The sequence below is a fragment of the Xyrauchen texanus genome, chromosome 47 (assembly GCF_025860055.1).
Source record: "Xyrauchen texanus isolate HMW12.3.18 chromosome 47, RBS_HiC_50CHRs, whole genome shotgun sequence".
Lineage (NCBI taxonomy): Eukaryota > Metazoa > Chordata > Actinopteri > Cypriniformes > Catostomidae > Xyrauchen > Xyrauchen texanus.
In genome coordinates this window covers 7756670-8284075 of record NC_068322.1, presented here as the reverse complement: position 1 = coordinate 8284075, position 527406 = coordinate 7756670, and the positions used below count along the sequence as shown (strand labels likewise).

Genomic DNA, 527406 nt, shown 5'->3' with positions numbered 1-527406 from the left:
ACCAACGAATCAAATGAGCTAATTAGCATTTCTGTCAAGTAACGGCTCGTGTAAACAGATCACAAGTGAGAGGAATGTAAACTAATTTCACCATAGAAAATCTAAGAAGGAAAAAGAGAGGGACACAGTGTAAAGGGTGTCAGTAATCCAAAACAAAATGAAGGAAGGGATACACAGAAAGGGAATGGAGGAGAAGTGGAGAAAATTAATTACGGGTCTCTATTTTGTTCTGTTATTTTTTTTTTCTTTTTTTTTTTTTTATAAATGAGTATGTGAATTCAATGAGCAAAGCCCGGGGCCAAAGAAAATCAACAAGTAATGTGGCTTTGGAGAGACCATGAATCTAGAGAATTTAGAGAGGGATGTTTACTGTGGATGTGAATGGTGCTTTTTGAGAGCTTGATATATTGCATTTATCAGGGATTACAAAAACAAAACACAGCCAGGAGCCACGTCTGTCTGATTAGCTGTTGGTTCAGTTGATTCACTCGTTTCAGACAGTCACATTTCAAAATGTAATTACACATTTCATCATTCTGTTGCTTCTTTTTAGTAGTGTGCAGTTTTTGCACTATTCATTTGCTCTCTATTTTTGCCATTGCAGAAAAGTACTATGGTTGAAGAAATGGTTGGCTACTGGTAGCCTTTGAACATTAAATACATTTGCTGGATCAGGGTACTGACCCACCACAACCTTTTAATTGTCACCACTCGCATTCAATTTACTGGCTTCTGTAGGTGTGGTTTTCTATAAAAATATGGAAAAATGCAAACATTATTATTTACCTGTAAATAGTAAATACAAGTTATAACAATTGTAATACTTTATATAATAATCAGTAAATCAATAGAACCAGAATGGGCATTGCAAGGTGTAGACTCCATATTAAACTCACACCTGAACATCTGAAACTTGAGACTTTGTTAGCGCCGTGTGTCCTAAAACTTGTGCCGCCCTGTCTAGGCTATGAGTGTGCATGCGCAAAGCAAGTTGTTTAAATTTTTCAGCCCATTGACAATATAAAAACATATTAAGAAATACTTCTTGACAGTGAAATAACATAGAAATGATAACATTAACATATTACAATATTCGAAACCAGTGAACTAAAGTATAAATACATAAAATACTGATTTACATGCACTCTTATCATAAACACACACACACACATAAACGTATTTACATCGTGGGCATTATATAATGTAAATGGGGACATCCAGTTCTGCCTCCTCTGAGATGGCTGCACTTTGAGTGCAAACTCATAAAATAAAGGAAAGAATTGTTCTAAAATCATATAAATGCATTTTATAACCATTAAATAACTAGTAACCATTGATTACTTCTTGGATTACTTCTTCCATCGATAAGGATGAATCACAGCAAGTGTAATAAGAATGAATCGACTCTACAGACTTCGGAAACATGCGCTATCATGGGCTCAGACATGGCTGCAGAACTGCTTGCGGAGTTGAGAGACATGAGGATGGACATCAGTGCAAAGTTAGGAACTATAGTGGGCTCTGTTAAAGAAGTAAAAAAATGTAGTTACGGGACTCGAGAAGAGAACTGAGTAATCCGAGCAAAGGATAAGTGCAACCGAAGACCGGAATAAGAGATCGGATAGATTACTTGCTTACATGCTAACGAAGCAGCGGCAACTTGAAGAAAAGTGCGAGAGTAGTTCACGTAGGTCAAACATTCATATCTATGGAGTTAAGGAAGGTGCGGAGGGAGAAGACAGCATGATTGGATTTATGGACACTAAAAGATTCTGCTTGGCCTCCCGGAAGATCAAGACCTTGGAATAGAGCGCACACACTGGTCGCTCATAGCTAGGCCAACGGATCCTAAAGAAGCGCCAACTGTGGTCAAGTTCCTGCAGTTTCAGACAAAACAGAAAATACTGTACACAGCATGGAACAAAAGAGGTCTAAAGAGGGGAACGCCATCTCTCTGGACAATGACTACTCACAGGAGAATCAACTAAAGCATAAGGAATAAAGAGATATTGAAAAACAGCTGAAAGAGCGCCATATAAAGTTCAAATCTCCTTACCCGGCATCTCACAAAGTGCTCCTAGACAACAGCGAGAAGACATTCTATTCTGCGTGGGAGGCTGTGGATGGTATGATGAATTTGGTAATAACAGCAAACCTCTCAGAAAACAAAGTGTTGGACAAGTAACTGAGCCAGCTGGGTTGGTTGCCACAGAAGCAGACCGGCGAAAGACATCTCATGATCGCTGTACTGAAGGACATGAAAGCACTGGCTCCCTGAGCCAGATACATTTGCTGTGCATCCATATGGAAACGATGGAGACTCTGTAAGTTATTTCCAACATAATTAGTGTTGTAATGAAGTGGTTAAAGCTTTTTTTTTTACCTCCTAGCAAATGTTAAGTGAAGTTACTTTGAATATGGTTTGGAGTATATCTTTGGAGTGTATCTGAGAAATAGGATGGCTCAATTATGTGTTCAGCTACCTATTAATGAATGGGTTTGCAATCCAGGCTTACTATTGTGGAGAAAGGGAAAGGTGGGAAGTGTGAAGTGGGGATGTGTGCAAGGGTCATCGGACTGTTGACACAAAGCAGTCAAAGGCCCAGGGCTCCAATTTTACGTGCAGTATACTCCTTCAAATTCTTGCCATAACATCACTCAAATGTTTCATAAATCAATCCAATTTAGTATCTGTTCAAAATGTTAAGATAATGAGAAGCTATGGTGTCATTGATTGTCTGGAGCTATGGTGTCACTGCTGAATATACATGCCCCTAATTAGAACAACCCCAGTTTATTAAGAACATTTTAAGTTTGGTAAATGAAAAGCCAAGTGGCCAGTTAATTATTGGGGGTGACTTTAACTGCGTGCTCTCTCCATTAGATAGGAATCCTCCATTTAGGAACCTCTTATCTCAATGTGTTGGGCTATTAAGGACAATTACATAAAATTAGGTTCCCTATACGTCAACTCACTCGACATTGTGTCGATGAGTTGACATTAGGGGTCACACTTGGGAGCCCAGACATCTCTGATCTTTAAGCTTGCGGTGGTGAACCTGCAAGTGCTGCCCCTGGAGGAGGCAGACCCAGCCTTAGCGTTGCTGTTTCCGGTGTGTGGTCTTCGTATCTACTTGGATCGCACGCAGAGCTTTAGAGGCTCCGAGCAGCTCTTTGTCTGCTTCAGTGGACAGCGGAAAGGAAGCGCTGTCTCCAAACAAAGGATCGCTCACTGGGTTATCGATGCCATCACTATGGTATACTATGCCCAGCATGTGCCGCCCCCTGCTGGCCTACGTGCCTACTCTACCAGGGGTGTGGCGGCGCAGCACCTCTCTAGCAGACATCTGTAGAGATGCGGGCTGGGAAACACCTAATACCTTTGCAAGGTTTTATAACCTTAGGGTTGAGCCAGTTTCCCGTGTGTTATCAGGTGACACAAACAGGTAAGTTTGGGTCAGCTGGTCGGGTGTACCGCTTGTTTACAGCGCCTTTCCCCTCCCTTGTGGTGAAAACGTGCACTCTTCTCCCAAAAGCAGTTTATTGTGCAACCAAAATATGAAGAATTAAGATGGAGTATAACGCAAGACTTTTAACTATTAATGAGCTATAAACTTGGCTCGGTTCCAATGCCCTATATGTAAGTATTTAACATTTACAAATGTTTATAACCAACATATTCACCAGTTGAATAATTTTGTGTGTGTGTTTAAAAATAATTAATTAAATAATAATTGTAAATTGTAAATTATAATTATTATTATATTATTATTGTGGTAGGCCTAATTGACCAGAAAAAAAATTGCATGGTACTGGTACTTTGATATTTACCATAGTAAATACATAGTACAATTGTATTTGCATAGCACTCCAATGTATTTCATAGAGTAATGTGACATAACAATGGTACATGTACTAAATAAGAAATACATTGTATTATCCATGGGAACATGTCCAAAAACATAAAAACAGGGTATTTTAATAAATACCACAGCACTAAAGGAGTTCTATATTTATATGCCACTGTGTTTAGATTTTACTCCATGGTACTTAAACAAATACCTTAATATTACAATATTACATGTATATAAAAAAACAACATATTGTCAAAGTATATTTCCATAAAAGAAACATTGTATTATTGTGTTAAATGCATAGAAACATCATGGTATTACTATGGTACCATGTTCAAAAATACATGGTATTACCATGCTACTTCGAAATATTCCATAGTACTGAATTATTGCCATGTATCATGGTATTTACATGGTATTTCAAAAAATACTATGACATCATATGACCATGGTATTTGTCCTAAAAACTACGTAATACATATCTATGGGATGATGGTACCCTTTTGTTAATCCATTTCAGCCTCAACAATCATACTGGATATGCTGCTGGATTAAAATTGTGTGTAAATTAGGTTTGTGGGTAAGCACATCACACAGTGACTGAGTCTTGGCAGGATGCTTGTCTGAATTGTATTGGATCCAGTGGTCAAAGTCTATAAGCTCGAGTTGTTTATGTGTCAGTAATGCATAGGGTCCCACAACATTAACCTCACCCCGAGAGTGTATGTGTGGGTGTGCGGTCAGATTTTCAACCAAAAGAGCTCCAAAACTACAACTTCCAATAATCCCCCAAGACCTTGCAATCGAACAACATAGCCTTGAGCTTCATGCTTCATTGAGTCCCTAAACCTCTGTTGTACAAGCACACAAAAGACAGGAGAATGCAGGTGGCCTTCAGCAGCATTAAGATCAGCATTCAAAAACAGGAAAATATCAAAATTATTACTCACAAATACCTAATACTCAAAGATTACTAACTAACTAACCATATCTTGCTCAGCAGGGTTCTCTTCAAACTATTACTTTGCCATGACAGCAGTTCACCTCAAAGAGTCAACCAACTGTAAATGACAGTTTACACCAATGCCTACCGTTTCAGGATGCAAAAACAAGTGAAATTTAGCTCGCACAGTTAAGCGTTTGCATTTGTTTAATTATGAGAACCAGTGGCTTCAGGGCCCAGATTTTACATTGGACTTCAAGTGGCGACCCAGTATAGTACCAAAATGTATTTTCTCTTGCCTTGCAGTTTTTCGAGAATGAAGGCATGTCACGCAACTTACCTATGTGTGCATCTAACTTAGCTAGCTTTTACCAACTGACAAGCAACAGAGAAAGTTGAATTGGACGTAAGGCTTTCTATGTCCACAACAAAAGATAAGCCACTTTATTTTACCATCCTCACTATGCACAAGAATATGGTTAGTTGCATTTAGCATTGTTTCCCCTGCTGTTTGCAACCCTATCATTTTGGTTGCTATCCAGCAAATGAGAATCACTGGCATAAAGTGTGCTTCAGGCCTAATACTTGTAATTATTGAAATCTGCCTGTGTCATCAGCTGGAGAGTACATCTTGGAATTAGTATTCAGTGTCTGTTCTTTGCTAATGAGACAAACATCCAGTCAGATTCTGAAACTACTGAAATGTTTGCGGAATGTTTGCACTGCATGTCATATCAGAGGATTTGAAAATAATAAAATGTGTTTTCTCTCGTCTAGGTGAGTCAATGTTATTTACTTTTTGCACAAAATCATCTTTCCTGTTATCAACAACTCTCTATCATTATTCCATATTTCTATTTCATTTTCTCCTTGTACCTATCTAGCAAACTACAGGACAATACTAAAGAATTTTTCACAGCATACGCCGTTTCGTGAAATGCAACACATGTTTATGCAATGCTAAACATTTTAAAAAAAAGTAGTATTCTGCATAATTGTCATGTTCAGTGCTATTCTGAACATGTCATTGCTGTCCATCTGTGAAGATTGTCTGGTTGTCTCTAAGCAGCTTAACATCTGACCCACACACACAAACACACAAATATACAAACACACACCCTGCATCACCCCTGACTTCACTCATTCTCTCAGTACGCCAGAATGTTTGTGCGTTTCATGGAAAACATCAAACAAAATTAATATCCAAACACGATATCATCTTCCTGAAATAACATTGTTCAATTGATATAATGTGAGACTGTGAAATAATAATAATATCATAAGTACCTTGTAACGGTAAAGGGTGCAGAGTTGTAATTGTAGAGTTAATGTACCAACTACAGCATCCATTTCCCCGGGGAGTAGATGCTTTCATCCTCTCCTTCACTAAAACTGAGCTATGCGTGTGAAAATATACTAATCTGTCTCTTTTTACAGGCAATAATTACCGTCATTAAAACAGTAATGCGAAGGCTATGATTGAGGGAGAACAGCAGAGCACTCATTTGCACGACGGCGTGTTTTCATAATTAAAGCTAAACATTTCCACAAGGCTGTCAAATGGATGTGTTTCAATTGAGGACATTTCCCTCCAAATGTCAAAATCATTCTAAAGGCCATTATGACATCATTATGGAGGTCAGAGCTAACATTGTAGCCCGCCGAATATCAGAAGCAAAGACAAAAGCATTCTATTTCTGTTTCCAACATCAGTCTATAATTCTTCCACATTTCTATTTAATTTTCTCCTTGTACCTACCTAGCATACTAAAAGACTAAAGCATACATCACAACATGAGCTTCTTTGTAAAACGCAACACATTATGCACTACTAAACAATCTAAAAAGTAGTACTCTGCATAATTGTCACATGAACCAACTATATGGCATGTTTAATTAAACAAAAATCATTCAGTCATTGTACCAAAAATTGTGGTAATTCCGGATATTGCTGATATTACTTTCAGATCATTCATCCCACATAGTCGCTTTGGAAAAAAGCTTCTGCTAAATGACAAAAGGGCTCTATTTTCGTGGTAGTGCTACGTGCAACAACAGTGCGACTTAGGCCACTTACACACTAGGGAAAGCTCTGACGAAGCATGTGACGCATGGGAGTGTGAAAGGTCTATTTGGAAGGTGTGTAACTTGGAGGAAGTGTTCAAAACAAGTTGCAATGGCCTATAGAGTTGGCAATCTAAAATATAACTTTTCAATAATGTAAAAAAGAAATACTGAAACACACTCTCTGTTCTTTCGACGCACCTGTGTTCTCTGAAACAGCATATACTCTAGTGCAGGACTCAATAATATGTACTGTCCAATGGCCTGAGGCCACTGTTAGAGAGGTTCGGGCCAGTTGCCAGAACTGTCACTTTCCAATCGGGCCAGTGCTGCACTCATAACTTCAGTAAAAGCAGACAATACAGACAAGAGCATAAAAATTACACAGAGCTAACACGGTCTTCTAACACGCCATGAAACAGCGCCTCTGGAGCAGATAGGGTCAAGTGCCTTGCTTAAGGGCCCAACAGTGGTATCTTAGCCTCAGCACTGCCAAGATACCACTGTTGGGCCCTTGAGCAAGGCCCTTGACCCTATCTGCTCCAGTGGCGCTGTTTCATGGCTGACCCTGCGCTCTGACACCAGCCTAGTTGGGGTATGCGAAAACAACTGCATTACATTGGCTCTGTACCTGTACTCTGCACAATGACAATAAAGTTTAATCTTAATCATAACCAAGCACTTGGAGAGGAGTGAGCGTGATTATTAGACTGAGCACATAATATACTGTACCCGGCAAGGCACAGTCGCGCAAGCACACAAGAGCATGCAGACTCAGAGCATGCTCTCAAGTGTCTTTGCAGCATATATTACTAATGTGTTGAAATTTGAAAATTGAAAACACTAATTCATGAATTTCGGAGCGGGATTGCGCGTCTTACGCAACAATTAAATGATCCCTGCACATTCCATGATCACAGTGCAGGAAATTCTCACATTAGTTTTTATTTTAGCATGTTGATGATAATAATTAATGCACACATAAGAACATAAGAAATCAATAGCTTGTGCATCTCTCTCATCATCTCTCTCCATGCAGCTTACATACTGTTTAGTGCAAGCGCTTCTATTGGGTTATATATGCCGTAAAGTTGTAATTTTCTATCTTACACACTTTAAATGTGATACAATTTAGGGAGAATTTGGCTTAAAAAACGAAATGCTTTGTGTATGCACCTGTATCCAATTTTGCATATTCAAAGGTACATTTTCATACCAGTGCAAAGCACTAGTGGGCGTGTGTGAGAGTGCTTTCACTGAAACATTTGGTGAATGGTATGTTAATGAAGTGGTGAAAACTGCAATTTGCTATTTTCATGAGAAATATATAATTGCACTAAGCTGTCTGAGAAGCACGTCTATTGTCCAGGCGAAGTCTAAACTCAGTTCCTGCAATTGCAGTTTGGGGATCCATCACTTTTAAATCTAGCCATGATTTGTTTGTCAGTAGTTTAAGATGATTAATAATAAAAAAAATACTTATATGTTCGTTTTGTATAGCACCTTTCCAAAGCTCAAGGATGCTGGACAGAAATTAAACATAAAACATTCAACAGAGAAATGCATAACAAATATACATTACAGAACAATGAACAGTGCAAGAGCAGTAAAGTATGTTTCAAGAGTCCCGTAACACTGTCAAGACCGCAGGTGTGACAGACCGATAGAGGCACGAGGAAACAAACTTCCTCTAGTATTTCGCCGCTAATCACCATAGCACTGGAACGATGGCAGACAAAATAGCAGAGTTCACAACAATGACATTGTAACTGCGCAAAATTATATAGACACAAATGGTCCATATTTCTATTATTCTATGCATTACATACAGCCCATTTATTTTTTCGACGTTGCTTTACAGGGAATGGAAAATATAAGTGCCCACTAGCGCTTTGCACACGCAATTTCACTAACACACTTGCACCTTGCGCATCCTTGGACAAAAATATTAAAACGTCATGGCCATGCCCACTTACTTTGCGCTTATGATGAATCGCATAGTGCTGTGCTTAAGGCATAGTGCTCTAAAATAAGGGCTTAAATGTAAAATGTTAGACAAATCAATCATTGTGGTATAGTATATGAAATGGTTATGGTAAATATTGGAGGCACAATGATGATTCTGATTGCCACTAGACTGTTTTCTGTTTCTGGTCTTCACAAGAAGTGATGTAAAAACCACCAAAACCAGCAATCAAGATGGAAAACAACCATTTTAATATGTAGTTGGGGTAAAAAATTGTTTCAAAATAGTTTCAGACTCAACTTGTACAGTCGTTGGCTGTCTTAACAACTCAAAGCAGTAAATGAAATCAATGTCTGGACATGACTTCACGTTACCTACCCACTAATATGAGGCACTGTCAAAAGATGGTCATTGTGACTCCGAAAAGTATTGACATTATGGATCCACATGCTTTTTTTTTTTTTATTTGGAAGTTTTTCCTAATTTAATACGTTAGACATCACATTATCCACTAAAAAAATATGCCGATGTGAGTGAAAGCACTGGAGACATGAAAACTAAAACAGGCTTCCGTTATGAATCGTGAAACACTTCCCTGTTGAGGAAAAAGTTGGATAGTTCAGTGCTATTCTGAACATGTCCTTGCTGTACAGATTGTCTGGTTGACTATAAGCAGCTTAACGTCTGACCCACACACACAGGCACACAAATATACAAACACACGCCAAGATGCTTGCCCTCCATCACCCCTGACTTCTCATTCGCTCAGTATGCCAGAATGTTTGTGCGTTTCATGGAGAAACACCAAACAAGACTAATATCTAAACACAATATCGTCTTCCTGAAATAACATAGTTCAATTGATATAATGCGAGACTGTGAAATAATAATAATAATAATAATAATAATAATATTGTAATTACCTTGTAACGGTAAAGGGTGCAGAGTTGTAACTGAAGACTTAATGCACCCATTTCCCCGGGGAGTAGATGCTTTCATCCTCTCCTATTGTAGCCTGCCAAATAGCCAAAGCAAAGACAAAGGCATTCTAATCCACCACAAATATGGCATAGGAAAATTTGATGTTCGCTGTCCTTTTCTGCATATTGCGGATACTGATACAAATTTGGCCTGCTATGAAATAATATTTGCAGGTTGTTAAAATGATAAAATTAAGAATTTCCATTGCCCATGCAACTAAAATAAAGAAAAAGTCTCGACACACAATCATTCAATTAAATAGCCAGAACACTAATTGACAGAACATTTGTTTAATCCTGTTCGGAGGAGCTAGGAGTTGCCACATCCACCAGTAAGTAAGTTTTTCCCATGACCAGGCCACTGATGCCTTTTGACTTGAAGTGTAATGCTGTTGAGAATATATTGAAAATTTGACACTCATGGTGATCATAGTAGTATCATAAAGTAACACGACTCAAAAGTGACTTTTGAATTTGCTGCTCTTTCTTGACTCATGGATGTGTGCACAACATGGAAAGATTGAAAATCAGCTGTTACATCCACGATGACTGTTGTCTAGGAACTGTTCTATGTATTAGTGAATTCACCTTACTTAAATGACTATATAGATATACAGTTTTCTTGGAATTTTGAATGAGCCATAACAGTGTAAAAAGGTAGGACAGATTATTTATAACCTTTATATGAAATATTAATTCACAAATAGGCCTATTAGATGGCAAAAACAAAACTGCAATTATAGCACAATGGCATACTTTCATTATTTGGCTTCTTGAAATCCCAGGGCAGCATATTTGTTCCTTTTACGTGTGTGCACGTGCGTGCATGCGTTTAGGGGCCAGTGGTGGCTCAGCAGTTAAGGCTCTGGGTTACTGACTGAAAGGTTGGGGGGTTCAAGTCCCAGCACCACCAAGATACCACTGTTGGGCCCTTGAGCAAGGCTCTTAACCCTATCTGCTCCAGGGGCGCTGTTTCATGGCTGACCCTGCACTCTGACCCCAGCTTAGTTGGGATATGTGAAAACAACTGCATTTCATTGGATCTGTACAATGACAATAAAGTTGAATCTTAATCTTATATGTGTGAATAAAGAAAAATGGAAAGGTTTTTGGAAACTTTATCTTTGCTTTGCTTAATTGTGTTGTCAAAGTTGTAAAGGCAATGCTGTAATATTATGATTAATGTGCATTTCATTTTCATATACACTATTTGGGCAGTTTTTTATGCATTCGGGCAGGTTTTGTGCAATCATTGGGCTGGAAAATGTCAAACAAATCTGGCAACAATGACACCTTTACCAACAACAAACCACACGATCTAGCCACAATAATCTAGCGCATTTTATTTATTTGAATTATATTTACGAACGATAGATAGATAGGGCCCACGGGACTCAAGCAGAACCTGAATTCCCATCTGTCATCTCTCCTTCGTCTTATAGAGGTAAACCTCATCCATAATTCATCCCGACATGCGCAATTATGTGACTATAGTAATGTAATGAAAAATGAATTGCAGAGCAAGTCATTGTGATGGCGGTTAAATAATTCAAGCGAATTAGATCAAAAGAGGGTCCCTTTTCTCCAATGAGGCTGGTAAGGGCACAGGAACCACAGATAAAATTCAATAATGCAGATTCCTTTTGTGCTCGCCAAACCGCTTTTTATAGCAAGGCTCCTTCCTTGGGATGTTGTGCTAACTGTACTATTAATTTGGAGGATTGAAAGCTGTCGGGTTATCTGCTTCGACCGTGGGCTCACTGGGGTTGCGTATATTTAAGTGAGAGTGCTTGACAGAGACTTACACATCTTAGATTTCAAAGTGAGGTGCAGATTGATAGCGGCAATACTGAGACAACCTGATCGTTACGTAATTCTAAATGGAAAGCTGGTGATGTGTCAGCATTTGAAGGCTTAAACACTTTACTGAGACAATGAGCTAAGCTGGGAAACTAAGTGGAGAGAAGTAAAACTTGAGAGTCTTAGAGCCAAACTTATACAGAAAAAAACTCTACAATAGATTTCAGGTAAATAATCAATTTATCTGAGGCTTAATTTCTAGATTAGTCTGGGTGTGAAAACAACACACAAAGCTTTAAAGGGGATAGCTCACCCAGAAATGAAAATTCTAGCATTCTTAACACATCTTGTTTTTCCAAACCCGTATGACTTTCTTTCTTATATTCAACACAAAATCTGAATGTTTAAAGGCTACCCTTTTATGTATAATTAAAGTGAATGATTATTGAGACAGTCAAGCTCCAAAATGACAAATAAAGCACCTTAAATGTGTCAAAAAAAAAGTGTTTCATCTGACTTGTACGATTTCAAGTTTTCTTGCCATATCATAACTTTGCTCTGTTTGTTTGAGCATCCTAATCATCATAACACAGCAACATTGGCTCAACCAGTGGTGTGATTTTGGAGCCGGACTATCTTTTTGTTTGACTAAATTGAATTAAACTTTAAATAAAGACACGAGTTAGACTCTCCAAGTGATGCAAACAAGGAAGATCAGAGTTCAAAGGACTTAAATAGTACCTTCATGTATCATTATGCAGTGCCAGTCTAATGTGACAAAGTGTCCCTATAAAAGACGAAAGGCTATTTCTCCATCAGGTACTGAATGAGGGCATGCATCTGGCAGCGGCTGAAGGTTACTGTCAATTTGAGTGAACAAACCCCTGCTCTCTTTTCACTTCACATGGGGGAAATAATTGAAACAGAATGATGGACATCATTACTGCATTGCCGGGCATTCAACAAAACAGTGCCGACAAAGTATGGAGCAGAAACAGGCTAATTTCAACAGATTCTGAAGGAAGGGTGTTTGTTTGTAAATGCTAACTGAGCATTCAATGTGTTCAACGTGTTTCAATGGGTTCAACTGAGCGTTCAGTGTTCGTTCATGAGAAGACGTTAGCTCTCAAGTGACGTTAGCTCATTGGCATGTTCAAGCGAGAACTGACGGGCGTGTGATTAAACAGGAAGTGCAGATTGTTTTGTTTACAACAGAATGCTGTACACCACAATGGCAGAGAGGTGCCTTATGTTGTTCTGGCAGTATACTCAGCCTTCTAGGTTCCATATGGAACAAAGCTTTATTGGTTTTGCTTTCATTTGAACATGCCAACGTACTCCCGCCAAGCGAGAGGCTGCGTGACCTTGGTTCTCACATGAACACACATTGGAGACTTCCCGGAAGTGAACATTTATAGTGAAAAATAACTTAAACATTGACACTTTTCTCACCTAAAAGGATTGAATCACTTCAGAAGACAATAATGTAACAACTGAAGTTATATGGATTCATTTTACTATGACTGTCTGTGATTTTTGGAGCTGTAAAGTGCAGATCACCATCAGCTTGCATTGTATGGACCTACAGAGCTGAGATATTCTTCTAAAAATCTTAATTTGTGTTTAGCAAAAGAAAGAAAGTCATACACATCTGGGATGGCATGAGGGTGAGTAAATGATTTGAGAATTTTCATTTTTGGGTGAACTATCACTTTAACTTTCACAAAAGCTACATGATCAAATGAATTTCAACCTCGATGACTCAAATGAAGCTAGTACCACATACCCAACCATATACTCATATACTCATACTTGCCTCAATTACTCCGTATACGATTGTGTGACATAACTTCAACAGACAAGTCATCTTAAACTAGATTTTTGTCCAAACAAGCTGTGACCTCATTGAGTGACATGGCATTTAGTTGGCCAAAATGCTGACAAAATAGTGTTCTAGGTTGCTTACTGGCTCAAGTCAAAAGAGCTAACCCCTAAAAATCCTCTCTATGATAGTTTGGCTTGCGTCCCTCCTTTAATGCAAGTCTATGTGTTTCTTCTCACCAGTCAACCAGGTGAAAATCAGAAGCCCGATTGCTGATTGGTTAACAATATTGAGGTATCGATATGGAGGAATTGTTTCCTGTTCATAGCACAAGATGTGCAGGACGGGTTACAGACCAAAGTTTAATACTAAACCCAAGTGTCATCAATAGTTATAGTGACCAATAATACATTATTTCTTCTAGTTCACAATTAGGTACCCTAATAGTCTGGGGGACATATATATTGGTGCTTGGCATATGGACAACAGGCTCCAGGGTGCGAATTTTGTATATATTGGATGCCAGGGGAAGAGTCACTAATATCCAAGAGGAAAGCAAAACCAGATTGGGCGCTTCAGTATTATTCATCAGAAAGCTCTTCCTGATAGATCGAAGAAACTATAACCCAAACCTACCAAAGCCCCTAAACCTAACCCTCATAAATCAGATTAATCATAAATATGAACGAGTCTTCTCCTGCCATCTTACATTTAGGAAATCTCTGGCCAAAAGGTGAAAAAATTGAGAGAACTCTTCTCCATACTCTTGAACATGGATTATGGAGATAGATGACAACAAGATTAGACTGTGCCGTATTAATGGCATACCTGGCCAAGAGATTATTAACATGACAAAAACACAGCACATTTCTGTCACCTGATCATTCACCATTACTGTGGAGGAGATGTGCAATCTATCACATACAACTAGAGAGGATATTCTACAATGTCAGCACATTTGCACCTTACCGCAGACAGTATCAGTGAAAGGAGCGGGAGCGAGAGAGGGAGAGAGAGAGAGTGAGAGGGAGAGAGAGAGAGAGAGAGAGAGAGAGAACGTAGAGAGTGAGAGACAGGGTCTCAATCTATCACTGTAACAATTTCCGAGTAATTCATTATGACATCATTTTGAGTGACTGTTATTTCTGTCTTTTGTTCTACTAATGTCATGACAAGGGCATTTCTGTAGAACCTCAGTCATAAACTACTATTCAAAAGTTAGTTTACATTTTTACGATATATAAAAAAAACTTTTCTGTCTAAAGGCTTATTCCTAAATGCTTGTAATTAGTTTTGTAGACAATAATACATTGTGCCTAAATATTAGTTTCTTTACAAAACGTAAATTGTAACTAAAATAGCTTTTTTTTAAAGGAGTGACTATTTGCACTAGGTTCAAAAAGCACATGCCACACAACGTGGCTATTTGCACTCCAATAGTCTGGTGGAAACACAGAAATTGAAACAACCTGCGCCCCTAGTGTAGCTGCAGTGGTGTGTGGTTAATACAGTAGTAAGATAACTACATTTAATATTGTTGTTATTATGATTTTACTTCAAAATACAATTGAGATACTCTGGTTGCTGTAGTAAAACCATGGTTAATGTTTGCACGGGAAGGTTAGGGTTAGGTTTAGGGGTATGGGTAGGCATATAAGGTGCCTGTGGGACACTAAATAAACACAGTAAACATTCTGCAGTGATGCACCTAATGTGTGTTAGAATTGAAATGGGGTGCAAATAGTTTCTGCCAATATTTGCACTGAAGATACTTTTTGTTGCTATTTACATTTAGTGGATTACACAAATGGATTCATTAAAGCTGAGAAGAAACCTTTTCTCATTTAAAGAACTCAGTTCACTTGATTTACATGCTTTTTAGAGTAATGTGAACATAGGAGGATTGTATGTGCAAAACTATACATTTTCAAAAATCAACTAGTTGAAGCCTGATGACTAGTCAACAAATCTTAATGAAGTTTTAAGGAAGCCCTAGGATGGTTTCAGATTTACCTGACCCAGACATATTAACAAAAGATGCATTCTTGTGTTCAAAAACAGGATGGAGTGCAAGAGTATTTGACAGAATAAAAAAAAACAACGCTCGTGATGGGATGCTCAAAAACAGTGTGAGATGCGACACAATGATCAAGGACGTCTGTCGTAGTGTGCATGACTTTAGATGCAGTACTTTCAAGGGGATCAAAGTGTCTAATTAAAAAACCACCATTAAAAATATCAAAACTAAATAATAATAATAATAATAATAATAATAATAAATATAGTTAGCCTGGTCTCATGCAATTCAATATGACATGCTGTATAACACGTTTGGCTGCAGATTTAAATTGAAATGTCCATCTGGAGGCTGCAAAAGCAAGTAAGATGATTTTGTATTCAGATGCAGTTTTAAGATACATTTTAGATTATTTTTTACAAATATAACACCCTAAACTAAAACTTTTGCCTGAACCTAACCAATAGTGTTTTAAAATATAAATGAGACATTTAGAAAAGACATCCATACCTTATCAATGCCTAAACCTAAAAAGCACAATTTCTGAAGCAACCACGTCATTCCGTGACGCTTTTATGACTCTGTCATGTCATGTGTCAGCTTGAGTTCATGGCTGGACATGAACTGCAGTGAGCTACCATACAGGTTAGTCATGACAGAATAAGTGTATATATGTATGTGGTTCTGTAATACAAGCATTCGAATGTATTGTTTTTAGAAAGATGCATTTGAGTAAAAGTGTGTCGATATCATAAAACAACAGGGTCTGAGTAATAGAGAGAAAAATAATATATAAATCACAATCAGGCATTAAAGTCATGATTTGAGCGAAAGTGAATAAAACACACTGCTGTTGTAGCACCTCTAGTATTCATTTCACCTGAAAACTGCAGGGAATTGTACCTGGAGACACATATAACAAGTTTTGCTAAAATGTATATAGAGTGAAATTTCACTATGAGACCAGTTTGAATATAGTCTACCACTAAAGCCATAGAACTCAGTGGTCTGAAATCCAGAACACTAGTCATACATTAAATCAAAGCTAGCTCATCTTGAAACATGAGTAATACAAGAAACATCTGGTAATACAAGATAAACATGTGAACAGTACTACGGTACTCTCATATTAGTTTAATACATAATATGAATTAGTTTATTAGTTAGAATAATAATAAAGTATTAACAGTTTTCAATTAGTAGCCAAATTGTCACGATCCCCTGTTGTCTGCTCAGTGTTTCTCCCCTGTCACCTGTCCCGAACTACACTTCCCATAATCCCCTGCCCTCATCACTGCCAGTGTCATTGTTCTCACCTGTTTGTAATTTAATCATTATTCCTTCTGTATTTAAGCCCTGTTGTTTGTTCATTCGTTGTCGGTCATCAAATAATGTTATGGTTGTCCTCTATGTTTCTCCTGCCCGTGTTCTTCGTGGATGTTTCTCATGTTTATACTTTGTTTTCCCCTCGTGGATGTTTTGTTTGTTCCCTGTATTGTTTAATTATTTTTAGTTATCCTGTTCACCATTTGTTCCTTTATTAAAAACTGCATTTAGATCCTCACTCCTCGTCTGCCCTCGTCTGAATCATAACACTAATAAAAGGAACAATAATGACACCTATTAATTTAAATACATATTTAACATGGTTCTTAACAGTGTACTCTACACCATGCAAGCAAGAAACTTAAATTCGTTCACATTTTACATGAACTGTATATAAATGTGAATTAATTTTAGAGATCGGCTGCATGCATTTTTTTATAAATTCACAGCATGCCCACCTCTTCTACATCTACTACTACATCACTGCTTCTTGAGTTTTACTACAGTAATATTGTAGTAGTAACAATGGTTCATTGTGAGGTAACTATGGTTTAACGAAATACCATGGTTAAACTACAGTTACTGTAGTAAAATGGTTAATTTATGTAAGAGTAAACAAAACAAAAGATTAAGCATTTGCTGTTCAGGCGAGAAAAAAAATGAATTATGACTTAAAATATTATTTTAAATTACCCATTTTATCCCAGGTAATCACAAGAAATACATTTAACAGAAGTATCGATATCAACGAAATTGGACTTGAAAATATTAGAATCGGATTGAAAATAAAATAAGCGGTATTGCCATCCATATTGAATACTGAAGAAACTTCACTAAAGTGAGCACTACTCACCCTGATGGTGACTTCAAATAAAACACAACTTTTACAGCAAGACATCATTAAAACACTAAAACCCAAAAACGAGAAGCGTCTACTGTAGTAATTCTAAACGATAATAAGCTACATGTACTCACATGTCTACATGCTTTGACCAAAGACACATAAATAAATGTAAGTGCAAGGGATTATGGGTATAGCCTCCACACAAATTGTTTCTCCAATTGGCATGCTCAGTGGCAAATGCAACAACATAAAAGTTTACATATCTTTTTACCCATTCATTTTCTGGACCATATCATGACTACTGGAGAATATTCAAAAAAATCTAAATCAACATTTTAAATTGCCTAATAATCCTATATTGTATATTACGTGCACAATCCAACATTCTGTATTGCCACACAGATTTTAGAGTTCAGCAAACTCTCCTTTAGTAATGTCACCAAGATTGAATACAGGCAGACATGATTAAAACACAAAAGCTTTTGCATGATTTACATAACACAGATCAATCTTCACAATCACAACTCACAAAAGCAGCTCACAAAAAGCACTACAATTCTACTGGATGGTGAGAGAAAATAGTAAGTACCATAATCCGTTGCAATGTGAAAAGCCAATTAGAATTAAGAAAACAGTTAAGATGGGACGCTACAATTCTGACCAAAATGGCACAAATCAATATTTACATAACATAAATAGATTACATTAAATAAGGATAATATTCCTTGTCAAAATATCAAGCAAAACTTGCAGTGATTGCACGCTAGTAGCAGATGGAATTATTCTGCTACAATCGGCTTCCGCAGTGATCAGACTGAGCATGCTCAAAAGCCTGCAAGTTCTACCTTCAAGACAAAACTGGACATTGTATGTTCTTGTGGTTTAACATTTTCAGTTGATCACACTGAAAGGCCTAAAAGATGAACTTATTGATTTTTTTAAGTAATCTCAACTGATTCTATATTTGATTGTTCAATCAGCTTTTAAAATAGAGTTTGTCTGACAAAATGGAAGTTGGATTTTTTTTTTACAGTGTAAGATGTGCTGCTAAAATGGTATCCAAGTCACAGACAAAGACTCTTTTTACCTGTAGCGCACATGATAAATTGGACAGGAGTTATTGAGAGTTCCATCTCGCTCTGTTCACCTCTGAATAGACATTGATGGGACCAAAATCCCTGAATGTAAGTGCCTCTCACATTATTATGGAATGCAGTGATGGATTTCTTGGGACTAAGAAACATAGTTGTAAGGAGATGGTTTTCATCATTTACTGAAACCCTGCTCTCCAATCTTATTTAAACATATCTCTCTCTCTCTCTCTCTCTCTCTCTCTCTCCTCTCTCTCTCTCTCTCTATGACTTTTCTACCATTCTTTTCACATTAGATTTCATTCAATCATGTATGCTGCTGTGGCAGAGCTTAAGGTGGTAAAGATGACTTTTTTCATTTCCCTGGTCAACACAGATCCAACAATACCACCATAAGAAGGGATATGTGAATAGAATTTCTCTCTGTCTGTACCCTGTTCATTCGCTAATCTCTCTAGCTTTAGTTTATCTGCCTTCTGCGTATTGAATCAAATCACTCTTTGTGCTATTCTGTTGTCTTTTCCTCTAGAATAAATTAGGAAGCATGGCTCTCCATGTTTCTGATTGTTCATTACTAGTGCTTGCCTATTGCGATTGCTTATCTTTAGGGTTAGGGATTCAATCAAAGCCCTACAGATGTTTTACATTTCAGTACACATCAAAGCATATCACAAAAAAATCTACCCAAAAACAGCAGATTATTGTTATAGATGGTGATGCCGTCTTTTGTGTATGCATTTCACATTCATAACAACAACAATAATAATAATACGTAATAATAATAATAATAATAATAATAATAATAATAAAAATATTAATATTATTTTTATTGTTGTTATTAATAATATAAAGCTAATAATTATTATTATTAGTTATTATTTGTATATTACATTTGTATTGTTAATAATAATATTAGTAATAATAATTGTATTATAATATAATACTTTTTATATAGAAAATATAATAATTGTATTACTTATTTATAATCATAATTATTATTATTATTTAAACAGGTAATATATTATTGTTATTATTATTATTATTAATACAAAGATTCATATTATTTTTATTGTTGTTATTAATAATATAAAGCTAATAATAATTATTATTAGTTATTATATTACATTTGTATTGTTAATAATAATATTAGTAATAATAATTGTATTATAATATAATACTTTTTATATAGAAAATATAATAATTTTATTACGTATTTATAATCATAATTATTAATATTATTATTTAAACAGGTAATATATTATTATTATTATTATTATTATTATTATTGTTATTACTTTCTACAGTGACTTGCAATTGATGAATAGTACTACAGCAAGATAAAACTGAAATAAACCTATGGTAAAGCTAGAATCTTTTCAGCATTGCTATTAGACAATTATTAAAATGTAAAAAACATGTAATTACACAGTAACTAGATTTAGCTTTGAAATAAACAGATTTTACATGCTGATTTATACACGTTTTGTATACAACAAAGATCTTTTCCAAAATCCCAATGTACATGGCTGAAATATCAGCTGGACACCAAACGCAGCTAAACGCATTTGCTCAACGGCCCAATGAGCTCCCTATGCCACCCCTGCAGTGTTAAGAGACTGCACTAGGGCTGCTTTGTCAGCCGTGACCTTGTTGTGCCTGTGATAAACGCCCAGGCGGATTGGGTCGGCTCCTTCTTAGAGAAGCCATCAGCGTTCCTTATCTGAGAAAATCGGCAGGTCGCCTCTTCTCCTCCTTTGCTCCTGCAGCAGAGCATTTGATGGGTTCTGATGCCCCTCCTCCCAGCTCCTCACCCACTTCAAGTTAAATGCTGATGATGGTGGAGGGAGAGTGATGAAGGGTGAGCTCACTCTTCATCTCTGCCAAGCTGAGTATTATGGGATGAAAGATGATCAGAGACGACACCCCCAGCCGTCCAATTACACGCATGTCAGTATGGATGAGGGGAGGGGGGTATTAAACATTATGGTTCCCACAGACACCTTGCCACATCACAGTCTGTGAGTGAGTGTTTGTGTAAAGTTAGTAGTCGTTAGTAACAGTGCAAAACGTTACTGATTTGTTCATCATTTTCAACTCATTCTATCTGATGCTTCCAAGCCATCACAAGCCACTCGCAATTTTAATCAAACTCATCAATATCATCTTTACAACATTCAACACATTACCAAATGTTGACATTTGCAAGGCATAAAACACATGCATATATAAAAAAAAAAAAAAATTGGAACATAAAAACATAAGCAGCAGGCCAACAAGGCAAGTGAGAGAGCCATCAACTGGCCAGAAACTCTGTCACACAGGCCCGGGCTATAAAATGCTGTGGGATTTTTGTACTGCTCACTCATGGCTGGACTTGTCTCATTGTGTTTGAACATTTAAATATGTGTCTCATACACGGATCATGCCTGGAATTGCACTTGACAGCTTTTCTTGGCCGCCTGCCTTCTTTTAATAATTCAGTACTTAAGTGCATCAATTTTCCTTAAACAGAGACACATCCATCTCCTCTTTAAATGAATGATGAAACCTAAAAGATAATCACAAACTACAGAGTTGAAGCAAGTCACAAGCACTCATGCCATTATCTAGGTTGGCCCACAGACAGTATCCCAGTTTGTTTTTCTCTCTGCCAGCCGACTTCTTTAAATAATTTCATTGGATTTCTCCCAAGCTTAGGTTGAAGGAGGGGGTGCCAACGTCACTCACAGAGATGGACCAAATCAAATATCCAGTCCAAAACAAGAACACCACTTCTTTATTCTACTTTCATGCAAACAAACAGACAGCAATTTGGATGCTACTATGTTCACTTAATTCCTTTAAAAATAATTTTTTTTAAGGGCATTTACTGTAAGTTGTTACTAGAAAGAAAAGGCCATATTTATTAGTTGTACCTGCAACCCTTAAAGCTTAAAGCCCAGGGCCCCCCTGGGCAGTCAATGGCCCCCTGTTAGTCAAGGGCCCCTGGGCACAGGCCCCATTGGCCCAGTCAGTAATCCGTCCCTGTGTATCACATGCCCAAAGCAGTGTGTGAGTTTGAGCTCCACCACGTCAGGCCTTCAGAATTTCCACAGAATCCCTCAACAGTGCAAACGAATGATCAACTAAAGTCAATTGTCATATTCATCATCCAAACAGATTGATTTATTAGTTCTTGGTGGGTGTGATCTTTAGGATATGTCCCGGTCGAGGCCTTCCAACTGGCCTTGAGTGACGCGATCACGCTTTAAGTGATATCATTTTATATAATCTGCCGCTCTCGCTGTTGAGAGAATCTTACGGATTTAAAAACACAAGATGTTCTTCATGACCGTGTAAATGCTTAATTTATTAATCAGGAAAGGAGGACTGATTTTCACTTCAAGCAAATTGGTAAGTGCTTTTTATAAAACATGGTAAATTATAATCTCTTTTGATAATCGTACACCTGAAGCACAAATGCTAGCGCTGCAGCATTGTTTATCAGTTGGGTTGCTAGGAGACATCTCTAAGGAGTGTCAAACCCCGGCTAAGCAAAGGGGAGCGTTGCAGTTTTGTTTCCTTAAACGTCATCTTCCGATTATCGGGGAATGGAATTGGAAGTAGGAATATCCCACATCCAACTTCAATGGAACGCAGTACAACCGTGAACACTGATGAAACGAAATGTATTCATTTAAATCGCAAATATTATTAGATAGATTTTACCAGGTATTATAGACCTCCTTGGTAGATTCATATGAAAAATTATGATTTTTGAATGTCTGTTCAGGAGACGTCATTTCACAAACAGTCATGCTGCAGTTAAAATTAGGCTTGCTTGAGCATTCATTGTCGTTTCAAGTTCTGCCGTTCGTGCGTGGACGTGTTTTTAAAATGTCAATTGGTATTATTAGTTAGCTGTGACATAATATATGATGCCCAAAGGCATAGGGTTTCTTATTCATTGTGAAACCCTGTTTCCTTAATGGCATGAATCACACTGAAAGCCTAGACTTTTAATGCATATTGTTAAAACAGCTTACTTTCTTTGAAATAGAGCGTTTCTACACAGTTTTGTAACCACAAGAAGATGAGTATTTTTTTGTGTGTGAACTTTCCTTTTAACGTGTGTGTCAGTATTTACTCATTTGAGTTTGTGTCTGCTGTAACGATGGTTTCAACCATTCTTTAGAAATAACACAGAGCAGAGTTTCACCAACATAATGTCAAAATAGGTGTTAACTGTTAAATAAATGTGAACATTTTCAGATCTCCAAAGTTGTTTGTACAAAAAAGCGTACATTTTACATTTCAGTGTCTTTTCAAATGTACAAAAATGTACATGTTTTGGAACCACACTTCATGTACGAATACTGTACAATGAATAATAATGAGATCACAGAGGCTGTGCACTACACACCAGGCCATGTCTCCAAATAAACTTTGATTTATAACAAATATTTCCAGTTTCTAATGTTCCTTCTTATGCCTATGGCATCTCTACACGGTACTCAACAGAGCTAAGAGGTATAGAGTGAACAATGACCCCCAAAGCAGAACCTTTCCTCCTCACTGACATCTGTTAACTTCCTCTGCTCTCCTCTTTTTAATCCTCTTGCGGCTCTGTTATAATTTTTCCTCCTGACTGCTAATAAAAAACTGATTTTCACCTTGCCGTAGGCTGCAGGAATATGATAGAATATCTGATGCTGCTCATATCAGTGGTGGTGGAGTGTCATATAGAACGGAATGCCTCTCACGTAGGAATGACTGACCTTGATACTTCAGGCCTGCAGGGCAGCTGAGGAAAGGGAAGGGCAAACCCACTACCAAGTACTTTCAAGGCTGATCTCACCAATATCGTTACTAACACTGATACCTCTTTTAAATGGAAAGCTTTTGTGATTAAAAAAAAAGAAAAAGAAAAAAAAAACAGGCAATTATAGCCATTTAACACGGAAAGGCCTATTAAAGGGAACCTAAAAATTAAACAAATTGTCATTATTTACCCTCATGTAGTTCTAAACCCATGATATGATGTTCTTTCTTCTGTGAAACACAAAAGGAGATACTGTATTAGAAAGAATGACAGCAGACACAATTTATTTTCACTGTATGACAAAAAGATGCAATAAAACTAAATGGTGACTGAGACCAATTTTTTACTTCCAGTCACTCTCCAATGCACGTCCATAATTTAGTTGGGTTTCCTTAACTCAATTAGGTTCCTTCTACTTTAAGTATTTAAATTGAGATTACATGGTCATTTTAAAGGAGTCAATAATTGTATTATCTTCCATGAGGTCCACTTATAATGTTAGTAAAGTTGTTTTGCACTAAAACAGTCATAATTTAATAATATATGATCATTTTCCACCCTGTCTCTGGCCCTCTGTCTGAAACGCTCAGTTTTAAGCTTTCTGCCCTTTCTTTCTGCCCATTTACTTCAATGTAAATGCCCACTGTTCTGATTGGCTGACATCATGCAGCCCCTCTAATACAGCCATATTTGAAATGCAGTCCGAAGAAAATTAATTATATAATTTTTTCAATTACATGTCAGAAACACATACATTTATTAACTAATTATAATTTATTTATTTATTACATTTATTTAACACAAAGTGCACTAACACATTTCATTTAGAATCTATTTACTCAAGGTTTTGTGGTCCAATAGTGTTTTAACTGGCCCATCTTTCAATAACAGTTCTTTTGCCAAGCTTGAATCATATTGCGACTGGCTCATAAGCAATCCATGCTGAAATGTTCAGAATACGCAAGCACAATCCATGGTGATGTTGGGGTGCTTCAACTGAACACAAAAGACCAATTAAAAATAGCACAGCTGGGTACAAACCCAGTCGAGGATGCATTCAACCAGCAATACAGTCTAGTTTTTAGAGTTATAACTTGACATTGCAAAATGCATGATAAAGGTGAAAGCCATTTAACTATTGTGTTTATGTAAAAACATTTAAATCCAGATGATTTAAACACCTTTCACATGAAGGTGTCCTGTGTAGGCTAAGTCCCCTTTGGATAAATCTCCCATGAAATAACCGCTCTCATTTTTCATTTGAATGATTGTGACTGAGCACCAGTGGGTGGGGCCAAGGGTGCAATGATGAAAAACAGGCGCTGATGTCTTGCTGAAGAGGCAGTCAAATGCAAATGTATTTGGTCCTTGTGACATCACAAGTTCCACAAATTTCAAAAGAGCCGTTTCAACGGCCTGGTTTAAAATCGATGTTCTTTTTCTGTTAAGGAGGATGTTTTCAGTTCAGAAACTTACTTATAAACTTACAGTTCAGAAACATTTTCAGTTCAGAAAATGTTTTTATAGTACAATGACCTCTTATATATCAAAAGATCAAGCAAAAGTTCAGCCAAAGAGTTCAATTTAAACTTAAGAGCCTTCAAAATATTTGAGTTAGTGTATTTAATATTTCAAGTTAAAAGCAATTAACATACATGTGTGGTACAAAATCAGAGTTCTGCTAACTTATTAGGGTCTAAACAATTATTTGCTAACAAAGTTCATTGTTTCCCCAATTACAAAAATATGATGCATATTGTCATGATAAATAAATACAATTAAAATAAAACAGTTAGAATTTGTATGCAAGAATCTGTCCTTTTGAAACACATTACACATTTTCAACCGATGTGCGCGTCTTGACTCATGCTAGTCTGTGTGTTCAGTTATAGTAGTAGTAGTAGCAGCTTGTGTTTTTCCAAAGTCACTGCAGAAAATCTATATCAAACTCACTGGGATGAGAATGGGAGGAGTCAAAGACTGTAAATGGTGCAGAACATTAAAAGACAGAGATGGGCAAACTATCCAGTTCCAAGTAAGAGGGTGAAAAAAAATACTTTGTCAAACATCTCTCTTTTCTCCTCTCGTCAGCCCTTGTGTGTGTGTGTGTGTGTGTGTGTGTGTGTGTGTGTGTGTGTGTGTGTGTGTGTGTGTGTGTGTGTGTGTGTCTTGTTTGGTTGGAGTGAGTTGAACATCTCAGACATCCAAAATCCCTGCAGCTAACCCTAGACCAGCTGAACTGTGAAATAAAAAGTAAGCCTGCCAGAGCTCTGGAGTAAATAGAGGGAAAGATAAGAGGAATTTGAGCATAAAAACAGTGGATGCTGTCTTTGTAACAAACAGTGGCCCTAAAGTGAAGTTTTGAGGAACTCCACAGCTCCAATCTTCTTCCATCTAATTGCATTGAGACTACACAAGTGAATTTTTACATACAGTATTTACACCAACAGTCAGTTTGAGAGGAATTCTAAATCCCAAGGGTAATTAAAAGCAAACGGATCCTGTATATACAAAAAGAAATACATTTTGGGTCGGCAGGACATTTTTTTATAATAGGCCACAAAGCACCATAAAAGCACCAAATAAGTGTCCATACAACTCACTCGCACAGTGCTGTCTTGATTCGGGAAGTATTTTTCCAAGTAATTTTTTCCAAAAGGCTTTCTTAAAATCCTTCATAAAAGGAGTTCTAAGCCATGATCCAAACCAACCAGTTCTGAGGTGAATCACATCATAACAAACTTTCATTTGAAGCAAAACTTATCGAAAATTGGACAAAAAAAAAAAAATGAAGACTGTATATTTCATGTCTTAAATGAACTAATGAAATACAGTCTCATGAAGCATTGTACATGACACAAGTAATTAAAAAACAAAAAATAAAAACTACTGATTTAAAGTATTGAGAATAGAAAAAAAATTATTTTAATTTTACAGAAAAATATTGATATATAGTAATATATACTGTACAGTATATTATTGTATGGAAAACAGCTCGGATTTCAGCTAAATATTTCTTTGTGTGTTCCACGGAAGAAAGTCATTCAAGGTTTGGAAAGAGTGAGTAAATGATAACAGATTTTTCCTACTGTGTGAACTATGCTATTAAATGAGCTAAATGAGTGGTTTTCAGAAGCATATACAAAAGGTACAGATATTCAGAATACATTTATATAAAATCTTGTTTATTCAGGGTTATCAGTTGTTCAAATAAATTATGCTCTCTTTTGATTTCCTTTTATTTTAAAAAAATGTCAATGATCAAAAAGTAGCGTCGGCCTGGGATCGGTGCCACCATGCTCTCTGTTTCTCTGCCAAGAATCACAGCTACAGTGCATGATATGTACCATCAACAGATTGGTAGAGGATAATGTCATCTTAAAGTGCCGTGCCAATATATTAAAGCTTTTTTATCCCCAAACAATACCCTTGGCAACAGATATTACATCACGCCTCCATTTCAAATAACGTTCATCTGGCACAGAGTGCAGGCAGGTGGTTTGATCAGGGATATATGAGGTAACAGTCCATTTAACTGCAGTGCTACTCTGAAACCTGAGATAACTATCAAAAATAAAATGAGCCAGCAAGAGTAGATATGTTCCCATGCATTGATAAGACAGAGAGTGCTCTGGAAATCATGACTTTTGACCTTTAAATAGTCCTGAAGGGTGACAAGTTAAAGTACAATTACTCTATGTAATCTCTCAATTAATATGAGATCACAAATCTGCAAGCATAAACATTATAAACTAATTTGAAAATGCTGTTTTAAGATGTAGATGGAATGTAGCATGCCACATTGCTGTAGTACAAATAATACTTTGATAAACGGAGTATAATCTCAGAAATTGAGTAAATGCACTGTATAGAGAATGTGCAGCAGTGCGATGAGATGTGATATGCTGAGGTGTGGTGTATGTATTCATGTCAGTTATATAGGAAGGTGTCAAAAAAGCAGCTGGTGATTTGGTGTGCAGAATGTCTTCTAACACATTCCCAACAATTTTCCAAAGGCGACAGAGTGATTCTGCATAAGTGCCACCTCAGTATTACCCTTGTGAGCGGCAAAGATTAATTGCATAGTTAGAAGTCAGATCTGTTGACTGGGAATAATTAACCTTTTGTATATGCAGGGTGAAATAAGAACCAAAAGCTCATTTTTTAGAGTATTTAAAGACATGCCATTTGAATAAAATTTGCATATATATGATGGCTGTTCTTGCTTGAGAAAATCATTACCGTATTGCAACCATATTTTCTTTTCAGTCGCTAAGCAGGCAGACATTTCCACACCTTGATTCAAGTCAATGATGTAAACATTAGGCTTTGAAGGTGACATGTTTGATTTCTGCACCACTAGAATCACACAATGGATTTGAAAAACAGTTTTCCCGAACACTCCCCCCTCTAGAAGAATATATAGAAAAAACACTGTTGGAGCAAATGTTGCTGTGTCGGGTTGGTCGGGATGTTAAAAAAAGCATAATGTTTTGAAAGTGCCACAACATTTACACTGAAATCATACAAACTGCTCACTTATTGTACAACAAAACAAATAGCTCGCTTTTTATATGTACACGCTGATGTAATGACTGTCACAAGTGAGACGATGGTGCATCGTGATGGCGTTATCTGCCATAAAGAAGTTGCATCTCATTATGCGGTAAACATACTTCGGCAGACCAGAGCTCAGTAAATAATGAAAGCATGGCCGTGATGTATATCTCCATCTCTGTCATATCACTCTTGAAAATGAGTGGAAAGGAGCGTGTGGGAGCCTCACTCAAGCTCCGGTGTCGCTCTGATGAATGTACTTTTATCAGCATCCCGCTCCCCAGACAAATAGCTTTTAAAACAAGTTTGAACTGCCACAAATCCATCAAATGTCAGCCACGCCCCTAGTCTGAACTTATGGTGAACCAGGGGTACCATAGTGACCCATAACACACCCAATCAGACAGAGGCAGAGAGAGATAGACAGATTTGTCGTTCCCTATCATTTCGCCAATCCTCTATCCCAGTGTTTCTTTACTGGTGGGTTGTGACCCAAAAATGGGTTGCATGTCTGTTTAGATTGGGTCGAGGACAGTAGGGGGAAAACAATGCTCAGTGAAAATTATAACATTCAACCAACCATGTAATTGTGTATAGTTACGATAGAAAAATAAATAGGCTTGTCAATTTTTAAAAGGGTGAATAAAACACTTCCCTTATCTTGTTTGGTTGATATCAAAAGCTGTGAGCCCATGCAGACTATAGATTTGTGTTTTGGTGCAAATGTATCGGTCAATTTATTAAAGTTAAATGAAATTAGGCAGATGTCAACATGAACAGGTTGAGTGAGAATCCCTGATTATCGAAAACTATTAACAAATGTATGCAAGGCGGAAGAAAATACAATACAATCTATATTAAATACAAGTTCACCTGCACATATTTGGGCCTATTCAGTTCATGGTAATGTTAGTAAATTTCTATATGTTATTATTAAGTCACCACTGGATTTTTTATGTAAAATCTGGGTCCTAAAGCAAAACCAGCTGATAACTAGGGATAACTTTTTCTCAATTCAGATTTCCCGATTTCATTCCTTTTGAATTCACAACCTCTTCATTAAATTTAATTCAATTCCGATTTGCAATATGATTTGATTTGGTAATATTTCAGTTGTAATTTCCATTTTGCTTAAATATAAAATAAATTCTCTCTCTGCTATTGTTTTAAATTATGAAGGGAACCTTCTAACTTGGTACATTGCGAAAATATTAAATGTAAAAATTAACAACAGGGCTCAAACTGGAAACAATGCAATTCAATTTCTATTTATTTATTAACAGATATAATAATCATCAAAACTAAAACTAAAGTACATTTTAAAGTAACACACACATACATACACTCACCTAAAGGATTATTAGGAACACCATACTAATACTGTGTTTGACCCCCTTTCGCCTTCAGAACTGCCTTAATTCTACGTGGCATTGATTCAACAAGGTGCTGAAAGCATTCTTTACAAATGTTGGCCATATTGATAGGAGAGCATCTTGCAGTTGATGAAGATTTGTGGGATGCACATCCAGGGCACGAAGCTCCCGTTCCACCACATCCCAAAGATGCTCTATTGGGTTGAGATCTGGTGACTGTGGGGGCCATTTTAGTACAGTGAACTCATTGTCATGTTCAAGAAACCAATTTGAAATGATTCGAGCTTTGTGACATGGTGCATTATCCTGCTGGAAGTAGCCATCAGAGGATGGGTACATGGTGGCCATAAAGGGGATGGACATGGTCAGAAACAATGCTCAGGTAGGGCGTGGCATTTAAACAATGCCCAATTGGCACTAAGGGGCCTAAAGTGTGCCAAGAAAACATCCCTCACACCATTACACCACCACCACCAGCCTGCACAGTGGTAACAAGGCATGATGGATCCATGTTCTCATTCTGTTTACGCCAAATTCTGACTCTACCATCTGAATGTCTCAACAGAAATCGAGACTCAACAGACCAGGCAACATTTTTCCAGTCTTCAACGGTCCAATTTAGTGAGCTCTTGCAAATTGTAGCCTCTTTTTCCTATTTGTAGTGGAGATGAGTGGTACCCGGTGGGGTCTTCTGCTGTTGTAGCCCATCCGCCTCAAGGTTGTGCGTGTTGTGGCTTCACAAATGCTTTGCTGCATACCTCGGTTGTAACGAGTGGTTATTTCAGGCAAAGTTGCTCTTCTATCAGCTTGAATCAGTCGACCCATTCTCCTCTGACCTCTAGCATCAACAAGGCATTTTCGCCCACAGGACTGCCGCATACTGGATGTTTTTCCCTTTTTACACCATTCTTTGTAAACCCTAGAAATGGTTGTGCGTGAAAATCCCAGTAACTGAGCAGATTGTGAAATACTCAGACCGGCCCGTCTGGCACCAACAACCATGCCACGCTGAAAATTGCTTAAATCACCTTTCTTTCCCATTCTGACATTCAGTTTGGAGTTCAGGAGATTGTCTTGACCAGGACCACACCCCTAAATGCATTGAAGCAACTGCCATGTGATTGGTTGATTAGATAATTGCATTAATGAGAAATTGAACAGGTGTTCCTAATAATCCTTTAGGTGAGTGTATATATATATATATATATATATATATATATATATATATATATATATATATATATATATATATATATATATATATATATATATATCCACCAATTAGCCACAACATTAAAACCACCTGCTTAGTATCATGTAGGTCCACCTCATGCTGTCAAAACAGCTCTGACCCGTCGAAGCATGGACTCCACATGACCTCTGAAGATGTACTGTTGTATCTGGCACCAAGACGTTAGCAGCAGATTCTTTAAGTCCTGTAAGTTGTGATGTGGGGCTTCCATGGATCAGACTTGTTGGTCCAGTACATCCCATAGATGCTCAATCGGACTGAGATCTGGGGAATTTGGAGGCCAAATCAACACCTTGAACGCTTTGTCATGTTCCTCAAACCATTCCAGAACAATTTGTGCAGTGTGGCAGGGCGCATTATCAAAGATGAGATAACATAAGATAATATCTGTATCTGCTCTTTAAATACAAATAACATGCACAGGCTATACTATGCTGCTGAAAGAGGCCACTGCCATTGGGAATACCGTTGCCATGAAGGGGGGTACGTGGTCTGCAACAATCTTTAGGTAGGTGGTACATGTCAAAGGAACATCCACATGAATGTCATGACCCAAGGTTTCCCAGCAGAACATTGCCCAGGGCATCACACTGCCTCCACCAGCCTGCCTTCTTCCCATGGTGCATTCTTCTGCCATCTCTTCCCTAGGTAAACGACACACATACACACACACACACTCCAGTCATCCACATGATCTAAATGAAAATGCAATTCATCAGACCAGGCCCCTTTCTTCCATTGCTCCATGGTCCAGTTTTGATACGCACATGCCCATTGTTGGCTCTTTTGGGGATGGACAGGGATCATCATGGCCACTCTGACTGATCTGCGGCTACACAGCCCCATACGTAGCAAGCTGCAATGCATTGTGTGTGTGTTCAGAAACCTTTCTATTATGACCATCATTACGTTTTTCAGCAATTCGCGCCACAGTAGCTCTTCTGTGGGATCGGACCAGACATGCTAGCCTTTGCTCACCATGCTCATCAGTGAGCCTTGGTTGCCCATGACCCTGATGCCGGTTCATCAGTTGTCCTTTCTTGTACCACTTTTGGTAGGGACTAATCACTGCATACCGGGAACACCCACAAAGACCTGCCATTTTGGAGATGCTCTAACCCAATCGTCTAGTCATCATAATTTGGTCCTTACACTTGCCCATTTTTCCTGCTTCCAACACATGAAATTCAAGAACTAACTGTTCACTTGCAGTCTAATATATCCCACCCCTTGACAGGTTCCATTGTAACGAGATAATACATTTTCATCTGTCAGTGGTTTTAATGTTGTGGCTGATCAGTGAATGTGTATATATATATATATATATATATATATATATATATATATATATATATATAGTGGGATGTTAAACATTGATATTGGGGTCATTCAAATGAAGATTGTGATTAATCAGAAAATCTATATTTTTACCCAGCCCTATTGAGAACCACTGCCATCTTCCAATACTTCTTTTTTCAGTGTATTCCCCTACAGAAGTCCTGTGAGGCTTAAATATATGACACAATTCACATATTGGCTTTAGGAGATCAAATAAATGAGGTATTTAATTTCAATATACGATCATTCCACTCCCTTTACCTCGCTCTCTCTTTTGATCTCTTCTTTCAAAAATCTCACACACACATTCTTTTCTAATAACATTCGGGCTATTAGATGAGGGTTTCGGAGGGAGTGGAGAAATGAGAGCCAGCTGGAATTCCCATCGGAGCCATAATCCATCTTACATCAGCCAGAGTTCAATCTAAACACACACACACATCTTGTGGCCACCCGCCAAGAGTATTACACTGTAGTCAGTGGACCTCTGCTTTGATTGTTATTCTTATCACCCAGTGGAACATCATATTCCATCATTTTAACTTTAATCACTCAAATGAGGTGAAAAGGCCAGCAAGGTGTAGGCTGCCTACTGTCTAATACTCCCTCATTGGGAGAGGGCAAAAGCATGTCTGCTATGGGGATTTTATAGTCTCTCTTTTTTAAGTCTTAATCAGTGGCCTAACAGATGTCTCATACCAAATTCCCAGAAACAGTGCTGGTATTGTGACGCCACATAGGCTGGGGATGTTCGTACAAACAATGAAAGAACATTGCACACAGACACACACAGAATGATGCGATCATTAAGCTGTCCAGCTGCAGAAAATGTAATATTACATTACATTCATCTTATTATCTGCTATTTTTAGTATCCTGGATCATTATCGACAAAGGACAATCAGGTCTACTGACTTTTTGACCCTACAAATCCCTCTTTGATCATACTTTACACACTCTAGTGAGGTTGTATTGCTTCACCAAAGAAATATCTTTTTGAATTATCTTCAGTATTTATCACTTTCGATGATGCTGAGGATGCTATTGTGTTTCAATGATGCATGCAATTGAAAATAGCTGGAACTGGAATATGTTGAGATTTCTTATAAGGGTCATTGGCAAATAAGGTTGTCAGAGATGATAAAAATAAGAAAAAATGTCCAAAAAAATCCAGAGATTTATGCGTGCGCACAAGAAATTTTCACATGTGAATGAGAAAACTGTCGCGTGAGCAAGAGAAACTTTGCTCACACTTTACAATTTCCGGCTGTGGCTCAGTTGGTAGAGCGTGTTGGCCAGATTAGTAGTTCGAATCCTGGCCCACATGCCGAAGTGTCCTTGGGCTAGACACTGAACCCCAAGTTGCTCCCAATGGCAGGCTAGCACCTTACATAATAGCTCTGCTGCCATTGGTGTATGAATGTGTGTGTGTGAATGGGTGAATGAGTCACAGTGTAAAGCGCTTTGAATACTGTTAAGGTTAAAAAGGCGCTATATAAGTGCAGACCATTTACCACGAGCAGTTTTAGTGTGACGCATAACAATAATCAGAATAAATTACATTTTCCTATTATGATGTGATTCAAGGAATTACTTTTGCTACTTGTGTTACAAATACGCTCCCTTTTATTTGGTTACGCAAGTGCGAGGTGAGCACATGCATACAGGGAGAGATACACAAGTGTTTTGAGCGCTTTCTCTCATGTCCTAACTCTCAAATGGCAGAGGTGGGGGACTTGAGTTACATGACTTGACTCGAGTCTGACTCGAGTCGCAAATTTAAGGACTTGTTACTTGCTTGACTAAATGAAGAAAATTACTTGACTTGACTTTGACTTGAGAACCAGCGACTCGAGACTTGAATTGACTTGAACTGCATGACTCGACAATGATTTTAATGTTTATTATTATTAATATTATTTTCAATAACTTATTATAAACAGTAACAAAATGTGTTTAAAAAATATCGCAGCATCAATCAATTCATATGCAAAAATATAAGCCTGCCAGCACTGATCTGCATCTGCGCAGTTAACGCTGCGCTCACAATGCGCCAAAATGACAGATGACTGTCAAGTTCCCAAATTAATCTCCTATGGATATAAATATTTCGAATTGGACCGTGTGAATAAAAAAGTATGAAAATATGCAACGCAAAAATATCTGATACAACCACCACAACCTCAAATTACATCAGATATTTCAAAAACCACAAGGAAAGGTAAATAAATCATTTCGTTATCCAGAAAGATTAATATGTAAAGTTATGTTTGAGGGTTGTCAGTAAATTAAAATGATTCACGATTAATTTCACATTTTGTAGCGTGACAAGTTTGAAATGACCCGACATTGCCTCTGAAGGCCACTGTTATGGCCGAACCTCATTCTCAGATCCCCAGTGCAAAACCTGAATGGACAAGATGCATATTTCCCTCCCTTTATACCCTTATGTACTAAACCAATCTTTGTCCTTGATACAGTGTGAAAGTTTGTCCTTCTGTGAGGAGAGCAATGGGTGAATTCATTTTAGTGTTATAATTTGTTTTAAGATATAAAATGTATGATTAAAACGTACTTTTCCGAGCAGATACAAAAAGCCTGTTGTATTACATATTTAATGGATTCTATTCTGATCATTTGTCATTTATCCAAAATGTATTGGTGTCCGAACACAGCCAAGATTCTTAAACTACTCATTTACATATAAAATCATACACATGATATAGGGACTCTTGAACTTTTGGTTGAAGCTGGGCACAGATGATAAATTAACAGCATTTAACCAAAATTAAACAACAACAAAAAATACTAACCCTAATCTCTGTACAAATTATATACAGATATAGTGATTCCCTGGATGTAAGACGCTTAATAATTGTCAAATGCAATGTGAAAACAGTAATGGATTTATGACTAAATGGGGTCATTTTATTAGTTAGTGACACAACTTACTGCTGGCATCATCTGACAATGTTTAGAAACATGGCTACTCAGATCTGACCGTGTGTTTGCTACATTAAAATAGCTACACTGTTAAAAAAGGTATAGGCTATATTTATGTTTATATTTAAAAGGCTTGTACATATATATAATATATATATACACAGTATATATTTAAGTCTATCAATTAAACCTTGAGGAACATCTCGTGACCTCAAAAAGTCAAACTCTTCTTCTATGTTTCCACCTTTTGAAAAAACTTCATAAACATCCAATCCCAAAATGTCCCACCTCAGTAATTCCCATCCACTGTAGCAATGACATAAACAGAAAACAGCTAAACATACACCGGAAATTTTAACGTGTGAGCATGTGAGAGTTTTCTCGTGTGCACGGGAAACTTTCTTGTGTGCACGCATAAATCTCTGGGGGGGGGTTTCCCACAAAGGTCACTTAAGGGGCTCCATACAGTTTACTTCACACAGTCATGAGGGGGTGCTCTCTGATCTTTTTTTTTTCACCTCCTTCATACAGTTACACCCCTTACACACTCTGAACTCGTATACTCATCATACAAGAGGTAGAGGTGCATTGCAGTTATTGTTTTTCCAAGTAATTAAAAGAACTGCATTTTGTATGTGTATGTGTATATATATATATATATATATATATGTGTGTGTAGGTAATAAAACATGAAAATCTCTGGTTACAAAATCATATTGGTTTTACACATCATTGCATTTTATCAAGTTAAACCTTATAGTTAACATTCTTAGTAGAATGAGATAAATCATACAGAGTAAAGGATTGTATTTATCAATTATTGGTGATTGCTCATCGCTACACACATTTTAAAGAGTTCTATTAGTCTATACTCAGGTTAGGTCCAAACGTTACCACAGTTCAAAGCAATTGTCAGAATTACCTAGCAAGTAGGTAGTGTATACATTTTCGATTTAAATACATTCTGTACATTTTAGAAGGTTAATCTGGTAAAGTACTGTGACTTTGTGTAAAATGTTCCTGGATTGAGATGATATATCTTAGTATTCGAGTCGTGCCAATCTGATGGACTTTTGGAAGCCTTACAAAGGAAAGTCTGCTTTAACTCTGTGTGGAAGTTCAGAAGGTCACGCTGAGGGGCCTTTCGGAACAAGCTCAATGCTTGAGGTGCTTAATTTATGACGGTGAAACATTCCAAACTGAAAGGCTGGTTTTTCATAGATTAAAATCATGTTGGTGGAATTCTTCTGCATATATAATCCAACACTGGAGCTTTAATATAGGGTAAACCACTAAGGACCACCAGATAGGACAACCACCTATTACAACCGGGTAGGAATAAAAGCCATATAAAGACTCTCAGTCACTGCTCTCCACCCATCTTACATCACAGTACATGACTAAATGGCAATATCGTCTGGTTATGAGACCAGCCAAACCAGATGATGTTAGTTAACCCACAATTGCTTTTGAACGGAACTTTAATATAGGTGAAAACCACCCAGGACAACCAAGTAGTACAACTGGGTAAGATAAAGAGAATTAAGAGTAATCAATAGCTAGAAAATGTCATATTAAAAGAATGATCAGAAAGTAAGTTAAAATAATATTAAATAAATATTGAATAAAATGAATAACTGAATCAATTTGTAAATTATATATTAACAATAATTGCTTTACTTCAGCACTCAGAAAAGACAGAACACAGAGACCTTCAAAAGGCAATCTATTGAAGTTCCACTCCGAACCGATCGGTTTTTGAGTTTGTTTCTTTTTACACACGCACACGCACACACACACATATATATATATATATATAATTAACTTTATAGATCAAGATGATAGACTAAAATTATATTTCAAAATGTAAGCCTTTTTTGGTACCAGGCAGATAAATCTACAATAACCTTCATTTAAAGGAATAATAACCCAAAAATGAAAACTCCAAAACCTGTATTAGTATTTTCTTCTGTGGAGGCTGAGCTGCTCTTATCCGTTCAATTAAAGTGAATGGTTATGGAGGCTGTCAGGCTCAGGTACTGTAGCTTTAGACAGTTTCACTGTGAAACTGAGCTGCTACAGTATATCAGACAAGATACTATGGCATGCAGCATCATCTACCTTCAAGGCATGAATGCGATGGTATTCAATTTTCCCTTCCAAACATTTTCACTTTGAAGCATGTTTTATTCCTTCTCTGATCCCTCATGCATTATTCCTCCTTTCTGAGAAGACTATCGGGTGCCAAATATGACCTTGCAGATCATGAGTGACATCCGGGCAGTAGGGAGGACTGATTTAACAGACAAAAATGACATTTTTAAAATAGTTGGTCTCACGATCCTTTCCCTCCCTCTCCAGGCATATGACTTACAGTGCACATATTACAGGGACAATCCCCCCAGAGCAACCTGGAGTTAAGTGCCTTGCTCAAGAACACAATGGTGGTGGCTGTGGGGATTGAACCAGCAACCTTCTGATTAACAGTTATGTGCTTTAGCCCACTACGCCACCACCACAAAAATTTACAGTCATTCTCCAAAAATACTGATGACACCTCTTACACTGTATAGATTTTTGTCCAATTAAATTCTCTCTAATGCCATCTCAGATGTGTGTGACTTTCTTCTACAGAACACAAAGGGTTTTTGAAGAATATTTCTGCTCTTTAAAGTCCATACAATGCAATGAATGGTGACCAGAACTTCAAAGTTCCAAAGAGCACATAAATGTGGCATAAAAGTAATCCATACGACTCCAGTGGTTAAATCCATGTCTTCAGAAGCGATATAATAGGTGTGGATGAGAAACACCAATATTTATGTCCCTTTTCACTATTCATCTCCACTGATACGTTCACTTTTTTGGCAATTTACATTCTTAGAGCATATAGCCACCTACTGGTTGGCTGGTCAAAGATAGAGATTTATAGAAAAAAAAGGACTTAAATGTTGATCGGTTTCTCATCCACACCTATCATATCCCTTCTGAAGACATGGCTGTAACCACTGGAGTTGCATGGATCACTTATATTCTGCCTTTATGTGCTTTATGGAGCTTTAACTTTCTTGTCACTTGCATTTTATGAACCTACAGTGATGAGATTCTTCTAAAAATCTGTGTTCTGCAAAAGAAAGTCATTAGTCCAGTTGGGTAGAGCACATATTAAATAATACCGTTACCGAGGTGATAAAAGCACCAAATTTTACATGAAGATTCTTTAGGACCTCCTGAATGATTTCAGCCTAGGAGCCCAGCTGAAATATTGAAATTTAGTGTCAAATCACTTAAAAAACAATATTCATGAAAAACGTTTTTTGTTTTTTTCCATCTCAAGTAAAACTTTCAGGATAATGGCCTTTTAAGACCAATGAATAAGCTTCCTTTTGTTAATTTGTGCTCAGGCCAGTAGATCTTCCAAATTATAAGTGTAAAACAGAGTGCCAAGACACCTTAAACCTAAAAAAAAAAAATCAAAAAGCCCTGTATAATATAGGCAGAATTATTAAAAAAGGCAGCAAAAATGCTTAAATGTTAAGAGATCTTGGTTTTCTCTTTTATTTTTCAATTCAACTAGGTCATTCATAGCTATTCTACTAAGTTCATAATTTGGTCATTAGTTTTATGTTAGGCTGCATCACATCACATTAACCCTTTCGCACGTACTGCACCGGTGTGATTAGAACAGTCAGTGCATGCACTGCTAAATTCAAAATGTGCTTTCGCGCGTTGGCTGGCGCTGAGCCGGAGACAGGCGCGCTCAGAGCTGTCATATATCACAACTTTTCAGTGTTTTCAACCACATAATGTTTATTTTAGGTTTCAGACATTTAAGTACTAAAAAAAACAATACATTTAGAGTTTGTAAAATACACACTGATGTCAAAGGAAGAGCCAATAATAATCCTTTCCATAATTAGAAATGTTTTATTCATATCAGATACACATTGTGTAAGTGACTTTAAAGTTTACTCTATTCGTCTCCCAGTTCACCAGCCACTTACTTTTATGTATTTCGGGTGAAGTGGATGAATTCACGTGTTGTAAAATCCAACAGATCCGATTCTCTGAACTGCGTCTTCGGCACAAACTAGGTGACGACGCCCATCGCGCATACAGCTCAACTAACGCGATCGTTATAAAGGTGTTTAAACAACAAAACACTTCCACTTGCATATATTTGACAATCGGAATATCAGATATTTCATGCCATATCTAACAAATGTGTGAATATTTTGAATAAAAAGGAAAAATGACATAAAAGCAGATCATCATTCATTCTCTGTTGTTGCTGCGGTGTGTCACGTGACAAGCAATGGCCATGGAAACCATAAAGTGACACATTCTAAATAACGTTATAATAATAACTTTTATGCTTACATAACATTAGTTTCTGAAACTTCAACATGGAGCTGAACTGGGCTCTATGTATTATTTGCCAGAAAGACACATCTGAACCCCTGAGATGTACCTTGCAGACACCTGGGACAAGTGGTGATAAATCTCATGCCTATAGATCATTTCTTGCTAATGTCGAGCAATTCAGAGCGATTGACAATCTTCCAACTAAACTCTATTTTGGGAATGATGAAACTGCTACCAATTTTGCTTCACATTCTGCTTCTTGGCACAAATCTTGCCATCTAAAGTTTAACAATTCAAAGCTTATGAAAGCGACAAAGAAGAACATGCGGAATGCTGTTGAATCTGGACGGGAAAGCCAATGAAACGCCAACGACTGGATGTTCGAAAGTGCTTCTTCTGTGAGGGTGGCATAGATCAAGGTGCTCTCCATGAAGTATCAACATTTGATACTGACAAGAATATCCGAACCATGATCACTGAACTTAAGGACACAAGGCTTATGACAAGGATAATTGGAGGAGATTTAATCGCAATTGAGGCAAAATACCATTTACCATGCCTTGTAAAGCTGAGAAATTGCTACCGTGGACTCGCTAGTAAGAGCTACCAATGTCCAGAAAACATAGATGAAAATATGAATGAGTCTCAGCTTTAGTTGAACTTCAGGACTACATTGAAAAATGTGTTGATTCTGGAGTCCTTCTCTTTATGCTATCTGAGCTCCACTCTTTGTATGTAAATCGACTTCAGGAACTGGGTGTCAGTATGCAAGTCAACAAAACCAGATTGAAAAATCATTTGCTTCAATGCTTTCCAGATGCACAAGAACAATTTGATGGAAGGAATACAGTTCTTGTTTTCAAGGAGGGCATGAGAAATATGCTAAGGGAAGCTCTGAGGAAGAGAGATTTTGATGAAGATGCTCTCATCCTGGCAAAAGTTGCGAAGATTATTAGAAATGACATATTCAACCATACAGGCTTCGAATTCACTGGCTCCTTCCCAGAAAGATGTCAAGAAACCTCACTTCCTTCAAGCTTAAAGTCTCTTATCTCGATGATAATGAATGGCTCCAACTTGAAAGATCAAGATAAATGTGAGTCTCAGGCTTGCCTCACAATGGGACAAGGCATTCTTTATAACACAAAGAAAAGGGCAACACCCACTGCTAGGATGACCAGACACAGCCTTGAACGTGAACCACCACTCCCTATTTACATAGGCCTTAATGTACATGTACAAACCAGAAGCAAGCAACTGGTCCAGCAATTAAACCAAATGGGTATTAGCATTTCATATGACAGAGTTATTCAAATTGAAGACTGGCTTGCTAAAGCCATATGTGAACGCTTTGAAGTTGATGGTGTTGTGGTTCCAGCTTGTCTCCGGAAAGGGCTCTTCACAGTTGGTGCCCTTGATAACCTTGACTATGACCCAAGTTCAACCACTTCTGTAGGCTCCTTTCATGGTACTGGAATCAGCATGTTTCAGTTTCCAACTAAGGATGACTGTGTTGTACAGAGACCACCCATTATGATACCACCTTTTGAAAATAAAAATAAAGCTCTTCCTGACACTTTTGCCACTGTCCCCGCTGTAGCTCTGAAAAATACTTCTGTTTCAGTGCCAGAGTGTAATGTAGTTACAGCTATAGGTTTATTAGATAATGCTAGAGAAGAGGAAAACAGGTGGGTCAATCATGCACTGCCACTTCTAGAGAAGAGAGAACTAGACAGTGATGATGCAGTTGCATGGTCTGCATATCATGCTTCTATGCAACCATTGGTGGAAGACCCCCCAGCAAAATGTGCACTCCCTCCTCTGTTTTATGATAAATCTGCCACTCCAGCCATGATTAAACATGGCATGAATGTTCTTAGACAAGCTATTGAATTTCTTAATCCTGGACAAATCCCAGTTACTACATTTGACCAGCCTCTTTTCGCTCTGGCAAAGTTAGTGCAATGGAAATGGCCAGACACACATGGTGAAAGAGTTCATGTAGTTATGCTAGGTGGATTACACACAGAAATGGCCCTCTGGAATACACTTGGTGACCTCTTAGATTGCTCTGGTTGGACAACAGCACTCACTGAAGCAGAAGTAGCATCTTCTGGAAAGGCTGACTCATTTCTGAAAGCAGCACACCTAACTTCGCACCAGGCATGCCCACCAAGTCACTCTACTGTCACTTCACAATCTGCAGCAGGAAGCTTTTAGGCTTATTGCTGGCCCCAAAGATGAAGATACCTTTATCACTTGGAGAAATGACATGCTGAAGAAGAGTCCAACTTTCATGTATTGGGATATAATACTAAGATATGAAACCCTCATTCTCATTTTTGTCAGAGCTCACAGAGAGAAGAACTTCCTTCTATATGTAGAAGTTTTAGAAGAACTCATCCCTCTATTTTTTGCCTTGGACCATACAAACTATGCAAGATGGGTGTCTGTCCACATCAGGGACATGAAGTCTTTGCCCAGTACCATCAAGGATGAGTTTGAAAAGCATTCACACTGGGTTCTCTCAAAGACATACAACAAGTTCTCTGCAATACCTTTCGACCAAGCTCATGAACAAGAGAATAAGATTGTGAAAGGTTGCGGTGGTGCAGTTGGTCTCACAGAAAACCCAAATGCTTTCAGACGATGGATGATCTCTGGACCAGAGTTGGGAAGATTGCTGAAAGAATTTGAAGAGGACTTTCTTCCTGAAAATGACACAGATAATCCTAAGAACTTCCAGCATCATGAACAGTGTCTTTCCACACAGAAGACATTTCAAAGACATGTAGCCAACCTGTCTGAAACTATTAAAAGAATGGGCAACCCTTTCTTGGATGATTTTAAAGATCTAGTCACTCTTGACAGCCGTAACTGTGCAGATGAATCTGTGGCTAAAACAGTGTTCATCTTAGAAGACACAGGCAAGAAACAATATCAACAGTTTGTCACAAAGGTGCTTACTGATCGCAGCCAATCCATCCATGATCCAATCAAAAGGAATTCGTTGCAACTCTTCAAGCAAACTCGACGCAAGACATTATCTACACATGGGAAGAAGATTAAAATGCTCCAGAACAACGTGACACTATTTGGTCAGCTGTATATTGCAATGCAAAGTCGTGAGAGTGATTTGGATGAATTCTTTGCACATGAAGTACAGTCCTTCCCTCCTTCCCTCTCTGACTTTGGAAAGATTCACCTGCCAGGCACAAAGTCTGACTTACTTCAATGCCTTGAGCTCCCTGGGCAATCACAGCCACCCTCATGCTTTGACTGCAAAATCTTGGATGGAGCGGTCATTGTCCACAGTCTGTCTACTAATACAGTGAACACATTTAATGAATATGCAAGTAATGTTTTCATCCCTTACCTGCAGAGGCAGCTACAGGATACACAAAGGTTGGATATTGTATGGGATGCATACATCTCGGACAGTTTGAAGGAGTCTACGCGTCAAAAGAGGGGTCAAGGTGTACGCAGGAAAGTGTCTGGCCAAACAAAGCTGCCAGACAATTGGATGGATTTCCTACGTGATCCAATGAATAAGAAAGAGCTTTTTGCCTTTCTGACATCTAAGACTGAAGAGTTCAACTGGCCCCCAGACAAATCTCTGTATATCACATCAGGGCAAGCTGTATCTTCATTTGGTTCCAGCAGTACCATGAGCAGTTGCAATCATGAAGAGGCAGACACCCGGATTGTGGTTCATATACAGCATGCCCTGGAGCAAGGAGCAAAAACTGTCCATGTGCGTACTGTGGACACTGATGTCATTGTGATTCTTGCAGGTTTATTCCATGATTTACTGGTGATTCAACCTTTGACTGACATCTGGGTGGCTTTTGGCATGGGCAAAAAGTACAGATTTTACCATGTCAATAGCATATGTAAAAGTCTGGGTAAGGACAAGTCTCAAGCACTGTTGATGTTCCATGCCTATTCAGGGTGTGATACAACATCTGCTTTCACTGGGAAGGGTAAGAAGTCAGTTTGGTGGGCCTGGCAAGCCTATGATGAAGCCACTGAAGTATTTGCTTCCCTTGCCAGAAATCCATTCCAAAAATTAGATGCTGCTTCATGGCAGTTCCAAAAGCTTGAGAGACTGACTGTCATCTTGTATGACAAGTCCAGTTCTTCAAGCTCCATTGTCCAGAAGAGGAAAGAACTCTTCTGCCATGGGAGTAGGACAATGGAGAAACTGCCACCCACCCAAGATACTCTACTGCAGCACATCAGACGGGCAGTTTATCAGACTGGAATCTGGGCGACCAGCACACTCTCACAGCAAGGTATTCCTTCTCCAAGGGACTCTGGATGGACCAAGGAATCAGGGTCTTGGGAACCAATTTGGATGACACTTCCAGAAGTCCCCACAGCCTGCAGAGAACTTATCAAATGTTGCTGTAAGGGGGATTGTTCCACCTGCAAATGTGGCAAAGCAAGTCTAGACTGCTCACCTCTTTGCAAATGCAACTGTAACGATTCATAATTATCAATTACAAGGCCAATAAAGACCATATTGATAATACTTTAACATGTATTGAAGCTTTTGTTATGTAAAAGTTCATAAACATAAATAAACATAAATGTTAACTTTGGGATTCATTTGAATACTTTATCTTGTGCAGGAACTTGAAAATCGCTGTGTTTTTAAGCATATTTCATTGATAATGATATACTTCTAATATGACATGTTACAAAAAAAAAATTCCGAGGGCTCCTAGGCCAAAATTACACTATAGACCCTAAATTTGGTGCTTTTATCATCTCGGTAACGGTATTTTCACTACGCCACCAGACTACATACCAATGGCATACGGGTGAATAAATAATGAGAGAATTTTCAGTTTTAGGTGAAACGTTTCTTTAAATAACATCATGCGTTTGTAAAGTGAAGCTTAGAGCAACTCACACCATTCATTAGCCTGTATCAGTTTCCTTATCTTATATATGTTTATACAGTTATGCAAATGCTAGATCCTAAAGACAACATGTCTAAAACATTATTAAAGCAGGGCTTGGGGCATTTCAGTGTGTAAAGGCACTGTGTGTATGTGTATGTGTGTGTGTGTGTGTGTGTGTGTGTGTGTGTGTGTGTGTGTGTGTGTGTGTGTGTGTGTGTGTGTGTGTGTGTGTGTGTGTCATATTTGCTGGAGCTGCAACTGTGATTGTTTGAGGGTAAATGGAGTTTGGAGACAGTGATAGAAAGGTGTAATGGAGCATGCCACACGCTTCAGGCCCCTAAAGACACACCACCATACAAATCCTTGGCGTAACTGTCTGACAAAATGCTAGGTGCAACACTTCACCTGCATTTGAGGCTTATTTCATATGAGTCCGCTTGAGTGAAAGTACAGTACGATTGGTTGGTGTGAGAGCGGGTTTCCAAACATACTATAAACCATTGAACTGCACCATTTGCATATCTTGTAATGCCTCCGCAGCAGAGAAGAGCAAGTGCTGGTGGTAAATCCAAATAGACAAATACGTTGAGTCTCATTGAGTCTCTAAATTCCTCTGCTGTTTTGTGTTATCCGTGTAATTCTGTGAAACATGAATTATCTAATTACTGTGTAATTTAGAGGATGAGAGCGGGCTGTTTTTCCCCAAGTCAGGATTGTGTTAACAGAACAGGCTAATTATGGGAAGATGGTGAAATGCCAGGCCCTGCTGTCTATAACTCCCACTTGTTGCTTTTTTGGTGGAATGATGACACGCAGACAAAAGAAAGCAAGGCATGCTTACTGTATCCCTGCAGCTGTGCACTATTACCATCACTGAATAGCCAAAAGAGGGAACTATGCTCTCAATTAAAAACAAGCAAAGCAAATACAAAAATCAGAGTTTAGAAAACAAAGTTTAGAGTCAGCACACAAGTGTAGGTTATCTTATGAACTATAGGTGGCACTGTCTCCAAACTGCTCAGTTATCATCAGGACATAATGTTGATGATGCATACAAAATGTATTTCTAACAATGCTTTTAAAAGATATATCACTTTTTTATCAAATTCAGTATTTTTTAATATTGAAAATCCATATTATTTAATCAGTGGCTTGGTCTGGAGATCATTTTGGAGACCTTGCTTGGCAGAATTGGGTACTGTTTGAAGGAATAGTAGTGAAAAAACAATAAGCATCATATTCCAAGATGGCGGCTACTGTGATGGGCAGAGTTACAATGTATATGGATTCATTTTAATCATCAGGAAGGGAGTAATCAGACACAAAAATAATTTTCTTTCTAGGACAAATGTTTCACAAGGTACACATAAAAGAAAAGTTTATTTTTATATGGTGGTGGTGCTATAGAGTTTGTCTTAGAGACACCTAATTTTGTGTGGGGTGTATTCACACCCACCCCTATCAGTGTGCCAAATTTCATAATTTTCCTACTTACGGTTCTATGGGCTGCCATAGACTCCCATTGGAGGAATAAAAATAATTATTATGCTAATGGATACAATAGGTACCTTTGCACCTTTGGTGTTTGCCCCCTAATAGTAAAACAAACGGTTAAAATAGGTTCCATTCTAGTATCTAACATCACTTTTTTTACGATCCAATCAATTCCAGATGGATAAATTCAAGTTCTGCCCCATTATTTTTATTGATTATCCTGTTTCATTTGAAACACATCAGATTACAGAAGTAAAATGGGTTGCATATGTCATTGTACGATGACTTTAAAAAAGGAACAGTACAGAACAACAGAACTGTTTTTGCAAAACATTATGAGGCTTCTCTCATTAAGCACGAAGCATCTCTCCCAAAAAGGCCACTGCTGTCACAACGAATAACAGAATAAAATGTGTCAGAGAATCAGCGAGGTCACATTTAGCACTTTAACAGAAACACACAGACACAGTCATGGCACTTCAAACAGAATTAACCCCAGCAGAGCGCATGTGACTGTCGTCATGGTAACCGCTTTTCAAACTTTTGAAACAATGAGACAGTGACCATGAGCAAGACACCATTGTTGTCTCCCTCGTACTGTATCTGTCTACCACAATCAAAACGCTCACCCCACACAGTCCCTTTCCACAAAAAACTCATATCCATGAAATCATCCCATCCTAAACTGGTTATACCACAGAGATTTTAATCAACACTTTCTGATTGAACTATACCATGTTAAATGGTTTATGTAATCAAGGGCTTGATGTGAGGGCATTCAACAGGGATTTCAAATTAGATACATAGACAAGATATTTAGCTTTAAAATATTTAATGGCATCAGCATGGTTTTCATTGGCCATGTTTATAGACCACAAACAGTGACTGGCTAATTTTTCAGCGGATTTGGTTCCGTAAGCATTTTTCCCCATTAATTTTCTCCAGAAGCATTTCAGTTATGAGTTTTAAGGCTTGAACCAAACCAACCAGCTCCGAGATGAATCACAACATTACATTATTTGAAAATGAAACTGTACTTTTCCTATTAAGGAATAAACTACTATATTTATGAAGCATTGTGAATGACAAAACAGAATAAAAACAGACAGTAAATTATATATATTTTTAAATAGTTTAATGGATTACAAAACAAGTCAAGTAATTTTTATTTTTAAGCGCCTTTCACAACACACATGGTTTCAAAGCAGCTTTACAGAAGATCAGACATTAACAGAAGATAAAACTGTAATATCTATGATGTCGGAGTCATCATTGTGTAGTTTGATGAAAAACGATAGTGATAGTGTTTAAATAAGTAATTAAATAATAACTGTATTTATAACCCCAGTGAGCAGCTGAAGGCGACTGTGGCAAGGAACACAAAACTCCATAAGATGATGATTAATGGAGAAAAATAACATTGGGAGAAACCAAACTCACTGTGGGGGTCAGTTCCCCTTTGGCTAACATCATGAATATAATGCCAATATTAGTTATGAATAGTGCAAGTCATGGTTTAAAATTATTAAACTAAGTGAGTGTTAAGGGTCAGTGTTTAAACAAATAATATTGTATGAACTGTAAGATTAATGACTAATGTCTTTGAATTCCATCCTGGATTAAATGCAGAAGTTCACATAGATGCAACTGTCCTTGTTAGTTAATTCATTGATAATTAATTAATTAATAAATAGTCTATGTTTTCCATTTCAAGAGTGTGGTCCATCATTAGACCGACGTGATGCAGGCAGAGATCAGGGAGGTGCATCGCAGTTCAACCTGGCCGGTAATTTCTGTAAGGTCTATCCTAAATCCAAGGTTCAGACAATGGTATATGAAGTATGACATGTCTTATTGTTGGAGTTGGCATCATCGTCCATCGTAAAGGATGTAAAGGATTAAAGGCTGCAAACAGATGTGTAAGCAATGCTAAAAAAGCTAGCAGGTTACAAACACAGACTAAAGCTCGGCGCCTGCAGTAACAGGTAAAATATACACAGGTGAAACAGTAGAAAAGGGGAAAAACCCAAAACAGGCGGTAAAATGATAAAGGAAAAAACGAAAAAGAATAATAATAAGCAATGCCAAGCAGGCTACAAACACTTGTGCATGTGCCATCAGCAACAGGGCAGCCAAAAGACGCTCTCTGATTGGCCAAAATTAAGCACAAATTTAGTTCCTAGTTCCAAAACATAAAACAATATATATACTTGATTTGTTGCATATATTCAAATCAAGCAAGGATGGGTCGAGGCTTGCCAATTTGCTGACAGATGCATCTCCAGAACTTGGAGACAAATTATCACCAAAGACTAATTGGAATGACTTTTGGCATTTGGGCAACCTCTACAGTGCACAATACAGTTAAAATATTCAAGGAAGCTGGTCAAATCTTGTACATAAAGAATAGGCTGCAAACCACATCTGAATGCACGTGATCTCTGATACCTCTGTCATCACTGTCTTAAAAACTGTCAAGCATCTGTAATTGATATCATGACATGGGCTTGGGAATACGTAGGTAAACCTTTGTCAGTCAACACAATCACCTTTGCATCCACAGATGCAAGTTAAGGCTTTACTATGAAAAGCAGAAGCTATGCATCAACACTGTCCACTATCTCCAATTGAGAATGTGTGGTGCACAATGAAGCAAATATGCTAATGAAGGCCCTGTATACTTGCTCAGCTGAAGATCAGCATAATGGATGAATGGGGAAGATTCCACTTGCAAAACTTAAACTTGTGTCTTCAGCTCCCAATCGCTTAATAATTGTTATAAGAAGAAATGTCAATGAAGTTGTATAAGTGGCTATATCTTTACACAGAAATGGATAGTAAGAGATTTTATCAAAGTAAAATCATTCTTATTGGAAAAATGGGTTCTCAATTCCCAACATTAACGGTAGTTACAGGCCTGGATCTATTACCAAATATTTAGCACAATTCTCTCTACAAATGTACCTCCATAGGATGATAACCAAAACCAAACCAACAATGTGTGACAGTTGGTTCAGTTAAAGGGATAGTTCATCCAAAAATTAAATAAAGGAATAACATTTTGGTCTGTTCTTAAACAAAACCAATTAGATTGCTTCAGTAGACATGAATTACACCACCTAAATTGTAAGGATTACCTTTGTTATATTCTGAACTTCAGAGTTCTAACCACCATTCACTTGCATTTTATGGAGCCGAGATATTCTTCTAAAAATCGCTTATGTTCAGAAGAAGAAATGCATAACATATGGGATGGCATGAGGCTGTGTATGAGGATGAGAGAATTGTAATTTTTGGGTGAACTGTTCCATTAAGGTCAGCAAACTGTTGAGGTCTTCTAATATGCTCTCCAGCACAAAAGGGATTATTTTCTCAAAGCTAATTAAAGTAAATAGACCATTTCATCCCCACTTCTCTTCAATGTTATGAATAACAACTGACGTCTGAGAAGAAAGCCTCCTCCCTGGCATTGATCTAAGTATCCAACTTTTACGACGCATTGGAGGCCTCCTTAAAAAACAGACTGGATCGTAGAAACGGTCAGTGTGGTAGTTAGAATGGGCTGTAAGGAGCAGGTGGATGAAAGTTTTGGGAGGGAGGGAGCAATGCAGATGAGTGAAAACCCATTTACAAATGAAAAACAGCCCACAGAGTAGCACCCAGCTGATGGGTCATTAACAGACTCAATGGTACGAAACAAAGCACTGCAAAACATTTGTCCTTAAAGTGTTTACAAGTTATATAGGCAAAAACACTAGGTATTTTACTCTCTTTCTCTTCATTACCCATCTCTGCCTCTGAGATGTGTATGTAAAAGGAATGTTTACAGATTTAAAACTTTTGATTGTCCCCTTGGTAGTTTTGATCAATTATACTCAGAGTGGAGTTGTTGCATTTAGATGCATTCTGCGCTCTTAAAAGGTTTTAAATGGTTCTAGCGCTTGTATTCACATTCCTTTCTTGACAACTATTGTCTGGGCCTGGCATGTAACCATGGCACCCTGAACTGCCTATACAAGTGGTATGTTCAATATACGGAACATGAAGGCAAGCATTCTCAGATAGCCATAAAGGCCATCAACTCAATGTTTCACATTGTATTTATTTAGTTCTTTTGAAGGCTTTGATGTCCTCTGGACTTTCTGATGCATGTTAACAAAGCCCTGACAGATAAACTCAAAGAGATGTGTTGTGGTGTGTAAGACATTTATAAATGGAAAACTCACCCAAAAATGAAAATGTTGTTATTTAGTCACCCTCATGTCATTCCTCAAGAAAGTCTTCACTTCCACTGCCGTTCACTTAAAAATATTTTCACTGAATAATAAAGTTTCATTCAGTCTGTTCCCCAGACAAAGTTATTGCATGGCTTCAAAAGACTTGGAATAAAGTGCACGGCTCATATTAACTACTTTTACAATACATTTGAGCTTTTTTTCACGTTTGGAACTTGACAGCATCCATCCGACATCTAACACCTCCTTTTGTGTTCCATTGAGAAAGAAAGTCATATGCACTTGGAAAGACATAAGAATGAGTAAATCACAGAATTTTTCTTTTTGGGTGAACTATTCCTTTAAAGCCATGTAACTGACCAGGACTGATATGTATTGTTGGGGGAGGGTTACAATTTTAAGGCAGTAATAAGCTACACATTAGGCAGTATAGAACTAGCTCTGACTATGAAGTGAAACTAGTCAGTGTGTCCATTCTCTTATCATTTGCCTCTATTTCCCCTAGCTGTTGTGTGTTTTCTTTTTTTCATGAATGATTGAGGTGGAGAGGTTGGCAGAAAGGGTGCAGGGAAAACAAGTGCACTCTACATTCAGCCCAGATAAAAGAGCTTGTCAGGGGAAGTACAAGTCCTTTGAATGAAGAGTCTGACCGACTGAGGAATAGAGAAAGAGACTGGAAGAGCAAAAGACAGGCTGACAGATGAAATACCTAGTGCCATGGGGCCTCCATCAGAGCCACTAGATGCCCAACTTGTGCCAAGCTCAGTGACCTGTTAAGCCTAAAGTGGCATCCACAAATATACAGTCCATTCGGAAAGTATTCACAGCGCTTCACTTTTTGCACATTTTGTTATATTACAGCCTTATTACAGCTGTGAATACTTTCCGGATGCACTGTATTTAGTTGACCAGCTACTGGAAAGCTTGTTTCTAAAACAACCAGGCCAACGGTTACTCGTGTGTAAAATCACCATGCAACAATTACTTTATGCAGCATAATGAGCTAGTAGCTAATAGCTACTATTTAAGCACTACTTTTTAAGTCACGTATACATTTACATTTATGCATTTGGCAGATGCTTTTATCCAAAGTGACTTACAGTGCACTTATTACAGGGACAATTCCCGTGGAGCAACCTGTAGTAAAGTGCCTTGCTCAAGGACACAATGGTAGTGGATGTGGGGATTGAACCAACAACCTTCTGATTACCACTCCATGATGTCATGGCAGTAGAGGCGTCGCAACAATGACGATCAGCCTATAAACCCACCCATGTTGAGGCGGCACTAAACAGCAGTGGAAAAGCAAGCTCAGAAAAGTAAAGCGAGCAGTCTAGTCGAACCGTAACGTGCAGTGGAAAAGTGCCATAAATGGCCACTGATCTGTAAGTGGCCCCAACATCCTCAGCAACAAAAGGAAAGGCCCACCCAAGGACGTGTACAGGAGCTGGGCAAAAAACAAGCCATCTATTAACAGCCTGAGAGGCTCTCCATGAGTCAGTGTCACCCGAAAAGGACGAGCAGACCTCCATCTAATTACACAGCCACACTCATACCATTACTCCTTATAGCCCTCCTGTGGAGAAGCTGCTAGTAAAAAAGGTTATGCATGTGTGTATGATAAAAAGAACCAGAGGATAATGCTATTGTTCCATTCCATTTTAACAACATTTGGTGCTCACTTGTATACATGTGTATATACTGTCCAGTGACCAAAAAAAGAATTTGGGCACTGTACAGTAAGTCACATACTGTACAAAAACATCTGAATGGCATCTGCAAACAAATTATTATAGACCTTTTCAAAGGCCATTTTTGCAATTAATTTTACCCAACTGGTTTTAGTGAATGAATGAATTTCACACAGATGTCCTAAACTGAATGGGGGATGGGGTGGGGTTAACTCTTAACTTTAGTTTAAATGTAATTGTGGACATTGGTTCCACACAATGTCCACTTAATATGAAATTAAAATGTAGGCTCCACTCAAAAGCTTTGTGTAGCTAAAACCTAAATGGACTGAGTTAACCTCACTTAAATTTGAAATGTTAAAATGACTTCATATAACCTTGCAAAGCTATTAGTTAGCAATAATAGGTCTTGGCATATTATATATCTTTTGTATAGGATGACAAGTATGGTGATTCTGAGGGTTTCATAATCCTCAATCAGTCACTACACTGATGTTCTCTGATTAAAGCAATACACTATAATTCTTATCCTTGACCTAACCATTAGCTCCACTCTACTCCACAATGGTAACCTCCAAAAACACCTCTAAATCCCAGCATATAATTCTACTACTTTTTTTATTTTGCATAGAAATACACTAAATTAACACACACTCCCTCAAATCAGTCCTGTGCAAATTATGTTGGGAAATGTAAATCCACGAACAAACCAACAAACTTTTTTGTGGGATTTTTTGCTTGAAAAGTGTGTTTGCACTGTATTTTGTAGAAACATGTGACACTTTGGGTTTAAAATTCAAGTTTGATCTGTCAATCCCAGCATTCCACACCAGATGATATTCCCACCAGCCATCAGTGGTGAGATCAGTCCACAGACAGTGATATTACTCACTACTACATCAGCACATGTACCAGTAACCATCTGCCATTAAGGGCACAGATTCAGTAGCTGATTAAAAACATGCGTATTGAATTGAGGGGAATAAGCTCTTGAGTTTCTTGGCGGTGTGGATACTGAGGATAGTAATTCGTAGGAGAAGTCCAGAGACAGACTATATGTCCATGGCGTGTTCACTTGTGAATAGCATGGCAGCATAATTGAGGTGCACATTTTGCAGTGTATGATTGCGGTAAAACCATCAGGGACAGGAGTGGATGAGATGTAATCAGATGCCATCTGTAGAAATAGGGTTGATAAAAGATAGAAAGAAATTGAGATAGAGATAGAGAGAGAGAGAGAGAGAGAGAGAGAGAGAGAGAGAGAGAGAGAGAAAAGGAAAGGCATCAAGTAAAAAAAAAAAAGTAGAACAGACCAACAGGCACATCAGCTACTCCTGATCCCAGAGCAAGGATTCGCAAATGTTTTGGTCAGCTTGGACACGTACAGAGTTATTCTTTTGCCACCTGTGATGAACTGAAAGGCCTTCTTTTACCTTTTAACCCCTCTTTTGCAACATGATCACACTTGAGCATAATCACTTACTAGCGCGATTCAGAGGTTGGACTTTTCCCTTGAACATAACATTTTTACTTGGCTGATGCTTAGGTTTGGGGATTGGGTTGGGGAGGGGGGGGGGGTGTAATTTATTAATATGCATTCCTCTACACTGTATTACAGTCTCTACAGCTGAAAACACCTCACTTCACTACTCACTTTTGGCACCACTCCTTGGACAATAAACCTAGAAAATGGAGCTCGCACATGCCCATACACCCAACAACACTTACCGCCTTGGCCCCTGGGGGCAGTGTTTCACATTTCACATTTTAGCTAATGTTTATCTACTGTGTCACTGTGAGTCTGCTAATGTGTCCAGAAAAGAGCGTTATGACACTGTTCCGCTTAGAGCATATAAACACACTTCCATCAGCGGGTTTGAGCGCATAAACTCATTTCCAACAGCGAGAGAAAGAGAGAGACTGGCACGTTTCTAATATGATGCCAATTGAGATTGGTAATTATTTAGGCCAATTACAGGCCGCTGGAGAGGAGAGCGCTGTGGTATGGGGTTCAGGAGGTGGCGAGACGCTCACCTGATTAAATAGAAAAATGACAGTTTTAACTTGAGCAAGGCGGTGGAGTAATTAACAATTACTGCACATTCATTGCTTAGCACAGATGTTAATTAAACATGCAATTCTACTCAAATGGAGAACAGAACATCAGATTGGTGGATCAGAAAGACCAAGGGCTCCTTACACCTGATGCCAGGGGGTGTGAACACCGATCAACAGCTTTGCCAGAGGTCTGCTGTTCAAATTAAAAGGACAATTAAAAATACAAGCCAATAACATTACCACCACTAGTGGCAGTAAGTAGAATTGCTCAGCAGGCTCAACAACCCATGATGTCAGCTTGGGGTGGGACTAGCTGTTAGGCCAAACAATGGAAGATGGTGGAATGTTCCCCACAAGAGGCTACGCTAAACATAATGTGGTTTCAATCAACATTCGTTTTAATTGTACAGAAAAAAGACTGGTGGGACTGATGGAAAACATTGTGCCTAACATCTCCTTTTGTGCTTCACCAAAGAAAGAAGGTCATACACATTTAGAACAACATTAACTTATTACATAATTACAATTATTAAATGTATTTATATAAATAATTGTAAAAACTATTCTTCCTCCAAGTAATGCATGTCTTGAGCCTAGCTGTGGGCTGTATACACCTAAGAAATTACTCAACTTGCTGTACCTATACAGAATGTATTTTTCCCTAAAAATTCTTTTAAAACAATCTTGTTTATGCAATTCTCTTTAGTGTCATTAGCGGCACAGAAATCCCAAACTTAGTTGCACTTCCCAAAGTTTTATTCAAGTCCCATGGCTCTAATTTACCCATAAATCAAAAAAGAAGAAGCACAAATACACATTTGTCAGACAAGAGAACAGTCTATGCTTGTAAGTGCACAGTAGACCACTATAGTTTTTCTGTGATACCCGATAAGTACCAAGTGAGAGAGTAAAAGAGAATGAAGACAGAGAAAATTCACATTTACATTTTGGTTTTCCACTAAAAGGGATAGTTCCTGTGGCAACAGGGGTGTGGCCAAGTGCCCGCCCGGAGAGAGGGCAGCGGTAAGGTCACTTACACCTGAGCCAAATTATGTCTAACACCTGTCTCTAATTCCAGTGAGCACGGGGAGAGCGGATAAAACACCCACGCCACGGGCAGTGGGAGAGAGAGAAAGCTACCGTCAGTCCAGTGTTGGCGTGTTCCCTGAAGTTAAAGAACTTTGTGTTTACTGTGTTACTGAGAGTTTTGTTATTTGTGAAGGCTGTGAGCACTGCTGCATGCCCATTCAAACCCCCACCTGAGGGGAGCAACTGGTCTTCATGTCCTCCTTATCATTCACGACTCTTTACAGTTCCCAAAAATGAACATTTATTTACTCGCGCTTGTGACATCCCAGATGTGCATGACTTTCTTCTGCGCAACACAAATGAAGACTTTAAGAAGAATATCTAATCTCTGTAGGTCCATACAATGCAGTGAGAAAAGTAAATGGTTGCCAGAAATTTGAAGGTCCAAAAAGCACATCGAGGCATCATAGAAGTAGTCCATATGATTCCAGTGGTTAAATCCATGTCTTCAGAAGCGATATGATAGGTGTGGGTGAGAAATGGGTTAATATTGAAGTCCTTTTTTACTATAAATCTCCACTTTCCCTTTCAAATTCTTCTTTTGTTTTTGGTATTTCACATTCTTCGTAAATGTTGCCACCTACTGGGCAGGGAGGAGAATTTATAGTCAAAAAGGTCTTGTTGCTCACCAACACCTATCATATAGTTTCAGAAGTCATGGATTAAACCTTGCTGTTAATTGGATTATTTGATTATTGCTGCCTTTGTGTGCTTTTTGGAACTTCAAAGATTCTCTCACCATTCACTTGCACTGTATGGACTGAGATTCTCTTCTTAAATCTTTGTGTTTAGCAAAAGAAAGAAAGTGATACATATTTGGGAAGGCATGAGGGTCAGTAAATGATGAGAGAGTTCACCTAAAACATTTAAATATCACTTAAGACAGAGGTGTTTATGGTTAAGAGGCTGTGGCTGGCACTCCCTCCATTTGAATAATACATTCTGGGTACTGTTATGCATAAAGAAGTGCAAACACTTTGAGATGTTGTAGACCAGCAGAGACACAGAGACTTGTGGTCTCAAGTGAGTGTGGATTTGAGCACACTCTCCCGCACAGATCAACACACATTTTATATCTTTCTGTTGGACCACCATTTTACATAGATAGAAGCTCACTACAGCATCAATGAATAAATGGTATCCCACAATTCCAGGCTATCCTCACCAGTTATAGGAAAATAGGAAATACATCAACACAGGAAAGAAAACACTAGCCTTTACGCATGCAAACATGCATATGAGCACAGAATGTTCCACAAATATTGTGTGGCATACACAAGATACACAGACACAAGTAGAACAGATAAATGGCCAACCACTGAGAATGACACAAAATAAAGACACATATACTTACTACGCTGCCTGCACTACTGCCCCACTTCCCCCAAGGTTTCTACTTTTGTCCAGATCAACTTGGTTAGCAGACAGATATGTAGAGAGCGAAAGAGAGAGACAGTTAAAGGGATAGTTCACCCAAAGATGAACATTCTGTCATTTATACACCCTCATGCTGCTCTGAAAAATTATTACTTTCTTCACTAGAACAGAAAAGTAGATGTTAGGCCAAATATTAGCCTCAGTCACCATTGACATTCATTGTCTAGAAAAAGATGCAATGAAAGTGAATGCTGACTGAGGCTAACATACAGATAAACATCTCCTCTTGCTTTCCACGGAAAAAAAAGTCAGTCATAAATTTTTGTAACAACATAATTGACCGTTTTCATTTTAGGTAACTTTATCCATGTAAGAGGAAAAACATCAAAAGAAGACAGATTTTATGTCTAATAGAAAAGCAGAGGTTAATGAACATGTTAATGAAGGGACGAGATAGACATTTTTGGTGCTTTTGTTTTAGTTAGATTGTTCAGCAACTGCAGAAAACTGATGAAACCTGATCATGCGTTTAACTCAGAGAACGCCTCAAAGTGGAAGAGTGCCTTTGATCTAACAAAAGAATAAGAAGAAGAATAGAAGACAAGAATAAAAAAAGTGATATTCGGATCCTCTGGTCTGTTAATGGATTGGACTGATGCGTCATTCCTCCTGGATTAGAATTCCGGCTCATATAAATAGGTGGAGTATTTTTATCTCTTGGTTTTCTCCTCCACCCCCACCTCCCCCTTCCTTCCAACTCTGAATAGAATTAATTGCAAATCATCCACTCAGCCTTAAAACACATGTATAAAAGCTACAAATGCAAACGTGTGGAAGTGATTTGTCCATTAGAACCCATTTATGGTTCTGAAGAATGCTCTGCAATTTCTGTCTCCTACAGTTCAATGAGCTTATAACTAGAGATCTTGAAAGCATGGCAAGATGATCAGAGATGGCGCAATGAAAGATGGCCGGTTGGTTAGTGGGCTGACTGCAGTGGTCCATTTAGCTGCTGCCCAGATGGTCAGAGGGAGGAAAAAACAGTGTTAATCACCATCTCAAAGCCACATCATGAAAATGTACCATCAGGAACACTAACGGCTAATTATAAGACCCTTTCTTTCCTCCATCACTGCTGTCTTATTCTCCATCACCTGTCTCTCTCTCATTCCAACCTTTGGTGTGATATAATTCATTTGTTCCAAGTAGAGGCCACATGCAAACTTATATGTTTTTATTTGAAAGCTTAAAGTGTTGAGTTTATTGCTGTTATCTACACTAGCATGGTGGTTTCCCCCACCAAAATCATAAGCCTTTCGAAAATACTTAATATCGTATTTTGGAAGACAATGACTTCCAAGCATCTAGTGAGAGGCAGTTCTGTCTATGGAAATGCCTTGTTGATAAGAGAGGTCAACAGAGAATGGCCGGACTGGTTTGTAATGACAAAGTCAACTGTAACTCAGATAACCACTCTGCACAATTGTGGTAAGAAGAGTAGCATCTCATAATGCTATTCTGAGATGCAGGTGGTGCCGTTTTAGTGGCACGATGGGGACCTACGCAATATAAGGCAGGTGGTTTTAATGTTTTGGCTGATCCGTGTATATCAAAGTACCATGGTACGGCCACAGTACATTACTGTAAGGGAAACTATGTCCATCAGTAGCCTTCCAGTCAATTCTCATTTTAGATTCTCTGCCGTGCAGTTCAAAATCCCTAACCACTTGTGGATAGCAGCACTAACATTTTCTGCTTTAATTTGAAATGAGGTCACTTTGATAAATATTAGTATTATAATACTGTGACATTTATGTAATTCAAGCTGTTTCAGAGAAGTGCTCTTATATGCATTCATCCGTTGCATGATTAATGACATGTGACTAATATTGATTATTTTCATTTCATTAAGTCTGTTCATGTTGTGTCTTCTGCCATCAAGTGGCCAAAATTTAAAACTGCTCCCACTAAAGTAATGCACTGAATGTCACCTTCTGCTTTGTCACATCTATCCCATATGTCATATTCATGCCCATATACACTGTATAACTATTCATGCATATGTAGTCTTATAGATTTTTGTTTGTAGAGAATGTGTTTCTATGCAATCTGTGTGCATAGAAACACATTCACAAACACAACGCTTTATATTGCCATGTTGAATCATAGCACCGTAATAATTTACCCCTCCTCTTTTTGCTACAGAAATGCATTCCTCCAAGAGTATCAATTGGAGCTCCTATTTATGATTCATTAATAAATTGAAGGCAGTGTTTTTTCTATGAACACGGATTAGATTGGATATGACCCCAGCAGCGATTGCGGCACACTTCGGGTTATGTGACTGAAACAGCAAAGATACAGGCCTCCAGAGAGCTTTGAATGGCATTTAATGTGCGTGTTTGTGTACACACAATCATACATGTCATAAAGGATCCCTGAAGTACACATTTGAATTAATCAGTGTTGCCAGAGGGTGTTTATCCTTGGAAGTACGCTCACTTTCAAATGTAGACGTGTGGTGATGTGTAAGTGAAAAAGCAGGTGATGGAAATTTCCCATCATGCCCGCAATCTGTCCTCTTCCCCCAATAAACTCAGCAGATTGCATTTTCTGATAAGACAACCTACCCCCTCCATTAAACAGCGTTGCCATGACGCCTGAGGAATAGCAAGAAAACACTCCAGCATCCACCATTAGTAATGCTGTGTCTTACTGCCAGTATAACTGCAAATTCCCTCTGAAAATGATCATACCGCTAATGTACCTGAGATCCATCATAGTGGTTTCTGCTATTCCAGCTGCAAACAGCTGATACAATTATGTTGGCCTGACAAAGGCAAAATGCTGTTATTACCTATCCTTCATTTTCCTAATAGTAAAAAAACGTTTCTAAATGACTTGACCTAAGCTTTCCCAGCAGTGGATGACCAAAATGCAAAAATTCCCACAATTCCCATAGACCTAAATAGAACAATTCTGACTATTATTCCTCCAAGTACTGTCATGCTACATCCACTAGTAGACAATAAAATATCCCCTTTAAAAAATAAAGTAAAAAAAAAAATGTTGAGAATATGTTTGTGAAATATTGTTTTTCGGTTTGTCTAATTATAACCTACATAACTACTTGCATATCTATAAACTACCTATTTACTTACCAACCTGCCCAACCACCCATCTATCTATAAAAGGTAACCTACCTACCTATCTATACCTACTATTTAATTAACTATCTACCTATCAATCTATAACCTACCTCCCTACCTATGACTTGTCTATTTACCTACAATGTATAAATTACATATTTATTTTTCTACCTACCAACACATCTATTTATAACCTACCATTCTACATGCCTACTAATAACCTACCTGCCTACTACCTATAATTTACCGACATATCTATAACATATCCATCTATCCTAAATAACCTTCACACTTTTAAAGTTGCAGACAATGATGGTTTTATATCAAGCCAACATTCAAAGTTCATTCCCACAATCTTTACTTTTCAAGTGCAAATCTAAAATGTTTCTCCAAGAACACAGATTAACAATGAAATGCCTTCTAAACAACCCAGAATCAAGTCATGTTGACTCTCCCCAGCTTGCGTCACCATCCTGGCAGGAGGTACACCTACTTAATCAAACCCTGTCAAAAGAAGGACGGTCTACCCCACTATACCTCCATCCACAGGTGCAAGGTCATATACACTGCAAAGTGATTGTCCCTCGCATCTACCAGGTGTTATAATCCCCCTCTCTCCCTATAAATGGCTTTCCCCCTTGCGTCCCTTTCCCTGGTCTCAGTATAATGAGGAATTCATTTGAATGGCTCTGTGCCTCAGAGTTAGAAATATGCAGCTTTAATTCCAGAGCCATTATTTACATGCACATTACAAATGACCCAGAATCCATTAGGGTCCTGTCATCCCGTTTCTCATTCAGACGGGCTCTAGCAAGCCGTTCCTGCAGGCCTGGCCCGAGGTTAAAAAGTAGAGATCAAGCACCTTTTGAAGAGGAATTTCATGTAATGATGAGGTGAGGAGGTAATATTATATTCTGGTGCATTGCAGAAGTTTGTTGTGGTAATCACACACATATATTTATATGCAAGAAAGCAGTTCTAAAAGAGACATTGTACCATAACAACCAAAGGGACGGACAGAGAGTTAATAAGGCAATGGTTCTCACCCAATCAAGGTGATCCAGTAATTTGATAAGGTCTGGGTTCCTTCTCATCCTTCTTTTCCTTCCCTCCTTTCATCCTGTGCTGTTGGATCTGGTTCCTGCACCAACAAAATGATCATTTATCACTATGAAACCTGAAAAAATATACATCTCACACTACAGAACTGCAATGACTCATCAGATTTTTTTATATTTATTAGGACTCTGACAAGATGATAGATGAGCTGATGTCTTATATAAACTGCACATCTTTAATAAAAACTGAATATATAGCTAGATTTATAGACTAGTCTCCAACAAAATAATTTAAGCTTGTCCGAACTGATTGAATTTATACAACTGAGAATATTACTCAATTACATAAATGTGGAATAACGAAATTCAGGGTAAAACAGTTATGCATTTACATTGTGCTCATTATAATTGAAGTCAACAAGCTTAATGATCATTTTAAGCAGCACTCACAGATGTTATTCAGTCCATACAGCGTTTAGAAACCCAGAATGCCCAGATATTCAATGTGGACTCTGACTTTTGAATGGCACTGTATTCAATTCACATCTCAAGACACAAAAGTAACATTCCCATCTCGTTGGAAAACCCAGAGATTACTGAGAAATTTAATCTCAGCTGGAAGTACCAGTTGTAAGATAAAAGATGTTCCCATTGTGCACAACATGCTTTAATGTGGTTCAGCCCAGTTCTTGTTTGTGAGTCCTTCACAAGATTGAAACAGCTAGATGACGAATTTGGACCATGGCCATGAGCAGTTTCAAAGGCAAAATGACTTTTAACTACACCACTCTCGGGACTGCAAGAGTGCAATTCTTTAAATCCAATAGGAACAGTGTGTGCTCTCAGGTCAACGAAAATGTTATTCTCATCATTTAACAGTATTTTAACCGCATTCACCTACAAGCACAGACATAAAATCACTGGACCAGAGAGGCAGAAGATAATGTCTGTGTGCCAAGATATATTGATATCTTGATAACAGAAAACAATTCTGTTGTGCTGGTTTGAAATGCCTTTCAAAGCCATGGATTTGTCTGAGGTAGATTAGGTGGGAAAACACTGCTATTTTAAATCCTGATCAATTGTATAGTTCAAACACTGACCTGAAGGACCTTTCCTCTTGGGCAGCTTGCATTGATTCAGGCTGCAATCTTTAATACCTCATTAACTAGTATCCACCTGGCCAATAAAATAGTGTGAGATTGCCCTCTAGTGCCTGTGAATGGAACAAACACATGATGACGCAGACAAAACAGACTTGACTTAAAGGAATAGGTTCAAAAGTGTCAATTCTCTCATCATTTATTCACTCTCATGCAATCCCACGTGTGTAAGACTTTCTTTCTTCTGCACAGCACACATGAAGGTTTTAGAAGTCTATCTCAGTTCTGTAGGTCCATACAATGCAATGAAAAAAGTGAATGGTGGCTAGAACTTTGAATCTCCAGAAAGCACATAAAGGCAGCATAGAAGTAATCCATAAGACTCCAGTGGTTAAATACATATCTACAGCAGCAAGATATTAAGTATGGGTGAGATACAGATCAATATCTAAGTCCTTTTTTTTATTAATCTCCAGAATAAAGTTTAAAGCAGAAGTGTGTAATTTCTAGTGTCATTCATCAACGAATCCGTGTTTTTGGACAAATCTTTTAAGTGAACGAATTTTTCTCATTCACTTCCGTTGTTTTGGTCATGAACAACTAGAGCAGCTCTAGCAGTAGATTTAGTATAGATGCGTCTGAAAACTAAAGCATCTACCGTTGTACCTCAGTGCCCGGCCAGTCAATGACTTCACATGCAGTGATTTGCAAATGAAGGCACCTTGTAAGGAATAAAATCCAATACCATGGGATTAGATCTACTACGTCATTGTTGTACTGTCTGCAATGTGGAGTCCTCTGAATGTACTTGGGAGTTTTTTTAACTATGATTCAGTGACTCACTCGTACCACATAAAATACCCTAATTTGTCACCAACTACTAAAGATGTGATCTGCAGAAATGGTGACTGAACAAATCAGTAAACTAATTTGAAAGAATCTCTTTGGTAAATGTATTCAATGACTCGAGTTCACTTGGATGAGTCACCCCCCAACGCCACCACCCACCCACCATAGTCACTTCAGAACCACTGCAAACAGCAGCTGCAGAAGGTCATAAGTAAAGTTCACAGTTAATAATAGAATACAATAGAATACTTATGGAAATCAATAAATGCCAAGTTAGCAATTAAAACTTTAATATGCCAGCACAGTTTTACCAAACAGTAGATTAAAACCATAAACAATGAGTGTTTCTCCATACATTTCTGTTTCATATCCATACATATAAAATCACTTTAAAATGTTGCTCTCTAACATTGTTTTACTGTAAAAACTGTGGGTTTTCAAACATTCACATGCTTTTTGCTACACCGTTAGGTACAAAAATCTCATCTAACCAGTCACACAAACCCAGTCTGCAGGGATGTCAGGCCACCTGGGACCCAGGTTGTCCCCAAACCTATTGGAGGACTGACATACAGTATAAGTCTCAATCTCTGCTCAATCAGACCTGGTTTAGACTCAAAACCTTTAATAGCGTTTAAGAGACTAAATAGTGTTTTCCATCATAAAAATAAGACCAGTTTTAGAAATAGATAAAAAAAAAAAAAAAAGATTAAATAAACCAGCTGTTAAATTATGTCTGCAAATGGTCCAGACAGTATCTGTTAACAGGGTGGACATGATTTAGCATATTGCTTAATAGCCTTGTTCACTTCTCTATTTTAATATAGCAACTGACAGGCAGCGCAAACATGCTTCATCATTCACCTTAAACATTCTCTATTCTCAGAACCTCAAAAAATAATGTAATACAAAGCATCATGTTGCATAACCGTGTGAGTGAAATGAACATATCTGGACTTTGGGTAAAGCATATGCAGATGCAGAAGACAGTTGGCACAGTAGCTTGCTGATAACAAGCAAAAGACACCTTGTTGACTGCTTGGAATACACGTTAAGTTCATATGTCATCAAAAGGTTTGGCACAAGGCATTGTCGGTGAGTCCTGTCTCTTTCTCAGATAGAAGAGCTTAGACTTTGCATAGTGCAGAAGGTCTAAAGAGAGACTTTTTAAGGCACTGTGACATGGAAGGGACTTCCAGGCACCATTTCTTCACCCCATTTGACTATAAGGATATAGTCTCCTTTCTCCTTCACTGTGTATGTGACATTGTACATTCTGTTGCCCATGTGTTTGACGTACACTTCTTCGCATGGAGTCTTTGGCCCGTGCACTCCTACCATTAACATGTTTGTCCCTGCAAGGTGGAAAGAAAATCTGTTTTGTCATCTGTGTGTTCATTATGAGATCTATCCATCTATCGATTCTAATAGATCATTATCTGTTTTATATTTATAAAATTGTATATTCTTGAATGTCTTACCTGCTTTACTGCAGTCTACAGTGAAGGTGTTCTTCTGGCCTATGAAGGCTTTGGAGAGTCCGGCCCCCCTCGAGATCACCTTACTGGCATCGGAAGAGAACTTTGGCATAGAGGAGAAAGATCCGGCCACTGAAGATGATTTTGTCATGGTCTCCACCAGCACTGATGATGTTTCATGTAGAGAGTGGCCACCAGACAGACGTGCACCTGTGGGAGCATATCTATCATCATTACTTTGCTTCTTTATCGAAAGATCAGTTCCTTATTTTAAGAAATATGTGTCTTGGTTTCGGTTTAGGACATGGAAACATATTTGCCCTACAACGCTCTCACTTTCGAAACTCATAGATTAATATTAACCTGTGTGTGCTTTCTGTGTCTGTAAACTTGTTTATGTGTTTGTTTATGGGTGGAAGCAAACAGGGAGCTTATTTGCATTAGCGGCATAGGAAAAGTGGGACAGCGTAATATTTTCAAATTTAAACCTCTAGCGCTTCAACACACACTATAAACTTCATAGTTGTCATAAGCTTATTTTTTTCAAATCCACTTAAGCATACTGCATGATTATTACTGCATAACCATATTCCCTTATTTCGACATGAGTGCTTAAAGGGATAGTTCACCCAAAAAGGAAAATTCTCTCATCATTTACACACCCTCATACATCCCAGAAGTGTCTGATTTTCTTTCTTCTGCAAAACACAAATGAAGATTTTTAGAAGAATATTTCAGCTCAGTAGGTCCTCACAATATAAGTGAATAGTGATCAGAACTTTGTAGCTCCAAAAATCACATAAATTAAATATAGAAGTAATCCATAAGACTCCAGTCGTTAAATCCATATCTTCAAGACTGATATAATAGGTATGGGTGAGAAACAAATACAAATGTGTATTTTTTAACTCTAAATCTCTGCTTTCAATTTTACATCTGAAAGTCACATGTGATGCCTGTTTAGTTTCACTTTCACATCTGAAAGTGAAAGTTAAAGTGGAGATTTAGAGTAAAAAAGGACTTCATATTGTTCTGTTTCTCACTCACACCTATTATGTTGCTTCTGAAGATATGGATTTAAACACTGCAGTCACATGGATTAATTTATGTTTCCTTTATGTGATTTTTAGAGCTACAAATCACCATTTATTTGCATTATATGGTCCTACAGAGCTGAGATATTCTTCTAAAAATCTTCATTTGTGTTCTGCTGAAGAAAGTCAAAAACATATGGAATGGCATGAGGGTGAGTAAATGATGATAGAATTTTCATTTTTGGGTGAACTATCCCTTTAAACCTGTTCAATGACCCCAAAAAAAGTTTTCCCAAACTTTTCGGAATAGCTCACCCAAAATGAAAAATCTGTTATAATTTAGTGATAAAAATGATATCATGTAGCTGAGGAAGGGTGCTTTCACACTAGCACTTTTGGTGCCCAGGTTTGAATGACGTCAAAGTTTGATTCATTTGGATGATGTGAACGCTGTTTTCATAAATAGGGTGCATGTGAACCGCACCCGAGTCCGCTTTGAAAAGGCAACGATTGATATGAACTCTGGTATGGTTCGCTTCTGATATTAATCCATTTCTCATACTTTCTTGACTCCAAATAAATCCCCTTCAGACAGCAGCTTACATTCTTCACATCTCTTGCAACGCATCTGTGGGCTCGCAGCAGACAAGTGCTAACATTCTTCACATCACACACAATAAATGCATCTGTGGCAGACAAACACAAGTGTCATTCTGTGCATGTAAAGTTTTGATGGTAAATCCAAAGAGAGGAATTCTTCAATAACTCTGTGAAGCTGATGTCTTCTTTAGTCATTAACTAGTTACAGTCGTAAACAGTTGCCGCTTGTGTTCACATTGATGATGCAATCTGACTGTGGTTTGGACCCAAATAATATAATGTGAACAGAGATCAGACTTTACATTTTTGAAGAACTATTCCTTTAAATAACAGAAAGCCACACCAAGCCAGTTTCCCTTCTATACAGTGTAGAACAGTGGTTCTCAACCAAGGGGCCATGACCCACTTGGAGGCCCTCTTCCAAGGTGGCCTCAAGTTGACTTAAAATTAATATAAAATAAGAAATATTAAAATAATTCAAATAATTATACTTATTTCAAATGCTAAAAATACTTTAAGATGTATGCCTACAAATTATAAACAGATTTTGGGTTAGGGTGCCTTCAAATATTGTCTTGGATAATGGGGGGCCTTGGAGTCAAAAAGGTTGAGAACCACAGATGTAGAATACTGTAAAGTGAGATGTCTCACCAGAGACTTTGGCCTTGAACGGGCTGCCCACGATGTGCTGCGGTCCTCCATATTTAATGGAGATCAGGTAGCTGCCAGGGGCCATGGGTGTGTAGGTGACCTTGTATCCTTCAGGACACTCTTGACAGTCCATCTTCACTTTCGAGGGGCCATCGATAGTGACTGAGAGAGCTCCTGACCCAGCATTACATGTGTTTACAATGAAGTCTGATGGTACACCTGTAAAAGATAAAGCAAGGAGGTTTATGTGTGTCTTATGAATTGTGGTTGGCTAATGGGATTGTTCACCCAAAAATGAATATTCTGTCACCATTTACTCATCCTTATCAGACTTATGAGGCAGAATGACTCAATCTCAGTCACCATTTACTTTCATTTTAAGGAAAAAAGATGAATGGTGACTGAGACTAACATCTCCTTTCACGTTTCAAGGAAGAAAGCAAGTCATGTGAGTTTGGAACAAAACAAGGGTGAGGAAATGATGACGTAATTTAGCTTTTTGGTTAAACTATCCCTTTATTAACTAATGAAATCATAGCTGTTACATACCTGTAGTTCCCTCCTCCAGTCCAGGCCCAAAAGCAGTCACCATTCCTGGGTCTCCTGCCTGGCCGGGATCCCCTACACAGACCTTGAAGGGACTTCCCGGGATGTGACTTCCATTAAAACGGACATCGATGGAGTGGACGCCGTTCTCCCGTGGAATAAACCTTATCACATGTTTATCTGCACGCACAGGTAAACTGGTTAAAAATCAATCAAATCAATTTCCTTTCAACAATGATCAGATCTGAAATGTCTTTGCGTAACATAGTAACATAGATCTTTGGATCCTAGATAAAATATTTAACCTGACTTGTATTAGAGTGTGTCTGTATGCTCACCATTGTCTAGTTCAGTGATGTAACACTCATCTACTGTTCCGGAGGGTGTGTGAACTTTTGCATCAATCGTCCCTTTTGCTCCGTTCAGCTGCACCGCAAATGAGGCCTCCTGATTTACCTTCAAAACCATTTCCTGGGAGAGACAGAGAAAAAGAACAAATGAACACTAAATCTCTTTCCAGAGAAAAGCCGATACTTGAAATCACATTTGCCAACATAAAAAAATGTTTGCCTCTACTTCATGCTCTTATTTTTTATCCGAGACAACCCTTCTTAACTCTTCAAGAAGAGAACTGCAAGTAGACTTGTCTCGTCTCATGACAAGCTGTGAAACCCTGCTCTCCATCAAGTGCTCTCTCAGAGTGTATTGATAAAGGAGCTGACATCCACACTCAAGGAGTCTCTGAATCTTATCCCATCCCACTGCTACATAGCAGAGTTATTCCCCTCAACAAAACTCAGTGCAAGTCAGTGAGTGTGTGCGTTTGATGTGAAATCACTCACTTGCAGGCTGCTGATGGTGAGGAGGCGTGCGTCATCCGACAGTGATGCAACAGGAACGATAAAAGGGCTGTCTGGGATGTGGTCATCGTTAAATTTGATTGACACCTCGTAGTCACCTGGCATCAAACGTATAAAGGCATGAAGTGAATAAGAAGGCCGGGTGCCAATGTTAAACACACTAGTGAGTTAAACATTGGTAAATTATTCATGAAATGTGGCAAACATTCCACTGCTAAAGCAAAACTAGGCTAATATTAGCATTCCGGGGTCTTACCGGGTTCTTGCACTACGTAGGCCACACCACAAGACCCATCCTTCCTGTCTTCAAAGGAAATCTCGGCTTTGCTGGGCCCTTCAACTGCTATGGACAGACCCCCAGCACCAGCTTCCCGAGTCCAGATACTGAACTCAGCTAACCATCACACAAATATATACAAGTTAATCAAACCAATTATGCTAATGGCTCAAAAAAACTCTCTACAGAACTGACAGCCCTTAAAGGTCTAAAGCAAAGTTTGCTTAAAGGGATAGTTCATCCAAAAATATTAGTTCTCTTATCATTTAGTCACCCTCAGACCATCCCAGATGTATATGACTTTATTTCAGCTCTGTAGGTCATTTCAATGCAAGTGCATGGTGGCCAGATCTTTGAAGCTCCTTGAAGCAGATAAAGGCAACATTAAAGTAATCCATTCCATGAGGCTATAGGAAGTGTAATCGAGTTTTAAATCATGATCACCAAGGAGACTGCTTATGTCAGGACTTATGCTGAAAAAGGAGTTACATTTTGGTCTGTTCTTAGCTAAAACCGATTGCATTGATTAACCCACTGGAGTATTATGGATTACTTTAATGCCACATTTATGTGCTTTCTGGAGCTTCAAAATACTTGCATTGTATGGACCTACAGAGCTGAGATATTTTTCAAAAAATCTTTGTTTGTGTTCAGCAGTATGAAGAAAGTTACACACATATGGGATGGCATCAGGGTGAACTTTCCCATTAAATAGCTCTATACTACTATACATTAGAACTACTGCTGCTTAGTAGTATAATATATTACTTGTATTATCTAAAATCTTAAACATTTAATTTATACGTCCCCTTAAAGGTGCACTAAGAAATGTTTTGGTTATTTTTTTACTGGGCACAGTTGTCTTGGGCTACCGAAATAAGGTGAGTCACATTATGTTTTTTCAAAAAACTATTTACATTCAAGTTATCACTCAAGTCCCTTGGCTGCATTTTATGTAAAACTTTGTATCAAATAGTTAACAATCTTTAAAAATGTCAAAACATTTTAATTGTTTTTTTAACAACATAGGTACAATCCTAGACAAAGTCATCCATTACAATTGGTGATCCACCACAGCTTTGTTAATCGGTTCAGTTGAGTCATGAAGAATGAAGTGGACATAACTAGGCCAGGGGAAAAAAAAATATAGATATCTTTTTCTTTTTTTTTGCAATCTTCATTTGAACGATCCTATAATCAATTCTTAAAATTCCAAGATTAATCTTTTTACATTTACTTAAAAGTTGACTTCAGTTTTGGTTGTGTTATTGTTATACTGTATTTGTTCAATAAATAGAAATTAAACTGCATAGTTCAGGCCCTTATGTTATATTTTTAAGTAAGAAGCTTCCCTGTATAATTTACACGATTAACTGAAAGAGAATCTCTTTTATATGTTAGCAAAATGGACATTATAACTGAAATATACCCAAATGGATTTGAATCAAATCAAATCGAAATCTGAATAAAGGAGGGAATCGAGAGCTTGCAAATCGGAATCGAATCAAATTGGTAAATCTGTATCAATACCCAGTTCTAAGGACGACCCAGGGTGCAGAATAAAATAACTTTTTAAAGACCATTGATATGACTGGAGTCTAAATCTCTTGTGAGCATACATTACATCTCTCAGAGGTCCTACATATTTCTTGGGGTGTAAAACCTTTTAGTGCACCTTTAAAGACCCAAAGACCTCACAATATCCCAGATATCCTAGTTCCTGATTTTCTGTTTCTTACCTGGAACTCCAGCCACTCCCCGGTCTAGTCCAGTACCACCGGCCCGTACCTTGTGGGCCCCTCCCTCTCCCAGGGGCCCCACAGTGAACTGGAAGGGGCTTCCGGGGACGTGCTGGCCCCTGTACTTGACATTAACAGTGTGGGGGCCCATCTCCTTAGGCACAAAGCGCACACTGTAGGTGTTGTCCTCTCCTTCTACTATCTCAGCATCTTCTGTCTTACCGCTGGGACTCGTCACCTGTGCGGTCATCTCCTGAGTACCTGTCTCACCTGAGAGAAAATGAGAGGTGTAAATGAGGAATGGACGAAGGAGAAAAGCAGAGAGAGAGAAAATGAGAATGTGAGAAAAAGTTGGAAGAGAAGGGAAAGAGACAGGGGCTCGCAAACAACATTTCATATATAATTTGAGGCATTTCTTCAATAAGAGCTGGTGTTTTGGCTGGGCTGGCCGCAGAGCTAAAGGCTGATCAGATTTTCCAGCTCTATCCTGTTGTAAATGTTTGCAGTGGAAAGGGTGTGCTCACTCCTATTGAAAACTCCATAAACACCCACACGGTGACTTCATCTCACTGGTACACAATGGCAAAAAAAAGAAACTAACAAAGAATTTTGGCTGCAAAATTTAAATGAATAATTCACCCAAAAATACAAATTCTGTCATTATTTACTTATCCTTGTGTCATCCAAACCCACAAGTTTTTCTTTCTCTTGTGGAACACAAAATAAGATTTTAAAGAAACTCTAGCTGCTCTTTTCCACACAATGAAATCATTCAATGACCAGGACCAAAAAATGACAAAAAAGCACATTTCATATGACTTTTGCGCAAAAGTCTTCTAAAACCATCCGATAGCTTTGTGTGAGGAACAGAATTTAATCAAAATTGTTATTTACTAAAAATTCATCATCAACTAATAACATTTGTTGTCGCTGACATCAAATTAGGCGCAACGTGTCTTAGCATGTCGTATTTTAATGTATGCAAGCAAATGAGATTGCTTTAAGACTTAGGGAAGACTTGTAATATAGAGCTCTAGTCTTCTGAGCTAGTTTTAAGTTACTTTTATGATGCTTATTTATCATTTTTGGAGCTCAATAGATCCACCAGCACATTCTGCAAGATATCTTTTGGGTTCCATGGGGATGCGGGGGGTTTTAATCTATGAACGACAGTATTGCATGCAAACACACACACACACACACACACACACACACACACACACACCCTCTGATTGTCGGGCCTGGATGCTGCTGAAGGAACCCAGGCTCTCCCTGCCCAGGAATCCACCAAAAACGTCCCTGAATGGGTCGCCCCCCACCTGGGTGCTCTCCTCCACCCGCACCTCCCTTTTGGTCTCGCCCACGCGGGTCTTGCTGATCTCGGTGCGTTCCGTGCGCGTGTAGGTGTGGCTGCTGCGGGTGAAGGTACGAGTGAGACGTTCTTGGGCTGACACCATCTGAAACCAGTTCCCTACAGAAGAGGGACCCAAGAAAAGAGGAAAAAGAAAAGAAGGAAGAAGAAAGGGAGTGATGAATAAGGAGAAACTGGAAATGCATGCATCCAAGCCAGGTGAAAACAAACTTTGCTTAAACCAAAGGCAAATACTTTATTTCCAGTTTTGAGCATAAACCTCACTAAATGTTATACGATTTATAAAAAGTAAAACAAAAACACTTAATTCAAGATATATTCTCTGCAAACAAGTATTAATATGTTAAGAAATATGATTTTGGTGTGACAACCAGAGGGAACCCTCCAAGAGACCGGAAGTAACACATTATGACAGAGGGAGACAGTGAGAGACAGATGGAAAGACAGAGAAACAGGTAGAAGGACAATAGTTTGGCATCTGCTCCCCAAAGACTCATTTAGTACACTATGGTTTTTTCCCCATTAATATTTTCAACGCATTCACCAACATTCCCTAAAGGAACTGTCCTCACCAGGAATTTTAAGGTTGAGGTCGCAAGTACTGCCCACCATGGCAATAGAGGGTGCCTGCCTCTTTCTGGTGATGCTTTCCTTCATTCTTCCCTCACCCAGAACCTTTACTGTAAATGGACTTCCTGTGGAATACAGGACAAAGAGTTTAAAAGAGCTGTCTACCTCACAAGTACAAACACCTCAAAGAGTCTCATGTTGGAGGGCAGTTTAATACCTGGTACATGCTGATCTGCGAATTTGATGTTAATGATGTAAGTACCAGGTTCGGTTGGGCAGTAGGTCACTTTGCATGTTCCGTCATCAACATCCAAACAGTTGATGTCCACTTTGCTGGGCCCCTCGATGGACAGACCCAGACCTCCATAACCTATTGTACACACCAGAACCTAATTTATTTAAGTGTGTTTTAACCCAATGAATTTTGAAGCGTGATTCTTTAGGATAAATCAATGCAATAAGAACAATTTCAACGCAAGGATTGATTTAAAAAATGCACTTAAAAAATAATAATCAACATTCTCTTGGATATGTCAGAGTTTGAGTTAAGTTCAAGTCAAATTTCAACATGGCAGCCACCAGAGGGGGCGACACACCTTATGTAGAATGTAACAGCTTTTACTGGGGCACTGGCTGGACTTAAAGGAATAGCTCACCCAAAATTTTTATTTCTCTCATTATTTACTTGTGCCATCCCAGATGTGTATGACTTTCTTTCTTCTGCAGAACAGAAATTAAGATTTTTAGAAAAATATCTCAGCTCTGTAGGTCCACATAATGCAAGTGAATGGTGGCCAGTACTTTGAAGCTCCAAAAAAATACAGGCAGCATAAAAGTAATCCATACGACTCCAGTGGTTAAATCCATGTCTTCTGAAGTAATCCATTTGGTTTGGGTGAGAAGAGACCAAAATGTAACTGCTTTTTCACTATAAATCGTGACATCAGTAGTTTCCTTGGCGATCATGATTTCAAAGTTTCTTATACTTGCAAACTTGATTGACACTTCTAACACTCTGCGTATGCGTCAAGCACTATAATCAAGCTTGAAATCATGATTGTGCCTAGAGACTTCAATGGGAAGATTTACAGTGAATAAGGAGTTACAGTTTGGCCTTTTCTCACCCAAAATGTATTGATCTCTTCAGAAGACATGGATTAAAACACTGAAGTCGTATGGATTACTTTTATGCTGACTTTATGTGCTTTTGGGAGCTTCAAATTCTGGCCACCATTCACTTGCATTGTGAGGACCTACAGAACTGAAATATTCTTCTAAAAATCTTATTTTGGGTTCAGCAGAATAAAGAAAGTCATACACATCTGGGATGGCATGAGGGTGAGTAAAAATTAGGGAATTTAAAATTTTGTGTGAAACTAGTATTCAAGTGAGTATACATCATTTAAACATATTTGTCTAAAAGTACCATTCATTTATTTAGAAATATTTTTTTCTAAACAAATATTTTAGTGGACATAAATACTTAAAACAGTATATAGTATAAGATGATCAGCCAAAAAATATACTCAATTACAAGTATAACAATTTTATTATAGGATGCAAAATCCCACTAACCTGCACTCCTGGTGTCCACAATGAACTCTGCCATTTCAAAAGTATGTCCTTCAATTAGACCTTTCCCAAACACCTTCACCTTACTGGCATCTCCAATCTCTGACTGGCCCACCATGATCTTGAATGGGCTGTTGGTCACATGTTTTCCATTCTTCTTCACGCTGACCACATGCTCACCCACCTCTTTAGGGGTGAAGGATATTCCTGAGGACAAAGAACAACTAGACTGAGTTCTTTGTTCAGGCTTAGGATACATTTACGTAAGCACCATCATATATATATATATATATATATATAACAACAAAGTAAGGCTCCATGCGTTTGACTTTACATCAAAGGTCTTTTCTGAGCTGATAGTGAATTCTATAAGGAAAATTGATTTTAGTTTCAAGCAGCCTGGCTTTAGAGCCAAACACTATTGTCATTATTTCAAAAGGTTTCAGTGTTTAATTGCTGACATCAGCCAGAGCATTTTGATATTCTTTTGTTTTAAAAACCTCAAAAGAATTTGTGTTCAAGCTATTTATTCAAGCTTCAGAAAGTGTAATAATTAGGGTATCTTCATCATAACAAAGAGTTTGTAATTCTTGTTTAACTCCTAATGACTGATTTTAAAGCTGAAGTGTGGAATTTCTACAGCATTAGCAGCATCAAACATGGTTCCAAACAGGTTACACAAACACTCCACCTGTCCTCCATTGGTCACCAAAAAGAAAGTCGCGCCCCAAACTCACGCGATTTCATTTAGTCAATAGACCTTTTTCACAGACTGTGATGACAAGTTTCGGCCTTTTTTAGCAGCGTAAATATTTAGAACAATATATACATTATACCTACTTTAAATACATTATACCGACTTTAAATATTGAGTGTAAATTTATAACATTATGCTTATTGTTATATTACTCTGGAATTAGTTTTAAAAAACAAATGACCACAGCTGCGAGGGGGTTTCGATTACAGCTGCTGAGAGTGTGACAGTACATTTTTTTAACATGTTAATCCACCGCTCTCTATTTTTGTCCTCTTCTGGAAAGTCATTCAAAGGTAATAGTGGATTTTTTTCATTTGGTCTTAGAGCAAATGGGTTAGTGAAAATATAATTTGCGGTGATCTTCCATTTACTCCCATTCACCGCTGTCGAAGTATACCCTGCAATCATTTACTTCCACATTTCAATACCCGAAGTGTTAAAAAAGGTCTTTGTTGCTGTGTCGGAACACTGTAACAAACAATTCAATGCTTTGAAAGAGCCAAACAGACTCACTTTTTGGGGGGAATCACTTGTGAATGGCTTACATATAGTTTACACAATTTGCCTTATTTACATGCTTCTTTATCGCTCAGTCATAGATCATGTCACGCTGTTGCTCACCGATGTGTCTGTTTGGCAGTCTCTTCAGAAGGCAGGGCTCCTCGTTGCCAGACGGTGCTCTGATACTCGCGGTCAGAGAGCTCAGGTCAGTCTCTGTGATCTTAAGAGATACGTCTGTGGCCGTGCCAACGTTCAGCTGAGACGTCTTCATGGAGTCATCACCTTTATCAAGAGCAAGTAACCGGTAAAGTGAATTGGGACAAAAAAATACAAATAAATAAACAATAAGTTAAAGACAGTTGCATTGAGAAAAGAAGAGAGAAAACTGTAAAAGGATACATAAATACTTGTCTTTTTTTGTCTTTTACCTTTTTGATTTGTAACCAGCGAGCCATCTTGTGCTTGAGTATGCAAGTAATATAATTATTCATGATTTTAAAGGAATAGTTCACCCCAAAATTACAATTTCATCATAATTTACTCACATTTATGTCATTCCAAACCCATTTGACCTTCTGTCTCATGCATATCACAAAAGGAGAATTTTTACAAAATGCCACAGTCCGTCTTTCTGGAACATTGGCAGTGGATTGTTCCTAACTTTAAAGCTTATGGACCTAAAAGTATCATAGATGTAGTCATCTGAAGTCTTCTGAAGCCAAACAAAAGGTGTTAACGTCTGTTGCGTGTTCATGAGCACTAGGAGAAAAGTTTGTTTACAGTGGCACGCATATTCACGTTAGAACTTGTGTTGTTTAGTGCTAAAAACAACCACTGTGAACAAGCTTCTCTCATTGTGCTCATGAATGCGCAAAAGATATCTAAGATATATAAGATTTTCACGGACAAATAACTTTTCAGGTTTACATATGAATATGTCTTCAAAAGACTTGGAATATGATGCACAAACCACATGGGCTACATTTATTATACATTTGGGTCCATAGACATGCACTGTGTGGGTGCAACCCCATGCCTGTTGCAGAGAGCAGTTTTATATAGAGAAAAGTGAGAGTGAGATTAGGGGGAAAGGGGAAACAGGTGCTTCCTGTTACAAAAATCTCTGTGAATGTGTCTTCTACTTTTAGAAGCACTGCACGGATGCACTTCTGCGGTTAAAATCTCCAAGAGTGAAAGCACACACACACATCACTCTTGTAAACACACACACACACACACACACACACACACACACACACACACCCCTACTAATTTAATTATTCATAGACTTGCTGGAGAGACATAACTTTGCCCCCTCTTATTTATCCTCTCTCTCTCTCGCTCTCTCTCGCTCTCTCACTCTCTCTCTCTCTCTCTCGCTCTCTCTCTCTCTCTCTCTCTCTCTCTCTGTACATACACATATTTAGGCACACACAAAACCCTCACCTGTGATCTTGGCTGTAAAGGGGCTTCCAGCAATGTGTTTGTCATCAAACTTGACAATGATATTATAGTCTCCCGGGGCAGTTGGCAAGTAAGACACCGTGCAGGTGCCATCTTTATTATCCTTACAGTTTATCTCTGCCTTAGAGGGGCCCTCCACTGCCAAAGAGAGACCACCTAAACAAAAGAAAAACCCTTAATGTCAGTTACCTTTTAACTAGATCTGTCAAAATTAACGCGATAACACATCCGGTTTATTTAAAAAGTTTAACGCGTTAATCTTTCTTAATCGCGATTAACGCTTTTACCGTTAATAATAAACATAAACCAGCATAAACAATGGATGGAAGGGCGAAACCTTTTTGATGTGTCTGCCCAGATTTGAAGTACCACAGAAGCACGTAAAGTCTTAACTTAAGCGTTGATGCACTGATGCAAATTGTGAACACAGTTTCATGATTTCTGTAACAAAGAGGATAGCCACAGTCTGCTGGCCAATTAATATTGTGGAGGATGAGAGTTTAAGAAATGTAATGCCCATTGCAATGAATACTCAATTGTGTGGGGACTAATTCTTTCAATTAGTCAAACTCTCACTTAGACTTTGGGTTTAAATGTTTAATGTTACTTGAATTGGTGCTATTTTAGTGCATTCTTATCTTGATACTGTGGAAGACTTTGCTTGAAAAAGTTTAATAAAGCATTATTGTTACATATTGTTTAGTTTTCTTTCCTAAGAAGTAAATAAATGCATTTTGACAGGAAAAGAAGTATATAGTCAAATTTCATCACTTTTAAAATGTGCGATTAATCGCGATTAACTACGAAAAATTTAATTATGGAATTAATTGTGATTAAAAATAAAATATGGACTAACAGCACTACTTTTAACCGATAAATTTTCATGATATTTACAGTACTTTGTCAGTTGTTTACAATTACTGAATAAGGATTTTAAATAGTCATTCTATAGACATTGCACTCACAAAGTGCAATTTATAGTCAATATTATAGCTGAGCTCAACTAGAAACATTTATATTCACCACAGATATTTCCATGACTTTTTAAGTTATTAAATCAATAAACAACAAATAGTCGAAACTTCCGCGGCAAATACTGAAAAACTTGTTATTGCAACAAGAGAAAAGATTGCGCACAATGTCGTATTGTATTTATTTAGAGGCCAAAAAAGTGCAAAAAGCACTTGCACTGAGCACTTTGGCACTTTTTGCACTCTCTTTGATTTCTTTATAAATTCTTCTTAAACAAATTGTAGGGGTACTCAATTGGCGGACTCCATATCTGGACCGAAGTACAATTCAATCCGGACCGAGATCTAAATTTTTGTGCTAGTTATCTGACACATAGTTAAGTGATTGTGTAGGCATGCACATGCATTTTGCCTCTCTCCCCACTATAGGTATGTGGCGCTGCATAAAGCCTGAACTGTATGTAGTTGAAGGATCGGTTATTTTAACAACAGTAGCAGAGACACAGCTACAGATACGGGCAAAGTGAAATTATCTTCATGTCCGATGTGTGATTCAGACGGTTCAGCTAAGCCAGGTTTGTGTCAGGACAAGTTAACGTGCCACCTTTAGACAATAACACTTTTTCCTTCTATATTTACCTTCATTAATCAGCATGTTAACCTTTCATAATAAAAAACAACACAAAAATGTTGTTCTAATTTTGTGAAAATTTATAATTAATTAATCTTTAAAATGAACTGTTGATCTTATTCTGAGAGTTTTGAAGAGACTATTTTTTTTTTTTTTTTTTACAAAGTACTATTGCTGCCAATGTGGCAAGTTATAAAATCTATTCAAAAATAGATATTATTTAATTTCATAGCCATATGACACTATGTAAGCTACGTATTATTATCGTATTACTACATATTACTTTGCTGGAAAGGACCTCTTGAAATTTTAATTGAGTACCCCTGCTATAGACGTTGTGTGCAAGCTTTTTCTCTCGTGGCAAATAAAAAAACACATATAAGCCAGGGACATCTCTCTTCTTGACTAAGCAGGTGGTTCTTAGCCAGAATAAGCTTCAAAGTGGACCAGAATTTATACTGATAGTCAAAAGTCTGGAAACGAAAAACTGTTACAATGTGACACTTAAGCTGCAGGGCCTGGTGTGTTTTACCTTCTCCAGCATCCTTAGTGACGATTGTGAACGTGGCGGGTTTGTTAACCACCCCATGACTTAGACCAGGGCCGTATGCATTCACATGACCACTGTTAATGGCATCCACATAGAACTGCAATGGACTTCCTGTAAGCAGATATTAAACAGGCATCACTTCCTGTATATAACAATATATAACAAAAAATACCAAACAAACAAAAAACTTGAGTTAATGTGGTATTTTAATAGTTTGAAACCAAAGTTACTAATACAAATTATATTATACCTGGTATATGATTTCCATCATATTTGATGTCCATCTCGTGAAGGCCTTTCTCAGTGGGGGCATATTTGACCGTTACAGTACCATCCTTGTTATCAGTGATGTGCGGATGGGCAGTTTTACCAGAGGGCATACGCACCTCTCCTGTAAAAAGATAAAATGCTACAGAAATTACCTTTTTAGATATGTCTTTTTCTGATAAAAGGAGGATTCTATGAGAATCTAGTCTCTCTGAGAACAACGTCAAATTACACCCTAAATTGAATTTTCAATCTCAGATCCATGTTCCTTTTTTTGACTCATAAGCGGTACCTGTGATCTCCCCCTTCTGCACAGTAAACGGAATGACCAGATTGAACGGGCGGAGCATCGGCTCCATGCAGTCCACTGCAGTGATTTGTTCCTCTGTGGCCTTAAAGAGAAAGAGATTTCAGACTCAAATTACTGCTAACTAAGAAAAGTGGGCAGATAGAAATGCATGCAGTTTTTAGTGGCTGTGATTTTGAAGGGCTCAGGCTGGTTGGGCTGCAATGGATAAAATATATTTGCAAAAGCAGCAACTAAAGAGCCTCAGCAACAACACGTTCATTAACTCTACAAATGCATGATTAGCCAACAAGCTGCTTTAACAACTTGTAAAAAGACATCAGCAGTGAAGCTCATGGGAAACGAAGGAGAGATGGATGAAATTAAAATGTGCAATGATAAAAGCAAAGAAGCAGAGAGGGTTTAGAGTGTTATCTAATGGCTGGTGTGTACCCAATGAGGGATGTAGCCCTGGTAGGGGGCGTAGGGCTGCTGTAACTGCAGTTTATCACATGGTTCCTCAATTATTGGGATGGTATCAGATGCCTGGAGGAGGGAGGTGGTCACATGGTTAGGGTTTCACACCACACACATTTTCATGCAGCAAATTCAATTCGACCCACTGAACTGGAATTGAATTGCTTTGTTTAATATCAGAACTCATGAATTATGATAATCATACGTAAAAGACAAAACAAAACAATAAACAAAATTGCTAATAATGCATAGCAACAGAATGCACTCACCACTACATGGAAGGGACTGTTAGGAATATGCTCTCCTCCAAAGCGGATAGTGATGACGTATTTCCCAGGTTCTGGTGCAGCATAGTAGATATCAAAAGTTCCATCAGAGTTCTCCACCACATCCACATCCAGCTCCGCCCCATCTGGTGTTGACACTTTGCAGGTGACCTTACCCTTCCCTGCGGCCTTTGCATCTACAGTGATAACTGTCTCCTCCCCGATCTGAATGGTGGGTCCAAGCCCCGACCCTATCCAATGTACAATCACATAGCATGTGCATCTGTTTTAATCTACTAAACAGAGAGGTGCATATTTACAAGGTGAATTCAGATAAACTGGTCCACTTTTTGCCATTAATCCCAATATTGGCAAAACAAAATTCCCAATTTATACAAGTTCACCCTACATTAAAGACATGCAATGATCAATAAAGGAAACTGATGCTTTTAAATAACTCACCCAATCCGTGTCCCCCAATAGACACTACAAATCAAAGAAAAGAGTTGTTGTACAGTAGTAACTTAGTGCATTATTAATCAATTACAAAGATAACAGAATTAAATTGTTGTGTGGTCACAGATAATGAGTGTTTTAACTTAACAGCTTCAAGCACTGCAAAATAAAGTAGGGGTCTGTACTGACCTGTCACATGGCATTTGCTGGCATCTCCAGTGGGCAGTGCATGAATGCGGTAGGGGGAGTATGGGATCTCATCACCACCATATTTGATTGTTATAGTGTAACGTCCTGTCATGTCTGGGAAATAGGACACAGTGTACGTCCCGTCTCTGTTGTCCCGAATGGTGGCTTTCTTTGGCTTTCCCTCTGGGTCCTGCAAAAGGAATAAGTTGTTGTCTTTGTGTATTTTTGCGAGTTAAATGTGTGTGTGTGTGTGTGTGTGTGTGTGTGTGTGTGTGTGTGTGTGTGTGTGTGTGTGTGTGTCTAAACCTCAGTATTTTAATGGTTATACTGAACATGAAGGTTCTATTGCTTCAAAAAAAACCTTGTGTTTATGAATACAACAAAGTCTTTAACTATTTGCTAAAATAAGTGTACCCAATATTCCTCACACTAAACAAAAAAATAAAGAACACTTATATCCGTATCAGACAGCAGGCATCTCTAACTGTTAGTCATGTAGTGCAAAACCACATGTAGGGTATTAGCCTCTAATGACAAGTCAATCCACACACACCAGCAGAGGGCATCATTAATGGTGTAAAGTCCCATCGAAGGGTACAACAATATGGCTGCCCGGGGGAAACTTTTACTCACATCCAAAAAACATCACTTTCGTGTAAGCTGAAGATGTTTTTGGATGCTTTTGAATGAGTGCAGTATAAGAACACCCATTTTTGTTCCCTCCATACCTTTTTAGTGTGGAAAGTAATATGATTGTGAAAAGCAAGGCTCTGTTCCCACCCTTAAAAAATACAATTCCCAGGTCATCTCAAACCATTCAACGTCACAACTGGCTATGAAAGGGTGGGGAATATTTTAGGTATGAACCAAGAAGATAAAATAAGTGACATGAAAAGAAGGAAAGTCATTGCCAAAAAAGAGAGAGGAGAAAGAATCAGATCAGACAGACAGACAGATAGACAGCCAGACAGACATATTGATTCAAGATAATCTCCAAATAAGAACCAAGAAAACTCTTTATAAAACAATTAAAAGATAATTAAGTCATTCCATAACAAGGAACTTGGGCAAAACTAGGGAATACTACAGGGAGAAAAGAAAACAAGGGAGAAGGGGAACTTGGGAAATGGTGAGTTATAACAACCAGAAGAGGCCAAAAACAAAGGGCTGCCTTACACATCCTTTCCTAAGAATATGGAAGGGGATGGTGCCCTTTACAATGTGGTTCTCCCACACCCTCCTACCCCAGTCCTCCACATACACAGAGGTCTCATGCTTGCACCCATCTGGACCCTACAGCAACAGCAGGGAGGGATCAAAGTGGGGGCACATTGGGCATTAAAGCATATGTGAACATCAAGGGTAACCTCTGTCTTACGACATGTCAAAAAAGAGGACCGATCAGGTGGTGATGTCACTCACCAGTATCTGTACGGTGAGAAGGCCCTCCCCTGCGTCACGGGCATCAATGGTGAACTCCACAGGCAGGCTGGCCGGTACGCCAGATGCATTCAGACCGGGACCGCTGGCACGGACTTTACTGGCATCATGAGCAGGCAACACCTTGATTTTAAATGGACTGATGTAAAGAGTGAAACAGACAGATATATTGATCATGAATGCACATCAAGTTAAAGTAATGTTTAGGGTTACAAGGAAGCAAAATCCCTATCTATCTGTGACATGCTGTTGATTACAACAGATAATAATTTTGACTTATCTCTCAGTTTGCAAAATCAAACAAAATTTGTGTTAACATTAACTGACTTACAGTACAATGGAAGTCAATGGTGCAACACATTCCAGCATATTTAAAAGCAGAAATGTACAGCTCAATTTTTTAAGTGCTTATATGAATTATTCCAAACAAATGTTGTGTTTTTGTGCTGTAAAGTTGTCTAAATCGTTATTTTAGCTGTGAGAATATTGTTCTAGGTGGATGAACATGCTAAAGTTGCAGGTTTTGAAGCCTTTGTTTGGTTTTGAAAAACTGGACATACTGTAAATTTTCTCAGACAAGTTTGGCAAGTGAGTCTCTCTCATGTTAAAATGTTTAATGTTGAAGTATTGTGGCTATACTCTTAAAATGAGTATATTTGAATGGACATCCTAGTGCAATGACTTGCCCCATACACTTCCATATCTTGTTACTTAGGATGTCCTTTTCTAATTTCTGATGACTCTCACCTGCGAGGCACCTCTTGGTCTGCATACTTCACACACACAGTGTAAGGTCCATCTTTAGCGGCCGTATAGATCACAGTGTGTGTACCATCACCATTGTCTGTGATATTCAGTGGCTCTGTCGTTCCTATTATACAGAAAAATAAGATGGATGATCTATTTTCATGTCCGTCAACCAGTCCAGACAGTGGTAAAAAAAAAACTGATCTTAATTCAAGTGTCTAATTGTGTACAGTATGTGTGTTTTTGGCATTTCACCTTTAGGTCCGTACAGCAGAACCTCCAGCTGCGCGAGACCAGCCTTGCTGCAGTCCACGGTGAATGTTTGCGGGACGTGAGCTCTGACTCCACTTCCAAGGCCAGGACCAGAGCACTTCACCTTACTGGGGTCCACTAGCTCCCTAACGGGCACCCTGAACGGACTGCCTAAACATTCGCCAAATTTAACCGTGTTATTGAACAGTAGACTCGAGATTAAATATTTGAGCATGAAACCAAACTGACACTCAAAATTGTGTCATGGTAATATTTTGGCTTCCAAATGCCTCGTATTCACTAACTGCTAAAATCTGGGTCAATGCATAATTAGAACATTCAGTTTACTCAGAAACAACCATGGAATGAATTGGGCAAAAGGAAATTACATCATACCTGGGATCGGCAGGCCTCCAAAAGAGATGTTGACGTCATATTCTCCAGGAGTGAATGGGATATACTCCACACTACAGCTGCCATCTTTGTTATCTTTACAAGACATCTTAGCTTCTGATGGACCCTCGATGGCCAAACCAAGTCCACCTGTACCAGCACCTCTAAAAAAAAAAGATAGAATAGAAAAGACAGATGTTAAAATGGGGCAGATTGAAGTCATAAATGACTGAATATAATGCAATTAGAATTCCACTAAATACTTATACGCAGGTCTGAATATACCAAATTCCAAGCAACTTAACTACACAAAGGAATAAAATACTTGCAAGAGATTTCTTGCTCTAAAACTATTCATGCCAAGTCTGAGGTTGTTTCTGCATTGACTTTGAATGATATTTTATGTTCTGTGTGGATTTTCATCATAAAACAATGAATTGCTGCAGTAACATTTTGTGACTTGCTGTGAATGAATTAATGTATTGTTTGTTTGCATTACAGAATCATCTTTTTTTTTTTTTATTTGAACTTTTTTTTGCTTTGTTTTAAGCATAAAGATTTCTAGATTTTTATAGAAAAATGTAGTGAGTATTATACTTAAAACAAGAAACAAAAAAACTCTTTACAATGTGTCAAGAAAATTTGTATCACTTTACAATAAGGTTCTATTTGTTAACATTAGTAAATGCATTAGGTATCATCAGTGTTGGGGAGTAATGGAATAAATGTTACAGGATTACGGTACATATTTAAAATACAAAATTTAAGTAACTGTATTCCACTACAGTTACAATTTAAATCATTGGTATTTAGAATAAAGTTACATTCAAAAGGTATTTTGATTACTGAAGAGATTACTTTGCATTTTAGTGTCATTTGTTTCATTTAATATTTAGTCCTTTAGATGGAAAACATTAATACATATAAATGATGCGATCCAAAGTGCATTTGAAAAGTGGTGTAGGTAAAAATATAGTGTAGGTATGTACCTTGTCTCCACTGTGAAGCGGTTGGGTTTATTGACCAGACCCTCTTCCAGACCCGGGCCATAGGCACGTACACGACTGGGATCACAACCTTCGGTTACTGCCACCGTGAACGGGCTCTTGGGGATGGGTACATCATCATACAGCACCTCTATCAGATGCACACCTACACAAAAACAGATGAGATGAATCTAGAAGTGAATCATCTTGCGTGTGGCCATATGGAGTGGGATTGTGTTTGTTTTTTTCTCTCAATCAATACTTTTGATTGAATATTATCAAGGCATCATGGGAAAACAGACATCAGATGTCTCTGCTCAAAACATAATGAATGACTATCCATCCACAACATTGACATCCACACAGAACAATCGATACAGCAACCGTGCTCAGAATATCGGTCAGCACTGAGAGTGTGTGTGTGTGTGTGTGTGTTTTAATCTTGAGGGAGAAAACAGAGGTTCTATTCAGAAGAAATGCCAGCTTATCCTGTTAAATTAAGTAAACTGGTGGAGACACACAGGCCAGCTTACCTCAGCATGAGAGACAATTACAGACTTTATGCAAAGCAAATGAAACCCAAGACTAAAATCAGTTTATTATTTCTCACTATAAAACATTTTTTGACAAACAATAACTTATATGTAGTGTTTTCAAAGACAATGGAAACTAAATGAAAAACCAGTGCAAACAAAGCTTTTATTTATCTTACCATCCTCAAATGCTGTGTACTCCACTCTGTAAGTGCCATCTCCTTTGTCAGTGAGGTACGCATCTGTGTTGGCACCAGAGGGGTTAACGATACGAACTTTGATGTGGCTTCCCCCCATCTTGTTGTAAACCCGGGTGTCGACGACAAAGTGAGTAGTGACCTCTCGTAGTACACCTGTGAATATATACATATATCATATATAATATTTATTATATTATTAGATATTATTAATAATACTTTTTTTAAATAACAATACATCGACTATTGATCGGCAGGTTATTTTCTCGATACCTATTTGAGACATCGATATATACAGTATATATATATATATATATATATATATATATATATATATATATACACACACACACATTACCTGACATTTAATTTAGATGCCTAATTTGTGTGCTTTCCAATTCCCTGTCAGTTGGCTTTCCATTTTAATGTAGTATAGCATAATAGCTTTGTGAGACCACAAGGGGGTGATATAGCATTTACTGTACTTAATACTTTACCAAAGTTGTGCTGAGAAATATATGAAGAGACAAAGACTATTGCGCAACGAGTAACCCTATTTATACCTGAAAAAAATTCAGATATAGATGTAAAATATGTAAGAATATATTTGTATACATATTGTCACAAAAATTAACCAATAATGTCATACCCAATGTTTCACCCCCTTCCAATCCAATCAAACCCTGATAATATAAAATCAAGACACAACCTAATGAATATTCGTTTTACCTCAAAAATCAGGCACATTATGGAAGTTAATTGTGTTGCAAATGCTATTTCATGTTGTGCTTAGCTTCTATACTGCTCTACAAAGTCAAGGCACGGTATCTACGCCAACACTGAAAAATGGCTTCAAAGTTTTGTGATTGTTCGGCCAAATTTGGTTTCCCTGAATCTAAGCAAAATTGGGTCACATGGCAGATCATAGTTTCAAAGACCACATTTCAGCCATAATTATGACATAAATGTACAGTACCTCTGGGCTCCACTCCTGGACCATAGGCTTTGATTCCACTGGTGTCGAGAGCCGGATCTACTTGCACCTTTGCAGGGAAGTTGGGAACAGCGTGTCCTCCATATTTAATCATGATAGTGTACATGCCGTGGAAAGGAGGGATGTATGTGATGGAATATGTTCCATCGCTATTATTCTGGACGTGCACCTCTGCCTTAGCTCCCGAATCTGAAATAATCTCGATGGTCAGCTCCGCCTCTCCTGCTTTGGAGCAGTCCACTGTGAATGATGCCACCTCATCAACTTTTCCCTTCTCCAGGCCAGGTCCACAAGCTGTGACCTTGCTGGGGTCGAAAACAGACTGTACCATGGCTTTGAAGGGGGAACCAGGGATGTGGGCATCAGCAAACAGGATGTTGATGGAGTACTCTCCAGGCTCGGTGGGCAGGTAGGACACAGAGCAAGAACCGTCTCCATTGTCCTGGCACTCAATCTTTGCCTCACACGGACCCTCCACAGTCAGACCAAGACCCCCAGTACCAGCACCTTTGGTGTCAATGGCGAATGGAGCGGGTTTACCCACAATTCCTCCATTCAGACCAGGTCCGTAGGCTCGCACCTTGAAAAGAAAATAGAATCGTTGGGTAACAAATCAACATTAAAATTACAACTAGATTTTTACAACTAGTAATTCTTGCCCAAGCAAAACTCGCCATCAAGATGTAAGGGTGCTCTGGGTGGTTGTCAGAGAGTTGCTATGTAGTTGCTAGGGTATGCTGGGTAGTTGCTTGGGGGTTCTTGATAGTTTCTAGGTGGTTGCTTGTACCCCAAGTGAAAAGCCACCCGCCCCCAAGTCCCTATGATATTCTGATCCCTAGATATGACCCAGGCCACTCTTTAAATGTAAGTCTATGGGATAGTTTCACTTGTTTTATCATTTCACTATCATATTAGCTTAAAGGGATAGTTCACACAAAAATTAAAATTCTCTCATTATTTACTCACCCTCATGCCATCCTAGATGTTTATGAATTTCTTTCCTCAGCAGAATACAAACAAAGATTTTTAGAAGCATATCTCAGCTCTGTAGGTCCATATAATGCAAATAAATGGTGATCAGACCTTTGTAGCTCCAAAAATCACATAGAGGAAACATAAAAGTAATCCATAAGACACCAGTGTTTAAATCCATAACTTTAGAAGCTATATGATAGGTGTGGTTGAGAAACAGATCAAAATGTATGTCCTTTTTTATTCTAAATCTCCACTTTCACTTTCAAATCTAAAAGTCACAAGTGGTGCCTGTTTAGTTTCTACTTTAAATCTGAAAGTTAAAGTAAAAAATAAAATTTTAAATACTGGAGTCACATGGATTAATTTATGTTTCCTTTATGTGATTTTTGGAGCTACAAAGGTCTGATCACCATTCACTTGCATTGCATGGACCAACGGAGCTGAGATATTATTCTTAAAATCTTCATTTGTGTTCTGCTTAAGAAAGATGGGATGGGATGGCATGAGAGTGAGTAAATGATGAGAGAATTTTAATTTTGTGGTGAACTATCACTAATCCAGCATTCCTGAAATATACAGTACAACTTGTAGTTACACAAAATGCACAAGGGTCATGAAATATTGTTTTTACAAAGCCTGGTTCTATTTTAGTGAGCATTCTGACTCTAGTTAGTGGCTCATAAACTCTCTGAAGGTCTCCAAATCTGATTTGCGGGGCACATATTGCACTGTACCGTCCAGTTTCTCTGATAACTCCCTAAAAACATCCCATGTTTCTCCTCATAAAGAGATTTTTATCTGTCCCACCCTGCTCTTAATACATGTTTGTCCTTAAGAAAGATCCATGAACGACTCTAAATGCCAAGACACAATCAAGCACAGTGTCTGTGCACCAGTGGATCACAAAAATAGAATCAGTGATGACATAATCTACTGTAGGCACAAAATGTTTTTCAATTAAAAGGATTAGAATTAATCATGATAATTATGGCTCAATGGGTAAACAGATGAATCACACTCTCCTTCCTACGGCCCGTACCTTAAAGGGATCAGGAGGCATCACACCCTCCGCCGTGAAAGGACTTCCTGGAACAGGGTTTCCATCATAGCTGATGTCCACTTTGTAGGGCCCTTCCTCCGGGGGAATGTACTTAACTGTGTGAACCTCACTGGATGTTCCAGATTCCACCTTACACGGGATTGGTCGGCGAGAGGGTGAGGTAATCTTGACATCCACCTTTCCTTGGCCTCCAGCACCTCGTGTATTAATAGTGAACTCCTGATCTTTCCCTACATCCACTTCTACACAAAACACACAAAATAATAGAATAATAAATACATCATAGCACATCCAATGACTTGGACTGCATAAAATGTTGCAGCAAATATACGGAGTTTGAGTTGCAAAGTTACAAAATATCATGCAGTATATAGTGTAAACTGTGCAGTATTTCAGCAAGCAGTTGCAAGTATTCTATTCCTTCAAGCTCTGTTTTGGTGGTTTTCTGTGGACTTACTGTTGTTGAGTCCTTGAACTTTGACCTTGTTGAGATCCAAAGGAGGAGCAATAGTGATGGTAAAAGGGCTTTTGGGGATGGGGTCACCACCATGGCACACGGAGATGCTTAAGTTACCCTGAAGGACAAAGGAGAGTGAGAAGTTTTATAAAAATCTACTTTGTATACTGTATACTACTATCATGGTTCCCACTCTTTTCGAGGCATGAGTTTCCAGGACATTTCCAGGACATTTTACAGTATGTGCCCTACAAGTGTAATATTTAAGCAAAAATACATGCATCCATAGAGCTTTTATTTTGACGTTTCTGTATGTTTTTGACTGTAGTTTTTCACCTCCATATAAGCAGTTCACTGCATGGCCCAGTGTGATTATTAATACCCGTAAAGATGATTAAATGAAATAAATACATAGTCTACAAATACAATTTATATGACTAGATTCCGTCCATGTTTTCTGCATACTACATGTGGTTAATGCTGTATATAAAGACTCAGATCATTGAATTATTGAAAATGAATGCACATCCTGAGGTGTGAAGTCAGAATCACCAACTTAGGGTGCTGATTTGGCCTTCACACCTCGGGATGTGCAGGGTGGTTTTTTAATCAGTGGTACGACTATATTTGCTGTCTAAAGAATATAACTAAAATGTTTTTGTGGTTAACAACAGCAATATTGGAACGAAAAAATCTTATTTTGTATTATATCATTATTTATTTCACCGGAGCAAAGCAGAGATCACAGCAGATGAGCAGAGAAAGTTTGTCACAGGAAATAGTTCATCAGTTATTCGTTGACGTTGTTACACAATGCGCATTCGGTGGCAGATATATTTGTGTATTTGTATATTCCGAGTCCCGATTGTTACCATATAATGTAGAACTGATTGACTGTGTTATTGTATTGTGTATTGTATCTGGAAAAATATTTTCAAAATTCTTATTTTCCAGGACATTTAGGTATTTTTCTGAAAAACTACATTGCAAAATTCCAGGTTTTCCAGGATGTGTGGGAACCCTGACTATATACACTGTAGGAGCAGGAAATGTTTGTGTCTTTTATTTTGTAATTTAGCATAGGTGGGTCTGTTTCCTGTTTGTAGTAAGTGGAGAGAGAGTAGGTGAGTAGCTGGAAACGCTCACTTTCTGTTGACCGTATCTGTTGAACTCTGATTGTCTTATGAGTTATCATTACCTTAATTTTCTGTTGCTATGTTCTTTATCTGCATTGGATTAATCATCACTTTCCTGTCAATAAACCACTATGGTTTCAACTGTATCAGAACGAGTCACTGAAGACTTCCCACTACTTAGCCTCTCAGCGGCGACTGGCTGTCACTATATAAACTACTGTACTGTATGTTCCGTAACCATAACCTGGTGCTTGGAAATCTCACCTGCTGTAATGCAGTGTAGCGCACAGTATAAGAATAGTCATGGTTATCAATAATCTCAAAGTCACTGATGGCTTCTCCTTTCCTGGCTGCATTGAAGTGAACCTCAGGGGTGGCCTTTCCTGCTCCTTTAGTGTAGATCGTGAAGTGGGTCGGCTTGCCCACTTCCACACCTGTGGCACAGACACATGACAAGAACTGTACATGAGTTAACCATAACCTAGTGTTTTCATAATTGTAGTCACCATTAATTAAACTGACCAGTCTTGTTGATACCAGGGCCTTCTGCTTTTACTTTATTAGCATCGTGGGATGGGTCGACTTTGATACGGAAGGGACTGATGGGAATTTCCTGTTAATTCATAGTCAAAATAAGACATTTTTGTTAACAGATCACATGCAGAATACATTCATATACTTGACTGAAAAACATAATACTGGTCAAGACAGACCTGATCAGCAAACAGCACCATGATGGTGTAGCGACCGGGTCCGGGGGGCGTGTACTTCACTGTGAATGTGTCGTTGTCATTTTTAATGATGTCAAAATCGATATCTGCTTCAGCAGGTCCCACCACACCAGGAGCGCACTTAATCCCAATGCTGACATCTCCTAAATAGTCAGAAGAGATAGCAACTAGATGGTACAAATACAAGAAAAGGAGTTACAGTCTATCAAGGCAAATAGAGAGTCTTTCATTTTTGTTAATTCAACATACAAACACTTAAAATAACTGAATTTGCACAAATAGGTATGAAAATGTATGGTAAGGTAACAGTAGTAACTAAAGTTGATCAGCTCAGACCTTGCCCAGCCTCACTGCAGTCCACCGTAAAGTATGTGGGTTCATTGGCCTTCAAGCCAGATTTCGCCACACCTGGTCCATGCACCTTCACATTCTCTGGGTGACTGCCTTCTCCAATGGTCACCTGATAAATTTAGAAAGTCCATAGTTACAGAACTAGGAAAAGGTGGTTCTTGTAAAGCTATGATCCAATATGGAATCTATGATCTAGCATGGTCTTGTAAAAGGAGACTGAAATTTAAAACTGGAAAAATGTGGTAATAAACTTTCATTGAAAGGCCTATTGTTTTGGTTCCAAATTATGAAATTTCTTGACCATCAGCAATTTAAAAATATTGAATGGATTAAGCTCTCACCCTGAACGGACTGTTAGGAACATTGACCTCTCCCCAGGTGATGATGATAGTGTGTTTGATGGGCTTGGTTGGTATATAAACACAGAAAAATGTGCTGTCACCATTGTCTGTGATCTGGATTTCGATGGGGAAACCTTCTGCATCCTAAAATAGACATAAAAGAAATATAACATTATAGATCATTTGTACTGTAAAAATACATAAACACATAAATAAAAAGAATCATACAAAAAATAAACCAGTTCTGGTCCTGATTCTGATTTAATTAGTGATTTTGGATTCTTAATTATTGTATTAAGGATTCTTTTAAGTAGGAAGCAAGAAGCAAAAATATGTCAACATTCTATTTTTGGTAACTTTTAAAATCAATGTACCATTTTGTTGAGAATGTGTATATTTAAGTTAAGCTGTCATATGAACAACTAGTCAATGATTAGACTGATTTCAATCTCACAAGTCTTAAGTTCACATAACACAGCAGCAGTTCTCTGTTTATTTCAAGTTGGACATGATGAAATGTAAGAGTTTTGAAATGTATTTGTGTCTTTTTGATAAAAAAAATAAAAATAAAAAAAAGAATCTGAACAAGAATCGCTTCTAGATTCCCAACCCTATTCGGGCTAAAACTAGAAGTACATTTACCTGAGCGTAAATCTGTAGGTGGCCTCTACCGGCTCCACGGGCATCAATTGTAAATTCTGCAGGTTTATTTACGATGCATCCTGTTGGCTCTAGCCCACGGCCATAACACTTAACCTGTATAAAAACATAGTTTCAGTTAATCACTCCAAATCAATATAAAATCATTATGCTAATTATTAGTCAATTGTGATTGGGTGGACCTTATCAGGGAAAACATCATTGGATCCAGGTAGGATGTGGGCCATAAAGGGGCTGTCCTTGATATCTTCATCATCACAGATGACATGGACCGCGTAATCACCTGGCTCGGTGGGCCAGTACAGAACGTCACATGACCCATCTCCTTTGTCATCACACTCTATCTTAGCCTGCGAGGGGCCCTCGATGGAAAAACCTGCAAGCAAGTAAATGATTATCAATGATATCCCTGGAATTTAATGTTCCTCATTTTTCTTTCACAGACACATAGAGATCGTTTGTGTTCAATCAATGCAAAATCATCTCTTTAGCACATAAACACACCACAAACACTACATTCCAAAATATAACAACAGCTGAGAAGAATCAATGAGTTTTAATGTATAAAGAAGATTCTTACCTAAAGTGCCAACCTCTGTGCCAATGGCCTCAACCACAAAGTCAGCTGATTTCCCCACCATGCCTGTCTCCAGGCCCGGACCCCATGCCCTCACCTTCTGAGGCCCTGCATCTTCACACACAATCACCTCAAATGGGCTGCAGACAAAATGTTAAATACATAAATGAGGACACACCATTGCCATTTTTTGTTTGTTTTTGATTAAGTTCCTTATAAATAGTATAGACTAACCACAACCCACACCCTAATTCTAAAATAAAAGTTGGTTTGCACTTAAAGAATAAAAAAAATACTTATTTATTTATTTAAAAAATCCAAATGAGGTTGCTCCAAAATACCCCCAAAGAGAGGTTTTGTTATATTTAGCTAACTTCTGTGGAAAAATGGTTGTTTATGCCAACTACTCAACTATTCTACATGGTCTGTTTATTTAATTCTCATTGCACACTGAAGCAGATATAGAGTATAACTCAAGTAAAATACCTATATAGTGGCACATTCTGTTAATTTAGCCAATAGATTTTGTCATTTTTGCTTTGATGATGCATTCCAGTAAATTGACTCTACCACTCTAAATAGGCAGGTGTGTGTAAACGGCATTACCTGCGGGGGATGGCATGGTCACCCCAAGTAATAGAGATTATGTATTTTCCAGGGAAAATGGGGTAGTAATCACACTCATACACCCCATCTCCCAGGTCTTGCACCTTGACGGGCTCCTCTCCACCTCCTGAAAATACACACATTTATTCAAATATTAACTTAGGACTAACTTGAAATGATATGTTGATTAAATTATATAAAAACTATCAGCATCTGTTGCCTCAGTCAAAACAGTTAACGTACTTGGCCCTTTGACCTGGATGCGAAGTTCTCCACTGCCCGCTCCCTTTGTGTACACCTTAAAGTCGGCCACTTCCTTCACACGCACACCCTTGGGCTGCAAGCCACGTCCAATGGCACGACAAGCATTTGGGTTACTTGCTACAAAAGGAAAGAGGGTTATTATTGAGATCACAAAATGCTAAACGTACAAAAAGGTGAATAGAGAGATGAATGAATCGTAGACGCACACAAACATACACTGGGTTGTCAGAGTTAGTTCAGATTAACATGGCACTGCGAATAGGATAGGAATGCAAGGACAACCATAAACAATGAAAAGCAATAAAAGAATGAATATAAAATAGACTCAAAGCAGTTAGCAATCACTTAAAGACGTCTGCCCTGACACATACGTCAGCCCCATTATGAAAAAATCAGGCAAGTGGATCAGTGTTTTTAAAAGCTTATAAAAAGACTTCAAATAAACAGTTTCTGTAATTATATACAAGAACCAGCTTTGAAGTGTACAACCAGAATCCAACAATATCCAAATCACATCAAATCTTTGTTTTTGTTTTTGAATGCTAGATAAAAAGGTCTAAAATATTGTCAAATTATTCAAGTTAGAAATGTGGAAAAAATAGGTAATATAATTAGTAATTTGTTTGGTAATTAAATCATTTGAGGCAAAGTTACATCATTGCATGTTTTTGTTAAGGAACTTCATGTTAAATGTTAAAATGGATAGAGATAATCAAAGCATTCACATTCTCCAGAGTTACAGATTTATGGAGCAACATGGCCATGATTGAAATTTAAATGACTGCACAGATTATAATGATGATGACAACAATGGGATGAGGATGATGAAGATGATTATATTATTACACACCCAGACGGTCACTCAGACAGTTGCTCTCTGATGCCATATATAGTGCTGGCATCTCAGCTTTTGAAAATGATCTCATCATTTACTCCATGCCATCCTAGATGTGTATAACTTAACAGCAGAACACAAATAAAGATTTTTAAAAGAATAACTCAGCTATGTAGGTTCATACAATGCAAGTGAATGGAAGTCAAACATTTTAAACTCTATAAAGCACATAAAGTCAGCATAAAAGTAATCCAGTGGTTGAATCCATATCTTCTGAAGCGATATGATAGGTATGGATGAGAAACAGATCAATATTTTAAATCTGTTTTTACAATAAATTCTCCTCCCTGCCCAGTAGGTGGCAATATGCAAGAAGAATGAAAATCACCAAAAATAGAAGAATGTAAAAGTAAAGCCTGTTGTACAAAGGTGCCTCTGATAGTTCCTGGGAGGCAGCAGATGTCCTAATCTCGCCCCCACCCTAATCCTAACCACATGGAGCCTCTAAGGTTGAGTAGCCTGCAAGGAACAACACATGGCACCTTTAATCCATCAAGAAAGTGATGAGTGGAGCGTGATGGTAAAAAATATTACTTAAATATTTAACTGTTTCTCACCCACACCTATCATATCACTTCAGAAGACATGGATTTAACCACTGGAGTATCATGGATTACTTTTATGCTGTGTTTATGAGCATTTTGTAGCTTCAGCATTTTGGCACCGATTTAATTGCATTGTGTGGACCTACAGAGCTGAGATATTCTTTTAAAAATCTTTGTTTTTGTTCAGCTGAAGAAAGAAAATCATACACATCTGGGAAGGCATGAGGGTGAGTAAATGATGAGAGAATTTTCATTTTCGGGTGAACTAATCCTTTAACATCTGCTTTTGAACTTTTAAAAATCAAGAGCAAAAAAAATGTATCCAACGGAATTCTGTTTACAGTGAATTATTGAAACTAGTTTATTACTTTTGTTAATTTGTTCATTAATTGGTTAGATTATGGATTAAAATTTGGATAAAAATTCAGTTACAGTATATTAATTAAATTCAGAATTGTAGAGTCAGAAAATAATAACATATTCCAATCAAAAAGTGTTCACAAAAGTGATCATGAGTATTTCTTAGGTGATCATCCAGTTCCACTATACAAAGTGGATTGTTATTCTGCATGAGTTAAGACAAGAAAAGCAGCAGCATTCACAACACCAATGGCCTGACAATCATTTGGGTTACTCGCTACAAAAGGAAAGAGTGTTATTATTGAGATCACAAAATGCTAAAAGTACAAAAGACGAATAGACAGATGAATAAATCGTAGACGCTCACAAACATATTATCAGAGGTTGTCAGAGTTAGTTCAGATTAACATGGAACTGCGAATAGGAGAGGTATGCAAGGACAACCATATGGACACAGCCAAAGGTACTGGACAATGAAAAACAATCAAAGAATGAATATAAAATAAAGACACAAAGCAGTTAGCAATCTCATAAAGGCCTCTGCCCTGACACATACGTCAGCCCCATTATGAAAAAAACAGGCAAGCGGATTCCACTTCTCAAAGTGGATCGTTTTTAAGACAAGCAGCAGCATTCACAACACTTTCTAATGATTCTCTCTTATTTTTTTTCACACTCTTACTTTAAATCTCACAGTTTCACTCCATTTTCTTAATCAGTATTTTTTTAATCTTGTTTTCAAGAGAATATATCTTGAATTAAGTTTATTTTTGTGACCCCATTTTCTTTTTAATTTTGCTACATGTTTTAAAAATACTCAATTTTGTTAGAATTATCCTTAAAACAAGGAAGAAACTATTTGCCACTGGCATAAGAATAAACACTTTATTATAAAAAAATTTTTATGCAAAACAAGTCTTAATATCTTGTGATTTAAAGTATTTTAATATTTTACTGGAAAACAACAGAAAATACTGATTAAGGAATTTTTTTTTTAGCAGTGTGTTTTTATTCTGTTGATTTGATCTGCCATAGAGGGCAAAGTGCTAGCGCATGCCAACGAGCCAGAGGGGACGTGCCCGTGAGGACACATCCAGGGTAAGAGAAAGGGGAGGAGACAAAAGAGAGGGAGGGGACCAAGCTCGAGCAGGCATCTGCCACATCCCCCTGGTGGCCCGTACTAACTTGGTCGCCTGGGTTTGGGTGGTGTTGGGGGAGGGACTTTCTTGGCCTTTTCTGAAGGCGGCGTGCGTATAGACTGAGGGAGTATGTGAACCGGAGAGCTGATCTGCCGGCCGCTCAGAGGAGCTAGAATGACACACACAGGCAAAAGGAGAGAGGAAACACAATAAAGCGTTTCGTCATCATCCCCTGAGCACACAGAGCCCAAACAACCTTGTTTCATTCGGTAACACACAGAGAAGATCTTTAGGATGAGCTGTTTCTCTGGGTGTTGTCCAGTATTAACATGCTGTCAATCAAACAACTGTATGAAGTCATTAGAAGGGGGAAATACATCAACAAATTAAAAAGCTCTTCAGGTGCATAATTAGAAAGTAATTTTATAAATAGTAAAACAAATTACTCGCAGTCAAACCATGTACTAACTGGGTGTGACGAGGCAAAATGTGTAAGATAAAATATTTTTGCTAACCAGCCACAAATGTGTCAAGCATTGAACGACAGGACATTTTGATGGTCGACTGGTTTAAATTTGTGCGATGATGTGCTGAGTAGCCCCGCTCACAATTAAATCTCATTGGTCCAAAATTCTGCTCCACATAACTCTATATGAAACATCAGATATTTTCTAATTGGATGTGATTGTGTTGCATCAGCATGGACAGACAGATTATTTGTTGATAGAAGCTTACTCGACACCTAGTTAGGACATGATATCACTCCACATAAAAGTCAGTCTTTTTTGTTTTTTTTTGCATGTTAATTTCTTGGTGCATTAATAGCTTCAGTGTAAATTAAAGTGATTTTGGTTGTTTAACCATATGCTCTTACTAAACGGCATCCAACAATGTTACAGCAAGAATGGCTTTCAGGAAATTATAATATAAAGAAAAATGTTGCATTGTAGAACTTCAAATTGAATACTGTACTTTTTGTCACACACTCCAGCACAGATTGAGCCCTTAAAATCAGGGCCTTTGAATCAGAGAAATTAAAACATTTATGAATTGATGAGAAGTAAAGCTCACCATTATCACCATTAATTCATTACTGTGTAAAACATATTTTCTAAATGAATAGGAAATAAAGGCATGTGGTCTCACCCTCTGAGATGTGGACAGTGAATGGGCTTCTGGGTATTTGCTGGCCAGCGAATGTCACGTATATAGTGTGAGGGCCCTCCAGAATGGGTCCATAGGTGCAGCGAAAAACGCTGTCACCCTTATTCTCCAGAATGATCTCCACTGTGTCTCGACGACCCTGAGAGTCCACAATAATCACACTGACATCACCTGCTCCCGCACCTGAGGGGTAAAAATCATGGAATATCTGTAACTGCTGGCAAAGACCAGGCTTATCAAATCAAGTAAAATGACGAATCATTTACCACTGACAAAACTATAAGACATAATTAGATATGACATTTTATGTGATGTGATGTGATACAGCACAGTATGGACACGACAAACTGAAATTAATAATATCTACATAATTTTTATGTCAAAGGGGAGGGTATAAAATGTTTATATTTAAACTTATGTGATGCATTCTGGGAATACCTGCTGTGTAGATATCAAAGTAGGTGGGTTTGTTGGCCACATTGCCCACTGGTTCCAAACCTGGCCCAAGGGCCTGTACCTTGTTTGGGTCTCCCAGAGCTTTAGACACATTCACTAGGAAAGGGCTTCGATCGATGTCCTCCCCAGCAAACAACACCTTCACCTGGAAGTAGACAGAAATATCCCTCTCTGTCAGACCCACATTTCATCCATCTCAGTCAAAAAAAATTGGTTAATAATACAAAGCTGTTAAGTTTACCATCAAGGCCCAAGTTTACCGTTTACAAAATTATACATCTTGAAGAGGTAAAGATAAAAATTTCAACTGTGCATTGATTAATGATAAATAATTAATCAATATTGTGTATTATAATGAAATATATATATATATATATATATATATATATATATATATATAGGTTTATTGGTACCTTATGCAGACCCTCTACTTTTGGGACATAGACCACAGAGTAGCTCCTGCTCCTGTCATTGTTGGGAATTACTCTGGCCTGTGAAAAAAAGACAAGACAGTGACTATTTAAAATATATCTCATTTCATATTTTCTTTATACATCATAAATATCAGAGTATTATATTTGACACATTGTTTAAACAATGAAAAAGAGAAGCTGATAAGTAAGAGGATGATTGACACTGACCTCTTCTGTGTGACCCTCTGGATCCTCAATGTAAACCAACACCTCTCCAAGCCCTGCCTCCACAGTCTCCACAACAAACTCAGCTGGCCTCAACACCACATTACCTCTGGGCTCAATACCTTCAGAGAGAGGTGAAAAAAATAGGTAGAGGTAGATGAAAATACAGAAGTCGATGCAGAAGTACAGGTAAAGGTAGATGCAGATGTAGAGTGGAGGTTGAAGCAGAGATTGAGGTAGTTGTATTGTATGTAGAGGTAGAAGTAGAGGGAATGGTAGAGGGAATGATAATGCTTGATTGAGAAAATTTGAAAATATAAGAGTTGTCATATCATGTAATCAGTCATTAACGTCAGTCATTGTGGTAACATTTGTCTTAATCTGTCAGTCTCACCTGGTCCATAAGCCTTGGCTCTCTTGGGGTGCAGGGTTTTAGAGTGCAGAGGAGCACCAGGCTTGAGCTTGGCTTTGGGGAATTGAGACAGGTAGGTCATCACTGAGTGCTCATCCACGTTGGGATCCACGATTTCCTCTGGAGCAATCACCTTGATTTAAATAGTGCAATGTGAGGACTCCGATCCATTAAAAGGTCAGGGTCAAGGGTTACATAGTGGCTAATCTATGGGGCAGGGTAGTGTAGTCCATTTTCATGCAAAATCTGAAGCATCTGCTCTGCACATGACAACGTTTCATCAAGAGTTGCTCAATTCAGATTCCTGGATGGCATTAGAGCAGTGTTTTCCAATTCTGCTCAACACTGCACTTTTTAGATGGCTTCGATGTCTAACGAATCTGATTCAATCCATCAGCTTATTAGTAGAGTTCTTCATGACCTGAATTGGATGTACCCGATTAGTTAGACACCTAAAATGTGTAGTTCTGGGATGCCCAAAGTCAAGGATTGAGAAACACTGTATCACTAACTCTCACATGCATATAAAAGTCCCAAAAACAGACAAATAAGCATGCCTGACTGACTTTATTTGACATTCTATTTGACAAAGGCTCCTTGACTGCTACCGCCAGACTTGATAATCAGATTCAAACACATCTCTAAGCAGTGATGGTCTATGGTAAAAACTGATGAGGTACAACAAATTATTTTAAATGCTGTGGAATATATTGTCTATCTGAGTGTCTCTTGTCTCCCTTGATACCTGTCTTTCATGTCCTACTGGTTAAGTGTCCTGCTATATTTAACACTAGACTGGAAGGTTAAGAGCTATCTGGAAATAGCTCTATATGGTATTTAACACAGCTAAAGTAAGAGGTGAAGAGTGGAAGAGAAAGAGAGAGAGATTCACAGGGAGAGGAAGAGCAATATGCAGCTTGTCATTGGAACGCATAACTTAAACCTCTACTTCTTTTACTGGAGTGACAGCCTGCAAAAGCATTCAATTTCTCTCAATAGACTTGGACACAACCCAATCTCTCTCAACAGATATCCACTATCTGTCCAAATTGGTCAAACACAAATATATTCTAGTGTTTTCTTTGAACATACAGTGGGAGCCAGTATTTCTGTAGACACTTATGCCACACTCAAAAATATAGAATTTTCTTCCCTTAAGTAACAAAATAGAGACACCTGAATCATAATACAATTTCAGTAGCCCAGTCCTGCTTCTTTAAGTAAACTCTAGCCTAAAACACTGCTAGTCTTGCTACGTTTAGAAGAACACAGGAAATCAGTCTCAAATCAGGCAAAATAGCATGGATCCTAATAAATATGAGTGAATGTTTCTTACCTGAGGCACACCAAGCCAATCATCAGCCTGTTGCATGGCCTCTCTTGCGTTCTCAACCGGCTGACTTGGGTCCCATGTCTCCCAGTCCGGACACAGGCCTTAAACGGTTTGAAAGAGAAAAAAAGGAAGACAAAGAGAGTAAGTAAACACTTTACAGATTGATGCAAACAAAAAGTGACTCAACACGGTTTAAATCAGAACAAATAACAGCCTCACATTAAAATCATATTTCATTATATCCTAAAACTGATAATCCCATTCCAGTAGCAGAACTAGTAGCGCTGTTTCCTGACAACAGATAGGTAGTGGGTTAGATTCCCAGGTAACACACATACTGCAAAAAGCATACCTTGAATGCACTGTAAGTTGCTTTGGATGAAGCATCTTTCCAATGCATCATTTAAATAATAAACATAAAAAAGAGAGAAACTGAGGACACATCTTGGGATGTAGGGCCAGCATTCCACACCGAAGATCTATTAAACCATGTTATTTTGTTTAACTTGACCTTACATTATCTCAAATGAGTAATTTCTCATCACTTCACCCATTTTTTACATTTTAATAAGTGCGGTCAGGCTCCCTGAAGCAAATTCTACTGCTACCTGGAGTCTTGTAAAAAAAGCTGTGTTAGGATATTATATGCTGGATTACACTCGAAGAGCAAGAGGCATTTAGTTCAAATGGGACCAGAGACCCTTAAAGCCGCAAGTTCTTCTCAACGACTGCCAAGCATTAATATCAGATCCTGTTTTGTTTTTCAAGATCCACCAGCAACAGACTGTGGCCCCATACTTGGGTTGGATAGTGAGTATGTATAATGGCCACCTCCTGCTGATAACATTGATACACCTGGAGGGTTTTAATGGACTTATAACTGTCAAGAGTGGCATCTCTCTGTAGATCCAATATGGCAGCAGAAGGGTAAGAAAATCTTTAACAGCATAAAATAAATTGAAGGAAAATGCAGGGGAGGTAAACAAAGTTTGGTAACACTTTACAATAAGGTTCCATTTGTTAACATTAGTTAACAATGAACAATATTTATTAAGATTGTAGTTATTATAGGTGCTTGCAAGACAGCAAAAATAGTGGTATTAATTTAATGGAAAAATCATATTTGTTTGTAAACCAAAATATAGATAGATGGAGAAGTACCATATACTTTAATCTTATTGTATTCAAATACAAATATTTAACTTGTTTGAGAGTTGGTTACATCTTAATGCTTTATGGAAATGGGTGGTCACTGTTGAGCTCTTTTGCCTCAGTTGTCATTTCCATGGTAACAGCAACTTCTCTGAATGGTGGATCTTGGTTAGTGATTGTGGGGAAAATTTATGTTTTTACTTCCGGAACCCTACTCTTGCGCTCTAGTATGGTTCACTTTTCATAAAAAAAAGAAATGTAAATGTAAACTGGATAGTGTATAATGGCCAATCACAATTCAGTATATAAATATTACAATATACAAATATTACAGTGATATCATGACCAGCATTTAGATTTTGGAATTCAATGGAATAGAATTTGTTTTATTAAATGCTAATGAGAAATATGAGGGATGTCAATACAGAGTATGAGTCGTAAACACATCCAGATATTCTAAAATACAGATCATTTTTCTCAAAGCAAACATCTGGTGTCAACCCTGTAAAGAGCTGCTAACTTTTCACAACACCCGTAATGCAGATTCTCTTTTCCACAAATGTACACAGGGCAGAACATAATGAAGTGTGTGCTGGCAGGAAATGCAGCATGTGTTTTTACTTAAGCATGTTTGCTGTCTTGGCCTCTGACACTTTCCATTCACTTACAGCAGAGACCAGTGGTTCAATAACTAGCTAGCAGAGCCTGGGCCATCACACGCACACTCACACACACCTGAACAATGCAGAGATATATCACGCCTCTCATATTCATCTTTCAGCATGTCAGTAATTATTTCTTTTCAGGGTCACTCTGTCAGCTCTAATTGGCAATGATAATTTATCTTCTGCTTGCACTGTATAATTTGAAGAGAATGGTTGTGCTGTATGGCCTTGCCCAACAATTTATGAGTATATGAAGAGCCATATTACCGCTTCTAAATATATGCTTTAAAAATTAAAATGTAATATTAATGCTTTATGTCAGTACAGAACCCCACAAAAAGCCTATTCAAGGCTAGCTCAGATACTAGGGGGTAAGACGAGTCAAAGCTGGCATATTTTAGTACAGATTTATGCAAAGTAGGAACTTTACACAGAAAATTATAGGGTCACAAAACAGCTTTCAAATGGCAATTCAGACAGCAGCAAAGATCTCATGCAGATTTATGCTCATCATGTGACTATATTATGGGAAAGGGAGAGGTTTTCAATTGTATTTGTCAGTAAATATATACAATACTGAAAATACGAATATATAAATTTGAATAAATAGAAAAATAACTTATTGTTACTTATTTGAAAAATAAAAGTATAATGATGTAAATTCAAAAAGTAATGTGTTACTTTACTAATTACTTTGCAAAGTAATCTAATTACAAAATTATTTTCCAACATTCCTTCTGATAAAACACTCTAAATAAGTGTATTGTTGTTGTGCAATTCCAGTCCTCAACTTAAAAATATATTCAGTGTTAATGGACCTAATGTGTGTCTGATTGTGGGAAATCAGTCCTCAGCGCACCCTCAGGCCTGAGAGGTGTTTGGAAAGAGACATTGGAAAGAGACAGAGTAAAAACACATTCATTAATAGTTCACAGCTGCCTTACACCCACCATCAAGATTAGCCTTTTATATTTTATTCAAGTACATTAAAAGACAGACAGATCACTGTGTGTCTTTGGCTAAACATGTTAACCTCTAACGAAACCCCAACATTTCTTGTAAGGAAATGCACAACATGGCCAAATACCATCACACATCATATAACGTCAATAACATCAAACTTCATTAAGAACCAGTGAGGTTTGATCCTTTTGATGTGTCACTATATTTGATTTTGACTCTGTATGCATGAGATGAGCAATTATTTGATTTTATTTAAAAGTGAAAAACAACATATATTTTGGTCTTTTCATCATATAAATTGTCCAGAACTCTTCAGAGGACTTATGACGCATGGACTACTTTTATGACACTTTTGGATGCTTATTAAAGCTTTAAAGTGTGTCTCTATAAATTACTGTTGTATGGTAATCAGAGGTTGCTACATTGTTTAAAATATATCCTTGTTCTGTTGAAAAATTAAAGTGGTTTTGGGTTTGGAACACCATGAGAGTGAGTAAATAATGACAGAATTTTCATCTTTGGTTAAAATATTGCTTTATGTGGCCAAACCAAATGTTAATTAGAAGAGGGTGTCCACATAATTTTGCCAATGTAGTGTATTTTGTACTACTTTTTCTCTCCAAAAATACTGAATGGCCTAAAAATCTGCTATATTCTCCATTCTCAAGTCTTTGTCTCTGTCCTCATACACCCTCTATTCTCCACAGGATATATGGGCAAGCACTAAAGCTGTCAAAATTATCAGCACACAGTATATTCATAATGCCTGAATGGCTGTTTTTGATTACATTGGTGGACAAGGATGGAGACGCAAACACATAAATGGACTTAAACCCTCCATGAACTGCACAGGGTTTTTATTTTTTCACTAGTTTAACTGCAAACCTATCCAGAAACATTTGATTAATGAATCATTGTTTTGGATAGGAGTATTCAAACCTGATCTGAGGCCTCTACTTGTCTATCTTTGACTCTTTCTCTTCTTGTCTTGGCTCAGGTCTTTCCAGAGTGAGGTCATATGCTGTAAGCCACAACACTGCAATTATCAAACCACTTGTCATCTGAAGCAATACAGATAATAAACATCCTCTACATGTCTGCAGATCCCTGATGAGCATCACTGACCCTTGAATCTTCCTAATTAACTAAGATTTCCATTTAAGACCATATGTGGTTAATGCACAGTGACACATTTGAGGGTAAATGGTCATGAAAACAACAGAATCACCAATATTCATCATATGGAGACTCTTAAAGTAATTGAAACAGGTTTAAACTGACTGCATTAGTTATCAATCAAAAGGACTGAAGTTCAAAATGAGCTACATAATTATGTTGGTTTTACAAAATAGATTTAATTTCCTCATTTATAAAAAAACAACAATTCAACAAAACAAGCAGGGAATTAAAAACACGAATTGCAGAACATTGTAGTACTATAAGACAAAATTACCCATTAGCAGCACATTTAATAGAACATAATGCATCCAGTGGCATCATTATGTTATATAGGTATTGAGAAGATGTTACTACCAAGAAGAAGTGGGGATTTGGATCAACTCTTGCTAAAACGAAAAGCCTTTAGGACACAGATTAAAAACATAGGTGCCGCATGGTTTGAATGTAGATTTTGAATATTGTTTTTTTTATAAATGTGGAATAAAATCTATTTTGTACAGATCTTGAATTGAAGGTTGGGAGTTCTCTAAATCAACTGATGGTTGTGTGCATGTATATGAACAGTATGTCTATGTGTATGTATTTGTATATATATATATATATATATATATGGTGTGTGTATAGGGCTCTCTTATGATATGATGTGGTGGCTCTTTACGATTTAATTGTATCTCATGTTTTTACATGTGCTTAAGTAATGTTTCTTGTGACATACATATATGATATCTCCTGATATCTCAATTGTCTTAATTGATTGAGACAGGCTTGTCTCAACCAATTCATACAGTAATTCCTTGGTATACATTAAAGCACCATAGCATTACCATCTTATACATCACTGTACCATGGTATCACCACAGTACTTCATGTAAGGGTAATTTTACTCACCAGGGGCGCAATTATCCACCAGGGCTCCCAGTGCTTTGCCATCTCTCCAGTCCCTGTGGAAGTTGTTGATGGGCAGCTGGTGGACCTTGTTCTGGATCCAGCCCAGAAGACGTTGTTTGGGTGTCAGTTTCTTGGCATCTTCATCATCCTCATCCTCCCACATGGGCATGGAGATGGAGTAGTGCAGGATAAGGGTCCATATCAGCCCCAGGATCAGTTTCAGATTGCCATCCACTATAGCTTTACTATCTGCAATGAGAAAGACAAGATTTTAAGAGTGTTATTCCACATTACAATTAATGTCCATATTATTTTCAAGATTAGATCTTAGTTTTGAAAGCTTTAAGTGCTTTCTTAATAGAAACGTCAGACTTTAAATATTCTAAGGTTCTTTTTTATTAATCCTGTATTAGTAATATGGATGTATAGTAATAAAGAGCTCCAATTAAAGTCTAGAGGTTTAATGAAGTTCGGGATGAACAGAATTATAGCATATTATTTGACACATTCTGTCCATCGACAATTGGGGGTCAAGCTTGGATTCAGATGGTCGATAGCCTGATGCTATTTGAAAATTGAGGGGAAGAAAAAATAAACAAAGTGTCAAAGTTTTCACTATCACACTCTACCAGGAGGACTCCTGGTATCATATAAATCTTCCCAAAAGCTGCTGAGCAATCCATTTTAATGAGAGGAAAACCTGCTTTTAGGCCAAATGTGGTTCCTTTATTTGGTTAAGCATGGTGCTGGCAATGCAAAGGTTATGGGTTGGATTCCGAGAGAACAAACAAACTGCTAAAAATCTATAAAGTACTGAAAGTCACTTTGGATAAAAGCGTCTGCCAAATGTATACATGTAAAATGCAAATATGAGTTCAGGACACTCCAACATGCGATGAGGTTTCTACTCTTCCTTGCCTGAAATAATGACAACACCTGTGTTTATTTTTCACACAGTCCTCCCAAGCATATCCTCGATCCTCTTTTGTTTATCTAGAGAGATTAGCTACACACTGTATGTTCTGTTCACCTGCTGTGTTGATAGCATTCACAGTTCGAAATGTGCACAAATAAACAGCAAAGATGAACTCTCAAGGCTGAGTGTGACCCATGTTCTTCCTCTCCTTTCTCAGAGTTTACACATCTCACTAAGTAATGTCTAGACAAGATCAACAAGATCAAAAGAATATATTATATATGATTATATTTTGCATAACTAAAATTAATCCTTTATAGTTCCCTTAAGCACATAGATGATTTTTTATGACAACTCAGCAATCAAAGCACATTTTCACCCCAAATGCTCAATACTATAACACAAAAACCACACATTAAAATCTGCATCAATTAAATTCAGTTAAACAAACACTACCACGATGTATACTTTGTAATTGTACTTCACAATTATTTTTCACAAATGACAGTAATCAGAATTTGGGGGAAATGTGCTTAATTGTCATGAAAATAAGGTCATAATAAGGCCTAGATGAAAATCTGCAGAAAAATCTTAGTTCCATTTTATACATTTTACTGCACAAAAAAAACAAAAGACTGCATCTTTGCTTGGTCACAGTGCAACAAAACCAGATAAGCTTCAGTTTCTTTGTGTAAAATATTATTTTTTATATATTTGTTTTATTTTATTCTGGAGAAATTAAAAATTTCTTGACAGTGAGATTCACTCTTTCACACATAACATTAGCCCCAAATTCTCTACTACACCCCCACAGACCTTCAGTGTTTAGCCTGTCAATAGACTCAAGACTACAGTGTAGAATATGAATCAAGATGGACATGAAAAAGCCATTGATTAAATGCCAAGGGCTGATGTCATCTAACCCTGGATCTGTGGAATGATGTCAGTTTAAATGAAACACACACACAGATTAAATTGATCAGGAAGCTGGCTGAATATGCCTGCGCTTTGCATCAGCTTCCAATGGAGCAGTCTACACTAAATGCTGCAATGTGCACAGCAGTCCAGGAGTAATCTGATCCATCTGATCCAGGGTTTTTATGTTTTGGGTTCATATGCTGTCTGGATGCTTAGAGAGGATTTCATCCAGACATTAATGTGTACTCTGTATTAGCGCCAAACCCAGCAGAAAGACAGCGAGAAAGCATTTGAGAATTTTCTTGGTATATCTGGTGAAGTTTGAAGACAGAGAGTGAGAGAATAAAAAGAGAAAGAGACAAAGAGATTGACAGATTTCATTATTTCTCTTTCTAATTCTTATTATTAAATAAAAATAATACATTGAATATAGTATATAATCACGTTAAATGGTTATTGTTATTATTATTATTTTCTGTTTTTATACCTTAAATTTAATTCAAAATTTATTTTGTATTCCTTATTGTTATACATTTTATTTTCCTTTTCAATAAACTATATGCATAGTTTTGTATACTGCATATCCTGTAATGGTAGGTATGCATTAACTCTGGTTATTTTTCTTGTATAACAACAATAATGATAATAATAATAATAATTTGGGGGATTTCTATCTTTAAGGTAATTCATTTGTATTCTTTAATGTTATCTGATTTATCATTCTTTTTCAATAACTCTGCATAACTTGTGTAAATAGTTCTCCACTTTATCCTGTGCACACAGTTAGGCTGCAAATGCTTTAAAAATACAAAATGTACAGTTATTTCACAAGCCAATAAAGAATATTAAAACTGCTATCTGAATCAGTTGATGAATAGAGTGAGAGAGACGATCAAAGAAAGAGAGAGAGTGAGAGAGAGAGAGAGAGAGAGAGAGAGAGAGAGAGAGAGAGAGAGAGATTTTCATGTACAGACAGATATTAGTAAGATCACACACACACACAGCAGCTGTTCAATGGCAACACTACTTCTTGTAATATTAATACACAGGTGTAGTTATATGACAATGTGTGGTAATGTATAATGTACTGTAGATCCTTATCTGACAACATCCAACAAACTCTGTTACTTCCTATAACCTGCAGCTAAACCCTTTACAATTACAACTAAAAACTAAAAGACAAACACACACATGGACATGAACTTTTTTCGACATCAAGGTTTAAGGTTAAAATGTTAAAGGGCAAGTGTATATTTAAGCTGCAGTTTTCAACATTTTAAATCACCTTCTAGCATTTTCACTGTTCACTTTAATAGTGTGCCAAATTAATTTTTTGAAAATATTCAGTGTAGTAATCAATTACTCAATTAATATGTGGTCAACAAGCACAGACTAATTTGATCTATTATCCTTAAAAGTGTTTTCTAACACAAGGTGAATTTTCAAATGTACCCTTTCTCAAAGAGTGCACAGCATGTTGGTCTCTATTCCCTATTTGCTGAATATCTTTAATGTTTTAAAACCACCCTGAGCAATGTGCACCCCAGCAGAACACAAACTGACAAAGATAAAGCACATTTCCCGACTCATGGGTCTGACAAAACAGCTGGACTCAAACACACTTAATGAAAGACATCAGAACTAAGTGTTTCCTTCCGACAACATCAAGCACATGTGGCAGCAAATGAACCCTTGGAGTTTGGAGGAACTGTTGATCACATGTGCCTGGAATTCCAGGCAGCTTGGTTACAGCACAACTATGTAATGGGTAGGAAAACAAATACGGAATCAGGCCTTGGGAAAAGATAATTTATGACACTGGGAAAGGATTTCCAATGCATGGAGAGTGTGAACAATATGAAAAATTTGCAAATGTGCTTTATCAGTTGTCTCACTCTGCAATAATGCAACAGGTTGGTTACACATGGAATTCCTATTTGGAATACTATGAATTTATAATCACTTGATGGCTGGGTACTATTTGGCCTTAACAATCAATCATTGGAAAATAATATTTCTCATTTTCATCAAGACACTTGAAATCACATAAATGAGCTCACTTTTATATAGAAGTGTATAATTTCTGCCCCACTATAAGAAAAACATAAGTTTAAGAAGTTAGTCTAAGTCACCATTCACTTTCATCTTTTTGCCATGAAAAGAAAGTAAATGATGAATGAGGATACAATTCTGCCAAACATATTTTGTGTTCCAAAGAAGACAGAAAGTCATACGACTATACGGTGAGTAAAAAATTACAGAATTGTCATTTTTGGGTGAATTATCCTTTAAAAGAAAGACCATTCTCTCTATAAACACAAAGAACCAGAACTTTCCTGACAATTTCTGAAAACATTGATGAAGTTTATTTGTTCTGACTGTTTGCCAAAAAATGACTGCAACTTGTTATTGTTTACATTGCAATATTATTATAAATATTTGTCATCCATTTGTATTATTTAGTCTTTCGTTATTTATTTAGGCCTACATATTTGATGTTTTTCAATAAGATCTCTGATAAGATGTTTTTCCTTCTTGCACTTGGTGAGTATTCACCAACAACACCCTGAAGAATTACCACAGCTTGTGTTGGTTAGATGCACCAGGTGATAGTCGGGTGTTGCTTGGAGTGAACAAACAAACAAACAACGCAGTCTCCCTGGAGGAGATGGAAAGTTTGCCATGATCACTAGAGCAGAAGACACAAAGACTCTGTGTGGAAGAGACATTTTGCCTCAGGAAATATTCAACCAACACCCAAGGAGGCATATGCACAAAAACAGACACACACACACATCTCCTCTTCTAGAGAATATATAATACATCAGGCGCCAAAATCTTGTTTAACAACTGTAGTTTAAAGACAAAGAAAAAGACAAATAAAAAAACCTGGCAAAACAAGCTAAATAAGCAACAGAAAAGAGCTATGTGAATGCAAGGAACAGTATCTGAACTTAACTTTCACATTACAGGAATATTCCAGGTTCAATACAAGTCAAGTTTGATCAACAGCATTTGTGGCAAAATGCTGATTACCACAAAAATGGATTTTGACTTGTACCTCCTTTTCTTAAAAAAAAAAAGAAAGAAAGAAAGAAACAGCAAAACTTGAGTTTACAGTGAGACACTTAAAATGGAAGTGAATGGGGCCCATTTTTGGAGGGCTTACATGCAGAAATGTGAATCATTTTATAAAAGCACTTACATCAGTTCTTCTGTCAAACTCATATTATTTGAGCTGTTAAGTTAAATTGACATTTTTACAGTCATTTTAGGTACATTACATCTGGGGATGTTTCACAATATACCTCGGTTTAAAAACGGACAGTTATCATACCGTTGAAATCTTCTTATTGTTGGAATTGCATTAATATAAAGACAGATTTTTTCAGAACTTTTCTAAAATCCAAATCAGTTTAATTAAGACAGAATTGGCAACATTTAAAGCATCAAATAAACTTGGCCAGATAAAATAAGTGCAGCACGAGCACATCATGTCTGACCCTGAACCTTTATTTCCACCACCAAAGCAGCTGAAGTCCGCTGTCTGGGATTACTTTGGTATGTTAAAAGACCCACGATGCACCATAAATGTTGATAGTTAACCCCTCTGTAAAGTTTGTCGCAAAAGCGGGAAACACCTCAAAACTTAAGCACCACCTCTGTGAGCACCATCCCCCAGAATTTGTGGATTTGATGTAAATGGAAATACAGTATACAGGATAATAAATTATATAAGTTATGTCTTTCATAACACCAGATTCAATGTAGTTTAACATGATTTGTAATGACTAGTTTGGCTAAAGATATTTTTATGCATTCTGTCACATTCACAATGCAACGGTTTTAAGCATTTGTTCAACATTACAATGCAGCAACTGTTTGTTCATTTGCCAAACTGCAGCGCAACAGTAGGACAACAATGTGTTTGATACTACTAATAATATGTTTTACTCTTAAAGCACAGTACTAAACATGGTTTACAATGTGCATGTACAAAGAATTGGTTATAACTGAAATATTTCTCTGTGTGTTTATTAGACATATTTAATAACCAAATATTAAACTGCCAGTATTATTATAAATGCACCTCAGTACCGTGAATACTGTGGCAATTTTTGTGACAGTTATCATACTGTGAAAATGTCACACCGTTACACACCTAATTACATCGTCATGGCAACAAAGTTGAAAAGGTCAAGTGATTTTATCACACTAAAATCATGTTATCATCACACATATTGCTTACGTCTTGTCTCTTTACTTTTAAAACAGTGAGTATTTCAACAATTATGGATTGGCCCCATTCACTTCAATAATAAGTACCTTACTGGAACACAGAACACATCTACAGGAAGTGTGGGGTGAAATGTCACCTGAGTCTCTGAACAAACTGACAGCTAATATGCCAAGGTTCTGCAAATCTGTTTTTGCTGCACATGGAGGATTTGATAAGTACTATTTGAAGTAGTTTAAGAAGTTCTGAACACTTTTTTCAAATTGTAATAGTAATAATGCATGTAATTAATGTCCTGACTATACATCGTGATCAGTTGAATGACTGAGTGAAACAAGTACCAATTTCTTTCTATAAGAGCAAAATATGTACATTATTCCATACTTTTGGCTGCCAGTGTGTGTGTGTGTATACACATACACATAAATTTTATTCAAAACAACCTTCTGTTGTACATGTACAAAATACATGTATTTCTTGAATCTTGATACACTTTGTGACCAGAAAACTTAAGGTGTGCCATTAGCCCCATTGTACCCTACAACTCGGCTCTTCGATGTAATGAAGAAAAAAATAAAATATATCTATATATATATATAAACACACAGTCCTATATCCCCAGAGGCCTTAAAAGGAAAGTAATGGAGCAGAGCACATGACATGAATATCAGAGTGGAGATTTGAGCTGTAAACAATACAGGCAGGGGGCTGACAGACATTAAGCTGGTCAGTCAGTCTCTCTCTCACACACACAGACAGACAGACAGACAGACAGACAGACAGACAGACAGACAGACAGACGAGAGAGAGAGAGAGAGAGAGAGAGAGAGAGAGAGAGAGTGCAGGGATTCCACCAGTAGCTGTAGAAAGACAACATTTCTGTTATCTCACTTTCTCCAGAAGTTGCACACAAAAGAAAGGCTTGCGAGGTTACATCCTGAAGCCATGGACACAATATTCAGATTACATTATGTTAGCATGCATGTGTCCAAACACCATGTCCAAAAGGCAAAGTTCAGAGTTCTCCATGAGAGGCAAGAAAATGTCATTCCATTACTGCTTCCATCTCTCCAACAACAGATAAAGACAGACAAGGAGGACAGGAGAGGGTGATAACATCATGGACACATGACATCACAACTCACATTTTCCACAGGATCTCAGGAAAAGGGAAGTGAAACACACACATTAAGCATCAAGCACTTCCTTTGAATAACAGACCCCAGAGGCAAAGTACCAAGACTGACTCTCAGCACATGTAGAACCCATCTTGATCTTCTTACATCAAGAAAAACTGTCACACACAGTTTAGGATGCGTTTAAGATTATGACATTTGTATTACTGCAATGTGATTTTGTTTTTTATTTAAATTGTAAAGTTTTTATACATCAAAATAGTACTTTGTTGGTACTACCAATAATTTTCACTGGTTTATAATAGGAAAAAAATGTATTAAACAACAGCATATTTTTATTGGGATACAGTAAAAAGAAAAAAACTACTGTTAAGTTAATTAGAATCATCATAATAAAGAATCATTGGTCTGGGACAATGACATAGCAGTTCATATATCAACATCCATTCCACATAAACTGGTACTAAGATATCCACCATGGTCATGGATATGAAATCTGTAGAAAATAGTTAGCCACAACTATACAGCCTTGGTGCCTCCGTATTGATCAAAATGCTTGACTAAATATGCAAAGCTCTTGGTGAAAACAATTCTGAAGAACTTTGGCCTGAAGAAATGAATCCAAATGAATGCACACACACACAAACCATATACATCTTAAGAAATGGCACATGTGTTGTGGCAGGTGTTGTGTCTTGGTAATGTCCAAAAAGGACATCAGTGATTAACATTCTGTTGGTTTGACACATTTTCTTCCTGTCCAACCTGTGATGACCATCAACAATAGGAACACAGCTGACCTGTAGTATTCTACAGACATATGTGAGAACATCTGAAAATGTTTTGAAGGTGTAATAAGACATGACAGCACCAGTGGGCTTTTTAAACAACTCTTTAAGGTAAAAAATGAAGTTAGAGCAAAAACAGCCTTGAATCACTAACACAGACACTTTGAGGTCAATCACATCTACCTCATAAACATAAAACACAAACCAAATCTACTTATATATAGCATGCAACATGCATGTGGCAAGTGTGAAAATGCAATACGCATTCTCACACATGGCTAACATAGGTGTTTACTCACATCTAGGCCCACACTTACGGTGCCCAAATTAACTCGTAGGAATGTGATAATATGTTGTGCCCACTAAATGTTATGTTGAGATAACAACATCCTCATCTTGTGGCAATGACTTTGTATGTTGTGGGAATGACATATTTTTCTCTTTATACCATTTTCCAAACAATTTGTGTACATCCAACCGTTTCTGTGGAGGCATCCTGGACCATTTAACTGATCAATGATAAACTCAACAGTTTCATTCAAACTTGCACATTATTGTCGGCAAAGTCCATTCACTTTCAGAATGCATTTTAGATGCCTTTCACTTACAATGTAACCATGTCTTAATGCCAGCATCATACATACTGAATCTGTGCCAGCAAATTTTCACAAGAAAGCTTCACAGATGTCCACGTTTTCATAAAGGCCATCAATTCTTCTCCTCCGAATCCCCTTACACATTAGTTTGTAAAATATTTGGGCTGATTTGATAATTCTTTAAGCTAGCAAAATAACTCCTTTTAACACATCTTACCCCATTTAAATCCATTCATTCCACAGTAGTCTGCATATTTTCCAACACAATTGGTTCAGAAAAAGTTTTAAAAAAACTGAAAAGAAAAAGTGTGCAGGTTGTGTGTAGGCCAAGTTATATATATCTAATATATCTAAGGCACCCTATACCAAAGGAACTTCTTATATAAAAATGTGAGGCTAATATTTAGAGGGTGCTTCATGAGAAGTACTTGAAAAATTATTGGTCTTATACATTTACTGTAAAAAATTTCTAATTGTAACGGTAAAAGACTGTAAAACTGCTACAGAATTTTTTTTTTATTATTAACTGTATTAACTGTAAAATATACATTAAAAATACAATACAGTAGTTTTTACAATAAAATGTTGTATAATTAATGGTAAACTATGTACTAATAAAATAACAGTGAAAAACAATAATCAGCCATACCCACAATTCCCTGCATGACACATCATATTTAATTATATTTTATGGGAATAGTTATGTTTCTTCTCATTTTTAATATCAGTTATGTACATTGGGATGTTCTGTGTTATATTTGATATAGATAATTTAATGTTTGTTACTTTAATTTCACGTGTGTTACCCTGATGGTGTTTAGTGTTTGTGTATGTGACACTGAGAACTGTCTCTACATGTTTATTGGTCACTGATCCTGGACGGGCCACTACAGATGAACTTCATGTCATCTTGTTCCCTTCTGTAAATACTACAGTGAGAAACATTTCATTATAAAATGAAAAGCAGAATATTACAGTTTCAGAAGGGTATTATCAAGTTTATTACATGTTTTTTTTTTCTTTGTTTTTTTTTACAGTGCCAGCGTGGTCCTGTAAATTACAACAGTTTTAAACTGTAAAATGTACAGGTTGTTCTGTAAAGTTTAAAATGTTTACTGTATTTTTTACATAATTATTCTGGAAACCACAGCTGCCAGTTTTGTTTAGTTTTTTGTAAAAACAACAGGATTTTTTTTACAGTGTGGATTATTCCTCTTCTTACAGTCAAAAAGCCAGAAAAAAGTCTGTCTCCAATAAAAACACTGTAATAAGTCTGTCAGAGCTCAGGAGGCCCAAACCAAGAGGCTCTCTCCTGGCCAAACCCAAACTCCGGAGGAGATATTTCACACAGCGGAAAAGACACCATGGCAACTTCCAGAAAAGAAAGAAGACTAATTTCTTCTCTTATCCTCTAGGCTACTTCTTGTTCATTCCTTCACTTTTATGTTTGGAAATAAAGTTCCGGCATAAAACAATGTTAGAAGTGAAAATGTTTAAATGTTACCCTATGGAGACATTTCTACCTGATCTGATCTTTAACTATAAGTTTTTTGTTGTGGCATGCAAGAAAATAAAGAACACCTGAAATTAAGCTCCAACATTAAACACAGAACTTTGGAGTTTGGAAAATGGAAATATTTATTAGGATTTTTTAACATGCTTTTGTAATTATTTGAAAAGATTTGTCTCTAATGAATGATTATATATGTTTGAAATGCCACAATAAACAAAAAAAAACTTGACAAATAACAATTTTACAAACAATTTTACAGAGCAAATCTTTCCTAATTTAATAGTTCAATGTAAAGTGCCATACAAGCACAGTACTGTACTCAATTATCAGAGGGAAGAATTCAGTGTAAGTTTTGTCTGTAGTGGGCAGAGCAGTCAGGCACTCAATTAAATTTCAATTTTCAATCTTCTTCTGAGTGAACCCATTCAGCTGCCATCACAACTGCTAACAGGCATCCTAAACCAACAACTGATGTGCTTAAAGGTCTTCATTCCTTTGCTGGGCCCAACACAAAGATGCACACATATCCTAGCAGTCTGATCATAGCACACAGCCACCCTCCCTTCCCCCACTTTCAGCAAAGCTTCAAAGTTCCATCCATATCAGGCACACAGAAGCCTTTGTCCCATAATGCCTGGAATAGGACAGGCTCGGTCGCCCCAGGGTTCTGAAAAGAAGGGCACGGATAGGACACCCAAAGCAGTTACCAAGAAGAATTAGCGAAAACGACAACATAGATTGTAAACAAGCACAAACAGATACACGTAAATGCACAGACTAAAGAGTCAGTTATATTATATATATATATATATATATATATATATATATATATATATATATATATATATATATATATATCATAGAGATGAATGAAGATGAATGAGCAACAAGAGAATAAATGATAGCAATGTATCACAGTTCTGAATCACAATGCACTAAAATTATCATATTGCGACCCAGATATCGATATAATATTGTATTGACAGATCCCTGCTGATTCCCACCCCTCATAAATAGCAGTTAAAGAAGAGTCTGTCAGCACTTCAGGCCGCATTGGTATAAACAAAGACACACAAGATGGAAACACACTTCTTTATGTTCCCACAGTAAATAGCTCCCTGTATCATGCCTAGGGACCATTAGTTGTGCATGTCTCAGTCACTTCTGTGTTCACGTTCAGCAAAAACACATCAAGAAACAGTACAGCCTTGGAATGAAGTTGTCAAATGTCAGTCAAAAGGGATTTTTACTGCTTTGTTCAGCTTCTTTCTGAAAAGAGCTCTGAATGACCAGTGCCTCTTAAATTCCTTGGAATTCCACTAAAAGTGCACCACTCATAAGAAAGAAGAAGATACAGTCATTCTTTTCCAGAGCTAATTCACATCTGGGTTTCCTGATGGGAAGTTCAACTGGTGAAGACCTCAGATATTCTATTAAACCACAAATAAAACCAATGGAAAATAGTATGTCTTGAAAATCTTGTTTGGAACATGATGACAGAATTTTAATTTTGGACAAACTTTCTTTTAAAGGAATATTCCAGGTTCAACACAAGTTAAGCTCAATCGGACAGCACTTGTGGCTTAATGTTGATTAACACAAAACTTACTTAAAAAAAAAAAAGGAGGTTACAGTGAGACATGGGGCCCATTTTTGGAGGGTTTAAAAGCAGAAATGTGAAGTTAATTTTTATAAAAGCACTTACATTAATTCTTCTTTTAAAACTCATGCATTATTTGAGCTGTGACGTTGTTTAAATCATCATTTTAAGGGTCGTTTTTGGGTTTGTTGACATTACATCATCATGGCAACTAAGTTGGCTATTGGCTATAACTTTACACAGAAAAGGTTAGTAAGTGAAATTATCACACTAAAATTATGTTTACACACATATTGTTTATGTATTGTGGCTGTACGTTTGAAAAAGTGAGTTTTTTAACGTTCAGAAATTGGCCCCAAATTCACTGTTAGTGCCATTATTTATTATTATTATTATTATCATTATTAATGTATGTGGTACTCAATATTATGCCAAAAATGCTGACGATAGAGCTTAACTTTTATTGAACCCAGAATATTCCTTTTACACAAAAACTAAATCAGACCTGAATACTCAACGTCAGACACAAACAATATCTCACATCTGTGCTACATACACTCATACATACAGTTACTGTCACACCAGATCCCTAAAGTACTGTCACTCCATACAGAGACAAGCCAGAGAAATACCTTTATCATGTCATTATCAGTCATTTTTCTACTTATAAACCTCTCTATTAGCCCTGTTCAATCTGCAGGATTCAGTCTGAGAATTTCTATGTGTGCGGTGGAGAACATGAGGGAAACAAAGACACTTGGGTATTTGGACAAGGGTATTTTCCTGTCTGACTCAATCTGGCAACCCCATGTCAGGCAGCTGATGACATCATCAGCGCGCCGCCAAGAGCCCGCTCCGCCTGACACTGCTGACACCAAACACCCCTGAGTGCACACGGGCTGTCTGATTGTCTGACTCCTACTCCTACAGACATACAAAATATCATCGAAGAAAAATTCACATTTGCCAAGGACAGCAAACTTCCCTGAGTAACATAAAGAACTGATAAAGTGTCTCAAAAGACATTGCATTGACAGTAAAACCAACAGACTTCAACAAAGAGAGCAGCAGAAATAGCTGCTATTGAACACCTGTTATAAAATGTTATAGGCTGTCTTTGGAGTTATCACCCAGAAATCCTGTCCTTATCTTGATCCCTGACCCTACCACTAACCCAGACAGCCGTGCCGTTAGAGATAGAGTGACATTCCACTGACAGGAAGTCTCCAAAGACAGATGAAAACCTCTATGTCACTCCTGATGAATGACAACACACACAGAAAGGAATGTGATTTTTGAATATATTATGTTTATTTGTTCTGCTCTCCAACACTTGAAGATTATGAATGGTCTTGGGTTAAGACAATAACATGAGATTCCATAGCAAGTAGCGAGATCCCATACCTTATCCCGAATAAATAATTTCTGATTCTGTTTGACCAATTTGCTGTCTTGAACAGCGTAATCAGAATCATTCGTTGGAGCAACAGTTACCGCAACTGTTCCTAATTCACAAAATCACACACTTCTCTGAAAACACAGCAGCTGTAATACAAACCCTTAGATATAAAAATGTCTCTAATAATTTGTGTACGGCTAAACTCAAATTGCATTTTAGTGATTAAGAGTGACAAAAAAACATATCTGAATACAACCAGTGATAAATAAATACAGATCTGTATCCATTGAGTTTCTCACAAGAACAAAAGGTGTAATAAGCTGAAACGGTTGTTGCAAAACGGTTCCACTCACACACCTGATAACTGCCAACTCAGGATGCACCTGGGCCATCTGCAGCCTTTTTTGCTGATATCCAGCATTATTGTGACGAAAAAGCACATTTTGGGCATTACTAAAGATATCAATAAACCAAGCAGGAGTGGGACAAATTGAGGAAAGCACTATGTCCATGTCAAATCTCTAGAGAGGGTGAAAGTGGTGTGTGTGTGTGTAGGGGGTGTTCGCTGGCAATGCTTAAACATTCCACTGAAATGACTAACCCTTGACACATGGTAATAATTAAAGATGCTGTTGCATGGAGAGAGCAGGAGTACACAAGAGAGAAAGAGCAGGAGAGAACATATTTCCGATTGACCGAAGACTGCTGGATCTAGTGCTTCTTGTCTTTCGTAAAAAGAAAGCCATTTTAATTTTTGTCTAGCCTGACTTTTGGTACTGCTTCAGGAAAAACGTTATCTCCGGACTAAAATTCCAGGGCTCAACAATACGGATGGCCCCAACTCTCTCATTGTTAGGAGTTTTGGGACAATTGATGGAACTGTCAATGTAAGCATATAAGCGTAGTTCTAGCAGGAAGATCTCTGGATTCGGTCAATCAGGCACTCTCTCATTGTTCGCATACTTCCATGTTTTCACCACACATCCCACCCCATCTCTAGGGTTTAGGTCCCATCAAGGATGGGGTAAGCGGCGCTCACCTGCTGTCATCATCCCCGGGAGGATGATGACAGCAGTTCCAGCAGCATCGGCATGCTGAACCATAAGACAGGGCTTACGCCAAATGATACACATACATGTAAATTATATTATGTGGTTCACTTCAGTTCAGAGATGAAAGGTTCACTCTGTGGCCCTAAAAACAAGTAACATTTTCTCCAAAACAGATGAGGTTTCTAAGGTTAATTCTCTAACGAGTTTTGAAAAGACAAAACCTACCTTCCTACCCTAAACCTTAAGCCTAAAATTAAAGGGGTCATGACATGAGAAACCAAATTTGCCTTGATCTTTTGGTATATAAGAGGTCTTTGTATCATTAAAACGTCCTGCAAGTTTAATATTTTAAGACGTCCTCCCCATTCTAAACGAATCATTTATTTAATCAAGCTCAAAATACAGCTCGTTCTGGATTCATGGTTAGAAGTGACGTGTCGGTTAGAAGTGACGTAACAGCGTTTGCATATGACCGCCTCCAGCACAAGATAACTACGATTTAAGCGCAAGACAGCTACGCTCATTTCGTATCGCCGTGCGCCTCACAAGTGTTCAGTCGATGGACAGCGAGCTCTGACAGAGACTACTTGTGCACAGGAAAATTACGATGCCACACAGATGTGCTGTTCCTGGCTGTGGTCAAACAAAACCTCTGAATAAGCTGCCGAAAGATCCAGACGTCAGGGAAAAATGGATGCAGTTTATTTTTTGCGGACGTTCCAGTCACGGCAGTGTTAACTTAAGTGTTTGTTCTGTACATTTTAAGGATGACTGTTTTGAGACCAAATCTCAATATGATGCTTTCTTTGCCAGAAAACTGTTGCTCAAAGATAAGTCCGTGCCGACTATTCTGGGAACAACGACGACGCAAACTGTAAGTAGGCCTAATCTATTTTAAACTTTAAACTACTTTTTAAAGCGCAATTTCATTCATTATGAATAATCACAGTGTTTTTACTTAGTTTACTTGCATATTGTTCTGGCTGGAGGCGTCAATAATTGATACATAGGCACTGACGTTAGCCAATCATAACAGTGGGCGTTAACACTGAAGTCTTAAATGGAAAACGCCCCCAAAACAGACTGTTTGAATCAGAGGATGAGAAACAGGGTGGGAAAAGGTCATAAATCACTAGATTTTAAAAGTTTTTCTTAAAAAAAAATATATTAATACTATAATTGCACCTAAGGGAACATAATAATACAATAAAAAAGCCATGTCATGACCCCTTTAACTGATAGTGTCATAAAAAGCAAACGTGATATGAAAAACGCAATTCCTGAAGCAACATTATCATTTTTTTGGTGCTTCTATGATATTTTCGGCTCATGTGTCCATTCTTCAAAGGCACATTCGTCAGGACCTACACCCCGCATTTGGATTGCAGGAGCAACCCTCAGTTGATCTACTACTGGATCGCTCTCAATAAGAATGGGCCGAAAATCATAAAACAGCTTTGCACCATGTGCCATCATTTTTAAGAAAAGTGTGTTTATGAATTTATAGCTGTCATGGCAATAGATTGTTCTGAAATTTGACTATGATTATGTTGCTATGATTTGATTGTTGCTTCAACAGTGTTTTGCTGGAGCCCGTTAAAATTTTGGGAGGGCCTGCAGAAGATATCCTTATTGTTTAGCCCCAAATTATTCTTATTTTATTTTTGGAGCCAGAACTCACACAGAGCTGATAAGCTCTGCCTAGCCTGCCAAAAGATAAAACATGAAATATTCAACTGAAAAAAGGATGAATCAATAAAAGCACTAGTGTACAATTGCAAAGGAAACCTCTGCTTAATGAGCCAGGAAAGTGTTACAGTACACACAGCGAAGTAGAACATGGCTGACTGCGATAAGTGACTTTCCTGATAAAAGCCCTGTAGCATTTCAGGGACCCACATAAGAACATAACACTTAAATCAAATGATACTCCCCCACAGAATCAAGTGTCTATCTGGTTGTCTAACCAATCTATCTTAAATCAATCAAGATTTCTTTTCTGCATATCCACTGTCCTTCGTCACCACGGAGTGAGATTTAGAAAGAGAGAGAAGGAAAGGGGGACACTTATTGCAGTCTATTGTCATGTACTCATTAACTCTATCAGACTCACTCTTTCTCTTTTTTCTACCCAAATAACCTACAAGGGGCCGCTCTGTAGGTCTGTGGGACTATTTAAAGCACCTGTTACAAGATGGATCCCAGAGGCCAGCTGTCTGTCTATCAATCACTCACAAAACACTCACAGGGGCTAAAAGCTGAACCTCCATATCCAAAGTCATCATCACTTCCTCCCAAAAGCAGTTACTGTATACATTATTGTGCTAGTTTTCCAGAAACAGCTTCTTACAAACTGAGATTATTATTAACCCAATTAAGCCAACAGCACAGAGTATGTCTATTAGAAAGAGTTATATGTAAAATTATGTTCCTCATATTGAAATGTGTTTGGAAATGCATAGCTACACTGTTATACAATAGTTAGTTCTCATCCTAACTGGGACAATTTGGTTAGATTTGATTGCATAAGCAGCATTCTAAGAGTGCTGATATTTAATATAACAGCAATGGAACATTTCACTCTTTGTCTCACTCTGGGTTACAGTGAGGCACTCATGTTTGAAAAGTATGGCCACAAGACATAAATAATATGTGTGTTAGCATGATTTTAGTGAGATAAAAATCGCTTACTAAAAATAAAAATAAAAAATAGCTGCCCATATTGTGTCAAATATCAGTTACTTATTATTTACCTGTTGTACAAAAGCAATCTTGTAGCCTTGTACACTGTGAAAAGTGGAGTATTGCTATCTGATCTAACTTTCAGTTGTGTAACCTCATCTAATCAGGTTGATTAAGTCACATAGAATTTTCATCTTGATACCAGCAGCCAAATCACAAGCCCGCTGACATTCGATACAACAGAACTCTTGCTCATGTGATACTGCTTGCTTCTCACACATTACGGAACATCTGCATGAGTGACTGTGTGTAGTGATAAAATAAATGAGGTGAGTGCTATTTCCTGTTGAGGCAGTATGCAGGCCAACTTCCATGTGACACAGTCACTTCCATTTCTCACATGCAGATACACAGTTTGTTGGACAAGGTTACAATATTTTTTCCTGCACCTCTTTCACCCTATACTTTCACATAAGGGGGGGTTCTGAAAGGTTGATGCCATCTGGAATGATCCGTCTCATTACCACTGACAGCAGGACTGAAAGCCCTGCTGACATGTGCCACTGTGCGAGACGGTTGGCTCGTTCCCCCCACCTAGTATTGAGAGCCGCAAGTCCAACTCATATATTTAAATATGCAATTGGCAGACGTATTTATCAGAAGTAACTTAGAGTGCATTCAAGTTATACATTCAATCAGTATGTGTTCCTTAAGAATCAAATCAATTTGTTGCTAAAGCCATGCTCTACATTTTGAGTTACAGGAATTACAGTTGAAGTCAGAATTTTACATTCACTTAGGTTGAAGTCATCATTAAAACTCGTTTTTTTAACCACTCCACAGTTTTCGTATTAGCAAACTATAGTTTTAGCAAGTAATTTAGGACACCTACTGTGTGCATGACACAAGCAAATTTTCCAACAATTGTTTGCAGACAGATTGTTTTACATTTAATTGACTACATAACAATTCCAGTGGGTCAGAAGTTTACATACTGTAAAAAAAAAAGTTAACTGCGCCTTTAAGCAGCTTGGAAAATTCCAGAAAATTATGTCAAGCCTTTAGGCAATTAGCCAATGGCTAACTGGAGTCAATTGGAGGTGTACCTGTGGATTAATTTTAAGGCCTACCTTCAAACTCAGTGCCTCTTTGCTTGACATCATGGGAAAATCAAAAGAAATCAGGCCAAAACCTCAAAAAGAAATTGTGGACCTCCACAAGTCTGGTTCATCCTTGGGTGCAATTTCCAAATGCAAAAAGTTACCACGTTGATCTGTACAAACAATAGTATGCAAGTATAACACCATAAGACCACGCAGATGCATTCTGTCTCCTAGAGATGAATGTAGTTTGGTAATAAAAATGCAAATCAATCCCAGAAAAACAGCAAAGGACCTTGTGACAATGCTGGAGGAAACAGATAGACAAGTATCTATAACCACAGTAAAATGCGTCCTATAATGACCTGAAAGTCTGCTCAGCAAGGATGAAGCCACTGCTCCAAAACCACCATAAAAAAGCCAGACTACAGTTTGCAAGTGCACATGGGGATGAAGATCTTACTTTCTGGTGAAATTTCCTCTGGTCTGATGAAACAAAATTTTAACTTTTTGGCCACAATGGAGGAAAAAGGGTGAGGCTTGCAAGCCTTAGAACAGTGGTTCCCAACCTTTTTCCTTGGGGGCCCCCCCATGTACATATTTAACAATCCGTGACCCCTCACCACATATATGCTATGCACATAACACACACACACACACACACACACACACACACACACAGTATATAGTAACTAAATTTAGTTTTAAGTTTTTAATGACATTTTATTACATGAATACACAGGAAATGTGGTTCAACTTCAAATGTTTCCTTTTAGCCTAATATTTTCATTTTTACACAACTAGTAAAACGCAGTTGTTTCTCTTTTTTTCAGGATTTTGTGTATAAACATAGAATACTGAATGTTATGATGTAATGTTAAATATGCACGGTAGAATGCTGTATGTAGCCTACTTGCATGCATGCACAGATCCTTATTTTTTACAAGGCTAATCATAACGTCAGCGTAAACACATAACGCTAATGTCCACCTTGGGCTTGCATGCCTTTGACTAGTGATTGAATGTTAGGTGTAATGCCAGTGACAGCCAGTCTAAAATCGCTGTGAACTTCCAGTCTGTTGCGTGACTTTTGTTTTTGTTTCATGCTGTCGTTTGCCAGTTTTTCACCACAAAAGACACATTCTGGCCGAGACTTGTCTTGGCCTTCAATAAAACCAAAATTTACGTAGGTTTTGTCATAGTGTCTTAACTTTTTCTTCGCCTCTGATGAAGAATCACCGCATTTACGTTTCTCTGCCATTTTCCTTTTGATTTTGCCGTTACTATGACAACAAGCACATTGGGCAAGTGACGGTGTGCGTGCAAAATTTAAATAATTATTTTATATAAGAGATCATTTTTGACTGCCTTATCTTGGCATTGTAAGCATATTTTTTTTTTTTAAACTTTGAAAAAATATTTTTATATAAAATTATTAGTGGAACATTTTATGCATCTTTATTCACCTCAAAGCATATCCGCTCCCGCGCCCCCCCCCCTGTGCGCCCCCCCCTGAGGGGACCCCAGGTTGGGAACCAATGCCTTAGAACACCATCCCAAGCATGGGGGTGGCAGAATCATGTTGTGGGGGTGCTTTGCTGCAGGAGGGACTGGTGCACTTCACAAAATAGATGCCATCATGAGGAAGGAAAATTATGTGGATATATTGAAGCAACATCTCAAGACATCAGCCATGAATTTAAAGCTTGGTCACAAATGGGTCTTCCAAATGGACAATGACCCCAAGCCTATCACCAAAGTAGTGGCAAAATGGCTTAAGGAAAACAAAGTCAAGGTATTGGAGTGGCCATCACAAAACCCTGACCTCAATCTAATAGAAAATTTAGAAAAGCATGTACGAGCAAGAAGGCCTACAAACTTGACTCAGTTACCCCAGTTCTGTCTGGAGGAATGAGCCAAAATTCCAGCAACTTATTGTGAGAAGCTTGAAGAAGGCTACCCAAAATGTTTAACTCAAGTTAAACCATTTAGAGACAATGCTACCAAAGTGTATGTAAACTGGGAATGTGATGAAAGAAATAAAAGTTGAAATATCCCTCTACTATTATTCTGACATTTCACATTCTGAAAATAAAGTAGTGATTCTAACTGACCTAAGACAGGGAATATTTTCTAGGATTAAATTTCATGACTTGTGAAAAACTGAGTTTAAATGTATTTGGCTAAGGTGCATGTAAACTTCTGACTTCAACTGTATCATTTATCATTTGTCTGTCTTTGTCAACAAAACAACAGTAATGAGCATTGCCCTCTCTGTCTCCTAGCATTATCACAGAGTTGTTAAGTAAGTTGTATGTCTAGTTGTTTTGAGAGAATGTGATGCTGCCATGTCTGACACTCACCCCTTAACCACTAGAACAATCTAGCGCTTTCCCTATTGCAAAACCACCAACACTGACCATGGAACACTTCCCAGGTTTATTTTACGAGAGAAGCCAAAATATCCAGAAACAGCAATCCTGCTTTTTGATTAACATGTCCAACTGTGTTCACTGGTGCATTACGATACAGAACAAGTCTCTAGTACAGCTGTTGATACACAAAAGTTCTCCTAAATCAGTCCACATTTACTGATGTTGAAGTCCTAGTTTAGACTGTCAGTGATCGGGATATCTAATAATCAACACCTTTATTTAATATGTGTAAATGTAAGTCATAATGCATAAAAGATAGCTAAGACCAATAAATAAAGAGTCAAACCTCTTTCAACTATTCTTTTTGCAGCATATTGAAAATGTTTTCAGGAAGCACACAAATCAAAACATTGACTACACCCTAATCAGTGGTCATTTCATGCCTGCAGTCTCTTTCCAAATGAGGTGGATCCACAAATCTGTGTCAGGCCAGCATATATATTGAGCCGGTTTTGGGACAGTGCAATATAACAGTGCCCTACAGCCCAGGGGTTTAACATGCCAATGATCTCACACTTACTTAAAATCTTAATCAAAGTGCTACCCTACAGGATCTGTTGTTGCATTTCATGTAATGGCATTGGTGTCAGATCAGAGCCAGAAACACCATGAAAATTGTAATTAAAATGATATCTATAGGCTATAGGGGATCCATAATGTTTTACATACACAAGATAAATGGAGATACTATGCAGATGCAATAAATTGGGCTAATTAAATTTTTGATGAGTCCATGCGAGTTGTCATCCTGCAATTCTATATGCAACTCCCTAAAGGAATATTCCGGGTTCAATAAAAATGAACATTGTGGCACAATGTTGATTAACACAATTTATTTTGACTCTTCCCTTTTCCCTTTTCTTTAAAAAAGGCAAAAATCGAGGTTACAGTGGAACGAGGTTACTTACAATGGAAGTGAATGGGGACAATTTTGGAAGGTTTAAAGGCAGAAATATGATGCTTATAATTTTATAAAAATCAGACCCCTTCATTTATTTCACATTTTGTTACATTTCAACTTTGCCAATTTATTATAAATAAAAAACTGAAATATCACATTGACATAAGTATTCAGACCCTTAACTCAGTATTAAGTTGAAGCACCTTTGGAGGTGATTAGCCTCAAATGTTTTTGGGTATGATGCGACAAGCTTTGCACACCATTTTCTGCAGATCCTCTCAAGCTCTGTCAGGTTAGATGGGGACCATCGGTGGACAGACAGTTTGTTGCGTTCAGCTTTCCTTCTACCCTGACCAGTCCCCCAGTCCCTGACACTGAAAACACCCCCACAGCATGATGCTACCACCAACATGCTTCGCTGTTGGATGGTATTGTGCAGGTGATGAGTGGTGCCTGGTTTCCTCCAGAAATGAAGCTTGTAATTGAGGCCAAACAGTTCAATCTTCTTTTCATCAGACCAAAGAATCTTGTTTCTCTTTCAGTCTGAGAGTCCTTTTTTCAAATTCCAAGCAAGCTTTCAGGTGTCTTGCAATGAGGAGAGTCTTCCGTCTGGCTTCTATGCCATAAAGCCCATATCAGTAGAGTGCTGCAGTGATGGTTGACCTTCTGCAAGTTTCTCCCATCTCCACACATGATCTCTGGAGCTCAAACAGAGTCACCATCAGGTTCTTGATCACCTCTCTTACCAAGGCTCTTCTCCCCTGTTTACTCAGTTTGGCCATGTGGCCAGCTCTAGGAAGAGTCCTTGTTGTTCCAAACTTCTTCCATTTAAGAATTATGGAGGCCACTTGTGCTCTTGGGAAACTTCAGTGCAGATGGAAATTTTTTTTAGCCTTACCCAGATCTGTGCCTCGACACAATCCTGTCTCTGAGCTCTGCAGGCAGTTAATTTGACCTCAATGGCTTGGTTTTTGCACCGACATTCATTTTCAGCTGTGAGACCACTTATATAGACAGGTGTGCGCCTTTCCAAATCATGTCCAATCAATTGAATTTGCCACAGGTGGACTCCATTCAAAGTGTAGAAACATCTCAAAGATGATCCTGAGAAATGGGATGCACTGGAGCTAAATTTCAAGTGCCATAGCAAGGGGTCTGAATACTTGTGTCAATGTGATATTTCAGTTTTTTCTTTTTAATAAATTTGCAAAAATGTTTTTACTTATGGGGTATGGAGTGTAGATTGATGTGGGGGAATCATTTAAAGCATTTTAACATATGACTGCAAAATGAATGGGTCTGAATACTTTCTGAATGCACTGTATTATTTGAGATGAAAGTTGTTTAAATTGTAATTTTTACAGTCAGTTTAGGGTTTGTTGACTACATCGTCATGGCAAAGTAGTTATAAAATTGGCTATAACACAAGGTTTGTATGTGATTTTATCACACATAAATTATGTGAACATGCTTATTGTTTATGTCTTGTGTCTATACTTTTGAAAATGTATGTGCCTCACTGTGACCTCGAGGTTTGCTTTTTCTTTTCTTTTTCATTTTTTTAAGAAAAGAGGCAAGTCAAAATGAATTTTTATGGTAATCAATATTATGCCACAAAAGCTGTCGATTGATCTTAACTTATATTGAACCCAGAATATTGATTTAATCTTGTCCAAATAACGGTTTATAATAGCTCTATAATACTGACAAATTAACAATCACTTTCAGCCTATATTCTAAAATGCTTAACTATTAAATGTAGCTTACATTTAAATAGCTAAAAAGTACCATTAAACTTTGATTCATACTGTATATTTGCATATTAAAATGTGCATTAACTACTAATCTGTTAAGCATGTCATGAAGTTAATTAATTAAAGGTTTATTTAGTGTTACGAATAATTACTACACACAGGATACGTACAGAGCATACTCGTTTGTCATGTCTGACTCAAAAACGCCCCCTAGCCCACATCCATTAGGAGCGGAAAACAGCAACCGAGTTTTAGCCCATACACACAATGAAATAAGACTTACCTATTGATACTAGTTTGATGTGTTCCCGTTCTAGAAACTCTAATGCGACGGACACATTCTCTAGTTTCATCTGCCTGAAGTTGGGTCTGGAGTGGTACTTTCTGTACATTTTCTTCTGGCTGAGAACTTCCAGCAGCCCGATGAGCTTGAGACCGTCGGTCAGGTCCTTCTGCAGGTCGTTGATCTTCTTGTTGATGCACTTCAGGTGTTCGTTGCACCACCTGGTGAAGGTGTTCTGCTGAATCTTCTTCCAGGGCGCATCCTCCGCCAGGTCCTTCTCCGTGGCCGGCATGTCCTCGTCTCCGTACTCGCCGTTGCCCTGATAATACTGCTGCGGCAGCTGCTGGTCGTAGTATATATTATTGCTCATCATGGTTTTCTGTGTTTGTCGTGCCCCCCTTTTCTACAGCAATCGGAGGGAACCGCTTGCTAACTTACAGCTCGAGGGGGAGCGGGGCAGTGCCAGGCGCGCGCACCCGCGTAAACAAAAAAACAAAAAGAAAGAAATTTTTAAAAGTTCTGGGGGGCTTCAAGGCTGAGGGCTGGGATCTTCAGGAACCGGCCTTGAAACACTTTTCTGTGAAACGAAAGATTGCAGGATGAAAAAATCGGTTAGTCGCGTTCCAGTACACGCCTTTCATTCAGTTTTAAAATGTACATGTTTCCATTCAATTAACCGCCACTTTTTAGGGGCCGTTCAAGCCGAACTCATACTAAAACAAAATAGACGGAGCGCAACGCAGGTGTCTCGAGGCGCACTTTAAAAAGTGAACGTTCTTTTTTTAAAAACTGACACGGCGCTGTGTAACGGTCAAATACGCACGTCTAGTGCATTTACATATGAAACGGTTGAAAAATAGCGCTGACGGGACAAAATAACGCATTCGGTGTGAATGGCCCCTTAGAACGTTCAACGCCGTGAGAGAAAATGTAAATACCTGTTTGTTTTACATGAAGGAATAAGTTTCTCTTGACTTTGGCGTGCGGCAGAGTGGCTTCATATACTTGAATGGTTAAAATAAGCATAAAGCGCTTTAAAAATCTGAGACCCCCCTCCAGCAGCGCTCACACGTCAGTCTGCTGGATCTCGTGGAATGCTGCTGTCATCATGTCCATATTCAACTGTGGGATGGGTGATTCTCTAATCTGACCGAGATAGTGATTCCGACGTCCCATTGGGCGAAGCGCACGGCGGGGAAAGGATTGAAGGGACCCCCTAGCGCCGCGACAGTTGTCTGTATTTTTAGGAACGCCAAATTGGGCATAATGGGGGGCTAGAGTGGGTTAGTTCTAAAAGTTGTGCCCTGACTAGAGGCTCTATTAACAATTGGGGCTAGAAAAAGCAACTGACAGCATCATTTAAATGCAGTCATTAGTGTGCTAAATTCACACCAAAGCATAATTACAGAAATAAGCATGACAGGCAATTTATTATTAAACAATGTATTGCATTGCTCTTTATTAATATGATGACATCAATTGGCAAATTTATATTATAGTAAATTAAGTCAAACTCATCAAGTCTATAGACCATTTCAAGGAGATAGCTTAAATAATAACAAAGGGAATGTCTTGCCCTGAAGCATTTACGCTTGTAGCATTTTTATAAGGCAGTACTGTCAAAATAAAATGACTAATGCATACATTTAGAGTCTAGCTAAAAACATAAATGCATAATGCAAAAAAATGGGCTCATTACTGGAACCTTTAAATAAGACTCTTGAGTCAACAACTGAAGTGACTTATCCTGATGTGTTGTTGATACAGAGCGTGCCTACGTGAGAGAGGCGATGAAAGTGTATCATAGTTTAGATGCTCACAATTATTTCCACAGCAGCAAGGTCGGGAATATTTTTACCCGATCTCATGAAAAGTCGTACATAATTTAGGAGTTGGCCATTTCGTATGGTCTCGCACGATGCTGTTCGCATAAACTCGTACAAATACATCACGCGCAAATTCAAGCATGCGGAAGTAAACGCGAGTTCCGCGCATGAGGCATTAAGGACATGTTTATAAATATTATACCCTTACCCAAACCCCTTATCTAATTAACTAATCAGTAGAGTGTGTTAACATGATAAGAAGCTGTTGTGTGTGGAAGCAAGTAATCGTCGCGTATTAGATGGAAACGATGTTCAGCGACGTTATTGGCTCACTGAAAGTCGTAGCAATTCAAATGAGTGCAGTCGCACGATATCATATGAATTAGCCAAATTTACAGAAGTCGTACAAATACTGACGATTTCGCCTTGAAAGTGTGTTGGGAATATTGGATATCCTATGATAATCATTCAAGTTGTTAGCTGTGTAAGTGCATGATTTATTATAAAAAACCTTCCTTCTGTGTCTCTTTCTTCTGCGCTAGCTTTTATCCGTCTCCAGCAACTCTGAGATCTTGGCAGTTTGATACTGCAGATATAGTTGACTTTTGTGAGACAAATTGCTTGTGCTGTTCCTCATTTGTGAGTCGCTTTAGATAAGAGCGTCTACTAAATGACTAAATGTAAATGACTTGCGCAGCTTCATTATAATGGGATATTCACTTTTAGAGCCTGGAAAGAAATACTCTGACTTAACTAGCCAGATAAACTCTAACTATCAACCTCTTAGTTGGCAAAAATGTTGTTGACCAACCAGAGAAAAGATGTGTGCTATAGTACTGCACGTATCCAGTCGTGTCGCTTCACTGCTGTGGTCCATACATCCATTTGCTTTTTCAGCAGTCTAAACACTTAAATTTCCTTTAGTTCCTGGCATCCAGGGAGCATCCAGCCACCGAACAACATGGTCCAAATTTTAATAATGACATTCTATTTCAAAAGTATTAACGTTAGTAATGCTGATCGACTCCCGCTGTTGTTTTGAATGAGTTTGACAACTGGCAGGAAATGTTCAAGGGACGAAGATGTCACTACCTTAAACCGACAAACAGTCCTTGAAATGGTCTTTACACAAGTTTTCAGAAGTATTCTAGCTGTTTGTAAATCAGTCCAGTCAATTAAATAAGTGTTAAAAATGTATGCTGTATGAAGTTGGTTTGAAGGACAATTGTAGGTCACATGAAAGCTATACTCATTATGAGGATTTAATAGGGGTTTAATTAGTAGCCGTTGTGACGAGAGTATGACTAATGAGGGTAATAAATAAGTTAATAAAGTATATTATAGAGGAGGGGTACTCAACTTTACAAAGCCAGAGGGCCGCAAAGCAGGATCCCTTTCTAAATTAGCATTGATACATGCTAATTTTTTGAGATAGGAATTTTGGGTTTTCATGAGCTGTATGCCAAAATCATCAGTATTAAAACAATAAAAGACCTGAAATATTTCAGTTGGTGTGCAATGAATCTAAAATATATGAAAGTTTAATTTTTATCATTACATTATGGAAAATAATGACCTTTATCACAATATGCTAATTTTTTGAGAAGGACCTGTATATAGGCCTATAAGTTGTTGTTTTTCTATCAAAGGTCCACACTTTTACAAGATATACTATGGCAAAATTCACATTTTGTGAAATGCCAACATTTATTGCCATACGTATAAAGCGGCGTTGTTCTGATGTCATGACACACTGCCTCGGGTATAAACACCACAAGCATACACACTAGGGATACCCTCAAAAAGCAGACAGATGTTTCCAATTCTAGCCCCAAAAGTGCTTCAATGAGAAATTATATCCATCTTACCCTCTTTAATGGTTTTGTTTAGGTTAATAACACAAATCACCAATAATGTGCTATACAACAGTCATACAACTGATTTTGAAGACACTGTCTGTATTGAAATGTGTTATTTAGATGTACTTAAATGTATCCATATCATAAATGAGTACGATCAATGAGTTAGCACTGACCTGTTTTTGCCCACTGTGGTCAATAGTGACTAAACCATTTAAGGCATATGGTTCATCATTACTGGAAAAGCAGGAATCCCTCTGGACACCCTGTTATATGTGTCATACACACAAACACTTACATACACACATAGACATAATGTTCAGAAGTGTCCAACATAAGCAAATCATTTCCACTGTCCGAAATATTTAATATGCCCACAATGAAGTCACACCCATGATTCAGCACCTCAGCATGCTGATCTCAGCAATGATGTCACATACACGATTCAACCAATTGATATGTTCAGGCAGCTTGGAAAACTTTGATGTTAGTTCACCCAAAAATGTCAATTTCATTATTGACTCACTTTCAAGGTGTTCCAAAACTGAATGAATTTCTTTATTCCGTTGAAAACAAAAGGAGATGTTAGACTCCAGTCAGTTTCTTTCATTGCATCTGTTTGTCCAAGATCGACACGAGGGTGAGTAAATTAAAAAGAATGAAAATATTTTTCTTTTTGAGGGAACAATTCCTTTAATTGAGAAAACTACATGTAGATGTCAGAGAAAAGGCAGTTGAAAAAAGAAAGATAGAGCGAAGGACCGAGAGGAGAATGGAAGAACAGAGTGATTTTCGTAAATTTGTGCAGGGATAGATGTTGGCTCATCTTATTTATCAATAATTGCCCGAAACACAAGCAAATAATCAGATGCAGCAGATTTTACAACAAAAAACACAGATAACTTATTTTCGCAAATCTCATGTGAGTAAATGTTTTAAATCAGGATACAATGGATAAACTACTTTATTTTTTCCCCTGTTCATTTACAAAATATACATGATTAACAAAATACTTAAAATTGTATTCTTTTTTTTTTTTTTTTCATAAATGCCTGTTAAGGGAGGACAACATGTAAACATGTCAAAGACACTGTACAGTACAATTACACAACACATACAGACAAGCAGCAGCATTGCCACATCGTCAGATACAAACATTTCCATACATTTACAAACTCCCCAACAACCAGTAAAGTGGCATTTACACCTGTCATGGATTTCTAACCATGTTGTTAGCCTGTAAAATTCACAATTGTCCTATGAATAAGATAACAAACTGAACAGAGAAGAGACTCTTTAGTGGTGTAGAGATACTGAATGGACTTAAATAAGCATAAAAATTACATTCAAAATTTTTCATTGATACCATATAGCATCAATAAAGCTTATATTTGTATATTCTATTTCAAAAGAAGATACGTTTTGAGAAAGACTGAGCTTTCCGAAGATTGTACAATTTCTTTGTAATGTAAATTAATCATATTGGATTTATCTATGATCAAAGTAACCGTGCATTGAAAAGATAAAACAAAACAACAGAAATTACATCGGTCATTAGTCTCAAACACAAAACAAATAGGAAAGGTTTAAAAACTGCATTAAGAACTAATTGGAGTTGTTACAACAATTTCAGGTTTCAAGTTGATTTGGACAGTTCATGCGAAGTCTACTTGGTATTCTTGTACAAAATAGTCTAAAATGTTCCACTGGTTTCTATCACTCCGCATGCAGAATCTACCACCATGGACATGCAAATATGCAATCTGTAAATATTACAAGATTTACAAGTACTGAGTGGAAGAGTGTTTGACTTAAGTCGGTGTTTGTCTTGTCTTTAAAACAAAATATGCTTTTTATCTGGCTCCATCATCACAATTGATACCAAATTCATTATCATTGTAAATTGATTCCATTTAATCCAAAACCAATTAAAGCAATACTGTAGTTCCCCCCAAATTAAAAACACTGTCATAATTTTCTTGCCCTTATTTCATTCCAAACTTGTATGATGATTGTTGGTGAAAAACAACCGTAACTTTGTCATAGTGCTCATGAACATGCAGCGGACGTCAAGGATGTTTCTCAACAAAACCTATTGTATGTCTTCAGAAGGCTTGGAATATGATGCATGAATCACATGAACTATTATGATACTTTTGGGTCCTTTTTTAAGCCTTAAAGTGACGCACTATCTACTGCCATTGCAATAGTTATTGAAACTCTAGCTTTTGTGTTATTCATACGAAAGTCATACAGAATTGGAACGGCATGAGGGTAAGTAAACTATGATAGAATTTTATTTTTGGTGAACGTTTTCACATGTCAAATTAATAAACCTTTCAATACATTGTGCTACAAATACTAAAGTTTTATTTAAAAGACAAGTCACTGTATAGCATGCACTGTCTTATAGAAAGTCAGTTCACCATTGATACATAGAACATTCAGCTGTGCTACCACGGAGTTCTGAGTCTATAAACAGGAGAGCAAAAACGGCACTCGACAACCTTGGGATATACAATAGATACCCAAACACTGAGACTTAGCAACAACTAATGCCAGGTCTGAGAGTGTCACCTATTTTAAAACCACAGTACAGAGAAATCACTGCCACAAGAAGCAAGTATTTCTACTACGATTTAGCCACTATGTTGAGTTTACTTTGTCTACTTTGTGTTGTTGAAAATCAGGTGAGGAGGACTCAAGTGAATACCAGAAATGATTATATAGCAATAGCTTATGTAGTATTAAAGTGATAGATGTTGTTCATAACAACAGTACCTCAAGGCTCAAAGCATAAGTTTAACAGAATCTTTACATGGTGGGTATGAATTTAGTTACCCTTCATACAATAATGTATTTCTATAATAGTTCCCTTCCACACAGAGACCCCAAAATTAAGTTTCTGACAATTGAAGAGACTACTGAAAGAAAAGAAGAAAAAAAGCTACATATAAGTACATTTCTTCCTGGCAAATCTCTGAATCTACATCATTTAAGACATGTTACATATTTTAAAAAAATTGGTGAAAGGAAGTATGGAAGTGTCTACTTGTACAAGTAGCACTCTTATTAGCTTTATAATTAAGATCTGTGTATTTATGCTACAGATTTGTAATGCGTTGTAAGCGATGTATAATATCTCAGAAGAGTTACTCTTTAATGGTTTTCTATAGTGTTTTATGACATTTTGCACTGTAATATCTTGCTAACTCTATTTTTACAACTTAAAACAAAACTGGTTTCTTTGTGGAGAAAAGATCATAAAAGACATATAATACATTTGTTTGTGTCATTGCAAACATGCAAACTTAAGATAAAATCACTGCAACATCAATGCAAAAATGGAAATACAGTAGATCTGTGCTTGTTCATTACACTCTGTTGTTTCAGATATATTTAGTGCATTAGTCGACCATTATATAAAAATATTTCTCACTCTTTTTAGCATCAATTATCAATCTACACGCACAATATCAATCTAGAGAATTTCATGTCTCAGAATAAATTCAGATACAAAAATATCTGTGTGCATTTAAAATAAGATCAAGTCAAAATGAAGAGCACATTTACCTGCTGGAATAATCTTAACCCACACCTTGAAGGCCATCTGAATTCTGGAAACATTGGATTGTGTTTTCCTTAAAGATCAATAGCATTTAACAAGACACAAAAATAACAAATAGTATACAGGTCATGAGTATTCTCCTTTGATAGCATACAGAGAATTATTGTGCAATCAGTTTTGGTTATAAACCAAAGAGGTCGTGCAATGGTTATTCAGCCTAAACACAAAATACACAGACAGTATTGTGACTTCAGTACATAATTATTACAAATGCCTGGGAAGATCTGGGAAGATTAAATAGTACTGCATGCTCCTACCTAAATGAAAAGCAATGAAGCAAAAAGCAATCTGCGGCATCCAAAGCATTGTTGATGAAGAACGGAATCCATGTCGTCCCAGAGGAGATCTGAAATCTGCTTTAAAATGTGCAAATGTTCTATCAAAAATGTATCTGGAAAACCTTTAAAATTGCCAGTCATACATTATGGACGAAAAATTAATTATGAATTGGAGTGGGGAGCTGGACCAATCAGAATCCTGGAGTTCTTCTCCATTTTAACCATTTAATACAATGACGTCAGTGTCTGTAGCACTGCTGGTTAAAATTGATATGATTATCTACAAAAGCAAAGCAAAGCCATTGAGATGGCAAACAACCAGCACAATGCACATCGAAAAGCATCAACTTTGGAAGCCAGGTGTTGTTGTGTTCCCATATGATGCAGGTAAACAATGGTATTCAGTTTCCATTGGTGGTTCAATGTGGTCAAGATGGTAGAATTGGGTACCAGGGTGAGGCAATTGGTTGAGCTGATGGTTGATGATGAGGTCACTTCCTGTCCAGCCCTCAGGCCAAAGCTCTGGTCAAACTGGGAATGAGTAGAACTGCAGCCGCTGCCATGGCAACAAACATCACCAGGTTCCAGTCTCCCTCACTCTCCTGAGGTCGACAGGAGGGAGAGAATGAAATCAGAGGGCAAAGGTCACATGTATCGTGAGTCAAGAGAGGTCAATTGAGATTTTTGAAAGGTTTTGTCTTTTAACACTGATTTAAGGAACCCATGAAATAAAAATCAGAGTTTTGTGGTTTTTAGTCCGTTTGTTAGCTTCAGGTCATCTATATGTTAATGTACTTATAAAAGTTTAGCAGATATACACAATTTAAAATTGACAAAAACATTGACAACTCATAATGCACTAAACCAATGTTGTACAGATAAATCCTACGGACTATATAAAATAAAGGTATGAGCCCAACACTTCCACAGGAAATGTGTCAAAAAAGGAAAGAAAACAGAGCTTGACAAACCACCTCATAGGGTCTTTAACTTTGAAGTCCAAAAGGATTTTGATGCTTTTTTAATTGTGGCATTACACAAACTGAAATAATCACACACACACACACACACACACACACACACACACACACACACACACACACACACACACACACACACACACACACACACACAAATAAAGGTACATGATATTGCACAACCCTAATCTGGTCAATATTTGGATCTGCAAATGTGGTTTTAATGAATCTTCTGAGTACTTGTTGTTTATTTCCAATAATATTTTGTAATAGCACTGGACATGAGAGCTAAATATACCCATCCAGAACCTGGAAAGATACAAAGTCAAGAGCAATGATCCAGTAAACACTCCAATCACTCTCGCACACTCACTCTTAGATACTCTCTCTCTCTCTCTCTCTCTCTCTCTCTCTCTCACCATCTGGAGTTGTAAGATTGGCAGTGGAAACCACATGCCTGTCCAGAGGAATCAAAGGAGTTTGTGTGTTGGCTTCAGAAGGCAGTGCGGTTGAAATCAGAGTTGTGTCATGTGTTTTGGATGGGATCTTAATCTAAATCTCGGAGGGTGCCTAAATATGTTTTCATGTCATGTGGTCTGATTTTACAGAGAGTGACAACGCTCCACTGTTCCTTTTACAATCCATCAAAAACATCAGAAATATGTCCATGATGAATAAAACTCTGCCGTCCCAACCAAGGGGTCAAGGTTTGACTGGTTAGCATGGTCCAGTTTGCCCCTGCTGAAAGATGCCATAACTGCAACATTTTACTGTGAAATAGCATCTTTCTCCATTGATGGCCATTCAAAAGTAGCAGTGTATTATGACAAAATATTTTTAATGCAAGCAAAATATACAGCAAAGTATTTCATATTATGATAATAGATGTTTTGACAAAGACCAAATTTTTTGGAGGGCTCTTTAAAGCACAAAATTAAACAAAAAAGTTCCCCGTCTGCTGCCTTGGACGTCAGAGTTCAGAATAGTTGCCAATGAAGGGCTTGGGACTGTGTGCGTTCTTGCTGTGCCGTAAAGTCAATCAATATTGTGAGCATGTCAGGACATCGGATTAAATATTCACATGCCATTTACAGCTCAGGTGATTGGCTCGAAGAAAGAGTGACCATATTTAAGTTGTCTGGTCCCAGCTACATGAGTACAAACTAATTTAGTACAAACAAAATTTCTTAAAAAAAGTTATCTCCCTTTGGGTATAGTATGCATTTCATATTTGTATTTATTTTTTCTGCTTTTTTTTCAAAGAATGATACTGTTACAGTAGTGCTGACCTATTTTTTAATTGTTCTCCATAATGGAACTTAAATGTTTCTACTCCATTTAGGGAGATTTTGAACCTGCATTCAGGCAGGAATCAAAGCAGTTCTTAATATCAACATCAAGATTTTAAGTACAATTTTATATGAATGTATGATCCACATCCATTTATTAGGTCACCTATTTCTTTCCATTTGTTTTTTTTTTTGTAGAAAACAATTATCAATGAGTTACTCAAATGTATTTTAAATAGTTTTAGATGGAGTACAACAGCATGTCACACCACAATACATATCAAAATTATTTCATGTCAGCTACCCTTTAAGTCTTGTTCTGCCACTGAACTTAGCCCAGGATTGTTTTGTTTTTTTAAGTCTGTCCTGCAACTTTGCAACAAGAATTAACTTTGCAACTTCTGTGTCCATTTAAGAAGGTGCTGGCCAGTCGGACTGTATAACTGCACAACAGATCGGAAAACTAGGCTTGTGAAACAATGTGCACATCCATAAATGGCCCTTGTAAAGAATTAGAAACTTTGTCAAACAGTCAAACAGGCTTGTTTACAATGACAGTTACAACCATTACTTATGGCTTATAAAAAGACACATTTCTGACCAGGATAGAGATGAATTTCACAGTACAGGAGGGACAAAAATGTTTGTCTCTGTACTCTTAGAGAAAGAAAAGGCAAAGCCATACCTTTACCCCTTTAGGATAAGAGCTCCTTCCAGCAGCACCATATCAGGCCCATTATTACAACCATTCCTATGAAGGGTATGGAGAGAATAGGGGACTCAGACGAAGGAGTGGAGCTCTGAGGAAAAACACAAGGGGCGCAGGGATGGAGAGATGAAAGGAGGAAGAGGTGGTGAGAGAAACAAAAGAAAAATGTAACAGATATAACAGAAAGAAATGGTTACACATTGGAGGTTTGTGCACATGTCGAACAACAGATAAACCATGGAAAATAATAAAAAAAGGAGTGTGAGGATGAAAGGGAGACCAAAACACAACCAGATAGATAGATAGATAGATAGATAGATAGATAGATAGATAGATAGATAGATAGATAGATAGATAGATAGATAGATAGATAGATAAGCAATTTATTAAGTATCAACATATTTGTTTGGAATTTCATATTGTGCAGTGTGAGTGTATGGTTGATTATGGTATGTAGGTGTTCAGTGGTCAGAAAGCAAAAGTACAGAGCAATGAAAGACAACAGGGGAGTGGGGAGACAGGAAAGTACACCAAGATTAGATACACAGCAAAGATGGTTAAACACAAAATGGAAACCTTGCACTCATTTTGACCCTCCGGCTAATGAACAGAGCCAAGGTCGCCATCTTGGCATTTAAAGATCCTTGCCCACACTGCCAAGCCCAGCCTACACTATTAAACAGCCTGGTCTTATGAACATTATGAGCAAAATTTTTGCTAAACAAAATATAATTACAAATTTTGCTGCAATTTTCCAGTGAAATGTCCAGCAGGGGGTGCCAGAAGCGAGTGAAATTATGTAATATTTGAAGTTTTAAAGGTGAATACTAAACAAAAACTTTAACCAAAGCCTAACAATAGTGATCTGAAATCAAATGAGAGGTAGAAACAAAACAGACATCCTTACCCTTAACCTACAGTTAAACCTACCCGATCCAAAAACAAAATGAGAAATGAAAAGCACATTTTCTGTAGCAACCACGTTGTTTTTTGTCGCTTTTATGACACTCTCGTCTCCCTTGTCAACTTGCGTGCTTGTCTGGTCTTGAACCGTGTCTCTCCAAGTCCAAAGTACAACACTCTTTCAGATGAGCTACTGTGCAAGCTAATCACATGGAATAAGCTTGTAAATATAGGTGTATATGTAATACAAGCGTTAAAATGTATAATTTTTCTAATTATCCATTGGAGTAAAAGTGTTTCGATATCATAACATACTGTAGCAGTGTTTGAGTAATACAAATACGTGTTTATAAAGTCATAATCAGCAATTGTGAAAGTGAATAAAACACACAGTTGATGTAGCACCTCCAGTCTTAATTTCACCAGGAAACTGCGAAGAAACTTAGAATTTGGCACGTAAAAGTCAGTTTGCAATAATGTTCATTCTATGAGACTAGGCTGCTGTTAAAGGAATGTTCCAGGTTATATCTAGCAACCGCATGTGTGACAGGCTTTTGATTACCATGGAAAATGAATTGGAGTCATCCCAAAGTTTGTAAAAACAAACAAAATGCACGTTGAGAGAAATCATAGTATTTTTGCCCCTTGTACACTACCAGTCAAAAGTTTGAACACACTTCATGTGTTTCAGATCGTGTTTAAATTTTTGAAATTAATTTTGCACAGAAATATGAATCGTATAGCTGAAACTATTTTAAATTGTTTTGATGGCTTCAATATTATTTTAAAATGTGGAAAACAGTACTGATAAAGAATTAGTAAATTTGTACTGGTAGTTTGTAATTGTGAAACTGTCAACATGTTTTTACAAACGGAGACAAAACTATTTTCCATGGTAATTGAATTATTGAACCAAGAACATTCATGAGAATTGTAGGCATCAGAAGAGTGTGAGTGAGGGGTTAACAATACAGTTAAACTACAACGATGGAGGATGGATGACTGACATGGGACACGATACTCCGATTGGACAGACCTTTTGGAAAACTCTTCCCTGTGGTTACGATTAAAGTACTAATTTGATTGAGGAATTAATCAGGCTTGGAAAGGCTCATTTTAAGTCATTGTGATTAGACAGTACAGGAGGTTAGAACGCCCTCTATGTCAGTGCACATTGTACACGCACAAAAGCAGATTAAGGAAGTTTAATTAATTTGCTTCTAATCTACAGTGGATTAGGAATACTCAAGTTAGCTGCAAGAGATTCGACAAACACAAGATGTGAAAACACACACAGCCCAGAATAAATGTGTTTGATAGGGCAAAAAGAAACTCAAGGTGAAACATACACACTCGACCAAAACTGGCAGAGTGGTTTAGTTAGACAGTGTGATTAAAACAGGATGCACTTTGAAAGACAAGCACTGTTGAAATGACCATCCGTCAAACAGCATTCAAATGTTAGTAATGTACAGAGCACCTTCAAACACTGACAAACATGTAGTCATGGTGTCATTCTGTTGAGAATATTTCACCTTACTTGCTGTGTGAGTAATGTATGTTTGTTGGCAACATGTGAGTGCAGTACAGTGATTTATTTGAGGTCACATTTCACCCCTATAAAGTCCACACGCTCCCAAACCACTGTCTGAAGTTTTTGAGTGGTTGTTGTTGTGGATTTGAGAGAAAGCAGTGTGTTATGACTGATGTCTTAACCCTTGATGACCCCCTCACCTGAGCCTTCTTTCCAGCCAGCCGATCAAGTTCCGCCCTGCATCGCTGTAGCTCCGCCTCAAGCTCCGTCCTCTCCTGCTGGCTGCTCTCGTAGAGCCCCTGGAGTTCTTGAAGCTCTCCCTTTAGACCTTCACACTGCAACCAATGTTCAATAAATCAAATTAAATTGTTCTGCCAAGTAATTAAGTTGGGTTTGCAACGTAAGCAGCTTGGCGCATTAAAGGTGCAATATGTAACAATTTTCATGTAATATTCACCTTTTTGTTTTTGCCAATGTGTGAACGGCTTGTAACGCAACTTAAAAAAATTAGCCCTTCAAGGACTTCCTAGGTAGCTTATTAAAGCCTGTAGACTGATTTTAATGCAAAGCGAGCGGGTCACATTTGCCGGGAAAATTCAAAAGATGTGACAACAAACTGCAACACTAGGTAATGTTATCTTAGAGATGGAATCCAGCAAACGTCCGGCTCCTTGCACAACACAGACTCCTACAAAAACTCAGTGTAAGCCAAAAAACAGAACAAAAATTATCTACTGAATCCAGTCTGGCTAAGCGGGAATGTGATCATGGTCGAGCGAAAACTAGTCAACATCGGCAGGGCATTAGATTCATGGAGGGACCTTCGTTCGGCTTTGGGGATCAAAACAGACCCTGAATTGGTGTTCTTCTTATTGGGCCGGTAAGGTTACATAACTGCAAAGCATGTGAAATATAACTTATGTGTCATTTTAGCTAAACTACAATAACACATGAAATGAATGCTAGACAATGTTCAAGATAATGCAAATGCTCCATTCATAAGTTATAAACAACTACTATCATCATCCACCAAATTTATCTAACATTTATTGTTAAAGCTAGCTAGCTAGTGAACACTGACATAGGGTATTGTATAAATGCAGTCAATGCATCATGCAAAGAAAAGCGATTACTTCAAACTGCAGTCTCGCATAGTCATACCTATATCCACACTTTGTTTTAGCCCTGTTCCAGCACTGGAGAACCAAATATAAAATACATTCTCAAAGATTATAGTAAAACAATCATAGCTGTGTTATTTTAATTATGCTACCTCATCTGTCAGCATGAAGTCGGTGAATCGTGTTCAGTCTCTTTGTACGTTACGTCATTGTTTTGGTCAATGCTCGCTCGCTCACGTCCCAATGGAGTGTGTGCACTAGCGCACGAAAGGTAGCCAGCTGCAGTTCACTTATTAGCCACAGGTGCCATTAATAACAAGGGTTTCTGAATCTTACATACTGCACCTTTAATATAGGGTGTGTCTAAAACAGCTCTCTAGTCCAGTAGTCATAGCACTGATCAGGGAGTCTACAATTTCTAGGGTTGTCACAATAGCAAAATCTTTCCAGTGCACTGAAACGTTCGCTCTGTAAAATTTACCACAGTGCACCGTCAAAACCAGGGAGCATCATTGCTTACTTTGTTGCCTTACCGTAAATGCCTTCAGATCTTCTGAAGTCTTAGTGAATGAAATAACTTCCTGGTTTCTAAGTAGTGCCATGGGGAATGTGAACAGATTTTATGCAAAAAATATGTGTAATAATGCTTGTCAGTAACGCAGGAGATGGGGGAACGAGCTTGTCAGCAATTCAGCAAAATGGGGTCGATATCGGGGTGCATCAACATTCGGAAGCAACATGTCGATTTCCCGTTTGATTACGTAGTAGTAAGTGCTGTTTTGGTGCTGGTCTACCTGGTGGACCTACATAGCCATACTGTTTACTAGCAAAATGTATCTGATCATGCCAGTCAAACTGGTGAATGTAAAAGTCAGTCTTTGGATGTACTATACCTCTCTCTGAACCCGTGATGCTTTCTCCTCAGCCTGTTTCAGCTGATCTCTAAGACAGAACACCTCCGAGAAGCCTCCACTCCTGCCCGTCGGAGTGACGGGTTTCCCCTCAAACGAGATGTTCTTCTGGGTATAAGCATCCACCCAATTCCCACCTTGATCTGCCTCCAACATGCTGATGCAACCCTCTGCCTTCACTTCTTTTTCTCTATGGTTTTCATTGTCATTCTCTCCATCATTCTGCTCTGATTTCAGGGCCAGATATATGTCAGCGGAGCTATCAGGAAGGAAACAGAAAATATACATTTAATATAGATGAATGCACAGGTTGTAGTGCATGTTTATGCATTAATGGATGTATTGTTTTGAAAGTGGATTATCATGTTGGGTTGACAAAGCCTTCATAGTGTTATTTACAAACTTTGTTCAGGGTTTTTTGAAAATCCCTACACAATAACTCCTCCTAGAGCATTCAAGCTACATCCATCAAACTTGGCAGTTTTTGCACAGCAGACAATAAAGAAAAAGAAAAATCGGGAAAAATCCCATAGACTTACATCTTCAAATAAGCTAAAGGCATGTTTGTTATTCAAAGAATAGTTGTCAAAATTCTATCTATCTATCTATCTATCTATCTATCTGACAGTCTGTTTATTTAGCTAGCTAGCTGGATGTTTGTCTTGCTGTAATGTCTGCATATCCATCATACTTCAAAATTATAAAACTAGTTAAAACTTTCAGGCAGGGCTTTGTCAAGACAACATCAAAGATTGACTTGACAAACTGTACATATCTATTTAATGTGTTATACTTTATCTTGTGAGTTCTTGCTATATTCTTTGCAGCATTGCTTCATATTGTAAGTGTGTGTCTGTGTGACAGCCGCACTGCAGTACTCATCACTGATTCTTTCTCATCATCATTTATTCAAAATCTTAGAAAATCTATCTCATCTCTCTTTCAGTGTCCCACTGTCTCTCTGACTCTCTCTCCCACATACAAAGATAGTTACACACACAATTATATGTAGTTTTAGTTGGTTCTCAACTGTTTGGTTATGATCTAAATAAGTTTCACATATAGGCTTTAGGCTAAATAGGCTTATTTACAGTAAAAGGGAGGAGAAAACACTTCCCATATCTCTGATGTTGGTGCCAAATGCTGCATATCCAATCAAATGCTATGGGATTTTACCATACATTTATCTGTCACTTTGGAGATGCTAGCCGAATTGGGCAGGTAATATTAATATGATTCAATGGCTGATTTTATGTATGTTTGTATTATTTTTGGACTATAAACCATTTCAATTCTGTGTTGGGTTGTCACTTGACCTCCAATGAAAAATCTGGATCCTGAAGCAAAATCAGTTGAGCCTCTTTATCGGAGGTTTAATCTGTTTTTAATCACCAGAAATATGACTAATAGAACTGAAATATCTAGGAGTCACACTAATTTGAAAAACATGACAGCCTATTTAAATAATAATTGTTTTACTTACAGATTGAAGTCCAATTTAGACAGTCACAGAAGCATTGATTAATTAAAATAGCTCTAACTCATTTTAGTCAGCTGGTGCTTTTTCTCATCTCATTCCCAATACTTGTGGATAAAATGAAATATACAGTCAATAATGTTTCGTGTTGCTTTGAAACACTTTCATAATAGTTGTTAGTAATAGTTTTAAATAAATAAAATAAACAAATTACGGCTTAATGTTTCAACGGACATCATTAATAAGCACAAGAGTTTGCATAATTCATTGCTGATTGACAGGTCATTTGGTCAATCACCTGGCTCTCTGTTGCTCCAACATCTCCAGTTTCTCAGACAGCTGCTTGTTGTCATTTTTCAGGGTCTGACACTCGTCCTTTAAAGAACGACACTCCTCCATCAATTGATCCACCTCACCTGTCCAATCACAACACAGGAACAGATGTCAGTCAAAATGGAAAAAAAAAAAAAATAGACTGGAATGTTAGGAATAGAATCCCAGAATAATGTTTACTGCATACCTCAAAGCAGTCAGATAACTTTGAGTACCAAGTAATGCAATTTTTATTTTATTTTAGACCATAATATATGAGTTACATTTTGTATACATCTACGGTCCCTGTATTTTAAGAAATCAGGAATAAAAGTGTGAAATTAGGGGAGAATGATTGGCATTGTAGTTCTGTAGAGTGTGAGGCCAGAGATTATTTAGCAGAGATAAATCACTTCTATTTAAATGAATGGGAGAAATTGGAATGCCCAACCAAGAAGCTCTAGTACCCAACAGTCAATGGATGTAGAAAGGAAGTCCTGCCTTGCAGGTACAAGAGCCAATCACCTTTTAGATACAGACATCGGCTGTCAATCAACTCGCTGTTTAAGCATTATATGAGGTCAACATTCGGCTGATTGAAACGTGATTGATTAATGTGTTAATACACACTGCATTAAAAAAATTATAGAGGGATTATAAGACTAGTCTTCCACTGGCCACAACATAATACACAGGGTGAAATACTCACTCAATTCACAGACTTATGCAGCTGTACTGCTCCATGTTAGAGCTCCCTGTAACTGGGAGAATGGCATGAGAAAAGCTGACTCTGGATCAGTGACTCCAAGTGTGTATATGCAGAGAAAATATCTTAGTTTCTAAAAATATTCAACATTTTTGTTTTATAATAAACAAGTAGATTGATTCATGATACAAACCATTTTTATGACATTTTGGTAGCATTAAAACGATTCCATTAAAGTTGTCAACATGCGCCTTTGAAGTTGTGGCGTGGACCATGGATCAACTCGAAACAAGCATGTACTGAGATGACTTAAGTGAAAAATATTTATTTATTCATCAGACTTATTTCTTGAACATGTTAGACTGGCATTCCCACTTGTGGATATAAATGAATGTCACATTTGCTCTGAAACACTTACCGCTTTAGCCTCTGGAGGCAGTTTTTTCAAAATCAGTAAACGTATACCGATTTCAACTAAAGGAAAATTCGGCACACACTTGACGAATCATATGGGAGATCAGGCTGGGCATTGCCGATGGGCACAGCACATGATAAGTGATGGACTTTGCTGCTTTAGGTAAGACAGTGTTTATTCTTCATATTCATATTGGCTGCCATGTTGATGGAAAAACAAATCCTACATATTCCTGTTACTGATTCTTTATTGACTTATTCATTTTTTATGACGTGAAGACCTACTTTCTAAATATCTGTTTGTTTGCTATATTGTTTTGATAAGAGTGTACAGTAGCTAGCATGACCTGTAATGTCGCTTTCTTGTATGAAATGCATGGCGTATTTGTATGGAATGCATAGCACAGCAGTAGAGAAAGTAGTTGTGAGTAAAAAGTAATGCAAAGTAATGCAAAAGTAATGTAACGTTTTTAATTAAGTTACATTAATTAAGTTTTAATTTAATTAAGTTACTTTAAGGAGTAACACAATATTCTAACGAGTTACTATTAAAAGTAACTTTACCCAACACTGCTACAGAGTACATACTATATACTACCAACAATTTATATGAGCAGCAGTATGCCTCATGTAGCAAAACATTTCAAAACAGTAGTGTTAAATTGTTGTCAGATGAACTCATTATGTTGCATGTTTAATTAATTCATCACACTCTAAATGGAACAAGTTCCAAGAGCATTACTTTGTGGAACAGATTATTCTACACACAATGTGTTCTGCTTCCATACTGCATACATTTAAAAATGCTAAAAATGTTGTTGGTCATTCAGTTATTCCATGCATACTGTGATTTTTTAGATACTGTTCACGGTACACATATTACATTACCACAAAACAATAAAATAAATATTATTAGTATGGTAGTATGATATTCCGAACTCAGCCACTGTCTAAAAGTAAAATACTGTAAAGGCCAGGTTGCACCAAAATATGCTTATTTCATACAGGTGAAACTCGAAAAATTAGAATATCGTGCAAAAGTTCATTAATTTCAGTAATTCAACTTAAAAGGTGAAACTAATATATTATATAGACTCATTACAAGCAAAGTAAGATATTTCAAGCCTTTATTTGATATAATTTTGATGATTATGGCTTACAGCTTATGAAAACCCCAAATTCAGAATCTCTGAAAATTAGAATATTGTGAAAAGGTTCAGTATTGTAGGCTCAAAGTGTCACACTCTAATCAGCTAAACACCTGCAAAGGGTTCCTGAGCCTTTAAATGGTCTCTCAGTCTGGTTCAGTTGAATTCACAATCATGGGGAAGACTGCTGACCTGACAGTTGTGCAGAAAACCATCATTGACACCCTCCACAAGGAGGGAAAGCCTCAAAAGGTAATTGCAAAAGAAGTTGGATGTTCTCAAAGTGCTGTATCAAAGCACATTAATAGAAAGTTAAGTGGAAGGGAAAAGTGTGGAAGAAAAAGGTGCACAAGCAGCAGGGATGACCGTAGCCTGGAGAGGATTGTCAGGAAAAGGCCATTCATATGTGTGGGGGGCTTCACAAGGAGTGGACTGAGGCTGGAGTTACTGCATCAAGAGCCACCACACACAGACGGGTCCTGGACATGGGCTTCAAATGTCAAACGTCTTACCTGGGCTAAAGAAAAAAGAACTGGTCTGTTGCTCAGTGGTCCAAAGTCCTCTTTTCTGATGAGAGCAAATTTTGCATCTCATTTGGAAACCAAGGTCCCAGAGTCTGGAGGAAGAATGGAGAGGCACACAATCCAAGATGCTTGAAGTCCAGTGTGAAGTTTCCACAGTCTGTGTTGGTTTGGGGAGCCATGTCATCGGCTGGTGTTGGTCCACTGTGCTTTATTAAGTCCAGAGTCAACGCAGCCATCTACCGGGACATTTTAGAGCACTTCATGCTTCCTTCAGCAGACAAGCTTTATGGAGATGCTGACTTCATTTTCCAGCAGGACTTGGCACCTGCCCACACTGCCAAAAGTACCAAAACCTGGTTCAATGACCATGGTATTACTGTGATTGATTGGCCAGCAAACTCGCCTGACCTGAACCCCATAGAGAATCTATGGGGCATTGCCAAGAGAAAGATGAGAGACATGAGACCAAACAATGCAGAAGAGCTGAAGGCCGCTATTGAAGCATCTTGGTCTTCCATAACACCTCAGCAGTGCCACAGGCTGATAGCATCCATGCCACGCGCATTGAGGCAGTAATTAATGCAAAAGAGGCCCAAACCAAGTACTGAGTACATATGCATGATTATACATTTCAGAGGGCCGACATTTCTGTATTTAAAATCCTTTTTTTATTGATTTCATGTAATATTCTAATTTTCTGAGATTCTGAATTTGGGGTTTTCATAAGCTGTAAGCCATAATCATAAAAATTATATCAAATAAAGGCTTGAAATATCTTACTTTGCTTGTAATGAATCTATATAATATATTAGTTTCACCTTTTAAGTTGAATTACTGAAATTAATGAACTTTTGCACAATATTCAAATTTTTCGAGTTTCACCTGTACCATTATACAAGCAGAAAATATGTAGGCACTTCATATGTGATATCTGTGAAATATCACACATTTCAGAGAGCTGTAAATACACACCAAACCCTGCAACTAGTCTCCATGGAAACAACCGTTCCAGTTCCTTCCTTCTGCAGCAGTCAGACCTGTCAATCAGAAGTCATGTTTGGCTTGCACATCCCCCACGGTGCAACATTCAACCCCCAAGAGCATTGCCTCCAATCGAAATCACTTGCACAAACAACTCACAAGCAGTTGTTTGTGCAAGTTGACACTCTATGTCAGCCAGGCCTATACTGTAAGTGTACGTGGGGTAAATAACCACCAGAAGTGCATGGATTGATAAACAACTTTGTTAATATTTGTAACTCAACTAACCGAAAATCAGAAGAAACACGAATGCATTAAAGATATAGTTCACCCCCCAAAAAAGTATTTTAAAAGTCTCCTCATTTCATTCCAAAACTAGGCCTATACGACTTTCTTTTGTGGAAAACTAAAGCTGAATTTTTGAAAAATGTCCAGGCAAAATGACAAAAAGCTCATGCCCATGATCCATGATCCGGTCGCAGTGAATAACAGCTCACTTGAAAGGAAGGCTATTAGTGAAAATGACTTGTTCCATACACAAAGCCATCATATGGCTTCAGAAGCCTTGCATCATACATCATGAGTCAAAAGGACCACTTCATTATACTTTTATGGAGCCTTTTTTTATTTTGGAGATTAAAGAACTGGCCAGGATTTTCCTCAGAAATTGTTCTTTTGTGTTCCATGAAGTCATATGGGTTTAAAACAACAAGATCGTGACCACAAGTATAACAGAATTTAATTTTGAGGTCAACTTAACCTTAAATCAAAGTATCTGGTGTGTAATTGATGAACACTTTTCTGTGATCAGTGCATGGCCCCTCCAGCAGCACTTTTTTTTACAGATCTTAATATAGTAAAGTTAACAGCACCAAGGGAGCAGTAAACAGACCTCAGTGTCCCAGAGGCAGTGAAAAACATCAGCACTAGCACTACAGCTCAGACAAATGGGACTCCATGGAGGTCCTGAACTCTGTCGGAATGTCATAAAGGCACTCAAACCTTGAAGGAACGCACAACAGTTGTAATACACATACATTTGTCAATGGCAGCGCACTGTGGGTAATATTAGAGCCCAAATATAAAGTTTCTTTCGTTCGGATATGTTGTTTTTGGGAAGGAAGCCAACAGGAAAAAAAAGACAATGATGAAATATCTGCAGAGCTGCACTAGGTTTATTTGTTATCAGAAATTGATTGTCAGATAGTTGGAATGAGTTTGAGTAAAATAAAGGAAAGTTCTGCTGGAGAAAGCTCAGCTGGCAAACAGATTCACACGCAAACACTCCAACACATGGTCTGAGGTCTGGAAAAAATTACTCCAATTCTGCTACTAACAGCACATGTAACTTTTAAAACTGTGTGTGTATGGGTGCTTGTGTGAGTGTACTCTGTGAGCGTACATACTTTGCTATATTTTGGGACAAAATTGTTACCAAAAGTAATCTCAATGTGGCAATACCTCTCTTTGGAAACATTCAGAGAAGTCCTCATTAGGAAAATCCTTATGGAAATTCTTTCTGTGGTTGGGATTAGGTTAGGGTCAGTCTACATTTATTATAATTAGCTTTACATGAAAACTATAGACATGCATGTTATTTCCCTATTTATAAAAGTAAACGTGTGTGTGCAAACAAACACTACAGTACGAATAAGTGCAAAGCTCCTGATATTAATTGATCAATTATTCTTGTCATGTGAACTGTGATCTTGCTTAAAGAAAACTAAAATAGAAATGATGCATTCACACTATTTCAAACTACTTAGCTTTTGCATTTGGGTGCATCCAAGCTGACATACGGGCAAGATTGTGCCAAAGCACACAGAGATCTCAGATACTCTGTAAGCTTCCACACGCACACTCCTGGAATAATGGGCCCAACCTGCCAACTGCAGATTTTAGTTTTGGGTAGGTCTGCACTCAAATGTTGCCCTGACGCATGATCTAACTGTTCATTAGATGTAATGTACTCCTGTAAGAGTTTAAAGCAAATGTTCTCAATGTGCTGAGTTTCCCATTTGAGAACATTTAGAATAGTTTACAACATAATAGAGACATTAAATACTTGAGGAGGATGGCAGAGACCTTTGATGCTGATCCGTGCTTAAAAGAAACACCAGCAAAGCGGAATGTGTTTTGGACATTTAGATACTAGTGGGGGGTTTGTATATTTCAAGCCTGTTATTATTCAGACAAGAGAGGACATTGGTATAATGAATATAACTTGAGCTGGAATCTAACTCGCATCGCCCATAAAAGTGTTCGCAAAGTTCAAAAAGGCCAAAAACAAACTCTGTATCATTTATCCGAACTGACCCTCTTCTCCTGCTTTCTCCTGCTCTTCAATGAGCTGGCTCTTCATGTTGATCTCGGCTCGCAGCAAGGTCAACTCCATCTCATACTCCTGCGTGGTGCTGCGCAGGCGCTCCAATTCGGCACGCAGGCGGCACAGTTCCTCCTGCAGCAGGGCGATATCGTTCTCCCTCTCGGCTGCGGCTTCCTCCGCCGCCTGCTGCAGCTCCTGCACCTCCTCCTGCGCTGCACGCAGCTCCTCCTGTGCCTCCCACAGCTCGCTGGCCTTCTCCTCCTCCAGGCTGACTATCTCCTCTTGTACTGAGTGCAGCTGGGCTACAAGTTAGAAGCAAGGACAAAACATTGTGGATGATTACTTTAGCCAACTGAATAGATTTTTCTACTGAAAAATTTGGTAAACCCTTGGTGGTTAAATGGCACAGTGATGTATTGGATGGTAATACCACTGTACCTTGATATTTATCATGGTACTGAATGTGTACTATGTTCATATATAATGGTATTTACAAAAAATACCATGGTAGTACATGGTACATGTCCAAAACATGCCATTACCATGAACCAAGTCCAAGAAATAATACCGGAGTAATACAATGGCACTTTCTGATACTTTTATGCAAGTGAAATCTATACTTTATTAAAGTGACTGGGAAATAAGTGAGATTAATACAACTCTTTAATGTATTGCTATTGTTGCCTAAACAACTTCCTGATAAGTTAAAAATACAAAGTTGCTGCCATGCTAAGGGCACAAAGAAGGCTAGTTAAAAGACAGAAAGTGTTTTGTGGATTATCTTATGAGAGACTTAAGCAATAAATGTATAAACAGACACACAGGTGACACGAGGGCCGATTTGCCTCGATTTGTGTTTATATAATGAATTTGTTGTGTATGAATATCTAAGTAACTTTTCCTTTTTTCACCTAATGAAAAATGTTGATGTATTTGTGCATACATTTCTGTAAGCTTGTTAGCTGTCAAATAACTCCATGTAAGATAAGAGTATATACATAAAAAAGCGAGTCAGTGAGGACTTTTGAAGTGAAAAAGTGCAGCCCTTCATTTCACATCTCATTACAGGACTCACTCAGCTCAGCCAGCTGTCAAGAGGCAAAAGACTGTCACAACTTCTCACAGTTTTACTCCACAGGGGCTTTTCTGGAAAACTATCATCAGTCTCACTCTAGCAAGACTGTAATACGGACTGTAAAACGCTCTACAGCTGGTATAGACTGTGATTAAACTGAAGAATCAGTTTCTCTATTATGCAACTGTATGAATATGATTCTGTGAGCTATTAAATGTGTAATTAACATTTCTAATTCCATTCCTCATGATTGTACTGCAACATCCAATGCAGCTCTGTAAATGCTGGTTTACTTTGCATCACAGAAATAACAATTCCAGCCTTTCTGCTTTTCCCATAGCCATCAAATTATCCTAGTCCTCTCTACTTCCATTCAGGAAGCCTATATGCTAGCTAGTAACCAGTCTGCATGTCTCTAATTTGAGAAAATCTTCATCATAATAAGCAAATAACAGCGAGTTTGATCAAATACAACATGCCTTTGTGAAACTGTTTAAATGTGACGTGCAGCAAACAATAAAATAATAACATATTTAATCATGTGTATTAATAAAGACAATGTTTTCCATGTTTAATTCAGCACAGAGGTTTGAATATGTAAATGCTCACTTAAAATCAAAGACAGAATGTTTATTCATTAGTGTTGGACACAGCTGTTATTGAAAATGTCAAATGTAATAAGACAGCTGCTTGGTGGGTCTTTAGTAAAAAAAAAAATATATATATATATATTTAATTTTTTTATTTATTTTTTCTGTATCTGTGTGTATCTGTGTACTGTTATACCTTGAAGTCTCTGGATCTGTCTTGTAAAACTCTCTGCCTGGTGAGCGCTTGCCAGTCGTTCTTCCTCCAGAAGACCTGTAGAGCAAAAAAGGATGTAAAATAAAAGATTTATTGAAGATTGACAATGTTAGCATCTGAGAGGACATTACAATATTAACAAGGTAAGAATGTTTGTGCATTTCTGAGCATAGATAAAGACATTGTCATCGACTTAAACAACTTAAAGGAATTGTTCACCAAAAATGAACATTTTCTCATCATTTACTCACCCTCATGCCATCCCAGATGTGTATGACTTTCTTCAGCCGACAACAAAGATTTTTAGAAGAATACTTCAGTTCTGTAGGTCCTCACAGTGCAAGTGAATGGTGATCAGATTTTTGTTAAAGTTAAAGTGGAGATTTAGAGTAAAAAATAATTAAATATTATGTTTCTCACCCACACCCATCATACTGCATCTGAAGATATTTATTTAAACACTGGAGTCTTATGGATTACTTTTATGTTTCTTTTATGTGATTTTTGGAGCAATAAATGTCTGATCACCATTCACTTGCATTGTATGGACCTACAGAGCTAAAATATTCTTCTAAAAATCTTGTATGTGTTCTCCTGAAGAAAGAAAGTCAAGCACATCTGGGGTGGCATGAGGGTGAGTAAATGGGTGAACTGTACCTTTAAACATCTTGGGGGCAGTTCGGATAGAACGTATTATTGCATTAAAATAGCAAGAGACCAGGCAACGAATAGAACAGGATGCAGGTGACAAAACGTTTAACTGCACTCTAGCGCATTGGTTAAACATGTCCGGCTAGTGCAAGTTTACATGGAAAAACAATAAAAAAAACAGCACAGATGGACGCAAACATGTTTAGTCATCTTTGGCTTGCTTACTAGGGAATTTGTGAAGCACAATTATTTGAAAAGCTACATTGGAACATGTATGTATATGTATTGGGACAAACTCTATACTAATAAACAGAATTTTAAATTAATTGAAATTTCTTTAGGTTACTGTGTGTGATGGTCTGAGTGACTTAGGGAAAAGCAGAACAGGTGGTCTGTATGACAGTAACAGCTAAGCATGCTCAGAGTGTACTCCCCTGTGATGTCACACCCTAAAAAAAGTCCCACGTAGCTGTCCTTTGTAATAAATGAAGCACACAAACATAGTTATACACACCCTGAAGCTCGTTGCAGCTCTCCTCGTGTCGTTGCGACACCTCTCTGGTCTCCTCCAGTTCCAAAAGCAGCTGAACCATCTGCAATCTCAGAACCTCAAGTTCATCTTCCTCATCTGTTCCTTTCTGTTCCTCACTGTCTCCCTCCTCTGCTTTTGCCTCTTTCTTCTCACGTTCATCCTCCTGGCCCTTCTCTCCATTTCCCACCTCCACATCCTTTTGCTCTCTCTCCTCATTCTCCTCCAGTGACACTCGCTGTTTAGCCGTCATCTCGCCGTCCATGTCCGGCCGCTCCGCTTTCAGGTCGCACACATCATCTGAGATAGAAAGACAGAGATCAACGTTACAGATAAACATGTTAATTCAGCTTATTACATGACTCTCTGCAATCATTGATTTGGATTGGATGATATTTTGACAAATCAAATTAAATAATTGTGTTATACCTTTGGGTCCTTTTTTAGGCTTTATAGTGAGACATAATCCTCTGACATTATATTGAAAAGACAGACCAAGATTTATATAAAAAAAAAAAAATCTATTTTTGTGCTCCTCAGATAGAAAGAGAGGGTTTGGAACGAAATGAGGGCAAGTCAATTATGACAGCATTTTCATTCCTTTATATTTCTCTTGATCTCATATTTGCATTCTTCACTTGGAAAGGAAGATGTGCAGCTCTGCATGTCACACACCCCCATACCCAACCTCCACCTGTCGTCCCTTATGGCAAACATGATCTCTCCTCCTCCTATCCAATGAATTTCTATATACAAATGCATGAATGAAAGAATTATTTTAGATTTTATATAAAATATGTGCACTTTGACTAAGTCAATTTTTATGTGATTTTAACCAGGGACTGCTTTTATGGTGCTTTTATTATTATTATTATTATTATTATTATTATTATTATTATTATTATTTTGTCCTCTTTGGAGCTTGATGGCCTCTGGTCACTGTATGCTCTCATTGAATGGAAATGAGCAGCATGAACATCCCTCTAAAATTGTTCTTTTGAGTTCCACAGAAGAAAGAAAGGCATAAGGGCTTGGAATGACACACTGACAACTGAAAATGACAACTTACTTACTGAATACAGTATATGTACAAATATATACAATATATTGCACATATATAGTTAGAAAGTTTTAGTATATAAAATGATTTATATAGTATAAATAAAGTTAAAGGAATATGCCAGGTTCAATACAAGTTAGACTCAATCAACAGCATTTGTGGCATAATGAAAAAAAAGTTACAATGAAGTGAATGAGGACAAGAAAAAAAGGGTTTCAAGCTGTAAAGTTGTTTTAAAAAATTGTTGTCATCATGGCAAAGAAAATTTGGAAACAACTTTTCACAGAAAAGGTTAGAATTTTATCACATTTAAATCATATTAACACACAAATTGTTTACATCTTGTGGCTATAATTTTGAAAGAATTAGTATTTTAACGTTTACAGATTGGCCCCATTTACTTCTATTGTAAGTGCCTCACTGTAACCAAGAAAAGGTGGGACAGGTTGAAATTAATTTTTGTGGTAATCAATATTATTCCTGTAATGAACTGGCCATGGAAAATGTGTTAGGATACATGTGCAGGAAGTTTATTAATAAAACTCAAGCAAACAATCCAAATCAGCAGGCAGATAAATCCAGACAGACAGTCCAACCAGGCAAACAATACAGAGGGTAATCCAAAAAGCAGTAAATCCAGAAAAAACAGGCAATGTTCATAGCATGAATCAATAAATAATGGCAATGAAAAACCGCTCAGTAAGGCAGGGTAAACTGGCAATACTTTGCAATGTGACAGTGGAGTAGGCATGGTTTAAATATGGTGGCAAACAGGAAATGAGTGTAGAAGGAATAGAAGGAATGGTTAGAAGGAATGGCTAATACTCGGGTGAGGGCTCCCTCTGTTGGTGGGATAAATGAGAGGCGGCCTCATTCATTACAATTCCACAAACGTTGTAGTTTGAGCTTAACTGGTGTTGAACACGGAATATTCCTCCAAAGGGGTCATGAGATGCCTTTTTTTATTATTTTAATATGTTCCTTGAGCTTCACTTATAATATTAGTAAAGTTTTTTTTAGCATAAAAGAAAAGAGTCTATTATTATATTTGTAAAACATGATTATTTTCCATCCTCATTTTGACCATCTGTCAGACACACTCTGTTTTGGTGCTGCTTCTCCTTTCTAATCTAATTGGCTCTTGATTTTTGACTGACCTGTTCTCTCTTTGCCATCTCACATCTCACCACTACTACGCAAAGTGGTAATGAAAATTAGGCAATGATGTGTTGCAAATTTCTTCCACAGTGTGTGACATCACAATGTGGAGGAAGTAGAGAACAAGTCATTTTGGCAGCTTGGTTTCAACAAATGCTCTTTTTTGAGGAGGAAGTTTTGAGTTTTGAAACTTACACTTTGAAACTTGTTTTTATAGTACAATGACCACATATGTGTTAAAAGATCGAGGGAAATTTAATTCCTCATATCATGACCCCTTTAAGACAGATTAGGAGATCCCTGCATGTGTGTAGATCAATTATATTTACTTTCCAGCTGTATCTTGAATAATGCAGCTGAATCAAAGATGTCTATAATAATCACAAGGCAAATCTAAATGGAATAATTATCTTTTCACACATATATTTTTCCTATAAGCCCTATCATGTGTAATAACATTGGCATGAACCTCTTGCTCGGTCAAACTTAGAGTGATCAGACTTCCACTCATCAAAACACAGGAGACAGTCGGCCATTCCAGACCTGACTAGACGATTCACCTCTCTGATCCTCTTACATCAGATGCCTGTGTGGGATTAACAGAATCTGTCGGTGCACAAAATAAATTCTTGCCAGCTATTCCTCTTCCTCCTCCATCCATCCATCCAACCATCCATCTCTCTCTCTCTCTCTCTCTCTCTCTCTCTCTCTCTCTCTCTCTGTCTTCTTTACTTCCTCTTTCTCTTCCTTTCATTTGTAAACTCTCTATATATCTCTCCTCCTGAATGATATTTTCTGTATATCCCACAGTAATGAGCCCTGTGCTCTATTATTGATCATGCTTTGCAGATTAAAGTCTTTCAAACATCTATCAAATAATAATGAACCAGTGGGATAACACACACACACACACACACACACACACACACACACACACACACATGTTGTGTTTCTATGTTTTATGGGGACTTTCCATAGACATAATGGTTTTTATACTGTACAAACTTTATATTCTATCCCCTAAACCTAACCCTACCCCTAAACCTAACCCTCACAGAAAACATTCTGCATTTTTACATTTTCAAAAAACATAATTTAGTATGATTTATAAGCTGTTTTCCTCATGGGGACCGACAAAATATCCCCACAAGGTCAAAAATTTTGGGTTTTACTATCCTTATGGGGACATTTGGTCCCCACAAAGTGATAAATACACGCTCACACACACACACACACACACACACACACACACACACACACACACACACACACACACACACACACACACACACACACACACACACACACACACACACACACACACACACACACACACACACACACACACACACACACACACACACACACACACAGGCTTGAAGCAGTTATACAGATAGGGTCTTGAACTAACTGGATTACTGGCAGATTTGATAGCACCCAATCAGCTTTATCCAATGAATCTGAGCTATGATTTATTCTGTGGGGATGGATAATTACTCTAACACATACACAAAGAAATCGGTATCCATCCCTGGATGGGCAACATGTGCCTCAATCATTAAACCTCCCTCATGACGAATAAGACTCTCAAGGCCAAATAGTTACACAACATGAACCTTCTTGAGATTTTAAATGAATTTACCAGTTAAAAGTACATTTTGTTGAAGTTTAGGAGTACATTAGCATATAAATGTCCTCAAAGCTCATGGGCTACAAATGGCCTCAGTGACATGGACTTCAAGCCACAAAACTCAAATTTGGATTTCATGGGGTCTTTAAAATCGCATTAAATGCCAAAACACATGTAAACCAAAACTTGTAAACTTGTACTCACTAGTAAAACAACACCACACACTATGTGTCCATGCCTGACAGAACAGGGGCCTCACTTCCGGTTTAACCCAGATTCATGTTATTTTTGTTTGTGTATGTCCATTCTTCATGGAAATAGCCCAAGAATAGGCCTCTTTGTTTGTTATTTAGAACATACACAGACAAAATTGTTTGAGTCTCTTCCTCATTTGGTTTACAGATAACAATGTGATGATGGAATGTGCTGTTAGAACAAATAAACAAATAAATAAAAGTGTGAATATGAGAAATGGTTTTAAACTGGGGCATAATGCAGACTATAATATCAGTATATTTACTTGACAATTAATTTGCAAATGAGCACTTGGCGCTTTGGAAATAACAATCAAAATGAAACAAATTTAAGATAGTAAAATTATATTACATTTCAGACCATGTCAGGGCCATATTTAATCTTAATTTTGTGAGTGTCAATAACCGCATATCATGGTTATGACACACAGATAGACACACAAATATAGTTCTTGTCCCTCTCTTGAGTTCTCATGAGCTCAGATGATTAATATAATTCCGGTCACAAGTTTGGCTTTGGGATTGGCTTTGGGAAAAGCTAGTGCAATTTCTCAACATGACAAACACAGCATCAATCAAATAATGTCATCACGTGTCCCACTACTTCGTGTATACACCAAGGGTCTTCAACAGGGGGTCCATGACCGTCTAGGGGGTTCACGGCAGTATTGCATGAAATCTGCCTCACATTTTTGGAGGAATAATGAAAATAAAATGTGGTCAACAAAAATACAATATTAAGATAACTTCAACAAAAGTTAAGATGCTTCAGCAAATTGTAATGTACTTTAATCGTATAAGCAAAGAATTTCACTGTATACATCAATATGATTATCCTAATGGCTTTGCAATGGAAGGATCATGAAGTATGAAAAAGGAAACAAATATATCACTAAATGCATGTTATAATAGGACAGGCCTAAATTGCAACATTCTTAAAGGAATTTTCCAGATTTAATACAAGTTGAGCTTAATCGACAGCATTAGTGGCTTAATATTGATTACCACAAAAATATATTTCTACTTGACCCTTGTTACAATGAGGCACTTACAATGGAAGTCAATGGGGCCAATCCGTTAGTGTTACAATACTGTTTCAAAAGAATAGCAACAAAACAAACAATATACGCATTAACATGAGTTTAGTGTGAGAAAATCACATACTATCTGCTGACTACTAAATTACTAGGATAACAGGGTTTACGGTGTTACGTCGTCTTGGCAACGAAGTTGCAAAATTGGAAATTACATTACATAAAACAGGTTTATTAAGTGATTTTATCACTCTAAAATCATAACAACACATTCATGTTAACACATTAATAAATTCATGTTATTGTTTTACTGATTGGTCCCATACACTTCCACTGTAAGTGCCTCACTGCAACCAGATATTAGCTTTTTTTTTTTTTTTTTTTTTTTAAGAAAAGGAGTGGCAAGTCAAAATGAGTTTTTGCGGAAATCTATATCGTCACAAATGCTGTTGATTTGCCTAAACTTGTATTGAACCCGGACTATTCCTTTAACATTTATACAATATTTGGTCCATGCTCCATTTCTCTATATCCACCAAGGGGTCCTTGGTCTAAAAAGGTTTAAGACCTCACTACATGCATGCATATTTGTACACCAACACACATCTGCCCGAGTCTGGCTTAAATCCAGATGGTGACATTAGTTTCCTATTTATAACTCTGTTCTCATTCCCATTACTAGCCCTGAGTAACACAATACTGACCATAACCTTACCACAGAAATCTTTCAACATGACTTTTCAGGCTTTGGTCTCAGGCTACACATCTAATCCAATAAAATAACATTTATGTACTCACCCTCATGTCGTTCCAAACCTGTATCACATGAAATGTTAAAATGATAGGATAGCATAAAGTATAGGGAATGAAATCCGCAGTCACCATTCAATTTCAGTGAACAGGATAAAAAAACACTTCCTAGATTCACAACAAGTGCAGTTTACTAGAGCAGTGAACTCATTGTCCTCGCAAAGCTGTGACAGCTTGCGTCCACCATTCGATGGATTTAGACTTTCTTTTCGGATTGGCTAATTTGGGGAGTTTGTTTTTTTACATCTTTCTGCTCGTCGGTAACACTTGGTGCCTCTCGGTTCTATCCGGTGGCTGGTGTTAGCCGCACTGATAGTTAGCGGTTTCCCCCTAAGTTTATTATCTAACTGTAGGTTTTTTTTTTGTTATACACTGGGCCTTATGGTGCAATCCGACAGCTAGTTACAAATCAATATTGGATAGTGTGTCATCAACCCAACATTCACAGTCCATTATCACTACTTGTAGCCTGTAAACAGTGTCCAAATGTGCTTCTCCCCGACGATGGACACAATGTTTGACCGCCTTGTTTGGGTATTCAACATCTGAGAGATACTCTCACTGACTCGTGTCTGGATTGCAGTCTTTTACAATGTCAGAAGGACGGATCAGTCTCGCTGAATTGGATCCTAATTCGACAGTTAAACACACAGAGCTGGAGTTAGCCACACCTGCTGACACAGAAACGCTGTGCTTCGGCGGTGACAGACACCCCCCCGCCCCAACTAAGAAAAAGGATAATGCTTAAAGCAGCCATGTGGAGGATCCTTCACTTTCCAAGACGGTGATTGTTCTCTCTTCAAAGATGGCAGAGCTAAAACATCATCTCCAGTCGCTTCAATCTGTGATACCTGTTCGCCTGCAACAGTGACACAAGAAGAAGAGGACATTTCAAATCCATGAAACGAGGAGGAATCTCTTGACTCCTCGTTCTACTCTACAAGTGCTTCAAACTCCCATTTTCATGAGCATGTGAAATTGAAAGATGATGTCATGGCAGATGGCTCTAGTGGGGATTCTGTTCAATCATCAGGTAATGCCCCAACATCTTCAGATAACTTACTGAACGTACTCCAGATGGCTGTTTTTCGTCTGGGACTTGATAGACCATCTGCCCCATCCGCCACATCCAATGTCCTTTTTTGACAGTCATACACAACAAATACCTTTGCCATGCCACCATGTCAAGACTTTGTGGTGGAATTTGAGTGTCCTTGCAAGTCCAGGTGCACCTAATTGGCGATTGAAGATGGCCCATAAGTTTGCTTCCATGGCTGAAGGGAATTCCATCTGGGTGGGTCATGCAGCCTTGGCTGTGTCTCCTGATGAGGATCTTTAGGGTAATGTGCATTGCCCTAGTGCACAATGTGGACACACAGATGCACTTTTTAAAAAGGTCTATGAGACTACAGCCTACAAAATACAGTCTGTCAGTTGCTACTTGCTACCTCCACTACTACGACAGTGAATATCGATCCCTCCATTTCACTGTTTCTCGTGAAATGAAAAACGTCTCTTTTGGAGATGGGCCATGTGACTCACAAGCTGGTTGCGTTTACCACTACACTCCTAACAGCTCGCCGCCAAGTGTGGCTTACCCATGTAAAATGCTAAGGGAGCTTCCACTTGTTCCTGGGAGCCTCTTTGTTCCAAAAATCCTGGAACTACTAGAAAAAATTGTTAAGTTGTCTGAAGCTACTCTTCAGCTGACACAGGTACCAGCAAACTCCTACTTTTCCCTTTCGAATGTTGTCCACAACTTTTGTTCTGCAGTCTGTGATGAGGGAAGATTGGTTTGAGAGTGTCGATCTCTAGGACGCATTGTTTCACGTTCATACTGCTGTTCATCACAGGAAGTTTTGGCGTTTCAGCTTTCAAAATCAGACCTTCCAGTTCAAGGTCCTCCAGTTTGGACTGTCCATCGCTCTTCGTGTCTTCACAAGATGCATGAATGCAGCACTGTCTTCCATATGGTCAAGAGGAATGCAAATTTTGCCTTATTTGGACGACTGGCTGCTTTGTACCCCCACAAATTGACAGGCGATGTGTGACTCCAGAATGCTTCTGGAACATGTGCAGAGATTGGGCCTCTCTGTGAACAAGTCAAAGAGCTGTCTGGTCCCAAAACATTCAACTCTCTCTCTCTCTCCTCCACTGTCGCTCCACGTTGGCCTTTTCCCTCTCTTTAAAATTTTACTGGTGGGGGAGTACTGCACTTTACAGGGAGTAGCCCCCTATTTTTTTATTATTGTTTCCCTCCCCCTGTCCCCTCCCAGATTCAGGAAGGCGGGGATGACATGCCGGCAGACGGGGCATAAAGGCACGCCCTCCCCCAGGGAAAGAGGGGGGTGTACGTCATGCCAGGGGCTCCCCGGCCTGAGAGAACGAGGGAGGATTGTGAGAAGGCGGAGGGCGGGCCGGGTTGCGATTTTACACACCCGGCCCCTTATCAGGCTAATCAAGCCTCCGAGAGGGATAAAGGCTGACTGTGGACGGTGGTACGACAGAGAGCGAGCGTTTACGGGCAGCTATCCATCCTATGTGTGTGTTTGTGTCTTTTGGTTTATTTCTTATTAAACTATTATTTATTATCGCCTCCTTTCCATTGAACTGCTTTACAATATGTAACTAGCGTTTTGGTGGGTTCGGTCACGTTCACACTAACACACCACATACACAAGCACACACACACACACACACACACACACACACACACACAATACAGTACACACAGACACACAACAGGTACCGTTCCAACATGGTCTCATGAGAATTCATATGTATTCTTAAGTAAAGTTTGGTTCTACAGTAAACAGTAAAAATTAACAAATATATTTATAATCGATTCATGTATTCAAATATATTTTTGATGGATTCATCAATATTTTATTTTTATTTTAGGTTTCTAAAGCTGTATTTAAGTAAAAATATTTATGTTTTAGGTGCTTTCAAATGTCCTTATTGTACGTTTTAGAGTCTATCCAAACGTACATGTAAATGTTACAAATATTAACAAAAAAATAACTATGTATATTAATGAGATCAGGCTGGAGGTACTAATACTGAGCCCACTGGCTCTCACTGCCCTTAAAGGGATAGTTCACTCAATAAAAAAATATTCTGTCATCATTTACTCACTCTCACACTATTATTTCCCATAAAATGAACGTGAATGGGGACAAGAGCTGTCAAGCTTCAGACAAATTACAAAAAATTATGAATAAAAGTACCATAAAATTAGTCATTGAAATGCTTTTCCTAGTTTTATGTGAGGAAGAGATCAATTTTTAAATTGCTTCTGAAAATCTTGCCCTCTGTAAACTAGATTTTTTTCCATTTCCATTCCAGAAGTAAAATTTCAAAGCTATAGTATGGCTTCAGAAGACTTGAAAAATAGTGCACAAGTTGCATGGATTACTTTTAAGTATTTTTATATTCTTTTGTGGAGCTTGACAGCATCTGTCCCATTACATTTTGTATTATAGAATATAGCCAGTATGGCAAAATCCATTACAATCTCTACAAAACATGCATTAAACAAAGATATTACTGGTACATCTGGTTGTAAGTACAGATGGTTGGTTGTGTTTCAGGAATATCAATGTATGTATTCTCATAACACTCCAATTATATATTTATGGCTGCTCTTCTCTCCTCTATTGTTACACTGCTAATTAGTTTTCAGTAAGCGATGACATAGACGTAACCACAGCAACAGAATATCTAATCAGACATTGATATATTCATAATGAGTGACTAAAAAGGAGAAAGAGATTGTAAAACCCACAAAAAACAAAACAAATACAAAATGAAAACAAAACAGATATCCATTCTCTCTGTTGGTCCTGTCTCTTCATTATCTAAGCTTTTGCCTGCTGTGATGCAGAGCAATCCAGTCTAAAAGACTGCAGATTTCTCACACTTTGACACACATCACTGACGATTACACACACTGAGAATACTGTAAGACTAGCCTCATGTACACAAAGGTCACCCTGACTGTGTCCTTCTCAGTGGTATTCATTTCTCCATACACACAGAGTACAACATTCAAATCAAGCCTTTTTAGAATATTAGAGATTAAATAACTGTGCCTTAAAGTCATACTGAAAAAAAACAATTCGTAATAATTTTTGTCTTGCTTTTTTCAGTAATAAGATCTCAACGTCCCTAAAACGAGATAGAAGTAAAACTTCATAAGAAATTAAGACTTGTTTTCAGAGAATATTGTTTTAGGTTAATTAACAAAGTTTAAAGAGGTTTATGCTTAAAACAAGAAACAATTATTTGCCAATGGGATAAGACAAATATAAACAGATATATGTTTTGAAAACAAATCTGAATTGTAGTTTTTCAATGTAATTCTTTTGCTTCTCAAATATTTTTTTTCTTAATTTTACTTGAGGTTTAATGATGTTTTAAGGACGTTAAGATAATTTTTCACCAGAAAACAAGACGAAAATATACATTAAAGGGAACGTCTGCTTTAACCAGCAATCCAAACACTGGCTGAGTTCAGAATGGCATACTACATACAACTCTTACTCACTTCTCTCTTAAAGAGTTCTTCTTTTGTTTTTGGTGAATCTTATTCTTTGTGCATATCACCACCCACTGGTCAGGAAGGAGAATTTATAGTAAAAATCGATTTAAATATTGATCTGTTTCTCATCCACACCTATCATATTGCTTCTGAAGACATGAGTTTAAAACTGGAGTCTTAATGGATTACTTTTATGTTACCTTTTTGTGTTTATGGAGCATACAAATTTTGGCCACCATTCATTTGCATTGAATGGACCTACAGAGCGGAGAGATTTGTCTAAAAATCTTCATTTGTTTTTAGCAGAAGTAAAAAAGTCATACACACGAGTAATTGATGAGAGAATTTTCATTTTTGGTTGAACCATCCCTTTACGAGACAGATGTTTGCAGTGTTCTGCAATGTCACAACATCATAAAGCTAGAAAATGTACAGTGAAATAGAGAAATAAGTGAACAAGGTACAGGAATGGCAAGAGTTGGGTTTAAGTGAAATATCACAGGGTCCCAGACGCATTAGAGTGCTTTAAATGTGTTAGTGTGTGCCTCTATGTGTGTCAGATTACTGGTGCAGTGAAGAGAGGCATGAATTATGCACATCAGCTCTATCCTGGCTAGGGAGGAAAAAAGGTAGAATCAGAGGAGGGGAGGGAATGAGAAAAGGAAGGGGGCGGAATTGGGAAGCAGGAAAAAGGGGGACGGAGGGAAGAAAAAGACACTTGAAAAACAGATTTCTCTCCCTCATAGACGCAAGGGGAGGAGCTTTATTATGTTAAAGTTTGCAGGAGTTCACATGATCACCTTATTGCTATGGTTACAATAAACAGTATGAGTAAAAATAATACCCATTTCCACTGTGTGAGAAAAATTGTGAGATATTACGGCACAATGAAATAATTGTATTGTACAGAAGCCAAAACCAATTAAATTAAAAAGGTGCACCAAGTACGTTTTTGCTAATTAAAAAAGTTTAACACAAAGAAATTAATAGCATTTTTTATATATATATGTTGACAATGATGTACACTCACATAACCTGAACACTCATATCAGAAACCCTGTAAAAGTGGTTTAATTTAATGTGGAGCGGGTCACCCCCTCATGGACGCTGACATGTTGACAACACATGACAACCTGTGTCATGCAATGGTCATCAATGGTACCAATAATGGTAAGGTATTGATAAACAGGAGAACGTGGAAAGATAAAATGTCCAAACAAGAGGTCCCTGCTGAAGAGATTAAATGAACAACAATGAGCTGCAGCTCTCATGGCACGAATCACTGATAAGCAGCGTGACATCAAATGCTAAACGCAAGCACAAAGCGGTGTTCAGCCAGCCGAGAGCTTGCAAGTCGCGGCTATCCGGTCACAGTCCGGAGTGCGAAAATTCGTTTGGCTTGGATAGAAGTATGTCCATTATAGGAATGTGTGTAATATGAGATGGATAAAACACAAAACTTCTTAAATAATATTGTTGTTTTTTCTAATTTATACAATTTTTGCCTGGTAGACAATTCAAATTGGTGATATACAGCTGAAGTCAGAAGTTTACATACACTTAGGTTGAAGTCATTAAACATAATTTTTTTTAACAACTCCACAGATTTATACAAGCAAACTATAGTTTACCACGTATACCACGTTCAGTATAAACACCATGGGACCACACAGCCATCATACCGCTCAGGAAGGATATGCATTCTGAGTGAAAAGTGCAAATCAATCCCAGAACAACAGCAAAGGATCTTGTGAAGATACTGGAGGAAACAGGTAGACAAGTATCTATATCCACAGTAAAACGAGTCCTATATTGACATAACCTGAAAGGCTGCACAGCAAGGAAGAAGCCACTGCTCCAAAACCACCATAAAAAAGCCAGACTACAGTTTGTAAGTGCACATGGTGTCAAAGATCTTCCTTTTTGGAGAAATGTCCTCTGGTATGATGAACTGCTTGGCCATAATGTTTGAGGCTTGCAAGCTGAAGTACACCATCCCAACCGTGAAGTATGGGAGTGGCAGCATCATGTTGTGGGGGTGCTTTGCTGCAGGAGTGACTGGTGCACTTCACAAAATAGATGCCATCATGAAGAAGGAAAATTATGTGGATTTATTGAAGCAACATCTCAAGACATCAGCCAGGAAGTTAAAGCTTGGTCGCAAATGGGTCTTCCAAATGGACAATGACCTCAAGCATACCTACAAAGTTATGACAAAATGGCTTAAGTATAACAAAGTCAAGGTATTGGAGTGGCCATCACAAAACACTGACCTCAATCCGATAGAACATCTGTGGGCAGAACTAAAAAAGCGTGTGCGAGCAAGGAGGCCTACAAACCTGACTCAGTTACACCAGTTCAGTCTGAAGGAATGGGACAAAATTCCAGCAACTAATTGTGAGAAGCTTGATGAAGGCTACCCAAAATGTTTGACCCAAGTTAAACAATTTCAAGGCCATGTTGCCAAATACTAACTAATTGCATGTAAACTTCTGACCCACAGTGAATGTGATGAAATAAATAATTATTCTGACATGTCACATTCTTAAAATAAACTAGTGATCCTAACTGACCTAAGACAGGGAATGTTTTCTATGATTAAATGTCAGAAATTGTGAAAAACTGAGTTTCAATGTATTTGCCTAAGGTGTATATAAACTTCAGACTTCAACTTTATATAAAAAAAACTGTACAGATAAAAACATCACAGTGTCTTGTGGGTGGACTCTTTTGGCTCGGGACACAACACAAGACCTTAGCAACCACATAGCAATGGTGTTAAAATCACTGAGAACACATTAGCAAATACTGAGAAAGTTGTCAACTCCAGCGTTTTGCATTTGAAAGCCCCACTCATTTTCTTTAGAAAAAATACAATGTAAAAATCTACATAAAGTTACTGGACAACTATATAAAAATAGTTCGTTGCTGTTAATTTTCCCCAACCAAATGGCTTTGATTTAATCAGCGGAACAGACGTTGTTTCAGAGACAAATACATTTTTGATGAAAAATTAAAAAGACAAGCCCTTTTCTTTCCATTTGAACAGTGTGCACTGATGCACATATGCACAATAAATCCAGGGACTTTATTTAGAAAGAAAAAAGGGTAACATTTTGATTTCATGCTTTATTTAGGAGCAAGCTCACAAAAGCAAAAAGACGGTTAGCTGAAAGATGAAAATAATCAGCAAGATAGAACAGAGATTTGAAACTCTGAAAGAAGAAATTTTCCCAGTCAGCACTCTCAGTGGACTACTTAAGAACTCACTCGTGAGAAAGTTTTCCATCTGTGTGTGTGTGTATGCGCGCGCATGTAACTTTTCTTGCTAACTGAGAGTGATCTCACTTCAACCGCCCTTGAAATTCCCACCATCAGCTTTTCTGGAACATTCTGAAGTGCCACTTCCCACATCCCTGACATGGAGGAAGCTCCGCAGGATGGACAGGAGGAAGATTTGGAGGAAGGAAAGCTGGGATATGCCTTGTTTGTGTCACTCTCAGTTCAGAGGCCAATGTATGTAAACCTCTGCAACATTTAAGCAACAAAGCTCCTTAAAAGGAATGTTCTGAGTTCAAAACATGTCAATCCAAATATGAAAATTCTCTCATAATTTCCTCACCCGCAAGCCATCATTGATGTGTGACTTTCTTCTGCTGAGTACAATGATAGATTTTTTAGAAGAATATCTCAGCTCTGTTGGTCCATTCAATGCAAGTGAATGGGGGCCAGAACTTTGCAGGTCCAAAAAGGGCATAAAGGCAGCATAAAAGTAATCCATAGTTAAGTCCAGTGGTTAAATCGGTGTCTCCTGAAGAGATATTATAGGTGTGGATGAGAAACAGAGCAAAATTTAATTGATTTTTTTACTACACATTCCTCTCCCTGTTCAGTAGATGGCGATATGCATGAAGAATGTGAAAGTGGAGATTTATAGTAAAAAAGGACTTAAATATTGATCTGTTTCTCACCCACTTCTATCATATCGCTTCAGAAGACATGGATTTAACCACTGGAGTCTTATGGAATTATTTTATGCTGCCTTTGTGTGCTTTTTGGAACTTCACATTTCTGGCACTCACAATTCCACTTGCATTGCGTGGACCTATACAGCTGAAATATTCTTCTAAAAATCTTTGTTTGTGCATGAGGGTGAGTACATTTTAATTTTTGGGTGAACTATCCCCTTAAGTTTTATTAATAGCATTTGTGGCATGCTGTCTTTAAACCTAGAACATAAATTTGACTTGTCCATCAGTTTTTACAAACAAAACAAATTTGCATGTTAAAGCACTTACATTGGAAGTCTATAAAGCGCTTTTATTAATTGTTCGATACAAAAAGAAATTGTCCTTTTAACAGTGGGACTACTGTTCTAATTGGTTTAACTTCTGGATATGCATTACCGTCACATTCCTTGTGCTTATCATGCAAAATTAGAGTGTTTAATGGTTTTAAATTGTCATGACAGGAGTTGAAAATGTGTAACTTTGTACAGACTTTACTTTCAATCTCTTGATGTCAACAGTCACTGGAATTTACTGGAGCAACATGGACGAACACTTAAAAGGCATGAAATGAAAAAGAGAGACAGAGGCCTCTATATGCAAATGAAGTCAATGACTGCAGCAGAAAAAACTTTGAGGTTCGGCTGGATCCAATCTGTGTGGGCACCATGGCACCCAAGAATGTGGGCCGGCGAGAGAAAGAGCACGTGTCTTCATCGTCTGGGGGTGGACAAGGAATGCTAGTAGGCACTCTAATGATGTGGAACATGTGGGTGTCTGGCGGATGAAGGAGAGGTAGGCAGTGCCATTATTGTTGGTAAAATCAGCAGAGCATTTAGAGGGAATTGTCATGGAAGCACAGCAAACAAGAGTGTGTGTTTGACGGGGTAGTGCTGCAAAAATGATCCTCTCTCTCACTCCTCTTTCCTCCCTTTTTCAATCTATCTTTCCATCATAACTCTTCAGTCCACATAAAATTATTTATTACTGTCCCAATTTACTGCAGTAACACCAGGTCTGATGAAGTAAAACAATCCTTGTGTCTCATCACAGGAGGAAAGGCTCTTTCGCAAAGGAATAACAGAACTGAAGACGATGTGAGAGATGCTTTGAAGGTCAGATGCGGTACTGCTTTTGATCAGAGGCACTGTTTAAAGCTATATTTCTTGTTTTTGCAGAGAATAGTACATTTTGACGCAAAAGTTCTTCCAGGGAGAGAACTAGGGAGTAAAATAAATGCATGGACAGATTGTACACACATGCATGCAGAAAATATAAAACTGCTTCATAACAACAGCCTAGTGAGCATGCAACATACTGTATCAGAAAGCATGTTTTTGGTTTTCAAGAATTCCTTGATGCCCGTCTTCAAAGAATTTCCATTTATGGTGACAAGGAACTCAATTTCCCTATAAATAATCAGCACGTGAAAGAAAAAAACTATTGAGGTTGATCAAGCATGTCGCGGCACCAACTAGACTCGAAATTCGAAAAAACAATTGTGTTTGGCATCACTGACGTCAAATCAGATGCATACACAATCAAGAATTCGATTTTAATGCAAGATTTATGTAAAAGAACTATGCAAATTTCGGCCAGTTCCTCACACAATTTATTGCGAGCTGCCTCCGGAGGCAGCACTTTTGGGCATCAAAGGTATGCTCCAGACGTAAAGGCTGTTCCAAAAGTTAGATACCTTAATTATGCTACACCCTAAGATGTAAGCGTTTTGGCCAAATTATATGGTAGCATCGTACGTATACTTCCCCAGGAAGCTGATCCCAGAATGGACCGTGATGATAAATTCAAATTAATCTAAGATGCCAGGCTAAGCAAGATACATTTTCATTATATTCTATTATATAACAGATTATCAATACTTTTCAGTATTTATGTATTCTACTTATAAATTCTATTTATATTCATTATGGAAATTTCTCTCACTTCATCCACCAAGTTGGATTTATTTTTCCACCGAATTAATCGCGGTGCATTCTGGGTTTGCCTACATGGGGAAAGACATATACGACGCTACTTCAGATTTTGGCCAAAACTAGATACCTTAGGAGGCAGCATAATTAAGGAACCTACCTTTTTGGAACAGCCTTCACATTGGGAGCATGCCTATGATGTCTTAAAACTAAAATTCTGGGTTCAACACAAGTTAGACTCAATCGACAGCAATTGTGGCATAATATTGATTGCCATAAAAATTTCAACTTGTTCGTCCTTTTAAAAAAGCAAAGATTAAGGTTACAGTAAGGCACTTACATGGAAGTGAATGGGGCCAATGTTTTGAGGGTTTAAAAGGTAAAAACGTGAATCTTAGAATTTTATAAATATAATAATTATTCAGTAAAAACGTGTGTATATTGATATATATAGGGTTTATTGACATGACATCACCATGGCAATAAAGTTGCAACATTGGCTATAACTTTACACAAAAAAGGTTAGTAAGCTATTTTATCACACTAAAATCATCTCAACACCCATACTGTTTGCATTTTGCATTTATACTTTTTAAACATTGAGTATTTTAATGTTTTAATTGGCCCCCATTAACTTCCATTGTACATGCCTTACTGGAAATTAAAATTATTTCATTTTTTTTTTAAAGGAGGGACGAGCCAAAATATATAATTATTAGATATTATGTCGAGTCTTGTGTTTCACAAAATGGAAGATTTACCACAACTGGTCGATCGATAACTAAGGTGGTGGAAATGGCTGATAACTGAGTAGTCGGACAAAAAAATTCATAGTCTTTCTTTACTTGATGGGTGCAGACACAAGAGGCTACAACAGTCCAAAATTTATCAAATCCCAGATACAGTATATTGTTCAACCAAAATCCTAATAATAACCATAAAAATGTATTTGATGTATAACATGGGACTTTAACTATTAATAACATAATCTTGGCTCATTCACAATGCTCTATATGTTAAGTATTTACCAAATTAAGTTTTTGTATCTATTTCACCAGATTAATGAGGAAATTAAGAGCACTTGGTTTTTCAAATCAAAAAATGCTTTGGTAATATTTATCTGTATTTTAATCCTCACTTCATTTTTGAAAGATTTAGATACAGAAACCCTGTTTTCTTTCAGGTTTGAGTCATACACAACTCCGTACTATCAAGACAAACAGTCCAGCAAACCAGGCTGGTGTTTTTTCATATAAACGTTAATTACCTGGCTTGGTAAATACAGTTTAATGTTTTCTCCTTTCTCTGGGTAATTTGAGCTCATTTTGAGTTTCGAATCTCTTCGGTTTCTAGTTTAATGAGAATGCTGCTGACATCACATCCCCTCCAGCTAGACCATTCAATCGAGAGCCACTAGTTTCCTTGCTCAATACAGCTTGCATTGAGGTGATTCCTTCATACAATTTCATCTTTCTTAGTTCACCCTTTCAACTCTCTCCAAATAAAGGTATTGGATGTCTCTCTCTCTCTCTCTTTCACACACACACACACACACACTGTTGTGTTTCCATGTTTTATGGGGACTTTCCATAGACATAATGGTTTTTATACTGTACAAACTTTATATTCTATCCTCTAAACCTAACCCTACCCCTAAACCTAACCCTCACAGAAAACTTTCTGCATTTTTACCTTTTCAAAAAACATAATTTAGTATGATTTATAAGCTGTTTTCATCATGGGGACCGACAAAATGTCCCCACAAGGTCAAACATTTCGGGTTTTACTATCCTTATGGGGACATTTGGTCCCCACAAAGTGATAAATACACGCTCACACACACACACACACACACACACACACACACACACACACACACACACACACACACACACACACACACCACACACCAGACAAAAGTGTAAGAGAGAGAGAGCAGGATAGCCTTGATTTTCTAAACCTAACCTTGCATGTTTCCTACCTCAAGACAGACCAGGTAACAAGGGGGGGAGACAATAACAATTATTTTGACACATCAACGCATTCCTGTACTCAAATTAACACTTGTAAAAACACTGTTTCATACACACGCACCTGCAGAATCCAAGACCTCCTCAATGACGGGAGGAAGACGCAATCCGCAGTCCATGGTTGTCGTGGCGACAGGCCCCAGGAAATGGGGGTGGGGGGTTGATGTCCACACACACTCTCACCAATGAAACAGGCGCAGTGATAATGGTCAACAAACAGGACAGACAATCAATCACACACAGCCCTGGGAGGAACGTCAGGCTCCACACACACTGTGCTGCACCGGTCGATACATCCTGAAACACACACACGAGACAAAAAAAGACACAGTTCAGTTCAATATCCTAGTAAACAACTGCGCACATCACCATCTAACTGCTGCTTAGAAATTATTTATGCTCTTCCTGGAGAACTGTGCTCTTTTTCTTATTGACTCCTTTCAAAACAAAGCTTGAAACAAAACACAGCATCAAGGCTGTTTTAGTAACATTACCATTCTCTGACTTTCAAACATACACAGAGAGCATTTTTCTGGTTACCTTTAATGAGATGTGTCTGCAGCTCAGGACGCTTGCAGTTAAGGTTTCCGTTACTCGCTGTGTATGATCTGTCGTTTACTCCACGCCCTCCTCCTCTCTCTCTCTCTCTCTCTCTCTCTCTCTCTCTCTCTCTCTCTCTCTCTCTCTCTCTCTCTCTCTCTCTCTCTCGCTCACTCAATCACTCCCTGTTGCTCTATTGCTCCCCCTTTGTCTCCCAAACTCCAGTTTGCTATTTTGTCATCTTCACAGAATTTTCAATGTAGGACAAACCCTGAAAAAACGTTACCCGCCGAAGTGGCTAGTAAGAGAGACAGTTAGTTACCCGTCACGGCCGCATTTGGCGGGTTGGCGGTTGTTAATTTCAAACCCAGATTACAATCTTACCTGCAAGCTTTTACGTCCATCTTTTACATTGCTTATGGACAGTGTTGGTGGTAACGTGATAAAAGTAACGTTTCGTAATCAGATTATTTTTTTGAGTAATGTGTAAAGTAACGCAATTTCTACCCTAATATCTGAGTTACTTTTTAAATAAAGTAACACATTGCTTGGTACACATTTACTGTCCTGGTGTTGCGAAAAATCAGGAGTAAAAGTGTGCAAACTTCGGGAGGAGACGTAGTGCATGATGGGCATTGTAGTTCTGTAGAGTGTGAGGCCAGAGAACATTTAGCAGAGAGAGACAAGTCACTTCTATTTAAATAAATGGGAGAAATTGAAACGCCCAACCAAGAAGCTCTAGCTCAAGTCACACCTTGCAGGTAAAAGAGACAATCACCTTTTAGATACAGACATCACCTGTCAATCAACTCGCTAATGCACATGTGCATTTCGTATTTTAGAGTAATATGAGCAGTCTTGCCAGATTGAGTGGAGAAAAATGGTGGGTAAAATGGGTGGTAAAATTTTGGCTGCTTTGGAATGATTTTGGCAGGTTTTTTGAATGATAAAATTAAGAATGTTCATTGCCCAGGCAATTTAAGCTCGTTATACACTGTAGGATGTTTACAGTCCTTTAAGATTGTTGCTTGTCAGACTGTACGATATGAAGGCATTGATATCGCCATGGCACACTGAGCAATAGCCTATTATGTCAGACTGTACGATACACAATCCTAGCCAACTGTGGTCCCAGTCATCCCAATCAGTGAACCTGACTCAAGTTACAGCAGCGTTGCGGAACAGAAGCGACACGGCCTGCACGGACTCCTCCCGGAGGAGGAAAAACATTTCCATTACTCCAATACCACTCCATCACGAGCATAGGCTAACATATAAAAGAAAGAGGGATTTTGTCAAATAGACCTTAAGACAACCTGATTACAAAGACAAAAAATAACAGATGTTGAGAATGAACGTGAGCACAGGAGGTAGCCTACAAGCTACCACAAGCAAAAATTAATTGTGGAAATAAAAATAATTGTGGCCTGGAAAATGACAAACTTCTTTCACATTAGGGAAAACAAAAAAGGTGGGTTATAGTAGCCTACGTTTTCTCCTCTTAGTAAACTATCAGCCACGAAGAAATCTCGAAAATTCACATAGGCTGATAATATATCACACTTGCAAATTCCCTATGGATAATGCACAAACACGACATACATTTCTATAATTTAATCCAACTATATCTGCTGATTTGGATTAAAACATCCCATAAATACTTATTACAATTAGGCCTACTTGTGTGTGTGTGTGTGTGTGTGTGTGTGTGTGTGTGTGTGTGTGTGTGTGTGTGTGTGTGTGTGTGTGAACAATTACTTAATATAAAATTCTTTAAACTTTTTTTTTTTTTTTTTTGAGTGGTTTCAATCTTGACTAAAGAAGTTGACAGAAGTTTAAAGTACATTTATTAAAGGTAAAATAGTAATTTAAATAACGTTGAAAAGAAAATGCATGATAAATGTAAAAAAAAAAATATTTATTTCAGGGAATAATGCTTTCATATTGCTGACGTGTTACACTTTTCTCCAAGTATTTTCTGCTTATTTATTTATTAAAACTTTTTATAGGAAAGAAGAAAAAACATCGAAAGAGCTTGAGTGATAACTGGGCAAAAATGTTGCTATGGTGCAGGCACAGAGCAGGTCAAAGTATCGCTGAACATCATTGTTTGCATTACATTTTTACATACAATTATAACAGTGCGTGATAGTGAAGAGAATTTTTTTTTCCGGAAATTTTGAAAGCCCCCAGTCTCAAAACTGGTTTATATAGAAATTACTGAAGGGAAGAAAGTTCAGATATTCTCAGTGAGTCCACTGTATTTTGCTAGGTGGTCGGAATTTCCGGTTGGCTAGCGGAAGTGAAATTGGTTGGTGATTATTGCGTAGGCGGTCACTGCTTGCTTGCGTGTCATGTGGTTAGATTCTTGTTTTTTAAATGTTGTAAGATGTCTTATAAATTTCCCGGGAAATGTGTGCAGTTAACAGTTATCCTAATCATTAAGCAATACTAAAGTTTGATCTAAAACAGCAATGTTATGATCAGAAACCACTGGCAAAGCACAACGCTGCAGTTCCAGCTAAAGATGGATAAATGACACTTGGAATAAAGGTTACAGAATTGGTCAGTTTTTGTAATTCAATTTAACACAATAGCTGGCATATAATTTAGATTACAGGTCGTAACAGTTCATAAACTCTTTTCACCAAATTGATGCGTAAATATTTGTATGAACATAAAAAGATTAATCAACTAAGACATAAACTGAACAGGTTTCACAGACATGTGACTAACAGAAATGGAATAATGTGTCCCTGAACAAAGGAGGAGGTCAAAATCAAAAGTATCAGTCAGTATCTGGTGTGGCCACCAGCTGCATTAAGTACTGCAGTGCATCTCCTCCTCATGGACTGCACCAGATTTGCCAGTTCTTGCTGTGAGATGTTACCCCACTTGCAAGGGCAAGTGGGGCACTTGCAAGTTCCCGGACATTTCTGGGGGGAATGGCCATAGCCCTCAACCTCCGATCTAAGAGGTCCCAGACATGCTCAATGGGATTGAGATCCGGGCTCTTTGTTGGCCATGGGAGAACACTGACATTCCTGTCTTGCAGAAAATCACACACAGAACGAGCAGTATGGCTGGTGGCATTGTCATGCTGGAAGGTCATGTTAGGATGAGCCTGCAGGAAGGGTACCACATGAGGGAGGAGGATGTCTTCCCTGTAATGCAAAGTGCTGAGATTGCCTGCAAGGACAAGCTAAGTCTTATGATACTGTGACACACCACCCCAGACCATGATGGATCCCGCTCCAGAGTACAAGCCTCGGTGCACCGCTCATTCCTTTGACGATAAACACGAATCCGACCATCACCTCTGGTGAGACAAAATTGTGACTCGTCAGTGAAGAGCACTTTTTGCCAGTCCTGTCTGGTCCAGTGAAGGTTGGTTTGTGCCCATAGGTGACATTGTTGCCGGTGATGTCTAGTAAGGACCTGCCTTACAAGCCCTCAGTCTAGCCTCTCTCAGCCTATTGTGGACAGTCTGAGCACTGATGGAGGGATTGTGTGTTCCTGGTGTAACTCGGGCAGTTGTTGTTGCCATCCTGTACCTGTCCCGTAGGTGTGATATTCAGATGTACCGATCCTGTGCAGGTGTTGTTACACGTGTTCTGCCACTGCGAGGACAATCAGCTGTCGTTCCTGTCTCCTTGTAGCACTGTCTTAGGCGTCTCACAGTACAGATATTGCAATTTATTGCCCTGGCCACGTCTGCAGTACTCATGCCTCCATGCAGCATGTCTAAGGAACGTTCACCCAGATGAGCTTAATTGCCTACCGTCTGTAAACTGTTAGTGTCTTAGTGACCGTCCCACAGGTGCATGTTCATTAATTGTTTATGGTTCATTGAACAATCATGGAAAACATTGTTTAAACCCTTTACAATAAAGATCTGTATAGTTATTTGGATTTTATAAAATTATCTTTAAAATACAGAGTCCTGAAAAAGGGAAGTTTTTTTTTTGCTGAGTTTATAAACACTATAAGAGGTGCTCATGGAAGCATTACTATTACTCATACTATTAGAGTACTTAGAAGTTAATTTTATTGTTTATGTAATGAATGTATAAAATAACTGCAAAAATAGAATACTGAACACAAAGCAATTAAAAAATCTCTCTCGCTGTGTGTGTGTGAAAAAGTCATATTGAAAATGAGAAATTAAGCATTTTTAATACAAAATTGCACTCTTTTAATACTATACACATGTATACAGTTAGTTATCAAATATTGTGTTCCCTTCTTTGGGCACAAGATTTGGTGATAATGGAAGATAATTAAATCACAGGTTTATCGATTAGATGGTGGTGGTGGGGGAGGAGGTGGGGGCTGAAACATATAGCCCTGATTGGCGCCTGGGGGCCGAGGGTGCATGCCCATGGGAAAGGGCGGTGGTCTGTGATAGGGTGGGTACATTGGGCCCTGGAAGGGAAACATGTGTGGATCTGAAGGGGGGTACATGTACTCAGAATGTGGAAAGTAGGGGTGTGCATGATAATTGCTATGGAAACCACCGCCGCGATTGTGGTGCTGCACACGTGGAACGTTGTGATTCTGTCTGGGTTTCCGCCGAGCACATTTTTGAGGAGGCACAGCTTTAAGGACATCTGACTCGTCCTCTGTTAAGGAAGCAAATAAAATAGTTATGAGAAGTTATCTACATTGACGAATCATTCCAACTAAAGAAATTAGGATAAATGCTGATTGAGCATGTATTAATGTGATGAGTGTTTGCATTTTCTACTTAAAAAAAAAAAAGTCTGTTAAAATTGATACAAAAATGGGAACAAAAAAAGAATATATATATATATATATATATATATATATATATATATTTAATCAGTGACCGTTAAATGAAAAATAAAAAAAGATTTATTTGTATAAGATGGCTGCTTGACCCACCAGAGTTAGAATCGTTCTGTTGTCGTCTCTTTTGCTCTTTCAGTTTCTGCTTGGCCAGTCTCTCTTGCTCATCATCGCTAAAGTCTAGTGCCTACAAACAACAGAGTGATCAGAAATCAGTGGAGAGGCTAAACAAGTGTAAATATCAGGTAATACCGATAATGAACTGCCCGATTATGCAAGAGATATTAGAGCAAGCGTTTTATAATTTCTGCCACAATTTAAGCCTTTGTTGACCTAATTCTCCAAACAATTGTCATAAAAGGGATACATTTACCTCAGGAGGTGGTTCCTGGTCATTTTTCCAGGATGCATCTGACCCTTTGGTTCTAGTTTGAGAGGAATCATTTGTAAATGTACAGGAAGTGGAAAATACAACAGCACTGAGGATTTCCAGAACCGAAATATCCAGAGTACTACGCCCATGCGTTCTGTTGATCTGATGAGACACTCACTCTTTGAGTTGCTCTGTAAAGATGTAGTCTGTGAAATCTTTGATTTTTGGGGCAAAGTAAACCAGGTCTCGAATTTTAAGATCTTTCTGGTCTATGTCTTCATGGGAATTGAACCTCAAAACATAGTAGGGCTGACAAACTGGCCCAAAGACTTCAAAAACCTGAGGAGAAATCAAAGAGCTCAGTCCTACCACAAAGCATGTTCCAGGTTCAGTACAAGTTAAGCCACAAATGTATTTTGACTCGTCCCTCCTTTTCTTTAAAAACAAAAGTAAAAATGGAGGTTACGGTGAGGCACTTACAATAGAAGTGAATGGGGACCATTTTTGGAGGGTTTAAAAGCAGAAATGTGAGATTATAATTTCATAAAAGCACTTGGATTAATTCTTCTGGTAAAAATTGTGTATTATTTGAGCTGTAAATTTGTATAAATTGTCATTTTTATATTCCTTTTAGTATTTTAAGTGCTGTTGACATTACATCGTCATGGTAACGAAGATGTAAAATTTACACAGAAAAGGTTAGCAAGTGATTTTATCACACTAAAATTATGTTTACACACATATTGTTTACATCTTGTGGCTATACTTTTGAAACAGTGAGTATTTTAAAATAAAAAAATGTGATGACCTGTAAGTGCCTCACTGTAACCCAGGTTTTTTTTTTTTTTAAGAAAAAGGAGGGACGAGTCAAAATGTATTTCACTCCCAAATAGAGGTTATTCTTACTGACCTTTCCAATAGAGTTTCTGTCTTTGCTGAATAACACGCTGTCCTCATTCAATGGTGGTGTGTTCTTGAATGACTCCACGATCACTAAGTTACATGAGACGATTTAAGGTGCCAAGTGTTGGCACTTGGCAGAATGACACCACATTTAATAGTGCATGCTTGACAGTTTGGTATTACAGAATCAACTTTGGAAAATAATACCTAAACGCTCTACAATGCTTGATATCATTCCAACGGGCTCAATCTCTGTATCCCCTGTAAGGCTGATGGTCAAGTTCTCCACTGCAGGGAGGTCCTACACAACCAAGAGATGACATACAAGTCATTCTTATGTAGAAAGGTCACTAGATAGAGTGCACTACCATGTAGTATCACTACTATTTAAATATGCATAAAGTATAGCATATATGTTAAAAGATATATACACTCTGTAGTGCAATCTTACAATTATGGTTACACAAAATCCAATCACAGTTGGCACCCAAAATCCTTCTTATAACCCCCACCTCTAGAAGTAGCCCATCTTGTGTTTGCACTGGTGCTAGCCCCTTTCCATGGCCTTTGGCAACTCCATCTTCAGCGTGATTCACCATTAAAGGCTCGGAGGAGGAAGAGGATGATGAAGAGGTGGATGTGGAGGATGAGGAATCTGTGTCACTGTCACATAAAAAAAAAAAAAAAAAGCAATTCTTATAATAAAATGTTGGAAATATTACTGTAGGGATCAGATACTTTGATGTATTTTGATCTCACCTTTCTGAGCAGTTGCCATCTGAGCCGTTTCCTCTGTACTGCATACTCAGAAGAGCCAAGGATCCAGTGCCAGACTGAACGATAGTGCACCGATCTCCCGCCTGTTCCAACTGAACACTGGTGCAATGATCTCCAGTCTGTTCCGACTGAGGACTGCTGCACCGTTCAGACTGAATACTGATGCACTGATCTCCTGTCAGCCCATATTGAGGACTGGTGCACTGTTTAGGCTGAATGTTGATACACTGGTCTGCTGTCTGTTCCAACTGAATGCTGGTGCACTGATCTGCTGTCTGTTCCAACTCAATATTGTTGCAGTGATCTCCTGACTGTTCCAATTGAATACTGGTGCACTTATGTACTGTCTGTTTAAATTGAACACTGGTGCACTGATCTCCCGTCAGTCTAGACTGATTACTGGAGCACGGTTCTCCTGCTGGTCCAAGTTGACAACTGGAGCTCTGATCAGCTTTCAGCTGAAATGGTAAAATGTTACTATGCACTTCCATTTTTTCTATTCCAGATTTGGTCTCATCTTTACGGAAGACCTGTACCGCAATGTAAAAAAAAAAAAACAATTGTAAAAAAAATAAATAAATGCTATTATTTCGAGATTAAAGTCGAAGCTTTTCGAGATTAAAGTCGAAGCTTTTCGAGATTAAAGTCGAAATGTTTCGAGAATAAAGTCGTAACATATATTCTTAGTGAAGTCAAACTGCTTCTGACATGGATCTAAACATAACAGTAGCTTTTTACTTTATGTGGCACGTTGACTCGTATGACAAGCTTAAACCGTACGGCCTCTGCATTAATGGATGTGTTGATGGATTCTCACGTAATGTGATGTGGTTGAAAGTGTATTTCACCAATAATGACCCGAAAGTCATTGCAACATATTTCATTGAGACAGTAAAGAATAGAGATGGTTGTCCTAGAAGAATCCGTGCCGATCGTGGGACTGAAAACGTTGCTATGGAGCAGATGCAAATCTTTCTTCGAAGAAATGCTACTGATGAATTTGCTTTTAACCGGAGTTTCTTATACGGTTCAAGCAATCATAATCAAAGAATCGAAAGCTTTTGGAGCATACTTCGGAAAGAGAATATTCAGAATATATGTTACGACTTTATTCTCGAAACATTTCGACTTTAATCTCGAAATAATAGCATTTATTTTATTTTATTTTTTATTTTATTTTTTTTTTTACATTGCGGTACAGGTCTTCCGTACATCTTGATCCTGCAATAACAAATAAGTACAAAACACCCTTGTGGATTATGAATCTATACATGTCAAACCACCATAAGTAATAGGTTTCTAACTTGGTGTTAAGGAAAGATGGTTGTATACAGAGGGTGGTATTATTTCAGTCATTTGTATTATATAAAGTTCCAATTAAATGTATTATTATTTGTATAACTACATTAACAAAGAATATCCACATGAGTGCAGTGTGTTATCCATCGACCATTTCATTATGGTAAAATAAATACAATTTGTGGTTGCTGAAAAGTTTATATATGTTTACGCTTCACAAGAGCTGGTTATTTACACTTTTCTAAAACTCAGCACTCGCTCAGTTAATCCGATCACTTTACAGCAAGCAAGGACAAAATCAAATGAATGATCAATAACAAACATGAGGGTGTCAACACGGTTTACCTTGCTATCATTGATGCTTTCAGCGATGGAGCTCTCCATGTTTATTTGGATTTCCACGTGAGAACAGCGCGAGGAAAGCGCTTCAAATAAGATTTTACGTCACTTGACGCCACAGCAACAGGAACCGCTAAGATAATTTCAAAATAAAAGCCCCTAGTTTGTCCTAATCATAACTGTCACAATAAAAATATATAATTTATTTAAATGTTGTATTTATTTATAAAATTTGTATATCAAAAGTTAAGATATGTTTATAATATTGAAAGAACATAACCTGAGAGACAAGGAGAAAGACTGCTATACTTGTTGGCATCAATTATTCTTTCCTTGAGTTTTAACAGAATGTCAGTATGATCCATAAACTACCCACAAGTACAACATCATCATAAATCGGGAACTATATAATGTATACCGTAGCCTCCAAATGTGTAATAAAAAAATTATTCCTTCGAGCCGGATTTGAACCAGCGACCTAAGGATAACAGCATTAGAACTCTACAGTCCTCCGCTCTACCAACTGAGCTATCGAAGGTCTTTCAACAAGCTATAAAACAACACTTATTAACATGGGAAACGAAGACAAATACGCGTTCGGTGTAACATTATCATTAGTCGTGCCGTAGTTGTTACGTATTCATTAAACTAGTAGATTGACGTATGAATGACTGATTATTTTATCCAATCAGATAATAATATTTATTATATCAGATAACAGTGTCTTGCTCATCAACGAGTCTGAGGCATGTTAACTAGAGATGAAACCATATAGAGTTAAATAAAGGATATTTTGTTAACATCAGAAAAAAATATATAATATTAATCTACCAATACTAAAGATGGGTATACATTACAAGACATCAATGTAGGCGAGACGGCTCTTGTAATGCTAATAAATAAGCAGTAGGTGGAGCCACGGGTACATTTAAAACACGTGTCTTCTGCATTATTGCTCAAAGCAAAATAAGCAGCAGATGAATGACACTGAAAAATAGATACTAGTAACACTTTAATTCCCAAACTCCCTACCCGCCCTGAAAACACGAATAACAACTTATGAACAATACATCATTGAAACAACCTCTCAGCTGAACCACACGCGGAATCAAATGGCAGATATGTTTATAACAATGCTTTAGTAATGGAATCAGTCTACTTTCGTGTTCTTAAATTAATATAAATTCTTGCACTGACACCAGTGAACACAGACAAAAGCAGACAAATATCAGGAGGCTGTGAACCCCACAGTGGTTTAATAAAAAAAAACACACATGGCATGATTGACAACAAAACCTGTATCAAATGAAAGTAATCTATTAAACAAATGTATGAAAAATAAATAATTAAAATGCAGTTATACAGTTTAGCTTTGCTGCTTCCTAGAAACTTGTGTTGTCAGTTTGTACTGAGTGAGCCTCATTATTTATAATTAATCATGTTAACACAGAGATAAACAATGGCACATGTTGGATTTCTAATTTAAAAGTTAAGTGGTGCTCTGAGGAGTCATATTCAGGAGACAAAGTTAAATAAATTACTACCATTAACATACATATTTGAGTATTATATACAAAAGGACTTATTGGAACAAAAACAAAAGACTTTTAAAATGTTGTATTCAACAATTCATACGCATTACCCTATTTTACACGTCGTGTGTGTGTGTGTGTGTGTGTGTGTGTGTGTGTGTGTGTGTGTGTGTTAGTTCTTGAATCTGGGACAAATAATGGAATAAAATGCAACAGAACAGTCCAGTGATATTTGTATGCATCCTCACCAAGTCCAGTAAAATAGACTCTTCTTTCTCTTAAGGAATAATATAAACAAACTCCTCTATGTACAGGATTCAAAACAGAACATGTAACAGACTAACTAAAACACTGATTCAGACAGATTCAAGGCTCAGAGACGGGGGAAAGGAAGCACACGTCAACCAGTGTCGGTAGAATGGCATTTGATTTTGCGCTAGACGAATTTCTCAAATTATAAGTTACACTTTTGTGATATAATTCCAACAAGTAGAATATTTAAATGACTATACCATAAAACCTCATATACAGTATAGGTATAAATGGTCTAAAACATGATGTGGACCCAATAAACCATACTGATTACATTTTAAGGGGTTATTCCCTATCACTATGTCAATGCATACATTTGTAAAATTTGTATATTTCATTTTCCCCAAAACTTTTACAGGAAGTAATGTGGAGCACAGTTGTCATGGCAGCCAGCTCCAGCCTCTGATTGGTGTAAACAGACACTTCACAAAAAACCCTCCAGACACTGCCCCACTTTTGTTTGCATCTTTCGTTTTCTACAATCAAAGAATTATCTCTGTGTATAAATGATCCTGTCAAAATATATCCCTCCTTTTCCTTTAGCATCTCTTCCATTCTCAATAGCAATAGTGGTTTTTAAATCTATCTTCAAGAAAAGCAGAAACGAGGAAGACCCCAGGAATATATTGTAAGGGTTAGTTTGTAAACAGTTAAATCTAAATGCAAAATCTGCAAATGGCATTGTTTGGGCAATGTGCCTGCCATGGTACACTGTTACAAGAATGCAAGTTTTGTGTATTACTTTGACGTAAATAACCAAATATATTGAACATATTCCTTCATGAACCGTTGCTTGGAGACCCAGCTTCAGAATGGGCTTTGATAAAGCCAAACAATCAGAAGGGAGCAAGAGAACTTAACCTGCCAGTGGCAGCTATGATATAGTGAAAGTAATGAGATTGGAAGGGGTTAACATTACATTAGGGTCACTCTTTTGCAAGCGGTGAATAGTTTTTGGGCATTCACAGGCCCCTGCATAGATAAAAGTTGGGCATTTGGCAGTATCCAAGCAATATGGGAGGGTGCAAGCGGTAGCTGAAGAATCGCAGTCTGTCAGAAATGAGACCATGCATCTTTTGAATAAGCATTAGATATCATCCAGGGGTTGTGATTGTGTAAAAAGAAAAAAAAAAGGAACACGGTGAAACCACAGGTATTATAAGTCTTAGAGGGTATTCTCTGTTTTGTCGTTTCATTGGTTTTTAACGTTTTTTAACCAAAACGCTGAAATGTGGTGAGGTGCAGCATTGTAAAGTTCAATACCACTGGCACGGGACCATAGCCATGCCCATTCTAACTTCCCTCTGTATGTGAGGTGGGAAGCTCAGCCAATTGGCTATGAGCAATGTCCATCAATGGCTCTGAAACCCCCCTGAAGTTTCACAGTTCTTTCCTCCATAAGGCCCTCCTCCCCTATGCATCAGATAGGCAACTCTGAATACTGTCCATCCATAACTGTGCATTCGTGCTGTCCTGGGCACAGAAGTTGTACACTCTTTTAGTTGTTTTGAGCTGAGAAAGAGAGGGATAAAAATTGCGTTAATGAGCGTTAATGGTGGACACCTAAACATGTGTGAACAATCAATAAGCAAAGTGAGCTGATGGGAATTATTGAGATCTTACATCAAAGAAGGCTTTTTCATCTATGTTTTTAGGTGCTCCCATGGTCGGCGTTCCCGGAAAGACAGATTCCACTTCGCCTAACTCGATGACTCCTTTACACTCTTTATCTTGCCTTGTTTCGTAGTATCGCAACTGAGCAAGAGACAAAGAGAAGATCAATTGTATTGTCTTTGGCTAAACCCTTGGTTGAGGCACGGTAGGTTTAGCAGTAAGGGTAGGGTTAGGGGTTAGAGTTAGGTTTTGGGGTAAGGGCTGGATTAGGGGTAAGTTAACAGTGTAACTACAAAAGTAATTAAAAGCAAGTACTTTAAATGTATTTACAATGCAACAACATTTATGTACATAATAAGTACATTCTATTAAATGGTCAAGTACAAAGTAGTTAAGGCCACCTAATATAAAGTGGGTACATTTTTTTAAATTTTTCCAGTTTAATACGGTTTAAAAACCCAAAATGTTTTCATCATTCTCTAAAATTATAATGTACCTGGTGTTTGGTCTTGTCCAGTACAAACCAACGTGGTTTCCATGGTTTCAGCAAAGCGCCTCTTTTGTGTAAAATACCCTCGAAACTCCTATAAAAAAAAAAAAAAAAAGAAGTAGAAATCAGACTTTCACAAAGCAGTGGCTCAGTTATAAACATGCTACATGGTTAAATACTACTGCCTGCCTGTTATGTAAAAACATTGACTCGATTTATTACACAGCATCCTGGAATACTAGATTCTGATTGGTTACTGTCACCCTCTAGCAGTCTTATTTTGCTCTGTAATAACTGCAGCTCCATTAATCAGACCGCTCGTCCGGATTCTGCAGTCGCTCCTGCTTCTCATAGCTGCGAGCTCTACAAGCTAATAAAATTATTTCAACTCAAATCAGTTTCATGTGCATCTATTTGGCAAGAAGTCTTGTAATAAGATGCATAATGAGCAGTCAGACGGTCATTCATTTAAAAATAAACACCAACAGAACCGGAGGTTGATTTCAGCCTTTTTTTTCCTTTTCACATAATTACATAATTTAAACACAAATATATGTTTCATGTCTACTTTTTGTTCGTTTAGCAATTAGTCGTGTAACAATTAGGCTCAATAATGAGGAGTCAGATTGATTCCAGCTGTTCAGTGATTTCTTTCTTCTCAAATAACATATTTTCAATGCAAATCAATATTTTATGTCCACATATTTATTTATTTGCCTAGTTGCAATGTAATAAGTGGGATTATGTACAGTCAGCTGGACCTTATTTCCTCAAAAAAAAAAAAATTACAGTGATGCGCTTGAATGGGCCAGTATCGGGAGGGTTTAAAAGGCAGAAATGTGATGCTTTTACATAAATTATTGTTAAGTTTGAGCTGAAAATTTGCTCATATTGATGTTTTTGCAGTAATTACAGGGTTTACGGTATTAAATTGTCTTGGCAACAAAGTTGCAAAATTGGATAACTTCCAAAGAAAAGGTTAGTAAGTGATTTTATCACACTAAAATCAAGTCAACATGCATACTGTTTAGGTCTTGTGGCTATACGGAGTATTTTAAAATGTACAGATTGGCCCCCATTCACTTCCATTGCAAGTGCAACTGCATCCCAGATTTGTATATTTTTTTTAAAGAAAAGGAGGGACAAGTCGAAATATTTTTTTTGTTGTAATCAACATTATTCTACAAATGCTGTCGATTGAGCTTAACTTGTATTGAACCCAGAATATCCCTTTAAACAGCCATAACTATGCTGGATTCTCATAAACCTTTGCTTTTAAACTGACCTGTTCTCGCTCTCTGTGCTCTGGAACTGGCTGTAGAGCGTGCTGGTCCTGGGCCGACCAGAAGCGGGCGTGGAGGTGGTGTTGACCTCACAATCCAGAGCTAGGTTAATGGAGGAGCCAGCCCCACTCTTCTGCAGATACAAACCCTGAGAGCGCCGCTGGTGACTCAGATTAGACGACATGAGCAGGGAGGTGGAGAACGAGTGCTGTGGGGAAAGAAAGAGAGAAACCATTTCTTGATTACAAGAATGGCTTCGGGATTCAGGAACATTCATGTACAGTAGGTACAGATAAGACAATAAATACAAATTTTTCATGAAGTAATACGTAATTTATAATGCCCTTATTACAGGGATATTCTCACTGGAAGATCCTGAGGGTAAATGTCTTGACTAAGGGCACAATGGTAATGGTTCAAGGACAAACACTTGCTGGGTTCGAGCCAACAGCCTTTAGGCTACCAGGTTTACATTAATGTAGGAACCATGCACATTAGCAATAAGATGGTTTTTATCTTTGTATCTAACCCGGCTCTCTAATCTGGATTCGGCCCGTTGGGTTGTCTTAGTCTTGTCCCATGTGTCCTTCCATTTCTCCATAGGTTGTCCTAACTCATTTTCCAGGTTTTGCACATCCTGGGAACACAAACAATATTACAACCTTCAGTAACTGTGTTTCAGTATGTGTGTTTTAATGCAACGCAAACTCTTGCTGCGTTACTTACTTGCAACAGCTTTGTGATGGCATCAGGCACTACTTTACTGAGGCTGTCGTAGCAAGGCCATACAATCCTCCGCTGGGACTTGGGCGCCGTCGTCTCCTGTCTCTCGCCCGCTTCCTCCACTGGCTTCTCTTGCCGTCCCCGCACCACCTCCCAGTCAAAGGACGGACCCTCAGAAAGCGTCTCCTCTGTGTAAAAGTCCCAAACTTTCAAATTGGAAATGTAAGTGTAGGGCTTTAGGACCTGTGAGGAAAAAGAGTGAGTTAAAGTCACTGACCAACAGAGGGCACTGGAGAATTACTACTATTTAAAAGAACTTCAATGATAGAAACTTGTTATCAAGGTCTACAGTATGTATTACAGATAATAATAATTAGAAAGACCTCCACACACATACCTCCTCCTCCTCTGGAGAAAACATGTAGTTGTAGAAGATGGGGGTCTTTTTGTTGAGACGGTCAATATAATCCCAGATTGACTTGCACACCTGAGGGTTCTTTCTCTCGCCTTTTTCCTCGTACAAAACACCTGCACAGACAATACATTGGGACAGGGCCAAAATAAAGAGTTTAATGATTGCATACTGTAAATATTAACTTGAAACATCATGTCAAGTTAAGCTTGAATTTACATTTATGCATTTGGCAGATGCTTTTATCCAAAGCGACTTACAGAGGCCTTATTACAGGGACAATCTCCCCGGAGCAACCTGGAGTTAAGTGCCTTGCTCAAGGACACAATGGTGGTGGCTGTGGGGATCGAACAAACAACCTTTTGCTTAACAGTTTAGTGCTTTAGCCCACTACGCCACCACCACTCCAATTGTGACAGCATTACTCTATTTGAGGGTACAAAACAATGAACAGTTTACAGTTGCCATTATGTAGCATCTTAATGGCAATTTTGTGCTAATCAATGAATAAGGACTCACCCAGTTCTATGCGCTCGTAGTCGGAGTCCAGCAGGAAGGTGCGGAAGCGGTTGGAGACGTAGTGGTAGGCGAGGAACTTCAGGTAGTATTGACTGAACTCAAACTCCATGGGGAACTGCAGATGGATCTGTGGGAAGAAAAGGCAGATGAGAGGGTTTTCATTGTGACAAATCATTTAGATATTGATAATAGCCATGTTTATATGCTCAGGACAACAACAGAGAACCATATGCATAAGAAACTAATTGGCCCGAGGACTGAACCTTGTGGAGCACCTTTAGATAGAGTAAGCAGTTCTCCTATTACTACACACTGTGATCAATCAGAACTTTAATTATGGAACATATACAAACAGCGGAGTCAAAGCAAAGAGATAAAACCCTTTTTAAAGCAATAGAGTGGGCAACAGAATCAACCAGTAAGAGATAAGTTTACTTCTTCAAAGTCACTTTCCATTTGAGATGAACAGGGAGATGGGAAACCAGATCTCCTGAACTACTGAAACCTTATCGTCATTAGGGCTGTCAAGATTATGAAATTTGGCTGATGATTAATTACAAAACAAATAATTGTGATTATGATAATTAATCGTCTGTTTTAGGGCCATGGCGATTAATTGTCTCTTTAAGGGCTTTTCTTTTAAGGACGCTCGGACTCGAAAATGTGTCATTCATGGCATTTATACAGTATATTTGCTTAAAATTCCATGGGCAAAATGGGCATTCGAATGTGATTGGAATTAGAATGCTTATCACAGTTATCTCAAATAACCAAGGTAAGATCAAATAATGGTTGTTTTTGGTTAGATGGTTATTTAATCATCATTATAGGCCTAATCATCATTATCAAACAGGAAATCTTGTGTTCTTGATATGCCGTCAAATGTTGATCTAATCTCCTAAAATCATGCAGTTAAGCAACCCCCATTAATTCCATGTATGGGGAAGGAAACTCTGCCCTTATATACACAATAAATTAGTTGGATAAAGCATACACAATCCAGATGAGCAATGAGAGGTGGCATCACATCTTTGAAGGTGTGACAGGTTTAGTTGACACAGCAGGATTATAAATCTGTGTATTGGAGTGCTTTAATTAACTGCCTCTCTGGTACCTGCTCATATAATAAAAAGTTCTCAAGTATGCAATGATTACTTTTTATCAACACCCAAAAATACATTCATACACTCAAGTTTTACTGTTTACAAGATAAATGTTCTCCAGAAATAGATTTAAACAGTTCTACTGAAAGACTGATGAAATCACTCCTCAAAGAGAGATATAATTAAACTGGAAAACATCCTGCATATGACCAAACCAATTATGTCATAAAATCATACTTTGGAATACAGAACACACACAAAATAAAAATTCGCTTTATACACTGTTCACAAACGCATACATATGTACTATTCTGATGAGCCGAATCATCGGACAAGTATTTTGAGATGATTGGTATCGGTCGATAACAATTTCAGTTTAAGATTACATAGTTCTAAGGGCACAAGGAGCCTGGTTTTTGCATGTGTGCACATCAGCCATTAAAAATCCAATCAGATGTTACACATACCTGGTGCACACAGTCGAGAAACTGGAGGAAGACAGGTGTAAATCCACTGCTCTGGCTGGCTAGCGTCCGAGCCCCACGGTGACTGAATCGATGGCCAAACGACAACCATTCTTTCTCCACCAGAAGCCTAAAGCCATCAATCGTTCGGTAGTATGGATCCGACAGCAGCTGCACAAGGGACACCACCTACAACCAAAACAGCATTACAGCACTCAAGCCCCAACATATGGCATACACAACTTATGTTTAGATACAAATGACAATGACTCCTACCTGTGTTGTGACATCCCAGCCATCTTCCAGACTAACCATAACGGAGGAACCATTGTCCAAAAGCTCCACAACAAGAACGGACACCTGTAGAACTCTGTGAAGCTAAGGTACACAAACACAAATGATAATGAAAAAATGAGTAAAATAACTATTTCAGTGGACAATATTTTTGTCTTCGTAATAAATCTGGTTAAAATGTTAACTTCCTGAAGCAAGTCAATTTAAATCTACTATCGAGGGACCAGGAAATGGTTTAGTACCAGATTCATCCACTCCGACTCCTCGAGGCAGCGGTGAAATATCATGTTTGGGTCATTGCTGGAGGAAGGCACACAGGCTTTCATCAGCTTCTTGAAACTGTTTTTCACCTGCCGTACGTCAAACACCTCAATGGGCACCACCTCCCACTGCTGGAAAGTGTCCTGCTTTCCACCCTAAACAAAGAAAGACAAGGCTGAGAGTTTAGAGGGTGATATTTACCATTTTCGGCAATTTCTGTGTTAGCCGATAACTGTGCCTGCTTGGTTTCTTTGCTATAATTAAATTGTATTATGCATTTATGAGTGTTAAATCTGCCATATTTTTAGCATTAGATTTGAGCATAAATTGAGTCATATTCTAATGAAAGTCAACCCCATTTGAGCCTACCTTAAGCTGGGACTTATCTCCAATAATGTAGAGGTATGCTCTCTGTTGGCGAAGGAAATACGTCTCAGTTGGGCCTCCGTTAGCTTGGGGAGACTCTTTTCCAGCCAGCCTGTTTCCAACATCAGGATTATACGTACTGAGCCGCCCACTTCCCCGTATACTGCCCCATTTTCCTGAGAGACACAAAGATGACCAAAATAAACCATTAACTTATGAATAATGGACAAATTCTTTGGCAATCATCTGTGTGAATTTGAACATGTATTTGGGGATTGGTGTGCAGAATGTCATTTCTACAAACAAATACATTATGGACTTCACAAAAAGGACAGCAGACAACAAACAGACAAAAGGAATTTGGTGGATCACATGCAAAGAGATGCACTCAGATCTGCACAAACAAATCAATCAAACAAACATGGTGGTCAACAATTAGTTAGCATAGGAAAAAGATGACGACAACTTTACATGGACACTTAGTGCCAGCCCACACTCGCTGGCGTCACTGTTGAGAGACTTGATTGGTTAGATTTAAGAGCAGGGGCGGGCCAACTGTACCTCTAGGCGAGTTGCGGGCCTTGACCGAAACTCTAGGCTGAGAGAGGGAGATGACCCTTGCCTTCTGACCCAGCGCTACGGTCAGATGACATAAAAAATTGCCCATTACTACCAGCAAACAAACTCGGGCAGCTTTTTCAGCCGAACTAATTAATTACAAACTAATCAAATGTATACCATTAATGCACTATAAGTAATTTTGTATAACATTATCTGCCAATATGCATAAATGTAAATATAATGTAATAAATGTAGCAATATTAACTGATGCAGACAAATGCAATTGCTCCCTCTCAAGTAATTATGGATATCAAACATTATTTTGAACAAGGCACTTAAATATGATTTAAAAAGGGTTGGGAACAGAGGAAAGGATGGTGGGTTCAGTTGTGAGGACTATACATGACCTGCCCAACATTTTCAGTCAAAGGGGGGTCAAAGTTGGTCAGAAATCTTAAAAATTTCTCTCCCTTTTTTCACACAAACACTGCCCTCACCTCCTCTACTGAAGGTTCCTGGAACATCGTCTTTAGTCCCCATGACCTGCTTCATTAAAGCTCCTATTTTAGGTTGCCTCAGCTTGTCTGATGAATCTGAGGTCCAGAAATGACACACAATACACAAACAACAAAAGATACATAAGGCTTGGACTATCACAAGTAAATGTTCTTGTTAAGGTACATGGGTGACATGGTCCGTTTAGAGTGGGGTGTAGGGTAAGTGTTATGGTGGGGTAAGGTTTAGAGTCTAACCTGAGGTGCTCATGTGTGTGGAGGTGAAGCCACTGAGTGTGTTTCTCCCACTGGCTTCACTGTAGGAGGGCATGGAGCTGATGATGGCCTGCAGATACTTCTCTTGCTCCAGACTGGTGGAGTCTGCCTGGGATGGACCTAAAGAAAAACACACACACAAAATAACATAAATAATTTTGTTCTGGCTAATCTTTGGTTCCTAGGTGTTTACAACCATAAAACTATTTGTATAGTGGTTAAAGCTCTGGGCTAATAAGTAAAAGGTTGTAGGTTCAAATCTCAAAAGAGTTTGTCTACAAACTACTGACACAGCTCCCTGTGTATTTACTACTATTCAACTGTGACCTACAGTTCCTTCTTAAGATCTGGACTGATAAGAGAAAGGTTGTAGGTTCGAATCCTAAAAGAGGTTGTCTATGAACTATTGACATTATGCCCTTGAGCTGCTTCCTGTGTATTTACTATCATTTAACTATTTGACCTATTGTGAGCTGATAAGATCTTGGCTGATAACTGACAGGTAGTAGGTTCAAGTCCCAAAAGGGGTTATCCACGAACTATTGAAATTATACCCTTGAGTAGCATCCTCTGTATTTACTACCATTAAACTATTTGGCCTACTTTGGGCTGATATGATCCGGGCTGATAGCTGAAAGGTTGTAGGATCGAATCTCAAAAAGAATTATCCATGAACTACCGACTCTGACCTGCGCTTGTCGCATTGGGTGATTTGAAGAAGCCCACAACGCCTTTAGCGTGCAGGCCAGCCGAGCGCAGCAGCACTGCTTTAGTATGGGGGTTTCTCCAGCACACTACAGGAATGCGGTTTTGCCTGTAGCAGCGTGAGATGCGCTGGATGGTTGAATCAGGGATACTCTGAGGCACGATCAGTAACCCGGGGTAACTGAAAAACAGACATACAGACAATAGGTTTTTAGTTCAACGGATGTAAATAACTGGGTAGTTGACATACTATAAGCCATTTTTGGTTAATATTTACTATATGTCATGCAGTGTAATAAGCTACATTTAATCTATAGCCATGTTACATAGCATTTGGCCTGTTCTTTTATTATTATTACACCAGCAGTTCACATATACATAAAAAATTAGACAACATGGAATATCTGTAAAGATGAACAAATTATGGCCAGTTACAACACATCAAATATATACTATACCTATGGACAGTCTACGGACATGTTATGCAACTACCCAAATACTGCTTTCCTTGTTGCACCATAGGTTGCACTACATTGGTTTTGCAGTGCACAGGAACATGGATTCTAGGATTTACCTTCGGCAGACGGTGTACATGCGGTTGACCGTAGAAATACGGAAGGGTTCGTTTTTAGAGCGGGTCAGACTGCTACTAAGTGTTCCCAGTCCCAGGCGCTGGTAGTCACGACAGCAGGCACGCTCCACCACATTACTCATGGTTTGACGGTCAGACGAGCGGATGGTGGAAGAGAGTGTGAGCGAACTCTGATCCGGCTCTTCAGACACTGTCCAATCAGAAACACAGTATTATATAACCTCATGACATGGTAACCATTTAGAAAGGCTGAATTAAAAATAATAATTAAATGCATGACAAAAAGAAGATTTTGAATATTTCCATGTAGCTATTTGGTTTTTTTGTGTATCTTACCCGATATCTCATCTTCATCCATTTCTGACTGCAGACTGCTTCTGTTCTCCCAAGTCGGCGGGTTATACTTCTTCCGGGTCATATACGGTCGCCCGATGGTCCTCTTTGCGGTCTTAACCAGGTTTTTAGAGAGCGTTCTAGAAGAAATGTCAAAGTTCACACATTTTACTCACTTGAAAACTCTGAAATAATATAAACTCTTTGAAATATTCGTTTACACAGCTTAAATTATCATTATTTTTGTTGCATAGCCAGGACAATATCTTCTTGCGAAAAATTGGCACTTTATGAATTTGCTTTATAAAATAATATACAAAAGTTAGTTCCGGTCCTCGAATCTGATTGGACGAGAGACGTTCCATGAGCGCTGATGGTCTGACACCATCAGCACTCTGACGCTTCACTGTGTTTATCACTCCACTTGTGCAGGGTTTTTGCTGCATAGAGAATTACTAGGCGGCCGACTTCGTAAAATTTCGTGCAGCCTCTGGCTATCTACAAAACTCTGTTGGGTGTCTTCATGGAAAACACTAACAAGCGTTGCACTCGATGGATTGTCATTTGTAACTGCAAATCTCTGCAATAATAATAAAAACAATTCTGAAGTCGAATAGTCGCTTGATGTCATTTAACATTACTTGAGATCATATAAAACTATAAATGATGACACGCGAGACGAGAGGAGCTCTGCAGCTCGAGTGTCTGATTGAAACACAGATCACAGTTTGGCGATTTATCTTTTTTTCATCCTTAATTAAATTTCATATAATATGGGAGTGTGCCATGTAAATAAACACAAACTCCAAAACTGTCATTCTCTGTGCGGTCAGAGCCGCTTCAACCAGACGCGGAAGAGACTCAATCTGAGCTGGAGTCGAGACCGGGAGAGATTTAAAGTTCCGCCAGCTGATGCGCACTCTAACACAGAGACGCTCGTCTCTCACCCCCGCTGTCTGCAGCTCGCAATGTCATCATCATGAGATCATTGTGTGTGTGTATACACATATATATATATATATATATATATGGTATTGAATAGACAAGATTGACAAATGATTATCAATAAAACTTTTATGGCTAAAAATGTTTGCAGTGTTCAGTGACTAAAATGTCAATATGACTAAATGTTACTAAAATATGACTAAAATGTAACAGTTTTCATTGCCTAAAACTACATTAAAAAGACCAGACTTTGTCAAATAAAACTTGACTAAAATAAAAAAATAGGATAAGGTTGACTAAATATGATAAAAACTAAAAAGGACATTTAACACAGGACTAAGACTAAATTCAAAAACAGACGACAAAATTAACACTATTATTCAGTTGCCAGGTCATTAGGATTGTATTAATGCAAAGCCAACGTTTATGGTACCACTTCCACCTCATTTTGAGCCAGGAAAAACCCTGTTGTGTTTGTGCTAAACTAAAGTGTAAGAGCAGTGCAGATGTGTTAAGAGCTACGGTTTGTCTATTTTTGTTTGACATTACATATGTTAGCCAGCAGGTGGTGGCAAAAACAGTGTCTAAAACAGCTCTTCGTGATCGCTTGTATTACTACTAAAGCCAGGAAATAAAATAAAATATTCATGAATCATCTTACACAGCGCAGATTATTGTCCATTCAAATGCTCAACTATCAAGGAGCAAATCACAGTTCATGGCTGTAACATAACTAAAGCCTATTGGCTATTTAAAAATAAAAGAGTTGAGCATTATGTTCCACCAAAACTTTCAAAAATTTCAAAAGTTAATACGTCAACACAGGAAAGAAAACTGCTCTTTAAGCCATTTCATGGGGTATTTAAAGGGCTGTAGTGAAAATAAAAAAAGACTTGTTGTCCAGCCATTGAATGTTGATTTAAGAAAAACTGGGGCCCCTAACAATTGCAATGAAGTGACCGAGGATAATTACATCTACACAAATTGATATGCCCTTACTTTAGAGACTGGTTCTTGTCCTTGGTCTTGTGTTCCAGCTTTGCAGATTGGCCCACAGCGAAGGCGAACGTGCCCTGGACGTGCTGTGGGTATCTGAGCTTAAGCATGTTCTTCCTGAACACTTCAGCAAGATCGGATGCCACCTCCACATCAAAAGCGATCTTCATCAACTACAGAAGTCGAGAGAGAGAATGGTTTCAATTTAAACTCGATTAAATGCTGCAAATGCATTTAATATTCAAAAAACATTTCCACAAAAACTATTCTCAAAAAGTCTGAAACAAGAGGGTGAGTATATGATGCTCAGTCAGCACCTGAAATGTGCAGGATCGCAGCTGCAGGCCTTCCTGGACGAACTGATCCATGGAACCATTAAAAGAGATCCTCTTCTCTTTTGTGAAGGAGGCAATGGGGAACGAGCGCGTGACCACTTGCTCTCCAACTGCACAAAAAACACACACAAGCACAATGACTTCTATGATACTGCATTTCTAAAAAGGATGTTGACAATGTTCTGAGTGCAAAGCCCAATGTTCAGACTTTTACAATTGTGTATCGTATAAGGAGACTTTCATTTTCTTTTTTAATTGGACTGTATGAGCACAATACGTTGAATGGAGAGAACAATTTCTGAACAGGAATTTATTTGTATAATTCACGACTTCCAGCAGCCAAACAGCATTCAAGCTTTTAAGAACACAAGCTAAACTGCTGAAAATAAAGTCATTATAAAATGCTCAAAACAGTAAATAAAGTACGCAAATCAGCCTTAAAGACTTTGACCAATGGGAACACACCTAGAGGGTCAGTGGGTGTGCCTTTGAAGATGAGTCGGTAGGAGGTGAGGAAGATGGCTCCCTCTGCGGGCAGCAAGGGCGGACCCCCCATTGCGCCCGTTGCCTCCTCTCGTCCATCCGCCATGAGGTACACCCGCATGCCGTCCATCACAAACTCCTCACCCGGCAGTAGCGTTGGCCTCAAAAGCTTGGACTGCAGACAGAGAAAGGCGAGGGAAAGGAAATACATGAAATAGCAAGGCAAGGAAAGCAGAGAAAATTAAGAAATGTGAAAAGGAGGAAGACAAAAGGAAAACCAATCATTTTGTTATGTAAGAGTTGTCTGAACATGAAGTTCCACACTTCACATAATGCAAGCATATGCTTCAAGATATGAGATAACTGGAGATGATTAACTATTCAACAACAAAAACAACACCGCACACGCAGAAGTGCATTTCCTCTCAGTTAGTTTGGCATTTCTGAGGGTTAACGGTCCAAGGCATGTAAGAAGCCTTCATGGGAAATAAAGAAATCATCATTTACACACCCTCATTCTATTACAAACCCATATGACCATAGGATTTAACCACTGGAGTCATATGAACTACTTCAATGCTGACTTTTTGATTCTTGGAGATTCAAAGTTCTAGTCACCATTAACTTGAATTGTGAGGACCTACAGAGCTGAAATATTCCTCTAAAAATCTTTATTAGTGATCTGCAGAAGAAAGAAAGTCATACACATCTGGGATTGCATGAGGGTGAATAAATGATGAGAGAATTTTCATTTTTGGGTGAACTATCCCTTTAAGCATGGGATACTTGCAATATAGTATTTATAAGTTGGACGTGAAGCATTGTGTCCCAGTTTCTCTAATAAAGGTTTATATGTCCAGAAATGCCAGAAGAAATATACAGCATTTTTATCTGGGAAAAGTAGCCCATGGTTTGCCATCCTTACATAAATGCTAAATAAATTATTATTATTTAGACAGAATATCTTCTTTTGCAATTTCAGTCCCAAAAAGGACAAATTTATGAGCATTTATAACACTGAATGATTTACATATCTTGCTGTTCAAATATTGCCGTTAATGTCTGCAAGAGGAATGTATCTTCGTTATGGGAAACGATCGTGATTCCATCTGTCAAGTCAAGTGGGATCCATTCACACTTACTTGCTCTCACTTTCTTTGGAAAGTGTTTATTGTTGGCATCCCATAAAAGCCTGGTTGCTAGGCAATGCTATCAGTGCTAAAAACCCACAATCGTGTTCTCCTGCACAGAGTACTTTTCCTTCAAACCCAGTGGAGTTAAAATACAGTCTCACCCTTCAACGTGAAGGCAAAGAAAAGGCAAGTTATACTTTAACACATAAAACTTCACTGCACCGTTATGCCCTATTGATAAAAAGCTGTGCATTAAGAATGGCTTAGTTAAGATTTAAGAGCCCTCGATTGTGAAAAATCTGTTTTGGAAAAATAAGCTTAAAATTAGGGACTCGCCTCAACCAAAATAAGCAATTAAATGTTTTTGCATATGGGGGAATTTTCAGGATAGAAATGATAAGCATAGTATACAGTTGCCTATAGAAAGTTAAAAAAAAATATCAATAAATATATTCTTAATATTAAACATATCCCCCAAAATATTTCAATACTCATTTGGCCACCTAAAATCAGTTAATAGCCAAAATCTCCCTCTCCTGCATGCACACACCGCATGGGCGCATTTGGACTCACCTTTTGTCGGCCAAATTATTTGTATTATTTAACATTGATTTTTAAACTAGCAGTATACTTCAGAATGAAAGTGCATGCATATGTTCGAGAAACAGCAAGAGGTGTAATAAATATATATATATTTTTTGGAACAAAATAAACCAGTTATTAACCAGTTACAAGAATTTCAAAATAAGGATTTTGTTCTGTTTTCAGAAGCAAATAAAATGTCATTCGGTTTTCATTACATTAACCATTTTTTTGTCCCTGGTGCAAATAAAACAGAAATGTCTAGAGAAATCCATAAACTGATGTTAAAACAAAATAAAATAATCCATGAGGTTTTTTATTTGGGCGTTTTTACAGCACATTATATTATTTTACACCAGAATCAAAACTACGTCAAAGAAATGTTTCGGGTTCTAAACATCTCGATTATAACAGAAAATAATTTTGACGTCCTTCAGTTTGTCAAAAAAAAAATCTAATTAAAAGTAATACAAACAGTTCATCCAATCTTTCAACTCTTGTCATGACCATATGAAACTGGTTAACACATCCACTATGTCATGATATTTGCAGGACACAAAAAAAGACTTATTATTGGTGACAGGTAACTAGAAGTTCATCCATCTAAACTGGTAAAAAGATGGTATAGACAACTTTACAACTCCAAAAACTGAATACAACACACATAATACAGAATAAATATTATCTCCAAATATAATATCTAGGTGTTGACAAAATTACGAGCTTCAGATATCCGCTTTAAACCCTCTGAAATGCATTGCCACATTACATTTCCATTTGAACTGCATTATTGTCAACCATTTTTTGTAATGTTTACAAACTGAGGGACAGTTTCAATTACATTCTGCCATAATCACAGGCAAAAGACACTGTTGATAGACCTGAACTAGAAAAACATTCCTTCAAATGAATGCACAGCAGAACATCTGACTAAAGTGTGCTTTGTATAACAGGCGACCAGGGTAGAGAACAGGAAGTGGACTCCAAACAGCAGCATGCATCACTCAGGCCACGATCAGTGAGGCAGTGCCGTTAGTCAAACCTACCTGCCTTGGCACTGTGACTCACTGGTGAAGGGGGTGAAGGGGGCGAAGTGGGGCGTGGGCGAGCCTGCCTGGTTTTCTACACTGCCTTTCCTCTCCAGCGGAACATAAAACAATGAGTTGGTTACCTTTTGGATAGGTGGCAGGCGTTTGCTCTCCCTGTGGACTGCTTCCAGCGTCTCAATGTGCATCTGAACAATGTCTACAAGAGAAACAGATAACTTGTGAAAACATTGAATAATTATTATTCAAAAGAAAATACATTTAGCAGCATTCACTGAGAACACATTTTTCCCCATTCTGATGGTAGATGTGAATATTAACTGAAGCTCCTGAGCCGTATGTATGCATTTATATATATACAAGTAGGTGTATGGGTGTTCCTATTAAAGTGCTCGGTGAGTGTATATATGAAGTGGCTGGTAAACATTAGGCATTCACTCAGCCACTGTGACTGGTGGGAAAAAAGTTAATTTCATTCCCTGATTACAACGTTCTTAATGATCTCATACTTGCTAGTCGTAAGGCATGGAAGGATATACAGTATACATGTGCATTTATGCTGTATATATACTGTACATACTATATATCATTTTAATATGTTATTTTGTAATATAATACCATATTATTAGTATCATCATAATGATAATTACGCAACATACAAGAGAAATTCTCGCTCAAGCACCATTTCCGAGGCTGTACTGAATTATGATGACTATACATGACAATTCACCTAATGTCATGCATGTCATTTGATATGTACAGTAACATACACAGCCATGAATATTTGGAAATATGCAATGTCGAAATAAAGTGAACCCGCAGAGTTGCGTTCACAATACACGTAAACGCAAACCGCTCTGTGGAAATAGACAATTAAGTGACTAAACTCTGAGCACCTCCTATGATGCTCCAACATAATTTGCAGCATTCTCAAAGATGAAACTATTCATGCAAGCTGTTCTCAGATGACAGAAACAGAGAAGAGAGACTGAGAACTCTATACATGTGTGTGTCCGTGAGAAGCGCTCACTCGTGAGGCATGCCACCGAACCTCTGAGCACAGAGTGAATCAGACACGAGCATCAAACACTTTTCTTTCAACTGTTCAAAATATAATCAAACGCTCGTCTTTTTGTCTAACAGTTGGCAGGTGTTAATTTCAAACCCTGGTTATAACGACATCTCAAGATTTCAATTTCAGTAGCAAAAAAAAACAAAGTGTTAGAGCTTGTACGTTCGATTTAACTCTGCGAGTCAACTATCCATTTCCATCAAATAATTCAAAACCAAAATTAAAAGATTAATTCAAAGCCCTTTCAGAGCAAACATGTCATTATTGATGCATATAATAATCACCCAGGCCAAGCTCAAACCCATCCTGATGTCTTTGTTGTCAGTGAAAGAGCACAGGGCCAATTAGCTAAACCACAGACTGTACCTGGTATCATGGTGTGAAGGGCCTTCAGGTGTTCATTGGTCACTCCGCTCTCATTGCACACTTTGTCAACAAACCGATTGATAAATCGTACAACAGAGTTAGCAACGTCCGAGACCTCGGCATCCTCAAAGCCACTCTCCGTGTCGTAGCTCCCTGCCATACTGCCCGCAATGCTGGACAACAACACAACAATGAATACATACACAACAAACAGATATTGTTCACTACGCTTGCTTAGTATTTTAGGGCTGTTAAGTTAATGTGTAAACTGCTCTAATTTAAATATGTTAACCACTGATACATTTCTCAGGGCCGTCCAGTTTTATCACTTTTTCACGTTTAATGATCGCAGGTTGTAAAGGATTAAAAAAAATAATAATATACGGTTTATAAAAAACTAAAACTATAATCAATGTGTTAAGCTGTCCATCTTCCCAACTGTGTGTGTAACAGTACACACCTGTTAGTAACATAGCTGTTGCTGACGCTCTCAACATCCCCTAGGCCGGTGTTGCGGAGCAGGCGGTTTTTGCTGGTGTCGAGCGGCAGCAGTAGGTAGCTCATGCGGTTGGCGTAGTGAATGGCCTGACTGAACACTGTACTCTCCTCCTTCTGAACACGCTCCTGCTGCTGCTCTTTACTCAACGTGGGCCACAGACGGCTCTGCTCTGACGCCAGCTCCAGAGCACTCAGCTGATTCTGCCCTCCCATGTTCTCCCCCTCCTGAAAGAGGTCAAAGGTCAAGTGTTGGCGGTAGAAGTTGAACAACATCCCTTCCAGAGATATCCCACTTAAAGGTGCTATGTAAGATTGACAATAAGTGTTTGAAATGGGTACTGCAGTCCAAAATATTGGAGAGTTGTCTGCCCCGAACCAGACTCGAAGCTCATGCGGGTTTGTCAGAATGTTGACACACAAATTAGCCAACTCAGCATCAGTTTTAAAGGATTTCTGGGCTTTAAGCTGTCTCCATCATCCAAAGGCATCCCCAATATTTATCCTTGTTTTACTACACCTCTGGTCATGGTGGGTTTTAGATGGATGGCGAGGCTTTTTAGGTCGGGTAGAATCTGTTATCTCTGATCCAGTTAGTTTGCTGGCTTCTATGGCTGCACAAAGCAGTGTTGTTTGCCTGCAAACTTGTTCAAATCTGACAACTCGGCGGTGTCGAAATGCTATTGGTGAGTGGGCAGTGGGCGGGATCAGACAGGCTAAAACAGAAATTCCGGCCCGGAATGGAAACTTCAAAGTACAATCACTGGCTGTTGCATTGTTATCAGAGAAGCCAGTAATTCAACATAATTCTCTAATGACATTTTATGGTCATTTTATGATTTAGTATAGTAAAAATATGACATAAAGCACCTTTAAATCTACTTCAATATATTTAGTGCATCCAGATTGAAATTATATTATAAACATTCAAATTAACATAAGCACGACGACATTTATAACTTTTCCAATAATTGTTTTAATAATAAATAAGCCATTGAAAAGAAGTCATTATTAATACATAATAGTTCACTGATTATTAATAGTTAGAAAGGTAGTGAAATCTTTATTCATGTATGTTTTCCAATATGTTTACATATTAATGTAAACTAAATGATCTGGTGAGCATTATAACTTGGTAATAACATATTAATGGGGGTTTAAATGTTACTAAATTAACAAGACAAAAGGACCAATCCACTGTAAAAGACAATGTGATGCAGTGCTTTGCTCTTACAGGGTTGGACGTGTCTCCCTCCTCATCGTTCTCCAGGTAGAGGGTCCGGATGTGTTTCTGTACGTCACTGTAAAACATGGCCTCCCAGAACTGCATGTTGGTCCACACCATGTGCTCCTGAACACAGCTGTACGCAAACTGAGTAATGCCTCCTCCCAGTTTCTGTAACACACACAATGTGATCAAAAACACATGATGTAATCCACTTGATAATGCAAGAGAACTGAGTCTTGAACTACACATACACAAATAATTATCATAATGTTTTCTGCAAATCCTTGATTCTGATTGGTCAATCGCAGTATTCTGTGGTTAACTATTTTTTAAATAATGACCGATAAATAGTATAACGATTTCCTACATAGCTGTGCTATCTTCAAGTCTCCAGTATCACTCTGAACGTTTGCTTCTCACATAATGAAATAATTTCAGCTCAAATCAATATTTAATGTCAATTTATTTATTTGCCAAGCAGCTGGGTAATAAGCAAATATAGTAAAGTCTATAGGCAAATATTCAGTGTAGGGGCACTAATGCTACGGGATGAAATGCTGTACACCTGCAAGCACTTTCACACTCACCCGACAGAAGGCCGTAACCAGTGGCAGCAAGGCAGCAGCAATACCATGTTCATCCATATGAGAGCAATCCTGAATACACACACATAAACAAGCAAATATAGCAGTGAGTTTATACATAGACATCAAAACATTTGAATTTATGGAGGTTAACATCCATGATAACGGATGATCAACAATAATCATAAACTAAACATGAGGATCATTTTATTTAAGACTTCTCTACTGTGGTTCAACAATGCACAGGAAATCAGAGAATTACTCATAAATACCTGATGTAACTGAAATTTGCTATACCTGCAGAGTGCAGTTCATCATGCGAACGATGTAGTCGAATTGTTGGTCGTCTAGTACGGCCCGGTTCTGCAGGACATGTAGGTTGAGCTCCTGGGTCAGACACATACGCGCAGTCCGACCTTTCAGTGCCCGCAACACTGCCGGCATCAACTGCACACATAAATAGACACACATAAACAGAGTCCTTTGAGGCAACTCATAATAGCTTATTTTAGCTCATAAACCTTTATCTGAACTTTAGAGTGAAACATGCACCACAAATCTTGGTTATGTTTAACAGAAAGACTCTTTACCTTCTTGGCCTCCAGCATTTTGTTGTCAAAAATGTATGTGATGCAGTTTCGGACCACTTCTAACCTCCTGGCGCTGTTAGCAAGAACATTCCCATTCCTGTCCACTATGCCAGCTAGAAATCAGAGATGTAAATACATAATTTACAGAATAATTTCTTTGATATGGCTGAGAGCAAAATAAAATTAGTATTAGGATTGAAGTGCAAATATCAAACACGTTTTGAAATGTCAGCTAAGCCCAGTATCAGTTAGTACTATTTAAACTTTAAAACTGAACTCTGGGAGAGGTGTTTATTGGATCAACTAGTCCAGAACTGCAAACTCACCCAGTGGGGGTCCCGTTGGTACCATGCCCTTAAGTTCGGCTTTGACGACAGGCGGGGCAGTTTTGAGTTTTGCAGTTGCATGGTCTATAAAGAGCTGCACACCAACATCATCCAGGAGCGGGAAAGAGGTCTGCGGCAGCCGGGGAAGAGCCTTTTCAGCCGTCCTCTGAACTCTGTGCATGGCCACCGCGGGATATGGGTTCTCCTGTATGAAGTGGAAGTTATCAAGGCGCGTTGTAAATATATCACTGAACTAGGATCAGTATCTCTGCTGGTCATAATTCATTAGTGTTCATGTAACAGAGATAATACTGTGCAATAACAATAATAATAAACAACATGGTAGTATATGGAGCTGATTGTATATCACAGATTGGTAATGTTATTGCTTAAGATTATATATTAACATGTCTTGTGTAAAATGGACATGATAACATTGTTTTAAAAACTATGATTAGCAAGGCATGTGTTATGTTTTGCAGATAAGCAAGATGTGAATTATACACGTACATTTTTAAAAAGGTGCTCCGCCAGCTCCTTTATATGCTTCATGACTTTCTGAGGATTTCCTGTCTCTTGTCGAATTCGCTCCACCTGATTGGCTATAAGCTACAGTGGAAGGAAAAAGAGAGAAGGAGAGAGAGGGGAAATCTACTGAAAAACACACAGAGAAGGCATCCCTCTAAACCCCCTACTTTTGCTATTGACTGCCAAGCATATCAATGAAACAGTGGAACGGATGACTTACATCATCAAACAGGTCTGTGGATCGGTACGGAGGACCCCGCTCTGACACGAAGCCAGCAAAGGCCATGCCATCAAGCACCTTCATCAGGAAGTCATCCTCAGCCAGTGCTCTCTGACCCAGAAATGCAGCCTTAAGAGAAAAAAAACAATGTTTCAGGCCAGTTCACACCCAGTCTGATGTGACTGATTTGAACAAAACAAAAACAAACCAACCCCTCCCCCCATAAAAAAAACTTGACAACTCAACACTAAACAAAAAATCTAAATAAATTCAAATTCAGGCCTGTTCACACCCAACCTGATGGGACTGATTTAAACAAAACAACAACAAAAGCCAAACTAAAACAAAATTTCGCATAACATCTGTACCTTATGGAAGCGTATGACTGGTTCTGGGTGGATCCGAATGATGTGCAAACACCATCTATAACCCTGAAAGAGCTGTGCGAACAGCCATAGGAAGATAGCACGAATTTCCTTATCCTGAACACACAAAAAAACAGAGCAAATCTCATAAATCGCTCCCTTCCAGTAAGGCCACATCAATCGCACCCACCTGAGCCGCTTCATTGACAGTAAAAACTGTGTTCTCTAGACATGATGTCAAGTATTATAACACAGAAGGTTAAACAAGGAAGAAGGAAACACTTTGAGAAGAAAGATCATCAAGAGCAATTAGGCTGTAAAAACTATTTGAGTCAGCCGAGAAAAATACCTGAATCTTGAGTGTTGATGGCTGAACGGAGGATGGAGGAAACGCACGATCGGCCACTTCAAGCTCCGGATCTAGAACCTACACGACACACATAATTGCATTACAGTGCAATTTCTTCACTTGATTGCCTGTTACAGTTTATATTACATCTAATCACACTGATAATAAATGATCATAAATCTGACAAATGGTCTTTTTTAACATACCAAGTAGTGTGCAAATATTTGCCCCGAAAACACACCTAGAATACAATTAATCTCCAATTCGAACTGAAAGTATCAACAGCTTCATACAAGAGCTCCTTATACAAGCTGCTTGTAATTAAAGAAAGCTTTCTTCTCCTTTATTAGTGCTGTCCATCTGTGCAGAGCTTGAGCTAATAAAAATAAAAAAAATCACTCAGCTAATTGGAGGAGGAACAGCTTTCATTAACAAAATACAGCAGTTGCCTTCACAACAATCAGAAATATCTCTTAAGCCTTTGGATCAAGAATATGGAGGATAAAGAAAAAGGAGATGAAGGATCCCACTATTTCCAGGCAATTAAACATATGAAATGGGTATATTACAGAGGCATCAGGCATGAATATCATCTCTCTCTCTGAGGGGAGATGGACGGGAGGATGCTATGTGAGCCCTCCTCGTTCACACACACATAATCAACCTGTCACTTCAGGTGGTCTGGCATGGCACCATAAACACATTTGAGAGAGACAGCAGAGTGTTGCTTGCAAGTCTGTGTGTGTGTGTGTGTGTGTGTGTGTGTGTGTGTGTGTGTGTGTGTGTGTGTGTGTGTGTGTGTGTGTGTGCGCTCCTCAGAGACACTCCGAGCTTGCTCGAGGTGGAAAGTGAATGCTGTTCTGAAACATGAAAAAACTTAAAAATGTCTTGATCTTAAGTTGGTAGCAAGTCATTCTACGATTTCTTGGATGAATCATATTTCAGGTTCTGTTCCAAAAGAAAGACATTTGAAATGAGTGAATGTCAGGCTCATATTTCATCCTAAAAGTCAAATGAAAAAGCTAAGACACTATAGTTTGCACAAGAGGAAATTAAGAGTACATTTAAACACCCCTGACCTAACTGTCAGTAGCCTATACTATGCGGAAAAAATCAGTACTGGGGAAAATGTTATTTTATTGTATGGTAGCATCTGTTGTCCTGAATTTAATTTATCCTATTTTTAATAATACAAAAAATATGTAAGGTGCACCAAATAATTTTTTCCCTAGTAAAAAATGTATCAATTCTGAATTTATCATTTTGAAACGTATTAATAAATTCATAACCACTCACATGAGATGAAGACTGCAGTCATATCAGTAACCTTATAAAATCGGTTTTATTCTACATGGGGCAGGGGGCGCCCTCACGGGGGATGCCATTTTAGAATCACATGGCCAGCTTAATACTACTCACTGAATCTCATTAACCGTCTTTTAATTGGACAATTTCACTCTTGGATTAAATTAATTGTGTTGTGAATAGTGAATTTCTAAAATGGCATCTGTAAATGGAAACTATTTATTTTGAATGATGCTGCTTCCACACCACTAGGTGTCACAGTAAGTCCAAGATGACATGAGCAAATAGTTACTGAGTGCAACTTTGTGTGGACAGGATACTTTGTATTACTGTTGATGTTTTTATTACACACACACACACACACACACACACACACACACACACAGTTGTGTTTCCATGTTTTATGGGGACTTTCTATAGACATAATGGTTTTTATACTGTACAAACTTTATATTCTATCCCCTAAACCTAACCCTACCCCTAAACCTAACCCTCACAGAAAACATTCTGCATTTTTAAATTTTCAAAAAACATAATTTAGTGTGATTTATAAGCTGTTTTCCTCATGGGGACCGACAAAATGTCCCCACAAGGTCAAAAATTTCGTGTTTTACTATCCTTATGGGGACATTTGGTCCCCACAAAGTGATAAATACACGCCACACACACACACACACACACACACACACACACACACACACACACACACACACACACACACACACACACCATTAAAACCACCTGTCTAATATCATGTAGGTCCCCCTTGTGCCACCAAAACAGCTCTGACCCATTGAGCATGAACTCCACATGGCCTATGAAGGTGTCCTGTGGTATCTGGCACCAAGATGTTAGCAGTAGATCCTTTAAGTCCTGTAAGTTGTGAGGTGGGGCCTCCATGGATCTGTCTCGTTGGTCCAGCATATCCCATAGATGCTCAATAGGATTGAGATGTGGGGAATTTGGAGGCCAAGTCAACACTTTGAACTCTTTGTAATGTTCCTCAACATTTTTGCAGTGTGGCAGGGGGTATTATCCTGCTGAAAGTGACCACTGTCATCAGGGAATACCGTTGCTATGAAGGGGTGTACGTGGTCTGCAACAATCTTTAAGTAGGTGGTACATGTCAAAGTAGCATCCACATGAATGCCAGGACCCAAGATTTCCCAGCAGAACATTGCCCAGAGGATCAAACTCCTGCCGGCCTGACTTCTTCCCATGGTGCATCCTTCTGCCATCTCTTCCCCAGGTAAATGACGCACACACACCCTGTCGTCCACATGATCTAAAAGAAAACATGATTCATCAGACCAGGCCACCTTCTTCCATTGCTCCACGGTCCAGTTCTGACGCTCACATGCCCATTGTAGGCACTTTCGGCGGTGGACAGGCATCAGCATGGGCACTCAAGACTGGTCTGCGGCTACACAGTCCCATCTGCAGCTCAGATCCTTACGCTTGCACTGCTTCCAGCACATAAAATTCAAGAACTGACTGTTCACTTGCTGCCTAATATATCCCATCCCTTGACAGGTGCCAATGTATCGCTTCATCTGTCAGTGGTTTTAATGTTATGGCTGATTTTAATGATTAAAATGATGTGCAACAGTGCAAAACTGGTCTTCAATGTTTTTTTTCTTTGTTAAAATTGTATTGAAATTATTTGATATCGGGTTGAAATATGACAGATATTTCTTCAGTAGTTTCATCCTTGTCAGACAAGGTCTGTTATTTTCTTTAAAAGGTGTTAAGAGGCTATTTACAAGAACAGTCATGAGATGCAAGCAGATTAATAAAAATAAAAAAACTATTCACTTGGGAAACTCACTTTCTTGAAAAGACACTTCCTTTCAGTAATGGTCGAGGTGAGGACACTGACTCATACTCAATATTATAAATTCAACAGGAAGTTTCCTAATAATAATAAATATTACCCAGGTTATGACAGTGCAAATAACCCTAATTACTGTATATTTTGTCTTCATTTTCAAAGTACTTAAAGTGCTTTTTAAGGGAGTACTTTTTACGCATGACAACTCGTCCAGCCTATGTTGTTTAATATGGATTATAGACCAAATACATTTCAGTGTGGGCAGGGCTAGCCAAAAGAAACAAAGCAACCAAAAATTTCCTCAAAATGGATTTGCACAGAATACTTTCACAGAAATGTTCCTCTGTATACTTCAATGAATATAGCCCTCTTAAACTACTATATAACTTCCAATAAAAACATATTAATCGCTTACATTCCTATCATCTTATCAACAGAGTAAACGTGACTTAACCATCAAGGAACTATGTGTTACGCAATCTGTGTGTTTGAGAATCATATAATCATAGCTGGCATAAAACCTTGTTATGATGATAAATATTTATTTCAACAGTTTTTTATAGTCCCAGTCCATTAAATCGGTTACACTTCCTCAATTTGTGCGGTGGTTTGTCAAACTGTATCTAAACACTAGATGTCAACCATTTCAACCAACTAAGTCATCTCTTAATTAAACTTAAAAGTTAAAACGGCCTGGTTACCATGGAGATGGCCGTCTGTGTGTGATGAAGAAGACGGCTCAGGCAGCAGTGATATGTGAACGCACTCCGGAATGGTGACAGTGCCACCGTCCAAGTCCACAATGATTACATCGAGCTGTGAATAAAACAAATAATTAAATATAGAAAAAATAATAATTCACCCACATATAACATTTTTCCTTATCAGCAGATTCATAATGCATATACAATCCAAATTCCTTACTAAACAGGCTTCCTTTCAAAAAAACGGTTCAACTCACTCTTACAAGTCTAAACATGCTAACCCTGACAACTGATATATATCAGACCTGATTCAACCACTCCTGACAACAACAAAAAAACATTGACCACATATAGTTACCAAAAAAGGAAACAATTCATACAGGATTGTAAGGGAATATTTCAGCCGATAATGAAACTTCTGACACTTACACATCCTCATGCTTTTCAAAACCTGTACAACTTCCATCGAACTATCCCTTTAACTTAATGCAAATGTAACTGTAAATAGCAATGTCCTTTGCAAATGTCTAAATAAAAATGTCTTTGTCTAAACATGTAAAGGCATGCATGTTAAAACAAACTGGCCTCAGGTCAAGTATCACTGATGGATATCTCATCTGGACTCATACAGGTTACCACTGAGTAAACAAGTTCATAGACACTCTCTTGAAAACCAAGCTCAAACAAAGGCACACTGGTATAATTGACCCATCACTAAGCTCCACCCCCTTGGTTATGGTTGCTCACTCTGACAAGCTCTGCAGGACTCCCCATTGGAATGAATGGGAGACTGCCCTGAATGGTGTGGTTTTTGACAAAATATTCTAATAAACAGAACTGACAATACATGGGCTGGAATGAAGAGTGATACTGTAAAAGTTGGTCATTAAACACACACACAAGCTAAGGTTTGTCCAGTGGAAGTTGGCTGCAGAGGCTTTGTAGGCATGTCAACTAAAAGGCTGCTTAAGGACATGGAAATCCAAGGCCAGGCCCAATGCCAAGCCTACAAAGCCCTCTCCAGTGTGGCTAAAAGGGCAAGCCAGTGGCTCTGGATTAAGAGGAGAGACAACACCTAGGCTCAAAAGTAACATCAAGAACAAGATGATGTTGAGGGGGATGCCAGGCCTCATCGCTGAACCCTCTGTAGGTGTAGTGGGCTCATCAGTGAAATGCTGAGGAAGGAGGGTGGCCACTTGAAAACACTGAGATGTCATCATCATTCCCACTCATAACAGCAAGGGCTCAAGGTATGTGCAACAAGGGATTGAATCACCTAGTGATTCACTCCTGTGAGTGAGAAGCCAGTCAAAACTGGTACGATGCAACCCTCAAGGACACAGACAAAGTGGTATTTGCTTCTTGGAAGATTGAAGCTCTGGTGCCTTCAATTTAGTCTCCTACCCCGGCTGATGTGGCCATTGACCATCTACGAGGCATCAATGTCAAAGGTCGACAAGCTGGAGAGGATGATCAGCTCATTTGCCAGAAAGTGGCTAGGTCTCCCCAGTTGCTTTAGCAACATAGGGCTCTATGGAAAAGGCATCCTAGAACTTCCCATCTCCAGTCTATAAGAGAAGTTCAAGTGCACAAAAGTAAGGATGGAGATGACACTGACAGAATCCCATGACCCATGTGTAGCCCAAACTGCTCCCACCCTGGCAACTGGGAGGAATGGACCCCATCGGCAGCTTCACAGCAGGCAAAGTCAGCCCTCAAGCACAGGGACATTGCTGGCCACGTGCAACAAGGGAGAGGAGGCCTCGGCCTTGGAGAGAGCAAACCATCCTGGTACAAGTCTACTCCATCTCATCGACAAGGTCTCTTGGTCGAGGATGTGCGCTGGCAGGAGCAGCCGGCGAGGTGTGCAAAGGCTGTTTCTCAAGCAAAGCAAGGGCAGTGGATGAGATGGGAGGGAGTTGAGAAGAGAAAGTTCTCTTGGAAGGAGTTGTGGGACATGGAAGCATTTCAAATCAGCTTCATTATACGAGCCACATCCGATGTCCTGCCATCTCCCAAAAACCTCAGCCAATGGTACGACGAAGGCCCCACTTTGTCCATCCCAAGAAAACCTGAAGCACATTCTCGTCGGCTGCAAGACAATCCTTAAACAAGGCCATTACTCCTGGCGGCACAAGTACTGCAGTGCCTAGCAGCTATGCTAGAGAGCAGATGGACAGCCATCAACACCCTGCCTCCTCAGTCATCCCATCCTGCACCGGCAAGAGAGTTTGTCTGGGAATGTTATACTTGTTCATTTGGGAATGTTATACTTGTTCATTTGGGAATGAGGAATGACACACTTTAATCCATGACATGCTCTTCTCAACATTTATTTAAAAAAATGTTTTAAAAGAAAGAAAAAAACACTGCAGTTATATTCTCTTGGTATCTCATGTCACTAGTACAACTGACCCAGCAACAAAGTATTTTTTTAAATATTTTTGGATAATTTAAAACTACTCAAACACACAATTCTCCCATAGGCTCTCATTGGTAAAAGCAAGCACTTGTCAAAAAAAGGTGGAGGGGCAACAATTGCTAAGATAGGATTGGTCAGATACGCTTTTAAGGCGGGGCTTAGCAAAGGGTCAATTGACTGCTTTTTTGTTATGGCATTTGGCAGTACAAAAAAGTAACAGGTGACATTTGTTCAAAAAGACAAAACCTCTTAAATGGGTCATGAATTTCACATTAAAAGGCTTTTATTAGCATAATCGAGGTTAAAATCAAAAGCAAATGAACGTGCAAGGAGCCTGTCATATGATGAAATTACCATATGACATTTGAAATAAGAAATTCATAACTATTTCTGCATACGTGTATACTGTATATATTTGTTGTCTGGTGTGCTACATTACGCAACAAATAGGCCTTTTGTTTGACAAACCGTCCCAATCACATTACATGTAAAATGTATCAGTGTACATGTTTTCCAAACCTACATCTGATACCATGTTTTTGGACAGCATATCCCGTTACACATAATTTCATGTAACAATGTACCTATGTCAAAAATAAGACTAAACCTTATCTGATGGGTCTGAATACACTCAGCAGGTGATGAATATACTGTACAATATTGAGAAAGGGGAGGAAACATCTCTTACCAGTTCTTGAGACTCCAAGCAGAAGTGAGAGTTGACTCCTATAATGAAGGGGGTTGGAGTGCTGAGCACCTCCAGCAGCTTTCCCGGTAAGATGGGAACGTATGTAAAACTGGAGATGATATGAAGACATGGGAGATAATGCAGACTGTGATTAAACAGAGCAGAGAGTATTGCACTCTTTATTGGTGGCTAAAGCATGATCAAATTAGCCAAAATATTAAAATCTTACAAGGGGCGTACAAAACTGTATAATGTCACCATTGTTACATTTAGTCATTTAGCAGATGCTTTTATCCAAAGCGACTTACAAATGAGAGACATAGCAAGCAATCTGTCATACAAAGTTTAACAAAATCTGCAGTATAGAACTGCCAATTCTCAGTGGCTGGAGTAGTAAAGATGTTAGCACAGAAGAAAGAGACTTTTTTATTGATATTTTTTTATAGTGCAGCGGTAAGTGCAATTAGTGTGGGTTGGTTAAGTGTTCGTGGAACAGATGTGTTTTCAGCTGGTTCTTAAATGTAGAGAAGGTAACAGCAGAACTTGTGGAGGTTGGAAGTTCGTTCCACCACAGAGGAGCAGAGAAAGTCAATGATAGTGACATAGACTTTGAGCCTCTTTGTGATAGGACCACCAGGTGTCGCTCATTCACAGACCGCAGAGAGTGAGTTGGAGCACAGAACTGAAGAAGTGAATTGAAGTAAGAGGGTGTGGTTCCATTGGATGCCCTGAAAGCCAGAGTCATAGCCTTGAATTTGATGCGGGCAGCTACAGGTAGCCAGTGGAGTGAAATGAAGAGTGGGGTGACATGAGCCCTTTTTGGCTAATTGAAGATGAGATGCGCTGCTGCATTGGTAATCTGCAGTGGCTTAATTGTGTTAGCTGAAAGGCCAGCCAACAGAGCATTGCAATAATCCAGTTTTGAAATGACCAGAGCTTGGACCAGGAGATATGTAGCATATTCAGACAGGAAAGGTCTGATTTTCCTGATGTTGTAAAGTGTGAATCTGCAAGACCGGGGGTTGATGAGATGTGTGCTGTGAAATTAAACTGGTCATGTGTGTATATAGACCATATATGTATAGGCTGATACGATATGGGCAAATATTAGCTTTCTTTAATTATTTCATTGGTCTGGGCTCAATTTGGGCTATTATTCGGAAGCAAACTAAACCAGAGCTAATTATTCAGGGCTTAATTTTTCAATTTAAAAATAAAACTCTTCTCATATGCCACAAAAGTAACAAAAATACGAATGTTTGTTTTGATGCCTGTTGTCACTTGTGGCGGTAAAATTAGACTCTAGATTAAAAAACAAACTACAGAACAGTACATAATTATAATGGTCATCATCTGGTATCGGCCATAGAAAAAATAATTAGCAGCATCAGTATGAGAAATATGGGTGGGAACCGTAAGGATTTTTCTTTCCGATTCCTTACTGGTTCCATTAATAATTCTATTAGCATGTTTATCAGTATGATTTAGTTCTCTAAAAAGAACTGTCAGATAAATGCAATTCGCTTGGGAGGTAGCACTGTCTGTTTTGCAGTGTGAAAAAAAGAACCGGCTAATAAGAGTCCTTTGTTAGGGGACTGGGCTACACTGGTTGCTTTGTATGTTTCATGATGTATTCAAAAGAACCAGCTCAGAAAAATCATTCATTTGGGATTCAGGCAACATTGGTTGCGTAGTTGATTCAAAAGAACTGGCTGGAAAGAGTCATTCGTTTGGGAATCGGGCTACACTGGTCACATTGTATGTTTTGTGCAGTAGATTTAAACGAATCAGCTCACAAGAGTCATTTATCTGTGATTCAGGCTACACTGGTCACATTGTTGATTAAAAAAAAACTGCTTATAAGAGTCATTCTCTCAGGAATCGGGCTTCACTGGTCTCGTTGTACATTTCATGCTGTAGATTGAAAAGAACCATCTCACAAGAGTAGTTAGTTTGGGATTCAGACTACACTGGTCACGTTGTCAATTCAAAAGAACCGGCTAATATGAGTCAGAAATCAGGCTACACTGGTAGCGTTGTACATTTCATGCTGTAGATTAAAAAGACAAGGCTGTCATTCATTCAGGAATCAGACTAAACTGGACACTGTTTTTTTCACTTTGCTGATTCAGTACCGCTGAATGGTAGTGCAGGAAACACTGTCAGAGTATATCAGCACTGTGTCCCATCCGCATTGGCAGAAGAATGAGTGTTCGAAAACTGTTATCGGTACTGAAAGTCATGAAAATCATTCGGTTCAGGTATTTTTTTGGAAAAATGGAACTGGATCTGAATAAGAACCAGCTCTTGGTTCCCAACCCTAATGAACACTTACCAAAAATGGAAAAATACATAAACTCACAAGGGGTGGGGAGGTGTAAATCACAGAAGGAAAGATTCCCTTTTACCTGTATTTAAGTGGGAACATGATGGCCAGCAGCGCCCTGCAGGCATCTGTTAGCCGCTGGTAACTGCTGGAGAGGAACAGAATCTTGTGCTCCGTTAAAACCGCACAGAATATACAGAGAACATTCACTATTCCTGCAAAGAGAGAGAGAGACAGCAAAATGATCCTAAAAATATCAGCTGCACTGCTTTCTTTTATTTAACAACAAGGTGGAGATTACACTGTCCACATCTGACACTTGACACCAACTGTTGTTGTTTTAATGAAGCTGATTTGCCGTTTAGCACCTAAGCCGGCTGCTGATTGGCTTACCGAGCTGTCTGAAAAGCTGGGCCACACTGCAACCACTCACAGGGAGGGAGTCGTTTAAAGGCGTCTGAATAACCTGCCTGTCGCCAGCACCAAGGGTTATGGTCCTCTGTAGAGATAGAAAGGAAAGGGTGAAAAGAAACAGCAGTGTAGATATGTAGAGACAGAGGTGAATATAAAGAGGTGAAAAAGAGAGATTGGGGGATGATAACAGAAAAAGAGAAAGACAGAATGAGTACAGCTTTTAAAAAGGAAGCACTGTCTAGTATATTCATTACGGCATTATGGAAGAGATTAATGTGTGCACGGCAGGCTGGTCGTGGAGTTAGCTAAAGGAGGAGGTTAAACTGAAGTAGTCACCATTTAGAACAGCACCATAGAGCAAAGAGTGCTTCCATATTGGCACATTTCAAGTCAATTTTCGCTTATAAAATAGTCACATTCAGTGCTTATTTTATATATTAAACATGAAGCTAAAAAGAAAGCAATGTATAGATTGAGGATCAATATTGGTTTGCTGCATTTTAATTTTAGATGATTTAAGATGGCCTAGCTGGTTTCCCAGTCTGGCCAAGCTGGATTTAGCTGGTTAGCCTGACTAGCTGAAATGTGCTCAAAACCCCTCTAAAAACAGCAAATCAGAACAGCCTGACCAGTAAACCAGCATAGGCTGGTTTAGCAGGTTTTTCTTTTTTTTTTTTGCAGAGCAGAAGTGAATCACACAAATGATTAGCTGAAAGCAAAAGGAGATTAGGGTAATCATTTCAGACATTACAGATATAGGTTTTACTTCAGACATAACCAGCAGTGATCAACAAGCGAAAGGAAATTATTCAAATTGTGCAGTTATAATTAGTCTGGATATATTCATAAAACCGAACACATATTGTAACGTATGCCCATTTTTGGAGTTATACATATGATTTCACATCCTTTCAGTGAACTCAAGCAGAGGTGAGGTCAGTCAATTGGTGTAACTGAAATCAGTTTTAGTGACTGTAAAATGATGGCAAAGTGGGGGTGATATCACCATAATTTCAAACAGCCACCGTTACAAAGGGCATCAGGCACAGCACACGGAGCGTTTAAAGCAAGACTAGAGCTCATGCATGTTGTGCACTCTCATTAAATGCTTGATGCAATCAAACACTTATGGAAAATAACTTGTGAAATGACAGATCCACAGCGATAACTTAATGCTTTCAGTTTGTAATTCAGTCTATAATTGTGTTTCTAACAGATATAGAAGCACAAACATATTGACTGGAATTGTCTTTGAAATGCATTGTTGTGAAGGCGAGGAATTTGTTACAAAAGTGATGCTCTGATTAGGACTGGGAATCGATTTCCAGGTTTGATTCGATTCCGATTTCGAAACTATTTCATTAGCTTCTGATTCATTCAGGTTTATTTCAGTTAATGTCCATTTTGCTTACATATTAAACAAATTCTCAGCTGAAGTACACAGGGAACCATCTAACTTGGTACATTACAAACATTTACATTTTGAAAATTAACATCAGGGCCCCAAACTATGCAGTTCAATTGCTATTTATTAATCAGATATAATAATCCACACAACCAAATTGTAAGTAATCTTTAAAGTAAAAGATCAATCTTGGGATTTTAGGAAACGATAATCAGGATTGTTTAAATGAAGATCGAGATTAATCGAAAAATCTATATATTTACTCAGTCCTAGCTTTGATGGCTATGTCAGCATTTTTTTAAAAGTTATGAATTTAAAGGCGTAACTTCGCATAGAGTTATAACTTTAATATTGTCAGCACGCTACAACTGCAAAAACCATCCCAGAGAAGTTGTGTTTCAAAAGATATGGGCAGACGTGCAGACCACCAATAACTTTAGAACCACAGCAGTAAGAACGCCCCCTAGCAACTTCACAGTGCAGAGACTTGCATAGCAACTTTAAGCGATAATGTTTAGCGTTTATAGTTTAAAATGCTGTTACTGAGCTATTATGCCAAATACAGCTATATACCACAACATTTGCAAGACCACAACCTTGGTCTTCAGCTATTCAGGGAAACCATAGCACATGCTTCTAACAGCCACAGCAACAGGAGAGGAGTGACAATGGAAACCACTTTCATACATCAAAGATTTGATCAACTATAGTGCAAGGTTTAGTCAGAAACAGTATCAGTTTTCATTAATCAGAAATTTCAAACTGGTCTGAAATCTTCGGAATGGTTCCCCTGATGTTAAGTGTGTATTAACTGGTTGAACAAAATACAGAAGGGGTAGCAGGATTGACAGTGACAGAAAGGGCTGAACGAAATCAAATTGGGCATACCGAGCTCTCCTCTCTGTTGTCCTGGCCCGGCTAGATTAGCAACACAAAAACACAGATATAATCACAGCAAAGTGTTAGACACACCAAGATTGAGAGACATTAAAAAACTACAAATAAAATAAAATCGAGAAACAGCAAAAAGAGTAAAAATACATAATAAAATGCAAAATGTTGAAAAAGTTTTGATTATAAAATACAGCTGAAAGACAACATGTAGGGCAAGGGTCACAGGAAATATGAAAAATAAGACTGCTGTATAAACTGGTGAAATACTTGTTGAAACAGAAAGTGAGGCCTGGGAAATTCTGACTTGCATAAACTCTAGATTTGATATCACGTTGATGACTTCTGGTATATGGACATATTTGCATGGATTATCTTGGGAAAACAAACACACATGTTTTATTTGGCACTGTGGCCTGGGGTCAGGGACAATAAAACATGCCCTCCAGAAAGTCCACAATAAATCAGGAGACATAAAATGTGTCACTTGATGAAGTCACACCTGACTCAACTTCTTCCAAATACACACTACGTGCCAAAAATCTTGTCTCCAGTCACAACACCATTCATTATTTCAGTCTCCCAAAAGTAATAGTTCACCAAAATGAAAATTCTGTCATGATTTACTCACTCTCGTTATGTTCCAAACACATCTGACTTTATTTATTTAGTGAAACACAAAATAATAATAGTTCCAAAAAATTGTAAACACAACAACTGCTTGTTGCGACCATGGCTGTTCCAAATAACACCCCCAAAAAAAGCACAAAAAAGTATCACTTAAGTCTTCATACAATTTGTGCACTGTATTCAAAGTGTCTGAAGCCATACAAATACCACTGTGTGAGAAATAGACCACAATGCAATTTCACTGAAAATCTTGCATCTAGCAGCATTCAAATCCAGAATTCAAAAATGGTGAGCTTCGACAGAGATAAAGATCTCATCACTGAATAACGATTTAAATATTGGTCTGTTTATCCAAAGAATAAACAACAGAATGCAGATTTGGAACGTCATAAGGTTAAGTAAATATTGGCACAATTTTTGATGAACAATTACCGGAACTTCAGAAATGTACTTCAGTTTACCTACAGACAAAGTGGGCCATCACTGTTGTGACCTATATCTTCACAACTATATTTGAAAGGGCATAGTAAATCAATTTTTCAATTCCTCAAACTAACACCGTCAAAAAACAACACTCACAGATTGCAAAACAATCAAAACACCGCACTGAATCCGTAGTGTGTTGTATAAGAGAAGCGATTGTGCGTTTCTAGGCCGTCCTTCATAGATGCTGCAGCCTGCTTAGACGCCATCTGCCACCATCCCTGCCCATATGTTCAGTCCACGCAACCAGACCCACGACACAAACACTGACCTCATAAGCTGTGTGTGTGTGTGTGTGTGTGGCGAGAGTATACTTAAGTGTTTATCAGTTCAAAGAGACATCAAAAATAATGAAGAAACAAGAGAAACCATCAGCCATCACCCAAAAAAAAGGAAAAGAATGATCTGATTTCAATTCCCAAGTGCATTTGATTAAAGCCAAAGAACAAGAAAGGAAATATTGTTGATTCTTATGAGATGATGTGCTTTCGAAATGACTGAGAAAAATCAGAGTGCAGTTTGATGTTCAATTATCAGGAAGAATCACAAATAGTTTGATTGGTTGAAGCAGCTAAAAGGAAAATATTACCTGGAAACAACCCAGTAGCTGGTCAGTTATACTACAAAGAGGGGGATCATTTGTCTGGAACACACAGGAGTCTGGGTTCAACTTCAGCTGGGGAATCATGCGGTTGTAACACAATCAACCTCATGTGAACTTATATGAGTACATACATCACATATGGGCATATTATACATAGAGTAGTATACCGAAGCTTTGAAAACCTCGCTTAAGGCTCTTCTTATTGATCATAAGAACTTAAAAGGGAATTGAGAATGAAAATGAGACTTTTTATCATTATGTTAATGAGAATTGTGGGGAAAATGTGCTAAACTTTGTGAGATTTACTGTACATATAAACGATTCATGATCATAAACATTCTGAAGCAGATGGAGAGAGATGAAGTTTAAGACCAGATCAATCCAGGTCATCCGCAACAGAGCAGATTTCATAAACTACCCACAATACACAGGATTACAGCACCATTTACAAATGTGTCTTTAATCTCAGATAAGAATCCCTAGAGAGAAACCGTATCACATACACATGAACATACACAATTCATTCAGAATGAAAGAAGAATTGTGTAGAAGTAAAAATAAAATAAAAAAAAAAGGGAGAAAAATCGGAAGATGTCCATTTCAGATCATAGCTGAAGTGTGTATTTCTTTCCACTGTAAAAAATACCTCCCAATCAAACCATAATATGCAGAGACAACTATAAGTAATCCATAAATGATTTCGCTGAGAAGTATAAAAACTGTGGCACTATCAAAACACCACGCTGCTGTGAGTTTCAGGTAGGATTACCTGGTAAGAGTGAGATACTTGTTTATATAATAGAGTAATTATTTTTACAATTCAGTTGCATTGCACTATTGGCAATTTTCCACTGCACGATTTAGTGCCACCTAGTTGCGCCGCCTTTATTACCATGACATCATTTTAAACTTTGACCATAAACAATCAAACAACCTCTAGTTGTTAGCTACTAGCTCATTGTGCTGCATAAAGCAGTTGTTGCATGGTAATTTTACACAAGTGGAACAGTTAAATTGACCAGGTTGTTTAAGAAGCAAGCTTCCAGTAGCTCGTCACCTAAATAAAGTGAAGCTTTCAAGCAGAATATAGAGTTAACGTAACAAAACGTACCATCCTCCATCGTGGACTCCAATAACGCAGTGGCCGAGTCCAGGGCACTCTCCCTCCCATTGCTTACTGGTCTATAGCCATAGATAGCGTCCATTTGGTCAAACAACTTCCACTTTCCTCCATTTGAACCACTCCAGCTGTTGTGGTCCTTGATGGTTCTGTAGTCACTTTTAAGTTTTTTTAACTTTTCCCTACACTGTTGGTAGGTCCAGTGGTAGTCGTGTGCAGCCAACAGTTGAGACACTTCCTGAAAGACTTATTCGTTTGGTGTCATTTCGTTCGCCGCTAACGAGAGGAACGTCTGCACCTCGTTTATTGAGCACGGCGTGGTTTTGTGCACAGCCATTTCTTTTTACAATTCAGAAGTCGCGTGAACAAATGATACTGCTATCACTGTTGCCAACTTTAAAACTAGCAGGTTGATGTCCCGTGTCGCAAATCCAGTGACTCTGGTAGTGACAATTCTCTCTGAACTATCAGTGACCTGCAGGGTTTTGGCGTCACATTTAGTATCGGATCGGCTCGCTTAGAACCTCGACCGAGGTGGTACTAAAAAAAAGTGTCAGGTACCAGGTACTATCCACAGTGGGAAAACCCCCAAAAAGCGAGCAGAGTCGAGCTGTACCGTGCAGTAGAAAAACTCAATTTGAATGCAGACATTTAGCACTTAACCTTTAAAGCACTGCATCCCTGCACACTACAAGCCAAGGCACAAAGAGCATGATAGACTGTGATTGTGACATTTCTTACCTGAGAGCCTCCAGCTATGGGAATGATACAGGTGAGAAGGTTTCCAATCACCGTTTCCATGGGAACGTTGAGGCCATCCACATGAACCGTGTAGATGAGACTCAAACAGTTCTGCATAGAAAAGAGACACAAGATCACATTTAAAGAGATCTTATAACATTAAATGCATACTTAGATTACATGTATGCATTCCGGTTTTATTTTTTCATCTTCAAGCTTTTTGCCACATTGTATATAGAAAGAGACAGTAGAGTCGGAGCAAGTCTAAATTATTCGAGAATGAGATCTGGACAAGGTGCGGTCTGAATTTGAATCTCCATAATGAGCAATGTGGCTCAACATGTCTTTGCAAACCACTAGGCCAAAGCTTTGACGAAACTTTTAAGATTCATTTATGCATGTGCACCTTAGTGTGTGTCTATGAGTCTTACCCTAAAGACCTCTGTGTGGTCCAGGCGGGACACCAGAACCAAGCTTTTGGGGGCATAGAGTTGAGCAGGCTGGAGAACATCTGGACTGTCATATTCATCAGCCTCACTGGGCTCTCCTTTCTGTAGCCAAACACACATCAAAATGTACACTGAATGCCAATACTCCAAAATAGTCTAAAATGTAGGCTGTATCACACATCCATTTAATTCAAAATCTGCTAAACAGACTAAGTAAAAAAGGGCAATTTCTCAATCACCGCAATCCACTTCCACATGGCAGTAAATCACTTCACCCATCAACCCTGTTGCATCCTGTTATTTGTTTGTCTTCCCTAGTCTCACAAACTTCATATCTCTGCAACCCTTCTCTTCCCTTCTTTCTATTTATGTCCACGTGTTCTGCACTGACCAGTGGGTTATCCACAGATTCCCAGAAGGTGAAGCAGGCGCAGTAATGCCGCTCAGAGTTGATGTCAGTTAGAACCGCCACAAAGAATGAAGGAGGCTTTCTCTCAGGAACCAGCTGCCATCCACTGGGCTGACAGAACTGAAAGAACAACACAAATCACAACCTAAAGCTGATAATGTATCAAGAGTTCCAAGACAGATGAAATAAAACACAAATATTATTTCACTGACAAACATACAAAACGTTCAGTTTTTATGCAGAAAATTACTATACATGATCTAACACTGGTAATACATTTGGAATAGCATCTCAGTCTAAGTGTGTGACGGCTTACCAGTTCAACGCCTTGAGGAAAGGGGTTATCTTCCCAGTCTTTCTCTGGGAAACGCTGGAGAATCCGCCCTTGACCCTCACTACCTCCTACACACAAAAAGAAAAAAAAGAATAAATTAAAGCACAGGAATGAAAGTAGCACAGCACTAGGTATGCACAGATACCACTTTTTCTCTTCCGATCCGATTCAGATATCGGAAATCTCAGTATCGGCCGATACAGATCCCGATTTTGATCAGTGTTGTTTTTTTGCATAATCAGTTAAGAATATCTTTACATTATAGTGTGGAACTAATTGGGTGTAATCTTTAATATGTAAAGAAACACAAACCTCAAACTACACATTATTTTAATATAAATGTATAGCTTAAGAAACACTTTATTATTAATTAGTATACTGGATAATGTAGCAGCAAAATTAACAGTAATTCCAGTAAAAGTCATCAGTAGAAATTAAGCTATTTTTTGTTTTTTTTGCAAAAAGTTTGCAGCTTACATCTGGACTTTTTTGTGTGCAATTTAATTGTAAGACATCAGTCCACTTTTCATTCACACAGTTATTTTTTGGAACCCATTCAACTTAAATATTGTTATAATTTGTAAACAAACGATAATAATAATAATAATAATATATTATAATAGTAATATATCTCAATCGTCCACTTTAACTTTTAAACATTTAGCTTTTATTTTGATATTCTGAACTCTCCAGGAAGTCCTGTGGGTCTGTTTATAGGCAAGTTCACAGTAGATTAAAATTCTGATTAAAAAAAAAAGCACCTCCAGTGCCATTCAAAATGCATATTATAAGTGAACCGAACTATTGTGCAACTTCATCTGAGATGTTGTTCTTGAGTAGCGCTCAAATGTTGCTCACCGCGTGAAGCCACAAGTGTGTGCATGTATACAGAGCATTCACTGATGCGCTGGAGCTGCACATGCATTTTATATATTTAATTATTAAACACAGCCTTTTGTGATTCACAGAGCTATTGTACGTCTTCAAGTGGCTTTGAATAAAACGCACAAGTCATATGAACTACTTTGTGTTTTTTTGGTTCTTTTATGTCATTTTTGGAGCTTGACAGTAACGAACATGACTAACACACAGTATCGGATTTGGATCGGGCTCGTCAGACCCATACTCGATCCATCTAAAAGCTTCAGTATCGGAGCTGATATCGATCCAGGTAGCAGATCGATGCATGCCTACTCAAGCACATGTGACATGATCACCCCATAATCCTTCATGAGTTACATATTCATTGTTTTCTAGGCAAAAATTACTTGACAAAACTTGACATAACAGACTGATAATGCAGACTTCCTGACCTACAAAGTTGTTCAAACACAGAAGTCTTTGAGACTGCAAAAGTTGTAGGTTTTAATTGTTACATTGGTGACTGACAATTAGTTGTGTAGTATGTCATCAAAATTTTGTCTTTTCACTTTCATAATAAAAGTTACAAATGTAATGTTGTGCACAATTTATCAATGTAATTATTCTAAAGAAAAAAAGTGTTTGTTTATATAATCGTTCATTCAAATTTAGTAACTATCTCTGAATCGGAAACAACTTGAATATTTGCTGACAAAACCTAAGCTGTGTGGGCATGAAAAATAACATTATCAATTATATCATAGCCGAACATCCAAATCCATACAACTGCTGGGTAAAAAAAAAATCTGATTTTCCAATTGATCGCGATATTCAATTGAGCAATTCTGACATCGATTCGTAAAATCACAAGATCGATATTTTACTCTATGCACATCCCTCTACTGTAATCACTCGCATAGGAGACCCAATTACAATGCCCCAATGTCACAATATGTGCCTAAAAATATCTGTGATGAGCCACTGAAACACTTCTGTGAGACGCTTGCAGAACTGCTGCTATTCTTAAAGAGACAGTACCATTTTATCACTTGTTCTTCATATCAATGTAAATATTTGTAAATAAGTACAACTTTGTATGTAAACAAAAAACATGTCACAATGTGTTTTTAGACCATATTTATTATTGGAATACATGGAATATGTACATTTTTAAAATGCTCAAATGTGAACAAAAATAAAAACAATTCACATTCTCGAAATGTACCAAGTTTAAAGGTCCCCGTACAATTAAAAGCATTAGCTGAGAGAGAATGCCTATTCTAAAAACATTTCTAAAAAAGAAAACGGAGTGACGATTTGCACCCTTGTGTAATAGCATCTGCCACACAGTGCAGCTATTAACCAATAGTGTGATGGACCCAAAGAAATATACGACAAATCAAACAATAGATGTTGCTGCAGTGGCATGAGGAGTAAAGATGTTGTGTGATTGTGTACTGTTGTCCTAGTGACCGCTGTTCGAATCTTATCTTAATATTTCATATAATACTTCTTAAATTAATAGATACATTTAAAATAAATGTTGTTGTGTGATTTGGTCACAGTGAATGTCGAGTACAGTAATATGTTGTTAATATAGTAACTATGGTTAATTTTGTGGTTACTGTAAATTTACAACAAATACCATGGTGAAACCATGGTTATTATAGTAAAACCAAGGTTATTTTTTCTAAGGTAAGGTTAGGGGTTTATTTAATGTGGGTGCAAATAGTTTCTGATAATATTTGCACCAGGATGCAATTAGTATCTACCATTATTTGCACCAGGGTTGGGATGCAAATAATATCTGCCACTATTTGCACTAGAGTGTAAATAGCATACACAATTATTTGCACCAGGGTGGAAATGGCATCTGCCACAAAAAACAAAATCACATTACAAAAGCTAAAGTCATTTAATGTCATTTTTCAAACAAGAAATTAGTAAAGTACCTTAATAAAGCATTTTTTGTAATATATAGCTGCTTACAACATTCATAAGCCGGGTTTCATGTAGTTGCTAATAGAAATTAAAAGATAAGATGGCTCAGCCAGAAATAGTAGCAAAACAGCAGATAGCAGTGCAAGACATTTCGATTACATCACACCACGACAGGGGAGAACGAACAGCACTCTATGGCCTTTCATCAGCTAAACAAAACCATGAACAGGCCCACCATAAAACAAACAATGCCTGGGACGTCTCCCAAGAACCGCCACACAAATCAGAATACATGCATACACACATAAATCAACAAGAGAAACACCCTCAGGCCAACGATCAAATGTTCAGCACTGATATCACTCCAAAAGGACAGAAGAGAAGAATTTTTTCCATTTGAAAATCTTATCAGATATACAGTATGTGCAATACACACACACAAAGAAATGTGTGACTGAGCTACAGTAGATGATCTGTTGTGAGGGTGAACACAGGGAGGGTTTGTGTGTCAGTCAGAGCACATTCTTACTGCAGTGAAACATGGGATTCCAGCCGGAGTTGTTTAGACCCAGTATAAAGGAGTTGTACTGACCAGTCTTCTGACTTTAGGACAGAGATGAACAGTAGCTCATAAATTAACCGACAGAAGTGAAAGAGAAAGAGAGATGGCTGAAGATAAATTGCACACTTCAACATATTCAGTTTCCACCAAAACCCTCACATGCCCGTGTGCATGTTTGCACGTACAAAAGTGACGTACAGTGGGTGCACGTGGCAGATGGGTCTGAAATATAAGTTACAAAATTGTAAATGGATACTCCCTCCTCTTTACATCAGAAGAAAGCAATATTTACTCCAGCGTGATCCAGGTGAGTCATAAACAATGATGGATTGTGGGAAATTAACTAAAGCTTAGTACATGCAGCCAGGGCGTGCATCACCAACGCAACTTTGTTTAAGGAGTGGGTTGGGAAACTGCAAAGAAGTCTACCTACTAGCTATTAAAAGTCAGACGACAAATATAATTCAAGAAAAACAAACTCTGAGTACTCTAGCTTGTACAGATGGCGATGATTTATGAGCTCATGTGCCAAAGTCAATAACTCATTTATTGCATATTTAGTATGAATATTTAATGATTCTTTTCATTTATTTCCGTACAGTTCAAATAAATAAATTGATGAAAAGTTGGTTTTAGACTGTATCTATCTAAACAGCAGGGCCAAGTTTATACCATGGAAGCCAAAATATTTTATCCTGAATGAACTAAAGCACCATAGGCGAACAAAGCTGGGGTTTTACTTTGAGCAAATTTGGTTTAAAATGAGATTGAGGAATATAAATGACAAAGAACGTCCAGTCCAAACTACACCCACAATTAGTTTAAACAAATCATCAACTCTTCTACTAGCCAAGATCTCATAGGTTTACAATTTCAGGGATGTGCGTGAACAGGAGGAATATCTTTGCCTGTTGCATTGCAAATCACACAGTTTTTTAGCATCCCGACACTCGTCTTGCGTTTAGATAGTGTGTTAATCAAAATTAGCCTCACTTGTAAAAATGTGTCTCGAAACCTCTGCATTCAGTTCTATTTCGCTGCACACTGTCTAGCTGTTTTTGAATGCAAGAACGCATCTCATGCAAGAAAGGCAATTCTATTGCATGTAAGGCAAAATAATACCTGAACTCATTCTGGAACGCATCCAAAATATAGGTACCACTATAGAGGCTATTCACAACATTGAAAGTTGCCACAATTAGCCTGCTGTGAAAATTATCTTTAGATGGAACTAGCCTGGAGTTCTCCCTTATCTTTCCAGATACTGGTTAGGATAAATATTAAGATGGCTGGTTTACAGGCCTGTATACACACAGCTATGTTGCAAGAAATGAACCAACTTTCAGTGATATTCGAAGAAAGATCTGGCTTGCTGCCAGGGCCCATGGTCAGTGAATAAGTCCGACAATCATCACTCTACACTCAGACTCCATTTAGTGCAAATGTCATATTATTGCCACAGTATAAGAGTGCACAATCTGAATTGGTTTAGTTTTCTCCTAATGAAAATGTTGAGCAATGCAGCCAAGGAATGAATCACAGTTAAGATCAGAGCTGCAACATCAAACCAATTTTTTAGGCCTCCAACATGTTTGGAAATTTAAAACTTGCTTTTGTTCCCACCCCTCCCTCTTTTTCACCATATTAAATCGAGAGTAAAAGTGTTTGGAAGAGTGAAGGAGAGACAGAATTCCAAGCACAAACAGGCACTGTTCTCAAAACACTAATTCTCCCATTTCAATTCCAGCATTATTTGACATTCCGATTCAAGAGCTCTGGTGCTCCCAGATAAGAGCGGAGTACAAAAACTTAAGCACACGTTCTCAAAAATCCCACTGGGGGGGGGCTGGGTAGCTCAGTGAGTAATGACGCTGACTACTACCCCTGGAGTCACAAGTTTGAATCCAGGGTGTGATGAGTGACTCCAGACAGGTCTCCCAAGCAAAATAATTGGCCCGGTTTCTATGGAGGGTAGAGTCACGTGGGATAACCTCCTCGTGGTCATGATTAGTGGTTCTCACTCTCAGTGGGGCACATGGTAAGTTGTGCATGGATCGTGGAGGGTAGCATGAGCCTCCACATGCAGAGTCTCTGCGGTGTCATGCACAGCAAGCCACGTGATAAGATGCACAGATTGACTAACTCAGAAGCGGAGGTAATTGGGTGTGAATGCACAGACAACCGTGATCATTAAAGGTGGGGTATGTGATTTTCTTTTTTGACCATTTTTTCAAAATAACTTGAAATCCTATTCCTAACCCACTTACTGGCTGTAAATTAGAAGCACTGAAATGAAAATTAAGCAATTTAATCATCTGTGGAACAGGCAGGACTCGAAAAACTCCAGCCGATCATTTTCAAGACCATCTAGAATCATTGGACAGAAAATGTGTCAATCAAACAGTCGTACCATGCCCCCTCCCACCACCACCCTGGCTGCGTGTCCGTTAGTCATCAGCTGCTTTCAGATGGAGCGGCATTTACTACACAGAGCTGTAGTTCATCACTGACAAGCTTGGCAATTTACCCTTCATTATCACGGCCCAGCTTGTTAGTGAACTACGGCTCTGTGTAGTATATGCCGCTCCATCTGAAAGCAGCTGATGGCATTTACTAATCAATGAATGCACTTTATGTTATGTGCTTTACTGACGAGATGCGATAACAATCTCATCTGATAACGTTATATCGGTCAGCCCTATATTTAGCCATAAACTTCGGTGACGTCCAACATATTTTTATATATTTTACATTTATACAATATATATTTACATTTCAAAAACATCAATTTTCTAACAATACTAATGATTTATGTGACTGTTGAATGTTAATAATATCTGGTGCAACTTACCGCTGAATGTTGTGCCATGTTGACGGTCTTAGCAGGTAAATGGTGACGTCATGCAGAAACTCCAACCTATGCTAGCCTGGCTCGCTCTCGCGCATCTGAGTTTTCGCTCGTGCATGATTGCGCGTCCATGTTTTTCGAATGGGTGGAGTCAGGGCCAGCGTTGGAGGAGAGAAGGTAGGACCTTATGAGTTGTGTATTTTCAAAATCTGCCGGCCGTTTTGCAAATCACATACCCCACCTTTAAGTTTAACACAAGACTTTGGAGAAATCAGGGAGAATTCGGACCTAATTTTTGGATTCCAGGGACAAAACAAAAAGCTTGGAATCAAAACAAGTGGGCTGAGGACAAATTTGCAGCCAGCCATAGTCAGAATCCTAAGAACCTTCTGAAATTCAAGGGAATGGAAAATAGGTCAACATACAAATATGGAAGCCAAACAAGCCTGGAATGACTTGCATTTCAATGGTCTATCAATGCAATCCATCTCTTATCTTATGCTTGTGAGACCTGACTACCAAAACCTTGAACTTGAGATTTTGGCTCTTGATCAGATCTGGGCTTGTGTGGTACATGGACATGGAGAATGTGTTGGAATGATCCATCAGGACTGGAGCAGGTGAGATGGATTTGGACATACAAGACTTCAAGATGAGATAAAATGGCCATCAAACAATACAAAAGACATTAAATCTTCAACATATTTTTCTATTGAGTTGATGATAAATGGAACTATTTGGTGGGTCTCTATAACAGCACTCCTAATGAAACTACACCACTGTTCATTTGCTATCAACTATGAACCGCATAAGATTTTAAGCTTGTTTAGACAACAGCTCATTCATTTGCAACCATTTAGATCACAAAATAATAGTATTAATAATAATAATAATAAAGTATTCTTTTGCATATTATTTTTTTATTCTTGTAGTCGAATGAATATTTAAAAAGCAAAAATAAAGCAACAATTGCAATTGGTTCTTCATATCGGTTATAAGACACTTACAAAAAAATATCAGTCATAAAAACATTATTGACCAATAAGGCTGGGTATCGATACAGATTTCTTGATTTGATTCAATTCCGATTCACAAATTCTCCATTCGATGGGTGTCAGATTTTGTAATTTTCTAATTAATTTAGGAATATTTTTGGGTCATAATGTTCAGTTTACTTGCATATAAATTATTTTTTTCTCAGCTAATGGGGTAAATTATACAGGAAACTTGATACACTACGAAAATATTCATATAACAAATTCAAACTATGGCCAAATCTAAACAGTTTAATTGCTATTTATTTACCAGATATAGCCTAATAATCAACACAACCCAAACTGAAGTAAAAGTTAAAGTAAAAGGATTTTTTTTTTTTTACCCAGTCCAATTGATCAATCTCTAGTTTATTACAATTAAGTGCTCAGGGCCAGAATGGTTCATGGTCCTATCTCTTTACAGGGATCAAACCAGCCCTAAGCCATAACCACTACACCACACCATCCTGTCATTTAATATTCTCAGTCATTTAATTGGGCCCTTTAAAGTACTTGCAAAATCCTCCAAAATCTTTTTATGGGTGAAAGTTCAAACAAACTAATGGGCCTAAACTATGAGAGCTATGAACCTGGAACACAGTTCCCTTAATACACACCACAGTCTCAGCCACAGCATAAATTATAATCATTATCATCAGCCCTATTAAATGAAGACATCGTAAAGTCGTCTTTTTTGTAGACAGTTGTAGAATCACATATCTTAAACCGGTTATGCTTAATAACCCATGTGTAAGGTCAAGTAAATGCCTTACACTGCTTTAAACATGCCATCCTTTTATGAGGGAAAGCAGTGATTACTGAATTAGATTTTTTTCTTCTTCTCCAAAGCAGTATGAGCTGATTTTTATTTTTTTTGTCAGCCAATTGTTGTGCATGCAAAAACGCACTCATTGAATGATGACAAATTTTCAAAGCACTTCTGCTTTGGCGACCTATAATTGCGTCTGTTATTAATAGGGAAATTTCAGCCCTCGCTCATCTATTAGGGATCTGAGAGAGATGCCACGAGACAGTCACACAATCACACTACTCATTCCGAAGTGAAGTGATAAGATGACAGGAGCAATTGAGGGCCAGAAATCACAAGATAATTCAACTCTGGGGGAACCAATGCAGGATTCTCTTTGGGCACAACTCAAAAACAGCAGAAAAGTAATATGTGGCATTCATGTGTCAATCACTGATTGTGATTGACACATGAATGCCAACGGCTCAGTTGGTAGAGCGGGTTTGCCACTAACTGCAGGATTAGTGGTTCGAATCCCGACCCACACGACTCCACATGCCAAAGTGTCCTTGGGCAAGACACTGAACCCCAAGTTGCTCCCAATGGCAGGCTAGCACCTTCCATGGCAGCTCTGCCGCCATTGGTGTATGAATGTGTGTGTGTGAATGGGTGAATGAGTCACAGTGTAAAGCGCTTTGAATACCGTTAAGGTTAAAAAGGCGCTATATAAGTGCAGACCATTTACCATTAATAGAAGTTCCCATTAACTGTTCAAAGAAGTTAATGGGAACTGGGTAAAAAAAAAAATCCTTTTGCTGTCGCTTTAAGAGATGAAGTGTATGTCTGGATTCTGGAGAAAGACTTGGCCCCATATCAAAACCAGAAAACCGCAGCCTCCGCCTATTGCCTGAAACTCATGTTGTCAAAACACTTTGTCGCTATGGCTGCAACAACCTGCGAGGTTTACAAAAAGTAAAGCACAGGGCAGGTGGGAGGACACAGGAAGTTATCGAACACCATCTTTAGAGTTAAGTTTCATTGGCCTATGCTCTTTCTGTTTGTGACATCTCAATTCAGTTTTACATATTTCTACTGACGGCTGTCAACACTATTGCAATAGAGACAATACAGTCTTAAGCAGACTTTTAAAACTCATAAGCTTAGAGTTTTAAGCAGTCAAACCAATGACCTTTGAATTGCAAAAACGTTTTTTTAAATACTATTCTACAGATATTAAAGCCAACCAATACAACTAAATCTGTCAATACATTATGTGTTCCATCTTTATCAGTTGCGTCTTATAATAACAACAATACAAGAGTTAGATACTAGACTTGATTTTGACTAGTGTCAACGATGCATTTACATTTGCATAATCTTGCAACTTTTCCATATATTCAATGTCCAAAAAAAACATATCACTGTTTTAAAATTAAGTGCAGCAAGCCACATTCATTTCTCTTGAACTATAAAAATTAATAATCTTTCAGTAACATCTTTTTATGGTTACATGATAATTTAAAATAGACTGGGCGTTTGATTTATCCTCCAAGCAGCTCATAGAGGCACATGTATTTTTATCACACATCAGCTAATAATAATAATGCTTAATGATATGGCAAAAATCATTCTTGTTGATTATATATCCCTTGATATTTTGATTGCAATTACTCATTTCAATTAATAGAAGTAACATTTTTTGTAGAGCAACTTCAGTCCATATTCTTACATACTGTAGGATACACATCCAAAACTGTATTCCTCAATTGCTTTATTTTTATTGCATGAAAAACAAAAAGTGCTTTTAGTGACCATTACTGATATGCCTTTAGACTAATCTACATGCCTCTGATTTGCAATTGCATTCATATACACAGCCCAAAAAAAAAATGTACGCAATGGGAGAAGACCTAAACAGAATTCTGAAAATTACACTTTTCACGTTTAGTTAATTGCAGCAACTGTAATTGTAATATCTATTTTTATTTATTTATTTATTTTTCAATTAATTGTATAGCCCTACTTAATTATACTTTTGCCTGCAAAACACACACACCAATCTATGATATAATATTAACATCTAGTGAGTAAGTGGCTCAATGCACCTTTTTCTAAGCCCAATAATATGCATTCGATTCTGGTCTGAGCTCACAGACTCAGAAAGTCAAAGCTTGGACTGGCCTTGGCTGGCATGTTCTAGGTGGACTTGCATTGAGAGAATCGTGGAATGCACCTGCCAAAATCGGTTGGTAGGGGATACAGTGAGCGACGTTTTCTTTCTATGCCGAAAGCTCTTCAACAAACTCACATCCTTCCTGCATGCCAGCAACCACCCATCCCACAACCGCATTCAGCTCTGGCTTCTTTTTCAATAGAGGAAATACTCAAGCCTCAACACATTTTCTATACTTTTTAGAGCACTATTTTTCAATGACAAAAAAAAACACCTCATTACTTCTGGAAATACAATGTCGCCTTCTACATTGTTTCCACAGTTTTATAAACCCTAACATTTTAGATTAGTTTTCTGAGCCAGAGAGACGTGTGAAACCGTGGTCATCCTCTGTTCTATTCAAAGGCTTGTGGTTTTGATATTTTAGGTCAGCCATTCTGGTTTTCATTGGACAAGCTGTGGTGTATTTTTGGACTGAAAAGAGGCTTTCAAAAACTTTTCAAGCTCTTGTGATCAAACTATTGACAAGGCATGAAACATGAATAGAGATCGGGTTGGTAAATTCATTCATTTGTGTGAATAGGTACTTTCCAATAAATAAATTAAAAACTCAGTGACTAGATTTCAGTGACTATATATTATTGTGTTGTTGCATATATCTGAAAATCATAAATAATATCATGCTATCTTAATATCATTCATGAGTTAAGATTTAGCATAAAGTGCAGATATTTTACATCAGGCATTTAAATTGGAGAATCTACTTGGCTATAAAGGCTGGTTGGTTGAAAGGATGGTTCCTCTGAATAAAAAAATAAATAAAAAGTTAAATATTGAGATATCTATCAAACACAGTGTGGGAAAAAAGTATTTGATCCCCTGCTGATTTTGTACGTTTGCCCACTGACAAAGAAATTATCAGTCTATCATTTTAATGGTAGGTTAATTTGAACCGTGAGAGACAGAATAACAACAAGAAAATCCTGAAAAATGTATGTCAAAAATGTTACAAATTTAATTGCATTTTAATGAGGGAAATAAGTATTCGACCCCCTCTCAATCAGAGATTTCTGTCTCCCAGGTGTCTTTTATACAGGTAACGAGCTGAGATTAGGAGCACACTCTTAAAGGGAGTAAAGACACATGTTCACAGAAGCAATCAATCAATCAGATTCCAAACTCTCCACCATGGCCAAGACCAAAGAGCTGTCCAAGGATGTCAGGGACAAGATTGTAGATCTACACAAGGCTGGAATGGGCTACAAGACCATCGCCAAGCAGCTTGGTGAGAAGGTGACAACAGTTGGTGCGATTATTCGCTAAAGGAAGAAACGCAAAAGAACTGTCAATCTCCCTCGGTCTGGGGCTCCATGCAAGATCTCACCATGTGGAGAACAGTGAGGAATCAGCCCAGAACTACACGGGAGGATCTTGTCAATGATCTCAAAGCAGCTGCGACCATAGTCACCAAGAAAACAATTGGTAACACACTACGCCGTGAAGGACTGAAATCCAGCAGTGCCCGCAAGTTACCCCTGCTCAAGAAAGCAGATGTAAAGGCCCGTCTGAAGTTTACCAATGAACATCTGAATGATTCAGAGGAGAACTGGGTGAAAGTGTTGTGGTCAGATGAGACCATAATCAAGCTCTTTGGCACCAACTCAACTCGCCGTGTTTGGAGGAGGAGGAATGCTGCCTATGACCCCAAGAACACCATCCCCACCGTCAAACATGCAGGTGGAAACATTATACTTTGGGGGTATTTTTCTGCTAAGGGGACAGGACAACTTCACCGCATCAAAGGGACGATGGACTGGGCCACACACCATCAAATCTTGGGCGAGAACATCTTTCCCTCAGCCAGGGCATTGAAAATGGGTTGTGGATGGGTATTCCAGCATGACAATGACCCAAAACACATGGCCAAGTCAACAAAGAGTGGCTCAAGAAAAAGCACATTAAGGTCCTGGAGTGGCCTAGCCAGTCTCAAAGGGTATTGATACAGATTTCACAATTTGATTTGATTCTGATTCACAAGCTCTCGATTCGATTCCAATTTGGATTCAACTCCGATACTTACGTATGTGTAAATTTCAGTTATAATATCCATTTTTCTAACAAATAAAAGAAATTACCTCTAAGCTAATGCTATAACTTTTCAGTACTATACCTTTAAAGCGAAAGTTCACCCAAAAATAAAACTTCTTTCATCATTTTCCCACTATCATGCCTTTTTTCTCTAAATCTACTTTCAAACAGCCCTTCTATGCACATTCTCGAGAGTTCTACTTTTCTACAGTTTTCTGCCGATTCGCACTCTTCGTGCATATCAATTAGCAGCAGCACCTCACAACGTTTTGATGAAATGAATAAAATGAAAGTACATAGAGCTTTAGTGCATCTGTGCTGTGTGATATTAGAATTTAAAAAAAATTATAATCTTTTTTGTAGCGCTACGGAAGAATTTTTGGTTAAAAAAATTAACAAAATGCCATTAATGTTGAGTACATAACAAAAACAGTGTTAAAAACAATGTCTTTACCTTACCCCAATTCACTATGGTATGCCTACAAAAAATTTTAACTGTTTGGCGAAGTTCTTCGCTAGTTATAACACTAGCATATGTTGTCTGATGGGGTTGTTGAAGATTCTATTGCTTGTATGAATCGAACTATACTGACTGATGTATTAAATGATTGCAATGTATCTACATTGTCCAGTGAAGTTACTATAACACGTTTACTGATATGTTTCTGAGTAATTTATAACATTGCTGTAGTTTCCAGGTTCCCAAAAGTGTGTGCCCCCGTCGCAGAAATGCCCCAAGCTATCACTACTTGCATTTTAGCATATAGTCCGTCTGTTTACAATGTATAATTATCTCAAGTTGTTTAAAATGAACCAATTTTATAGCACAGTAATGTACATGTTAATATTACTTTGTTGAGTGTACGCATCTCCTTATGATAACTGCTAAAGAAATGATTAATTAAATGAATTATTGTAATTTTTAGATTGCTTATATGAGCATACTATTTTCATTTACATGTATTAATTTGACACTTAAATTAAAAATGTATAATGTAAAAACATATTGTATAAATAATGTATAACAAATATATTAAATAAACAAAGCAGGTGTTACGAACTGCTCCGAGACACGAAGGTTGAGATCCAAATGCAGCTTTAATTAAGGGGCAATCCAGACACGTAATCCAATATTCAGAGCATCAAAGAGAAGAACAGGCATAACTAGGGATGGGTATCGTTAAGGTTTTAATGGTATTACTATCTTACCGATACTGCTTATCGATCTGGTACTTCAACTGTATTCTTAACGGTACTTTTGAAGATAAACGTTATATAGGCACAGTGATTTAATTTCAGGAAGGTCTACTAACATTACTGTTCAGGTGTGGTCTAAAAAGAAATCTAATAATCTAGTAATCAATTGTAAAATAACACTGCATAGTTTATCATAGATAGATTAATGCTTATTAATGCAGAAGTTATTCATTCAAGAGCTGTAAGTGATTTTCTCTTTGTCTTTTGTTGTTTCATTCGCAGTAATGGCTCAATTGTCGGCATGTTTATTAGGATGCTTCCCCTTTAAGACCGAGTTCAGATCTAATAGACTCCTGATGCAGCATATTTTCTCCCAACTATTTCCATAACTACGTCCATTTAAGACATAAACTGTGTTTAAGTGAATCTCCAAGTCGGTCGTTTAGACATATTTTTGTGTATAGTTGATCATTTAGATGCGCACATGAAACCCAAAATAGCCTATACTTTGCTTGTCTCATTGCTGTCTGTTTCGAGCCTACGCCTTGGGAACGGTATCTCTTGCGCTCTTTTTATTATTAAACGCGTCCCGCAATTTAGCAACAGTAGCTAGACTGCATTTTACAACAATCACCGATCGTGCTGATTCTGACGTTAAGTTTGAGTTTTAGGGATGAATGCGGCTTATGTATAAATATTCTTTTTATAATCTTTGGAAGGCGAAAAATAAAATCAGACTAATATCACAGATCTAAACCAGGCTATGTTTGAATGTTTAGTTCTGTCACTCATTTAGCTGGGCTGTGTTGTGCTCGCTGTGCGCGATCTCTCTCTCTCTCTCTCTCTCTCTCTGCGAATAGCTAAATTGCATCACAGACAAATGGTTTCATAGAATTATTATACATAGAAATGGCTGGCGAGATAAAATAACTTTCTCTTTATAGCAATAATACATGTATTTTCTTAATTTCTCCAGTACTGACAGCAGAACCGATAACGTCCAAGCTTACCAAAGCCAGTCCTTCAATAGCATATAGCGCGTTGGTATCTTTTTTATTACTTATTTCTCTGCATTGAGTGACAACCTTCTCAAATATAAGACACACAAACAGAACAAATAAAAGTCTCAGATTCACTGTCTGTAACTGCAAAATTCTTGCTTACTTATTGTGTGTGACATGATAGCAACCCTTCTGCTGTGATAATGCAACTTCAACTACGCTATCAATATCCAAAGTAGCCGAATGTCATGTCGCATTTTTTCTCGAAGTTGGCAGTAAAATATCAAAAGTTTTTAATTAAATATAAAGAAGTTATACAAATGTAATCCTTTCTGTTTTCTCCAAGGAACTTAGCTCCTTCCTTAGGCACTGAATGAGGTCTGTTCACTCTGCTGGAAAATGACTCTAGGGGCAGCGTGCGTCGAACACGTGTTCCACAACAACACTAGGCTGCCCACAGATGCACCTGCCTAATAATCGGCTTGATATACTTGGAAATTGGCCGATGCCGATTATGTAAAAAATGCTAAAAATCGGCCGATTAATCGGTCGACCTCTATGTAGTACAATACAAAAACTTGAATGATCATACAAAAATATACTAGTAACTGGTGGTGGTTTGTTATCAATGTAAAAGCACTTTGACTTTAGTATCAGAATAGCGCTTAAAGGGTAAAATTCATTCATTCATTAATATCAACATGAAAATAGAGCATTATGAATATCTCCCAGTCATGATCACACGCAGTCGATGTCCAGGTAAGCTCAAATCATGAGATTCATCCGCCAGAACAACTTATGTAAAGTGTTTTTCCGCAAATTGCTTGCAATTTTAAGTTTGAACCACAGATGCCACTAGAGAGAACAATGTTCTGTAGAGCAGCTTTAAATTTCCATATTTATGTGACGTATGCAAGTATAGAAAGTTGTCATTTAGCCGATGCTTATACCAAAATGTAGTGGCGCGCCGATCAGGAAACAAAAATTTAACACTAAGATCGGCTGAAATTTTTAAGTGCACTTTTTGCAAGTTATATTGTGCAGTTATACGTTTATAACCCACACCTTATAATTACAGAAACACTTTAAAAAAAAAAATATTTGCTAACATTATTTTACAACATTACTGTAGTTAACATTAACTAATGAGCTTAATGTTAGGTACAACATATACAATTACATTTTTAAATAAAAAACATTAACATTTAATTGGTTAATTTAGTTAACATTAGTTAGTGCACTATGAACTAACATGAACTAATAATGAAATGTAATTGTATTAACTAACATTATAATTAATAAAGGATGTAAAAATATATTGTTCATTATTTGTTCATGATACCTAGTGCATTAACTAATGTTAACAAATGCAACCTTTTTATAAAGTTACCAACATTTTAAAACATTAAAATGATATTAATTGTGAAGTGCAAAAATTATTATTTATGAATAGTTCTGCCGTCTTTATCAAAAGGTCATTGGGACATACTGGTAAGCATTAAAAACCATGAGACCATCACACACAGCAGAAATGTTAAAAATAAGACAAATATATCCATTACAAGCTCTAAAATTGCTCCAGTGAGAAATTATTCATATCTATGATTGGTTTACGGTCTTTGGTGTCTTGTAACACAAATCACTAATCATTAAGCAAATGCGTGAAGACGCGGTGCCGTTATTGAAGGTTAAACAGTTACATCTGGTATTAATGGTATTGCGACCAACATTAACCTGATTTAAATTGGGATTCTCACAGAATAGCACTGAGATGAGTGACTGATGAAATATTGAGAGAACCTGGAGAGCACGCATGTTTGATTGACACTGCGAGTGAGCATATTTAAGGGAGTGAAGCTAAAAGTGCTCATGATCGCTCAAACAGTCTCAATCGATCCACACAACCTCTGATTGTCACAGCTCACATCAGATCACACGTACTAAGATTTGTAATTGCATGTTTATTTGTTGTTTAATTTGTTTTTATACCTGTTAGGAACCTCTTTATCCCCTTCCTGTTCACTGTACAACGAGTCAGAATTACTACCGTAATGACTCTAGAAAATGGGTTACTTAATATTCGTACACGTGTAATTCTTACACATTTTTAAAAACAAACCTGCATATTAATCTGAATAACAGCCTATCTGAAAGTTTACATTCGTGAATACTTAGAACTGCTAATAATTCACCCTTCCGAGGTCACACTATCATGCATTAAGGGCTAAGAAAGCGCTCAATCATTAGAGTAGCAGTGTATGTGTGATTCCCTGTGTGCTGCAAAAAGATTGGCCCTTGTTCTAGGTACAATCGGCTGATCACTGACTTAGATCGGTGGCCGATCAATCGGTGCAACCCTACCCAAAGTGTAGGCTATGACATTAATCCCATTATATGGACAGTCCTCATGGAGCAACCCGAGATTAGATGCCTAGTTCATGTCAAGAGCAGAAAGGTTATAGCAACATTTCTTTTTCAGTGCACATCACCACTCACAACAACAAATATAGCTAAATACAGTAATATAGAAATATACTGCCATAGAGTCAGGGCTCTACAGTGCGACCATTTCCAGTCATATTTGCGACTGAAAACTACTGCGACTATGAGGATAAAATATTTAGGTGCACCGGTGTGAGTGGCCCGATTGAGGAGGGGTGGGAGAAAAAATGTATTCTATGCGTCGCAATTCTTTCTCCATCAATTCTGGATCTAGTCTTAAAAATTCAAATCGCGCCAGAGACAGTTGTTAGAAAAGCGCATATCCTAGCCAAGCACATCCAACTAAACTGACCGAAGACAGGATCCATCAATCACACACCATTCGTCTCCTAATGAAACTATGATCCCAAAATTAATTCACTAACTCACACACATGGCAACATGAGGGTTGATTTTGTGATTACATGTCAACACAGAACATGAAATATGAGCTTGCATCTGTTATTGGACTAATTTGCAGAACACGGGGAAAAAAACACCTGAAAATAATGATGAGACAGCGGTTCGGGAGACGTGGGTGATGTTTTTAATTTTAGAAAAAAAATGTGTCTGCTGCTTCCCATTGTCTTTCACTCTTGTGCTCTTTCATTTGCTGTTGCACATTGCTGGTCTCTCACTCATCAGGAAGAGTGAACACACCTGAAAAAAGTGATAGTAATTGCAATGATCCCAACAACTGACATAAATACAGGTGTCTTGTATAGGAGTCTATAGTGTTTCTCCTGTTGGAACACTTTAACAACCAAGATGACGACTGCCAGATTTTAAATTAACAAACTATGTTGGTTGGCTGACTAAACTACATAACATGTTATGTGCAATGGGCGAATAGAGTCTGCAGACAAATGACGCATACAGCAGCAAACAACGTGTAGTGTTTAACAAGAGTAGGTCACACTTAAAGCTTTAGTTTACATTATTGACAATCTATTAGCAAGTTAGACATACAAACCATGACATTTTCCCCATTCCAAAGTCCCCACACCAAACATTCAGCTAAAAGTTAACTTGCCTTCCATTCGCTATAAAGTAGTGGGAGGTGGTCATGAAGATGGCTCAAGATATTTTATGTGTTGCCCCCTTTCGCAGCGATTATTTATTTTCCGCATGTTCTGCAGACAAGGTGACCCTCTTCGATTAAGTTTCCCTTAGCACTCTTGTAAAACACAAAATATGACCACACTTCATGTTTGGTCCTCTTAGAAGGCTGAAAAATGTCCTGAACACAGTCACTGACTTCTGCCATGTTTTCATACAAAACAAAACCCACGTTGCATGCTGAATTTACCATGAGTTTTTATAATAATTCAAATTTGAAACTGTAATACTCACTGTCAGGAATTTTACCATGGTTTATCATGAAACCGGTAACCGTTTCATCCCTAGCTGAGACAAACCAGCCTCTCCTTTCTACCAGCGGTACCTGCAGGCAGTGAATCACATCAGCAGTAGAGGGAGGAGGACAGGAGGAACGGCTGATACTGACTGATGTTGGTGTTCTTCATTCTTTATAAACTTCACTCAGTATTTTGATCTCAGGAATATTACTTAATTGACATTTTAGATTTGTTTCCAATGAGGTATTGAGTTTCTATAGTGACTCATTACTGTTGCTGCTCTAGAAACAACATTTAGTTATATTTAAAATATATAAACAAATTCTAATCCTGTTCTGAATTGATTACATTTTTTAAATAAAATAGAAAAAAGCAATTATTTAGTAATGATAAAGAACCGAAAACAACAGTGTAAATGTGAGTGACCATTAGAGAGAGCCATCCAGGAAAGAGTGGAGTAACGTAACAGAGTTGGAGTACAGGAAACAAAGCTTACTGTTATCTAAACAATTTTTTTAAACAATCGTTCAAGTGTGCGCATTTCCGAATTATGGCAACAAAATGAAGCATCACAGGAAAAGATTCCACAGACTTTGGGGAACCGGGACATGCTGAAGTTGTGGCTAATTGTGCTACAAATGGATGAAAACACTCCTGTCTGTCCACTCCACCTTGCAGACCAGGTGTATGCAGTGACTTCACCGGGATGACTAATGCCAGTCAAATAGAAGAAGAAATCCTACACCAAAGCACTTTTACCTGATGAAAATGATAGACCTGCTGCAGACAGAGTGGAGGTAATGTTATTAGCTGAAGTAATTTTGTTGACCTGGCATCAGTACACACGAAAGCATGCCAAGATAACGCCAAAAGCAATCATTCAATAATCCAGAAGTATGTACACATGCCCCGCATGATTACTTTGCAGCCGTTTCGTGTTTGGCGGTTAAAGCGTTTTTGCAAAATATCGGATCGTTTGCAAATATTTTGGTCCCAATTAATCATTTCAGCCCAAAAACATGGGAAAATGGGGCCCAGTTTTACAAATACCAGAATTCTCCTTTAACCTCGATGGAAAATGTCATGACTCATGAGGTCAAGGAAAGATAGTAAGGAGAATTCATAAGGAGTTAGCAAAATATAACCATGGTGCTAAGGCAGTCCAACTGAACTTGCACTAGGCCACATCAAGGTTTGTCATCTTCCTACAAAGTTTTATGGGGGTTGGCAACTTTATGGTGCATTACTGCTATCTTCTGGTCTAGAGTGCTGGTTTGGATATCCATTACCTACATAAGCTAATTATTAATATTTGTTATTAAAAATCTGAATATAACATATTCGTTAAAGTGAAATACATTATGAGCTTAAAAGGAGCAATTAGCAATTTTTAGATAATATACAACCAAAAACTAATATACTTTCTCCAATATGTTGGCATGGGGATTCAAAGTGTTTTTTAGGTTTGGAATGGGCTTTTTTTTTATTCTATTAATTCTACTGTATTTAATTGTATTCTTTGTTTCGTTCTAGTATGTTAGAATACATTTTACTAGAAACCAACTGAATGCAGGGGCTGAAGGCTTATTGCATTATAAAAATATGAAGAGATTATTTACCAAACAGAGATGCCAATTGTTATCAATTGATATTTCTAATCATGTGTTCAGTGTTTCTCCAAGATTTTTTTCATCATCTGTGCTGTTGTGCAAGCCACATGTCCAAGAGCATGCGACGCCGGCCCTTATTTCACGTGCATTGTAATAGTTTAAAATGAATAAAATTACCTAATGTTCATTATAGATAAGATTATTCATGTTTGCCTTTTCTGTCTTAATTTACTACATTTAGAGCTTTTGGCAGTATACATCTCTGTAGAAATGTATATCAAAGAATGTATGCCACAATACAGAACATTATTTACACCATTTATTTCAAATGAAGTAAAATGTTAACAATGGTTTCTACACAGAGTTACAAACATTTTCTGAAGCTAAACCTTGGTGACATAGGCTACATCCTGCCAGTGAGCATTTTATTTTTCCGGGACTTTGGTAGAAGAGCTTCAGGGCTCTTTGTTATGGGTGGTGGGGGGGCCCATTGATGCTCACACGTATGCAAGTGGCCAGATGCTCTCCCTGTAGCCTGTGAAAATTGAAAAATAATATGTAACTATTAAGATGCATGTGTACAAGTTGTGCACCAGTTTAGTCTAAGCTTGTACCTAGGGTTGCAACGGAATGAGATTTTTAAGGTATGATAACAGTCTCAGAAAATAGCATGGTTTCACGGTATTACAAAATCTTTTCATTTATATTGACCCTTGAAGGAGTGAAAACACAAGGTTTTTTTGTTGGTTGAACAAACACTTTATAATAATTGAAACTTGAAACAAATTTTAACATAATGTTTTACATTTTTTTTAACATTAACATTAAACTCCAGAGTCATTTTATGGACATTTGTTGTCCTTTTTGAAGCTGAAGGACTGGACACCATTTACTGCAATTGTTTAGAAGAATGCTTCTATGGCAGAATGTTTTGGGTGAACTATTCCTTTAAATCACATTCATAGCCTCTGTCACATTCCTGATAGTAACATTTTATCTTGTGACTGAAGATTTCTGAAATCGCACCGTCTGATCAAATCTTCATTACCTTGTCTTCAGGCTTTTTATTTGCGACCTGCACTCATTGCTGGGCACAGCCTCACACCTTTGGTTTATTATCATCAGGACTGGGCCACTTCCCTTGAAGTGATATTGAACTTTGTTGCAGTTTGGGTTGTGGAGTTTAGTGGCCGTGACATAAGTCAAAATATTGCTGATCGTCTTCATCAGCTGCTCCTGTGCTTCACAAGTGTGGAACAGATCCAGTTTTGCCATGTAATGAATGAGCATGGAGGGCTATTAAATGTTTCCTACTTGTGTAGCATAGGAGCAGCTGCTGGAGAAGATCAATATTTTGGACTTACAGATTGGACAGTGCAACACAAAGTTCTACCAAGATTCAATGTCACTTTAAAGGATAAAGCCAGTGTAATTTTGTATTTTACTTATGGTAAACATGGCCTGCGAAAAGAGCAAAAACTGAATTGCTTTTCTGTTACTAACAACTATGGTCTATCTCGCCACCACCAGAAATACTTAATATCATGTAACTAATTGAACTCCATGGTATTCTAAAATTAAATCAAGTCATAAACTTGCAATTTTGCTTTTGTCTCCATAAGTTATCTTCACAATGACACTTCAGAAGTTGTTTCCCAGAAAAGTGTAATGATGAATTATGCTGATCAAAGAAAAATATAAGTCTGTGACTTATAGGACATGTTTTTGGAATAGTGGATTTTAATTTGTTACATAACATAAGGTGTTTCTGATGCAGGCTATATGGGCCATAGCTGAAATGCACTGTTGGTTTTGCTCATTTCATAAGCCATAGTGACAAGACATATCAACATACAAATCCCATTTCCAGAAAAGTTGGGATATTTTGTAAAATGCAATACATGCCTAGAGAACTCGGCGGCGTTTCTGCATAGAATTGATGTATGGCTTTCTCCTTCCATAATCGAGTTGCATTTCTTGATGCAGTGGCGGACTGTGTTAAGTAACAACTGTTTTTCTGAAGTACTACCGAGCCAACGTGGCATATATATATATATATATATAAAAAATACAGCAGTGTGGCGATTTCTTCTGCAATGCCGTATAAGGGCTTAAAGGTCACACACATTCATCGGTGGTTTCTGGTCTTGCCCTAACTGTCACGAACTGTGACTTCTCTGGATTCCCTGAATCTTTTTACAATATTATGTACAGTAGATGGTGAAAGACCTAAATTCCTAAAATCTTTGTAATTCTTGACATAATATATCTGATTTTTCACTGTTTAATGAACATTTATCAACAATAATATCCTGTAATTTTAACTGTAAAACCTGCTTGTAATTTTATGGTATGGTTATTTACTGTAATTTGACGGTATCCATCTGGAAACTTTGCTGCCAGACTTTTACCTTTTATTTTTATTTTTTACAGTGTAGATTAAAGCTCATGAAGTGTTGTACAGTACAAACGGAATAAAAACTACAACTTCCAAATGCATCTACACTTTAGTTGTGCAAGACATTTTAGTCAGCTTAAATGAAAAGTGCATCACATTTTTACTTTAAAAGTTTACAAACTGAATGTTGGCGTGGCCAACGGAAACATGCAGCATCTGATTACTGTACATTGTGTGACAGGAACAGTAATTGTGTTCAGCAGTGCAGATGTCAATTTAGAGGTCTTAAATAAATTTAAGAGGAACACACTTCAAAGACTGAACATTGTGTTTTTGTATATTTATGTTCACAAGGTGAAACAGGTTAACATGAAATGCTGTTGTTTTTTTTTTTTTTTTTCGCAGATAGCCTGTCAAATGAACTAAAATATTACTTTTGGTTTTATAAGAATGTAAACTCCTTAGTCATGGCTAATGCCATGTTCCTGATTTCTGTCATAATAGATGAGCTCAGTTTTCTCATACCTTTATGTGCATGTTATATTATGGCACATTAACGTTACTATCTCAAAAAAAACTGGACTACATCTGTGCTCCTACATTTTTGACTGGGCTCCTAAATTAAGCATAGAGCCCTGTATAGAGTATTCTTATGGATGTACATTTACAAGTTTATAACCAACGTTTTGGTAAAAGACATCTTGGAATTTATGAATTGTTATTGGGAGCTTCAAATGAAGATCACGTAGCATCTGAAAATCTGCAGTATATTTTTAACCAGTCTGCATGACATTAGTTAAACACACCAGTACTGAAACATTAATATATTTAACTACGCTCAATCTTATCGCAAGATCAACAAAGAGATAAGCAGTAACATTTTAGGTAGCACGTACATCTAGTCGCATTAATAATTAAACAATAAATAGGACTAAAGCTCAGGCTGTGACTGATATCTGGCGTGAAACCCGAAAGGCAAACTGAAAGAGATGACGAGAGCACACTTGTACTCCTTTTGCTTACATAATGCTGGCGTCACTGGCTAGGCATTCCACCTAACCAAAAATTCCAAGCCTTCCGACATGGTTTGTTTATCTTTATTAAAGCAAGTAATATTGTGGTTTTAAATGTTTAATAGAATAACATATCAACATGAAAACAACTCATATAAAAAGTAGTGGTGAAATTACACCTAGGGTAATCAGTTTGCATCACCCCAGGCCAGGAGAGAGTAAGCCAGCAGACAGGTGGCTGTGACCTGTGTTCAGTCTACTCAAGAGATTATTAGCCCTGGGAACTCAAGCTAGAAAACAACATGTAGAGGTATTGAGATCAGGAGCATCATAACTGCAGTACAATGTAGAAGCATTGTAGATCCCATGAAATGGTTTGATGACTGTCATTTTTTCCTTCCCATTTTGGCATTAATGATAGACCGATTAATTTCGTATTTCCTTCTGAAAGTGGAAGTTGGGTAGGTATATATATATCAAAGGGATTAAATAGCCGACAGCTTTTAGTTTATGTTACAGCCTTGAAAAAAACATAATTGACAGCTACCATGGACTAAAACAATAAAGACGCTTGCAAAATGAATCTATTTCAGCCTCTTCCTACACAAACAAATGGGGATATTCTCATTCTAGACAAGTCATTAATATTTTTCAGTCTACTTTACCACAACAGAAATCCTATACATTTGAAATCATATATTTGGAAACCATTTATTTTTTTGTCAACTTTTAGGTGTAGCTTAGCATCTAGATGGCTGCAAAGCTAACAAATATGGACAAAGGCCACATGCACACAAATTATCACCACGTTTTTGTCTGAAAACTCAATTTTCAGTAATTTTCATAATCGTTTTCCAAAGTATACAGTAATAGTGAGCGTTTTCAAAACGCTCCATTTTTTGGTGGAGGAAACCCCTCTGAAATACAAAATGACCACATTTTCAAATGAAAACGGATCATTGTCGATGTGACTAAAAGCAAGAAATATATTATATTGATTTATTGTGGTTTTGTCTTGCTGAGTATACCAAAAAAAATAAAAATCTTTGTGTTTGACATTACAAACAACATACAGAATTGGCCTGTTTCAGTGATGTCAATTATTCCTCTCAGCCACCATATTTGTGACCATCAGCGGCAGGAAACAATGGAGGTGAAAGGAAAAACACCCATGAAACAATATCAAGAAAAACTTTTGATCCAAGTCCCACGAAACATTCATACAGGTCTGAAAACAGCACAAATATTGCCAAACTGGACTTTCGCAGACATTTAAATGTTATTTGATTGATCGTAAGCATCTCTCATTCAGAAGTTAAAAATGTTTTGTGCTGTTTTCAGGTCTGATTTGGTTACAATACTAAAAACATCTGAGATAATCCTGCCTGTATAAATGCAAGAGCAGCTTTTAACTCCTGAAAAAAAGCTTTTGTCGCATCCCACAGCGCAGCACATTGAAGGAATATGGAATTTTGGTAACAAACATGGCGGCTCGGTCATACAGTGACGTCACGTGAAACAGGTCAATATATTAGGGCTGCATAAATGCACAATTAAACTTTTTAATTATTTCCTTTGATCTTGTAATGGCGAATATGTTTGATTAATACAATTTGCTTTGGTCAGTCGATTAAAATATTTGTAATAGTTAAACGCAATAAAATCAACATCATAAGGGTGAAAATGTAAATTAAAGTGAAAATTTATAAAATGCGTTAATTGCGTTAGAGAAAAACTACATTTTAAACATTTTAAATTAACTGCATGCGTAACACGTTATTTTTGATGGCTCTAGTTAAAATACTTATTTTGGTAGGATGAAAAGCATTCCATATTCTGTGTATAAAATTATATCGAAAATTGACGCAACATCAGTAGACCTACGTGGAAGGCTATAATGACTCTTAACTATTAGTTAAATGCAAAAACTGTAATTGTAATCTGGATTATTTATTTTATAAACTATGCAGCCACAACATATTAAACATAACATCAGAACTAAAATGTTTTTGTTTTGCCCGACTTTGCATTAAGCATACATTATGATTCTTCAGTTACCCAATATCCAACTTGAAGTTTCAACTCTTATGCTTTAACGGAACATTCATGAGTGTCATGAGAATAAATTATTAATGTCTAACTTAAATGATTCAGAAATGTGTAGCAAAGCTGGAACAATAACAACCATTGAATGACAATTATGTGGTAATTAAATCTATTTTAAAAAGAAGGCTTAATATTTAGCAAAAGTCCATGAATAACACCCTAACATTAAAAACTTACAACAACATGACCTCAGATGAAGGGGAAACCCATGCAAAAATGAAAACCACATGATGGTATTGCGCTTTACCCACACCAAACAAACCAATCGGATCAGTTTTTCTTATAACCATGAACCAATCAAAAAAGAGTGGGCTACATCTAAAAGTGAGATTAAGATGGAAAGAGTGGGATGCCGACTATAACTGACAAAAACCCCTAAATATAATTCGGTGGGTCAGCAATGAAAAAAAAAAAGAGGATTTGGAAGAATTACTATCCCACAACCCCTAGGCGTGTAGCAAACTCAATCTTCACTCTCCACCAGAGGGGTTTGGGAGGGGGAGAGAGCTGCATTCCCAAAATACCAGGGAAGACCATGAAAGCTTGTGCCACCATGACCTCCTTGTCCCTGCAGAAGAGACTGCTCGTTGACCCAAAGGACCCCTGGATATAGAGCACACAAACAGCCATGAACTCGTCATTGCTTACCATGGTCCAAACCTTTATCTAATTATTGTATGTGCGTGTGTATGCAAAGTAGAGTGCAGCCCAACACTGTGTCATGCGGGTTTACCACATTCAAAATTAAACTAAACGACACAGGCAGTTTCAAATCTACAGTGGCACCTAAAAGCATTTAGACTGTTAAGCCACACTTAAAAATACTGAATGTCATTGCATTAGATATCAATAACAAACCAAGTGACAATTATTGTAAAGAATCTTACTAAGTATGTATGTCTGTCACTGTGCATATCCATGCAATCAAAAGCAGGCAAACCCTTTCAAAGACAAAAAGGAATGGAAATTGTGTGCATCTGTGTGTGTACTGAGCCCCTGTCTCTCAAAATGAGGGCAGTCGCAATTGCCCCCTAGCCCCTCGCCTGCCACATGAATGAGTAGTATTCATCCACCAGCTGGCCGTCAAAGCTTTGCAGCCATAGGCTGCAGGCCTGGGCACCGGGCTTCTGTACCCATGACCCCAGTAACCTCTCCTCGGCACAGCCCTTTATAGTCCAGAACGATGACCAGAAATGGAGTGTCATGGTAACAGAGCAGGCAGCGCATCACGCCATGGCCCCCTTCGGAACATTCTTCCTCATGAATAAGAATCTGTGCTCTATTGGCGAATATTTCTTGATGTCCGGCCGAGTCCGTGCATTTATCTAAGCGGGACAGAGGGCAGAAATATTATAGGCAAGCCGTTGTGAGTGAGCTTCCAATTTTGCCCAAATATTTCAAACAATAGCCCTAAATAGAGTTATTTCTACTCTTATGGAACGAAGCATAAACCATATAGGGAACAGAATCTGTGTATCATTCTTTCATTTCATATTCAATTACAAAAAACAACTTATTTAATTATTCGTTCACAAAACCAATATTAAAAAACAAATAAATACTTGTTATTCGCAATATAGATTTAATTCTCAAGTTAAAAATAGGAAATTGGAAAAATAGCCATGGGACACTGTGCGTTTTGATTATTTGATTTCACTAATATATGGCTTGAATATTTGATTTGCACCTGAAACGCACATTTCTTATGATTGGTCAACCTGTACCGTCGTCTTCCTCAATGCTGTGTGTGAGGTAGAATAAAAGTTCTCTGCTGTTTAATTGTTCAGATGAATTTGTCTAATATTAAATTCTTTTCCAATTATTCTCCAAAACTCTGCATGCTTATTGCAGCTGAGCTATCTCTCTGACGAATTTATCTGAACAAATAAACAGCAGAGAACTTTTATTCTGCTTCACAGCATTGAGGAAGACGACGGTGCAGGTCGTATAATGAAATAAGTCCTTTTTTGTTTTCCGAATCTGAATTCCTAATTGAATACGAAATGAACAAATGATACACACTTGGGGGTGGACACATTTGAGTTGAGCCACTAAGTAACCACCTAGCAACCACCCAGAACACCTTGGCAACTGCAAAGCAATGCCCTGGCAAAACTTTCAAAAGCCTAGCATTGTGGTGGCACGTTTTACAAGGAAAAGCTTCAGTCTCAATCTATTCAGTTCAAATTTCAAATTTATTTTTGAGTAGGCTATTTTAAGTGGTTGACTATAAAGCAATAACTGAATAATGAACAAAATGCAGCTCTTTATAACACACATAATCACTTTAACATATATTTTCAACAGGAGGCAGGGATTAAACAACAAAAGAGACTGCCAGAGACAACTCTGACAAAAGAGTCCAACAGAACAAACGCTCTCCTCTTTTGTTTAGGGCCTCTCTGTTTTCAGCCGGGGCTCCTCCCAAGAAAAGCTTGAGAGAGAGCGAGAGACAGAGAATGGGAGGGAGGAAGGAGGGGGGCTGGACGCTGAACCCCAAAAGACATTTCCATGGATGTCAACTTCTAGGCTTTCAGCTGAGAAAGGACCCACCCCAAACTGTGGACGTCCATTTTCTCACTCTAACACTGAGGACAATCTGGATTCTCACTCAATCATGTCTTCTCCCTAGAGTCTCAACTACCATTTCCTGTTTTAAAACAGTCAGAAAATCCTATTCAAAGCCATTCCCCTGCTCTCCTCACAGTGCCTCCAGATCGCCTGTCCCGCACAGCGTTGTTGCGCAGTTTCACAACACAAGCTGGGCGACTCCACCCAGACAGCTCATTCTCAATCACTGATGCAGCTATTAGAGGGATGTAAAGGCTGAAAAACTTGACACTATGGGTTGCATGGCTGATGGAGACCAGGACAAAGGGTTTAATACAGGGACTTGTTCCCCAGATCAGCTTCTGCGATCAGCTCTGATAAACAAAACCCTAAAGCAAGGTTATCGCAGTGAGAAGCTCCAGCCCTTTAGGTGTGAGTTAGGCAGGGAACACTTAAGCAAAAATTTCTTCCTAAAAAAAAAATTTAATTACTACAGCATCACATTAACAACATGTTTTCAGAGATATGACAGTTCTCACAGCCATGTGTCAGTTCAACACGCACCACATTTTGCTAGACACAATGCGGCAGCACCTTACTTTTTACCTTACCTGCTCGTTTTTATATATACAGCCGTGGCCAAAAGTATTGGCAGTGACATACATTTTGTGTTTTGCAAAGTTTGCTGCTTCAATATCCGTAGATTCTTTTTTCACATGTTTCTATGGTATACTGGAAAGAAATTATAAGCATTTCATACGTTTTAAAGGCTTTTATTGGCAAAAACATTCAATATATGCAAAGAGTCAATATTTACAGCGTTGACCCTTGTTCTTTATAACCTCTGCAATTCACTCTGGCATGCTGGATATCAGCTTCTGGGCCAAATCCTGACTGATGGTGATCCATTCTTGCCTTATTAGTGCTCGTGTTGATCACAATTTGTGGGCTTCTGCTTGTCCACTCGCCTTCTGAGTTTTGACCACAGGTTCTCTATGGGATTAAGTTCCGAGGATTAGCCTGGCCACGCATCCAAAATTTCAATGTAATGATCTCCGAGCCACTTCATTATCACTCTTGCCTTGTGACATGGTCCTCCATCATGCTGGAAAATGCACGGATCTTCACCAAATTGCTCCTGGATTGTTGGGAGAAGTTGCTCTTGCAGTAAGTTTTGATACCATTCTTTATTCATGGCAGTGTTTTTGGGCAGAATTGCGAGAGAGCCAACTCCCTTGGACGAAAAGCAACCCCACACATGGATGGTCTCAGAATGCTTCACTGTTGGCACGACACAGGACTCATGGTAGCGTTCACCTTTTCTTCTCCAGACTATTGATTTTCCAGATGTCCCAAACAGTCGCCTTCAGAAAATAACTTTCCACCAGTTTTCTGCTGTCCAATCCTTGTACTTTCTGCAGAATTTCAGTCTGTCCTTGATGATTTTCTTGGAGAGAAGTGGCTTTTTTGCTGCCCTTCTTGACACCAGGCCATTGCCCAAAAGTCTTCGCCTCACTGTGCGTGCAGATGCACTCACACCAACCTGCTGCCAATATTGAGCAAGCTCTGCACTGGTGGTGACACGATTCCATAGTGGACTCTTCAGGAGGAGATGGTCCTGGTGCTTGCGGGACACTCTGGGACATCCTGAAGTCTTCTTCACTGCAGTTGAACCTCTCTCCTTAAAGTTCTTGATGATCCGGTAAATGGTTCTTTCAGGTGCAATATTCTTTGCAGCAATTTCCTTGCAAATCGATGATGGCTGCACATCTTTCTTTAGAGGTAACATTGCTAACAAGAACACAATGATTGGAAGCAATTCTTCCCTCCTTTTATAGTATTCAGTCTGCTCTTATAAACCAATCTGAATGATAGAGAGATTTCACCTGACTAGTACTCGTTCACACTTTCCCAGGTACTGCTGATATGATTAGTGAAATTATGTTAGCTGCTCATTTTGTGCCAGGGCCAAAAAACAGTGAAATTTGGGTTTTTGTGATAGTCACAAAAGATTTTTGGCCAATGAAGCTGTTTGCAATGATTTAAAATGCATCAGATCACTCTGCACAATAATCTAGAAACAATGTGAATCAACACCACAACAACTGAAGCAGAAAACTTTACGAAAAACAAAATTTATGTCACTGCCAATATTTTTGGCCATGGCTGTAGTTACAGGAAAGAGAGGACAAAATATTATGGGGAAAAGAGGGAGGAACAGGATTGGTAAATGTTGCAAGCCATTTTCAAACTCATATTGCCCATATGAGCACCAAAGCTCACGCAGTAAGAGTATATCCATGGTTATAATCGAGCTACAGCGTGTCTTTCCATAGTCCACCAACAGTCTTCGTCAGTTTGTCCTAGTTTGCATGGCACAATGCGTAATCAAATATCCGAAGGGGGTTGTCAGCTGAAAAATTGTTAAATACATATTGCCTGACAACTGTCTGTGAACTGTTTTTCGGAGCTAATGCGAAAAGCTGATACCAGTTGTGTTCCGATTAACGTGTTTACATGCTGAAGCCGTCCCAATCACATTATATAGGTCTGTTAGTCCAACTTTTAAATATCGTACTTATTGATTTAATCCATTTAAATTCGAACTTTTAAAGTCTATGTAATTGTATTGAATGTGTAAGAGTACTGTAAGTGTGCTGACTGTAAGGCTAGGGTTCCGACATCATTTGTCAAGGAACGGAAAACAGATGAAGGAAAAAATTTTACTTGTGTGCTGAGCGGCAAGTACTCTCAGATCTGACACTCGCATGTGATGTCACAACTTTCAGGCCGGTGGCACAGGATTATGATGTCACAGGACTGCCCGTGGAACAGCTCAATTCAGAACCATTCAGACAGATTTTGATTGCAGTATTAAAGCAATGCATTCTCTGAAATGGATGACTACTGTTATCAAGGTGCATTTTAAAGTAATTTTTTAGCACTTTGAGTGATTCTATTCTGGACTCTCCAAAATTCAGAAAAGAATGTTTGTTTTCGCTCACACACCTTTGCTGTTAACAAGAAGGCCTGCTACCAGATGCTGATGAGTCGGCATGGAAACACAGCAGCAGGCTAGAAACAGGAAAGGAAGACATTCTGCAGAGCAAGCAGCCTTTTCAACATCCTGCCAGAATGCATGTACAGCCACATGAGCTGCCTCTCACGGGCCACAAGAACAACCTTACTTTTCAACTGAACCAGTGCACATAACATGCATTCTAACATACATCTCTCTCTCTCATGGGTCCCTGATATTGTCATTAAAAAGGGGACCAGCCATGTTTGTTTTTGGGTGTGCCTCATAAATAAGGGCTATAAATAAGACATGCACATAGACAGCTCTCGAAATAAAGGACTCAAATATTTGCTGTTAGGTTCTAGCGACTTGCTTTCTTTGGATGAGGGTGGTGAATAATACATGCTCACCGGAGACACAATATGGCACGAATCTAGGCCATTTATCAAAACACTATCTCTCAATAACTGAACGGGAGTTTACTGTATGCCAAGTTAGTAGATCCCTAAAACTTAACATTCTTCAAAATCAAGAGAAATAGCTTAATACAATAAAATAAATACATTTATATGATCCATTATCCAGCAAACTAATGTTACAAATATTCAACAACAAAAACATAAACCAAGTAAGTTGCCTACCAAGACATCCCTCTTGGGCATCAAAGTTGCCTCTGTGATGCCCAAAAATGTTACAAGCACATATGATCCCCAATATTACCATCTAGGTATGCAGCTCACTAGGTTTTAGATACAGCCAAAGGCTCAGTTGTCAATAACAGCGCCATGCTGCTTAAGTTATTCAGTATAAATATACTATAATATACAGTACATCTATAGTAATATACATACTATAATGGGTAGATTTTAGACTGTAACGAGTTCCTTAGTTCCTTGGATTCCTAAAACCTTACCATTCTTCATAATAAATAAAACTACCTAAATACATAACATAAACACACTTCAATGCTCACTTGATATCCAGCAAATTGAAAATTAAAAAAAAAAAACAAGGCTGTTTTGCAATCCTAGTGAGGCAGCAATTTTGGGCATCATGGGTTCCAGTGATGCCCAAAAAAGTTGCAAGCGCATATTATGTCCAAAGAATGTTGCTTACAACTATGATGCCCAAAAATGTTGCAAGCACCTATGATACCGCAAATATGTCGAGAGCGCCTATGATGCCCAAAATATTTTGCATGCCCCTATGAGGCTTAAAATATTTCAAAAGTACTTACGATGCCACATTTATGTTGAAAGCACCTATTATTTCCAAAAAATGTTGCATGCAACTATGATGTCCAAAAAATGCTGCAAGCACCTATGATGCCAAAAAATGTTGTCTAGGTAGGCAGCTTACTAGATTTTGAGACACAGCCAAAAAGCTTGGTTTTCAACAACAGTGCTATGCAGTTGATGTTATACAGTGTGTTGACATTGCTTTGGGATGCATTGGTGCAGCTCCAACCTCGGCATTTGTGTTCAACTCAACAGCCGCATTTATGTGGCTATATAACACAAACACTGGTGGCAAAGGTTGCACTGATAAATCCCTATTAGAAATTCACAACCTGGCAGCCTAACGAGATACTCCCGTACGCAAACTTCTTAACAGAACTACAGGAATTACGCAAAAGGCCATAAAAATGTGCAGCCGAATACTCGAGTTCGGGTTCAGAGACCCAAAGGCCTTGGACATCCGCGGTTGACAGTAGATCACCAGTCCCGTACAGGGATCAGCTGTGTCGGGCGCGCCTCCCTCTCCCTCCAACTTCTGTTGTGTTTACTATGAATAAACCGCGACTAATACGCTTCAATCTATCCGGCACACCAGATCAGCAGGAGGAGGAGGAGGGGAAGAGAAGGGAAAGGATTCGCTCGGCGTTTCTCTCTCTTACCTCTCTTATCGAGATCGTATCCGATTACAACGAAGTAATCGGCGAGTCTGGTCATCTTATCGAGCTCACGACGAGCTGCCTCGGGTTATGGTCGTTGTCTTTCCGCAGGCAGACGGTATTCCGATCACATTGTAAAGGCAGCGGCGACAGTAGCAGCATCCCTCCAGCAGCAGCCCGCCGCCATACTGTTGGTACGAGTGTGCCGTACCCTGACAGCGCTTTGCACATGCGCCGTGAGCTCAGTGACGACAAGGTGGGGCGCGTGGCATCAGTGTTGCATACTCATTCATAACTGCGTGTGTAACAACACCCCCTTCCCTATATAACATAAAATATTAATAGCTGTCTTAGTGAGATAATAATAAAGTTTTAAAAAAAATCTAAAAACCTATTAATTTCGAGTCGTGCGCTCCCTTGAATTGAGAGTTCTGGCAAACCGCTGTGGCAATGGTCACTTCAAATGAGCTTTGCGGCTAACTCTTCATTGTTGCCACAGAAGTGTTTGCCAAATGTTTGGAGCAGGTTCACCGCTACCGGTAAGATGCTGCAAACATTTGCGGCAAATCGCAAGCTCATATGCATGTGGAAATGAATGAAATTGCACTCTTGCTTTTACAAAGAGTAAACACTGCCATCAGGGCTAGACTGGTAATCTGGCATACCGGGCATTTTCCCGGTGCCCCCCAACAACTTATGGGCAAACACAACACCCACCCATCCCCGCTCAACAACTTTGGGGGGGGGCCCTTTGCAAGTCATAGTTTGTCGAGCAAGATTTGCACTTGCCACCTCTTGTACTTAAGAAATATTCAGGCCCCCCTAATTGCCTATGATACAAACCTTTTAATAATGTTCTGGTAATTATGTTCTTACCTCGACTCACTGCATACTAAGTATGTTGAATGCATACCAAGTTAGAAGTGTTTTACATATGAACGTTACATATTACGGCAATACCCAGTGAAGCTTGGTAATGCTTCATCATTGCTAACACTACTAAACCACACTGAAATTGTGGCTCATTTGGTGGATTATGCCATAAAGACAGGTAATGTTTGCACAGTTGTTACATAAATGTTAAAGCTATCATACTCTCATATATAGTCTCATCAAAGAGGAAAAATCTGAAAAGCACCACCGGATAACCCCCCCTATTCCACAATCTGAGCCCTGTGTCCTTGCCTGTCAGCACTGACACGCCTCCAAAAGAATTCCTACACTTCCTGTGTAAAGTCCTTTGACCCAGAGTACTTATCACAACAAAATTAAAAACATTCACAGGCATGTTATACTGTCAGCCTGCCATTGCCATTCACAGAGGTGGGTGACGAATAACAAACGGAGGAAACGATTTTACTCAGTCAGTTGAGTAAAGTCAACTTATTGGGGTTTTCAGTGCACTTGCTGATCATTTTTCTTTTACTTTGTTAAAGATCCCTTGAAATCAAAGTTGGATTTGTGTGTGTGTGGTTTTATTTCTTCCATGTCTGATAGCTTTAACACCATATATGCTAGGGGCCTGGGTAGCTCAGCAAGTAAAGATGCTGACTACCACCCCTGGAGTCGCAAGTTCAAATCCAGGGTCGCGCTGAGTGACTTCAGCCAGGTCTCCTAAGCAACCAAATTGGCCCGGTTGCTAGGGAGGCTAGAGACACATGGGGTAACCTCCTCATGTTTGCCATAATGTGGTTCAATCTCAGTGTGGTGAATTGTGCATGGATGTCGCAGAGAATAGCATGAAGCCCCCACATGCGCTATGTCTCTGTGGTAATGCGCTCAACAAGCCACGTGATAAGATGCGCAAATTGATAGTCTCAGACACGGAGGCAACTGAGATTCGTCCTCTGCCACTACGCCACCACAAGGACTTAGAGCGCATTGGGAATTGGGCATTCCAAATTGGGGAGAAAAGTGGAGAAAATCAATAAAAAAAAAAACTACGTCTACCTTTATATTGTTAAAATGTAAAGTAAAAAAGACCATATACGCTCATGTACTCCTAAATTTGATAGAACTAACATTTTGAATGCATACACATTTGAATGTACTCTTTCCCTTTTAGGAAAGTGAACTAAAAATATTGATGACCCATCTTACACACATTCTAGTTTTTGTCCCCCAATACCACCTGTCTTGGACTAGCAATAGCAATTAGCAAATCATGGTTCAGGGCTGTGACATAAACTAAAGGCTATTGGCTATTTCTAAAAACAAACAAAAAACTAAAAGAAACAAGCCCTTTGAAATGCCTTGCCCCAACTTCCTGTTGCAATAGCAAATATGTCAACTCAGGAAAGAAAACTGAGCTTGTTGAGTCATTTCATGGGGTCAGAATTGTTGCCAGCCAAAGGAGTCGACAAATGTTATAGGGTTAGGTGGATAACCTAACACTTTAGCTCTCCACTGTGACCTGAAATGCCCTGAAGTTTTAATTAAAAATAGCAAATTAAAGGAAAGAGACTGAGAAAGATAGCAGCAGGGAACAAGGATGAGAGAGAATGAGTAGATGAGCATGAGGACACAGAGATCAGGTTTCCCACTATGTCTTGGAAAAGCAACATTAACAGTCATGAAGTCTTCTCGTACAGCTGGGCCACCTCCATATCCAGTTCCCAAAAGGAGCTGATCGCACTGATGAGCCAAAAGGCCAACCACCGCACCTGTGGATGTCCAAGAAGAGAGAACAGCACAGCCAGAGGTTTTACTAAGACTGTTGTGGGATGTTATGATTTGTGCAAAACAAATGGAAGCTGCAAGATAATTGTCTCAACAATACGCCAAGCTGCACTAACAGTCAAAAGTGGATACACTTGACTGAACTGATTCTGATATGAAAATGTTAAAAACTACTATGTGTCTGTCTCTGCTACAGAAGCTGAGTGATATTCTTGTGAAACAGAAAAGTGATAAGTGAAATCATCACAGGATGGGCCGTGGGTTGTTCATTGGTTGAATGCATGTGACAGGAAGGGCAAATGTGTAGACACATGTATATCAAGGTAGTGCTCTGTCTGTATGTGTAAAGGTGTCTGGGCCTCCATCACATGACATGAAGCCTATTGGGAGCATGAAAGCGAAGCTATTCAGCAGGATTTGAAAGTCACATGACATCCTGTCAACAAACCAATAGACAGGAAGAGGTCTCTTAGCTCTGTTAAAATCACAACTAATCTCAGAGCATCCTAACTCCATCTATCACATTATTTGAGCTGAAACAGAAAGACTGTGGACTGAGGCTCTTTTTGACTCCAAATGTAATCTTCATGACTTTGGACTAAAGTGGGCCTTCCTAATAGATCCATTTAAACCATGATAATAACCTGCTGATATTGTTAAAAGTACTTTGGTTAGTGCTCAAAAATAGTGCTTGTTATTTTAGAAAAGGGAAATTAAATAGTTTTCAGTGTTTCAGGGCATATGATTTTGGTGACATTTTTGCATGCCTTCATTCTGTAAGGGACTGTACATTATACTGCTTATTACATGGCTTCTAATAATTAAATAAATAAAATTCAAACACTTCAAAATAGTTCAAATCGCATTATTATTTGAGAAGAATGAGATCATGGATCCACATTAAACTAGCACAGCTATGTAGGAAATTGCCAATGTACAGCATGCAAATATTTGATCACAGAATGCAGAGATTGACTAATGAGAATCAAGTAATCCACAGAGCAGTGTAATGAGCATATATAAATAGTGGTTCTATCATGAAAGTCCAATATTGCTTAAAGGTGCACTCTGTATTTTTTTCCCATATAAAAAGTTTTAAGATTTTAAGAAATTAATTGCAATTTTGAAACATACGTAAACAGTTATGACAACTCACATGAGGTGAGGACTCTAGTCATATCAGTAACCTTATAAAAGCTGTTTTATTGTACATGGGGCAGGGGCGCCCTCATAGAGTTGGACATTTTAGAATCACATGACCAGCTGAATACTACTTGCTTTATCTCAGTAGCCATCTTGTTATTGGACACTTTTAATCTTAGATTAAATTAATCATGGCTGAATAGTGAATTTCTACAATGGCATCTTTTACTGGAAAATATTTATTTTGAATGATCCTGCATCCAAACCACTAGTGTCCCTATAAATCCAAGATGACATGAGCAAACAGTTACTGAGTGCTCCTTTAATCTGGCTGCCATGATTTACTATATATGTCTATTCAAATGGTTACTGTAGCTGTTTTGTGTACAGTAAATTCAAACTTCTTGAGATTGTTACATATGTGTTTTCACATCAAACATAAAACTTGAAACATGTTGTTTGCAGAAGCATCAAATATTTATGCTGAACAAGCACATATATGTGCTGTCACACTTTCGTTCTTGTTGGCGCAACAGCAAGACACCTAGTTTAACCACGGGTGTCCCAGGAACAGAGAACAGCTCAGGAAATTTTCACCTAAACATACACAAAAAGCAAGCTACTCTACATAAAGGGAATGGACATGGAAGTGACACACTTGACCAAATTCTTTGTCACTTTATATATATACTGTGTGTGTGTGTGTGTGTGTGTGTGTGTGTGTGTGTGTGTGTGTGTGTGTGTGTGTGTGTGTGTGTGTGTGTGTGTGTGTGTGAATGTATATATTCCTCATACTGTACAATATTCAAGCCAAATCTATGCCCTTCCTACATAGCACAGATCAAACAGGCAGGGCAGTTGGTTTTCTGTTGGTATTCCTGCATTCATTCATCTTTTATACCTGCCTAGTTATTTGATCCACCAACACACAATCTCGTGCGTCTTTATCTTCACTTAGCTCTCATTCATTGAAAGCCATTTCTGGAAATACGTCCATTGTTCCCATGCAGTCACACCCAAACACAACCGCTCAACCAGATTCCCACACACATATCCAAAGTTATATTCATGGCATCTGCAGAACGGTAACAGATGGTAACAGAAACCCTGCAAAACAAACATGACTGCAAGCTGTCCATCATAGTGTAATTGATTGTACAAACCAACCTGGTTGTGAGCCATAACAAACTAGTAACTTGACGATGAGCCATTGTTTCCATGTGAGGGAAACAAGCACAGTGGGATAATTCATGCTTACAAAGTGATTTTGCACAGGGATTTACCATTCCATCCAACCTGGGAGGAAGGGGGGACAAAAGACATCACAGATATTTCAGGGAAAGGGACAGAACATGGGAAAGTTTATTTTTGAGCTTTAAATGATTGAGACATATTGTTTATGTGCAATTTAAATGTAATAAGTGTTTGACCCTGTGAGATAAGATCTCCTATCCACCAAAAAATCCCTATGATAGTTATTTAGTTCAGTTTTGGTAGTCTCCACTAGAGGGCATACATGACACAACCATTTTGCTTTCCCTGTCTGTCTGTCTGTCTGTCTGTCTGTCTTATACAGTGAATTGGTTTCAAAATGACTGATGTTCTTGTTGTGAGTTTGTAAATTCTGACCGCACTATTTACTGTTGAGCGGACACTACTGGACTTAACAAGAGTTCACCTATTATACTTGACAAGGGTTTAAGTCATATGAATAATGTAAATATGTCCCATTGAATTTCTCTTTGTGAGGTCCAAGGCCACGCACGGTCAGAGTTTTATTTATGTATTGTTTTGTACACATAACATATTATAATCTGCAAAGAATAAGCCTCTTATTTGGGTGTTGTGTCATGCCATTCTCTATTCGTAATTAAATTTGTTTATCCTCTCTTCATTTACCATACTCATATGGCCTCCAGCAATGTATTTATATGGGAAGCTTTCAGTCTTGGCCATTGTACTTTACCATTGTTTAAAGTTTACAGAAAATTACAGCAGCATAACGGTCGACTTGTGTAACGTTTTGTACTAGATTTATTGTCCATGGTGTGTAGTTACTCATGTAAACTAATTAGGACATCAAATACAGAGGGCTATAGAGTGGATGAGAAGAAGGGATCAGAAGAGGAGACCAATCACTCTCTTCTGTGATTTGGCTGCAGTTCACAGTCTTCTTGTCACATGGTTTTTCATGAATACATAAATGGGTGCATTCACCAACATTGCTAATTGTCAAGCTTTGACACCTAGACACTGATTAATAAAAGTTGTATTAATCAGTCGCCATAGTTCATTAGGTTATATATTTACTTTACTGGTTGAATTTCCCAAATACATAAAAATGTATTTAGCTACAGTAAACAGTTACTCAGTTACTGTCACTTACTGAATAAGTGACAGTTTTTATTGTCCCAATGGAGCTTTAAGACTTTTATAAGGAAAAGGTAAAGGAGCAAAAGGTATGTAGCACAATGTTCACACTACTTAATACAAGAGATGGGCTATTTTGGCATAATTATAAAGGTAGACTTTTTTCTCCGCTTTTCTCCGCAATTTGCAATGCCCAATTCCCAGCGCTCCAAGTCCTCGTGGTGGCATAGTGACTCACCTCACTTCGGGTTGAGCATTGCATGTGGAGGCTTCATGCTATTCTCTGCAGCATCCACACACAACTCACCACACGCCCCACCAAGAGCGAGAACCAGATTATAGTGACCACAAGGAGGTTAAATCAACGTGACTCTACCCACCCTAGCAATCAGGCCAATTTGGTTGCTTAGGAGACATGGCGTGAGTCACTCAGGATGCCCTGGATTCGAACTCACAACTTCAGGGGTGGTAGTCAGCGTAAATACTCGCTGAGCTACCCAGGCCCTCATAAAGGGGGAATTTGATCAATTCTGAGGTTAAAAGCCAGATTTGTACCTTAATGATGTCTAGGAAATCCCCATAAAACTATTGTGATTTCTGTTCTTAATTGTACAGTACCATAGACAACATTGCAAAATGACACCTTGATATTCAAATATGATTAAATTATTTAAATAATAAGTTCAACTTTTATTTGTCACATGCGCAGCTGGCATGGCAATGATTTTTTTCCCAGCATGGCACCATGGCTGTGTGAGAGATCAAGCCCAAACAAGCAACAGAGGACAGTAAATACACAATAAATAGATAATATTTCACCTATTAGTTAATGACATGGTAATTTACAAACAACAGATTCACTATTCATGATGATTATGTATTTTAATTAGAGACAGAGTAAGTTTCATAATACTTGCTTCGTATAAAGTTGTATTTGCTCAGGTTACAGACATACCCAACACAATTGATCAAACTGTGGTTTATAAGTTTTCTGTGAAAAGAATATTATTAGATATCAGTAGTTTAATATACTATTCATGTAATTTACATTTAAGCATACTTACACTACACCATACAGCAGTACACAATTCTCTATTCAATCAATTATTCATAAAGTACATTTAGGCCAATTAACATCAAGTAAAATGATTATTACAGACATTATCATTGCATATTTTATACTGAAAGTGCAAGTAAAACTTTTTTTGCTTTGTTTGCCACAATTGGAAGAGTCTACCCAATTGATTATCAATATAATGCACATTGACCAGTAATGTGTGTGGGTGTGTCCTGCCCTCCTGAATTTCTGGTGAAGTCGACTGGTCTCCAAAGCATCCTTATCCCCTCTACACACTCACGAACAGTTACAGATAAACGCATAAGAAGAGGTTTCATGACTGTTTCTCTATGAATGTCATTGCATCTGTAAAACTAGGTGAAATTTGCTTGTAATTTATGATATTGTTGCTATTAAATGGTTACATTTTGTCTGATCAGAATGTTTGAATGAATTCCTGATCAATAAAAGCTAAGCTCAATTGATAGCATTTGTATAATATTGATTACCGCAAACAAATATTTAAATGCATCCCTATGCATCCTTATTTTCTTAAAAAAAGCAAAAATCAAGTTTACAGTGAGTCACTCACAATTGTTTGGAGAAATACTGTATGAAGCTTAGAACTTTATAAAAGCACTTACTCTACATTCATTCATAATTCACAATTAACAATTAAACTTCTGTATTATTTGAGCTATAGAGTTGCTTAAATCGTTGTTTTTACAGTTTCAAGGGTTTTAGTGTTAAGTCGTCACGGCAACAAAGTTGTAAAATTGGCTATAACTTTACACAGAAAAGGTAATTGAATGATTTGATCACACTAAAATTATATCAACAAGCTTATTGTTTACGTCTTGTGGTTATCCATTTGATTGGCCCCCATTCACTTCCATTGTATGTGCCTCACTGTGATCCAGATTTTAACCTTTTTTTCTTAAGGAAAGGATGGACAAGTCTAAATTTATTTTTGTGGTAATCAACAGTATGATATGATATATTTGAAAGTCCCTTTAAGGTCAATGTCATTGCATTTACCACCAAATATAGTAATGCAATGCTAGACCATATATTTCTTATCTCTTAAAGACATAAGTTATACATTAGCCTATTTAAGCTATCAATCAATAGTCTACAGCTTAATTGCTGCTATTAAAATTTAATATCAAGGAAGCTTTTAATAATTGGGCAATAACTTCTAAGTCAACTCTTCAGATTCAGTCAATATCCTTAAACTGTAAAGGGAATAACTGTGCATTTTGACTTAAATCCGAAGTTTGCCCATTTATTACAATGACTCACACGGTGAAAGGGTTTTGGCACACCTTTGAAATCGCTCTGTAGGCCCGCCCAGTCCATATTTAAACGCTCCAATGTCAGCTGAACCTCAGACTCCACAAGAACTTGATCTAGGCGAGCGCGTGCGCACCCGTGGGAAAATTCTCAAGACAAATTTGCGGTGGCGCTATAACCTCAACTGAGATAAAGGTCAGTAAAATATAACATTCAGTATATAATATATAATAGATAATGCATATAGAAATATATATTTTAAAAAAGCATTTAATAAAAACAGAATATAATATCAATGTACCATGAATGTAGATACTCAGGATAGGATATAGGATAGGCTATTCAATGTTTTTGAAAATATTAATAAACAAAGTTGTAATTCGTTGGCCACTGATCTGAACAACTTTGTGCACAACGTTAATCCATGCAAGTCTAGCCAGGGGAATAATACAGTATAAGCAAGCATACAGTCTCATTGTATTAAATCATTGTCATTTGAATGCTTGTGAACCTCTGTAGTTAAAGGGTGTCAATTGCAAAATGTCTGATGCACAGCAAATGAGAGCAATATTATTTATTTGCACTGTAGTAGATTAAGTGGGCACTGATTAATTAATTTATTCATCCTCCCCTTCTCTGTGTAGGAAAGTTCATTATTTTCGAAAGCGTTGAGACACACCAGCAGGACACACTCTTGTGTGCGACTTTTGGACCAACTTGGAAGCTTGGAATTCATTAGCTGGAAACTGAATATCGTACAGGTGCACTGAAGCCCCCTCCTGTCCTGGGGGGTGTGAGAGCATTATTCGCCCACGATGAGAACGTTTTTCCTGCTTAATGTGTATTGCATCAGCCTGCTCTTTTCACAACTGTTGGCTCTAGCGGTGGGAAGCCCGCTGGTGAAGAACAGGTAAGAATCAACGTTTTTAAATGTCTTAAAACACTGGGGCGCGAGTCCAGTTAATAACAATAAAAAATATCGATTTTCCGATTAATCGCGAATCTTCATATGAATGATTCCTATATCTATCGATTCTGTCAGTACTTTTTAAAGATTGCGTTGTTTTCGTGTTGATTCTTATACAGGTATTTAAATAATTACAACTATTTAAATACATAGCAATTGAAGTGCATAGTTACTATGCCCTATTAGTTAACTTTTAAAAATAAATATTTTCGTAATGTAGTAAATTAGAAGGTTCCACGTATAATTTACAGCATTAGGCTATCTGAGAGAGGAATTATTACACATGCAACAAAATGGACATTAGAAATATGCCCAAATTAATCAGAATCGAATCACATTTAATCGAATTCGGAATCGGATCGACAGCTTGCAAATCGCAATCGAATTAAGCTGGTAGGATGAAACTGATGCAATAAGACTGGAACGTTCCTCCTGGAGCAGGTATCAGTCATGCCCGTTACTCCTTAAAAATGGTCTCAAACTTTTTCTTTTGATTGAATGAAAATGTTTTGGTTCTCACATAAGTGCGCTGGACTGCCACATCATCGTCCTCGCGCACCTGTTGAAAGACAAAATCTTTTTGAAAGTTTTGCGCAGCCTTTCGAAGTAAATTGGCACAAAAATGTACAACAGGCAAAGGGAGTTTACTATACAAAGAGTGGGTGTTGTGTCGAGCGAGATAGTGCAGTGAACAAGGTCAGTTAGGATGGTAGACGTGACTCAGTAAACGCACGCATCCCATCATCTGACCCATTGCAGCGCACATCAATAGTCAGAACTGAAACCTTTACAAATAGCACTTTATAGTGACTTTCATTATTAATTAATTTACACATATCATACTTACCATATCAGCAGCTGATGTATTCAGATATAAATATAGGCAACATATATGAACATGTAAAAATAAAAAAAGTTGTAGCTATTTAAATGTACTAATACAATTAGTTAAGCATTATATATAGTAATAATGTTTATTTATGTTATTAATGAAAGTTTTAGGCTACAAAATGTAAGCACCATTAGTCATTGCATCATCTATTTTTTGACTTCTATCTGAACTGGCAAAACCAGGCATGGTCACATCCCAAAGACTTTGGGATTTATGTGATTAATAGATTACTTTGTTGCAAGTCTAATGACTGCTATGCTTCCAGAACAGCACCAGAAATTAATGTACAATGTATTTTTGAGCTACGATAAGGACTTGCGTCACTTCTGTGAGTCAAGGTTAGGCGAATATGAAATAATTTCCCAACATTCTGACAAAGAGATAATTTGGGCACAACCCTTATCAATATATGTCTCCTTTCAGATGTCTTTAATTGTTATGCAGTGTTAAATTAAGTGTTGGATTTTTTTATTTTGTATTTTTGTCTTTCCCCCTACTTTTGGATAAATGTGCACGTGAGCTTCAGACCAGATGTACATACATGTATCTTCAGTTTAACACCAGAGTTGTAATGTGTCACTTTTGGCAATGCACATTTGATTGGCAGCAAATTTCTGAAATAGAAAACTGGGGCAGTTATTATTGAAAAACAGCAATCTTAAAGTATTAAAGAAAAGACATGCTTGACATCTTGAGGCCATGTCAGTACTGGTTGTTGATGACTGATGAAGGTATTCAAAAGGAATGAACTGGTAAGTGTGAGTGTCAGTGTGCCCTCTTCTGGCAGAGAAATGTTGAGATGACATCCTTGAATTCACTTTCACTTTTCTGCATTGTTCCATTCTCATAAGGCCTTCTTGTTCTCTCCACAATTTCAGCCTGAGTAGCAAAATAACAACAGTGGGGGGAAAAGAAGTGCATTATAAAGAAATTAGTTCACCTAAATTTGGAAATGTAGAAAAGTTTCAATAGAAAATATTTACTGTTCTACTGCAGTACTTAGTATGTTTGATTTAAGTTAGATGCATAGTCCCCCAGCCCTTCCCTCAGAGCTTTTCAATCATTTTATAGCAGCTCATTAATATCTTATGACAGTCTTCCACCCACCAAAAAAATGCCACACTTGACAGCAAACCAAAACGGAATGGAATGGGAATTTATCGGTCCTTGACCTACAGTATTTACAGTATAATTGTGCTGCATGAAGGCCATTTCAGATAATGATATTTAGTGAAGTCATTAGATTTTCAAGCACAGACATCTGACAAGTCAGACTACAGTTATACAGTGATAAATACCGAGGTGTCAGACAGTTTTTGTTTACTGTTAAAATACCACGTGCTTTTAAAATGCAAGATGGCAAAAGAGAGAACTTTTTGAAAATGATTCACACCAACTGTGTTAACTTATTTCAGTGCATACTGCATACTGGTTTGCATAATGCAGACTCAATGTAGATTTGCATTTATTATTTTCAAAGTAAAAGAAGCTTTCCAAGCTTTAGGGCTTTGCTTATAATACAGTAATATATATAATATAATAAAACATAACATAACATAATATAATTATATGGAGCTAGGAATCCATAAAGAAAGTGCAGGGTACAATAATTAAATTCAAACATAAATTGTATGTATTTGTATTTGAATTACCAATGTGTATGAAATGTGCTATATAAATAAACTTACCTTGCCTTAAAGGGATATTTCACCCAAAAATGAAAATTCTCTCATAATTTACTCATCCTCATGACATCCCAGATGACTTTCTTTCTTCTGAGGAACACACATTATGATTTTTAGAAGAATATTTCAGCTCTGTAGGTCCTCACAATGCAAGTGAATGGGTGCCAAATATTTGACACTCCAAAAAGAAAATAAAGGCATCATAAACATAATCCATATGACTCCAGTGATTAAATCCATGTCTTTAGAAGTGATATTATAGGTGTGGGTGTAAAACAAATCAATATTTAAATCCTTTTTTGCTTGAAATTCTTCTCCCTGCCCAGTAGGGGGCAATATGCATGAAGAATGTGAATCACCAAAAAACACAAGCAGAAGAATGTGAAAGTGATCTGTTTCTCACCCACACCTATCATCTCACTACTGACGAAAACAATTAACCACTGGAGTCTTATGGATTACTTTTATGCTGACTTTTTGGAGCTTCAAAATGTTGCCACCCATTCACTTGCATTGTTTGGACCAAAAGAGCTGAGAAATTCTTCTAAACAGTTTGAGTTCAGCAGATGAAAGAAAGTCATGTCACATCTGGGATGGCATAAGAGTGAGTAAATAATAACAACATTTTCATTTTTGAACAAACTATCCTTTTAAGAGAAACCCAGTTCCATTGAAAATAATGTGAGCTTGGGAACTCAATTTGGTGGGGCTGTTTCACAGTGAAAAGGGCAATTTCATGGTGCAAAGCATCTTGTTTTCTGTCTTTGACCTTTGAATATCTCTCCGTCTCTTTGTCACTCTGTAATGTCCTAGTTTGTGTCATAGATGTAGAACTTGCCGTTCTTTACATGGACTTCTTAGTGTTGGTCATTCGATATCCACCCAATTACACAGAACGTACAGAAGCCGTTGTAATATCACCAAAGAATTTTTATAATTTACCTTACCATGTCGTCTGATTCATGTGAACTTGAGGTTCTGTGGTTACCACTGGCCTCTGAAAATAGCTTTTTCAACACAGCCTAGTTTTCTCCCTTACATAATATCTTCAGGGTTTCGTTTGTGAAGGAATATTTTTAAGGCAGCCAAGCGACAAGTCAAATATAATTTTAAAACAACAGCAGAAAACTGAATCGCTATATGTGGTGTGTTTAGCTTATTTGAGTTCCCTGACTGAAACAATCACTATATGGTTCAACAAAGTGGTGACTTAGAATACCAGTGACTGGATAGACACAATATACACTACCAGACACTCAAAGGATTGGATATCTCATCTTTCAACATTTAACCGTAAGCCTAAATGTTTTTACTTCCCACTTTCTCCCCTATCTGGAACGGCCAATTCCCAATGCGCTCTAAGTCCTCGTGGTGGCATAGTGACTCGCCTCAATCCAGGTGGCAGAGGATGAATCTCAGTTGCCTCCACGTCTGAGACTGTCAATCCGCACATCTTATCAGGTGGCTTGTTGAGCGCATTACCACAGAGACCTAGCGCGTGTGGAGGCTTCACGCCATTCTCCGTGGCATACACGCACAACCAACCACGTGCCCCACTGAGAGCGAAAACCACATTATAGCGACCACGATGAGGTTACTCTAACGTGACTCTACCCACCCTAGTAACCTGGCCAACTGGTTGCTTAGGAAGCCTGACTGGCTTCACTCAGCATGCCCTGGAATCCATTTTTCGACTCCAGATGTGGTAGTCATCGCCTTTACTTGCTGAGCTATCCAGGCCCCTTAGCCTAAAATGTTTTTTAACATCATGACAAACATAAACACAGTCAAGTTTCCAAACCTTTGGTAGTGTAGGGATGTCTTTGTATGATAATTCACTGTAAAAATTACCATTGGTCTATGTTTACATGAAAATGGAAGAAAATCATTTGTCTGTAGCTGCAGCAATGTAAACATCAACAATGTCAAATTATTACTGTTTATTTCGTGGCACAACAGCCAATATAATGCTCTTCTTTCATAGTCAGTAATAAAAGATGCTGATTTTGTTGTGATATTGAACAAGATATTAGCAAAATTGAAGGAAACCTGTTGGTTCAAACTCAATGGGAATCTGGCCTGGTCATGTTTGGACTTGGGCTATACGATCCTCCGTTTACAACAGTAACATTACCATTGTACACCCTGCTGTTTGGTCATTAATGCTAGCGGCAAGAGCTGAGGGAAAACTCATCCACAAGGCAGAATTCCATTGTGGATAAGTAACTTAGACATAAATTCCTTCCTCCTCATCCTCTCTGAGTATGTTTCCATTCTGTACAGAAACCATAAAAAACCTAAAAACAAACAAACAGAGAAATAATGACTGAAAAAGCACTTAGTTAACACTATAAGCTAACCACTGACATGCCCATAGTTAAACACACAGTTAGAATGCACTTTCACATCTTTGGTCCTGTTTCAACATGATCACATGGGATGTTGGCATGTTGTTTTCGACATATCCAGTATCTTAGGATCAGACACATTATGCAGATTCACTGAAAAACGGCATCTCACATAAATGTTTTTTTGCATTGTCTCAAGCAAGTTTGCCTTCCCTTGTGAGACTGGAAAGGGGTTGAGGGGGTTGCGACTATGCCCCCTTTAGTGAGCCGCTTGCATATATGGTTTTTGTGCCTCTGCTTACAGCAAAAACAAACATTACTGGATTGAAACATATTTGACCTGCCACTCTCAGTGGAGGATCATGGAATTAATCAAAATAAATATCTGATCTTCTTGTTTTCCCACAAAAGAAATTGTTCCCGCAAGGCATCACAGGGTTTTCGTGGCAGTCTGCCAATACCAAATAAGAAGAAAGGTGAGCAGACAAAGGTAGCAATGAACATGAGACAAGTTGCATTACAAAAGATTAAATCCTTCAGACACAAAGTCCACCTCCACAGACTGCAGGCTTTTATATCTGGGCATGTGCCTATCAAAGTGGTTTCAAATGAAAGGAATCGGGTTGATTGCGCTTTTTTTGATGGAGCCTTAAAGGGACAGCTCACCCAAAAATTCGGACATAATTCACTTACCCTCATATTGTTCCAAACCTGTATGACCTTCTGTGAAACAAAAATGGAGATGTTAGGATGATGTTAGGGACTGTCAGCTTGTCACCATTCAATTTCATTGCATCTATTTTCCATACAATGACAAAGTCAGTCCCTTATATTCTGCCTAGCATTTTCTTTTTTGTTCCACTGAAGAAATAATGTCAAACAGGTTTTGAACAACATGGGAATAAGAAAATGATAACAGAATGTTCATTTTTGGGTAATCTATCCTTTTAGATAAAACGTATTTATTTGACATGCAAGGCCATGTAAGACTTGCATGTTTCTTGAGTTTCTGGAAGGGCCTTATCTTTTCAGACCATTGCAAATTGAGTCTTTGCAAAGCATGATTATCACCCTTATCCCAAGATGGATTGAATTTCAATAGGCAGGTGCTCATTTTCTTGGCTGAATACCACGCACAAGGTAAAAAATACCCCAGAACCACAGATCGCATTTCCTTGTGGTCTGTTGGGCAAAGGTTGCTTGGTGAGATTTACAATTGAACAAACATAATTAAAGGTGAACTGTTAATTCAACACCATAACAAATGGATCACAAAAGGATGAATAAACAGGATAGTTCTTAAAACAAATATTATCAGTGTGGAGATGGGGGCATGGTCGTGTGTCTGTTTGCAGGATCGAGAGGGAGTGGTGTGGCTTGTCAAGCTGGTTGGCATAATGTCTAACAGCTGTATCTCATTACAGTGATGGCGGAGAGAAACAGCCAAACACACCAGAGAAGGGAAAGAGAGTATGAGACAAGTGTGCAGTGGTGGTGGCGGCGGCGGCGGCGGCTGTTATCATCTGTTGAGTGTTTGATCTATATGAGTGATATTAAGAAGCTTCTGTTTATTTTAAGTGTTAATTTGTTGAACTGAGTGAAAGCACCTGAGAAGAGTGCACATGATGTACAGAGAGGCAAGCAGAAATAAAGAGCCTTATCTGACTGGATCACTGCTCCCATCTCCTCCTCATCATCCATGAGCAATGAGAGTGTTAAAATCAGCATTTACAACTTTTATTCTGCATTTACCATCCAGACAGGTTGGAAAGACACCCAATAGTTTATTTGAGAAACTTGCATTTTTTTCTTTAATGGTTCTTGCTAAGGCAAGCATCACTATTACTTAAATTATTACTATTACTTATTTTTACTGCTCAGACTTGATTTTGCACTGTTTGTGCTTTGAACATGAAAGATACCTTTAAGATGACATTAAAGATGACAAGCCAAGAGACAGGGTGATCTAGCAGAAAATTGTGATGGATTTAAGAAGCATGGAAGTGAATGGGGGCCTGGGTAGCTCAGCAAGTAAAGTGGTTTGAATCCAGGGTGTACTGAGTGACCAACATGCCCGGTTGGTAGAGTCGTGTTGGTTTAACCTCCTTGTGGTCGCTATAATTTATTTCTTGCTCTTGGTGGGGCGCGCCGCGCCAGTGAGTTGTGCGTGAATGCTGCTGGGAATAGCTTGAGCTTCCACATGCACTAGGTCTCCGCAGTAATACGCTCAACAAGCCATTTGATAAGATGTGTGGATTGACAGTCTCAGACGTGGAGGCAACTGAGATTTGTCCTCCGCCACCCGGATTGAGGCGAGTCACTACACCACCACAAGGACTTGGAGCGCATTGGGAATTGGGCATGCCAAATTGGCGAGAATCGGGAGAAAAAGAAACATGGAAGTGTAGTAATACAGCCTTAGAAGAGGTGAAAGGCCAAAGACAGATGAAGTAAATGAGGTGATTATCTCTTCTCAAGCATCTAAAAGTCAGAATCCCTCTGGATCAACCTCAAAGAGAAAGCAATGCTCTGGGGCATGCGTTTAGCCTTCATCTTGTCTAACTAGTGAGATTTAGTTCTCAGAGGTGTGGAGACATGTAACTCTGAATAATAGTTGATAAAGTGTTGATTATCCAAACCTAAAATAGACCTGTGATGAGGAGGAGGGAGTGGCTGGGCTGTGAGGGTGCACGGCCGGCACTGAGTCTCGTAATCAGTGGGAGAGATAAAGGGGAGCCAGAGATGCCAGTTCTAGAGAGAGAGACACAGCTGTGTGTGTTTGTTTGTTTAATATTGTTTAAAGTTTAGTTACATCATTAAAGTTCAGTTTATTGTTCAGCCGGTTCCCGCCGCCTCCTTGCCCATCCTGAAGCTGTTACAAGACCATTATAATGAATTAGTTGAAGTATAAGTTCCTAACATGGCGCTTTAGCAACACCAAAGTATGGGTTTGATTCACAGGGAACACTGATGTATAGTGTGGTATAAATTACCATATAAATGCAATGGAAGGCAGTTTGAATCAAAGTATCTGCCAAATGTAAATAAAATATGGCATCAGAACTTGCCAGCAAAAATGTGTAACACATGTCTGGCATAGTCACCGTTACTCAGCAAGCTTTTTTTAATGCTAAATTGATACAGTGAGAATTTATGTTTATGGTTCAACCCAACAGTGCACCCTGTAATTTCTCAAATTTCAGCTTTAGAGTTTATGTATAAACTGGAAACTCTTTTACAGCTATGCTTAACCAAGTTTTTAGAATAGTTTGGAAATGAAAGAACAAAAAATGCATGTACTTTTACATTTCATTAAGATCTATAGGGAAAATTTTGCATGATGAGATTTATAATTTGTAATATAATGAACAGACATGCTAATTCAATTTAAAGTAGCAACCCTGCTCATGGTATTTCAATACATTACACCACAAATTGAAATTATGTGTTCTTTTACTCAACCTCATGTTTTTCCAAAACTGTAAAACTTTCTCTTTTCCTGTCAAGTACAAAGGGACATATTAGGGACTGACAGCTTCAGTCACCATTCACTTTCATTATATGGAGGGGGGAAAAAATGCAATGAAAGTGAATCTAAAACTAAAAATGGAAAAATAAAAATGCATGTAATTTTAAATGTCATTGCGGACTGTATCATGCACTGTGCGGCATTGTGGATGTCCTTTATTCAGAAGGCTTAAAACTGCTGTCGTCTCAGCAAGCACCTGCCTTGTGCTACTAACTAGTGCATGTTTATTCTAAAAACAAGACCTGAATTAGTGCACTATGCAAACACAGAGCAAAAACTAGGGGTGAATCAAGCCTGAGTGTCCAGTAAACAGAGAGCAGATGGATCTAACACTGTCCATTACAAAAAGCAAATCAAGAGTGTTTGCTGTATGCTCTGTCCCAAGAAGTCATACCCTTGCAGAGCAGTGACCAGCTGGTTTGCTCAGAAATATGGTTGCAATAATGTTTGCACAGTTGACCAAACTGTACATTTAGTTTTCTGTAATAAAGGACACTAAGTGAAGAATCATGCTTATTTTGTGTAATAAATAGTTGCAGATACCTAATTTCACCATGCACTCTTCCAATAAATGCCATTTTATGCTTTCATAATTTATACTTGTTTAACCAACACTCTTCCACCAACACAATATGTAAGATATACATAGATAGCTGGTCCTAATGCGAAGCAGTGTGGTCTTGTTTGGGGTTTATCTTCTTTTGGGGTTTATCTTCCAAGAGTGACCAGCTGATTGTACATCATCCCAATCATACACGGCTAGTTGTCAAACAAAAAAATAAATGGACATACAATTTGTTTTATTAAGTGAAAAAAGAGACTACAGATTCTCCTGAGAGACAAGAACATAGTTTAGTAAGAACATAGTTTAGCAGTTATTATAGAAATATTTGACTGCGGAATGCCACAATTGACCAATCACAATCAAGTATTCCAGAAAGTCAAAGAACAACATAAAACCCAAACTTGAGATTCTCATGTTAGTGTAACATTTGTCTGAGTTGAAACTAAGTCCCACCTCTTTCTTATTGCAGGTTGGACTTCATAGCCAGACTCCATCAGCTAAGAGAAGGAAGTACCATCTCTCCAGACATCACCAAGCAAGCAAACGCTGACCATGGCATATCCATCAACCGCACCTTTCTGTGGAGAGCCATCCTCTCCAAATCACCACCTTCAATGAACCCAACAGGAATCCCACTCCACATCACTCAGACAATGGAAGGAGAGTCCAACGAAGCAGGTGGAGGCCCAAAGCAAAGAGGGTTAAGAGGTCGTCGCTATGTACATTCACGAGGTCATCACAACCATCATCACGCCCAGTTGATGCGCGTTGGATGCGTCCTTGGTACCTGTCAGGTACAAAACCTCAGTCACCGCCTCTACCAGCTGGTTGGCCAAAGAGGACGTGAAGACTCCTCCCCCATTAACCCTCGCAGTCCGCACAGCTACGGATAAGATTTGGAGAGTGTCTGTCTTAAATTAAGAACCAAACAAAACAGAGTTACCCATATTTGTCTTGTGTTTGTCTATTTTATTGCAAGTAGCTTTGAATAAGATACTGCTGTAGTACTCTGTTCTCTTGCCTTGGTTTTCTGGAGCGTAATCTGTGCCTTTTTGGACAGAAAGGACCTCTGTTACTTGTTGACAAACTCTTAAATTCGCTGCTTCTAAACAAACTTTGGCCATGGGCACCCCCTTTTTTATTCTTGAGTCTTTAATTTAATATTGTCATCTTGTTGAGGTGATGTATAAATTCTATTCTTCAGAAAAGAGATTAGTCTGGGAGATGCCACATTGCACTCCATCTCATCTAAGGCTGTTAACTTCTACATCACTGATCAAGCCATCTAAGCCTTTAATGTGGATTTCAAGGTGTGCGATTGGATTTCTGTCAAGCCGAGGCCCAAGTATTCCAAAAGACTTCAAGACTGAACTCACTAACCTCAATTCTCCAACACGACGACTAAAAATTAGGAGACTTAAGTTGACAGTTATTGGTGATAAGGAACTTAGGGGTCGTTCACACCGTACTTGCACTAAAAAAGCTAGACAAAGCACACCAAACAGAACAGAACTCAAGAGACAATATATGGGTTTTTAAAAGTTAAATTTCACGAAACACGCTGCAATGGTCAAAGACGTCCATCTAGCGCATGTTTACATCATGGGCAAAAGTGTGTTTGGTGTGAAAGGCCCCTTATGCCCTCAGGTGGTTCATGAGCAGCATAGATTCTAACTTGACTAGTTACTGAAACCTCGAGTTTACATCATAGGGTGTGCTTGGTAAACAATGGTAAATTGTCTTTAAAAAAAACTAAATGATTTTAAAAACACATTGGTCACTTGGTTGAGATTGCATAGCAATATAGTGGCACCCTACTCTGAATGCGGATTAAAACATTGTTCCTTTTCCATGCACCTTGTGGTGCAGTGTCTGAAACATTATACGTCACATGATTTATAAATTCTAAAGTCATGACAACAGCGGCCATCTAAAGAATAAGTTATAATCCCCGAGATCTCGGTTTCCACTCTTACAAAGTCCTGCTGGGCTTTGCTACATAAAACAGAACCAAGCCTTTTCTGAGTGTTTCCTAAATTATTGTTATAACATATCCTTAAATAACCATAACCTAGGTTGCAGCTCCATTACAAACCCAAAATTAGCTAAAAGGCTGTTTAAAACCATTTTCTGCCAATCAATTCAATTCTAACACTTGACCATATTTAGAAAAGGAAGAAACCGTCATATATTTTATTTTATTCCCTTATTAAATTACATAATTTTGTCAGAAAATGATTTAATGACTAGTATGAAAAACAAAATATTCCCAACACACACTAACTGTCTTATTTTTGAGAGGGTCATTTAAAGGAATATTCTGAGGCAACACAAGTTAAGCTCAAACGACAGCATTTGTGGCATGATGTTGATTACCACAAAATGTAATTTCAACTTGTTCTTTCTCTTCTGGGGTTGCAATGAGGTACTTCCAATGGAAGTGAATGGAGGCAATCTGTAAATGTTTAAAATACTCAAAGTATAGCCACAGGAAGTAAACAATATGTGTTAACATGATTTTAGTGTGATAAAATCACTTACTAACCTTTTCTGTGTAAAGTCGTTGCCATGACGACGCAACACCATAAACCCTGTAATCCTGCAAAAACAACAAATAATACATACATTTTAACAGAAGAATTAATGCATGCTTTTATGAAATTATAATCTCACATTTCTGCATGCAAGCCCTCCATAAATTGGTCCCATTCACTTTCATTGTAAGTGCTTCACTGTAACCTCCATTTTTGCAGAAAAGGAGGGACGGGTCGAAATACATTTTTGTGGTGATTAATATTATGCCATAAATGCTGTCAATTGAGCTTAATTGATATTTAACCCAATACTCTTTTAAGTAAATTCCTGTTACTCTAATTAAAGATTCTTGTTATACCAAAATTTGAGGACACAGCATGCCAAAGTCTTTCAGTGACACTGCCTTCCAGAAACACCTCCTATTTGTGTCATGTATTTTAAGAATTCCCTTTTTGTTATAATAATCATGTCTGAATCTGTGGGTGGGAACACAAACCAAAAATACCAAACAGGCATTGGAAGAATAGTCCTAAAACCAGCCGAGGGTGAGCAGTTCACAACTTTCATAAACTTTCCCTGACTTTTCTGAAGTCTATGAATGTTGGGAAATGCATTGAGACATCAAAGTGCTCTATGCTTTGCATGTCTCTGGATTAAAATAGCAGAAGTAATCTGACTAAAACATGAAATACTCACCTTCTGGTGGTCTTAAGTTAGTATCCAGGCCAAGAACCTCTCAGCATAACCTCTATGTTATAGTGCAATTTACACCGACATTTATTTCACCCCCAAAAACTGAAAATGTACTCACCTGTTGACTTGTTATTTCTTCTATGAAACACAAAAGGTGATGTTAAAAAGAATGTAACCCTCACTCACCATTCACTTTCATTGGATGGAAAAAAGATGCATTGAAAGTGAATGGTGACTGAAGCTGTAAGTCCCTAACATTCTGCGAAGCATCTTCTTTTGTGTTCCGGGGAGAAGAACGTGAGTTTAAAACAGCGCGAGGGTGTTTAAATGACAACAGAGTATTCCATTTTGGGTGTGCTCTCCCTTTAACATTCTCTTTTTCCAAAACAACCTTCCCGAATTGTTCCAAAAAGGCAGAGAATCTACCAAAAAACCTGATTTTACTTGATTTTACTTTTCTGTGCATTCACACTATACTGTAATTCAATGGTGATTTATTAATTTTCCATTAATTTCACTGCCAATGCAAGTATTTATCTTTGAATGGGCTTGATTTTCAATTGCAACGGATTTGATGGACTTAATTGTAAAAGTCACTCTCCTTATCATGTCTAATTCTAATAATGATGATCATAGGAACTTGGTGGGAGTGGTCACTGGTGCTTTTACAACTAATCTGCTCGAAGGCTCTCTATATATCTAATCCATTCTCTCTGCTGTAACCGATCTGATTCATTTCTCGTGACTGAACATTAAAAGGCTTTAAACTGCTGAGAGCCTGGTTAATCAGTACTTTTTAAAGTGTGTACATGCACGTGGAGAGCCTTTAGTTTTACATGCCTCATGTTGACATATATATTGATCACATTCCTGTTTTTTTTTTCAATTGAACTATCAATTTATTTATTTTAGGGATAAGTTGTTGTTAATGTCTTGGTGTCATGGGTTGCAACGTAACAAATACGTCAGTATCTGGCCCTGATCGTTATTTGTACAAGTGTGTTTTTCTTGAAACAGTGTGCTGCCCCCATGTTCTGCGTATCATGGCAGCTTATTTTTGTGACCTTTGTCCCCCTTCAAAGCTCTACTTGGTTCATTAAGAAAAGCACAATGCATTAGTTTTCACACTAATGTTGATGACCGCTGCTCTTCTTAGTGAAGGAATACACACTGAACATTACGAATTTGTGTTCTGGGGACCTTTAAAGATACACGAGGACAATATGTGTGTGTTCATCCTGGAGCATTTTGGAGCATACCCCCAAACCCAATGTTTTAGCAGATATTAAAAGCCAGTTGTGTTGTTACACAAAGCACTTTATAGAAGGAGCATATTTTGTGTTTGTCACTTGAACTTAAGACTGATGTGACTGTGAGAGTTTTATTTAATGAGTTTTTAGCAGGATCTTTGTGAATGTATTTTAAATGGTGTTAGCACACTGAATGATGAGTAGCTGGGTGGACACAGTCAGTATCATATACACTTTGTGAATACTATTATTGGTGATAATATTTAAGTTAATTTATTTATGCATTTGAGTATCTATGTCACCAAAGAAGTCATTTATCACATACAGTGTTGTCTTAAAGCTCAGAGATATCCTCTGGGTAGGAAAAAATAGTATTTTTAGGAAAGACAACAAGATGAGTTCTTTCACTCCCATACAATGTCCTTTTTTCTCTGTGAAATAAAGCACTACATAGTAGTGAGAATAAATGTGATGTTTTGTTCTCTTTTAAATTTGAAAGTCAGTTCTTTGTGACTCTGAATGGATAACAGACATTAGACTACAAGTACCTTGTGTAACATACATTTGACTTATGTACAACTAGCCAGTCAACATCACAAAATAAACAATAGCTTCGGGTTTTGTATCACACGGATGGGGTTTATTTTATATTTAAGTAAATATTTTCTGTGCATTCTCCTGTTTATTACATGGCTACTTGTGAAATAAATAAATAAATGGTGATTCAAGTTGAAATGATTTATTATTTGAAAAGAAAAAGACAGCAAAGTGATATGATGAGACATGAAAATAGCACAGCTATGTGGGAAATTAATTTTAGAAATGAATAAATAATTAGTGTAGCAGTCATTATACAAAAAGACTTGACTGATAAGCCAATCAGAATTGTATTTCAAGTATTTCAGAAAACTATTATAATAACCCACAAGTCTAATCATGAGATTATGAACCAAAATGCAAGCCAGCATCCATATCACCCTGTAGCTCAAGACTGTTCGCCTACTGAAGCTAAGCAAGGATGAGCCTGGTCAGTACCTGGATGGGAGGCCACCTGGGAAAGCTGAAGTTGCTACTGGAAGAAGTGTTAGGGAGTCCAGCAATGCCCCCTGTTTGTAATGCCCCAGTATAGTGATGGGGACACTATACTGTAAAAAAGGCACTGTCCTTTGGATGAGATGTTAAATTGAGGCCCTGACTCTCTCTGTGGTCATTGCAAATTGACAAATTCCTCTGCTTGGCCCTTGTCAATCAGGGCTTCCTAATAATCCCCATCCATTATTTGGCTCCATCACTCCACTCTCTCCTCTCCACCAGTGTGTGGTGTGTGGTGAGCGTACTGGAGCACTATGGTTGCCTTGCATCATCCAGGCCATTCATTTCAATACAAAATGAATGGGAAATATTAAATACAGATTTTTTTTATTTTTTTTTCAAATAAAAATCAACAAATCAGATACAATACAGGAACACAAGCAGGTGCTGACACACACCCACACACACATACAGGTTTGTTTGATTATACTAGTGATCTCTCATTGACTACCATTGATTTCATATCAGGCTAATGATGTTTTCTATTTCCAAACTCTACCTCTAAACCTTACCCTAACCATCACACAAACATGTGCACATCATTAGATGAGAACTCACAAGTGTAGACAAACCTGTCCACACATACCAAACATAGCACACAGGTCAAAGTCTGAGTTTATGCAAGAATTCTGTTGTTTGAAATAAATGACAGGTAACAAAATAATTTGTCTTTTCTGTGCAGCACAATCAGATTTAACTGTGGCAGCATGGTTAGGTTTAACAGCATATTGGAGCATCATTGCAAAATATGACACTCCAACCCAAGTGGTTTAGAAAAATAATGCAATTTAACAAATAATTACTTTTTATAATGTCTAAAAATAAATCCAATGAATAACTTGTGATGATATCTAGAAATTAAGTTTGTTACAACATTGGCTAAGAGCTCAGCTAATGCATGCAGCACTGAAGCCATCTACTGAACATAACTGTCCTTTCACATTATTGTTATTTTTGATCCAGCAGATGTCACCAGAGACCCCAATGCAAGACATATGTATAAAATAAGAGTTTTGACACTCTTTCAATTTACTGAAACTAAGGTTTATATTGAAGTTAAGGTAACATAAAATTAGCTTATTTTATATGAAAATGAATGGTGTCATTTAGAGCCAAATGAGGTCTAAATACCATAAAATAATGCACAACCTTAGTGTTTATTAATTTATTGAAGTTAGTGTTATTTTTAATTTTCTCCCCTTTTCTCCCCTATTTGGAATACCCAATTCCCAATGCACTCTATGTCCTCATAGTGGCGTAGTGACTCGCCTCAATCCGGGTGGTGGAGGACAAATCTCAGTTGCCTTCATGTCTGAGACCGTCAATCCGTGCATTTTATCACGTGGCTTGTTGAGTGCTATTCTCTGCAGCATCCACGCACAACACACCATGTGCCCCACCGAGAGCGAGAATCACATTATAGCGACCACAAGGAGGTTACCCCATGTGACTCTACCCTGCCTAGCAACCAGGCCAATTTGATTGCTTAGGAGACGTGGCTGGAGTCACTCAGCACGCCCTGGATTCAAACTCGCTAATTCGGTGGTAGTCAGCGTAAATACTCGCTGAGCTACCCAGGCCCCCGAAGTTAGTGTTATTACATTTCTTTCAAAAAATTAAAAAAATGACTAGTTTATTGTTATGGTTCAAATTTGACCTGAATAGTACAAGTGTGATTCTAAAGTACACCAGAGTGCACAAGGATTAACATGTTATATAACTAACAACCACAGAATATTCAATACAGCAAACATGTCTGTTTCTGTCAGTTGGCTATCTATCTAGGCTTATCCATACCTTTGCCTTTATGCATCTAAAGATCACTGGAACAAGTCTACCACTTTCCTGTATCACAATACAACAGATTCACCCAGATAAACACACTTCTATAGAAGTATATGCCGCCCTATGCCCAAATATATGCTAAAGGACCAAAAATAGAAAGTTTTCTCTGGTATCAGACACAACAAGTTAAACATTAAACTGATAGCAGAAGTTAACAAGCCAACAAAATGCAATAAAACATAGACCCTTTCTTATATAGGCACTGTACTTGATACGATCACCTCAAACAGAAAAAGATGCCGTCTAATACTGGCATTAATAAGTGACCATGCATCTGTCACATGGGCCTCATAACTAACAGCTGTATGGACAGAAAAAGCAGGTCACTATTAGATGAGAAGACCAATCAGCTTAGCGTGTGGTGGGGTGACAAAACCCTTAATAGGAAAAAATGGCAGGCAACTGATATACACTATAACCCGCAACGATGATATTGGCAGCTTGAGTTTTGCACTCTTTTTAAAACTGAACATTCTGACATAATGTATGCACACTTGTCATTCCATACCTGTATAACTTTCTTCTGTGGAACACAAAAGGAGATATTTAAAGCAGAAGGTCAGAGCTGTGCTTACCATACAATGAAAGTGAATGCTGACCACAGCATTCAAACAAGATTTTCATTGAATAACATAAACGTCAGTCAGTTTCTCACACAAAGCTGTCATATTGCTTCAAAGGACTTGGAATATATAGCAAACAAGTCCTATGAATTACATTTTTCTCCCATTTTCTCCCCAATTTGGAGAATGAATCTCAGTAGCCTCCGCGTCTGAGACCGTCAATCCGTGCATCTTATCACGTGGCTTGTTGAGCACGTTACCATGGAGACATAGCATGTGTGGAGGCTTCACGTTATTCTCCACGGCATCCACGCACAACTCACCAAACACCCCACCTAGAGCAAACCACATTATAGCGACCATGAGGAGGTTACCCCATGTGTCTCTACCCTCCCTAGCAACCGGGCCAATTTGATTGCTTAGGAGACGTGGCTGGAGTCAGCACACCCTGGATTCAAACTTGTGACTCCAGGGGTGGTAGTCAGCGTCTTTACTCGCTGAGCTACCCAGCTCCCCCACACCCATGGATTACTTTTAAGATGCCTTTGGTGGTGTTTTTTTTTACCATTCCCTGGTCTCATCCCACTAGAACAGATCTGACATTCTGCTAAACCTTTTTGGTGCATCAGGGAAGAAAGAAATGCATATAGTCTTAGAACAACATGAGGGTGAGTAAATGATGAAAGAATTTTCATTTTTGGAAGAACTATCCCTTTTAAAGACAATAGGCGGAATAAACGTTTAAAAAGCGTGTGCAAGAAGAAGAAAAAATCTGTAGTTGCAGGAGTGAAGGTGTTAACAAGAGGCATTGTGTCAAAACTAAACTGTCAACTATTTACTACAGTCATTAAGATTTGTAAGAAGTGTTAATATTTCATTCCCACATCTAGAGCAGAAAGTTTAAAAAAGGTCAATGTGAATACGTGACCATGTCCTTCAAATGCAATAGGGCCAATGTACATGTCCACAAACTGCATATGACAAAATTCTTATGTCATCTGACATCGTATCTCATATCTGTGGACCCAGTTCAGGAAGAATGAGAATGTCATGGGTAATTTCAAGCCAGGATTGCATAATTCTTAACTGCCTTACTATTGCCTAAACCAGCATGTGACTTATCCTCAGGTTAAAATCCATGCTATTTCCACCCTAGTCTTCATAAAATGAACATTACTATAAATACATTTTTGCAAACTGACTTTTACCTACATTTGGCAGACACTTTTATCCAAAGCGACTTACAGTGCACTTATTACAGGGACAATCCCCCCAGAGCAACCTGGAGTTAAGTGCCTTGCTCAAAGGCCCAACAGTGGCATCTTGGTGGTGCTGGGGCTTGAACCCCCGACCTTCTGGTCAGTAACCCTGAGCCTCTACCGCTGAGCCACCACTGCCCCCTGAAGCTTTATATTATTTCCTGCAGTTTCCTGGTGAAATAAACACTAGAGGCACTACAACAACTGTGCGTTTTATTCACTTTCATATAAATCACGAGTCACTAATAAAACTGCTGGTTATGAACACCTTTTCTTTCACTCTATTACTCACATACTGCTATGTTATGATATTAAAAAACTTTAAAACTAAAGCATTATTTGAAAAACAATATATTTTAACACTTGTATTACAGAACATTTACACACTTATTCCAGTGTGATTCGCTGCCGTGGTAGTTCACCTCATAGAGTGTTGGACTTTTTACTCCAAAGAGCAAGGTTCGAGCCCAGACAAGGACACTCGACATGGAAGTAAATCCAAAGTGACACAGAAGCAACAAGAAATTACATGGTTGCTGCAGAAAAAATTAGCTTTTCATGTCGAATATGCTTTTAAAACACTATTGGTTAGGTTTAGACGTTGGTTAATTATTAATTATTATAAGTCTGTTTTGTTCATCTCTCACTTATCTTTTAGAAAACTACTGGTTACATTTTAGGTTTAGGCTAAAGATTTAGGTTAGGGTTAGGTGAACCCTATAGCCCAAAGTGTACTTTAATTTGAAGCAAACACCCCGCATCTGCATACAGTCGAACACAAGCCTTTCAAAGTATATTTGAAATTCGAATGCTTCGGTACCTCTTGCCAGATGGCAGGAGGGTGAAGTGTTTGTGTGAGGGGTGTGTGGGGTCATCCGCAATGCTGGTTGCTTTGCGGATGCAGCATTTTGTGTAAATGTTATCTTCTTAGCTGTCCTCACTATCCTCTGCAGGGCTTTGAGGTCCGAAACGGTGCAAGTCCCAAACCAGGCAGTGATGCAGCTGCTCAGGATGCTCTCAATAGTCCCTCTATAGAATGTAGTGAGGATGGGGGTTGGGAGATGTGCTTTTCTCAGCCTTCGAAGAAAGTAGAGATGCTGCTGGGCTTTCTTGGTAATAGAGCTGGTGTTGAGGGACCAGGTGAGGTTCTCCACCAGGTGAACACCAAGGAAGTTGGTGCTCTTGACGATCTCCACAGAGGAGCCGTCGATATTCAGTGGAGAGTGGTCACTCTGTGCTCTCCTAAAGTCAACAAACACCTCTTTTGTTTTGTCCACATTCAGAGACAGGTTGTTGGCTCTAAACCAGTCCGTTAGCCACTGCACCTCTCTGTATGCTGACTTGTCATTCTTGCTGATGTAACCCACCATGGTCGTGTCATCGGTGAACTTGACGATGTGGTTCGAGCCGAGCATTGCTACACAGTCATGAGTCAGCAGAGTGAACAGCAGTGGACTGAGCACAGAGCCCTGGAGGGCCCCAGTGCTCAGTGTGGTGGTGGTAGTGATGCTGTTCCCGATCCGGACTGACTGAGGTCTCCCAGTCAGGAAGTCCAGGATTCAGTTGCAGAAGGAGGTGTCCAGGCCCAGCAGGTTCAGCTTTCCAATCAGATGCTGAGGAATGATTGTGCTGAATGCTGAGCTGAAGTCTATGAACAGCATTCAAACACATGAGTCCTTTTATCTAGGTGGGTGAGGGCCAGATGGAGGGTGGTGGGGATGGCTTCGTCTGTTGAACGGTTGGGACGATACACGAACTGCAGTGGGTCTAGTGAGGAGTGCAGCTGGGTCTTAATGTGTCTCTTGAAGAGCCAATCAAAACACTTCATGATGATGGGTGTGAGTGCGACAGGAGTCGTTGAGGCAGGACACTGAAGACTTAATTGGCATGGGGACGATGGTGGTGGCCTTGAAGCATGTTGGAACGACGGCACTGCTCAGAGAGATGTTGAAGATGTCGGTAAGAACATCTGCTAGCTGGTCTGCACATCCTCTGAGCACACTTCCAGGAATGTTGTCTGGTTCAGCAGCCTTCCGTGGGTTGACTCTACGTAGAGTTTTCCTCACACCGGCCGTGGTAAGACAGAGCACCTGGTCATTGGGAGGAGGGGTGGTCGTCCTTGCCACCACGTCATTCTGCGCCTCAAACCGAGCGTAGAATCGTTTAGCGCATCTGCTTCTTTAAACGAGACGGCCTTTGTAGGACAAATGGAAACGGGACATAACATGTTTGCTATGACAGAACACCACTCTTTAACAAGCGGAGTAGGATGTGTTTCATACAAGATCTGGCAACTGGACATCCTTGGAATAATATATTTATGTGATTATTCATATAACGAGGTTTGGGCCATACAAATTACGGGAGTTTCCTGGGAGAAATAACAAAACGGGAGGTGGGTGGGAAATGGGTGTGAAATACGGGAGATTCCCAGGAAAAACGGGAGTGTTGACAGGTATGGTCACACGTCCTGTACGCAGATGCTCCGCGTTCGCGTCTGACCGAAGTATACTTTGGGCTTAACCCTACAGTTTTAAGTTAAGGAACAACGTTTTACTCTAACCCTAACCCAAATGTCCATCTTACAAACCTTGTCTGATTACAACATAATTTCACTTGTTTTTGGCACCCTCTGCTTGACAGTTCACTAGGAAACTGCAAATGTGCAATGCAGCCCGTAATAGAAAATGTTGCCATGGTCACGTAAATTTTATGAGATCAGGCTGGCTATTTCCGTTTCATTTTTTACACTTTCTTGTAAAATATTGTTAATTATATTTAAATGTTGATTACCTGAAGCACTATAATGTAAACAGTCCAAAAGTTCAAGGCTACACCAACCTCATTTAACCTTTAAATGATTCACAATATATACTGATAGATGCTAAAGGGTGTGTAAGACTCTTTTCTATTATTTCATGTGAAACTTCCTTATGCAAAACACTGTATACTATTATATAACACTGATATTCCACACACACACACACACACACACACACACACACACACACACACACACACACACACACACACACACACACACATGTTGTGTTTCCATGTTTTATGGGGACTTTCCATAGACATAATGGATTTTATACTGTACAAACTTTATATTCTATCCCCTAAACCTAACCCTACCCCTAAACCTAACCCTCACAGAAAACATTCTGCATTTTTACATTTTCAAAAAACATAATTTAGTATGATTTATAAGCTGTTTTCCTCATGGGGACCGACAAAATGTCCCCACAAGGTCAAAAATTTCGGGTTTTACTATCCTTATGGGGGACATTTGGTACCCACAAAGTGATAAATACACGCACGCTCACACACACACACACACACACACACATACTGTATACAAGAATATTATATTAGTGACAAATCAGGAGTATTCAATGGAGGGCATATATTCCGAAACACATACACGGAGGATAAATATGCAGAGCAAAATGACCAAATCTGGCCTTGTTAAGAAAGAGAACCAATATTTAAACAAATGTTTTTTTATAACTACTTAAATATGTATTTAAGTAAATCAGGGTGGTTCCAGCAAAGTTTCCAAAGAAAATTATTCAAATATAGACGTGCCTCATTTAACCGAGGTAATGACAACACAAACCAAGCAGGCACAATCTGTTCCTACAATGTTCCTACAATGTACTCTGTTTTCCACACAAAGAACGGAGAGATCTGCCAAGATTACAAACAAGTTTTTTCTTTCTTTTCTTGTCTTCAAACATATAGTTTGGATACCTAGCAAATATCTAAAGGAGTCACTGATCTCTTTCACGGTGCCATTTGTCATATACACATACATTTTGGAGGTATCAGATAAAGTTGCATGTTAGTAGCTGCTTCAGATGGGCACAGTTGAAACATATCTTTCATCACAGCTGAATTTTTATCCTTTAACACACAAATCCTAGAAAATTAAACAAGTGATTTGAATAAAGAGCAAAAAACACATTTAATTTAGCTTACAATTGTATAAAACAGTGATGATTTTGAAGGACATACAGTACCTGATAGAAAGGGGAAAAAAACAGCTTAGACCAGAATGAATACCCATGCTGGTCCAAGCTGGTTTATGGTGATTAGTACTGGTTGGTGCTGGTCTAGCAGGTAGCCCAGACCATGTACCACTGAACATGGGAGAGGGAAACATCTTCCTTTTTCTCCTCAATTTGGAATGCCAAATTCCCAATGTGCTCTAAGTCCTAGTGACTCGCCTCAATCAGATTGGCGGAGGATGAATCTCAGTTGCCTCCCTGTCTGAGACTGTCAATCCATGCATCTTATCACATGGCTTGTTGAGTGCATTACCGCAGAGACCTAGTGCGTGTGGAGGCTTCACGCTATTCTCAGCAGCATCCACGCACAATTCACCACACGCCCCACCGAGAGCGAGAACCACATTATAGTGACCACAAGGAGGTTACCCCATGTGACTCTACCCTCCCTAGCAACCTGACCAGCTTGGTTGCTTATAAGGCCTGACTGGAGTCACTCAACACGCCCTGGATTCGAACTTGTGACTCCAGGGGTGGTAGTCAGCGTCTTTACTCGCTGAGCCACCCAGGCCCCTCGATTGTAATTTTTCAACCCGAGAGGCCTCGCTGAAAGATTCATATCCATTTTGTCTGCATGGGTTAGCAGAGCTGGTGTCAATTTACATTCTCATTGAGGCCTATCAGTGTTATTCCATGACAGACAACAGGTCCTAAGACATGATTTTTAAGTTGAGGATTCAGTGTCTTTAGTACAATGTCATTTTAGTGCCATGGGGAAAAAAAAAAAAAAAGATAATAAAGTACTTTTGTAACCTGCTGAGAGTAATCCATTGATCCATTGAAATGCATCCATTTCTTCAACTGTTAATAACTGCAGCATCAAGGACCTTCAACACAGAACGATTAATCTTCTTTGAATAATGGCATTCGACAAAACTTTTCAAACAGCGTTTAAATGTAAGAATGATAACATACCAGGAGGCACTACGCTGAATTGAACAGATATGCATATGATGTGAAACAGAGAGAAAAGGACAGAAGAGAGGACATATGATAGTTCACTAAATTTAGAGGATGGTGAGAAGTGCATTCTACAACACATTCATCTTGTAGGTGATGTCATTTACAGTCTAGCCATGAGGGAACTATAAAGATTGAGCCCTAAACACACACACACACACACACACACACACACACACACACACACACACACACACACACACACACACACATTCCCTTATCAGTATTCTCGTGATTTACTGGAGTGTTACAGTCATTCTGCACACGTGCAGCTTCACATGGGCCAAAGTTCCCAAAGTCATCAGCAGCATATGGAAAAAACTATCAAAAGAAACCAAACACCACATGACAAGCTATTAATATGTTTCCCCTCTCAAATACCAAAATTAGGCTAGAAAGATCTGGTAGTCCAATGAAAAAGTTACTGTGGTTCGTAATGGCAAAAACAGGGCCAAGATTTTTACCTGAATGAAAAAGCTATAGATAGTTTGTGAGAAAAGTGACAAGCTGACCTTGTCAAGCTAAAGTATTGATTTTTCACTTTCAGTATCCACACCACCAATGTTTAACCATTTCAAAATCTGAACTTCAGACAAATTCATTCTTTATGGTGTATGTCAATGAAATTTATACACTTTATATGTACTTTATTATCCATGCACCCAACTTCCCAAGACTCAAGACTCACCTCTTTAAACACTTTGGCTAATCATGACATGCAAACACACAAAAAGCCTGTTTTGACGTTATTTGCATTAACTTGAAGTTGCTTAACACATAATCCCTCTCTGTTCCTTGCAGGTTACATCCAGAATTGCATGCTTGCCATGGTATTTCTCTTGCACATTAAAACCAAAGCCCTTTTTGTTACCCACTCAGGCTAAGAGCATCTCCTATATGCTTTCAATGTGAATGTAAGAGTCTAGTAGTCTAATCTTCAGAATGTACAGTGCAGTAGGTTTTGGCTGATGTTTAACATGTGTACCGCATACAGTCAGCTAAATTCAAAATAAGATCATTTACTTGGAAAACAAACAAGGTTGGTGAACCTTCACAAAATCCATCTTCCAGGAGGCCTAAGGACAAGCTTCACGTCAGACTCTTGAACTGGACCCAGTGTAAGAAGCCGACGCCACGTGTTTGGCCAGTGAACTGTTTCACCAACTCTCTGCTGCCATCTACTGGAAATAGATTGATAAGCACCAATGACAACAGAATCAGATGGTCGGGTTTGAGTTCAAACCGATGGCAAAAAATGGCATGCACAAGCAATTATTAAATAAATACATAGTTTTAATAATAATGTATTTATAGTCTATATGATGTATAGCAAACAAATATTATGTGTGGTTGTTTATCTACATTTTTAATTGCCACTGCCACGAAAATCACTATCGGACAAAAGCAATAATGTACTAAAGAAAATCTATAAAATACTGAATGAAATATTCCTGTGAAATTTAGACACTATGTACGAGTATTACAGTATATTTTCAACACTGTAAAAAAAATAATAGTTATGGAAAATAATCAGAATATGCCATTTTAAAAACAAATCACCATATTTAATATAAAATGTACAAAAAAATAATATTTTAAATACATAATTTCATGAAATAATGAAATAATTCAATAACAATTATATAATTACTGTTATGTGTGGTAGGGAAACTGTAAGCAAAACTGACTATGTTGGGTTGTTTATCTAAGTTTTTAATTGATGAATACAAAAAAATCTAATAATCACAAAAATCACTAACACACTAAACTAATGCATAGGGTGACCAAACGTCCCGCTTTACCCGGGACAGTCCCGGTTTGAAGAGGTGTGTCCCGGTGTCCTGACAATTAACTAAAAAAATGTATTATGTTCTGGTTTCAGCTTGTAGGCTCACTGATTATTTTATTCTTAAATTAACCCTTGTGCAACCTTTGGGACATTTTTGTCTCTTTCATTTACATTTTTTTAGATCATTTTGGCTGTGTTAATGCCAACGGCAAAACTTTTGCCAAAGGTGTGCATTTTGTGGGGGAATTTTGATATTTCAACTTCAGTTCCTATAATACATCTATAATATACTGTGTACACAAAATAGTTACACGCAAGACCTTAAGTACAAAAATGTCCCCCATTGAAACTGCACTATTTGATCCCAGTGCCATTAAAGCACAAAATCATGAATTCAATGATATTATGCTTTCATTCTGGAGCCCTGGCATCAAAATTTTAATTTGTAATAATTTACAACAAATGGCACCATTTTCCCTCATGTTTAGCCTATGGAGCAAATACATGCTTTTTTCCTATTTTCTGTTTGCTGTATTATAGAGCACTGCAGGCCAACTGAATAAATGATGCAGCTAAAATTGTGTGGGTGTGTTGGTATGGATGTCAGAATGTGTTTTGTATGAGTTTATTGAGAAATGAGCTAAATCAGACAACGTCACATTCAGACGGATACATTGCACTTTTTTAAGTAGTACAAGCACCTAAATCTTGAGATGTGGGGATTGCATTTTTAATTTTAGGTTCCATTGCTGTGAATTTTGTGTTAAAATGTGTACCTGACATGACATTTCATAATTACACATGCAATATGACATCATATGGATAGAATAGGCTACATGGAATTTGTACATTAAAAAAGCTCAAATGTTGTTAAATCGTGAAAAACTAAATATAAAAAAAATATACATTTTCACAAACTATATATACATTTAAGTGCAAAAAAAGTGCATTTTGCATACCCTTTTGTTTTATAAGTTTTCACACCCCTATTAGAATGTATACAAATATAAGAGATAAAAGATCATATTTTTAATGAAGTACTTCAAAATCTATATTACACAACATTCATTCTAATATACACAAGTCATCCTGTTCAAAAGTTTGCCTCTCTTTGGTTATCGTGTTGCCTTCTTGAGCATCAATGTATATTTGCACCTTTTGTAATAGTTGTTTGAGTCCATCAGTTATCCCAAGTGTCAAAAGCTGGATGTCAATATAATAGCCACTTTTGAGAAGAACTCAAATGTGCAGAAGATGCTGGGAAACCAAAGAATGTACAGTAATTGAAGGATTTTTCTAAAGAAAAGTGGGCAGCTTCACTACTCAGGACAAAGCAGGGATTCATGAACAATTATTACACAAACAATCATTGAGACACACCATATTAAGAACCAAGGGAATGTAAAATTTTGAGATCATTTGTGTAAATTCAGTGGCATATATGGAAAGTGAGTATCTGTTATGTCAAATAGCTTCTTCAGGACAGTAGTAAATAAAAACAAAATGCAGTTTTTATATTCACTTTTATTTAAAAAACAACAACAAAACAACAACAAACAAACAAACAAACAAAAAATTTAATGCTTTTCCATTGTAAGTATTCTTTGTGAGTGAAATACCCTATCCTTTATTTACATGTAGGGCCTAAACAAGCATACCATAGAGCACAAGTTATGATTAAAACTTGCATTAAGCGTACAATATAAAAGATTATGCATAGTGGCAATCTAGTAGTTTCTAGCCCTTTTTTAAATTATTACAGCGATGTAGCCCCCGGCACCTTATTTTTTCTGCATTTGGCCCCCGACCAAAACAGTTTGGACTCCCCTGCTCTAAAGCAATAATGCTCTAAAACCAGAGAATATTTAGCAAAACATCTATGAAATACTGTATTAAATATTCCTGTGAAAATTAGACACTATGTATAAGCATCATTTTTTAAAACAAATATTTATTATATACTGTATATATTCATACAACATTGTAAATACTAAAAGTGATAGAAAATTATCAATATAAGCCATTGAAAAACACAACAGCTTCATTCTGTAAAAAGAACATTATATATATTTATATAATTTGATATATATATATATATTATATTATATTTTATATATAATATATATTATATAATATATATTATATACTTATATATTTATTTATTTTTATTTTGGCTTAGTTAAAACAGGTACTGATTGACACGTGTCACTAAAAACTTTAACTTTTATTTTGAAATAAATTGCAGCTTTTATTTTTAGAAAAGGCGCGCGGAAATGTGTGCGCCATGTGAAGTTGTTTGTTTATTTATGTATGCGCTTCCTGTTAGACTTCTAAAATCTGACATATCGGAGATCAGGAGAACCGTCTCGCCGTCTGTATGTAATGGAATCGTCCATGAGAGGTAAATCTATGTGAAAATATGCCTGCTTTTGTCCTTTCCCTTTAATTACCGTCTTGTTTGTGGTTGTTTGGTTTGAGTGGACTTTTGCGAGTTGCTAATATAGTAGGACCTAACATATGTTTTGCTAATTTAAAATGAATTAACACAATGTTCTAGCGGTGCTGCAGTAATATATCATATTTAGCCAAGATCTTGCAGATTGTTACATGTCTATCTATGTCCCTGCATAAAAAACAGTTTTAACCTGCCTTAGCTGGTCTAAGTTGGTCTCCCAGCCTGATCAAGGTGCTGCTCAGCTGGTTCATTTCCTGCCTGACCAGCTTTAACGAATGGTTCACCCAAATAATGTAAATTACCTCATCATTTACTAACCCTCATGTCATCCCAGACTTACTTTCTTATACAAAACACAAATTAAGATTTTTATAAAAAAAAAAAAATAATAATATTTCAGCTCTGTTGATCCATACAATGCGAGAAAATGGTGACCAAAACTTTTAAGCCCAAAAAGCATACAAAGGCAGCATAAAAGTAATTCATATGACTCCAGTGGGTTTAATCCATGTCTCCTAAAGCAATATAAAAGGTGTGGGTGAGAAATATATCAATAGTTAAGTCATTTTTACTATAAATCTCCACTTTCACTTTTACATCCACATTCTTTTGTTTTTTTAGTGATTCACATTCTTAGTACATTTTGCCACCTACTGGTCGTGGCTGATCAAAGGTGACAAAATCTATCTGGTTCTCACCCAAACCTATCATATTGCTTCTTAAAACATACATTTAACCAATGGAGTCTTATGGATTACTTTTATGATGCCTTTATGTGCTTTATGGAGCTTCAAAGTTTTGGTCACCATTCACTTGCATTGTATGGACCTACAGAGCTGGAAAAATCTTCTAAAAACCTTAATTTGTGTTCTGTAGAAGAAAGAAAGTCATACACATCTGGGATGGCATGAGGGTAAGGAAATGATGAGAACATTTTCATTTTTGCATGGACGTTCCTTATAAAGATACCCCAAATCCTCCAACTGACCAGTCTGACATGGCTGGATGACCAGCTATGGCCAGCCAACAAGCTTAGACTGTTTTTTTCAGCCAGTTATTGGCTTGTTACCTGTCTGATGTGTTTTTATGTAGGACGGGCCAAACGCAGACATTTGGGGCCATCAGAGTGTCAAGATCTGGTCAAAAGCAGCATTGGAAACCAATGTCTTACACAGCCTTTCAATGTCAATCTGTACAACAGAGATGCCAACCGTGGACTTCAGCCCAGAACACCCACCAAAAGAAGCAGACAAGGTGTAATTCGACTTCAGTACATCATTCTGCTGGAATTTGTGTTCTAATAATGCACAATTGTCCCCTTTAACACCTTTTTAATTTGGCTGTTAAAGCTGCAGATAGTGTGGGAAAACAGAGGGGCATCACAGAGTTTTTCTCTGTCACTGGATTCATCAGCACCAGCCCTCAAAAAGGAGACAAGACTCCAATCGAGCAGGAGGAGGATGAGGAACCCCCTGGGCATCTCACTCCAAAACAGGAAAATGAGGAAGGAATCAATGATGACATGTTCAGTGAGGATCTGGAGGCAGGTATAAATTCAATTATTAAAGAAGAAGAAGAAGAACTAGTCCTGGTGAAAAGAGAGGTAGATGAGGAGTACCCTGTTGATAGCTTACCTGATGCTCACTACGGGCTGCTGGGAGTGCAGGGCGGGCAGGCAGTGCCCCAGGGTCATCTTCAGGACCTGCCCGAGGAGATCCTGAGGACTGTGTTTGCATATCTACCAGCGGACGATCTGTATCGACACATCTGCCTAGTTTGCCAACACTGGAGGGCCGTTGTTATGGATCCACTGGTGTGTTGCTATAAACACTACAGGGAAATATTTGGACACACTAGATTTATGTTTCTCAATCATGATTTTAAAAACATTTTGATTTAAAGGTTTGCGCTTAAATGCTTCATTAGTTTTGTAGACAAATATACTGTAGATTGTGCCTGTGTATGAATTTCTTTTTAAAGGTAAATTAACTGAGTTGGACCTGATAGGGGGCTACTTTGAATAAGTTAAAACCTGTGTTGGTTTTGAATTATTTGAATGTTTATCTAAATATTTTTTCATCACTAAATTCTTCCCGTGCTTCCATTTGTAATATTCATAGTTTTAATGACTTTGCTTTTAATCTGAAATTAGTAATATTACAGAAAGTGTAGGTCTGTCCAAATTTCTAATAGTATAGTTTAGGTATTTATAGAAATAGGAATATTAAGGTAATAAATTATAAATATTTTGTGTTGAACTAAAGTGTTAGATGCATTATTCAGAGAAGAATAAATCTCAGTAATGATATATACACATGCATACATAAATGTACTGTAATATAGACAGACATTTGTCTGATGACAGTATTTTGACATCTAATTAATTCTATTCTAGTTTCTTCCTTGGAAGAAGTTGTACTACAGATACCATAAGCAGGAAAATATGGCAGTTGAGCAGGTGAAGTCTATCCTGGAAGAAAATCACATAAGCAAAAAGCATGACCTGTGCCTTCTCAATATGGTGAGGTATGAATGCATGATGCTCAATCAGTAAAGTAACAGAGTGTGGGTGCTAGATTGGCCTGCCTGCGGTCCTGACACGTCTCTAATTAAGAATTAGTGGCAATTTATGTGATGCAAAATACTGCAATGAAGGCCCTGTGCAGTTGAAGACCTGCATATTAAATGAATGGGGGACAATTTCACTTGCTGAGCTTAAAGGAACCGTTCACCCAAAAATGAAAATTCTCTCATCATTTACTCCCCCTCATGCCATCCCTGATGTGTATGACTTTCTTTCTTCTGCAAAACACAAATGACGTTTTTTAGAAGAAACTTTACGCTCTGTAGATCCATACAATGCAAGTGAATGGATGCCAAAAATGTTAAGTTCCAAAAAACATAATGTTAGCATAAAAGTAATCCATTTGTCTCCAGTGGATATATCTATGTCTTCATATATGAAAGGTGTGGGTTAGAATCAGATAAAAAATTAAGTCCTCTCTGCCCAGTAGGTGGTGATATGCACAAAGAATGAAAATCACCAAAAACAAAAGAAGAAGATTGTAAAATTGAAAGTAGAGAGTGATAGTAAAACAGGACTTAAATATTTAACTGTTTCTCACAAGGCTTTTTTTTTGGAGCCTCAAAATTTTGGCACCCATTCACTTGCATTGTATGGACCTACAGAGCTTAATCTGTGTTCTGCAGAAGAAAGTAAGTCATACACATCTGGGATGGCATGAGGGTGAGTAAATGATGAGAGAATTACAATTTTAGGTTGAACTATCTCTTTAACAAACATGTCATAAGTGCTTAAGCATTTAATTATTAGAAGAAATTATGTTACTTGGTGGTAAAGACTCGACTGTCCCAATTTTTCTTTTGACCGTGTTGCATTCATCTGGTTTAAAATGAGTAAAACATAAAATCATTTGTTGTTGTTGTGCTTTCAATATAGCCCAGGTTGAATCAAATTTACAAATTGCATCTTTTTATTAGAATTTTCCATACTGTCCCGACTTTTTCAGAATTGAGGTTGTTCAGGTACTTTGTTTACATGTCACATGAGTTTATTTTCCACCTGTTTCAGTCTGATTTTTTAAAAAAAATTTCAGGTACATGTCTCAGTTCAAACACAGTAAGAGAGTGAATGTGAAGGACGTGTTGGCGTGTGTGAAAGGACATCGGCTCTACATCCATGCTGAGGCCTGCATCAAACACAGACTGCCAGACATTGTGGACGATGAGGTACTGTGAACCCACAGTCAACAATTACTGAAACTACTAGTTTATTTTAGTGGTCATTCTTCAACAGAGGCCTGCTAAAAGCATCTATATAATTTTAAGTGTTTTCTCATATGCGTTTCATCTGCCAAACTTTGTTTAACCTTAAAAGGTATAGTTTACCTAAACTATGGTTTTCTCACTCTAGTCTTGTTCCAAACCACTTTAACATTCTTTCTTCCATGGAACACAAAAGGAGATTTTGGGCAGAATGACAGCCTCGGTCACCATTCATTTCTTTGCATCTGTTTTCCATACAATAAAATGGTGACTGAGGCTTTCATTCTGCCCAAAATCTCCTTTTGTGTTCCATGGAAGAAAGAACTTTTTTTTTTCTCTCTCTCCTTTTCCCCCAATTTGGAATGCCCAATTCTAAGTCCTTGTGGTGGTGTAGTGACTCGCCTCAATCCGAGTGATGGAGGATGAATCTCCATTGCCTCTGCGTCAGAGACGCGCATTTTATTACATGGCTTGTTGAGCACATTTGCAAGGAGACATAGAGCATACGGAGGCTTCACGTTATACTCCGCAGCATCCACGCACAACTCCCCACATGCCCCACAGAGAGTGAGAACCACATTATAGCGACCATGAGGAGGTTAACCCTTGTTAATCTACCCACCCTAGTCACCGGGACAATTTGGTTGCTTAGGAGACCTGGCTGGAGTCACTCAGCATGCCTTGGATTCAAACTCGTGGCTCCAGGGGTGGTAGTCAGCGTGTTACCCAGGCCCCCAATGAAGAAGTGGTTTTGATTTTAAATTTTACAATTTGTTTGTTTGTTTGGTTTGACTGTATTTTAGGGGCCGAACCCATGGTCTGCCATGTCCCTGATATTGATACTGGCTGACGCAGTGAAAGATGTCTTTGACCTGGTTGCTCTCCTGCAGAAGTCTGGATGTCTGCTGACAGCAGGGGGAGTCTCTGAGTACCTGTGGGCCGTGGCAACTTTGCTTTTGGCCATGAGAAAGAACAATATAAACATAAGCAACAGGTTAGGAAAGAACTTGCTCTATTCATTCTGTGACTAACACAACCAAAACCATGTAGTCACCACCACAGAGACTTTCTAGGGTATTTTCTTTTTTTTTGATGTGGTGCTATGCGCATAATAAAGGTCAGATTGATAGATGGCAAGAAAGAGAGAGAAATTAAATGGAAAGTCCTGCCTTCGTGGTAAAAGAGCCAATCACCTTTTAGATACAGACATCACCTGTCAGTCAACTCATGCGCATTAGCTATACAAGCCAGGAAAATTGCGTTATTCTATTATATACATGTATAATAGACCTTATTCACGCTAGCACCTTCTTTTATCTTGAATGGGAATGACAACAAGGCTGTTTTCACATCTGATTTCCCACAACTCATGTTGTCTGGAGTTCTTTGTATACTGAATGTTCTTGGACAGATATTTTATCAATGATTTGTCCATAGAACGATCCAAAATACTGTAAGTCTATCCCTCACAGCCTCGCCCATTAAAAATCAAAGATGCAGCTAGTGTGAATAAGGTCTATTTATCTATCTAGAATTTATGATTCCCATATTATCAAATTGAATTGCTGATTTGAAATATGTTCTTTGATTGTAATCTTGACGGACCGTTTTTTTAGATTTCGGTGTTCCCCTATTCAAGTAGAGAGGAGCTGCACTGCCATGACTTGAAATAGCCTCCCAAGACCGTTCCATAGATGGCCGACAGTGGACTGACTTGCTAGAAACACTGTTTTAGCCTGTTTGAACTTTCCGTTCGTCAAAGGGATTTGGGGAATTTTTGATAATCCGCTGTGTTAAAACTTTAATTCTGATCAGTTAAAAAAGTCATAGACCTTATTTTAATGGGAATGACAACAAGGCTGTGACTTACAGTCTCTCCAGTGGGCTATACTGCAGTTGTTTAGGGTCATTTTCGTGGTCAAAACATTGATAAAATACCACACAACATGTGTTGTGGAAAATCAGATGTGATCTAGGAGCTTTATACTGCTTTATGCCTTTCCTGCCAGTGAAGAGACTGTAAGTCCCTCACAGCCTCGTTGTCATTCCCATTAAAAATCAAAGATGGCGTTAGCATGAAAAAAGTCTCTATAGCCTCCCTTGTCAGAACAGTCTTGAGATCTGTGGCAAGTTTCGTAGATGTTCCATGAAAGCTCTAGGTCTAGGAGGAGTTACAACCAGAAATGTTGTTCTTTGTTTAGAGATTTTAAAAAACTAAACTTAAGTAAACAATATCTGTAAAATAATAGTTCAATAATTTTGAAAGTGATCTAGATGATTCTTCCGTTTTTGCATTTCCATATTTTAGGTGGCATTACAACATATTCTATGTACTGCACTTAATGGAGAATGCACCACCTCCTCCGGGCTTACAAGACAGCAGGTGGGCGGCTGATATAATAATGCTTCTAATTAATTGTAATGAGAAGGGACTGGTTGAAATTAACCAGTCATCATCGACTTCATCCGCAGACAGCTTTATATCACTCATGAGCAGCGGCAGATTCTTAATCATGACATCCAGAGACATCATGTCGTAAAAATTATGGCTTTTGCAGGTAAAGAAATCACATCCTAACTAAAGTGAGTATCATAATCATGACAAATGTTACTCCGCTTGAAGATGAAACTGAAATGCTCTTATTGCAGGCACTGGAAAGACGACCACACTTGTGAAGTACGCGGAGCAAAGGCCACAAATGCGTTTCCTCTACCTGGCCTTTAACAAATCTGTGGCAATGCAAGCTCAGCGCTCTTTCCCAACCAATGTAGAATGCAGTACTGTCCATTCTATGGCCTTCAAAGCTGTTGGAGTGAGGTCAGTTTAAACAACTAAGAGATTAAAGTATCCAATTTACGTTTGGGCCAGTGGCTCCTGTTTTTCTCTGTAAACTAAGTGGGGAATTCTCTAAAACTGAACCACAGTCATAAATAGCTTGTTTTATTTCCACTGGACATTAATAGCGTGACTTTAAGTTGCAGGTTTTTGCGCTTAATACTGCTTGCAAATGTTTCCAGTGAATTACCCCTGTATAATCAATCCGCCATAGCCATAGGAAGTGATGCACTCTCCTCTTGTTACATCTGTCAGGACTTGACTGTTTCTTTAGAGTGTTAATGCACTCCTTTGTACCTCTCTCCTGTTACAAAGGTATAGAAAGATCAATAAACTGTCCAACAATTTGCAGCCGTTTGAGGTGGCATGGATATTGCCTGAAGGGCACGGGGGATTTGTAAATGCTAAAGTGGTGACACAAACGGTCAACAAATTCTGGGCGTCTGTAGACCAGCGAGTCGGCCCGCAGCACGTTCCAGAAGAGTACAAGAATACAAACGGGCTCCTTGAGTTCCCAGGCGAACGAGAGAAAATGGTAAAGATGCACTGTTAAATCAATTTACACTATTGAATTCAGCTTTTGAAGATTTTTATGTTGGTGTTGATCTGTCATGCATTTCTATATCCAGATATTTGCAGGTATCGCACAGGATTTATGGGACAAAATGGTAGAGCTGCAGCCCAAAAGAGAGAGGGTGTACAACATGACCCATGATGGTAAACAGTAAAAAATTTATCAACTTATATTTATTTATCAGATATTTCAACACATTGGGGCAGTAATTTATACATTTTAATTCTGATGGTATGATTTCCTTTCAAGTTATATGACTCCACGGCAAGTCCCATAGACAAATCCAAAAGTCGTTTTTCATTTATTATTTGTAATAAGTGTAAATAAATTCTCTTGATTGTTGCGACAGGTTACCTTAAACTCTGGCAGTTGACAAGACCAGAGCTGGACCGTTATGATGTCATTTTTATTGATGAAGCTCAGGATTGTACACCAGGTAAAGACAGGTGTAGTCTGATTAATTAATTAGTTATAGTTCATATATTATATTATATTATAATATTTGGATAAATTTGTATACATGTATGCATGCATGTATTTAATATAGTATTTGTTGAAGAGCTGAATCGTGTTGTTTCATATGATTCTGTAGTGTGTTGATTATGATCATGTTTTTGGTTCTGTTTGTGGTGTTTCATTTTCCAGTCATCATGGACATCATGCTCTCTCAGAGCTGTGGAAAAATCCTGGTTGGAGATCCCCATCAACAGATCTACACTTTCAGAGGAGCTGTCAATGCTTTGCATGCTGTTCCTCACACACACATCTACTATCTCACACAGGTACACAAACACAAAGACAATTCCAGATAAAATGAATAATTAAGTTTCCACAATGATAAATGTGTTGCACGTGTTAACATCACTACTCTGGTTCTTTGCAGAGCTTCAGGTTTGGCTCTGAGATTGCCTATGTTGGTGCTACAATTTTGGACAGTTGTAAAAAAGTGAAGCAGATATTGGTTGGTGGGAGTCAGGATGGTAAGTTAAATAGATTATAATGGGTGAAGGTCAAGAAAAAGAACCATATTTAAACATCTGGAAAGTAGATTTAAATTGTAACATTTTATTTATATATATATCATGCCGCCAAAACAGCGCCAACCCGCATCTCAGAATAGCATTCCGAGTTGCTATTCTTCTCACCGCAGTTGTACAGAGCGGTTATCTGAGTTACCGTAGACTTTCTCTGTTGACCTCTCTCATCAACAAGGCATTTCCATACACAGAACTGCCGCTCACTTGATGTTTTTTGTTGTTGTCACCATTCGGGGAAATTCTAGAGACTGTTGTGCTTAAAAATCCCAGGAGATCATCAGTTACAGAAATACTCAAACCAGCCCGTCTGGCACCAACAATCATGCCACACTCCAAATCAATTAGATCAAAAAAAATGTCCCCATCCTAATGGTTGATGTGAACATTAACTGAAGCTCCTGACACTTATCAGCATGATTTTTGCACTACATTGCTGCCACACGATTGGCTGATTAGATAATCGCATGGATGATTGTTGGTACCAGATGGGCTGGTTTGAGCATTTCTGTAACTGATGATCTCCAGGGATTTCCACACACAACAGTCTCTAGAACTCAGAATGGTGCAAAATACATCCAGTGAGCGGCAGTACTGGCAGATGGAAATGTCTTGTTGTTGAGAGACGTAAACAGAGAATGGCCAGATTGGCTTGAACTGACAAGGTTTACAGTAACTCAGATAACCACTCTGTACAATTGTGGTGAGATGAATGGTATTCTGAGACGCAGGTTGGTGCTTTTTTGGCAGCACGAGGGGGACATGCACAATATTAGGCAGGTGGTTTTACTTTTGTGTCTGATATGATCTAGGCATGCTCTTTCTGAGATTCACCCACTTTCAGACCACTCATATATTAATATAGCCCCACTTTTTTGTTTTGTTTTTGTGCTCTCAGGCTTTGTGAGAGGAGAGGACAGTCAAACCTTGGAAGGTTTGAAGTTGGGGCAGATGCTGCTGAAAGGGAGAGTGGCCATTCTCAGCCGTTGTAACATCACTGTATTTAGTGAAGCTGTCCGACTCACAGATGTCAACCCTAGCTGCAAGATCTACATTGTGGGAGTGAGTGCTTTACACATTTACCTGACTGATGCATTTATGCAACAAAGTGTTAAGCAATAAGCCTTTCTCTTCCATGTCAATCTATGTTTTTGGCTCAATTCTGCCACAACTGGCAACAGCACCATGTGACAAGACTTTTTTAATTTTTCAGTTGTTATTGGAATCCCATTGCACTTGGTATCCCCACCAACAGTGAAATCTCAGTGGTCCAAACTCCTGCACCAATAACTGTACTTTAAACTTAAAATATGTTCTGAGTGGCTTTGATTTTATTTGCTTAATGCAGCACTTCATGTTCATAAAAATTACTTAACGCTCAACATATCTTGTTGCATCTAATTATGACATGGTGCTACATTATGTGTGGATGAAATCAATTTGCTCACACATTTCTTGTTGGTTTTAAAAAAAAAAATGTCTCTGATTTCAGGGTGTTGAAAACTTTGGACTGGAGAAAATCATGGATATCTGGGTCCTGATGCAACCAGAGGACAAACGCATAAAGGGTGAGTCACATCTCAAAACCACTCTAGATTTGTATCTAATATTATCCTAACCTTAACTGACTAAAGGTTGTTTAAAAGATTCTCAATTTTCATTTATTCAACCTCATGACATCCCAAACCCATACAACCTTTCTTTTTTGGGGTTTGTTTCTCTGCCTCAGAGAGCCTCACGATCAAGGATTACTTCATCCGGAGATTCTGCAAAGACAAGATGGGTGGATACAGAGGTCTAAAAGGATATGCCATGGCCTCGGAAGATCGCGAGCTGGAGGCCAAGGTAGCTGTGGTGGAAAAATACAGTACACGCATTCCAGAGCTGGTACAGCAGATCTACCGTTGTGCCCAGAGAAGCCCTCTGTGTGCAGGTAAGGGAGGCAGACACAGAGAAAAAGGCTGCATCTTTGCATATTAAATATCTTTATTTCTCTGATTGTATAATTTTTACAGATTTTATCCTTGGTACGGTCCATAAGTCTAAAGGGCTGGAGTTTGACGTAGTAGTAGTGACAGATGACTTCATGAAAGTTCCATGTGCCCGACACAACCTGCAGAGCGTGGGTGGTTTAAGCAAGGGTTTGTGAAATTTCTTCAAGAAAGCATAAATAAATGGCTCCACATTTAATGTAAGAAGAACTCTTACCATTACAGTCTCTGGACAGCCTCAAAGCCTTGGTATTATTAGCCAAGTGATTGTCTGCACACCTGGTAGATCAAAGGGCCCAGGATGTGAAATGTGTTGGCACAGACGGACTATATTTTCACCTACATTTTGCCATCAATTTAAACCAATCAATGGAGAATATTGTATTCCTTTCTGATACACTCTGCTGCAATCTGTTGTAAACAGCTAATTCCCTAAAGGTACATTTTGAAGGTGATCACATTTTTTTTGTTTTTTTTTGCAAAGAGATGTTTACATAGAAGTCTTAAAGGCACAGCAGTTAAAGCCGCATCGGTGGGATAGTTGAAAAATGGCCATGAAAATGAGATTTGTATATTTTTTTGGTGCAAAAACTTTTAATAACATGGAAAAAATAATAATAATGGTAACACTTTAAAATAAGGTTCCATTTGTTAAGAATAGTTAATGCATTTGGCATCATCAACAAACACTTTACAATATATTATTTACAGTATTTATTAATTTGGTGATGTAATTGTTAATAAAAATGCAATTGTTAATTGTTAGATGATGTTAATTCAAAGTGCATTAATATTAACAAATACAACTTATGACTTTAAAAATGCTAAAATTATACTGAAAAAAGTATGTGTTAATTAACATTAACTAAGATTTATAAATGCTTAATAAATAATGGTCATTGTTAGTTCATGTTAACTAATGTTGTGAACTATTGAACCTTATAGCAAAGTGTTACCAAAATAATACCAAGTATTTTCTCTCTGGCTGTAGGAAATGTCCCAGGTGATGAGTGGAACCTGTTATATGTGGCTGTCACACGAGCCAGGAGAGCTCTTTACATCACTAAAACCATCAAAAACATCCTCACATTTACTGGAGTGAGTTATTGCTGTCTATATGTACATTTAATCTTCCCTTTAGTCTTTATCATCCATTATTAAGCCAAAGGAATATCCAGATTCATCATCCCTATACCTAATTCTTATGTGCCGCAGGAGTACTTCCTAAGGTCAGAGCTGACCAGCACGCTGTTAAGTAAAGACCCGTCTCTCCTCTGCTCCATTAAAGACTGTAACAATAACATCACGGGAGACGCCGTCCTCAGCATGTGCAGACTCCCCATCAGATGCGTCAGTGTCCTTTTTATCTTTTTGCTCATTTGTCATTCATTTAGCCATTATTTGTTTCATTCAATTTGCTTTGGATAAAAGTATCTACCAAATAAATAAATATGCCTAGTTATACAGTAATCGTGAACAAGTCATGGAGAAGTATTGTTCAAAATGTGTGGGAACCCTGCCTATTGTAATGAGTGTATAGTTGGCTATTTTTGTTAAAAATGTGTGTTTCAGATGGACAGTGAGGACGAGGGAGGTGTTCTGTGTTTGACCTGTGTGGAACAGCGCATTGGCCCTGTCGCCTTCCTGCTCTCCCCTCCTGAGCGGGTCCAATCCATGCACTATACAAGGGAAAGAATAGACCAGCCCATCAACGTGGCCATGCTGTTAGCTCTGCTATAAGAGTTTGTCCATGTGAATGCATGTTCTCATTCTTTGAGTGGCCTTGTGCATTTGTGTCTTACAGAGTACTTTTTCCAAACCCTCTGAAACATTAAGGTTACATTTGTGGATGGTTCTACGTCTGGAGCTAAATGTACCTGTTTAATTCTATTTCAGTATTTACAGTAACTGTTTTTAATTGTTGTAAACGTGTCTATGCTTTCTCCTTTATTTTGCTGTTCCAGGATCTCTCATTGGGTCTTGCCTTTTTTCTTTGGAAAACGGTTAACAATGACGTAACTCTTTTAGTTGGATAATAAGCAGTTTGGCAGCTAAAGTTTGTTGCCTTTTAAGGGTTCCTGTGCAAGCCTCCTGTTTAAATGACACAACAGTGTTGAGGACCGCTTGTGTATAAAATTGTGTTATAGTTTGTGCAGTCATTGAGTAGAAATGTCACAGATTTTAATACTAATGTAATTTATGGTAAGTCTAATAACCATCCAGACATCACAGCTGTATGTAGTGTGATTTAGACTAATGTGAGCTTTGCACTTTTATTTCTAGACATTAGATATTGATTGATTGTCTAATCTTATTGTTTTTTCAAAGGCATTTTTATTTGTTTAAAAAAAAGCATTATATAATTTTGTATTACATTTTTTATAATTTCTACTACAAAATATTTGTTTGTGCTTTGCTTTATATTGCATATATTTCAGCAAACAATTTCTTATCCAAAGTGATTTTTAAACAATTGTTTGAGAATTTAAAACATAGTTATATAAATACTAACAGTATGTACAGTGCATTCGGAAAGTATTTACAGCCTTATTCCAAAATGTATTAAATTAATTATTTTCCTCAAAATTCTACAAACAATACCCCATAATGACAACGTGAAATAAGTTTGTTTGAAATCTTTGCAAACTGATTAAAAATAAAACCCGAAAAAAATCACATGTACGTAAGTATTCACAGCCTTTGCTCAATACTGTTGTTGAAGCACCTTTGGCACCAATTACAGCCTTAAGTCTTTTTGTGTATGACAAGCTTGGCACACCTATTTTTGGGCAGTTTCTCCCATTCTTTGCAGGAAATGTGGAAAAAGCGCTGTATATGTATGTTATTATATATATATATATATATATATATATATATATATATATAAAGCCAGAAAATCTTAAAACTAAATGTATATATTGTAATAAGTGGATTGTGTTGTTTAAACACCTTTTTTGTTTATAAAACATTCCTAAAACTTTTTATTAAAATATTTTATATTTAATCATTAAAATCATTGCATTATGCAAGATATGACATCATAAATGAAAGCATGTATTAGCATTTCATTATCATAGTATCATCTATTATCATATTGGCCACACGTTCATATTTGATATCACAGAAAATCTCAGGACGTCTTGAATGGCACAGGAAACAATGGCATGTCGATATTGTCTCATGGTCTCAGAAATTAAGAAACTTGGGAGGGGTTCAGCATGCCTCTAGACCGAGTTGCACTGGACGTCTCGCGCCTTTGTTACGCCCACCCGCTTGTGTTGTACATATTAGGTGGACACGGTCGCGCGACTGCTGTGAATTATTCTGGAAATCTCTCGTGGTAAGTGCCAACATCAATATTTCAGTGTCAGTCACTAAAAAGCGTCGAAGTTGTCGTTTTTTCCCTCACTCTTTCTCTTATTTTCACTCTTGCACATCACGAAGTTTTCCTTCTCCAAACGTACCCTTTCTGTGATAACTAGGATATTTATGAGTATTAGAAACATCATTGGAAAGTTTTGAAAATGTAACTGCGGTGCTGTTGCGTTTGTCTGACACTCCTTCAAAAGTCCACCCATTATTATTACTATAAGTAGGGTGGGATGGGAAAGTTACTCTAAAAATGTAATTAATTACTAATTATATATACAGTGTAATTAGATTACTGTACTAATTACTCTGTCTGAAAAGTAATTGCATTACTTATTACTAATTACTTTCTAAAACCCTTATCAACCTCGACCAGATGAAAAATACAAGGATAGACATGAAACTGTTCTTTTAATTCTTTCAAATAAATAATATAAAATCAAATACATTATTCATGAACTGGCCAAATAATTTAAGGGGGCAGCGCTAAATTAGAAAACATAAATTTTGATTTTAAATTCACAATTGTTTTATGTAGAATTGTTCTATAGTCTATAAAGTATTTAACACAATTACCTTAGAAGTAACAGTAATTAAATTACTCAAAAAATTACAGTAATCCCTTTACTGTTTTCAATGAAAAAGTAATTTAATTACAGTAATTAGTTACTTAATAATGCATTACACTCAACACTGCTTTTAAAATGTATTCCACTACAGATTACAGAATACATGCTGTAAAATGTATTTTGTAACGTATTCCGTTTTATTACTCAAGGTCAGTAACGTAATCTTTGAAATACTTCTTCAGCACTGGCAGTTTTTTCACTTGTTTTGAATATAATCAAGTTAATAACAAACTTTAAAAATCTGCCAGCTGTAAAACAAAATGCACTTAAAAATACTATCTCATTGTAAAAGTCCCCTCTCTGCTCATGTATATGTAACACCATATAGTGTTTCACCTCTGTTCAAATGCTCCTCCAATCGCAAAAATATAGAGATACATATTTTACAACCGAATAGACTAAATATTAAGTGAAACAAATGACAAAAAATACAAATTAATCTCTTCAGTAATCAATAAACCTTTTGAATGCAGCTGTCTTCTGATAACTAACGATTTAAATTGTAACTGTAGTTACAGGTGATAATATTTTGTATTTTAAATACGTAACCCCATTACATGTATTCTGTTACTCCCCAACCCTGACTACAAGGTCATCATTTACTTACCCCCTTGTGTCCAAACCCAATTGACGTTCTTCTGTAAAACACAAAATGAAATGCTTGGCAAAATCACAGCCTCAGTCACCATTCTCATCCACTAAAAGTGAAAAGTGACTGAGGCTCTCAGTCCCTAACATTCTGCTTCACATCACGCTATGTCAGAACAAAGAAAGTCATACAGGTTTTGAAACAACGTGAGGGTGAATAAATGATGCAAGAATTATACCATAAAGCCAGAAATGAACTTTCTGGTTTTCATTGGTCTGAACAGTGTCATGCCAGTAAAGCTTGGCAGTAGAGACAATGCCTCAAAGCCAAGTTGGAGACATAGGCTTGCTCTGCTCTGAGAGGCCTTTAAAAATGTGATATGAAGTGGGGAGTGACAGAGGTCTGAAATCAAATAGATATCTCTGAGTTAAAGGCTTAGTGAAGAATGCCACCAGGAAGGAAGTGATGGGAGAATCCCAGTAAGCAGTCCCACATGTATACAGAGACTCAATATCACCACAGTCCTCTTAACATTTCATCTTGGACATAACCAAAAGGATAGGATGACATTAGCCAAGTTTGCCTAATATTAAAGGGAAAGTTCACTCAAAAATGAAAATGTCACCTATCATATTACTTGTGAATTTACAGATGTAACCACTGCAGTTGTATGGATTACTTTTATGCTGCCTTTATGTCCTTTTTGGACCTTCTGAGTTTTGGACCTTCATTTGCATTATATTGTATGGACCTACAGAGCTGCGATATTCTTCTAAAACTCTTCGTTTGTGTTCAGTAGAAGAAAAAAGTACACTGTGTAAAGTGCTTTGAGTGTAGTGTCAGAAAAGCGCTATATAAAAGTAACATTCATTCATTCATTCATTCTTTGTGGTAGAGGCCAAGTAATGTGAAGCCATCTCACCATTTTTCTGTCTTTTACAGATGCTTTAGGATGAAACATGGCTCTATTGAGGAAAAGTAAGTAACTAAATGCAATATTTGCAGATTGTGCTTCCATTGCTTTCTCTGTTATGTTGTTTATTGCATCAGTGTTGCATAATCCTTGTGGAAAAACATCCAAAAGCGTCATGTTCAGACTATGAATTCAGCTTTTAATCAGACTCTCGATTTTGGTCCTAAAAATCTGTGTAACGCATACGTACATGATATTGAATCGTTTTCATTGAGAAATCTACACATAAAGCTTCAGTTATTAGTCTCATGATTGCACAAGTGGTGTTTTAGTTCAAGTAGGCATTGCATCCAGACCCCTGACTCATTCTGCAGTGCTGTCCTGCAAAACTGGAATGTCTCCAGTGATTGTGTATGTGGTGGGGGAGGGGTCAGTCAAACAGGAAATTGTTGACGCTGGCCGTTGTAGAGTAAATGAAGTAACCAGGCAGATTGAGGACTCATAAAGTAAATGTATGGCAGGGTTTTTGGAAGACTTGAAATCCCTGAAGATTTTGCAGGCCACTAAAATCATGTTAAGGAATATTCCAGGTTCAGTTTTTTCAGTACAAGAATTTAGGGAATAATGTTGATTACCAAAAAAAAATAAAAAATGTCAAATTCAACACAAATCGAGGTTACAGTGAGTGAGGCACTTGCAATGGAAGTGAATGGTGCCAATCCATAAATGTCAAAATACTCACTTTTTCGAAAGAATAGCCACAAGTTGTAAACAATATGAGTGTTAACATGATTTTAGTGTGTTAAAATCACTTACTAACCTTTTCTTTGTAATGTTACATCCAGTTTTACAACGTTGTTGCCATGACGATGTAAACCCTAAAATGACCAAAAAACAAACAAACAATGATTTAAACAACTGTACAACTCAAATAATACATCCGTTTTAAAAGAAGAATTAATGAAAGTGCTTTATATAATTATAATCTTCACATTTATGCTTTTAAACCCTCCAAAATTGGGCCCCAATCGCTTCTATTGTTAGTGACTCACTGTAACCTGAATTAAAATTAAGGACAAAAATAACTCTTGTGGTAATCAACATTATGCATTTAACATGTATAATGTTTATGTCTTGTTTTTATGTCTCATGGCTGTTCTTTGTAAACAGTGTGTATTTAAATGTTTATTTATTGGTCCCATTCACTTTCATTAAGTGCAATTTTTGCTTCTTATTTTCTATCTTTTTTTTTACAAATAAGGGACGATTCAAAATTATTTTTGTGATAACACAATGCCACAAATTCTGAAATTTTAACTTAACTTGTATTGAACCCAGAACATTCCTTTAAACATAAGTTGTCAGTATCAGCAACCCTCTTCGTCTTAATTTTATTCAGGTATTGAAAGGGATTAAACATACACTGGTAAACACACGTTTTGCATTAGATAGGAAGCATATGATAGGAAGTATGCATACACATTTTGCATTAGATAGGAAGCATATGATAGGAAGTATGCATACACGTTTTGCATTAGATAGGAAGCATATGATAAGAAGTATGCATACACGTTTTGCATTAGATAGGAAGCATATGATAGGAAGTATGCATACACGTTTTGCATTAGATAGGAAGCATATGATAGGAAGTATGCATACACGTTTTGCATTAGATAGGAAGCATATGATAGGAAGTATGCATACACGTTTTGCATTAGATAGGAAGCATATGATAGGAAGTATGCATACACGTTTTGCATTAGATAGGAAGCATATGATAGGAAGTATGCATACACGTTTTGCATTAGATAGGAAGCATATGATAGGAAGTGTGCATACACGTTTTGCATTAGATAGGAAGTATGTTGCACCTGCATAAACAGATATACTCACTCCTACAGTATCTCAGCAATGATTCAAAATATTGAATGTGCTGTACTTTCATATATAGTGAAAAAATGCCCAAACAAATCTCCTCATCTCCCCCTAGCAGCAGCAGTAGAAAGTAATAGCATTGCTGATGTCTTAGAGCAATCTCTTCTGGCCATCTGTTTTTTCACATATACATTTGCCATCCTTCTCTCTGTTTGCTAGTCAACCGTGGGCTCCTCATTCTGCTCTTTCTGGTGGCCCTTGCTTTCCTGTACAACATGAACAGACCACAGACACTATTCAAGTACTCAGGTAAACTTGCATCAATCAATTTTGAAGGGGTCTAATATATTTCCTCAGTTTGTGGTTCATTGCTCTCCTGCATCAGGAATCTTGTTTTATTGACTAATCGCACTCTTGCTGGTCATGGAGTTCAGAGCTCAGGAAAGACCCAGGAAATGCCCCCAGAAATGAAGTAGAAGATGAGACAGAGGTGGACAGAGACATCCCTGTGCTGATCTGTGCTTCAGAGGAGCGAATTGGTGCTTCCATGGCAACTATCAACAGCGTCTACAGCAACACTCGTGCTAGCGTTTTCTTCTACATAGTTACCCTGCGAGATGCCATCAAAAAGATAAGGTGAATGGCATCACTGACTAATGTTTGACTCAATGTCCTGCTGCTGGCTGCCACCTAATACTTGGTCTAAATATATTTTTAATGTAATTTTAAAATTAAGATTTCAGATTGACTTTAAATACCAATCTTTAATATGAGCATAACATTATTAACATTACTATCAGTCAGCTGATCCTCCCTTTGAATGTGTCAGCAATAAATAAAAGTTGAGCATCTACTTTCATACTCAGCAAATCAAAATCCTCCCAGATTAATTAACAAACATGAATCTTTTCTTCCTCTGGACTTGAGCAGAGAATACATAGAGAATACCAAGCTGAGAAAAATCAGGTACAAGATCCTGGAGTTCAACCCGATGGTATTGAAAGGGAAAGTAAATCCGGACTCATCCAGACCAGAACTACTGCACCCTGTGAGTTCTGCTGAGATGATTTGTAACTTCAGCTGCATCATTAATTTTTATTAACAGACATAACCGCTAGAGGTCGACCAATAGTGGATTTTGCCGATATTGATATAGGAGGTAAGGCTGATAAACGATTAATCGGATCATAGTTTTTCAAATCCATTTATAGAATAAAAAAATAAATAATTAGTCTAAGTCTATGACAGGCACAGACAAAGAGGCTAAAAAATGTATAAAATCCCAGATGAAGTTTATTGTGCAACTAAAATCCCAATAGTAACCACAAATTGCACAAGATTTGGTGCATAACGTGGGACATTTAACTGTAAACAAGCCGAAACACAATACTCTATATTAATTATTAACTAAATTAAGCTTGTCTTATAGCCTATATATTTACCAGATGAAGAGATTTGTATACTATATATATATATATATATATATATATATATATATATATATATATATATATAATTCTAATGAGGTTTAATGAGCAACAAGGTTTATTATTATTCACAAGATGAAGTTGGAGACACAATGTATGAGCTGACCGGGCACATTTTCATTTAGTTGCATTTTTCTTTGCATACCCACACTTTAATATAGAACACTTGATTGTCTAATCAAAATAACAAAATATGCATTAAGTGAGGATAAAAATACGATGAATATTGTCACCCCATGAGGTGTCAGTGATTTGTTTTATTTCACTTCTAGAGGGCACAGTTATACTGTAGAGCCCTCCAGTGGCGGCCGCAGAGGAACACGTAGGAATTTATATATATATATCCAAAAAGCCACTGTCGGCACCGATTAATCAGTAAAACCAATATATCGGTCTACCTCTAATAACCATACATTGTGTAATCTTTTTAGTCATTTTGTCTAAGTTTTTACATACAGAAAATGTTTCTTGATTCCCTCACTCTGGTGAGATCCTGGTTTCTTATGTGTTGCAGCTGAACTTTGTGAGGTTCTATTTGCCACTCCTTGCCATTGGAAGTCACAAGCGGATTGTTTACCTGGACGATGATGTCATAGTGCAAGGTAAAATCCATGATCAAATCCATTATTCTATGCATTATCTATAGAAGCCTTAATTTTATACTGAATATGTGGTTCTAGTGACACTTATACACATATTGATACAGCTATCATTATCAAGTTGATAATAGAAAAGGAAGAACAATCTCATAAATGCATGACATCACTTCACCACTCTAGTTATTGTGGTAATAAATGTTTTTGTGTTTTATCTGACCCACAGGAGATATACAGGAACTGTACCACATTAAAATGAAACATGGGCACGCTGCTGCATTTGCTTCAGACTGTGATCTGCCCGACACTCACGAGATGGTGCGCAGTGTGGGGATGCAGGTTTGTATTTCTGTATGTGTAAGTTGTTTTAGTTTTAGGTACAAGTTCATTGTAATATGTGTATGCATGCATTTTTTGCTTTATGTTCACTTGAAGAATAAAAAATATGACTGTCTCTCACAGACAACCTATATGGGCTTCCTGGATTACCGCAAAGAGGAAGTCAGAGAGCTGGGCATCAACCCTAGTGATTGCACATTTAATCCAGGTGTTTTTGTGGCTGATATTGATGAATGGAAAAAGCAAAAAATTACTAAGCAGTTAGAGAAATGGATGGCTGTGAATTTCAGGTGAGTCTAAATGCTGTAGTATTACTTCTTTGGAGATATAATTAGTGGTCAGTAGGATGCAAAATATATCATTTGTGTGTTTTAAAGGGATCAAACCAAATTTTTACATAATTTTTCTCCCCGTTAAAATGTAGGGAAAACTTGTTCAGCAGTGCTGTGGCTGGTGGTGTGGCCACTCCTCCAATGCTGATTGTCTTTCATGATAAATACACCACCATTGATCCACTGTGGCACGTCAGACATCTGGGTAATTTTCTGCTAAATATCTCTTAATCATCACTTATGACCAGAGGCCTCCCTTGAGTCTTGAATCACTTTAAATCCATTTAAATCGCTTTAGAAAGCATTTACACTACTGATTATTTTTCGTCATGCTCAGTCAAATGAAGGCATATTCATGATTTGTTTTTTCTCCCCTAAAATGACATTTATCTAAAGATAAATGAAATTAAGAACAATAAATCACCTCAGGATTGTACTTAAAAAAAACCCTCTAGGACCCTTTATAGCAGAATAGCAACATTTAAAACTATTAAAAATAGGTAAAAACTACACACAACAGTGCACACTCTGAACTGTATCACAACAGTTCTGCAAGGACAAACTTGCAAATTCAATGTCAAAACGTACACAAAAATTCACCGCAAAGTAAAATACGGCTATATCAGTGGCTTCCTAAAAAACAACTTCAAGAGGTAAAATAATTAAATATTTATTCAATATCAGTGTTTGGGTCTCTGAAGCTTCATAAAATATGTACCCCTATGCTTTAACATTTAACCTTATTTTGGTGTAGTATTCAATAGCCTGAGATATTCACATTAAATCTTTCTTGCTAAAAGACCAACATAGGGGTGACTAAATGTTTGAGAAAATAAAAATATGGCAAATTTACCAATGTAATTGAAGTTGTTGAATAGATTAGAGGTAGACGATATATCGGTTTTATGGATTAATTGGTTCCCATAGTGGCTTGTTTGAGCTATCGTTTATTGGCTATTAATTTTTTTTTTTATTATTCCTATTTTGTTCGTCCTTGTCTACCGTTGTAGGATTCCACAGTTGGAAAGGCTTGGTTCTGCAATATAACAGCAGTATCTAGAGATGAAATATAATCAATGCATTTTTTGTTATTTTGCTTCGATAATCTTCTTTCCTAGCGTTTTGTCCCACATGGGTGCAAGGTCCGTTTCACACATATATGTGGCCCAGTTTACGCCGGATGCCCTTCCTGACGCAACCCCCAGTGGCTGGGAGACTCTCACTCACACATACGGGCAATTTAGTCTACAATTCACTTAACCTGCATATTTTTGGTCTTGTGGGGGTGCAAGCCTGAGCACCCGGAGGAAACCCACGCAAACACAGGGAGAAACTCCACTCAGAAAGGCCCTGGGTGAGCCTGGAATCAAACCCGGGACCTTCTTGCTGTGAGGTGACAGTGCTACCCACTGAGCCGCCCTATTTTGCTTAGATAATCAAATGTTCAAAAGTGAAGGGAGGGTATGCAAAGAAATGTGGCTATATGAAAACTCTCCTTCCATCAGCAGATACATTGTGTCGCCAACTTATCAGGTGTATAATAACAAAAACTTATTTTTATAGCCTATAAAAAGCTTACTTTGGTAAATACTTGCATGTAGAGCATTGTAACACAGCAAAGTCTCTGTCATTTCAATATAAGAGTTCCCAGTGTATTTCAGGCTTGTTTATAGTACCACATCATGCACCAAATCTTCACTATTCTGGTTATAATTGGGATTTTGGATGCACAAACTATTGGTCAACCTCTAGGACAGATTAAGTATAAATTTACACTAAAGCAATGTAAAGCTCTAAACATTCTCTTGTGTTTATTAAGGCTGGAGTCCTGATGCACATTATCCTGAGTCTTTCCTCCAAAAGGCGCATTTATTGCACTGGAACGGCCGTTTCAAACCCTGGGACTACCCCTGTGTCCATCTGGACCTCTGGGAGAAATGGTTTATTCCAGACCCCACAGGAAAGTTCGCCCTGGTACGACCATGAGTTTAAACAGACTGAATAATATCCAGTTTTAAACTTTAAAGTCACTTTGACTTTGTGTCCAGACTGGTGGCAACAGAATGTTTAGGGCTGGTGGATGTCTTTTACAGTGTCAATGTAATATTAAGAAATGTTCAAATAAAAAACACTTTACAGATGGTAAAAAGACAACTCCACAGGATCCCTTTCCGGAAATATTTAATGGTTCAATAGACAGGAGCCAGCTCTCCACAACTGGGTCAGTTAAATATTAACAAATTTACAATCATGGAGGAATGTAAAAAAAAGAAAATCTCAAAACACAAAGCAGCGCCTTAAAAATAAACAGCCCCTAACCCACCCTCACAGAGAAAAGATGAACAGCCGCAGTCACCATCTTCACTCTGCATCACAATCCAAAGCCCAGTCCCTACCAGTCATACAGTTTTACAACTCGTCTTTGCCTGTGGAATCCTGAAACACAAGTACATAAAGTTAAGCCTAGCCAAGCTAAAACAACATCATCTAAATTATTTCCTGTTTTGGCACACACTCACCGATTCTTCCTCTACATCCTCGTCTGCCTGGACTTCCTCTTCTTCAGCCTCTGCATCCTCTGCCTGTTCTTCAGGTTCCTCCACTGGCTCCTCCTCTACCTGCACATGGACAGAGCAGCAGGATATTGAGAAACATTTAAACACCTCTCCTCCACTTTAGGTGTTCCAATGTGATTGTGCATGTACATTCCTACACATTTTGACCATTCTGACTTTTCCATGACCTTTCCAGATGTTTACGGTTACTTTACGGATTTATGTCTTTCCATTCTGACTGACTCTGTAATGAATTATTTTGACCAATTTGTTAATCAGTTCAACAGATTCACTGAAAGGAACAGACTCAAAAGAACAATTTTCACACAATTAAGACATCACATTGAAACTGCAAGCACATGTTATTCTAAGAGCAATAAATAAAATCTTACAACAGAGCATAACCTGACAAATGAGTATACAGTACAACAATTTTCATGACTTAAAAGATTTGTGTCCATGACTATTCCAAGCCTGGAAAACACAATTTTAGTATTCACTAATATTTCAAGGTTTTTCATGATTGTGGGATCATGGTTTATTTAAACTTCTCTGTATAGCACAATAGGTGTTATGTGATTTAGAGCATGTACAGTGCCTTGCGAAAGTATTCGGCCCCCTTGAACTTTGACCTTTTGCCACATTTCAGACTTCAAACATAAAGATATAAAACTGTAATTTTTTGTGAAGAATCAACAACAAGTGGGACACAATCATGAAGTGGAACGAAATTTATTGGATATTTCAAACTTTTTTAACAAATAAAAAACTGAAAAATTGGGCGTGCAAAATTATTCAGCCCCTTTACTTTCAGTGCAGCAAACTCTCTCCAGAAGTTCAGTGAGGATCTCTGAATGATCCAATGTTGACCTAAATGACTAATGATGATAAATAGAATCCACCTGTGTGTAATCAAGTCTCCAGTATAAATGCACCGGCTCTGTGATAGTCTCAGAGGTCCGTTTAAAGCACAGAGAGCATCATTAAGAACAAGGAACACACCAGGCAGGTCCGAGATACTGTTGTGGAGAAGTTTAAAGCCGGATTTGGATACAGAAAGATTTCCCAAGCTTTAAACATCCCAAGGAGCACTGTGCAAGCGATAATATTGAAATGGAAGGCGTATCAGACCACTGCAAATCTACCAAGACCCGGCCGTCCCTCTAAACTTTCAGCTCATACAAGGAGAAGACTGATCAGAGATGCAGCTAAGAGGCCCATGATCACTCTGGATGAACTGCAGAGATCTACAGCTGAGGTGGGAGACTCTGTCCATAGGATAACAATCAGTCATATACTGCACAAATCTGGCCTTTATGGAAGAGTGGCAAGAAGACAGCCATTTCTTAAAGATATCCATAAAAAGTGCCGTTTAAAGTTTGCCACAAGCCACCTGGGAGACACACCAAACATGTGGAAAAGGTGCTCTGGTCAGATGAAACCAAAATCGAAGTTTTTGGCAACAATGCAAAACGTTATGTTTGGCTTAAAAGCAACACAGCTCATCACCCTGAACACACCATCCCCACTGTCAAACATGGTGGTGGCAGAATCATGGTTTGGGCCTGCTTTTCTTCAGCAGGGACAGGGAAGATTAAAATTGATGGGAAGATGGATGGAGCCAAATACAGGACCATTCTGGAAGAACACCTGATGGAGTCTGCAAAAGACCTGAGACTGGGACGGAGATTTGTCTTCCAACAAGACAATGATCAAAAACATAAAGCAAAATCTACAATGGAATGGTTCACAAATAAACATATCCAGGTGTTAGAATGGCTAAGTCAAAGTCCAGACCTGAATCCAATCGAGAATCTGTGGAAAGAACTGAAAACTGCTGTTCACAAACGCTCTCCATCCAACCTCACTGAGCTCGAGCTGTTTTGCAAGGAGGAATGGGCAAAAAGTCTCAGTCTTTTGCACATTCAGTCTCTCGATGTGCAAAACTGATAGAGACATACCCCAAGCGACTTACAGCTGTAATCGCAGCAAAATGTGGCGCTACAAAGTATTAACTTAAGGGGGCTGAATAATTTTGCACACCCAATTTTTCAGTTTTTTATTTGTTAAAAAAGTTTGTAATATCCAATACATTTCGTTCCACTTCATGATTGTGTCCCACTTGTTGTTGATTCTTCACAAAAAATTACAGTTTTATATCTTTATGTTTGAAGCCTGAAATGTGGCAAAAGGTCGAAAAGTTCAAGGGGGCCGAATACTTTTGCAAGGCACTGTATATGCATGGCCGTACCTGTGCATCAAGGTCTACGTTCAGGCTGAGCCGGAGCATGCGCTCTATTCTGTCTCCATAGGCTTTGGTGTCTGAGACCTGGTAGCCAGAGCGCAGTGTGGCGGTCTCAAATAGCACCACGGCTAAATCGGCAGCGGTCCGATCCTCAGCATCTGCCTACGAACATAGCAATATAATTTCAACCACTTCTAACCACTTCACAAATCTTGAGGAAAATATTTAGAAATTAACTGAATCAGGATGATGTTGGACTTACTTTGACTCTCCTCAACATCTCCTTGATGAGGGGATGTTTGGGGTTGATTTCTAAGGTCTTCTTTTGACTTGCATAATAACTTGAAAAGGAAAATGAAAAAGATTTGTGTCAAGTTTAATAACCAGATCGTGAAACCGTTTGCAGTGTATTAGCCATTTTTCAATTTTGACATGGTGGACTGCATTGTGAACTTTGTGTTAGTAATACCTTGGAAAGCATCACAAACCGTTATAAAACTTCAAAATGGTGCACAACTAACGCTTGTATGCAGACAGACTTGTCAGTTTAAAACTTGTACAGAGAACTTACTTTGTGGAAATGTCTTTTCCTGTCTGGTAAGCCTGTGCTTTCATGATTCGTTCCATATTTCCAGACCAGCCATACTGACTTGCAACCAGAGCGCAAGGAGAGTTGGTCAACCTCTGGGACAAAACGGCTTTCTCAATCTGAAATAACACAAAAACATTATTTCAATTTGTGCCGTTTCGGTTTAGGTTTACAATATGCAGAACAATACATAACAAATAAGGCCCATACATTGTCCTTAAGGGCCTTTTCTTTCATCCAGGTGGTGAGAGGTTCAAAGTCTTTTTCCAAGGCCTCCCTCTTCTCCTTGGCCTTCTCGCTCTCGTCAAACTTCACGCCTTCCTTCGCCACATTCTGGAACCTCTTGCCATCAAACTCAGGCAAGGCCTGGATGCAGTACTCATCCACTGGTTCAGTCAGGTAGATGACCTCATAGCCCTTCTTTAAAAGTTTCTCCACAAATGGAGATGACTCAGCCTAAAATAAACAAATTACACGAAATTGAGTACCTTGCACTGTTTATTAATAATTTACCATACGTTCATGAGAGTAGTAGCAATGATAGATTTACAAACAAATAATTCAGACAGTTTGCAAATCAATCTGATTCTTTGAATAGATCAAACTCAAAAGAACGATTCAATTATGAATCCGACATAGCTACTTCTTTTGAACTTATGATTGTACCAAGGAGAGCTAGGGCAGATTTCAAGATGTCTTACAGTTTTGGATCAACAAGTGTTGAGGGCTGAGTAAACTACAGATATTAAAATTTAAAATGAGTTAAGCCGTTCTAAACGGATGCCTTTTGACACAATTTTCCACTCATCTCAGAAATATTATGAAAGTGTCAAAAGCCATATTTTAACAATATTAGACATTTGTTAGATTCAGCATGAAGTGTCCATGCCCACCTCCTTCCTGCTGGTTCCAGCCATGAAGAAGATCTTGTCTTGTTTCTCCTTCATCCTCTCCACATACTGCTCCAGGCTGGACTGGACGGACTCGCTGTGGGAAGTCTGGAAGCGAAGCAGTTTGGCCAAGCGGGTTCTGTTGGAGTGATCCTCAATCACTCCCAACTTGACGTTGGTGCCAAACTCCTTCCAGAACTTATCATTGTACTGCTCCTCAGCGATCTTCTTGATCATATCCAGGGTCTTGCGCACCAGCTTCTTACGGATGACCTGCGGAGGAACCATTCTTTTGAATCTCAAAGTTGAATACATTAAACATACTAGTCTAGGCAACTCTAGTGCATATCTCTAAAGGGCTTTCTGAGAGTCAAATTCTCAATCATGCATTATATTATTGTATAATATTACAAACAACCGGTTGTGCATTTAATTTGATCAGCAAAACTGTAAGCTTTACCTTGAGCAGTTTGTGTTGCTGTAGAGTCTCTCTAGACACATTTAGAGGAAGATCATCAGAGTCCACCTGAGAGAACAGGTAATGTGGAATCAACATTACGCTTACCAAAAATTCATACCGAAATATAATAATGCTTTCCATAGAGGTAAACAGCAACACTTACAACTCCTTTGATGAAGTTGAGGTACTTGGGCATCATGTCATGGAAGTCATCGGTGATGAAGACTCTACGCACAAATAGCTAGAAAAAAAAAAAATGGAAGTCATGCGTTTGGAGGCTAAATTACGTATAAAAGTCTAACTCAAAAACAGGACGTAAGAGAAAGCTTTCACGTGAACGTAATCAAACTTACCTTGATGAAGTCGTTCTTCTTGGTACCATACTCATCGAAAAGGCCTCTGGGTGCAGATGCAGGAATGAAGAGGATGGACTTGAAAGTGACCTCGCCTTCAGCGGTGAAATGGATGTGTGACATGGGCTCATCTGAATCCTGACATAAAAAACAGATTTCACTTAAATGATCCAAGAGGCAACTGAAGACCATGGATGATTGCATTCATTATCTACGCATTTAGTTCAGGTTGACTCACCCTAGAGAAAGTCTTGTAAAAGGCCTTGTATTCATCCTCCTCCACTTCCTTTGCATTCCTCTGCCAGATGGGTTTGATGTCATTCATCAGCTCCCAGTCCCACACGGTCTTCTCCACCTGCAGAGAAATTGAATCATTCAAACCATTGAAAAACATACATAAAATATTTGGAACTGAGGTTTATTTGTTCATGCAGTTTCAACACTGGTCAGTTTTTGGTTTTACCTTCTTAGTCTTTGGTTTGTCCTTGTCTTCATCCTCTTCCTCAACCTCAGCTTCATCTTCTGTGGGCTCCTTCTCTGCCTCAGCCTCCTCCTCCTCCTCCTCAATGGGCTCTTCTATGGTCTCAGTCTGAAAAAAGGGTGCTTGTGTTCATTCTTCAAATTCACTTTCATAGCAGTAATATTGGTAAGCTTCTAACTAAACCCCTTTTATTATATTGTTCTGCTTTCAAGTCAGCAGAAATGTGGGCTGATTCTGGAAGAGGTACATTTCCCAAATAAGCGCAGCACAGGAACCCGCACCAATTCAGTGGAAAAAGGGTACCAGAGGGTCTGGAGTCCAAACATCTAAGAGGACTAACCTTGCTGCTCCATACATAGATAGGGAAGTTGATGAACTGAGAATACTTCTTCACTAGGTTCTTAATGGTCTCCAGCTCAAGGTAGTCCGAAGCTTCCTCTTTCATCACCAACCTGATAAATCAAGATTCGTTTAGTTACTTAAGTCTCGATCTGTTAAAGATCATGTGAGGTTTCAGCACTACATAATAGCCAATGCTTACGTAATGGTGGTGCCTCTGCCCAGAGTGTCTCCACGAGGGTCCTCAATGACGGAGAACTCGTTGGAATCAGACTCCCAGATGTGCTGGGTGCCATTGTTGTGCTTAGATGTGACAATGACCTTGTCGGCCACAAGGAAAGCAGAGTAGAAGCCCACACCAAACTGGCCAATCAGCTCAGAGGTGGTTTGACCCTCATCCTGCATCTCAGTCATCTTGCTGAGGAACTCACTGGTTCCAGACTTGGCGATGGTACCGAGGTTCTTCACCAGTTCCTCTTTGGTCATGCCAATACCAGTATCAGTAATGTGAAGCATGTTTTTCTCTTTGTCAGACTGTGGAGTTGTCAAAGTATCAGGGACAATGTTAATTATTACATAACAGCTATAAAATGACCGTAAAAACAAATGTGGAACTAAAAAAAAATACATTGTTTGCCAGACTGTGGTTAAATAAGTTCAGTATCAAAATTAAGATATGAAAATAACAAGGAAAAGCTCCACAGCATGCTTCACAAACATGTAAATTTCTTTTGCAATGCAAATGTACAAGGGTTATTATTTTTGACAACCGCCAAATGGAAAGTTTCATTACTACAGGCACAGTGGGAGTTCAAGACATGGGTTATTTGAACTACTTTTGTAAAAGGCAATCCAAAACACCTTGATTTTAATAGTAAGCTCTTCGTTTGCAGCAAGGGCATCTTCATGGGTCAGGGACAACAACCGAATCTTATCCAGGGCATCAGAAGCATTGGAGATCAGCTCTCTGAGGAAGATCTGTAGAGTGAAAATGGAGAAGCCAATTACACGTTAAATGAAGCTCAATTATTTAGTTGTATATCTAATAGCCCAATAATCGTGACTAAAACTCCAACATTTATATGCAAATAAAAAAAACAGATCATGTAAATGTGTAAAAATGATTAAAGCCAACCACTAACTCGCCTCTTTGTTCTTATACAGAGAATTAATGATCAATTTCATCATTCTGTTCACTTCGGCCTGGAATACATGCTTTTCTGCTTTCTCACGGATTTCCTTAAATTGCGCGGCATTCAATCCATCAAGCTGTATTGCTTCTTCCTCCCTTTGGGGAAAAAAAAGGGAGAGAGAGAGAGAATGCAAAAGATGCTTGAAACAAATTGATTCCACCATGGACTAATTACCGTTTACTCCTGAGTATTGTGGAAAAAGTCACATGGGTCAAACAGATGTCCAACACACATAGGGGTCCATTTTAGACTTATGTGCTTAAACTGAATAAACCGATATTTTAACAAGCCAAAATAGCAGCTAAAATTTGTGTCAAGTGTTTATTTCCTCACTTTAAATATTCAATGCAATAAGGGATCTCAGAAACAAGAGGAACATTGTTCCATGTCTTGATATTTCGCATTTAAACGAAGCTAAGAGCGGTCAAGTTTCAAGTGCATACAGACCTCTGAACAACCTCGTCATCTGTGCGGGATCCATCTCGGCTCTTTCCTAGGTCCTCTTCCACTGTGCTGTCAATGTCAACATCATCTTCAGCTCTCACAGATGCTGCAATTATGTAAAACATCAAACATTTAAGAATATTTACAGATTTAAAAAGTTTATCATGCCCATGGCATGCAAGTGTTGTTTGCGGTCTACTTCGTTACTCAATAACTTCATGATATGATTCAGTACACCATGCAAAAAAATAAAACCATCTTTTTGAGATCACAAACTTTTTTTTTTTTTAAGTAATCACTGGGCATATTTGGCCAGCAAAGACTCCACTGTGCCAAGAATAAATGGTTCATTGTGCATGAATAGGCACAGCCTGTTGACATCAAGTGATATTTGAATGTCAAAGATCTGTTTTGTGGTGAAGTGTACAAACTAGAGGTAGGCTGTAAAAAGCTCAATTTGGCAAATACTTAAATGTAGAGGATTGTAACAGAGCCAAGGCTTGTTAATAGATAAAAATCCCACGTTATGCACAAAATCTTCATTTTATTTATTTTTTTCAGATTATTATTAGGATTTTGGTTGCACAACAAACTGCATCTGTGATTTTATTAATTTTGTAATCTTGTAGCCTCAATGTCTGTGCCGTAATGAATAATTGAATAATTTCAAAAATGAATAATTTAATAAATCAACCATGGAGAAGAAACCATAACAGTAGACCACTATTATGAATATTGGGGGGAACATGTCCCTGGTGGTTACTGCCCTGCATCATAATAAGGAAAGGATTCATAAATGTTTTTAAAATTATCTGCAAATTAATCTATTGTTGGCCATATCCACTACCTTAGTTATCATGTCAGCAAAATCCACTATCAGTTGACAATTACAAAGCAAAGAATTTACTTTTTATTTTTTGACTATATTCCAGAAATGCACCTTAAAAAAAAAATGAAATAATTTGACGGTGAACATACAATTTGTTTCAATGCAATTTGTAATTCTAATGTACAATATAGCAGGATATTGTGAGCTGAAATTATTATGATGAGATCAGTCATTATTAATTGCCATAAGGAAACTTCCAGTAGCACATACAAGTCAGATCCACATTACATCTTTTATTTCCTGATCTGGATTCCTGATTTATATCATGCATCCTTTTAATAAGAACCTAATGATCTAGACATTACAAAATCTCTTATTTATGATATGAATATATAGAATAACTAATGCATATAAAGCAGAAAGGAACAATACAATGACAGCAACATTACTGTTAACTGCTTTGTCAAGTTCAACCTAAAATCAAATTCGCATAACGGAGAATGCATGCCCATTTAATAAAACATACTCACCAAATGCAAGAAGTGCACAGAGGAGACCGATAATCCATAATCGTCTCATTGTAATTTTAAACAAAGACAGTTTATTAATGGGACTGAAATATTGCTGCAGACTCCACGCGCAATGAACTCTTGCAAAGCGTAGAAGGAAAGGCAGAAGACGGCTTATGAACTCCTGCGTTCTGAGGCGGTGCTCAGTCGGTGTGCGCCAATCACAGCGTCCCACGCACAACACGACACCAATCAGAGAGCTGTCCGCAACTAGCGTCGTCCAATTACCGCTGTACATGTTTGATTCTACACGTTCCAATCGTGGCTCGCGTTGATTGGCTCTACGGGATGCCAGTTAATCCACCGAGCGTTGCAAACGGGTTATAGCATGTGACAGCTGATCTAAGGACGGTTTGGAGAGCGTTTGCGGCTTTGGGGAAATTAAAGCAGCTGATGCAGAATCAGATTGAAGTGCTTTTTTAGGCACATATGGTTTTTGGGGTTACCTTAACGACCAGTTGTTGTCATGGTTTTAAGCACAACTAAATCCAAATAGCTTGACTTGACATTAACGGCTTTGCACGCAGGTTTTGTGTTTTTAGTGATTTTATTTATACTAGAACCTTTTTGTAATTTGCTGGTATTGTAATATAATACATATATTGTGTTAATTAACTTGTAGCTTTTAATAGTTTTGCGTTTTTTTGTTTTATTTATTTATTTATTTTTTTACAGAGAGAGGTTTGAAATTGCAACACACTAAAATGCAAGGAGAAAGCTACCAAGAAAAAATTAAGGGATGTTCTGACAGACAATATTTGGCATTTCCTCTCCGGCCTTACCTGTGCTATGTCCCAGGTGAACTCCAGGAGGAGTTGACTTACCTGAAGTCAAAGGTGTTCCCCCATCTGGACTCACTTTGCCAGGCCAGAGGCACTTGTTTCCTGCCTGTGGATTTACAGCGAAACAAAGGAGATATTGATGAAGAAACTGTCAGTGGTGAACATAGCAGCAATGGTCTGATGGATCACAATGTCCAAACAACCCATAAACCCCCTGATCTCTGCGTCCAGCAGTTAAAAATCAGCATGGATCTCATTGACCGCACACCCTTTTTCATCTGTCTACTTGGACACCGCTATGGTCATTGTTTGTCAGGGGAGAATGGGTCCCAATCTGAATGTTCTTTGGTGGCCAGGAACTTGCACGTTGCTGCAAAGGCTGGCTATCCTTGGGTCATGGAAGATGAGCATCGGACCTGTAGCCTGACAGAGCTTGAGATCACCAAGGCGACCTTTATTGACAATCACAGAATCTGCTTCTTTTATTTTAAAGACTACACACCCCAAAGCATTGAAGATGTCAACAGTGATGAGATGCTCACCTTCTTGAATATGTTGTCTACTCAAACCCTTAGTGAGAAACTGCGCATGAGAGATCTTAAAAAGAGGATCATAGACCATTGTCTTCCTGTCAGGTTTTTGAGCATGTTGACCACAGTATCTTGATTAGTTTTACAAACACAGTCTCCAGACCTTTTAATGCATCCACCTGTTTCTTTTTCTTGCACTGACAGATTCTTCAGAAATCTGCATGAACTTGGGGAGTTGATGAGGAAGGACTGGGAAGGGGTCATTGGTCAGTTTTATGGGAATCTAGAACATCCAATCTCAGGTCATCTTTATCTTAAATCTTAAGCTCTGGGCTAGTTTGCAATGTTGTTGTTGTTTGTTTGTTTGTTTTTTGGTCTAATTCAAATTAATTCAAACAAAGACATTTTGTCAGGGATCTTGATAACCACATTTTGGCCTGTTAGAGGAATATTCCAGGTTCAGGACAAGTTAAACTAAGCTCAGTCGACAGCATTTGTGGCATAATGTCGATTACCACAAACATTTATTTAAACTCGTCCCTCCTTTTCTTTAAAAAAATCTAAATCTGGGTTACATTGAGGTACTTACAATAGAAGTGAATGGGGCCAATCCGAAAATGTTAAGGAAACTCACTGTTTCAAAGTATAGCCACAAAACGTTAACAATATCCGTGTTAAAATTATTTCAGTGTGATGACGTGTGTTAGGTGTGTTACAAAACTTTTTTGTGTAAAGTTATATCCAATTTGACAACTTTTTTTCCATGTTGATAGAACGGCATAAACCTTAGAACAGTAGTCTGCCGCAAAAATGACAATTGAATCTACTTTACAGCTCAAATAATAGATGAGTTTTAACAAAAGAATGAATGCAATAGCTTTTTAAAAAGTTTAAAGCTTCACATTTCTGCCTTTAAACCCTCCAACAATTGGCCCCATTCACTTCCATTGTAAGTGTTGTACTTTTTTTTTTAAGAAAAGGAGGGACGAGTCAAGATAAGTTTTTGTGGTAATTAACATTATGCTACAAATGCTGTTGATTGAGCTTAACTTCTATTAAACCCAGAATATTCCTTTAGCAAATTCACAATTAAATGAATATATTTAATACAAATGCATAAAGTGCTAAAGTAAATATTAAGTTTTTATTGTGTCTCCAAATCTGTGTTGTAGGATGCCAGGATTCATTTGATCTGCAGTATCATGAGAGCCATACCCGTGCATTGTGCAAGTGGTTTGTGCCTTCAGCACAAGCGACTGGAATACTGAATATATTAAACAAATTTGTGAATCCTATAAAGTGTAATACAAAATCTGAGACACACCCAAGAAATTCAGGAGCTCATTTCAGATGGTAAGATAAGAAAAGGTATGATAAAAACCAAGTAAAGCAGGCACACTGTGTTTGTTTGACATACTGTACATTAAGTTAAAAGTCAAATCCTTTTCTGTTTTCAGTGATCATGACATCAAAGAATCAGAGAAGTCTATTTTAACAGTATGTGGTGGAAGGGGTTGTGGCAAGTCAACTTTGGCAGCGTGGTGGCTACAGGCCTTCTGCAGACAGAATCCTGATGTTCCAGTCATCTCTCACTTCTGTGGGACAAGCACATCCAGCACTGATGTCAGGTCTATGCTTAGACAGTGTACTGCTGAACTTCAGAGAGTGCATTATGGTAAATTGAGACCTGGAAAATAGAAAGCAAAATGTACTTTATATCTGCAATACAAGATGGCTGAGATGAATATATCGATGGACACCAGAGGATGTATTTTAGATTGGCATTTGGTTTATCATACTGTAATTATATATAATAAAGACATTATGGCAGATGCACATGAATAAATAACACATTTTCAATGCTTCACATAATGTATTACACAGTAATGTCCAAATAAATTTTCAACAAGGAAAAAAATTGAAGAGGATGTAATATTTGTTTCAGCAGGCAACTTTCCAGATTGGGATGACAGTTTGGAAGAAGCTGTTAGTCTTCTGCCTCTCCATCGGGTGGTGCAAGCATTTAATGCAGCAGCCAATCTTGGGCCTTGTATTCTTCTTCTAGATGGTATCGACCTTCTGGTGGAAACACTAGGACTGTCAATGCAAGAGGTGATATTTGAGCTCCATTTTTGGTTTTCTGAAGCGAATTTTTTACTTATTGGTACTATTTATTTATTTATGCAACTTTTATTTGTTACTTTTATTTTATTTAAACCAAATAGACACACATAATGAAATAATCGAAATAATAAATAATTTATGAACATGTCGCTGAAATCTTTATTGCAATTTACAGGTGAAGGAACTAAGATGGTTGCCGGATACTCTACCTCCCAGTTGTAAAATTATCATTACAACAACCTTTACAGATCTCACCTGTAAAAGTCTCACCGACAGGGCTGATGTCCAGATTCTCAGCTGTCCCGTTCTATCCAATTCCAAAGTTTAGTGCAGCATTTTGCTTAAACATCTGTCTTTGCCTTGCAAGGTACTACCAACTAATGTTCTGAAAAGAATTGCCAGCAAGAAGTTATGTCACCTGCCGGCTGTTCTAGCACTCCTTGGTACAGAATTACGGACGTGTGGGACACAGAGGGAGAAAGAAGAGGAGATAGAGCTGTTGAAAGCGTACATAGAGGGGGACTCTGTTCCAGAGCTTTGGGTGAAGGTTATTTATCGCTGGGTGAAAGATTACAGTAGAACTGCTCAAACCAAAGCTAGTTATCCAAGTAAAGTCACTGGGGCTCAACCAAACACTGTATATTCTGTGGAAGGTAAATCATTTTAACACAGCTTTACTTTATAAACTCATACTTTTACCAGCATTACAACTTTGGAAATTCATGAGAAATAGTGCATTAGATAACAAGTATGGTTTTCTTATTAGAATTTTTGCAGTAGTTATTTGAGTAGTTTTGTCAGTGTTGTTGTTAAAGATGTACTCCTTTAAATCTTGATGATGATATATTTTTTAACATGATGACTTGTGAGTATAGCTTGACCAATAGTGGATCTTTCCGATACCGATAACTACGGTAGTGGAAAAGGCTGATAACTGATTAATTGGCCGATAGTTTTTAAAATAGATTTTGATTATGTAAAAAAAAATATATATATATATATATATATAAGTCTTTCCTTACTATGATCCTTACTATGATGGGCACAGACATAGAGGCTACAACAGTCCAAAATAAATAAAATCCCAGATGCAGTGTATTGTGCAACCAAAATCCCAATAATAACCAGAAAATAACTAAGATTTGGAGTAAGCACAAGGGACTATGAACAAGCCTGAACTACACAAATTTCACAAGATGAGGGTTTTTATAATTATTCACATGATATAAAGTGTGAAGCACGTTGGATGCACTGGCAAGGCATATTTCCATATAGTCGCTATATAGCACTTTTCTTGCCTGTGCTTCAATTTAGAACACTTGATTAACTAATCAAAATAACCAAATTTGCACTGAAGTGAGGATAAACATGGATGAATATTGTAAGTCAGTCTTATTTCACCTCTTAGAACTGCTTGGTTCTACAGTATAACAGCGGACTCTACTGTAGAATCCTCCAGAGTTTGCCACAGAGGAACACAGAGAAATAATATTAATTATTAAAAAAAAACAATATATAAAAAAACAACTATGGGCAACTATCGGCATAGATTTTTGCTGATAACCTATAGTTCCAGAAAGCAAATATCGACACTGATTAATCTGTAAAACCGATATATCGGTCTACATCTACTTGTAAGACTTGGGTCGTGAGCTAATATTTGTTTTTCTTCCTTTTTCGCCAGATCTATCAGGTTGGGTATGGGACACACTCTGCTTGATTCACGTGTCTAGAGCTGGGCTAACTGAAGCTCAGCTTCTAGCTTTGTTGGAGGATCTTGGCTACTGTGGGAATTTAAGTATTAAGGTGTTGGAGTGGGCCCGACTGCACTCTGTATTTTGGCCTTGGGTTCAAGAGAAAGCCAATGGTCAACTGACCATCATGCATCAGTCTCTCAGCCAGGCTATGAACCTGTTGTTGTTTGGTGAGGACACTCAATATTATTGCAATTATTCTTTATCTTCTAGCTATAAAAATAATAGTTCTTTCATTTTTTTAAGGTAGCTAATATATATATTAGACTTACCAATGGATTCTTAAAGGGCACTTGGCAATCTTTTCCTCATTAAAAAATATGAAAAATGAACTATTCCTATCTTTACATGTATGAAATCCTGACCTCTCGTATGAGATGGAGATTCCAGTCATCAGTAACCTTATAAAACCTACCATGTTAGGATCACATGACCAGCTGTGTACTACTCACTTAATCTCAGTAACCACACAGTTATTGGACACTTTCACTCATAATTAAATGAATCATGGCTGACTGTGAATAGTGAATTTCAAAAATGGCACCTGTAACCGAAAACTATTGCATTTAAATGATGCTGTATCCGTGCCCCTTGGTGTCAGTGTAAATCCAAGATGACATAAACAAAATAATTACTGATTGCACCTTTAAGAGTAATGTTTCAATAGATCTTCAGATCTGCGGAATAAAATAAGGTATTTTCAGTATCATGGCACAAACATTTGCAATGCTTTCACACAATTATGCTCTCTCACTTAAGGTATGGAGGGCCAGGTTAAGAGTCAGAATTACTTCCACCAGATCCTTGCTGAATTTTTTCAAAAGTCCAGTGTAGAGCTTTGTAGCTGGGCAAGAAAGATCGAAGAAGTTCCTTGGCACCTGAAGCAAACAGGCTCATACAGAGAACTGCACAATTTTCTCAGCAAACCAGAGTAAGATAATTGCACATTTTATTTTGGTAGAAAATACTTTCCATGTGCAACCACAGATTTCTCATTGTATTACTTTGATCACTTCCATCCCTGTTGACAAAACCATCTCAGACTAGCCTCAGCTGCTTTGCTGGTCTCCACTGTTCAAGCTGGTCTCCCAGCCTGGCCAAGCTGATGTTCAACTGGTTAACTGCCCAAAACCCCTCAAAAACTGACTAACCAGATCAGGCTGGGAGACCAGCTTAGACCATCAAACCAACTAGGACTGGTCTAAGGTTTTTTATTCAGCAAGGATAATTAAGTTCCATAATGAAAAAAACTTTCTATCTCAGTTAGAACTGATGGTTATCATACAAATGCAAAGATAACATATCTCTGTATTTTCCATAGTACCATTGAGTTTCTATCGAGCAGCATTAAGCAATACCCACAGCAGACAATTGATGTTATACAATATTGGGCACAATTGAAGGAAATGGATTTTGACCCTGCCACTTCATTCCAGAATCTGATGGAACAGTCTTTTCATAGAATGGAGTGTCGCATTAAATATAATGGTAAAGCAGTCAATCTTTATTATCAAATTGAAATTAAATTGAAAGCACAAATATATGTTATATATTAATGACTATACTTCATAGCTGAATTATATTATATATATTCTTATCTTTTATTTATTTAATTTTTTTAGTTCATAATATGTTGTCCTCTTAATATCCTTTTTAAGTGGACAATGCTCCCATCTCTGCAACACAAGTGTAACAGTATCACAGTATCAGTTTTAACTAAATCACTTGGTGTTCCTTAGATGCTCACCCTCCGGATCACAGCAGTGCATGCAGAGTAGCATTGTTCTGCTCAAGAGCACTGCTATGTTTGGGTGAAACCTTGCACGCTGAGAAGCTGTTACTATGTGTTGATCAACTTTTCCAAAAGGTAAAACATCATATGAACCTAAAATCAAGCACAAGTGATTTTAAGCCTTTTCCATAAACAAAACTGTTCTTAGCATATTCTGTACAACGCTTTCTTAAATGTTCTTAAAGGGATACTGTAGTTCACTCAAAAATGAAAATTCTGAAAAAAGAATTTCTCATCTGTTTTGGTCCATACAATGCAAGTGAATGGGTGCCAAAATTATTAAGCTCAAAAAATCACATAAAACCGCATAAAAAAAATCCATACAACTCCAGTGATTAAATCCATGTCTTCAGAAGTAATATGATAGGTGTGGGTGACAAACAGATCAATATTTAAGTCCTTTTTTACATTAAATTCTCCTCCCTGCTCAGTCAGTCTCCACTTTAAAGGCAGCATGAAATGACAATTCACCCTAAATGCACGTTATTGATCTTATTGTGAATGATTCATCCATGAATATGTTTTATTTTTAAATATTTTTTTTGACCTCGTAATCTTCAATCAGAATGTAATAACTTGGTCTTCCGGTGAAATCACAGACTTCTCCAATCATTTAGTCCGCTTAAACCATGCCCCTTTCGTATGAATACCTCAACCTTGTGTAGAGTAGAACGAAGCGTCAATTGCAAGGTGTATTTTCATCTGTTTTCGTTCCTTAACCCAAACTTTCTTGGTTATCATAATGGTTGATTACTTATGTGTTTAAAGCTCGTATAGCCATAGGAACAAAACTCCTACCATAACTGGCCTTTCTGCACATGGGTAGTCTGTAGCTGCAGCCAGAAGGAAGAAGGATGAAATACTGAAAAAGTGGATGGTCCGGATCATTTAAAATTTTATGTGCCTTCTGAAGTGTATATAAAGTAACACAGTCTGATAAATTCGGGGTAGGAATACCAATAATTTTTCTCACTAGATTAGTTATCTTTAAGAGTTTGTTCTTATTGGTTTGTTGGTATCGAGGCATTTCACGCCTGAATTTTTGCAGAGATGACCATTGAATACAATGCTTTGTTGGAGTTTATTTATATTTTTGAATGCAGTTATCTTGGGGTGCACAGCATGAGTAAGTTTATTCCTTTATATTTAGTGTATTGTTATTCATAATGTTAAAATATGGTATGGTAAAATATACTTACACATTTTTCAACTTCTACAGACTGTTCGTAAGCAATGACCGCGATGTTCTTGTGTGTTTATGTTGTTAAGTTTGATCATAAATGTTTTGAGATCGCTGCTCAATTTCATCAGTAACAGGCTCTGACTCAAGCAGCAAAGTGGTATGGGTGTGTGTGTCCACTGCAATCTCACATTCACATCTGCCTCCGTTCCACTATGCAATGCCCATATTTTCACAATCCAATCAACAACCAATGGATAAACTCAAATCCCCGCCCCACATTTTTTTTTTCTTGTTTGATAAGCTGTTCCACTCGGAAATATGACATAATACGGAAGTCGGTCGCAACTTCTGTTTCATGCCGACTTTAACTTTCAATTTATCATTCTTCTTCTTGTGTTTTTGGTGATTCAGATTCTTCATGCATATCGCCTCCTACTGTGCAGGGAGAAGAATTTCTAGCAAAAAGGGACTTAAATTTGTATCTGTTTCTCAACAATACCTATCATATCACTTCTGAAGATATGGTTTAAAACACTGGAGTCATATAGTTTACTTTTACAATGCCTTTATGTGCTTTCTGGAGCGTCAAAATTTTGGCATCCGTTCACTTTGTTGTTTGGACCTACAGAGCTGAAATATTTTTCTAAAAATAATAATTTATGTTCTGCAGAAAAAAGAAAGTCATACACATCTGAGCTGTTGTGAGAGTGAGTAAATGATGAGAGAATTTCATTTTTGGGTGAACTATCCCTTTGAACTTAAACTCATATTGAAACATTGTAATGATTGTTTCTTCTACAGCATGAAGAGTTGGATGATGGCAGTTTGAGGTTACTGCTCAAAGTGCAGCATATGCTGGCAAAGCTTTATGTCCAAATCCTTCTGCTGAAAGAGGCAGATACATATTGCCACAAGGGACTTAAGACAGCCCAGTCCCTTTCAGCAGCCCACCTTGACAGCGCAGAGGTCAAACTGATAGTTGGTAACATATTTCACTCTACATCACAAAGCTATTACAAATAAACACATTGTTTGTTTTACTGGCAATTATAACTGTAAACACATGAAGCTTTAATCTGCTCTCACAGGACAGCTGCTTTGTTGTCTGTGCCTGATATTGCTGGAGGATGGCCGGCTTTATGAAGTGCCAGGTCTTTTCAAAGTGATCAGCTCTGCTAGATTGACGTCTGCCCATCCATGTGCTGAAGGCACCGACTTGCTACTGAAAGCCATTCACAAGTAAGTGAGAAGACCAAAGAATGGTGATCTAGATGTTGATGTCATTTCATCGCCTTTGTTTTCATTTGTCAAGAATGAGTCTTAATGAGCCTATAGCTGCTGAGAGGTGTCTCCAAAGTGCCCTAGCCAGCAGAAGGCGCTGGTGTGGTCCTGATCATGCTCTGGTGGCAGAAGTGGAGGAACAACTCGCAGATCTCTGGGCCAGCACACAAAAGGACACAGTGTGAGAGATGAACTTCTGTGTAATGCCTCTTTTATCTTCAATCAAACCTTAAGTTCACATGTCTAATTTTCCCTGTAGTTGGGCACAGAGGAAAATTGTTGAACTGTACCGCCATGTCATAAGCACCAAAGAGACTGAAGCTCGGCAGCTGCAACTTGCCTCCCTGCAACACAGTCTTACTGTCACTCTGGTGAAACTTGGTGAGTAATTATATGACCTCATTGACTGGCTCCACCACTGTGTGCTTGAGCAGGTTACTCTATTGGTACAAGACAAAGGAAACTGTGTCAGGCACCCTGTATTGGTTGTAAAACACCATCTTGGAATACATTCCTTCCTTATTTATTGTCTTAAAGGAGTAGTTGATTTCTACAGTGTTTTAGACTTTGTTGTGTGTCATGATATCTGTCAGGTAAAGTACTGTTGCGTAGCAGCAGTAAAGCAGATAGGAGAGGGGGGCTGGATCTACTGCAGAGAGCTGCAGACCTTCGGGTTTGCTTCCTGGGCCCCGAACACCCACTCACAAGAGACTGGAAACAGTAAGCCCGATTTCATTCAAATACCGCAAAGAATCACATACAGTATACAAATTTTTCTTTGAATGATTTATGATTATGTTCTTTTCCACAGTGTTTCTTACTCAGATATTGCAGGAACAGGACACAAGTCAGGAAACATGAAACGTTCACTAGACAGACTATGTCCCTTCAAGGAATCACAAAGGGTGCTACAACAGTTAACCTCAAAGCCATGTGTCACAAGACCACCCAACAGATTCCCTGAAAGTTCTTTTTCACAAAGAGCCTCACCAGAGAATCTATCTTGTGGTCACGATGAAACCCTAAAAAGACCATGGACAGCATTCCAGGTCTCTGTTTTTGGGTCACAGAGTGACATCAGGACTCTATTGCCAACTAGAAAGGTTTAATAGGTCTCTTCCCAGGTCAGCCATGGGGCCTTTCCCAGGCAGATGCACTCGGAATCTCTGAAGGAATTGAACTGATAGATAAGAAGTATAACTCACAAGCAATCGGCACAGTGTGATGGTCAGAGTAGCCACGTGTTTTCTTGTTGAGAGGCACTATTCTATTCTATTCTGTTGTTCTGTTCTATTCCATGTATTCTTTTCTAGTCTTCTGTTTTGTTCATTATATACAATTCTATTGTTCTGTTCTATTCAATCCTGTTCCATCTATTCTATTCTGTTCTATTCTTCTCATCTTTTCATTACATTTAGTTTTATTGTTCTGTTCTATTCAATCCTGTTTTTTATTCTATTCTGTTCTATTCTTCTCATCTGTTCATTACATTCAGTTCTATTCTTCTGTTCTGTTCTATTACATTTTGTTCCATCTATTCTGTTCTATTCTATTCTTCTGTTCGGTTCTATTTTATTCTGTTATATTCCATACTATTCTATTTTATTCTATTATTCGGTTATGTTTTGTTCCATTCATTCTGTTCCTTCTATTCTATTCTGAGGAGAACATTCTATCCAAAATGAATGTATTTTATATCCATTCTATCTATCTATCTATCTATCTATCTATCTATCTATCTATCTATCTATCTATCTATCTATCTATCTATCTATCTATCTATCTATCTATCTATCTATCTATCTATCTATCTATCTATCTATCTATCTATCTCTGTCTGTCTGTCTGTCTGTCTGTCTGTCTGCCTGTCTGTCTCTCTCTCTCTTTAAACACATGCATCATCCTTATTAGTATGTCTGTCTGTCTGTCTGTCTGTATGTTGTTTTTATGTTAGAATTTTATTTTGAAAAGAACTGGAACTGGGTGCTTGGCATTAAACCATGTTGTCATCAGGTGTCCGCTTTCATTTCAGGAGAAAACCAAATGCAAATACGCAGATACAAAACCATAGTTACACAGACAAAAAGAGATGCAGAAATGTCGGGCTATTCGTGGATCATACATTAGGCCACCAGCATATTATGTGGCAATAAAGGCTCAATGGAGATATCTGATCTACAGATGGTGAGGAGTCGGATTGCATCATCATTGCGAAAACATCTCTCAGACTTTGAAAGAAATATTCCAATAATTAATTTTACGAGTGACAGGATTTACATCTGTGCAAATATTTTGTTTACGGCAATTGCAGATATGGGAGGGGCAGGTAAGAATGGGAATCGAGGGCTGCGGTAAAGATAGTTTAAGGTTTGAAATTCAGACTTCGATTGGCTATCAGCAGTTCTCGAGTCAACAGTACACTGATCTGAGGACAGCAGTTCTCGAGTCAACAGTACACTGATCCGAGGACAGCAGTTCTCGAGTCAACAGAACACTGATCCGAGGAAAGCAGTTCTCGAGTCAACAGTACACTGATCTGAGGACTGCAGTTCTCAAGTCAACAGTACACTTATCCAAACACAGTAGTTCTCGAGTCAACAGTACACTGATCCGAGGACAGCAGTTCTCGAGTCAACAGTACACTGATCCGAGGACAGCAGTTCTCGAGTCAACAGTACACTGATCTGAGGAAAGCAGTTCTTGAATAAACAGTATACTGATCAAAGGACAGCAGTTCTCGAGTCAACAGTACACTGATCCGAGGACAGCAGTTCTCGAGTCAACAGTACACTGATCTGAGGACAGCAGTTCTCGAGTCAACAGAACACTGATCCGAGGACAGCAGTTCTCGAGTCAACAGTACACTGATCCGAGAACAGCAGTTCTCGAGTCAACAGTACACTGATCTGAGGACAGCAGTTCTCGAGTCAACAGTACACTGATCCGAGGACAGCAGTTCTCGAGTCAACAGTACACTGATCTGAGGACAGCAGTTCTCGAATCAACAGTACACTGATCCAAGGACAGCAGTTCTCGAGTCAACAGTACACTGATCCGAGGACAGCAGCTCTCACGTCATCAGTACACTGATCCGAGGACAGCAGTTCTAGAGTCAACAGTACTCTGATCCGAGGACAGCAGTTCTCAAGTCAGCAGTACACTGATCCAAGGACAGCAGCTCTCACGGCAGCAGTACACTGATCCGAGGACAGCAGTTCTCATGTAAATAGTTCACTTAAACCGAGGACAGGAGTCCTAGAGTCAGCAGTACACTGATCCGAGGCAGTTCTCGAGTCAGCAGTACACTTTATCCAAGGACAGCAGGTTCTTAAGTAAATAGTTCACTAATCTGAGGATAGCAGTTCTTGAGTCAGCAGCACACTGATCTGAGGACAGCAGTTCTTGCGTCAACATTACATTGAGTCCATCACAGCAGTTTGCAGTCACAAGTACACTGATCTGAGAATCGCCTCTTTCAGACATCAGTGATCAGCATGCGTGAACCGAGGACTTGAATGAGGGGGCGAAACATTTCAGTCCAGAGATGTAAACAAATGTTACTATTGAGTATTGTGCATGCAGTAGCCTATTGTGATGAACTGGATCATGGTTTCCGTAAAAAGGGTGAGTTGACTAGTTTAATCACTTTTTATGCTTTAAACATGTGTAGAACCTCCACTTTTGTATATCAGTGTCAGTATTGGGTGCTTTAGGTGCAAAACTTTAATGTATGATGTATTGTAAGATCACTGAATGACAATAAACACCCTTATTATTATAACTTATTTAAATAAATTGTTAAAATCAGCAATGTGCCCTTACATATGGCTTTACTGAATGTGTTTGTGTGTGTAGCCTATTCTGCGATGCCGGTGTATTAGCATTATATTTAGCAACGTCATTAAGTTATGATGTAAATGAACTGGTGAATCGTTTTTTTTAAACAGTTCATTGAAACGAACCATCCGAAAGAACTTGCACTGCATTTATTTGTTAGGCATTTATTTAGTACATTAATAAATTCATGAATGCATGTGTGTTTTGCATATTATTTTGCATTTGCTTTCACTTGCTCATATCCACCCTGTGCTGTGTATACACTACAATAAAGGTACAGGTCTTTTCGGGGCCTGTACCTTTATGGAGCACTGCACTAAGGTGCACATTTGTCAGCACTTTGTGCAAGATGACTGTCTGTTCGGCCCAAAGTGTAAACGGCAACACAGCATCAATGAACATGGAAGAACATGGACTCGGTGGCGAAATCACCATCTCCATCGTTCACCATCTGAACTCGCAAGGTCAACATAGTGGTACAACACAGTCTTGGAACACACACGCATTCACCCATATTCTATATAAATGTATGTATTAATAATATACATATTAAATAAATATTTATGTACACATTTAATCTCTGAAATTTGATTATGATCAATAATTTTTGTTTAATGACAGCTAAACTGTAATAATTGACCTTTGTCTCAGGCAGCTGAATAATAAATAAACCCCTTCAGGCGGGATGATCCTTCTTGATCATCTTATTTGTGTTTTTTTGTGTTAATAATTGACTTATTGTACATTATTCTTTACATATACACTGATCAGCCATGACAATAAAACCACTGACAAGTGAAGTGAATAACATTTATCTCGTTACATTGGCACCTGTCAAGGGGTGGGATATATTTGGCAACAACTGTCATTTAGGAGTGGTGGTGCTTTAGTGGTCTAAGCATATAACTGGTAATCTGGTAATCAGAAGGATGTTGGTTTGAGCCCCACAGCCACCACCATTGTGTCCTTGAGCAAGGCACTTAACTCCAGATTGCTCCAGGGGGATTGTCCCTGTAATAAGTGCACTGTAAGTCGCTTTGGATAAAAGCGTCTGCATAAATGTAAATGTCATTTCTTGAATTTCATTTGTTGGAAACAGGAAAAATGGGCAAGCATAAGGATCTGAGTGACTTTGACAAGGACACAAATTGTGTCAATTGTGTCAGAGCATCTCCAAAACGGCAGGTCTTGTGTGCTGTTCCCGGTATGCAGTGGTTAGTACCTACCAAAAGTGTCCAAGGAAGGACAACCGATGAACCGTTGACAGGGTCATGAGCACCCAAGGCTCACTGTTGAGTGTTGGGAGCGAAGGCTAGCCCGTCTGGTCTGATCCCACAGAAGAGCTACTGTAGCACAAATTGCTTAAAAATGTAATGCTGGCCATGATAGAAAGGTGTCAGAACACACAGTTCATTGCAGCTTGCTTTGTATGGGGCTGTGTAGCCGCAGACCGGTCAGAGTGCCCATGCTAACCCGTCCACTGCCGAAAGCTCCTACAATGGGCACGTGAGCATCAGAACGGGACCATGGAGCAATGGTGTCACATTTTCTTTTAGATCATGTGGATGGCCAGGTGCATGTGCATTGTTTACCTGGGGAAGAGATGGCAGCAGGATTCACCATGGGAAAAAGGCTGGCCGGCGGAGGTAGTGGGATGCTCTGGGGAATGTTTGGCTGGGAAACCTTGGGTCATGGCATTCATGTGGATGTTACTTTGACACGTACCACCTACTTAAAGATTGTTCCAGACCATGTACCCCCTTCATGGCAATGGTATTCCCTGATGGCAGTGGCCTCTTTCAGCAGGATAATGCGCCCTGCCACACTGGAAAAATTGTTCATGAATGGTTTGAGGAACAAGACAAAGAGTTCAAGGTGTTGACTTGCCCTCCAAATTCCCTAGATCTCAATATGACTGAGCATCTATGGGATGTGCTGGACCGACAAGCATGAGGGGGACCTACACGATATTAGGCAGGGGGTTTTAATGTTGTGGCTGACCGGTGTATCATACATATAAATGGGTGTTTCTTCCACCTAGGGCAATATCATGGGCCAGGGATTGGTTTTTAATGTCAATTTCATAACAAAATTCCATCAAATTGAATTGAGTAAACATTACACAGTTCAGTTTAATGGAATTTTGTTATAAAATTGAAATGGTATACTTAATAATATGCTAAAATCTTTTTGAGTGTAGACAGTATGAAGGTAACATTAAAACTGACTTCATTTATTATTTATGTTATTTTTCAAATGCCTTTTATGTATAGATTTTATTGTTGGCTTGTTCCAGACTTTCAATATTAAACTCCATTATATCCATTACAAATCCATAATAAAAATACAAATTATTACATGGTTAAAACTATGATAATCTAAACAAAGTGTGAAAATATAATTTTATTGTGTGTATTTAGGAGACATTAAATGTTAGCTATGAAATTAGGCTCAGCAAGACGAAGGAGATGCCCATTTTATTTAGGAATATTTAAAAATGTAATCTCCATCAGTGTAATTTCCATCACAAAAGTCTAACACAATATCGAATTTGAGAAGTGCTGAAAATGACACTGTGGTGAAATTTTCCATATCTTTCAGAAACAAATATACATCTTGTGTGCTTCATGTATATACAATGTTGGACATTGTAGACAAATTAAACCAGCGGGAATGTAGAGTGTATTTTTTTAATAAGACTTTTCTTTCTAGAAGTCACACACAACCTGTTTATGTCTTTCTTTTAGAATTTATATCTGAACAAAGGGTCAAACCAGTCACTCAGATTGAGATGAATGAATGAAGTCTCCACTTCACAAGACAAAAATGCTAATTTCTTGCTTTTCCTGCTTACCTCTTGTTAATTCCATTCTCCTTTCCCATTTATGGAAAAGTTGAGTTATAATGTTTATAATGCTTCAGAGCAGTGCGTTCTTGTCCACTTCAATCTTCCATACCAGTGGGAGGTTTATAATGGGAAAAGATGGTGGGATTTAAAAAATGTGGAGGAAGTAGAGTGAGCCTACTGCAACCCCAAGAATGAATGCAGGTCAGTACTAATACTAATCTACTTCAGTACCAGTTCTGTCCATAATATCTCAGACAATTTAGATATTGTAGAAAATGTGCTATTTGCTGTCAGCCAAGATTAATTTATTTCTTAAGTGAACTTGTCCAATAAAAGAGGTCTTACTGAGATAAAATTAGAAGCATTTGGCTGGTCATGTGAACTCGGCAACCCCCAGGAGGCGACCCACTCCATGTAACATAAAACAGCTTTTATTAGGCTACTTCATTCTTCATCTCATATCAGACTTTAAGAACATTTGTGAAAGGACTAGTCTTCTCTTTAGGGCTAGAAGTTTTTAATGATGAAAAAATTACAGAGTTGAGCTTTAAATATCTCCCCCATTCCACTATCTTGACTTATCTTTTCTCTTGGATTCAGTCCAGGGTCAAGGCCTGTGGATTTTATGTCCATGAAAAGGGACTCTCACCAGTCTCTTCCTTCTATAAACCTGCCCACTACATCCTGACAACAGAGTGGATTTGGTAATACAAAGGAGATCATGAGAATTGGAAAGAGTACGGCCAACTGGTGAGATGGGCTTGTGTTTATATATCTGTATTTAGTAGCCATACAGGACTGTAATCTGAGAGATATTTTAGTTTTTGGACAGGTTGTAAACAGGCTTTTCTGTGCTTTTTAGGATGATAACCAACGTATGACATCTGTAACTTCTCAGGAGCTTGAGAAAACGTATCTGGAAGACAGCACTGCAGAAGTTTATGTCATAAAGGGCAACAGGCATTACAATGCCAGTTTCCAAGGTATGTCACATTTAAAATCCCATACTATTAATTGCTAGTACTGCTGATTAAAAATATTACATTATATATATATATATATATATATAAATACAAATAAGAATATATTTGCCTAGTGTCTCCTCTAGAGCTGACACTTTCAGGTGTTTATTAATCATAAATACATTTTGCGGATGGATTTGTCTTTTGTTTTTTACAGATATGTATCAATGGAACCCTAAACACATCACAAAGAGAAGTGCTTAGATGACCATTCTTTGTGTCTATCATCTAGGTGGAGTGTAATGCAGCCGCACACACAAATCCACTGTGGTTACATTAGAAGAGACATTATAATTGTGCATTAGATTCTTGCCACTGGATATAAACACATACTCATACTCATATCATGCTCAAACCACTCCTCAATGAATAACAAATGCCATTGCTTTGAATGAAATCTATTAGAAATATTAATAAGAGGGAATATTAAGTGTACAGTAAGCAGGCCCGGACTGGCCATCGGGAGCACCGGGACAATTCCCTCTGGCCTGGCGACTAAGTTGGCCTGCTGCCAGCCAGCGTTTTTTTAATTTATTTTTTTATTATTATTATTTTATATTACTACCTTTACCAGTGATCATTTTTGAATTCGTCATTCAATAAAATTATTATTAATATTAATAACAATAAAAAAAATAAAATCATGAATCTGTTAGTCTTGACTGGCAAGGCTACGATTCGACTTTACGTATGGAATGATTTTCCGGACATTATTCAAAAGGAATTGCAAATTGTATTTGCAATTGCATTTTCAATTTGTGGACGCATAAAATGTGACATAATACAAACGCAATTGCAAATCGCGCATTACGGTTTGCATTTTCGTTTAAGTGAATGCACAGTGACTGCCAGATTTCAAATGGAAAAGCAAAGTCCGTTTGCAACTGTGTTTCCCATATCTTACGAGTTTTGGCCCTGTCATATTTAAATAGCAATTTCAATTACCACGTCTGCTTTTTCACTTTCTCAGCGTTGCGTATGTAGCCAGTTAAAACTCAAATGGAATACTAATTCCCTTAGTATTTCCATTGATGCCTTACACGGAAACCTGTCAATCAGGGTCAAGGGTGGGATTATGCTATGGGGTGTGTTTGTCTTGGGAAGAGACGTCACTCACAGTCGACGGTCAAGATCAAATAAACCGGCATCTGTTCAGGGCATCACCTCTTTATTTATTTTGTATTTATTTGAATGTTTATTTGACAGGGACAAATGCATAGAACATTGCTTTATAAAGAATACAAAGTAGATGCCACGCATACATGTTTCTAGCCATGACTAATTTGCAACCCCTGTCCCTGGTTAGGCTTATAAATTTAAAACAAAAATTACAGAGTATTGAGTTTAAGATTTATAATTAATAAAATACATACAACAAATACATCCCATATATGAAATAAGATATGGGCTTAAGTAGATGTGGAAGTCACTATAAATCAAAGTCTAGACACATTTAACAATACAAGAACACAAAAGTGTGCATATGTCTGTGCGTGCTCACATATGCAACATTATGTTTGTATGCATTGTGTTATGTCCTGTACAGTCAGTGTTCACAAAGTTGTTTCAGTTTCAGCCATTGCTTTAAATGTGTATTAAAAACCTTGAAGTCTGTCAATGTTTTAATTTCAGAAATGATATGATTCCACATGATTCCACAAATGTATACCTCTTACTGAAAATGATGTCTGACCAAATGTTGTTCTACGTTTTGCGGCTATAGTTTCCACTTATTGTGTCTCTAGTTCTTATTCCGCTCTTTTGTTTATGTACTAGTTGACAGAATATTTCTGGTGCAACGTTGTTCACACACTTAAAAATTAGTTTTAAAAAAGAAAAATTTACAAAACTGTCAAAACTCAAGATATTATGCTTCCTTAGAATGATGCAGTGATGCCATCTTACAGATTTCTGGTCCATTACTTTTAATGCTTGTTTATATAATGACTCTTGACCGTCGACTGTGAGTGACGTCACTTCCCAAGACAAACACGCCCCATATAATCCCACCCTTGACCCTGATTGACAGGTTTCCGTGTAAGGCATCAATGGAAATACTAAGGGAATTAGTATTCCATTTGAGTTTTGGCTGGCTACATACGCGACGCTGAGAAAGTGAAAAAGCAGACGTGGTAATTGAAATTGCTATTTAAATATGACAGGGCCAAAACTCGTAAGATATGGGAAACACAGTTACAAACGGACTTTGCTTTTCCATTTGAAATCTGGCAGTCACTGTGCGTTCACTTAAACGAAAATGCAAACGGTAATGCGCGATTTGCAATTGCGTTTGGATTATGTCACATTTTATGCATCCACAAATTGAAAACGCAATTGCAAATACAATTTGCAATTCCTTTTGAATAATGTCCGGAAAATCATTCCATATTTACGCCTCAGACAAACGGTTAAACAGAAAATGCGAGCAGCACACGTTGATGGAGACAAAACGGCCAGTGGAGCAGAGAGAGAAAGGACAACAAAAAAAAAGAAAGCACTCCAAGAAGCAGCAAAATGTTGCAAAATTACTGACCTGTTCAGGGCTTCAAGTGCAGGTCAGTTTCATCTGAAAATACTGTACTTTTTTCTTCGTTAACTTATTATTGATCTGCTAGCAAATGTTAGCAGTAGCGCCCGTCTAACGTTACATTCGTGGAGAAATCAAAACAAATGAGTGCACACAGAAAACTCACAGAAGAAATGTACTGAGGTAAAAATTCTAATTGTGTTTTTTTTTATTTATAACATATGATTTAGTTTAACATAACACAACTAAGGGAGCTGTTTTGCTGAATATTATCACGATTGAAAATGTTACATTGAATTTATTGTTCAATAAACAAGTAGCGTAGTTAATATTTATTATTAAGTTACTTACATTTTAGACACAAACCATATTAACTGTTTTTGTTCTATTTCACCGACTAAAATAGTTCTGAAGGAAAGCAACATACAGCAGCGCGGTGTTTTGTTACTGAATGATTCAGCGTTTTGAACGAATCTTTTGTATGAATGACTCACTAATTAAGACGGTCACTTGCCGCCACCTATTGGCGGTTTAGTTTAATGTTTAAGTATTGCATTTTTTTTATATTCAAACATTTATTTAAAACATCAATCTCATAACATTATTTATTGCAGTTGTAATTGCAGTGCAGTGTTATGGATGTTATGTGCAGACCCTGGAGCTCTGGACCTATATATGCATGATTTTATGCACTGCAATTCTGCCACATGAATCATGATTGGCTGATTAGATAATCGCATGGATGATTGTTGGTGCCAGATGGGCTTTTTTAAGTATTTCTGTAACTGATGATCTCCTGGGATTTTCCCACACAACAGTCTCTAGAATTTACTCTGAATGGTGCCAAAAACAAAAAACATCCAGTGAGCGGCAGTTCTGCGGATGGAAACACCTTGTTGATGAGAGAGATCAACAGAGAATGGCCTGACTGGCTCGAATTGACAAAGTCTACAGTAACTCAGATAACCACTCTGTACAATTGTGGTGAAAAGAATATAATCTCAGGATGCTATTCTGAGATGCGGGTTGGTGCTGTTTTGGCAGCACGAGAGGGACATACACAATATTAGACAGGTGCTTTTAATATTGTTTCTGATTGGTGTGTTTAATACTAACCAAGATTACAAGAGCAAGTCTTGTAAAAGCATTGTTAGTTTATGTTAACTAATGTTAATGAATACAACCTTATTGTAAATAGTTAAAAATATACAATATAATATAACATATGTTGTACATTCTGTTATATGTTCATTATCAACAATTTACATCAACAATGATGTAAAAAAAAAATAATAATTCTAGTAGCCTATCAGTGATTCTGTAATATATATAATGTAACTAATATAATACATAGGCCTAATAAAATATGGTAAATTCAACAATATAATACAGAATAAGAATTATAGTACATTTATTCTGATGCACCAAATACTATGATGACATAAAATTATTATTATTTTTATTTTTATTTTATTTATTTATTTTTTTTTACAGTTTTGATGTTCTAAATAATGTTATAATAGCCAAAGCGTTTGAACTAGACCTTCATTAAGTCTTATAAAATTCAGATCAATGGCGTCTGAGGGTTGTTGAGTGATCTTGCTGAGAGCCAATGACGATGGCTCACTCTTTCTATACATTTCTTTGAATAAATCCAAGGGGTGGGCGTTTGCCCAGTGCAGCAGATATCGACAAGACAGCATATTTCTCATTTGTGGAGTATTTTATCACAAGGAAAAATAGACTTGCTACTGGCAACAATATCTTTCAGACGCGTCTTACATATTTAAGTGTAATTTGTACAGCGTGTGAAGAAGAGGATGAGATCTTTGCAGAAGGGCCGTGCATGGGAACATCAAGACATGCCGTTCCGTTATAACCTCTTCTGCACAATGATATCTATATCGGATACCGGGAAATAAACCGCGTACACGCGCATACGAGCAAACGGATCGCGTGCAGTTTATCTAAGAAGCTGTCAGGATAAACATATTATACAAGATGACCGGGAATTCTTCATTTTGTAAATTTGTATGTACATGTATACCCATTAACCGCTGTGTTTTCATCAGAGAAGATTCCTTAAATTGATAACATCGATTTTCTGTATTTGTGACCGAATTGTCATCATGATATCGGGTGTGTAAAAAGGGGCGCGCGCGCGAGCCGCATCCGCGCGGGATGCATCTCAAAATGACAGGTAACGAAAATGGCACCATGCCATGTACTTTCTCTTTCTTTAAATGTCAATATATCATTCAAATATATCATAAATATGTTACATATGAGTTGTGGTTAAGATGATGGATGCAGCCTCTACGAGGCTCCTCCCCCCTCCCCAATGACCCGGTGTTATCTGTATGAGCTTAGTCTGTTCCTATACCACCCTTTTCCCATCGGTACCGTTATGCATCTGATTCATAAAAATGCCCGTTATCTCTAGACCGGTTTGATATGATGCGCGTGATATTAACCTCAGGGGATCCTTGGCCCGCGCAATCCAATGATCTGTCATTATAACCTACATTCCCAGCAGTGTGTAGTGTTTGTGGAAATATAGGTTTGCATGCCATTGAGATTAATTAAAATAACCCTAATACGGATAATGCATGTGTAATAGATAGATGGATGGATGGATGCAATAAAGATGCAGAGATACAGTATAACCAAATATCCAAGGCATGTTGGCAGTTTTTTTTTCTTTTTCTGAGAATCAGTTTTTAAAAAATCCATATTAATTAACAACATGTCTGAATATTGGGGATTACCATGATGAGCTCTCTAACCATATATGTTTTTTCCCTTCCCCATAGCAATGTACAAAAAAGGAAGGATACCGAGCGGGAAGACCTGCTGCTATCCGGGAAAAATTTTATCAGGGTCGGATGGCATGTCTTGAATAAGAAACAAGCAAAATGGAGAGCTCAGGTGCAAGGATTGTCCTGAGAGACTCATGCCGTCTGCTTGGATGTTGCACGCTTCTTCTCGTTGCCGTGATGTTGGTGGGCTTCACGGTGACATCCAGAACACCTGTGGCAGGTATCTCATCATGCATATATGCCTAGACTGCCCTGCTGAGGGGAAAATCTTCTAAAACCAACCTAAGATGTTTAGCTGGTCTTGGTCTCCCAGCCTGGCCTGGCTATTCTGTTGGCTTGTTTTAAAGGGCATTTTGGCACTTTTCAGACCATTACAATGTTTTTGGGGCAGCTGTGGCTCAGTTGGTAGAGCGGGTCGTAGAGCGGGTCGGCCACTAATCGCAGGATTGGTGGTTCGAATCTTGGCCCACATGACTCCACATAACCGAAGTGTTCTTGGGCAAGACACTGAACCCCAAGTTGCTCCCAATGGCAGGCTAGCGCCTTGCATGGCAGCTCTGCCACCATTGGTGTATGAATGGGTGAATGTGTCACAGTGTAAAGCGCTTTGAATACCGTTAACGTTAAAAAGGCCCTGTATAAGTGCAGACCATTTACCATTTTTATCAGAGTGGTTACAGAGTTTATGAAAGGAATTGGCTTTCTTATAGTGTGACAGAATTTTCCAAAAGGTCTATTTCAGCACAGATGATTTGAGCGTCAGAGAAATAGGCATTTGTATGAGTGAGTCTATCTTTGTGTGAATGATGTGTGTGGCATTTAGAGCTGCCAACTGAAAGGGATTCGTGGTGTAGCGTGTGTTTGATTGGCTTCCAAGTGATGAGTATGTGCTTCTTGTGGTGGTAGGGATAGTGAGAGACAAAATATATTTGCCAGGCTGATTATTTGGCTGATATTTGTAAATTTTCAGTGTCATCAGCATCAGCCAACAACTGTGCCCGCTTAGCTAATAAACGAATTTGGTAGATCCACCTCCCGTTAGTTCCAAGAATAAGAACAGCATTGTCTACAGATAAAAATTCTGTTTTGATTTTTTATGTGTGTGTGGCAATTTTGAGGAAATATTGCATTAAATAATATCAGCATTTTGTGTATATCTCAATTTGCCTTTTATAACAGCATTATGTCCAGATTGATCTCACAGTGAAATCTGAAACTGTTGATTGACTTTTCTTTATCTAAGATCATCTGTGCTTATTGAAATTCGAATCACTGCTCCCAGTGGCCAAAGCGGTAAGTGTTGTTGGGCGTATAGGCTCCTGTGCTCCATTTTCCAGGTGAAATGTCCACAGTGGGGCACCAAAAGTGAGTTGTTAAGTGATTTGTTTTACTTTTATGCAATGAAGAGGAATGCATATTTTATAAAATGATTCACTGGCCACCTTGTTTTTTATATATTAGCATTACTATCAGATTATGAGAAACCCTTATTGGTTAACTGCAAGTGTTTGTGTGGGACACAAATAGTTTGAAGTCTAATTCAAGTCTGTGATTTGAAATCTTAGACTGATGTTCGCTTGAAATGAAATGCTGATTAAACATGGTGTCTCTACAGATCACAAACAGTAGGGTTATCTGTAGTTTCCCTTTCAATTGTTCAGTTCCTCGAAATCTGCTGTGGTTGTATTTGGCTGACAGAAGGGTGAATACTGTGTGTTTACACTGGTTACACATCCGCACACACACGTACTGATGGATCACTCTTAGATACACACAGACGTTCTCAAACAACCCATACAGATGGATGAGAGTGTTTCAGTACTCTCTGAAAGGGAGTTGTTAATAACTACTTAAATGTAGGTCTGTTCTTCACACAAAGCCATTGAATACCTTCAGAAGAACCTAACATTTAAAAAAAAAAAAAAAATCTTTATTAAGCATTAATCTGGATATTTATACTGGTTACCCTGCTTTTGAGGTGTTTTTTGTCCATTTTGGAGCTTGACTGTGCCTGGTCACTATGAACACCATGACCCTAGACATTGCACAGCAAGAGTATGGCAAATTAACGACATACAAGTTTGGTAAAATATTAGGTTGAGTAAATATTGACAACATTTTCGTTTTTGGGAAAACTATCCCTTTGATCCCATACATACACTCTATGTGTGCATAATGTCAGCTCATTAGGAGTTATACACTCACATGGTGAGCATTACTGATGTGATGGAAATGTGCCCAATGTTGCAACAAGCCCTCCATTAAAGTCATTTATCTTCATGTGTCTGTGCCGAGGTACAGTCTGCTTATTGGGTTGAGGATTGGAGTCTCTCTCTCTCTCTATCTTTCTCTGGCTCTGTGGTATCTGATGCTTGGTATTGATGATTGGATTTAGTAACATCAAAGCTAAATGGACGTTAGTCTGAAATAATTTGCTGCTATTCATAGACACAGTCTGTCCTAGGTTTTTACCATTATTCTTTCTCTTCCTGAATCTGTGTCAGTAGAATTGGTATATATGTGTGTGTGTGTGAGCTGATTCTGTCAGTATGAGAAATGCCTGTGAGCTCTCTGTGCTATGTCTATAGCATACTGATGAAGTGGTCGGCATGTGACATACTCCTGCATCACACACATGCAGTATCACCATGGAAACACCTTGCCTGACCACGCCACAGAGCCATTCACAGTGTAGCACCCTGATATAGTGTATATGTGTATGTGTGTGATGTGGTTCCCCTCTCTTTCCCCTGTGAAATTTTGTGTTCTCTATAGGGCATACTCTGAAAGTTAACTAAGACAGAAGTTAATTACTGGAGTTATAGTATTTCATGTTTTCCTCCCCAGAGTGGTTTTGCTCACAGTTTCAACACATGCATCAGATCCTTCAATTTCATACAATGTCATATATGGTGTTAACAATTAGAGGTCGACCAATAGTGGATTTGGCTGATACCGATAGGCCTAGCAATGTGGTGGAAAGGACTGATAACTGATAATTAATCAGCCAATAGTCTTTCAAATCAATTTATAGAATGTTGAAATATTGCCTTAGTTTTCCATACTATGGCAGGCACAGACACAGAGGCTACAAGAGTTTCAAATGAGTAGTCCAGTTTATTTTTCAATCGAAATCCCAATAATAATCAGAAAAAAATCTGATTTAGTGCACAACGTGGGACTTTTAGCTATAAGCAAGTCCAAAACACACCGGGGACTCTTATTTTGAAATGACGGTGACTTTGCATTGTTACAATGCCCGATATTATGTATTAACCAAATAAAGCTTTTTATAGCTTATGCTGTATATTCACTAGATGAAGGGATTTGCATATATATATATATATATATATATATATATATATATGTATACATTTACATTTATTCATTTGGCAGGCGCTTTTACCCCAAAGCGACTTACAAAAGAGGAAAACATTTGCAAATCATCTTAAGGAGACATTTGTACGAAAAGTGCCATACTACAAAGTTTCACTTGCATCAGAACAGTATTCAAAACAGATTAAAGTGCAACAAGAATTATTGTATTTTTTTATTGACTGGTTAAGTGCTCATGGAAAAGATGTGTTTTAAGTCTTTTTTTGAAGACAGAGAGTGAGTCCGCTTCACGGATTGAGTTGGGAAGGTCATTCCATCAACGTGGTACGATGAAACTGTAAGTCCGGGAAAGTGTTTTGGTGCCGGAATTTCACTGGCATTTTTTCAAAAGTAAGCTAAGTAAGATTGGGCTATATGTTAGTGTTCCAAAAAAGCAAAACTGAAGCTTTTCTCCTAGTATTGTGTATTTATTTTTAATTTAACTTAACTTAAAACAACTTTGTGCACAGAAATTATGTTTTTTTTAATTGTGGGCTAATTTCATGACTGCCGTCTATTCATCAGGCTACCGATTGGGGTAAATTCTGTCATGTGACACTATATTTATGCGTTAATGCCTATTTTCTAGCTGATGGAAATGCAAATTATTGTAAACTCTATGTCGATACTTCAAATGACGTGAAAAACTGGTTTGGAAACATTCCCAGTTTTTCGCCTCATTCGAAGTATCGACATAGAGTTTATGCACTAGATTATTATGTTCACACTTGTGAAATTTAGCAATTATTTGCATTTCCATCAGCTATATCAGTAAACGTTTTGATGCGTTACACTTTTTGTCACAATAAACCCTTGGATGAAAATGTAGTTAGTGATAGTTTTTTATTTCACCTCTAGAGGCCACTGTTATATTGTTCTAACTGTAGAATCCTCCCACGCCAGCCAGAGAGGAACAGGGGCAGGGATTGATTACTGACCGGGCCAATGGGGCCAGTGCCCAGGGGCCCTTGACTACCATTGGCGATCCCCCTGCTTGAAAACCCATCAACAATGAAAACAGAAACCAGTATAAGAAACCAAACTCTTTTAACGATTTTGTTGCATTTGTATAAAATAAACAGTTACGACTCATTTGTATAAAATAAACAGTTCCGACTCAAACTTCAGATTGAATGAGTTGCTGTCAAAACTGTTGTAAAATGGTAATAAACACACACCTGTTGCTGCACATTCTAACTGAAGGCTCAGTTATTATGTTACTGTTGTCACCATTTTATAAAGCAATAAACATGGTCATGGAAGACATTTATAAAATTGTGTTTTCCAGACCTAGAAAAGTCATAAAATCTCATAAATTATGGAAAATGTTCTTAGTGAATTTATATATTTTTTTTTTTCTCTGCTCTGCAATATTTTTATAAGCTAGGTATTGTTCTTGTGTAAAGAAACACTTTGAATCAAAATTATAAAAAAAAAAAAATCTGTATCAAGTAATCACAAATGCCTGGATGGATCAGGGTAAAGCCATTGAAATTCATTAGTAAAATAAACTGGGAACCCTGTACAAGTTACACAAGGCCACGTGTTACTGTGATTTTATCACATTTAAAGGAATATTCCGGGTTAAGCTCAATCGACAGCATTTGCGGCATCATGTAGCTTATCACCAAAAAATAAATAATACAAATAAATCCAACTCGTCCCTCTTTTAAAATAAAGGAAGAAAAAAGCTACATTTGCTGTATTTGGGTTACAGTGAGGCACTTATTGTGCAATGGAATCTGTAAACAAAATACTCACTGTTTCAAAAGTGTAGTCACAAGACGTAAACCATATGTGTGTTAACAGGATTTTTGGTATGATGGGTCAAAATAATAGTTCTTCTCCTGTGTAAGTCATTATACATATTTTGGCATGTTTATTCATGTGTGGGTTACAGAATTGCCCAGACTGAAGCAGTTATCACATGGTACCTATTACTTTCTTAGGGCTGGTCAGGATAGACTAATCACAGTTCCTTGTGATTACTAGATAGGGATTACCACGGATACCATTCCTTTGAAATAATAGATTTAAACAATTATACTTGTTGTGTACATACATCTTAAATCTGACAAAAAGCATCCTGTGATATAAATGAAGCCCAGTTGAGTATCCGGCTGTATCAGCCATGTAGCGTTCCATGTTGAAGAAACTTTTATGTCCCATAACACACAGACATTTACTAAAAACATTTGTCTGCCAATGGTTGGTGCACAGCTCCAGAAATATCTCATTTTAGGTGAATTGTAGTTATTGTCATTATGACTCACTATATAGATGGATAGCTATTTTCACAGAAAGTGTTTTTAACAGTTTGAATAACTTAATTCTTGAGTTTGGAGTCATTTGACTTCAGTATTGGAGTTTAACGCCTCTTTCTGTCATGAGAGGAGAATTAGTGTTTTCGGTCATTTGTCTGAAAAGGTCCATATTTGTTATAAGCAAGGTTGGCTTTCTTTGTCTACCTCTCTCTCTGTCATCGGTCAGCATGACACACTGGCCTACTAATGTTACTCACCTGTCCTGTATATTGTCTCCCACACTGTGCCGTTCAATCAGCCTCATTACCCACAAACCTAGTGTTCTAATTACAGGACAACTCTTGTAACAAGCCACCATATGACACTCTGCTTGTTGAAGTAAGCTATAGAGTCATATATCACATTTGCTGATATGATTTTTTGCTTAGCTGTTGTGATTTCAGTCCTTAAACCACAATAGACTTGTTATCAAGAAATGTTGATATTTGTGCCAGAAAAATTCATTAATTGTGTTTTTTTATTTATTTCTTTTGAAAGGTTATACCTACTCTTTAACTTTCAAGAAATCATATTTTTTTCATTGCAACGTACCCAGACTGTGACCACCATAGTTAATAGTGCATCCCTCCCAATATTTATTTATATTATGGGATTTTCATTGGCTGATTCTTAAAGGAATAGTTCACCTAAAAATGAAAATTCTCCCATCATGTCTGATCATCTCCTCATGCCATACTATATGGGTATTAATTACTTTCTTCTACTGAACACAAATGACGATTTTTAGAATAATATCTCAGCTCTGTAAATCCATACGATTCAAGTGAATGATGGCCAGAACTTTGAAGCTCATAAAAGCACATAAAGGAAGAATAAAAGTAATTCATAAGACTCCAGTGGTTAAATCCATCCATCAAATCGTCAGAAGCTATTTGAAAGGTGTGGGTGAGAAACAGATATATTTTTAAGTCCTTTTTTACTATCAATCTCCACATTCACTTTCTTCTTTTTTTTGCAATTATCACTCTTATCTTGCATATCGGCACCTACTGGGGAGGTAGGAGAATTTGTTTTAAAAATGGACGTAAATATTGATCTGTTTTTCACACACACTTATCATATCGCATAAAACATGGATTAAACCACTGGAGATGTATGGATTAATTTTATGCTTCCTTTATGTCCTTCTTGGAGCTTCAAAGTTCTGTCCACTGTTCATTGCATTGTATGGATCTACAAAGCTGAGATATTCTTCTAAAGATCTTTGTTTGTGTTCAGCAGAAGAAAGAAAGTCATACACTTCTGGGATTGCTTGAGGGTGAGTAAATGATGAACTATTACTTAAATGTATTACCCCAATCCTAAATATGGGGTCACAGTCTCAAAAAGTCTTAATAATTATTGTTAATACTAATTCTAACCCTAAGCCTATTTTTAAATCCCATTACTGTAATTTCATATACTGACCAGTGGGGATTTCTTTAAGACTGCAAGGGAAGCTCAGCTTCCCCTATAATGTCAAAAAAATAATGGTCAAATATGTACTATTGTGTAAACAATTTATTGACTAAAATGCGTTAGAACACGTTCATCTCGAAGACGAGTTCGTTCAGAATCAGCTACATTACATATAGCAGGTCGGCTGACTCGATTTACTTCTCATACATTCCCAGAAGCGTCAGTGCATTTCCCTGTTGAAGCCGAAGCGTCCATTGACTTCAATGGGGCTGCTCTGAACAGTTTTTTTCAGTGCTCGAAAATAGACGGTTATTGGATAAATGCTGCGATTATGTCCCGCCCACGGATGCTCAGCGTCTCTGGGGGTGAATGAGGAGTGGGCTGGCCCGGACTCCGGGCTTCCGCGTGATGATTGGAGGATCTGTTTGATTGACAGCGAATCTGTACTATAAGAAGTCACTGAAGCTATTTCGCGCTCAGTCCCATCGCAGATTTCTCAAGTGTAGTCGAAAGACAAACTGCTGCAACCTATTTCTTTATATTTGTTTGGCGAAATTGCTAGTCAATTTGCATAATACATTTCACACAATTATACACCACATTCCTTGTTTCAGTTTTACCAAGTTTAATATATTTTGTTTTAGAGCGTTCGCTCGCTCGCTTCGTTCGTTCGTTCGTTCGCTTCATTCATTCATTCATTCATACAGTAGGCTAGGCTAGCGTCGTACGGGTGAAACTGCGCACGATGGCAGACGGTGCTAATATTGTTAACCTGATTTTGGCGAAGCCATTTGAAAGTCTTCCTTACGAGGAAAAAATTAGAATTAAACAGCAGGGCAGATCAACACCTAAGATTGATTTAGTGCAAAAAATAGGGTAAATAAGTTTATAATGTAGGCCGAAAATGAGCTTCCCCTCTTTGAAAGACCAGCAGCCGCCACTGATACTGACATATTCTTAATAGAAGTGTACATATACTTAAGCAATATACTTATTACATTGTATATATTTGAGATTTTATTAAATACTTATAGTTGCAATATTTAGCTTAACAAGGCAAATGTATGTGTTAGCAAAATGAAATGATTTCATGTTTACTGTAAAATATGTTACTTATGTTTTATCCATATGGCCTGAAAGACTTTTATGTCTTTGCTTGCCTAAATATGATGTTTTTTTTTGCAACATTTATTTTGCATTACACAGTAAAACTGTTTTATCCAATAATATGACTACATACAGTATATTTATCCTGTTAATTATACAAGTAGTAAGTCATTGGGATGCAAATGTGGCACAAATGGCACAGTCTCTTTAAAATGATGCAATAATTGTTCAAATGGGCACATTATAGTGACTATTGCTGGTTTGTGTTAAACATTCATATGATTTAAAAGGTCTTACAGTCAGTTAATACTCCTCCTGGGGCTAGTTTTTGTCGAGATGTTGTAAAAATAATGGTCTGTTAGTTACAGTCTGCTTTGGGCTTTTCCTACATTGTGTGTTATGATAGATTTGGATGAAGTATATTATCAATCTATCCTTCTGATGTTTGCAAATTCTGCCATCCTACTGTGTTCTTACACTCTTGTTTTTCCTTTATTCTCCTTAAGTGGAGCTCCCATCCAACATGTCCAGAAGAAGCCTCAATCAACTTCCAATAAGAACACGTTCACCTCCTGCCTTATCTTCATCTTCATCTTCCGAATCACCTCAACGTTCTGAAAGAACCAGTCATCCAGTTCACACGCCATTTGGTGCCAAACATCCCATGTCCTCTGATCACCATAACAGTGCCTCCAGCATAGATACAACTCCTTCACTTGGCTCCGAAGGATCGGGTAACCTAGGAGATGGGGCTCAGGGCATTCACCTGCTGTTACGCCCACCAGACCTTCTAACACCCAGTCAGATGCCTCCTATCCGTGCGGACAGAGCACCACCTACTCCAGCCCCTCCCACCCGGGTGACACCTGAAGACCTGTATCCCGTTCATTCTGCTGAGATGGATTGGGGTTCTGGGGACTATTTGGAAACTCTTACATTCATGGGATCCGAAGGGGAGGAGTTTTCTCTGGTAACCACCCTCCCTACGCATGGATACGATCCGTATGATGCTTACGATGATACTACAGGCAGCTACAACACAGCGTTCCCCTCTCGTCCCATCTTGCCTCTTTCCTCTAGAGACCTCCAACCTAGCAGGACAGTAAAATATGTGACTGACTTAAGGACTGCCCACCCCACTGATCCTCGCCTCCCATTGGCTCCTGACTACGCCAACTCACACGATATGAATGATGACCTGGATTTTGATTGGGCGGAGCTTTTTCCGATTGAGCCAACTGAAATGCTGCTTCCTGACATGAACAGTATGGAGTACTACAACACATTGCAAGCCAAAGAGAATGCTAGTATTGCGAGAAATAGGACGCATCACGCCCACCCTCACATTACCCCAACCCACACTACTGTGGGAGCCACACACACACCCACTGCCACTTTGGGAAAAGTCCCGGATCATACTACTCCTCAACCCGGTCCACCAGTTACCCCAACTACACCCCAAAAACCTACTAAGCCCCCATCAACAACTTCCACCGATACCCAACGACCCCCTGAAGTCCGCTTGACACCTGAGAAAGGTGTTCCTTCCATACCCACTCATGTGGGTAAAACCCGCCCAGTGCCGACCTCCCCGCCTCCACCTGGCACCTCAGAGGGTCCAGTAATACAAGCTGTCACACTGAAGCCCCCAACTGCTACAAAACCACGTACTACTGCCAGAACTACAACTACAGTTAAAACCACGACTACCATGAGCCCCACCAGCCTCTCCACCAAAAGTCCAAGCTCTACAACCCCCAGAATTCCTCTGTCCATTGCACCCCGACAGTATGTTTGCAACATCACCAAACCAGACATGTACCTTGTCAGAGTGGGTAAGACAACAAAGCAGTTTCATTTCATGAAATAGAGGGGACTCTCTAACTATCAGTTCTTAATTCTGATAAAACTCTAAAGGGATCATAGTATAATGAGAAATAAATTTTCCTTTTGAAATAAAAGAGTTCATGGATGCTTTTCACACTACAGGGTTTTGGAAAGCAAAAGTAAAGGAATGCAAACTACTTTTTGGTTACACTTTTCACCAACATCAAAATAAAAATGCCTCTATTACGTTTCCACAACTTTCAAATTAAGAAAAAAAGAGAACGGTGGATTTCAACAACGTGAAGGTGGCAAATTTACTCTCTCAGCAGCTGTATTAAAAACCTCATCGCATCTGTGGTAACTCGTTTTTTAAAAGTAATTTCAGGGTAATATAATATAACGTTATAAATTTACCCTAAATAATAAAAAAATTGCAAATATAAAAAATGTTTGCTAGATTTCTGGTGGTAAATAAGGCAGAAACACCTCATCAGAACTCATCAGAACTTTCAGAACTCAACACATCCTCCCTTGTTCAAAAATACCATTTATTGAAGCTAAGCTGCAAAAACATCTCGTTTCGAACTTTCACACATTTCTGAAGTAGTACAGATGAATAGTGGGACAAAATAAATAAATTCAAATATATTATATGGCCGCTTTAGAAATATAGATGTTTACGGCATAGCTCATCCATTAACTTGTTTTTAATCAACATCAAACAACAAAAAATCATGAATTAATTTGTTATGGAAAGTGTATATTTTAAATGATTTAACAAGTTTTTAGTCACATTTTGCATTCACTAATTCTAGTTTTCCTTCACGTTTTAAATGGCCCTGTGGTGTCGAATGAAACTTTTAAAAACAAAATTAAGTACCGGTACAAAGATTCAATGCAGCCTCTCAATTAATATGGTCATAAAAGTGTGCATGCATGATAATTATTAGTTATATTAATAAAAGAGTTAGCAAAATGTGGTTTAAAATAGTTTAGATGAAGTATAGCATGTCATCACAGGACATGTAAACTACTCAAAAATAAAATAGTCAAAGCATCTCTCATGAACCTTTCTGTGATCCTGCAGGTATGCCCAGTGGTTCATCAGTGGCATTTGCCAAAGCTCATGTGCGGGAGATTCTTAGACGAGAGTTCAACCGATCTGTAGAGCTACAGGTGAGTATCATTTCAGATCATTCCGGATATAAAGAACACATCTTTTCCCAAATTCCAAGAACCACAGCCATGCATTTTATTTTTTAGATCAGTGAAATTTATCTATGCAATACATTTAGGTCCTCAAGGCCCCGCCCAATTTTATCTTCCGGGCAGTGTCTGGTCCACTGGTGTACACTGCTGTGTCAGTCATCAATGCTCTCCGCCAATCAGCACACAGCACTTCCTCCTCCACCATTCTATCTATCACACCCATATATGCAGTGCCAGATTATAAACATCAGGTTCACACAGGTGAGAGAAAAACCAAACACTGACCGTCACCAATAAATAAGCCACAAACAAAGTGTACATAGAGTAAATTGAGTTAAAAAAAAATTAATAACTTTTATTTGGATCTATTATTTTAAAATCCCTCAGAATTATAATGTAACTTTATGTAGAATGTAGCTTTTTGCTGATTGTTATTCATCATCTCTGCCATTCAATTAACTTTGATAATGTTTAAATTAAAATCTCATATGAGTGTTATATAACTGTTTATCTCATATGTCCTGCAGTGCTACAGTTTGTACCGAGTCATGTGGACGTGCGTCTGTGCAGCTTCAGTGAGCGTGTGGAGAAGGGGCTGCTCATGGCATACGCGGAAGTGCGCAAGCGTTTGCAGGAAAATGGAAACTTCACGGTTTATGTATGTTTAGAGCTAAGAGTGCATTAAAAATTAAACACAAACTGCTGTTGTACGATTAAAGGCTTGTGAACAAAAATGCAGTCTCCTTCAGATGTATTATTTTATGTATTTCAGATATTCCAGTTTTGTTTAGGTGTTATAATGATAATGCTGTATAATTGTTTTGTCTAGATTGTGAATATCACTAGCAGCCTTCCTAAAGGCCAGCGTCAGCAGAAGGCACCGGTGGACATCACCTTTGCTGTGCGTGATTCCCAAGGATTCCTGACAGGATCAGATATCAGTGGCCACATGAGGCAGCTCAGCGCAGTGGAGTTCAGCTTCTACCTCGGTTTTCCTACCCTGCAAATTGCTGAACGTGAGTCTATACATAAACAGACATATACTGTATACACAATGGCTCTTTGTCTGTGGGAAATTTCTCATAAACATTATTTAGTATTGCTCATAATATCTTTTCCATATTTGTCTTGCAGCTTTTCACTATCCCGAACTGAATGTGTCCCATCTGTTACGTGCATCCTGGGTGAAAACAGGTTGGTGATCTGTGTTTAAGTGTAGCTTTTAGACAGTTTTGAGGTGTAACTAAGTGGTAGCGACACTAGGAACTAAAAAATAAAAGGTTTTCAGTTTGAAAGGAACTCTAGTGAAGGTTTTTCAGTAAAAAGCTACATGTCTAAGGAGTATCAATGTCTATTTGCAATAAAAGACAATTAAAGATTATCTTTGTAATGTTGTATTGCATATGCAACTTTACAACCGAGTGTATTGAGATAATAAAATGTGTTTACCCAAAATATTCACTCTCTCTCAAATGCAGTTTTGGAAAGTCTGATTGATTTAAGTAAGTCAGTTTATTCAGATGGTTCGTTTAAATGAACCTGGTTTCAAAAAAATGTATTCACAGATTAGTATGTATTTCTAGCTAACTACTTTTTCAAAAGGGTAGCTTGAATGTAGTTGAACTACTTAAAAAGAATAGTTCACCCAAAAATAAAAAAATCTATTTACTCACCCTCATGCCATCACATGTGCATGACTTTCTTTCTTCTGCAGAACACAAAGATTTTTAGAGGAATATCTCATCTATGTTGGTCCATACAATTCAAGTAAATGGTGACCAAAACTTTGAAGCTCCAAAAAGCACATAAAGTCAGCATTAAATGAATCCATACGACTCCAGTATTTTAATCCATGTCTTCAGAAGCAATATGATAGGTGTAAACAGACCAAAATATAACTCCTTTATCACTGTACATCTTTCCAATGCAGTCTTAATGCACAATCATGATTTCAAGCTCGATTACACTTCCTAATGCTTGACACATGCGCAGAGTGCTAGAAGCCACTAGGAAGTGTAATCGAGCTTGAAATTATGATCGCCAAGGAGACTGCTGATGTCAAGATTTATAGTAAAAAAGGAGTCATATTTTGGTCTGTTTTCACACAAAACCAATTTGATCACTTCAGAAGACATGGATTAAACCACTGGAGTCATATGGATTACTTTTATGGTGCCGTTATGTGCTTTTTGGAGCTTAAAATGTTAGTCACCATTCACTTCCATTGTATGAACCTACAGAGCTGAAATATTCTTGTTCTGTGTGTGTTCTGCAAAAGAAGGAATGTCAAACACATCTGGGATGGCATGAGGGTGAGTAAATGAGAGAGTTTTCATTTTTGGGTACATTTTTCCTTTAAATTATTAGAAACCTTTAGCTTGACAAGCTACAATAAAAAATAAAAAAACAGCTTCCCAGACAATGGTAGCTTTAATGACAGAACATGTTTCTGATGATCCTTCTTTTCTCTAGTGTTGCTGGGTGTGTTGGATCAGCGCGTGAATGAAAGGACCTTTCAGGCCAAGATGGAGAGGCGATTGGCCCTGCTGGTTGGAGAAGGAGTTGGACATGGGACTGGCAATCGACGATGGAGAAGAGCCACTATTATTGGCAACAACAGTGTACAGGTAGAACATTTCCATAATTTGTCTGTCCTTCCCATATACCCTCTTGTGTAAATGGATCCCCCTGATGGTGTGTCTCAGATCGTGCGGACATCTCGTATGGATGGGCCGGAGTACCCTCTGGAGATGGTGTATTTTGTGGAGGCGGGGTCAGAGAGACTGCCAGCTCAGGTCACTGCGGCCATGCTCAATAGGCTCAACCTTCAGAGAGCTGCTATTGTACTGGGCTACCGGGTACATGGAATTCTGGCTACACGTGAGTTGAATTCAGTTATACATACATGTGTACATGCTGTATAGCAGGAGTGCTCATTACGTCGATCGCAAGACAACCAATGGTTGATCTCATTAACAGGTCAAAAGGTAAAGGGAGCGAGGCCTGGGTAGATAAGTGGTAAATATTCTGGCTACCACCCCTGGAGTTCGCTAGTTCGAATCCCATGGTGTGCTGAGTGACTCCAGCCACGTCTCCTAAGCAACCAAATTGGCCTGGTTGCTAGGGAAGGTAGAGTCACATGGGGTAACCATGTGGTTCGTTCTCGGTGGGGTGCGTGGTGAGTTGGGCGTGGATGCCACAGTGGATGGCGTGAAGCCTCCACATGCGTTATGTCTTCGCAGCATTGCGCTCAACAAGCCACGTGATAAGATGCACCACAGGTTACCCCATTCGGATTTTAGTTGAATAATAAACTGCATCTGAGGGTTTATTCATTTAGGAAACTTTGTCTGTGCCCGTCATAGTAAGGAAAGTATAAGATTTTTTTTTATATTCTAATTTTAAAAACCATCGGCTGATTAATCAGTTATCAGCCTTTCCCACCACCTGAGTTGTTGGTATCGGCAAAATCCACGATTTGTCGACATCTACACTCTAGCCAGCAAAACAGAACTCTCTTTTGACAAGTCTTGACACTTTCTACAAGATTAAAGCAAAAAATGGGCTTTGTTGTCTTACCTGAGTCATATTATTTTATGTCACTCTGCTTTAGCGGTGGAAAAGCTTGCTCTGCCACCCTCTGAGACTCAGCCTAGTAATGTTTGGCTGATCGTGGGGGTTGTGGTTCCAGTGCTGGTGGTCATCCTCATCATCATCATCCTCTACTGGAAGCTCTGCCGCTCAGAGAAGCTGGAGTTCCAGCCAGACACCATGAGCACCATCCAGCAGAGACAGAAGGTGCTCACTCATAGACACTACATGTAAAGGAGGCTTGTGTCTGCATGTGCTCATTTTACTCACCTGTGTCAAGGGCATTTTCAAAAAGTGGACTGCTTTGGAACAGCCATTTAAAGCGTTGTGTAATTTTTGCGATTGGATCATATTTGGGTCATATTCTTTTTCTGAGCTTTGATGGATGCGTGGGTGCCTGGCACACACAGGAAACTAAACAGACAAGGCTTGGGAGTATAAATGATATTATTTGGAGAAAATAGCTTTTGCAAATTAAATAAATATGCTATGAGAAATTTTGTGTCATATTCAGCTATTTGAAAAATAGGCTTTATCCTATTTCTGGAGCTTGTGCTGTCTGTCGAACACTCATTGGAAAAACTATATTTGATGATTTAATTTTTGCATAGATGGTGTTACTTGTTGTGAAAATATGACTTCTTCTTGACAGATAAAAATACATATATATGGTTATGGTATATACAAATAGAAAACAATTTCAGACACAAATGGCACCGTTTCTCAGAACGATGCATTTACTGTTTGTTTGTGTAGCTGCAGCCTCCAAGCGTAAAAGGCTTTGATTTTGCTAAGCTTCACCTGGGCCAGCACAGTAAGGATGACATCATGGTAATTCAAGAGCCCGCCCCTCTACCGCCTTCTGTTAAAGAAGCCACGCCCTCCGAGGGCGGGGAATTGAACACACCCAAATCAAAGAGCTCGTCCACAAAAGCATCACGCGCAGCACGGAGGAGGGGCAGGTAGGGGTCTTTCTGTGATCATGTGTTGTGTTTTGGATTGTGCAAGCAGGGATATAAGATTTTTTTTTAATTAAAGTACTTGTGTGTGTTTCAGATTGTCTCCGTCTGATGGAGATTCATTAGGAAGTGAAGCATCCAGTGGCAGAGAATCAGCCGAGGAGAGCACCAGACCTGCAGTGACACCAAGTGACAGTAAACCCCAACATCGCAAGAGCAAACATGGTACCATACAACACCAACACACACACTAATCATAGAAAGAGTTGGGAACAAAGATGCAGATTTTGCTGTATATAACTACCATAATTAACTCTTAAGGGACAATTCACACCGAATCTGTCCTTGTGCTTAAAAAAAGATGCAGCCCCACAAAAAGAACAGACTGTCTCAAGACATGTTTTTAACAGATGAAGTTCTTTTTAACTTGATACGGCATCTAAAAAATGTGATGCTTCTGCATGAGACACTGAAAAAACAGTGAGACGGGGCCACACTGAACAGCCAAAGCTGTCCGTATAGCACATGCTCTTACTATCATTTTCTGTGTAAAACTATAGCCAATATTACAACTTCGTTACCATGATGATGTAATGTTAACAAACACTTAAACAACTGTAAAATATACAATTTAAATTACAAACTGTAAAATTACAATTTGTGAGTTAATTTTGAATTCTGCTTTTTTTTTTTTAAAAGGAGGGACGATTAAAAATTATTCTTTGTACTAATCAACATTATGCTGTCGATTGAGCTTAACTTGTATTGAACCCGGAACATTCCTTTAAATCCATGTCTTCAAAAGTTATATGATTGGTGTGGGTGAGAAACAGATCAATATTTAAGACCTTTCTTACTTTAAAAGGATCCAAATACACCTTATGTGTGTAATATATGTTAGAAAAAGTTGCTTTGGAATGATTTGTGATGTGAAAAGAAATAAAGATGCTCTACAAATAAAAATGTAATTGATTTGATTAGAACTGATTTGAATTTAATCTCCTTATCTCTCTCTCCCCCACTTATTCCATTGGTTGCCAGCAAAAAACAAACTTGGTAAGCTTTATCAACAATCAAATTGATTGTCCTTGCATTTATTTGTTTGCAAATGCATGACCTTTGACATCTGGCCTTGATCTTCAGGTGGTCATCCTGGCAGTGGTGCAGATGAGCAGTTGTCCTCCTCATCCATATTTGAGCATGTGGACCGTCTCTCCAGAGGCTCATCCGATGGAACACGCAAAGTGTCCAATAAGATTCAGCTTATAGCCATGCAGCCCATGCCGAGCCCATCCCCTCATTCACATAACCAAGCCCTGAGTCCCAACCTAGCGGAGAAGATGCCTGAAGAAACAAAGGTCAACTCTGAGGTCAGTTAACTCCTCTTTATATACACAAAATCAGTGTATAAATAACAGGCTTACCCAGTGCTTATACCCAGTGCTCGAATAATATACTATAAAAACATACACACAACTTTAAATGGCATTCAAGATGCATATAATTTCCATAATATGAGACATTTTAAAGTAAAACAGAATATATATCAGGACTTAATTTTTATCCATTAGGATTTGAATGAAAATTAATTTACTCACCTCAGTCACCATTCACTTTCTTTGCATCTTTTTTTCATACAATGAAAGTGAATGAACATCCATGAGACTTTCATTCTGTTTAACATCTCTCTTTGTGGTCCACTGGATAATGAAAGTTACATGGGTTCGGAACAACATGAGAGTGAATAAATAATGACATAATTTTTGTTTTTGGGTGAACTATCTCTATATGGCCTTTGTTAAGTTAGAAGAAAAAAGTTATTTCAGAAGTGAACTATTAATTTGGTGAAAGATGTTTTTGAAATAAAACATTTGTCATGCACAATAAGAAGATTTATTAAGAAAGTAAATAGGGTAAGTTCTGATTTCTTGTTGTCTTTTAGAAAACATGTATGACTTATTTCCTTTATTCCAAACTGTATGTGCATTGATGTAGATCCAGGTGTCCTTGAGGCATAAATCTGAGATAGAACATCATCGTAATAAAATTCGCCTGCGTGCCAAGAGGAAGGGCCACTATGAATTCCCTTCCATGGAGGACATCATGGCTGCATTTGGCGACAGCTCCGAGCAGCAGCGAGTGTATCAACAAGCTCAGGAGCAGATACACAAGATTTTGCACCCAGGAGAACACACACACTCATCATGTGGAGAGCACCGCAAGAGGTCAGGACAATAAACTTGTTTTGTTCTCCAAAAGTTTGATATTAGTTTGTTGTAACAGTTAAAGGTCAGCAAGGAGGAGGCGGGAATCAGCTGAACAATAAACGTAAAGTTTAATGATATAAATTAACTTAAAACAACATATAACATAAAGGAACACAGACACACATGCAGTGCGGCAGCGTACGTCTCTCTTGAGCTGTCATCTCCGGCTCCCCCTTATCTCGCTCTCCTGCTGATCAGCTGATTCAGCACCGGCTGGCCACACCCTCCTCCACATAACACTCCTCCCCACCCGATTCAGGCCAGGGCGCCCCTTGACTGACCTATTCCCCCTCCCTCATCTCTGGAGGCTGCTCTTCCGGCCGTTCTGTCAACTGGTGGGAAAGGGTGAGCGAGAGACATACAGAGAGAGGCGAGAGAGAGAGAAAAGTGCCCACCGTTTCTCGGACACGCTGTCGCCCGGTCCTCAACCGCTCCTCCCCTCTGGCGGACGACAGCTCGCTCCTCCCTCGGTGGATGGCAGCGAGCCCTCCTACCCCTGTTGGATGGAACCACTCCTCCCTTTCTCTGCGGACGGCAGCGGTTCCTCTGGCTCTCATCGGCCAGCAGTGACCCCTCCGTCCACAGGCGAGGACTCCACAACAGCGTATCCTGGCTAGTAATAGCAAGTAGCAAATCATGTTGTGTTAACATCGATATGGTTAGGAAGGAATTGGTTGTAATTTATTCATTTTCGCCATGGCAAGGCTTTGTAATGCTGTGATGAAAACTAAAGGCTATTGGCTGAATAAAAAAGGGTCAAGCCATTTGATATGTCCTACCTCCTGTTTAAATAGGGATTATGTCAAAACAGGTAAGAAAATGTTGCTAATCAATTCATATAATAGCAACTTTAAGCTTTGGAAGGAAAGTGAATAGATTTTGTTTAGGATCATGTTTTTTTAATGTTTGTTTGTGTGTGTAGGTCCAGAGGTCGACACTCTCCCAGACATAGTCAGAGACAGAATCTGGGTGGTAGCGGAAATCTAAGAGACAAAGATTGCCTCATTTCAGATGGGGACGCCACATACAGGAAGTACCCAGGGGTCAACAATGTAGCATATGTGGTAGGACACACACATGCACGCATGCTTTCATCAAACTAAAACACAAACTAATCAAAACTTCTGTTTTTCTTCTGATAGTCTGATGCAGACCAGCTCCCAGATGCAGGTAGCCCCTCCCCCACCGATGAAGTGTTTTTAGACCCTGGATCTCCGCCTTCTGGCCCCGCACCTGCCCCACCCACTTACGTCCCACCTCATCCAACCATCGAAGAAGCCCGGCAGCAGATGCACTCCTTATTGGATGATGCCTTTGCGCTTGTTTCGCCCTCTTCTCAAGGAAGCAACGCCCCTTTGACGTTCACAGGAGTTACTGCAGTCACTGGAGTTGGAGAAGTCAGCCCTGGTCTACCTTCTAGCCCGTCCTCACGGCCCTCACGCCAGTGGGGTTGTTCGTCTTCTCCCGCTGCCCCTGCACACAGTCCTTTCTCAGCGGTGAGTTACTTTATTTTGAGCTGTGTCAGTTTCATACACATTCAGTATGTAGTTACTGTAGTTAAACAGTGTGGAATTTCTCTCCCTAACTTATAGAGGTATGCCGAGTTAGGACTGTCTCCCATGTCAGTTCAAGGTTTGCTTCAGAGGTGAGATGGATTCTGGAATGTGTTGTGGGAAAAAAAGTTTTATTTATGAATTCACTTTTAAATGTAAATTGATGAACTAGTACAGAACCTTCCAAAGGTACGCTCAGTAACTTTTTTGTTTGTGTCATCTTACAGTGACAACTAGTGGCTTGGATACAGCATCATTTAAAATCAATAGTTTTCAGTTGCAGATGACGTTGTAGAAATTCAGTATTCATAGTCAGCCATGATTAATTGAATCTAAGGGTGAAAGTGTCCAATAAAAGTTTGGTTACAGAGATTCAGCCAGTAGTATTCAGCTGGTCATTTGATCTCAACATGGCAGCCCCCATGAGGGCATGCTGACCCTCTCCGTGTAGATTTAAAGTGCTTTAATAAGGTTACTGATATAACTGGAGTCTTCATCTCATGTGAGTGGTCACAATTTTATACATATGTTTCAGAATTACTAATATATATAAAAAATGAGTGAGTGCACCTTTAAATACTGAAAAACATGCAGCCATGTCCCATTTTGTCTACAAGTTTGACAGACTTTTGTGTTGATCATATTGCAGTGTCAATTCTGTTATTCATATCATGCAAGTGCTTATTAGGAGTAGAATGGCTGTATAATCATTACTAATTGATTAAGTGTCAGATGTAATATTTACTCAGCAGATTGTCTGTATAAATTGACAGGCAGGCGCACAGCTCTGGGTATCTTGCGTCAGGAGAGATGCAGTCAGATCCTGGGTATTCCAGCAGGGAGCAGTATGGAGAGGAGCTTCCATTGTCTTCTAGGCCACGACCTTTAGGGGGCAGCACAGGTTAAGGGCTTTTGAGTTTATTTCACATGCGTTTAAGTGCAGTTTATTCTAGATAATAGCAAAGTGTTGTGTGTGCAGGTGCACAGTTGCATCAGCTAACACAGGTGGGTTTGTCAAGTCGAATTGGACTGTATCCTGGTGTTGGCCGTAGTGTATCGGGACCGTCAGGATCAAGCTGGGCCCAGTACCGCTCAGATGAAGAGATCTCTAGACCAGGGTCCAACAGAGATGCTGTGAGTCAAACATTAATCCCAGTGGTCTCCATCTCTCTCTCTCTCTCTCTCTCTTTATATATATATATATATATATATATATATATATATGCTCTGTCGGCAGTCTCACGTGCGTCAGTTTTCACATGTTGAAAATGCAAATGCAACTGTGTCACACAGTTTAAAAAAGTACTTATATATATATATATTTATTATCTATACCTTTAAATTTAGTTATAGAACATTTCCTGAGTTTTTAATTTCATGAATTCTTTCTCTCTATATCTCACAGATTTTGACATTCCCAGAGTATTCCTCACCTGTATTCCAGATGCCCAGGACAGCCCTCCAGGATCCATCGACACCCCAGGCCCACCTGGAACCCTCTACCGCTGGGTACATTGCCCCTGAGGAGCATTCTCTACCCCCTCACTCCTCCGCCTCCCTCATAAAGGCGATCAGGGAGGAACTTCAGAGACTTTCTCAGAAACAAACAGCTGTTGCCAGCTACCACAGTTGAGATAAACCCAAACCCCAGTCGTGGGTAACTTGCTTTTGCATCTGTTAGCTGTGATGTACCCCTGAAACATCCAGAATCACAAATTCTAATAAGGCTCCATAAATGAGAAGCTGCTTTACATGAACCGAAACCAAAATCGTATGCCGGAAACATACATTTTGTGAGTACATTAACGTAGATGCGAAAGTTTGGCCAAATTGTTGTCATTGAACATAATTGCGTGCGCTCTTGCGTTGCTGTGCCAGAGACAATGTCGACTTAAACTCATTCTTTAAACTGGTGGTCCACCATGGATAACAGTAGTGTCCCTTGTGGCAACCCTGAGAATGAATTGCGGTAAGGGTGCCTACACACTAGGGAAAGCTCAGACGGAGTGTTTGACGCATGTTTGAGTTTGTCCGCCTTTCTTTTTTTTTATTTCATAGCGCAGCTATTCCCACCTTTCCAAGATTTTCCTAGGTCAACGCATGCTTTCAACTTTTGGTCGCATGATGGAGTTTTCACTGTCAAAAAACCCTTGCGTTTTCCCTCTCCGTTCTTCTGACGCACCATCCCCATTGAAATCAATTCATTCGTAGCGTTCTCTGACGCTGTGTAAACTCTAGTGTGTAGGCACCCTAAGAATTACCACCTGATACATTTTGCAATGCAACAATGCACAAAAATTGAGCTTGTGGTAGAAGCGATTGTGTTCTTGTGTAGAGCATGTTTCAGGCCTACAAATTGAAGTACGGCTGGTCTGTTACACATGAAGAAATGCCACAAATCTTCCATACTATCATAGCCAATACATCCACAATTAAAATTTTACTGCTGATATGCAGAAAATGAACTTCAAGACTCTCTCTTATATTTCACCAAAAAACTGACATCTCTCGTAACAATGACTTGTTCATACTGTTTAGAAAATAGACAACGTTGCCCCATATTCAGACTCTCAATATGCATGCTGAGAGCTGTGAACTCTCCATACTTATTGCTGACTTTTGATAATGTGAAAATCCCTCCCTTTCAATTCCATGTCTGTCAAAGTGCTTCCTTCAAATGGATCATCCTTGTCTCTCCGAACTTCCTCTGGTGCTAAAAATCATTTCTTGCCTCCACCCCGAAAACTACAAAGTGGCATCTTTACCTCTCGCCTTTTGTTCTCTCGCCTCTTCCCTGTTCTCCCATTTATTCAAGATGGCTGATCAAGTTAAAACATGTTCTCTGTTCCAAACCCTAGTGAGCTGCCTACAGAGGCAGTATTTTAAGGCATCATATGCATGCTACCAACACCTTGCTTTAGCCACATTCTAAGGCAGCATCACATGTGTCCTTGGCTGAGAAGACAATTGCAGAATGCATTGCTATGATTGTGAAAGAAGTTTCCCACACGTAGACGGCATTCCACGTGCCGTCTCTACGCCTGGCTGGCGATTATGTAAATTATGCTCACACCTGAAAATCACTGGAAAAATCAGCTAGTGTGGCTTCGCTTGACATACCATCTAAAAAAATTTTGTTCACCTGCACAATGGTCAAAGACGTCTGCCTAGTGCTTGTTTACATAGCAAATCCATTGAAAATGGAACAGCACCAATGGACGGAACAAGTGTTCGGTATGAACAGCCCCCTAGAATACAGCTGCCTATACAAGCAGTAGGTAGCATGGCAGCTCACTAGGTTGTGGAACATGGTCTTGTCATAGTTTTGCCTTACATTTGAGCTCTGGGTACTTTAGACTCTGCAGGGGATGGAAGGAGAGTTTTGAATGTGTTGAGAAATTGCTCTCTGTTAGTGATCTGTGAGCTTTTGTGCTTGCTTGTGTGTTTTTGAACTGGAACTGTTCAACAAGTGGCCTCAACTGCCTCCAGAGAAAATATCTGGCCTGCTGCCAGCATTGTTCCCATCCTGATAACATCATTGCCATGTCTATCATTACCTCCTTATGTCTACATCAAAGGAGAGATATCAGAGGTATCAAAGCAAGCATTCATGATACCAGTGTGTATTAATTTGAGCTCTTTATGCTAGTGATTTATGAATGTGTGATGTCCAATCGGTTTGGTGTCTTTTTCAAGTATGTCTGGAGAATTTTCTCCAGTTTACAGATTTATACATTTTTGCACATGTTCATCTTTGCACATTGATCATGTTTATGATGGAAGTCAATCAGTTCAAGAGTTTATTGTGGAATAGAGAGAAAAATATATACATATATAAAGAAAGATAAAAGTTCATATTATAAACAAATCATCAATCACACATCAATATCCAATATATATTTATATATATATATATATACACACACTGGCAGCAAAAATGTTTGAATAATGTACAGATTTTGCTCTTATGGAAAGAAATTGGATATTTTCTTTGCCAAAGTGTCATTCAACTGACCTAAATGTGTAGTCAGGACATTAATAATGTGAAAAATTACTATTACAATTGGGAAAAAGTGATCAGAACTTCTTAAACTACTTCAAAGAGTTCTCATTAAAAAATCCTCCATGTGCAGCAATAACAGCTTTGCAGATCTTTGGCATTCTGTCATTTTGTCCAGACACTCGGTGACATTTCACCCCACACTTCCTGCAGCACTTGTCATAGATGTGTCTGTCTTGTCGGGCACTTCTCACACACCTTACATTCCAGCTGATCCCACAAAAGCTCAGTGGGGTTAAGATCCATAACACACTTTTCCAATTATATGTTGTCCAATGTCTGTTTCTTTGCCCACTCTAACCTTTTCATTTTGTTTTTCTGTTTCAAAAGTGGCTTTTTCTTTGCAATTCTTCCCATAAGGCCTGCACCCCTGAGTCTTCTCTTTACTGTTGTACATGAAACTGGTGTTGAAGCTGTCAGCTGAAGACATGTGAGGTGTCTCTTTCTCAAACTAGAGACTCTGATGTACTTATCCTCTTGTTTAGTTGTACATCTGGACTTCCACATCTCATTCTGTTCTTGTTAGAGCCAGTTGTGCTTTGTCTTTGAAGACTGTATAGTACACCTTTGTATGAAATCTTCAGTTTCTTTGGCAATTTCAAGCATTGTATAAACCTTCATTCCTCAATGATAATGATTAACAATGATTGACTGATGCGTTTCTAGAGAATGCTGTTTCTTTTTTTTGCCATTTTTAAGACATGCCAGTCTGTTGCATATGGTGGCAACTCAAAAACAAACACAAAGACAATGTTAAGCTTCATTTAATGAACCAAATATCTTTCAACTGTGTTTGATATAATGGCAAGTGATCTTTCCAAATTAGCAAGTTAGCATGATTACTCAAGGATAAGGTGTTGGAGTGATGGCTGCTGGAAATGGAGTCTGTCTAGATTTGATCAGATCTTTTTTCAAATAGTGATGGTGTTGTTATTTACATCAGTAATGTCCTGTCTGTGCTTTGTGATCAGTTGAATGCCACTTTGGCAAATTAAAGTACCAATTTCCTTCCGAAACAGCAAAATCTGTACATTGTTCCAAACTTTTGGTCGCCAATGTATATATATATATATATATATATATATATATATATATATATATATATATATATATTGCATATTGATATATTGACCCATTTAGCAAAATCTGATTACTGTATATGTTAGATTATATGTTAACCATATTAGATTGGGTTTATTTTTTATTGTTATAAAAGTACTATGTATTAAAGATGTTGGGAAAGTGTTGCTATGGGACATTTAAAAAAAGACCAAATCACTGTTGAGGCATATAATTCCTTTAGCTTCGTAATTCAGTAGGCACTCTAAATGTGTTTTCATGTATATGGTCTTGTGGATTTGCACAGAAGTATTGTAAAGATTGCTTTAAGGTCATGTGCTAAAAGGTTAAAAGATTTAAAAGCCTTGTTTAAATTTGTTGAGTGAGTGTTTACATTTTTCTTTCTCTTTTTTCTTCTTTACTAATTCTCTTTTCTGTTTTCCTCTTCTTAACATTTTTCTTAGTTATTTCCCCCTGTGTTCATGTCTTTTTTTGGTTTATATTTATTTCCTTCCTTTCTTTCGTTCAAGGCCTTAAATCAGGATGCATGTGAAGTGATGAATTAAGCTTTAGTTCTTCAGTTTATTTTGTGAGTTAATATCTTGATGGGCATGATTATAGTCTTTAAGAAATATTGAAAATCTCCATAGAATGTAGCTGAATATGAGAGACTACTATGTAATGGTTCATGAGACTAAACAAAGCAAAGCACAGAGAAACCGTCTTGATCATCACTGAAAAAAATAACATTTTAAGTATTTTGCCATTTATAAACCTGAATAATATTTTTGAAAGTATTTGACTATCAATAGTTATGAGTACAATATATCATATAGAGTATGAATATGTAAATGGAATTTAAATATTCAGTATGTAGTCCACAGATGACCAATAAGAGGCAAGCATCATTGGTAGACGCCCCCTTGGTAGATTGTACAAAGACCAACTGGGAATATTTTCATTCGTTTGTTGGCATTATTTGTTTGCTTCTATTTTAATCTTGCAGATTCCTTAATTACAACTGTACGCATTCATAAAAAAAATTATGTTGAGGGGATATATGTTAGATTTACAGTCACTAATAATTCACAGTTAACATGGTGCTACTTAACATACGTGTGTGTGTGTGAGAGAGAGAATATACCTCCCCGTGTCCCTATGAGGACGACATTAGAATGTAAAATAACTCTAATTTTAAACTACATTTTATTATTCACTTTTTCATTGACATCATATTTGCGATCCCATCATGAAGGGATACATTTCTCATTATATCTATCATTCTTTATTGTTTCTTTCTCTCTTGGTCTCTGCAAACTGCATCCCAATAGTTGATGTTTAATATCTCTATATTGTCGTGTATATTAAATAATAAACAATGTGCCGTCAGTTGAATCTGTCTCTTTCATGTAAACCAATAAACCTGGTGGCAGCAGCTGCTGAATTCCAAAAGGCAGGTGATGACAGCAGAAGATAAATCCCAATGTCAGCTCACAACAATGAGGGGTGGCATGCCACAAAATATGTCAGTTGAGATTCAGAAGAATCCTAGGGGGAGTTAAACCAGAATGATGATGTATAGCACATGTTGAACCTTGAGGCGGATGTCTACAAGAGCAGAAGAACAGGTCGGGTTCCACTTCTATCAGCCAAGAGCTGAAAGCTGAGGCTGCAGTGGGCCACCATTTGTTTACATCAGCAGGTTTGAGGTTCATCAGACCTATGTTTTTCCAGTGTTCAACTGTCCAATTTTGTTGAAACTATGCCAACTGCAGCCTCAGCTTTCCGTTATTGGCTGACAAAAGTAAAACTTTATGAAAGGATCTTAGTTCATGGGCAATGGAGTCAGGAGACAACGAAGCAGCTTCACACACACACAATCGACGGTAACCGTCAAAACAAGTAAATAGTTTATAAATAAATGAATGCACTCTCTCAGTTTGTGACGGTTGTACTTGCTGGTCACTCTCACCTCTCTCTGACACTCTGGTGAGCCTTTTCAGGTCTCCCTCCGCCGACACATGACCACACACCCCATGCCACGGTCTTCTACTGTTGTGGCACATCTGCCTCAAGGTTTGAAATGTTGTGGATTGTGAGATGTTATTCTGCTCACTACAATTTTACAGAGGGGTTATCTGAGTTACAGGAGTCTTTCTGTCAGCCGAACCAGTCTGACCATTCTCTGTTGACCGCTATCATCAACAAGGGGTTTCCGTCTGCAGAACTGCCACTCACTGGATGTTTTTAGTTTCTGGCACCAGTAAACTCTAGAGACTGTTGTGTGTGAAAATCCCAGGAGATCATCAGTTACAGAAATATTCAAATCAGCCCATCTGGCACCAACAATCATCCGTGCGATTATCTAATCAGCCAATTGTGTGGCAGCAGTGCAGTGCATAAAATCATGCAGATACAGGTCAGGAGCTTCAGTTAATGTTCATGTCAACCATCAAAAGGTGGAAAACTGTGATCTAAGTGATTTGGACCATGGCATGATTGTTGGTGCCAGATGGACTGGTTTGAGTATTTCTGTAACTGCTGATCTCCTGGGATTTTCACACAACACAGTCTCTAGAATTTACTCAGAATGGTGCCAAAAACAAAAAAACACCCAGTGAGCAGCAGTTCTGTTAATGTAAACGCCTTGATAAGAGAGGTCAGCAGAGAATGGCCAGACTGGTTCAACCTGACAGAGTCTATGGTAACTCAGATAACCACTCTGTACAATTGTGCTGAGAAGTAAGGATGGGCGGACCGATATTAAAGTATCGATACTTCCGATACTGATGTGGTATCAAGAATATCGATCACCACATAAAAATATCGAGTCTGAAATTGTTTTTTTTTTTTTTTTAAGGAGTGATCTGCGTGTGTGAGCTTGAAACTATTTAATTGGCCCTACATAACTAATTAACACACACACACACACACACACACACACACACACATACATACATATATATATATATATATATATATATATATATATATATATATATATATATTATTATTATTATTATTATTATTATTATTAGAACTAAAGTGTAAAACTTATAATATTTAGTAAATCTTAAAAAAACGTTTGGCAATTAGTCTATTATTTATTAATTTAAGCCTTTCTATTAACTCTACATACTGCTATGAAGAGTTAATAGAAATGCTTCAATTAAATAAATAAATAATTTAGAAAAACCTACTACGCTATATTAATTATATTAAATCTCTGTGTTTGTTCTCGATGTACAAAATGCACAATGACCCTTTCGTCATTCTTGCTAATCTCAATAGCAGCAACTTCATTGTTTGCTTTGAAGTTACTGATGCTCGGCTAATATGGGCATAAAGTAAGATGAATGACACGCGTTGCTCTTTGTTGGTGTACACTAACAAACATCCGCTTTGTTGAAAATATATAGGTCAGTATACAGGAAGGAGAAGCTCCATTAAAACCTGTTTGTCCTGTGCGTCCACGCAAGCTGAAACTACGAAATATGAATTCAGCCCTTATGACAAAGCAAAGTAACTCGTACTTGGACGTGTGCTGTCTCTGAATACCAAAAAGACACTTGTTTGGCCCTTTACAACTAAGCCTCATCCATTACACGCTGAGGTTTGTGACGGTATTTACCTGTCAGCAGGTGTTTGTTTTTTTTTAATGCGCGAGGTGGAAAATCTAAGATGTACCTGCTCAAAGGGAGTTTTAACTTCTCTGTGAAGTTCAGATTTTGGATTATAAAACAGTTAAAGTAAGTATGTATTGGATTGTATGGCTATGAAATCTGCTTCCCACGTTATCAGTGTTTCTGGAGACTGATTTCCATAAATCGCTGAAAGGTATCGGGAACTCAACATACAAGATCTCGTGAACACCTCTCAGTGACGCAGGACCCTAAAAGAAGTGTCAAACCTGACTGTCGGATGAGATGTCATGGGAAATACCTTAACATAAAGAATAATCGCGTTTGATGACATCTTTTGATCATCTTAGTAAGATGTTTCTTTTATTACCCGCACTTACCACATAACAGTACTGTGTATATTTGTTTCAAAATGAGTATTGTAACATGAAGTATAAGATTAATGCAATCACAATGGTAGACTACAATGATGATAACACCACTAAACTTCATTAAAGTGTACATATTATACTATATTATTCATACATATGTATATACCATGATATTTACATTGTACTCCAAAGCACACCATGGTATAAGCATGGTAGGCTACATGCCACAAAACATGGCATTACCATATTAGCTAAAACGTTATGTGGACATAGTACATGTACAAACGAAAAACGGTATTACCATAGTAGCAAAAATATGGTATTACCGTAGCAGCTTGCCATAAAAACATAGTGCAGCCATGTTACATATCCAAAAAACGTGGCATTACCAAGTAGCATGTTTTAAAACATGGTGTAGCCATAGTACATATCCAAAAAACATTGTATTACCATTGGACAGTGTCTAAAAGCATGCTGTTAACATAAAAACCGGTGGTTAATCAATTCATGATTTTTACCATTTGTTTGTCATATAAGCTTTTTCTTGCCTGCTACTCAGGAAATAAACTTTCCCAGAAGAATGGCATTAAAACGATCATCTTCCATGAAGACCCAGTTGGTCGATGCCATCCAGCTTCAGGAAATTGAGCTAGAGGAAGAAATCAACACCAGCACTAACAATAACACACATGTAGAACCTGCACAGGCCAAAGGTGAGAAACATACAACATACAGACTTACACAAACTTGATGCGTTCACACTTTCATATTGCAATGCAGCATAACCTGCCAAATAGTATCCAATCATCTAACAGAGTTACTTTTGACCCCTGCAGCCCAGACCGAACCAAAATGCTACACCGTGGAGGAGGCTGTGGAGAGCATCGGCTTTGGACACTTTCATATTCTGCTTTTTGTCATCATGGGTAGTGCCAATGTACGAAAAGAGTGTGTTTGTGTAATGTCTTCACCTGCATTGTGTTGTTATCAGCATTGCTGAAGTTGTGTGTTTGTGTATAGATAGTAGAGGCGATGGAGATCATGTTGTTGGCTGTGGTTTCTCCTGAGATCCGCTGTGAGTGGCATCTGGAGGATTGGCAGGTGGCTCTGGTCTCCACGGTGAGGATCTCAGTACTTTTTTTGTTTTTTTTTTTTTTACACTTTGAGTTTGGCAGGAATGGAATGTGGAAGTGCAAGACGTATTGCTTGTACATGGCTATCCAACCTGTTTTGTTTGTATCCTCTTGTATCTTAATCGTCTTTGCTTGTGACTTAAATATTTACAGCCTATTCTGTGTTTGTATTTTAGATGGTGTTTCTCGGTTTCATGGTTTGTGGGGTCATCTGTGGCTATGTTGCAGACAGATATGGCCGCTGGAAGGTCAGTCAAAATTCCATTTGACCCATAACTAATAGATAATAAATCAACAGTGGAAAGAATGGCTGTAAAAGCCTTAACAAAAATTTGTAATAGGAATCAATTTCTAGCCAGAAAGTCAGCACTATTAGATGTTCAGACTTTACAAATCTTAGCTGGTGTATTCATACAGACTCATTTTGATTATGCTGCTTCCTTTTGGTATAGCAGCATTTCTCAGCATGCAAAAGGCAAACTACAGAAAGCTCAAAATAAACTGCTTGGGGTAATATTTTAAAGTCATCCCCACATTTTCTGGATGCTAAAGATTTTAATATTTTCTTCCTCTGGAAGAAAATAGTTATTTTTTTATAAATTGTTTTATTTTAAAATGATTATTCCCCTTTTCTCCCCAATTTGGAACGCCCAATTCCCACTACTTAGTAGGTCCTCGTGGTGGCGCTGTTACTTACTTCAATCCGTGTGGTGGAGGACAAGTCTCAGTTGCCTCCGCTTTTGAGACCGTCAATCCATACATCTTATCAGGTGGCTCGTCGTGCATGACACCGCGGATACTCCCAGCATGTGGAGGCTCATGTTTCTCTCTGCGATCCATGCACAACTTACCACATTCCCTATTGAGAGTGAGAACTATTAATCGTGACCATGAGGAGGTTACCCCATGTGACTCTACCCTCCCTAGCAGCCGGGCCAATTTGGTTGCTTAGGAGACCTGGCTGGAGTCACTCAGCACACCCTGGATTCGAACTCGTGACTCCAGGGGTGGTAGTCAGTGCCATTAATCGCTACCCAGGCCCCAAGAAAATAGTTATTTTAATAAAATTGGGTCTTAACCATCAAATTTCTGTTCAAGGTATTAAGCCAACTACTTCAACTTTGTAAAGATCTTCATAAATATGCCACACAAGCGGTAGTAATACAAATATTTTTAAAGCCTAGATTTAAAAGTTCAGTTGGGAAAAAATATTTTTTATGTAAGTACAACTGGCTGGATTAGATTAACAGTGTCTCTAAAATATGAACAATTGAGAGAAGTTTTAGAATGTCTGTAAAAATGATTATTGTTAGTTTGTTTGAAATTAGATCATATCTTCTTTCTATATATGACATATTGACATTTCACAAAATTAATTTGTACATTGTTCTTTTTTAGAGTGGTGCATTATGCTGCAGAATATGGCCTGATTGTAAAAGTGTGGATATAACAAAAAATGGCTACCATATATTCATATATGATCATTATATTAATAAATATCACAGTTTTTATTTTTCAAAGAACATCCACAAGTTTACAAGAATTAAGCTATATATCTATACGTTTATTTTTATGTTAATTACATATCCATGATGCATTAAATAGCATATTTAGCATATCTTGCTTCATTAATATGAAAAGTAATTAAAATATTTAAAAAATAATAATAATTAGGATATAAAAAAAAGTTTGCTGCCCTCAAGGCTAAAGGAATCCTGCTTTTCCATTGTGAGCTTAGAGGATCACAATTTAAATATGACTATGGCTTTAATATGATTGTTTATTCTCAATTTTTTTCTCTCTCTCTAGGGTTCTAGGGTTAATTACATGAAAATAAAAAATGTGTTTGTGTGCACAGGTGGTGTTTGGTGGTTTTATCTGGGCCTCATATTTTTCACTGCTCACTTCATTCTCTCCATCGTACGGCTGGTTTATCTTCCTGCGTTGTATGGTGGGCTGTGGTGTGGCGGCCACATCTCAAGGGTGAGATGAACACAAACAAATACACAAATGCAGAGCCCTAGATAGGAATTCTGTGCACCCCAGACCTCATATTGCTTACTTTTTAAAAGTAATATTCAGATATCAACAACAAGGAAGACATTTTCCATTTCCACCCATATTGCAATTCAAATATTAAAACAAAATCTTTATATTTTAAACTATTAAATACAAAAAATTAAAGTAATTACAAATATTTCAATTATTCTTTTTATTATTATTTATTTATCCAAAATTTTTTTTAATTGATTTTGTTTTATTTTTTATTTAATGTAAAACACAATGAATTAATTATATTTGATCCTAATAAAAAAACAGTACATCGCTCAAAATGGAATTGTTAGGTGCCTCCCAATAATTGCTCCCAACACATTAGCAAAGGCCCTGTACACATGCTTTCCAGTATATGTAAAAAAAAAAAAAAAAAATCAAGCAAAAACTTTTGTTTCCTTGTCATAAAGCATTAAATGCTATTAATATCATATCAGTGGCCTTATCATATCAGTGGCCTGTAAAGTATTTATTATTGCGCAACAGGGAAATGTTGTCTTTCTGCTATTTCCTCATGCAGGTTTATTCTGAAAACAGAATTCATTCCAGCCAAATATAGAGCATACCTGCTGCCTCTTGCCTCAGTGAGTGACAAATTGAAAGTTATGTTTGACCTTTATCTTGAAAACCTCCAGTTCTGACCTCATTGCTGTGGTTTTATTTTCTCTGTGATTGCTTGACAGATTTTCTGGATGCTTGGATCTATGTTTATTATCATTCTTGGCATGACTGTGGTACCCACGATGGGCTGGCGTTGGATGATCCGTTTTTCCGTCATCCCCAGCCTTATACTCATCGGACTCTTTTTGGTGAGTTTCACTAACAACACCAAGGTCATGGGTTCGATTCCCAGGGAACACGTAATCTGATCAAATACCTTGAATGCACTGTAAGTGGCTTTGTATAAGCATCAGCCAAATGCTTAAATGTGAAAACAATCCTTTTTTATTTATTTATTATTATTTTTATTTTTTATTGATTCAATTCAACAAATTAAATGAACATAAACCCTTCCCCTCATACATAAAAAACATAAAAAGTGTACTTTCAAAAAAACAATAAGATTGCATACACACATTTAAAACTACAAATCCCTCTCCACTGCCCCTCCCTGCGAGCCTTCTAAAAAGGCTAAATAGCTGCCCCATTTTTTTATTAAATAAACCCAGGTTGCATAGTCTTCTATACATCATCTTTTCAAATGCCGCTACCCTGCCCATCTCCGCACACCACTCTCGAAATGAGGGCACGCCACCCCTATGTATAACCCGTCTGCTGATCATAAAACTGGCCCAGTTCTTTGTATTTATCCCCTATATTAATGACCGTCCCATCGCCTAAAATATAGAGTTTGGGGCAAAATTTAATTTGAGTACCAAAAACGTCACACATAAAACTCAACCAAAATTCTTGGATCTTAACACACAACCAAAAAACATGGGTTTTGTCCCCATCTTCTGACTGGCATCGCCAGAAGGTGGGTGTGCCTTTAAGACCCAATCTATACAATCTAGAGGGGGATCAATAGAATCGATACAAAATCTTAAATGGCATCAGATGGACCCTTGCAGAAAGATGCATTTCTTGAAGAAACACGATCATATTTCTTATACTTAAGAAGAGAAATAAACTTCCTACTTTTAATGGGGTGCCTCAACCCGTTCACATTCCACATGGAGAGAGACAATCCACTCAAATTATCATTTGACATTTTGACAAATAAGAAAATATAGATAGTGTGTCAAAAACAAGACTATAAAGACCACATTCTAACACAAGTACAACAAACAAAACCCGAACATCGCCCATAACCAAACAAACAGAAAAAAGAAAAACTTATGCATTAACCCTGCGCACTTCAACCCTCTACAAAATAAACTCCAGCCGATAGGTGGAACTAGCACAAAAAATCACATAGATTCCTCAAACAGTCAAGCAAATGTTCAGTGAGCCTGCCCACTTGGCTGCAATGTGAGTACAACTAGATGACTTACTCACTCCATTGACATTATGAAGGACATCGCTTGCTATGGGCATGTGAATGTTTTACGGCCATCCTTCGCATCTATTCTTAATTGCCCGGGAATATCAGTGCAATGCATTCCTTGAATCAATCACGTTTCTGGGAACAAGAAAATGCTGTGGTTCTTCCAAGAATGCTTTCCTTTACTGTCAAGTCCTCCTCCAGTTCAACATCCAAAGGACACAAGGACAACTCAATGTTCCGACTCAATCACTTTTATTTTCATTTCTTTGTCAGTTGATTGGTCTGTTCAACTTGTTAGGTTGTAATGTGAAAGGTTGTAAACCTTCAAAACAGAGAACAAATGTTACCATTTTAATTAAACATTTCGTGAAGCATTTTAAATTAATTTTAAATGAGTTAAACATTTAATTCCTTTTACATAAAGAAAAATGATTTCATGAATTCAAATTCATTTGTAAATTTTTAACATCTACCAGAAATGTAATATTTTACCATTTTTAACTTTGTACATCCTTCAAATCTTATACTTTTAATATTCCCCAAACACAAATGAAATATTTCTTAGCACAAACCCATTTAACACAAAATCAATGAAGTCAATACTGCAATGTGTTTCTTAAACCATCTACACGGAAGTTAAACATAGCTTGAACATATTTAGCAGTATTTCAAACATCATAAAAGTAAATTAAACATTTCACCAACCACTGGCGTCTTTGGACTGAACCTATGAGTGAACTTGGAGTGTCTTCTCTGAAGTTTGCTTGTCTGAATGACTGTGAACCTTCATGCTTCAGCAGGTGCTCTTAATAAAGCACCTGGATCGCTACTGCTGGTGCACTCTGGGAAATGTAGTTCTTTGAGAATCGTTTTAAAGATTCAGCGCAACATTTACTCCTCGCCTCCCGTAACACAAGATCTCAGAAATTTGGCCAGAATTGATCAGGGCCAGTCTCCCTTCACGGGTCACTGAGCAGGACCCCTGTGAGCTCGCTCGATTTCCAGTTTATGGCCTGCTATGTCAAGCAGATTCGGAAGGAGCACATCCAGGAACTTCAACATATCCTGTCCCTCTGCTCCCTCAGGAACTCTGACGATACGGACGTTATTCTGCCGGCTACGGTTCTCCATGTCCTCCAACTACTCCCACACATGCTCCAAATCCACCTTGGTTGCTAGCAGATTAGCAGATAATTCCCATCCAGGTAATAAATCCATTTCTCGACATCCCTTACTCTTGTAACCACATCAACGAACTTCACCGCCATGGCAGTGATCGTTCGATGTATCACAGCAAGATCCTCCAAGTCAGCAACAGCCTTCGTTGGCCTTGCCGACATATTCAGCATCTCTTGCCGCATTTCCTGCACCTCCCCAACTAAGTCGACTGCCAGGCGCTGGCCTGCTCTAGGGCATCAGCTTGAGCACGTAAGTGTCTTTTAAAATCTCCAGACCCTGAGGACTTATAATTTTTGCATATTGTCCTCCTAGAACAGTTATGGAACAAAGTGTATCAAATCTCACAGGTTTATTTCATTAAAAGTACTCGCAAAGTGCACAGAGCTCGCCGATCACACGTCCGATCCTTGCATGGCGTCACATGACTCCTGTGAATACAATCTTAATGTTTTCTCTTTCACGAACTCATTCTCTCTCTCTGTTTCTCAGTTTATTCCTGAGTCTGCACGGTTCCAGGTGTCAGCAGGTAATGTCAGTGGAGCCGTGTCTACGCTTAATTGGATCGCCAGAATGAATGGTGCCATCCTACCTAAAGGAGAACTGCGGGAACCTGAAGTGGTGTGTTAAAGACTTGTTCCTTTGTGACACGTGCTCTGACAGTGTTTGAAACAGCACAGATAATTAGCAGTACTATACAACATAATGAGATTTAATAAATGATGACAGAATTTTAATTTTTTGGGGGAACTATCCCTTTAATTCACATACAGATTGTATGCATTTGTGTCAGTGTAACCATGATACTCACAGAACCGTTTGTATGCAGACAGAAAGAGGAAATGCCTTCACTCTGGTCAGCCCGGCTTTTAGAAGGACATCACTTTTGCTGTGGTTCTCATGGTAATATAAAACACGCTTTTTCCTTGCTGTGTGTTTGTACTGTGCCAGTTTTTGTGCTTAGTTTATTGCATTGCATTGTTCATCCATAGGTTTGTGGCGTCCTTCTCCTATTATGGTTCAGTCCTCAGTGGCTCTGAATTACTGGAGAAAAACCTTCTGTGTGTGACGGATGCTGACCAAGAGCACCAGATCAAACACAACCTGGAGGAGGCGCTTTGCTACTGTATCCCATTCAACATGGCTGATTACCAGACTCTTCTCATCAGCTGTTTAGGCGAGGTTGCACGTGAGTGACCTTTAACCTGTTACCCATTCCAGCTAAGAAATGGATAACTGTTTGGTTTAATGCCAGGTTAGTTTTGAAAGTGGATGTTTGTTTCCCCTGCAGTCATCCCTCTGAATATCGGCCTGTTAAATATATTCGGACGAAAGCCCAGCATGGTCATATGGTTGCTGCTGTCTGCTGTTTTCTTCATGCTCATGAATATTTGCACAACAGTGTGAGTATATCATGTTGATTTCTCTCTTGCTATTTTTATAATTATTTTTTAAAGATATTCTTTGGGTTACAGTTTACATTACAACATTTAAATATGTGGGTAGTTGACATGAAATACTTTTGGAAAGTTGACATGTCCTGCGGTGTGACTTTCTATTGACCTTATTCACAGTAGTGCCATCTTTGACTTTTGATGTGAATGAAAACGAGGCAGTGAGGGATAGACTAGATAACCTTGTGCGACCCCGCGTCCACGTGTGGATGTTGTATTTCGGCTTCGCTATACGCAATGCATAATTTAAGTTCATCTAAACCGACTGAATACTGTTCACAACACTCTAGACTGTCATTTAAGGGTTAAACTTCTGCCACACTGAGTCATGTGACACAACAGCATGGCATCGATTTCCAACAAGCGCTTCTAGGGGTGCAGAGCCAACAAAATGGCCACTAGTTAGAAACCTTAAGATATTTCATTGAAGCCTGTGGATGTAATGTACTTAATTAGATAAAAAATGTTATCGATTGACAGCCCTAATTATATTTTGTTATTCCTGTACAATATGGTAAATGCATTCCTATATTTAATGTGCATTTTCACATTTGAAAATCAAGGGGTTCATCCAAAGTCTTAAAAAATGTTGCTTTCAGAGGCTTTATATGGAGTTATGATGAAAATAATGTGCATTTTCGAACTTTTCTGAGACCAGTACAGACAGACAGCACTCTGGAGGTTAAGTCACTCACTAAATAGGGAACAAGGGAGCCAATCCTAGCTTTCTATGCAACAAGTGCATTCACTTTCTAAGAGCATTCACTCCTAAAATCCAACCAAAAGTTCAGTTTCAGGCTGCACGTGATGTTTGGAACTCTCAACTTGTTTGGCAGACATGGGACAATGATAATCGATTAAGATTCTGAATTAATAATGTTACATTCGATTTTAACATGGCTGGTAGTAATTGGATGATACTGGCCATTATTTTGAGTGTGAATAATTTATTCAGAATAACCAACACTCCTGGAAACATAATAAGCAATTTGATGAAAGAAATCAGAATTTCTAGCTTTGTATAATTTTAAGTGTTTAGTCCTGCTTGTTTATTAGGTGCTACTAGCCACACTTTTCCCTACACATTTTTATTATTGGCTAAAACTTTACCTTAATTTTAACCTAAAATCATGGGGGTTTTTAAAAAATTATTCATCATAATGCATCCACTACCCAAGTACTGTGTAATTATAATGTATTATGTGCATATTGTAAACATTGCAGCTCTGTGGTGCTTTCAACACTCTTTGTTTGAACCAACATTGACTCATCAATGTCATTAGGGCAGGACTACCTGTTTGGAAACATTCTTATTGCAGTTCTGTTGGGTGTTGCAGAAATTACACAATGTAGATTTAATTACAATAATGTAATATGTGGAACTCAAATACTGTAAAGGATAGGTTTACCTATTTTTTTATTCAGTAAAAAAGTCTAAAGAACATTAAATGCTGCTTTTTAAACAGTCAAAAAACAAACAACTAGAGTTTCAATTTACAAGAATACTCCGAGTTCAAGCATTTCCATGTGGTCGTTGTTAAAAGCACAGCCACAGTTGAGGACTCGCTAATGTGCATTTATCCTTATGCAGGTTTGGATTCACAGTGCTGCTCTTCCTTCTCCGCTCTGTGGTTGCCATGAATTTTAATGTTGTATATATTTACACAGCAGAGGTGAGCGACCCAACACTTGAACTGTTACTTTTCTCATCTTAAAGGGATAGTTCACCCAAATAGGAGAATTCTGCAATCATTAACTCACACTCTAGTTGTTCCAAGGCTGTATGACTGCTTTTTCGGCAGAATGACAGCTCATTCATTTCATTGGATAGGAAAAAAGATGCAATGAGGTTAATGGTGACTGAGACTAACATACTGCCTGGCATCTCCTTTTGTGTTGCTAATCAATCAAAAAAAGTAAAACAAGTTTGGAACAACATGAGGGTGTGCAAATGATGACCGAATTTGTATTTATGGGTGAACTCCCTTTACAGCTTTGATCAACCCTGCGGCCAGCAGTCATAAACTGTTATGTCTATGATTGTTAAAGTAGGATTGACATAGGTGTGTGTTTGCAGGTGTATCCCACGGCTGTGCGCTCATTAGGAATGGGCTTCTGTACTTCCTTCAGTCGAATAGGTGGAATGATTGCACCATTTATTGCGCAGGTGCTCTGTGTTTTTGTCTCTCTGTATGTACTGTATATACATAGCTTTATGTGTTTAACAATCGTGATTTTTTTTCTGCTTGTTTAGATAACCTCTACACCGATGATGATGATGTGTATGTGCATGCATAGCTGTGGCAGTTCTGTGAGTTTAACATGCTTAATCCTCCTGTTTTAGGTATTAATGTCTAAGTCTGTGATTCTGGCTTTGTCACCGTTTGCTGCTGCGTGTGTGATTTGTGCGGTGGGAACGATCCTGCTACCCATCGAGACCAGAGGACGAGCATTAATGGTAATCATTTTCTCTTTAGGCTTTAAGGAAAAATGGTTTAGTCAAAGATTAATTAGTTTTTCTCTCTACTGTTTTGCCCATATAAACCCTGATTGTGGAAACTGCAGTACTGACTGTCTCCCATTTTTCTTTTTCAGCAAAATTCATGAAACACACCTGATGGAGATGAAGGACTGATTTATTATACTTTTGTAACAAAAAAGCAGATCCATATTAATTAAAGAATTCATCATTTATAATAATAACTAATAAATTAATACTTATTTAATAGTAAAAAAACAACTTGTCTGCCTCTTTCTTCTGCAGTACTCTAGCTAGACACATCAGACATTTTTTACAGCCTTTGTTTTATGACCAAATTTCCTACTTAATATTGCTTGTTGGTGACGGGTGGTATTGGCAAAGGTGACGTTTTCATTCTAGAGAGCATTGTATTTAAATATTTATTTTTAATAATATTTATTATCTGTTTTCCCAGAAGAGGAAGGCTGTACATTTTTAATTTGTATATCTGCTAAAAGTATATTTTTGTCATCTTCTAGGTGGCTTCATAGATTATAGATTAAAGGAATAGTTCACCCAAACATTCTCTCATAATTTACTCGCCTTCATGCCATCCCAGATGTGTTTGACTTACTTTCTTCTGCAGATCACTAACAAAGATATTTAGAAGAATAGTTTAGCTCTGTAGGTCCATACAATGCAAGTCATCCAGATCAAGTGTAAAAACAGAGCAAAAGTGGTCATTCTTATGTCTAAATTCTGCTAGATAAAATGTCAATAAAGATTATTTGGAGAGTCACCTTAGCTCACTCATAATCCTTTTCTTTCTTAAAGTTGGTGGCATTCCAAAGGGTCAATGCCAGACTGGCATCATGTCTTCATTTCCTACATTGACAATGTGTAAATTAATCCAGTACTGTACATTTTTGTTTGTTTTGTACATTTTGGTGAATGGGATAATTCACCCAAAAATGAAATTCTCTCATTCTTTACTCACCTACATGACATCTCAGATGTGTATGAATGTCTTTCTTTTGCTGAACACAAAGGAAGATTTTTAGGAGAATATCTTCTCACTGTAGGTCCACACAATGCAAGTCAACCGGGTCCAAAACTTTGAAGCTCAAAAAAACAGAAAAAGGGAGCATAAAAATAATCGGAGTGGTGGTAGTGTAGTGGTCTAAGCACATAACTGGTAATCTGGTAATCAGAAGGATGCTGGTTCGAGCCCCACAGCCACCACCATTGTGTCCTTGAGCAAGGCACTTAACTCCAGATTGCTCCAGGGGGATTGTCCCTGTAATAAGGGCTCTGCAATTGCTTTGGATAAAAGCGTCTGCCAAATGCATAAATGTAAATGTACTCCATATGACTCTAGTGGTTTAATCCATGTCTTCATAAGTGATATGATAGGTGTTGGTGAGAAACAGATCAATCTTTAAGTCCTTTTGTACTATAAATTATCTTCCTGCCCAGTAGGGGGCAATATGCACAAATATTGTGAATGGACAAAAACAAAAGAAGAACTCTTAGGAGAGAAGAGCCCCTAGGAGGGCTGTTTGTAAGTAGATTTATAATCAAGGATTTAATTATTGATTTGTTTCTCACACCTATCATATTGCTTCTGAATATATATGGATTTAACCCATGGAACTCTAAAAAATAAAAACTGGAGAGAGCTATCTGTTAGCATCCACATTCATCTCTATGGCTGTGCTCAGCTAGCGCAGGGTTCCCAGGAATCTTGCAAAATGGAGGCTGCCATCTTTGCTCATGGGCGTTCAGTTCCGGGATCAGGTGTCATTTGACTTATCACTCGTCAATGAGAATAGATAGGAAAAAATTTTGAATGGCTGTCTATGGAGAAACATACTTTTTGCCATTGGGTGTTGTAGTTCAAGCATCTACCAGAAGGGGCTAATGGGGACCTGCTAACCAGCCTATTCCTAACCCTGTAATTTTACAACTGGTGTTTTATGGACAGAGGCATGGCCTCAAGGGAGGGGGGAGGGGGGCAGCTTCTACCCTAAAAATGAGCTTTGCCACCACAACTCATACCATTAAAGTGTCACACAACATAATGTTCATTTTTGGGTGAACTGTCCTTTTAAGGTTGTTTGGAAAACAGGACATTCCTTTAAAGAGGACATGACATGGCTTTTTATTATTTTAATGTCCCTTGAGGTTTGCTTATAACATTAGTTTGTTTTTTGCCAAGAAACAGTCATCTATTTGTAAAACATAAATTGTAAGAAGCACAATTGCATAATGTATAAAGGAATATTCTTGAATTAAAGTGTTTGTTTTTATATTATATGTAGTATGTATTGTTCCAGTAGGCTATTTTCAATTGTTTAAACAAAATTTTGTGAGACTTATGCATAAAAAAACACACACAAGAGATACATTCTCAGAAAAGGTTTAATTTCTTATGCGGTGTTGCTTCTGAGGTAAATATCTTATTTTTATTTTTTTTCCAGAGTGTTCTGATGTTTTGTACTGGAAAGCGAGACAAAATGACATTACAAGGCTCCAACCATTATGGAAAACATCTGGCAATTTTGAAATGATGTTTTCCAGTCATGAAAATGTATATAATCTTAAACAGTCATGGACATACATTTTTTAATTTCTATAGTGAAAATAAATGTTTCTAGTTGTGTTCTTCCCTTCAATGCTTAATTGGCTAGAAATTACTCTTTGTGAGTGGAATCTAAATAAAATCCTTGGAAATTCATGGAAATTCATTGGTCAAAGCTTTGGGAATGCTCTGAAAAAGAAAACGATTTGTTGCAGTGCAGTCTCATATTCTAAAAAAGGGTTGTGATTATTCTCTTGAATTGTTATTTTTATTTAGGAGATTTTAAACCTGTATAGTGTATTTACACAGCCCTTTTTCCCATAGTCATTCTGGACTATGGGTATAGGAATTTTGGCTTTGATTTCTGGCAGCCATGGATGGTTCGCAGCTGGGGTCAGGGCAACAACCCTTTAGAGGCTCTAGCTGAGAGTTCAGAAGTAATGGGATCCAGATGAAGTCAAGACAGACTTATGAACAAAGAATTTTGCAATGAAGGAATATTTATTCTGTTCTAATAAAGGCCCCCTGTTTCTTCCCCATCTCAGAGAGAGTGTGTGTGTATCAGTTGCTCCCTCAGACAACACCAGAGAATATCAGTAAGAACAACAGCCAGTACTGTCTGGATCCAACTAGCCGTTATCCAAACATCAATATGCAACTCATCAATGTTGCTCAGGTTAGAAATATCCAGTGTGTCTTACAGTGATGATGGTGATAAAGATGATGTTGCTGATGATAATAAGTGGTACAGGTGTGTTATCTCATAGATACAGGTGAGGGTCTGGGAGTTTTGGGAGTTGACAGTAAGTTCTCCACACCCAAGACTTACATGACAAGGTATGTGTCACACTTCATATGCACATGCATATAATGGCCCCAAAAAGTATCTGGAAACTTTTGGACTTTTAAGTCACATTTAAAAATGTCTGAATGCAATGGCATTAATGCAAACAATTAAAGGCATGTCATGACTTAAATCGCAATTTTTACAGTTGTTTTAGGGTTTTTGGGTTTGTTAAAATTACATCATCATGGTAACGAAGTTTTAAAATTGGCTATAACTTTACACGGAAAAGGTTAGAAAGTGATTTTATCACACTAAAATCATGTTTACACACATATTGTTTGTGTATTGTGGCCATACTTTTGAAACAGTGAGGATTTGAACATTTAAAAATTGGCCCTCATTCACTTCCATTGTAAGTACCTCCCTTAAAATACAGATTTTTGCTTTTTTTTAAAGAAAGTGATGAGTCAAAATAATTTTTTGTGGTAATAACTATTTTGCCACAGATGCTGTGTTGATTGAGCTTAACTTGTGTTGAACCCGGAATATTCCTTTAACAGATCTATGTCATGTGTGTGAAAAAATCAGGTTTGGGCCACTTTCAACTGTGGTGTTAATGTAGCCGATGTCTTTTGCTAGTCCGATCAAATTATGAGTAGTTGATGTTGCTTTTGGTTCATTCATCACACTGCAAATGGTCAAGTTGACAATTAAAGGCATGTCATGACTCCTATAAATTGTATTTGATAATAGTGATGCTTGCCTTAGTAAGCACCACTAATAATGACAAACTTTTGTTTGCAGGCATTTAATCATGTTCGCCTTGTGTAACACACCTTGATACCACTAGTCAGTCAGACAGCTTTGTCCATGTTAAGCACCTTTAATGTGACTTTTGACCTTTGACCTCTCACCTGTAGGACTCTCAAAAGAAGGAGTTTCCAGTGAGCATGTGTGTCAGTGATGTGTGTTACTTTTGCACTCAGCGTGTGTATGTCATGGAGAGGCTGAGCGAGGAGGGAAAGGAGCTGCTTCCAGTGTGACAACTGCGGTTCCACATTACGCCTCTCCAATTACACTTCTGATCAGCTATATGATGAGTGCATATGTTTAAGCAATATAACATGATATTAACTACATTTCAGATATTTGGCGAGCTGTTTTATTTTTGCTCTGCCAATGAAAACATTTCCAAAATAATTGTAGCAGACAAAAAGTTATGACAAAAAAACTAAATCGTTCCTTAGCTTTTATTCAAAATATCAGCACTCTTGGAATGCCACTTGTGCAATCAAATTAGCGGCCTGGAACTAACTGTTGTATTACTGTGCAGTGTGCACTAGTTCATAGTAAGCTCGTTTTAAGTGTTTCGCTTTATTGATGTTGTCAGAAGATGGGCTGCCCAGGGTGTCAAACTGCTCTGTTGTTACCGTTCTGCAGTCATAAGGTCTGAACTGTTAGTGTGTGTGTGTGTGTGTGTGTGTGTGTGTGTGTGCGTGTGTGTGTGCGTGCGTGCGTGCATGCGCTGGAACAGGGCTTTTATTGTTGGCCCGAATATGACAGAATGACACACACACATGAAACGAGGCCCTCATCAAGTTGCCATTTAAACAAGTCAAAATGGCCAAAACAATTCGAACTGATAGGGTCTTGTAGATCTCATGACTCAGACACTTCAAAGGTTTAAAAAAGAAGCGGCATTTACAATGATATATAAATAAGACATTTAGTCTCTGGTTCAAAAATTTTTTTGTCCGGTTTGTACAGGGCAGTTTTACTTTAAGCACCATTAAGGTTTCAGACTGGCCCGAGTGGGACTAGCCCCTCCTGTGGCCCCTCGGCCTGCTCAGGTTACCATTCACCGCATAATTTACATGTACATACCTGTTTCAGGGTATGTTTGATCTTTCATTATTCCATTGTATTTTCCATATTTAACAAATACAAAATGTCCAAATACTTTTCTTAATTTAGAACAGTATATCTACTGTCAATATATAATTTGTATTGTATCATTTAAAACCTAATAAACTTATTTTTGTGTTATGTTTTGCTGGAAAAGTGTACTTGTGCGGTCTTTAAAATAAATGACTAAATTACAGCTAAATTACATTTATACTTTTGTAGCGGAAGTGTGAATTAAAGGGGTAGTTCGGCAAAAATTTTTTACAATTCTTTCATCATTTCCTCGCCCTTGTGTTGTTCAAAACCCTTTCTATCTTCTGTGGAAGCCAAAATGAGCAAAATGTTTGCCTCAGTCACCATTCACTTTCACTGCATCTTTTTTCTTTACAATGAAAGTGAATGGTGACTGAGACTGTCATTCTACCTAACTTCTCCTTTTGTGTTCCATGGAAGATAGAAATTCATACAGGTTTAGAACAACATAAGCTAATAGTCCAAATACTTTTTGGGTCACCGTATATTGTTCCGGGATCTAAAATGAACCTCTTACAGCTAATAAACGTTCAACCTATTGTTGCCATATTTTCATATTTTTTACCTGGGGGTACAGAAATTCATGCCAGGGGATCATGTTTTGCATGGTACTGTATTTCTTTAACCAGTTTTTGAATATTGCTAGTGTTGTATGTTTGAATAACCTCTTTAAGGATGAATTATGCAGTGTGAGTATGTGTAATTCAGACAACAGAGAGAGAGACAGTCTGAAAAAATACAATTTAATTTCAGTTCTCATTTATAATTTAGGCACAAACCGGCACATTTCTGTCCCTGCATCTTTTATTTAAACAAGCATTGCATGCATTACAAGGGGCAAAAAACCTAGAAAGCCCCCATGCAGACTAAAAACTGAGCAGTATAATGGAAAAACTTGTGTGTCTCTGTCTTTTCAGGCTGTTCATGCCCCATCCTCAGATTCTACATATCTGTCCTCTCCTGGCTTAGTGGACACGGCCACCCCTCCAGACTGCTGGTCCTCCAGCACCCACCGAGACATGACATCAAGCATGGCCAAGTGACTGTGTGGTTCTCCAGTTCGCATAGGGCTGGAGAACTACAAACCCTGCCCACCAGTGCTCGAATTGAAGGGGGGCAGGTGGCATTAGGGACCCCCCTTAAGTGATAAAAAAATAGACATTGGAGTGTCCACAAGTATTTTGTATTTTAGTAAAGATAATAATGACAAGTAAAAATGTAAACAGCCCCAGTCTGTCACTCTTTCTTATCTATCTATCTATCTATCTATCTATCTATCTATCTATCTATCTATCTATCTATCTATCTATCTATCTATCTATCTATCTATCTATCTATCTGTCTATCTATCTATCTGTCTATCTGTCTGTCTGTCTGTCTGTCTGTCTGTCTGTCTGTCTGTCTGTCTATCTATCTATCTGTCTGTCACTCTTATCTGTCTGTCTATCTGTAACTCTCTCTTATCTGTCTGTCACTCTTTCTTATCTGTCTATCTGTCTGTCACTCTTATCTGTCTGTCTATCTGTAACTCGCTCTTATCTGTCTGTCACTCTTTCTTATCTGTCTATCTGTCTGTCACTCTTATCTGTCTGTCTATCTGTAACTCTCTTTTATCTGTCTGTCACTCTTTCTTATCTGTCTATCTGTCTGTCACTCTTATCTGTCTGTCTATCTGTAACTCTTTCTTATCTGTCTGTCTATCTGTAACTCTCTCTTATCTGTCTGTCACTCTTTCTTATCTGTCTGTCACTCTTATCTGTCTGTCTATCTGTCACTCTTTCTTATATATCTGTCTGTCTGTCCATCTGTCACTCATTCTTATCCATCTGTCTGTCTGTCTGTCACTCGTATCTATCTCTCTGTCACTCTTTCTTATCTGTCTGTCTATCTGTCTGTCTGTAACTCTTTCTTATCCATCTGTTTGTCTGTCACTCTTATCTATCTAACTGTATGTCTGTCTGTCACTCTTATCTGTCTGTCTGTAACTCTTTCTTATCCATCTGTCTGTCTGTCACTCTTATCTATCTAACTGTATGTCTGTCTGTCACTCTTATCTGTCTGTCTGTAACTCTTTCTTATCCACCTGTCTGTCTGTCACTCTTATCTATCTGTCTGTCTGTCACTCTTTCTTATCTATCTGTCTGTCTGTCACTCTCATCTATCTAACTGTCTGTCTGTCACTCTTATCTATCTGTCTGTCTGTCACTCTCATCTATCTAACTGTCTGTCTGTCACTCTTATCTATCTGTCTGTCTGTCTGTCTATCTGTCCGACTGTCACTTTGTTATCTATCTGTCCATCCATTTATCCATCCATCCAGTATATTATGTATATAGTATTATATATAGTATATTTGATTATATAAAGTATATACTGTTATACTGTGATATACTATATATAATATACTGGGTGTGGGAAGAAAGAAAGAAAGAGAGAGAGAGAGAGAGAGAGAGAGAGAGAGAGAGAGAGAATAATTTTTTTATTTCTATTATGCGTGTATGTAAGTATAATACATAAATGCATATAAATTAACTTTCATTTTATGGACCATGTTGGAAGAACAATTAATTTCCTTGAATGCCTAAATTCACAACAATTATATCTGAAAGGTGATCTGATAAGTTGTATACAGTGGTTTGATAAGATTAAAATCTTGTTTTGATGGCTGTGGTAATTGTTTTGACAGTATTGAACATAGTTTAGAGAAACGTGTAATTATCAGCTGAGAAAAATCAATTCTACATATCAGAGAATAAACATGCATATGTCAAAATTAAGAAGTTAAAGAGGGCCAATTCTGAAATCTTGAAAGTTGCAAAACACTGCTTTGTGGTGTAGTACTGTTTAATTGCTCTACTGTATGCTCGTCTGTGTGGTCCATTTGTAGGGCACGTGAGCTGGGACTGGAGGACGGACAGAGTCGTCTGAAACAGGAGGAGCTGAGAGAGCTCATGGCAGTAGATGATGCAGGCACAGAAACAAGATTATATTAATAGCTCAACTTCCTTTTCTACATAAGTGGCTCTTCAATTAATGTTTCACAGTAGACGCCACATAACAACATGACACAGAGTCTGTTTAAACTATCTTTCAGACCATCTTATGGGAGAGGAGTAGTTAGTGGAGGAAAGACGTGTTTTATACGAGATGCTGGATGTGGTGGAGCAGAGGGATGCACTGGTAGCCCTGCTGGAAGAGCAGAGAGTGAAGGAGAGAGAGAAAGACAGTGACCTGGAGGCAGTGAAGAAATGTGTACTACATTTTCATATGGAGTATGACATGTTTGTAATATGTTTCTCAGGCACTTAAAGGGATGATTTACTCGCCCTCATGCCATCGAAGTTGTGTTTGACTTTTTTTCTTCTGCAGAACACAAATTAAGATTTTAGAAGAATTTCTCAGCTCTGTAGGTCCATAAAATGAAAGTGAAAAGGTACTAGCAAAGATTTTAAGATTCACAAGCCCTTAAAGGCAGCATAAAAGTAAATCTGCAAGACTCCGCTGTTAAAATCAATGTCTTCAGATGTGATATGATAGGTTGGGGTGAAAAACAGATCATTATTTTAGTCCTTTTCTCCTATAAATTCTCCCTGCTCAGTAGATGGTGATATGCATGAATAATGTGAATTGCCAAAAATTAAAGAAGAAAGTTAAAGTAGAGATTGATAGTAACAAAAAAAACTTAATATGTATCTGTTTCTCACCAACACTTATCATATCGCTTCTAAAGACATGGATTAAACCTCTGCAGTATTATGGATTACTTGTATGCTGATTTGATGTGCTTTTTGGAGCTTCAAAGTTTGGGTCACCATTCAGTTGCATTGAATGGACATACAGAGCTGAAATATTCTTCTAAAAATCTTAATTTGTGTTCTGTAGAAGATAGAAAGTCATACATATCTGGGAAGGCAATGATGAAAGAATTATCATTTTTGGTTGAAATATTCCTTTAACACTATAATGTGTCAGAACAACACCTATATTTACAACAAAAAATATTTTTTGTGTCTCATGAGGTTAAATCGTTTCCTTAATCTACCTTACTTACTATAATTAACAAACACATAATTTTAAACGTCTTTAAAAGAATTACAGTCAGGCTTCACGTGGCAGTGGAGGTGAATTGGCGCCCCCTGCTGGCAAACTCTTGTAGTGTTCCAGCTACGTTCATTTGCAGCAGTTCCCTGTCTGACCGTAAATGGACTGAAGTCACGCCTCTTCATCTTTCCAGCTTCACTGTTTCCGTTCGTGGGAAAAGTAAGTGCCATTCCCGATTGTTTCGAGTACACGAACTTTTTCCCACTCGATTACAATGAAAGCAAAAGTGCGCTTACCGATGGTTCGTATGCGTTTAGGCTCGGAAGGACGCAGTTAATCGAGTCTTTATTTTCATATGGACAAAAACACTCCAGAGTGAGCGAGGAGAGAGTTTCCTTGAAGAAGAAAGCAAGTCGGGAAACAGACGCACATACGTTTCAGAGCTAAGAAGGTGAGTTAAAGCAACTATAAACATTTTAAAACATCTGGGGTTGTTTTTAGCCTAAAGTTTGCTTGTTTATGGCACTGCTGATACATATAGTTTGTTACTTTAAATATATAAATATATCTAGTTTGTTTTGTTATGTGTGCCATTTTTTTAAATGAACTGTTGCTTAAAAAAACTCATATAATATGTGCACTGTATCAGCACAAAATCTCCGCTGTGCAAAAATCACACGGAAACACGCCCACTTTATATGGAAAGATAAGCGACTCGCAGACTCAAATGCTGCCATTAATGAAGTACATTTGGCCTTGTTCGTAGAAACATAATATTGGAATGAGTGCGTACAGTTTAATCAAACTAGGCTACTTTGGCTGTTGTTTACCCTCCCATCTGAGATAGTGGACGCCACATTGAAGTGTGTGCGGGAGCCGCAGGCTGTGATGAGCCGCCGCACAGGAATGTGCAGAATTGGCGCATCTGTAGTTGACAGCAGCTGCTGACAGACTCTGCAGCTCGATAAGAAACTACATAAACGTGAAAAATAACAAATGCAAAATAATAGAGCCAGACTAATATGGGATTTTTGAGACCTATACCGATTTTAGAGGGGGGAAATTCACTTATTACCGATATTGTGGCCGATATAGTAAATTTTTTAGCAGTAATGAAAACAGACCTTTTCTATGTGGATTGTTCACTTATTTTGCATCGATATGACTATGCAAAGGTACTCAGAAGGCGGCTTTCTTAAATATTTCTATCAAAGAATATTTGACATTATTATTATACTTTGTCAACGAGTTCTAGAAATGAACACTGAGAAAATAAAGAATAAATAAAAATACAATAAATTGCTTAAAAATCATCAGAACAGTTTAGTATCACTCAAATGCTGACCATTAAAATAAATAGCTAAATAAACATTAGTACTGTATGTTTAGTGTCAGTCAATTGCTGACTATTTGAATACTGCCAGTCAATTATTGGCAGGTTGTAAAACAAGAAACATTTACACCTGCAGAGTCAAGAGATACACAGGAGCAGCAGCGTTTTGTAAATGCAAAACTGGAATTGTTCGGTTGAAGGGGTACCAAACTGCGAATCCTGAATAAAACAGTTTGGTGAATGTTTACACATTAGCTTCCACTCAGCAGTGGAATGAAAGTAACTACATGGTTTTAGTTATCTATAAGCTCATTGTCACGGAGAGTAAAAATGGACCAGCATTGGGTTTCACCAACTGGGGAACAACATAGTGTGAAATCAGCACACAACAGACACAGTCCACCACCACAATGTTGTCTGCTGAGCTGCAAAAAAGCTGCTGTGTTTACCTTTCAATCTGCTACATTACTGACTGCACTGACAAACATTTAACTGGCTAACAGCAAACAGATGTGATAAACATGAGTGACATGGTTGTCAGGGACAGGGTTAACATTATATTGGTAATTTTTAAAAGGAAAAATTATGTGGTAATTTTTTAATTAACTTTCCAGTATTTATTTCACAAACTAGTTAGCAACTTACCAAGGAGACACCGCTTAACTCTGCCCTGTCTGCAGAGCCACCGTCAGCTCATCTCTATAAACAATGGAGTCGGAGTATGCTCTGTTGGACAAACTATGTTATGACACCAATTCTAAAGCATTATTTTCTGCATTATATGTTCTGAAAAAAAGTTTTCATATCTGCACATATCGGTAAATATATACGCTGATACCGATATATCGGTGAAAGGCTAATATTGGCCGATAATATCAGCCGACCGATATACCGATTTTTATTACCTTGTACAAAAAGAATAATCATTTTTTGTTTTAATTTTTAGTTTGTTTTACATGGATGATTTAGACTAAATAGCAACTGACACTTTGAAAAAGCTACAATATGCGCTAGTTTAGATTTTATATTTTTGGTAAATATATATAACCCCCATAATGCCTTTGGTGTTGTTGCATAGTTTTAATGACATTAATGACATTTTGTTCAAAAATGTGTAAAATAATAATAATAAAGAATTATGCATACATGTATGCAGTCTTGAACAAGTCTTGCCAAAACACAAGCTGCACAGATGGCACTGTTGCTGATTTTATGCCACTAGAGGGCAGTGTCACCCAAAATTGCTTTTACCTCTAAAGAGGTAGTAATGCTGTTAATTCTAAATTCTCCTTAAATCAGAGAACAGTAGATAGAAATAAAGTATAAAGGAGGTCAGGGAGAGCGCAGTCTCTTTTTGAATAGAGATCGCAATAAAAAAAGGCATGAGACATAGCTTTGAAACGGCACATACCCTCAGGCTGTCATGCAGAGAAAAGACCTTTTGTACATATTGAGCTGCATACCCTTGTCAAAAGGTATTTTACAATAATTAAGCCTTTTATTTAGTTCTTGAACTAACCTCAAACTCCACACACATTCAGAAGAAATGGTTTCAAGATTTTCCCTTTCAATAGGCAATTAATTACCTGTAGTCAGAGGTAAAATCTCTTTTATCCTGTGTCCTTTTTCAGTTTTGACAATAGAAATTAAAGATTTGATGCATGAAGACATCTTTAATCTAATTTTCCTGTTCGTGTGGGTGATTTTAACTTTTAAAGACTTTTGAAAAGAGGCTAGATGTTTTCTTGGATATTTGCTAGGCTACCTGCCTTCAGTTTAGTCGTGCTGCATACAATCCGATGTGACTTAAATAAGATTTTGTGCATTATTCTATATTCCTTGGCCTTGATGTGTGTTGACAGAGATTTCAGCGATACAAAAGCTCATTACTAATGTAAAACCCAAGAGAGTGTGTTCAAAAGGCTTTTATGTGTGTGAATGCATAACTGTTAAAAACATGAATGTGTGTATGTCTATCAAGAGTGTTTAGAGTGTCTATATCACACATTTGTGGTGTTCAACATCAGTACTAGCTCTGATAAAATAGAGGCAAAGTCTGCCCCTCTTTCTCTCAATAATGAAGTTAACGTCATTTGATGTTCTTTTAAATGGTAGCTATCTAAGTTGACAGCATTTATACGCCTGTAAAATGTTGAACCTGGACTTTCAGTTATTTGCATCTGCAATTAATACTAACTTAAGATTCATACACCAGAAAATGGTTGCAAATAAGTTTTCTTCTGTAGTGTAAGGGGTTGTAGGCAATATTTCCCCAAAAATAGGCAGAGATGAATGATAAATACTTTAAAAATGAAACAGAAATAGTATATGACCAGGTTACCTTTTCTATATACAGTGACAATATTTTTAAAGGCATAGACGAATGATTCTGTGCACTGTTATCTTTTTCAGCATAGATTAGCATTTATCAAAAATGCAAATTCTCTCATCATTTATTCACCTTCATGCCATTCCAGATGTGTATGACTCTCTTTTTTCTGCAGAACACAAATTAAGATTTTTAGAAGAATATGCCAGTTCTGTAGGTCCTCACAATGCAAAACTTTGAAGTTCCAAAAATCACAGACATCATAAAATTAACCCACAAGACTCCAGTGTTTAAATCTATTTCTTCAGAAGCAAAATGATACGGTGAGAAAAAATATATATATTTTTTACCATAAATTCTCCTCCCTGCCCAGTAGGTGGCGATATATGCGAAGAGTGCAAATCGGCAAAAATAAAAGAAGAATGTTAAAGTGGAGAGTAATTGTAAAAAATGACTTTTTCTCACCCACACTTATCATATGATTTCTGAAGACATGGATTTAACCACTGGAGTAGTTTTGATTACTTTAATGCTGCCTTTATGTGCTTTAAATAAATATATTTTTGTTCAGTTGAAGAAAGAAAGTCATACACATCTTGGATGGCCTGAGGGGGAGTAAATGATGAGATCATTTTAATTTATAGGTGAACTATTCCTTTAAGGACTGACGATCTTGGTCACCAGTTACAATCATTGTATGAAAAGAAATTTGCAATAAAATTGAATAGTGACTGAAGCTGTAATTTTGCCTAATATCTCCTTGTATGTTCCATGGAAGAAAGTCATAAAGATTTGGAACAACATGTGGGTGTGTAAATGGTGACAGAATTTCAATTTTGGGGTGAACTATCCCTTTAATGACTACAAATGCTATGTGATTCCAAGAAAGGAAATCATACGGCAGCTCACAATTGCTTTTTTGTTTACTGAAGGATGGAAATGAATGAATCCCAGTGCTAAATCTATTCAGCCTCTCCCGAAACTCCACATTCTTTTTTAATAAAGTGTTTGAAAGTGCTCTTTCCGAGCGTGTTAACCAGTATTCCCTGTACGCAGAGCTAATGGTAGGTAATTTACATATAGGGCAGAGTGTTTGGGTATATTTCCCTGTGGAGTGCAGCAGAGTGGGATTTGCACTCAAGCCAGTGTCCGATTGAAAAAAAACTTCCTGCTTGAGACCACAATCATGCACAATGTGAAAAATTCTTAGTATAAAGACTGACAAAGCTATTTGTCCCTGAAGGATCTAAGGACATTTCATGTGTGTGTAAAGCGCTGAGCAGATTGGAATACAGATGTTCATGAAAATGTTGTATGAGGCGGCAGATTTGTGCTTCTTCAGAGTCTGTTTAATTAATACTCCTTAAACACACATCTGGACAGCACTTCTTTTCTTTCGGTATACGTCTTTATATGTACGCCTGTGTGATATTGCATGCCATCTCAGTCGTTTTGGAAGAAATTGACTCTAGAAATATACAGTCTGCGTATGCATAAACTTTGCTGAATTTGCAAGATATTTATAATTTTTTGTAATACTTATCAAGCACACTTCTGAACTGTATTAAGGGTGAACAAACCATATGAAGTTCTCCAGACATCAGAAGTCTTACTCTCCTCTCTGAATGTATAGTATATGAGTGCTGTTTCCGGCTCGCAGCTGAGGCTGGATGTGTTAAGTACCCGTGGAGCAAATATTCTGCACTACCTCACCAGCCTTTCTCTCTATTCTTACTCCCAGACAGCAGCCATGAGAGATTCACACACCATAAAATATTCCAGAAGAGTCTTACAGGGGTGTTACATATAGCGCTATTTAGGTCTTTCACTCAGACACTAAATTTTGCATGTTTATATGTTGTTTAATTATATAGCAGCCTCTTAATCCTCTTCCTGCTCACTGTTACAACGAGTCATAATTACTATCGTAATGACTCTAGAAAACGTAATATTCATACACGTAATTCTTACACACTTTTAAAAACAAACCTGCACATTCATTTGAATAACAGCATATCTGAAAATTTAAATTCGTGAATACTTAGAATTGCTAATAATTCACCCTTCAGAAGCCACACTATCATGCATTAAGGACTAAGAAAGCGCTCATTCATTAGAGTAGCAGTGTATGTGTGATCGATGAGTGCACTCATAACACAAACTACATATGCTGTTTCCAAAAGGTGTGCAGAACATAATAAGGAATAGATGTGAAATTTAATAGAATGAAAGCATATTAAGCGCAAATTCGTTTTTTCACTATACCAAGTTTTATAAAGTTAATGAGTTCAGTTTATAACAATATTATAGAAATTTTGTTTCTGTTAAAAAAACAGTTCCAAAATGGGACAAATAATCTTAAAATGCCAAACGGTGTCTGTAAAGTGGTTAAGGTGTAGTATATACTTCATAAGAACAATAATGTATGGGAGGTCCTCACAAATACAGGTGTATGAGTTTGCTGACTGTGTGTTTATGAGGAGCTATGGGACAGTTTTTCCACAGTTACAGCAAAGTTAAACACTCTTTCACTAATAAAAGCCTGTCGAATAAGCTTTCCGAGAACTTTTGGTGTCACAAGGGAGGAATAAGTTGAGTCAGCACCATACAACACAAGCACACACATTAGATGTGTTACGTAAGATCACTGTGCACAAATTTGCAATTTAATTAGTAGTGGTAAGAGCATCAGAGGGAAGGAATAACATTTATACTAAAAAAATTAAAAGAATCCAAGCACAAGTCCTATAAATGAAGAAAATCAGCCTCATAATTACGCAAAAATCCTACCTTGAACACACACACACTCACAAACATAAATAGCTTTGGGAAAGTGTTAAAACTACCGTTAAATAGTTCTGATGCGCAAACGTTGTTGTATCGCAGCTTATATACAGGTATGGTAGATGAACAAAAATCTCATAAGATTTTGATCCAATGGCAGGAAAGCTTATGATTACAGTTGCACATCTGGCTGAAGTGACACTGATCAATTGCTATTTTTAAATGGTCCAAAGGAGTGAGTGCATTGTAGTGGTTAAAGGAAGAATTCACCAAAAAAGGAACTGTTCACAAAAAAAAGTTACATTTATTTTATCATTTGTTCACACTGAAATGATGATGATCAGGGCTGGTAATAGAAAGGTTGTAGGTTCAAGCTTTGCAAAGGTTGATCTTTAAACTCTCACTATTGTGCCCTTTAGCAAATAACTTAAAGGTGCATTAAGTAAGATTTTAGCTCGTCCCAGCGGCCCAGTTGCACTTGTGGTTTTGGCTCTACTGCCACCTATTGTCCTGGAAACTGGAAGTTTGTTTAATAAAGCGTAACTTTACACCAAAGATGTTTGTTTGTCTTCTAATTTGTTACATTTAGTATGTTTATCTATCTCTACACACACATCCTTATTAGGGACATTTATGGATTTAATCCAAGCAAATTTTCTCATTTTAATTCACGGTAGACTGTAGCCACATCGACGCTAATACGTTTTCATTTGAAAATGCATATTTTCTCTACGTTTTGGCCTTCCGTCCACACTGAGACGGCATTTTTTTTTCAGCGAGAATGAAGCTTTTTGAAAACGCTCTCCCAATTGGATAAATTTGAAAATGCCATCTTGGCAATGTAATGTGGATGTCCTGAGCACTCTGGACCAGGTTTTCAATCTCTGTATTTTTCTGCATTCAGCTTTCCCTCAACCCTGACCAGTCCCCAGTCCCTGCTGCTGAAAAACACCCCTACAAGTCAAGTCAAGTGGTTTTTATTGTCGTTTCAACCATATACAGTTAGTACAGTACACAGCAAAACGAGACAACGTTCCTCCAGGACCATGGTGCTACATAAAAACAACAAAGGACCAACATAGGACCACGTGAGACTACACAACAAAATAAAATACCTATATAAACTACCTATATATACCTATATAAAGTGCACGTGCAAACATGTGCAAAGTACGGGACAGTACAACAAATTTGACAATGAACAGGACAATAGACACAGTGCAGCGCCGACCAGTACACAGTAGTGCAAAAAGATGACAGTTTCTAAAAACGTACACATAACATACTATGAGATAGTGTTCTATGCACATAGCAGTTATTGAGATAGCAGACAGTTATAAAGTGACAGTTATTAAAGTGCAACTCAGGACACGTGTGTGTGTGTGTGTGTGTGTGTGTGTGTGTGTGTGTGTGTGTGTCAAACCAGTCCCTGAGTATTGAGAAGTCTGATGGCTTGGGGGAAGAAGCTGTTACACAGTCTGGCCGTGAGGGCCCGAATGCTTCGGTACCTCTTGCCAGACGGCAGGAGGGTAAAGAGTTTGTGTGAGGGGTGTGTGGGGTCGTCCACAATGCTGGTTGCTTTGCGGATACAGTGTTTTTTGTAAATGTCTTTGATGGAGGGAAGAGAGACCCCAATGATCTTCTTAGCTGTCCTCACTATCCTCTGCAGGGCTTTGCGGTCCGAAACGGTGCAAGTCCCAAACCAGGCAGTGATGCAGCTGCTCAGGATGCTCTCAATAGTCCCTCTATAGAATGTAGTGAGGATGGGGGGTGGGAGATGTGCTTTCCTCAGCCTTCGAAGAAAGTAGAGACGCTTACATACAGCAAGATGTTTCACCGTTGGGATGGTATTGTGCAGGTGATGAGTGGTGCCTGGTTTTCTCCAGACATGACACTTGGAATTGAGGCCAAACAGTTCAATCTTCATTTCATCAGACCAGAGAATCTTGTTTCTCACAGTCTGAGAGTCCTTTAGGTGCTTTTTTGCCAAATTCCAAGTGGGCCTTTGCAAAAGTCTGGCCACTCTGCCATAAAGCCCAGATTGGTGGAGTGTTGCAGTGATGGTTGTCCTTCTGCAAGTTTCTCCCATCTCCACACATGATCTCTGGAGCTTAACCAGAGTGACCATCGGATTCTTGGTCATTTCTCTTACCAAGGCCCTCCTCCCCAAATGCTCAGTTTGGCTGGGCTGCCAGCTCTAGGAAGAGTCCTTGTTGTTTCAAACTTCTTCTATTTAAGAATAAAGGAGGCCACTGTGCTCATGAGAACCTTCAATGCAGCCAAAATTATTTTGTAGCCTTCCCCAGATCTGTGCTTTGACACAATCCTGTCTCTGAGCTCAGCAGGCAGTTCTTTTGACCTTATGGCTTGGTTTTTGTTCTGATATGCATTTTCAGCTTTGAGACCGCTTATAACCGACAGGTTATAAAAAATCTGTTTTTTGCTTTGCCATTATGGGGTATGAAGTGTAGATTGATGTGAAAATAAATAATTTAAAGCATTTTAGCATAAGACTGCAACATAAATAAAAAAAATGAAGGGTTATTAATATTTTCTGAATGCACTGTATATTGTGTTTATAGTTTTATTGTTTGGTTTGCTTGTTTTGTTGACATGCACTTTATGTTTGAGCATTGGCTCAATTGTTAAGTGTTTGTTTTGAAGTATCTGATTCAGTCACTTAAACAAGAACAGCAAATATAATACACTCTTTGCACAGTTTAATTCAGAGTCAGACCGATTTGCAAATGTATTATTCTGGCTGATTTGTGAACCTTTTCCACTAAATCCTTAATGGTGCTGTAAGTTATTTTTTTTTAATGAAATGACATACAGAAAGCGCCTCTACCTGTCAGAAATGACTGAAATTGGTGCCATGAAATGTCATACCTGTCTCTATAACAGCCCAAGACTCAGTACAGAGGGGTAAAAGATGTCTGCGGGCCGCGCTCAAAATGTTTTTTAGCCAATCAGAATATTTTCTGCCTGTCATTATGCGTTCACAGGGCAGACCAGGAATGCTCGTATAAGCTCTGAGATGCGAAACATCTAGGATGACCCTTTTCTCCTACATCTGCTCAACGCAACGGTCCTTACTTGTGTGTTTGACTGTGTGCATGCAAGTTTTTGGACTGCAGGGTTTAGAAGGGGCGTGACTATTTCAACGTCTAGTCTGGTGGAAGTTCCAGAATGGCTAAAATTGCTTGCAGCACCTTTAAAAGGAACTGACTCGAGAACAATTCAATTACAAATTGAATATTACTATGAGAAATCACCTGCTGCCCAGCACTAGCATCAGTTATAAGATTTTACACATCAACACCCTTACTAACATTTATCCCAGTTAACTGAAAAAATATTTTTCATTACAACTGTGGAAGTTGTAGCCAAGAAAACCATGGATAGCACGGATAGTTGGAAACATGTCATGGGTATATAAGTACTTTGAATCGGATTAAACTGAAAAATAAGCTGTAATCAAACAATTGATGATCAGTTGTGTGACGTTGTTTTTATATTATTATCTATATAATTTCTTTCAACATCAGAATTACCTTATTTTATTGTGGATGTCTTAATGTGGATATTAAATTTGCACTTTTCAGAGAGCTTAATAAAATATTCAAATAAAATTTTGGTTGCATTTGAGGGCAAATTTGTTTTTTATTGATTGTGTAAAATAGACAAATAATATCGATCGCAGGGCCCCGAATCGAATCAAATCGAAATCGTATCACAGCAGAATTTGAAGTATCTGCAAATATCGGATTGCAGGCCAAGAGAATCGATATAAGATTGTATCGTAATGATACATCCGATTTACACCCCTAATATCCATTCACTATAGAATTTTCCATGACTTTTGAGATTTTATTAATTTCCATGACTCTTTCAGGCCTGGAAAATACAATTTTAAAATTCACTGATATTTCCAGATTGCCATGACCGTGGGAACCCTGCAGAATCTACCAACAGCCTTAGCAATGAATAATAAAACATTCAGATATTGTTTTGCACATTTTGGGTGAATATTTCTTAAAATATATGCAATTTTATGTCCGGCTTATTTGCTGTCAATTAATCATAGTAGATTTACCAGCATTATATTGACCATCATCCACCTTGCTCTCTGGCCTCGTGTGACCCTGCATGTTTTGTCTTCGTTATACGCTATACATAGTTTTATTTTAATGGACTGATCTCAGTTCAGAACACTCTGGGTTGTCAGTAAAGGGTTAAACTTTTGACGCATATGTGACAAATAATATGGCGCCGATCACAGCAGTATGTCTTTGGGAAAAACACTAACAAATCTACAACTGGTAAAAAACTCATTACGTTTTTACATTGAAACCTATTTGAGTCAAAAGACTAGTGTCTCTAGTTTCTAGTTTTTTTTAGATTTATCATGAAACGGCATTCTGTTAAACACCGTGACCACTATAGTGGACAATAGCTCTATTTTTTCCATAGAAATCCTATATTCACCCTGCATTATCATATTGAGAATTGATGAGTTCATTCAAAACCTGCTTTCAGAGGCTTTATATTAAGTTAGGATGAAAATATGGCGCATTTTCAACTGTTCTGAGACCAGTGCAGACAGACAGCACACTGGAGGTTAAGTCATTCACTAAATATATGTTTTAATATCCTATAGCTTTCCTATGCAGCCAAGTGCGTTATGCAGCCAAGTGCGTTCACTCCAAACATCTGACCAAAAGTTCAGTTTCAGGCTGCAGATGATGTTTGCAGACATGGGACAATGGTAATCAGTACTTGGATTCTGAATACATAATATAGTTATATAGACTTTCTATAGCTTGCCTAGATATAGTGATCAGTCATGTAAAAACCCATTTCAGTCAACCACAATCTCTGAAACCTTTAAAACAGTGTTTCTCAAACTTGGTCTTAGAGAACCCAAGCACTGCACATTTTGGATACTGTATCTGCATTATCAGGCCAATCCAGGTATGAGGGAAGGGAGGAAATGCATTGACCTGATAACAGATTGGCTGGAATGGAAGAGGAGGAGCCAAACAAGAGAGAGGGATGTATGGAGGGAAGTAGGATGATGCAGAGAGGGACAGACCGCTAGTTGGGATGAGGAGAGCCGCGAGGGAAGATCTCTAATAATAGCTCTCAGAGAGCACTGCAGGAAAGTGAGAGAGAGAGAGCTTGCAGGAAAAGTGGTACATGCAGCAAAGCAAATCTATTAAACAGAACATGCTTAACCAGTGGAGCGAAGGAGCGAATTTAAAGAGAGCGGGGAAAGTTGAAAGCACATGCTCTGTGTTCCTGCATGCATGAAACGTCGGAAAGGAGCAAAAGACAAATAGGAGACACGGGGAGAAAGAATTACGAGGAGTGGTCAGTGAAGCGGAATTACGGATCACAAGTCGCTCCGAGGAAAACACAAAGGGTGTGGGATCTCACACAAAGTGTCCTGGGAACACATAAGAGACATCTGTAAACTCAGAATTCCTCAGAAGTTTACTCTGTTAAGAATATTTCTGTGCAAGTTCACATCTCATTAATATAGCGAATTTGAACCTGTGCACAACAAGACTGTGAAACATGCCCTCGGTTCGCCTTTTGCCTGACGATGCAGAGGTGTGAAAGCCACGAATCTGAGGTCCATCGTAGCCCCTCATTGGACAGTGTAGAGTCTGAGTTTGCCCGGGCGACCCGTCGGGGTCACCGTCTGGCTGTAGGGGCATTTTATGGCTCCCGAGGGTCAAATATCAAAGATCAATCAACGCTGAGAGACGGCGTGGTAGTCGTCCCCACTGGGAGGAAACATCAGGAGAAGTGCTTGTCTGCCTCTGGGAAGTATGTGGTGTTTTACCTGGACTTGTCATTTGTCTTCCTCCTAGAGTTTGAGAAGCTGAAGATGGCGCGTGGATGCTTGTGCTGTGTCAAATACATGATGTTCCTCTTCAACCTGCTGTTCTGGGTGAGTATCAAACTACACCCTAATTATGCCATGTGTCATTTTTTTATGTTGAAATACTTTTTCCCATATTCATCTGCAGAGACATTTTTTAAGTATGACATCCCAAAGAGTCTACATTATGGCTCTGATGCTATCAAAACATTGCTCTGTTTGAGTGACCCCAAATGTCAACTTCTGGCTCAACCAATGGGGCAGGACTGCCTGTTTGTTCAATCAGTTTCAGGCAGGGGAGCATTTGGGAAACCTGTTTCGAAACAATGTTTTTACAATTAAGTTAGGTGCCGCTAGTTGCAGAATGCATGCAAATTATTTCTGGAAACCTTTGTCTCACAATAAGTTTTGTGTTCCATCGCAATTATTTTGAGTACCCTCACAATGGCTGAATCTATCCTTTAAGAAAATGTATCATGATATCTGGAGTAAAACCGTAGTAATAATAATACAGGAAAACCAAAAATATTTTTGAAAAAACTTTTTATACCATAGTTCAAGTATAGGTAATGTAGAAAAACCATAGTAAATGTTGTGGTTACTATGGTTTTACTACAAATACCATAGTTGAACTATGGTTACTATAGGAAAATTATGGTTTATTTTCATAAGGGATGGATTAAGCTATTGGAAGTTTACCGAAAACAACTGCAAGGGAATGCAAACTATTGCAAGGGAACAAAAACCGAATACAGAAAAAAATGCTCTCCCTGTCCTCTAAGGGGCTTTGTGGATCCTCTTTTGGCTCCAAACATGTGGGACTTGGTTTAATTCAATAGAACACTCAAGAAGACGTTTAACTAATTGCCCAGGGACTCTTTTCCATATGATGAAAATGAAAGGAGATTAGGAAAAACTACAAAAAATAATATAAGTAGCCCAAACTTCATGTGTGCTACATTCAATGCTGGGTAGTAATGGATTACATGTCATCTGAATTACGTAATCAGATTACAAAAATCAAGTACTTGTAATTGGATTAAATAATGTTTTATATATTTGTAATGCAACTACAGTTACTTTTTTATAGATTACATCATTATTACATATTAAAAAGGCAACTAGTAAATTGGTAATTTATTGATTATCTTAATCATTCTCTTTTTTCAATCTTTAACATTTTTAATTCTAAATCAGCACACCGCTGATATATGTTTGGTAAACGACTGGCGTCTGGCGAGAGAAAATGAGTGAGCATTTTTAATTGATTCCTATGGAAGCGGAGCGCCACGCTCTCGAGGTTGATTGTGGGATTAACAACGGTGCAGAGAAGGTGTTGAGGGCAGTCAAGAGTGTCAAAAGAGTTTTCTCAGCTTTATGCGAACGAGAAGTGAAAACGCTGGATGTGAGCCACTCACTGTGAATTGAAAGCAGTGACATCTGTCATAAGTGCTTCAACAAATGAAGAAAATGCTGAAGTTTCTGTTTATTCTGTGCATTAATCACAAACTGACTTCAAATGAAGACTGCATGCATTCATTGTGAAAATACTGTGGCTGGAAGAAACGTTTTTATATGTTGGGCATTTGTAAATAAAGTTTGCATCTTTCTGACTATATTCATGCATATTTATAATTATTAGATTGAACAATCACAGGATGAGTTCAAAATGGCATACTGCACATACTTTTACTATTTCTGCCATAGACTGATGTGGCAGAGGCAGTAAATATAGTATTGGTAGTAAGCCATTGCAAACACAGCCCACAATCGCTGTACCATGCCCAAAAGCAGCAGGTCTATGGCGTTGAGAGCGGCTTTGAGCAGAGTTTTTCCACGCCAATGGAAATGTACGATAAGTCGTTGAGTGTTTTTGGAAGAGAGAGGGAGGGTTATGTGTATTGCAGTAGTGATACTCGCAACTATCCAGCCAGGTGAAAATGGTCTACCTCAGCATTTAACTACTGGATCTATCTACATAATAGTTCAACTGCAAAATGTGCAGCACTATGAAACAAAGCCCATCGCTCTACTGTTGCTGTTGCATAAAACTTGACACAATTGTTCCTTGTGTGACTCAGTGGACCTCTGCTGTTATAAAATATTCTTGCTGTTCAAAAGATGATGGACTATCAGTAAGTAGTTAGGGTTAAAAATGTTTCTGGGTTTTTAGATGAAAGCTTTGACCTAGCAGTGTCGTTGCTGTTGATTTTATGGTCATTAATTTTTGTTCATTTTATAACCATTTTATGTTGATTTTATGATCATTAATGATCGTAATGTTGCTATTGTTTTATGCACTTAAAATTAACTTGATGTCTCAGTGTTTTGAATTATTAACTTTGGCCATGCACTGTCATTGCTGTTAGATTTTATGTTCATTTCATTAATGTAATGTTTAATGCACTTTTTCAAATGATCATTTTGATAAGTTTTATAATGTTGTGTGATTCACAGACTCACAGAAAATGATGAAATACAATTTCAGTCTGTGAATCACTTAAAATGATTAAACAGGTGGTGTTTATTATCACATTAATACAGTTTTATTATCATAACACTTACTATAGTAATAAGTATATTGGCAGAAACTATCGATAATTGGTATAATTAGACCATGTACATTTTTATGTGCATGTGTGTTCTACATAAAGGCTGAAGGATTGAAGTTCATCATGAGGTGTTAAATGTTCTTAGATCAAAGGCAGTAATACATATTCATCTGAACCAGAGCACTCTAACTAATCACTTTTGCTCTTCCTTCCTGTCTGTCTGTCTCCTCTCTCTCTCTCTCTCTCTCTCTCCCTCTCTTATTTTAACAACTCTTTAAGGTGCACTTGCACAGCCTTACTTCTCAATCTTCTGGATCTGTGATGTTTTCTCTGTGTGTGGAGTGGAAAGTCTGTGTAAGATTACAGTTTTGAGAGTTGAGAGCAATTGCTCGTTTGATCTGCCGTGTGTGTGCGCGTGCGTGTGTGTGTGTGTGTTCGCGTGCACGTACGTGTGTGTGTGTCTGTTGTTGTTGTTTGATTGTTTTCAGCGGGTTTAACGATGGAGGCACCAGATCACAGGCGAGAACTTACAGAAAAACTCCCCGCTGATCTAAAAATTCCCATTACACACACACAAACTCATAAATATAAAGGGAATACATAAGGAAATGATGGAAAGATTACAAAGGCCTGGAGATAGATTTTCCACCATGCTTAAAACAGTAGGGCGGAGAATGAATAAAAGAGAGAGAAAAATGGGAGGTACAGACGATAGATGAAAGTAAAGTGATTTGAAAAGGTTAGACAGAAAGCTTTAGACAGAATTACCTTGAGACAGAGTGGTTTGTCAAAGTCATTTTCTCTTTCGCACTTTGGTTCGTTGGAATTCAATTTTGGGGTGCATTTTTCCATCAAAGTGAGATTATATTCCTGTTCTGTTCTGTAGAAATATGTCCTGTTTTAGAGGCATTCAGCACTTGTAATCTAAATTCTTCTCTTAAAAATATAATTATAAGAATTAAAATGTTGATCTTGCTGCTTATGTGAATGTGAAGTATTCCTGTAATTTGTCTCATTGTGTGTGGGTGTTTTCTTGTTTTCTGGTAGAATTTTTTCAGGTAGAAATGATCTGTCTGTGAGTGTGTGGTGTGTGGGTCGAGTTGTTTTGGGTTGCTGTGAATGTACCTTTCATATGTTTGACATTAGTGAGCCTGATGTCTCTCAGCTCCATGTTTAATACAGGAGACAGAAAGTTAAAACCAGACTGACTTTTAATTTCACAAGGTCACACACACACACACACACACACACACACACACACACACACACACTTGTGAGGTTAGTTTTGCATGTCGGATATTTTATTAACATAAACTGCTGAATCAACTTTTTTCTGTCTTTTTTCTTTTCTTATTAATCCTTATCAGTGTTACATACATTCAGCACTAGGAAATGTCCTTTCCTATCTGTTTCCTTTCCTTCTCCTTTTTTCCTGTTTCATTTCCTTTTCTCTTTTTCTGCTCCTTTGTCCTGCTTAATTTCCTTCTCCCTTTTCCTTTCTTTAGTCCCTTTTCCTTTTTTCTCTCCCTGTTTTTTCATTTTCCGTTTTTTCCATTTAATTTCCTTCTCCATTTTCCTTTATTTTTTCCATTCCTCTCCTTATTCCTCTTTCCTTTCTTTCTCACTTTCCCTAATTTAATTTATTTTCCCCTTTCCATTTTTATTTTTTTTACTTGCCTTATATTGCCTTGTATTTTACTGTCCACACCACACACACACACATTGTTTGTTCATTCAAACAGTTACTTTTAGAGAATGTGTGCCTCTGCATACAAACAAGAATCAAAACACTTTAAACAAGAGCAGTTTGAAATGCAGGATTAAGTACAAACCCATTATGAAAGCTTTTCCAAAGGCAAAGAGAATACATTGAATTCAAACTGTGTGTGTGTGTGTGTGTGTGTGTGTGTGTGTGTGTGTGTGTGTGTGTGTGTGTGTGTGTGTGTGTGTGTGTGTGTGTGTGTGTGTGTGTGTGTGTGTAACATGAATTAAAAAAATTGGGTTAAAAGCTGTTTACAATCCTTGGTCAAGAACACAGTGTTCTACCTATACACCCACCACTGTCTGTCTGCTATTGTGGACAGAATAGCCTTAGTTTGTGCTCTGTGTTTTGTGGTGATTTGGTTGCTTTTTCTTGCCTGCATTTTCTCTGTCCCTAATTATTTTCTCTCTGATTTTTTGATCACTGCATCTCACTCTCACAATGGCCTTTTAAATATTTTCATCTGATTTAACCTATTTTTCAGACTTCTGCTTTATTCATTTATTTATTTATTTATGTTACTCATTCATTTTCTGAGCATAAGGATTCGGTCTCATTTCACATTCTTCACGGGTCTCAGAGTGCATGCGGGGTATTTTCACGAGGGAACTGAATGACACGGCTTTTCACCTTCAATTACACTCAAAGAGGAGTGTGTGGGGAGCCAGACCACTGCTCTGCATAGTGCACAATGAAATGTGAGGGAGGACTAACATTTTGCTAAATTTGAAATTTTAAAAACTTTTTCCTTAAAGGGGTCATGACATACTCTTTTTATCTATATATATATATATATGTGTGTGTGTGTGTGTGGCTCAGGTAGTTGCCACTAATCGCAGGGTTGGTGGTTCGATTCCCGGCTCACACGACTCCACATGCCGAAGTCCACTGAACTCCCAAGTTTCTCCAATGGCAGGCTAAGGCCTTGCATGGCAGCTCTGCCATCATTGGTGTGTGAATAGGTGAATGAGACGCAGTGTAAAGTGCTTTGAATACCGTTATGGTTAAAAAGGCGCTATATAAGAGCAGACCATTTACCATTTATATATTCTGTATATAATTTTCCTGAGGTCCACTATGTTATCAGTCATAATGTAGTCATATATTTAATAATTTCCCACCCTGTCTCTAGCCCTCTGTCTGAAACGCTCAGTTTCAAGCTCTCTGGCCCTTTAAGACTTCAATATAAATGGCCACTGTAATGATTGGCCAACACCGTGCAGCCCCTCAAATACAGCCATATTTGAAACTCAATCCAAAGAAAATTTCAAGCAGCACAACAGCAACAGAGCAAACAGCATGATGAAACAGGATGGGTGTCTCTTTATTAGAGTTATAACTTGACATTGCGTCTTTTAAAAGTGGCGCAAGATGTATGATAACAATCAAAGCTGTTTATCTAGTGCAGGTTTATGTAGAAAAACATTTAAATCCAGAGATATATCCAGGCATATAAAGGTGTCCTGTGTAAGTCTCCTTTGGATGAATCTCCCATGACCGGCCCTCTTCACCTATCTGACTGACTGACTGTCTGAGCTCCAGTGGGCGGGGCCAAGGGTGCAATAATGGAAAAATAGGCATTGATTTCTTGCTGAAGATATTTTTGAAGGCAGTTGTATGCAGATATTTTTGATCCTTGTGATGTCACAATTTCCACAAATTCCAACCGGCCCATTTCTAGAGCCTGGTTTAAATAAATGCTTTTTTTCTATTAAGGAGGAAGTTCTCAGTTTTGAAACATTCAGTGTGTTTTATAGCACAATGACCTCTTATAAAAGATCAAGGGAAATTTGATTCCTCATGTCATGACCCCTTTAAAGTGTTTAATGTGTTTCTAAATGTATTTAAAAAAGATTTTCACCTAAAAATACATTCTGTCATTATTTACTACTGATGCTGTTCCATACCCAACACAACAGGAGAATATATTGCAGCCAACATAACATGTACTCCTTTTCTTATTGGAGCCAATCCAGGTCTGTTTGCAAACTTTCTCCCGCTGTCTGGCCCATAGCAGACTGGACTACTTTTACATTTCGCTTGCTTAAGCATGAAGTTACAAGAGTTTTCCCCTATAAGAGATGTGGACAAGCTCACCTTCTACTCTATTCCAGTCTAGACACACTTACACACACGAAATGCAGCACTACACACTTCAATACATACTCAACTATTGCGATTCCATTAGCATTTATATAACTCTCCCAGCATAGAGATCTGACGCAGGTATGATTCTGTTGGTTACACATATAATCAGACACCTACCTAAGTCTTTAGGAAACTCAGTTTCACTTGCACAATATTTTACACTGAGCCTGACTGGTTTTCATTACTTATTAATAAAGTGAATCAATGTTAGCTCAACCTGCTATCTTAACATAAAGAGAAGTCTATTTGCAGTGAATTCTAAACAGTCTCCCTTTTTTTTTTTACTTTCATCAAGTCAACAATTTACTCAGGAACATTTTCTACTCATTTGATGTTCTGCTTTTTGCATACTTTGTAGCTATAATGTATGCAGATCAGACTCGGGGTCATTGTGATACTTCATAACTCGATACTTTGTCAATTCCATTGACAGATTTAGAAATCAAAAGCTTACGAAACCAAAACAGTGAAAAACACTGTTGGATTGAACATTTATGCATGTTTGATCCATAATTTATGTGCTTCTATGTTGATAAACATGAAAGAGTCTCTCTCTCTCTCTCTCTCTCTGAATGTCTCTCTGTGTCTCTCTCTTAGTTGTCAGGCTGTGGGTTGTTAGGTGTGGGCATTTGGCTGTCCGTTTCTCAGGGCAGTTTTGCCACATTCTCCCCATCATTCCCCTCCCTCTCCGCCGCCAATCTGGTCATTACCTTGGGCTCCGTCGTCATGGTAACTGGCTTTCTGGGATGCCTCGGTGCCATCAAGGAGAACAAGTGCCTGTTGCTGAGTGTAAGTAAACCCACTTCAGTGGGCTCATTTTGTAAGTGATCAACGTCATTGTGTAAGTGATGGAGTGATCGACCTATTGATCAGTGAGGCACCTGTTCAGCGTTTCCACTGAAGGGGCAACCCAAACTTAGTTTTAAATGTCTTTTATGTCTTTTTTAATTATTTTTAAATAACAACTGTGTATGAGTTATAAAAATAAACTTGCCTTGCCTAAGTGAAATCCACTTCAATGAATTGTGTGAAAGAACTTATGGATTTATTCACACTTGACATTAAGCCAGGGTCATTATTAACCTTGGGTTAACATAATCCTGGGTTATCTTGTTCCATGTTTCAGTCTGTTCACACTTAAATAATTAATCAGGTTACAAGATTTCACTCTGTACATGTATAGATCCTTAATTAATGTTCTAATTTGCATATTAAAAAGGTTAATAGTAATGATTGAACTGTATAGCACACAACCTAACTTAAAAAGTGCTTTTCCATCTGTTGAATTTTTGTGGCATAAATCACAAATACATTGGATACATTGTGAACATTATAGCATGTCTACTAAGTAATTATTTTATTTCAAAGAGCCAGAAAATCATGTTTGCCATTAAATATCCCCTTTAATGTGTCAATATGTTTATCTGCATGTGGATGACTGCAAATTACAGTTGTTGAAATATTAATTTTTGTAATTATTCATGGTCTCTTAATGTCTTTTATCCCTTTTTCCTTGTAGTTCTTCATTGTTTTATTGATTATTCTGCTGGCAGAGTTGATTCTGCTCATCCTTTTCTTCGTGTACACAGACAAGGTATGAGCACCAAGTATCACAGAGACCCTCTCGTACTGCATTCTCACACACATACAGAGCTGAACTACCCACTGCACAGACTCTCATTAACCATAGATATATCCTGGCAAGCGATAACAACAGCAGCCCACACACCTGTTCTCCTGCTTTACACTTCCAATATTCTGCATTGTCACACATCTGCTCTGTGGTCTCATAGACATAGACAATGCATTTAAATACGGTTTCCACTCCCTTTCTGAGCAATTAATTAATTCAATATAATTCTGTACACCTTGCTTATTTGTGTAACCGCAGTGTCCAACTGAATTCACTGCTGAAAAGTGAATCGACTGCTGCGCATTATAAATCAGATTTTTTATTAATTTTTTCTTCAAGAAAAGGAGGGACAAGTTGAAATGTATGTTTGTGGTAGTCAACATGATGCCACAAATGCTGAAGTTAACTTGTATTGAACCTGGAATATTCCTTTAAATTCGATTGTCAATTCCAAAACTTTGCAGTGTATTTGTGGTTTGTGGTAATCGCATTTTTGACTCCAAACTGTTTTGCAGGTTAGTGAGAACGCTAAACAGGATCTAAAAGAAGGCCTGCGGCTCTACAACACGGACAATAACATTGGCCTCCGCAACGCCTGGAACATTATACAGGCTGAGGTGTGTGTGGATGTGTGATATACAGCCATCAGTGACACTAATGGCGGGCCACTGCAAGTTCAAGCCGTTGATTTTACACAGAGAAATGGGCCACATCTTTCTGCAGCTGCTCTTCCACAAAATTATGAGTGGAAAAATAACTCATGAAGAATCATAAGCCCTCCACCACTGATATTACCCGGCAAAGGATCAATAAGCTAGCATCACCAAAATTCTCTTTGTGCATTATGTACAATGTGTGTGAATATTCTCATTTTCTTTTATTAGTGGCAGTGTTGCGGCGTAACCGGGCACACAGACTGGCATGATGCCCTACAGGAGAAAGCGGTGCCAGACAGATGCTGCCAGGAGCATTATAGAGAGTGCGGTCGCAATGCAACCAACATCTTCTGGTCACAGGTAAACTTATGTTTTCTGTATCAACAAAAATGCTGATATCTTCTCTAGTGCTCGTAATAAGAGTTGCAGAGTTATTCAAAGTAGCTATACTGCTAACTCATCTACATTTTTGAGTGGCAGTAGTTCAGCTGTATTAAAAATAGCTTTCTTTGAAAACAGCCGTCTTAAAATTGGAACTCTAATTTATTTTTGTTCAGATAGTTGATGTAAACAAAGTGATTAAAAACAAAAAATGGTTCACTGAAAATGGTTCTCTTTTGAGTGCTTTAAATTTGAGGCATTATATGTCATTTTTAAAATGTTGGTTTTTGCATTTAGTTTAAATGTGTTGGTTGAAGTTTAATGATGTCACTCTAATTGAGATCTACATTGTTGTTGTGCCAGATCAATTCTGCTGTGATTGCAGAAAATAAATGGTAAATGGTCTGCAATTATATAGCGCCTTTTTAAACTTGCCGGTATTCAAAGCACTTTACACTGCGTCTCATTCACCCATTCACACACACACACACACACACACACTCATACACCAATGGTGGCAGAGCTGCCATGCAAGGTGCTAGCCTGCTATTGGGAGCAACTTGGGGTTCAGTGTCTTGCCCAAGGACACTTCGGCATGTGGATTCATGTGGGCCGGGCATTGAACCACCAACCCTGCGATTAGTGGCCGACCCGCTCAACTACCTGAGCCACAGCCGCACCAAAATTACACCTTTTTACATTTTTATTTATTTATTTAAAAATATTTATATTTTATATATTTCAATAATAAATATTACCACCTTAACTGTGGACTAATTGCAAAGAATAGGTCAAATTTATTCAGAAACCCCCCAAATAAAAAACTATGTTTTTATAATACATGAATTTTAACAGAATTAATTTGTGCTTTTATACAATTATAAGCTTCACATTTCTGCCTTTTAAACTCTTGAAGAAATTGGCTCCATTGACTTCCATTGCATGTGTCTCACTTTAACCTTGAATTTTGCATCTTATTTTTTGTTTAAGGATTATTATTATTTTTATGGTAATCAACATTATGCTCCAAACTGTGGTCAATTATGCTTAACCTGTATTGAACCCGGAATATTCCTTGAAATAGCTTTGAGGTAGCATGCAGTGTAGCCAACTTCTTAAAAGGTTTGTTTGACTCTAGTTGAACTATTTTATATCACAAGTAGCTTGCATCTTGGGAAGTTCAAAACACATCAAAGTAGTCCGACACTGCTCATGTTACATGAACACACTTCTGTAATCCCATGTGTCTCTTCTTTACTTCCATTAGGGTTGCTATGAGAAGGTTGAGGAATGGCTAAATGACAACAAACATTTGCTGGGAACCATTGCAATGTGTGTGCTGGTCTTACAGGTACTTACACACATAATGATTAGACTTATCCTGACTTATTCCCATTTTTATCCTCTTCTGTTTCTGTTTTGCCTGGAATGATGTCACATTCTGACACAGGGCTATGCTGATGTCATTTCCTCTGTTCTGCAGCTGCTTGGAATGGCCTTCTCCATGACCTTATACCAGCAAATTCACAGAGCGGGGAAGAAATATGATGCCTAGTGAAAACCCAGTGTTGCATTGCATAAATAAACTCCCAGAACACCTTGTGCATTATTTCACACCCTGTTTCATGACAGCACAATATTACCTGTAAAAAGGAATCTTTTCTTGATTCAAAGTTGAAAAAGCGTAATCAATTTTAATTACGTAGAGCTGCCTGCAGATGTATTTGCTCTGCCAGCTTTTCTTTTTTTGGCCTGAATTCTAACAGCGACTGTAAGATAAAAAGACTGAATGGAATGTTTTTGAGAAGAAATGATCGATGTTTGTGCCAGTTGTGCCAACATAGTCATCATCAACATTTTGGGCTTGGAAGTGATCTGCAAGCATATGAACTGAACAAGAATGCCTACGTCGCTCATGACCGGGAGTTGTTATGACAACACAGTGCGCACAGCGGGATGCAGTCAATATTTCTTTCTTGGACACTTATGTAATCATAGGCTTTGTGTTCCTTCTCTTGATGTAATGTATCAATAGCATGCTGTATATATTTCACAGTCATGTAAGCAAACTGTACAGTTGCACTGAAACGATCCTTTATCTGTTGCCTGTTGTGTTATTCTCTCATTTAAAGTAATAATGTCCCCCAAAACTGAAAAGGCTTTCATGTACTCCAAACCTGTCATTCCAAACCAGCATGACTTTTTTTCTTCTGTTGAAGAATTCCAGTCGGATAATAACTTGAGAACTGCTGCAACTTGATCATTGAGTTGAACTTTAGAACCGAATCTGTTACATTTATAAATGAATGATTCAGACTGTTTTTCTGAATGTTATTATCCGATTTATTGAAATGATCAGACTCAAAAGAATGACTTATTCCTTAATCAGACATTTCTACTTTTCTCAAGAATGTGCCAAAAGAGCAAGGGCGGACATCAAGATGTTAAGTGACTTACATTTTTTACACACCTATAGAGCTGTTCAGTTATGACGCCAATTTGTAGGCTAATTTGCCATGGGTTCCCGCAGGATTTCCTCTTGGTTTTCGAATTTCGAGTAAAATAAGATCTGTCGTGAAAATTATCGACAGAGACTTTCATGTTTCCTTCTAGAACAGAAATCACACATAGTCATACCTCGAAAGTGGATTTTAAAGCCGTTGTGTTTTTTAAAAAATGCCCATTGCTAAATAAGAACTACAACTCTCATCGGTTTCATAAAGCCCATAGCTCTTATGCTCATGGTAGTTGTAGTCCATAATTAGCATCGTGATAGCAACATGCTTTTAAAAAACATAGCAGCTTTATAAAACATGTTTGAGATATGACTGTGTGTAATTTATGTTTTAGAACTAAACGTGACAATCTGGCCTTATTTCACTCATAAATCTAAAACTGCCTTTATAAAAACCTGTGGCTGGAAAATGCTAATTGTCTTGAGTTTTTGAACTACAATCTGAACATCTCTATTGTATAGTTTCAGAATAATTTGAGTGTCATGCACAACTTGAATGGACCACTTTGATGGCCTTTTTGAAGCTTTAAAGCTTGAGTCACCATTCATTGTAATTGTATGGAAAAGAGAGATCAGCCCAGTCTTCAGAATGTCTCCTTTTGTGTTCCATGGAAGAAAGTCATACAGGTTTTAAAAAAAAAAAAAAAACAGGAGGTGAGTACATAATCACCTTTCCTATTCCTTTAATATGAGTGTATGTGTTTATTGTAAAAAAAAAAAAAAATGTGTGTTATATGTTCGAGAGAGACTGGGCGTTTTATTGTATCACATGGGCTAGTCATCTGCTTGCTCGGGGGCTTTTGTGTCCGGATGACTCTTCTCGTCTATGTCTACTCTCTTTTGTTGTGTTGTTCACTGATCTTTTCAATGTGCATCTGTACTGCTGGGAGGCAAACAAGCTGTCCTACTTCGCCTACCGTCAGGGAACAGAGGGAGATGAGATCAAAGAATGCAGGATATAGAGCCCAAGAAATTAAGGAAAGAATACCTAATAACGGCCTCTCGGCACAAACCACATCATGCAATGGCACTTGACAGAGTGCAATGAGAAATAACCACAGAGAGCCGGTACTGTCTGGAGGAATTCATAATAGACATTAGTGTTCCATTTGTGAGTGGTATAGGTATGTTTGGGCACATGGATACTGACGCATCAATATTGACGTATTGGAATTATCAGGGTCATTTAATACCAAGAAACATACATTGAGAGATATATTCATAACTTTAACCGGCATATTGTTAAGTTTATTATTATTTTCTTTCAAGAAACTGTTGTTGCTTGATATTAGTATTACAAAAATATGTCTCAAAATTGCCTTTGAAAATTGTTTAGAAACCCTGGGGGTAAACTCAATATTGATATTCCAGCAGTGGTTTAGCACTGGCAAGCTACTGTAAGTAATAACTATGACTTTTGAGGGAAATAATTTAAAGAAATGTTCCAATGTTCAACAAGTTTTTGGCATTACCACAAAAACAAAATCCCATATGGATGCAAATGGGGCCAATCTGTAAACGTTACCTGTTGTACTCACTGTTACTAAAGTATAACCACAAGATTTAAACAGTGTGTTAACATAATTTAACACAGAAAACTTAAAATATATATATTTTTAAGTTATAACCAAATGTACAACTTTGTTGCCATTTTATAATTATAAGCTCTGTATTTCTGCCTTTAAGCCCTCCAAAAGTTGGCAGCATTCCCTTCCATTGTAGGTGCTTCAATGTAACCTTGATTTTTGCTTCTTTCTTTTTTTAAGAAACCTAATAACAATAATTTAAAACAGATGCATATCACTAATCAAATATATAATCTTCTGTATTGTCATGTTGTGCAAACTCATTTAAATGGCTGTAGACTTTATTCAGAGTAGTACTACATTTCATTTTCAAGGAGAATAAAAACGAGGCTGTGAGGAATGGACTTGCAGTCTCTACACTGGGTTGTTAAAAGTGAGAAAACTGCTATTCTTGTCTGAAATCTGTGTTTACATATTCTTTAACGCATTTGCCCCATGTTTAAGGCGCTCTGAAAATGTATTAAAGTGTAAATAATATCAGGTAGAGAAATATTTCAACATAACTTTATACAGCTCAAAATACACAACAATACAAAATAGAAAACATTACTGGCTCTTGTTCTCCTCAAGAGGAGAGATGTGGAATGTGGACAGACCTCTCTGTAATACATGAGAGAAGGTTTCTCATCTCTTAGATCTTCTGTATGATGTTTGGCATTTTCAAGAGGAAACTGAAGCATCGGACAAGCTCTGTGTGTCGGTAAGGCTATCTCTGTCTCCCTCTGTTGGCCAAACACTACATATATTTGTTTGAATGCTTGCGTGTGATCATTGAAGGAATAATTCACCCAAAAATGAAAATTCTCTCATCATTCACTCACCCCCATCCCAGATGTGCATGACTTACTTTCTACCTTCAAAACACAAACAACGATTTTTAGAAGAATATCTCAGCTCTGTAGGTCCTCACAATGCAAGTCAATGGTGACCAAAATTTTGAAACTCTAAAATGCACATAAAGGCTGTATAAAAGTAATCCATAAGACTCCAGTGGTTTAATCTATATCTTAAGTGTGGGTGAGAAAAAGATCAATATTTAAGCCCTTTTTACTATGCATTTTCCCTGCCCAGTAGGTGGCGATATGCAAGAAGAATGTGAACCGCCAAACAACAAAAGAAGAAAAAGTGAGAGTGGAGATAAATAGTAAAAAAGGACTCAAATATTGATCTGTTTCTCAATAACACCTTTCATATCCCATATGAAGATTGATTTGAAGATTGAGTCTTATGGATAACTTTTATGCTGCCTTTATGTGCTTTTGGAGCTTTAAAATGTTGGTACTCCATTCACTTACATTGTATGGACTTACAGAGCTGAAATGTTCTACTACAAATCTTCATTTGTGCTCCGCAGAAGAAAGTAAGTCACACATTTGGGATGGCATGAGGGTGAGTAAATCATGAGAGAATTAAAATTTTTGGGTGGACTATCCCTTTAAATATGAAGAAATTCGGTCTCTGAAACATTCAAACACATACATACACGCAAATACACAAAGCTCAATTTGCAATATACACCTGTAGTTCCCAAAACCTATTCACACAACAGTGCAAAGCATTACACTCCATGACTCAAATGTTGTGTAAGTGCTGCCCCAGGACTCTGGTGGAGAAAAGTGGTTGTTGCGTTTGTGAGTATGCTGTTTGTATTTATATGTATCTGTATGATGTACATGTGACAATATTCTTGCAATGCTTTGAGGTAACTTTGCTTTTGATATTTCCTAGCAGTACATTGTTTGTCAGTGTACGTATGTGATTATTTATAGGGCAAAGTTAATTTTTTTTACCATGAGAAAGTTCCTGAATTTTGACACAGGAAACGCATTGTATTGAGAACCTAGAGATTCGTTCTGAGACATTTGAGGGGAGGGGTAGCTGTAAATATTGACAAACTGAAAAGCAAACTTTGAAAACTTTGTTCTCTGTTGTACATGAGTGATCCTTCTCTTCTCCAGTGTGTTATCCCCACACCCATCTCTCTGACTGAGAAGACTTCAGCTGAACTGACTCACTGCTGTCCCCATCTGCCTGCAGCCAGACAAAAGGTAAATAAAACATTAAACAATAGAAAACAGGTAAACTACACAAAATGTCATTTTAAATTTTAAAACATTTAAAGTCAATTACCAGATATCTATTACCACAGAAGGTCATTTCAACACATCCATTTGTAATAACAAACAAACATAGCATTTACACTAATGCATGTTGAATTGTATATTTGAACATTTACTCTGGTGCTATATGATATAGACTAATATTGTAAGTGTATTGCTGTACACACATATTATTTATTTATTTAAACCACGGTACAAAAATAGTTTCTATGGTAATGTTTCACATGCTATCATAGAGCTTAAGTGTTGCAAGCCCTTTTGACATTTAATCTTGTGCAGGATATGCATTATAGATATCTTTAACACAATTTTCACTATTTTAAATGCTAATTCTTGATATTGGCAATGGAATTACTACTAATGAAAAGGATTTTTTAAATATATATAATAATTGGGCTTACACTAGTAAAAACTTTTTTTATGTCATAAATATCTATCATTTCTTACTAGTTAAAATTTTAAATACACAAATTAGCTATGTGCTTCTTGTAAAAATACATATTTTTTATATTAATTATTAAATCGTGCAAATGTCGATTCCTGATATCAACAATTGAATTATAACTAGTAAAAATCAAAATGTTCAAATTTTAAATGGTAATTTATTATTTCAGTTATCTGGAAATGGATTTCAGATATTATTAAATTTAATTATAATGAAAGATATCTTACATATATCAAAAATGGCATTTTTATTGTTTCAATTGTTAATATGAGGAATGGACATTTCACTAGTAACAATGTAATTATTGATGAGATATATATTATATTTATTAATTCCAATATAAAATTGGAATTAATAAGAAATTAATTATATATATATCTACAATTGAGTTTTGAACTGGAATAAATGAAAAATTATTTTGCAAAAATGTTTTGCAAAATGCTAAAATAAATAAATAAATAAATGCTAGTTGAAATTCCATTTTTGATATAAAAAAATTGGGTATTTCATCGAGTAATGACATTACATTTGATATCAAGAATGAAAATGTAACTAATGTAAACTTAATTACTGATATAAAAATTTTTTATTTGCATTAGTAGTAATTCTATTACTGATATCAAGAATTAGCATTTTAATTAGCGAAATGTGCATTATAGATATCTATCATCCATATCCCATACGTAACTAAATGTCAAAGGGCTTGCGCTAGATTAAGCTGCATAACTTTAAATATTCCTTTAGCAAATTTACTAATTACTGCATTCATGATCTCCTGGTAACATTACACAATGCTATTCCATATTATTATATGATAAGACTGTATGAGGCAAAGAATTAGATGATATAATGCATATTGTAGACATAACTCTGTTAGTACATTCTGTTCGAATTTACCGGCCAATGCATTAAAACATTCAGTGTCTGGTAAAAGCTGTTCCATTTTTCACACTGTTCATACTTTATCCTGAGTTTGCAATTCGCACTGCATATCATTGGCCCCACCATTTGGGATTTTCAAAATCACAATTGTGAAATATTGCTTTACCCAGGGTTAAAAAGGGTCTTTGAAAATTACATTAACCCAGGTTTTATCATAGTTTGAAAAGCCCTAAAATCTAGTAGTGGCAGAAAAGATCAGAAAAATGAATGAACTGACCTTGCTAGCAATAGCTTTCAGTTTGCCCAGTAATGAAGGAGTATTTGAGTAAACGACATCGTCTTCATTCTCCTCCCCTTCTCCTTCCGCTAATCCACAGCTGTCTGCTGCTGGCAACTCGCAGTCCTTATTGGCTGACATCACTAACCTGGAATATTTATATTCAAGCCTGTGCAAAAAAGGAAAGGGCACATCAATTAAATACACATCTTGTGTATGAAGCTTACTGATCATTTTCATTTACAGCTTCTTACCTCTTGTTTTTTTTCCAAAAGTAGCATGTGAGAGATATAAGGAGGACAGCCATGAAGGCTCCGCCCCCAATTCCTGCCTTCAACCATAGGCTGACCACTTCACAGTGGGCGGATGTCTTGTTCGGGAGTGGCACTCCTTTCGTGCAGAGTTTTGGTTCATTCCACACAAAGAGGGTGTCCTATTAAAAAAAGAAGGATGAATGAAAAATGAAGTGTTAATCTTGTGAACGAAATTACTTAAGAATGATTTGTTGTCGAAGGTTTTTTGATTTCATCAATGTTAACCCAGGAAACACTAAGATTAAATAACATATTGTACTGGATGCATTTAAAGTGGGATTGGCGAGATGAAACATGGATGTACCTGCACTCCTCCTTTGCAAGCTCCTTCTATTGAGTGGTAATCAGCCTGAGTGCAAAGTGGACAAGCACTAGAACTCTCCCAAAGGAAATGGAAATCACAGCCATTGCATGTACCTGCTGGGCACTTGCTAAACACACACATCATCAAAATACATGTGGAAAAGTAGAGTGCAGAACAACAATGTAAATGAACATACAAACATATGCACACACACACACCTTGGCACATCAAGCATTCCCCGGTCACTCTTCTCAGGGTTGCAGCGCAGAGTTACGACTGTGCTACGACCATTCAGGCAGGATGCAGTTGGCTGGGGAGAGCTGAGAGATGGAGAGAAAAAATAAACTATAACTCTCCTCTGCAATGGAATTGAGCACATGAAGGTTGATGGTTTAAGCCCTGCTCTTGCTACAAGTTATACACTATAAAACAAGACTGGGGTTGCTGCAGGTCTAAGAAGTGGGCGGATCAAAAGGTAGGGAGTTGTAAGTTTATTCCAATTGGCTGAGAAATCTGTCAGTTTCAAGGGCAGGCAGGTTCAAGTTTTTAGCCCAGATCTTACCCCACTAATCCACACCACCCCATGAGATATTGCTATTTTTTAAACAGAATATGAGCTTGATATATTTATTTTCTGTTATTACATAGGACCATGTATGTAGAGAGAGAGGAATGGGACTGGGACATGAAACAGGCCAGAATTTATTGCCTGTGTAACATTACCAACAGAAGATTAAATTCAGCTCTTTTCATTTACATTTACATTTATGCATTTGGCAGACGCTTTTATCCAAAGCGACTTACAGTGCAGGGACAATCCCCCCGGAACAACCTGGAGTTAAGTGCCTTGCTCAAGGACACAATGGTGGTGGCTGTGGTGTTAGAACCTGTGACCTTCTGATTAACAGCCCTGTGCTTTAGCCACCACTCCTCTTTTCATGGAGTACAGAGTGTGAAAAACACAAATGATGATAATTTCTCCTTTGTTTTACCGATAGAAGAAGTTGATATCTGGAACTTTCCGTGACGATTCGGGGAACAGATCCAGGCTAACAGTCAATCCATCCAGAGTGTTATCAACAGAAGCTCCTGGAAAATGGGAGCACGTTGAGATTCTGAGACACTTAATGTGACTAATACTAAACAAGTATTAGTGTAAATTAGTGCAGGATAAGGCTCTCACTGTTGTGCAATATGACAATGTATTGATGGCTTTGACACTGATCTCCAGCCAGCTCAATCAGTTAAAAATGGTTAAGAGACTGACTGTTCTCTGGGTGCATCGAATTTTGTTAAAAGCAGCTGGTATGAAGTTATAGACCACACAAGCTCACCAAGGAAAGTGTCAGCCAGGCTGATGGACTGAGAGGACAAGGCTGTCCTGAAGCCCCGCCCATCTGCAGGAATGATGGTTGATTGGCAAACAAAAGTCTCCACAAAATTGTTGAGGTCAGCTGATTCATTTTGCAGGTCCTTATTGGACAGATCTGTAACATTGTCACTGCACACGGCCACTTTCTTTCCCTGTGACAGAAAGGGAGCAGCAACAATATGACTCATTATTGACATTTTGAGCAAAGAACTAAAAAGGCAAACATACCTGGAAGCTAAACATCTTTTATAATGTTCCTATTTCTTTCATTTTAATGAATCTTATATCAAGAAACTTTCTGGTCAATTACATAATGAATAATAAAAGAATAATGTGACTTACTGAAATACAACATTGAAATCATGGTAGTATTGAAAAGTTTGAGTAAGCTACAATTACTTCAGCTAATTTTTATTTAAAATAATTGTGTCATTACTGTATTACAGTAATAATACAATGTTATTGTGCTTAAAGGGATAATTCACCCTAAAATGAATATCCTCTCATTTACACACTTTCATGCCATGCCAGATGTGTATGACTTTCTTCTGCAGAACACAAATTTTTAGAAGAATATCTCAGCTCTGTAAGTCCATACAATGCAAGTGAATGGTGGCAAGAACTTTGATGCCCAAAAAAGCACATAAAGGTAGCATAAAGGTAATCCATACGACTCCAGTGGTTAAAGTCATGGATTCTGTGGCAATATAACAAAGTGGGTAAGAAACACAAAAACATTTAAGTCCTTTTTAACTATAAATCTCCCTTTTGACCAGCCCCGACCAGTAGGTGGCACGAAGAATGCGAATTGCCAAAAAACAAAAGAAGAAGAATGTGGAAGTGAAAGTGGAAACATGGATTAATCCACTACAGTCTTATGGATTACTTTAATGCTAACTTAATGTGCCTTTTGGTGCTTCACATTTCTAGATGCCATTCACTTGCATTGTATGGACCTACAGATTTGAAATATTCTTCTACAAATCTTAATTTGTGTTCTTCAACTTAAAGAAAGACAAACACATCTGGGATGGCATGAGGGTGAGTAAATTATATATATTGTTAAGGCCCTGGGTGTTGATGCTGTTTTTGTCCACCAGATTGTGTAATCTCTTCCAGGGTGGAGTTTAGGAGCAGGTGTTCTGAATAACCTGAGATGAGAGCTGGAATGAGTAGCCCATAAAAAAGGCCCTTCTAACCCAGTGTGGTGGCCTCCCCTCACAAGCACCTTGATTTGTTTGCTTTGTTTTTTCTGATTTATTGTTCTTTATTTTTATTTTCAGTTCTTTTTCTTATTACATACATTGATTATGTTACTTCAACTTCAATATAAATAATATTTTTTGCTTAATTCTTATCCACGTGTGGTTTGGAACAACACATAATATATATATATATATATATATAAAATATCTCAGCAAAAAAAGAAACGTCCCTTTTTCAGGACACTGTACTTTAAAGATAATTTTGTAAAAATCCAAATAACTATACAGATCTTTATTGTAAAGGGTTTAAACAATGTTTTCCATGATTGTTCAATGAACCATAAACAATTAATGAACATGCACCGGTGGATGTTCGGTGGAACAACTTACAGACGGTAGGCAATTAAGGTCACAGTTATAAAAACTTAGGACACTAAAGAGACCTTTCTACTGTATCTGAAAAACACCAAAAGTAAGATGCCCAGGGTCCCTGCTCATCTGTGTGAACATTCCTTAGGCATGCTGCATGGAGGCATGAGGACTGCATATGTGGCCAGGGCAATAAATTGCAATGTCCGTACTGTGAGACGCCTAAGACAGCACTACAAAGAGACAGAAAGGACAGCTGATTATCCTCGCAGTGGCAGACCACATATAACAACACCTGCACAGGATCGGTACATCTGAATATCACACCTGCGGGACAGGTTCAGGATGGCAACAACAACAACTGCCCGAGTTAGACCAGGAACACACAATTCCTCCATCAGTACTCTGACTGTCTGCAATAGGCTGAGAGAGGCTGGACTGAGGGCTTGTAAGCCTGTTATGAGGCCGGTACTTACCAGACATCACCGGCAACAACGTCACCTATGGGCACAAACCCACCTTCACTGGACCAGACAGGACTGGCAAAAAGTGCTCTTCACTGAAGAGTCACGGTTTTGTCTCACCAGGGGTGATGTTTGGACTCACATTTATTGTCGAAGTAATGAGCGTTACACCGAGGCCTGTACTCTGGAGCGGGTTCGATTTGGAGGTGGAGGGTCCATCATGGTCTGGGGTGGTGTGTCACAGCATCATCGGACTGAGCTTGTTGTCATTGCAGGCAATCTCAATGCTGTGCGTTACAGGGAAGACATCTTCCTCCCTCATGTGGTACCCTTCCTGGAGGCTCATCCTGACATGACCCTCCAGCATGACAATGCCACCAGCCATACTGCTCGTTCTGTGCGTGATTTCCTGCAAGACAGGAATGTCAGTGTTCTCCCATGGCCAGCGAAGAGCCAGGATCTCAATCCCATTGAGCATGTCTGGGACCTGCTGGATTGGAGGGTGAGGGCTATGGCCATTCCCCCCGGAAATGTCCGGGAACTCGCAAGTGCCTTGGTGGAAGAGTGGGGTAACATCTCACAGCAAGAACTGGCAAATCTGGTGCAGTCCCTGAGGAGGAGATGCACTGCAGTACTTAATGCAGCTGGTGGCCACACCAGATACTGACTGATACTTTTGATTTTGACCTCCTCCTTTGTTCAGGGACACATTATTCCATTTCTGTTAGTCACATGTCTGTGAAACCTGTTCAGTTTATGTCTTAGTTGATTAATCTATTTGTTCATGCAAATATTTACACATGTTAAGTTTGCTGAAAATAAAAGCAGTTGAAAGAGGACGTTTCTTTTTTTTTTTGCTGAGTTTATATATATATATATATATATATATATATATATATATATATATATATATATATATATATAAAAATTCACCCATCTCTTATTAGTTAGACTGAAGTCAGACTATGTGGCACAGGGGAGGTGTTTGTATGTGAGAGTACCTCTGCCCCACACAGGCTGATGTTAAATTGACATATATATAAAAAATTCACCCATCTCTTATTAGTTAGACTGAAGTCAGACTATGTGGCACAGGGGAGGTGTTTGTATGTGAGAGTACCTCTGCCCCACACAGGCTGATGTTAAATTGATGATAGTATTTTGTTCCCTTGGAGGTGAAACTAGGGCCATTCATGATTGACCCCACTGAACTTAAGGTGCTGAGGTCGAAGGTCAAAGTCCGGTTCTGATCCACATGTGAGAATGTGCAGTCGTTAAAACAAACAGAGTGTTCCTGTAAACAAATGCACATGCTGGATGTTACACAGTGTAAAAATTATTTTCAACATTTTGCCCCAAATGCTGTTGAAAATGCTTTGTATTGAACCTGGAACATTCCTGCAACATATACAAATCATACGGTACCTTGTTGCTCTTGCTGCCAGGGCCACAGGGCTGACAGGCCTCACGCCCATATATGTGATGCCCAGATAGGAAGGTGTTGGGCGGGCACTCTTGGCACTGATTGGTGTCTTTATTGATGAAATGTCCAGCAGGGCAGGGAACACAGGAAGAGCCGTCCTGCTGACTCATCATAGCACAGGCACGACAACTAGACGCTGAGCCATCCATAGCATTAGTCACTGTGATCGCGTATATCTTCGCGATGTCATTCACATGCTGACGCGCCTGGGAAAGAAGACAAAAGCAGATGAGAGCACAACAAAAACAGTGCAGGTTTTACAGTTATTTTGGTAAGTCTTCTGAGAATACTGACATCCATGGCTTTGTTGGTACGTTGAAAAGCCCATGTGTAAGACACCGATGAATTTTTGGTCATGATGTGGGTGTAAGCCTGTCTGGCTTTACTTTCTACCCATGATTCCACCACATTGGTGCTCTTCCTGTTCACATCCTACACAGAAAGAAAGGATACATTCATGACTCAACCTTGAATTTGTTTAGATAAAACACAGACATACAGTGGCTCCAGAAATAATTTGGATACTTGTGCCACTCCTACATGTATGAATGTCTTCACATAAGATAACAAACAAAGTAGCATCTGCAAACAAATGATGCTAGACTTTTCTCACAAACTACCTTAAGCCATCTTTGCAATTATTTTCTATTAACTGGTCTAAAGGTAATTTTTAGTGGCTATATGAAGCTGATGTATTATTGAGTTGCCCTCAAGTTCACAGGTGTGCTAGCAGAGTAACCACAAGTGTGGTTCATCACATTAACTAGATGAACTCACATTAACATTAACCAGAAAGTGTCCACGTTTTGAACAGTATATCTACAGTTTTATCATGCAATGTCATTAATACATTATATACATTAATACATGTCCAAAATACTTTTCGTGGCCACTGTACGCACCCACACCTTATGTCAGATATTCATAAATAAATATAGAATATTAAAAGGTGTTTATTACCATCATAAAATAGAGTTCACAGTCTGCACTGCAAATGGTTTCAAAAATGAAAGTGATTCGGCCAAACTCAGAAGCTGAAGCATCGTCCACAGAAGTAGGAAGTCTGAGAGAGAGAGAGAGAGAGAGAGAGAGAGAGAGAGAGAGAGAGAGAGAGAGAGAGAATGTCACTAAAAATGCTAGTTTTGTGAACAACCAAAAAGTTAGACTTTAAAAAAACTAACTTGAATCCAGGCACTCGTAGATTTAGGATGAGGTAATCATTATCTGAGCCTCCCACTCCACTACGGATGTGGTCGCCGGCCACCTCCCAACCTATGCAAACAAATTAGCTTAAAATCACATTTATTCATAATGTTAGCACTTTAGCTAACTAGCACTTTTAAAAATATTTCAAAGCACACTTGTACAAAGCACATTTTGCGAACCCCTATCCAAGCCTAGGTGGCGCTATAATAAGCATGCTTACCTTTTTGCAAATATCTTTTCAACTGTATAGGCTAGAAAAAAAACTATTTGTGTGACAACTGAAATATTGTTTTCCTTTGATTCCCTGAGTCAAGAGAAATAAAACTTAAATTCAATTTCATTTCCGTCTATACATTTTTTCCCTCATTTAGATTTTTCTGTAAAAAATACTGTTTCTTACTTCTCCATAGGTTAGATTGGCATAAAATGTTGCATGTGTCATATAAAGACCCTCATGACAATGATTTAATTCAATCGTTCAGAAGATATAGGTTGATTTTTTGCAAATCGGACCAACAGTCTTGGAGTTCAAAACAACTTTTTTTCTTCAGAAAATTCAAAATGATACTTTTACTATTATCAAAATGTTACTATCTGTGAAAATTTCTTACAGAAAAGTGGAAACGATCTCGGAGATACACATTTTGTTTCTCTAATCCTTGTAAGTTTGCAAAAACCATACCAAAAAAGTAACTAGATAAATTACTTTTCCACAGACAGATCTGTTCTTTCAAATGTTCCAAATTTGGAATTTTTCTCTACTTTTCCAAACTGCTTGGATGCTGATAATTGCATTTTACGGCTATATTACATTTTATTTTAATTTTAATTTATTCTTTTAATTTTCTTATATTCACTTAATAAATTTTTACGTTTTTATGAATTGAATTCAAATCTTTTTAGAAGCACTTAAAAAAGTACAACGTAGACCAAACTGCTGTACATTAAAAATGAGCTAGAAAGACAAAAGCTAATTTATGTAAGAATAATAAAATAATATATATATATATGGTTTTTTTACAGAAACACACAAGTGGGTCTGTTCAGTACACAGCTCCATTACAATGTTGCAAAGGCTACAGAGATTAAGTGCATCTTAAGTGCATGTAGAGGACCTGATGGACAGTCGTAAACCATTCCACAACCTTGGGGCAGTGACAGAGAAAGCGAGATTCCATTTGCACTTTAAGTGTGACCAGGGAACATTCACAAGCAGTTACTTGGCAGATCTAAGAGACATCTGGGTACGATGGAAGGTAATGAGTTCAGAATTAAACTCTGGTGCCATTCCATGTAAAGACTTAAAAACAGACAACAACACATTACACTGAATTCTGAACCGGTAACCAGTGAAGGAAGGCCAGAATACCACAATGTATGTGAAAGTACAATGATATGAACATTTATGTTTTTTGTAAAGCACTTTGTAAACACTGCTTTAAAAGGTGTTGTATAAATAAGGATTTACTTACTTACTCTACTGACACTGCACTGGCAATAAACATACAATCATATTTTGTGCCCAAGTCCTGTTGCTCTTACCATTCATTTCATCACATTTGGAGTTGCCGACATTAAAACAAGAAGTTTTCATATTCCTCGGAAGGATGTTCCACCACTTGTACTCATATCCTAGAGAAGGTTCAGTTCCCCCTGGGCATCGTTGACATTCTGCACGAAAAGAAAGCATCTCTATTATACACAAAATGTGGACCAGGACCAGTAAAAAATCAATGCTGTTTTGCAAAATGAGTGAGTACAGTATGTACATGTGGGTGCCTACATACCTGTGGTGCCATCAGAATACGTCCCTTGTGGGCAAGGCAGACAGGTGGAGGTGTTGTGCATGTAGAAGCCTGGATTACAGGGTGGACAGTCCTCTTTCTCTCCAGAAGGGGGCAGTGTCACAGCACCGGTCACATTCTCCACACACACCTGTGGCTCCACCCACCTGTACAGTATCTGGGTCTAAAAGCATAGCAGAAGATAAAAACAACTTCTGTGCAACATTCATAACAAAACAACTAAACATGTCACATTCAGCATCCTACCTTGCCGTCACTATCACAGGCCGTGTGGATTTGGAAGTAGTCTTTCTCTGAACAGGGAGGTCTCTCTTTACACTCCGACCATCCCTCCTCTAGACAAAACACACATAGAGTAATGCTGTAAACACATGTGGGCTAAGTAAAGTGTGTTTAGTAAGCGTATTGTATTGTATTCAATACAAAGAATACCAAATTAGCCTGAATGATTAATTGAGAGCAAAAGGGTGTGTGTATGCATGTGTAAGTGTATTTGAGTGTATACATACGGGAATACTGTGTCTCGGAGCAGGGTGTGCAGGAACTGGCTCCTTTGCTAGAGTACGTATTCCTGGGACAAAGATCACATGACGAAGAGCCTGGAGATTTACTGAAGGTGCCCGGTCTGCATGGAAAACACTCTGAGGTGTACGCCACACCTGCTCGCAAAACACACACCAAAGAAAACACACATATAAAAATTGTTGAATTTACCTGTAACATATGCGGTCAAAAACACACCACTAGTATGATTTTGAAACACCACAGCACAGATTCAGTTCAGTGTGTGTATGATCTGATTTGACAATAAGAAAGGCGTGAGAAACCATTAAAAATTTATTTCTACAGCATCTCACACCTTCGATCTGAATGTTCTTCAAAAGGACCGGCTTCACAGATTTCCCACTCAAGAGCATTCCTGTGGTTCTCCAATAGAGAATATTTGTTCCTGACTTCAGATTGACCTGTGCAATACAAAAAAACAGGTACATTAGACTTCGGTCACAGTAGTAATTCCCAATCAGGGGGAAATTTAGCTATGATACGATTTTGCTATGTCAAACCTATAAAACAGAAATTATGACCAGAAAAATGGTTGGGAAACACTGGGTCACTGTATTAAGAAATTGTTAGACATTTACTGTGTGAGTTCCCCACTCTCCGCTGGTGGTGAGTTTGATCCATTTCTCACTTCCTGTTTGATCCATCTCCTGGCATTGGTCGCTCTGAATCTGTACCAAAGAATCAACATGAAATATATCATTTTACTTTAGGGTCCTCTATATTTGCAACACATTTGTAGAAAGGGCTGAAAAAGGTGTGAAGACATACAAAGAACTCAAAGAAGACATTGCTGTCAACGTATTGATAGTCGAAAGAGACGGAGCCCTGTTTCATGAGATGCACTGCGTACACCAGCGACACTGTGCAATCATCGCGATTGGACTCCAAGTGAGTTCCCTGAGCTATCCATGAAGAACTGCAAACAAAACAACATAATGTGAACAGTTAGAATCAGTTCTTGAGATACATTTCACAAGCTGAGTGTATAGATTATTTTCTTATAGAACATAGATGGCTAGTTGTAGGTACTGAGCTCTTCTACAGGTGTATTAAGCTGACTTTAGCAAACAATCTTCCCACACCTTTTGTCCAATGATCCGTGGTTACTGGAGAAATGGAAAGTGGACTCCCAAAGAACAATCTTAAGACATTTAAATATTTTAGAGCTGAGCAAAACAAGAAACATTTATATTTACAGAAATGTCCATGTTTTTGTCTATGAATGGTAAGAATTTATTTCATTTCGACGACGTCATTTTTAGATTTTATTTTATTTTCCATAAATTCTCCAGTGAATATTTTGAACTGAAATAATATCAATGTCTTTTCCATATATTTTAGGATTGTACAAATTTCCTAGACTTTTAAGTGAATTTTTAGAATTTTAATTAATTTGAATAATTGTATTAATTTACATGACTTTCTAGTATTTTTTGTATTTTATTGCATATTTTCCATGACTTTTCTATGAATTTTTAGGATTGTATTCATTTCCATGACTTTTCTATGAATGTTTAGAATTGTATTCATTTCCATGACTTTTCCATGAATGTTTAGAATTGTATTCATTTCCATGACTTTTCCATGAATGATTAGAATTGTCTACATTTCCATGACTTTTCCATGAATGTTTAGAATTGTATTCATTTCCATGAATGTTAAGAATTGTATTCATTTCCATGACTTTTCCATGAATGTTTAGAATTGTATTCATTTCCATGAATGTTAAGAATTGTATTCATTTCCATGACTTTTCCATGAATGTTTAGAATTGTATTCATTTCCATGAATGTTAAGAATTGTATTCATTTCCATGACTTTTCCATGAATGTTTAGAATTGTATTCATTTCCATGAATGTTTAGAATTGTATTCATTTCCATGACTTTTCCATGAATGTTTAGAATTGTCTACATTTCCATGACTTTTCCATGAATGTTTAGAATTGTATTCATTTCCATGAATGTTTAGAATTGTATTCATTTCCATGACTTTTCCATGAATGTTTAGAATTGTCTACATTTCCATGACTTTTCCATGAATGTTTAGAATTGTATTCATTTCCATGAATGTTTAGAATTTTATTCATTTCCATGAATGTTTAGAATTGTCTACATTTCCATGACTTTTCCATGAATGTTTAGAATTGTCTACATTTCCATGGCTTTTCCATGAATGTTTAGAATTGTCTACATTTCCATGACTTTTCCATGAATGTTTAGAATTGTCTACATTTCCATGACTTTTCCATGAATGTTTAGAATTGTATTCATTTCCATGACTTTTCCATGAATGTTAAGAATTGTATTCATTTCCATGACTTTTCCATGAATGATTAGAATTGTCTACATTTCCATGACTTTTCCATGAATGTTTAGAATTGTATTCATTTCCATGAATGTTTAGAATTGTATTCATTTCCATGACTTTTCCATGAATGATTAGAATTGTCTACATTTCCATGACTTTTCCATGAATGTTTAGAATTGTATTCATTTCCATGAATGTTTAGAATTGTCTACATTTCCATGACTTTTCCATGAATGTTTAGAGTTGTATTCATTTCCATGAATGTTTAGAATTGTCTACATTTCCATGACTTTTCCATGAATGTTTAGAATTGTCTACATGTGAGTGGTGGTGGTGTAGTGGCTAAAGCACAGGGCTGTTAATCAGAAGGTCACAGGTTCTAACCCCATGGCCACCACCATTGTGTCCTTGAGCAATGCAGGTTGCTCCAGGGGGATTGTCCCTGTAATAATTGCACTGTAAGTCGCTTTGGATAAAAGCGTCTGCCAAATGCATAAATGTAAATGTCTACATATCCATGACTTTTCCATGAATGTTTAGAATTGTATTCATTTCCATGAATGTTTAGAATTGTCTACATTTCCATGACTTTTCCATGAATGTTTAGAGTTGTATTAATTTCTATTACTTTTCCATTAATGTTTATAATTGTATTAATTTCCAAAGATTTTCCATAAGTTTTTAGAAATTAATTTTAGATTGCATTAACTTAAATGACTTCTCCAGACATGGAAATCAATTCTAAACATCCCTGATATTTTTCAGGTTTTCCATGACTTTGAAAACCCACTTGTTATAGCAAGAATATGTCCACACAGCACTGAAGAGACCACCTACTTGTGGCAGGTCATAGAATCATCCCCCGTTCCTCCTGAGTCCATGTATGTGGCCAGGCTACTGAATCCCACAGGGATGGAATCCCATTGGTCAAAACGAACGCCGCTGCCCAACGAATAAGAGCCAGCCGCGCATGATGTACACTGCTGGGATGACATCTCTAAAAACTCCCCAGCTTCACAAGAAAAAGCTTCAAAACATACATACAGACTGTGTTAAGCATACAGAGGCAAAACATTAGCCCCAGAATGTATTTGGAAATTGAAGCTACACTTAAATTGAATGAATGTCATTGCACTAGATTAATAAAATATCAAAACAAATGGCATCTTCAAAAAACTGATGCAAGAACTAACTGAAGGGTGAGGGTCGAAATCCCTTGTCTCTTCAGATATATCAATACATATATATATATCCTTTTATATCAATATCTATCTATATTCTGTTGCTTAACTTCTTTAATAAAATGATGAATTAACTATATGCATGATCACATAATCAATTTTATTTTTCTTATGCATAACTGAAATATACGCTGAATCATATGTGTGTTAAGAGTTAATTTTTGATTTCATGCACATTCCTTGAAGCCTCTCTCTCTGTTCTGCACGGAGGCTGACTTGAAGGTCGTCTTGGGAATAAGCTTGAGATGGGGGGGTAGAGATGTATTCTGTGGTTGATTTTTACCTGTCCATGACTAATTATATGATTTAAAATCCTATGTAATAGCACTTGAATAAGTAGAAGTGTAAATTTTCTCTTATTATTTCTTTAAGGGAAGGAATGCATGTTATTTCTTTCCTCTCCTTTGCCTGAGGGGTGAATATTTCTTATCTCACTGTTTTGGTTAAAATGACCTGATAAATGTGTGCTCTGGTTCCCTTGTGCGCAGAGAAACACTGTCGTTTGTCAGTGTTTCGTGTGTGCGTATTGACCTTCTACCCAGGTTTTGAACCCAGGGAGACACAGCAGGCAGACTGAAGCTCCGAGACCATCTGCGAGGTCACTTCAGATGTAAATCTCGGGCCAGGACGACAATTGCGCTGATTAATGTTGATGTGCTATAGCTATCTATATGTTGTGACTTTATGCTCTGTTAGCCAATCAGGAGTTAAATAATAGAATATACGTCCTTGCAAATGGTATAATTGATGTAAAATTTTGTGTATGGTATGAGTTAGCTTTCGATCTCCTCGTGAAACTTTGCCTCTGGCTCTACCAATTTCACTGCAAACTATTCTTCAGTAAATTTTGGATTCTTTAATTGAACTTCTTGACTCCTGGTTTTCTTTCTCCATATCTGGTCTGGGTCATAACTGTTATACCCCTAACATAACTTCTAGAACTAACTTTTTCCTAGAACTAACTTCACAGGTGTCCTAGCAGAGTAAGTACAGGTCAAGTTCAAAACATTAACTATGGACTCTGAGAATCATAAAGTGTCAAAATACTTTTTGTCTTCATTTTGAACAATTTCTCTATTGTTGTGTCATTTCAAACCAAAGTTATCTTCAGAACATTTTTTGTCTGAAAAGTGTACTTGTGCTATCCTTGTTTAAAATGCGTGACAATTGCTTTGATATTTTGCTAACTAGTGCAATTCATTACATTCAAACATACAGTAATGTTCTTACTGCAATCTGTGCCCCTGACTGGCTCCGGTAAGCCCGTGCAGCTTCCTGGACTGTGAGGAATGGCCACTCTCCATCGAGAACCAGTGCTATCACACTCTGTGTACTCAAAGTAGTAGTCTGTCTGAAACACATGCATACATAAACTATAAAGACAACAGAACAGATAAAAACACAGTACTGCTATTTTAGTCAAAGTGTTTGAATAATAATTCATAGAAAGTCGATGTCCATGATGCTTTTAAAGAGCCTTTTGACCCTTCACTTTTTTGCATTTTTTTAATGAATGAATGGACAATTAAATAGCGTACCTGAAGTTTAACTTTTGTTTCTTTCTCATTCACTCTCTTACTGCCTCTAAAATGCACAAACACATTTAACAGATATAGATATTGTATGCATGTACAAAAGAGAGGGATGGAGGCAGCCCATCTATCTGCCTTCTGTCCCCGGACAGTCACCAGGGAAACGGCCAGAAACCTTGTGACTGTTGTCATGACGATCACTCATTGCTGTTGAGTGTGGATGGTAGGAAATAATGAGGCCACCAAATACCTCCTCTGTTTGTGTGTGTGTCTTTGTTGATAGGTTTGTTATGCAAATCATTGTGTGCTCTCCTTTTAAACGCAGTGATTGTTCTACTGTCCTTAGGAGGCTTAACACAGCACCCAAATCTATTTGATACACACATATCAAAGTGCAAAGACACATAGAGGTAAGTGCAAACTATGATACAGCCATTTTAATCAACAAACTGTCCAGCAGCGTTGGTTTTCGGCACAAAGCTCAACTCATCACACATTAAAGAAAGGCACCAAAAAGTTTGCAACATGGTACTGAATTACAAAATATGGTATACCATAATGATGAATGACTTGTACATGGGTTATTGACGTACTAAATAATTTTGAGAATTTTACTTGCTATGTGACCAGTTTCCTTCTAAAACTATTTTAAACATAATTTAGATAACTATTTTACAATTATTATGCATGCAGCTTTTATGACCTCATATTAACTGGAATATCTGTTTGTTTAATAATAATACTGCCATTTAAAGAGATAGTTCACCCAAAAATGAAAATTCTCTCATCATTTACTCACTTTCATGCCATCCCAGATGTTTCTTCTTCAAAACACAAACAATGATTTTTAGAAGAATATCTCAGCTCTGTTGGTCCATACATTGCAAGTAAATGGTGGCAAGAACTTTGAATCTCCAAAAGCATATAAAGACAGTATAAAGGTAATGGTTAAATTCATATCTTTAGAAGTGCTATGACAGTTGTGGGTGAGAAACAGATCAATATTTAAGTCCTCTTTTAATATAAATCCCCATCTTTGACCAGCCCCAACCAGTAGATGACGAGATGCATGAAGAATGCTGAATCACCAAAAAAGAAATGGAGAAAGTGGAGATTTATCGAAAAATATATATACTTAATTTTTTCTCTCTAACCCACACCAGTCATATCACTTCAGAAGACAAGGATTAAACCACTGGAGCCTTATGGATTCATTTTATACTAACGTTGTACTTTTTGGAGCTTCAAAGTTTTGGTCACCATTCACTTGCATTGTATGGACCAACAGACCTGAAATATTCACCTAAAAATCTTCCTTCGTGTTCAACAGAAGAAAGAAAGTCATACACATCTGGGATGGCATGAGGGTGAGAAAATTATGAGAGAATACAACATTTTGGGTGAACTATTCCTTAAAAATTAACTAGTTAATGGAAAAGGGTCGATATAAATGGTGACCAGCACACAAATGATATATTTTCACTTATACATTTTATCCTAAAATCTTGAAGATGATTTAAAAGAAAGCTCATGAACATTTTATGCATCAAAAATACATATGACATGGTGCAATTCATGTGTAATGTCACATTACTTTATGTTGGTTCACACTGTATACATCCTCTGAATTGTCGCCATGAAATTGCCTGGTTACAGCACACACAACAGCAGGGCAATCACTTATGATGCACCTGCCGCTGTTGCTCCAGCCTCCCCCACAGACGCTCTTAATATGTGTGTCTTTGCATGTAAACAATGTTAAGGCAAATTAATGTAATGGTATAAGATTGCGACGCTTCCAAGTTCTTATTAGATCAATGAGAGAGCTCATTCACATATTTTATCAGAAATAATTATAGCTCACATAAATCTATTTGACTAGATTTAAGGCAACTGCAGCATAACAGACGCTAATCTGTCAACGCTGTCATCTGATTGGACAGTTGAGAACCGCGTCATCATATTATTGGCCCCTCGCACGTCTCGTGTCTCACCATTAAAATATATCAATAACAGGATGTTGTATTTTCTTTTCTTCGATCATTTTGTGCACAGATAACCCTAATATTTATCATAATAACATATACAAAAATAATAATACGTATTATGGGTTTTACAGAATCTTAGTATAACATACGCCTATAGCCTATCAATTTATAATATCCACCATATGGAGAATTTTAATATAGGCCAATATTCATAGCATAGCAGAATCATAATGAATTTGTTTAAAACGGTCGTAATATTTAACATATATGATAAGATGGCATGTTATCGTTTACCTCTTTACACTGTGGCAGGTTGCCTGACGCTCGCGCGCAGAGGAAGAGCGTTAAAAAGCGCCCAAAATAACAGGATGTCCAACGCGTCCTCTTCTCCATCTCTTAAAAGCGTGATTTAACAAAAACCAGAGAGCAACCGAAAAAAGATAAGGTTTCACAATGTCTATGCATTTACTATAGGCTGAAACGCGAGCACGCGGCTGTCTCTTCTTGGCGTTAAGCTCCTGCTGTAGTTGCGCTTATGCTGCTTTGATTGACACGGAGAGTCTGACGTCACGCATGTCTAGTTTAGTTAGTTAACCTTATTGTAATCACGGCTGAATTTCAGATTCATAAATGCAAATGTATCCCTAGAAAACGTAACTGTGGTGCTATTAAGTGAAATCAAGCAGCACAATACTAGAGAATTAAAAAACAGCAAAGATGGTGTTTTTGTGAGATCCACAAAATGTTAGGCCTATTAATTTGTATCCTTTAAATGATACGATATAACAAAATATGATATAGTATTATAGTACAACATATTATAGTCTGTGTCAATGTCAGAAATGAACTTTTACACAAAGGGGCATTTTTTTTTACCCGCTGAATTTTATTTTATGAGGATTTGTTCTTTTGCATTTATAAGGGATTTTTGTGCGTGTGTGCGCGCATATTTATGAGGGCTTTTATTTTTATTTATACAAACCATTTAAAACCTAAACTGTACCTCAACAGTTTATGTCAAAATCTTAAAGATAATCAATTCTCAAGATTGAATTAAATCAGTATTGTTACGTCCCAAAATAAGTCTTGGGGTATAAATGGATGCAACAAAGACTACAAGTTTTAAAGAGCATCAGTCTGAGCCCTGGCACAGCACCACAATCAAACAAATAACTGTTAAGGTCTTTATTATTACAAAAATAAGGACAAGGTATTGAGAGTAAACAAGAAAAGGCAAGCAATGGCTTCAGGAGAGGGCAAGGCCAAAATAACAAACCTAACTGTAGTAGTAAACCTCTTATCACTCTACAAAGAAAATAAAGGAAATAACACAATAATACTCTTGCTCCCTTCCTGGCCTCAAAACAGGGAAAAAAAAACAAGAGTACAACAAAAATGGCACCCACCTCCCACAGCTAACACATGTTAGACACTTACAACAGTCAAACAAGATACAATACCCAAAGTAGAACGTTAGGCAGTTATCGTGTTCAACAACTAATTTATAATCTGCTACAAGCTGGGCAGGACAAAACCAATGCTCTGGATAAAGCTCTTGTGGCAACATTTCTCTCTCTCTGGCAGTTTCTTCTCTGCTTTTATGCTACCTCTGCCTGGGCTGGTAAGCAGGCACAGCTGAAGACAATCAGCTACCTGAGATGGAGTAGGAGGAGCCAAAGGGAAAACAGAGGAAAAAGCACACAAAAACACATTAAAGATAACACTGTTAAAACCAACCATTTGAATACGTCTCTGGACGTAACAGTATTTATACATATTTTCTGCCATTATATGTATATCTATGACTATAATAGAATATTAAGAACCGTATAAGATGTTACAAATAAAAAAATAAAGAATTCATTATGCGGGCATTATATGCACCCACATGTTTAATTTGGGGGCATTTTTGTCATTTTTGGTGGTATTTTTGCCCCAAGCAAACTCCAAGCTAAATTTATGACCCTGGTGTATGTAGGCATCACATATATATATCAACAAACTACACACTAAATATGCATAGATCCACCTTGTTAATCCAGCACATCCTCTGACATGAGGGACATCAGATTTATTTAGAACTCTGAAACATTTTTCAACTGCTTTGTACATGTTGAACTGTAAATTGGATCTTATGTGTAGCAAACAGTAAGTGTGCAATAGCTGAAGCTATAGAATATACAAACAAAATTCTTTGTAAATGCATACAAAATTGCATACTCATAATTTGCTCTTTTATTATTTAAAGTGACCCTTAGTAAGAAAGCACCACAAAGAAGTACACAATAAATAATTCAGTAATATATAACAACATTCTGCAACCTCATCTGTTACGATGAAAAGCAGACAGGTATTATATAGCAAATCTACTGTACAGATTCCTTTGTATGTGGACACAAGTAACATGACTAACCTCTAAATAAGGGATTACCTAATTATTTACATTATACAGTATACAACTGACTTTTCCTTCTTTAATGAACCACACAACAGAGGTGAGGTATGACATGAGAGACATGCCTTGTTAGCTCTGCACACTTTTTTATGGAGGGCTAAATTACTCAAAAACAAATAATGTAATAAATATTGAAATATTGAAACACTGTAGATCATTCCATACATACTGAAATCATTAAAACATCATCAAATCAATAAATAATCATTAAATCACAAAATAAATCAATACATGACCCTTGTATTTCATTTTAGCACTATACTAGGGTTGATTTTTCATTTAGGCTTTGTGTTTTTCAGTGTCAGGGGCTATTGATACTGAAACCAACTGTCATTGAGGGATGTGCCAATAACCATAACCCTGAAAATGAAAAATAATAGACATGAAGTGTATGTTTAAATAAAGGATATAAACAAAAATAAATGTTTTAATAAAAATAAAAATGGACGCAAATTAGGAACATGTATTCATTTATTTAAGCCGAGTGACTAGATTGTTAATTTAATAATTTTTTTAACAGTTTTATTACGTATTTAAAGATTTATTTAATGGTTTAATTTTGACTAATTTGGCCCTGCGTATTTTTTAGTTAGACCTATCACCATTAATTGTAATAATTGTATTTAACTGTCATTTTCACACCATCACAAAGATGAAGAAAATACAAATAAAAAGGTTTTTAAATAGGTTGCACATATTCATTCCCAAATTGTTACAGTAGCCTAAATAATTTCTGTTCTTTTATAATTTAGCCTATTTCAAATAAAATTTCAGCTAGATTAATAATGTACCGACAACCTTCCCATGCGTGCAAACAAACAAATATTTTTGAGAAAACTAAGTGAACTTGTGTTGTTAGAGCTACAGGTTGAATTCAGATATAGCCTGTTAGTGTAAATACGATATCTTAGATACAAGTTACTGTGAACAACATTTCTATATACATATGGTTTGTTTAAAGTAGGCTAAATGTGTATATTTCCCAAATAAATCTATCCCAAAATTAGGATTGGAATTATATTTTCTAAAAGTAATCCCCAGTCTCACCAGTAGATGGTGCTGCAGACACTGCTGTAAAACTGAAAGCGTTTTAATATAGGCCTATCTGCTTTGATACAGAAGTGTGACTGGAACCCCAAACACACCTAGCGCAGTCACGTTTAACAAGTTAAAAGGTTATAATCACATGTAAGAGCAAGTTTAAAAAATATAAGGGTAATCAAATCATCCAAACCCTATAATATTTTGTATAAGGGTAAAAATGAAAAAGCTGCCACGACTTGTAAAATTATTGTTTGCAAATTCAAAATTAATAGATAAATGGCATCTTATCCCTTTGTTTATTTGTTTTGTTTTATAATACTCTGGCATTATTATATTTATTTGTTGAATTTTTCTGTATCTTATTATTTGAATAACTGAATCCTTTGTACCTGAGATGGAAATTATACAATGTTGATTGTGTGTGAAAAATAAATAAATCATCCAAACCATTTCGGGACCGGAAGTCACCAGTGGGTTCCTCTAGACACTTCCGCTTTTTAGGAGGACATGAGAAAAAAAGCTCGTTCATCCATCCTGGTATTTGCCTTCATCCTGGTCACTGCGAAGTCCCCGTACCCAAAACAGGAAGTAAGTACACAAATCAAACCTAAATTTCACTTTCGCTCACCCCTGCGGTTGATTCATGTACACCCGAATCTGTTTTTACTTTTAAATCACAAAATGAATGCTCAAACTTCGAATAAATGTGACCGATCTTCGGCTTCATGTTGCAAACGAACATGGCGTCTTGTTATTCCCGACCCGCTTGTTAAAATGAGATATTTGATAAAAAAAAAACTAAATTAAAAAAAGGCTGTTCTTAGAAATAGTTTAATCTGATGTTCTACTTTAACTAAAACAGGTCTAATTTAAATATTTTACCAAAAATATTTGATATATTTTAAATATACATCTTGTCATCTAGAATTATATAATAGCCAAAACACTGATTGGGCATGTTTGGACTAAACGTCATCTCATGGAGGCAAATTATTTGATTATAAACATAACATTTAATAATTATTTAATTCTTGGTTTTTATTAGAGATCTGCTTCTCGGACAGAACCTGGCAGCATCAAATCTGTATTAATGCATCATTATGTAACAATAATTCAGAGAAGACTTGAAACAATTGAGAAATTTACTTTTTCCTCACAATTTTTACTTGTATCTGGATTAACCGTGTGTGTATACGTAATGTACTTGTAATTATATATAGTTGTCTAAAAAGTCTTCAGCATGTTACAGAAGGCTACATCCACAATGTGCATTCAGGTGAAGAAAAGTGATGCAGCAGTTTCCTTCAGAATCAAAGCACATGCTTGTCATGTTCAACTAAAAAGAGAGAAGCTTCAATTTTTGGGCAACAGAAAGTGGTGTCATTCTGAAAATTTTCTGTGATTAACTATTTAGACTTTTGATACATGAGGATGACTTCTGCAAAAATGTATGTTGAATGTTTTCATGTTACATGGAGCATTTTTTGTCCCTGCTGGAAATGTCAGGGAATTTTGAAATTGTTATTTCCAGGCCTGCAAAAAGTCATGGAAATCAATACAATTTTAAAGTCATGTAATATTTAATTTTTCCCTAGTTATGCTCTGCTCTAAAATATTTCAGCAGCTAGAAATTGCTCTTTTTAAGTGAAATCTCTCTGAAAATTATGTTTAAAATATATTCATCAAGTTATCACAAACAATTGGAAAAGTAATGGGACATCAAATGGTCAAAAAGTCTGTGAGCCCTGGTTGTCTCTTCTAAATAAGATTATCTCTACCCTCTTGCACACTACCAATTAGTCTCTCTGTCTGTTTGTCTACCTGTAGACTGAGCATGAACCCACGAGATGTCCCAGCCACTGTGACCCTTGAAACTGTCAATTCTGTCACATTTACTCAGGACACAGAGGGAAACATAATCCTGCACTGCCCTCAAAATGGTGAGACACACCCAATTTTGGTGTAACCATTCATTATGTTTTACAGTGTGTTTATGTAATGCTCTTGTGGCGTGTGCATTGGAGTAGACGGGGAGGACTTGGGTTCTGACGAGGCCACTGAACTAGTACACAAACGCCTGCGATTGTCCAATGACGACACAGAGGACGCTCAGGATTCTACCTCAACAGAGTACTCTGTTGTCACCGTACCAAGTGAGAATAGTGAGCATAAAAACACAAGCACACATATGTTTATACACAGTGTATACTTACTGATTTGTTTATTGTTGTATTTGCATATTACAGGAATAGTAAACCCCAAAATGTTAATTATCTCCTTGTTTACTCACCCTCATGTCATCCCAGATGTGTATGGCTTTCTGTCTTCTGCAGAGCACACACAAAGATTTTTTTAGAAGAATATCTCTGCTCTGTTGGTCCATACAATGCAAGTGAATGGTGGCCAGCTCTAAAAATTACATAAAGGCAGCATAAAAGTAATCCATATGACTCCAGTGGTTTAATCCATTTCTTCTGAAGACATATGATACAGTTGAAGTCAGAAGTTTACATACACTTAGGTTGAAGTCATTAAAACTCAAGAAAGAAAGTCATACACATCTGGGATGGCATGAGGGTGAGTAAACAAGGAGAAATCTTTCATTTATGGGTGAACTATCCCTTTAAGCTTGGATAAGAGAAAGAATTTTAACATTGCACACATTGAAGCACTCATAATGCACTGGGCATTAACAGAGATATTGCATTAATTGATATCTGCTGATTTCAGTTACAGAAGGTGATGAAAGCTTTGAGGTGACAATGACTGCTACAGAGATGAAAGAAGGGGAGCTGGAACAGGACGATCATTCTCAAACACGGGTAGTAACATTAGTTCACGCTTCAGTGCTAGCTTAACAAGGACTTAAGGTTTCTTTCCTTTAAAGTTTATATTTGGAAATTGTAAATTAGTTGTTGTTTACGACAACAACTTGCTTGCTTGACTTTATTGTAATCTCTTCTTAGAAGCATTTTAATGAATAAATGAAGAATTTTACTTTTTAAAAGTAATCTGAACTGATGTGTTTGTAAACAGTAGAGTGTTCAAATGTTTGTTTGTCAACAGAATAAGGATACTCCTGGCCTACAGATAGCTGAAGATGTATCTGCTGTCAGTCAAGCCTGGTTCACCACGAAAGGGGATAAAGATACACTGGTTAACAAGGGTAAATCTGACAAATTACAGATGTGCACAATAAACACCCAACATATGAAATATAGTACCTGATATCAATGCACTTAGTGATTGATTTTGTCATATATCTTTAGGTCACAAATGGAAACAGGGTATGTGGTCAAAAGAGGAGATTGATATTCTGATGGGTAACATAGACAACTACCTGAAGGTGAGCATGTTTTATGAAGACATTGCTGTTTTCAAGCATCACATTTGTTGGTAGTGGCACCTTTGATTTATGCCCTGACTAATCATCTGTCTGTTTCAAATCCATTCATACAATCAGAACCGAGGGATCCAGGACCCTGCCGAGATCATCTTTGAAATGTCCAAAGAGGAGAGAAAAGATTTTTACCGCAGTATAGCATGGGGTCTGAACAGACCACTATTTGCAGTTTACAGACGAGTACTACGTATGTATGACAACCGAAACCACGTTGGCAAGTAAGGACACAGTTGCATTTATCTGTTGCACAGAATTGTTTGTACACACAAATGTATGCTGAGATATTTGATATGTGGTTTTCTTGTCATTAAGATACACTGATGAGGAGATTAATAAACTGAAAGAGTAAGTTGAATCACAAATTTTCCTGAGTGCACATTTTTAAAGTTCAGTTGCTATGTGTAATTGTGCATGTCTTATTAGGCTAAGGGAGAAACATGGGAATGACTGGGCTACCATTGGGGCGGCACTTGGTCGGAGTGCTTCTTCTGTGAAAGATCGCTGCCGACTCATGAAGGATACATGCAACACCGGTCAGTCAATCCAAATTTTCAATTTAGTCTCACACCTTTAAAGTGATTTGTGTAGGGAAGTGTTCAACCAATGTCTGACATTGTAATTGGTGCATTCCTAACACAAATATTCCTTCTAATCTGCAAAGGAAACAAATATGCTTGTATTCTACCAGTTAAGAACCTTTCCAATGATATAATATGAAAATATTCTTAAATTATGAAACAGAACTCTTCTAATTTGTCTGCAAATTAAAAAACAATAGTTAAGAGTTGGTCAGATCACATATATTAAATATAAAATACAGATTCTAAGCTTTGAAATGACACTTATTTTGTATCAAGTGTGTAGTTTTAATTAATTAGCTAGCATAACCAATTAAAAAGCAAAAAGTATAGTTATCCTTTATCAGTAATGGTTCATTATCAGTTAGTTATCAGCCCAGAATAAATTTTTTTTTTTAGAATTCAGTTTGATTGATAAGTATTTTTCACGTTTGAGAAGGGTATGATATTGGCCAATAATAACATCTTATTAAACAACCTCACCATCCAGGCAAATGGACCGAGGAGGAGGAGAGAAGTTTGGCAGAGGTGGTCCATGAGTTGACTGGCACAGACTTTGGTGATGTTGTTACTCAGGGCGTCTCTTGGGCATCTGTAGCAGAACTCGTTGGTACTCGCTCGGAGAAACAGTGTCGCTCTAAATGGCTCAATTATCTTAACTGGAAACAGAGTGGCGGCACAGAATGGAGCAAAGAAGATGATATTAATCTTGTTCATAGGTACGTGAGGTCATAGGATCTGCCAAAGGGATGGGATTGTGCATCTGTTCATAATAATGTTTAATATGTAACATTAATTATAAATATGAATGACCAGGATAACTGAGCTGGATGTAGAGGATGAGAATGACATTAATTGGGATACCCTGGCCGGTGGATGGAGCAGCGTTCGCTCGCCTCAGTGGCTCCGCAGCAAATGGTGGACCATCAAAAGACAAGTGGTCAATCACAAAGAACTTCCCTTTCCTAGTGAGATAATCAGCATGTCTCCTATATATTGTACATACAATGCATGCAGAAAAAATGTAGTGCAGAAGGCAGCCTCAAAAACATGTTCGGAGCTAAATAAATTGCAGATTCATGTGGAGTTAAAATAAGTACTAATTACTTTTTAAATTAATTGTTAATAAAAGTAATGCATGGCTTCTGGATAAAATACTAATATTAAACTTTGATTTTAGCTTGACAATGCATATACAGACATTACTGTAAAGGTGCGTCTCAAACTGCACATTTCTGCACTATTCTACAGTAGTATGTTAGCACTCAAAATGCAACAAAAAGAAGTGTACTATTAAAATCTGGGATTATGTACTTCTTCAACCATCAAAACGGAGTGTGGAATGTTGGACACTTCATGCGCTCGCGGCTTGTCATACATGGCGGAGTTGCTGGTTTGACAAAACAATTGTAAATAATGGAAAATGGTAGCAACTAGCGAAACTTCAGTGAAGACAGCACCTTACAAATGTTAATTGAATGCTTTACCATTATCCCACGCTTTGCGAATATGTACGTTGTTTGAGATACAAGTGTTGGCTATTCGCATGTGTTTATAACGTCACTTTCATAAGCTGTTAAATGGTGAATGCTACCGTGTAGTAAACAACCGCTTAGTGTTCCATTTGGGACAATACTACACTTTTAAAATTCATACACTATATGGTGTAATTTGGGACAAAGCTTAAGACAAACAGACCGCTAGCAAGATAGATAAACAGACAAAAAAGAGAGAGAGACTTGTCAGTCCACTGTCTGCCATCTTTGGAATGCTCCCAGGAAGCTATTTCCAGTCATGCCAGTGCAGCTCCTATCTACTTGAATGGGGAAAGACCAAAATCTCAAAATTGGTTGGTCAAGGTTACGATCAAAGAACATGTTTTAAATCGGCAGTTAAATCTGACTAAACTGGTATCATAAATTATGCTTCTTTACTTAATTTTATGCTAAAAAACTAAATTTTCCCAGCTTGTATAGCTATTGCACATGCATGTTCTTGAGTTGATTGGCTATATCTGTATCTAAAAGGTGATTGGCTCTTTTACCTCTAAGTCTGTACTTCCTTTCTACATTCGTTGGGTGCTAGAGCTTCTTGGGTGGGTGTTCCAATTTCTCCCATTCATTTAAATAGAAGTGGCCCATCTCTGCTAACTAGTGTCTGACTTAAAGCAGATTAAAGGCCTTTTGTGAGTTTGTTTACATTTAAACTTTTGACAGGTTGGAATTTGAATTAACAAGAATTCCGCTTGAACATTCCATCAATATAAGTCTATTAGATTTTTCAGATTTTTGATCGTCTGCTGTGTGAAGACTGGAGCTCTGTGCCGAGTTTGGTGGATGTACAGTAGCTTGAAAGCTCTTGGAGGAGTTATTGTTAGATACTTTTGCCTGATTTTAGGGATTTTGAAAGAATCACAGTATTTTGGCTTTGTCAAGCCAACATAACAATAACCCTGGCACAGTTAGCCAAAATGTTAAAACTGTACTTTTATGCATATATTATATATAAAATGACACAAATGTGTATCCACCTTATTCCTGGAGGTCTTACTGGGAAACAAATGTGGGTGGGACTTCCGCCGGAAGTTGTTCTACGGCATTCCCTAGCTCTGGCTTTAGTCATTTTAAGACCCTGTTTACAGCTGGTAATAAGATGCTTTTTGGATGATCCGATCGCAAAGGTCAGTGGTAAATATAGTTGTAAACAGGGTGCAAAATGTTTTGTGATTAGATCACAAAAAACACATACAGAGGTAGATAAAAATCACATTGCATTTGAGGTTTAAAAGGCAACCTAATGAGTCCTGAACAGCAGCAAAGCACCACCTCTCACCAGTCAATCACCCACCGAACAAAAGTTTACATTTACGTGAAGATTTAAAATGAAATAACCATCCGATTGGAAAACTTGAAAAAGTGATTACATACCCAAGTATGAGAACTTGTTTTTTTTTAGGGAACATTGCTCCATGGTCTTAACCCTAAAATAACCAAACACTGATATTGATAATTTTCATTGTCTTCCTTGAAAGTGTTTTTAGTTTGTTTTATTTAAACGATTTGCACACATTTCTGCAACAGTGGGTCTCTCTCTCTCTCTCTCTCTCTCTCTCTCTCGTAAAACCTCTTATTAGATACTGAAGCAACATCATCTTTTATTTTCTTTGTTAATTTAGTTTTGTTAAAAGGCCTGCAGGATGTTGTGGAAGCTCCACCGTCTATGATGAACAAAGTCGTTGTTGTTGGTTCTCGATCTGCTAATACTTCACCCAGCCCTGTTACTGCACTGCAGATCCCAGTCCATATTCCAGTCCAGATTACACATGTCTGTGAGTTCAGTTAAATGCCCTGCTAAATAACATTCACTAAACTTTCCACTAACAACTAAAACCTGTCATGTGATTGTGGTTTCAGTGGAAAGTTTGTCTGTGTAGCTGCAGGTTGGGGGGAGTTCTAGAGGAGTTTCTGTGGGTATAATGTACGTGTTTAATGCTGTTCTAGTTTCAATGCACATCTTCCCTGTATACAGCTTCCTCAGATGGTACAAGTGGCACCTCAGACAGTGAAACGATCACACTGAACACTGGAGCTTTACAGACATTTGAATTACTACCTGTAAGTTCTGCAAATCTTATTTTGGTTGGAGTACATTTACAAATAAATGGAAAACCATTTATATACTATGTTTGGTCTTTTCTATATAATTTATGTCAATGTCTGTCTCATTTCCTTTCTAGTCATTTCACCTGCAGCCCACTGGTACCCCTGGCACATATTTCCTCCAAACAGGAACCAATCAGAGCCTCACATTCTCAGCCAGTCCTACGGTCACACTCACAGCTGCAGCTTCGCCATCATCCCCAGACCAGATTATTTTACACAGCCTCACAGTAAGCACGCAGTTAAGCGCAAAAAATTGGTAAAATAATGGCAATTGTAAAACAAATGTAATTGTGCTTTCACAGAATATTTTTCCTCTCACTCTCCATAAGGCTGACACTGACAATGTGACAGTTCAGATGTCCCACCCGGGCATCATCATCCAGACAGTGACCACAGAAGACCTCTCTGACCCTCTCAGCCAATCAGAGCTGGAAGCAGAGCAGGAGCTTGTGAAGGAACAGCCTATGAACAACTTGAACAACACAGATGAAGAGGAACATGGTGAACAGCGTTCAATAGATACATGTGTAGAAAAGGTATTGTGTTCCATACCACTGCCAAAAAAAGCTAAACCAAAATGTTCCTGTCTCTCTTACCAGCTTTTCTAGTGCATTCAGTAGGAATCTACCAATTAGATTGTGATTTTATTTTTTAAATATATATAGAAAACGGTGGAGAATTCTGGAATAGTTGAAGGAGCTGTGCTTATGGTTCCATCCCCAAGTAACTTTATTCCCTCTAATGAAAATATCAGCACAGATTCTGTCTTACCCCTTGGAACACTGACAGGTAATATAATTTGCTAGTTGACTAGCTACATTTGTCAAGATATTTACAAGACTAACAGGCCGGAAAAGCACTATGTAACTGACCATTTGCTTTTTCATGCAGATCCAATTTTGGAAAACCAGGAGGATGACTCGGACTGATCTGAAAAATGGAATAGTTGCCGTATTAAGCAGGATGCATAATCAGTCAGACTTCCACATTAAGGAAAATCCAACACAATAATGTTACTGATAAATTTGTAAATTGTGTTGAAAAGGTTTTGCTACCAAAGTCGCATTATGGGTTAGTATTGTAGCGTGTGAAAGGGTTTCTGAATGCAACTGACATTTAGAGGCTATATCTTCTTACATGGGGTCAAATGCAGCTTGCAAATCATCCAAAGCATTAGCATGAATTATGTGCATTGTACATGGATATTGTAATTACCATAATTACCATAAGAGTCTCAATGCAATTACGAGCATTAAATACTTTGAGTAAGCAACACTTTTTAATGGTTTGTTGAAAATCATGTAATACCCTCACTGTTACAATGTTTGTTTGTTTTTGTGCACATTTTTTGCTTAATAGTAATACTGGACATATCAATGTGATGCACTGTTTCGTATACTAAAGTGGTTGTACATGAATGTTTGTTTTTTCTAAATGTCTACTAGGTTAGACATAATTTATCAAAGGCATTAAATATTCACCTAACCTTTAAGTTATTGCCTCTGTGTTTATTTATTGAATAAACAAAATAATGTCACCACTTGCATGTCATTTGTTTTTACCCAGTGATTTGTTCAGCTTTCAATACAATGATAAATGGTTTTTTTATTAATTTGTTTTATTATTCTTGGGGAGGGTTTACATTTCTGTTATTGTATAGATAGACTAACCTAAAAATCTTGCATAAACCACTGTTTTGGATGTATCATTCTCAAATATGACAAACCAGAACATAATTGAAAACTTGGTCTTGGTAAAAAAAATTGTATGAATGTATTTTATACAAAGAAATTGCAAATCACTTTTCAGTCTATTTAAGCTTTTTCCAATCTGTTCCCATACTATTTTGAGTAATCTGTAGATCAAGGAGTGTTTAAAAATAATATAATAATATATATATATATATATATATATATATATATATATATATATATATATATATATATATATTATTATTATTATTATTAACCCTCCTGTTAGGTTCATATTTGTTTTACCCATTTAAGCGTTAAATACAGTGGAAAAACTAGACTTAACCTTACATTTGGTCAAAATGCTTTTGGGTTATCCTCAACATTGACTAAAAAATATTGTCTTTTACAAATTAATTTAAAGTTTTTATAATGTTTGTTTATATTTATGGAATGTCAAACTTTTGCCTACACCCATTGTGGTCTGGTTTAAGTACTGCTGGCTTTCAATGCAGTTGAAGCTTCTCCTAATTGAAGAGTCTCTCTCTCTCTCTCTCTCTCTCAACACACACTTCTAGTTCATCTATTTTACACAATATTGATTTGACAATGCTTACAATGTATTTGTTGTACAATAATAATATTAATTTTTGCAATATTCCTATGGTTGTCATTTTGTTAAATATAAACAGTGATTCTGTTTTTCAAACAGATCAAATTTGTAAGTAATCGAAGTATAAGCTTATTGTAAGTACTGCGGGGGGCCACAACAAATTTTGAAACTATTATTTTAATAAGGGGCCAAGGGAGCCTGGGTAACTCAGCCAGTATTGAGGCTGACTACCACCTCTGGAGTCGAGAGTTCGAATCCAGGGTGTGCCGAGTGACTCGTCAGGACTCCTAAGCAACAAAATTGGCCTGGTTGCTAGGGAGGGTAGAGTCACATGTGGTAACCTCCTCGTGGTCAATAAAATGTGGTTCTCGCTCTCAGTGGGGCGCGTGGTAAGTTGTGTGTGGATGCTGCGAATAATAGCAGCAAAACTTCAAGCAAGTCACTACGCCACCATGAGGACTTGGAGTGCATTGGGCATTTCAAATTGGGGAGAAAAGGGGGAAAAAACTAAGGGGTCCAAAGCAATATATAGTCTGGGGGTCCAGAATTCCTCACTACGGCTCTGTGTACATGAGTAATACCCCAATTGACATGGTGCTCTCTCTTAAAATGCTACTATGTTGCCATGTGTTCAGTGTGTAAAGGAGTAGGTAATCCTACACCACATTTCAGTTTTATAACTTATAGATGAGTGTGCTGTAAATCTGCTGAAAATCAAATTCTGTACATGTCCTTTAAAATTAAATAAAAATGTGTGTTTAAAATTATTTGTCACACCACAGGACCATTTTAGTGAACAGAAGAAAATCTAAAAGGAATGGTGAACAGACACATGATGTAAAATACACATGTTCTCTTATGCATTAATTTAACCTAAAGTCCTAAATGTCCACGTTATTTGTTTACTACCCAACTAAAACAAGATTCATCATACGTTTGAGATTCTTTTTTTGTGAACAGCAATCACAAAGGAGAACCTTTATAAGAACACAAGCACTTGATTTGTTAAAACTTAACAAGCAAAGGATGCATTTTATTACCTTAAGCCCCAGTCTAGGATATATAAATAGCACAAAACATAGTTTAGTATTATTGTTCTTTTATAAAAACTGTTTGACCAGTTATCAATCCACAATAAGAGAAACAGTGGCAAACACAAACCTCATGATGGGATTGTTTCAGGTTCAAATCCAGCACATTAAGGTCACAAAGTCCAGCTGAAAAGTGAACTTGTGTGTGGTACCCCTGATGTTCTAACAGACTCATCCAGTTCAGATTATGGAGCCTCAACTAATTAGCAGATGAGTTACATATAAAATGTCCAGAACTGGGGAACCACATCAGCCAAACAATTTCTATAATCCTTGTTCAACAACTTTGTACCATACGTAATGCAAAACAGAAAACAGGAATGCATGATGAATATGTATTTATTTATTACATAAAAATTTAATTAGAAATGGCCGATGACCATAATTGTAAGGTTTTCACCATATCACAGTGTGCCATAATTTAGAAAAAGAACAAAAAAGCAGCATTTACAGTACAATGGCTCTGCTTACAGTCCTTAAATCAAGTGCTTTGATGTAATCAAGATTGATTTTCTAATCATTTAAATACAAAATAAACAAATCTCAATTAGGAATGTACCATAGGTGTGTCATGTACAAATATAAAAGCATTATGCATTACACTGCCACTAATTGTTTTTAAAACATTGGCATATAGGTTTGTAAGACGTGTGCAGCATTCAGGGTGTAAAACGTGTGGATGACATCCCAGAGTGCTACTGACTGATCATTAACATATTTGCATCTCTAATATGTTAAGTCTACTACATGGCTCCCAAAGGCTGACTGGCCCTGCCCACAAATGGGGCGTCTTGTAGGAAAACAAATGCTCCTGATTCAAGAACTCAAGTGTGGTTATGTGGGGTTCCACAGTGCCCACATAATGATGAACATTCCTGTGACCAGGACGGTTCTCATGGTAACAGTTTTATAAGGCATTGCTCCACTTGTCTCGTCCCACGTCATGAAAGTACAAGTTGGCACAAATACACAACAGAACGATGGAACAGAGCATGTAGTAGATCAAGTTGCGAAACTTGGGCTCCAAATCTCCCTGCCTATACCAGTATATCTGAGAGAGAAAGAAAGAAATAGAGCTAGATGTGATTTTAATTATTTCGACCAGGAATTGCATGAAAAGACATTCCAAACCATTACCAGGTCCGCATGGAATATGTGCACACAAGAAGCTCTGCAGATTCACAAAGTTATATGCATTCCCTGGCCCTTGCATGTTTGTTTATTAAATAATTTGGCTAATTTGATTATGCTTTCAGCTACCAATACTAAAGTTGTATACTTAGCTCAGCTTCATTTAACATATTTTACCATATTTATATTTACCAATTACATTAATCAGAATTCTGCAGAATTTCCCTAAAAATCAGCACTGAAAATGCTGATTGCATATGGGCCTGTTTATTACTCTGTGGTACAATTGAAACAACTGAGCACAATGCTTGTGTGTCACACAATGTATCTCAGGGTTCTTACTTACCAAAACCAACACTGACCCACAGACTAGCATGATGCAGGCAGCAAAGAAAATGTTCAATGGCTTGGGAGGCAGTGAGGGGAAGACAAATGAGCTGATTATGGTCACCTGAAAGAGAAAGTGATAATTCAGCATCCCCCTTTAAAAAAACAACAACATTATTATTAGAAGTACCAAGGCCTTTTTTAGTGGTAATTACTTACAATAACAAGTAAAGTCGTCAGTCCACCGATCACTAAATTGATGATTCTATCCTAAAAATTGATAAACAAAAACATATTAGTGTACTTGACAAACATATGAAAGGATATGCAAGTATTGAATCCGTTTTTAAATGCAGAACTAACGTTTTCAAAGTTGCTAAATAATTGACATTTATACTGCAAGATTAAAGCTGAAGTGTAATTTCTGTGCCACAAATGGATTTAAAAAATAAACATTGTTTTCAAACTGCCTTCTGAATAAGGCCCTCATCTGATGTTGATTTAACAAATGGATAGCCCCACCCCAACTCATGCCATTGGTTGGGTCAATGTTGTTGTGTAGAGCTGGATGGGTTGCTCAAAACAAACAGTCATTTTTATAGAGCCACAGAGACAGTGTTGGCAGTTTTCAAGAAAATTAACATACGAATGGTTTACTTGTAGTTATCTCTGGATCAGAGAAAGCATTTTAACAGTGAAAAAGTTACACATTTCAGCTTTAACGTCAACATGAAATAGCATTCGCAATCCATCGGACCATAATTTAGTGTATTTCCAAGTAAACAGGATATTCAACAAATAACACCCTTTTTATTAAGATGTAATGCCTTCCATTTCCAGACTTTTTGCCTTAACCTTTACTACATTAATGTTAACCAGCATTAAATTACTGCTAATTTAAAATTGAGAAAGACTGCATTATCTACAAAAGTAGTAACAGTAACAAACAATCCCTAAATTGCTATTTGTTAATATTAACTAATAACAAATCTTTTGTGGCAATAGCCGAAATGTTGTTTCAGAGGCGGAGCTTTACTTTGATGAAAGATTACAAGTATCCCTTTTAGTGCACAATAAGACCAGGAACGTGTATTTACAAAGTAAAAAAGCATCATTTTGTTTTTGTGTTGACTTTAAAATCTAAATAATAATAAAAAAAAAAAACTGGTCATGGTCACACTATAATTTGCCTTCCATTAAAAATGCATCCGAACATGTAAGGCCGAAAACACAAGCTCATGCAAGGAAATTTCGCATTCCGCTGCATGCCAATGTAATTATTGAAATCTTCAAATTTGAATTCGAGAAGACCGATAGAAGATTGAAATGTCACATGCTGATCTCTTGGCTCAATATAAAGAAAACATATTTCAAGCTGCCTGGTTTTACTGTTGCAGGAATGCGAGTACATGGTATATTTTATCATTATTAATATAATATGATTTGTGATTTATTATTTATTAAAACCACAAGCCCTCAAGCATAACATCATATCCTGTTTGATGCTGTGTTTTGCATACTCAAACCCTACTGTGACTGCATCCTTACCCTGGCTGATGTCTCCCCAAACAGAGGTCTGTTGTCCATGCCACCGGTGCCATAGGTGCGTGTAGTGAAGTCATCCATGGCAAGATTAATGCACACCCCCTTCACCAAAATCTTCTACCAGCAGTGCCCCCTCTTGAGTGGAGGTCGGCAGTGCGTGCATGCTTCTGGGTTGAGTTTGCTCCTCAGGGCAAGGGATTTAGAAGCAGGATAATGTCATGGTTGGGATACCTAGTGTACAGATCAGCCACATGTTAAAACATCACTTAAAATTTGATTAATTGTTTGGCATCATATCATTGCCAAAGCTGTGTGACAAGATGTAAATGAATAACCCCATAGCCCCAGCACTTGACGTGTCCTAAACATTGCAACTTTTCCCAGGAATCAAGTCTGGCATTACAATGGTGCTTCAGAGAAACAAAACAAGCTGGCCTTTATAACAATCAGCCCAAAGGCCTTGGGCTGAATCCTGTGCCTGGCTCATGGAACCATAAGCACAGCCTTAAAAAGAATTGTGATCCATCATGTGAGCAGTTGATCTGGGAATCAGTGTAAAAGGAAACAGTGTTCTGCACATCAGGCTTGTGCAGAAACCTGATAGTATGAAAGCAGATACATAGTCCAATTCTTAGTAATATGATAGTATGTGTAATTATTAATAATAATTACATTTAGATAATATTAGGGGAATTTATTAGGCTGACAAGTTAATATCCAATAGTACATAAGTCATTACAAAAGCAAAAACCTTAAGAGTCTTTATCAAAGCTTTACAATATTTTAAGTTGTACACAATCAACAGCAAATTACCTTAGGACCCAAGATGAATCTTCATCATTTGCTGAAAAAGATATGGCTCAAAATCCTAGATGCAGCTCATTTAGACCAATATCCAAGGATGGAAGATATAGAAAATGTCCAGATTATGTTTCAGCTCTATAACTGTTAGTAACCTAAAAGCATCAATGCACCATTAGTGTCTTATGTTACTCACTTTCACTTTATAGAATTGAATTATTTATTTATTTACACTTTATTGTGTCTATCCGTTCAATACATTTCTCATTACACTGCACATTCCATTTACATTCTTTTCAACAGACATCTTTTTATTTGTATTTTTCCCCCTTTTTTTTATTTGGTATAAATTTTTTCAACCACCCCTACATAATTCAGCAAGTTAAATAATAATAATAAAAAATAAATACAAATGAAAAAGGAAATAAATACACACACATATATACATATATATATATATATATATATATATCTCACAATTGGTTTCCAAATAAATAATGCATATGTGCATACAAGCTTTAACATAAGAGAGAGAGAGAGAGAGAGAGAGAGAGAGAGAGAATTTATAGTATTTAATTATTTAATGTATTTTTCAATAGAGATCTTAAAGTCTGCAGTGGCCTTAAAAATTAGAAAGACATCCCCACCCCAATCAAAACAGCCTATCGGTCCACCAAATTACTTTGATTGACCTACTTTATTAGTTTTTACTATAAATGCAATGGATTTATGTTTACATATACAGTGTAATACGCGGATCAATAAAACGCATCTTCTAAAACAGAGTTTTAACATATTTTACTCCCCATTTTTTCAATTGGAAAAATTTTAATAAGACTATAATCAAATTGCTGCAGAAGATTAATATGCAGCCATCAAAGAGCTAACAAGCTAATGTGAATAAAAGCAAATATCAAATAAAGGAAATCTGTACGAGCATACTAAACTGTTAAAAACATATAATTTACCTGGTTTTGAAACAGACATTGGGAGTTATTGATCACACTGCGGTGTTTTCTGATCAGAGTATTATCCGCATGACTTTAAAAAGAACTCAATAATGACGACTAGCTGCATGAAAACGGAAGTGACGTGCCCTTAAAGGGCCATGCGGTTTGTTTTTCCTCTTCATGATTTGCAACAGAACAACAAGAAGACTACAACAACAATATCTAACGTCCTTTTTTTCTTTGTGTTCTATTTTAGAAAACAAAGTATAAACGGGTAATACAACAATATAAAGAAAAGTGGAAACAACTTGTTTGACTGCCTTTCTCATTCATAATTCATTCATAAGTGAAAATTCTTCAAAGCAGAAAAATAATTGACACCACTGATCTATATATATAACAGATCAGTGGTTGACACACAATAAAAGAGGATAGTCTTCGTTGATATTGATTTATAAATTAAATATTTCCATACAACAACATTAACATTTACTACACAATTTGTCTTCCTGGCCTGTTTTACCAAAATGTAAGACCTAAAAAATGACGGCTCATGTAAAATCCTCTGTATTCTGTATTCATTCTTAAAGGGATAGTGCACCAAAAAAAGACAATTCTCTCATCATTTACTCACCCTCATGCCATCCTAGATTTGTATGAGTTACTTTCTTCTGCTAAACACAAAGTTTTTTTGATGAATATCTCAGCTCTGTAGGTCCATACAATGCAAATCAACAGGGTTCAAAACTTTGAAGTTAAAAAAAAGCAGCATAAATGAAATCCATGTCTTCAGAAGTCATTTGGTAGGTGTGGGTGAGAAACAGATCAGTATTTAAGGCTACTATAATTACACATTAATTGATTTCTCTATTACTTTTTGTCTATGCCATACTATAAAGAAATTTTAGTCACATGGTTTATTAGTGGTGCTTGCCCTTTTCAATGTTGTGCTGAACAACTTTCAAGTCAAAGACAACATTTTGAAGACCTGAGATCAAGAAAGATACATACAAAATTATGATAGGACTCTATTGCACTCAAGTGCTTTCAATTAATATTTTTTATAAGGTATACATTTGTAAAAGCAGGGGGAAAGTATGATATATGAAACATGTCTAAGCATAAGTAAGGTGGTGACAGGCAAACATGTTATTCACCTTTAAATATGACACATCACATGGTTCATTCACATGACATTTTTTTATTCAGATCAAATTCTACATTGACCGCTGAGACACTTTGACATCTCTGCTCACGGTTTTTAAGACAAAGAAATTGGTTTAATAAAAAAGAAAAGAAAAAAAGCATAAGTGCTGGGTGGGTCGAGATGTCAGTATGCATATACTTTCACTTTATGGACCTCTCTGTCCTCACATTCTCGTTTTCTGTTGTAGTAGTAGAATGTGTTATCTCGACGCTGAAGCTTCTTCACAAACCCGGTCTCTGGCCAACGGTCAATCTGACGCAAACAGTACAAAGATTTTAAACAGCAAATTAGTACTGCATAATCAGAAAGTTATAATAAAGTATTTACAGTGGAAATTGTGGAGTGACTAATCTGGAATTACTAGTGACTGGCTAAAGGCACACCTTAAGGAAAACTTTTTTCTTTGTGACTTTCTGGTCACAATATTGGGGGTATTCTGTTGGAAAATAAATAATAATAGAAGGTTGTTTTGATTAATATATACATACATACATACATACATACATACATATATATATATATATATATATATATATATATATACATACATTTTTAAATGGTGGCGAAGGAGGCATTTACCACACACATTTGGGGTACAAGGCCCCCAGGGGGTTTATAGTGATATTGTGTAAATATAGGGGCAAAAGTTATAGTGCAAAATTAGTCATCTAATGCAAATATTTTTGAGACAGCAATACACTTTTTGAGTAACAAATTGTGATCATGCTTATACTTCTGCAAAGGGTGTACAATTTCCTGTTAATTTCAATCACATTTGGCATTTCATAAACAGAGCAGCAGGTACCTCTGCTTGCTTGATTTGTCTGTACTCCAGCTCATCTCTGTATCCAGCTTGCTGGAATCTGTACAGGTTCTCTACCTCACCCGTCCACTGCTTCGCTCGGCTCATGGACTTTGGTTTGGCATTGTTGTCCAATAAAACTGAGCAGGACATGTTTTCTGTGTAGAATAAAGGCATCCCATATTATTCTTCTTTGAAATAATCAAAGGTTTTATAACAGATCATATTTTTGTTGCAAATCAACTAAATTTAGTCTTGAGTATAACAGTTCTGAAAATGTGTTGGGTAAGTTACTCTAAAAAATTATTAATACTAACTACTAATTACATGCAATTAGATTACTGTACTAATTACTCTGTCTGAAAAAGTATTACTTATTACTAATTTGTTTCTAAAATCCTTATCAACCACGAACAGATGAAAAATTCAAGGATAGACATGAAACTGTTCTTTTAATTCTTTCAAATAAATAATATAAAATAAAATAAATTATTCATGAACTTGCCAAAGAATTTAAGAGGGCAGCATTAAATTAGAAAACATATATTTTAACATTAGACCTTACATTTCAATTTTAAATACACTATTGTTTTGTAGAAAATTGTTCTAGAATCTATAATGTAATTATCACAATTACATCAGAAGTAAATGTAAAATTAAATTATTGAAAATTTAAAAGTAATCCCTTACTTTACTTATTTTTTTAAGTCATTTAATTACAGTAATTAATTACTTTGTAATGCATTACATCCAGAACTGCATTATGACAACTAAACATTCAGAATTCAGTTAGAGCAGATTGGGGATTATGCAGACCAAAACTGACTATTTAAACTTTTTTAGCAAACAGCTAACTGCTTATAAATTGTGTATACATGGCTTTATTTGTTAATGATAATATTTTCCCAACACATACTCACATTATCCAGTATGATCAAAAGATCGTTCAGCGAGTTTGCGCTTTATCGTTACCTAGAAACCGTACTGAGAAAAAAAACAAAAACAAATGGGGGAAAAAATGGCCAATCAAAAACTATACCCGGAACTCTCCCCTGCAAAACGAAACAATTTAATTGGCCAATCAAAACCATCCCCGGATTCTCCATTAGAACAAATTGGCCCAGACAGTTACAAATTTGTACAATCGCTTGTGAAACTGTGTTGACATTTTCATTTCAGTGTACTTTTTTAGAGTATAACGATTCAATTAAGCTTTTGCAACATTATAATGATTGTTGTGTAGTCCGATAGATGTCGCTGTACCGTGCACATATCAGGTTACCGATGTTTATTTCCGCCTCCTCCCAACATTGTGCCAAAAAGGAGGCAAGACAGATGCCACCGGGGAGCAGCTTCTCAAACTTAGAGAGAGCTTGGGCTAGGATGATGTCCTGAACCTTTGGGTGTTTTTTTTTTATATGAGCTTAATCTCCATGCACTCAGCATGAGTTCTTTCGCTGGACGCATGAAGGAGTATCCCACCATCTCTCTGGACCGATTCGACAGGGAGAATTTACACGCCAGAGCCTATTTCCTCTCTCATTGCCATAAAGGTGTGAGTTTTAGAGATGTTACATTGAATTCTGCTTGTTTCCTTCTCTGACAGCTGGGTGGCTGAAAATGGTTTTCTCAAAATCACTGAGTGTTAACATTTGTTTGGCATATCTTTTCATGTTTAACAGATCATATGAAAGGATTGAAAGGACCTTTTCTAAAGAGAAAGCTGAAGTTCAGGTGAGTGATGTGACATTAAAAAACATCCAAAACAAAGTGTAATACTCTCCTGTCCTTATATAGGTGCCATTCACATAACAGAATTTTATTTTTCCAATTTATGGTTTATGTAATACTAATTAATGTCGACCGATAGTGGATTTTGCCGATACCGATAACTAAGCTGATGGCATAAGGCAGATAACCGATTAATCAGCCAATAGTTTTTAAAATTGATTTCTTGATTGTTAAAAAAAAAAGAAAATCTTATTCTTTTCTTACTGTGACATAGTCCAAAATGAGTAAAATCCTAGATGCATTTTTAATTTGCAACCAAAAGCCCAATAATAACCATAAAACAAAAAATAAGATTTTGTCCATAACACAGGAGTTTTTAACTGTTAACAAGCCCGAAATACACCGTGGACTCCCAAATCTGTGCTCTCAGCTCACACAAACACATTCAGAAAAAAAAAAACATGCAATCTTACAAAAATCTACAATGTATTACAAAATAAAAACTATAAAGTAAACATTAAATATAGGCTAATAAATACTGTATGAGCAGTATTTCATCAACAGTAGATTAGCATTCATAAATAGTTGATCATCAGCTATTCAGTAATAAAAAAACATTATACAAAGTTAACAAAACAAAGTTAGAAAAATAAAAACGTTTTCCCATTTCTCTTGGTACACTGTCAATCAAAATGAACATTAACATTAACATATGATTACTGGTGTATATCTACTTAACACAAACATTTTCAAAGTGCAATTTTTTTTTAAAAGCTTCTAAAAAAGAATAATACTTTTAAAAACTCTTGGTAACTATTAGCTTGGATTTTTGTCGATAACAGAGTTCCAAAAAGCAACTATCGGCACCTATATATATATATCGGTTTAACCAGTAATTATTATTAATGTACATCTGCTTATCAATGAAAACTTTTCTGAGGGCTTATTTTAAAAAGCCTTATAAAAAGGAATAATAATTTAAAAAATATTATGAGTAACTATTTGCTTAGATTTTTGCAGATAGCCATTAGTTCCAATAAGCAACTATCACTTTTATCTATTTATTGGTGGACTTCTAATTACTAATACTTCTTTTAAATGGAAAAGATGGCATGATGGCACATTTCATTGTCAATAATTATTGCTTCGTGTCATGTTATTGTTTGCATGAGAAATAACAATATGAACTTGAAATTTGAAAAGTCTCTCTGAAACCTTCCCTCTCCAATAGTTTAACTGTCAAGCTCTATTGCTCATTTGTGACAAAGGAGCTCCTGCTTAGTAGCCAAAAGTATGCATTCTGGGAGGACCATATTGTAAGTAGTATTCCATTGGAGTAGTTTTCCCATATCATTTTTTATTTATTTACTTTTTTACAGACTGGTTTATCTGTATTGACTTCTCTGCATTTAACATCAGGTTGCCCTGGAACTGGACAGTCCAACTCGCATCTCTCTTATAGATGAAATCACCGGAGAGGTGAGTGTTTTGCTTACATTTTCTTCTGTGAGTGTTTCTGAGAGTTGATTTCAAGTATTTACTTTTTTCTCTAGTCGGAGGATGTTGTAGTCACTTTGCTCCCTGCAGGACACTGTCCAGGATCAGTCATGTAAGTAACCTCATTAATATTTTTCCTCTTAAAGTGGATGTGTCATCCATGAGATTGAAATTATCTTTCCATTTTGATGCAGGTTTCTCTTTGAGGGTGCTCAGGGTACCGTGTTGTACACCGGAGACTTCAGGCTGGCTATTGGAGATGCAGCCAGAATGGAGCACTTGCACTCTGGAGACAGGTGTGCAACAGTGTTTATTTCATTTCAAAAGATTTTTAAACATTACAGCTGTAGTGAACAGCTACTGCACAATTTCTTCATGTTGGATAGCACTTTTTTAGGTATTAATTCTATTTAAATGTGTGTACTTCAGGGTAAAAAACATTCAGAGTGTTTATCTCGATACTACATTCTTTGATCCCAAGTATCATCAGATCCCTAGTCGGGTAAGCATTTTGAACAGACTCCCCTTAAATTGACTATATAGAGTTGTGGCTATCTTAAAGGAAAATTCACCCAAAATTTAAAATTCTCTCATCATTTACTCACCATCATTCCATCCCAGATGTGTGTGAGTTTCTTTCTGAACTCAAATGAAGATTTTTAGAAGCATTTTTGGTCCATACAATGCAAGTGAATAGGTGCCAAAATTTTGAAGCTCCAAAAAGTAGTCCATAAGACTCCAGTGGTAAAATCCATGTCTTCAGAAGTGATATGATAAGTGAGGGTGAGAAACAGATCAATATTTAAGTCCTTTTATATTCTAAATTCTCCTCCCTGCTCAGTCAATCTTCACTTTAACTTTCTTCTTCTTGTGTTTTTGGTGATTCACATTGTTCATGCATATTGCCCTCTACTGGGCAGGGAAAATAATTTCTTGCAAAAAAGGACTTAAATATTAATCAGTTTACATTTTCACCCACACCTATCATATCACTTCTAAAGACATGGATTTAACCACTGGAGTCGTATGGATTAATTTATGATACCTTTATTTTCTTTTTGAACCAACAACATTTTGGCACCCATTAACTTGCATTGTGAGGACCTACAGAGCAGAAATATTCTTCTAAAAATCATTTCTTCAGAAGAAAGAAAGTCACACACATCTGGGATGGCATGAGGGTGAGTAAATGATGAGAGAATTTTTGGATGAACTATCCCTTTAACGTATGACAATGTGTTTGAATGTTGTAGGCGGCTTGTTTAACAGGGATAATGCAGTTGGTACAAGACTGGATTTGCAGGAGTCCATACCATGTAGTTTGGTTAAACTGTAAAGCAGCGTATGGTTACGAGTACCTGTTCACCAACTTGGGACAGGAGTTCAGCTCACAGGTCAGATACTGTATTTTTTCCACATGGTTTTACTTTTTAAGAGTTTTCCCATCACGGTTTCATAAGACAGTGTGTTTAACAAAAATAAGAGCATAAGCTCTTAAATACAGATTGTCTACACTTGCTACAGCTCAGAATTTGCTATTTAGATTAAAACTGTTTGTCCACTACAGATACATGTGAACAACTTGGAGATGTTCAAGAAAATGCCTGAAATACTGTGTCACATGACCACCAACCGTTCAGTGCAAATCCACGCTTGCAGGCATCCCAAGGCATGCTGCCACTTTTTATAATTTATTTTATTATTGCATAAGGACATCATCTAATGCATCAAGTGTTTATAGATTGAGATCACATTTGTGGCTCTTTGACAGGATGATGAGTTGTTCAGGGCAAACAGGTTGCCATGTGGCTCCATAGCGGCAGACGGCACTCCACTAAACATCATCAGCATCAAACCCTCAACAATATGGTTTGGAGAGCGGACCAAAAAGACTTCGGTCATTGTCAAGTGAGTCGAGTGTTTAATCATGATGCAGCTTATATATTTTCCATGAAATAGAATGTAGGCCTTTTTTTTTTGTCATTGTGGCTTTCATTTCAGGATGGGTGGCAGTTCCTATAGAGCATGCTTTTCATTTCATTCTTCTTACACAGAGGTGAGAATAAATATAGTGAGAAGGATGCAATCCCAATATTCTTCATGCAGAACACAGCATAAATTAGGCCTGTGCTTAAAGGGATAATGTACCTAATAAAATGAATTCTATCATCATAAACTCACTCAGGAAAGAAAGTCATACAAGTTTAAAAAAACATTAGAGTGAGTAAATGATGACATAGTTTATTTTATTTTTGTGTGAACTAGCCCTTTAAGCCTATGTATTTGTTTCCTGTGATTAGGTCAAGGACTTTCTATCCTACACTTGTCCTGTTAATATCCACCCTAATGTCATTCCTTTCGGCCAAACACTGGAGGACATCACAGAAATGTAAGGCCCGACCATCCTCCTTTGCACAATGTGCCGTTTTAAGGCTTGCTTTAAAGTAGTCTTTGTTTTTAGGTTGAAGCCACTGTGTAGAAAACACTCTGGAATGGAAGAGATTGTCTACAAACCGCTTGGAACACTCAAAACAACCAGAAAGAGATGCACATCAGATGGTACGAATATTTTTCATAATTAGTGGTGCTTGCTAATGCAAATATCACTATTACTGTAGCTTAAACTAATTTAAACAACCTGCCAACATCTAGTATTAAATGACAATACAACACTATGTTCAATACAAGGTAAACTCAATTGACAGAATTTGAGGCATAATGCTGATTACATAATGTTAATTACTTGGACTCATCTTGTTTATTTACAACAAAACCGCAAAAATTGCAGTTAAAGTAAGGAAGTAACAATGGAAGTGAATGGGATCAGTCCTTAAAAGTTACAATACATTCTGTTTCAAAAGTATAGCCAAAAGACATTACATTAGAGAAGGGCATCGATACTGATGTTGTATCGACAATATTTATCCACACATAAAAATATTTATTATAATGTAAAAAAAAAAAAAAAAGAAAATATTGATATTATTATTTGGTTACCATTAACATTATTAATAAGCTTCAAAGTGGAGGAAAAAAACTTAATGCCGTTACACCCTGAAATCTGGTAAAATGCTGTAATGCCAGTAAATCTCTGATTTTATAACACTAAAATGCCAATCATAGTGCGTTTAATTGTTGTGGCTGTACTTTTGATTTGGCCCATTCACTTCCATTGTAAGTGCCTGCTTACAGTAATTAATTACGATTTGTAATGAATAAACTAGGAGCAATAATTATACATTTTTTTAATGTGGCAATCAACATACTTTTAAGTCGTTTAAACCCCAAAACATTATTTTAAACTGGTGGACACATGTTTAAGCTATGGACATGAGTCCTATCTTAAATCATGCGGCTTGTTGAGGAGAGGTGAGAGGGTATAACATTAGACATTTCACCTGGCGTACCATAAAACTGGTAAATCCCTCACACACACTCTAAAGGAGAGAGTCGAGTCATATCTAGGGGTCAGAATATCAGGAGTTGACCCTATTAACTTGGGCCAGTAAGCAACTGCATAGCAACACACTAAAAACCTCTAAGGTCTTTACCGGTATTTCTCCTCCCATAGGGTCGGACAGTGATGATGACTTATTTGACAAGGTTGCCATGGCACCAAGGAGGCGGAAAATGGCAACGACTGATACGACCAAGGTGGCAGTAAAAATACAGTCTCATAGCCCTAATAAAACTGCTCCTGATAAGGACCAAATTTACACAACCCTAGAGCGTTGTCCATCTGTTCACACTTCCAATTACATGGACTGCACTGAATCTAACGACGACGACGATGATGATGATGATGATAATGATGCTGAGCTTTTAAACCTCACAGCTGAGGAACCACCTAATCCATCTGATGTTACTTCACCACCTCCGACGGCATGTTCAGAAATGGCATGCCCAAAACTGGCCCAGCCCATATCCAATTTAACCACACTCCAATCTGAGTCAGCTCCGCCCTGTTGGGAGAAGTTCTTCACAGCAGAACAGGTGTTGACTGATGAGAGTGAGTTGGAAAATAGTCAAAACAGCCAAAACACTCTTTCCACTGAATATACAGTGTCCCAATCGCCTGAGCTATTTCATGATGAAGATGACAATAGTTCCATTCACATGACCTCCTCTCAATCCACTCATATATCAGATGCAGGTACGGAGAGTCTCAGTCAGATGGATACTGTTCTTGTTCAGATGGATGACAGAAAGGTAGTTACTAGTGACCACTATAACCAAGGGATCAATGGATTGCTTCAAGATGGGACCTTCAAACCTGGCGAGGTAGTGTCTGATGTGATTGATAATAAAGTAGAGCTCAAGTCAGAAGAAGCAGTGGAACCACAATCAGACTCACAGGTATCATCAGATTTTGAGCTTCCTCCAACACCTGGTTCAAAAGTCCCACACCCAGAAGACCTCAAAGACCTGTACAAGAAGTTGGCGGCAGGGGAGGAAGCTGTCATAAGGAGAATTTTCTAACTTTGAGTAATAATTACTTTTCTGTTTGTCGTATAAAAACCTCATATACCTCATCTGTTCCATTATTCTGTCATGCAATTTTGTACCTTTTAGTTAATGGAGTAAAAATCCTGAAGTGAATGCGTTGAATTTTTTGTCTGTATCCCAAAGCTGCGTTCATGTCGTGTTCACGTTGTGATGGAATTGCCAGAGATTTTCTATACTGAAACACTAGCAACCTCTGTGGCTCCACCGTATGTGAGGGCGTAACCACAGCCCTTCTTACTAGTAGAGCCTACAATCATAGGCGGAAATCGCGGGGGGGAACCCCCATCTGAGGGTTGTCCCCCCCCTAAAATATCATTAAAATATGTGTATTGTAAATAATGTAATGATATATTCTTAAAATAATGTTTATTGTCCCCCCCAACATTTTTATTACATTTTCACCCCTGCCTACAATGCATAACATAATAAGGGTGGTACACTGGCGAGGAGATGAGGACGTTTTTATTTTAATGAATGTCTATGGAGGAGATGCTTCAGTGTGCTGAATAAACTGCTTTTGTGAGGAAACAGCTCATTACTTTCAGTTGTTCTCTAGCTAACGTTAGCATTGCTCTTCTTCGTGTACTTTTACTTAGCTACTTACTTTTACTTAGCAGGTACAACAAAGTATAAGTAGGTACAACGAAGTAAAAGTAGCTAAGTAAGTTCCTTAGCTACTTTTACTTAGTTGTACCTACTTTTACTTAGCTACTTTTACTTCGTTGTACCTAAGTTACTTAGCTACTTACTTTTACTTAGTTGTACCTACAGATTCTTGATTCCATGATAAGGTAAGGTTTAGGAAATGACATTTAAATTACTTTGAAACTCTGAAGCGATTATACAGTAATATATGTAAAATATATTGAATTATTTTATGCACTTATAGGTGAAATTGTTTACATTTCTTTGATTGATGCACATTTGAGACATGCACCAATAAACCAAAAATAATTCCTTTTGTAAAACTTACTTGGCAATAAATATCTTTCTGATTAGGTTTTAAAATAGATATTTAATTCATGGTATGAACAATTTAGCAGAATAAATTGAAGTTAGACTTTTCACCAATGCCTGACTATCAGTGGACAGTGAAAGACATCTGCAACATGGCCAAAATCTTGGGTATACTTCATATTTTTTTTATTAATTTGCAACCATGGTAATATCTATCATAAACATGAAAATCCCTGTTTTGACGTGAAGGATAAACTCAATGAAAAAGCTAAATTATCCTCTGGTTTCACAGTTGCGCAGAAATTTCGTTTATGTCTTTACATTTTTTCCATCCTCGATTTTTTTAGTTATTTTACCTTTTACAGGGATTCATTTGCAATTATGACCTGTACAAATGTTTAAGTGTTAAAGTCCATGTAAAGGCAATATATATATATATATATATATATATATATATGTATATATAAAAAATCTAAACACATTATACATTTTAAAAATGTATTGCTAAAACACATTACAAAGACTGTGAACTGTGAAGTACTGAATAGAGATTGCTAAGACATGTGACCAACTGGGCGGAAACGTCATCAGAACGCAAAAAATGATGGGTATGTTTGGCCAGTTCTAAAGTTAATATGATCAATAATCTTTGCTTAAAGGATGTAATTTGTCTCTTTGAAAACCCAAACAAATCTTTAGAATCTACTGTTAACTTTCTTATCCTTGTGGCAAAATTTTACTTTCACAAACAAAGGTTTCGTAAGAAAATTCCTGCTTTTAATGATTTCCTTTGTGAAGTCAAATATTTAATCAAATCACTAAAAACAATCGATAATAGAAAATATACGTATTTTCTGAAAAGATATGATGAGATCCTTCATGTACCATGAGTTATAGCTCTACCGTTTTATTTTATGTTTATTCTTTTTTTTTATTTTGTCAATCTGTATCCTATGATTGTGCAAAATTGACTATGTTTATTACATGGTTTTTTGGAAGGAAAAGGGAAAAAGAGAAAGGAAGAAAAAAAAAAAGGACATGTTTTTCTGCTGTTTATTTATTTATTTTTTTGGTGTAATGCATATAAACTAGTATAACAAGCTTTGTCAAAGTGTAATGTAACCATCATTGTTCTTTTTTTGTATATGTATTTGTTATTTTTATATTGCATAATAAAAAAAAAATAATAATAAAAAAAAAATGTTTGCCAGTTTACATGGGCTGGCATCGCATAGCAGGCTAGTGTTCTGGCATGAAAATAATAAAAAGCGTGAAAACAGAATATAAACTTACAAAATGCAGCGGTCTAAAGAAAGCATTGTCGGACGACACCGCCTAAAACTAAATCCTAATGCAAAGACGAGGTATGACGAGAAAATAAAGGGAATCAAAAGGACTGTATCCTTACGAGCATAGTGACTGGTCAGGGGATGTCAACCTGTTGCCCAACTTTCAGCACCCATATATACAGGTCCTTCTCAAAAAATTAGCATATTGTGATAAAGTTCATTATTTTCCATAATGTAATGATAAAAATTTAACTTTCATATATTTTAGATTCATTGCACAACAACTGAAATATTTCAGGTCTTTTATTGTTTTAAAACTGATGATTTTGGCATACAGCTCATGAAAACCCAAAATTCCTATCTCAAAAAATTAGCATATCATGAAAAGGGTCTCTAAACAAGCTATTAACCTAATCATCTGAATCAACTGATTAACTCTAAACACCTGCAAAAGATTCCTGAGGCTTTTAAAAACTCCCAGCCTGTTTCATTACTCAAAACCGCAATCATGGGTAAGACTGCCGACCTGACTGCTGTCCAGAAGGCCATCATTGACACCCTCAAGCAAGAGGGTAAGACACAGAAAGAAATTTCTGAACAAATAGGCTGTTCCCAGAGTGCTGTATCAAGGCACCTCAGTGGGAATTCTGTGGGAAGGAAAAAGTGTGGCAAAAACGCTGCACAACGAGAAGAGGTGACCGGACCCTGAGGAAGATTGTGGAGAAGGACCGATTCCAGAACTTGGGGACCTCGCGGAAGCAGTGGACTGAGTCTGGAGTAGAAACATCCAGAGCCACCATGCACAGGCGTGTGCAGGAAATGGGCTACAGAGAAGCAGCACTGGACTGTTGCTCAGTGGTCCAAAGTACTTTTTTCGGATGAAAGCAAATTTTGCATGTCATTCGAAATCAAGGTGCCAGAGTCTGGAGGAAGACTGGGGAGAAGGAAATGCCAAAATGCCTGAAGTCCAGTGTCAAGTACCCACAGTCAGTGATGGCCTGGGGTGCCATGTCAGCTGCTGGTGTTGGTCCACTGTGTTTTATCAAGGGCAGGGTCAATGCAGCTAGCTATCAGGAGATTTTGGAGCACTTCATGCTTCCATCTGCTGAAAAGCTTTATGGAGATGAAGATTTCATTTTTCAGCACGACCTGGCACCTGCTCACAGTGCCAAAACCACTGGTAAATGATTTACTGACCATGGTATTACTGTGCTCAATTGGCCTGCCAACTCTCCTGACCTGAACCCCATAGAGAATCTGTGGGATATTGTGAAGAGAAAGTTGAGAGACGCAAGACCCAACACTCTGGATGAGCTTAAGGCCGCTATCGAAGCATCCTGGGCCTCCGTAACACCTCAGCAGTGCCACAGGCTGATTGCCTCCATGCCATGCCGCATTGAAGCAGTCATTTCTGCAAAAGGATTCCCGACCAAGTATTGAGTGCATAACTGAACATAATTATTTGAAGGTTGACTTTTTTGTATTAAAAACACTTCTTTTATTGGTCGGATGAAATATGCTAATTTTTTGAGATAGGAATTTTGGGTTTTCATGAGCTGTATGCCAAAATCATCAGTATTAAAACAATAAAAGACCTGAAATATTTCAGTTGGCGTGCAATGAATCTAAAATATATGAAAGTTTAATTTTTATCATTACATTATGGAAAATAATGAACTTTATCACAATATGCTAATTTTTTGAGAAGGACCTGTATATATATATACACACACACACACACACACACACACACACAACTATATGATATTAAATGTTAGTGCATACACACACGAAGTTTTCAGTAACTTCAAGTCGTTGCAGCAGGCCCAGGACTTTTTTACAGATGGATGGGTCCAGGACCTGGAGATTGTAAAAGTGGGGCAGAAAACTCGTCCACTCAACGGTATGCTAATGTTTTAAGCACCACACTCCTCGCGCGGGCGCGATCGAACAGTGGAAACATAAAAACATACTCGGTCATTTTGTTCATAGGAGGACATCATTCAAACTGCAAAGTGTTTACTTATATTTGTGTCCAGCCAGAGTTATGGCAATGCGATGCTTGCACATGTCTGTGACTTATCACCCACAACCTTCCTCATACATTTCCAGTTATCTTTTCTATGGACTCTTTATAAATGTCTTCATCTAAATGTATTTTCATGTTAAATATGTAAAGAAACTGAAATTATGTTGGTTGTTACTACTATTTAAGTTATGTAATTGTGTTTGCAACAAAATAACACTGATTTTGCACAATTCTTCCTTAATACAGATAAAGGAGGCAGAATTTCAAACAGTCTTTGAGTATTTTATTTACAGAGATGGCTAAAAATCATTACATGTGAGAAGTGACATTACAAAATCTTTTGAAATAAAAAAAAAACCACAACATATTTACATATTAGATGTAGCATGGTGTATAATTCTAACATGACGGCTTCACAACAATACTTGGACACATGTTGGGCAAAGCACAGCACACAACCACAATTTTATCCAGCAAAGTCTTATCCTCCCCCTCACAAGGCACCACAAATCCCAGGCGTATTGTGTCATTTAATATGTTAAACTTAGAGTGCATACACCCTATCACTCGCTCCACGTGGATCCTGACATGAGCTAACTTCCTGGTCTGTTCCACATCTTTTGCATTAAGTTGGTGGTGGCCCCTGGTGAAGGCAGGTATTTTCAGTGTAGCACCCACAAGGGCAACACTTTCTTTAATATCAAATCCACGGTCCGCTAACACTAGGTCTCCAGGCGAGAGCTTCTGAAGAAAGCCACAGTTCTCGGTGTTCTGCTTATCACTGGCACGCCCCGCCCGCCCCCGAGTGTGTGTGAAAAAGAGCGAGAGAAGAGGGAGAGAGAGTGTGTGTGTGTGTGTGTGAGAGAGAGAAAGAGCAAGAGAAGAGTGGTGTGTGAAAGAGAAAAGAGAGTGTGTGTGTGTGAGAGAGAGAAGAGAGAGTGTGTTAGTGTGAGTGAGAGAGAGAGAGAGAGAGTGTGTTAGTGTGTGAGAGAGAGAGAGAGAGAGTGTGTTAGTGTGTGTGAGAGAGAGAAGAGAGAGAGTGTGTTAGTGTGAGTGAGAGACAGAGAGTGTGTGTGTGTGTGTGCAACCCTATACATTATAGGGTCAAAATATCCCCACAAAGATGGCAATATCTATATTATATTTTTGGAAAACAGTTTATAAACAGACTAAGTGAAAATGTAAGAATGCAGAAAGTTTTCTGTGATAGGTTATTCTATCTTCTGCTTCATGAAACATGTTAATGCTCAGTAGTACACATATATGGTTCTTTAATGTATTTGCATTCTACTAAAATTGAAATTTTTGAAACCTCTGGTCTACTTGCGTCTGTTACCAATATTTACCTAGGAACAAATGTGCTGCTTCATTCAACTCAGTCTCATGACCGGTGTGGACAGTGCCCGGCGATGGGGGTGGATTCATGGGACCTTCCATCTCAGTTGCAGGTGTAACACCTCGAGTCATGAATAACTAAAGAGGCAAGCATATCTGTTGCAAGAATAAATAAAAGGGGAGAAAGGGGACAACCTTTTCTTATACCACGTCCAATTGAAAACCTTTGAGACATACCAAATGGAAGAGATATTGAACTATTCATATCCAAATAAATCATCCTTATAATGTTCACAAATCTATCTCAAAAACCAAAAGACTGTAAGGTTTGGAACAAAAAGGAGTGCTCTAACATATCAAATGCTTTTCTATAATCTAAAAAAAAATAAAACCCTCATCCTCTATCCAATCACTATAATCCAGCAAATCAAAGATCAATCTAATGTGATTATGAATGGAGCGACCTGCTAAGAATCCTGACTGAGATTCATTTATTATTTATACCGTTTCACACATACTCCGAGTGCAGTGCGTATTTTTTTCCGTACCCATGTTAACAGGTTAGTGCTTTTTCGCCCGTTTCACACATACTCCGTTTGCAGTGCGTATGCGGTCCGTATTTTTTTCCGTACCCATGTTAACAGGTTAGAGCTTTTACACTGCACGCGGATGCAGTCCGTCGATCCGTTCCAGTTGCGGTGCGTATACAGCAGTGCAGCGATGGTTTACGGACCGAGTCTATTTTTGCTGTGCCTCACTGAATTAAAGTGGCAGCGCATTGTTCACATTAAAATAGACATAGATTGTCAAGAAACTGTAATAATTTCATCATATACGCATAATTACAGTTAATGTGTTCTACAGTTAGTTAGGCCTACTAAATTACAGGGTCAAGAAAAACAAAAAAAAGTATGATTATAGTCCCAAAAGTTGCAAAATGCCATCATATATGATTTTTTTTACCCTAAAACAAAGACAGAGTGAACCCAAATGCGTCTCATTCTTCTCCTTATTAGCAACAGATATAGCGCGATAGCTTTTCTTCTGTCAACAACTCGAACTACATGTAAAACAAAGAATCACAATGATTAAAATGAATTTTCATACTGTTTCAATGCCTTAAACAATCTCAAAGTTAACGTTTGGGGCACACAGAAACTGCGGATCAGTATGTGAAAGCACCGCACACGCGCTGCACACGGGCGTGAGATACTACAGTCCCTGGTCAGGTGGTCTGACGGTCAGGTGGTCTGACACCAGCCAATAGTCGATTCCAGATTTGCTGGATCCATTGGATTTCCTCCATGAATACTGTTTACAAGAGGGGTTCAAATGTCTCCATACATCTAATAAATTAAATTTCGCACAAAATTGCGAGATCAGTGCATTAGGTCGTGGAGAGGTAAATTTACATGGATATCGATCATACGCCTCATCTGGAACAACATTGAAATCCCCTCCCACAATAACATTTTCGGTCGGATATAACGTCTTCAATTCTAAAATCAACTAAGAAAGTTCTGAAAACATGTGTTGGTTAAGCTTCAAACTATTATAACCATATACGTTAACTAAAATGAAAAAGACATCAATATTTAACACCAGCGCCACCCAATGGCCGTTCAGATCAACTCGAGAAATAATTATTTTCCCAGGAGCTTTATTAAACAAAATTGCGACTCCTGCCGAATGAGTGCTGCCATGACTGAATACAATTTTCTCCCCCCATTGGTTAGACCACAAAGTAACCAATCCATCGTTCCCGGTGGAGTGCGTCTCTTGTAGAAAAATGAAATTTGAACCCTGATTTGTACAAAATAAAAACATAGTTTTTCTCTTAACCATGTTTTGTATTCCCCTGACATTTAGCGAAGTTAGTGAAAAGGGTATTTTAACAGAAAACATCAAATCAACACACAAAACAACTAGTTATATATATATATAAAAACAATCACTAAGTACACAACCTTTTCGTGCCAGACAGTCCACTAAAGAAGATGCCCTGGACGCTCTCACGCCATACGGATCTCTCCATCTGGTAATTCATGGGGCACCTTTGTGCGCGCCGATAGTGAGGTTGATGATGACGATGTTAAGGTGTAACATTACAAGCTCATGCACATGTGTTGCAAATATAAACCAAAGAGGGTTTGGGATGAATCAAGGAACTCGTGTTACGGGTGTGTTCCATTACTTGAGCGGGGTTGGCAGGCCCTTGTTTCCTTTCTGACACGGTCTTAATTCTGATTGCACGCCCCTACAGTGGAAATAGTTCAGCCCACCTCCAAAACCTTTGCATTTTTTTTTTTTATTTTTATTTTTTTTTTTTTTGCAGAGACAGGTGCAACATTTACATGTGAATGAGAAACTCAAATATTTGTAAATTTTTTTTTATTTATTATTATTCTTTTTTTCAGTTGTTTTTATTATTATTAAAAAAAAGTCCAATAATCTTGTGAAATGGCAATATTCTTATATGCAAGTCAATATATTAAAACATGCAACTTTTGTAATATGGTGGATATTTGCGTGGCGGTTTATTTGTAATAATAATTGTAAAATATTATTTAGTAAAATGTGTCAAAAAATTTTAAATAGTAAAACATCGGATTTTTTTTTACAATGTTATTATTTGTGTGCATGGATGGATAAAAAAAAGAAGCGTGTGGCAATATTTTTTATATACTTAAATATTAAATAAATGTTAATTTTTAAATTGCACTTTTGTGAAGTTGTGACGGTTTGTTTGGGAAAGATGAAATAAAAAGAGGGCATATGTATACTGTAAGACAAAATACAATAAGTTTATGAATGACATCATCCCTAAGAACGCACACTTCAACTGACAGGGGCTTCCATTGCTACAAAGCACATGACTGGAAAGCATGAATGTTAAATTAATCCTACTATGGCACGGGTTTTATATAAATTTAAAACATACATAAAATAATACTATATTAAAAAAATTTAGTTTAATATTTTTCCATAATTTTTTTTATTTTTATAAATAATATAATTATACAAATTATTTATGTCAAAAATATTTATTAAATGAAAAATTATTATCAAAAACTTACTTTACAGAACATGAAACCTATTTTAGTACCATGAAGAATTGTTTTATTACAATTATTTTCATTTTAATTTAGCACATCCCCATTATGTTTATATATATATATATATATATATATATATATATATATATATATATATATATATATATATATATATATACTGTATTTAACAGCCTCATTATTCTAATGCATTATTAAATTGCACTTAAGGGGGCCTGCCTGGGTAGCTCAGTGTGTATTGACGCTAACTACCACCCCTTGAGTCGCGAGTTCGAATCTAGGGTGTGCTGAGTGACTCCAGCCAGGTCTCCTAAGCAACCAAATTGGCCCGGTTGCTAGGGAGGATAGAGTCACATGGGGTAACCTCCTCTTGGTCGCAATTAGTGGTTCTCGCTCTCAATGGGGCGTGTGGTAAGTTGTGCGTGGATCGTGGAGAGTAGCATGAGCCTCCACATGCTGTGAGTCTCCGCGGTGTCATGCATGATGAGCCATGTGATAAGACGCACGGATTGACTGTCTCAGAAGCAGAGGCAACTGAGACTTGTGCTCCGCCACCCGGATTGAGGTAAGTAACCGCGCCACCACGATGACCTACTAAGTAGTGGGAAGTTGGCATTCCAAATTCCAAGGGGATAAAATAATAAAATGAAATAAATAAATTGCATTTATACTGTAAAATATAAAAAAATGAACAGTCTGCTTCCGAAAGTAAAAATCCCAGTCATTTTTTCCAGAGGGGTATTGATTTTTAACATTCACATTCATAGAAAGGCCTAATATGAGTGCCAAAGTTGTTAATCGATGGTATATGGTTCTGTTGAAGCCATCAGTCCATGTAATCCATTAAAAAAAAATAAAAGTGTGTTTAATAGCAAAATTTGTGGTGAATAAATAAAAAAACTGGAGAAAAATGTGTGTCAAGAGAGCAACGCAGCGATTGGACACTTGTGTTCACACATAGAACAACCCCCCACCCCCCATTTGAACAGTGTTGCCCACTCCCATGACACTTTTGGTTCTTGGCTAAGGGCTCTTTAATGAAGGATTTTAATTTGCACTGCATTACAGGACTATGACTCACCATTGAGACTAATGGAAATTACAGATGAAACTCATTTAAATTATAAGAATTTAGGAGAAAAGTTATGAAAATGGCATCATGCAATTTTAAATTGTGCAATCATGCAATTCCAAAAAATTAGCTTAATTTCCTCTTTGGGTGAAATGTGACTTGGACATGTTTATATATTTTATATGTTTAATATTCCAGATTCAAGACAAGTTTAGTTCATTGGCAGGATTTGTGGTATAATTACCACAAAAGTTAATTTTGACTAGTCCCTCCTTTTCTTAAAAAAATGCAAACATCAAGGTTACACTGAGACACTTACATTGAAAGTAAATGGGGCCAATTATTTGAGAGTTTAAAAGGCAGAAATGTGAAGTCTATAATTTTATAAAAGCATTTATATGAATTCCTCTGTTAAAACTTTTGTATTATTTGAGCTGTAAACTCATTTTTTACAGTTGTTTAAGGGTTTACAGCATTACGTCATTATGGCAACAAAATTATAACATTGGATATAACTTCACACAGTAATCACACTAAAATCATGTTTACACAAATATTGATTACGTCCTCTGGCTACACTTTTAAAACAGAGAGTATTTTTCACTTCCATTGTAAGTGCCTCACTGCAACCCAAAATGTTGCTTATTTTTTATTTTTATTTTTTTTAAGAAAATGAGGGATGAGTCAAAATGACTTTTTGTTGTAATCAACATTATGCCACAAATGCTGTCCATCCAGGTTAAATTGTATTAAACCCGGTGTATTCCTTTAATATAGGTAAATACGTCTGTGCACGTGTGAGAGGAAGAGAGTGTGTGTATTTCATAATTGGATAACATGACCTACTAGGGATCGTATTGTTGTGACTTTCCATACACACACACACACACACTGAACAAAGGACGCCTGTGCAACTCTGCTCATGTATACATCTGGCGTGTTGCCATAACGATCGCAGAACCTTTCATTCACTGCCTCTGATGATACAGGATTTTGATAACAAACTTTTTTATGTCATAAAATAGAGACAATCAGCCATCGTTGGGGCTCTTTCTCTCATCCCCCACTGCCCTAGGTGTTCTCATTCAGAATCCCCCTCTTTTTCTATCCTGTTTGGCTGTTCTCCTGCTGTTGAGAGTGAGAATGTGCGTGAGATTCAGGCCTTGCCCACGCAAGAAGTGGGAGACTGAACCTCTCTCTCTCTCTACACTCTCTCTCTCTCTCTATATACTCTCTATATATACTCTCTCTCTCTCTCTCTACACTCTCTCTCTACACTCTCTCTCTATATACTCTCTATATATACTCTCTCTCTCTCTCTGCACTCTCTCTCTACACTCTCTCTCTCTATATATACACACTCTCACTCACTCTCTCTCTCTCTCTCTCTCTCTCTCTCTCACTCACACAGTCAGTGTATCATGCTTGCACTGTGTGGGCTGAGCTGAGCATTCCTGTCATACAGTAGCAGTCTCTCTGCCTCCGCTCTCTCTCTCTCTCTCTCTCTCTCTCTCTCTCTCTCCCTCTCCCTCTATTTCTCTCTTTCCCTCTATCTCTCCTCTTTTCTCCCTCTCACACACATCCATCCAAATACACAATCACACACTTAAACACACACTTATACACTTTCACAAACCAGAGACGGATCCTCATAGAGGAACTCGAGATGGTGTGGAATGTGTCCCCTGGTTTTATTGGGTAAGATTTATTATTTCAACCATATCCTTGGGTATATGTGTGTGTGAGAGTGTTTGAATGAATTTAAGTGTGTATTTTTAAAGAATTTGAGTAATTTGTGTCTTTTCAGGCTTTCTGTTTGGCATATTTTGGCAGTACACTGCTATACAGTGCGGATATATTTGTTGGGCATCACTATAGGGATTACAGAACTCTTTCCTAACAGGCAAAATGTCAGTGCTTGTGTGTGTGTGTGTGTGTGTGTGTGTGTGTGTGTGTATGCGTGCAGATGTGTGCATGAATGTTATGTTCATTCTATAAAGGGCTTCCTAAGGCAACATTTTATCTGCCTTTACTGGTTTTTGAAGTGATTTCAGTATTACTGTTGAGTTTATTTTTGCAACATTAATGTTGAATACAGGTATATCACATCAGCCCTATTACCTTCTCATACCTGTCGCTCTCTTTCTGATTTCTGTCGTGACTAATGGCCAATCTATTCAGCCCTAACGCCCACACATTAAACCATCACACTCTCTCTAATTCTTCTCTCTCATTTTCTCTAGCTCTCTCGCCCTTAATCTCCCCTTCTCAATCTTCTTTCTCTCTTTAACATCTGTGTGGTGCTCAGTGCATGTGCGCGAGTGCACCTCGAGTCTTTTGCACACCCGTTAGGAGATGCTCACTCCGGATTTATGATTTGGCCCTTTAAAACCAGGCAAAGTTTCCTGGTGAACCATTTTTCTGGTTGCCATAGTGATGGAGCTAGGACTTGGAGAGGTGCAGTGGTACTGGGATGCAGTGACAGCTCTTAGCATGTGAATTCTCACACTGAGATATATATGGAGATGCACTGAGACTCAGAACAGAGAGACGGCGATGAGGTGAGACACCCACGCACACACCCACATCATTATTGCTCGCAGCATTCTTTGGATGATCATACGGTCCCTGTATCTGTGTACTGGCGTGACAAATGCCCAAAGGGAAAGGAAAACCATGTGAGGATGAGTGTGTGAGAGGGTATTTGTGTGCACTTGTGAATGTTTTCTTGCACAAGTTTGATGTTTTTGGAGTTTTAGAAAATGTTAGAATGTTAAAGGATTGTTTTAGAGGGGATTTTTGTTTTGTAACTAACTTTAAGAGAATACACAATATAAGCAGTGTTGGGTAAATTACTCAAAGTAATACACTACAAACTACTAATTGTAATAGTTACTGATTACTTTATTGGAAAAAATAATCACATCACTAATCATTTTACTAATACGCAGATACGCGCATATGAACATAATTCATATTTTAAAATATGCATAAATAGTATTGTTTTAGAAATGTGCTGAAGTGAGCCACTTCCACACCAGAATGTAAAAGTGAAAGTGTAGATTTTCAGAGAAAATTGACTTAAATATTGATCTGTTTCTCACCCACACCCATCAGATCGCTTCAGAAGACATGGATTTAACCACTGGAGTCTTATGGATTACTTTTGTGCTGCCTTTATGTCCCTTCTGGACCTTCAAAGTTCTGGCCACCATTCACTTTCATTGTATGGACCTACAGAGCTGAAATATTCTTCTAAAAATCTTGTTTGTGTTCAGCAGAATAGAGTCATACACATCTGGGATGGCATGAGGGTGAGTAAATGATGAGAGAATTTACATTTTTGGGTGAACTATCCCCTTAAACATATTTTGTTTCAGTTTTTGTATATTAAAAACTTTTGGAAAGTTGACATTCTGCAGTGTGACGTTATACGGCACAGAAATGATTTGCTAATTATTTTATAATTATGCATGCTGCTTTTGTGGCCTCATATTAATTGAGAAACTACATGGAATTTTTGTACTTTTTAAAAAAAACATTTGTCACACTGCAGGATCATTTAATATGAAATAGAGAAGGCAAGTTGATTAAGAAGAGTAAAAAATCACTATTTAGATCACTGGTTGAAAATAGTACATCTAAAATATACTTTCCGTTATACATCGATTTAAATTTTAACATACATTTTTATTTTGAATTTAAAAAATGTAATGTTATTTGTCAACTACTGAAATATACAGGCTTATTTTTTTTTTTTTATGTAATGCATGTTTTAGTTGGTGATCAAGGGTAAGAGTTATGATCAGAATAGCTGCAGTCTTATCACTTCACAGAGCCAAGTCTCATATGCCGATCCAGATGTCAAGGTGTCTTATGTAACAGAAGAATCATGCTAGAGTGATTTCTCCTTGGTCTGAAAAATCAAAAGGAAATGAAATCTATCAGGACTTTTTAAGCAGTCATCTGTCACAGCACCTCTATATGTGATTTCAAATATTGATATATTCAGTTCAAATGAACTGTATGTAACCTACTTCCAATATTACTCCAATAATACATTTTTGTTATTGTGTTACAGAAGCCTTGTAAAGTACATTGCAAGACTATTAAGATTGCATTGAGACAGTATTATTATGACAAATATGCACTTTTCTCCCCATGTTTCTCCCCCTTATTATTCTCAGTGGATATTCTCATTAGATTCTCATTACTGTAATACAGTAAAAACTACTGTAATACAATGATTTAAATCAGCATAAATTCAGTGCTATTATACATTTCTGTAACTGTGTTACAGAGGTCTTCAAAAGTGCATTGGAAATAGAAATGCTACTGTTCTGTAACCATATGTATGAGAGATCTGTAGGAAGGGGTGTGGGTGCTGGTAGTTTTTATTTCTGTTCCACATTCATGTGTGTGAGGTGAATTTTTGTATCGCCTGAGGAAAAGACTAAGTTATCAGAAGCTAGCAGCTTTTCCTATACTTCCTGTAAAAACATCCCGAGGAGCAGGAAGTCGGGCTGAGATCACTGGAAATAAATTGCAAAAGCCAAAAGGGGATTAGTTTAGAAACAGGTCTAGTGGAAGTTTCTGGAAGCTATAGCACTTTTCACACTACATAATGTTTCAAAGCAGCTCTACTGAAATGGTGCATTAAAGGGATAGTTCACACAAGAAGTCTTCATTTTCTCACTCTCGTGTTGGTTCAAACCTGTGTGACTTTCATTCTTCCATGGAACACAAAAGGAGAAGTTAGGCAGAATGTTAGCCTCAGTCACCATAAACTTTAATTGCACTTTTTATTGTCCAAAAAAAAAAGAAAGTGAATGGTGACCAGGGACAAAAAACTAAATGTTCTGAGCAAAAACTGTATTTTTTCATTCCGGTTCAGAAGTTCTACATTCTCCTTTCCAAAAGTTTACTGGTTAAAAAAAAAATAAAATAAAGGTTAATAACATTCTTTTTAAAATGACAGCCCAAAATAAGCGAAAAAAACCGTAATATTTATTTTCCTGTGTGGTGGATTTATCGGCATAAAATCATTACAAGGATACAGTTAATTAACAGTTAAGTATGATTTTAATTGAATTGTAATTTAATTTTAAATGTAATTAATTGATAACTAAATTAATTAAAGATTTACTGTGAGTAACCTTTTGGCCTTTGGTTTCATGAAAAATTTATCGGAACGAAATTAACTGGTTATAACCAGTTACCAGCATTTAAAAATTATGTTTTCACTCCGGAACAATTGAAAATCACTTTGTTCCCGTTTTCAAAGTTTCGAAAGAAAAATTCAGTTTTTCAGTTTTTTTTTCGCTCCTTGAACCATTTTTAGTCCCTGATGGTAGTCTCTGATTCTTTCTAATATCTCTTTCTGTGTTCCATGTAAGAAAGAAAGTCATGTGTGCTTGGATAAACATAAATGTGAGTAAATTATTTCTATATATCGATGAATTTTCTTTTTTTTCACTCGTTAAATATATATCCATATTCCAAGTATTATCTATCATAGTACATATGTGTAATACTAGTCATGTGATAATTGAATAAAATGTATATGTTAAAATGTTGACAATGTTAAAATAGTAAGGATAATGAGTCTTAGAGGTAAACCCTAAAACGACTGGAGAGATGCAGACACTGGTCAATAAATTCTCCTATACTGTCTAGCTGTTCTAGACTGTAGTTGGCAGTACTGTTGGTGTGGGTGAAGGTGGTGGTTCATATGAATGTGTAGGAGTTTTGATGATCTTGTATTTAAAATTGGAGTAACAAAGTTTTTTTATTCCTCAAATTCAGATGACACCATTTTCTGTATTAAATTTTGTTAGTTTGGCCACAACATGCTTTGATAGATGTATTATCTGAAACCATGCATGCATAAGAACTCATTTATCGGGGGGGCCTGGGTAGCTCAGCGAGTAAAGACGCTGACTACCACCCCTGGAGTCGCGAGTTTGAATCCGGGGCGTGCTGAGTGACTCCAGCCAGGTCTCCTAAGCAACCAAATTGTCCCAGTTGCTAAGGAGGGTAGTCATATGGGGTAACCTCCTCGTGGTCGCTATAATGTGGTTCGCTCTCAGTGGATGCCACGGAGAATAGTGTAAAGCCTCCACACTCGCTATGTCTCCACGGTTACACGCTCAACTAGCCACGTGATAAGCTGCGCAGATTGACTGTCTCAGATGCGGAGGCAACTGAGATTCGTCCTACTGAGTACTTAGAGCGCATTGGGAATTGGGCATTCCAAATTGGGGAGAAATATAAAAGAACTCATTCATAATTTCAAAGCACATATAATCACTTATTTCTGAATTCTAGCCATTACACATTCACAGTGGTCCTTAGCAAGAACTGGCTGCATTGATTGGCATAAGAAGTAACAGAATGATGAATTTAAATGTAGTCTCACCTCAGGTACAGACATTGGTGATTGGCTGAGATATTGGAACTTGGCTGGTGGATGTCTGCAAGAGATGGTTTTGGATGGTAAGATTAGTTGAGATGGTCTGGAGAACTTCCTGCTGTAATTTCCTCTTTCCTGCTGGTTTTCCTGCTCAGGAATATTCAGTATCAGGGTTGGGCTTCAAGTGCCTGAAATCTCAGAGTTAAGACGATCCAGGGTATATGCTGGGACGTTTGACCCTGTTATGTTACAAACTTGGAAAAACAAAGTATGCTGTGTGGAATACAGGCTGAAAACCATTGGAATATAAAACGGAAGTTTTGGAATATATCAAAATACTCTGAAGATACGAACTGTACAGAAATAGCCACTATTCCTTCATCGTACAGGAAGCTTCACATGGAAAGCCTAGGTCAAAGGTGAACTCTTGTTTCCTTGTTATGAAATATTTCTATCTTGTTAGTGGTGCATGCTAAGGCAAATATAAATGGTAGATAGTAGCATTATAGTTCATTCAAAAATTTAAATTCTGTCATCATTTACTCTCCCTCATGCTTTTCCAAACTCCTATGACTTACTTTCTTACATGGAACACAAAGGGAGGTGTTAGGTACTTTCATTAAATGGGACACATGATGCAGTGGAAGTCAGTGGTGACTGAGACTAAAGCCGGGTGCACACTGTACAGTTTTTGTGATCCTGTACATTTGTTGCTTTCAGAATGTATGATATGATCTCAGTGAGACTTTGGGTAAAAGTCATTGCACACTTTGCAATATTATGTCAGACTATGCGATACTCATCAGCCAAGACATTGATCCTAATCGTCTGGATTGACAGCACTGACTGGGTGCTTTATCCCATCTAGCTGGGGTAGGAGCAGTCCCACTGCTTGACTGAGATGCAAAATTTCTGATACTACCAGCATTTCGTTGGAGGCTAATGTTTATCACATTGGCCGTCTGTAAAAGTATGAACATGTCATACCAATGTTGCGTTCAAGTCATTTTGGAATTACTGTAATTACTGCTGGAGATTCGACTTGAAGCTGATCAAGTCCTCAGACTTTGTATGTTATTAGTTTCTATGGCAACACTTATAAGGCCAAAACAGGGTTGTAGTCGATAACTACGGAAACCTGTTTTGTCCATGGTTTATCACTTTTCTGTCTTGTTTTCTCATGATCTCAACATAAAAAAAGTAATTTTCTCGTGATCACAACTTAACAAAAGATGTTTTCTCTTGATCACGACTTATGTGTAAGGGCCCAATACTTCACGCAAGTACGCATGCGTAGACGCGAGCGCTTCTCCAAAGCATGGCCAACGCGTGGTCCCATTGTACATACATTTCGTGCGGTCTTGTGTTACTATGGTGTTTACAAACCTCGGACCACAAGGGGGTGAAAGAGTTTTTTAGGTGCCATGTGGTGGAGTCAACATGTCGACAGTTGAGGAGTGTGCTTTTGTATTTGCTAAAAAGACGGCAAGTCTAACTTGTTTGGCAAGACTCTCCTCAAATTGCTGCTCCGCCATGACAGTTGTTGATTGAAAAAAGAAAATCTGCTGTAGAGCCCCTTGTGGCAATGCTGAGAATACGGCGCAAACTTGTTAGATGATGAATTGTGCTCTGAAACATTTCACAACATAACGATGTGTGAAATCGAGCTTGCATAGCAAGACGCGTCTGCATTCACGTACTTACGTAGATTATGTTTGGGCCTTAAATCACTGCAGAATCATTCCAAAGAAGTCTTTCAGTGTTGCAATGTCAGAGGAGAAGAAACGTCACATATCTCATTTATCAAGGCCTGACGGCAGCTGAAATAGCTTTGTGCCATTGAAGCACTATAGCTGAAGCTTCATTTGTCTGAAAATCACATGACTGCTAGAGGTATACGGGTCAAAAGAAGCGCAAATCCCAGTAGCTAGTTTGAACCAATTCAGTCACATAAGCATATCTCACTCCCATTTAATACAGTGTTACGGCCCATCCCTCAAGCATATTTATTTTCCAATCTAGATGTTAATAATCAGTTATTAATTTACTCTCAGACATTGTTTTTATTTTTAACAGCACACAGTAACTTATTAACTCATATATGAAGACTTTGAGCCTTCACTTGTTTATTACATATTTATTTATAAACACTTTAGTTAAAAAAAAAAAAAAAAAAACGAAAACGATATAATCGCGTTGATAATAAATTGTATTGCTAGTTGTGCTTCGCTTTTTGACCACCAGATGGCAGTCATTTGAACCTTCTACAGAAAGTTTTGAGTACGAAACCAATTTCAATACGTTTGTAATGAAAGCCCTATGCTTCAGAAAGCTTAATTTCCCCATAATTACGGCATGGATGACGGATTATGACTGAGAGATGCAAGTCAGTCCTTGATCTAGAGAAGCCTGCTGTTGCAATGAACAGAAGATGAAGATGCTGTGCCTGTGACGTGTTGAGATGCTTCAGGAGCCAACATCTGTTTTCTCGCGGGAACTTTAAATCGAAATTACGAGAACGAGTAAATTATAGAGTAAGTATAGAAATTATTGAGAAATTATTTGTATTGTAAAGTCCCCTACTTTATACCTTACTGTATATTATATTTCCCCTTTAATTGTACACATTATTAATTTTGTTGTTTATTTCTTTATTGTTTTCTTCTTTCTCTCATCTTCAAGTTAAACGGCGTAATTCTGTCATTTCTAAACTGATATGTATCTGAAATTTTGTGAGCATGCAATTTACCACATTAGCCTACTGTCAATGTGGTGTAATTTCGCTAAAAAATAAAAAGAGAGAATTCCAAGTTTACACCTTTAATTGCCAGTTCTGCAAAGACGTGAATCTCGCAATTACGGTAAATTCGACATGACGTGAACGCACTAAAGCGATCAAAGACTGACGATTTTACCCTGCAACAAGATAAGTTCTTTACGATATGTGTCTCAGACGGCAAAATAGAGGCCAGAATAGCCCAGTGTGCGCCCAGTGCAATCTCAGATTATTTTGGTAAATATGAAGCTGTTACTGGGTCTATGGTGTTATACTGCAGATGCAGATGATAGACCTCTCACACTTTTAAGGGGGTTTCCACCTCCTGTTTTCCATGACAATGGTTGTTATGTAATAGAGGACTTCCTTTCTGTCTCCGAGGACAATAGTTCAGGATTGACTGAAATATTTTGATTGTGTGAGATTGCATTGAATGAGTGGGTAGGTGGAGGGCAACATGTGGCTGACTGTGATAATGGTATGGTATGTGTGTGTGTGTGTGTGTGTGTGTGTGTGGTATATTCCTCTGTAGATTCTTAGTATGGCAAGTGATAGATAGATAGATAGATAGATAGATAGATAGATAGATAGATAGATAGATAGATAGATAGATAGATAGATAGATACTGTATGTCTGCTATAGTGGGAGGTACAGCAGTGTGTGTGTGTGTGACTTCGAACAGCTGTGTCTAAAGAGGAAGTGGTAGAGCGATGGTTCACCAGAACAAGTAAAGTGCTAAGTTGCCATGGTAACTTGGGATGCAGGGTTCCCTCAATTTCAATTATTCCCAAGTGGATCTGCTTCACAGTGTCCATGGCAACCACTCACAACCAATGGAGTTCATCTGTCTCTCTCTCTCTTTTCTCAGTCTCTCTCAAACTCTCTCATCCTGGATTTTGCATCTTAGTTTGTGATTTGTGTCAAAATGTCATCTCCATTCTTATGTAAAGACCTCATTACCTGTTGCACTCTCAACATTTTATTAACCACAAATGCTTGTTCTTTGACGATGAACTACAAAGTTACAGCACTGTATGCATGTATTTTACTGATAAATCAATTATTATCAGTCCTCACATGCAACACAAATCTTGGATACCATTTACATTTATTACATTGGTAGATGCCTGTATTCAAGGTATTAAAGCAATAAACCACAAGTTGACAAACATAGACTGTGTGTTGATTGGCATTGTACAACGGCTTTCAAACATGGCTAATCCAATAATAATCAGAGTTGGAACGATCTGTTACATAAAAGTACAGTTTATCAGTTTGTGTGCTCCCTGGTAATTAAAACCATGACATTTGCATTGCTAACACAATGCTCTACCAGTTGAGCTGCTAGAAACCAAACTGACAAAACACCAATGAAAATGCAGTCTTGTGTCTGTTGTATTGTAGGGTTGTGAGGCCGGCTTGTTGAGCAGAACGCACACACACTCACACACACACACTCTCCCAGAGCATGCCTATCAGTCCACCTGCCAACGGCAAACATGAGGCTTTTGACCGGCCACGGCAACAACACGCCCCTACCAACGGTAACCACGGGGATGACAGCATTCGGGCCTCTCCCGGGACTATATCTACCTCCGAACCTATGGAGGATCTCCACGGAAACGCAGTTGTCATCCGCATCGGAATTCCTGATTTGCAGCAAACGGTGAGTGCTGTCTCTCTCTCTCCTGTTCTTTCTTTCTCGCTTTCTTATCACACACACAGATGTGTATTTGGAGGCTGACTCAGTCTTGTCTTTTCTTTGAAATGGCTGCATTGCAGCACCGAGTGGCAGTGATTGGTAGAGACTGAGGTGTTGGTTTTGCGTGGGTGTTAAGGGGTGTGTGTTAGAGACCTACAGCATGTCGAGCGCATGCTTGGATGTTTCTGAGCAGGGATCTACAGTATGGTAATTTGTGCTGAAGGATGCCGTATGCATATAGATTCTATGTGCTTCAGCATTATCTTGCATGTACTGTGAGGTCCAAAAGCCTGAGAACATGTTGAAAATCTGTGATTATTTTTGTTTTGTTTATTATTTAAACCTGGAAAATTAAAGAATAATATTTTAAGATTCTACAATTCTAGTTCTCTACTCAAATTTGTGACTGATAATGTTAGCTCTTAAAAAAGGTTTCTTTGCCTACTTTAAAGCACACTTAAAAATGCTCTGTGGAACTTTCTCAAATCAAGTTTTGCACCAACTTGTGGAGTCCATTCTGCACGTGTGCAAGCATCAGGGGTATACTGTATACCAAATACTAATTCAGAAACGTATATACATTTTCAATTTTTCACTGATATTTTTATGCTGAATTTGTGATTAAACATTTTGTATAAAATTAGAAAAATTCACTTGCAGTTTCAAACTTTTAGACCCAGTGTATTTCCATAGTATGTTAGCACTTCAAAATGATGTTGGATGGGGCATGTTTGTATAACTCAATACAGAAACATCTGCATATGTAACGGTAGCCAGCTGGTACATGATAGATGTGCAGTGTGTAAACCTCACTCTCCTGGCCTTAATAGATGCACTAGCGACCAAGGCTAAAAGCCATGGCTTTTCAAGCCTCCTTGCTAGCACGTCCGGCTCCCATGCCAGGGATCGCCAGTTTAAATCCCACTTGGGGCGGTTCAAGTAGGACTGGTGACACTGGTGCCATGACCCGGATGGGAGTGAGGTTTACAGGGGTGAGTGTAGCCAGCTGGTATATAATAGTTGTGCAGTGTGTAAACCTCACTCTCCTGGCCTTAAAGAGACGCGCTAGTGCCATGGCTTTTAAAGCCTCTTGCTAGTGCCTCTGGCTCCCATGCCGGGGATTGCCTGTTCGAATCCAACTTGGAGCGAGTCGAGTAGGACCGGTGAAACTTGTGCCATGACCTGGACTGGATTGAGGTTTAGAGGGATGAGTGTAATGGTATCCAGCTGGTACGAGATAGCTGTGCAGTGTGTAAACCTCATTCTCCTGGTCTAAAAGAGACTTTCTAGGGCCACAGCTATTATAGCCTCCTCGCTAGCGTGTCCGGCTCTTATACCGGGGATCTCCGGTTTGAATCCCGCTTGGGACAGGTCGAGTGGGACCGGTGACACATACATATATTGCTCCTTCTGACAATTTTAATGGCATCCACGGCTACTCCTTAATTTCTTTCAAAAGTTGGGGGGAACTTAAGGATTGTCTTGTGCTCCCCCATTATGGATGGAAAGTTAAACTTGTAATTTTTGTCCTCTGCTTCTTACATGATAGAAACCTGCAAACAGGAAATCTTAATGGTGTTATTTTTGCAAGCAATGAAAGCACTGAACATTTTTTAAATGACATGCTGCATGTAGTAAAATCTAAATTAACCGATTTGATTAAAGACAACAATATTATTTTACCTTTCTATATCAACCTGAATACATAAGTTTACACCAACAAAACACATTTTAAGGGATAGATCATGTAGAAATAGCTCCTTAAGGTAACAATTGAAGGTTATCACTTTTTACAGTGTACTTTAGGTGGTAACATCTAAATCAACTTGTTTATTAAAATCTGAAATATTACTACATTCTGTTAGACCAACGAGATCATTTTTTTGTAATGGTTAGATCAGGTAGAAATAGCTCCTTAAGGTACAACTGCACATTTTCCACTTCACAAACACATTTTCTTTTGACTTTTGCCTATTTTAAGTGATATTTGAAGTGAAAAGAGGGCATGAGTTCAGTCCATTCTTATTGACTTCGATGAATAAATGTTTGTGAATAAATTGCACAGTCCTTGATCTCTGTGTGTTCAGTCTAAAGCCTTGAGCATTTGGAGGAAATTTGTAAAAAGTAAAAAATCAAGATATTTTATAGATTTGAACTATTGGCTGCAGTGAATATTCTAAATGTAAGTACACTTGATGGCCAAGCAAGATTCATATTTCACATAAACAATTGAACCTACCTGGTCGAGCAGCTAGTGTATGTGCTCCAAATACATTGAGTCTTGGTGCTCATGTGGGTGATTCAGGTTTGAGTCTGACTTGCAATGTATCCTGATCCTATTCCTCCTGTCAATCCGTTTAATAAAAGATGCAAAAGCCACAAAATATAAACATAACTACTTGGCATTTATTTATGAATATGAGAGTACTATAAAATGTTACTTACTTATTGGTTAATTTACAAAAAAATGTAATTGTTAGTTTCCATTTCTACATGCTCTGTGTTAAAGAAATGCCTGCGATTGGACCTGGAAGCTCCAGTTTGGGTTTGCAAGCAGAGAGTTCTGGTCACTTTGACACAGAGCCTGACCGATGTGCTTAACTATGGCCTCTACCTCCCTGCCTTCAATGGGCGTGCCGGAAAGTTCCTCGATGAGGAGAGATTGCTCAGGGAGTACCCTTTCCCTACTGTCACACCAGTACCATACCTAGAGGTACACACACACTCTTTTAAATCCCACAATGCTTTAAAGCTCTAGCTTAAATATCATGTTATTATTGGATCAAGATGTTATTAGATAATTGTTATTATCATACACTTCTCCTGTTTTATTTCTGTGCCTTCAGTTCCGTTACAAGAGGCGTGTTTACACTCAGAGCTATGTAGAAGATAAGCAACTGGCCAAACTACATACCAAGGTAACATTAAACGTTCATTTACATGTATATACAAAACTGGTCTAAAATTAGATTTTTGTCCACTGAAATAATAGTTCACCCAATTATTTAAATGTAGTCATTATTTAGTCACCCTCATGCCATTTCAAACTCATATGACTTTTGTTTTCTGAAAACTAAACCAATAACATCCTGTTACTGCCAGGCCAATTTAAAGAAGTTTATGGAGTATGTTCAACAGAGGAGTGTGGAGAAGGTCTGCAGGTTTTTGGAAAAAGGGCTGGACCCCAACTTTCACGATTGTGACAGCGAGGTAAATATATATACAGTATATATATATATATATATATATATATATATATATATATATATATATTTTTTTTTTTAAATAAATAAATTGATATCACTATTTTAATGTATACTACACAATTTGAAATGTAGCGCAGTCATTTCAAGCTAATCAGTCAGAAATGAGCTAATCGTTTATTTGAAAACTGATTTGACATTTAGCATGTTTGATTCTCCATTTCCAGAATCTCCGCTCACTCTCGTGGCCCAGCTGGACTCATGTGCTGATCTGATCAAGGTGTTGAGGAGTGGAGGTGCCCATCTGGACTTCAGAACCAGAGATGGTCTGACACCACTGCACAAAGCAGCCCAAACGCACAACCATGTTGCACTGACTGTGAGTGATGCACTTTACCTCACTCACACATAATCCAAAGAACAGGGGCACAAGCTGAACAATCTGAAAAGTGGGAGGGACACGTTAATAGAACTAATCAGTATGGCTCATGCATATTAATTACATGATGTCAGTAAATAATACTCAGTCTTATGCTGCTTTCCATTCCAAGTTATTCTGACTCGATATCTCTAATCGATGCTCAGATCACTTTTATGGAAAAAAACTCCAACACTACCATTAGCTTGTATTCAATTGTCACCTAGAAACCAAATTGTTGAGGACAAACTATGTGATGCAATGCTAGCATTTGTTCTACAGATGTAAAATTATCAAAAGAGAGTATAATTTACAGTGTTTTAAACATCTGTTTAAACAAACATTAGCTAAACATATTTATTATCATGTCATGTAAGAATTTTGACTCATTGATGTTTATTTTTTGCTTAAAAATGAATGTACAAAAAATGAACTTTGTACATTTTCCCGGGTTGCGGCATGTTTTGGTGACGTTATGCATCTTCATCTCTGTGAAATCGGAGTTGAGGATTTCCGCTAAAGTTTCCAAGTTGGATGTATTATTGAAATAGGAATTTGGGGTGTGAAATATCAAAGGGATCGCCACTTTTTATGAAAGTGATTTGCTACTTGCTATCGCTAATCTGTTGCAGGTGGTATTGGGGGTGGGGCATTCTCATTCTAGAGATAATTTTATTGGACAAATCAGAGAGTGCAGTGTGAGTCACCGATGTTTTGTTCCATATACTCTGTAAATTTTAAATGTGTTTATCTGCTAAGGCCAGTATGATTTTCGCCTATTATGTCATCGCGTGAAAATCGTTGGTGCTCGCGTAGTTACGGCTTGCATCATGTGAGAGGAATTATGAGCATGGCCGAGTGGTTTATGAGCAGCTTAAGACCTCCTGATCATTTTTAAACACGTTGAAAAAAAAAATAAAAATCGGGCACTGTCGGCTTGAATTTGTGAGGTATGTGCAGTTTCAAGAGAGGATTTACCTGAAGTTGACCAATCAGGAGAAGGCTTGTTTACTCCAGAAGGCAGTAAGTGAAATTTCAGCTGTGTGGTAATGCGCAGTTTATACAGTGAAGAAAACACTTCAGTAGGCCGAACAACACAAACGTGCCTCACGTTCTTGCATTCAAAACACTTGAATGAGCGTAAATGTGAACTAAGGGATCTCAAGATGTGTTTAAAGATTGAGTATTAAACTATATTTAACTTGATACAGTGACCTAAACATTTTATGTAAATCTCCAACTGATGGACAAATTCACTTGTGAAATGGATTGCTGAGAACTGTGTGCCAATGATTGACTTATGTTCAATAATACGGTAGTAAACAATACATTTTATTCTAAAACAGCTTTTTGTATTGTCTTATCAATGATTAACTCTTCTGTCACAAGAATGTAATGCATTTTAATTATCAAAATATTTTTTATTTTATATATATATATATATATATATATATATAATAAAAATATTTTGAATATATATATATATATATATCATTTTTTAATATTTTAATATAACTATGTATAATTATATATTGATATAAATATGCATAATCATTATATATTGAATTATTGTTATATGTAGGGCTTTCTCAGCAAATATTTGTATATGCAATTAAATGCGATTAATCATGATTAATTAATCGGGACACCATGTAATTAATTTGATTAAATATTTGTATCGATTGACAGCCCTAAAATATATATATATATATATATATATATTTTTTTTTTTACTCCCCAAGCTCGAGTCTGGTGAAACCAAGTACATCAAGAGTGAAAGTTCTACCTGTCAATCAACCACTGCGTTAAAACAAGATTTTTAATATTTGCCGGCTATGTGTTGCTTAAAGTACATTCACATGGACAAGACCTTACAGAACTTCTTCAGTATGTCTAATATCAGCATGTTATGACACAGATGCACATCAGCACAGTTAAAACAGTTACTTCACTAATATAACTCAGAATTCTGCTCTAAATGTCATGTTTGCGCTTAGGTTAAATCCAGGTATCTTTTACTTTTTGTGCGCTTTAATATCATGAAGTAACTTGCAGTAAAATAAATGGAGTAATGATTGACGTATGCAGCCATAAAATCAGACAGCCTCCCCTTGAAATCTGAATCTGTCAAATGTCGGACATCATTTGGAATAATTATCTGTAATGGTTTAACCCTTATGTTGTGTTGCAGCCATTTTGACCGGGACGGCTTTTTTTCACTCAATCCAATTGGTTTTAAATTCCTTGACTTGTTTCACATATGGTATCTGAAAAGACAAAAAAATAAAAATTGGACCATTTTATTTACAATTTATTGGTTTTATTTCACTTTGTTACACTTGTTTTCTTCCTGGTCAAAAATGTCTGGCCATTGAAAATTAATAGATTAGACTACAAAATACTGTAATATTAAGTGTTCAGGAGCATAACATTGCTTTAGATGAGCACATATGTGGATGTGTGTTTGCACACACAAAGTCCTTGGACATGTGCACACCCACACACACATACATACAAATACACACACACACATCTTGTGCTGAGTGCCCTCTTGTGTATCATCTTTCCATGTACACCTTATGACGAATATTTCAAGATCTACTTATAATATTATGTTGCGTTTGGGCTCGTTTGAATCAGAATAGTCTACTGTAAGTTACGACATATCATTGTCTATGTTGTACTGTATGTATGTCTCGAATATCTGACAAATATCTGACAAAAATATATGTGTGTCTGTGGGAATTTCATACTCTAATACTCACTGCAGTTTGGCCTCTGAGTGAAAAACATTTGCTCATTGCATTCTACTAATTGAGACATTTCCAACTATATACTGTATAGCACATGGCTATCTCATATTTTTTATGGTTTGACCAACTCTGAATATAATTGTTGAGATAATAAATTAGCAAATTATGAGATCGAAACGGTTCTAATTTGTCAGCACATTAAAAAGTATTATTTAAGAATTGGTTGGATCAGCATTATGCATTATAACATCCAGATTCTAAGCTTTAAAATGCCTGTTTTGTTCAGATCAAGCAAGTGGTTAATTTATTAGTCATTATTATTTTTATTTTTTCTGCAGGGAGTGCCCCTCACTGACCCGGTATAAGCTCAGTTAAATTAATCATTCTACCAATAAAAATATAAATATATTTTAAATATGTTCAGGAAGACCTGTCCAGGGTGTCCCCCGCCTTTCGCCCAATGTTAGCTGGGATAGGCTCCAGCCCCCCGCGACCCTGTACACAGGATAAGCGGTTGACGATGGATGGATGGATGGATGGATGGATGGATATGTTCAGGAAATTACTGCCACATGGAATTATTGCAGTCTCCTCTACTAACTTTAAGTTTTATAATGATATATAGTTGAAAATGAATGCGATTGCATCGGAATTCACTAGGTCATAAAGTCGTGTACCACTGCATCTGGACAATTATCAGATAAACTGACTTGTAACGTCTGATGGGACTCAAGAACTCCCGGCCTAAAAGTGTATTTTGTCAAACTTTACTTTCATATAGATGGCTTCAAAGCTAGAAGACATGAACTAACTCATTTTACATGGCCGGCCACCATGTTATCCTTTTCAATCCTGTCACCAAGCAAAATAATTATTATTTACCAAAAAGTGAGGAGGGCGAACGTAGAAATTTCTACAAGTTATAATGGCTGCTACGCCCCTGCCAAAGAAAGTGTCATCCTTATACAAGTCATTACAAGCTGTTGTGGGTTATGCACATATGTCCCTCATATGTTTTGTTTGTGCCTCTGTTTTCTCCACATCTATAGACATTGTTGGATCTAGGGGCCTCTCCAGACTATAAGGACAGTCGTGGGCTCACCCCCCTCTATCACAGTGCCATGGTTGGGGGAGATCCATACTGTTGCGAGCTGCTCTTGTATGATCACGCGCAACTGGGTTACAGCGACGAGAACGGCTGGCAGGAGATCCATCAGGTAACACGTAAATAACCGGTTTCTCTTCTAATGTGGATGCAGATCTCACACATTGGGTTAAGAAAAATCTCTACTAATGTAAAGATTCTTCTCCAGTGAGACTAAATATATCCTTGTTTATTATTTGTTACACCTGCACCAGTGGGTGATCGGAATGTGTGCGTTTTTGTTCCATAGGCTTGTCGCCATGGAAATGTGCAGCACCTTGAGCACCTGTTGTTCTATGGAGCGGAGATGAGCGCTCAGAATGCCTCAGGAAACACAGCACTACACCTGTGTGCCCTCTACAACCAGGTACACACACTCACAAATATACTGTTGTACACTCAACTTTATCAGCTATGTAGTCTCACATATACAAGAGTCAAACTTTGGATCCCAATGTATAAAATATAATAACAAATATTAATTATATAAAAAATATGTTGGGGGCATGGGTAGCTCAGTGGTACAGATGCTGGCTACCACCTCTGCCGTTCATGCTAGGGCGTGCTGAGTGACTCCAGCCAGGTCTCTTAAGCAAACAAATTGGCCCGGTTACTAGGGAGGGTCACATGGGGTAACCTCTTCATGGTCGCTATAATGTGGTTCGTTCTCGGTGGGGCACGTGGTGAGTTGGGCGTGGATGCCGCGGTGCATGGTGTCCTCCATACCTCCACACACGTTATGTCTCCATGGCAATGCGCTCAACAAGCCACGTGATAAAATGCACGGGTTGACGGTCTCTGATGCGGAGGCAGCTGGGATTCATCCTCCACCGGATTGAGGCGAGTCACTACGCCACCACGAGGACTTAGGGGAGACAATATATATGTGCATATGTATATATGCACATATTTTTTAAAGCATTTTATGCTGTTGTTACCATCCTAAAGTACATGTTTCTTGTGCCTTTTAGTACACTACAAAATAAACAGAGCAGACAAAGTGCAATTATGCTCTAAAACAAAAGAACTATGTTTGGAATGGCATACTACCTACTATTTGTGAAGGAGATTTGTATGCAGTATGTACACTGTGTGCAGGATACAAATGTCTATATGTATGGAATGCTCAAATGACCTTCTACATATGCCAAAATATGCAGTATACAACCAGAGCACACTGTATACTGTATCCTATAACACAATGTGTGTGACTGGACCTTAAATGTTTCATTTTATGAATGAACAAATGTTACGAATGAGTCTGATTGCCAATAGTTACAATATTTGCACACAAATTTGGATTAAAATGTAAAAATAGTTATATTTGTTTCCCATATTATAACTAGACACCTGTTGAATTTAACATACAATTTAGTGCGGTGATGTGACATGCATGCTTATTATTGCATACTGCATACAGTTACACATGCTTTTTTTTTTTTTAATAGTAGGCAGTATGCATTTATATACTTCTATTTATTTTTATATACTACTATTTTATACTGCACACACAATATGCACTAATATTTCATCTCAAGCAGAGCCACTGTAAATAGTTATTAAACTCTGCTGGGTACCAAATCACATATACACTCACACATTTTCAGGGTGTTATAACTATAATCTCCACTAATGTTCTCTTTCTATCACCTGCTTTTCCCTTGTTCTCTCTCCCATCTTTGCAGGAAGGCTGTGCTAGAGTTCTCCTGTTTCGAGGAGCAAATAAAGAAATCAAGAACTACAACAACCAAACAGCATTTCAGGTGACCAGACCTCTCAACTGATGTTTTGGCTAACTGTACACTTTCCAATAGAGAGCTTTGATGCTTACCAATAAGTTTTTTCAGACAGGGTTCCCATGGTCCTGGAAAACCTGGAAATATCTGGGAATTCTAAAATTTAGACCTCAAAAAGTCATGGAAATTCATAAAATCTTTAAAAAGTAATATAAATGTAAATAGCAAATATATAGTAGTATATATACTGTAGTTTTTCTCTGCCATAAAATATTTAATTGGTTTTAAAAATAGCTTATTTTGTGGGTGCTTATGTAGAGTAAAAATTCCATTGAGGATCTTTAAGCTGACATTTGTGCACTTATATAGTCTTTTAAACCTATTAATTCACCTTTTAAATAATTAAAAATGAATAAATAAATCTCCTAATCATTATTCATTAGTATTTTACATACAAATGGAAATCCACCCAGCAATCTATGTACAATTATATATATATATATATATATATATATATATATATATAAAAAAATAAAATAAAAAAAATTATGCTTGATTCACAAACAACAGTCTTTCACATTATTCCACCACATTATCCCCAAACAACAAAAGGAACTGTCTCAAATGATCTCTTAGACTGAATTAGTTCATGAAAGCTGTGTGATGGTGTGTATTTGGTGCTAACTTAGTGTGAAATCCTCTTTCTGGTAGGTTGCAATCATCGCAGGGAACTTTGACCTGGCTGAAATCATCAAGATCCATAAAACCTCAGACGTTGGTGAGTTACAGTAGTTGGTCTTGGTTTAGTCTGAACAGCATGAGGCAGTGTGGTATTATGTCTATTCAAGGACTCCACAAAACACACTATCATGAACCTGATTGGGCTACCAAGATTACATTTGTTCACTGAAATTCAAACCCAGCAACTTAGATGGAGGTGCACACATACTGTACTTTTACTGTAGTGTATCATTTCAGATAAAACCAAGGTTTCTTATTTAGTATAGTGGACTTCTGTTCCAAGTTACAGCAGAAATTACAACATAAAAGAGGATTTGATCTAAGGAATCAGCCCAAATCTGGTAACTTCATAACATGTCAAAACAATCCATAAGTGGATGATTTCTTTTCATTTCAGACAATCAATCTGAATGTGCAAGGTCTAGGTCTGTTTCTACCAGCTATCTAATTCTGAAATAAACGACTGATGCAATCTCTGCAGTACTGTTTATCATACAAGTATATGTGGGCTACTGTATATCACTTTATAACTTGCGTGTGTTTCTCTTTGTAAATCTCAGTCATGCTCTGTGTGGTGTAATCTGTGAGTCATCTGTTTGTAATCTCTCTTTGTCTGTGTGCAATCTGAGTTTTTAATGCAGATATCTCTGTCCAGTCTTTGTTTATGAAGTAGTTGATTATTATTTCACCACTGCAATCCCCCGCTCCACTCCCACTTGGTGTATTTTTGTCTACTCTCTTAGATTGTGGCTCTGTACACTTGCAGCTTTGATTTAAAATGAAATTGTGAATAATCATTTGGTATTTACATCCATAAACCATGCACCACTTAGAATTACAGCCCTTTTTATACATTACCCTACATCAACATTTTAGGCTGCAATGCTTCTAAGACAAGCGTCACTATAACAATTGCTCATACATAAGGTGGAATTGCTCAAAATGTACAAATCCAGTTGGACATGTATACATAACCTTAAATGACAGCTATTTTACACAAGCCATTCTGACACCATTCTTCAAAGATGAGGTGCTAGGCTTTTGGGTTATGAGTGATTTCACTTTCTATAAGCCTGATGCTAGTCAATGTGTTCTGCAGTGCCTTTTCTTATACAGTATGATAGTCTGGTCATATTCATGCCAACCTCTTGATCCATTCAACTGGCAAAAATGAGTTTTCTTCACAACTGCTAGCATTCTTTGGAAGTGGTCATTCTGGTATACAGAACCAGGTCATTTGAAATCACAAAATTATTTGATGAGTTGAAAGAGAATGAGACTTGCCTTGAGGGTTAGGTCACCCAAAATTGAACATTTTGTCATTATTTACTCACAATTGTTCCAAACCTTTAATTCTTTATTTGTTCTGGGATTGCTTGGTAGAATATTAGCCAAGACATCCTTCAGGTATGGAGACTGAGGCTAACATATTTTCTTTGTGGAAAACATTAGGAGATGTTAGGCAGAAAAAAGTCTTTGGAACAATTTGAGCATGAGTAACTGACGCTGAATTTTACTTTTTGGGTGAACTGTCCATTTAAGGATGTACTACAGGAGTCATGACATGTTTGAACTCCCTTGTCAGATATAAAATGCAAATGGAAATTAAATGGCTGTAATTTTCCTAGTGGTCCTCGGTTTACAAATGTAAATGTGTTCAGATTAAACAGGAAACTGCACTGTAATTATTGTAATGTCTAGTGGTAAGAGCCAAACAACAAAACATGTTTTATAGTCCAAATTCTTAATGGGCTGCAATGTGCATTCATTTCATTTTCCATAATTGGTGTGTTATGTGTGTGGTGTAAATACTTTATTATCTGCATGTCTCTACAAATCAACATGGTTTATATTATAAGCATGGAAATCGGCTATATAGCCATGAATAGGCTCTTCTGCATTTGTGTTTGTTAAAGGGATAGTTCACCCAAATATTATTATTTAGTGAAACTGTTGACCGACAGTTGTTCTCCTTTGCATGTTCATGAGACTGCACGAGAGCAAGTTTATACAGCCTCCACTTGCGCAATGGGGAGTTCAAGTTATAGCTATAGAAACAACAGAACAAAACACAGCTGCATACAAACCAGAGAACCGAAATTTCTAAATACTGTATGTCTGATGAGTTTGTAGACAGAGAATAGGTTCTATTTCTATGCCCAGCCTCATTTATTTGAAACAGAGTAGGCAGGAATGTCTTTTCTCTATTCTGAACTGGTGAGCATTTGAGATCGGAAGACAGTGATACGATACCTCAGCGCAAAAATTCTTGGCCAAAATCAAGTAGTTTTAATGAGATTTAGGATTCACTATACAGTCATGAGATTGGACCGGTGCCAGTTCATAACGGGTGGGGTTTCCCACCTTGATGCCAAAAATAGAAACCAAGCGATCAACAGAATCTCCTGTCACTCATCAAGGCTGGTGAGGACAAAAACTCTGATTAATAGAAAATATACCTTTTATCATGTGTCATTTGCTGTCAAGTTAGGACATGGTGTGACTGTAGCTGCCTTCAGCCTCCTTGGTCTATCTCTCTTAGTTTGATTGAGAACTCCATTTCAAATAAATGAGGCTGGGCATAGAAATGCATCAATTCTCCATCTGCAAACTCATCAGACATATTTTGTATGTTTGGTTATCTGGTTTGTGTGCAGCTGTGTTGTGTTCTGTTTTTTTTCTATTGCTATGGTGGACCTGTTTTTAAATAAACAAAATTAGTTTTCACTTGAATGCCCCATTTTGCCAGAGGGGCTGCAGCTCTAGTACAGTCTCATGAACATGCAGAAGAGAGCAACGATCGGTCAACAGTTTCACTAAATAATATATTATATTTCGGTTTGTTTCTTACTAAACCTCATTGTATGCTTTCATAACAATCATGAGTCTTGTGGAATAATTTATTAGACTTAAGCTTGAAGAGGTGGTCACCATAAACTGCCATCGTTTGACATCACTGAGCACAACATTTCATTTTTTCACAATTTCTCCCTTTGTTCTACGAAAAAGAGATAAAGTAAAATCGAGTAAACAGTAGCTGAGTTTTCTTTTTGGGGTGAACTATCCCTTTAAAGGAATAGTTCACCCAAAAATAAAAAATCTTTCATTCTTCACTTACCCTGATGACATACCAGATGTGCATGTCTGTCTTTCTTCAGCAGAGCACAAATTAAGATCTTTAGAAAAACATTTAAGCTCTGTAGGTCCTTGTAATGTAAGTAAACTGGTGCCATCAGGTTGCTGGCTATTTGATGGTCCAAAAGACATATTTAGGCAGCATAAAAGTAACCCACATGACTCCAGTCAATTAATGTCTTCTGAAGCAAATCGATAGGTTGGTGTAAGAAACAAATTGATAATTAAAACGTTTTTATCTTTAAGTCATTGCTAGGATGGCCAGAGCTGGGATGCTGTTTGAAATGGACTAACTCTCGCGTGACGTTTGTTCCTCAGTTGTATACAAATCACGCACTTCGACTTCTCGCATGAACGCGCCATAGCGTTTATATCACTGATGCATCGAATGCTGGCAGGAAGCGATTTTTTTAAGTTAATCACGTTTTAATTATAGATTTGTTTCTTACACCAACCTATCGATTTGCTTCAGAAGACATTTATTGACTGGAGTCATGTGGATTACTTTTATGCTGCCTAAATATGCCTTTTGGACCGTTCAACAGCCAGTAGCCTGATGGCACCCATTTACTTACATTATAAGGACCTACATAGCATCAACATTTTTCTAAAAATCTTAATTTGTTTTCTGCTGAAGAAAGACAGTCATACACATCTGGGATGGCATCAGGATATGTGAATAATGAGAGAATTTTCATTTTTGGGTGAACTATTCCTTTACTGTACTTTATGAATAATTATTTATGTGTATGTTACTGTGTTCCTGTAACAGTGCCTTTCAGGGAGACCCCCTCATACTCGTTTCGGCGGCATGCGGTCTGTGTATCCCCTCGTCGCTCTCTGATGCGGTCAGCCAGTGATAACGCTCTGGATGAGAGTTTGCCGGCCCCCTCTCCTGCCCCCTCCCTACGGAGCCTGCCCCCCTCGAGCCCGACGATAACACACCCACCCTGCGCAGCCCCCAGTCTGCTCACACACACACACGGAGCCTCAGGAGACACACCCGTGGTCATCTCAGGTGTGCAGTTGTCTGTGATTTGAGGGATAGTTCACACAAAAATGAACATTCTATCATCATTTACTCACCCTTATGTTGTTGCAAACAAGTATGACCTACTCTCTTCCATGGAACACAAAAAGTGGATGTTAAGCAGAATGTTACTGTAGCAAGAGTAACCATTTTGTAGTGACTTGAATTTGGAGAAAACTAATTACCGAATTTTCAATTTTTGGTGAACTATCTCTTTAACAGAACAGCATTAAGGTAAAGCAAAATGAATTTTATTACTTGACTTTGAAGTTTCAAATTGGCCTGAAAGCTAGTGGTTTTCTGCTTTCTGCAGCCCTGGCAGTCCTGTTCAAAGAGAGCCCAGTCCTCCTGCTGTGTCCCGAGGGCCAAAGCGGCGTCTGTACAGCGCGGTGCCCGGCCGAACCTTCATCGCCGTCAGCTCCCACTCGCCACAGGGCGAGGGTGAGATCACGCTGAACCGTGGAGAGAGGGTCAAAGGTCAGTAAGTTAACCTTTCACCCAAAATGATAACAAAAATCGAATTGTGTTTCTTTTATTATAATAAGAGCTGTCAATAAAAAGAAATGTATCGAATCAATTACATAATATGACAATTAATTAATAACAATTAATAGCATACATCAATATTTGCAAAAAAATAAATAAAAACAAAAATAAAGTTAATTCAATATATAATAATAGGGTTGCCATCCATTCAGGATTTTCCAGGATAGTCCCGGATTTTGTCCGTCTGTTCTGGAAAAATTGAATTCCATTCCAGGATGCACAATGTCCCGAAATTTGAATATTATCATGCAATGTGAGAAAGGTTACCAGTTTTACTCTGTACAAGGGACAACACCGGTGTTAAATTTTATATTTTAAATAATTTATATTTCAGTGACTATTGTCATCATTATAATTATTATGTTTACATTTAGAATTGTTTTTATATCTTAATATGTATTAGTAATTTTCCAACATTGTCACAGACGGATACTTGCCTGATGGTAAATGGAAAGGGTGTTATGTGTTTTTGTTTTTTTACCACTTCGTTATATTAACAACCCACAATAATTATAATTTGCCTGGACAACGAAATACCTGACCAGTTACCCTTGATGGAGATAATGCACAGATGAAGTTGGTTTGTTGCCAAAGAGATGTTGCCCTTCGCAAATGTTTAAAAGCCATCTTTCAAAAAGTTTAACAACACACATTTTAATTGCACTTCAGTTGTTTTAGTTTCATTTGAAATTTTTGTTAAAATAAATAAAAAATAAAGTTAAAAGTTTGAAATCAAGCTGCCTTGCGTTATTGTGTAGTCTATTGCTTAATGAAAATTACACAATAGTACCACCTAGCAACCAACCAGCAGTAATACCGTTAGTCGGTTTGAACGTGAACACCGCACCGGTATAAAAATTATGATACCGTGGCAAGTCTAATTCACATTTCGCCCGAAACTTTGTAGGATGTTATGGGCAGAAGAGTCAACAATTCTTCTGAATGACTTAAATACAGAATCTACACTGACATCCTCCTGAGCAATAAAGATATTCGGACTGGTACCGGCCAGTCTGAATTTCTGGCATCTGGCAAATCTGGTCTTAAATACAAAGGGCAGATCTGTCCGAACACACTCCTAGTAATACCCCCACAAATGTCACACACATCCCAAGAGATAGATAAAGAATATTTGGCATGGAAACCAGTGAAATCACAGAACAAAGACATTCCAAGGTTCTTCAATATAACCAAATCTCTACACTGAAAATTATTATACTGATCATGAGGCACGTTTTCAGCTCACCAGCTCACATGAAGCTTAATTCATTAACATTTGACATGGACATTGGACTTTTCTTATTTTACTTCAATCCAAATACACAGCCATGTGTAGGATTGTATTAAAAATATAGACAAAGGCATTCTATACAAATGATAACCCTGTAGTATGTTTCTTATAACGTGTTATCCATATTGAAAAACCAATGAATTAACCATTATGATTTTTAATCAGGTATTTTCATGTCTTGTAACTAAAACGTTGAATATTCATTAATGTATGTAATGTTTCACATGTAAGTGCTTGCCCGTTTTTGTAGAGATGTCTCTTGCACCGATTTCATTAAATAAAAGTATGTTCACACCTTAAATTAATTATCTTGAGGGGAACACAGAAAGGACCATGTGACCCAGCAAAAGACACTTCTTATCGGAACAAGACACCTTTGGGGTGTGGCCAACCTCAACTCAACAAAACCTCCCCACCTAGTATGAACCTTCTCTCTTTGTTCTTGGATCTTGCTCTGCTCTTTAGCCCTTCTTCGGCTGGCTTCACTTCAGCACCCCTCTGCCCAGGTTCTGCATAATGTAGACATCAATAAATCTTGGAATGCAAATTTCCGAGGCTCTTCTTGGCACTACGACACACACACGATACGGAAAGTGTCCACGATCTTGGCAGATGTCCAAAACATCAACGGAACTACCAGAACTTTCTACGGACCCAGCCAAAGAACCAAAGCAATGATAGCAAAAACAACGCAATGCATGCACACAAGACTTTTGCTAGAGAGTGCTGGTGTTTTATTTAAATATTTGGGTTACCCAAGTGCAAATTAGGGTATACTAAATTAAGTATCGATGGTCAGGGCATGGCATATAGACTTCATAATTTTCTATATACACTTCAATTTTCTCTGTTACAGATCATTTCCATTTACCTTCTGTAACAGTTCACTCACCAACCTGGTTTTATGTTTGACTATGTGTGTTAGTTTGATGTTGTAGATTAGAAATAAATTCTTGTTTGTATTCAAAGAGGATTTATTATCTCATCAATTGATTCTTAAAGGTCTATGCTCCTTGTTCAAACAATATTTCAACATATTTGTGATATTATTTTTGATGGCCATGAGAATAGTATTACTCTAATCAGTTAACAGAAGTGAGTCATATCAACTCAGCGAGGCTGAGTGACCAGACATACACCTTAATTCTTTCAATTTCCCCAGAATTAATCATAATTACCTTCTTAAGCTAAAATTCCTTATTATTTGTGAGCAGATACAATGAGCCTATTGTATTACATATTTAATGGTGGAGAAATTAATTCAGATTTCTAATCTGATCATTTGTCATTCATCCATCATATAATGGTGGTCTAATTTACATATAAAATCCTACACTTTGTAGTGTGTACTTGGCCAAGAGAAGCCCAAACTACGTGCATGCTCTAGAAATACAGTAGGATAGAGCACAGTGCATTACACAAGTGGTTTTGTGATGGCTCCAGGCAACACTCACATGCAAACCAGGCTTGAAACACGTGTGTCGGATGAGAGGAGGAAGCATATTTAACGCATATAAAGCTTGAATGCCAGATTTATATAATTAAATTCTCAAGAAAACTACCGCAATATCCAACAAATACTTACACTTAACTCCCGCTTCATTTCCACTCAAACACCTGCAATTCCGATTCTGAATAAAAACATTCGAGGCTATAGCAATGCCCTAGCAATGCCCCTGCCTGGTTGCTGCAGTCTGTGACATCAGGACTGAAACTTCATGCTGTATGGATGAAGCAATTTTCCAAATTGAAATTGTTCATGTGTGTCTCCACTAGTGCTGAGCATAGGTGAGGGAGGATTCTGGGAAGGCTCAGTTAAAGGACGAACCGGTTGGTTTCCTGCTCACTGTGTAGAGGAGGTCCAGATGAGACAGTATGACCCACGACTTGGTCAGTGTATGGTACAAACACCACATAAAACACACTCACATACAGGTAAGTCATACTCTGTAATATCTATACTTAATGTGTATTGATGTGGTCACACATCTGTTTCTCAGAGACGAGAGAAGATCGTACTAAGAGACTTTTCAGGCACTACACTGTTGGCTCCTATGACAACTATACCTCGTACAGGTACACACTCCCTCTCCTTTCTTACCTCCATCGCGTTATTTTTTTGCATTATTTGTATTATATACTGTGCAGTAGTATGCAAGATTACCAGTAATAAGCACCTTCCACAAATGGGGTACAAAATAAGGTCTGAAACTTTCAGAAAAATTACCCTTTCCCCTTTTCAACAAATGGTCTGTGAGAGATGATGCTTTCAGAAAATGTTTATTGCCAACCTCAGGCGGTAAACATACAGTCAAAGTTTTTAAATGTATGAACATAAAAGAAAAGTAATAATTAATTTTAAGGAAACAAATTTCCTTAAAACCACTCCAAAAGGCGTAGTGGGCTAAGCGCATACCACCACCATTGTGTCCTTGAGCAAGGCACTTAACTCCAGGTTGCTCTGGGGGGATTGTCCCTGTAATAAGTGCTCTGTAAGTCGCTTTGGATAAAAGCGTCTGCCAAATGCATAAATGTAAATGTAAATTTAGCTCGAAGGTAATGTTAACATGCAAAGCAGAATAACTAAAATGGTCTATGCAATTTGATGACTAATATAATTTAATGTCTAAATACTGCTGCAATGTCTTACAACAAACTGAAAGTACAGTATGCAGCAATGGGAAGAATTTTGGCAATGCAGCACATGCGACAATGCAATGCAGTAATTATTGATTTCTGTAAATTCACAGTGATTATGTTATAGAAGAAAAAAGTGCAACGTTGCAGAAAAGAGATAGCGAAGGATTTGGCTTCGTGCTTCGGGGAGCTAAAGGTACAAACACACACACACACACACACACACACACACACACACACACACACACACACACACACACACAGGTGAGAAGAAAGAGAATTCAGATACACACAAATGTAGTAATTCCATGCTCTCTCTTATCAGCTGAGACACCCATTGAAGAGTTTACACCTACTCCTGCGTTTCCTGCCCTGCAATACCTGGAGTCAGTGGATCTGGAGGGAGTGGCATGGAGGGCAGGATTAAGGACTGGAGATTTCCTCATAGAGGTGAAGAACTTTTGACAGCATTTTGACCCTGCAAAAAAATGAACCTTGGAGTTTTGTGCACTAAAGTGTAAGAATTAGTGCTTACATTTAACATACATTCACTCCTGTTTAAATTGGACCACTTCTTGACAGTCAATTCAATGTGAAAATTACCACCTTAATACAGAGAATACCATGGTATAACATCACTGTAGTTTCAAAAACATGTTATTACTATAGTTGTTCCATGGTACATTTTTATTGTAACACTATGGTGCTTTTGAAAGATCACTATGGTTGATCTTTGAAAGTAGGGACAGTATGGAAAATGCAAAAAAAAAAAAAGAGAGAGAGAGAGAGAGAGAGAGAGAGAGAGAGAGAGAGAGAGGAAAGAGTGATTTGTAAATTCAATTCACCCTGTGCTATATTAACACTGATAACAGCTTGGATGGTCTTTTTCCTCTATGGCCTGAAAAACACCACAGCTTTTTTTTCCAAAGAAAAATTTAAATATGGACTCATATTTCACCACAAAACACAATTCCAATGTTCTATTTTGCATACATCGTAGATGAGCCCGAGCCCAGAGAAGTCGGTGCTTCTGGACAGTGTTGATGTATGGCTTCTGCTTTTTGTAAAGCCTTAACTTGCATCTGTGGATTAATTAACAAATTAATGTTACACTTATATAGTGCTTTTCTGACACTACACTCAAAGCACTTTACATAGTGAACAGCGGGTTTTCCTCAACCACCACCAACATGCAGCATCAAACTATTAGTGGACAGGAGAGAGTAGAGGGATAGAACCAATTCATGGATGGGGACTATTAGGAGACCTTGACTGATAAGGGCCAATGGGTGGAATTTGGCTAGGACACCAGAGGTAAACCCTTACTCTTTACAAGAAGTGCCCTGGGATTTTTTTTAATGACCACAGAGAATCAGGACCTCGGTAAGGTGGTGGCTTTTTACAGTATAGTGTTCCGGTCACTAAACTGGAGCATTAGGACCCACACAGACTGCAGGGTGGGCACTCCCTGCTAGCCTCACTAACACCTCTTCCAGCAGTAACCTAAGTTTTTCCCAGGAGGTCTTTCTATCCAGGTACTGACCAGGCTCAACCCTGTTTAGTTTTAGCAGGCAACCAGTGATATGGCTTCTGACCATGGATGCTTCTGGATGCAGCTGCGAATGTTGTTGACTGACAAAGGTTTAAAGAAGTATTCCCAAGCCCATCTCATGGCATTCATTACTGACGAATTATGGTTTTTAATAAAGTTATGTCTAAAGAATCGGAGATCACACGCATTCAGAAGTAGTTTTCATCTTGCCCTTTACGCACCGAGATTTGACCGGATTCCTTCAATCTTTTAACTATATTGTGCACTGTAGAAGTTGAAATTGCACAGCACAGGGTGAAAATAATTTACAAATCACTACATTTTGTTTTATTAGCATTTTCCATATTTTCCCAATTGGGGTTGTACAATGACATTAATGATCAGATTATCTTTCTTTCCTTATTTCTCTCTCTCAGGTGAATGGGGTGAGTGTTGTAAAGGTGGGACACAGGCAGGTGGTGTCTCTGATTCGGCAGGGTGGGAGTCGGCTTGTAATGAAGGTGGTGTCTGTCACGCGCAAACCTGACACAGGAGATGTCATCCGCAAGAAAGGTTCTATCCTAAATTTGTTCCATGCAAACACATGCATTGGCCTTTTTGTATGATTTGACATGCAAAACACTTGTTAGATAATATTCCATTTTCTGTCACTTTTAATAATTAATTAGCCCCCCCACCTCCCAAGAGGGACCCAAGCACCAGCCTGACTCTGCGTTCCAAAAGCATGACCGCAGAACTGGAGGAGCTTGGTAAGACCCATGTTGACATATGCTCACACATGCTTTGTTATGTCTGATAAATCAAGTTAAAATAGATGTCTCATTATCACCATAGGGTATTGCACAAATCCCTATTTCCAGGAACACTGGTAGAGAAAAGCTATTACTGTTGTTGTTTTTTTGCCATGGGAATGATATCCCTGTTGGAAAGACAGACTAAGACCAACCTGAATTTCCAAGCTTTTCTAAGTTGTTTCTGGATTTTCTAAGCTAATTTAGTGCATTTGCAAAGCTGATTAATGCTGATTATTATTGGTTTGAAATATAGTCAAGAATGTCTTTAAATTAGAATGTTTCAAAATTGTATCATACACATACATTCCATTTAATCTGTGAGGAACAATCAGGAACTATAGATTTGTCCTTCTTGTCCACAAGCGTCAAGGAGAAGGAGGGGAGGTAAGACATGACATCATCAACGTGAGACTGATTCTATATGCTGATTGGCATGGAATGTCATGAATAGTTTTATCCAACCTTGTTTTTTAGCTTGTGTTGTTACCTGTGATTGTGAATAATTGTAAAGTGTAAGTGTATGTGTTTGTTGTCTTTTTTAAATCATATGCCATATATGTACGCCTATACCTGTTGTGGATTGTGAAACTTGATGAGCTGTTGTGTTTGTGTCTAGTGATGTATTTGTGATTGTATATTTGTTCTTTCTTTCTTTTCCTTAAAACTGTGCAGATTACACATATGGGATTTAGGGAAGATCTGTGTTTTTATTTTCTGGTCTTCTGTGATTTGATAAAAAACTTTCCTGACCAGTATTCTAAGTGTATCTCTGTGTGTATCCCTCACAGAGAAGTTGGAAGACATGTTAAGTTCGCCAAAAGAATCTGTTGTAGTGATGAGGCCTCGCCCCCCAGATGACCCAAGAGCAGCCACTGTTAAGCAGAGGCCAACGAGTCGCCGCATCACACAGGCTGAGATCAGTGTGAGTCTGATGCACATAACACACCACATTCAATATGCCTTAAAAGGACAGTTCACTCAAAAATTAAGATTGTGCTATTTTTATGCACCCTCATTATTTTTTAAACCCAAATGACTTCGCAAAAAGATGTTTGTCACATCAACTCAGTCACATCACTTTCATTGTATGGACAAAAGATGCAAGGGAAGAGAATAGTGACTGAGGCTGACATTCTGATTAACATCTCTTTTTGTTGTTCCATGGAAGTCAGTCAGTCATACGGGTTTGGAACAGCATCACAGAGAGTAATTGCTGTATTTATCACTTTGCATATTGTGCAATTTGGAAAAAGAATCTTCTAAAGCAAAATTAAGTAATAAATAAGGGAACAAGACATTTATTGCCCTACATAGCAAGTACATTATGACATAATATGCATTGTATGCGACAGATGGTGTACATCACCATTGTAGTACAGTAACCAAAGTGTGTCAGCCAGCCAATATGGCTGCTGATTAGCTTCTGTTTATAATCCATATTGTCCTGGGATAAATAAGACAACTGAATCTGAATTGAATCCATTCCATTGAACTGGGTGGGATGGATCATGTAGCATGGTATGAAATTTGATAAGACTGCATTTCTGTTTATTTCTTTGATAGCTGATTAATAAGTAACAGTGATTAGTTTTGTTCTGACAACTACTGAATTGTGGCCAATTTTTGACCATGCATTGTTTTATATATACGTGTGTGTGTCTGTATAGTCTTTGTTAGAGAGGCAGGGTTTGCCAGCAAATGTAGGAGTGTCTTTAGCTGTGGACAAAAGTCACATACAGCTGCCTCGGGGAATGTCAAGAACAAAGTCATTTGGTAAATCCATGCAAATACATCCATACACAAATATAACACATTTTCACAAGCAACTCACAATCTCTCCTTATTTATGAGCACACACCAGTGCAACACCAACTTAGACCCATTCAAATAAAATGATCCGCTTGCATCAGAATATCAGGGTTCCCCATTGTGTTTTTCAGGCCTGGGAAAGCCATGGAAATTAATTAAATCTCAAAAGTCATGGAAATGTTGAAAGTGGATATACATTTTTGTAATTTTCTCTGCTCTAAAATATTTCATGAGCTAAATGTTATTCCATTGTAGACAGAAAAACACTTACAAGCCATATTGATATCCAATTTGTTAGTTACAGTGTAGTCCTTTTGAGGCAGATCTTTTCCATGAATTAGTTAAAATGGTATACAAACCTGTTTTTGTGATTCATTAGCAAATCAGTCTTAATCAAAATAATTTTTAAAACTCTGTATCCAGAAATCACAAATGCCTGGGAAGGTCATGGAAAAAGGGTGGGAACCCTGGAAAATTAACATTTTTTATTAGGAGTTCCTATCTTTGCTCACAAAAAAGTTAACATTTTTGTGGATTGTTTTACAGGTGCACCAGAGGATGATAGAATCTCTGCCCTGATCGGAGAGCATCGCTTCCCTAGAAGCTCTTCAATGACCGACAGCTTCAGACAAGACAGTATCCCACCCCCTCCACAGCAAGCTCCTCCACCACCTCCAACTCCCTATTTCCTTGATTCAGGACCACCTCCTTCCTTCCTCCCTCCCCCTCCCCCCTCTCGCGCTGCCAATCAGAGCCGTTCGAGCTTCCGTCCGGGCGGAGCCCAAGCTCCATGGCCCGGTCATGACAGACCGCCAGCGAAAAACACGCTCCATGATAATTCTTCAGGACACCTCCCATTTGCCAGTGGAGCCAGCCCCTATTGCAAGACCGCAAACGCCTACCTCTGGAGCTGCCCCTCCTGAACGCGGTCGTAGGCGTGGCCCACAAGTAGAGAATCCGTATGCTAACGTTGGCCGTCTAAGTGCAGTCTATATTCCAACCAAGCCTCAGCGGAGAAAGAGCCCACTAGTCAAGCAAGGACAAGTTGAGGAGGGTTCTATTGCTCAGTCTAGCAGAGACCCCTCTCCATTGGGCGGGTTGCGTATTCCACACAGCAGCCGAGCAGAGCAGTTCCAACAGCAGGTTCTCTCAGAGCGAGCCAGGATCATGCCTCCTGGGGCCCGCCGAAGAACTAGTGTTTTCTTGTCTGTAGAAGGGGGAGCAACAGAGCCGCAAACCACTCCATTACTGTCGCAGTCCCACTCTGTGGACGAGTTAGCGGAGTTGCCTCCACCAGCTCCAATGCTCTCCCCTGGCCCACCACCAGGGGGCACCACTTTTATACACCCTCTAACAGGTAAGCCACTGGATCCTTAGCTCAATACTATCACTTTGAATTTTTTGTACAGCAAATGTTAAAGCAGAGAGGGATGCCGTAAACCTCATCAAATATAGAAGCAGTGGCATAGAAGGAAGTGTGCTGCTTATAATATATAAACAGCTGTTGTGCTCATGGGGACCTGATTTTGATTTAAGCCTGATCATACACTTATCCCATTCTCCCTCTCTTTTTCTCTGCTTTCCAGTCAGTTCTCCACTGTCCTATCTAATAAAAGGCAAAAAATAAAAAAAACAGTACAATAATAATATTAACACAATAAAAAGTTGTGTTTGTGATTTTTGCTTAATTGTTTAAACAAAAAGTAAAAAAGATGTTAAAACACTTAAATAAAAAAATAAACCCTTATTGTTTTCTCTGATATAAAATATCTATAAAAATATAAATCTAATATAAAATTAAATATCTAGTAAGATTAATTAATACAATAATTATTAATAATTATCTATATTAAAATATTAAGCTTTATAAAAAGCTTAATATTTGAGGTTACACAATCTAATAGTACTAACAGTAATTAAATTATACTTAAAGGATAGTTCACCCAAAAATGTTAATGTGTTGCCCCATGTGTTCCATTTTAATGTGTTGCCCATAATGACTTTCTTACTCCCATATTCAACAAAGCATTTAAAATGAATACAGAGATTTTTGTGCTATTAAAATCCTATTTTAACCACAACTTTTATATGCCCTTTAACAGGTCGACCACTGGATCCTTCATCACCACTAGCGCTTGCACTTGCTGCACGAGAACGAGCTCTTAGCGGCCGAAATACACCCACTCCCACACCCACACCATCTCCAACACCTTCTCCCACTCAAGGCAGAGCCGTGGAGAGGCCCGAGACAGAGGGAGGGGCAACACCACCTGCTCCTCTTGTGGCTCCTCCTATTAATTCATGGAGAGAGGAACCTGTAAGCATCACAGAAACAGCTAGCCAAGTGACTAGCGGTAGCCCTGGGTCTGGACGAAGCCTGGAGGAAGCCAGTGTGCAATCTGCATTAATGGATACAGAGCATACTCAACCAGCAGTCCCACCCACTTTGCCCTCCCCTGCCCCCACCCTCTCAAATCTGACTGCTCGAAGTCTGACTATGAGCTCAGAGGAGGAGGCGGAGCCCTACACAGTGACCCTGCCTCCTGCACTGCTTTCGTCAAGTGATGAGGAAACAAGGGAGGAGCTTCGTAAGATAGGCCTTGTACCTCCCCCTCAACCCTTCTCCAATGGCCTTCTAATTAAAGAAACACCCAAAGCCACTATAAGCATTTCACCTAGTGGATCACGGCCATCCATCGCCAAGACCTCCTCTGGAAAAGCAAGTGATTCAATGGCAGACTCTGGGGTTGAAGACCCCCATATGGAGACCACTAGTACTGTTTCAACAGTCTCCAGCATGTCCACTTTGTCATCAGAGAGCACAGACTCCACCCAAGCAAGCAAACCACGTTGTGGGGTTGGGCGTGGTCGCCCCGCCCATCTCAGGGACCCACTGCTTAAACAGTCATCAGATAGTGAGCTGCTTCCACATCCACCCAGCACAGGCCCCACTCGCCCACGCTACCTATTCCAAAGACGCTCTAAACTCTGGGGAGAGGAGCCCAAGTCACAGGTGGGTGGGGCCGATGAAAGTCGGCCTGCAGCTATGGGTGCAGAGTTACTAAGCAAAGATACTCTTTCACTGGGGGAGGAGCCACCAATGGGAGCGCCACTTGACCCTGGCAGGAGGTCGCCTGTGGGAGGGGCCAGGTAAGAACAACCTGTTGCAAATTGTAACATTTAAAGCTGATGTGTGTAATTTTATGTTGAAAATTCTCGCATCCCAGCTTAATATGCAGTCAACTATAAGTAAGCCATTTGTTGGTTGATTGTATTTAAAAGTGTAACATTTGCTGTCAGAATATTCCTCTGTTTCTTTATACAGTCAAAATGGTGGGAGTTTAGGGAAGTACCATCTGTTTTTACAACAAATGAAAGACAGAGAGAGATTTTCTGGAATCAGTTTGAAAACAGTGATTATTATGCTGGCTTGAAAAAGCCAACATTTTGTTACTCTACAGACATGGTTAATGTTTTTTTCAAAATTCCTAAACAAAGACCAAAATGATCAATTGTAACTCCTGCACAGTCTTTCAGACTATAATGTAATAGTTCACCATGTCTTTTCTAACTGATTATCTGACAGTTAAAAAAAGAAGTACACTGAATGCGTTAAAGCAAACGTTCTAAACCATTTATTTGTCTTGTTGGCAGGCGTAGCGCCAGCGCGTGCAGCGCAAAATGGAACAGAATCTATTTGCGTTTAACGCTTCTCGCCGCTCTCGTCCAGTGTATACATGGTGTCAATCTCTCCAAGTTAGCTGTCTGTTTGTCTTACTGTAATGTCTGTATAACTAGTACTGTAAAATTGTTTAAACTTTCAGAAGGCTTTGTCAAGTCAACATTAACGTTTGTCTTGATAAACTTAACCCATCTAGTTATTTTTGCAATTCCATTTGGTGACATTAGAGGTACAGAAATTACACGCTTCAGCTTTAAACAAATGAACTTCAGCACAAAATCACATTTTGCACACCTGCATGAACCACAGCTTATTCAGTATCTTTTAGCAATATACCAATTTGACTGGACACCCTCATCACACACCTGGTTACACTGCCTTTCTGTAACACACCTGTGTGTGTCTGTATGTCCTTGCAGATGTGAGGAGAATGGAGAAGAGAGTAAATCGTAGGTTTTTAGCTCTGTGGGTAAAAACAACTCCTTGTTTAACTAACTTTCACTAAAACCCCTTACTGCAGCCATTAATCAAGCTGTAAATGCTATGGTGGGCTTGTTTTGAAGGCTTACGGTAGTTCATTATACAGTAATTCATTCTAATTGAGGCATTTCAGCTTCTTTTCTGTCTTTGCAGAAGGAAACTGGAAATATCAGTGTACCCACTAAGGGCAATCAAATTGTTTTTTAAAAAACAGCTAGGGAAAAAAAATTGCTTTTTTAAATTTCAAATAAGGGACAATTATGCAGTCAGACACATATTCCATTTATCATGATAGCCATTGGTTTTTGGGATGTTAATAGCATCTTTTTTATGTTTATTGCCTTTTTGGACATTTTCAAAATGCATACCAAAAGCCTTGAGTGGAAATACACTGTGATATACTAATGCAATCTTTTCAAGCAAACCTTGTTCCTTTCTATAATCTATATGTTAACCGCTCTAACTGTCCATTAACTGGATCAGAATCTCACTGCATGCTGTGCACTATTGGAATTCACAAATCTGAAAACTCTTTAATACATTGCTTTTGCTTCCTCTACACTGACCTCTTTTATGTTTATGTCTTTCCTTTCGGTGTTACTTTTTCTCTCAGACTCTTTAGTAGTTTAGGAGAGCTTCACACCATCTCTCAGAGGAGTTATGGCACCACCTTCACGATCCGGCCTGGTAACCGATACCCAGTAACCCGCAGGACTCCAAGCCCTGGAGCCACTCCAGAACGGAGTGAACCGTTGGGCCCTGTTCGCACTTTTGGCCCTCATCACCACCATCACACCATCCTCAAGTCCTCCAGCCTAAGCTTGCCCCAGGAGCCCAAGGAAGTGCGTTTTGTCATGAGGAGTGCCAGCGCTCGAGCCCGCAGCCGCTCTCCATCCCCCTCCCCTTGCGCTTCCCCCTGCCCATCACCGGTACTTGGAGCCCCTCTCCTGGCCCTCCGACCATTCAGACAGCGCCCACTAGCACTGTGGAGTAAGTATGACGTGGGAGAGTGGCTCGAGAGTGTGGGACTAGGGGAGCATCGCACACGCTTTTTGGAACATGAGATTGAAGGCGCCCATCTGCCTGCCCTCACCAAGGACGATCTGGCAGAGTTAGGAGTGACGCGTGTGGGACACCGAATGAATATCGAACGAGCACTAAAGCAGCTGCTAGACAGTTGAGGAGAGCAGAAATTGAGAAAATAGTTAAAAATGTCATCACAATCATTTAAATTTTTACAATTAAATTCCAATTATCCCTACGTTTTATACTACAGTGTCCAGTGCACACAATCTTGTGTAAACCTAACTCCAAGCCATATTTTTTTTTTTTTACCATACGTTAACTACTGAAACATATGGTGGGGTCAGTAGTCCACACTGAAAATCTGTATTTCAAAATCTAATTTAACTAGAACATTTTTTAGGGTTATTCCATGTAAAATCAGCCACAATTCAGAAATTTCCCTGAAATGTTTAAATTGCTAATACTTTTTCTGAAGAAAGGTAAACATAAATGATGATGAAAGACAAAATATTTAATACCATGGATCAATATTTACTAAGTAATCCATTATTTTGTTTAGGGTGGGTGTGGGGGTCAAAATTTTACTTTTCGCCTAATTATTCGAGTAAAACTACAGGTCAAAAACATAACCTAAGAAAGGTGGCAATGGCAGAGATGGATAGGTCTATAACTAAACTCAGTTGACTTCAGCAGTCTTTGTTGAATTATATGGCAATGGTGTGAGTCCAAAAAAACATTAAAAGATTTTAAATTGAAAAATTGAGTGCCTGTAACTCCAGAATTATTCAATAATATCTTAATATCCTTTTAAATCCTTGTTCAGAACAAAATGTCCTTGTTGTAGGAATTTTTAAGGCCCTTTTTTGTTAATTTCCAAAGATTTGAAAATCTTTACATTTTATACATTTTTAATTGTCAAAGTTATTAATAAGTGAATACATACAGTATCTTTTAAATAGTTAAATGAATCAACTATTCTTTTTTTATTTCGTTTTTTGATAATGATTTGTTTGGGGATGGGGGAGCCATAGACCTCTGGTTAAATTGACACAAATGACCCAGAAGGTTTTGAAAAGGTTTAAGCCATGAAACAGTATTACATCAAATAAAGATTCTGAGCTATTTCTATGCCATTAATTAAATAAACAAAGGATTTGTAGAGGCCATGGCAGTGTATGCTGTCATTAAAGTAGGAGGACAAACTTTTCACTCAAATTGTTAAGCTGATACGATCATTTGTAATGGAAAAAAAAAAAAAACTGTATTAAAACTAGAAAAAAAACAACAATGCAAAATAGAAGCAATTTTCACAAGTTCACTCAGACTTTTGAACATCACTGTAGGTATTAATCTATACACCCCTGATTTAAAAGGACAGTTCAGCCAAAAAAGAAAAATGATTTACCCTCATTCCATCCCAGATGTGTAGGACATTCTTTCTTCAGCAGAACTCAAACAAAGATTTTTAGAAAATATCTGAGCTCTGTAGGTCCGATCAGATCACGATACGATCGCTTTGGGTGAGAAACAGATCAATATTTAGGTCCTTTTCACTTTAAACCTTTTAAGTCACTAAAATGCATGTTCATGAGAGATCCAAGTACACACAGCCTCTCACATGACATACAGCAAGCGTGCTGGCATGTTCAAATGAAAGCAAAACCAATGAAGCATGTGAACAGCGTTCTGTTGTATATAAATCGAGGTGCACTTCCAGTTGCATCATGTGAGTTCGCGCGTGAACATGCCAACACGCCTATGTCACACGAGAGGCTTCGTGCACTCGTTCCTCTCATGAACGCACAGTGTAGCGTGACCGAAATTAAACAATTATAGTGAAAAGGACTTAAAAATGTATCAGTTTCTCATCTCGCTTTAGGAGTAATTCATTTAACCACTGGAGACGGATAGGTTAATTTTACTACGATTGTCTGTGCTTTTTGGAGCTTTAAAGTGCTGATCACCATCAGTTTGCATTGAATGGACCTACAGAGCTGAAATATTCTTCTAAAAATCCTAATTTGTGTTCTGCTGAAGAAAGAAAGTCATACACATCTGGGATGGCATGAGGGTGAGTAAATGATGAGAGACTTTTCATTTTTGGGTGTACTATTCTTGGAACACTCAAAAAATTACACCTCCTTGCTAGATTGCAGCATACTTTAAAAAAAAAAAAAAACGAACATGGAAAATACGTGCTGGACATGAGTATGGACCCACTGCGCAATATCTACTATTTAAAGCAACAGGTTTTAAGAGAACTGAATTGAATGGCCATATTTTAATGGGTTTCCTGCACAATAACACATGAAATAGCCAGCAAGCAGCCATTTCCTTCTTGTGCCATGTTTTACAATCAAATTATGACAATGAAGGTGTGGGAAAACACTACAGACTGCTATCACATTAACAGAGGAAATGTAAGAAAATCATCACCGTCTGTATTCACATGGATTTCTTGCTTCCAGAAGAGAGACATGAAATGTAGTATCAGTATCCACTTGGGAGCAAATAGAAAGGAAGAGAATGGAAACCTCTCTTGTGAACAATGTCAATGCTTCCAAGTGCCTGGAATTTATAATATTCACCTACCATCTTGCAACTCAAAAAAGTATATAGCCATGTAAATGGTGACAGTAAAATGTATTGTTGCAATTGGACTTGGCATGTAAATGCAACATGTCCCAAGTAAGAAAGGATCAGACAATCTGCCCTAAACCAGGAGAAACAACTTCTCCCAATACAATACAAGTGTGGCCTTGAGGTAATACTACTGCCATCTAAAATTTGTTAAAGATAGATATTTTCAGTCACTACATTCAATTTTATATGTATATGATATATATGGAGTTAGTTATATATTCAAAAGAGGAGAATGTATGAGAATAAGGTGAGATTTGCTTGTTTTATGATGTGTGAGATTGTGTCATATTTGGTTTTACTTCACATTTGTTATTTTATTTGTCAATTATGAAACCAATACCCTAACATGAACACATTTACTCTTTTCCCCATAGTATAACTTGTGATTTGTGAGTTATAAAAACATAACCTTTGGACTAGTTGAAAAGTTATTTTTCATGGTTAAAAAAAAAAAAAAAAATCATAATTACAAAAACACCTTTGACCTTTGTCTATTATGAATAAATGCTTGTGTAGATTAACTGTTTTGTTTAAACACGATTTGAAATACTTTGGGTTGTAGGTATACACTTTTATTTGTTACCTTTTGTATTTGATTATTCAGCATCAATCAGTCATTTCATGCTGATCAATTTGTGAATTTATGAAGACAATGTTTCTTTGACATTATCTATTTGGTCTGCATTGTGCATATACTCATTTGGACTTCATATCAAGACTTTCTATATAAAACAATATGAGCAAACTATATTGTATGCTACTAAGGGTTTTAACAAAAGACAAATTATCAAATTTTCTTTAAGTCTGTTTGAGTGGTCATGTGGCAAAATTGCATGATCCCTAGCTATTAGTTAAAGGTATTTTGGTTCACCCAAAATTGAAAATTCTCTCATGATTCACTTACCCTCATGCCATGCACCCTCACACAAGGTGTGTATGACTTTCTTCTGCAGAATGTAAATGAAGATTTTTAGAAGAATATCTCAGCTCTGCATGTCCATATAATGCAAGTGAATGGTGAACAGAACTCAGAATGTTCCAAAAAGAATATAAAGGCAGCATAAAAGTAATCCATAAGATTCAAGCGGTTAAATCCATATCTTCAGAAGCAACATAAAAGGTGTGGGTGTGAAACGGATAAAAAACTAATTTAAAAAAATTAAGAATGTGGAGATTTATTGTAAAAAAAGTACTTAAATATTCATCTTTTTGTTTACCCACACCTATCATATCGCTGAAAACATAGATTTCACCACCGGATTCATATGGATTACTTTTATGCTGCCTTTATGTGTGTGTTTTCGGACCTTCAGAGTTCTGATCACCATTCATTTGCAATGAATGGACCAACAGAGCTTAAATATTGTTCTAAAAATCCTTGTGTTTTGTAGTAAAAAGAAAGTCACACACATCTTGTCACGGCTCCGGTGAGTTTGCCGGTTTATTCTGTTGTTTTGTTTTTCTCTCTCCCTCGCAGACGGAGCTGGCACACATGATCAGTGTTTCCATAGGAACATTGATCGTTCCCGGGAAGGTGCAGATCATGCCACTGATTAATGTGCTAGCTACGCCTGTTCCACTCTGACTGCACTCCCTACTTATTCCTTGTGTGCCCTCACTGTCTTCGCTATATTATTGTGTGTGCTGTCAAGCATATAACCTTGATCTCTGTGTCTAGTTGGTGCCCTTTTGTGTTGCCTATCTCTGCCCGCATGTCGGGAGTGTGGTTACCTTCCAGCTTGCTGTGCACGCCTGTCCTCGCGCCCACAAAACACCAGTGGAGGATTCCGAGTCTCTGCCCGCGTGTCGGGAATACGACTGCCCTCTTTCGCCTGGGCTTTGTTCTCTCCACCTCACCACACTTCAACTGACAATTCCTACAGATCTGCTCCTGACTTCCACAACGCATACACCGGTCTAAGAACTCACTCTTCCTTTACCCACTGCACGGCCATGACACGCATGGTGACTCAACCTTGGCCTCATGCTACTGCAGCTGCGAATGGAATGACCAAGCCATGTGGGACCTGTTTTTGCATGGGCTTTACGGCGATGTCCAGGATGAGATTTATCCTTTGGATCTTCCCCTCGGTTCAATTACTTGGTGGACCTGGCACTCTGAGTTGGTCAACGCCTGGCTCTACGCTGTAATCGCAGTCTACACTGCTCTTCACGCTCTCGGCAACTAACCATTCTCTCCGACCCACTACTTCATCCAGGTCACCAGAATCACACCCCGACACTGAGCCTATGTGAGTTGAGAGAACCCCGATGTCACGCAAGGAGAAGCAGCGATGCCAAGCATAGGGACTATGCTTTTCTTGTGCCTGGTCGGGCCACTTCTCTGCTGACTGCCTTGTCAAAAGACACCACTTGTCAGTAGGAAGGGGTTTGGGGAGCGCTACACCTTTGGACAAATCCCCCGGACTTTGTGCACTTCTCCCAACCTGGCTGCAGTATGGCTCTGCCAGTCACACAGTCTCAGCTCTGGTGGATTCCAGAGCAGAAGGGAACCCAATTGACATTAATTTGGCTTCAAAATGGTGGCTTCCCAGGGTCCATTTGGACAAACCTATCACCGCCAACACCCTCAGTGGCACGCCCCGTCAGTCATGCCACTGACGTACCATGACTTGAGGGTGGTGTTCAGCCGGTCCCGCGCCACAACCCTCCCTCTGCATCGCCCATAAGACTGTGCGTTTCCTGGCACCTCTCCTCCTCAGGGATGGCTGTATTCACTGTGGCTCCTGAGAGGGAGGCCTTGAACAAGTATTTCAATGATTGTCATCATTGGTTAGAGGGTTCAGGGATACCTTCGTAGTCTGGAATGAACATAAGATCTTAGAGCACATCCATTGCACAAAACGCCTCAATTCTAGACATTTTTCACTTGGTTTAATTTTACCCTTTCGTATCGCCCGGGCTCTATAAACATCAAGCCCAATTCCTTGTTTTGATATTTTGAAATCAAGACCTCCACCATCCCACCAGATACCAATCAAACCCAGCACTAGAGAGGTGGGGGGCCCACACCCAGATGCTTACTAGAAAATATTTCTGGTGGCCATTGCTTGCATGGGACGTATGCCAGTTTGTTGCCGCTTGCCCCATTTGCGTGACAAATAAGATCTCCTGTAACCCCATGGCCAGGCTTCTCCAAACGCTGTCTGTCCCTTCGAGACCCTAGTCACAAATAGCCATGGATATCGTAAATGCCCCCCCCCCATGGCAACACATTCATTTTGATTGTAGTGGATTGAAGGCGGCACATTTAAGCGGTAGCAGTCATAAACCACATCTTCCGCATTCATGGCCTACCAGTTGATGTGGTTACTGTCACAGCTCCTGTAAGTTTGCCGGTTTATTCTGTTGTTTTGTTTTACTCTCATCCTCCTGTCTTGGAGGCCGAGCTGGTACGTATGATCAGAGTTTCCATGGGAACATTGATCGTTCCAGGAGGCGCTGATCATGCCACTGATTAACATGCCATCTACACCTTTTCCACTCTGATTGCACTCCCTTCTTAATACTTGTGTGTCCTCACTGTCTTTGCTACACTTTAGTGTGTGCTGTCAATCAACTAACCTTGCTCTCTAGGTCTAGTTGGGGCTGTCTTGTGTATCTGTTGGTTGCCTGTCTCTGCCTGCATGTCGGAATTGTGGTTACCTTCCAGCTTGCTGTACACCTGTCCTCGCTGCCCACGAATCGCCAGTGGAGGATTCCTTGTCCCTGCCCCCGTATCGTTAACTGCCCTTTACCTGGGCTTTGTTCTCTGCACCTGACCACCTTTCAACGGACACTTCCTATGGATCTGCTCCTGACTTCCACAATGCATAAACCTGTCTACGAAAACACTCTTCCTTTGCCCACTGCGTGACCATGACGTGCATGGTGACTCAAACTTCACCTCACGCTACTGCAGCCAGTACTGGGATCGCCAGCCTTCAACATTTTAGTACGTTTACATTTTCTGTTGGTAATAAATCCTTTGAACTTTTCTCCTGCTTTTGAGTAAATGAGAGGATTTTCATTTTTGGGTGAACTATTAATTCATCTAAAACTTAAAGAAAACTTCTTTCTTACCACAAATATTATTTTGACTAGCCCCTCCTGTTCTTTAAAAAAAGCAAAAATCTGGTTCACAGTGAGGCACTTACAATGGAAGTGAATGGGGGGCAATTTTTGAACATTAAAATGCTGACTTATTCAAAAGTATAGCCACAGGATGTAAACAATATGTATGTAAACATGATTCTAGTGTCAAAGTCACTTACTAACCTTTTCTGTATAGTTATAGCCAATTGTACAACTAGTTGCCTTGACGATGTAACGTCAACAAACCCTAAAATGACTGTAAAAATTACAATTTAAACAACTGTACTGCTCAAATAATACAATTTTTTTAACAGAAGAATTAATGAAAGTGCTTTTATAAAAAATATAAGAGTCACATTTCTGAACCTTTAAAACCTCCAAAAATTGGCCACATTCACTTCCATTGCAAGTGCCTCACTGTAACCTTGATTTTTGCATTTTTAATAAATACATTTTCATGGTAATCAACTTTATGCCACAAATGCTGTCGATTGAGCTTAACTTGTACTGAACCGAAAACATTCCTTTAATATGTGACACATAGGCAACAAAAAGGCTAGTGTTGGCTTATTTAGCTAGAATAGGCCTTAAATAGCACTATGGAACTATTTACAATAAAGTGTCTCTTCAAGAGATAGATCACCCAAAAATTTTAATTCTGCCATAATTTACTCCCTATCATTCGAAATCATTTGTGTTAGGAACAACATGAGGATGAGAACATTATGACAGAATGTTCATTTTTGGGTGATCTAACACTTTAAATCTTTATAGTACAACCAAAGTACTCAAATTAATATTAAATATTTACACTTTGTATGATCTGTCCTGTGAATATATAATTCCTTCTTTTAAATCTCACATTTAAAAATTCCAGATCATACTAAAACCAAGCAAACATCAAGATTTTATAGTGTCAAATGTGGTGTTTATTAAGCTGGAAGAGTAGGTGTTGCTGTGGTCATGCATTTAACCAACAGTTAAACTCTGCCAACAGAGGAGAAAAATCCTTGCACTCGTCTCTCCTCCAGTTGGTAAATTTGCACAAAGATGTGGGTGCTACTGTTTATAAGCCATCTGCATAAAATATAACTTTACTTTCCTCATCTGTCCCTGTCCTTCTCTCTTCCGACCTATATTTCTCATTCACTCTCATACACACATATATGTAATTAATAACTAGTGTAAGAGACAGAGGTGTGAGAAAATGCACACAAAAATATTATTTGACTTGTCTGTTATTAAAGATCATCTCTCAGGCTGTGGGGATTAATCACAAAATATGACACACTTCTTCGGTGGAAAATGGTTGGGTTGGGTTTATGGCTTTTCTGTTTGTTTGGACTTAAGTTAATCATGTGAGGGTATCAAGTGTCTGGTGTATTAACATGCCGAGCATTTGTATTCAAGTTGATCAAGGTCAGGTGTCTAATTTACAAAATAACTAAACACTAAACACCTGGGGCCTCATGTATAAAACTGCATAGCTTTCATCCTTTAAGTGTGCGTATGCACTAAAGACAGATTTTGCATATGCACAAAAATAAATTTCTGATTTATAAAACTGTACTTACGCCAGAACCTGCGCATAGTTACCTTAATAATCCCAGCTAGCGGAAGATTGTGTTTACATGCACATAATTCTTTCCCAACCCGTCTCTTTTCCAAAATAACCAAATATGGAGTGTACAACGCCTGTTTTTACTATGCATAACCTCATCTGCATACAATTACCATATGCATTTCACCATCCAGAAACGTGATTACTACGAAAATGTATGAGAAACTGTATTATAACATGTGCCCAAAGGTTAGATGCTGCACCGTGGAGAAACATTATTTATTAAGATATGAACTTGTTTTCAAAGAATATATCTTGAATACCCCTTGATAAAATGTTTTTATCTTTGCAGACATAAATCTAACCTAACCTTCTCAGAAAACCTTTTAAATAATTTTAAGTGTGTTTTTATTGAGAAGTTAAATATTTAGTACTGGAAACAATTTGAAATTTAATTAATTTAATGAATGAATTAATATTAAATTCTTTGTGCAGCATTGTCTGATATCAGCGGACTACTAAGATTTTATATTTGACTGGTATTTTATATATATATATAAGCAATATCACACGAGCAAGAGTGCGATATGTCCCTACATCAGCACTGCCGTGATTCGGCCGTGGCCTCATGCCATAGGTAATCACAGCAGTGCTGATTTTGGGCCATATATCACGACTGCGAACAGTTCAATGAACAAGTAAATTTTAAAAAATGAGAAAAAACTAAATACGGTCATAAAAACACCTTTGTGCATGGAACTGCTTTCTTATGCAACAGATCAGAATCTGCCGATGCAGGTTCAAACCAAATGATGCGTCCATCCCTCCGTTAGTAATTCAAAAATGTCACTTCAGAAATAGTATCATGGCTTGTGCTGTTTCTACCAAAATATTGGATAATCAAGGATGGATGGATGTGTGTGAGAGAGAGAGATAGAGATGGAGCATGTGCGATCGCCTGTTGCCACTCCCAAGCAGAGATGCTGTCAGCTGTCTGAAGATCATCTTTCTCTGTGGAAAAATAGCCGTCCAAGTGGGGGTATTTCTACCTATTTCACGGTAGCCGGTGCGGAGTCTTTCACTATAGAAACCACAATGTCCTCCAGCATTTTGAGCAGAACTTTTTCTCCATTGTGGAAAGTCCAGTAAGAGGTAAGCACCTTGAGTTGTGTAATTTATCTGTCTGTTGTGTCTCTAAGCTGTGATGAGCTGTAATGCTGCAGTTGTTTGTTTAAAGCCATTTAAAGTTATTTTCTATGTAGCGCTGTTGTATGTAAACAATGACTGAAAAATTCACTTTGCATCACCAACTGGCTCATATTACACACAAAAATGATCTTTTGCCACCACCTGCTGGCTAACATATGTAATGTAAAAAAATAAAATCAAAAATACATTTAAGAGACACTTATACAGTAACTCTTGACACATATGCACTACTCAGTTTAGTTTAGAACAGTAGTTGGAGTGCTGATGGTATAAGACCATTAATGCTCATGGAACGTCTCTCGTCCAATCAGATTCGAGGACCGGAACTAACTGTAGTGTGTTTGCTGTTCCAGCTGTACAATACTGTTTCTGATTAAACATGTCTCTCCAATTATCTGTTCGACTACTGAATGTGGTCAGTAGTGCCAGTGTCTTATAGCTACTGTCCATTTTACTGAGCCATTTCACATAATCAGATAATCTTTATTCAAATGCTGTAGGTGTAAAAATCTGAAGGCGTATGCTTAAATGTTTGAAATTAGTTTTGTTGACAAAAATATAATTGTGCCAACATAAACATTTATTTCATTATAAAACTAAACTTTAATTAAAAAAAAAAAAAAAATATATATATATATATATATATATATATATATATATATATATATGACTTGGACCAAATAATAAAGAAAAGAACCCAACAAGTGCCCAACATAGATGGGAACTCCTTCAATACTGTTTAAAAAGCATCCTAGGGTGAAACCTCAAAAAGTTGGTTGAGAAAATGTCAAGGGTACTTCTGCAAATTCTAGGCAAAGGGTGACCACTTTGAAGATGCTAAAATAT

At 37.8% G+C, this 527406-nt stretch overlaps 18 protein-coding genes, 1 non-coding gene and 1 pseudogene across 34 annotated transcripts; 11 read left to right on the top strand and 9 right to left on the bottom strand.

Moving 5' to 3' along the window:
- Positions 1-62621: 62621 nt before the first annotated feature.
- LOC127638679 (filamin-C-like) lies at positions 62622-128126 on the bottom strand. Of its 7 annotated transcripts, XM_052120306.1 has the most exons (50): positions 127663-128126; positions 104353-104601; positions 99509-99606; positions 98155-98305; positions 97764-97882; positions 97536-97613; positions 97105-97267; positions 96649-96849; positions 95549-95671; positions 92543-92680; positions 92300-92426; positions 91697-91833; positions 91299-91492; positions 91099-91212; positions 90457-90600; positions 90101-90224; positions 89747-89907; positions 89556-89646; positions 89298-89467; positions 87898-88015; positions 87420-87682; positions 85388-85985; positions 84394-84567; positions 83685-83847; positions 82699-82859; positions 82306-82473; positions 82051-82174; positions 81286-81442; positions 81040-81156; positions 79864-80053; positions 79681-79704; positions 79222-79469; positions 78929-79021; positions 78482-78581; positions 78173-78313; positions 77905-78033; positions 75753-75926; positions 74427-74588; positions 73052-73255; positions 71694-71846; positions 71479-71601; positions 70760-71005; positions 69535-69804; positions 67775-67912; positions 67501-67616; positions 66997-67129; positions 66662-66838; positions 66113-66331; positions 63831-64037; positions 62622-63704 (listed from the first exon to the last, which is right to left on the bottom strand). In XM_052120306.1, the coding sequence occupies exons 1-50, from the start codon at positions 128033-128035 to the stop codon at positions 63517-63519; spliced, it is 8433 nt and encodes a 2810-aa protein (XP_051976266.1). In that variant the 5' UTR covers positions 128036-128126; the 3' UTR covers positions 62622-63516. The 7 variants fall into 7 exon arrangements, with proteins under 7 accessions (XP_051976266.1, XP_051976267.1, XP_051976268.1 ...); XM_052120307.1 differs by lacking the exon at positions 78929-79021; XM_052120308.1 differs by lacking the exon at positions 81040-81156.
- Positions 128127-135718: 7592 nt separating this feature from the next.
- Positions 135719-172720, bottom strand: LOC127638682 (coiled-coil domain-containing protein 136). Of its 2 annotated transcripts, none has more exons than XR_007969891.1 (10): positions 172642-172720; positions 172166-172398; positions 153630-153944; positions 152447-152521; positions 150576-150887; positions 144473-144590; positions 142680-142956; positions 140866-141000; positions 138205-138270; positions 135719-135855 (listed from the first exon to the last, which is right to left on the bottom strand). XR_007969891.1 is itself a non-coding variant. In XM_052120316.1 (10 exons), the coding sequence occupies exons 2-9, from the start codon at positions 172218-172220 to the stop codon at positions 138215-138217; spliced, it is 1392 nt and encodes a 463-aa protein (XP_051976276.1). In that variant the 5' UTR covers positions 172221-172398; positions 172642-172720; the 3' UTR covers positions 135719-135855; positions 138205-138214. The 2 variants fall into 2 exon arrangements, 1 of the variants encoding a protein (XP_051976276.1); XM_052120316.1 differs by having other exon boundaries at positions 138205-138319.
- A 4115-nt stretch (positions 172721-176835) lies between these two features.
- On the bottom strand, positions 176836-181203 carry LOC127638681 (H/ACA ribonucleoprotein complex non-core subunit NAF1-like). Its single transcript, XM_052120315.1, has 9 exons — positions 181148-181203; positions 179486-180033; positions 179239-179389; positions 178934-179027; positions 178734-178816; positions 178002-178162; positions 177824-177875; positions 177547-177637; positions 176836-177263 (listed from the first exon to the last, which is right to left on the bottom strand). Exons 1-9 carry the CDS (start codon positions 181184-181186, stop codon positions 176935-176937), a joined length of 1548 nt encoding a protein of 515 aa, XP_051976275.1. The 5' UTR covers positions 181187-181203; the 3' UTR covers positions 176836-176934.
- A 388-nt stretch (positions 181204-181591) lies between these two features.
- On the bottom strand, positions 181592-181679 carry trnay-gua (transfer RNA tyrosine (anticodon GUA)). The gene is given in 2 exon segments: positions 181592-181627; positions 181643-181679. It is a non-coding gene; the product is annotated as a tRNA-Tyr (tRNA).
- A 504-nt stretch (positions 181680-182183) lies between these two features.
- On the bottom strand, positions 182184-254963 carry LOC127638683 (myotubularin-related protein 5-like). The gene is given in 45 exon segments (XM_052120317.1): positions 182184-184497; positions 184609-184740; positions 185096-185183; positions 186375-186580; positions 186902-187009; positions 187099-187338; positions 187493-187623; positions 188027-188153; positions 189597-189782; positions 189870-189971; positions 190130-190303; positions 190518-190690; positions 191076-191150; positions 191573-191668; positions 191828-191965; positions 192535-192731; positions 193125-193332; positions 193479-193615; positions 195420-195589; positions 195734-195861; positions 196217-196409; positions 199121-199194; positions 200434-200606; positions 200894-201156; positions 202163-202324; positions 202744-202812; positions 203038-203187; positions 203331-203443; positions 203657-203861; positions 204167-204265; positions 204405-204533; positions 204773-204886; positions 205119-205196; positions 208956-208988; positions 208990-209070; positions 212069-212177; positions 214477-214609; positions 214788-214893; positions 217102-217131; positions 218807-218860; positions 220683-220793; positions 221114-221233; positions 221523-221660; positions 221857-221942; positions 254760-254963. Coding segments are annotated over 45 exon segments (5793 nt in total). The 5' UTR covers positions 254815-254963; the 3' UTR covers positions 182184-184398.
- Positions 254964-263403: 8440 nt separating this feature from the next.
- Positions 263404-278468, top strand: adm2a (adrenomedullin 2a). The gene is made up of 3 exons (XM_052120905.1): positions 263404-263493; positions 263943-264208; positions 273754-278468. The coding sequence occupies exons 2-3, from the start codon at positions 264114-264116 to the stop codon at positions 274175-274177; spliced, it is 519 nt and encodes a 172-aa protein (XP_051976865.1). The 5' UTR covers positions 263404-263493; positions 263943-264113; the 3' UTR covers positions 274178-278468.
- A 13151-nt stretch (positions 278469-291619) lies between these two features.
- On the top strand, positions 291620-304843 carry LOC127639022 (F-box DNA helicase 1-like). The gene is made up of 21 exons (XM_052120832.1): positions 291620-291744; positions 292891-293052; positions 293148-293611; positions 294194-294324; positions 295416-295548; positions 296388-296578; positions 297893-297967; positions 298057-298142; positions 298234-298402; positions 298736-298955; positions 299050-299137; positions 299344-299430; positions 299640-299776; positions 299878-299974; positions 300927-301090; positions 301521-301596; positions 301758-301961; positions 302044-302169; positions 303011-303117; positions 303235-303369; positions 303592-304843. Exons 1-21 carry the CDS (start codon positions 291726-291728, stop codon positions 303757-303759), a joined length of 3039 nt encoding a protein of 1012 aa, XP_051976792.1. The 5' UTR covers positions 291620-291725; the 3' UTR covers positions 303760-304843.
- A 416-nt stretch (positions 304844-305259) lies between these two features.
- On the top strand, positions 305260-314143 carry glt8d2 (glycosyltransferase 8 domain containing 2). Of its 2 annotated transcripts, none has more exons than XM_052120699.1 (10): positions 305260-305359; positions 307549-307584; positions 309614-309703; positions 309829-310030; positions 310325-310442; positions 311396-311483; positions 311704-311816; positions 311940-312106; positions 312241-312353; positions 313968-314143. In XM_052120699.1, the coding sequence occupies exons 2-10, from the start codon at positions 307566-307568 to the stop codon at positions 314132-314134; spliced, it is 1077 nt and encodes a 358-aa protein (XP_051976659.1). In that variant the 5' UTR covers positions 305260-305359; positions 307549-307565; the 3' UTR covers positions 314135-314143. The 2 variants fall into 2 exon arrangements, with proteins under 2 accessions (XP_051976659.1, XP_051976658.1); XM_052120698.1 differs by having other exon boundaries at positions 309824-310030.
- Positions 314144-314204: 61 nt separating this feature from the next.
- LOC127638930 (endoplasmin) lies at positions 314205-323180 on the bottom strand. Its single transcript, XM_052120697.1, has 18 exons — positions 323057-323180; positions 321701-321803; positions 321207-321348; positions 320922-321038; positions 320263-320594; positions 320062-320173; positions 319704-319829; positions 319479-319595; positions 319241-319378; positions 319051-319128; positions 318888-318953; positions 318431-318700; positions 317748-317993; positions 317520-317656; positions 317211-317289; positions 316955-317110; positions 314668-314766; positions 314205-314584 (listed from the first exon to the last, which is right to left on the bottom strand). The coding sequence occupies exons 1-18, from the start codon at positions 323103-323105 to the stop codon at positions 314558-314560; spliced, it is 2394 nt and encodes a 797-aa protein (XP_051976657.1). The 5' UTR covers positions 323106-323180; the 3' UTR covers positions 314205-314557.
- A 619-nt stretch (positions 323181-323799) lies between these two features.
- ttc41 (tetratricopeptide repeat domain 41) lies at positions 323800-333650 on the top strand. The gene is given in 16 exon segments (XM_052120580.1): positions 323800-324512; positions 324612-324709; positions 325580-325760; positions 325865-326082; positions 326356-326519; positions 326707-327184; positions 328216-328455; positions 329045-329216; positions 329607-329755; positions 330025-330152; positions 332062-332242; positions 332349-332499; positions 332573-332722; positions 332801-332922; positions 333135-333261; positions 333353-333650. Coding segments are annotated over 16 exon segments (3570 nt in total).
- Positions 333651-336573: 2923 nt separating this feature from the next.
- LOC127638838 (protein mono-ADP-ribosyltransferase PARP12-like) lies at positions 336574-340480 on the top strand (annotated as a pseudogene).
- Positions 340481-345690: 5210 nt separating this feature from the next.
- LOC127639091 (UPF0606 protein KIAA1549-like) lies at positions 345691-371705 on the top strand. Its single transcript, XM_052120933.1, is given in 21 exon segments — positions 345691-345814; positions 354305-355633; positions 356713-356801; positions 356921-357095; positions 357362-357492; positions 357664-357850; positions 357969-358028; positions 359307-359461; positions 359540-359714; positions 360448-360719; positions 361182-361387; positions 361482-361609; positions 362426-362440; positions 362528-362754; positions 363380-363609; positions 364574-364715; positions 364794-365147; positions 365244-365296; positions 365978-366105; positions 366184-366338; positions 366610-371705. Coding segments are annotated over 21 exon segments (4563 nt in total). The 3' UTR covers positions 366838-371705.
- Positions 371706-373774: 2069 nt separating this feature from the next.
- On the top strand, positions 373775-384864 carry LOC127639089 (putative transporter SVOPL). Its single transcript, XM_052120931.1, has 17 exons — positions 373775-374072; positions 374161-374313; positions 374895-375048; positions 375172-375272; positions 375356-375454; positions 375645-375716; positions 377327-377451; positions 378041-378104; positions 378204-378329; positions 381176-381304; positions 381513-381586; positions 381676-381872; positions 381975-382086; positions 383729-383810; positions 384215-384304; positions 384482-384595; positions 384733-384864. The coding sequence occupies exons 3-17, from the start codon at positions 374916-374918 to the stop codon at positions 384742-384744; spliced, it is 1530 nt and encodes a 509-aa protein (XP_051976891.1). The 5' UTR covers positions 373775-374072; positions 374161-374313; positions 374895-374915; the 3' UTR covers positions 384745-384864.
- Positions 384865-394127: 9263 nt separating this feature from the next.
- Positions 394128-418662, top strand: LOC127638700 (tetraspanin-9). 2 transcript variants are annotated; one of them, XM_052120340.1, is made up of 8 exons: positions 394128-394396; positions 406271-406350; positions 413341-413532; positions 414263-414337; positions 414892-414993; positions 415261-415392; positions 416681-416764; positions 416897-418662. In XM_052120340.1, the coding sequence occupies exons 2-8, from the start codon at positions 406288-406290 to the stop codon at positions 416966-416968; spliced, it is 720 nt and encodes a 239-aa protein (XP_051976300.1). In that variant the 5' UTR covers positions 394128-394396; positions 406271-406287; the 3' UTR covers positions 416969-418662. The 2 variants fall into 2 exon arrangements, with proteins under 2 accessions (XP_051976300.1, XP_051976299.1); XM_052120339.1 differs by lacking the exon at positions 394128-394396 and having other exon boundaries at positions 405507-406350.
- Positions 418663-418803: 141 nt separating this feature from the next.
- On the bottom strand, positions 418804-439926 carry LOC127638696 (endosome/lysosome-associated apoptosis and autophagy regulator family member 2-like). Its single transcript, XM_052120331.1, has 22 exons — positions 439689-439926; positions 437105-437225; positions 435471-435660; positions 433093-433240; positions 432903-432992; positions 432620-432725; positions 432270-432419; positions 432007-432095; positions 431743-431923; positions 431498-431626; positions 429931-430021; positions 429710-429812; positions 429044-429181; positions 428692-428955; positions 428387-428560; positions 425191-425380; positions 424849-424945; positions 424075-424176; positions 423857-423983; positions 423493-423671; positions 423239-423407; positions 418804-421545 (listed from the first exon to the last, which is right to left on the bottom strand). Exons 1-22 carry the CDS (start codon positions 439785-439787, stop codon positions 421477-421479), a joined length of 3006 nt encoding a protein of 1001 aa, XP_051976291.1. The 5' UTR covers positions 439788-439926; the 3' UTR covers positions 418804-421476.
- Positions 439927-443408: 3482 nt separating this feature from the next.
- LOC127638699 (cyclin-D-binding Myb-like transcription factor 1) lies at positions 443409-452087 on the top strand. Of its 5 annotated transcripts, none has more exons than XM_052120335.1 (17): positions 443409-443481; positions 444721-444833; positions 444921-445046; positions 445624-445715; positions 445960-446059; positions 446163-446239; positions 446357-446514; positions 446609-446641; positions 446720-446829; positions 447365-447593; positions 447691-447842; positions 450050-450202; positions 450403-450488; positions 450611-450763; positions 450839-451072; positions 451202-451325; positions 451428-452086. In XM_052120335.1, exons 2-17 carry the CDS (start codon positions 444728-444730, stop codon positions 451463-451465), a joined length of 1971 nt encoding a protein of 656 aa, XP_051976295.1. In that variant the 5' UTR covers positions 443409-443481; positions 444721-444727; the 3' UTR covers positions 451466-452086. The 5 variants fall into 5 exon arrangements, with proteins under 5 accessions (XP_051976295.1, XP_051976296.1, XP_051976297.1 ...); XM_052120336.1 differs by having other exon boundaries at positions 444921-445055; positions 450866-451072; XM_052120337.1 differs by having other exon boundaries at positions 450866-451072; positions 451428-452085.
- A 2151-nt stretch (positions 452088-454238) lies between these two features.
- On the bottom strand, positions 454239-458811 carry LOC127638701 (transmembrane protein 243-like). Of its 2 annotated transcripts, XM_052120341.1 has the most exons (6): positions 458704-458811; positions 457748-457890; positions 456938-457165; positions 455609-455659; positions 455409-455513; positions 454239-454982 (listed from the first exon to the last, which is right to left on the bottom strand). In XM_052120341.1, exons 3-6 carry the CDS (start codon positions 457013-457015, stop codon positions 454839-454841), a joined length of 378 nt encoding a protein of 125 aa, XP_051976301.1. In that variant the 5' UTR covers positions 457016-457165; positions 457748-457890; positions 458704-458811; the 3' UTR covers positions 454239-454838. The 2 variants fall into 2 exon arrangements, with proteins under 2 accessions (XP_051976301.1, XP_051976302.1); XM_052120342.1 differs by lacking the exon at positions 457748-457890 and having other exon boundaries at positions 458704-458810.
- A 1067-nt stretch (positions 458812-459878) lies between these two features.
- On the bottom strand, positions 459879-461677 carry meig1 (meiosis/spermiogenesis associated 1). Its single transcript, XM_052120343.1, has 3 exons — positions 461615-461677; positions 460698-460852; positions 459879-460144 (listed from the first exon to the last, which is right to left on the bottom strand). The coding sequence occupies exons 2-3, from the start codon at positions 460845-460847 to the stop codon at positions 460016-460018; spliced, it is 279 nt and encodes a 92-aa protein (XP_051976303.1). The 5' UTR covers positions 460848-460852; positions 461615-461677; the 3' UTR covers positions 459879-460015.
- Positions 461678-462016: 339 nt separating this feature from the next.
- LOC127638698 (protein artemis-like) lies at positions 462017-469906 on the top strand. 2 transcript variants are annotated; one of them, XM_052120332.1, is made up of 14 exons: positions 462017-462247; positions 462377-462428; positions 463657-463741; positions 463845-463904; positions 463979-464034; positions 464117-464218; positions 464352-464424; positions 465176-465316; positions 465490-465591; positions 465694-465830; positions 465924-465978; positions 466223-466311; positions 466384-466481; positions 467494-469906. In XM_052120332.1, exons 1-14 carry the CDS (start codon positions 462139-462141, stop codon positions 468399-468401), a joined length of 2067 nt encoding a protein of 688 aa, XP_051976292.1. In that variant the 5' UTR covers positions 462017-462138; the 3' UTR covers positions 468402-469906. The 2 variants fall into 2 exon arrangements, with proteins under 2 accessions (XP_051976292.1, XP_051976293.1); XM_052120333.1 differs by lacking the exon at positions 463657-463741 and having other exon boundaries at positions 462161-462247; positions 463805-463904.
- A 14911-nt stretch (positions 469907-484817) lies between these two features.
- On the top strand, positions 484818-517581 carry LOC127638704 (SH3 and multiple ankyrin repeat domains protein 3-like). Its single transcript, XM_052120344.1, is given in 27 exon segments — positions 484818-485015; positions 488778-489039; positions 491585-491788; positions 491922-491993; positions 492178-492283; positions 492503-492657; positions 496499-496666; positions 496844-496960; positions 498279-498356; positions 499041-499107; positions 502978-503127; positions 503130-503223; positions 503549-503712; positions 506849-506962; positions 507073-507148; positions 507823-507905; positions 508035-508159; positions 509678-509813; positions 509930-510010; positions 510419-510439; positions 510844-510977; positions 511723-511828; positions 512411-512639; positions 512641-513221; positions 513967-515014; positions 515966-515995; positions 516640-517581. Coding segments are annotated over 26 exon segments (4905 nt in total). The 5' UTR covers positions 484818-485015; positions 488778-488841; the 3' UTR covers positions 517208-517581.
- The last annotated feature ends 9825 nt before the right edge of the window (positions 517582-527406 follow it).

What these genes read in the sequence shown, in the direction of transcription:
- LOC127638679 (XM_052120306.1), bottom strand. Translation starts at nt 128,035, where the DNA reads ATGATGAGCAATAATATATACTACGACCAGCAGCTGCCGCAGCAGTAT. An exon ending in CTGCAGTGAGGCTGGGCAAG is followed by an intron (nt 89,908 to 90,100) that starts GTCTGAGCTGAT and finishes CTGACTATTTAG; the next exon opens with GAGATGTCAGCATTGGGATT. An exon ending in GACCAAGAGGTGCCTCGCAG is followed by an intron (nt 81,443 to 82,050) that starts GTGAGAGTCATC and finishes TCTTTACATCAG; the next exon opens with TCCATTTAAAATCAAGGTGT.
- LOC127638682 (XM_052120316.1), bottom strand. Translation starts at nt 172,220, where the DNA reads ATGGACTGCGGATTGCGTCTTCCTCCCGTCATTGAGGAGGTCTTGGAT. An exon ending in GAGCTGCAACGAGCTTCAGG is followed by an intron (nt 152,522 to 153,629) that starts GTGTGTATAACT and finishes TTTGCTCTACAG; the next exon opens with GTCTTCTGGAGGAAGAACGA. An exon ending in ACAGATCCAGAGACTTCAAG is followed by an intron (nt 150,888 to 152,446) that starts GTATAACAGTAC and finishes TCTAACTTGTAG; the next exon opens with CCCAGCTGCACTCAGTACAA.
- LOC127638681 (XM_052120315.1), bottom strand. Translation starts at nt 181,186, where the DNA reads ATGGAGAGCTCCATCGCTGAAAGCATCAATGATAGCAAG. An exon ending in GATGGCAACTGCTCAGAAAG is followed by an intron (nt 179,390 to 179,485) that starts GTGAGATCAAAA and finishes TTTATGTGACAG; the next exon opens with TGACACAGATTCCTCATCCT. An exon ending in ACAGAAACTCTATTGGAAAG is followed by an intron (nt 178,163 to 178,733) that starts GTCAGTAAGAAT and finishes ATTTCTCCTCAG; the next exon opens with GTTTTTGAAGTCTTTGGGCC.
- adm2a (XM_052120905.1), top strand. Translation starts at nt 264,114, where the DNA reads ATGAGAACGTTTTTCCTGCTTAATGTGTATTGCATCAGCCTGCTCTTT. An exon ending in AGCCCGCTGGTGAAGAACAG is followed by an intron (nt 264,209 to 273,753) that starts GTAAGAATCAAC and finishes TTCTTATTGCAG; the next exon opens with GTTGGACTTCATAGCCAGAC.
- LOC127639022 (XM_052120832.1), top strand. An exon ending in CGTGGGTGGTTTAAGCAAGG is followed by an intron (nt 302,170 to 303,010) that starts GTTTGTGAAATT and finishes CTCTGGCTGTAG; the next exon opens with GAAATGTCCCAGGTGATGAG. An exon ending in GCAGACTCCCCATCAGATGC is followed by an intron (nt 303,370 to 303,591) that starts GTCAGTGTCCTT and finishes TGTGTGTTTCAG; the next exon opens with ATGGACAGTGAGGACGAGGG.
- glt8d2 (XM_052120698.1), top strand. Translation starts at nt 307,559, where the DNA reads ATGAAACATGGCTCTATTGAGGAAAA. An exon ending in CATGGCTCTATTGAGGAAAA is followed by an intron (nt 307,585 to 309,613) that starts GTAAGTAACTAA and finishes TCTGTTTGCTAG; the next exon opens with TCAACCGTGGGCTCCTCATT. An exon ending in TGGATGGCTGTGAATTTCAG is followed by an intron (nt 312,107 to 312,240) that starts GTGAGTCTAAAT and finishes GTTAAAATGTAG; the next exon opens with GGAAAACTTGTTCAGCAGTG.
- LOC127638930 (XM_052120697.1), bottom strand. Translation starts at nt 323,105, where the DNA reads ATGAGACGATTATGGATTATCGGTCTCCTCTGTGCACTTCTTGCATTT. An exon ending in CTCTGTATAAGAACAAAGAG is followed by an intron (nt 321,039 to 321,206) that starts GCGAGTTAGTGG and finishes TTCACTCTACAG; the next exon opens with ATCTTCCTCAGAGAGCTGAT. An exon ending in AGCAACACAAACTGCTCAAG is followed by an intron (nt 318,701 to 318,887) that starts GTAAAGCTTACA and finishes GTTCCTCCGCAG; the next exon opens with GTCATCCGTAAGAAGCTGGT.
- LOC127639089 (XM_052120931.1), top strand. Translation starts at nt 374,916, where the DNA reads ATGGCATTAAAACGATCATCTTCCATGAAGACCCAGTTGGTCGATGCC. An exon ending in AGGTGGCTCTGGTCTCCACG is followed by an intron (nt 375,455 to 375,644) that starts GTGAGGATCTCA and finishes TTTGTATTTTAG; the next exon opens with ATGGTGTTTCTCGGTTTCAT. An exon ending in TTGCACCATTTATTGCGCAG is followed by an intron (nt 384,305 to 384,481) that starts GTGCTCTGTGTT and finishes CTCCTGTTTTAG; the next exon opens with GTATTAATGTCTAAGTCTGT.
- LOC127638700 (XM_052120339.1), top strand. Translation starts at nt 406,000, where the DNA reads ATGCAGAGGTGTGAAAGCCACGAATCTGAGGTCCATCGTAGCCCCTCA. An exon ending in CCAACATCTTCTGGTCACAG is followed by an intron (nt 415,393 to 416,680) that starts GTAAACTTATGT and finishes TACTTCCATTAG; the next exon opens with GGTTGCTATGAGAAGGTTGA. An exon ending in TGTGTGTGCTGGTCTTACAG is followed by an intron (nt 416,765 to 416,896) that starts GTACTTACACAC and finishes TCTGTTCTGCAG; the next exon opens with CTGCTTGGAATGGCCTTCTC.
- LOC127638696 (XM_052120331.1), bottom strand. Translation starts at nt 439,787, where the DNA reads ATGGAGAAGAGGACGCGTTGGACATCCTGTTATTTTGGGCGCTTTTTA. An exon ending in GTATTCTGATGGCACCACAG is followed by an intron (nt 431,627 to 431,742) that starts GTATGTAGGCAC and finishes CTTTTCGTGCAG; the next exon opens with AATGTCAACGATGCCCAGGG. An exon ending in TTTTGGAAAAAAAACAAGAG is followed by an intron (nt 423,408 to 423,492) that starts GTAAGAAGCTGT and finishes TTTTTTGCACAG; the next exon opens with GCTTGAATATAAATATTCCA.
- LOC127638699 (XM_052120334.1), top strand. Translation starts at nt 444,728, where the DNA reads ATGAACCCACGAGATGTCCCAGCCACTGTGACCCTTGAAACTGTCAAT. An exon ending in AGTCCAGATTACACATGTCT is followed by an intron (nt 450,203 to 450,402) that starts GTGAGTTCAGTT and finishes CCCTGTATACAG; the next exon opens with CTTCCTCAGATGGTACAAGT. An exon ending in TTATTTTACACAGCCTCACA is followed by an intron (nt 450,764 to 450,838) that starts GTAAGCACGCAG and finishes GTGCTTTCACAG; the next exon opens with AATATTTTTCCTCTCACTCT.
- LOC127638701 (XM_052120341.1), bottom strand. Translation starts at nt 457,015, where the DNA reads ATGGATGACTTCACTACACGCACCTATGGCACCGGTGGCATGGACAAC. An exon ending in TTGGGGAGACATCAGCCAGG is followed by an intron (nt 455,660 to 456,937) that starts GTAAGGATGCAG and finishes ATCAATTTTTAG; the next exon opens with GATAGAATCATCAATTTAGT. An exon ending in TGACGACTTTACTTGTTATT is followed by an intron (nt 455,514 to 455,608) that starts GTAAGTAATTAC and finishes TTTCTCTTTCAG; the next exon opens with GTGACCATAATCAGCTCATT.
- meig1 (XM_052120343.1), bottom strand. Translation starts at nt 460,847, where the DNA reads ATGTCCTGCTCAGTTTTATTGGACAACAATGCCAAACCAAAGTCCATG. An exon ending in GACAAATCAAGCAAGCAGAG is followed by an intron (nt 460,145 to 460,697) that starts GTACCTGCTGCT and finishes TGTTTGCGTCAG; the next exon opens with ATTGACCGTTGGCCAGAGAC.
- LOC127638698 (XM_052120332.1), top strand. Translation starts at nt 462,139, where the DNA reads ATGAGTTCTTTCGCTGGACGCATGAAGGAGTATCCCACCATCTCTCTG. An exon ending in CACTTGCACTCTGGAGACAG is followed by an intron (nt 464,219 to 464,351) that starts GTGTGCAACAGT and finishes TGTGTACTTCAG; the next exon opens with GGTAAAAAACATTCAGAGTG. An exon ending in CTGGAGGACATCACAGAAAT is followed by an intron (nt 466,312 to 466,383) that starts GTAAGGCCCGAC and finishes CTTTGTTTTTAG; the next exon opens with GTTGAAGCCACTGTGTAGAA.